Genomic DNA, 576,716 nt, shown 5'->3' on the forward strand with positions numbered 1-576,716 from the left:
TCGACGTAAAGAACCAAATGTTTTCAAAGCTGTGGTTTTGCAAAGCTTGTTGGAGAGAAAATGAACAACTTAAGAAAATCATTGCCTAGGGGATGTTCTGTTACAAGCAAGTCTGCCTCAGACGTGTTAGTCGGAAAGGTATGATATTTGTAACTGAAAGTTTTACGACAGGTTTTAATGAATCGCAAAGAAGACTAATGTGCATGCTAGTACACACTGACAATCCTTTAGGTGTAGTAAATACACGCGTCGAGTAAATGCAATTGAGATTAGTGATTCAAGGTCATAACAATATGCTGATGCTATTCAGCAAACATTTAGTAAATTAGTTTCGGTATTCTATTTAAGTAAGTACTATAAAATATCAAAATATTAGTGAGCAATTATATTTTCTTGTCTTAAAAAATATCTCTCTATTAACTCATATCAAATGTACTCATTTAACTTATCAACACAGTCATAAATAACACTTCCATGAACACAAAACAAATGCTGCCAAGTCATTTTCGGGCATGACAAGAGCAGTAATAGTCATTCCCGATAGATAAATATTTCCGTTATCTTTACATGCCTCGTTATCGAATAGATGGGTGCTCTACTAGACAGAAGATCCGGAAAGTACGATTAACACGTTTCTTTAGTTCAGACATTGTCTATTGAAATTGGGGAAGCAAAATGTACAACTTTGTTGAGGAGGGACCACCACAGACAGAAGAGGGCGGTGGTAAATTATCTGGTTTCAGCTTCAAGAGAGTAGAGATTGTGCTTATGCTTCTAATTGTGTTAGCTACAACGATAACGTCAAAAACTACGCAGCTGACTTCACCACCGTCATCAGAAACGCTGTCTCGAAGAATTGATTGTTTTCCGGAAGCCAAAGGAAAAGTGGAAAATTTAACTAAAGAAAAATGCGAGGAGCGGAAATGTACGTATGACCACCAACCAGGTGATTTCGTGCCGGACTGTTACTTTTCAGAGCACGTGGGTTACAGGGTTGTAGGACAAGAGAATACAACGTTTGGCGTAAGAGTACACCTTGAACTGAAAGGAAATGGACCGTTCCATCGAGAAATCAGACAAATCGTCATGGAGGTTGAAATGAGGCACAACGATATCCTTCATTTCAAGGTAAGGTGTAAACTTAATTTTGCTTGACATAAACTTGCTTTTCTCGCAGTGATAAACCTGAGTATATAATAATCTCATAGGAAAACAACAACAAAAATTGCATGAATTTAAAGTGTATGTTATTAACCATCTTGCAAACATACATTTAACTTTAAAATGAAAACAAGAGCACTAGATTTGTTTTTTTTGTGTGCAACTCTTTTGGTAGCATTTGCATTAAAATCTCACATGTCACATGATTACAGTTGTTACTTTCGTTATTTAGAGAAGAAACTGTGTCTTTGAAAACTGAAAAGACATTGACGTCTCAGTTTCATTTGTAATAGTTCTTTATTTTATTTTATGCTGAACATTTCCAAGTATTTCTTGGCATTACGTGGTTTTAGTTGTATTCAACCCAACAGTGTAAATGGCATCTTTGTCTCATTACAAGATTGGTACCGAAAGTTGTATTCAACCAGTCAATATTTGTTTCTTCTGTTGACTGCATGCATTCAGGTTTCAATTTTAAGAATCCCAGTACCTTTTTGTTGAGTGCACGCATTCGGGTTTAAATTTCTTGTCTTTGAAACTAATCTTCCGTCAGCAACAGGGTTTAGGTTTTTAGTATTAAACAGATAAGAGCCACTTTGATAACACGAGGAAAAATACTGTCATTATAAACATACGTAAATGCCCTGTATTAGTAGTTTCAAATGCAAAATATGTTTTAACCCGAAATTCGGCTACAACAGTAAACGGTCAGTAATTTTTAAGATGGTTTACCAATTTCGAATTCCACCTGTACTGCAGTCGACTTCGAGCATGGTAGACACGTATACTACGCTGGTTGATCACGGTCTAGTTAGAAAGAATATCATACATCCTCATCTGCCGGCGCAAAATGGGCTCCGTATTCTGGAAACATCATATGTAAGAAATGCAAGCACATGTACAAAACCTCTACAATAATTCATGATGCTTAATCCATAGCTACGTCATAGACATTTGGCAGTCGCTTGAGGGACGGAACCAGGCCGTGTTCAGGTCCGACCTTAAAGTTTGCGAGACATAAGGCGCCACGTTGTCAGCGGGCCCGGCCCGTGGAGTTACTGCAGTATGCCTAAAATTTTGTTTAATGGAACCAGCCCCAGTATTCTCAAAACCTGTCAACCACAAAATTTAAGTTCGAACTCAAGATCCCAAAATCATATACGATGCTTTGAGTACATCTACGCCAATGAAATAAATCATTATGAAGAGTGATTAAAGTTACGAACTTTTGAAGTTTTTTCATTCTTCTGGTTAAAGTCATAGACTGGCAAAGTTGTTGGACCTCAGGGTTGAATTTCTCGCGCAAACAATTTTTAGAGAATACGTGACCAACGTACCTAATTATGACCTTTCGTTTATATAATGTGAGAGCGAAATCAAGTTGGTAACTTATTCCTTATTCCTTATTCCCGATTCAATAAGGAATAAGTAACCAGTTACTTATTCCCGATTCAAATATTTTCAAATACATTTGAATACTTATTCCTTATTCACACCGAGTTTTTGTATTTATTCATTATTCCCAATTCAGTGTGTAATTGGTTACCACTTATTTAATGCAGATGAAAGCGTTTTAGGGCATGCATTGGTGTAATCCTAACCTGATTGGAGAAATACGAGTGCTATATAAAGCTGAATATAGATAGTTCAGGGACTATATGTAGAAATGGTTTAGGATATTGATAGGAATACGTGTTTAGTCATTTGATACAGGATTAATTAGGTGTGTTAGGCATTTGGGTCCTGTCTTGTGATGCGAGGCGTTAAGTATTAGTATTCGGGTTCGAAAAGCTTAATAATGACTCAAGTAAAAGGGAAACCACAAAAACCACACAAGTGTGAAATTGGAGATTTCTCTTGTGTCATGGTCATTTCCTTAAAGGAGAATTATGCGGAGCAGTTGACTTGAATACTGTCTTGAAGTCCTTGGAATTGGGGAACTATGCATACTTGTAACCAATTTCCAGAAATTGGGGTTATAAAGGGGAGTGGAGGGCGGGTAAAGCACATGACGCAAGAAGATTATATCTTACTTATACAATTTGGTCGTTAAGTATCATCTTTAAAGAGATTTGACAAGGACCCTTCTTGAGATGTTATCTCTTGAGGATAGTGTAGTAACGAAAGAAGTCCTGAGAAATTTCGTTGAGCCGATTTCGAGAAATCAGCTGGATGACGGAGGTCTCGTACGACACATACCGTAAGATTATAACATAGACCCTTCTTTGACATTTTATCTCTAGGGGATAGAGGTCCATCCACGAAAAATGTCCTGACGAATTTCGTCGAGAGGAAACATCATAATAAGGGACGCTCTATAAATACCTGGTATTACCCCACCCCACCCCCGAAAAAAACTAACAAAAACAACAACACGCAGATATTAATATACTGTAATATACTGTATCGATAGTTTGTTCTAATTGAACACCTGCTAAGAGGATTTTGATTTCAACGTCTCCATCATACTATCTAACTAGGTACACGTTCTAACAGTAGAAAAGGTTGGGGTTTTTTTTAAATTCATTGAGGTGATTTCGAGAACTCTGCTGTTAGATGAAGGTCGAGTAAGACACATGACGTGAGAACATCATATCTTTATACACCTTCTTTGAAATTTTATCTCGAGGTGATAGAGTCAACTCTCGAGCGAAGTCCTGGCGAATTTCGTCGATAGCAAACCGCGATATAAGGGGCTTCCGATTGGTACCAGGTATGAAAAACACGCATATATTAATAGACTGAATCAAGAGTTTGTACTAACTGAACTTCTGATTTTAGGATTTTTATTTCAACGCCTGTTGGACAGGACCTGGTTAGGCATCCGTGCTAAAATTTTAAAATTTAAAAAAATAAATAAATACGTTGAGTCGATTTCGAGAAAGTCGCGACCACATAAAGGTGGTCGGGTACAACACATTCCGCATGAAAATTGTATTTTACGTAATATATTTGGGCCATTGAGTCCCTTCTTTAAAGAGCTTGACATAGGCCCTTGTTGACATTGTATCTATAGGAGAATTGAGTCCATCTACGAAAGAAGTCATGACGAATTTCGTCTAGAGGAAACAGGGAAATACGAGACGCCAGATGGGTACCGGGTATGAAAAACACTCAATTATTAATAGATTGTATCAATAGTTTGTACTAATTGACCCCTTACTTAAAGGATTCTGATTTCAACGCCTCTCTTAGGGTATCTAAATGGGGCCCCATTCTAACAGAAGGAAAAGTTTGAAGAAAATTCGCCGACCCAGTTTCGAGAAATTCGCTGCTAGAGAAAGGAGGTCGAGTACAACATCTAACGTCGTACAGTTGGGCCATAACGTCCCCTCTTTAGAGTTTTGATATAGACCCTTCTTTAATATTTTATCTCTAGGGGATAGAGTGCATCCACAAATAAAGTCCTGACGAATTTCGTCGTGTGGTAAGAGCGAAATAAGAGGTATCCGACGGGTACCGGGTGTGAAAAACACTCACATATTCATAGATTGTATCAATAGTTTGTACTAATGGAACCTCCACTTAGATGATTTTGATTTAAACGCCTCTTGGACATTATCTAGCTAGGGACCCTTTCTAACAGCAGGAACATACATAAAAATTGGTCGAGATAAATTTGATAAATTCGCGGTTTGTGGAGATAGAGTAGAACACATGCCGTAATATTATATCATACGTTATATTTGCAACACTACGTCACATTTTCTTTGAGTTGTGACTTAGACACTTCTTTGATATTTTATATCTCGATGACTAAGACCACCCACAAAGGATGTCCTGATGAGTTTCGTCGAAAAGAAACAACGAAATAAGGGGCGCCCATATGGGTACAGGCTATGAAAAACACGCAAATGCTAATAGATTGTATCACCAGTTTTTAGTGATTGTACTCCGACTTAGAGAATTTTTATTTCAACGTCTTTTGGACAGTATCTAAATAGGGACCCGTTCTTAATGTAGGAAAGGTGTAAAGAAACTTCGCAATTGGAGAAAAATGGTCGAGTACAACACATGCCGTCAGAAAATGACGTCATACCTAATCAGTTGCGCCATTACATCCCATCTTAAGAGTTTTGACATGGACCAGTCTTTGATGTTTTATCTCTAGGGGATAGATCCATCCACGATGGAGGTCCTCAAGAAATTCGTCAAGAGGAAACGACCAAATAAGGGGTGTCCGATGGATAGCGGAAAGATTACAGTTCTCACCCTCCTTGATTTGTCTGCAGCACTTGACACAATAGACCTTGATATATTACTTCACCGTCTCCAGCATGTATTTGGCATTCAGGATACAGCCTTACTGTGGTTCAAGTCCTACTTGGTCAACAGGACACAAATTGTATTTGCAAATGGCTTCTTTCCATTGAGTTTCTATCATATCTTGACTTCATTTTGGTTTGAGTAGAGTGCAGATTTGCTTTTGCGACCTCACAAGCCTTTGACAACTTATACTTTAAATTGGAAACATAATCAAGAAGATTAATTTCAGACTCTTCATTAGAAAGAAGTTTCTCTATCAGTAACTTCAATGGTCCACGCATAGTGTCCAAAAACCAGTTCAAAGGGATTGAAGCCTAGAGATTCTTGAACTGAATCCCTAAAAACAATAGTAAATGAATGCCTTCGTCCCAATCTTTACCCATATGAAAACAATATGATCGAATCATATTTTTCAAAGTCTGATGGACTCTTTCTAATGCCCTTTGGATCTCAAGGTGACATACAGAAGATATGAATTGTTGGATGCCTAATTCGTACATAACTTCCTGGAAAATTCCAGACATGAAATTTGAGCCTTGGTCAGACTGGACAGATTTGGGAAGGGCAAATTAAGTAAAACAAAAACTTTATCAAAGCTTTTACTATTGTTTTAGATTTTATCTTCCTCAATTGAATTGCCTCTGGAAACCTTGTTGACGCACACATAATGGTCAACATGTATTGGTTACCTGACTTGGTCTTAGGTAAGGGACCAACACAATCTGCCATAATTCTACTTAATGGTTCGTCAAAAGCAGGAATAGGTTGTAGATGAGCCTTAGATATTTTCTGATTGGGTTTTCCTACCATTTGACAGGTATGACAAGATCTACCGTATTTACTAACATCACGTTTGATTTTTGGCCAATAGAAACGAGTCAAGATCTTGTGATGCGTTTTATTAATCCATAAATGACCAGCCAATGGAGTTTCATGGGCCGGACTAAGTATTTCCTGTCTGTAAGGTTTTGGAGCTACAATTTGATATTTCACTGACCACTCATCACCAGCAGGTACCTCGGTAGGCCTCCATTTTCTCACAAGAATTCCATTTTTAATGAACTAACATACAGGAACTTCAGTATATTCAGTTTCACTAATGGCCCTTTGCAACAAACAGGAGATTGCAGGATCTTTTACCTGTTCGACGACAAGTGATTGTCGTTTATCACACTGATTAGAATAAAGAGAATGTGTAGTTAAAAGAGGATCACTGTGATCAATGCCTTCTGATTGATCCAAGCAAGGAGTCAAAGTGACCTCATCAAAAGCCTGACCAATACACGTGTCATCTAAAGGAATACTTTCCTTATCAACATCATTCTCAAGAGCTTTCTTTGCCATAGCTCTGGTAACTGCACAAGCTGCGAATAAATCAGGGAATTCGTTTTCAATTGGATCGACTTTCTGATCTAAGCAAGGCTTGTCAGTTACAAGTGGCTTAACCACAACCTTGTCTCCAGCTAGGTCGTTGCCTAGTAATAAATGAATGACCTCAACGGGTAAAACAGACACCGTGCCGACTGTCACGGGTCCTGAGACTAAGTCTGATGACACATTTACACAATGGAGAGGAACCTTAACAAAGCCGCACTCTATTCCCTAAAAAAGAACACTCTCGTTAGAGAAACACTTCTCAGAAAAAGGCAAAATACCTTTGTCCCTTAAAATTTTAATAGGAATAGGATTGGCCGAATCAGCCATGAGTAATATAGAACCCTTCGATATGAATGGTTCATAATTGTCCATAATAAAATCAGACTGGGGTTTATTAGACCCAACAAATGTATTGCTTTCAACACATGCCCGTGACCTTGACCTCTGAGAAATAAAACCATTTGGAATAGGTCTGTCTTGATTCTGATGCCTAGTTTTCAACTTGTAGCAATCAGAAATAACGTGTATTTTCTTCTTGCAATACGTACCCGTAGGAAGAGACAATGATCTTTAATCAAGCTTATCCGAAACTTGATATTTAGAAGTTGTACCAGTTTGAGTTTTAGAAGCGCTTGTATTAGGCTGAAATACTTTTCTGCCAGAAGACTGTTGAGTATTTACAAGAGGATCTTTATGAGTTAAAGAATACTCATCAGCAGATCGAGCAGCATTTTCCAAAGTTTCAATCTGATGCTCGTCAAAGACTTAACGCCACTATGGACAGAGTTTTTGAAATCTTCAAGTAATAAAAGTTGTCTGAGACTTTCACAATCTCGTTCAACTTTCTTGGCTAATTACCATCTATCAAATAACTGCTCTTTCTTCCTAGCAAATTCGACATGAGTTTGTCCAGCTTCTTTTCTATAGTTTCTGAATTTTTGCCGATTTACTTCAGGGACTAACTCATAGCCCTATAAGATGCACTCTTTAACCACATCATAGTTACCACTTTGGTGAACTGACAGTGAATTGCAAATATCACTACCCTTACCAGTGAGTACACATTGTAATAATTTAGTCCAATGCTACCTTGGCCATTTCGGGGCCGCGAGTGGCCGAGTGGTCGAAAGCGCTCACCGTTCCGGATCACTGCCATCTCACCTCTGTCTGCGTGGGTTCGAGTCCAAGGATAGGCTAGCGTGGGCATGTGGGAAAGCCTGCCAGTAGCTTCTCGTGGATCGGTGGTTCTTCCCTGGGTTTTCCAGGGTTCTTCCTCCACCAGTTATACTGGCCGCCATGTATAGCCTATCTTGTGCTGAAAATGGCATTAAACCCTACAACAACAACAACAACCTTGGCCATTTCAAATTTTCAGCAACTTTTTCAAAACGAGTAATATATTTGTTTGTTCTTTTTCTCTGAAAGGGGACACTAATCTAATATTCTTTGCAAGATCAAACTTAAATTTGTATTTGAAGTGGAAATATGATTTTCACTTACCAGCTCCATTTCTTTTATTCTAAATTGATATTCCATCTCTTTCTCTCGTTCTTCCTTATTTAATTGCATTTGTATTTGTTATTTTTGTAATTGCACTTGTTTTTCTTTCTCTCTTTCCTGTCTCTGTCTCTCCTCTTTCTCATATTGTAACTGCATTTGTTTTTCTTGTAACTGCATTTGTCTTTCTTTCTCTTTTTCTTCCGCTTGTATTTGCATTTGTCTTCTCTTTCTTCTTTCTGAAGCTCCTGCTTCCTCATCTCAAATTCAATCTTGTATTTTAATTCTAATTCCTTCGCTTTTATGTCAGAGTCTAATACAGACTAACGGAACGAAACCAAAGCATTTTTATCCAAAAATTCTTTTCTACCAAATACTGAACCAAAATATTTCTTATTTCTTGTTTCGTTAAGGAAGCATTTACCTTAGAAAGATCGTATTTTCTAGCAAGTTGAACCAATTCATCTTTTTTTAAAAGACCTAATTGTTACTTGGTAGGATTTGAAAGAAAGATTTCCACTTTTGATGACGTTTTAGAAAAAGTTTGTCGATTTCACTTAGATTAAAAAAAACATGATGATTTCAAATTTAAAAAAAAAAAAAATGTTTTTGAAATATCTTAGCCAAAATTCAAAACCCCGGACAAGCCCCCAATTCATATGTTACGTGTTTAGGTTCGAAATAAACAGCATCACAAGAAAGAGTGAAAACAACAAGCTTTGAACAGTCTAACAAATAATTCATTTCCCTGGAGAAAAAAAAAATAATATAAAAATAAAAAATATGAACTTACGGTTTCAAGAATCAAATCTGAAAAACAAACTCCAAGAACAATCCACGAATAAAATTTTAGATGTCCAAATGATATAAATGTTCTAATGAATTAAAGTTCGAGTCCCAACGAAGAATCCAAGTTAGAAGGCGATGACGTATGCTGTATTCTTTTCAATGCTGTTGTCTATAATTCCTTGTGGAAACACAAGAAATAATCTTCCGGTTTTTGAAATCCAAATAAAATTTTAAGAAATGTCTTTGTTCAAGAATTCTGTATGAGGACAACAACTATTTCCAGAGAAACGAATTAATCTTTTAGAATCCAAAGAATCTAAAGAAAAATTAACATTAAATTCAAAAACTGGCTACGACAGAAGGAAACGACTTCACATCAAACGTTTATAAGCCCCGACTGTAAGACTCATCTCTAAGCATCGTTATTAAAACTAATTAATGCACAATTTTGGAAATGCCTAAATGCAAAATAAAGGATCACGTGATCATGTTTACATATAAAATATCACCTAAGCCCTGTATATCCTTATTACTCCGAGAATAAAACTTGTTTACTTCATTAAAACCTATTTACAAGTCGAGGGTCACATAGCCAAAACAACTCGATCTCAACCTTACTATTCCCATAATAAAAATAAATATAAAGACGTCCCTTGCAATTGAAGCAGTATAACCACCCGCCGGAGCAAGCACAATTGGTCGAAGGTCGCTCAACAGGAAAAGGCCAGGCTGGTGAATTTAAAAAGTGTAGGGACAAGGACTTTCGTCCACCAGGATACATGCGCTACAAGACTCGTCCAAGAAATGCGGAAATCTTGCGACAATACACATTTGAACTGATGATATCTCTTGTCTCATTATTTCGCACTATTCTTCCCTCTGTGTGTTGATCTTGATCGAGTAACGACGCTCGACCACGATCGTGCCGGCGATACAGTCAGTTACACAGTCGGCGACTCTGCGACCAAGTCTGCGACACAGTCGACAATTCTGCGACTCACTCGTGTACCCATTCGGTTGCTCTGCGACTAAGTCAGTGACACAATCGTCGACTCTGGCACCCAGTCGGCGACTCTGCAACCGAGTCTTTAGACCCAGTCGGCGACTCTGCGACCAAGCTGGTGAACCTGTCGGTGACACTGCGACATAGTAATCGACACAGTCGGCGACTCTGCGACACAGTCAGCAACACAGTAGACGCTTCTGCGACCCAACGGTGACTCGGCAACCACAAGCCACCCAGTTGACGACTGTGACACACAGACAACCCAGTCGGCGACTCTGCGACACAGTCAGCGACACAGCCGACGAATTTGGAACCAGTCGGCGATTCTGCGACACAGCAACACATTTGACGATTCTGAGACTCACTCGGAGACCCAATCGGAGACTCGGCGACCAAGTCGGCGACTCAGCGACCGTGTCAGCCACCGAGCCAGTGATTCAGCGATCCAGTCGACGACTCCATGACCCAGTCGTAGACCCAGTCGACGCTCTGCAACCAGTTCAGCGACCCAGTCGGCGACCTGGCGATCCAGAACGACGATCCAGTCGACGATCAGCGACTCAGTTGACGACGTAGTCGCCGACCACAGGACACCCACTCGCGACAAGAAGCCAGAAATATGACGGCATCCTGCTGAGACAGAAATCTGTCGCGCTCTGGAGCACCAGTCCTCAGAGAGATTCAGCCGGGTATCACTCTAAATACAAACAACTATCATAAAGAACGCGAGATAGCTAGAATCGGTGTAGTGTAGCCGATATAATTTCCGCTACAATAGTTTGACCCAATTAAAAACCTACTTAGAGAGGATTTTTATTTCAACGACTCCACGATGGTTTCTAGGTAGGTATGTGCTCCAACAGTAAAGGTTGGAGAAAATTTTATGAGCTGATTTCGAGACATTTGCGGCTATATAAACGGGGTCGGTTAAAATATATGCTATAAGAAGAATTTACATTATGTTTATAGTTGGGAAATTACGTACCCCCATTAAAGAGTTTTGACATGGACCCTTGATTGACATCATAGGTGGACTCTATCTCCTAGATATTAAACATCCATGGAGGTTTCATTTTAAGACTGTATATAGAATAGACGTAATGGCCCACATGTATATAATCTTAAGGCATGTGACCTGCTCGACTTCCTTTATTTAGTCGCAAGTTTCTCGAAATCAGCTCGACGAATTTTCTTTAAACTTTTTCTGCTGTTAGAATGGGGCCTTATTTCGAAACAGTATACGAGGCGTTGAAATCAAAATTCTCTAAGTAAGGTTTCCATGAGTACAAATTATTGATACCGTTTATTAAATTTTGCGTGTTTTTCATACCCGGTACCCCCGTAAGGCGCCCCTTATATCGCTGTTTCGTCTCCACGAAATTCATCAGGACTTGCTTTGTAGGTGGACTTTATCTCCTAGAGATAAAATATCCATGGAGGGATCGTGTCAAGACTGTATAAAGAGGGAACTAATGGTCCAAATGTATATTCAATATTGCCTTCACTACCTGATGTTATCAGTACTTCTTTCTCATCGGGGGAATTCCCATCATTTTCAAAACTGCCACTATTACGCCTCTGTTGAAGAAACCAATTCTTGACCCAAATTATTTCAAGAACTACCGATCTGTTCTATCTTCTTACTCGTTTAAAAACTATTAGCTAAAGTTTTTCTCTTCCAACTTGTATATCATCTGAATTCAAATGTCTTTTTTAGCAATGTACAATCTGCATATCGCTCTCACCATAGTACTGAATCTGTCCGTCTGAGAGTAGTTAACGACCTTCTCTCTGCTTTGAATTTTGGAAGGATTAAAGTCGTCTGTCCGCGGAATTTGACAAAATAAACCATGATATTTTAATTCACCGTGTCCAGCACGTATTCAGTATTCACGATACAGCCTTACTATATTTCAAATTCTTCTTTGTCAACAGGACACAAACTGTGTCTGTATTTGGAAAACATTCCAGCCAAATCTGTTTTGCTGTTCCACAAGGACCTGTTCTCGGCCCGTTCTCTTCATTCTGCACAATCATCCGCTCTCAAGCATCGTAGACCGATATCCTGTGTCTCACCAATCGTGAGCTGATGACACTCAAATATGCAAATGTAGCTACCCTGTTGGAGGCGAGGCTACGATCTAAAGCGTAGAGAGGTGTATTTTTCGATGTGAAGACGTGGATGACATGTAACAAGCTGCAGATGAATGATGATAAATTGAAGCCATCCCGATCAATACGCAAAGACTTTATCATTCATATCCTTTACCTCAAACAATAAGTATCAGCAATATTAACATTAAGTTTACACATTACGAAACCTAGGTGTCACTCTCGACAGTAGACTCTCATTGCACAATATGTAATGAACATATGCAATGCTGCGTATATGGTGCTGAGACGCATCAGCTCCATACACAATTTTCTTTCGGTTGATGCCATTAAAACAGTTGTGTATTCCTTATCATTTCGACTGTTTGGTCTTAAACAAAGAAACAGAAAAGATAAAAAATCAGCAAGTTTTGTAAAATTCAACAAACAATTTTTTCTCTCTAAAATACGAAGTGAAACTGTATAAAAAAAAACTTAAGGTATTGCGAATTAAATCCAAAAACATCATAGAACTACTAACACATGTCCTAATGAATAAAGTTCAGAATAAACTTTAGTGGTTTCCCAATAAATCCAACGCTGAAAGTTTTGATGTGCCTGTGATGGCCACAGTAGTAATGATGTACCAACAGTCTTTTGTGGAATCACAATATAATATCCAAGAATGTATCCTTTCTTAAATAAATTCAAGTCTCTATTTCCAAGAATATTATTTTAAATGTTTAGAGCGTTCGCCTCGGATGTGGGAGGTCGCTGGTTTGAACCTCAGACGAGTCATATCAAAAACTAATAAAAATGGCACTATCGGCTGCTTCGCTAGGCGCTCAGCATTAAGAGTTAGTGTTAGGACTGATCGGCCTGGTGTCAGGATAATGTGACTTGGTGGGACATCATGCTACGTGTCTGCGGCATGATGCCCTAGTGCTGGACATCAATATAAGATTTATCTGCAACACCGAAGACATCGTAGCGATATGCCTGAAAAATCGATAAAGCTACGTTAAAAATACAAGTCACACACACACACACACACACTATACTACATTTCGTTGACTGGCTGCAGTCCAGTATACCTACCTGACATAATCTATGTGTATACCCCCTCTAGAAACTTACACACCTCTTCGAACACCCATATTTTAATTGTTCCCACTGTTAAAACGAAGTCGTACGAACAATGCACTTTTGCTTACAAAGGCCTAGCTCCGTGGAACAACCTGCCCATAGATCTTAGAAACGAGGACAATGTGATATCATTCAACTGTGCTCTTAAAACTCACAATTACATCTACAAGACCAAACTTAAAGACTTTATAATGTTTATTACCTTAATCACTCTCAGCATGTTCTTGTTTTGTAATTGTATGGTGTTTGTTTTAGTAATCTTGTCGTTGTATATGACTTTATGTGTTATCTAATATTGTAAAGCGCTTAGAGATTCTAAAGATTAGGCGCAGTCCTAACTCCACATTATAATTATTATTATTATTATTATTATTATTATTATTATTATTATTATTATTATCATTATTATTATTATTAACTTTATGTTCAGAATTTAATAATCATTTCAAGGGAAATTTAATAAGAATTATGAGATGTAATTAATTGTTATAGAGAAAACAAAAACTGAGAAATATAAGTTTGTCCTTTGATGTTTTACAACTGTTAAACTTCACACACATTCCACATAACAGTTGTTTTATCGCATCCTGGTATTTAATACATTCCACATAACAGCTCTTTCTTCGCACCTTTGTATTTAATACATTCCACATAACAGATATTTCTTCGCACCCTGGTATTTAATACATACATTCAACATAGCAGTTCTTTCTTCGCACCCTGGTATTTAATACATTCTACATAGCAGCTCTTTCTTCACACCTTGTTATTTAATACATTCAACATAGCAGTTCTTTCTTCACACCTTGTTATTTAATACATTCAACATAGCAGTTCTTTCTTCACACCTTGTTATTTAATACATTCAACATAGCAGCTCTTTCTTCGCACCCTGGTATTTAATACATTCTACATAGCAGCTCTTTCTTCACACCTTGTTATTTAATACATTCAACATAGCAGTTCTTTCTTCACACCTTGTTATTTAATACATTCAACATAGCAGTTCTTTCTTCACACCTTGTTATTTAATACATTCAACATAGCAGTTCTTTCTTCACACCTTGTTATTTAATACATTCAACATAGCAGTTCTTTCTTCACACCTTGTTATTTAATACATTCAACATAGCAGCTCTTTCTTCACACCTTGTTATTTAATACATTCAACATAGCAGTTCTTTCTTCACACCCTGGTATTTAATACATTCAACATAGCAGTTCTTTCTTCACACCTTGTTATTTAATACATTCAACATAGCAGTTCTTTCTTCACACCTTGTTATTTAATACATTCTACATAGCAGCTCTTTCTTCACACCCTGGTATTTAATACATTCTACATAGCAGCTCTTTCTTCACACCTTGTTATTTAATACATTCAACATAGCAGTTCTTTCTTCACACCTTGTTATTTAATACATTCAACATAGCAGTTCTTTCTTCACACCTTGTTATTTAATACATTCAACATAGCAGTTCTTTCTTCACACCTTGTTATTTAATACATTCAACATAGCAGTTCTTTCTTCACACCCTGGTATTTAATACATTCAACATAGCAGTTCTTTCTTCACACCTTGTTATTTAATACATTCAACATAGCAGTTCTTTCTTCACACCTTGTTATTTAATACATTCTACATAGCAGCTCTTTCTTCACACCCTGGTATTTAATACATTCTACATAGCAGCTCTTTCTTCACACCTTGTTATTTAATACATTCAACATAGCAGTTCTTTCTTCACACCTTGTTATTTAATACATTCTACATAGCAGTTCTTTCTTCACACCTTGTTATTTAATACATTCTACATAGCAGTTCTTTCTTCACACCTTGTTATTTAATACATTCAACATAGCAGTTCTTTCTTCACACCTTGTTATTTAATACATTCAACATAGCAGTTCTTTCTTCACACCTTGTTATTTAATACATTCAACATAGCAGCTCTTTCTTCGCACCCTGGTATTTAATACATTCTACATAGCAGCTCTTTCTTCACACCTTGTTATTTAATACATTCAACATAGCAGTTCTTTCTTCACACCTTGTTATTTAATACATTCAACATAGCAGCTCTTTCTTCGCACCCTGGTATTTAATACATTCTACATAGCAGCTCTTTCTTCGCACCCTGGTATTTAATACAGGCTTCTCGTGATTCATGTTATCTCTATTGTGGACACAAACAGTGCATAAGGATATCTAGATGATAGTCATCCTTGGGATACAATCACTGTACATGGATATCTAGATGATAATCATGCATGGTATTAAAACACTGTACACGGATATCTAGATGATAATCATGCATGGCATAAAAACACTGTATAACAGTTATTTATAGCAGTAATATGACAAAGTAAATAATGAACCATACTCAATAAAATTTGTGTGCTTTTTTCACAGAGCAATGTTGCTTAGCTCTAAAGTCTTCGATGCACACTGTGCTTGTTGCCTTACAGCCACCTTTGTTAAGGCGAGACACCATGCCTTCGTCGCTCCATTCATTTATTTGTTGGTCTGAGCATCGGTCTGAGTCCCGAGTGGCCGAGTGATCTAAGGCGGTCGCCTTTACAGATCACTGACATTTCGCCTTTGTCCGCAAGGGTTTGAGTCTCAGCTCGACCAGCATGGGTATGTGTCAAAGTTTGTCAGTAGCTAAACGTGGGTCGATGCGTCTTTCCTGGTTTTCCCGTGTTCATCCTTCACCAAATATACTGGCTGGCATGTCAATTCACCCGATTGTCGGTCTTACTGTATCGTATTTACTCTACATAAAATGTTGCACCCATTTCTATGTTTGTAAGCAGATTAACCGACCATATTTGCGCACTTTAAATTTCAGTCTTTTAATTTTATTTTCTTTTGCGATAGATACATATAGCGTTAACAAGGCAGTCGACGTGCATAGGTTAAAATTTGGCACAATTGTTCAAATTTGGTATGATTTCCTACTTTTTGCGTAACATTTAATAGTGACATATTGTTTTGTTCGTACTAAGTATAACACCGTTAGTTGGGATTTTGCAAAATACCTCAGCTGCGTTGCCATGTTTGTGTTCTGATTGCTGCTTGTTTGGATTTTAAAACATTTGTTTCTTGTTTCTTCATAAGATGTAAATTTTCCTCGGGCGACATGTCTTGGCAGGTTATATGCATTTCTGTCAACTTTCAGAAATGGCAATGTCGAAAAGACTGCTGAAAACTTGGACTGACACACATTTATAAACATATATAGGATAAAATAAATGTGTGCATTTTTGCGTCGTTGTATACATTGCAATCTTGTGACTTTACCGATGATTAATTGGTGTCATCTTATAAAAAAGACCTACCACTGACAACATAAACGCGATTTCAACCTGAGATGTCTATCATGGTACGGTCCAGGCGGTATCCTCAAATGTTTTGAAAACTTGATAGCTGACTGTTCACTTTGCATGCCACTGTAGTGTTGTAATAATAAACCCTATGTAATGTGGAAACTATCTCCAAATCATTGTATAAAGAATTAACAAGCTGGGCCAATCAGGTTAAGACCAGTCAGGTTAAGACCACTTCACTATTATGCTCAGATCTTAAATGTTATATAATCATCCTAAGACCATAGTGGTATAAGTTTATTTATCAAATCTGCGTAAAATCCATTACCGATTCGGTCTCTAGTCGTAACAAACTCAGTCAGTTAAACACAAAATCACCTTATAAATACGTGTCGCACATGATCAAACTCATCCAAAATCTTGATAATATAACAATGATATAATAAGCTAAAATCAGATCACAAATGGAGTAGTGACACACAAGAGCGCTTAAAAGCTCACTGAATATCAGATGTATGATCACCTCATTAATATGCATGGTTCCTGCTCATTATCAAAAATCGACATTATGATACGAGACCTGATGCCAAGTTTTGTCAAAATCTGACCAGAGTGTGATCTCCAGAGTGGTAATAACTAAACCAATCAGACGCAAGATTACCTCAACAAAATGCACGTATCTCACGATGCTTATAGTATCCTATATTTGTACAGGACATCGTTTAGATAAATGACTGTATCTAAGTCAGGCCCGGCCCTAGCATGTGTGGGACCCAAGGCAGCATGCGGGGCCCAAGGAAGCAAGCGAGGAGCACGCGGCTCCAAGCAAAAAAAATGGATTTCGAAGTTGATATCCTGAAAGCGCGGAGCCAAAGGCTGTTGCCTTGTTCGCCTTGCCCTAGGGGCGGGCCTGATCTAAGCTGTATTTCGGTAGTTTATTTACATTTTCACATGGTCACATACCAGTCTTTTTCTTCATGCAGACTTTGTTTGTTCTTAACCTACTCGGGCAAATCTATGTCAGTTGATATTTATCTATGTGCAGTGGTCAATATTCGAACCTGTCTAACATTCATTTTGTACTTGTGTTATTTCCTGACTATATATATATATATATATATATATATATATATATATATATATATATATATATATATATATATATATATATATATATATATATATATATATATAAGTCGCAGTGACCATTCCTGAAAAACTCCACAACCATCTTATACTTACTTGTGCTCCGTTTTGTGTGGCATAATTGTTTTCGTTGTTTTCAAAATGTCTAACGAGGTGCAGCTCTAATGATTTTAATTTTGATTTGTAATGTTCTCGTATCAGAAATATGACTGCCACAATGGTAACAAGCTCATCCAGTCTGCTGCAAGATCGTATTGTCTGTATGCGTGGATCTTGCTAAGTGTCTTCTGAGATCTTGACAATATAAGCCCACACTCCAAGTTTGATCAAATTCGGACCCAGAGTGTAAACATGTTGCTGTTGATGGAGGCCGCACGAACTTCGACGGCCGCAAGACCACTTCATAAGCTGGCTTGATCTTACGGCCAGATGAGCTAATTTGGCAAAAATAAGAAATCTTGTAGAAGGACACAAGGCATTTCAAATGTATTTATTAAAACTGAAATCTGATCATATGCTACGTACTCTCTATTGCTCGTAATGGACCTCTTTTTTTCAATACAATAAAGCTAAATTAGAAATTTAAGCTTAAAACAGATACAAGACATGTACAATAATGCATGCACGTTTCTGGGTGCAATAAGGGACACATTTTCACTAGAGCTATGTCATTGGAATCCTCGGTAACTCATTTGGTTTAGCATTAAAAACAATCCAAAAAATGGGAATACAACAATATGAATGAGAAGGAAAATAATGCAATATCACGTACATGGCTTAAAAATAAAAAATAAAATAGGTATTAAATACTGATAGTAAGGTATTCCGAATAAGTCATTTTTTTTACAGTTAGATGGTTAAACCTATGCCTTAGAAACACTTAGAAGGCAAGATACTCCATGGACTTCGTACCCTCGACTTACACGCATCCCACAGATCCCTTGCCTGCTCGTTACACCCTCTCCCCCCGATGCAAGCGTTTTTTCTTGCTCCAACACTGATAGGTTACTTGAAGTAACCACCATTCGTATTATCTGATTCCCCGTCTCTTCTAGTCATTTTCTGGAACAGGAAAATATTATTGTAAAAGATTTGTCAAATATGCATCTTGAACATTTCCACCTGGATTTTGCGGTTGTCAAACTATTTTGGATCTGTATAAATAATTTTACTTTTGCCATAGAGTATATGCATTGGTGTAAGCAAATTTCGTTTAGGACGTTATAACTAAGTGATTAGAAATCAAAGCTATTTTCACATCTATTTTAAAGCATGCCCACATTCCTCCAATTTCACTGCACAGGTTTGATTGAGGAATAAAGAAACAAAAATCATCCACTATTGGAGAGACAAACGACACCAGCCGAGGAGAGAGGTTGGGTGTTGGAATGTGCCGGTCGCAAAACACATAAGTGTAACATTTATAAACACACGCACAATTTCTGACTTACAACACAGGGTTTTTTACACTACAGAATCATAACGATCGTCGTTTGTTAACCGTTTGCCTAGATTCCGTAGCCATTTACCTTTGCCCATCACTTTTTTACCCTGTGGCATTACTGATATTAATGTGCCTTTATCACCCTCCAAGAAACAATTTTTTTTTTTAATTTTAGTTTGACGACCCCGTTTTCAAGAGGTTTAAGGTCCCGAAAGGTCCGGTTCTCCCTGATACAAAAGCCATAAATCCTGTATATGAACTGAGAATAATTCAGAACGACAGCCTTGCCTTCCAAATAATTAGAAAATCCAATGGCAGAGTCCTGTAAGTATATTTTTTATTCTTCTTCCTGCTTGTTTTTTATATAAAAATCTGTTCGTTTGCTTATTTATTGTGATTAATCTTTCTTGAAGAAGGATATGTGTCCCACCAACACACACACACACACACACACACACACACACACACACACACACACACACACACACACATGTTGTTTCTCATATGTTGCATGGGGAAATACCTCATACCCGGACGTTCGTGACAACTCGTTGGCATAGTCCACAAAGATAGTGAGCGGGTATTCCTGATAGGCCTTTTTGAAGTACTGCAAAATGATACGCTGTGCAGATAGCCATTGCTGGGTGCTAGGTTTCTTCTTCCTCGGTGACCTCCAAGCCATGTACTTGATAGAACTAATAACATTCTTGACATTTTTGGGGTTGTTATGGTTTCATGTATTCCCAGTTCTTCATAGCTCTGCTCTAGATTATCCTCTTCTTCATTTTCCTCATCAGTATTCTCTTCTTCCGTTTCTACCATTTGTTCTCCCGACTTCTGTTCTTCTTCTATCTATGTCGGTATCTCAGTTTCAGTGGTAGCATCATGTGTGATTATGTCCTTCTGAATTTATGCATCCTTCATTTTTTCTCCTGCTGAGTACTTGTCTGGGTAGATGTTGTAGATGTTGAGATAATCATTTGGAGAGCCTTTATCGGGTGTGGGTGTCCATGTATGCTACCTAAGTTGCTAGCCGGAGTAACGGAGTGGTTATTCGCCTTGTTCTGTTCAGGTTTCCTTCTCTGGTTACGTTTCCTGTTTCTATTCTTCTTTTTGGCTGTGCAATAGTCTCCCTCTCCTCCGATATTCAGGTCTTCGCCCTTAGTGTTAGAGTAATAAACAAGGTGTAGACTACAATTGATTAATTCTTTGAATCAAAGTGGCGGGTAAGGAATCAGAGCCACAACCCCCAGGCGTTAATACACTCTAAGAGTGCTGTTAATTAAGCCGTCAGGTAGCGAAACAAGGTGTTCCATGCTACCCTAATGATAAGCTATCTTGAGTGGGAATAGACCCAACACACACACACACACACACACACACACACACACACACACACACACACTCATGTTTCAGTCTGCCTCTAGCAAATTAAGCAGATGAGTGGGAGTAGTACCAGCACTCAGGTATCTCTTTGGTATGTTATTTATGCGCGCTTTGCACACTTAATTAATTGGTGTCCGGCCGAAACATGGCAGGATGTAGGATATGTAGTCGGCGTTGATTCCAGGGTGTTGGCCTAAAAATTGTCTTGCACGAATCTTGAATATTGAATACAGTATTGACGAAAAATTTCCTGAGAATGTTTAAAAAAGAAACTGTGCTGTTTTGTATTTTCTTATTCGAGGTGATACCTCGGATGACAGCCGTTTGTGCTATTTAGATTTCTGGTTTGTCACCTTGTGTGACTGGCCCTGATGGTCATGGGCTTAGACCACCTTATATAAGCTAAAGTTTTATGGGTCTAACATAACCTATTTGTTTTTGTAAATCTTTCCATTTTGATGCATAGTTTTGGAAGTCTTCCTTTTTTCTTCCGCGACAATGATACCGCCTTCTCTAAGGTACCACCACAAATGTACCGCAGTGTTATGGGTGGAAAGGCCATATAATAGTAAGGACAGTGCGGAGACCATTTATTATGTTCCAGAATAGCTGAAGCTTTATTAATACATAGATCCATGCACAACGTCAGACCACAACTGAAACAGCGCACTTCATATCCATGTCCAGCCTCAGGTCCCAAATAGACAACTCCTGTTCTGGCTAAAACACGCATAGTAGGTAATCCTTCCCTGTCTTTATACCATTTTTTAAACGTCTCCAATCGACTGACACAAACTTGGAGTCCACAGTGGATCCCTCACTAGATTTTCGCTGTGTCGAAGTCATCATTCATGTTGGTGACTATCGTCTTGGAACCATTTTGTATACCGTCATGTCCTTATGGTAAAGTGAAGTGGTTTGGAAAACACACTCGCTTCTGGTACTCGATTTGATAGTTTTTACAAAGGTCGATTGACGATTTGGTTTGTTGGTAAACGTACTATTTTGTGCGGTTCGTAGGTGGTCACACTAAAGTCTTGATCCTTCCCAGTTTGCAACGTTTCTTTCAGCACACTAAAGTTGACCACTTGACTCTTGCGATGATCCATTGTTGATTTCTCGTCGTTTGTCCCGGTATTCGTAGCCATAAGTATTGCACTGCCACTAGCAAAACGTAGAATCTTGTCGTCGGGGTGCTCGTCCGTCGAGGCTTCTACGCGGTCGCCTTTGTGTTTACGATGACGGTGACCATAGCCATCGATGTAGATGCAAATATCCGTATCAAATTACAGGACGCGATCTCCTAATTGGAGTAAGGCTTCGGACAATTTTAAGAGCTCATGAACTGTCACGTAGGCCACAATGATGACATTTACAAATTCGTCGGCCTCTACAAACTCAAGTTTTTCTTTGAAATTGACCATGATCAAGCTTTCAACAATGACGTCCACGTGCTTCATGTTTTTGGTTTTTGTCTTGAATCATCTGAAAGTAGTGGAAAGATTCTGTCTTGTGTAAACATGGTCGTTGTGTCTTTTTTCCTTACAAACAATTCAACATCACTTTGGAAAACGATCGTCGTCGTTCTTTTTTCTCCACTTGGTCTAAAGTGATGCCTTCCTGGTCAAAGTATTCCTCTTTGAATTTATTTTGGTCTTCGGGAGTTTGACAGCAGGAAGGATTACCGCAAGCTTCTTGTTTCAGTTTCGAAAAACATTCACGTACTCCGCGAAAATTCTTTCCTTAATCTTGTCACCCTTTTGGTACTATTGTGTCTTCAGAAAGTGGTAAGTTTCGCACACTTCTAATAGCTGGTATTCTAAGTACCGAGTTTAAAACAATTACGCTGATTGACGTTATGTCAACGAGCGTTCTTCCTGAGTGTGATGACAAGGTTGGTCCTGGTTAAAACTTTCGGCACAAGTGCGACACAAAGGAAACATCGGTTTTCCTTGGCAATTGTAAAATACAAACGGGATGATACACGTCATTGGGAGGCACGACATTGCATTTAATCAATCTTTCGTATTGTCGAATGTTTTGAACATCGATTTGTTCCGTCAGCAATTGCGTGGTAATCTGCTGAATAGTGACAATATTTGCACACGTTAGGATAAAGCGAACATACGACCAGGTATTTGATTTCTTCTCCTTTCTCTTCATCGGCGTGGTATATTAAACATGTACTATTCGTTCGCCCTCCATACAAACTGTCCTGCGGGTCCAGAGGGTACAACAGATTGTAACTTTCCGCAATGCGTTTAAACTCGGGATCGGTTTTCAAACGGTGATCGTACTCGTGTTCCCACGTTGCCACTACTTAGTATCATTGCTGTTCTAACTTCAAGCGTCGTTGACAAGTGCCCTCGTGCAAGTCTTCCTTTGTACATTATAAAAACTGATTTTTGGTGTTACGTTGAGGGTAGCATATCGGACATCCATGAAATAAGCATCCGTTAAACGATCTTAGGGTCTTCTAAGTCCCAGCCATCCACCGAATACGTTCCGATGGTCTATTTATCTCCACCGTGTCTGACCTGTGGGATCCATTTGTCTTCCTTGTCGTACAAGTAATACAACCAACGCAGAGCTTTGACCGAGTATCGACGTTTAACAAAGTGCCTCGTTTAAGGATGTATGACAGACAGGGTGTTCTCTGTCATGAATCGTTTACGATACACGAAGGAGTACACTTTGGCAATGGTGCAGGCTTCTTTCAAGGGCTCTATCCCTCCGTGTGAAAGTCGGGGGTGTCCGAGGCGTGAGTTTGGTACTAACCTTAGAAAGCTTCTCGTTGTGCGGTGCGCTTGTTGTCGTGGTTGTAGTAGTGAGCATTAGGCAGATGTGACTGTAAGGTGTGTTGATTGTCTTCGGTATTGAAAAAGTGCGGAAATAGCCACTGGTTATTTCTGTCATTCCAAACGTTTAAGGAATTTGACTCAACAGCATGGCTAAATAGCTCGAATTTTAAAACTGTACTTGTCCCACTTGCATGGAAATGATTTTTGCTCCGCTTAAAGTGACTTTAGGACGTTCTGTGCTTTGTTCCGCATAGTATTTCATAAGAAAGTGTCCCTGTTCTCCCGAGAAATTGTGAGCCATCGCCGTGACATGGCGATGATAATCTCCATAAAATTTGATGTCCTCTTCACTCCACGTGGCGTCGATAGGGTCTAAGATCCACTGGGCCAAATCGGCCAAAGTGTTAGGCCCACGAAAGAATTGTCCACGCCTTCAAGGGGCAATAGACTAACGATAGGCTCGCGGACGCACTTCTCGCACGCTCGATGAGCCTCACAGAAATTAGGAATGTGAATGCCGGTCTCTTGAAATCGAAATAAAAGATGAAATTACCTTTCTTCTTGTATTCTTCCTCCTGCTCATGCTTCGACTGGTAATTTTGAATGTAGCATTTCTGTTTGAAGTCCACGATTTAGTGAGAAATGTGACATCGTTTCTTCCCTGGATAAACTTGTGCCTTTGTATTATTGCTACATATAACTTGTCCACAAGTAGAGCACAATCACTGGAGTTGTGAACCTTGCGTCTTCAGATGTTGTTGGTAACAGGTAGGGCTGACAAACGTTAGCTGGCAAGTAAGGCAATGCACTCGTTCTTGTCCTTCGTCAAGACAGGGTTTGGATGCCAAACATCCTCGATATTTCGATCCCCAATGCTTGTGTTGTACTCGATTGTTGGAATCCATATTCGCATTTCTCACAATAATCACCATGTCCGAGGAATGCGGAGATACTGGTAATCACATCGAAATGTTCATCATGATGATAGACGTGAATGTATGTTTCGTCTTTGAAATTGTCGCCTCGAAACAACAGACCTCCACTCACTTCTTGAGGTGCACTTTCATGTTCAGCTTGGAGCTAAGACATCTTGCATTTCTTTTTTCATTTCAGAAATGCCACATATGGTGTCTTTGGATTTTCCGGCTTGCTGTGACAGGAGTTCTGCTTCTCTTCGTTGTTTGGCTCGGTCTGATCTTTGAATAATTTTCCAGGCTTGTTTACATTATGCCGTGTTATTCTTTCCGGCAAACGTTCGTCCCACGAAGATAGCACGAGCTAAATTCATCTTGTCTTGAGCGTTGTTAATTTGAACGATGCTACGTTTGATGTTCTGAAGGTCGTTCATCAAAAAAAAAAAATATTACGTTGTCTGGTCCGATTTGGAAGAGAAACCTGGGTCATGTACAATGTCGCTTTTCCATCGGTGGTGTGAAACTTGTCGTTGGAATGCTAAACGTGTTGAATCTTGTCGATGACTTTGGAAGGTGTGAATTCTGCTGGGCTGTTAAACTCGATCCAAACGAGTGACATCAAACTGCCGTGATAAATGGACAGTCTGAAGACATGGTCTTCTTTGGCTTCACATTGTCGTTTCAGTGGGGTTAACAAAGAATCCCACGAATCGGTGATGAACTCTTCTGCTTTTTCCAACTGTACGTCTGACTTGAAACTTCACCATGTATGCCGTGGTTCTAAATTTTCTGGAAGAGCGATTATCCGTCTCTTGAATGTGGTAATACTTTTCGTGTAATACGGCTGGTGGACTTTGGCTAGCTGTAGACTTTCTGCGTCTGGATGCAGAAGTAGAAGGTGTGGATTCTAGCTCACACATTCGTCTTCAAAATCACTGGCATGAATTTGAGCCAAGACTTCAGCTCGTGTGCGAGGCGATATGTCACGTTTCTGCCTCTTACTTTCTTACCCTTTCTCAAGTGAAATTGTGCGATCATTTCATCTTGATTGCAAAATATATGTATTGTGAGTGTCTTCCCTCAGATTATTCATTTCACTCTCAACTATTCAAGAAGATGGAATAACCAACAAAGATCGAACTACTGATCAAAGCTTTGCGAGGCGTCATACAAAGGTTTTCTTTAGAGAAGCCGACGGACTACTCCCCCTCCTTTCCAAATAAAAGTCGAGACACTTGCTACATCTGTCAGAAGAAAGGACATTGGTCTTCAGAATGTCCAGAACGTTAAAGTAAGACAGGCGTCAAGAGAGACAAAGATCAAGATACCTGTTATCATTGTCAAGAGAAAGCACACTGGTCTTCAGACTGCCCTAAGATCCGTTCCAAGAAAGAACAGGAGGAGGAGGAAAGGACTTCCGACCATGAAAAAGCTGTACCCTTCAAAAAGCACGAAGAACCTATACCCGTCCAGAAAGAGAAGAAAAGAAGACGAGAAGAAAGTGAGGAAGAGGAGGAAAACCTGTGACATTGACGAAATTCAAATGGAAAAAAAATGAAATAAAAGAAGACAAAAACATTTTTAGTGATGTGTTGTAAAACTTCATTGTTACTTCTACCAGAATAGACCAGAGAGAAAAACGTGTCTCTTGGATTTGATTTTTTAAATAATAATAAGGATCTACACTCACACACTCACGTTGTACATCATGTGGGAAAAAGGATTTACATTTTACTTGATTTGGCAAACTTTAAGTAGTCACTCTTTTCGAGAAAGGTTGGTGGCTCTGAAAAGGATCGTTGGGTGTTTTCTTTTTTAACAAACTCAGGAACGGGATGTAATCAGCTTTAACTGCCTTATACATTTTCCACAGCCAAGGCCTACTTCTTCGATGATTTGGTAGAGATCACTTCTGTTAGTGTCTCAGGAGTAGTGGGAGTGTTAACTGGGTTGGACTGTTTGGCTCGGGAAAGTCTTTTTTCTCTTGGGTCGAGTTAAAGAAGTCTGGTACATTTGTTTCAGACTCGTTAACTCTGCCAAAAAGTCTAATAATACCATAACCGTTTGACTTTCATCGTCCTTCTTCTCTCATAGACCTAGTTTCTTCTCTGCTTCTTCTTCTTCCTCTCGTTTTCTTCTTGCGTCTTCTTCCCGCTGTTGAATAAGAAAGGCTTGGTCTGCTTCTTTCTGATGTTGCAAACATTTCTCCAATTCTTCTTTCTGCTTCTGTCTAAAAAACCTCGACTTGAGGTAAGGAAGGAGAAGGTGGTGAAGGTACTGGTAACGGAACAAATTCTTGAGAAGATTAAATATCACTAAATCTCAATTAAAATCATTCTCCTCTGGAGGTATGACTGTGTTTGCTTTGGTAGCTGTCATGCCATCACTCCGTTTGTCCACTGCCGGTGCACCCCAATACATCGTCTTCTTATGTTGGCACCACACGACTCCGTTCCAGCAGAGTTGGAGGTGTCACCCTGTTTTTCGTTTCTAAAGGTCATGGTTTGTGATTTATGTATCCCCCGTCCTCACAATTGTGGATTTCATATGTGATATTTTTTTATTTGTATTCATTTTGTTTTATATAAACTTTTTAATTTTTTTTTAATTTATTTTTTTTTTTATTTTTTTTTTCGTCAGGGTTGATCTTTGTTTCGTTTCGCCATATATCTCGAGTTGTCCCTGCATGCGGGTTCTCAGTTGTACTCCGTTAGCACTCGGTACGCAGGTCGGTTTCCATTCTCAGGTCAATACTTACAAACACTAGTGCTTGTGATTGTTTGCTTGCCTTGAACCCGACATGCATGAAACTTAGGATCGAACTCGTTTTCCCTTTGCGAAAGTTCAGGGTGAAAGTTTCCGCTCCCATCCCCATTTCGCTATCTTTGTTATTTTTGAGTGACTTGCCATAGTCATAAAGTCTGGTGTGGTGCTGTTTGTGTGTGTTGTGTTGTTACTGCATTTTAGATATAGACTGGCACTATCTAGATCATATCTTAAGAGTTTTGGGTTAACTATCTAATTTTCAGTAGTGGCACGGTAGACTTGGTATTAGTCCCTGGGGTGTAGTTCTATCTGTACTTGGATAATTGTTTGATTGCTTTCCGAGCTGGGGTGTAATTAATCATTGGTAGTTATTGTTCCAAGATTCCTGGCATCATAAGCTAGAAAAGATTTTAATGGGATAGTTTGGATACAGGTTCGTCATATGGTGTGTCGTTTAGGAGGTTATTCATATTTAGTTGTAATTTCCGCTTGTTGTTTTATTTTGTTTTTATTTTTTTATATAAAAATATATATTTTTTTTAATTATTATTATTTTTATTTTTTTGCGGTGGATTTGAGAGACTCCGCGCTCTGCCTGAATTTTGTAACGCGTGTTTGGGTTGGTGTCCTCATTCCATTCACCTGTTCTAGTGACAAGATGTGGACTATGGTAGAGTCGTCTACCATCATATCGTCGATGCTGTTGAACCCGGACTATCAGATGTATGTGAAATCAGCATGTGCTATCACAAAGACCGCATATACGGCTGTTTGGAAACGAAATATCTATATAGGCAGGCAAGTCTGTCTGAAGCGAGTCTTACTCTACTGTCCTTAATGTCAGAAGAAGTTTGAGGTAGAGAAGAAGACCTGTGCGATGTTCCCTATGTTAATTGAGTGGTGTTAACAAAATCCCAACGGCCCTTGTCAGAGCCACTCCATTGTTCGAAAAGATCTCTTGCCAATTTTTTTTGTGTCTTTCTACTGTATATGTGTTTGTTTGTTTATGCTGACCCATACACGCTTGTCCCTAGACAGTCCCACTTATATTCAAATCCCTTTGTCCCTAGACAGTTCCACCCTGTTCCATTTCCCCTTGTCCCTCGACAGACCCACCCTATTAAAACCCCCTTGTCTCTAGATAGTCCCACCATGTTAAATTCTCCTTGTCGCTATATACATCTCCCTTTTTTTAACGTTTAAGTCCCCTTGTCGCTATATCGTCCCCCTTCACTACTGATGTTAATGCAATAATGAGTAAATTCTCAAGTAAACAACATTATATAAAAAGCTAACACACAAAAATAGAATCAGAATGTGGGTCAAAACTTCATTTTTAGAACATTCAAGGTTGTCAACAAGATAAGGCCCATTGCTAAATTTATAATAAAGAACATGTAAAACATCTAGTACATCAGGTTTTCGATAGGCGAATAGCAATGTTGTAGACTCAGATTAAGATAAATATATGTACCTAATATATCTGATAATGATCCTAATATTTAATCTATACTCACAGAGAAATTTTAGCCATGTATTATTATCTTACAGAAATAATGTTCCGTGTCAGGTGCACAGTGAACTTGATTTCGACAAGGTCAAGTACAAAATACAAATGTGTATAACATATAATCATTAAGTCAACTAATAATACAAATTAAATACACACACACACACGCACACACACACACACACATATATATATATATATATATATATATATATATATATATATATATATATATATATATATATATATATATATATATATATATATATATATAACACAAACTGACTCCACCCAAACACGAAGAATGTGGAAAATATCCCCTCCGTTCATTTATCTAGCTATATGAAGCATTGAACTTAATCCAGTGAGCTTCAAATATTACTCAGCTGTTTTTGGCAGTAAAATAAATATTTATTACACACTGGATTACAACTGATTTGCACCAACAGTTGGTGTATGTTATGCCTTCATTAGGATTTAAGTTCTATAAGAACAATACTTTCAGGGAAGTCTTGTCTCTTCTTCACAAATGTACTAATATCTTGTAATTAATAGATAATATATATATATATCAACCTACTGAAGTTATTCTTAAAGAACAAATAACATTACATGGTGGCAATGGTAAACACACAAGACTTAAATTATCAGAGTTGAAAATTGCTTCATTTCAATTCACAAATCCGGGCAAATTTCTAGACCTGAAACTTTGGAAAAGTCTAGCGCTTTGAACGCTTTCATCAAGAATCAGGACTTATCAATTTCTGTTATGAAAGTATGCGTCTAACCGTTCATCCAAATATGCGTGCCTGTTAACATAAGTTTGTTTTCTTCTAAACAGCTGGGACACCAGTGTCGGAGGCTTCGTCTTCTCTGACCAGTTTCTACAAATTAGCACGATACTCCCATCCAAGAATATCTACGGCTTTGGAGAGAACCTTCACAAATCATTCCGCCATGATCTAAACTACACAACATGGCCAATGTGGTCTCGTGACCAGCCACCTACATGGACGGTAAGCTTAAAAAAGAAAATGGACGACCTGGGCCAGTTTTCTGTAGGCATTTTATCAACAAAATAACTAAAATTATGTTGACTATGAACATGTAATCACACTAATTTGCTCCAAAGGTTATAAACTTTGTCAAAAATACTTGAAGTGGTCTTAACAGAATTATACTTTGAAATGATATTCAGGAAATAAATCAACTTTAATATTTTTCGGTACTCTCTGTGGATAGTGATTTTTACTTGTGTTCAAATAAAATTAAAATGTAGAAAGTTAAACAAGTACGACAGATAATCGGGATAGTGTTCCACAAATAATCTTGAGAATCGCCACCAAACCTGTGCAAGTTAGGTAAAATCAGTTATATTTCATTGCCATATTACCTCATTTAGTCAAACTTGCACTTTACCTTCGCTAAAAAGAAGTTGAAAAAAAAATATGTCGACGTAGTTTCTTGTCTCGGCTGTTTAAATATGGTAAGATAAAGAAGTAACATTTCCGAAGCCATAATGTCGTCAACACGGTTCATGTTTTTGACAGTCACATATCTCGTACACCAGTTCCTACATTAAAGTGAATCACAGTCATTTTTGTTACATGTTAGACTATATACCTAAACTGTATGCCGTTTCATGTAAGGCTTCATACCTACATTTATACCGTTTCATGTTAAGAATTCCTGTCTTGTTTGTCTCGCTGATTAAGCAGAAAATGGTTGCAACATGGTGCATAATGTTAAAGTTTTGTGCTAAAGTTTTTGAATATCACATAAATTCTATTTACTTCAATCAACTGTAACTTTGATAAATATTATAGTAAGTTGAAAGTTTGTTATGCATTCGTGTCTGCTTAAACAAACAGCAATGTTAATGATTTACGTTATGAGTTCTTGTCTGCGTAAGCAAATAGCAATGTTAATGATTTACGTTATGAGTTCTTGCCTGCGTAAGCAAATAGCAATGTTAATGGTTTACGTTACAACACGTATCCTCAATGCTCTATTCAACTGAATTTTAGGTTCATGACATCAAAGGTCTAAAGCTTGATGCCATGTGAGGAGTTGATATCTTGCTGGTATCAACTGTTTATTTATCCTTGCTATCAATGCGCAAGTTTTGTATAAAAGTTTATCAGTTAGATGCAGGGGTTATATAAACAAAGATACGGGGCCTTACACCGGCTTGCACCGAACACTTGTTCATTTGTTTTTGACACAAACATCAGAATTACCATCTAAGAGATACAAGTAAATGTAATCTACGAGTGAACGTATTTTATGAAGTGATTAAATTTAATTGCAGAATTATATAATTTATATGGACTAAAATGAATTTTGTTTAAATAAGTAAAATCCGATTCACAAAAATGCAATCTTTCCAAAAAAAGATAAAAATTATGTATTTTAGATTCTCTATTAGTGAAAATGTTTAAGAAAATAATACTTGTAAAGGGATCATCGTAGTACTGGTCATTGTTAAAAGAAACATGTTTTTTCCATTGCTACCCGTCTTCTGACTTAGGTAGTTTCCTTCTTTGAACGTGATTACCCATAAACGTGGTTTTGGCAGTTATGGATATAATTTTATTACACACACACACACACACACACACACATACGCACACGTATGTATGTATGTAGGTAGGTAGGTAGGTAAGTAAATAGATAGATAGATAGAACATATAAATAAATAAATAAATAATAAATAAAAATAATTAGCTATTCAACAGATAGTTTCATTAAGTTAAAAGAACAACAAACAATTGTGGTCACAAGTTTTATAGGCATCAGAAACACTACGTTGTAAATACCATATCCAAAAGAATAGTTTCCCTACACTTTCATGTAAGTAAAAATCGAAAGTTATATATTATATGACCTGCCGTAAGAGTCCATATGAAACACCAGCATCTTTTTCAGGCCAATTCTAACTTGTATGGAGTTCATCCGTTCTACACGTGCCTTGAGGACGATGGGAAATCTCATGGAGTCCTGTTATGGAACAGTAATGCTCAAGGTTCATTAAAATTTTTATTTGTTTCTTTTTATTATTCCATACATTGTAAGGAAAATACAATTGATATTACAGTTATAATCTCCGTCTGTTGCTCAGTATATCTTTCTGTAAGTAATCCTTTCTGTCCTACAAAGTTACATTCGGGTTTAAAGGACGCATCAACACCTAGTAAGGGTCCTACATTTTTATGTACTCTAAATCTAAAATCTACAGAAAAACAAAACCAGTATTGCTTGCAGTACCAGGCACAACCATTTAATTGCCTGCATCTCCCACTCTGCTGTTGCTTTAATATGGGTGTGAAATAAGGAATTGGTAATTAACTTAATTCTTGATCCAAGAGCATAGAACAGGATCAGGCTCAATTAGCCAGGGAAGATGAACTGCAGAACCTTGCCTGTTGACAGTCTCTGGTATCAAATAACCAGAATGCTGGGATTGATGTTCTGGAAAAATCTAGAATCTGATATGCAAGGAGAGTGAATGTATGATGATAACACTTCTGAGCATAATTCCATATGCACAGTAATATTTGGCTAGAAATTTTACTAGGTGCAAAAGGGATCTATTTTTGTGCCCACGCTCACCCCAAACTCAAATCACAAATAAATAAGTAAATGAATATATAAGAATTATACGTATCTTTGATGTTAAGTTTATATATGCAAGCTAGAAGAAAGTATGTAAACGTGTCCCACAAGCCGTTGTAATAAGGAGCGCTTGATAGCCGTACGGGAATTACCATTACATCATAGGTTTATACTGGAAGACACTTTAGCCGTGCGGGAATTAAGCATTGACACGCATAGTATGCATTGTTACTTGCTTAGAAGTTGTTATCTTAAACGCCGAAATTGTGAGCAGTACGTGAATTTGCATTATGCAGTGGGTTTACACTGGGAGACACGCTAGCTACGATGTCGTAGCCTCAACTTGATTTGTTGTGGTTGAGGCTACGAACTGATCCCATATCACGTAATGGAGCACAAAAAAAATCATCACTAAAGTGAGAAAAACAAACAGTGTAGAAATCAACTACATAAGTAAAGTCATGTTGTGAAAGAAGTTTGGCTTATTTTGAATTTATTAAGCCCTTACACGATAAATTAAATTGGCATGGATACTCTAACCGTATCCTGTCCGCCATGACAGATAACGCGAGACTCTCGCCGTGACCCCTTTTCTACGTAAGGCTTGTCAGACCATATTTTGGATATTCTACGCTATATTATTATCAATCAAGTGCGAATAATCGCTTCTTGGTGGAATTTCAAAGTTGCCGATAAACCGTATTTACTTTTAATGCGCAGAATTTCTGACCCAAACGGCGCCAAATTTTTACTACGATTTGTTTACATTTCCAAATAAGGCGTCAATGTCCTTATATGGCACACAAACAAACGAGGCTGAGAACGGAAGTAATCATTATTTCAAATAATATGGCGGACGAACTAAACGAAAATATCGGCTAAAAAAATTAAACGAGATTTTACAACTATTTCTACAATGATTTTCGATAATTCCGGTATTGAATAAGAGGACTACTCAATTTATTGGATTATATGCAAGGAATATGTTTATTAGGCTAAAAGAGTGCCGGGTGTGAATCACACCCGGCTTGCTCCATTAACACGTATATCCTCATGTTAGTACCCTGTCCATGAGGTACGAGTAAGGATACTAATATTAGTACTAGGAGATACGCGAGAGCGGTGCGGGAATTAACATTGAGACACAATGTATACATCGTTCCATTGTACATTGTATATATTGTTTAAATCCATACGGGAATGAACATTACGCAGTAAGTTTGCATGCGAGGTACCATATAGAACCATATGGTAATGCTAATGTTCTTGTTGTTGTTGTTAGATTTAACGCCATTTTTCAGCACACGATAGGCTATACATGGGGGCCAGTATTAATGGTGGAGGAAGAACCCGGGAAATCCCCAGATAGAACCACCGACCCACGAGAAGCTACTGGCAAGCTTTCTCACATACCCACATTGGCTAAATCCGAGACTCGAACCGGTGCAGACAGAGGTGAGATGGCAGTGATCCATAACGGAGAGCGCTTTAGACCACTCGACCACTCGGGGCCCCTAATGCTAATGTTAAATTACCCAGTAGGTTTACGTTGGGGGACCACATACAGCAGTTGGGGAATGCTAATGTTAAACATCAACACGCCGTTTATACTGACCTCAGTCATTTACTATCCGATACCCCGCACTATACCATCTAATACCAAATATATCCTGTCAAACAGGCCATACGTAGTGACCAATGACCTACACACCGTGTTCAACACGCTGTGTAGTGACCAACTTTTTATATTCAACACCACATATCATACCAGCAACACGTTGTGTTTAGAGAATGCTTTCAAGTGGCAGCATACATATATCCGATAATAATATATAAAGCATTACCTATTCCTAAGTTTATTTTTGTGGTGTCAGAAATTGTTATATATATTACAATGATGTTAATTTTTCAATAATCAATGGAACCAACTCATAATAACACTAAAATGAATGAGACTTTGAGTACTGCAAAATTTACACAACCATACTGCAATTTAGAAGCGACTAGACGAAACTTGGAACACTGGTTAAAAACGGCATGGGATAAAAGTAGTACTAAAATTCCAGAACTGTAACGTAATTTAGCGAAGACTAAATGCTCCCTTAGATCATTAGATTAAAATGAACTGAAATAAACGTAGCATTAAATTTTCGAAATGCCACGGTTGATAACGAAGAATGAAAAACTTCGGGAAAATGTCAAATGTTTGGCCTAAACTAAAAGTGGTACCAAACTTCCAAAACTCGTGGAATTTAGCGGAGCATGAAAGAATCCGGAAATACGTCAACAGTTTGACTGAGACTAAAAGGAGACCTAAAATTGCTAAACTCAACCGGGAAAGTAGTGAAGACTGAACAAATCCGGAAAATATATACGAATTTTAGGTCTATCATAAAATGAGCACGTGCTACCGTGTAACGTCCTCAACCATGTGCTTCCATCTCTACAGGTAAAGCATTCATGGTATTTTCCTCTTACATAGTCAATAGTGTTACATATAATTGATTTAATTCATATTTATTTTAATTTTATTGTTTGTTTGTCAGCTTTAAACATTTATTTTATTGTTGTTGTTGTAGGGTTTAACGCCATTTTCAGCACACGATATGGTGGCCAGTATTAATGGTGGAGGAAGAACCCGGGCAAACCCCGGAAAGAACCACCAATCCACGAGAAGCTACTGGCAAGCTTACGAACATACCCACATTGGCTGAATCAGAGACTCGAACCCACGCAGACAGAGATGAGATGGCACTGATCCTTAACGGAGAGCGCTTTAGACCACTGGACCACTCGAGGCCCCCTATTTTATTGCACATGCTATTATAATATAATCTTGTTTACGTGATTAGAATTTTTTTCTTCTGAAAATAGTTTGACCATACCTGATTCAATTGTAAAAACATAAAGCTGACCAAGTTCCTGACCTTAATTCAAAATTAGTAACAGTCACGTGAACAAGTTTTTTTTTTTTTAAAGTTTTTTTGTTGTTGAAATAATAAGGCTGAGATCGAGGCTGTTTTGAATATGTGACCAAAGACTTGTAAATATTTTTATTGAAGTAAACAACTTTTTGAAATATTATTCTTAGAGTAAAATGATTGGTTTTCGTCAGGCCATTGTTTTGAGTACGTGATGTAAACATGATCGAGTGACCGTCATACGGGCATTCATTTTACGCCTCAAAAATTACTGTATAACCATTGTTTTAGAGAAATAATATCAGGCTGGGCTTTAAACACTTGATGTCAAGTGGTTTTGTTCTGTTGTAGCCAGTTTTCGAGTTATATGTTAATTTTTCTACAGATTATTTGGATTCTAAAAGATTAATTCATTTCTCTGGAAATATATTTTGAGTGCTCATACAGAATTCTTGAACAAAGGCTTTTCTAGAAAATTTTATTCGGATTTCCTAAACCGGAGTGTTATTTCTTGTGTTTCTACAAGGAACTGTAGACAACCACACTATACAGGATACAGCATACATCATCGCCTTCCATCTTTGATTCTTCGTCGGGACTCGAACTTGAATTCATTAGAACATTTCATTAATAGGACTTCTAAAATATTATTCGTGGATTATTCTTGAATTAATTTTGGATTTGATTCTTAAAACCGTAAGTTCTTCTTTTTCTTTCTTCATTTTTACAGTATTTTTCCAGGGGAAAAATACTTTGTTAAATTTTTCAAAGCTTGTTGTTTTCACTCTTTCTTGTGTTACTGTTTATTCGAACCTAAACACGTAACATAAGTATAGCATCTTCACATTCTAAATTAGAGCCATTGTAGGAAAGAGAACGTAGAAAATGCATTTTGAACCGAATGTGATGCAGTTATCAAAGCGAACTAATTTCTCGAGGTGGCATTTTGTTAACAGCTTCGACATCTTTGTGACGATTGCATTATCCTTCCAAAGGGAGATAACCAACAATTCGGCCCGATATTAAACAACAATTCAATATAGGTTCTCATGAGCTTTTTACCGACATTACATAAAACAAATTTGACATTACAACAAGCATGATCATCATGACATCCAAACACATCATTATGCATGAATACAAATTGAACAAAACACAACGTACGACTTGAGTCATGAGCAAGTAACGCATTGTGAAAGTCATTGAGTATAAGTGAATTTTGTGTCTGGATAAATATAAGAATTTTTTTTAAATGTGGATTTTAAAAAAAATAAAATTCATTGTCAAAATTGAAATTAAAAATAAATGCAGAAGTACCAATGAGAAATAAGTAGCTTACGCCTTACAAAGAAGGGAACTAACAGTAGCGTACTTGATTAGTACATAACACAAGGGCAAACACAACAAATACTAACAAAACTTTGCTGCCATCAAGGCGGGAGAGGGGGAGTATTGTTTACAGATATTGCATTTACAGTCTTGACAATTTCAGGATAGAATTAAAGATATAAAAGAATTAAAGTTCGATGGCTCTCTAAAGATGTTTGGTAGCCTATTCCATTCAATGGCAGTTACATTTTGACAGATGTTGAAGTTTTATTTTCTGGGACATCCAAAATCTTTGAATATCAAAAATTCGTTTACTGTGTTTAAAACATTAAATTGTCCAAATATTTGGGAGCACGCTTATCCAGTATTTTGAAAGTCTATAGAGCTAGAAACCGAAGTCTGCGCAGTTTTTGAGATGGTATTTTTTGCCATAAATAAAATTTTATGTTAGTTGCTTGTGAAATCATCACACAGAAATCTCAGATCATGCGCTTGTACGTTTATTCAACTTTAGTAGTGTTTATGTCGCTGCATAAACGCCAGGATAAGGGACAGAAATTGAAGAGGATAAATGTATATGGTAATTTGTTGAGCCTAGTTAGCTTATGACCAATACGTTTCAAGACAGATAGTTGCCTTGAAGAGAGGACAGTTTTTTTTTTTTTATGTAGCAAGCAACTAAGAAGCTGATGACATTCCAGTTGCTTTTCAGCACTAGTACTGGTTGTTCAGCACTGGCGTGTCGATGGAATGATACAAATCTAAATTTATCTTTGTCATAAATACTAATATATAATGTGTTGTCTGAAAACTTCCATCATTTCAGACTGCCTTCAGCAATCAGCGATTGAGAAACATTCTCTAGTGGAAGACGAACAGTTCGCAATGTGTAGGAATTCTCGTCATAGAGCCAGTATATCACAAACGGACGCGAATTATCCTTTTATTGCACGTCTTTTGAAAGAATCTCACAAAATCTCGTAAAAATAAACATAATAAGTAAAACAAATCGTGTCCTTATAGGAGATACTGCCCCAGTTGTGTTACACTGAACGTTACATTACACTGCAGCCAGGGTTATTTGGAATGTTGATGACCATGAATAGAATGTAATCCTCATCTATTTGCATTATCAATTTTGAACTCTTTGAACTTTAATGCTCAGTAAACTAAGACTTCACAAGAAGGCAGAGAAGGGATGGGTGTTCTTCAGTCTATAATAACTTCAACATAACTAAGACTTCACAAGAAGGCCGAGAAGGGATGGGTGTTCTTCAGTCTATAGTAACTTTAATAAAACCAAGACTTCACAAGAAGGCCGAGAAGGGATGGATGTTTTTCAGTCTATAGTAACTTTAACATAACTAAGACTTCACAAGAAGGCCGAGAAGGGATGGGTGTTCTTCAGTCTCTAGTAACTTTAACATATTTTAGGCGTAGATAGCACCAATAAAATATTTAAAAAATTACATGGTTGTAAAGGGTAACATACTTTTTGAGGAGCAGAGGTATAGTCCTTTAAAAGTACCTCACAAAATTAGCTTTTGTTCGTAATTAGAAAGTACGTTGCCTGTAAGATACTAGCACTATGCAAATAGTAGGTGGCGTGAACTGGTTCTTGGTCTGTACAATATAAAATATCGAGCAAGACAGCAATGTTACGACTCAGGGTTTTAAACAAAGTAACAACAAGAAGTGAAACCGACAATTTAAGTAAAATGAACAAGTTATTTATTCCTAACATAAAGTGAAAATTCAAAATACACTTTCAGTACTGTGAATTCAATCCCAAATAATCCCAAATGTCCTAATACAAATACAAAAATATAGAATGATCTCAATAAATTCCCAAAATCTTGAATGTCCTGATGTACCACAATGCTTTTGAATGAGTTCTCAATAATCCCAAAGTAGTGCTTTAGTCCAAAAGGTCAATGAACAGTTTATAATTCCAATGAATGAGGAATTTATTCCTCTCAAAGTATATCTGAACACAACTGCAAACTCTAATCATAGATTCCAAAAGGCTTGTATGAAACAGAAATGATTTTTTAAAACCAGATCAGTTTTTATATACAGATATTTCTTGACCAAATACACAAAAAATCTTTTGGGATTACCAAGATGTGAGCCATTTCTAATGGAAAATCCCATCAAATTGTCAGCAAGTTCACTTCTAGAATACGCTGAACTCAAAAGCTCTCTCTCAACATCTTACTTGCAACCTACAATCATGGACAAAAGTTAACTGTGTATACAAGTTGTTTACAAAATGACCATTATCTTAAAGGACAATCTGCAATCAAGGACAAAAGTTAAGAATATATATAGATATACACAACAGCAATGTTGGGGTGGGTGACTGGGGAGTTTAGTTATTAGTCCAAAACTCTACGGACAGAGCTATCTCACTCATCATTCCATAGCATAGCATACATACATACATACATACATACATACAAAAGTTTCCAAGAACTATGTAAATTTTAGATATAGTTGGGGTTTAAAAGTTAGGTTTAAATAGAACAACATGGACATTTTAAGCACAGTTGGTAGATCCCAGTTCTATGCATTAGCTATATAGTATCTACCATTATTAAATAATATATAGCAAGGACTTAAAGAGTTATGGCAATTTGACTAATTAAACTGAGAACAAATTTCTAAATATATTAAGGGTGTATAGTTAAAAAATGTTGCTTGCCAGAATGGGCTCAACTATTTTAGTTTAGAATAGCTAAGGTATGGCAGTTACTTGGTATTAGGTAGCCGAGCTGGTCAGTATCTCTAGGAAAGTACATCAAGATATGGTGTTACAAGAGGTACTTGCTTATAAGAAAAATCCAACTGCAAATTGCACAGATCCAGATCTACCATCACATAATGCACAGCAGATCTGGGTCTGTGCAGTTTAAGTAATCAGTAGAAGAAACAATATTGACCCTGATCTGCAGGCACATTATGTCTAAACAGATCAGGATCTTTGTCATTTGCACTTAGACTCAACTTATAAGCAGATATAAATGGTTTTAGGTTAGAATCTAAACAACATCTATGGGTTTTTCTTTTCCTTCACCAAACCAACACATATAAGAAATTTCAGCTAAATAGCCGATTTCACATTTGTTATTTTGGCTCTGAAAATCCTATGAAAGTTTGTCTACTGTTACATCTCTGAGAAATGAATTGCTGTAATAGTGCTCTTTGTTTCTCTGATCATCTGATTTAATTTCTGAATTATGTAATTATTTACACAACTGAAAAGGATTTTGTTATAGTTCTCAAGTTTAATTGGATGATAATTAGTTTCTATCAATATATCTTCTATTAGGTAAAAATTATATTTTTTTCAGACTACAGCTTGACACCACTCCCCATGCTGACCTACAGAACCACAGGAGGAATCCTGGATTTTTATATGTTCTTTGGTCCTGAACCAGAAACTGTGATCCAGCAGTATACACAAGTAATGGTGGAAAATGTCTTAAGTTTATTGGTTTTGTTGTTTTGTTTGGTCTGCCCATCAGTTTGTTTCTTTTTCTTACTGTCATTTGTTTCTTTTTTTAAATGGGTGTAGATTTGAGTTCAGTGAAACATGTCTACAATTTCAGCTGTATGAAGCAAAGACCAGTCTTAAATGGCCATTTGTAGAGGCCACTTACACCATATTTTTAGAGAAATTAACTTTAGTTAAACAGTCACACTTTATTAAAAAATGGATAATCAAACCAAAGGTACTGCCTGTACATGCAGATGGAATGTTTTATAGAATCTACAGTGACTAAGACACTCAGCAGTGGAGATTGCAAACTTGAAATGGGGTTTCTGTACTAATAAAAAGTTTTCCTATCAAATGTGTTTTGAAAAGCAAATAATGTAGTTTAAAGAATTTTCCCAGTATTATTACCAGACGACCCTTTTGCGTAATGTGGGGTACAGCCTGCTATAATGTGCATTGTATGGTACATAATGCATAATACAGAATACAGCCTAATGTAATACATTATGTATGGTACAGCCTACCATAATGTGTAATGTATGGTACACCCTATCATAATGGATAATACATAATACAGCCTACTGTAATGCATTATGTGTGGTACAGCCTGCCATACTGTGCAATGTGTGGTACACCCTATCATAATTTATAATATATAATACAGCCTACTGTAATGCACTGTGTATGGGACAGCCTTCCATACTGTTAATATATGGTACATCCAGTCATAATGTGTAATTATAAGTTACTGCATTTGTATGGGAAAATACGAACGCGTTATGGGATTGAATACTGCATGACCTAGGGAGTGCAGTATATCCTTCCGACAAAACTAGTTCATATTTTCCCATACAAATGCACAGAGGCGTAGCTGGGGGGGGGGGGGAGGGGAGGGGGGTACATATGTCCCCGGGCACCAAGGTACAGGGGCGCCAAAATGAGGCTTACAACGTTACATTATAATAAGTAAACAAGGGTAATATTCAAAAATGTGATTAAATGGGGAGGGGGCTGGGGCGCCAATTTTATAGTTCGTCCCCGGGCGCAAAATATCATAGCTACGCTTCTGCAAATGCAGTAACCTTTTTATTATATGCTCATTTTTTTATTCTACCATAGGTTTAATTATATGAAGAAAATACGCTACAAGAAACAGCATAAATGAATGAATGTTGTATCCCAAACTAAATGCACAAGCGCAGATTTGTCATTACACAATGACAACATTATTAATGCGCACATAACTCCGCCCAGATAAATTTGAACTTAGTCGCGCGCTCGACATAACTTTCGAAAGAAAATGGCGTGTCTAGTTAAAATCGAAATTTGCAGTCACATTGTGAATGAATGCGCATTACAAGAACTTTTCCATTTGATCTGGAATGAATATATTTTTGTATTTTGTTTCGATTCGACGAAAGTTTGTGATTTTGGACTGGATTCATCTGTGCGAATTATACATGAAATACATCGGATTGAAGTGGTACAGGAGAAGCGTGTTGACATCTGCAAATGTGTTTCTGTTTCTGTCATTGAATGTTTGAAATCATAATGTGGGAAAAATATGAAGTCTTTCAATTGCAATTATCAAAAAGACGCTATGGAATTTAATGCTTATTTCATTTTGAGTACAGTAAGGAGGATGCAATTGCACTTATCGAAATTACAGCACAATTTCGAAATGTGTGATCCAGATTGAAAACCTATGACATGGCTCATGTAATTCGGATTTGCAGAATTAAGAAAATCCATTTTTAGGAAATTCATGATGTAAAACTGTACGTATATTTTATTTTGCCATTCTTATCACCAGCTAAAGAAGAGAGTATATGACGTGTCACTTGTATGTTATTTGTAAGGACATTATCTTGCGTCTGTTATATAATGTAGCTAGCCTAAATCCGTAACATTGTATCAACGCGGAATGTGCCAAGCAGCTGGTATGTGGCAGTGTACGAAGCATCAGTTTTAGTTCATTCAGAAACAAATTTAAACAACCGCAACGTAAAGAGCCTCTTACGCGAGTGTAATGATTTGTGTACAAATGAAAAGTGCTGTCGTCTGCATCCATTGTTTGTTTACAATAGAAAGTAGTTCCTTTATGCACGTGAATTCTATGTGTATTGTTGCGCGAGTTCAGTATCGGTTAATGCTCAGTGTATGGTATAGCCTACCATAATGTGTCATATATGGTACAGTCTACCATAATGCTTAATGTATGGTACAGACTACAATAATGTCTAATGTATGGTACAGACTACCATAATGCCTAATGTATGGTACATAATACCATAATGCATAATGTATGGTAGACTATCATAATGCCTAATATATGGCACAGACTACAATAATGGGTAATGTAAGGTACAGACTATCATAAAGCCTAATATATGGTACAGACTACCATAATGCCTAATGTAAGGTACAGACTGCAATAATGTCTAATGCATGGTACAGACTATCATAATGCCTAGTATATGGTACAGACTATCATAATGCCTAATGTAAGGTACAGACAATTCTCATCAACTTGGACTTTTCCTAGGAATTTCACATTGAAAAGAAGAAAAAAATAGTAGTAAAATGCCTTTTAAAAGATCCTTGTAAACAGATATATATAAATATATAATTTAATTTAAACATGTAGCTCCTGAATCCATGACATAAATGTGCATGTTTGTTTATATGGTTACTCTATTTTATAAATGTTACAGGCAGTAAACTAATTTAAGCCCTTGACACATTTACAAATTGCAGTTTTAAAGATATTGAGATTTTGTCAGAGACAGGCATGGTGCCAAGGATGAAAATTACCTCCCAAGTTATAAAACTGAACCCCAGTCAATATTTTTATTCTTGAAAAGAAAGTTGATACAGTTCTCAGAGTAAAAATGAAGTCACTATTCAGGACACATTATAAATCTGATTTTATTTGTCACTGAATACTTTCTGAATACTTGAAGTTGCCAATTAAACCATAAGAAAGATGTTAATGAATTTCAATTTGAGAAACAATTAATATATTTAGTAAAACTGGATCCTGCATTGCACATGTAGTCTACTTCAGTTTGTCAGAACTTTTGTCCCTAAGGGCATCTCACACTAACATCTCACACCAACAACTAAACCATAATGAACATGATCAATTGGACTTTGTGGATGGCTTGCATGTGGGATAAAGAAGAAGCCTGTCAATTTAGGGCTGACAAGGTCAAATCCACTGTGTGAAAGAAGAGAAGTGGTTTCCATACAATAATGTTTTCCATCACAAACCTGGGCCAAATTTTGAGGATAGCTCACATATATGTAAGGAAGAAGTATGTCTAATTTGGGATCTTCAGGTCAAAAGCCAACATCACTGTTACTAGAAGAAGGGAAATGGTTTTGTAGAAAATTTAAATTATTTATTAATTATAAGGGATATTGAGCATGAGGTAGGCAGATAATGTACTGTTTACTAAACTCTTGTTGTTGATGTCATTATTGCTGTTTACTGAACTCTTGTTTATGATGTCATCATAGCTGTTTACTAAACTCTTGTTTTTGATAACATTGCTGCTGTTTAGTGAACTCTTGTTGTTGATGTCATTGTTGCTGTTTACTAAACTCTTGTTGTTGTCAATGTTGGTGTTTAATAAACTCTTGTTGTTGATGTCATCATTGCTGTTTACTGAACTCTTGTTTATGATGTCATCATTGCTGTTTACTAAACTCTTGTTGTTGATGTCATTCTTGCTATTTACTAAACTCTTGTTGTTGATGTCATTGTTGCTGTTTAGTAAATTCCTGTTGTAGATGTCATCATTGCTGTTTCCTAAACTCTTCTTGTTGATGTCATTGTTGCTGTTTACTAAACTCTTGTTGTTGATGTCATTGTTGCTGTTTACTAAACTTTTGTTGTTGATGTCATCATTGCTGTTTGCTAAATGCTTTTTGTTGATGTCATCATTTCTGTTTACTAAGCTCTTGTTGTTAATGTCATTGTTACTGTTTACTAAACTCTTCTTGTTGATGTCATTGTTGCTGTTTACTAAACTCTTGTTGTTGATGATAATCATTGTGCTTTACTAAACTTGTTGTTGATGTCATCATTGCTGTTTACTAACCTCTTGTTGTTGATGTCATTGTTGCTGTTTACTAAACTCTTGTTTACATCATTATTGCTGCTTACTAAACTCTTCTTGTTGACATCATTGTTGCTGTTTACTGAACTCTTGTTGTTGATGTCATTGCTGTTGTTTACTAAGCTCTTGTTGTTGATGTTATTTTAGTCTCTCATGAGATTACAGCAGCTGTTTCTTTTAAGGTTTTGAAGATTATTTTTTTGGTCTTCAAATAATACCATATATACATTTTCATTTGTGTGGGTAAGTAGTTTTTGTTTCTTCACCTGATCATTGTTTGCATTTGTATGATCACCAGTAGATTTTAACTCATCTAAAATATTATTGAATCATTTAATTTTATCTCGGCAGTGTTCAGTGAAAAACAAGAAAGACAGAAAGACTAAAACTTGATTCCAGTCATTCAGTTCATTCCTCAGTGTGTGTGTGTGTGTATATATATATATATATATATATATATATATATATATATATATATATATATATATATTGATGATGAAACAATGTATGGTTGGAAAGATGGCCTAGTAATATTATTTTACAATCTGTTTATATACTATCATATATACATATTTTAATGAAGATGATTATTGTGATACATATCATTACACGACATAGTTTGTGATACCAGTCTTTAATTCGCAGTTTGCCAGGTTTGAAATTTGGCAATCTTGTTTTTCTACATCAAGCACAAATAGGTCCAAACTAGTATTCTTTGAATCAATGTTACAGATTTATGCATGAATCATGTTTTAGACTGACCATTAGAAGAATGACAATTTTAGGAACTTATTGTCTTTATAAATTAGTACAAATCGGTCAGTTGATTTAATTGAAATCTCTTTGCCATTAGTTGATTGCTTACAGCAGCGCAGTAGGCGTAAATAGTGAATTTGTTGAATTTGCAATATACATCTAATTTTTCTATCCCCAGGTCATTGGAAGGCCATTCATGCCACCTTACTGGTCATTAGGATTTCAGCTGTGTCGTTATGGTTACAACAGTCTTGACAAGCTAAAGGCAGCGGTCAGTAGGACAAAGCAGTATAATATCCCTCATGTAAGTCATGTTTGTGGATAAGTCATATTTGTGGAGTTTGTGCACAAGTTTTGAAGTATAGTAAATCCTTGGTTACTTGGACATCAGTTACTTACATATTTGACTGATTTGGCAGGTATCATAAATCTCTTACATTTCTTCTCAAAGTTGTATGCCTCATCATGAGGTTTGTAAGTAGCAAAGATGCAAACCATTCTAATTTTGACCAAATTATTCCTATTTTTAACCTAAAATGCACCATTATAATCACTTTTATTGGATTCCAGTTTCGAGTCAGGTAATTTTATAAATGCAATTAATGTCTAATTGTAATTGTTTTGTGATAGTGTACCTAAGCACCTGTATATCTAATAGAATTGAAATGTAATTAATGTCTAATTGTAATTGTTTTATGAAGGTGTACCTAAGTACCTGTATTACAAAACCTATTAGTCAGAATCACATCAAATTGGTGACCTCATTCAACTGAGAATCTTCAAGAAAGATGTTAGACATATGGCTAATAATGATAAAACCTCAGTTGAAACATGAAGTGTTGCCAAAATTCCAAACAGGATAAACAGGACATCAGTACAGGATAAATATCATGCACTCACAGCATTTTCTTGACAGACTTCATCCTTGTTACATGATGGAAAAGATGGTTGTAGATAGCCTGTTTCAACCAAAAAGCATTTTGGATCATTGAAGTTTGATGTTAAAAATAATTTTTTTGATGTAAAACCCTATTTTTAGCTCTACTGTACATAGACCTTAACAGCTTGTGAGACAGCATGCTTTATTGCAACTTATTCATTGTACATCACTGTCCATCATTTAGCACCAGTTTGTTACATTTCCTAAACTACGTGGGCACTTTTTGTGAAGCAATACAAATACATTAATCCTAGTTGGCTCTAGATAGAAATGGTTTAATTTGAGCATCTAATATGGCCACTGTAGTGGCCATTTTGAAAATCTTATTATTGCTATTGTCCTGGGAAAAATAGGGTCAATTCAGCATTGAAATCTTGTTATCACTACTCATCCTGAATTGATGGTCTTTTTACATGGGGTTGTACTATGTCCTTTTTGTCTTAGACAAGAATGGTACTGCTCTTACAGTCATCAGAGTTACCATAATAACCATCTTTAAAATCTTATCCTCCAGAATGGTTGTATGAACATGGGGCTTTCAGCAAACAGACATCTTATGACATCTAGTTTTGTCCTAATTGAAACTACTCTCAATCTTACATCCAATGTCACTGCCATGATGGCCATCTTGAAAGTCTTGTTTTTGCTCAAGAATATCAGAGATGCCTTCAGCACTCAGCATTTAAAAGGAGTTGTCTTATCATGGTTTCCTGGGAAATCTTTTCAGTCAGTAAGGTATCAGCAGTCCTTTTGAAGGACTCGTGTTAAGATTCCAATTTTTTAAAATCTGTAATATTCCTCTTTCAAATCATTGGCATCTCTGTAGTGGCATACAGTGTTAGTTTGTTCAGCTGTCCATTCATCCATTACACCTTGGTTTGGTTCTAGTCCAGTTGTCATTTCATCCATCACACATTGGTTTGGTTGTAGTCCATCTGTTCTTTCATCCATTACACCTTCGTTTTGTTCTAGTCCAGTTGTCCTTTCATCCATCACATATTGGTTTGGTTGTAGTCCAGCTGTCCATTCATCCATCCCACCTTGGTTTTGTTCTAGTTCAGCTGTCCATTCATCCATCACATCTTGGTTTGGTTCTAGTCCAGCTGGGTCTTCATCCTTTACACATTGATTCAGTTCTAATTCAGCTGTCCATACTTGGCTCATTTCTAGTCCCACTATCCATTCATCCTGTACACCTTGGTTCAATTTTTGTCCTGCTGTCCATTCATCTATTGCACCATGGCTCAAATTTAATCCAGCTGTTCATTGATTGATAAAACACTTGGTTCAGTTCAAGCCCAACTGTAATTTATCCATCACACCTTGGTTCAGTTCTCCTTCAGCTGGCCATTTTCCAAAACACCTTGGTTCACATCTTGTCTATTTATTGTTATCTATATTTAATTTGAATTGTTTTTTGTTTTGTTTTTCCAATTTCATTTATTTCATTATATGCTGTAGTCAGTGTAACATTGCAAGTTGGACTTGACCTGAATCATTGATTTCTTTTAATTCTGTAAACAACTAATACATAGCTAAAATATACTCTGTGCATATTGGTTAACTTTAGGATTATTATTTGATTTCAGTGCATTATATCTCAAGTATTAGTAAATAAATTATTTCATGTTCAACATATGGCATCATTCCAGCTGAACACACCTTTAGTTTGACATAGAGAAATGTAATACATGAGTGTTTGTTAGATACTACTTTCTCAAATGTATTCATTTGTGTATTGTAGATAATGAATTTCTTCAATAGCATGTCAAATAAACACAGGTTAACACATAACAGTAATGAGTTGGTTGCCAAGTGATATATCCTAGTTATCTTACAAAACAGTTTCACTAGTTGGTTGCCAATGTTATGTGACTCTGACATACATATAGCCTGCACCATACTGTGATATACAAAGATTTTGCCATAGCTGGTTGCCAGGTGGTATGTCATGTTTAACATAAAAAAGTTTGTATTAGATGTTCCTCAGGTGGTATGTCACTGTGTTATGTACAAAGAATTTGCACTAGTTGGTTCCCAGGTTGTATGTCATACTGTAAGTTTGTAACATACTAGTAATTTGCATTAGTTGGTTGCCAGGTTGTTTATCATACTATGAATTTGCAACATATTGTAAGTTTGCATTAGTTGGTTGCCAGGTGACATGTCATGCTATGAATTTGTAACATACTATGAGTTTGCACTAGTTTGTTGCCAGGAGATAGTCATAGAGAAATGCAAATAATTTGCCTTAGTTGTTTGCCAGGTGTAGATGGTTGCTGAGTGGTATGTCCTAGCTTGACATGCAAAGACTTCACACTAATTGGTTGCCAGTTTGTCAGACACCATGTGATAAAGTGTTGGTATTAGTTATTTACCATGTGGTATATCACAGAGTGACATACAAACACTTTGCACTAGTTGGTTGCCAGATGGTATATCACAGCATTACATACAAACACTTTGTACTAGTTTGTTGCCTGATGGTATGTCATGAAGAGACATACAAACATGTTTGCATTAGTTGGTTGCCAGAGGGTATGTCACAGAGTGCCATAGAAACGCTTTTCACTAGTTATTTGCCTGTTGGTATGCCACAGAGTGACATACATACACTTCGCTCTACTTGGTTGCCAGATGGCATGTTGCAGCATCACATGCAAAGATTTTAATCTAGTTGTTGTTTCTAGGTGATGTTTCACCATGTGACAAAGAGTTTATTTTAGTTGTTTACTAGGTGATGTTTCACCATGTGACAAAGAGTTTGTTTTAGTTGTTTACTAGGTGATGTTTTACCATGTGACAAAAAGTTTGTTTTAGTTGTTTACTAGGTGGTTTGTGACTGTATGGGATATTAGCTTGCACTAGTTGGTTGCCAAGTGGTACATTACACTTGAATATACTGACTTTATAGTATAATATAATAATGGTAATAAGTAAAAATTATGTGTAAATTCGTTGCTTTTGCAGGATGTCCAGTATGCAGATATTGACCATATGGATGAGAGACAGGACTTTAAAATAGATCAGACACACTTCAGCGGCCTGAATGACTATTTCCATGAACTGCGTGCTGGTGGCATGAGAACCATTATTATTCTGGTATATTAGCAGGATGACCATGTTGATGATTGTGTGGTATTTTTCTACACCATGCATAACTGTAGGAGCTTATCTACTTTTGTGGACTTGTGGCATATATATATATATATATATATATATATATATATATATATATATATATATATATATATATAATTTCTGTCTGTTTTTCATAGTAGATTGATTTACATTATGTTTTATTGCACTCTGGGCATAGTTCTCTGTAACCAGTGTACTTATTTCTATGACCTTTAGTACTAAGCACTTGTTTCATGGCCTTCAGCACTGAGCACTTGCTTTAGTCACTTCAGTACTGAGTACTTGCTTTCATGACTTCAGTACTGAGCACTTGCTTCCATGACTTCAGTACTGAGTACTTGCTTCCATGACCTTCAATACTGAGTGTACTTGCTTTCATTACCTTTAGCACTGAGTGTACTTGCTTTCATGACATTCAATATTTGGTGCTGGACTGATAATTTAAAATCTGATTAGTGCTTCTCTTAGCACTGACTCAAAGGTGTTTTGGCAAACAGGATTTGTACCCCCCGTTTGATATTCTTGTAAAGTTAAAATGTTATGCAAACACAGTTGTATGTTTCAATTCCCTCTTGACATTTAAAATGCATGCTTTATTACTAAAACAAGAAATGCACTTCAGAAGAGATTGACAAAACAATATATTGCAGTACATTAAAATGCAGTGCAATGTGGTGCAATAAAATATAATGCAGTGTAATAAAATACAATACATTGCAGTACAATAAAATACAGTGCAATGTTTTTTTGCAATAAAATACAGTGCAATATGGTACAATAAAATACAATGCAATATGGTAATAAAATACAATGCAGCGTAGTACAATAAAATACAATGTAATATGGTACAATAGAATACAGTGCAATGTAGTACAATAAAATACAATACATTGCAGTACAATACAGTACTATGCATGTTGTGTAATGCAGTACAATGCAATATGGTACAATAAAATACAATGCAATGTAGTATAATAAAATACAGTGCAATGTAGTACAATAAAATACAATGCAATGTAGTACAATAAAATACAATGCAATATGGTACAACAAAATACAATGCAGTACAATAAAATAAAATGCAATGTAGTACAATAAAATACAATGCAATATGGTACAACAAAATGCAATGCAATGTAGTACAATAAAATACACTGCAGTATGGTACAATAAAATACAATGGAATGTAGTGCAGTAAAATACAGTGAAGTTTAGTACAATAAAATACAATGCAATATGGTATAATAAAATACAATGGAATCTAGTGCAGTAAAATACAATGCAGTATAGCACAATAAAATACAATGCAATGAAGTACAATAAAATACAATGCAATGTAGTTCAGATAAATACAGTGCAATGTAGTACACTAAAATACAATGCAGTGTAGTACAATAAAATACAATGCAGTGTAGTTCAATAAAATATAATGCAATGTAGTACAGTAAAATACAATGCAATGTGGTGCAATAAAATACAATACAGTGTAGTACATTAATACAATGGAATATGGTACAATCAAATACAATGCAACAATACAACAAAATACAATGATATTTAGTACAGTAAAATACAATACAGTATGGTACACTAAAATACAATGCAATATGATACAATTCAATACAATGCAATATGGTACAATAAAATACAATGCAATATGGTACAATACAATACAGTGCAATGCAGTACAATAAAATACAGTGCAGTGTAGTACAATAAAATACAATGCAATATGGTACAATAAAATACAATGCAATATGGTACAACAAAATACAATGCAATGTAGTACAATAAAATACACTGCAATATGGTACAATAAAATACAATGCAATGTAGTACAGTAAAATACCATGCAATATGGTACAGTGCAATATGGTACAATACAATACAGTGCAATGCAGTACAATAAAATACAGTGCAGTGTAGTACAATAAAATACAATGCAATATGGTACAATAAAATACAATGCAATGTAGTACAGTAAAATACCATGCAATATGGTACAGTGCAATATGGTACAATAAAATACAGTACAATGTAGTACAATAAAATACACTGCACTATGGTACAATAAAATACAATGGAATGTAGTGCAGTAAAATACAGTGCAGTGTAGTACAGTAAAATACAGTGCAATATGGTACAATGTAATACAATGGAATGTAGTGGAGTAAAATACAATGCAATATAGTACAATAAAATACAATGCAATGTAGTACAATAAAATACATGCAATAAAATACAATGCAATGTAGTACAATAAAATACAATACAATGTAGTTCAATAAAATACAATGCAATGTAGTATGCAGTAAAATACAATGCAATGTAGTACAATAAAATACAATACAATGTAGTTCAATAAAATACAATGCAATGTAGTATGCAGTAAAATACAATGCAATGTTTTACAATAAAATACAGTGCAACATGGTACAATAAAATACACTGAAATTTAGTACAATAAAATACAATGCAATATGGTACAATACAATAAAATGCAATATGGTACAATAAAATACAATGCAATGTAGTACAGTAAAATACCATGCAATATGGTACAGTACAATACAGTGCAATATGGTACAATAAAATACAGTGCAATGTAGTACAATAAAATACACTGCACTATGGTACAATATAATACAATGGAATGTAGTGCAATAAAATACAATGCAATATAGTACAATAAAATACAACGCAATGTAGTACAATAAAATACAATGCAATAAAATACAATGCAGTGTAGTACAATAAAATACAATACAATGTAGTTCAATAAAATACAATGCAATGTAGTATACAGTAAAATACAATGCAATGTGGTACAATAAAATACAGTGCAACGTGGTACAATAAAATACACTGAAATTTAGTACAGTAAAATACAATGCAATATGGTACACTAAAATACAATGTAATATGGTACAATTCAATACAATGCAATGTGGTACAATAAAATACAATGCAGTATGGTACAATACAATGCAATGCAGTACAATAAATTATTATATGCTCATTTTTTCCCTGTTAACTTTACATTGTCGGAATTGTTCAGTATTCCCCGATACTGAACGCGCGCGACATTACACATATAGCCTTCACGTGAATGAAGGAACTACTTTCTGTTGTAAACAAACTGATGCAGACACCAGCACTTTTGATTTGTAAACAAATCATATACACTAAAGTACAATGCAATATGGTACAATAAAATGTAATGCAGTGCAGCACAATACAGTGCAATGAAATGAAGTACAATGAAATACAATGCAATGTAGTACAATAAAATACAATGTAATGTAGTACAGTAAAATACAATTACAATATAGTAAACTAAAATATAATGCAGTACAGCACAATAAATACAATGAAATGAAGTACAATAAAATACAATGAAATGAAGTACAATACAATGCAATGAAATGAAGTACAATAAAATACAATGCAATGCAGTACAATAAAATACAATGCAATGCAGCACAGTAAAATACAGTGAATTGCAAGATAACACAATTAACATATTCTGCAGGTCCCCTGGCTTGTATTGCATATGAAACATCATAATATAACATGGAACAGAGTGCACAGAAAAAAACTGGTAATGTAACTACATATCAACAGATCACAGTGCTCCTGTAATGTTTAGTTCAATTGGCCAGGGCTTATTGTATGGCTTGCATCTGTTGTGTTGTCCAATGTGCACACACTAAAGGCTTCATTCTGATCAAATTTTAATTGGGCTTGCTATGTAAGTTTTCATTTTCTATGAAGAGTTTCAGTGTATGTGTAAATTTGCATTCACATGCTGGCATATGTCAGCTACCCAGGTCAGAGATATTAGGATCACTTGGGCCTCTTCTTGTTAGAGGTTTTATCCTTTTTTTTCTTGCAGCTGAATGCCATGTCAGAGAGGATCTTTTGAGTTAAATTTGTGGAATAATTGCTTTTAACTTTGTAATATTATGCTCAACATGCGCAGATGGCCATATTGACAAATCTTTGTGCTCCCTCTTGGTTATTGTAAGAGATATTGCCCTTTTTGATGTAACAGCTGCATGACAGAATTTTTTGAATACAGCTATACTCTTTATGTGTGAAGCAGATTGCTGTGAAATGTAATTCTTATTATGGTTACCATCAGAAAATATGAAATCTGACCAGTCATTATACTTTGCACTCTTTTAAAAACAATTTTGTACTTTTTTAGATTATAGACTCATTGCCATCATAGGCTAGGGGTGGAGTATGGGAGAGGTGGGGTGATATTTTCTGCTTATACTGCCCTCTTCCTAGTAGAAAAAACAAGCTGGCTGATTCTCTCTTTTTGGAGCAGTTTCCGAATCTCCCGGACTATGTTAATTCAATAGGTGGCAACCTGATTATTCTTAAAAATTTCAACTTTCACTTTGACTGTCCCGGAAACCCAAATACATCAAAACTCATAGGTTCCATTAATGTTTCAACCTCAAATAGTTAACCAACCCACCCATAAACATGGTCACATTTTAGACTGGATTCTTCATAGACCTGATAACATTCTATGGTCCTCCCTGGTATCCCATGACCTTGCATCAGATCACCTCTGCATTATATGCCATCTTGACATATCAGTCCCTAACTCTCCACCTTTATCTGCTACTAAGAGAAACCTCCATATGATAAATAGAACCAAACTAATGCATGACAACCAAGCTAACCTAGCAACTTGCTTACCTCCTACCGCAGAACAACTCGATAACTGCCTACATTCATTACTTGACAAACATGCCCCAGCTACCAAGTGCAGAGTATCAATTCAGAAGTGTTCTCCATGGTATGGCAGTGTTAGGGACCAGCTTCGCACTGCTAAAAGAGACCGCTGTAAAGCTGCGAGGCTTTGGCTTTCCACCAGACTCACTATTCATAAGCAAATCTATGAAGCCGCTAAGAAGAATGTCAAAAATATAGTCCATGCAGTGAAATTAGCCCACTACACTACTAAGATCGTGGAAAGTTCAAGCTGCAAAGAGCTCTTCGAGATTACTAACAAGCTAATGTCAAGGAACAAATCTACACCACTTCCAACTACCTTCTTTCCAGTCGACCTTCCGGACATGTTTGCAAATTTCTTTCGTGACAAAGTACAAACCATTAGAGATAAGCTTGACACCACAGTTTCAACTGATTCGTCATCACCATACAGTTGGGATACAGAATTTGAGTGGCAAGCATTAGAAGCATTTGAACCTGTCTATTGATTTAGTATGTACAATCCTGATGACGAGTGTACCAAAGTCACGTGAACTTGATCCAATTCCAACATCACTGCTGCTTGAGTGCTTAGATCCAATATTGCCTTCACTAACTGATGCTGTTAATACCTCTCTCTCTCATCCGGGGAATTCCCATCATTTTTCAGAACTGCCATTGTAAAGCCTCTGCTGAAGAAACCAACACTAGACCATAACAATTTAAAGAACTACCGCCCTGTTTCTAATCTCTCATTCATATAAAAAATCTTGGAAAAGGTTGTTCTATCCCAGCTTGTATCTTATCTGAATTCAAAGTAGTGCAATGTGGTGCAATAAAATATAATGCAATGTAGTACAATACAACAGTCTTTTTAACAATGTACAATCTGTATATCGCCCTTGCCTAAGTACTGAAACTACTCTTCTAAAAGTAGTTAATGACATTCTCTCTGCATTGGATAGCAGAAAGATTACAGTCCTCACCCTCATTGATTTGTCTGCAGCATTTGACACAATAGACCATAATATATTACTCCACCATCTCCAGCATGTATTTGGCATTCATGATACAGCCTTTCTGTGGTTCAAGTCCTACTTGGTCAACAGTACACAAATTGCATCTGCAAATGGAATACACTCCAGCCCAGTTGATATATATTGTGGTGTTCCACAGCAGTCTGTTCTTGGACCTGTTCTCTTCATTCTGTACACCCAGTCGCTCTCAAGTATCATAGATCATCATCCAGTGTCTCACCAGTTGTACGCTGATGACACCCAAATATACAAATGTAGCCACCCAACTGAAGTTGATGCTACCATCCAAGGTGTAGAGAGGTGCTTTTCTGATGTGAAATCATGGATGACATGTAACAAACTGCAGATGAATGATGATAAAACTGAGGCCATTCTGACCACAACACAATGACTTTCTCATTCACATCCTTTACCTCAAACAATAAATATCAGCAACACCAACATTAAATTCACACAATCAGTACGAAACCTAGGTGTTACTCTGGACAGTACTCTCACGTTGCACCAACATGTCATGAACATATGCAAGGCTGCATATCTTGAGCTGAGATGCATCAGCTCAATTCGCAAATATCTTTCAGTTGATGCCACTAAAACACTTATGTGTTCATTAGTACTTTCAAGACTGGACTATTGTAACTCAGTTATGTCTGATTCATCTCAATATCTACTCCAGAAACTTCAGAAAGTTCAAAACACAACACTCGGATCATACTTAGAGTACCACGATCAGAGCACACCTCCCCGCTGCTCTGTACCCTACACTGGCTATCCATTTGATCCAGAATCAAACATAAAATTTGTTCTCTGTGCTATGTTTCACTGTCCGACTCTAGTCCAACATACCTATCTGACCTCACCCATGTGTACACACCAGCAAGATACTTACGCTCCTCTTCTGACAATTGTATACTCATTATTCCCACTATGAAAACAAAGTCATATGGACAGCGTTCTTTTGCATACCAGGGCCCAGCAACGTGGAATAAATTGCCCACTGAACTTAGACACAAAGACACAGTGATCGCTTTCAAGAGGGCTCTCAAAACTCACTTATTTTGACTGCAAGAACAAACTTAAAGACCTAATAATGTTTCCTACCTTAAATATTCTCAGCATGCTTTTTAATGTTTTCTAATTTCATGGTGTTTGTTTTTGTAATCATATCATTATATGTTTTTTATCTTATAGGTGTTGTCTAATGTTGTAAAGCGCTTAGAGCTTCTAAAGATTAGGCGCTATACAAAGTCCTCATTATTATTATTATTATTATTATTATTATTATTATTATTATTTATGTGAAGGAAATGCTAGTCATTCTTCTAGTTCAGAAACATGCATGCATTAGACATAAAAAACCTTAGTCATCATGATTTTGGAGACATTAATATGATAAAATTTGTTGTCATTACAGGATCCCTGTTTTATAACTAATGTATCTGACTATGAGCCTTACATTAACCTGACTCAAGTGGAGGGGGCAGTCAAGTGGCCAGAAGATTATGTTGGTTCTGATAAAGAGAAAGATCATACTGGAGCAGTTCTGGGCTATGTAAGTATATTCTGTAAAACATTCCTTTGTCCACCTTCAGCATGAGACCATTCTTCAATTGCCATGGCAACCTTTAGCAAGGGACCACTCCTCATGACAACCTACAGCATGAAACCAATTGCCATAGCAACATTTAGCAAAGAGCCACTCCTCATACAACCTTCATCCTAAAATCAACTTCCAATAATAACTTTGAGCAAGGGATCACTTCTCATGACAAATTTTAACCTGAAATCAACTCGGCAATCAAGTCATTTATAGTTTTGTTTTTGGTAAAATAAGCAGAAAAATCAATAAGTATACCAGTTTAGTGTAAGGTGACTTAAAGCCATTGTCTGAAATAAACTGGTAAACTGAGGTAATCACTTGGTTTTGTTCCTCACCTAAGGAGAAATAATGACAACCTTGCAAAGATGTACACCAGTGTACTTAAAGGAAGATGGGGGAATTTGTGAGATTCCTTTAGCATCTGCTTCACAGTGTTTACAGTAATGTCTAAATTTAGGTTGTTCTTGAATAATGCCAATCTTGACATTAAAGAAATGATTGTCAGTGTGGCATATTTAGTTGTAAATACTCTTTACTGACCATTAGGTTTGTAAAATGCTCTTTACTGACCATTAGGTTTGTAAAATACTCTTTACTGACCATTAGGTTTGTATATGCTCTTTACTGACCATTAGGTTTGTAAATGCTCTTTACTGACCATTAGGTTTGTAAAATGCTCTTTGCTGACCATTAGGTTTGTAAATGCTCTTTACTGACCATTAGGTTTGTAAAATGCTCTTTACTGACCATTAGTGTTTGTAAAATGCTTTCTACTGACCATTAGGTTTGTAAAATGCTCTTTACTGGCCATTAGTGTTTGTAAAATGCTCTTTACTGATTATCAGTGTTTGTAAAATGCTCTTTACTGATCATTAGGGTTTGTAAATCCAAGTGCACATTGCATGATGACACTGTCCCAGTGCTAAACCCTTACACACTGTCAGAGTTGCCTAACGTAGTTTAATGGACTTAAGATCATGCATGTAAAGATATGGCACATTATACACAACAATTGGGTCTTCTTTTTCCAAACCATATTCCACTGAATATATTTAATACTTTTTTGAGTCCTCAGCACTGGGATTTTCCTCAAAAATTAACAGACAAACTGAGTGAATTTGATGGATATTAGTGGTAATATTATTAAAAATTCATTTTGTTAGAAATGCAGCTGCATTTATCATGTTGTGATGATCTTGTCTCTAATTTAGTATATATGTGTTCTATTTTTCTGTCTGTCCTAGTTTGTGTATCAGGGGTGTTACTGAATGTTATTCGTTTAATGTCCCTTTATTTGAACATTAAATTATAGAATACATTTGACATGAGCATTCTCAAAATAAAATGTTAGAAAAATTAATATATATGATCAAAGTTGACTATGATTTGCTTATCTGAATACTTGCAGGTATGGCCTAAAGGAAAGGTTGTTTTCCCTGACTTCTTCAATCCAAAAACTGAGGAGCTGTGGAAGAGTCTAATAGTCAAGCACAGACAGAAACTTGTCTTTGATGCCCTTTGGATTGTTAGTATTGTACTGATGATACGTTTATAAACAGTAATGGTTTAATTAGCAGTGAAAATTCTTGAGACAAGGTTGTTTGGAGTTGTACCAAACTTATGCACTAGAAGAGTGAAAATAGTCAACAGATTTTTCCCTAGAAAAATGAACATCTTTGGGCAGTACCATGGAATTTCTTGTTCTGCATCATGTTCTCAATTAAATGTAGTCTTCATCACTATTTAATATATATATATATATATGTGTGTGTGTGTGTGTGTGTGTGTGTGTGTGTGTGTTTCTTTATCAGTTTTCCTCTTTACAGAATTATTTGTGCCTTACATTGAAATAGCTTCTTTATCATATGTGGCACACTTTTAGTTTTTTAGTCTTTAAATCCATATTTCTGGCCAACAACAGAATTCACAATTATTGGTACCCTATGTAAATTAATGATACTACAGTAAATAGCTTTCGTCAGAAACACATACCAAGATCTCTGTGGTATAAACATACTTTAAAGTGTTTGGCTTTAGTTAGATTTTCTAGGCATTGAGAATACTGTGTCTTTCTTAAGAACACAATAAAACAGCTACCCTGACCTTGCCTGGGAATCAAACTTATTCTGCCTGCACAGGATTCCAGCATGCTAACCAATGAGCTACTCTTCACCTCTTTAGACAAAAATGTACTGTTTATGTTTTTTTGTGTCAATCTGTTTTTGAGTTATGGCTTTTGATCATTACCCTCATATCTTCACATGGAATATCAACTGCAATTGGTGTAGCTCAGGAATAATTAAATATATTCTGATTCAGTTTTACTTTAACATTTTCTCTTAGATCTAGATGTGCCCATTTAGGCATTTTGTTTAGTCAGGTTCATTTTGGATTTGAGTTATGGCCCTTGACAATTAACTTAATATCTTCACATGGAATATTTCTTGTAACAGATACATCTAAAGAACTACTCATCATTATTGTATTGGCATGCATTTTGGTATGAATAATGTCTCATAAACCTATGAGCTTTGCCTCATCTACTCCATTTTGGATAGAGTGATGGCCCTTGACAGTTAATTTCATATTATTACATGGGATGTTCCTTGTAACTGACAATGCTTAAAGAACCATTCAGCATATTCTGATTTTACTGGGACATTGAATAAGCCCAGTGTTCTCTCCATAAATGTATTGTAAAAGGCAACTAATGGAGACAAGAGCCACAATAGCTTAGTGGCTAGTGTGCTGGACTTGTGACTTAAAGTTTAAAGTTTGAATCCTATCATTTCAGTAATCAAAATCAGCTACCTTGGTGTGTTTTTGTGCAAGTTACTGCATTCCACTTTCCTCAGCACTACGTAACCTACTTGTGTTGCTGTGCTGTAAAATATGAAACTAAATGAAGCAATCTGATATAAACAATGTCTCAAGGACTTGCATATGCCATTGTGATTGTTACAGTCTTGTCAACTCCATTATGGACAGTGTTATGCCCCTTTTGAAGCAAGATTTTGTTTTCACATGGAAACTTTGAATGCTGCTTGCAGTCAACATGAATTTGGTTGTAAGATCATTTTTCAGATCTTGATGTACCTTTTATGCATTTTGTCTAATCTCATTGTTTGGACAGAGATATGGCCCTTGTCAATCAACTTCATATCTTTCCATGGATGTTACTTGTAATCATTATAGCTCAAGAATTGTTCAACATATTTTGATGAAATTCGGAATGAACATCATCTTTTTATCTGTATTTACCTTTCTATGGATTTTGTTTCATTTAAACCAATTTTTGACAGAGTTATGTCCCTTGTCAATCAACTTCATATCTTACCATAGATGTTACTTGTAATCAGCATAGCTTAAAAATTGTTCAACACATATTGATGAAATTTGGAAAGAACATCATCTTTTTATCTGTATGTACCTTTCCATGGATTTTGTTTCATTTAAACCAATTTTTGACAGAGTTATGTCCCTTGTCAATCAACTTCAAATCTTACCATGGATGTTACTTGTAATCAGCATAGGTTAAGAACTGGTCAACATATTCTGATACAGTCTGAAGCAAACTTTCTTTCATATACATGGATGTGTCATTTGTAGGTTTTGTCTTGTTCTACTTCATTTTGGACAGAGTTATGGCCCTTGCTGATCAGCTTTCTATCTTCTTAACATATTAGGTAGCTTACTATTGATCAGTCCTTGGATGAGCTCGATTTTCAAGTAGTCAATGTCATAATTTAGAGGATTCATTACCCTGAATGATCATTATCTCCTAGCTTTGGTTTTCCATACAGCTTTCTCTTCATAAGGATAAGAGAAGCAAATTGTTGCAAACAGAGTACTTTGTTATTCACCCACCAGTTAATATCACAAGTTTCTTTTCAAGCTAATACATGTAGCAATCAGCAATAACTCTAAAATGAAAACTGGCAGACAACAGGACATGACTCAGAAATTTATATTGCCAATATGCTTTGAAATTAATAGCCATCAGAAAATTTTGTTTGCCTTTGGTAAATACTGCTACCAACAAAGTTATATTAGATCATGAGGGTTTACAAGTATTAAAAAATCACTTTAAATGTAAATATAAATAAACATTGAGTTTATAATAGTAAAAGAAACAACCCCTCCCCTTTCAAAAACTGTAAAACTTAATTTCGTCTAAGAAACAAAAGTTTGCAAAATAGAATGCCTAGATTTAATTTTAGAAAATCATTCAATTTTACTGATCATTATGGTCACATGAATTTCAGATCATGTATTGGTAATACTTTTGACTTGCAGCTTTCTTTGTCTTGAGTTTAAGCCAGTGTTATAACATGTGTAAGGAGTTACCCATCCAATGGTGGGTTGTCTGGTTTATTTCACAATAAACACCACAATATGGCATATCTATATATGCCATGAAGATTTGTTAGGTCTTATTGTACCATTTATTACAAATAAATAACATTTATACTTGTTGTGCATATTATTTAAAGGATATATTTCAATCTGATTCACTGTTTTTTTAATGCAGGATATGAATGAGCCTGCCAATTTTGGCACCAATGAAGATCGCCCCTGGAACTGGCCTGCAGATGCAAAGCCTTATTGGAGTCTGAAGTGCCCTGAAAGTCCTCTCGATGATCCTCCATACAGGACAAGTTAGTAAATTAAATGTTTCTTTTTTAAAGTTTGAGCTTATCTGAATCATCTCTGGTTGTGTAATCTTGCACAATTATTTTGCTGGGCTAGCACTGCTATATATGAACTGCCAACATCAGTATGTGATAAAATAATACACTAAGCTTCTGTTGCTCTAATTTGATATGCCAAAATTTTCAGCTGTGGCTCTGTATTCTTGCAACTGTTCTTAGTCTGACAGCATCAGTCATTTTGATTAGAATGAAATTAAAATTTTGAAGGTTTTTCTTAGTTTTGGTTCCTACATGTTAATTTAAAAGCTGTTTACTGTAGTGACTACAAACTATTCCATAGAAGTATGGCCTATGGTTCACTATGTATATTTTACAGTCAAAGTTCAAGTCATTTATTTGGATTTTCAGCTCTATCACTTTAGCACTTGAGAATGCTCAGTTGCACTAAAGTCAAGAATCCCTATGATTATGAATTGTGATACTTTGACAAACAGTTAGGGCTTTCATGATTGACCTAGTTACACTGCTACAGTAGTGGATAGTAAAAGTTAGGATGACAAAAACCACTGACAGGTGGCTATAGTTAGAGTCAGGAATTCAGTAAACTACATATAAACATTTGTCAGGCTAAATAAGTGTTTCAATTTCAATTATGGAGGCATATTCTAAGAATTGCATAAGATTTTGATTTTGTGAGCCATATCTGATAATACAACCAAGCACATTTTTGAAGAAATAATAGGCAATCATTCTGGTCTGATCTTTGGAAAACCATCACAAAACTTTGAATATTCAGGGTACTGCTTGACAAAGTTGGCAGAGTGCTATAGTAATCAGATTCTCTGTCCAAACAATCAGTCCTTTCAACAGTAATTTAGTTTCTGCAACATAACTTTACAGGGAATAGTTCATTTTCAACAAATTTGGTTTGTAGCTATGTACTGTGAGGAATGTAAAAAGGTTTTTCAGCATAATCATTATGGGGATTTGTGGCCTCTAAGGCAGCAGTTAGGGGATTTGTGGCCTCTAAGGCATCATTATGAGGATTTGTGGCCTCTAAAGCGTCATTTAGGGGATTCATGGCCTCTAAAGCATCATTATGGGGATTTGTAGCCTCTAAGGCATCATTATGGGGATTTGTGGCCTCTAAAGCATCATTTAGGGGATTTGTGGCCTCTAAAGCATCATTTAGGGAATTTGTGCCCTCTAAGGCATCATTCAGGGGATTTGTGGCCTCTAAGGCATCATTATGGGGATTTGTGGCCTCTAAGGCATCATTCAGGGGATTTGTGGCCTCTAAGGCATCATTTATGGGGATCTGTGGCCTCTAAGGCATCATTTAGGGGATTTTTGGCCTCTACAGCATCATTTAGTGGATATGTGGCCTCTAAGGTATCATTTAGAGGATTTGTGGCCTCTAAGGCAGCAGTTAGAGGATTTGTGGCCTCTAAAGCATCATTTAGGAGATTTGTGGCCTCTAAGGCATCATTTAGGGGATTTGTGGCCTCTAAGGCATAATTTATGGGATTTGTGGCTTCTAAGGCACCATTTAGGGGATTTGTGGCCTCTCAGGCACCATTTAGGGGATTTGTGGCCTCTAAGGCATCATTTAGGGGATTTATGGCCTCTAAGGCATCATTTAGTGGATATGTGGCCTCTAAGGCAGCAATTAGGGGATTTGTGGCCTCTAAGGCATCATTTAAGGAAATTGTGGCCTCTAAGACATCATATAGGGGATACGTGACATCTAAGGCAGCAATTAGGGGATTTGTGGCCTCCTAATGTCCTGCCTCATGACATCTGTTTCCACAGCATCATTTTATTAATTTAACCAAATTTGACAAACAACTTTTTTTTGAAAAGGCCTAGAATGAGGTAAATTTCCAGCATCTTATCATGTCATCTAAGGGGGTTACAAACCGGGATGACTCCTCCAAACTTTGATTTCTGCAACATAACTTTACAAGGATTGTTGGATTTAAACTGATCTAGAGACCTTTCATGCAGTCAATTTCCAATGTTCCACAACATGCATTGGAGCTATGACACCTTGGTTGCATGTCTTTCTTAACTTTTGTTTCTATGGTAGAACATTACCAGGAATTGTTAGATTTCAATGAGATTTATCTATGAGATTTGTAATGAGTTCAACTTTCAGTATTTCACATCATCATTTACAGAATATAAGGTCCTTGATTGTCAGTGTGCCTAAATTGAGTTTCTGCAACAATTTTATTTGGGATTGTCATATTTCAGATTTAGTTTACAGCAGCTTAATATTCATTTTTGATGTCTTATTTGGGTTACAGCCGCCTTATATTCATTTGATGTAAGATTTAGGTCACAGCAGCATTATTTAGATTTGATGCCAGATTTGGGGTGCAGCAGCCTGATATAGATTGGATGTCATATTTGGGTTACAGTGGCCTTATATTGATTTTTGATGTCAGATTTGTGTTGCAGCAGCCTTATTTAGATTTTATATCAGATTTGGGTTGCAGTAACCTTATGTTACATCTTTATTTGATACAGTTCTGGTATGTTATTGAAGGCTACACCCTCTTTTATTGTTACCACAAAGTTCTTCTGTTCAAAGCCCAGTAGAGAGAATTATATGGAACAGGACCGATTGTAATACACCTATTACTAGTAGCTCTGTTCTTGTTCTTCAGTAATGTCAATCATGTAAACTGTTTGTAAAAATTGTATCTATTTAAATTGGCAGTGGCAGCATATGTACATGATGATGCAACGACAGGGAAGTTAGCTCGGTTATCTGACAAAACTTTGTGCGGTATTCATCGGCAAGGGGAGAAAGGAGAATACAGACACTATGATGTCCATAGTTTGTATGGTTGGAGCCAGACACCCTCGACTCTGAAGTAAGACTTTTCATTACACATTTTACCACAGAGAAATTTATAAATTCATTATCAGGTTTCTTGTTTCGAAGCTTAAAGAAAAAATTTCTTGTTGTGCTATTTCTACTATTACTTTTTCAGCAGATGATGGAAGCTAAATTGCCTGATTATGACCGGGACATATCACCATGTAACCAATTCCAAGGGAACTATTTTCTGCATACATTTAAAGATGTTCTGGTAGATGTTAAAAGTAATTAGCTCTTATAATCACCAAAGACTCCACTGTATAAGCAGTGCTATGAAATGGCAACAAATGCTGTGGAAAAAGTGGTTATATAGTTTATATTGCTCTTTAAAAAGGTAAAATTAATCAAAGAAAGGTAAGTCTTCTAGTTTGATGCAACCTTTCAAAGGTGTGACAAAACAAATACGATATAGTGGCATTGTCAGTTAACCTGTCACCAGAGTAGAGATAACAATACTTGTAATTAACACATATACTAAATAACATATCGTCTTATTTTGGAAATTAATTCTGTTTTACAATTATATATATCTCCATGCAAATTATGAATAATTTGGAGTATATACTAAACTTTTGTGAAAGCACTAATTTTGAGATGAAGTATTTTGCAGTTTTTATAATTGATATATGTGTATTCGTACTTCTGTGAAAATATTTGGTACATTTTTAAATAATAAAATGCTTTAGATTGTCAAATACTATGGAACTAAAAATAATCACATTTCCAGCAATTTAGCAAGTCTTATAACACTAGAGTACAGTAATCTTCAAGACAGTTAGAAGAAAATGAAAGTGATCTTGTTTTCATTGGAAAGTTTATGAATCTTTCAATGTTGCTATTGGTTACAGTCAGATAACACAATGTGGGTCCTTTGTAACTAAAAGTTACTGTAATTTGATTTTGAAGAAGGGCAAACTGAAGTATTTCCTCAGCAAGTTCAAATCTTTGTAAATTGCCTTTGATATTCTTAATTCAACAAAACATGTCTGTAGAATATTTCATTTCTGTTTGGCTGTTATAAATCAGGCAGAATTTTGTTTGCATGCACAGAGGTGCTCAGCTGGCTACTGGGGAGAGAAGTATGGTGTTGAGTAGGTCCACTTTCCCTGGCAGTGGTCACTATGCTGGGCATTGGCTGGGGGATAATGACAGTAAGTGGCCAGGCCTAGCAGATTCCATCATTGGTAAGTAGACAGAGGTACAGAGTTAAATTTGTGAAGAAGAATGAAATATTACTGCTACAGTTGAATTTAGCAATTTCTGTTTTTCTGAAAATGTTTGTGTCTGTAGTCCTAAAAAATAATTTGTAGAATTGTATTATTGTGAGAATGTTGCAATTTACTGTGTTCTTTTTAGTAAAATAATTATGTCACACTGAAAATCACTTTCTTGATTTTAAGCACTTTCATTTAGTGTTGACAATTTAATTTTTATACAAAACACTCAAATAGTGGTGACCATTTCAGGGAGTAAATGACTCCAAACATAATCAACAAATCAAACACTAGGAGTGTGAACTGTTGTCTTTAATTAGGGTTCCACATCAAGATGCATGAACCCAGTAATTAGTTTTTTTATCCATCTGTTCATCCATTCATAGACCGCTCCGGTGGCCTAGTGGTTAGATCATCCACCTTGGATGCAGGAGGTTGTGGGTTTGATCCCTGGCAGAATCGTACCAAAGACATTTAATAATAAAATGGTACTAACAGCTGCCTCACTTGGTGCTCAGCATTAAGAGGTTAGTGTTAGGACTAGTCGGCCTGGTGTCAGGATAATGTAACTGGGTGGGACATCATGCTACATGTCTGTGGCATGATGCCCAAGTGCTAGACATCACTATAAACTGCCAGACTGCAGACATTGTAGCGATGTGACTGAACAACTGTTAAAGCTACGTTGAAAATCCAAATCACACACACGCTCATCCATTCATATTTCTTGTAATCACCTTAACACATAACTGGATGCTTTTTGGTGGAGGTGCCTTTCAAAGTTGTCTTTCCATGTCCAATTTTGATGGGGTTATTTCCCTAAAGCAATCAATTTTAAATCTTCAGTAAACCAGATCCTGGTAACCAGTATAGCTGAGGAACCATTCAACATTCATTATGACTCTATGGTTTTGAACTATGTAACTGAAAAGAAATGAATAGAATTCAAGAAATAATTTATTTGCTTACAATAAAAAAAGAATATTCAAAAGACACCTATAGTATTGTGAATTAAATGCTAAATAATCCTAAATGTTCTATCACAAGTCCCTCCCCCCAAACAATTATAGAATGTTCTGAATTAATTCCAAACAGACTCAAATGTCCTGATGGACTACAATAATATAATCCAGAATGCTTTTGAATGAATTCTTAATAATCCCATAGTAGTGTTTTAGTCCAAAAAGTCCATGAGCACTTTGCAATTCCAATGAATAATTTGTAAGTAAATAAATCTTCTCATATTATATCTGAACACAACTGCAAACTCAGATATAGAGTCCTAAAGACTGATATAAAATGGAAAGAATAATTGTTTACCAAATCTTTTACATACATATTTCACTTGACCAATGCTGCAATCGATTACCCTGGAAAGCCCTTCTGATGCAAAATTCCACTATATTGTAAACAAGTTTGCTTCTTAAACTTTCTAATATCAAAAGCAAGGTTAGGCCTTGAAATCAAATTTAAATATCTTAAACAATGACAAGTCAGGTACATGTACTCACACACTACACCCTAAATCAAGGAAACAATGACAAGTCAGGTAGGCACACACTCTACCCTAAATCAAGGAAACAATGACAAGTCAGGTAGGCACACACTCTACCCTAAATCAAGGAAACAATGACAAGTCAGGTAGGCACACACTCTACCCTAAATCAAGGAAAAAAATTAAGAACATAATAAAGCTATAAATAACAATACTCTGATGCAGTTTTGTGTGCACATTCTCAAATAGTCCTAGATGTGCAAATTGATTTATCACATTTATAAAAGTTCTACCAGCTTTAACAAGAATTGTTGAATTTCAATCAAATTTGACATGGATATTCATATTGATGGAAATTTGTTTGAATCCAGTTATTTCTTTATGTAATTTACAGGACATAGTCCATCCTACTGACTTTGGATTCTCTAAGCATAAATATACTAAGTTTTGTTGGATTTTGATCAAATCTGGGCTAGCAGCTTTTTGTATCAATAAAACCTTGAATGAGTTTGATTTCCAGTGTTCTAAGGCATGTTTACATGAGTTATTACTTGCCTCCACGTCTGTTTTTATGTCTTCCTGACTTTGGTTTCTGCAGCATACCTTATCAAGGATAGCTGTAATTCGGCCATATTTAGCATGAGATGAGACTCACTTTCATGTCATCCATGATATATTCTACAGGAGTTATGGCTGCTGTTTGCCCTTCCTCTTTACTTATATTTGCACCATAACTTTACTTTTATTTGCACCATAACTTGACTTATATTTGCACCATAACTTTACTTTTATTTGCACCATAACTTTACTTTTATTTGCACCATAACTTTACTTATATTTGCACCATAACTTTACTTTTATTTGCACCATAACATTATTTATATTTCTACCATAACTTTACTTTTATCTGCACCATAACTTTATTTTTATTTGCACCATAACTTTACTTATATTTCCACCATAACTTTATTAAGGAATGTTTAATCAGAACCATATTTACAGCACACCTTCATATAGACAAGATCTTGAATGAATTTTATTTCCAGCATTTTATTTCATCATTTGGAAGACTTCTGGTTCCTGATTGCCGGTTCTCCTAACGTTGGCTTTTGATAACAAGTTCTTCTGTTTAAAGTCCTGTCAGACACATTTTAATGAACATGTCTATTTACAATGCCCCCTGATCATTAATAGCTCAAGTTTATATTTATTTATTTATTTATTTATTTATTTATTTATTTATTTAATTTCATTTTTAGGTATGCTGGAATTCAACCTTTTTGGTATACCATATGTAAGTATATATTTAGCATCTATGTAAATATATATTTAAAATTTAAACATTTTATATTTGTGAATTAAACTTTGAATATTGGAGATATTTTAGACTATGCTAATTGTTTAAGATGTTTTAAAGACCACGTGTCAAAAATTTTTATTTTTAAAATTCCCTGTGACTAATGTTTAATTAGCTCATGACAACAATATAGAGGGAGCTCTTATATTACAGTACTCAATTGTTGTAACTGGCATCCACTCAGAGAGAAGCATACAAAGATGTTCATCATCTCAGTCATTCTTCTTCCTAGGTCTCGGGTAACAGTCTGTAGTGTGTTTCATAACACCTACCTCCACCCCCTGGGACTGGGACTTAGGTAACAGTCTGTAGTGTGTTTCATAACACCAACCTTCACCCCCTGGGATTGGGACTTAGGTAACAGTCTATAATATGTTTCATAACACCAAACTCCACTCGTTGGTACCGGGACTTAAGTAACAGTCTGTAGTGTGTTTCATAACACCTACCTCCATCCCCAGGGACTGGGACTTAGGTAACAGTTTTAGTGTGTTTCAAAACACATACATTCACCCACTGGGGATATGGGACTTTGGTTACAGTTTGTAGTGTGTTTTATATCAACTACATTCACTCTCTGGGCCTGGGGTTGAGCGTAATATCATATATGCACATTTGTTGAACATTTTTGGTTAAATTGTTTTGCTTAGCAGCTTTTTGTACACTGTATTAATACTGTATTACCTGTAATCATGAAACTTGATGAGGGGATGTATCTTGCCAGGTACTACATTCTCATTACAGATGTAGGTCACTGTAACCTATATTTCATGGTCAAGAACCTGGGTTAAAAATGAGTTTGTTTCTCAAGCTCTCTTCATATCTGAATAATCAAGCTAGATGCTTAAATTTATTTATGTTAGTATCAAGCCTTTACAATAAATGAAATTCAATGTGACCCATACTTAACATTTTACTGGCTTATTCATAGTTTTTGCATTTTAGTTCATGATGGTTGTTTTGTAGTTTGTATGTATAGCGTTATACCTAGATTCATTAAATTCAGTGACATTCAGTGGGGGGATGCAAACTGATGAGTACTACACATGTATCACAAATGTAGGTCACCGTAGCCCATACTCCATGTTTCACTGACTTTAGTTCAATCTTATATTTTATGTTTATTCTCTGACCCTGATTGTGTAATAATAATAAAACTGGATGACCACATTTTAGTATGACACTTTTGCAACAAAAGAAGGTCACTGTGATGGGTATTTTACATTTTACTCGTTTAGGCTGTTTAGCCAATGACTAGATAGATTTTGGTATCCTGAATACACATGCTGTTATAGAAAGAATCATGACACATAATGAGGGGATGCATCCTGATGATACAACACTCGACTCACAAAGTTAGGTGTTCTCCATCTTTCATACTTTGCTGACTTGGGTTCAGGTATGGTGAATGCCATTAGAGTAGAAAAGTGTATGCACCTCTGTTGGTACCGCATCCTGACAACAAAAGAAATTTTTTGTTATTTAGCACATGGCCACATTTTTTACATGTTATTGCATGCTATCTTCTAAAAAAAATCATGAAATTTGATGATTGGATAGATCTTGATTAGTCCTTTGTTCTTACTTCATAATGAGGTATTTGTGACATGTATGTGTGTTTTGGTTTAACAGTACAATGCAGGTTCTATGACACCAATTTTAAGTTAAAAGAGGTGGGTAAACATTTCATTGCCAATATCACTTTAACCTGAACTTATTTTATTTACAATGGCTACTCAGCAATGGCTACTCTTGTAGAGGTGAGCTAATTAATATTTTACAATGGCTACTGAGGTAGAGGTGAGCTAATTAATATTTAAAATGGCTACTCATGTAGGGGGTGAGATAATTAATATCTACAATGGATACTGAGGTAGAGGTGAGCTAATTAATATTTACCATAGCTACTTGGGTAGAGGTGAGCTAATTAATATTTACCTTAGCTACTTGGGTAGAGGTGAGCTAATTAATATTTACCTTAGCTACTTGGGTAGAGGTGAGCTAATTAATATTTACTTTAGCTACTCAGACAGAGGTGAGATAACTAATACTTACAGTTGCTATCCAGGTAGAGGTGAGTTATGTAATTGTTTATAATAATCTGGTAAGTAACAGCAAACTGGTCATGAAAATAGTTCTCAAAAATGTTAAATATTTGAAATTATTTGGAAGGTTAAAAAATTGGTTTACTTGTTAGTGACTTCCATGAATAGATACAAACATGACTATTAAAGAACTGTGTGCATAAGGTAAAATTGTTTGAAATAAAACCTGTATAAAATTTGGAACACATAATTAGAGCAGTTAATAGTACTAGATTCAATGTAGACTGAAACAAACTTTCTTCCACAGATAGGAGCAGACATTTGTGGGTTCTGGGCAAATGCCACAGCTGAGATGTGTAAACGGTGGATGCAGTTAGGGGCATTCTATCCTTTTAGTAGGAACCATAATGGAATAGACAATATAGTAAGTTCTTTGGATTCTTCACCTCAATATTTTGTTCTTCCTTTGGTATTTTGTAATCACCACACTTGTCTAAAAAATAAGCCTAGGGTATATTGTATGCTTATGGTCCATCAGGACATAAATCGGCCCAATCATAAACTGATTGTTGGAAACTGACAAAACTTGATAGATTACTTATTTATAGAAGAGTTCTGTTCACTTTTGATTTGCCCTACTCAGAGCCCTGGGAAGGGATTAAAAAGTGGAAAATTTCAACAGTTCAATTTCAGTGACCATATTAACTTTTATTTAGAGGACAAAACTATGGCCAGACCTGTCCTAATGGTCACTTTTGTTCAGAGGTCACAATGGCAATTCTCTTTTGCCCCTGGCAAATGTCCTATATACATATCATGTAATCAGTTATCACCTGTCTTCTGTGGTCATTGGCCATGTGTTTCTTAACCAAGCAGTAGTTTCACTATGCCTTTTGTGGTCATTGGCCATGTGTTTTGTTAACCAAGCAGTGGTTTCACCATGCCTTTGTGGTCATTGGCCATGTATTTCTTAACCAAGCAGTGGTTTCACCATGCCTTCACAGTCACTGGAGCATATCAACAGTTACTGCTTCAGTTATGCAAATTTAACTATATTAAATTATATATATAAGGTATATTTACATGAATGAATGTTTAAATATTTCATACATCGATTTTACTTACCATAATCTAGTGTTTTTCCCCGTTAATAGGATGAATCAGTTAATTGTTATTTTAAGATTTTGAATCAACGATATCTCTGATGAAAAAAATGCATATAATCTCTGAGTAGAGGTACACTGCACTGGTGATATAACTTATGGTTTAAGTACTACCAATGATAGCCCCAGCAATCTTCTTTTCATTCCCTAATCATCAAAGGTTGCAATAAAAAGCCATCTGTCTTTTGATCATGGTGAATCTGAGCAACAGCTTAATCATCAATTGTTTAAAGTGTGACACCTGTCTTCACACCTAATTAATGACAACTGCCCTTACAAAGAGTGAGTCAAGTGTTTCACAATTACAGATAAGCTGTCAATTAGTAATTTTATTTAGGAGCCACTTTTAATGATATTGAGATAAAGTGTTTGCACGTGTGTGAGAGGGAGGGGGAGGATAGATGGAGAGATATGTATAAATCACTACACATACAAATTTGTCATTTTCTTAATTTGATCATGTGTGTGTGTGTGAAATAATAATAATGATAATACCATTTAGTTGATCATAGATAATTCTGTCATAAACTAAGTTTTAGAGCTGAACCTGCTTTCAGAGGTCACCCATTTACAAAGGCCACTTTTACCTTTTCCAATTGGTGGCTGCTGTAAACAGGTGTGACTGCATATATGTAGTTGTTACAAGAAGTCACAACATGTGATTGGGGAAGGGAGTGTAACATGATGTGGACAGATAGTTAAATGAATGAAAGCATTGAAATTACCATCTGTACTAGCTTGACTGTCAAGTCAAACTGGATGCTGTGTCATATAATGTGCCAGTAGATCAGGGTCTATGTTGTTTGTTTTACTGATTACGACTAAAAGACTGTATAGACGCAGCTCTATTGGGACATTATGTGTTGACAGACCTGGGTTTATGTAGTTTGCAGTAGGACCTGTACATATAATAGACAATATGTGAAAACTAGTTAATTTGGATGAGAGTCATTTAAGTTTCTCATTTGTTATGTTAGTTTCAGGCAGTTTTCATTTCAGTGAAGAGGTAATGAGTTGCCTGTAGTGAATAAGCATTTAAAAAAAATTAATTTCAGATTGTAAAAGTACAGTTAATGGAACTGGATAATACTTGAAAGGAAATAAGTCGTTGTTTGATTTGTTAAGTTACTTTTTATGGAACTTTTTAAAAGGTCCTCATGGTCTGAAAATGGGCCCAAATCCCAAACTAAATGTTGTAAATGGATCATAATTCCAATGTAAATGGTGAAATGGGTCTGAACCCCAAGCTAATGGTGTAAATGGACCCTAATCCCAATGTAAATGTTGTAAATGGGTCCTAATCCCAAAGTAAATGGTGTAAACAGGCCATAATCCCGAGGTATATGTTATAAATTGGCCCTAATCCAAATGTAAATGATGTAACCAGGCCCTAATCCCAATGTAAATGTTGTAAATGGATCCTAATCACAGTATAAATAGTGTAAATGAGCCCTAATCCCAATGCAAATGTTGTAAATGGATACTAATCCCAGTATAAATAGTGTAAATGAGCCCTAATCCCAATGTAAATGTTGTAAATGGATCCTAATCCCAGTATAAATAGTGTAAATGAGCTCTAATCCCAATATAAATGTTGTAAATGGATCCTAATCCCAATGTAAATGTTGTAAATGGATCCTAATCCCAGTATAAATAGTGTAAATGAGCTCTAATCCCAATGTAAATGTTATAAATGGATCCTAATCCCAACGTAAATGTTGTAAATGGATCCTAATCCCAGAATAAATAGTGTAAATGAGCTCTAATCCCAATGTAAATGGTGTACATGGATCCTAATCCCAATGTAAATGTTGTAAATGGATCCTAATCCCAGTATTAATAGTGTAAATGAGCCCTAATCCCAATGTAAATGTTGTAAATGGATCCTAATCCCAATGTAAATGGTGTAAATGGATCCTAATCCCAATGTAAATGGTGTAAATGGATCCTAATCCCAATGCAAATGGTGTAAATGGATCCTAATCCCAGTAATAAATAGTGTAAATGAGCCCTAATCCCAATGTAAATGTTGTAAATGGATCATAATCCCAGTATAAATAGTGTAAATGAGCCCTAATCCCAATGTAAATGGTGTAAATGGATCCTAATCCCAATGTAAATGTTGTAAATGGATCCTAATCCCAGTATAAATAGTGTAAATGAGCCCTAATCCCAATGTAAATGTTGTCAATGGATCCTAATCCCAATGTAAAAGGTGTAAATGGATCCTAATCCCAATGTAAATGGTGTAAATGGATCCTAATCCCAGTATAAATAGTGTAAATGAGCCCTAACCCCAATGTAAATGTTGTAAATGGATCATAATCCCAATGTAAATGTTGTAAATGGATCCTAATCCCAGTAATAAATAGTGTAAATGAGCTCTAATCCCAATGTAAATGTTGTAAATGGATCCTAATCCCAGTATAAATAGTGTAAATGAGCCCTAATCCCAATGTAAATGTTGTAAATGGATCCTAATCCCAATGTAAATGGTCAAATTGGTCTGAACCCCAAGCTAATGGTGTAAATGGGCCTTAATCCCAATGTAAATGTTGTGAATGGATCCTAATCCCAATGCAAATGGTGTAAATGGATCCTAATCCCAGTATAAATAGTGTAAATGAGCCCTAATCCCAATGTAAATGTTGTAAGTGGATCCTAATCCCAGTATAAATAGTGTAAATGAGCTCTAATCCCAATGTAAATGTTGTAAATGGATCATAATCCCAATGTAAATGTTGTAAATGGATCCTAATCCCAGTAATAAATAGTGTAAATGAGCTCTAATCTCAATGTAAATGTTGTAAATGGATCCTAATCCCAATGTAAATGTTGTAAATGGATCCTAATCCCAGTATAAATAGTGTAAATGAGCCCTAATCCCAATGTAAATGTTGTAAATGGATCCTAATCCCAATGTAAATGGTCAAATTGGTCTGAACCCCAAGCTAATGGTGTAAATGGGCCTTAATCCCAATGTATTAAATGTTGTAAATGGATCCTAATCCCAATGTAAATGGTGAAATTGGTCTGAACCCCAAGCTAATGGTGTAAATGGGCCTTAATCCCAATGTAAATGTTGTAAATGGATCCTAACTTCCGCTTTATTTATATTTAAATAAAAGAAAACAGATAACTGATTTCTGAGGTGGTGATAGTGATAAAATTTACCACATGTGTGATGACTCTGATGAACAAGCTCCCCAATAACCAAGATGATGTGATGACTGATGAACAAGCTCCACTAACCAAGATGAAAGTCAAACAGAAAGTGAAACTACTGATGAAAAATTTGATTACATAATGGCAGAAAAAAGAAGAAAAACAACACCCTCAGAAAAAATTGCTTGAAAATTAAATAATTGCATCGAACAGGACAATCCTCAAGTAAAAAGAATTATTTAATTGGTTTCTCATCTCAATAACAGAAAATAGGCTGTGTAAATGATATCTCATTTTATTATGATATTTGACCTGTTATGATCACATCACTGACAATTTTTTGAGTGAATGGGGCCAGTTGGTCCCTTTTTTGTAAAATCTGGCTGAAACACTGCATAGCAATCACTTTGATATCTGTTTGCATTTAAATCCATCCATCTATTCACACTGATTATTTTCCTCAAAGTCAATGTTTACTGTACATCTTTTATATTTAAATAAAAGACTGATTCAACAGTTTCTTGTTAAAATGATTGTGTATACTAATTTCTCTATGTCTTTTTTTCTCTCATTTATTTTCTAGGACCAAGATCCTGGAGCCTTAGGTCCAGAGGTGGCTGAAGCATCGAGAGAGGCCATGGAAACTCGTTACTGGCTTCTGCCTTATCTGTACACACTGTTTTACAGGGCCCATGTTGATGGTCACACTGTTGTCAGGCCACTTTTTCATGAGTAAGAAGTATTGCATTGCAGTTGCTTTTATAGCATGGAGGAGTACTTAATATCCCCATACTTTTCCAAGGATAAAGAGGATACAGTGGTATTCTAAACATATACAGGCCTAAATGTATGAATATTCTAAATATATACAGGCCTAAATGTGGGAATATTCTAAATATATACAGGTCTAAATGTATGAATATTTTAAATATATACAGGCCTAAATGTATGAATATTCTAAATATATACAGGCCTAAATGAATTAATATTCTAAACATAAAACAGCCTATGTGTATTAATAATATTATAAAGATATACAGGCCTATATGTATTATTATTCTAAATATATACAGGCCTGAATGTGTTAATATTCTAAAGATCTACAAGCCTATGTGTATTAATGTTCTAAATGTATACAGGCCTATGTGTATTAATATTCTAAAGATATACAGGCCTGAATGTATTAATGTTCTAAAGATATACAGGCCTAAAGGTATTAATATTCTAAAAATATACAGGCCTAAATGAAATAATATTTTAAACTAATGTATACAGGCCTATGTGTATTAATATACTAAAGATATACAGTCTCATGTGTATTAATGTTTTAAAGATCTACAAGCCTATGTGTATTAATGTTCTACAAATGTACAGGCCTATGCGTATTAATGTTCTACATATTTACAGGCCTATGTGTATTAATATTCTAACTATATACAGGCCTATGTGTATTAATATTCTACATGTATACAGACCTGTGTGTATTAATATTCTACATATGTACAGGCCTATGTGTATTAATATTCTAACTATATACAGGCCTATGTATATTAATATTCTAAATGTATACAGGCCAATGTGTATTAATATTCTTCATATGTACATGCCTATGTGTATTAATATTCTAACAGGCCTATGTGCATTAATATTCTACATGTATACAGCAGGCCTATGTGTATTAATATTCTACATATGTACAGGTCTATGTGTATTAATATTCTACATATGTATAGGCCTATGTGTATTAATATTCTAAATGTATACAGTCCTATGTGTATTAATATTCTGAACATATACAGACTTATGTGTATTAATATTCTAAATGTATACAGGCCTATATGTACTAATAAATTAATATTTGTATAACTCGTTGCATGCTGTTAAAGGTACAAACTCCAAACTGCGTTTTTTGATGGATGATAAATGGATAATGTAAATGCTCTTACAGTTTTAATCCATTTTTTCACTTACTCCTCTTTCTTGTACCATCCCCACCCTGATGCTTGGGAGCTTGCACATTGTAAATCAGGTAGTTTTCCCTCATTCCGAACCCGATCCTTGGGACAAGTACATTGTAAATCAGTTCATTTGCAGACATCCCCACCTTGATCCTCAGGAACTTCACATTGTAAATCAGGTAGTTTTCCCTCATTCCAAACCTGATCCTTGGGAGCTTGTGCATTGTAAATCAGGTAGTTTTCCCTCACTCCAAACCTGATCCTTGGGAGCAAGTACATTGTAAATCAGTTCATTTGCAGCCATCCCTACCTTGATTCTCAGAAGCTTGCACATTTTAAATCAGGTTGTTGACGAGTTTTCTCCAGAATTGCTGACTGCATGAAGGTTTGCAATGAGTTAATAAATATTATCATTAAGAATGTTCCATTGGTCAATAAAGCACTTATAGATCAAGTACCATAATCAAGTGCAAAATTATAGAGTGACTTAATTTTTGCAATTGAACTGTGAGAATCTTGCATTGATTATTCATTATTAAAAGCAGTGTACCAGGTGTACTTGGTGACAATGTATGATGACCTATGTGCGGTTTGTGGTAATTGGTGGTGATGTCTCCTGTTTATACTGTTCAAATGCATACAGTTTAGTTCCATTGTCACAAGACACCAGTGTAACTGCTTTTCATGATAATAAAGAATATAATGTCTTATCATTACACACTAGAATTTTGATACCACACATGACCCTTCAAAAATACTGTACTATTACTATTGGTGAGGTACCACTTTTTGTGCATCTTATTGATCCCTTGAGCAGCATATATTAAAGAAGCACCCCCCTTTTTTAAAATATGTTTTATTCCTAGACATCCACAAAATTGTTAGATAAATCAACATCAGTTCTATAGTATGGTAATAAAATATTGGCATTGACATTCATTTGTTTTATTTTAATCCTTTAGAAAAAAAAGTTTATAATGCATACTGTACAGTTTCAGTGCACATACATCTATACAGTATCTGGTAGATGTAATTTCCACTCATTATCTGAAATTGATATGTTTTCATATAAGGAAGGATAGAGAGAAATGAGAGATACTGAAAATGATAGGAAGAATAATAAATGATAATAGTATATGATAATTAAACTTAATACTTATTCTGATAAGTTCTGCATTCAGAAGAACCTGTTGTTGAAAAATTTAAATTCTTGTAAAAACACATCCCATCTCATCTATGCAGCTTAATTCCTCCAGCGAGTATGATGGTATGATACTCAAACCATTGCATAGAGCACAATTACTAATAAAACATTAGGTATGAATCAGACTGACTGATGAAACACTAGGTATGAATCAGACTGACTGATTGAACACTAGGTATGAATTGGACTGACTGATGAAACACTAGGTATGAATCAGACTGATTGATAAAGTTTCAATTCATGTCCAGTGGTTGAAGTTGTTTCTTGCACGAGGCATGTTGAAACAATGGAGTGATTACATTGTTTTGCCATTTAGTTGTCACACTTTGACTGGCTCTAAATACATCAAATGTTGTCATTGCTTGCTAATTTCAATGAGCAAAGGGACAGCTGAGCATGTGTTTCATTCATATGTGGAATTGCTACATTATCTGAACCAGTGGGGATCTAAATTTAATTTTACCACTCTTAAGCCACATCTTAATGACATAGTAAAAAAGTAATTGATGATGCAACTTTAGGGACAGTATGTTAAGGAAGAGATCATATACATGTACTTAAATAACTAGTTAAGTTAGTCTTCTTAGCTGCATCAGTTTCCTTTGATGTTGAGTGTAAGTGATTGATCTTGATTGATATTTGATTTGTGCTAATACAGGTATAATTTGGTTTTAGCTATCAATGTGACCATCATTTCTTGTCGGCATAGTTGTTCTTTATATCCATTTTCAGATTATTTGGAGGAGTTAATTCATTACTGAATGTACATATACCTACAAATATGCAAACATTGGCAGCCAAAACCAGAAATTTAAGTACCCATTTAAATGTCTTTTTTCACAAAACTACAATAATTGAGACCCACAAAAATAAGTGATACTACAGTACTATAAGTTATAAGGGCCAAGATTAACACTGATCTACTTATGATCCTGAGATCAATGAGTTTGTTGATGGATCACTAAAACCCCAGTCATTACTAATCCTTTGCAGTAGGGAAAACGATCCCCATGGTCACTACCATAACAGTTAACAAGATTTCTTATGTTAGAATATATTAAATGTATGAGCTTGCATTTGCTTTAATTGTTAATTGAACTGTTTATTGTGTTAATTGAGCAAGCACCTACCAACACCCTGTACTTGATGAGGTACAGTAAATGTTCACAGCTACAATGAACCAGTGTTAAAGCACTCATCCAAGCATTAAATAAATTAGTGTGATTATTGTCAAAACAGTAATTCTGCGGAACTCACCTGGTGTACTGGCTCCATGCAATGATTTCATTACTGATGACATATGATTTAAGGTATCAGGCAAGCATTGACCAATTGGAAAAGGTTATGTTCATCAACTCAGTGAAAATGATCATGAATTTCAAGTTTCAGTGAATTTTGTTTGTTAAATCGCTATTTTTTTGAGTTGATGTTAATTAATAATAATGTTGATGTTAACTGGCTTCTGTTTGAATTTGGCAGTATTGTGGTAGGTGTTTGACAAAATGCTTATTTTACGCACTGTAAGGGGTCTAATAGTTAAAACTGTTCTCTTACAAAAATTGCACACTAAAAATTGAAAATCTCTCTGTTTGAGAATGCCCAAGTGTGAATTCCCTTCTCTATGAAAATTCTGGAGGAATTGAGGATATTTGTTTACTGTGACATCTCTATGGTCTTAACTAAGTAAAAGAAAGAAGCAAAACCATTCTGTGTAAAAATAAAAAAAATAATTTATTTCTCTATGTTACCAACCACAAATTTAAGAGCAACTCATGTATTGTGAATCCAATCCCAAAGAATCACAAGTCACAAATGATATAGTGTTCTGAATGAATTCCAATACTGAATATGCTGATGTACCAATAGACTTTAATAGGTTGATGTACCAACAGCCTTTATGTATCACAATGATATAATCCAGAATGTCTTTGAATGAATTTACAGTAAACCCAAAATTGTGTTTTAGGGCCAAAAAGTCAATGATCACTTTGAAATTACAATGAATAATTTAAATAAATGATTCTTCTCAAATTATATTTGAACACAAAAGTAAATGATTGCACAGACTGAGCTTAAAGGACATCTCTAGAACATTCTAATTGTGTAAATAAGGTTGGGCTTTGAACTCAATTCCAAGTATCTTTAAAAAAATGATTAAAGTCAGGTAGGTCAGAAATCTACTCTCAATCATGGACATAGGTCAAACACACAATATAAATATAAAATATACATAACATTACTTTAATGAATCTTTATATAATTGTTCCCTCTAAAACAAAGTTATATTTTCTCCCATTAGTTTTCACACACATTTTTTAAGGATAACCCTTGTATATGTTCAGAATATTTGATTTGTTACAGTTACAAATTTAGCTATCATTGATTGCAATTGATTACAGATAAGCTTACTGTAAAAGGGCAACACTGAAACAAATAATTTGTCAACGGTCATCAATATATGTAATTCAGATGTGGTCATAAAGGTAAGTATTACATAATTTAGATATTTAATATATCATCATTCAGTTCTAATATTCAATTGAATACAATAACAATATTGTTTGTAATATTGAAAGAAAATTACTCATCAGTGAGATGAAGTTTATCAGATTTTATTATCAGATTTTCTTTTGTTATTAATGTATGGTTTAAAGTCTAATAAATTCTTTTTAATTTAAGATATTGTCTGAATTCATTTTGGATTTGTCTTTATTCAGGTTCCCTGCTGATAATCACACATATGGAATTGATCGTCAGTTTTTGTGGGGTCATGCTTTGATGATAGTGCCTATACTGGAAGAGGTATGATTATGTATCTGTATTTTAGTCTTGCAATAATTCTGTTTTATTTTGTAAACAGACCTTTCATTGCTATCCATCAGGCCATCCCAAACATTCGTTTTGATTGGAAATCAGACCTTTCATTGAAAATCCACCAGGCCATCCCAAACATTCTGTGTTTTATTTGGTAATCAGACATTCCATTGATACCTATCATGCCATCCTTAAACATTCTCAGTTTTATTTGGTAATCAAACCTTTCATTGACATCCATCAAGCCATCCTAAAACATTGTCTCTTTTATTTAGTAAACAGACTTTTAATTGATATCCATCTGACCATCCCTAAACATTCTCTATTTTATTTGGTAATCAAACCTTTCAATGACATCCATCGAACAATCCCTAAACATTCTCTGTTTTATTTGGTAATCAGACCTTCCACTGATATCCATCAAGTCATCCCTAAACATTCTCTGTTTTATTGGTAATCAGACCTGTCATTGATATCCATCAAGCCATCCCTAAACAATCTTTTGGTTATTTGGTAATCAGACCTTTCATTGACATCCATCAAGTCATCCCTAAACATTCTCTTATTTTCGGTAATCAGACCTTCCACTGATATCCATCAAGCCATCCCTAAATATTTTCTGTTTTATTGATAATCAGACCTTTCATTGATATCCATCAAGCCATCCCTAAACATTCTCTGTTTTATTTGGATATTAGACCTTCCATTTATATCCATCAAGCCATCCCTAAACATTCTGCATTTTTTGGTAATCAGACCTTCCACTGATATCCATCAAGCCATTCCTAAAACATTCTTTGTTTATTTGGTCATCAGACCTTCCATTGATATCCATCAAGCCATCCCTAAACATTCTCTGTTTTATTTGGTAATCAGACCTTCCACTGATATCCATCAAGCCATCCCTAAACATTCTCTGTTTTATTGGGTAATCAGACCTTCCACTGATATCCATCAAGCCATCCCTAAACATTCTCTGTTTTATTTGGTAATCAGACCTTCCACTGATATCCATCAAGCAATCCCTAAACATTCTTTGTTTTATTTGGTAATCAGACCTTCCACTAATATCCATCAAGCCACCCCTAAACATTCTCTGTTTTATTTGGTAATCAGACCTTTTGCTGGCATCCATCAAGCCATCCTAAAACATTCTCTGTTTTATTGGGTAATTAGGCCTTCCACTGATATCCATCAAGCCACCCCTAAACATTTTCTGTTTTATTTGGTAATCAGACCTTTCAATGGTATCCATCAGGCCATCCCAAACATTCTTTATTTTAATTCTGGATCAGACCTTCCATTGATATACATGAGGCCATAACAAAACATGCTTTATTTTATTTTGTAATTAAAACTTTCATTGATATCTATCAGGTCATCCCTAATGATTCTTTGTTTTATTTGGTAACCAGAACTTTTATTTTTATCCATCAGGCCATCCTTAAATTTCCTGTTTTATTTGGTAATCAGACCTTTCATTGACATCCATCAAGCCATCCCTAAACATTCTCTGTTTCATTGGGTAATCAGCAATTCCAATGGTATCCTTCAAGCCATCCCTAATGATTCTTTGTTTTATTTAGTAATAAACCTTTCATTGATATCTATCAGGCCATCCATATTCTCTGTTTTATTGGGTAATCAGCAATTCCATCGGTATCCTTCAAGCCATCCCTAATGATTCTTTGTTTTATTTGGTAATCAAACCATCCTTAAAATGTCTCTGTTGTTTTGGTAATCGGACCTTCTACTGATATCCATCAAACCATCCCTAATGATTCTTTTTTTTTATTTGGTAATCAAACCATCCTTACAATTTCTCTGTTGTTTTGGTAATCGAACCTTCTACTGATATCCATCAATCCATTCCTAATGATACTTTGTTTTATTTGCTAATCAAACCATCCTTAAAATTTCTGTTTTATTTGGTAATCAGATCTTCTATTGATATCCATCAATCCGTACCTAATGATACTTTGTTTTATTTGCTAATCAAACCATCCTTAAAATTTCTTTGGTTTTTAGGTAATCAGACCTTCTACTGATATCCATCAATCCATCCCTAATGATTCTTTGTTTTATTTGGTAATAAAACCATCCTTAAAATTTATGTTTTTATTTGGTAATCAGACCGTATCCATCAAGCCTTCCCTAAACATTCTTTGTTTACCATCATCTGGCCAACTCATCAAAATTGCTGTTACTTTTATCCCCAATTCTGTGGAATTTATTTATCAGTTTTGCCACTGCACATTATGCAGAAATCTTTACAATGATTCAGCAGGCAAAATAAAATGTTATCTACCAGCAGACATCATAAAATGTTATTTACCAGCAGGCATCATAAAATGTTATCTATCAGCAGACATCATAAAATGTTACCTACCTGTTGCTAGAACTTCAGGATCCAAATACAGCAATTCAAGAAATTTTAAACGTGACCTCAGTTCATATTCTGCAGCTGCTTTAGTCAAAGGCTGTACTTATTTCCTTGTCAAGTCAGATCAATATATTTCATTTCAGTAGAATTAGAGAGTTGGATATGAATATTTTTTGCTTACAATAATCTGTAAATTATAATTTATTGATGGTTAATTTTTTTATAAATACTATTTCAGCATCAGCGAAATCTTAATTTCTATCTTCCTGAGGGCTACTGGTACAGTTGGTACACTGTGAGTAGTAATACCTCCCACCCCCAGTCTTTCTATCTTATTTATCAGTTTCTGCGTTGGCGATTTGGTTTGGTTGTGATATCCTTGTCTCACTTACAGTAAATGGTACAAAATTTTGTCCATTTGTCTGTCCATTGTTTGTCTGTCATGCAATGATTATATTATTTGGATTCTAGACATGTTAACATAAATGTGACAGAACCGAGATTTAAAAGCCAGTAAATTTACAAATTTGAATTGGTAGATTGTCTTCTTAACCAGAAGATTTTGTTATCAGTATAAATTTAATGTGCATAAGGGAGTTGTAAACATAACAAATGTATCTTTGTTCTTTATATAATATGTATTCTCTTCATAACTTGAAACAGGAAGTGTGGAATCAGGTTCAGATTCCCATCAAAAATCTTACACTAAATAATTAATGTAATGAGTCAGTATATTGTTAATTAAAAGAAGAGTTGTTTATCCAATAGTTCACTGTAAAGATTTCTTTATCTAAAATCCAATAGCATTTTTAGTATCTTCACAAGATCACTGTATAGTGTTATTCATTGTAATTATCAAGCTTCACAATTAACAGGCTGTCAGTGCTTTTCTGGTCCAGATTTCTCATTGAATCACTTTGCATATCTTGAAGCTTGAATAAAGTCCTGTCTGTATCAGTGTCAGAATATGTCCATGATGGGACAACCATGCTCAGGATGAGGAAGCACCTGACTTGGATGTATTCATGAGCCTGATCCTGAAGGGATTCTATCTCAGATCATCACTGTAAACAAAACCAATTTGGATTAACTTAAATTTGAAATAAACAATGTCAGAGTACATAATGTATTTATGTGTTTATTAATAATTTATCCCAACTTAAAATTAATACCTTGTAATATATTTTAGCTGATATTTTTATGTATGACTTGAACTTAATTTATGTATATAAAAAGTTCCAATAGTTTATGAAATACTAAAGGTAGATACCTTTGAAACACATAATGCAAACCCATCAACTTTACTACATGAACTGTAATACATCACCTTTACTACATGAACTTTGCTACATGCCCTTTGCTACATGCCTGCACATGCTTAAATTTCTGATATCCATCATTTATGAACTTGCACTATTTCATAACCAGTCATTTCATAGCATTGAAAGAGAGGATACATTTTATCATTTTTACATGATTGAATAAAAAATGTTACAGCTGTTATTAAATGTTCCTCTTAAAACAACTTGAACAATGCTATAACAATTCAATAAGAGAAAAAATGAAAATGATTACTCTAATGTGCCTGCCAACATAATTTTGTATGGCTGGTCATTGTATTTTATTTCTCCTTTGCCAGAGGTCAGCTAATTTTCATCAGAGACTCAGAAGATATCATGGACCACCTTTGTTTGCTTTATTACTTATAACGTTTCAAAAAAATTCCACATTTGGCCTTAGTTTTATCGTTAGGATAATAAACTGTCAGCTTAATTGTGTGTGTGTTCATTAACAATTCTGTCTGGTTTTTCTAATGTATTGATAGAACTCATTAAAATATCATAATTCATTTTTAAATTTTTAAAAATTCTTTTAATTTTCAAAAGAATTAAATTTGACTGTAAATTGGTATGTGCCATAGACAGGCTTTTAGATGGTATTTCTGACCTATGACCAGTACAATCACATGTATGGGTGAGCTAAAATAGTACTTGAAAATAAGATGATATTAAGACTAAGCAAAAAAAATATTTTGCTAAATAAGACAACAACCACAAATATTGCCAGCAACCTTGGCTGTAATAAACTTTGGTTTACATTAGCTCGGGGTTTTGAAGAAAAAAACCTTTTGGTGGAGTATATGATTGGACTGTGTATTAGTTCTATTTTTCTTTACAATAATTTAAGTTATACAGCACATACCTTTGCTAACATTTGTGGATTGCCTGCACCTCAGATAAGGAAGAAGCCCATTACTTTTGGAGAGAAAGGTCAAGGATGCTGACTCAATAAAGAAAATTAATGTCTGCACAATAATGTTAATTTTTCATTCATACCTGGACCAAGCTTTATAGATACTTTGAATCTGTGCTATCTATTGACAAGAATTGCAAAATATCAGAAAATTTACTTGACTTTTCCTTCAGGGTGAACGTTTTATTGGACCACTAAATAAAAACATTACTGTGAATGCTACCTCCAAGACTGAGCTCTTTGTTAGAGGAGGTACATGTCTGCCACAGCAAAGACCAGCTAACAACACCCATTTCAGGTAAGAAGTACTTGACATTGTGCGTTTTTTGGTTGCATCAATTAGCTCAAAAGGTAATCAAATGATGGGAATAATGATCAAATCATGGTAACTACTTAAAACTGGTTAGATTGTAAATAACATGGAGAGAACTCCATTGCATCACAGACTAAATTGTGTGAAAAGAACTACATTTGCAATCAAAGTGATAAAGTTGTAAAAACTTTAAAAATGTCATTTCTATCAGCCCAAGAATGGAATATAAAAATCTGTTGCAATTGATTATCAAAGGTTGCTGTGAAAAATCCAGAATTAAAAAACTTTATTTTCTTTTATAAACATGGCCAAAATATTTGTCAGTAAGATTTGTTATCTTAAAATTTCTTCCAATGAATCATGGTGTGTAAGTATATAAATAAGACAGCACAGTTTCCTGACCAATTTGTTGACCAAAAGTTTTATCATAGCACCAGATTTTGACTCCGATTTTTGGGAGAAAAAAATGTGTAACATAGATTTGATGACGTCTTCTGCCTCAGCTGTATATAAGTTTTGCATAAGGCTATAATTTATTAAATAGTATACCATTGAATTGTTGCTTTATAAAGATAGTCTCAATAATGTGTCAGCATCATGACATGAAGCTAGTCTCAGACCAGGTTGTTTACCATAGATGTGCTTACACTGTCAGCATCTTGACATGAAGCTAGTCTCAGACCAGGTTGTTTCCCTTGGATTTGCTTACACTGTGTCTGCTTTTGGACATGAAGCTAGTCTCAGACCAGGTTGTTTCCCTTGGATTTGCTTACATTGTGTCTGCTTTTGGACATGAAGCTAGTCTCAGACCAGGTTGTTTACCATAGATGTGTTTACACTGTGTATGCTTCTTGACATGAAGCTAGTCTCAGGCCAAGTTGTTTCCCTTGGATGTGCTTACACTTTACACTGTGTATGCTTCTTGACATGAAGCTAGTCTCAGGCCAGGTTGTTTCCCTTGGATGTGCTTACACTGTGTCTGCTTCTTGACATAAAGATAGTTATTTGGAGTACAGTAATTATTTCATATGTCACATGGACATTTAAATAGTATACTGATAGTTTGTGTTTCTTTTAATTGATGGATTGTACTATATAACTTGGCCATGTTTCTCCATCAAATACATTACCTGATCACATTAACATTAGAAAATTACTCTGGGCCACCTCCTAATCCAACCTTTTCTGAAAGATGAAAAATATGTTTTTCTCTCTAAATATTATACAAAGGAGAAGAAACTCATACAAATTTTAACTCTTGTTTTTGCCAGGTGGCCATCTTTACACCAGATGATTAATAGTTTCAACTGTCAATTGCAAATGTGAACAGTGCATCCAAAGAACCCGTCACAATTCATAATAAGTTTTGTCCATCCTGGTATATATGACAGGTTCATTTTACTTGTTGAAATTATCCATATTTTGCATCTTTTGCCAGTTCTTGTTGTCCATGTGTAATGGATCAGTAACAATTCTACTGAACCATTGAAATTTGGTTGAATGAACATTTCCAAGGTCATGTCAGTAATAGGAGTTCATTATTTGAATAATTTGTATATTTTTGGGATGCTCTTGCTTGCTTTTCATTATAGAGATGTCATTCAAGTGCAAGAAGTGTAGACATTTTAAAATTGTGGAAGACAGCCATAAGACATGCCTTGCCTGAACAAAATGTTCTTCCTTTCTTCCTCACACCCATGTAGCATATATGCTATGTTTGCCCAAGGACAGGGTCAGACATCTTGAAAAGGTAACTGTATGGCCATGAGAAAAGGGCATATTCTAAATCTTCCAAGTGTGAAGTATTAAGCATTCATCTGAATTCAAAATATTTGATCAGTTTTATTGTGAACAACAATATGCCACTCCCAACCCTGATAAAGATTCCTAAAACAGCACCAGTGGTGAAGATTATTTCAGGTCCACACCAATCAATTCCATTCAAGCTAGACTGGAATTGCATATGATGTGCTTTGACTACAACAGGATCCGTCATTTAGGATGCTGATGTTTCAGTTGGATGAAACTAGGACCATTTGTAACCCAATTAGGCAGCCCACTAGGCATAAGTCTTTATCCTTTTGTGTGCATGAACATTGAAACCAGGCATGCAGGATTACCTTCTGATTCTGCTCGCTGGACTGGCCTGCAAGTTATGTTTCATTCACTGTGTGATGTTCTACATGGTATCCAACCAGTCCAGCCATCTGGACAACCAGTGTACAGTTACAGCAGTCATGAATCTATCATTGAGGTCTGGTGAACAGCACATCACAAAACATTTCCTACAGTGATTGCATCTTTTAAAGACCATACATGCCAAACTGGCATGACAATTGGATCCTTCTTTCAGTCTGGCATAATTGAGCATGCCTGACCATCATCCCCCAGCTGGACCACACTCCATGATGGACATGACTTGTCTGGCCCTACTAGCATATCAAACAAGTAAACCATTTGTTTTATACAGTAGTGATGATTTGGCATTATCACTGCTGCATGAAATGCTAAACTTTGGACATGCAGCATAGAGGATGAGGACACCCTCTCAGTTTGATGACATGGACATGCCTTCACATTCCTATCCAACTATGAAAAAGACAGAATTCACTTTTAATGCAGCAGTCAAAGAGATATACAGAATTTTGCCTCTGTTGGAGTACCCTCTTGTCCTCTTCCACAGGCAGCCAATACTATATACAAGGGCAACAATACTGCATACAATGACAGCCAGTACTACATACAAGGGCAGCCATTACTGCCTACAGTGGCAGCAAATAATACATACATTGGCAGCCAATACTACATACAGTGGCAGCCAATGCTACATACAAGGGCAGTCAATACTACATGCAATGGCATTCATTGCTACATACAGTGGCAGCCAATACTACATACAGTGGTAGCCAATACTACATACAAGGGCAGTCAATGCTACATACAAGGGCAATCAATAATACATACAGTGGCAGCCAATACTACATACGGTGGCAGCCAAAACTACAAACAAGGGCAGCCAATACTACATACAAAGGCAGCCATTACTACATACAAGGGCAGCCATTACTATATGCAAGGGCATCCAATACTACATACGAGGGTGGCCATTACTACATAAAAGGGCAATCAATACTACATACATTTATAGCCATTACTACATACAAGGTCAGTCAATATTACATACATTTGCAGCCATTACTATATACAAGGGCAATCAATACTATATACAGTTGCAGCCAATATTACATACAGTGGCACCAGTTACTACATACAAGGACATCCATTACTACCTTATAAGGTCAATCAATACTACATAAATTGCAGCCAATACTACATACAGGAACTGCCATTACTACATACAAGGGCAGCCAATACTACACACAAGGACAGCCAATACTACATACAAGGGCAGCCAATACTACATACAGTGGCAGCCAATACTACATACAAGAGTAGCCATCACTACATACAACACTGCATACAAGGTTAGCCATTACTACATACAAGGGCAGCTATTATGACATACAGTGGCAGCCAATACTACATACAGTGGCAGCCAATACTAAATACAAAGGCTACAGTACTACATATAAAGACAGTCATAACCACATGCAAGTGCAGCCATCGCTACATACAGTGCAGCCAATACTACATACAAAGACAGCCATTACTGCATACAAAGACAGCCATTACTAAATAAAAGGGCAGCCATTACTAGACATAGTGGTAGCCAATAGTACATACAGTGGCAGCCAATACTACATACAAAGGCAGTCAATACTACATACAATGGCAGCCATTACTACATACAAGGGAAGCCATTAATACATACAGTGGCAGCCAATACTATATACAGTGGCAGCAAATACTGCATACAAAGGAAGTCAATGCTACATACTAGGGCAGCCATTAAAACATACAAGGACAGCTATTACTACATGCAGTGGCAGCCAATACTACAAACAAATGCAGCCATTACTACACACAAGGGCAGCCATTACTACATACAAAGGCAGCCATTGCTACATACAATGACAGCCATTACTGCATACAATGACAGCTATTACTACATACAAAGGCAGCCATTACTACAAAGACAGCTAATAATGCATACAAGGGCAGCCATTACTACATACAAAGACAGCCATTACTACATACGAGGGCAGCCATTACTACATACAAGGGTAGCCATTACTACATACAAAGGCAGCTATTACTACATACAATGACAGATATTACTACATAACAGGACAGACATTGCTACATACAAGGACAGACAATACTACATACAATGGCAAGGCTTTTTGTTTGATGAAGATAATGAACATTGGTCCAGCCAAATTTTACAACAGTTATCAAACAAATTACTGGGCATCTGTCACATAAAATTTGTGACCCCTGTAATTCAAGAACCTTCTTTTTGGTGAATAATTTATATACAACCTTGTCACCACACAAATCACATACGAATGTTTTCCCTAAATAAAGATGTTAGTGCTGTAACATGTTTTCTTCATTCTGTGATAAAGTGGCACTGCCACATCTAAGTGGTCAGGAATGTTGTGTTGACTTCCTTCCTATTCAAAATTGCATTTCTTGCAGTCTTTAGCCTAGATGAGAAGGCCAGAAGTTACCATGCATTGGGATCAGTATACCATATTGCCAAGGTAGTCAGTAAGGACGCTCACCACATGAAGGAAATATTCTAAGCACTTTTTGTAACCTCAACTTGGTTAGAAGAGACATGCTGCTGCAATCTTTTTCTCTTAAACTGCACTATGTGGTGACTCTGCCCTCATCATTGTTTCCACCCTTCTGTGTGCTGGTTTAATTGAGTATGTGAGAAAACAGGTGGCATGGGAGTTTCCCTTAGGCTCTCAGTTTAAGTTCCTACCTCTGTGCAACCACCATTTATTTCTTGCTTCATCAAAGAAGCCTTTGATTCAGAATCATCATATAGTCTGGCAAGCTGAATAAATTTGTACTTTTTCAAGGACTCTAACCCTTTCATGTTAGGGTTTAATATTAAGATCACTTTAGATTAAATTGTAAAAGTTTGTTGGTTTCACTAAAGATTTCTCAAATATCTGAAATTTATTACCAGGGACTAAAAACAAGTCTGAAACCAAGTGAATTTAAATTTGAAAAACAAATTGAAGTTTTCTGATAAATTTTAATGAAATTCCTATCACATATAAGCCAGCAATTTTTTTAATGACTTTATGGTCTTAAACTATGCAGCAGAAAAGAACAAAAAACAACAAGTTTAGTAAATATAACAAGCAATTTATTTCCCTAGAATACTAAGTGAAAATCCAAAAGCACAGAGTATTCCAAAGAATTCCAATGGTCTTCTGAATGAGTTCCCATCTTTGAAAGTGCTGATGTACCCAACAACCTGGAATAGTGTTAATAGTTTGATGTATCACAATGATGTAATCCAGAATGTCTGTAAATGCATTCACAATAATCCCAAAATAGTGATTTAGTCCTAAATTATTAATGAGCACTTTGTAATTCAAATGAATAATTTAAATGAAAAATTCCTCTCAAATTAAATCTGAACACAAGTGAAGTTTAATAAGGAATAAAGAATTTCTGTTTACTTCTCCAGTATATAAAAACATAAGACAATATGGGGGTCAGGATGAAGTTTATCATAATGGAAATTTCTATCAAACTGGAAACAAAACTTGTTTCTGGAATCTTCTAGGGTACAAATTAAATATACATAACATATATTTGTGAATAAAAGCTGGTACACAATTCAGATTTTACCTCGTACAAATAGCAAAACAAAATGTTCTGGTAATTTTTTAATGCTACTAATTAGTAAATTATTCTTATAATTTGTCATCACCGGTCACTCTGCTAGTAAGCACTCTTCCTTTACATTAATATTAATGACTTTTACTTATAATTGAGGTCATCTTATACAGTTTCAATAAAACTATCATTAATATGTAGAGTAACTAAGCCGAATCATAATAATAACTGATTCTTACTGGCCAAAGCAAGCAACAAGTGATATCAATTAATCAGCAGTTACCATGAAAACAAAATTTACCTATTTTAATGAGATCCAGAGTTTTTTTATTGTGAGGAGTGGTGGTATTCTGGGGGTGCTATAGTGAGAGAGCATTGTACAGCAAAAAGTTATTCTTATTTTGTCTTTTGCCACTTGCTTTGTTATGTAATTGATGAGCTGCAAAATGAAAGATCACTCCACTTGTCAAAATTGATTGAAAAACATGTCCATGACTCATTCATGTCATATTTAACCAAACACTTGCTGTTACACCCTAATCAATCAGGCTTTAGACAGAACCATTCCTGTGAGACTGCCTTGATCTCCCTAACTAATAAATGGCTTCAAGCACTTGACCAAGGTAGAATAATAGGAACTGTATTTGTAGATTTCAGGAAAGCTTTTGACATGGTGAATCATGAAATCCTTTTGAAGAAACTGAAAATCTACCAGTGTGATGAAAGAACAATTAGATGGTTTACTTCATACTTAAATGAGAGAACACAACATGTTTACATAAATAATGTTCTGTCTGAACCTGAAACAATTAGATATGGAGTACCACAAGGCTCAATTCTAGGTCCACTACTATTCATTTTATTTATTAATGACCTACCACTTTTACTAAGAGACTCAATATCATCTACAGATCTCTATGCAGATGACACAACATTGTCAGACATCCAAAACACAAAGCATGAGCTCGAAATTTCTTTACAGAATGCACTAAACAAACTGGAAAACTGGTGCACATGTAATGGCATGGTGGTAAATACTGGTAAAACTAAAATATTACTTATCTCAACACGGCAAAGAAGGACAAATCTTGATAGTGATGAACTATGTCTGACATGGAAGGATACAAATCTGCAAATAGTCTGTCATGATAGGCTACTTGGTGTTCTGGTAGATAATAACCTATCATGGACTGAACATATCAAACATACCAGTAAAAAAAGTCAATTCAAGTTTATGGCTTCTCAGTAGGATAAGACATTTCTCCCTGAAAGGCACAGGAAACTATTTTATAACAGTTACATACAACCCTATTTGGACTACTGTAGTACAGTATGGGGTAATTCAAATGATAAAAACATAGCAAAGCTGGCACATCTTCAAAAAAGAGCATTTGGGCTAATATCAATCCAGAAAGAAAGCAAGGAAAGTTTAGCTGGTAGGTTAAAAATATTACCTATTAAAGACCGAATCTGTTTGAGAAAAGCCAAATTAATGTACAGGATATCTCAGAATAGTGCTCCTGAATATTTACAATCACTATTCCAGTATAGGCTACCTGGTAATACTCCCCACCTGCGATCCATGTCTACCAAACAGTATAAAATTCCCAAACCAAATAAGGAGTTATTTAAAAAAAAGTTTCCAATACTCTGGAACTCGGCTCTGGAATAGTATTCCAGCTGAGATTAGAAATGTCCACTCTGTTTCCTTCTTCCAAACCCAATATATCCAGTGGCTTCAGAGATGCAGCTTAAATAAATAAATTCCTTTGTATGAGGGCCTCAAGGTAGATTAGTTTTTAGCTAATTGTGTTACCCTCTTTAAATAAGGTCATTATTATTATTATTATTACCCATCGTTCACGTTTTTCCACATGAATGAAACCTCCAACAACTCAACAAACATTGCAACACTATCTGGACTAGATGCCCTTCCTAATGATTTATCTGGAATAGATGCCCTTCCTAATAATTTATCTGGACTAGATGCCCTTCCTAATGATTTATCTGGACTAGATGCTTTTCAGAATAATATATACAGACTAGATGCCATTCCTAATGATTTGTCTGGACCAGATGCCCTTCCTAATGATTTATCTGGACTAGATCCCCTTCTTAATGATTTATCTGGACTAGATGCCCTTCCTAATAATTTATGGACTATATGCCCTTCCTAATGATTATTCTCTACTAGATGTCCTTCCTAATGATTTATCTGGACTAGATGTCATTCCTAATGATTTATCTGGACTAGATGCCCTTCCTAATGATTTATCTGGACTAGATGCCTTTCTAATAATTTATCTGGACTAGATCTCATTCCTAATTTTTTATCTGGACTAGATGTCATTCCTAATGATTTATCTTGAATAGATGCCCTTCCTAATGATTTATATGGGCTAGATGCCCTTCCTAATGATTTATCTGGACTAGATGTCATTCCTAACGGTTTATCTGGACTAGATGTCATTCCTAATGATTTATCTGGACTAGATGCCCTTCCTAATGATTTATCTGGACTAGATGCCCTTCCTAATGATTGATCTGGACTAGATGTCATTCCTAATGATTTATCTGGACCTGATGTCATTCCTAATGATTTATCTGGTCTACATGATCTTCTGAATGACTTATCTAGTATGTTTCTAACTTACAAAGCATCCACACACAAACACCAGAAAGCAAGCAGTTTTATGAATGGTGGTTTTGTAAAATCTAAAATTTAAAAATTTGGATCTGATACCGTTAACTCTCCTGCTTGAATATATTGCACTCAGTACAAGTGTTCGGTATGGCAACCAGTATAAACATTGAGCAGCAAAATCACAGATGCTTACTGTGTACGTATTGATCTCTAATTCTAAAATGTATTGAAACCTGGGATTTGATCGGTTCATTTTGAACAGATTTTATCTCACTCTTTTGTTATTATTGATGAATTATTTTGCTGTCAGACATTGAATTTGTCAGTATTCTTTTGGGAAATTTGCTGTCAGATATTGATATTGTCAGTATTCATTTGGGAAATTTGCTGTCAGATATTGATATTGTCAGTATTCATTTGGGAAATTTGCTGTCAGATATTGATATTGTCAGTTCTCATTTGGGAAAGATTTTCCATGATTGGATAGCTCTTGTTAGTAAGAATCGAACTGTATTTCAATCAGCTTTGTATGACAACTGTTGCTTCCATGTGGAAATATATGAAACATTTGACTGCACCAGGCTGACATATTGTTTTGTTATTCCATTTATTTCTTTAATAGGTTCATGTATGTTCTGAACATGTTTTAGCTTTCATACTTTTATCATCTAACACTTTTTACATCTTTAACCTGTAGCATATTCAAAAGACTATTCATAATTTCCTAACAGTATCCATTTTCTCCTTCATTTGCATACTGGATGTTCAGTGTAGATTGAGCTTTGTTAATAAGGGTATTTTGTGTTTGATGTTTGATATGTTATTACTTAGTTTTCAATTCATTCTTTATGTATTTTTTTATGTCAATGATTGTATCACTGAGGATATAATAAAGACATCAATCAATTCTCTATTGATTCAACTGAGTGTTTCATTTTTATTATTTAAAGTGGCTTACAAATCTAAAGGCATAGGCTGAAGGAAATGTTTGAACATTACATATGTTTAAAGCTATATTTTTATGTATTCTGTTGTTTACTGACTTCATATGTGCTGTTTTATCAGTTGTTGTTATAAACATCAACCACTATAATCAGTGAAAATAATGCTTAACAGTGCATGTGTAAAGATTTCTTTAAATACATTTTTCTTTGCTGTTTTAATGGACTTTGTACATGCATACTAATGTTAATTTCCAACTAATACATACTAATTTTAATTTGTATTGACTATTTTGGCACTCAGCTGATCATTGGCCACAAGCATTGATCCACCTCAGGCAAGGCCCATGTTTTTACAGTGATGACACACAAGCTTTGATCCACCCCACACAATGCCCATGTTCTTACAGTGATCACACACAAACTTTGATCCACCCCTCACAACACACGTTTTTACAGTGATCACACACAAGCTTTGATCCATCTCCGGCATGACCCATATTCTTACAGTGATCACACACAAGCTTTGATCCAACCCACACAGGGCACATATTTTTACAATGATCACACACAAGCTTTGATCCACCTCACCCAAATCACATGTTCTTAAAGTGATCACACACAAGCTTTGATCCACCTCATGCAAGGTGCATGTTATTACAGTGATCACACACAAGCTTTGATCCATCTCATGCAAGGCACATGTTATTACAGTGATCACACACAAGCTTTGATCCAACCCACACAAGGCACATATTTTTACAATGATCACACACAAGCTTTGATCCAGCTCACCCAAATCACATGTTCTTAAAGTGATCACACACAAACTTTGATCCACCTCATGCAAGGTGCATGTTATTACAGTGATCACACACAAGCTTTGATCCAACCCACACAAGGCACGTACTTTTACAATGATCACACACAAGCTTTGATCCACCTCACCCAAATCACATGTTCTTAAAGTGATCACACACAAGGTTTGATCCACCTCATGCAAGGCACATGTTCTTACAGTGATCACACATGAGTTTTGATCCACCCCACACAAGGCACATATTCTTACAATGATCACACACAATCTTTGATCCACCTCATGCAAGGCACACGTTCTTACAGTGATCACACACAAGCTTTGACCCACTTCAGACAAGGCCCATGTTCTTACGATACCACACACAAGCTTTGATTCCTCTCAGGCAAGACCCATATTCATATGGCGATTACACACAAGCTTTGACCCACCCCACACAAGGCACATGTTCTTACAATGATCACACACAAGATTTGATAAACCTCACACAAGGCACATGTTCTTACAATGATCACACACAAGCTTTAATCCACCTCAGGCATGTTTTTACAATGATCACACAAGCTTTGATCCACCTCACACAAGGCACATGTTCTTAACAATGATCACACAAGCTTTAATCCATCTTGGACAAGGTACATGTTCTTACAGTGATCACACACAAGCTTTAATCCACCGCATGCAAAGCCCCATGTTCTTACAATGATCACACACAAGCTTTGATCCACCTCAGGCAAGGCACATGTTCTTATAATGATCACACAAGATTTGATCTACCTCACACAAGGCACATGTTCTTACAATAATCACACACAGCCTTTGATCCACCCAAGGCAAGGCTCATGTTCTTACAGTGATCACACACAAGCTTTAATCCACCACATAGAAGGTACATGTTCTTACAAGGATCACACAAGCTTTGATCCACCTCAGGCAAGGCCCATGTTCTTACAGTGATCACACACAAGCTTTGATCCACCTCAGGGAAGGTACATGTTCTTATAATGATCACACAAGCTTTGATCCACCTCACACAAGGTACATGTTCTTAAAATAATCACACACAAGCTTTAATCCACCTCAGGGAAGGTACATGTTCTTACAGTGATCACACAAGCTTTGATCCACCTCACACAAGGCGCATGTTCTTAAAATGATCACACACAACCTTTGATCCACCTAAGGCAAGTCCCATGTTCTTACAGTGATCACACACAAGCTTTGATCCATCTCACCCAAATCAAATGCTCTTACAATGATCACACACCTGCTTTGATCCACCTCACACAAGACAGATGTTCTTACAATGATAACACACAAGCTTTAATCAACCTCAGGCAAGGCAGATGTTTGTACAGTGATGACACACAAGCTTTGATCCACCTCAGGCAAGGCCCATATTCGTACAATGATCACACACAAGCCTTGATCCACCTCACACAAATCACATGTTCTTACAATGATCACACACACACAAGCCTTGATCCACCTAAGGGAAGGCACATGTTCTTACAATGATCACACACAAGCTTAGATCCACATCACACAAGGCATATGTTCTTGCAGTGATCACACACAAGCTTTAATCCACCACAGGCAAGGCATATGTTGTTACAATGATCACGCACAAGCTTTGGTCCACCTCACACAAAGACACATGTTCTTACAATGATCATGACTTGGATATTGTTTATCATTGATTTAATAAATAGACAGATGCCCCATTGTTAATGTTTTAATTGTATCGAGTAAAATGTCCCGAGGTAGACCTGTTGCTTACATCTCATGCTGATTGTTCAGTGTATCGGAATGAGTGGTATTTTATGGTTGGCCAGTTTAATACAAGTGTCAGAAAAACTAGATAAACTTTTATGATTGAGTAATAATTTTATCAAATACAAATGCAAATATTTTTCTGTTTTTCTCATTTTAAGTCGTCAGAATCCAATGAAACTACTTGTGGTCCTTGATAACAAAGGCCAAGCCAGTGGAGAGTTATTCTGGGATGATGGCAAATCCATAGGTAAGGAGTAACTTTTTAGTCATGTCTGCATTTGCAGAGAGTGAGATTTAAACAACTAGCTGCATTCAGTAAAGCTAGTATATGGTATCTTGAGGTTAAAACTGGGCAAATAATGCCAATTTATGAGGTGACTGGTGATAGGTGACTATAAGCTAACAGTATTAAGGTACACTGCCGTGAGCTGAGTTACAGTAACATTCAAAGTTTGTTTCACTTTGGAAGAGCTTGTTATGAGCTGAAACACATAAACAGAGACTTGAAGAAGATAGATATGTAATTATTTTACCTTCAGTGTCATGATGTGTTGTTTCCCATCATTTAGAGGAAAGTAGGAGACATATAGTATCAGCATTTCCACATAACCATCCATTTTTTTATATTTAACTTTAAAATCGTTTGACTCCAAGGGATGAAACTTGATATACTGGTAAGTCATGCTTACTAGATCACGTTTGTGTACCACAATGGGGATGGTATCATCAGGATCCAGGTCACATGCATACTAGATCACATTTTGTGTACACAGTGGTTATGCTATCATCAAGATCCAGGTTACATGCTTACTAGATCATGTTTTGTGTATCACAATGGGGATCCTATCATCAAGATCCAGGTCACATGCTTACTAGATCACATTTTGTGTACCACAATGTGGATGCTATCATCAAGATCCAGGTCATGTGCTTACTAGATCACATTTTGTGTATCACAGTGGGGATTCTATCATCAAGATCCAGGTCACATGCTTACTAGATCACGTTTTGTGTACCATAGTGGGGATGCTATCATAAAGATCCATGTCATGTGCTTACTAGATCATATTTGTTTTGTGTACCAGAATGGGGATTCTATCATCAAGATCCAGGTCACATGCTTACTAGATCACATTTTGTGTACCACAATGGGGATGTTATATCATCAAGATCCAGGTCACATCTAAGTAGTTTACATTTTCCATTATACTATCCCTTCTGATCGTTAACTTGAAATACATTTGAGATCAAGGGATGATGGATAGTATACTTGTACCACCTCACTTGAAGGTAATTTGTGTAGCGACACACCAGGGATCCTATTTTCAAGATTAAGGTCAGGATTCAATATTGTATGTTTTCATGACATTTTCCTTATGCTCTAATAATTTGCAACCCATTTGAAATTAACTTGCATTACTTGGTATACTTTGTCATCACTAGAAGGTGTACTGTCATGTACTATATAGAGGATGCTTGGTATCCTTGTACATCATCACTAGAACAGTTAAAACATTGTCAAATATGAATAATAATACTACACAAGTGAATTTTCACCAAATTAAAGGTATGTAGTAGTTATTAAATTCAGTGATTACCCTGACCTTGAATTCTGATCCATTTGGTGCAGTTTCATTATTGCATACATGTTCATGCATCAATCTTGGTCAGATTTAATACAAATTACATCCATGACATGATGGAATACATATGGGTTAATGAATTTGCACTGGACATTTTTCATGTGATTTAGCAAATTGATTTAGCAAGCTTGTTAAACAACAAGATCATTGAGTCCATGTGAATATTGTGCAGTACAGATTTAATAACATACTTAATATATACTTTAGACCAAATGAAGACATAAACAATATCGTTTTATACACGTCATTCAAATAAAAACTGAAGCATAATGTCATATCTATTCATATTGAACGCTTGTCATAAATTCTCAGTAAATGAACGTGCATTAAATAGTTTTGTGTAACGTACATTAAATATATTTTGTGTAACATGCATTAAATAGTTTTGTGTAATGTACATTAAATATATTTTGTGTAATGTGCATTAAATAGTTTTGTGTATGTGTAATGTACATTAAATAGTTTTGTGTATTGTACATTAAACAGTTTTTGTGTAATGTGCATTAAAAATCATGAATTTACTGGTAAATGTTGTCAGAAACATTGTCAATTTGCTCAGACGGAAGACATTAAATATAGTAAACTCCAGTGCTGTCTTTTTTTCAGATACTTATGAATCTGGCGATTACTATCTTGCTACATTCCAAGCTGAAATGGTAGGTCTGTCATTGATTTCAAGGTTTTGATGTATCACACTAGAGTGTATATTGGCATTGAGAAATATAGTGTTATACTGAAATGGTATGTCTGTCATTGATTTCAAGGCATTGATGTATAACACTAGAGTGTATATTGGCATTGAGAAATATTGTGTTATGTTGAAATGGTAGGTCTGTCATTGATTTCAAGGCAGTGATGTATGACACTAAAGTGTATATTGGCATTGAGAAATATAGTGTTATACTGAAATGGTAGGTCTGTCATTGATTTCAAGGCTTTGATGTATGACACTAAAGTGTATATTGGCATTGAGAAATATAGTGTTATACTGAAATGGTATGTCTGTCATTGATTTCAAGGCATTGATGTATAACACTAGAGTGTATATTGGCATTGAGAAATATAATGTTATGTTGAAATGGTAGGTCATTGATTTTGAGGCAATGATGTATGACACTAGCGTGTATATTGGCATTGAGAAAAATAGTGTTATACTGAAATGGTAGGTCTGTCATTGATTTCAAGGCTTTGATGTATGACACTAGAGTGTATATTGGCATTGAGAAAAATAGTGTTATACTGAAATGGTAGGTCTGTCATTGATTTCAAGGCATTGATGTATAACACTAGAGTGTATACTGGCATTGAGAAATATAGTGTTATGTTGAAATGGTAGGTCTGTCATTGATTTCAAGGCAATGATGTATGACACTAGAGTGTATATTGGCATTGAGAAAAATAATGTTATACTGAAATGGTAGGTCTGTCATTGATTTCAAAGTTTTGATGTATGACACTAGATTGTATATTGGCACTGAGAAATAAAGTGTTATACTAAAATGGTAGGTCTGTCATTGATTTCAAGGCAGTGATGTATGACACTAGATTGGCATTGAGAAATATAGTGTTATACTGAAATGGTAGGTCTGTCGTTGATTTCAAGGCAATGATGTATGACACTAGAGTGTATATTGGCATTGAGAAATATAGTGTTACCGTATACTGATATGGTAAGTCTGTTATTGATTTCAAGGCTTTGATGTATGACACTAGAATATATATTGGCATTAAGAAATATAATGATATACTGAAATGGTTGGTCTGTCATTGATTTCAAGGCAATGATGTATGACACTAGAGTGTATATTGGCATTGAGAAATATAGTGTTATACTGAAATGGTAAGTCTGTCGTTGATTTCAAGCCATTGATGTATAACACTCGAGTGTCTACTGGCATTGAGAAATATAGTGTTACATGTATACTGAAATGGTAGGTCTGTCATTGATTTGAAGGCACTGATGTATGACACTAGAGTGTATATTGGCGTTGAGAATTATAATGCTATACTGAAATGGTAGGTATGTCATTGATTTCAAGGCAATGATGTATGACACTAGAGTGTATATTGGCATTGAGAAATATAGTGTTATACTGAAATGGTAGGTATGTCCTTGATTTCAAGGCTATGATATATGACACTAGAGTGTATACTGGCATTGAGAAATATAGTGTTATACTGGAATGGTAGGTCTGTCATTGATTTCAAGGCTTTGATGTATGACACTAGAGTTTATATTGGTATTGAGAAATATAGCATGTTATGAGTCTGTGCTCTTGAAATAAGTAACAGAAAAGAGTGACAACATCAAGCTTTGCAAAATTTAACAAATAATTTATTTCCCTAAAATACTAAGTGAAAAATAACAAAAGGAACTAATGGTGTTGCAAAGTAAGTCCCAAAATAATCCAAGAAATAAAAACCACAAGTCCTATCAATGAAAAGTTCAGAGTGAATCAGAGTTCAAATCCCGATGAAATCCAAGATAGAAGGAGATGACGTCTGTAATAGTTAGCATTATACTGATGTGTCAACAGTCTCATGTTGAATCACAGTAAACATTATTTCTGTTTTTGAATTCTGTATAATTTCCAAGGAATGTCTTTGTCCAAGAATTATCAGAGCACTTATTTTATTTCCAGGGAAAAGAATCACTTGAATTTCAATAATTTGAAGAAAATAAAAAACTCAGCTCAAACTAGACACAACATAAAACAACTTGATGTCTCAAGTGTTAAGGCACAAGTGCTAGAATTCTTATCATAATATCAGCGTTAAAACTAACTACAATGCAAAACAGATTCCTGGATATGGGTCAAGAGTTCAACCTTCTGGAAAGAATAAAAGTTTGTTACATGGTAAATATCAGGTTAACCAGATATGACCATGACTCAGCTTAATGGTTCTTACTCTGAGAAAGAACTAAAAAAAATATATTAAAAAGTTATTTACCAAAGCTGTCACAGATTGTGAAATAAGGTCAGTGAAAAGATACAATGTATCATTTATTAGTTGTTTACCTTGAAAATAAAATATATAAAAAAAATCAATCAGAACTGAACTCTGTTCTGGACAATATCAAATCCAGTAAACAAAGTTACATTACAGTAGCATGTAATGGAAATTGTTTTTTAAATTTAACAGACAAACAATTCAATTCAATATACATAAAAAGTGTTTTACTGTCTGTTTTAGGTCTGTCATTGATTTCAGGGCTTGGATGTATGTTGCTATATTGGCATTGGAAAGAGATAGTGTTATCAATAACCATAATAATATGATGCAATTAGTTTTTGTATCCTTTATGTTTCATCTAATAATAAATATGACATAATTAGTTTTTGTATCCAATATGTCTCATCTAATTATACATATAATATAATTAGTTTTTGTATTCGTTGTCTCATCTAATTATAAATATGACATAATTAGTTTTTGTATCCATTATGTCTCATCTAATTATAAATATGACATAATTAGTCTTTTTATATCCATTATGTCTCATCTAATTATAAATATGATGTAATTATTTTTTATATCCAATATATCTGATCTAATTATAAATATAATGTAATTAGTTTTTGTTCTATTATGTCTCATAATGAATATTTTGGAATTCAGTAGCCACAATAACTACCATAAGCTTAAGCTGAATTGTAAGTCCAGTCAACTTTATATAAGTATACTTCTTTTTATTAAGTATACACTAACATTTGTCACAGATAAGACAATGTAAGCATTTATTTTATACTTATTACACTTGTACACAATAAAGAGCTAGAAAGTAGGCAAAACATACTCTCATTTTCAGATTCCATATCACCATCCTTTCCAAAAAGGCTGGAACTCTAAATCACATATGAGTCTTTTGCCATCATGCATTGGATAAGTCATGTTATTTACAATAATCATAGTGAAAATATTCTTGTATCATGCACTTCATTCATAAACTGTGATATTCAGGCAAATATAGGCTGATCAATGTGTAATTTTGGTTTGTGATTTAGGATGAATTCATTTTTAAAAAGATAGAAATGTTAAGCAAATTCTTAATTTTGTCAGTGAAGTTTGATGATTCTGTTAAATTATCAGAAAATGTATAGGTATATAACAAAAATATATGGTTATTTTTCAGGACTCCCTGATGCTTACTCTTAACCATAATAAATATAAGGCATCTCTATTCTTTGATGCCATTGAGGTTTTTGGGGTTGAGATAAATGTACAATCAGTTCACCTTGATGATGGCACATCCTTGAATTTTACCTTTAATCCCACGGTAAGTGTACAGTTCCTGTTTGCTATATTTTGCCTTGTTTTTGCAATAATGAACACATTTTTTATGTGAGACTATTTTCAGTCAAGTTGCCAATTTTTGGAAGGTATACATAATTAGTATTATAACTTATATATTAGTTTGAAATATGTCAGACTTGTTTGTACTGTTACTGGTGGCCTACTACATGAACAGCCACATCTATGCTATTGAACATTAGTGCTTTACTAACATTTGACAACCTGTGACTTATGTAGAAATTTATTGACTGAACAGTTGTTTGATACAAAATTGATGGCTTCTATGTTAGACTCAGATTGTGACAAAAAAAGGACAGAAAAGGGGCAATTGTTTTCATCTGTATACTTTCTAAATGAACAATTATGATAAAAATAGGCTCAACTAATTATATGGTCTGAAATCATGGAAGTATTATAAAAACTTTCCTAGTAAGCTTACTGTATATTCTAATTGTTCCCTAAGCATGTTACACATAATTCAATAATCACAACTCCTTCAAGATATCATGAAAATGATCTATCATTTAGTCAGTCATTGGGAGATAGAAGAAAGAAGAAGAATGATGATATTTAAAAAATAATCTGATGTATTTATTTTCTGTGTGTGACTTATAAAATATAACAGTTTTAAATTATGCCAAAATTTCAATAATTGTCATTATTTGTTAACTCTTTTTGCTTGATCTATTGATGATCATTTTGATAATAGCTTTATCATTTCAGTTTCATAAATTTCCACTGCATTACTGTTCATTTCATAACCTAACATGGTCATTTGTCATTAGCGAGTAAGGCTTTAGCATGCATAAATGGCTTAATTTACTTGAATGACTGTAAATGTTGACAAAATTGGAAAATGTATAAACAAACATGCATATGACTGTCCATGATGCAAGAACAATGTTTTGGTTAGATTATATATTTTCATGTCTCTGCTTAAGGAGACTTTTTAGTATGATACTTCTGTTAATTCTTTTCTTAAAGTCTGTTTTCAAATCAATCTGGCATTACTAGGAAAAGCTGAGGCTGATGTACTGGTTATAGCATTCATTACAGATCAGGTTGTTGCTTACATTACAGATCAGGTTTTTGCATACATTACAGATCAGGTTGTTGCATTCATTACAGATCAAGTTGTTGCATTCATTACAGATCGAGTTATTGAATACTTTACTGATCAAGTTTTTACATACATTATAGATCAGGTTTTTGCATACATTACAGATCAGGTTATTGTATACATCACAGATCAGGTTGTTGCATACATTACAGGTCAGGTTGTTGCATACATTACAAATCAAGTTTTTGCATACATTACAGATCAGGTTGTTGCTTACATTACAGATTAGGTTGTATAATACATTACACATCAGATTGTATAATATGTTAAAGATCAGGTTGTATAACACATTATAGATCAGGTTGTGTAATACATTACAGATCAGGTTGTTGCATGCATTACATCTGAATGTCTTTATTTATTGATTGTTTTCATAATGTGCATGTATTTAGCAGCAGGAAATAATGTAAAGATGATTCTACATGTTTGCACTAAACTGTCGAATGTATCCTAAGAGACATTATGTCATAATAATTAATTTAAAAGTTGTACAGCAAATGAAACAATCCAAGGCTGAGAAAGCACATCAGCAATCAGCTATTCAGGAAGCCAATGGATAGATATGGTGAAAGTTTGAGTTTGTAATGGATAGATTTGGTGAAAGGATGAGTTTGTAATGGATATATAAGGTGAAAGGTTGAGTTTGTAATGGATAGATATGGTGAAAGGTTGAGTTTGTAATGGAAAAATATGGTGAAAGATTGAGTTTGTAATGGATAGATATGGATTAAGGCTGAGTTTATAATTGATAGATATGGTGAAAGGTCGAGTTTGTAATGGATAGATATGGTGAAAGGTTGAGTTTGTAATGGATAGATATGGTGAAAGGTTGAGTTTGTAATGGATAGATTTGGTGAAAGGTTGAGTTTGTAATAGATAAATATGGTGAAAGATTGAGTTTGTAATGGATATATATGGTGAAAGGTTGAGTTTGTAATGGATAAATATGGTGAAAGATTGAGTTTGTAATGGATAGATATGGTGAAAGATTGAGATTGTAATGGATATATATGGTGAAAGGTTGAGTTTGTAATGGATAGATATGGATTAAGGCTGAGTTTATAATTGATAGATATGGTGAAAGGTCGAGTTTGTAATGGATAGATATGGTGAAAGATTGAGTTTGTAATGGATATATATGGTGAAAGTTTGAGTTTGTAATGGATAGATATGGTGAAAGAATGAGTTTGTAATGGATAGATATGGTGAACGGTTGAGTTTGTAATGGATATATATGGTGAAAGGTTGAGTTTGTAATGGATAGATATGGTGAAAGGTTGAGTTTGTAATGGATAGATATGGTGAAAGAATGAGTTTGTAATTGATAGATATGGTGAACGGTTGATTTGTATTGGATAGATATGGATACAGACTGAGTTTGTAATGGATAGATATGGTGAAAGGATGAGTTTGTAATGGATGGGTATGGAGAAAGGTCGAGTTTGTAATGGAAGGATATGGTGAAAGGTCGAGTTTGTAATGGAAGGATATGGTGAAAGGTTGAGTTTGTAATTGATAGATATGGTGAAAGGTTGAGTTTGTAATTGATGGATATGGTGAAAGGTTGAGTTTGTAATGCATAGATGTGGTGAAAAGTTGAGTTTGTAATGGATAGATATGGAGAAAGGTTGATTTAGTAATGAAAGATATAGAGAATGGTTGAGTTTGGTATTGTACACTTCTGTACATAAATAACAGTTTGGGTAGACATTGCAGTTAGTTATAAATGATACGGCAAAAATGTATAAGAACAACAAATATGGGATCTTCAGGTCATGAAGAGGTCCAACATTCATTTTAATCTGAAACCTGTTTGACATTTGATTTTTTAACAAACATTTGAAAGACTAGTTGAAAAATGACAACCATTGATCTTGCTCAGTCGCATAATTGTGTTTTCTTACATCCTTTCTGTTTATTTTTCTAACAGACCAAAGTTTTGAAGATAACCAATCTAAGACTTCAACTAGATGGAGCTTTCAGAATCACATGGAGGTTTGTGAGGCTTTCATTATCAATTTCTAGCTATATTTCTCTACTCCTCAATTTTGGATGGTTTGTTAATGGCATCCATATAGTGTTGACATTAAGCAATATTTTCATAACTGTTGTACCTTTTTTTTTTTATTGAGCCTGTGTTTAACAGATGGTGAAACATTTCTTGGATTATTAAATTCCTCTTCAATGTTCAAATATGTTTGTAATGATGCGGATGGGGCATAATCTTGACATGATCCAGTTCATCTGTCTATCCATCTGTCTGTTTGTCAATCTTCTTATGGTTTTCAGCAAGTAATATTAAAATTTAAAAAATTCCAAATTTACAAAATGAATTATTTAAGAAAATGTAGACATATTCAGGCCCACTGATTTGGAATAGTTAGCAAAAGATGTGAAGGAAATGCTCACATTAAATGTTTTTTTATCAAAGAATAGGAAAATGGAAACATGATAATCTGAATAAGTAATATGTACCTTCTTCCAGTTCTTCCCCTATATGTTCTCAATATATTATATAGCTATTTATATTATTGTCTATTTTTATGAAATTGTTAATAACTGTAATACAGGTAATCTTTGTACATTTTCTTCAAAAATATTTGTATATAATAGAGTGCTTCAAGCAAACTTAGTTTTGTGGACTATGTTATCCTCTGAAAGTAAATATTACTATTATTATTATTATTATTATTATTATTATTATTAAGTCACTTAACATATACAGATGAAAATCGGCTTGTGTATATGGCTTGGTTTGATTTTCAGGTAATAACAGTGTTTTTAGACATATTCAAACGTGTTGGAATTAAGACTGTTTTGATAAAATCCTTGCTAGTTCAATTAAGCAAAAACAATTTGAGGTAAAATCTTGTTTGTTCAATAAAGCAAAAACCATTTGAGATAAACAATTCAATTTTTTTATTTAGAATGTTGGTATGAACATGTAGATTACCAAATTAGATTCTCAGCCTGTTTCAATGTTTTCCAGTTTGTTTTATGCATTTTTCAACTCGTTTGATTTCGTTGTTCTTGATGTCAAGGACTTCTTTCTACAATTTAGTCCTTCTTGACCTCAAGGACTTCTTTCTAAAATTTAGTTGTTCTTGACCTCAAGGACTTCTTTCTACAATTTAGTCATTCTTGACCTCAAGGACTTCTTTCTACAATTTAGTCGTTCTTGACCTCAAGGACTTCTTTCTAAAATTTAGTCGTTCTTGACCTCAAGGACTTCTTTCTACAATTTAGTCATTCTTGATCTCAGGAACTTCTTTCTACAATTTAGTCATACTTGACCTCAAGGACTTCTTTCTACAATTCAGTCGTTCTTGACCTCAAGGACTTCTTTCTACAATTTAGTCATTCTTGACCACAAGGACTTCTTTCTACAATTTAGTCATTCTTGACCTCCAGGACTTCTTTCTACAATTTAGCAAAAACCACTTGAGGTAGCCATGTGAAATTATTTAGGTATGTTTGTCTTTGCATGCAGACAACCTGTGGAGATTTTCAGACCATGTCAGTGATTTTTACATTTCCTAAATTCTTTATATTTTTCAAATTGATCTTTGAGTATGCAATGGAGACATGTTTACAAACACAATTAGAATATGTTCAAGTTTTGTAAAGTCATATAACCTCTGGATCAGTTTCTTTAGCTTAGATAAGTCTCAATTAATGACCTGAAAAGAGTTATCTTTTTTTCCTTTGAATACATTAAATGATCCCAAATCCAGCATTCCTGGATTACACTTTAATTAATCTTTTTCATATACAGTCAAACCTGTAGTTGATGAACTCCTCCGTTATTGTTATCTCACCTTGCCCTAAGGCCAAGACAGTTTATTTATAGCCCAGCTGAATCTTCTGTGTCTGTCCTGATTTGCTGTTTTCAACTTGTTATAAACAGCTTTGATCAAATTGCACCCCAATTTTAATATGGAACATTCAAGCATCAGTTTTCCAAGTTTGTTCAGTTTCTGCTGATCCACCATCTAATTGGATTACCATTTCTAAATATTAAGAAAAGCTGTCCCCCCGTCATCTCAATACTTTATATAATTATTTTTGATCCCGTTATTTTTGCTAAATTCCTATAATATTCCAATCTTTTTGTGGGAGAGAGCATTATAATTCTGTAGTCATAAAATAACAAATAGAAAAGAGTGAGAAGCAACATGATTTTTAAAATTCAACAAATAATTTATTTCCCTAGAATACCAATTTAAAATATAATAAGAACTTATAGTTTTGCCATATAAATCCCAAATAATCCTAGAATTTCTAACATAAAGTTCTGAATAAATGTTAGTGGTATTCCAAAATAAATCCAGTGCTGAGAGTGTTGATGTTCCTGTGGTGACCTGTGTCATGGCAATGTGACAGCAGTCTTTTGTTGGTTCACAATAATAAAATCCAAGAATATATCCTTATTTGTATTTATTTATTTCCAAGATAGTTATTTTTGGGCACTTTGTATTTCCAGAGAAGTATAACTTGAATTAAATAATTTAAATAAATAAATTCCAGCCCAAATAAAATACTGGACACAATAATGCAACTTATTCTGCTCAGATTATACAGCAAGAATAAATAATTTTGCCAGTAAACAATATTATATAAAATAGACATCAAACAAGAGCCAGGATGAAGGACAAAATTTCATTTCTAGAACAATTTTAGTTATAATTAGAAAGTCTGTTACTAAAATTATAATAAATAAGAACATGGCAAACACAATGTCCTTGACTCAAGCGAAGAAAATAATCCTAATAGTTTACCCATACTCACAGAGAAAATATTAGCTATGTATTAGTTGTTTACGGAAGTAACAGAGAAATCAATGATTTAGGCCAAGCAGAAAAGATCTAGATTTTGGACAAGTCAAGTCCAAAATACAATTATTCATAGCATATAATAAATAAACAAACTAACAAACAATGCAAATGAAAAATCTGTAACAGAGAGCATATGCCATTTTTTCATTCAAGTATTTTGTTGTTCATAAAAAGGATTCCAAATGACAAAGAATGATTTATAATGATAGGTGTTCTTGATATATTTGTGTTTGTAAGTTCCTAATGATATTTAATGTTGGTTTAAATTATTATTTAAATGCATTATGGTATTAATATGGCCTAATTTGTGTGATCAAATACCAAATAATATGACAATACTCAGGAGTATTACCAATATGTCATTATCCCTATATCTTTTTGTATGATTTCCCTACAAATTCCTGCATATTTCCCAATATTTTTGAACCCCAGTGACCTAAAAGGCCTATTATTAACTTCATAAAAAGCACACAAACAAAATTTGACCAAATTTGTCAGAAAGCATTGTGACACAAAAACGTTTATAGACTTTTTAAATGACACCTAATTGCCATTAAGTATGGCAGTTATTACTAAAAATAGGAAAACCTGTTACTAACTTCTTTTCCCAAAATTCTAACAGAATTTGAGTAAATTTGACTGAAATCATTCTATCTGAACCTTTCAAGACTGTTTTAGTTTATAAAAGATCGCAGTTTGTCTACAATAAATGAAGTCAGTATTCTTTTTATTTATCTCTCATTACTTGTAAATTTTAATTTGTATGCCTTTTAAATTTTTTTATTACTTTAAATTTTTTATAATTTATCTTACAGGAGTATATCTTGACTTTTTTCAATAGAATTTAACTTCTGAAAGATTGTAGCAGCATTTTAACTTTTACCATTTTCACTACCTAACTTTTACTCTGCACAAATTTGACAGAAATCATACAGGTATCATAGCCTTCCAAATGCACAACAAAAGTGGTGATCTGTATTCAAGTAACATGGCCCCTACTGAAATAGACACAGCTTGAAATTATTTCTTAAAGACCTTTCAGTAAGGTTTAGCCAAATTTGACAGAAAGCATCCATGTAAATCTGATTATTTGGATAACTGCACTTGCATATGGCCACTAGGGTGATGATAGCCAGGCAAAGGATCTCAAATTGAATTTTACCCCTTGCTTTCATTTTTGTATTATTGATGAATAATACTGTAATTGCACGTCAAGCTATTATTCATATATGTGATAGTAAATTTACTGTTCAATAATCCCAATCTTCAATGGTTCAATTATTTTAGAACTGAGATGGATGAAGAAATCAGTCGGATAGACTGCTACCCTGACCGCCTAGGACATGTTGATAATGTAACCAAAGAGAAATGTGAAGCTAGAAGATGCATATATAAAGAAACAAACAACAGTGCACCAGCCTGTTTCTTTCCAAAACAAGACTATGGCTATAGTGTAGCTGGAGGCAGAGTTGAAACAAACTTAGGTTTCCGTTTACCTCTGACTAGAAAAGGTTTCAGCCCATTTAGCAAGGATATTAAGAACATAACCTTTGAAGTGGAGATGAGAGGAGACAATGCCTTGAGGTTCAAGGTATTTTGCTGATGTAAAATTTATACATACAGAGTTTGATCTCTGTTTATCATTTACTACTTTGTCTAATGTACTTAACCATATTGAAGGGAGCAGTGATAATGATTTAACAACTAATTTATTACAGTATAAATGCATTGTTCCATGCCATATTTATTTGATAAGCCCATGCTTGATGATCAACCCATCCCTCATTTCAAAATATAAAACACCATACCAAAGCAAAATCCTATTAAACCTATTTCTGGGGATTACAAATTTTCATTGGTTGCCATAAGCTGTCCAAATAAGTTTATCATTACATCATGTTTTATACTTTTCTTGTTTGAAGTCTTTAAAAAGGGGCTTTCTTCTCCCTTAAACCATACTCAGTGGTTGGTGGTCATTTTGGTCATCTTCCACTTACCTTCCACAAGTTGAACAATTGTTTATTTTGTTCTCTTTGAGTCTGATTTTGTTGACAAAATTTTAAAAAAATTTAATTCCACAATCATCTTGAAAATCAATTAAACAAAACTATGCATGATGTTTCAGTTTGATGTTGATAACAGCTCAGAGCGTTACAAAGTACCTATGACCTTAAATCTGCCATCTCACAAAGGTCTTCAGCCACGCTATGAAGTAATCATCACCAGCAATGATACTTTCAGCTTCCAAGTCCGTAGACATGGGAGTGGAGCTGTAATGTAAGTCTCATTAAAATTTTTTACAAATAAATTAGCCTCTTAAGTACATATATAAAATGAATTAATATCAGAACTGAATGGTTTTGTCCCTGCATTCTTTAATATAGTGTAGTTTTAATGCACAAAATTATTGCTAAGTACAAGGGACCTTTTAGAAGGGAAAAGTGTCATTGGAGGGTGCCTTAAAGTGATGTTTTTAATGTCACTTGGTTTAATCATTTGATATGAGCCAAACCACTTACGTGATGTTATATTAGGTACTTTATGTCATCACCCACTGCTTCATTTAGTTATGTCTGCCTTTTTTTAATGCCCACACTACTTCATTTTGTCTTGTCTCAGGTTTCTTTCTAAAAGTTCATTTTATTTGGTTCCATATGTGGATTGGGCAAAAAGATGGAAGCCTTTTGAAACAATTTCATTTGGATCATATCACTCTGATTGATTAATTTCATTCATTTTCTGCGAAAGTCATGAATGTGTTCTTGAATAACATCATAAAAGACATTTGTTTGCATGTGGTTTGAATGGTTAATCATTTCTTGCTCTGTTAAATATTAATTTATTGGCAAAAGGCAGTATAACTAGTCTAGCTGATCTCTAAGTCCAATCTGCTTAATATACATAACAGATAAAGTGCTGAATTCCCATCTGGAATATGATGGATATGGAGATGTGTGATTTGTACTACTTATTTTGATACCACATCGTGTGGTTACATCTTTCATATTTGAATCAATCATTTATAGTATTTTTGCACTATTGGCACACACAATGCAGCTGAGAGTGAACACTGATGAACTGATTAGATTCTCAACGTATTATTTCAAGTTATTGTTTGGGTATATTACTTAATTTTGTTACTTCCATCAACTTTGTTAGCAAGATGAAGAGAAAAATACTTGAAAAAAACAACTGGAATTTGGTAGGCAAATTTCTATGCATATGTAGATGACTTAATTAGATTTTCATGCCATTATTTCTGATTTCTTTTCACTAGTATAGATGTATGTGTTTTACAAACGTATTTAGTTCAGATTGCAGTGTAGATTTATGTGTTTTACAAAGATACTTAGTTTGGATTTCTGTGTAGACGTATGTGTTTTACAAACATACTTAGTTTGGATTTCTGTATAGATGTATGTGTTTTACAAACATAGTTCAGATTGCAGTGTAGATTTATGTGTTTTACAAACATACTTAGTTTGGATTGCAGTGTAGATGTATGTGTTTTACAAAGATACTTAGTTTGGATTTCTGTGTAGACTTATGTGTTTTACAAACATACTTAGTTCAGATTGCAGTGTAGATTTATGTGTTTTACAAACATACTTAGTATAGAGTGCTGTGTAGACGTATGTGTTTTACAAACATACTTAGTTCTTATTTAGAAGATTTATTAGATGATTCATAGGAAATATTTGTAAATGGTTTAGTTTTCAAACCATTCCAATCAGTCTGCAATATAGCTGATGTCAACACTGCCTTAGACAAATGGTATCAGTGATGTGCCAGTGACAGTTTGGTATAATAGTACTTGTGTTCATAGTGATATGCTAATGACATTTTGGTATACTACTAGTACTTGTGTTCATACAGTGATATGCTAGTAGTTCCCATCATGCCTATCACACCTGTTTAAGCAGAAAGCATATTTCAGTTTAAATAATGTGGAAAATATTGTTGAGAGCCACATATTTTACCTATGAGTTGCTATTATCAAGCAGGTTTTAGAACAATATTACTAATGAGGTTTGGAGGCCCCGTGTGGCCGAGTGGTCTAAAGTGCTTTCCGTTACGGATCACTGCCATCTCACCTCTGTCTGTGCAGGTTCGAACTTGGATTCAGCTAATGTATGTATGTGAGAAAGCTTGCCAGTAGCTTCTCGTGGGTTGGTGGTTTTTTCCCGGGTTCTTCCTCCACCATTAATACTGGCCACCATGTATAGCCTATCGTGTGCTGAAAAATTTCATTAAACCCCACAACAACACCAACTAATGAGGTTTAAAGTTTATATATGTTTACATTCAAAGAGTTCTTTTCTTGTCTCCTTATGCATCATAGTCAGCAATGTTAAAGTTTTGTGTAATAGTTTTGAAAGTCAGTTAGGGTGGTTATCCAGACAAATATGGATGCAGATTATACACAAGGTTATGCAGAACATTTTTTGATATTTGTTTGTTGTTTTCTTTCTATAAGATGGGACAGTTCAGTTGGTGGTCTTACATTTGCTGACCAGTTCTTACAGATTGCCACCAAACTACCCACCTTCAATGTTTATGGGTTTGGAGAGAATGTGCACAAGTCTTTCCGCCATGATATGAGGCAGAAGATCTGGCCCATGTTTTCCCGTGATCAGGGTGTTGGGGTGGATGTAAGTACTGCTACATAAAAATTTTCCTCTACAAGAATAATGATTGTAAAGCAAAATTCTGTGATCCAGTCTGACCTAAATAATGTATAACACAAGAATTTCATCACACCATTTCAGATACAGGCTTTTTACTGACACTGATGTTTGATTCACTGCAGGGTTTAATAAATCTCAAAGTCATCCTCATGACTGGTCAGTCCAAAATATTTTACTTGCCGACTATAAACCAGCTATGATGGAAATATAAATGTCCTCATGTCCAGTTAGTCAAGTACAAAAATTTTACTTGCCCACTATAAACCAGCTATGATAGAAATATAAAAGCTGACAATTTTAAAGACCTAGATTCAGTTGTATGAAAGTTTTTTTTCTGGAACTTTTTCTGTTACTCTTCTAACACTTATTATATTTACAAATTGAGACCAGTGTTCTCTGGTAAGCATTTATTAGTAGTTACAAGTAGAGACAGGTGCTTGCATGAGCTTGATCAAGACAAATGGAACAAACTTATGGTAGACGTTATGGACTCAAAGTGAATAAAGTGCTGAGTCAGCACACACCCAATTGATTTTGAAAAATTCACTCAGTTGCCAAAAATTTTCAAGTGCCATGTTAAGTTGGCCAAACAAATTTTCAACCACTGTATTGTATATGGTTTTTAGCTTCTTTAGTACTTTGAAAAAAATGTTAATTTATTCATGTTCACAAAATTATATTAAATATTGTACTACCTTTTTAATGATAAGAGATGCTAAACATAGTAATTTACCTCTGTTATATTTTAGTAACTTTAAATTTATAAATTTCTTTGTTCTATACCTATCAGGACAGCAACAACCACTATGGGGTCCACCCTTATTACATGTGTATGGAGGAAGACGGACAGGCCCATGGTGTTCTACTCCTCAATAGTAATGCACAGGGTGAGTTGTTCTCCTGAAACACAGTAAGATTCATTCTCCTGATAGTCTTTATGGAGGCCCATATTATATAAAATAAGAAACATGTCGCTGTTCATTCATTATTTTCACAATGAATACATCAATTTGATGTCCTTGATCTGTAACAAATAACTGGACTAAACAGAAAACACAAGTGCATCATGTCCCTTACAGTTAGTGTACTCTCTCTCTCTCTGTCTCAGTCTCTCATAAAATCATGGTTTAACTATAATATGAAAACAATTTAAGTGGTTACCCAAGGGCTGTTCCATGTAAACATACATGGTTCCTATGGAAGGCAGTTCTGTAAAGACATGACTACCAAGTTATTATACAGATAGTTTGTATGAAAATGTTTCAATATTTCTCTATCAGTTACATTACTGGATCACTTCTTCTGCCTCAGAATCACTGAAAGACAAAATATCTTTCAATCTATAAATTATAGAAATAAGGGAAGTAACCTGGAGATTAATTCCCCTTGTTCCTGTGGCCATGTGTATCCCAGACGTAACCAGATTAAACTTTTGCTCATAACTGTGAACAGTGACTCCAAAGAATCCATTGCAATATACATTTAATTTTGAGCATCCATTATTTAATTTTTTGGTATAACAGTCAAAATGTTGATACAACTGGTTTATGCATTATTTGTGTTTTTTGCAAGAGCAGACATTTTTTTACAAGTTATAATTGTGATATTGAACGTTACATTTTTCACCAGAGTTTTGCACTGTTACTATTACATTTTGTTTATTTTGCACTTCTTTGGTGCGTATGGTTGATTTGGATTTTTAATGTAGATTTAACAATTTTCCAGTCGTATTGCTACAGTATCTGCAGTGTCGCAATTTATAGTGATGCAGACATTTAGCATCATGTCCCACCCACTCACATTATCCTGACACCAGGCCCACCAGTCCTAACACCAACCTCTTAATGCTGAGTACTAAGCAAGGTAGCTGCTGGTACCATTTTTATAAGTCATTGGTATGACTTAGCCAGGGTTTGAAATTGTGACCTCCCGCTTCTAAGGTGGCTGCTCTAACTGCCACTCGAGCAGTTCACTTCCTAGGTCATCTCAGTAACATGATTTCACCTTTTTTGAACAATTCATATACTGATTGTATGTGCCTGTTTCTTTTTCTTCTCTCTTTCATGACAGAGATGTCAATCAAGAGCAAGAAGTACCGATATACTTTAAACTTGTGGAAGACAACCATGAGATTTACAACCACAGCCTGTACAAAATGTCTTTCCTCACACACAGGTAGCATGTGTTCACTCTCAGCAGAATATATTTGATCCAACAATCTAGAAAGACATTTTGAAGGCCAAAGATGAATTACTATGCATTCATATTAATTCAGAAGTGTTTGACAGTTTTATGTGGGGTATTGAGATGCCACCTCCACCTCCCATGACGATAAGTGAAACAGCACCCAAGGTAATGATCATTTCAGATCCAGCTTTAGCCATGTCAAGCAATTCCACTTAAATGATACATACAACAGCAATTCATATACATACAACAGTCTCTGTCTGTGTCATCTACAATGTGAGAAAATGGGTTGGAAGAAACTATTACTCTTTTTTCACCAAAATTACCAGCCTGCTTGGCATAAGTCCATAAGTCCCTGTCTACACCCATGCATGGAATTAGAAATGTTGAATCTGGGTGTGTAATGCTGATTTAGCTGGCCATATTGGCCTGCAAGTCATATATCATTTGCCATTGCTGTCCAAGCTGCTGACCAATTGGACTGGCTGTTCTGGACAATTGCTGTACAGTTTTGGTGGTCATGAATTTATCATCTTGGACTGATGAACAATGTGTTGCATGACAGTTCCAACAGCAACAGTGTCCTGTGCTTAGGATGTAAGCTGGAAAGACCAGTCAGCCAGATGACATGATCAACTGACTATATCACATCACATTTGGATATGTCTATCTAGCCATACAGCCTGAAATAACAGTATATGCTGGACCAGCATTCCTCAGTCAGACCATGCTCTATGCTGGACATAACTCAGCTGGTCCTACTAACATGTCTGACAAGTAGAATCTTTCACACAATTCAGGATCACCATATGGAATGCAGAACCCCTGGACGCAGAATATACAGGAGGAGGACAATCCTCCAGTCAGCAATGCCTGAAAAAGACATAATTTCAATCCAACCATGGAAAGGACATAGCTTCAAGTGGGCAGCTGAAGAAATGTAAAGGATTTTGCCTCCGTTGGAATGCCATCCTCCACTGCAAGTCAACACTGTGCACAGTGGCAATATGTTGTAGGATGTAGATGATGATGATGAACATATTTTATTCAGAATCTGGCCACGGTTGTCAGAGATTAAACAAATTATATGGGTATCTCTCAGATTAAGCCTGCAACTTTGATGGCCTTCTTTGATGTGTTAGTTGCCTGCAATCTTTGACTTTGGTAGATTGAAGGCCTTTTTTGAGTTAGTTGCCTACAGTCTGCATCTTTGGTAATTTGAGAGTCTTTGTTTGGGTGAGTCATTTGCCTTGGCAATTTGAGGGCATTTTTTATGTGAGTAAGTTGTCTGCAATCCATGACCATGGCAATCTGAGGGCCTTTTTGGGGGATGAGTTACTTGCCTGCAATCTGTGACATTGGTAATATGAGGGAATATTTCTGGGTGAATTAGTTGCCTGCAACTTTCTCACAACACTGGTACAAATCAAGTGTTAATGTTTATCTTTTTGATATACCTAATAAGGTTGTTAATAACTTTATCAAAGAAAGTAATGACATTAGCATGTCTGATTCTCTCTGTTATAAACTGGACATATAAGTGTTTAACTCCATATCTAATCAAGTTTGGATGATTGTATTAACTTCCTCTTTCCTTGACCTGTTATTTTGTGCAATGTCTTGCTTAACTGAGAATTCTGGAAGTCACCATTATTGGGATAAGGTAGGCCATATCACCGAAGTAATCATCACATATTGGCAAACACCCCAAGGTCATCTTGTAACATAAATTTAATAAGAATAGACACACTCTTAAGGTCTTCTTCTCTGAAACCGTATAATGCAGTGACACTATACTCCCTCCCCTTTGGTTCTTTTCATTTTAGAAGGAGAAGGAACTGAGGGGGTAAGAAAGCAATCAGCACAAGAATTGCTCATCAAGGAGTTTACCAGAGATGGAAGGATCAATGTCAGAAAGATCTTAGATGTAATTCTCAACAACAGCAGAAATCTTTTTGTGGGCATGTGAGTTATAGGTGGCCATATGTCCCTAACTTGTGCAGGCAGGCTAGGGCTGGGGGAGAGAAAATGAGGTTTCTCTGCAGCCAAGCATCCCATCAATGCACTGTGAATTATTGTCTCTCCTGCCCACTGGTAACCCTTCTGTGGTCATAAGACTTATTCTGTTTTTCCAGACTTGGATCAACCTATTTTTGGAAAAAACTGGGTAGTCATTGTAGAGTGTCTTTGTACCTTGTTCATCCCACCACCTCTTCATCATACCCCTTTAATCTAACAAAGGCATATGTTTTATGGAAAGAGCTTTTGGTTGTAAAGTGGTCAGTGAAAACCAGACTGACTGGGTTACTATTTCAGACTCATTGTAGTTCCATAATCCAATGAAAAATTGTAACTAGTCATAGACCCAAGTAGCCTCAATCAATTTATTACTGCCTTGAAATTCAAGATGGAGATGGCAAGTTTTGTTTGATGCAATGACTACATGATCAGTGTTGACCATATATGTATTCACTTTGGAGCAGTGTACCAATTCTACACTCTCCCATTTGACCTTTGTCTGGGCATAGACTGCAGTTTTGGATATCGTCCTCCAGATTAATGTACCAGAGTGATATTCATCAAAAACATTCAGTTTAAGTTTGGTTCCCAATATGAACAACATTCTCTATCTCATTCACAGTTTATAGGGGACAGTCAGTATGGAGAAGTTGGGTCTTGTCCTATCCCACCACTTTATTCATATAGGCATGGAGTTTCAAAGTCTTATCAGCCTGAGTTGCTTTCCTCCCAAACATCATTTGAGCATTGAAGAAGACATCCTCTAAGAAGTTCATTTCAGTGCAGGAGTTTCTTCAACTTTTTGATCCGCTAAATGCACCAGTGGAACATGTTATACCTTGGTCACCTGTACGTGTGCCATCTACAGATGGCTTTTCTGGCTCACTGGTGCTCAAACTCAGGTCATTAACCTTTGTTTTCTCTTCAGTGGCATGACATGGAGTGGCTAGCAGCAGGAATACCTTTCAAGCCACACAATCAGAAATCACAATCTGTGCAGACACCAGTTTGTCAGGTTGGGGGTATAATTACTACTGGACTTTATGATGGTGAGCAGCAAGTGGACACTGGTACTGCAAGAATGGCTTTTCAGATGAATCTTCTGGAAATGATTGCCACTTTCATGCCTCCTTGACATCCAAAGAAAACCATTTTGATAATGTCAGACAATTAAGTCATGGAATACTATCCCATTCATCCCATCCTGGGCAGGCTCAATGTCCTAGCCAAATCTTTATCAAGGACAGACTAATTACATCAAAAAGAATGGTCTCCATCTGTCAATCTTCCACTGAGCCTGTGACCTATGATGCAGAATGATGCAAAACATGTTTGCATTGAGGCAGAACAAAATACTTGCCCACCTTGATCTCCATTTACTGATCCAAAGGCATGGGCAGTCAGTGCCCTTTCAATCAGGGCATATAGACATATACCTTCCCTCCAATGGTTCTGATACAACAACTAATCCAGAATATGAGGGGCAGTACTTACAAAATAGTTCTGATTGGGACAGATCATGGATCAGTGATCTGATGAAGCAGTTGATATTGCAGTATTCCATCCACATCCAGAGAAATGCCTATCTATGCCTGGCTCTTGTTAGTGATACTGTGTGTGAAAGAAGTCCAGCACTTTAGTTGTGGAGAGAATCACAACATCTAGATGGTCATCCATTATAAAGGCAAAAAAGGGAAAGTGGCATATTTTCAATGACTGATATCACATTAAAGATGTCACAACATTCTATGTCTCAATTCACCAACTGGCTAACCTCTTTTGTTTTCTCTTTAAAGACAAGAAGCTAACACGTATCACAATCAAGGGATTCCACTCCATGATATCAGACATATTTAGACATTATGGAGGAAATGATATGGATACAATAAGGACCTTTCTACTTGGACAGACAGGTGTATCTAGATGATGCATGCTCACCTTGGATCTTTATTCTGGTGAACTAGGCAGTCAACAAAAAAATATGTTGTCTCTTCCTGATCAATCTGTAGACTGGTGCAAATGCAGGACCTGGTATGCACCCTCAGATGCTGTCTGAGGTGCTCAGAGAATTATGCTGTAGCTGTCAAAAGCTCTTTCTACCAGCTAAGTCAAGAAAGCAAAACATAACCCCAATTGTCGATCAGGTACAACTTGAGAAGACTTCAGCTCACAAAATATGGGTAGTCTTGATGAGCTTGTTCTTCAAATGTAATGTCTAAATTTGAGACATAGTTGAGTCTTTTAACTGGCTTGCCATTTCTGATTTTTCCAGTTTTTATTTGCATGACATGGCCTCACAAAGGAGAGAGTTGAATCTTTTTGTCCTATTGGTAGCTATTGAGACTGTTACCATACCATTAGCTGAGACAGCCCCAGGCATAGCCTTGCAGCTTTTGTTGGATTCACCTAGGAAAAGTTTGAACAGAAGGCAATAGTCACATGCAGGCTGCCACAAGTATAGAGTTCCTAATGGGTAACATGAGTAGAGGTCGGATGCTCAAGCATTTCATCTTCCAATTACCTCTTCTCCTAAAGTAAATGTTATTGGGTAATGTATTTGACAGAGGGAGATCATTTGTTTGAGAGTTCTGTATCCAGAAATACTTAACCAATCACATTACTATCCACACGTCCCAAAATTCCCTGCAAATTCAAGCATCCTGTTAAAAGTGGTGTCCAAGCTTAAACTGGTTACATCTGGGATACAGATGTACACTTAATGGAAGTAAGGGGAATAGTGAGGTCTGGATTTAGAGGTGACAGAGTAATCTCCTATTGTTAATAAGAATGGGCATTTTTGGAGAAACATAATTCACTTTAAAAAATGTCAATTCATAGCTGTATCTATTGGTTCCTTTCTGGAGTCCCAAACTATGTTTTACAAGAGCATTAGTGATTGGTTGCATTATACATGACCTGATAAGCAAGATATGGTAAACTCCCAGCCCCACTACATAACATTTTGCTGTATTTATGTATTTAATATCTACTGATAATATATAAGAATGAATTCTGATAAATTATTGCTATGGTTGTATTGGAGTTTTAATGCCATTTTTCAGCACATGGTAGGCAATATTTGTTAGTTATTTTTTACTTTTTATTTCATTACATGCTATTGTAATGTAACAATGTATGTTGGACTTAACCTTGTCCAAAATTGAGTTCGTTTCTGCTTGACCGAAATTGACTTTTTATATTTTATTCATTGTAAACAACTAATACATAGCTAAATTATTCTTTATATATATGGGTTTAAAATTCAGTATTATTATTAATAGAAGAAGTAAATATGATTATGTGGGCCAAGGTTTTGTAATTTCCTAAGTGAAATTATACATAATCCAGGTTATTGTTTTGTAAACATCAGGATCATTCTTAAAGATTATTTTCCATCTGATTCATTTTTTTTATAGAAAATGCTAATTGTGACCTGAGGTCAAGTAGAGAAGTATATAATTTTGCATCTGTGAGGACTTGGTCATTCATGCTTTAAGTTTTAGTAGAATCAAGTTGTAAGTTGTGTCCAGTATTTCTTTTTTTTTAGTTTCGGGCTGGAATATTTCTTCAAAGTATTGGATCAAATGATTATTTTTTCTGGAAATGCAAAAGTGCTCTGATAAAATTCATAGACAAAGATTTTCACTGGAATTTATAGTGTATTCAAACCTGAAATGATATTTCTGTGATTCAGTGAAAGACTGTTGTCACATCAGCACAATAAGAGCTATAACAGACACATCATCACCAGTTTTGGATTTATTCTGGACTTGTATTCAGTTTTATTAAGGACTCTAAATTACTATGACTTTTGTCTGTAATTCTTGGATTATTTTGGGATTTAATTTGCAATGCCATAATTTCTTGTTTCTCATTTTCTCTTTGTATTCTAGGGAAATAAGTTATTTGTTAAATTTTATAAAGCTTGTTGTCTTTCACTCATAACAGAAAATTAACATCTAGATTAGCAAGCTACTCAACTTGCAAATGGCAGTTGGCTTATGTGACAGGCAGGGATAATAGGATATCAGAACAAGCTGTATATTGCTATTCTTTGTGGTTCATGTGGCACACTACAGGTTCATATTTTGCATAGGGTTGGAATTTTGAACAAAGAGAATGTCCACAGGTTTCCTCTCCGATTAAATTAGAAATTTAAGAAAGGCCTTGTATAACTTAGGTATTATTCAAAGAACCTTTTTTTCCTGTTTTTTGGTGTATAATTGATGGGATAATATGGGTTATAGAGTATATGCTTGGCCTTACTCCAGATGTGCACCTTCAAAAAAAAAAATGCTAGCTCCACCTGGCCATTTTCATGTCCTGAATTCAGAGGTAAATTGTAAAAATAAGAGCTGAAATTTTTTGTTTACATTTTATATATTTGGTAATTCATTCATTGCACTTTCAGAAGCTGGTATTGTCTAGTCTTGCTAAATTCATTTTCTCTATTTTAATAGCTGCTAAGGATAGTGTACTTGAGACTATTTCAGGATGACTTTTTAGCACAAGGGAGCAATCATTTCAATTAGCAGTTAGCTTAGATCATGCACAGTTTTCACAAGTACAATATCCAAAGAAATGTCAGCCACATTACATCAAAGTAGCACAAAGGTATGCCAACATTCTGTCCACTGTGCATGTTTCAAATTCAAACAACTTCACCTTACATATGCCACTCTCTCAAAAGTGCTTAATAACTGGTGAGCATCCCCATACATAGACCAAACATTCACTTGCCTTTACAGACAATTTTTTTTATTCTTGACTGACCCCTGACCCTAATGGAAAAGGATGTAACTCATATCTCTTCTCACAGACACACTTTCTTCTTCAGAGATAGCTTTAATTCACAGGCAAATTGATCAAGATATTCCATTTCTGCTGTGATAATACAAATACTTTTCCCACCATTGGTCAAACAAATTTCATCAACCCACTTTGCTAATGGTGAAAACTGTATTGACATATTGACACCTTTAAGATCCACTTTAAAAGGGACTGGAGTATGGTGAGTACAGTTGAGACAAAAAAATGTTTGCACATCAATTCACATGATATGCCTTAACCTTAAGTTAAGATTATGTAAGAAGGTTTCACTGAAAGTAAAAATATCAATTACTGAATTTTTTCCTCAAAGAAGTAATTTGATTTCATCTAGTTTTGGAAAAAGATAATGCATGTTCAGATGGCTAATTTTGAGGGCTTTTTGCTTATGCCACTGAGTTTTTGAAAGACGTTTTGATGGTTTTGAGATGAATGACATGGAGTATCTGAATTAATATTTTCACTATCAGTATCATGAACCATGATATTCCTCATCCTTTGTGATGGCACTGGAGAGCAATTCATTATTATTGCTTTCTCTAGCAAGGTCAGCAGAAATTTCCTCACCACTGTGGTTTTCAGTTTCTGTTTTAGGAAGGGAGGAAGAGATTAGGTGAATTTCACCAGAGTTATTAATTGGTGTATCAGCATTTATTTCTGAGTCTGAATTCCCAGTAGGGGAGAGCTGTTCATTGCCCTCTGTTAAATTAACAGTAGACCCACTGGATGTTAGCAAAGACTGGTTGGGGGTGCTACTGGCATGTAAAATGTTCTGATTGTTGCCATGATAACCTTTTACAGAAGAAATTTTGGCAAATAGGAGATGAAAGTTAGTTTCTGTCCATTCTTTTTTGGTTAGGCATTTCAATAAGTAAAGTATTTGTGGAACTATATATAAAGAGTCACTGTAACTTTGTAGGACTGCAGATTTTCTGGTGGATTCAGGATTTTGAAGATCAAACCATAATTATGCCTGTTATCAGTTCCTTGAATGTATCTCGAGGTCAGCATGTTCTGCTATTCTGATATAAGCTTTATGTTACAAACAGTTGTAGAGTTTGTATTGTACTTTAATCTGTAATTATCATCATCAATATTTTGACAATTGTTTTGTGGGAGTAGTGTAAATTTTACTTTTGGAGAATCCTGAGAAGCAGTTGCCTTCTAGTGAGGTATCTTGACTCAAATGCAATAGATTGGTAGAGTCTTCTAGTGAGGTATCTTGAATCAAATACAATAGATTGATGGAGTCTTCTAGTGAGGTATCTTGAATCAAATACAATAGATTGGTAGAGTCTTGATCCATGATAAAAATTTAACAACAAAGTGTTATTTTTTCTTTAGGATCTGTTGTTATATTTCAAAGAGAGTTGGGCTGAAGGTAATCAAGCACAAGAACAGAGATCTTCCATTTTGAATCCATAAGGTTATATCCAGATGTTAACATTGATGGATCACTTCTATCCTGTGCCAGTGCAGTAAATGACATGTCATCTGAATTTTAGATATATCCATTGTGTTCAACTTAGTCCACTTGGGTAGCCATCTTGGATTACCTAAAATCATTTGTTTTGAACAGGTGTCCAAAGTTCTCTTGAATAACTGATAATGTGGACATTACATTTTACTTACACTACCTCAATATTTTCATAAATCCACTGTATTAATTATATCAATAAGTATTAGCTCATTCTTCAACTGAGTTATTACACCAAATCTTTTGAATGTTGAGCTCTAATTATAGTCAAAGATATGCTACCTGATGTTAAAATTCTTTAAAAAAATACTATTAATTATTGAATCTGAATATTAGAGTCATGGAAGATATTATTACTCCTTTACTCCTTGAAATTTGGAATGAATACAACACCACTGATAGTTAACATGTCCTCTTGAATATCTATATTAGAAAGGAACCATAATCTCCCATGTTGAATCTGGTTGCTGGCTGAGCAAATTTGCACATCACAAAATAATTCTTGCATTGTATTGAAATAGAAACATAATGTCAAAGATTCATGAAAAGAAACATGATGTAGCCTTTTGGTCAAGGACATTTCATGGAGGATGAATTAAATGCACAGATATTCCTGGATTTAATTGTAACTGCAATTGTACTACTTCCCATCCTACAGCACTATAAGGCACCCTTTATATGAAGGAAGGTGATTTTCTTTGCTTTAATCTCAAAATGTAGCTGAATTCATCAATAAGAAGTAGATATACATTTGTGAGAACCATTTTGATTTTGATGACAATGTTTATGCAATATGAATTGTAATAAAACTATTGGATACTTATAGTGATGCATGGCTTTATCTAGACCATAAGACCAATATAAACTAGTAATGCACCATATTTATTTGCCGATATTTTTGATTTTTGATTTTATATACAGATCAGAGGGCACTTGCAGTTTCTATGTTGTACATGTGAAGTTTATATGCAGTACATAAGAAGTTTATATGTAGTACATATGAAGTTTATATGTAGTATATATATGTGAAGTTTATATCTAGTACATGTGAGATTTATATGTAGTACATGTGAGGTTTATATGTAGTACAAGTGAGATTTATGTGTAGTTCATGTGAAGTTTATGTGTTGTACATGTGAGATTTATATGTAGTACATATGAAGTTTATATGCAGTACCAAAGAAGCTTTTATGTAGCAAGTGAAGTTTATATGTAGAACATAAGAAGTTTATATGTAGTACATGTGAAGTTTATATGCAGTACATAAGAAGTTAATGTGTAGTACATGTGAGGTTATATCTAGTACATGTGAGGTTCATATGAAGTACATAAGTTTATATGCAGTACATGTGAGGTTTATATCTAGTACATGTGAGGTTCGTATGTAGTACATAAGAAGTTTATATGTAGTACACATCAAGTTTATTTGTAGTACATATGAAATTTATTTTTAGTCATAAGTTATTAAATTTGTATAAGATTTCCCATAGGCTCAGCTTAACTTTATGGTGATTTTTTGATAAACTAGGTCAGTATTTGACATATTTATTCGTACAATTACAGATTATACCTTCTCACCTCTTCCGATGCTCACATACAGAACAATTGGTGGCATACTGGACTTCTACATTTTCCTTGGCCCAGAACCAGAAAATGTGGTACAGCAGTACACAGAAGTAAGGCAGTCTACTTAAAAGCAATACACTTCTTTGTTAGACAATATGGTATACTTGAAAATATTGAGATAATATAATTTAGTTTGTAGTAGTACATCCTCTTAATGAGACAATATGGTATACTTAAAAGTATTACAAACTCTTCATAAGACAATATGGTATACTTAAAATTATTATATCCTCTTTAAACTGATACAATATGGTATACTTAAAAGTAGTACATCCTCTTAATGAGACAATATGGTATACTTAAAAGTATTACAAACTCTTCATAAGACAATATGGTATACTTAAAATTATTATATCCTCTTTAAACTGATACAATATGGTATACTTAAAAGTATTACAAACTCTTCATGAGACAATATGGTATACTTAAAAGTATTACAAACTCTTCGTGAGACAGTATGGTGTACTTAAAAGTATAAAATCCTCTTCATACTGAGACAACATGGTGTACTTAAAAGTATTACAAACTCTTTATACTAAGACAATATGGTATACTTAAAAGTATTGCACACTTTTCATGAGACAATATGGTATACATAAAAGTATTACAAACTCTTCATGAGACAATATGGTATAATTAAAAGTATTATAAAATTTTCATGAGACAGTATGGTGTACTTAAATATTATTATATCCTCTTCATACTGAGACAATATGGTATACTTAAAAGTGTTACATACTCTTCATGAGACAGTATGGTATACTTAAAAGTATAAAATTCTCTTCATACTGAGACAATATGGTGTACTTGAAAGTATTACAAACTCTTCATACTGAGACAATATGGTATACTTAAAAGTATAAAATCCTCTTCACGAGACAATATGATATACTTAAAAGTATTACATACTCTTCATGAGACAATATGGTATACTTAAAAGTATAAAATCCTCTTCATACTGAGACAATATGATATTCTTAAAAGTATTACTCTTCATGAGACAATATGGTATACTTAAAATTGTTATATCCTTTTCATAATGAGACAATAGGATATCCTGTTCATAACAGTTTTTGAGCACCCAAGAGTTTGGTTATCAAGCGCAAAAGTTAATACATATTTTACACAGTCCTCATGATTCTTGTATAGCTATATGATATGTTTTGATAAATGCTCATGTATGTTTCCCAAATATAACTTGCTCATGTATTTTCTTGATTAAATATGAAAAATTGATAAAATATGCAAACTTTGAACTGAAGGCCTAGAATTGTTCAGGTGAAACAGAATGTTTGGATGAAACATCATTGTTTTTTCTTTTTGGTACCATTGCATTGTTTCCCTGGTAGCAAATTCAGTTTGTAACTTATTTTGGCTTACAGTTTGTATTTCTTTTTGGCTTACAGTTTGCATTTCTTTTTAGCTTACAGTTTGTATTTCTTTTTGTCATTTCTTTTTAGCTTACAGTTTGTATTTCTTTTTGGCTTTCAAGTTTGTATTTCTTTTGGCATACAGTTTGCATTTCTTTTTGGCTAACATTTTGTATTTCTTTTTGTCATAATTCTTTTTGGCTTACAGTTTGTATTTTTTTTTTTGGCTTATAGTTTGTATTTCGTTTTGGCTTACAGTTTTATATTTCGTTTTGGCTTTAATATTTGTCTTTCTTTTTGGCTTTATAGTTTGTATTTCTTTTTGACTTACAGTTTGTATTTCTTTTTGGCTTACAGTTTGTATTTTTTTGGCTTACAGTTTGTATTTCTGTTTTGCTAACAAAAGCTCAGATTTCTGTTACAAATTTAAACACATTCAGCTCAATTCTACAAAGTATAGGAGTTATTGCTATACTCCTGTCATCAGTGTTGGCATCTATGTCTACCCAAATGATGGCATACATATAACCCCTGACTGCATTTTAACAATTCTTTCTTCCTACATCATAAGCATCAATTTGAAGTAGGTTACATAGTGCCAAGAATCAAAGACTTGGGATGAAGGGGACTAAGTTTGCACATGTACATTAATTTTACATTTTGGTTAAGTTCTGGAAGCAGTTGCTATCCACCTAAATCTAACTGTGGATTTATTTTTAGTATTTTGAATACTGGTTGACCCTCAATGGCCTTATAGAGTTCTTAACTCATTCAGCCCCAGACCCGTTATCAGTATCACTGCTGCTATGCCCCAGCAGCGCTAAGCTGTGTCTAGCTGCGTGTGCCCCAGAGTTTTTACCTGTTTGAAAATTTTGTAAACATCGTGCACATGCATTCACTCTTACCTTAATTTCTCTGCTTATATCCAATTAAAATCCAAGAAAGTTTCACCATTTATTGCAAATGAATTTGTCTACACAGTGATGTATTTTTTTTCCCTATTTGTCCAAGTCTTTCACGACTTATTTATACAGAATTTACAAAATTATGTGCAACGTTTATCCGCAAGAACTCGATCATCAGCGCTGTCAGCATCCTCATCTTCGGACGATTCAATCTCAGAAACTTCTATGTCCGAATCGAAATCTCACAAAATATCCAACTAATGAACATATCTTTCCTCAGCTTGCTCAGTATTTTCAAGATCAAACCCGAGAAACTCCTCATTTTTGCTCTCATCAAAAATCACTCTTACATCCGCCATCATTTACGATTTTTCATGACCAGAACACATGTAGTTAAACCGCTTTCAAAACAGGAGCCCTTAGCTTCTGAACAATTCAAATTTCCGCAAATGAAAGTAAAATCATTTCTGATTGGTTTAATAGTTGTTAGTTCTTGGAATAAACCCATTTCTAACCAATCAGAGACGTTGAATCTAACACACATTCATCACGCTTGGAGACGGGATCGGCCATTGAATGCAGTAAAAAAATCACGACTACAGGCGGGATTGGCCATTGAATGCAGAAACCGGATCACGCCTACAGACGGGATCGGGGCTTAAAGGGTTAAGATATGTCTTGCTGCCAGTCCATAGAGACATGGTTGGGCTTTACAGAAATCTGTAGAAACTGTAGCTAGTTAATCTCAGGATTTCATATGGGATGCATTTCCTCATGAGTTTGGGATTGGACTGTCCCACTGGACAAAGTAGACAGAAGACTTTGTTGTCGACTTGCCTGTATCTAGCCCTGAACCAGAACTATTTCCCCTGGGAAGGCAACACTTGTGATCTGAAAACTGTACAGAAATTCTTTGTCAGCTCAGGTTTCTGTTGGATTGGATTTTCACCACCAAGTTATTGGAAAGTTAAGACCAATTTCTGACCAGAGCCTGCATGCTTGTCCCCAAACTCTACTCCTACCTATTACTTGGAGCCAGGTGGGTGAGATTTTTAGTGTTCATGGTTGAAGGGAGAAAATACCCTAAACATAATCAATTTGGTTATGAGGGCATTAATTTTAGCCCTACAGATGTACAGCAACCACATAAAGGGGCACTGTATGATGGTCTCCTCAAACAACATGTCAGCCGTAACATACCTCAGGTGAACAGGAGGGACACATGCCCTTTCTGTTTGCATGGAGATTTGGAACCTCTGCTGGGTAACCTTGAAAGGGATTATGCTCCAAGTTTTCAGGAAAATGAATATTTTGGTAATAGTTAAAAAGGGGCAAATTGTTTTTTATGGAATGGTCTCTGCACAACCTGCTTAGGCTGGCAACCCTAACACAGTTTCTGGAATATGCAATATTTGAAAAGTTTCAAATTTTAGTGTGTCCTGGAAAGTGTTGTTGGTGTTATCATGTATTACCTAGACACCTACCACTACCTTGTTTACAAGTAACTAGTTACATGGTGAGTGGGTGAATTCCAGCCCATTGAAAATATTATAATCATCTGTCATCTTCACAAAATGCATGCAATTTTAAGGCCAAAGTAGAGTTACTTTATAATCATCTGTCACCTTAAAAAAATGCATGCAATTGAAGGCCGAAGTGGAATTATTATATAGTCATCTGTCACCTTCACAAAATGCATGTAATTGAAGGCTGAAGTAAGATCTGTTGAAGTAAAAAAGACAAAAACATTAATGACAGTTCCATTGAGAAAATGCAGCCAGAACAATAACTTACAGGTCAGCATGTTGTACAGTATTGATGATGATGGCATTGACAACTTCTATATCCAACATCATACATTTGAAACCAGTGATTGATGGACATTGTTGATTGAAATTTACCATACATGATGCATGTTGAATGAATTTGATGAGTTTGTCATTGAAATCTAACATACCTGATGCATGTTGATTGAATTTGTCATTGAAATATACCATACCTGATGCATGTTGATTGAATTTGTCATTGAGATCTACCATACATGATGCAAGAGGTATTGTCCATGGATTATCAGTCAATTCCTGCCAGAATTTTAGGGCTGTATATTGTAGCATGTATGAATACTTTTGAGGAAGCTAACATAGAGTTTCATCTCAAGGGTAGTCATGGCAACATTGGTACTAGTCTGTGCATGTCAGTGTGTCACATGGTACATTCCACTGGATATGGAGAATACAGTTTTAACATTGTTTTCATTTCTTCCCTATGTTCCATCATGACAGGTGCTCCATATGAGTCTGCATCATTGATTCTCTATAATTTGAACTCAAATGTACAAACAAACGTGCTTTTGTTTAATCAGCAGTGTTTAACTTGACACATTTTCCATAATGAATCTCCAGCTTTCCTTTTTCTAGGTAATCCACATACAGAATAAAATGTTTTGGAGTTGATAGATTGGTTAATATGTCATTCATTATTCCAATGGGATGGTTGGCTTTCACAGCTTTGATGACATCATCCTATGACATGTCAGAAATAATCTGTATGGATTCTCTGTCTTCCATTCATTGGATGATATCACTGATCCACTCAGCCAGGATTAGAGAGCAATTTTAACTGACATTCTAGGTGGTTTGATACCTGTCTTAAACAAATTACTGCCCCATGTTTATAATTTCAGCTATTAATTTTTCTTATATAAAATGAAAAGATTTATGTTCATTACTATGTACATATAAATATTTTCTATTCCTGTCTTAATACCAGACCTATCTCATCATGTAATAACTGAAATGTGAAATTTGAAAAAGTGGCAAAAGCTGTAGGATTTGGCTGACTTAATCTGTTACACATTTGCCATTTTGTAAACTATTTGACCCTAACTGTAAACAATGCAAATCCTATTCAGCAATGCATCACATTGGGTTTATCATTGTTGTCAAGGAGGTAAGGAGAAATAAGAGATGTGAATGGCATCTGGTCCAAATTCTCTATCAAAGATTAATTTACATGTCTAAAATGAAAGACAGTTACTGTTTATTTGTTTTAGTTCACAAAGCAGTCTTTTTGTTGCTGCAGGTACAACTTTTGTAGGCAAACACAATCAAGCATTGCTTGGCATGATAGGAAATCTTATAGTTTTGCATATGAAAATAGAAAAATAGAAAACAGGAAGGAAAAATAGGAAAATTATTTTGCCAATAAGTCTTTCACACTTAAGCATGTAATAAAACAGGAGTAGTTTGCAGTTGGTGAAAAATAAAAAAATCTGATGGGTTTTTCTTATGGAAAGGATTTTTAGAAGCCTGCTTTGTAGTATATAATGGTAGGAATTAATCCATGATGAAATTTAAGAACGTATTTTAACTGAACTTCTTTGGAAGAATTCCAGAATTTGGTTATTTGCTTATTTTATCATATTAATAATTTTCTAATGTCATTTCTTCCAATTTTTGTTTCTTGCAGGCCATTGGACGACCCTACATGCCACCATATTGGAGTCTTGGTTTTCAGCTCAGTCGATATGGTTACAACCACATTGAAAACTTGAAAGCTGCAGTGAACAGAACAAGAGCAGCGAAGATTCCTCATGTATGTGAAAAAATTTAATTTACATATATTGTACATGAAGTTTTAATTTGTTGAAAAAGCAATTTAAAACTTTGATTAGTTTTAGTGATCAAGCACAAGGTATTTTTGACATATGTTCTGCATTTTGTTAACAGTATGCTTTCATTCCCATACACAAAATCTGCATTTCAGTGCATGCAAAAAAGCCATGTACCAGGGAGACATTGTTGGTGTGAATTTTGCAGACTGCTGAAATCATTCTTGGAAAATCTTCATTCACAATTTTTTTACTTTTGTTACAAGTCTTTGGTCACAAACTAAGTAACAGAAAGAAGCAAGATAAACACGTTTTCTAAAACTTGACAAACAATTTAATTATCAATGTTATAAATGAAAATTTGAGAGGAACTTACAGTATTATGGAGTGAATCCAAAAAATCCTGACAAAGTTCTTTAGAAGTCAAAATGAATGAATAGTTCTGTATAAATTTCAAAACTGGAAATGCACTGATCTGCCAAGAATCTTGACTTTGTCGAGATGGCATCATCAAGAATTTCTTTGAATAATTCACAACAGTTCATGAGTAAATGTTTTAGTCCCAATAATGAACACTTTCTATTTCCACTGAACAGTCCAAACAAATGTTTTTCCTCTTGAATAATATCTAAGTACAACATAAATCACATCTGCAGATTTACAACAGGAACACTAGAAATAAGGATGAGTCCAAAATAGGATTGAATCTGGTTGCTCAATTCTCTTTTTAAATACACCTTATATTTTAACTATATTTCACAACATAGCCCATGCGACAGGTCTTACTACTCAATTTATCTCGAACTTACCTATTCATGTGACTTTGCCCAACTTATGGCAAATACCCAAAAGCATACTGTACTTATGTCCTATACCCTATGGTGTACTGAACTTACAGCCTATAACCTGTAGCATACTGTACTTATATCCACTACCCTTTAGTTTACTTTACTTATGGCCTATACCCTATAGTGTACTGTACTTACAGCCTACACCATTTAGTGCACTGTACATATGGCCTATACTCTATAGCATACTGTACTTATGGCCTATATCCTATAGTGTACTGTACTTATGTCCTCTACCCTATAGTGTACTGTACTTATGGCATATACCCTATAGTGTACTGTACTTATAGCCTTTACCCTATCATGTACTCTGCTCATGGCCTATACCCTATAGTGCACTGTACTTATGGTTTATACCCTACAGTTGACTGTACATATGGCCTATACCCTATAGTGTACTCTACTTTTGGCCTATACCCTATAGTAGACTGTGCTTATGGCCTATACCCTATAAAGTACTGTACTTATGTCCTATACCCCATAATGTACTGTACTTATGGTCTAAGCCCTATCGCATACTCTACTTATGTCCTATACCCTATAGCATACTGTACTTATTCCTTATACCCTAAATTGTACTGTACTTATGACCTAGATTGCTCCGGTGACCTATTGGTTAGATCATCCACCTTGGAAGCAAGAGGTCGTGGGTTCAAACCTTGGCCTAGTCATACCAAAGACTTACAAAAATGGTACTAACTTCTGCCTCACTTGGCGCTCAGCATTAAGAGGTTAGTATTAGGACTAGTCGGCCTGGTGTCAGGATAATATGACTGGGTGGGACATCATGCTACATGTCTGCGGCATGATGCCCCAGTGCTAAACATCACTATAAACTGCCACACTGCAGACATCATAGCGATATGACTGAAAAATTGTTAAAAGCTATGTTAAAAATCCTAATCACACACACACACACTTATGGCCTATACCTTATATTGTACTTTATTTATGGCCTTTACCGATAGTGTACTGTACTTATGGCCTATGCCCTATAGTGTACTATACTTATGTTCTAGACCCTATAGTGTACTGTGCTTTTGGCCTATACCTTATAAAGTACTGTACTTATATCTTATACCCTATAGTATACCGTACTTGTGGCCTATACCCTATAGTGTACTGTACTCATGTCCTATACCCTATAAAGTTCTGTACTTAATCTTATACCCTATAGTGTACTGTACTTATGGCCTATACCCTATAGTGTACTGTACTTATGGCCAATGCCCTATAGTGTTCTATACTTGTGGTATATACCCTAAAGAGTGCTGTACTTGTGGTCTATACCCTATATTCTACTGTACTTATGATCTATACCTATAGTGTACTGTTCTTATGCACAGTGCAGCTTTTGTTTCTAACACAAATAGAGACTATACAGATTTTGCTTTATTGGTCACTTTTTTTAACCACATTTCATTCTTCTTATCAGATTTTAGGAATAGATCCATTGATATGTGATTTACCAGTATTTTATTTGACACACTTGAGCAATTGCTGGTACATCTTTTTCATTGATATAATTGATTCTACAAAGGGATTTGATCCATGTTAATGACTTTAATGTATGATGAATATTTATAAAATGCTGTCAATTAAGTACATGAATATCAGATACATGCCTTCACAATTTTATTATATATTCTATAAAGAATACCATTTAATATAGGTTAAATTCACAATAACAATGGACTACCCAATTTGTTGTATCCTTTGTTGAACAATATCCTTGTGAAACCTAATAAAACAATCTGGACTAATTTTTACCCATACACACAACAAAGCCATTGACTTTGACATAGCTTTTGAAAAGGTTTGAAACGGTTAGAAACAGACAACTGCCTATCTAATTTACTTGATAACATCGAAGCCAAATCTCTTGAGTCTGTACAAGTTTTACCAGTGCATATAGGGTAAACTACCAACTGAAACATCAAGTGGGAAAATGAAACTAGATGTCCTAGACCCAAACACAATACCTCCAGGATTCAAATGTTTAGCAAGAAAGATGTCACCTCAACAAAACAACAGAGAAAACAGGCCCTCCTAGAACAGCAGAGTACCAAAACTATTGTCCTGATGTAAGTTGATAAAGGCTCTGAATACTATATTCATGAACACTTATGATTTCAAAAAAGAACCACTAGCAGGGGACTCTACCATTTTGGTTATCAGATGCGATGAACTCAACCCAGACCACTTCATTTTCTATCTGCTTTCGCAGACATGTCCCCACATCTCACTTGGCTCTTCCTTTTTCTACATGAATTCATCCTCCCAGCATGGTTTGCAGTCCCAAATGTAATAGAGAGCAACATTCACAGCTAGAACCCAGTACACTTGAGCTACCCATGGCAGTACTCAAAAATCAGCTACCACATCAGAATTGTATGTATCATTTGAATTAGGTAACAATATGCAGTCAAATCTGGAATCCAGTTACATGAATAGTTCAACTCTAACAAGTGTTATGAATATTTAATTTTATTTAATTTCATTTGTTTGTTAGTTTTTAATATTTTTTTTTTATTTACTGGACTTGACCATGTCCAAAATTAATTTCGTTTTCTGCTTGACCTGATTGACTTTTTTATATTTTTCATATTTCATATTTCATTTATGTAAACAACTGAAAATAGCTTCATTATTCTCTATGTGCAAGAGGTTTTTAACCACAATTATTAATCAGGTAAACAACTTTTTTATCTTTCTCAGAGTGAGAATCATTAAGTTGAGTCATGGTCATACCGGGACTACATGATATTTATCATGTGCCAATTGGTAGCAAGCTTCTATTTTTCACAGAAGAATGAACTTTTGACCCTCATCTGCGAGTCTGTTTTTCATCTTAATTAGTTGTGTAACTGATGTTTAATAAAGGTTTGTCAGTTGGGCTTAAAACACTTGACATGTTAAGTTGTATTATGTTGTGTCCAGTTTGGGCTGAATTTTATTTTATTCAAATTATTGAATTCAAGTGATTATTTTCCCTGGAAGTAGAAAAGTGCTCTGACAAAATTCTAGGATAAAGACATTCACTGTAATTTATACTGAATTCAAAACTGGAATATTTTTTGTGATTCAACAAGAGACTGTTGACACATCTGTACTTTGTAGGTTATTACAGACATCATTGCCTTCCCTCTTGAATTTCATCAGGATTTTAACTGAGATTGACTTAGAACTTTTCATTGATAGAACTTTGTGATTATAATTCTTTGATTATAATTTGGATTTAATTCACAATACCATAAGTTCTTTTTTTCTCATTTTTCACTTTGTATTCTAGTGAAATAAATTATTTGTTAAATTTTACAAAGTGTGTTGTCTTCACTCTTTTCTGTTACTTATTTTAAGAGCATAGACTCATAACACAAGGCACTCAATCCTTATAACCAGGGTACTCTGCTCCTAAAGTTATACTAGTTTAGATCACAGACAAAACTGCTACAAATAAGTAACAGAATATTTATTTTAAAAATGTAATGCTATACTAACAGTGCCAAGAGGAATCAAAGGAAAAGGCCTACCATTGATCATATAAATATGCAAAGATTGAATAATAAGTTAGACCAACTGAAATGACTATTGTCATCTAAGTTCAGTAATGTATATATTCTTGGTTTAAAAGTACAATGTTAAATGACAATCATGGAAATGACTTATTTTTAATTGATGATTATGAAACACCAATCAGACATGCTAGAAATTCATGCAGTAAATGTGTTTTTGTATATGCAAGAAATGAAACTGAAGCAATAGGGATCAGGTAAATGAATCAAACAAAAATCCATTCCCACTATGCTTTATTTATGTCCCTGTCTACAAAGGTCAGATAGAATAAGTGTTTTGAAAAGCAGTTAGATAATGTGACTGCTGACCAAAAAGAAATCTATATGTTCAGTGACTTCAACTGGGATCTTATGTATAATCAGAAATTGGCTGAATTTTTATAGAAACCTTTTGTCTAAAGCAAATAGTGGAACAAACAACACAAGCAACTAACCACTTGAAAATTCTCATAGATAATATTGTATACAAATATGGAAAAAAGTGTTTCTTTGGAGTATATTATCTATGTTTGATTATGTGGACAATGCTCTTGAAATATGGACCCAATTTTTTGTGCAAGTGGTAGGTGAACATGTACCTTTGAAAACACTTGCCTTATTTCTTAAATCCTGACCTTGTAGACACTATAAAAAGACATTGACTTTGTATTGCTTAATTCCTAACCTGTGTAGACACTATGAAAACACATTGACTTTGTATTGCTTAACTCCTGACCTGTGTCAATATTATGAAAAGACATTGAATTTGTATTGCTTAAATCTTGACCTTGTAGACACTATGATAACACATTGACTTTGTATTGCTTAACTCCTGACCTATGTAGATACTATGAAAACACATTGACTTTGTGTTGCTTAAATCCTGACCTGTGTAGTCACACTATGAAAAGACATTGACTTTGTATTGCTTAACTCCTGGCTTGTGTAGACACTATGAAAACACATTGACTTTGCATTGCTTAACTCCTGACCTGTGTAGACACTATGAAAACACATTGACTTTGTATTGCTTAACTCCTGACCTGTGTAGACACTATGAAGTAAATGATTATTCCAAATCTGTTGGTCAACAAGATGGCTAATATTTACTAAGGGTATCTTTTTATGAAGCTGGCTCCATTTTCTTATGATGTGAGAAATACTGTATTTTAAAAGTGATGTACAGAATATAGACTGTGATCGTTGATTTTGATGGGAGATAAACATCAAAGTGGCAAGTTCCTGTGTAATGACTAATGACAGAATACACAGATTATCAACTTGTCTTCACAGGATGTACAGTATGCAGACATTGATCACATGGATGAGAGGAAAGACTTCACAGTGGATAATAAGAATTTCCATGGATTAAATGACTACTTCAGATCCCTACAAGAGGGTGGGATGCACACAATCATCATATTGGTACGTACCATCTTGTCTTATAATTTTCAATTTTTTTTATATATATACACACACACAACCCATAGACTGTATTTACTGTATATATTGGGACATGATAAAATAATTTTTTTTCCTTTCCTAGGACTTATGGTGAAACTTTTTTCACCTTGGTCATATATCCCAAGACTTAAGAAATGAAATAAATTTTTATTTTATTTGTGTTCCCTCCCATGCATGTTGCAATAAAATAGATAAACAAAATGCTTATTTGATAATAAAAAGACTAATCTTTTATTGTTATGATTTATTCCTTTTTTTTATCAACATAAGCATTAAAGAATAAAATATAACCACGTATTCTGTACATGTAGCGTAGGCTTCATACTGTAGCATGTATCACTTATGTCCGAGAACACAAGCCACATTGTTCATTGACATGAACATTGATAAACAAATTGTGTTTGGTTGTGCTCAGAGGTTTGAATATGTTATTCTACTGAAAGCTGGATCCAACAAAATCACAAACAAGAGGGAAATAATCACTCGATATCTTGAAGACAACTGTCACTCATATATGACATGGTGTGAGGTGCAAAATAATCAAGACTGAATTATATCCAAGACTACTGTATATGACAAATCAAACACTTAGACACAAAGACACAGTGATCACATTCAAGAGGGCTCTCAAAACTCACTTATTTCGACTGCAAGAACAAACTTATAAACCTAATAATGTTTCCTACCTTAAATATTCTCAGCATGTTTTTTTTAATGTTTTCTAATTTCATGGTGTTTGTTTTTGTAATCATATCATTATATGTTTTTTATCTTATATGTCTAATGTTTTAAAGCACTGAGAGCTTCTAAAGATTAGGTGCTATACAAAGTCCTTATTATTATTATTATTATTATTACTGTATGACAGTATCTAGCAAATAAAAATCATTATTTGAAAACACAGTCACATAAATGTAAGTGACAATCTTTTTGCCAGCATGGGTTACAAAAGTATCATTACTATTTACCCGTAGACATCAATGCTCCTTTGTATTAATTATTACTACAGATGCCAAGCACATGGAAGCCCGGGTGGTGAATAAACACAAATGGCAGAAAGCAGTAAACTCCTTCTTTGAACTTACTGACAGGACATCAGAGACTTTGAACTTACCGACAGTACATCAGAGACAAAGTTTTTTTATATGACAAATCAAACACACCTTAGAAGCCGACTTCGGCTATTTTTTTGTTTTTAAAGGATATCAATACAAAGTTATTTTATTGCAAAGCAAGCAGACTATGAATTCTTTTAAGTGTGCCAATTTATTTTTATTTTTGGAATATACAAAGATGGCCAAGATATGGAAACAGACTTTGGTTCCTTTTCAATGGTAATCATGGGAATTTTGAAAATAAATTGAAACAATGGAACAAATTTGAAAGTGACACAGTATAGTGCTACGTGCAATGATGTCCATGAGTCAGCATTGCCCAGAATATTTTGACCCCAAAAAAGTGATGAATTTGTTCAGGCCAGTTGAGAAGTAGATGATTTCGCAAACAAGAAGAAAATAATCAACTGATATAATGAAGACAACTGCCATTCATGCATGAGATGGTATTAGGTGCAAAATAACCAAGATTGAATTATATCCAGGTCCACTGTATGACATTATCTCACAAGTAAAAATCCTTATTTGAAAACACATTCACTTCAGTGCAAGTTACAATGATTTTGCCAGCATGGGTTACAAAAGTATCATTACTATTTACCTGCAGACATCAATGCTCCTTTATATTAATTATAACTACAGATAACAAGCACATAGAAGCCTCAGTGGTGAATAAACACAACTGGCTCTGAGCAGTAAACTCATTCTTTTAACTTACTGACAGGACATCAAAGATAAAAGTTATTTTTATTATAAAGCAAGACAACCTCGGAAGCTAACATTGGATACTGTGAAACTCTGTTTTTCTTTTTAAAAGGATATCAATACAAAGGTTACTTTATTGCAAAGCAAGCTAACCTTGGAAGCCAACTATGGATTCTTTTAAGTGTGCCGATATTTTTTATTGGTTTTTTTGTAATATACAAAGACAGCTGAGATATGGAAGCTAACTTTGGTTCCTTTTCACCAGTATTCTTGGTAATTTTGAAAATAAATTGAAACAATGGAACAATTTTTAAAGTGACACAATATAGTACTTTGTGCAAGAACATGGATAACATAGAATTGCCCTTGAGATTTGGAGAAAATAAAATCAGGTGATGAAATCATGAAGGCCAGAAGAGAAGCAGATGATTTTACCAACAACATGATGATTAACATGGATGAAATTCTAGTGTACATTGTTTGCAGTCCTTGGAGGACTGATGATAATAATAATAATAATGAGGACTTTGTATAGCGCCTAATCTTTAGAAGCTCTAAGTGCTTTACAACATTAGACAACACATATAAGATTTAAAAAAACATATAATGATATGATTACAAAAACAAACACCATGAAATTAGAAAACATAAAAAAAATATGCTGAGAATATTTAAGGTAGGAAACATTATTGGGTCTTTAAGTTTGTTCTTGCAGTTGAAAAAGTGAGTTTTGAGAGCACTTTTGAATGGGATCACTGTCTTTGTGTCTAAGTTCAGTGGGCAATTCATTCCATGTTGCTGGGCCCTGGTATGCAAAAGAACGCTGTCGATATGACTTTGTTTTCATAGTGGGAATAATGAGCATACGATTGTCAGAAGAGGAGCATAAGTATCTTGCTGGTGTGTACACATGGGTGAGGTCGGATAGGTATGTTTGACTAGAGTCTGACAGTGAAATGTAGCACAGAGAACAAATTTTGTGTTTGATTCTGGATCAAATGGATAGCCAGTGTAGGGTACAGAGCAGCGGGGAGGTGTGCTCTGATCGTGGTACTCTAAGTATGATCCGAGCAGCTGTGTTTTGAACTTTTTGATAAGATGGGGGTCAAAAGTGTGAGAATTAGTAAGACTCGTGCAGATTTGAAAAAAATCTGACTTTAGTCCTTGCAGTTTCTGTTTCAGGTATTGTGTTGCCTGTAACAATTTTTCACGGTATGAGAAAGCTAAACAAATACTCATGCACCAAAAGAGTGGATCGTACATGTGCAGGAGAAGGGTTGTGTTAATGAGATGCTTCTGCAGTGGATTATAGAGTTTTATCTTAAGTACAGTTTTATATTTTTTCAAATAAAATTTCAGTTGGAGTGTATTTTCCAACATGTAATTTTGAATGATTTAAAAGCTGTCCCACAACTTACGACTAAAAAAATCTGATGTGTCTCAGAACATACAGTGCACAAAAAAATTACTTTTAAAGTTAATTTGTGGTGTCTCAACAAATACAGTGTCCCAACATATATGGTAAATATGGTATACTCACTTGATTTGACTATAAGTCAACCTCCCCTTTAATATATCTGTAAGAAAGCTAATTTCTCTGACCCTCCTATAAATCAAGGTGTTTTTTGCAAGTCAAATCTGTGTATAAGGGGTTGCACTTGGAAAAAATAAACAAGTCAAACTGAATAGATGGATAGATAGACAAGTAAAGAGACAGGACAAATAGAGACAAAACCAATGTAGAATAAATACATTTGTATTACGGTGTTGAATATGCACAATAAATTGACAACTTATATTTTGTTGATCTTCATGTACAAGTAACATTTTTTAATCCATTTATATAATAAATCCATGCATTGAGTTACATTTCATGAGTATAAAAATGGTAATCCAGAGTTATGTGATTCACAATATCATGTAATAAATTGTTTTCATAAATATCATAATAAACAGCTAATGTAAAGTCAGTACTTTTCAATGTGACTGGAAAAGTATTCCATACCTTTTTCAATTCAGACCAAATAAATTGCCTCATCTACCCATCCCTAAAGGTTAAATGTTCAACACCTTCACCTGGCATCCTAGCTTTCTTTTGGCATAGACTTGTGTTTAAATACAATTAGTGGCTTTAGCATCATACCATTTGCTAAACAACTTCGTTCTGCTCATTTTCCAAAGTCTTAGTAGTAGCCCTTCTTCCAAACCCAATTCAGTATTCAGTGGCTAAATCAGAGATGCAGCTAAAATAAATACATTCCTTTGTATGAGTGCCTCAAGGTAGATTAAGTTCTTAGCTAATTGTGTTACCCTCTTTAAATAAAGTCATTATTATTATTATTATTATTATTATTATTATCATTACAGTGTGGTCTCAAACTGGGTGCACAGCTGAATTTTAAAGCATATAAAAAAACATGGAAGTTTTGTCCATATTTCCTATGTGCATGAGATCAAAATCATTCTGTTTCCTCTCATTGATAACAAATTAAAAAATTATCCACTTCTCAACATCAACTGCCAATTTTTGGGCTATATTGGTGTTGTCTGAGTTCAAGTCTGTGACATTGCATATATCATGTACACCATCCAGCTGAAGCTTTAAAACATTCATCACTGTTAGCCTTGGCAATGGAAACAACCTTCAGTCTATTAACATTTCTAGTTACTGCATGTCCATTTTTATGCTGCTCTAGAACCCATCTCATTCAGTCCAAACTCCCAATTTGCATAACGGTGTTCCATTATTCAAATCTTCTTAAGACACCTGGCACTATCAACTAGAACTAACTTTTTCTTGTGCCAATCGTGCAACTGTTTCTCTGACACACCAAATTCAAATTCTGCAGTGTATGCATTACATTTTCTTTTCCCCATAGTCATGAAAGTACCAATGCTTAGCAATTCATGGTGTAAGATATCCAAGTCAAAAAGTACATGGTAAGTAACAGAACTATTGGTGTCTGTAAGAGACACTTTGATCATACAGTCTTGGAAATCATATCAGAGGATCACTGCAGGTGTCAATTACATGATGTCATCAAAGGGCCTCAACATGAGCAAGTATCAAATGAATGGCACAAACAAATGATTGTCTACTGGATAAAACCAAGCAGCATCTATCAAAACATTGTGAACTAGCAAACCAAATTCATCTTTACATGTTAAAGGAGTAAGGTCAGATTTTTTAAAAGCATTGTATGTCTCTCTTGTAAGACAACCCATACACTGCATTAATAAAATTTTAGTCTCTCTCTCTCTCTCTATATATATATATGTATATATATATATATATATATATATATATATATATATATATATATATATATATATATATATATATATATATATATATATATATATATATATATATATCTCTGCATGTGTGTATGTGTCTGGCAGTTCAAATGTTAAAATGTTACCCTGGTACATAGTCTAAACAACCATAGATCAGTCATGAGTTCTCAATAATAATATTGTTATTATTATTATTATTATTATTATTATTATTATTATTATTTTTATAATCATGACCTTATTTGCACAAGTAGCTAAGAACTAAAGGAATTTATTTATTTTAGCTGCAGCTCTGAAGTCACTGGATATATTGGGTTTGGAAGAAGGAAATAGAGTGGGCATTTCTAATCTCAACTGGAATACTATTCCAGAGCAAAATTCCAGAGTATTGGAAACTTTTTAAAAAATAATTCCTTATTTGCTTTGGGAATTTTATACTGTTTGGTAGACATGGATTATAGGTGGGTAGCCTATACTGGAATAGTGATTGTAAATATTCAGGTGTACTATTATTGGATATCCTGTACATTAATTTGGCTTTTCTCAAACAGATTTGGTCTTTAATAGGTAATATTTTTAACTTACCAGCTTAAATTTTCCTTGTTTTCTTTCTGGATTGATATTAGCCCAAATGCTCTTTTTTGAAGATGTGCCTCCTTTGCTATGTTTTTATCATTAGAATTACCCCATACTGTATTACAGTAGTGTAAGTAGGTTTGTATGTAACTATTATAAAATAGTTTTCTGTGTCTTTCAGGGAGAAAATGTTTTATCCTACTGAGAAACCATAAACTTGAATTGACTGTTTTTACTGATAATGTTTGATATGTTCAGTCCATAATAGGTTATTATCTACCAGAACACCAAGTAGTAGTCTATCATGACAGACCATTTGCAAATTTGTATCCTTCAATGTCAGACATAGTTCATCACTATCATTATAGATTTGTCCTTTTTTGCCTTGTTGAGATAAGTAATATTTTAGTTTTACCAGTATTTACCACCATGCCACTGCATGTGCACCAGATTTTCAGTTTCTTTAGGGCATTCTCTAAAGACATTTCAAGTTCATGTTTTGTGTTTGGATGTCTGACAGTGTTGTGTCATCTGCATAGAGATCTGTAGATGATATTGAGTCTCTTAGTAAAAGTGATAGGTCATTAATAAATAAATAAAATAGTAATGGACCCAGAATTGAGCCCTATGGGACTCCATATCTAATTGTTCCAGGTTAAGACAGAACATTATTTATATAAACATGTTGTGTTCTCTCATTTAAGTATGAAGTAAACCATCCAACTGTTCTTTCATCACATTGATAGGTTTTCAGTTTCTTCGAAAGGATTTCATGATCTGCCATGTCAAAAGCTTTACTGAAATCTACAAAAATAGATCCTATTATTCTACCTTGGTCAAGTGCTTGAAGCCATTTATCAGTTAGGGAGATCAAGGCAGTCTCACAGGAATGTTTCCATCTAAAGCCTGATTGATTAGGGTGTAACAGCAAGTGTTTGGTTAAATATGACACGAATGAGCTATAGACATGTTTTTTAATTAATTTTAACAAGTTTGGTAGTATTGAGATTGGTTGGTAGTTATCAGCATCATCTTTAGAACCAGATTTGTGAACAGGAGTTACATTTGCAGTTTTCCATATTTTGGGACAAATGAGGTTGCAATACTTAAATTAATTATGAATGTTATGCTATCTACAATAGCAGAGGCAAAAGATTTAATGAGTTGTAGACCAATCTGGTCAAGTCCTGTAGCTTTCTTGGTACCAAGTTCACTGAGACATTTTTTAACAAAGTTTTTTGATACTGGTGGGATAGAAAACATACCTCCTTAGAGATTTTGCTGCTACAGAACTTTTTCAGTTCATTAAAGTTGTTTTCCATCACTGGTTCTTTTAAGTTTGTGGTAATGTTGGTGAGAAAATCATTGAAAACATTTGCAATGTCATTGTCATCAGTGACTATGGTGTCATTTACCAGAAGTGAGTGAATTTATTTTGATTGCTTTATCCATGATAATATCAAATAAAGAAAGTCAAATTCAGTGGCAATGAGGTCAAGCTTACAGATTGTTTCTTTGTCAAAAATGAATAATGATTTAATGATATTGCTGACTAAGCTGAATTCTGAATTGTTTCTCTGTTATAAAATGTGTCACCAACTAAGCATTTGGTCACGATGTTTTCCCATTTGTTTAAATGATCTGTAGCCTCAAACACAAAATAAAATAGATGTGAAAGCATATCTTCTGAACTTAAAAAATGCTTTATAATCGACTTACTACCCCAGAATCTGTACTACTAACATGATATCTTTTATAATTGACTTACTACCCCAGAATCCATACTACATACATAATATCAGTTATAATTGACTTAAAACCCCAGGATCTGTACTACATACATAATGTTCATTATAATTGACTTACTACCCCAGAATCCATACTACATACATAATATCAGTTATAATTGACTTACTACCCTAGGATCTGTACTACATACATGATATCAGTTATAATTGACTTAATTATCCCAGAATCTGTACTACTTACATGATACATTTTATAAAAGTTATATTCAGCCATATCTGGACTATTGTAATGTAATTTGGAGTAATACCTCAATTTCAAACATAACAACACTTTTAAGACTCCAAAAGAAGGCATGCCATTTAATTCTAGATCAATGTTTAGACAATTTCCAGGATGCAATGAATAATATAAAGATTTTAACAATACATGAAAGAATATTTCTTAGAAAGGCCAAATCAATGTATAAACTATCCAGAAAAGCCATTCCTGTCTATCTAAGCGAAATCTTTCACCAAAGAGATGTTGATGGTACTCCAAATTTAAGGTCCATAAGAAGTAAAAATTACATTATACCAAGACCAAAGAAAGAATTATTTAAAAAAATTTTCAATATACTGGTCCACTGGTATGGAACAACATCCTCAGTGACAAAAGGCAGGCTCCTAGTATTTCTTCTTTCATAATCAATGTCTCAAATGGATGAAATCTTTAGACAATTGAACAGTTCTAGTACAATAAATACCGCCTGCTTTTCTGTAATTTTGCATCATTTTCACAGTTGAATTTTTCAATGCAGGATGATATTTTTTATTTTATATATGTTTATGTGTTCACATATGCCTGTTTATATGTTCCAGGCTTGATACTTTGATTTTTAAAATCACTTAATTATTTAGTGTCAAGCCAGATTCTTCACATCATGTTTATACTGTATATATTGTACATACCAGATACAAAGCCTCTTGGTAGATTAGTTCTGTAACTAACTGAGTTACCTTCTTTAAATAAAGTCTTTATCACTATTAATATTATTATTAATATTATTATTATATCAGTTATCCTTCAAACTGCTTCATTTGTGTTGATGAGTATCATCAAATAATACCTTTACAACAAAATATGTAAAGCTCATGCCTAATTTTGATTATCACCTCCAAAACTTATTTGGGGACCTCTTCCAATAAAACTTGTTTGGGGAACTCTTCAAATAAAAGTTATTTGGGGACCTATTCCAATAAAACTTATTTGGGGACCTCTTCCAATAAAACTTATTTGGGGACCTATTCCAATAAAACTTTTTTGGAGACCTATTCAAATTAAACTTTACCAACTGACTTGACTGGAAATATCTGTTATTTATGTATTACATGTTTTCTAGGTAGTACATCACTTTGTCATCAATTGATAATTCATTTTTAAAAAATCAAGACTGGGTGAAAATCTATTTTTTGTAAGAGAAAAGAGTATGTTTTAAAAACACTAGTTTGAAAGGAAGCCAGTGAATCAAAGAAGGATAGACTGATATCAAAGCAGCAATAAATGCTTTGCTGAGAACATCATCTTTGGTACACTTAATAATTAGGTATATCAAAAAGTATTGTTTATTTTTGTCAAAACTAGTTATAATTCCATTGAACGTTTTTATATTAAATTTCACATAGTGTAAAATATTGCTTAGAAAACAAATTGAATATAGCAGTTGTAAAGGAATTGTGCTTTTCACTGATGTCTTTTTTTACATCCGGTACCAGAAAAGGGTACCAAAACTGAAAGAGAACATTTGGTAGATTGATGTTTATGACAGATGTGTAACATGTGTGAAAAAATGTATAAATACTAGTTGATAATTAGGATCAATGAATGGAGGTATTGTTAATAATTTTCTTGATTAGTTCAAGGCTAAAGTTACTGGATTTTGCAACCATGCCAAGTTTTACAGAAGTGTAGTATTTGTTTGCATGCTTTGCATTAAATTTATTGTGACAGTTTATAAAATCTGTTAATTTTTATGCTTTGATTTTCTTCAGGACCCTGCCCTTATTTCCAATGAGACAAACTATGCCCCCTATGAGAAGATGAAGGCAGTTAATGGCAGTATCATGTGGCCAGACAATTACCCGGTACCTGTTGGCAGCAAAGACCCTGTGGGTTCTCTCCTTGGATATGTGAGTTAATTGCCTACTGAACTGAAATACCTGTTTATCACTAACTGTGCTAATTTTTATACATTCATAATTTGTTTGTTTATCGGTTTTAACTTGAATAGTCTTTATGTCACAGGAGAGAGCAAATGCCAAGTCAATATTTAGTTTCTTATCCTAACAAAAGAATGTTTTTTAAAATCAAGTTGTGTTGTACAGGAATAATGTTCTATCTCTAAATCTATCTTCAAGTACCTGACCTTAGTATATCAGCAAGTTCTGTCTCTAAATCTATCTTCAAGTACCTGATCATAATATGTCAGCAAGTTCTGTCTCTAAATCTATCTTCAAGTACCTGACCATAGTATGTCAGCAAGTTCTGTCTCTAAATCTATCTTCAAGTTTCTGATCATAGTATGTAAGCAATTTCTGTCACTAATTCCAACCTTCTCATTTAGAATGTCTTTAGTACCTTGTAGCCTTATGTACTAAACTGCTTACTGAGATGGAAATATATGAGTTTGAGTCCCTTTGAATAGATGGAATGATGGGATTGATACCAAATTCCATTTTTTGACTGAGACTACTTTGCTCTTGCCTTGTCTGCATATTCTTGCAGGGGATACACAGTATGGTCCATTCACAGAGTATAGTCCATTCACAGAGTATGGTCCATTCACACAGTATGTGTGGTCCATTCACACTTTATAGTCCATTTACACAGTATGATCCATTCACACAGTATAGCCCATTCACAAAATATGGTCCATTCACACAGTATGACCCATTCACACAGTATAGTCCATGCACATAGAATATGGTCCATTCACACAGTATGTATGGTCCATGCACACGGTATGTGTGGTCCATTTACACAGTATGGTCCATTCACATAGTATGGTCCATTCACACAGTATTTGTGGTCCATTTACACAGTATGACCCAATCACACAGTATGGTCCATGCACACAGAATATGGTCCATTCACACAGTATGTGTGGTCCATTCACACACTATAGCCCATTCACAAAATATGGTCTATTCACACAGTATGGTCCAATCACACGTTATAGTCCATTCAAAGAATATGGACCATTCAGACAGTATGTGTGATCCATTCACACAGTATGTCTCGCTCACACAACATTTCTCCAGTTACCCATTTGTTCTAAAGTTGATCTTTCACTGACAGATTTTAACATCTTTACTTTTTATCTTGTAGTAGTTAATTAGTTGAAGTTTACATTTATTTTGAAGGGATTTTCTTTCTAAACTTGTTTGTAATTCATTATATTAACATTTTTACCTTTTAGTCTTGTAGTACTCATGTTTGCATTTATTTGGAAGGATTTACATTCCTACCCATTTGTGTGCAATTTTTTATACGTAAAGTTTTAGAACTTCACCTTTCATTAGCACCACATTACCATTATTGTGTTGCCATGCCATTAAATCCTAATACATATTAAATATATACATACACTTCCACTGTCATTATCACCATGCCATTAAACCTTAATACATTCTTAATATTTACATATACTTCCAGTCCTTTATTGAAATGCCGTTAAACCCGAATACATACTAAATATATACATACACATCCAGTCCTTTATTGAAATGCCATTAAACTCTAATACATATGAAATATATACATACACATCCACTGCCATTATCACCATACCATTAAACTCTAATACATACTAAATATATACATGTACTTCAATTCTATTATCACCATGCCATTAAACCCTTAAAAATAATAAATATATACATGCACTTCCAGTCCATTAGTAACAGATGAGTAACATGATTTGAAATCAGTCTATCTGAGGTTTAACCTGTCCTGTCTTCTTTATCTCACTAACCTCAGCATGTCTGAGGGGAGGCCTGTCTTGTCTGTCCTTGTCTCACTAACATCAGTCTGTCTGAGAGGAGACCTGTCTTGTCTGTTTTTGTTTCACTTACATCAGTCTGTCTGAGGGGAGGCCTGTTTTGTTTGTTCTTGTCTCGATAACATCAGTCTGTCATAGGGGATGCCTGTCTTGTCTGTCCTTGTCTAACTAACATTGATGACATCAATTCTTTCTTAGGACCAATATGTTCTTTTTAATGACTTTTCCTGAAATGTTTAGGTCTGGCCAAAAGGGAAGACTGTGTTCCCAGACTTCTTTAAGAATGAGACACAAAAAGTATGGAAAGAACTAATTGAAGAGCACCACAAACATACACTTGTTTTTGATGGACTTTGGATCGTGAGTAGTTGGCAATTTTTCTTGATTTCTTATGTATGCATTATTCACTATCATGACATATATCATCATAAAAGTTAAACTGAACTTGTGTAAAGTTCTTGACCAATATCAGTTCCTCATTTTACACTTCAAAATATGATAAATTATTAAGCAATATTGATGGTAAGGTACATGAATTCTTCCTTAAAGACTGAAATTCATTCCGGTAGACAGGGTAAGTACACTAATCCTTCCTTAAAGACTTAAGTTCATTTTCTGAAGGTAATTACAGTAATCCTTCCTTGAAGGCTGAAGTTCATTCCTGTAGACAGGGTAAGTACACTAAATCTTCCTTGAAGACTGAAGTTCATTCTCTGTAGACAGGGTAAGTACACTAATTCTTCCTTAAAGACTGAAGTTCATTGTCTTTAGACAGGGCAAGTACACTCATACTTTCTTGAAGATTGAAATTCGTTCTCTGTAGACAGGGTACATCCACAAATCCTTCCATAAAGACTGAAGTTCATTGTCTGTAGACAAGGTAATTACACTAATAGTTCCTTGAAGACTGAAGTTCATTCCTGTAGGCAGGGTAAGTACACTATTCCTTCCCTGAAGATTGAAATTCGTTCTCTGTAGATAGGGTTAGTACACTAATCCTTCCATAAAGACTGAAGTTCATTGTATGTAGACAGGGTAATCACACTAATCCTTCCCTGAAGATTGAAATTCATTCTCTTTAGACAGGCTAAGTACACTAATTCTTCCTTGAAGACTGAAGTTCATTCTCGGTAGACAGGTTACATACACTAATCCTTCCATAAAGACTGAAGTTCATTGTATGTAGACAGGGTAATTACACTAATAGTTCCTTGAAGACTGAAGTTCATTCCTGTAGACAGAGTAAGTACACTATTCCTTCCATGAAGACTGAAAGTTCATTCTCTGTAGACAGTGTAAGTACACTAATCCTTCCTTAATGACCGAAGTTCATTGTCTGTAGACAGGTTAAGTACACTAATCCTTCCTTAATGATTGAAGTTCATTGTCTGTAGACAGGGTAATTACACCAATCCTTCCTTGAAGACTGAAGTTCATTCCTGTAGACAAGATAAGTACACTAATTCTTACTTGAAGACTGAAGTTCATTCTCTGTAGACAGGTAAATACACTAATCCTTCCCTAATGATTGAAGTTCACTGACTGTAGTTAGGTTAATTACACCAATCCTTCCTTGAAAACTGAAGTTCATTCCTGTAGACAAGGTAAGTACATTAGTTCTTGAAGATTGAAGTTCATTCTCTGTAGACAGGGTAAATACACTAATCCTTCCTTAATGATTGAAGTTCATTGTCTGTAGACATGGTAATTACACCAATCCTTCCTTGAAGACTGAAGTTCATTCCTGTAGACAAGGTAAGTACACTAATTCTTCCTTGAAGACTGAAGTTCGTTCTCTGTAGACAGGGTAAATACACAAATCCTTCCTTGAAGACTGAAGTTCATTCCTACAGACAAGGTAAATACACTAATCCTTCATTGAAGATTGAAGTTCACTCTCTGTAGACAGGGTAAATACACTAATTCATCCTTGAAGACTGAAGTTCTTGCCTGTAGGCAGAGTAAGTGCACTATTCTTTCCTAAAGATTGAAGTTCATTATATGTACACAGGGTTAGTACACTAATCCTTCTTTGGAGATTGAATCATTCTCTGTAGACATGGTAGAGAAATATCATGCAGTGTACATTGTTTTACATTTTTGTATCTGAGTAACCAAACAAAAAAACAGCCATCTTTCCAGTTTGTGTGGGTTTACAATGCCACTCTCCATGCCAAGGTATGAATGTTTATTAAAGGGCAGACTTGAGTAGGTTTACTGTTATTATGTAATGACAAACATCAGATACCTAACTTTGGTTTATTTTAAAGTTGAGATTAAACATTTTTATCTATAAAATCAAAAACTGCTTCAAAAAGTCATATTGATTGGTTATTTAAAGAAATGTTTGAGCTGGGGTGTTTCACCATGTCAAATTAAGGTTGAACTAAGTCAATATTTATAACATCATTCATTTCACACACCCCATAAGTGCCTCATGATCCCATGTTTGCACTAAGAAAATAATTACAACATTATTCGTTACTCTTTAATTGATATAGCTATGAAAATATATATTTTTATTAATAATGTGCCAATTGATGTATTTAAATTTTTCTCTTACTACAATTAATGTGGTTTATTCTCTAAGATTATATAAATCAGGATGCAGTGAATGTCATTCAGTAATTAGAAGATATATAATCTGAGGTCAGTCTACTATAAAGTTTTAATTTCAGTACTATACATCAGGATTAGCATTAAGGAGAGGTACCCATTAGGGGTAAATTGACATTTTACACATTATGCCCACACAATTCTAGATTTTTCATGGTAGTCTTCTTGTGTAAATTAAAACTTTATGATTATGGAAATGATCTCATTACAACCTAACTAATATAAAGTAACTTTTTACCTTTGTCATTTTATACCAGTTTGTGTTCTGGGATTCTGTGTAAATAAACTGATATAGTTTCAACTTCTATATTTGTAATTAAATACTGAAAAATTTGTTTAAAAATGATAAAAAAAACAGTCATTCAAAAGGAACTGATAAAGTCAATGATAATACCTTTGGAAATATTATGTATATTTTGAAGGTGTGATGTCATTTCCCTAAATAAGACAGTAGCCTCTTCCTGTATGTACTTTGAAAATATCAAAGTGTGCTACCACCTTCTGTTCACACCAAATAATTACAGAGGCTATGTAAATTATTGTTTGGTTATAAATATGTGTAAAACCTTGTCAACAACTTCTTTGATTCAGGTTTCTTCATTAATGCTAAATGCTAAGAAGGAAGGAATAATTTATTTAATCAGTCCACATGCTGCAGTAAGGATTAAGCCTGTTTGCTTGGAAATTATGGATTGATTGAAGATATAATCTTTAGTAAGATAAATACGTCATCACTCTTTTTTGTCATTTTTTAAAATGACAAATCCATGAAATTAAGGACCACGACCAACCAGCCTTTAAACACAGCTTTTTTAGAAAAACATTTAACAGATGTAGACCATAGAAAGTATTCCAGCTGAAGGCCTGATCTGCTGTCCAACAGATGTATACCATAGAAAGTATTCCAGCTGAAGGCCTGATCTGCTGTCCAACAGATGTAGACCATAGAAAGTACTGCAGCTGAAGGCCTGATCTGTTGTCCAACAGATGTAGACCGTAGAAAGTATTCCAGCTGAAGGCCTGATCTGCTGTTCAACAGATGTAGACCATAGAAAGTATTCCAGCTGAAGGCCTGATCTGCTGTCCAACAGATGTAGACCATAGAAAGTATTCCAGCTGAAGGCCTGATCTGCTGTCCAACAGGTGTAGACCATAAAAAGTATTCCAGCTGATCTGCTATCCAACATTGTTGCCATTATTACAAAATAAAACAACATTTTACTGTCAATAAAAATCATATTAACCCAGATTTCTCAGCTAACTGTACTTTGACCTTTAGGTAGATGTGACTAAGGTTAGCAGTCCTATGCCAGCTTAGATCTCTTGTTCTTGTACAAAGTCTCTGTTTCAAGTTTGATTTTGTTGCAGGATATGAATGAACCAGCTAGTTTTGGTACCAATGAAGAGAAGCCATTCAATTGGCCAGAAGATGACAAACCCTACTGGAGCTTAAAGTGTGCTGGCACTGGAAACAACACATATGAGTTGCCTCCTTACAGGACCAGTAAGTGGCAACAAGAATGCATTCATATTAAGCAACTCCTATGCACAGCTACTCATCCAGTTTTCTTACAACTCCAGTCTGTTTTCAACAGTGATAAGTGTGTGATATGTTTGGGTTATTATTTCTGATTCTTGGGTTATTACTTCTGTTTCTTGACACAGCTTTTCAGACAAATTATGTTTCTGAGTAGATTTCAGGAAATATTTCATAAGTGAAGTGGAAACATTGTATTGTCAGAACTGGCAAAGACATGAGTGACAATGCAAAATGTTTCTGCTTCACAAGTTAAATGTTTCCTTATATATACTCAAAAAATGTAGATTGTCTTTGTAATTATACTATTAGGCAAAACCTTCAAATTTGGATGGATTTGTTTCTCAATTTTGTTCATACATTAAACAGTTGCATTACAACAGAAATAGAAACTCCAAACTTTTCCAATAATTTTAGGACAGTGATGTTTTTACAAATTATGATTGTATATGTACAATTTCAGCAATTCTGAGTTTCCTTGTAAGGATTTTGGCTACTGTTTTTATTTATCTCTGCATTCAGAAATGTATTTGTAAGAATTTTTTTGTATCAGTTTTTCACCTTCTGTGTCAAAATGAGTTGTGTATTGAAACAGCAAAATTAGCTATCCATCAACGTATTGGTGGATAGTTTCACCCCTAATTGGTACCAGTTTCTTAAGCAGTTTTAAAAGTATGTATGAAGTGTCTAACATGTATGTTTAGAATTCTTTATAAAAGAAGATTTTGATCAGAAAAATACATAACAATGTCTTGCAATTTTGCAATCAACATACATCACCAATTATAGTCTATGTGTAACATGTGCCTATGATGCATTCAGTTTTATATGAGGATAACTTAATCATTGTGCCAAAGGTTTCTCAGAAAGCATTGATGCTGTGCAATTAAAAATGCTGGTTTTGTGCTTTCTTATATTGATCCTTATCTACTGTGGTTTATGTGCTCCCACCATATTCTCTGGATTGGGCATACAGCATTGCTTTTATTATCTGCATGTACCAGCGTTGACCATTCTATTCCATACACCAAATTTTCATTTTCACTGAATAACTTTTGAAAGACTTTATGAAAGATAACAAGTATTAATAGGCAACTATAATATCCTTATAAAATCAACTTTGATTTTGACCTTTTTTATTATCAAACTTTTACTGTTATTTCCAGCTTTGGTTGACATTGCAGTTTACCATGCATTTGGCATTTGCACCAAATTGTATCTATTATCCATTTTATTATGTTATCCTAGTCTATTAATTAGTGGATTTTTTACATTTGTCCTCAACTCTACATCAATTTCCCCAATTGTTTTTATTTCTGGACTTAAGCAACCTGACTCTAAAGACCATATCTAGAACCATGTATCTTGGAGCAAAACTTACTTTGTTTAGAATTTTTCATTTGAAAAGAAATTCTCTTTTTTGAAAACTTGTTCTAACTTTTTCCAAATGTATTTATTTTTCAGTGGCATCATTTGCTTATGATGACCAAGGCAAGAATCGTTTAGCAATGCTGTCTGACAAGACCGTATGTATGGCAGCTAGACAAGGACATAATAATGAATACATGCATTATGATGTCCATAGTCTGTATGGCTGGAGTCAGACATTGTCAACACTTGAGTAAGTGCATATTTATCTGATACATTTTATATGGCTGGAGTCAGACATTGTCAACACTTGAGTAAGTATATATTTATTTAATAAATTTTATATGGCTGGAGTCAGACATTGTCTACACTTGAGTAAGTACATATTTATTTGATAAATTTTATATGGCTGGAGTCAGACATTGTCAAAACTTGAGTAAGTTCATATTTATTTGATAAATTTTTTATGGTTGGAGTCAGACATTGTCTACACTTGAGTAAGTACATATTTATTTGATAAATTTTATATGGCTGGAGTCAGACATTGTCTACACTTGAGTAAGCACATATTTATCTGATAAATTTTATATGGCTGGAGTCAGACATTGTCAGCACTTGAGTAAGTACATTCCAGCTACATATTTATGTGATACATTTTATATGGTTGGAGTCAGACATTGTCTACACTTGAGTAAGCACATATTTATCTGATAAATTTTATATGGCTGGAGTCGGACATTGTCAACACTTGAGTAAGTACATTCCAGCTACATATTTATTTGATACATTTTGTATGGCTGGAGTCAGATTTTGTCAACACTTGAGTAAGTACATTCCAGCTACATATTTATTTGATAAATTTTATATGGTTAGAGTCAGACATTGTCAACACTTGAGTAAGTACATATTTATTTGATACATTTTGTATGGCTGGAGTCAAGTTTTGTCAACACTTGAGTAAGTACATTCCAGCTACATATTTATTTGATAAATTTTTTATGGCTGGGGTCAGACATTGTCAACACTTGAGTAAGTACATTCCAGTTACATATTTATTAGATAGACATTCTTGATGTACTTACTTTCTCAGCATTATTATACTAAAATAAAAAGTATTCACTTGACTTTTGGAAAGTACAAAAGAAAATGATGACAATGATAGATCATGAGAATTTATTCCCATTTCAGAGGCCTGAGAGCTGCCACTGGTAAACGCGGTGTAGTAATCTCAAGATCCACCTTCCCTGGAAGTGGAAAATATGCTGGACATTGGCTGGGAGACAACAATAGCCAGTGGGGCCAACTACATCTGTCTATCATTGGTATGTCTTTATATAAAAGTTCTGCTTTGCTAACTGCACCTCTGACTTTTTATTTGTACACTTTTAAAATGGGGGAGGAGGGTATTATGTGATTCTGTCCATCTTGAATTGTGTCTATACCTTTGTGATTTTCTGTAACATTTATAACATTCAGGATAGAGATATGAACATGATCATAGCTCAAAATGATTGAGATTTCAGTTGCATGACCATATATATATATATATATATATATATATATATATATATATATATATATATATATATATATATATGTATATGTGTATATATATATATATATATATATATATATATATATATATATATATATATATATATATATATATATATATACACTTAATGGGCTTGAAAAATATATACACTTAATGGGCTTGAAAAATATATTCACTTAATGGGCTTGAAAGATATATACACCTAATGGCTTGAAAAATACATACACTTAATGGCTTGAAAAATACATACACTTAATGGGCTTGAAAAATATGTACACTTAATGGGCTTGAAAAATGCGTACACTTAATGGGCTTGAAAAATATATACACTTAATGGGCTTGAAAAATACTTACACTTACTGTGCTTGAAAAATATATACACTTAATGATCTTGAAAAATATATTCTCTTAACAGGCTTGACAAATACGTACACTTAATGGGCTTGAAAAATATATACATTTAATGGGCTTGACAAATATATACACCTAATAGGCTTGAAAAATACCTACACTTAATGGTAATGAAAAATATATACACTTAATGGGCTTGAAAAATAAGTACACTGAATGGGCTTGAAAAATACCAATGCTTAATGGGCTTGAAAAATATATACACTTAATGGGCTTGAAAAATATGTACACTTAATGGGGTTGACAAATACATACACTTAATGGGCTTGAAAAATATGTACACTTAATGGGGCTGACAAATATATACAGTTAATGGGCTTGAAAAATACCTACACATAATGGGAATGAAAAATATATACACTTAATGGGCTTGAAAAATTAATACACTTAATGGGCTTGAAAAATACCTACGCCTAATGGGCTTGAAAATAACATACACTTAATGGACTTGACAAATATATACACTTAAAGGACTTGAAAAATATGTACACTTAATAGGCTTGAAAAATACGTACACTTAATTAGCTTGAAAAAGACGTACACTTAATGGGCTTGAAAAATATGTACACTTAATGGGCTTGAAAGGTACCTACACTTAATGGGCTTGAAAAAATATGTACACTTAATGGGCTTGAAAAATATGTACACTTAATGGGCTTGAAAAATATGTACACTTAATGGGCTTGAAAAATATGTACACTTAATGGCTTGAAAATACGTACACTTAATGGGCTTGAAAGATATATGCACTTAATGGGCTTGAAAAATACGTACACTTAATGGGCTTGAAAAAATACCTATGCTTAATGGGCTTGAAAAATACATACTCTGAATGGGCTTGAAAAATATGTACACTTAATGGGCTTGAAAAATATGTACACTTAATGGGCTTGAAAAATACGTACACTTAATGGGCCTGAAAAATACATACACTTAATGGGCTTGAAAAATATATACACTTAATGGGCTTGAAAAATATATACACCTAATGGGCTTGAAAAATACCTACACTTAATGGTCTTGAAAAATACGCACACTTAATGGGCTTGAAAAATACATACACTTAATGGGCTTGAAAAATATGCACACTTAATGGCTTAAAAAATATGTACACTTAATGGGCTTGAAAAATATATACACTTAATGGGCTTGAAAAATATATACACTTAATGGGCTTGAAAAATTTATGCACTTAATGGCTTGAAAAATATATACACTTAATGGCCTTGAAAAATATATACACCTAATGGCTTGAAAAATATGTACACTTAATGGGTTTGAAAAAGAGGTACACTTAATGGGCTTGAAAAATACATACATTTAATGGGCTTGAAAAATACCTACACTTAATGGGCTTGAAAAATACATACACTTAATGGGCTTGAAAAATATGCACACTTAATGGCTTGAAAAATACGTACATTTAATGGGCTTGAAAAATACGTACACTTAATGGGCTTGAAAAATACGTACACTTAATGGGCTTGAAAAATATATACAATTAATGGGCTTGAAAAATACCTACGCTTAATGGGCTTGAAAAATACGTACACTTAATGGGCTTGACAAATATATACACTTAATGGGCTTGAAAAATATTTACACTTAATAGGCTTGAAAAATACGTACACTTAATGGGCTTTAAAGTTACCTACACTTAATGGGCTTGAAAAATATGCACACTTAATAGCTTGAAAGATATGTAAACTTAATGAGGTTGAAAAATATGCACACTTATTGGGCTTGAAAATATGTACACTTAATGGGCTTGAAAAATATATACACTTACACTTAATGGGCTTGTAAAATATATACACTTAATGGGCTTGAAAAATACGTACACTTAATGGGCTTGAAAAATACATGCACTTAATGGGGTTGAAAAATATGTACACTTAATGGGCTTGAAAAATATATACACTTAATGGGCTTGAAAAATACCTACGCTTAATTGGCTTGAAAAATATATACACTTAATGGACTTGAAAAATATATACACTTAATGAGCTTGAAAAATATATACACTTAATGGGCTTGAAAAAATACGTACACTTAATGGGCTTGAAAAATACATGCACTTAATGGGGTTGAAAAATATGTACACTTAATGGGCTTGAAAAATATATACACTTAATGGGCTTGAAAAATACCTACGCTTAATTGGCTTGAAAAATATATACACTTAATGGGCTTGAAAAATATATACACTTAATGAGCTTGAAAAATATATACACTTAATGGGCTTGAAAAGACATTTATATTTATTTATAGAACTGGAAGTGTCCATTGAATTCAGTTCTGTCCCAAAGAACACAGATTTATGGGTATGGACAAAACAGGTGCAAGCTGGGATATGATGATTTGTTCAATTATATAATTTTTATCACCTGATACCACAAAGCCAGGTTAACAGTGGCAGTTTTTTAAATAACAAAGGCATGTCACAAAAGTGTGGTAGCAATACATCATTCATAATCAGTTAAAAAACAAAGACCTTACAAAGACATCATAATTACATCTAATTCATAATCAGTACTTTAGAATCACACCTCATTCATTCTTTAGAATCACATCTCATTCATAATCAGTTAGAAAAGAAAGGCCCTTAGAATCACATCTCATTCAAAATTGGGTATTTTCGAATCACACCTTATTTATAATCGGGTATTTTAGAATTGCACCTCATTCATAATCCATACTTTAGAATCACATCTCATTCATAATCAGTACTTTAGAATCACATCTCATTCATAATCAGTACTTTAGAATCACATCTCATTCATAATCAGTACTTTAGAATCACATCTCATTCATAATCGGTACTTTAGAATCACATCTCATTCATAATCAGTACTTTAGAATCACATCTCATTCATAATCAGTACTTTAGAATCACATCTCATTCATAATCAGTACTTTAGAATCACATCTCATTCATAATCGGTACTTTAGAATCACATCTCATTCATAATCAGTACTTTAGAATCACATCTCATTCATAATCGGTACTTTAGAATCACATCTCATTCATAATCAGTACTTTAGAATAACATCTCATTTATAATCAGTACTTTAGAATCACATCTCATTCATAATCAGTACTTTAGAATCACATCTCATTCATAATCGGTACTTTAGAATGACATCTCATTTATAATCAGTACTTTAGAATCACATCTCATAAATAATTGGTACTTTAGAATCACATCTCATTCATAATCAGTACTTTAGAATCACATCTGATTCATAATCGGTACTTTAGAATCACATCTCATTCATAATCAGTACTTTAGAATCACATCTCATACATAATCAGTACTTTAGAATCACATCTCATAAATAATTGGTACTTCAGAATCACACCTCATACATTATTGGTACTTTAGAATCACACCTCATTCATAATTGGTACTTTAGAATCACACCCCATTCATAAAATCAGTACTTTAGAATCACACCTCATAAATAATTGGTACTTCAGAATAACACCTCATACATAATTGGTACTTTAGAATAACAACTCGTACATAATCAGTACTTTAGAATCACATCTCATTCATAAAATCAGTACTTTAGAATCACACCTCATAAATAATTGGTACTTCAGAATAACACTTCATTCATAATTGGTACTTTAGAATCACATCTCATTCATAATTGGTACTTTAGAATCACACCTCATTCATAATTGGTACTTTAGAATCACACCTCATTCATAAAATCAGTACTTTAGAATCACACCTCATAAATAATTGGTACTTCAGAATAACACCTCATACATAATTGGTACTTTAGAATAACACCTCATTCATAATCTGTACTTTAGAATCACATCTCATACAAAATCAGTACTTTAGAATCACATCTCATACATAATTGGTACTTTAGAATCACACCTCATTCATAATTGGTACTTTAGAATCACACCTCATTCATAATTGGTACTTCAGAATCACACCTCATACATAATCAGTACTTTAGAATCACACCTCATTCATAATTGGTACTTTAGAATCACACCTCATTCATAATTGGTACTTTAGAATCACACCTCATACATAATCAGTACTTTAGAATCACACCTCATTCATAAAATCAGTACTTTAGAATCACACCTCATACATAATTGGTGCTTTAGAATAACACCTTATACATAATCAGTACTTTAGAATCACACCTCATTCATAAAATCAGTACTTCAGAATCACACCTCATAAATAATTGATACTTCAGAATAACACCTCATACATAATTGGTACTTTAGAATCACATCTCATACATAATCAGTACTTTAGAATCACATCTCATTCATAATCAGTACTTTAGAATCACATCTCATTCATAATCAGTACTTTAGAATCACATCTCATTTATAATTACTACTTTAGAACAACACCTCATTCATAGTCATTTCTTGAGAATCTTGATTTGCAGTTTAATGCAATTAAAGCATGAAAATAAATGTTTTGTGTTTTGTTTTGTACTTTCTTAACTAAGTAATTTAGAAATATCCTTGAACTGTTTCTTGAGAGATGAATCCAGCTAGGAAATGACTAACATGCCCTGATCCAGCAGTATAAGATGGTCTTCTGACTTGTTTTAAAGTAACAAGACAGACAAATATTCCAGCCAATCCTTCAGTAGAAAGCAGATAAAATCACTTAAAAACTGGAGTACAAACATTTTCAATGCGGATCAAAATGGATTGACAAATTCTTGCTTCAGCAAGTATGAATGGATTCCAAAAAGTTTAGCTTTTGGTTATTGGCAAATTTGAAAATAGTTGTTGTTTAAGATTTGAAATCATTGATTGATGTGCAAACAAGCTTGCATGGATAAAAGCAGAAATGTTGATTGAGTGGGTCTCAAGCTTGAACAAGATCTGAAAGCCCAATGTAGGAATGTTCAATTTCTTGTTGACAATTGTACAGCCATTGCAAAAACATTGTCATCAATTTTCCATTGTCAAAGTTGCTTTCCATTTGCCAGAAGCAACCTCAGTTTTGCAACTGATAGACCAGGAAGTCAGCTTGAATTTTATGTCAGAATACCGATATGCAGTAATCCAAATATGCCTCACAAATCTTGACAACAATTTAATGTGAAATAAATATACTGTCCACAATCAGTATGATTTATTGTATATGGCATCTTGTTTTATATAGATTAAGTTGCAAACAGTTTTGCTACGGTAGGGTTTAGTGAGCAAACATATATCATTAGCAGTGATAATGACACTGAAGCTGATGATTTTCTCCTTGTTGTGAATTATGACATGTTACACCCACTAGGTATAGCAGTCATGATATTAATTTCTTGCATAATGCTTATTTAGATCGGGACACTGTTACAGCTGTGATACCAACAACTGAAGATATTGTTTGTGATCTGTCGTGTGTACAGTGGTAAGGACTCGGTGGCCTCTGACTGGTTAGCTGTCCACCAAGACAGGTCCACTTAGCCAGTCAGATGACTGACCAATGGACCATTCCTGTGAAATTTATAGTAAACCAACATTTGTTATGGATCTGTCTGACCATACCAAACTGGCCATGGTGGAGCAGCATTTCATAATATAATCCCTATTCATAGTATATCCCATGGACAATGACACGTGCTGATGATATTTCATCATCATTTCCATATGGCAGGCTGTTTGAATGGACTCAGGGTGTACAGGAGGAGAATGAATCCCACGTTGATGAAGGGGATGAAACAGAAATGCTAGAACATGCAGATCTGACAATGGAACAAATGGAATTTTGTTCACGACGGTTATAGAGGAAACGAATAGGAGTTTGTCAGAATGCCTTCCTCCGCCATCAATGAATTCTATCTCTGTTAGAATGCCCTCCTCCACCATCAATCAGTTCTACATCTGTCAGAATGCCTTCCTCCACCATCAGTGAATTCTATCACTGTTAGAATGCCCTCCTCCACCGTCAATTAATTCTACCTCTGTCAGAATGCCCTCCTCCACCATCAATGAATTCTACCTGTCAGAATACCCTCCTACACCATCAGTTAATTCTATCCTTATTAGAATGCCCTCCTCCATATCAGTGAATTCTACTTCTGTCAGACTGCCCTCCTCCACCATCAATGAATTCTACCTCTGTCAGAATGCCTTCCTCCACCATCAATGAATTGTCAGAATGCCCTCCTCCACCATCAATGAATTCCCCTCCATGCCTGCCTTTGAAGAAATGGGCATACAACCACATATAATTCACTTGGCTAGGAAACCTGCCAGAGTTGAGAACCACCACTATGAATTCTGTGGTAAGAATTGTTCCTTCTCTTGTTCATTCCATAATAGGGTCATGCATCATACAGAGATAAGAGATTGAGGTGAAACTTAAAGGGTAACTCTTGCTTTCTCACATCCTCAATTCAACTCCCTAACTGACATCAAAAACCAAAAGTGAGGGAGTGCATAAACAAACTGCAATGATTGTTAGTGGCCTTTTAGGGATAGACAAATCAACTTATCTGATGCTTGAAGACAAGTAGGGAGGAAGTCAACACAATGTTCCTGACTAACTTTGATGTGGAATTAATGACTTGTCTGCACTTTATAAGTATTTATACATTGAGGTATGTATGTTTTTACTGGTGTGGGGGAGAAAGTTGAAGGCAACTAACTCACCATAAAAGGATGATGCATGGTAATTTATTTGCAATCTTTAACAACTGTGGCTAAGTTCTGAATGACAGACAGTCATCCTTATCATCTACATCCACCAAGGTATTGACCATGTAGGTAGAATTCATTTATGGTGTGGAGGGCATTTTGATAGAGCTAGAATTTATTGATGGTGTGGAGGGCATTCTGACAGAGGTAGAATTTGTTGATGGTGGAGGGGGGAATTCTGACAGATGACTATTAACAATTTCTTTGCATCCATAACCGCCTGCCTGCTTATGTGAAACTGTTCATTTTCTGGTTTAAAAAAAAATGAATTATACTGTAATTGTGACCAACTCAGAATGTTGTAACTTTGATGACTATTAGAAAAACATACAGTTTTGTTGAACAATCAAACTCACCTGTTTGAAGAGATACATTGTACAGACATCATTGTGGTATGTGATTTTGTACATAAAGTGATATTGTACAGGCATCATTGTTACAATGCCCATTGTGGTCTGTAATTTTGTACAAAAAGTGATATGTTGTACAGGCATCATTGTTGCAATGCCCATTAGAGTATGTGATTTTGTACATAAAGTGATATATTGTACAGACATCATTGTTGCAATACCCATTGAGGTATGTGATTTTGTACATAAAGTGATATATTGTACAGGCATCATAGTTGCAATGCCCATTATGGTATCTGATTTTGTACATAAAGTTATATTTTGCTCAGGGGTCATTGTTGCAATAACCAGTAGAGTTGAAATGTCCATTATTCTTTGTGCTTTTCTAGTTAAAGTGAAAACAGATCATCAAGTATGAAGCTTTAAGAGGTGTTTTCCCAGGTGTTAAGCGTATCATTACAATCAGCAAGCATAATAGGTGTCAAAATTTACTTACAAAATAAAATGGTACCAATATTTTCCTTGCATATTAAGAGTCCTAAATACATTTTGATTGTTTCCTCCTTGAAATATATTTACAGGTATGCTGGAATTCAACTTATTTGGAATACCATATGTAAGTTCAACTTTCCTTTGTGAACGTTTTTGCTGTAAATTTTTCTAATGTCACGTGTGACAATTTTTGATTTGTGAAAGATACATTTTTATTGATACATGTACTTAAATTTGTGGATTATGGCAAAGGTGAAACTTATTGTTCCACATGAGGATTCTTGATGTGGATTATGTGAGAGGTGGAATATACTGTTCCACATGAGGATTGATGCAATGATTTATGGGAAAGGTGGGGGCCATTATTACACATGAGGGTATTGTTGTGGACTTTGGGAAAGGCAGGTCTTATAGTTTCACATGAGGATCATTGTAGCATCATGAAATTTGTGTTTGCAGAAGCCATGAAATCCACTAAAAACAATGAATTCAGTATTAAATAACAAAATCCTATTGTCCTGCATTTTTTAAATTTTGTTTGCTATTTAAATTTTGTCATGGAATATGTTCGCCATGAATTGGCTATGATTTAAATTAATTAGAAAACTGCTTTGTATGTGTTTTAACATAGTATTTTTAATTGCATCTCTACATAAAGTTTATCTTAATTAAGTTCTTTTCTAGATTGAGAGAGACATTTGGTCTAAATGTTTCATGAAAATTTTCACAGATAAATATAAATATATTACAATAGATGGCTTTTTCTTTGAAAAAACATGGCATTTTTATTCATCATTGTGCACTATTTTTTTATTTTGTGGGACAGATAGGAGCAGATATTTGTGGCTTCTTTGATGATACCACATCTGAGATGTGCAAGAGATGGATGCAGCTTGGAGCTTTCTATACATTCAGCAGGAACCACAATGGGGCTGGATATAGAGTAAGTGTATAGGAATGCATATTAGATAGGAACCACAATGGAGCTGGATATAGATTAAGTGTATAGGAATCTATATTAGATAGGAACCACAATGGGGCTGGATATAGAGTAAGTGTATAGGAATGTATTTTAGACAGGAACCACAATGGGGCTGGATATAAAGTATATAGGAATGTATATTAGACAGGAATCTAATGTAACAAATCAAATTATATATGCTGCTAGCAGTGTGTAGCATATCACTCACTTATGGATTTAATCTCTGATAATATGTAATAAAGTTGTCAAGACATTGACTGTAGAATTTCAGTACGACAGAACGTCATTAACTGGTTGTAAGGTAAGATGTGCTTGTATGTCCATACATCTAATGTGTTTTATGATTCATGCATCCATCATCATTGCTTTTGGTCTAGACCCTCTTGTGTAAACTTAACATTTGGATCATTTTGGTATCAGTGTGCTTTTGTCCATCCATACCTTACATTAACCTTGAAGTTATACATTTTTCTTTCTTTTCTAAAAGACTACTTTGACAGAATAATCATCTCTTGTTTTTGGGGCCCCAAGTGACCAAGCAGTCTAATTAAAAAGTCCTCCAACAACTTAAAAATAAATTTTTCACAGCGTTTGGATCAATTTTACAGAAAGCATTTGTAATGTTCTGTAATTATAACAAACCCAAAATGGATGGTAAGGAAAGAATTGCTGAATGGGTTTTTCATCCACTTTATTCAGATTTTTTTGTACAATTAATGTTAGCTGGAACTCTGTATCCTGAATGCTGCATCATTGGCAGGTGCCAGATGAAGATGGGGCTCAGTACAATTGGTATCACAAATACTGACCACTTAAGCATCCTGTCATCAAGATCTTTGTGTATAAATGATGTGACCCAATTTATGATAAGCCTAACTCACTAATTATGGTCTACAGCCTTAAAAAATGTAGTAGAATTTAAAAAGAATTAGTACATGTAAACTTTATTTGACAATGATTGTTTTTACCATACAATTACATGTGTTTGCAAAAATAAGCAATAAATTGTTTGATACAACAATTTAACAAAATTAAAAATTGTAAGCTTTAGCTTGTAAAGTCTACTGAAATATGCATTCTATGTAGAGTAATCAAAAGAAAGTTTTTATGGCTTCAGATGGTGTAATCTTTGTCATGTATTTCAAGGAAGGATGTACTGTAGCTGTATATGTACATATTTTCTCATAGGTCTTCATGTAAAAACATATGTTTATAATTGGAATAACTTTTGTAAAAGTTTATTGCAATATTTATTCATAACATTATGATAGTTTTTTTTTTAAGTGTGTAGAATAAACTGTAACCAAATGGTAGGATACCTTATCTTAGTACAGTTTATAAGAGCAAACTTCTAGACAGAGATTGGTCATAATAATGTTATATTTTTGATATAAATAATTTGAAAAGATCTTTTCTGCTAAGACACATCATCTAAAGTTAGGATAAACTGTTTCAAAGAATATTTTAGTTTTGAATATGCAAGGTGTACATGACTTTGTCATTAACATTTGCAATATTTAACTCCAGGCACAATAATCCCCAGAAAAGTCATAGATTTGCATTATAATATATTTATATTTTCTCTGTGTTATAACTTATTTAAAATAAGCTTCTAACAATACATCTTTCTACTTTAGTGAGATTACCCATTGCTACATTGATTCTGACAGTTTTTTTCATGATGCCAAAAATTTTAGTGGACTTCAATCAGTTTGACTGAGTATTTTTTAAAAACCAGTCTTTGCAGTCTTATTTTACTGCTGCAACTTAAGCATAAGGAAAGGTTCTCATGGAGAACTGTGTCCTTTTCGAATTTATTGCTTAGTTTGAGCAATATCTGAATGATTTGTGACCTCAGATTTTGATTTTGGAATCCATTCAGTTATGACATGATAGAACCAGATTTTAGACTAATGAGTCAGTGTTATGCATTTTTAATTTGCATTCCCTGTTTGTTAGTTGTTTTTTTATATGCTTTGGATAATTATATTTTGGACTAGACCTTGTCCAAAATCAAGTTCATTTTCTACCCAATTCATTGATTTTGGTTTTATAAACAACATAATTATCTCAATTTGAGTCTAGAACTTTGGAAAATGCCATGAAATGCTGGGTCTGCCTGTTGTTTACTACATTTTATATGTTAATTTTAGAATAGACTTCTAATTATAACTAGGATTTTATTTTGTAAACATTAGGAGCCTTCTAGAATGTTATTTTCCAATGGTAATGTTTGGTTTTTTTTTTATTTTTTTAGACAAAGCTTATTTGAGACTTGAGGTCAAGTACAGACTATATAATCTTGCTTTTCTAGAAATTATTAATTTGTGCTTTAAGATCTGAGCAGAATCAATTGCGTTATTGTTGTGTCAAGTAATTTTTTGGGGCTGGAAGATTATTTATTCAAATTATTTAATTATTTAATTCAAATGATTTATCTCTGGAAATACCAAGTGCTCAAAGATAAAATTCTTGAAAATAGAGACTTGAATGTATAATGAAATTTGAGATAAGGATATATTCTTGGATTGTATTATTATGATCCAACAATAGACTTGGCACATCATTCCTATACAGGCTATCACAGATACATTAACACCTTCATCATTAGATTTAATTTGAATTTCCACTAAAGTTTGTTCCCAACTTTAATTATTAGGACTTGTGTCTATAATTCTAGGATTATTTGGGAATTAATTAACAATACTGTAAGTTCCTTTTTTTACATTTTCATTTTGTATTCTAGGGAAATAAATTATTTGTTGACTTTTCCAAAGCTTGCATTTTCTCACTCTTTTCTATTACTTGTTTTAATAGCATAGAGTCATAATAGTAGGAATGATTTTGGACAGTGATTTTGCCTTTGGAATCCATTCAGTTGTGACATGATAGAATCACATTTAAGACTAATGAGGTAGGAATATTTTTTGCCAAAACTACTTCTTTATGAAAAAGAGTAACATGTATCACAGCATTAATACTAAGAAATCAATATTTTGGAGAAAATAAGAATATTTTAACATCAAAAGAGAAGATCAATTCTTCATTGTAAGACATCACCATGTATAAGCGTTGAATATGCCATAGAAATGTTTTTGCCAAGACATTGTTATTCTTATTATTATTATTGAAAGCATAAAAATAGTAAGAACACTAGAAAAAGATGGTTATGCCAGTAGTTTTCTGATGAGCAAAATGCAAATGAATTTCCTTGGGTCTAAAATCTCAACAAAAGTGCAGAATTCTGAAATGTTGAGACTTAATACTAGTTCTGTTCTGATTAATTGATTTAGTTGGGCATTGGACATTTTCAGTACAATCATCGATAATTGATTAAAAATTGATAATTGATAACATTTCGTCTCATTCATGACAGTATATTGTCTCAAAATTTCCAGTTTTACATATATTTTAAGTTAATAATTTTCTGTATGATGTTATGTATATTTAATTTAATTGTTTATTTATTAGTTTAAATTTCTTTTTTTATTCCATTACATGCTATTGTAATGTAATATTGTTTACTAGATTTGATATTGTCCAGATTAGAGTTCAGTTCTGACTAATTTTTTTAATTTCTTTTATTTTCATTTTCAATGTAATGAACTAAATATAGAAACATTGTATCTAGTTGCTGCCTTGTTTTGGGGCTGTTGACATTTTTGGTGGGCAGTTTGTTTTCTTCTTTTCTTATTATCCTTCTCAGAGTAAGAGTCATTAAGCTGAGGCAAGGTCATGCCTGGACTGTGTGGCATCAAGCATGTGTCAATTAATAAACAGACTTCTATTTTTTATAGAAGGATGAGCTCTTGGCCCCCATCCAGGAATCTATTTTGCATTTTGGTTTTTCTTGTAACTGATGTTATGATAAGAATTCTATTGGTCCTGCCTTAACACTTGAGACAACAAGTTGTTTTATGTTGTGTCCAGTTTGGGCTAAGTTTTTATTTTCTTCAAATTACAAAAGTGTTCTGATAATTCTTGGACAAAGACATTTACTGGATTTTATATGGAATTAAAAAACTGGAATAATATTTTCTGTGATTCAACAAGAGACAGGTGCCACATCAGTACAACACTATTACAGACATTATTGCCTTCCATTTTTGATTTTCATTGAGATTTGAACTGTGATTCACTTAAGATTTTTCATTGATAGTTCTTGTTTTAATTCTTGGATTTAATTCTTGGATTATTTTTGGATTTAATTAACAATAACATAAATTCTTTTTTCTCATTTTTGTAATGCTTTTATTCTAGGGCAATAATTTGTTTGTTTAATTTTGCAAAGCTTGTTGTCTTCACTCTTCTGTTACTTATTTTTAAGACATACAGGAGTCAATTCTTCTATATCTTTTTGGTGGTTTCATTGTTAAAATTCAGTGTTGAGATTCTTTGCTATGGTTTTTACAAGTGAAATGCAAGAAGATACACTGTTGAAATATTCAATGTTTTGTACAATGGTTTTTATAAGTCAAATACAGGAGAATACATCATTGCAGGGGTTACATGTGAAGCAATGATATTCTGTGGAACCATTGTTTACTATTGAAAGCACATATATCAGATAGAGATACTACATTGTGAGTACTTGTCAGTCCATACACATACATTTAGCATTTATGCATGTACTTCCAACCTTCGGCTAATTTCACAGTTTCTTTCAGGATCATGTTCTTGTTTAAAAAGTTAATGACACTTTCAAGAAAACAGCAGGATGTAGATGCCATTTAAGTTTAATGGCTGTTACAGTTAATGGATATCCAGTTAATACTTACTAACATTTTAATGGTCTATTACCTATGTAGTTTATTGATGGCCTTAATGGAGTAAATAATGACCATTAGGATGGACTAAAACCTGATGATACAATTTCTGCCTGATTTTAGCTCTGTTGGTTATAGTCCAGAAGAACTTATGTAGTGACCATTTGATTGGAACATTACGACAAGATTAATATTGCCTTCCTGAACTGCTGGAAGCATTGCCAGCAAACTTTATACATGTATTCATCCCAAGGTTTGGTTGGTCCTAAATGAATATGTTTCCCATTGGACATCCAGTATAGTTATATGTTTCACATTGGACCTCCAGTATAGTTACATGTTTCCCATTGGACCTCCAATACAGTTACATGTTTCCTATTGGACATCCAGTATAGTTACTGCCATTACTCCTTACCAGGTGGTCATATTGGCATGGAGTGTCTACTAAACGACTTTTAATGTTGTTAGTTTGATCCAGTGTGACCTTGAGGAAAGCACTTATCTTGCATTTCCTTTCCATGATATTAAAATCAACAAGACAAACCAAACCTAAATGAACATCAAATAGGCATCAGATAGGCATAAATAGGCATCCAGTTTCCTTCTGAATGGATGATCATATTGACATGGGTTTTTCCTGAACGTCTTCTTATGATTATGATTTCTTGTTGGTACTAAATGAACATGTTGCCATTCTGTCATCCAGTATATCCAGCCCAGTTAATCTATGTTGTGGTGTTCCACAGGGGTCTTTTGTTGGACCTGTTCTTTTCATTCTATATACTAAATGAACATGTTGCCATTCTGTCATCCAGATGTCTACAATGGCAGATATCTTGAAAATTTTGATATTGCAGTTCCTCCTGTTTGGATGGTCATATCAACATGCAGTTTTCACACAGAAAATTCCCATGTATCTGGTTGATCCAGATTGAAGATGATGACCATCAAACACCCAATATGGCCACTTTGGTAGCCACCTTGACAATTTTGTTAATTCTAACGGGTGTAATGCTGTGGAAATGGCATTCCTTTACTTTTTCGTGCTTGCCTTTGTCCCTTTGCATCAGAGCAACATGCATTCCCTCACTTGTTTATTGCTCTTTCTTCTTGAATTAGCACTACACCACTGAGCACTATTTCTGTATGGACAGAAATAATGACACTCAGGTTGTCACTGATAGATTTCTTATGATGCCTGTTGGACATAAAATGTGGTGACTGAAAGAAGTGGAATTTAGGTTTTGTTTTATTAAATCAAGTTATAAGATAGTTATACATTTTCTTTCAATGAATATGAAGTTTTCTGACCAATTAAACATGTTATATTAGCCATTGCTTCATCCTGGTCAATATGAAGTTTACTTGTTCATAAAACTTAATATTCATCTCAGCAAAGGTCAACATTGTTCAATAACAAATGGCTGAATTTTTTCATCAGGAGCAGGATCCTGCTGTGTTGGGTGAAGATGTTGCCCGGGCATCCAAGGAGGTGATGGAGATCCGTTATTGGCTACTTCCCTACTTGTATACACTGTTTCATTTTGCGCATTCACAGGGCAACACAGTCATCAGACCGCTTCACCATGAGTAAGTGGTGTATTTTTTCTTTATTATTTATTTATTTATGTCATCACAAACAGTTCTATGAATGGAAATTAATCATATGTTGTACACTTTACAGGTGATACTCGATTTATGTATAGCTGCATTTCTGAGATTATAGCTTAAATTGAAATTGGCACAAATCAAAGTAATGTAAATGCATGTATGTGAATTGCATGCAAGTCATGGCACATGGTGTTAGTGATGGCATAAAATTGAGAACAGTGGTGCAAATTGAATGTTATTTCTTCAATATAAATGACATTACAATGAAAGCACATAAATTGAATTTGCATAAATCAAGTATTACCTGTATACACATAAATTGAATTTGCATACTCAAGTATTACCTGTATTCACTTAAATCGAATTTGTGTAAATCCAGTATTACCTTTTATATATTTTAGACTTGTGTTACCACTCATTTAAAATGTATTTGCTGTAAAGATTGTATATAAGAAAACTCTATAAGTTCAAGTTTTGAGTTCTGGTTTTATTGCAACATTATTCTTTCAATTATCATGTGCTTGTTAAATTGCATCTTTTATATTAGTATATTTATAAAAGTATGTAAAAAATGTCATATATATATATATATAAATTCAGTGAATGAAAGTCTCTATTTTTGTACATAATATTGTTTTATGAATCAGTATAATAAATTTACAACAATTTTTGTTGTACAGCTTCAAGGCATATCTAACAGAAAGTGATCATTAACTGCTGTGTATAAAGGAAGATCTTCAAGAAAGTAACTTTCAAAACAATGTTATTGGAGAGATGAAACAAATATTTATATATGAAGTTAAAACCTCCTATTTTCATAATGTTTATACTATGTGTTTGTATATATATATATATATATATATATCTTACCTGTTATTTTCATGAGAGAGAAAAATTTGCATTATACATACATATATATATATATATATATATATATATATATATATATATATATATATAAAGAAAGAGAGAGAGATAGGGGGCTGTTAAAATTTAGCTGGTAAGTTAAAAATATTACCTACTAAGGAACGAATTCATTTGAGAAAAGACAAATTAATGTAAAGCATATCCAACAATAGTGCTCCTGCATATTTACAATCACTATTCCAGAATAGGCTACCTGGCAATACTCCCCACCTGCGATCCATGTCTACCAAACAATGTAAAATTACCAGACCAAATAAAGAATTATTTAACAATAGTTTCCAATACTCTAGAACTTTGCTCTGGAATAGTATTCCAGTTGAGATTAAAAATGACCACTCTATTTTGTTCTTCCAAACCCAATATATCCAGTGGCTTCAGAGATGCAGCTAGAATAAATAAATTCCTTTATATGAGGGCTTCAAGTTAGATTAGTTCTTAGCTAACTGTGTTACCTTTTTAAAATAAAGTCATTATTATTATTGGACACAGCAAGGACCTTTCAGACTTGCTGCCAATATTAATCTATCCAGACCACAATCACTCACATTATTCCTAGTCTTCCCTGGTTGTTTTCATGACTTAACTCATCTAAGTTCAAGCCCCCATCATCCTCATCTATCAGTCAACTATCATAAATTATATGCTTTCTGATAATGCTCACCTCACCATACAGAATCATTGAGCTACATGCCTGTCCATACAGAGTCAATGAACTACATACCTCACAATAAAGAGTCAATGAGCTACATACCTCACCATACAGAATCAATGAGCTACATGCCTCACCAGACAAAATCAGTGAGATAATGCCTCTCCATACAGTCAATGAGCTACATGCCTCACAATACAGAATAAATGAGCTAAATATGCCTCGCTATACAAAATCAGTGAGCTACACTGACACAAACTACATGTAGTTCTGTCCTGATAAATCAGTTGTCCTCATGATGCAACCTAGTTTCATTCTGAAAAACAGGTTGCCATCAAAAGCCAATTTATATGTCCCCTCATCTTGAATGACATCATCATTTCCTCTTCATCTTGCCAGGATCTAGCCATGGGCTGGTGGTTCTTCCCAGGTTTTTCTTTAACAAGTATACTAGCTGCCATCTATAGCCTATCATGAGCTGAAAAATGGCATTAAAACAACAACAAAAAAGCAACAATCTATTTTCCTAATATAATATCTTCAGATAATGTATTTGCCCAAAAGAGCAAATTTTTGGTAAATTTGGTTTCTGCTATAGTACTTCTCTGATAACAATACAAATAATCCTTCCCACAGGTCCATGCAATGTGAGCATCCTTTAAGATTTTGCCCAAGTAAAAAGCTGATTTAACCCAGATGTAATGGCTAGCAGGTAGAAAAGGGAGTTAACCATCTAACCCAGATGTAATGGGTAACAGGTAGAAAGGGGAGTTAACCAGTAAGAGTCACTATAGATAGAAAGGCATTTTTTTTTCTGGGAGGGAGGAATTTGGAGATAGCAAAGTAAATTAAATTATCCTAATGTAATGTGATCAGGTAAGTATTACAGGAGAAATATAATTTACTAAATAATTTGCTTTTTGGAGGTTAAATCATTTTCTTAGATAGTAATACACATAGATTTTTGATGTTGGTATTTATATGTCATGTAGATGATTACACCTTACAGTGAAAATGAGATCACTATGACCTGTATCACATGGTTGATTGATTTGTTCCTAACATTGCTGTGAGCTAAGTTTTTCTGCATTAGGGTTTAGATATATGTCCTTTTCTCAACAATATTTCTTACAGAGTAACATAAATTGATATTTAAATTTGTCATATAAAGTACTACATCTTTCAGTACAAAAATTAGGTTACTATGACCTTATTTCATGGTAGAGTAATATTGTTTTATCATTGTACTAGCTCATTTTCTTGGCACTGTTGCCCATGGAGTCAAATAATTTAGTATGTAAATACATCATGAGGAATACTACAGCTGTTGTGCTTACCTTTGGGTTGAACTAAGTTGTTTATCAGATAATATTGCTGGTAGTGTCACACAGGTTGGGATTAAGATATATTGAATCTTCATTTGAAGTAACCATTATGCCTACAAAATTGTGTACCCTATCAATAAAAAGAAATTTATTGTATTCATTGTTTGCATTGGCAGTTTTCTTGTTTAATTTTTACTTTGTTAATCTTAAAGATAAATATGGCTAAAGTTGAAGACAAAAACTGATATATTTAAAAATATGTGTAGTGATGATTATTTTCTGGCATTACCTTTCAGGGTAAAATTCATCTGTATTTCAGGTTTCCAAGAGATAAAGCAACATATGGAATTGACACGCAATTCCTCTGGGGTCCAGCACTACTCATTTCGCCTATTTTACAGGAGGTAATGTTATGTCACCATCACCAGTCAAAACTTAAAAAAGATATTGATATAACACTTGTCTCTGAAAGTTTGCCTTCTGAAATTTTTGCTACATTCAATTCTGAAGACATTACATTCAAGTTGATATGTGTATTGATAACGTATCATAATGTAGGTTTTGTATCACAGTATGTGTCAATAGATAGCAGAGACATATTCTTCACCCCTTGACATATATGGATTAACTTGATATAAATAAAAAACATAACTGTTAACGGATGATGAAATCACTGATATTGGCACTCCTTTGTTTGGAGTTTGGTTTTAATTACAATGTCATCCATAGAGTGGCACAATCTTTGGTGTTTGAATTTTAATAACCATGTCATCAATAGGGAAACAAACAGAAGGCATTTTAAGACAGCTATAGAAATTAACTCAGCTGGAAGATGCTAGTAACTTGTTTAAGTTACAAAGTTTTCATTCATTTCTAAGCCATTAGCTCCAGAAGCAACTCATGTACTGAAAGTGTTACAATGAAATCTGGTTGAGAAGATCTTAGTAGGACATTATCAGTGTTGTAATGGGATTAAAGATGGAAAAAAAATTGGAATGGTGCCTAATGTCCATGATGACCTCCTTTAAAAATGGAATGGTTGATTGTAATGAGTATTTACATGGCGTCAGCAAAGTGGCAATTAATGACACATAATTTTGGTTAGTTTTGTGGTTCAGGACACATGATGGTACCTTTCAAATAATCTGCACTCTGCCTGCAGAACGTCCTTGGTGATCATGGTACAAAGGATTAGATAAAAGTTTGTGTTGTTTATGTCTGGTTTTGTGATTCATTGGTTCAATTTTTAAAAACCTATTTTGCCCAAAATTCTGAATGGAACTTTATTTTCTGGCAGATTGTTCAAATATCAATTTATCTTTTCATATTCTCATAACTTATACAAGTATTAAAACATTTTACTTGGAGTTCAAGGACTGCAACTTTATTATAAAATTTTACTTGGTGTTTGAAGACTGTACTTTTATTAAAAAGACTACTTTTATTAAAAAGTTTTTTTTTTCTTGGTGTTTGAGGACTACTTTTATGAAAAAGTTTCTTGGTGTTTGAGGACTGTACTTTTATTAAAGGTTTTACTTGGTGTTTGAGGATTATACTTATATTAAAAAGATTTACTTGGTGTTTGAGGACTGTACCTTGTTAAAATGTTTTACTTGGTGTTTGAGGACTACTTTTATTAAAGGTTTTACTTGGTGTTTGAGGATTATACTTATATTAAAAAGATTTACTTGGTGTTTGAGGACTGTACCTTGTTAAAGTTTTACTTGGTGTTTGAGGACTGTACTTTTATGAAAACATTTTCTTGGTTTTTGAGGATTATACTTATATTAAAGAGATTTATTTCGTGTTTGAGGACTGTACCTTTGTTAAAATGTTTTAATTGGTGTTTGAGGACTGTACTTTTATTGACAAGTTTTTGTGTAAGATGCTCAGTTTAAATTTTATTTTCTGTGTTTACAGGGACAGACAAGTTTGAGTTACTACTTACCAAGAGGACGATGGTATAACTTCTACACTGTAAGTTTTTATGGCATGAAAATATGGTATAACTTCTACACTGGAAGTTTATGTGAAATGAGAATGGCATAACTTCTGCACTGTAAGTTTATGTGAATTGAGAATATGGTAAAACTTCTTCACTGTAAGTTTATATTCTATAAGAATGGTATAAGTGTATGTGACATGATAATATAGCATAACCTCTGCACTGTAAATTTATGTGATCTGAGAATAGTATCATTTATACACTGTAAGTTTATGTGCTGTAAGAATAGTATAAGTTCACAGTGTAAGATTTTGTGACATCAGAATGGTATAATTTCAACACTGTAAATGTATGTGACATGAGAATGGTATAGCTTCTACAAAGTAAGTTTATGTCACATGGGAATAGTTGAATCATCAAATTTTGACTGGAATAGTGGGACTCGGTATTTCACTGTGCTCTAAAATATCACACATTTAAGTGTACCTTAATTTCATGTGAATATTCATTGCCCAATAAAGTTGAAATGGGGGGAGTATAAATGGGTTCCAAATGTCTGTAATCCCATCCATCACACTTTTGTTTCAGGTGGATAAATCCCAAATTATTCAAGATAGCTCTTTGCAAGTAGGAACACATTAGACACGTAGTCCATATGCACATTTTTGCTGTGCATAATTCTTCAATTTTTGTAATATATTTGTCTATTTGTCTATCCACCCATCCATACATCCAGTTTTGTTTCTGTTGCAAAACTCCAAAACTGTTTAAATTGACATCAGTTTATCTGTTCATCCATCATTCACACTTTTGTTTTTGCTGTATAGCTCCAAAACTGTTCAAGAATCTCTGTAAAACATGCTATATGTATAAGATTTTTGGTTCAAATGGACCTTTTACTCAGGTTTTAATATTTTCATTGTCTTTGTCCATTTGTTTATCCTTGCATATGTTCATTTTCCACACTTTAATTTCCAGAGACAAACTCCAAAACTGTTTAAAGCATATCTTGTAATATTATGGACTAACTTTAAAATTTATCTTGTAATATTATGGACTAACTTTAAAATATATCTTGTATATTATGGACTAACTTTAAAATATATCTTGTATAGTATGGACTAACTTTAAAATATATCTTGTATAGTATGGACTAACTTTAAAATATATCTTGTATAACTAACTCAACAAAAAATTGAGACTTATTGATTAAGAAGAGTTATATCCCCTGATTGCCCCTTCCCCTAACTTTACTCTAACCATGGTGGCTCAGTGTGGGGTTGAATCCTACAATCAGATCAACCTGGTCAGCTACCATGATCTGTCTCTTGCAATTTACAATACTCCATTTCATGTTGCGTGCATTGCTTTGCAATTAAAGGTTAAACCAAACTAAAACCTGAATTTGGTTTCACCATTATCATTTGTCTGTTTAAAAAGTTTAATGAGTGGAGTTCTTTGCAATGCACTCAGCAAAAGTTTATTTGACAATGGCATCTATGCAGATGTTCAGCAGTAGTAACACAGTATGCAAAGTTTCTTTTGTCTTCAGCATTTTTCTCATTTTGATAATCAAATCAGTCTTGCTTTTTGAGGACTCGCAGTACTTATGTAGTTCTCATTGTAAACCTGTTGAAATACCATTATATTAACTCATTTAAACCCCTGCAGCTTTTGTCATTTTCACCTGAAATGTTAGTAGGAAAGACATTTTGGGAGCTATTTCTGAATACATCCTAATAAATCAACTTTCAAGAGATTTCCCATTAACCTAATACATAGTTATGTTAAAAACACTGTTTTTCATTGGCTATTTCACTCTCACGTGAGCAGAAGGGTTAAAGTTGGAGGGTTTTATTTTATTTTTATTTTTTTGCTAAATAGACCCGTCATTTTAGTGTTTAGACCACTCTTTATTCCAAATGCCCATCTTATCCTACTTTTTGCAAAGGTTTGCCTGTCTGTGTGCAGTTAAGACTGGTCTGTCTTAGATCTGAGGCCAAAAAGTCTAAAATCCAGACACAATGTTTGATTCCAACCATGAGCGAATTTTGGGTGGAAAAAATCGGGTCCAAAATATTTGGTTTTTTCCTCTGTATTTTGTAGCACAGCTAGAACATCCAGATTATTTGGTATCATTGTAGAGCTGCATCTCTTTATCTTTCTACAATACCACCCACATTAGTATATCATACATGACCTTGACACTACAGAGCTCAGCAGTAGGCTACTACCTCCTGATGCATAAACACGGCACCAGGGGTTAACGAGTTAACAAAGATTTTGGAACTTTTTTACAAATTGTCAAGGTATTGCCAAATTTGTAATTTATGTGCAATGTCGATGCACAAGTTATTCAGTACACAAGGAATACTCAGATCTGGTGACATCATCAAAATGCACCCATTAACTCATTAACCCCTGGAAGTTTTTGTCATTTTTGCCTGAAATGTGAGTAGGAAACACATTTTGGGGGCTATTTCTGAATACATCCTAATACATTGACTTCCAAAAGAGATTTCCCATTAACCTAATACCTAGTTGTGATAGAAACACCGTTTTTCATTCGCTATTTCACTCTCGCATGACTTTGATGATATAGAGCTCAGCAGTAGGCTACTACTTCCTGATGCGTAAACACAGCACCAGGGGTTAATGAGTTAAATATTTAATGACTTTAAATTTCTGAAGTTCATGATCAGACCTATATTTCTCAGTATAGACCCATTCTTGATTCAAGCTTGTGTGTACAGAAAACCAAATCTGTATCAGTCATAAATGGGATAAACTCTCAAAGGATTCCTTTCACTAAAGTTTAATTCTTGTTATCAACTAATCACAGCCTTCAAAATCAATATATATTCTATTTGATGTTCATCCATTTCTAGACTGGTTTCAATTTGTCCATATAATTTGTACCATGAATCCTTCAGGTGTCCTATAGACTTCCCTAGATGCATCATTTTTCCATAAAAGGCACTCCTCTACCTTCCAATCCAGCCCATTCCATTTATAGATCATACATATGAAAGGAAATAACTCTTACAGATTACCTTTCTTTGCCTCTGCTAGCTGCCCACCTGTATCCTGGAGTTTACCTGTTGAAGCTTTCATTCAAAACTGTAAACAGTGCCAATGAAAAACAGTTTTTTTCTGATTGTTTTAAGACAATCCAGCAAAATGTTTGGATGATTTAGCCAGTCAAGTGGTTGATATACCTTGAGTATTCACCAATTGTGAATTTTTCATCAAAAATTTATTGAAATTTATGCCTTTTCTTATTATCCATGTGATACTGACCAGTAAGAGTCACAAGCTGTATTCTGAATTTGTGCAACGAACACTGCAGTTCATTTATGCCTTTTTGTATACAGGTTATTGAAAATCCTTTGTATATATTTTGGATGCACCTTGTCTGTTCTTAAATAATGCATACACTTTAAAGTTGCAGAGTATAATCATGAGATGTGCATGGTATGTACAAAATGCTCATCATTGCACATGAGATGTACCTGGCATGTACAAAATGCTCATCATTGCACATGAGATGTGCCTGGCATGTACAAAATGCTCATCATTGCACATGAGATGTGCTGGCATGTACAAAATGCTCATCATTGCACATGAGATGTGCTGGCATGTACAAAATGCTCATCACTGCATATGAGATGTGCCTGGTATGTACAAAATGCTTATCACTGCACATGAGATGTGCCTGGCATGTACAAAATGCTCATCATTGCACATGAGATGTGCCTGGCATGTACAAAATGCTCATCATTGCACCCATGCAGTGTTTGTGCTCTGTGGGCAGAGTGGATATCTTTCAGCTTCTTGAAGAAACAAAAGAAACAGCAGTTGTGAAAAAGAGGTCTTCTTCCAAATCATTACATAAGGTCATTTTGAGTATCCATCTGACTTTGGAATTTCTAGCTAGCATTATGGGAGATCAGTGATGTGAACCCCACAGTCACCTCTGTGAAGATTGACAAAATGGTGATGTTGGTGATGGTTACTTCTGGAAGCCATTACAAGTGATCATCCCCATACTTGGTTGGAGCTGCCTTTAATTATGTGATGCCTTATTCAGCAAGCTTTGTCATCTCAGATGTCAGAGGGTGAATGGGGAGATACTAAGGAGAATTTTCCATCCTTTTGGCAGCCTACTAAGTACAAGACCCTCAACCACCATCACCACCACAACCACCACCGTGCATGATGACCATTGTGCCTGTGACACAAGGTGTGTCGAAATACAATTTGTTTTTGAAGGCTAGCGCAAATCCAGTACTATATCACAGACTTGGCTGCTAATCAACATGTGCAGCTGTTTGGCTGACCTGTTTACACATTTAGCAAGTGAAACTTCCATTTTGGACATTTGAGCCACACATGTTGGATGCAGCATCTTGCTGCCATGGTAGAGTGTCGAAGAAAGTCTCTGTCATCTCCTTGTTGACGGGAAGGTTGACATTAAAAACAACCATGTTCAGTCTCCAAGGAAGTTCAGACTTAAGCTTTCCTGTGGCTGGGTTGTTATGGCTGCTGATTGCTCTCCAATACTACTCCAAGTTAAGTTCACCTTGAGCTGGAAGTTCCTGAGATGTAAACCTGATCCTCATATTTCTTAGCCATTTGGTTTTTTAATCATTGGGACATGGTCTTTCAAAGGAGAGTGTTGAATCTTGTTATGACTTTGCAAAGGAAAGTGTTGAATTTTGTCAGGTTATAGGTAGCTGCACAGACAGTTACCATACCCTGTTCATGACAGCACAACCTCAGTCCCACGCATGGCCTTACAGTTTTTATGGATTTGTCGGGAAACATTTGAATGTAATGCATTTGTCAGGCAGGGGACCCTACAGAGATCTCCTACACAATAGTTTAAATGCATAATCTTTGGTTGTGCTGCCTTCATGTTTGAAGATCATCGATTCTTTAGAGCAGTCATCATACTCATACAAGGTGATATGAGTAGACGTTGGATTAACATACATTTCCTCCTTATTCTCCTAATGTTAACATGATCAGGTAATGTAATCAACAGGGAAGGAAAATTTACAGTGAATTATTTTTTTTTGAGCATACTACTTGATCAAATTACTATCAATCCCTTCCATTCTGCTGTTAGTTTTACTCAAGCTTAATATGGTATGTATGTGAATGGCCTCCCGGCAGAGTCAGTGGGAAGTAATCTATAAGAGTTATTTCCCTTCATGTACACAATGTATAGGCAGAAAGATGTTTTTCATTGAGAGATGGATTCAGATACAGCAGAGTTACTTTCCTAATGTTAATGTCACAAGGAAAGAAACAAACTTTAATAAAAACTTTCTTACTTGGAATGTTAATGTCACAAGGAAAGAAACAAACTTTAGTAAAAACTTTCTTACATGGAATGTTAATGCCAAAAGGAAAGAAACAAACTTTAATAAAAACTTTCTTACTTGGAATGTTAATGCCAAACGGAAAGAAACAAACTTTAATAAAAACTTTCTTACCTGGAATGTTAATGTCATAACTTTAATAAAATCTTTCTTCCTTGGATAGGACAAGTTAGACATGTGTGAATATTAATTTTCTTTTAGTGAGACTTGTAACATTATATAAGCAAAATTTAAAAGAGCACAAAATATGGCCCATATAATACATTATCCTTTGCATAAATAGTTGATTTTACATACATACATATGTACTTACATATGTACACACATACATACATACATACACACATGTTTGGTTTAGTGTTTTGTGGCAAACAACTCATAACACATGCATGCATACATACATACATACATTTTTGGTTTAGAGTTTTGTGGCAAATAACTCTGAAGCGTATATTATACCAAAGTGAGTTGAGTAAAGTGTCTTGGGAAATACCATGCTAACTGATCTGGGCTAATCTATGGTTGGAATCAAACATGCATCCTTGTGATGATGAGTCCATTGCCTTAACCACTGTGCCACCAAGGTTGTCACATTTATGCAAGAATGAAGATATTTGCTATTCTTATATTTCAATATTCTCACATAATTTATATCAACCAAATTGAAAGTAGTAATGAGTATTTTTTTGTTTTTTTATTTGTACAAAATAGGGAGTTGTTGAAATCAGTGAGCAAGGAACCTTCCACAAGATAGCCATTACTTCAGACACTCAAATCCCTCTCCATGTGAGAGGAGGCTACATCTTACCACTTCAGGCCCCTGCCAACAATACAGAGTTTAGGTAAGGAGTCTTCTATAATTGTTAGATATCACACAGACTCTTCCATAATCATTAGATCTCACAAGAACTCCTGCATAATCATCAGATATCATAAGGACTCCTACATAATTGTTAACTATCACAAGGACTCTTCCATAATCATGTAATATCACAAGGACTCCTGCATAATCATTAGATATCACAAGAACTCTTCCATAAACAGTATATATCGCATGGACTCTTCCATAATAATTAGATATCACTTACTTTTGGTAGCAATGCTTTATTGGTAAGATCTACATCTCGTTTGTTAAATATGAAATGGAATAAGCATAGAACTGCATCTGACTGCATAGAACTGCACATACCCATATTTGCCATTGCATATTGCACTGGCAGTGGTAGATTAATGCAGTTTGTTAGGAGTAATCATTAGAACAAACAATATAGACCCTGAGCAGCTGGCACTTTATGTAATGGCAGATCAGTCTCTACGTTATTTGTAGTTTGACCAACTTTAAAGTGAGTATATATGGTACTACATTGTTCCATCATTCTAATGTTTTTCTTGGAGACCAGAAAAGGGTTTTACATTATAAATAAGTTCACCTTATTCTGAAGTATGTTACAATACTGAGGTATATTACAATACTAAGGTATGTTACAAGAATAATGTAGGGGTGTTGTGAACAAAATTACATAAAACAGGGTATTCACTGATGTGAAACCAATGCAAAATCTAGCTCTTTTTATATCAACTCATTGGGAAAAAATATACAGACTTGCTCTTTGGTCCAGTAACAGTAAATATCAAGTTTCATTTAATAATTAATGATGTCATTAATTTTTAATTGGTTTTAAACAGATGAAGATTATAATTGAAAAATACTCCCAATATGGGATTAGAACTGAATGCTGGCAGCCACATTACCAACTGTGATAATATTCACTTTGACAACACTCTAAACTATTTTTGTATTTTACATTTATTCCTAACATTAGTATTGTAATGATATGAATACAAAAAGAACCTTCATGAAACTTTATTAAATATGCCATGAACTTATCCTACTCTTTAGATGTTTTGCAGTTTTATTTCAGGAGTCGTGAATTTTCCCTATGGATACTGTTGAAAGAGATTTGAGCACAAAATGTTTTAAGTTTTTATGATAATAAGTTTGGAGATTAATCCACTATCTAGGCATCTTTCTTATAGTAACAGTCATCTTTCTTATAGTTGCAGTCATCTTCTTATAGTTACAGTCTTCTTTCTTATAGTTGCAGTCATCTTATAGTTACAGTCATCTTTTTTATAGTTACAGTCATCTTTCTAATAGTTGTTGTTGTTGTTGCTGTTGTAAGGTTTAACGTCATTTTTCAGCACATGATAGGCTATACATGGCGGCCATTATTAATGGTGGAGGAAGAACCTGGGAAAATCTGGGAAAACCCCAGAAAGAACCACCCACCCATGAGAAGCTACTGGCAAGCTTTCTCACATACCCACATTGGCCGAATCCGAGACTCGAACCCACACAGACAGAGGTGAGATGGCAGTGATCCGTAATAGAGAGTGCTTTAGACCACTTTGCCACATGAGGCCCCTTCTTATAGTTACAGTCATCTTTCTTATAGTTACAGTCATCTTCTTATAGTTACAGTCCTAATTTTAGATCCCTCCCAAAAAATGTCAAGTCATGCACATAAAAAAAATAAAAAGGAACACAAAAAATAAATAAAAAAAGAAGAGAGTTAAAGATTGTTTCAAGCAATATGAATTTATTTATCTGTATTTTTTAAGTAGAATACTGATAGGAATACGAAAGTTGAAGGTGGTGAGCAGTACATGTGTCTAATTTTTCTTGATGCACTTTTAGTCGAAAGAATCCATTCAAGCTTCTGGTTGCCTTAGAAGATTCAGAGAACACTGGCAGAGGAATGGTTGCTGATGGACATTTATTCTGGGATGATGGAGATTCAATTGGTAAACTGTCTTAGAGAAGTGCTGATGCCATTTTCATACTCTCTCGCATCATACATTCTCTGATTTGCTAATATTTGTTTGTTTCAGGACAGTATGCATTTCCTCTTGATTCCAGGGTACTATACCTTCCTTTTGACCTTAAACTACTGCCATGCCCTGATCTCAGATGACATCAGATTAAATTATTTGAAGTACTATCTCTATTATTGCCTTTTCCTAAGGTAACTGTTCTCTTTCGGTGTTGTCTGATGGGGTATAGTGCTCAGACACATTCCACCAGACAACACTAAAAAGAAGTGTTCAGACACTATCCACCAGACATCACTGAAAAGAAGTGATCAGACACAATCCACCAGACAGCACTGAAAAGAAGTGTTCAGACACTATCCACCAGACATCACTGTAAAGAAGTATTCAGACACTATCTACCAGACAACACTGAAAAGAAGTGTTCAGACACTATCCATCAGACATCACTGAAAAGAAGTGTTCAGACACAATCCACCAGACATCACTGAAAAGAAGTGTTCAGACACTATCTAGCAGACAGCACTGAAAAGAAGTGTTAAGACACTGTCCACCAGACATCACTGAAAAGAAGTGTTCAGCTACTATCCACACTGCACTGAAAAAAGTGATCAGACACTATCCACCATGTAGCAGTGAAAATAACCACTCAGACACTATAGCATCCAGACAATACTGTAAAAAAATAGTGCTAGACACTATCCACCAGACAGCACTGAAAATATGTGTTCAGACACTGTCCACCAGACAGCAGTGAAAAGAAGTGTTCAGACACTATCCATCAGGCATAACTGAAAAGAGGTGTTCAGACACTATCCACCAGATATCACTGAAAAGAAATGCTCAGACCCTATCCACCAAACAGCACTGAAAAGAAATGTTCAGACAATCCACCAGCCATCAATGAAAAGAAGTGTTCAGACACTGTCCACCAGCCATCAATGAAAAGAAGTGTTCAGACACTATCCACACTGAAAAGAAGTGTTCAGACAATATCCACCAGACATCACTGAAAAGAAGTGCTCAGACACTATCCACCATATAGCACTGAAATGAACCACTCAGATGCTATAGCATCCAGACAATAGTGTAGAAAAATAGTGCTCAGACACTATTGCCACTGGACAGCACTGAAAATATGTGTGCAGACACTATCCATCAGACAGTAGTGAAAAGATGTGTTCAGACACTATCCATCAGACATAACTGAAAAGAATTGTTCAGACACTATCCATCAGATATCACTGAAAAGAAGTATTCAGACACTATCTACCAGACAGCACTGAAAAGAAGTGTTCAGACACTATCCATCAGACATAACTGAAAAGAAGTGTTCAGACACTATCTACCAGACAGCACTGAAAAGAAATGTTCAGAGGCACTATCCACACTGAAAAGAAGTGTTCAGACACTATCCACCAGACAGCACTGAAAAGAAGCACTGAGACACTATAGCATCCAGACAATACTGTAGAAAAATAGTGCTCTGACACTATTGCCACCAGAAAACACTGTAGAACAACAGTGTTCAAACACTATAGCCACCAGATGACACTGTAGAAAAATAGTGCTTAGACACTACAGACACCAGACAACACTGAATAATAGTGTTCAGAAGGTATAACCACCAGACAACACTGAAGAACAGTGCTCAGACACTATAATCACCAGACAAAACTGAAGAACAGTGTTCAGACACCAAAGCCACTAGATGACATAATAGAAAATAAGTACTCATAAACTATAGCTACCAGGTGACACTGTAGAAAAATAGTGCTCAGACACTAAAGCAACCAAACAATGCTGTAGAAGAGCAGACACCTCAGAAGAAGGCAATAACATTAGAATAGTATTAGATAGGGCATGACTACACATTGTTGTATGCTACCATCTCATTTAGCTCATCCATTTCCCATTTCATTATATCCCGCTACATGCAAAGATGCCATCAGAGAATTGAAAAAGTCCTTAATTATTTGAGTACCAGTCCATCAACTGAAAATCTGAATAAATGCCATAGATACCAAGCTAAATAAATGCCATAGATACCAAGCTAAAGCTCATCCTACCATTAGAAAGAGAAAAGCAAGGAGATCATATGTCTCTGGGTTGAATTCTCACCTCTCTTTTTAAATCCATATGGAATATGATGTAAAAAATGATTTTCAGAAATAAACCTAGCTGTATTAAACAATAAAGAAATCTGATGAAATGGACAAAAATGTACTAGAAATCTTAAACACATTGGCTTAAGCATTTTCAAAAAACTCCTCACAAAAGAATTATTTTGAAAAGTTCCACCATGTAAATTTAAAGAAAAGGTTCTTGTAAATTTCGAAATCTGCTAATGCTGAAGATTGCAATAAACGTTTCCCTCTCAGAGAGTTATGATCTTTCATCAAGTCCATGACACTTCAGTCAGACCAGATGATATCCAATATTAACTTCTGAAATACTTGCACAGCTTTAAGTACAAGGTAAACATTTTCAGTAAAATTTGGGGAAATGACAACTTCCTGCAGTCTTAGTGAGAAGAAAGGCAATGTCAATAATCCTGGAAACAAGCAAATGGACCCTTCCAGCCATTGTTTTATATTGTTAACAAGCTGTACTTGCAAAACCATGGAATGGATGTTAAATCTTAGACTACTCAGATCTCTCCAATCCATTAAACTTCTATCAGACATTCATTGTGGATTCAGATTCCAGAGAGGTGCAATATATCATCTGGACAGACATGAAGCAATAATAGTGAAGCTTTCCAAAATAAAGAACATATAGTTACCATCCTTTTCAACTTGGAGAAAGCTAATGATGTCACATGAAAGTAAAGCATGTGAAAGACTTAATTCAGCATGTGTCTAATGAATTCTTAACATTATCACCAATTTTTTGATAGAAAGAAATTTCATAATTAAGGTTGGCAGCACACTTTTGAAAGCTATCCTCAGGAGATGGATGTATCTCTTGGTGGCCTATTGTCTACCACTATTTAACATCAAGATTGACAGCACAGTGAAATGCCTTAAAGAATTTCCAAGGTCAAATGCTTTTTTAATAAGGTCATTTTTGCCTGATCATTTAATTATTTTCAATACAGTAACTTAAAATACCTCAACCAAAAGTCCAACTTTGAAAAGCTTAAAATACCTCAGGCAGATGCTTATTGATTATTGAACTTCTGGGTTCAAGGTCAAGGTCACTGAAGCTGAAAATGTTTTTCCATTTTGCATGACAAGTCAGGTTTTCTCAACCTAATTTTTATCAAACTTCTTTAGGCAGGATACTCTTGGGCAAAAATCTGTTAGGAAACCATGATTGACAGCTGGCTGTCCAGGGACAAACAGTGATTTTTTAAAAATGTTCTAGCCCTGTATAATATACTTTCAAGTTGAATGAACAAAAGTTTGATTAGTACAGAAACCTAGACATATTGCCAGGGATTTAACTCATCTCAGTTATTTAAAATGATTGCTTATTGATGTTCTTTTAATTATTTATATCATTTCAGACACATACGAAAAGGGCAATTATTATTTTGCAAGATTCAAGTTTCAAAGCGTAAGTGAAATTGTCATAGATCAGTATTTGTAAGTACATAATATCAGACACATTAACCATTCTGGACTTTGCAGAATTATAAAGAATATTTGTGAAAATTACCTGTTTTGAATTATATAAAGTTTTCAGTCACAAGTAAGGAATAAAATACTTTTTACTGATTACTGTGTCACTCTTCTGGTTTATGAGACTATAGATAACTATCAACTGACAAGGTATGAGAGCTTTGTGCTATATTAGGAAATCACCAAAGTCAGTTTTCCTACTTTTATCCTCATCTGAATGTACTCCACAGTTTGGCTTCATAAAATTTACAGTTTTTCATCCATAAGTCACCAACATATAAATTTACACATTGTTAACAAAATAACATCTAAACATGGCCATGATTCAACATTATCATTGTTCTAGAATTCAAACTATATTTTTGCCTTCCTGCTCTCCAGCTCATATTTTTAAATCTCCCAAAAAATTGAATGTTCTGAATGAATTCCAGATCCTAGAATATATTTGCCTGCGAACAGTCCTGATGTATTAAAATGGCATTGTTCAGAACTCCTTTGAATAAGTCATAATAGTCCAAGAATAATAATATTTTAGTCCAATGAGCACTTTGTAATTGTAATCAAAAATCCAAATGTCTCCTTTCAAATTATATCTAAACACAACATTAATAACTCTGCAGACTGATATTAACATAAGAACATGTGAAATTAGAATGCTAAATAGGAATGAATTAATTGCTAAGTTCTTTCCTTATAGACACACATTTATGGGCCTAAAACACAATTTTCTGACTACATGACATTTCACAATACCCCACTTGACTGACCCATCCAAAGGGAAATAATTCAATTTTTTCTAAGAACCGACCTGACCTCACAAGCCAATGAGAAGACACTCTAACTTGTCAACAGGTTCAGTATAGGCTAAATTTAACTGATATACACCTATTTATTGCTCAATATCTTTCAAATAGAATCTATACAAAACTTTGGCTACATAATATCTTTTTTTATAGATGATCACTGCAAAGTTACATCATGAATCCAAAGATGTACACAATATAGATACAGTCCAAAGGTTACACAAAATGCATAGATACAGAACACATCATTACATTGTCATATTTTATGTTTTTATCATCTGTACATAACAGATTTCCCAGAAAACATACAAGTTTCTTCAGTTTGAAACCTTATATTGCAGATTCATTATATTACCATTAATTAAGAATATTATTTGTGGACCAGTCTTTACTTATAAAAATAGGTCACAAGCTGTTAAGCAGAACAGGCTTTACTGATGAGTCATGGATTTTAAATGACTGAATAATAAGAGATGAGAGTAATCTTTTTCAACTATCAGAACAAAACAAGGACAAATAAATAGCACTTTACAAAATTAAAAAAGATTATGAGAGTAATGTAATACAACATTCAGGCTGGGCACATTGTGATATTGGTGTTGATCGCTCTGCACAAAGTTGATTGTAATTGTTGCATGTAATGTATAGATTGTGCTTTTTGTGCTCAGATTTCCCAGATTATGCTTATACAACACATAGGAATTGACAGACAGTTTAGCTACCTTCTAAGGTCCATGATTGTATCAAAGAATGGGTACTGTAACACCCATTGTCTTATCATCAGGGCTGTACATGCTCACTGAACCACACCAAAATGATTTATGTGCTTTTAGCTACAGATATTTTTACTGTATAATAATTTGGTATTTAGAATGTGAGCTTCTGAGGCCCAGGTTGTCAGTATGGATAAGCTGGTTCCCAAAAGAACAGATGAAGTGAAATGAACTAAATCTGTTCTCATACGCAGCACAGGATTGGACAAAGATACCTTACAACAGTTGTCACTGTTTCTGCTGCTGCCTGACTCACAGTATATGTTATATTTAAAGGGAAGAGAGTGTTGAGCTGAAGATACTTTCATATCTGCTCATTGGATTCTAGGAACACAGTGGATGCATACAGTATATATTAAATTCAACTTATTGAAAATATGGGATAAGAAGACCAAACATTAGGACAATACACAAATTGTAGACTGCATTCAAAGCTATATCTGCAATGATGCAAAGCATAATTTCAAAAGAAGCAAGACATATCTCCCACATTATGATGTGCTTCATTCTAAAACGATACTGGATATAATGTACCACTATGGACCCCATGACTCAAATCATACCATTGATTTGCAACATGGATTGAAAGGAAACATTGTGAAGATTAGTGTTATATCTTTATTTCATTTTTCAAAGTACCATTATTTACCAAAGTTTGATCATTCCCACTATACTGCATATTGGTATATGTTGTTGTTCGTGATTCCATACAAACTGCAGTTCTTGCTATAATGCATCTTCGTACATAACATGATCAGTGGATATGGATCCAAGCTACTGCATTATAATCATGGAGTGCTGTAGCTGCAACTCCTTGATTTATGTAGAATGCCTTTCAATACCTTGGTGAGAAAGGTGTGGGTAGAGAACATCAGCAAAACCAAGCTTGGTGAGAAAGGAGTGGGTGGAGTACATCAGTAAAAAAATGCTTGGTGAGAAATGTGTGTGTGAAATAAATCAGCAAAAGCATGGTTGGTGAGAAATGAGTGTGTGGAGTGCATTAGCAGAAGCAAGATTGGTAAGAAATGAGTGTGTGGAGTACATCAGCAGAAGCTAGTTTGGTGATGAAGGGAGCATAAAACCCTCTACCAGATATTTGATGGTAGGTGGGTATGAAAGGCTAATATTTCTGTTCCTGAGAGACCAGACCTCATAATCTTTCCAAATAACTAGAATTTTCAACTCCATGAATGAATCTGAGGACTTTCTTGTTAACTTTATTTTGGAGGAGGATATGCAGCCAGAGACAATTACCACTGCTTGTCAGTTGATTGAGCAGAGTAATTTGAGGGTTTGAACCAGATGGTATTCCAGATACACCACTCCCTCGATAACTCGCGCACATCGGGGTCCAGAAACATCGACCGCACTATAAGTGAGGCGCGAGTTATCGAGGGACCTATAAAATGAGCCCAAAACCAATAAAGTGATTGACGACATAACGGAGAAATAAGGGGGGGGGGTAGGCAGATTTTACTGTTGAATACTCACTTTCTAATCGTTCTGAGATTAACTGTTAATAAATATCTCTTCATAACGGTGTACTTTATTATTTCCTCATAGGACAACATTAATTTCAGGATAAATTACAGTATATTGAGGCGATAATCAAAACATTATTCCACGCGGTTTCCGTTCGCTTAACATGTGTACCACTTCACACATTGTGTACTACGTCACTAATTTTTATGTTGAATTGGATACATTCTAGTTTTATTGTTTGATCCAAATTAGACGTTTTTTTATATACAAAAGATCGACTCTTTTCGAGAAACAGTGTCGATTGAACGATAGATAGTTAAATAGATTTGAATGTGATAGAAGTAAAATGGAAAACAATAAAAACAAGGGTTAATCAGTACTAACATATTTAATTGGTCTACAAATTTAAAACAACGTAAATTAGAACAAGTTAATACTTGCCGTTTGTGCCACGCTTGGCAAATATCAATTCACTTTTTGAAAAAATCAGTTATTTTTGTGCGTGTGTGTTACTCTTGGTTTCTCTGCCGCCAAGCAAAATCCCTCAGATTTCTCAACTGCATAAGCTTTACGTAGTCAACATTTTGGGTCTCCAGCCACCTTACGGCAATATCAAAATATTTGATTGCTTCCTGTGCAGAGGGGTGGGGGTGCAACATCTGCGTCTGCATCACTTTCAACACTTGTGTTTCTCCAGTTAGAATCGTCTTCTGCTGCAAATTTGTTCGCTATAGAAATAATTATAGTTTCATCTGACATGTATTCGGCTGTGGGGCAATCATTGTCATCACAAATCCACTCCTCCATATCATCAAGAGAAACGACCATCTCAGGACCATGAGTCTGTACGAATTTCTCCCAAACAGCCTCGGCATTAATGACATCAGTTTCACTGAAACATTCGAAGTCACTATCATCGTCGTTGTCTCTGTTACTGTTTTGCTTTACGTCAAAGGCAGCTTCAAGACCCTTAATCCAGCACCCGAGGTCTCTTGTAATTGATTTTTTTTTTTAATGCAACAAACACTTCCCAAGTTGTTGATCAAAACAAAGCCGGCATGTACATGTAATTAGGTTCTCACAGAAGTACTCACGGGTTTCGATGTGACGGTCGATTGACTCTTTTCATGTTTTCAATGAACAGAATATGTTGTGATTATAATGTTTACATTGAAACGGAATTAAAGGATTAGAACGTGACTTTCACACAGGAAGACGTTTAATTGGTGTTTATTTCATTCTATGTTGCCACCTGTTAGCATTTACCAGAAGTTTTCATTGATCGCTATTTCACCAGACTGTTTATTTACAGTATACTGACAACTATTTATCATAAAAACTTACATAATATATGATATCTTTAAACAGAGGTCTCACTAGGATTTTAAAACTGGGTCTTTCTGCCTCTGAATTCAGTCATTAAATATCAGTACATTTTCTCACTCGGTCACTAGTCAAAGCCTTTGAACTAGCCGCCTAGCTGTTACATCATGTTCTTTTTTTTTTTTATGTACTCTTATAAAATGGCAACAGTACATCAAAGAGTCTTTCAGTCACTGAATTCTGTCATTGTAAATATCAGCACTGTTAACTGATCAACACATTTTCCCACAAAGCAGGTGGCTGAAACAGGACTGGCAAATCTTTGAATTTTCCCGCGCACCTATTACATGCGTGCGGAGGACTCCCGCCTCAGTGATTTTCTGCATCCCAGATCAAAAATTGGCGTCCAAATACGTGTAATTAAGCGTTTTCGAGATCTCTGAAATTAATTCTTCTTTAGAACTTGCAAATTTCAAAATATGGATTATATTTTTACGGGCATTAATCACCATTTTCGATGATAAAACGAGCAATGTATCAAGGTTTAATTTATCAATTCTTATCGTAATTTTTTCATGTGCAGCGTATTTTAAAGATATTTTAAATACATTTTCTCTGGAAAAAATCGGGAGCCAAGACGGACACCGCGTTATAAGTGTGATCGCGAGTTATCCGGGCGCGAGTTATCGAGGGAGCGGTGTATATGTGAAATGATTGTGAGATGGTTCCATATTGATAGTAAAAATATGTGCTTGTGACTGATGCTGCAGTGATGTTTCATTTAACTATACAAATTAGAATTTAATGTTATATTCTCATATTCCTTGAAGGAATGCTTTATTCCTGATAATAACATAATGTAGGATTACTTAATGTGATTCAGTATAAAAAATGTATTGCTTCTTTTAATTTTTGTGTGATTCTGCATTTCATTTGAAGCTTGTATCTTTTTCTAGAATCAGCTGACAATGACTATAGAGGACAACAAAATAGCTGACCAGGCATTTGCTTCCTTGTACATTAACATGATACAAATTATGGGTGTAAAGCAGAACACCAAATTCATCTATGTGAATGACACACTCCACACCAACTTCACATTAGATGCAACAACAAAGGCATGTGGATTTTATAATGTTATTACAGTAAAGCAGTATAGATATAATTCTTTCTTCATAATAATAATAATAATATCTGTCCAAAGTTATTCTCACTTGAATGGTTTCTATTTGATCCCAAATTATTCTCACTTGAATGGTTTCTATTTGATCCCAAATCAGCTATTTTGACTTTGAATAACTAAAACTAAACTGGAATCAAATTGTGACATTAAAGAGTGTCTTGTAAAAGATGGCATACTTCATCATTTACCAAGTGAATTGAAAAGATTTACTACATTATTATCAGTATTACATTATTATCTGTATTTATCTTCATTTCCTTCAGTATGACCCTAAATAAGATACAACTTTGAATCCATAGTTTGAATGAAGTAAAAGGCTAATCCATAGTTTGAATGAAGTAAAACGCTAATCCATAGTTTGAATGAAGTAGAGGTTAATCCATAGTTTGAATGAAGTAAAAAGCTAATCTTTAGTCTGAATGAAGTAAAAGGCTAATCCATAGTTTGAATGAATAAAAGGCTAATCCATAGTTTGAATGAAGTAAAAGGCTAATCCATAGTTTGAATGAAGTAAAAGGCTAATCCATAGTTTGAATGAAGTAAAAGGCTAATCCATAATCTGAATGAAGTAAAAGGCTAATCCATAGTTTGAATGAAGTTAAAGGTTATTCCATATTTTGAATGAAGTAAAAGGCTAATCTTTAGTTTGAATGAAGTAAAAGGCAAATCTTTGAATGAAGTAAAAGGCTAATCCATTGTTTGAATGAAGTTAAAGTTTATTCCATTTTGGGATAAAGCACACAGTATTTTAATTTGTCATCATTTTTATGATAATAATTTTAGCATTTTCATGATAATAATTTTAGTTCACACACAGAAAGAGCTAATGGGATGACCTGATGTCCATGGTCTTTGTGTATGTTTTCATTTATTAACACAAGTTTGTTATCACTATTCTTTCAAACTAATTGGAGTATTGCCATGAAACTTAGCACACACATTCATCCCAAGCTCTAGTTTGTCCTAAATGAGAATGGTGGTGCTAGGATATCCATTATGGCTGCCAAATCTTGTTCTTACTCCTTATCAACAGATGGTCAGATCAACATGGATTTTCACTTAAAGACTTTTTATAGTGTCCTAAATAAAAATCATTACCGATACGGGGTTTTTGCTGAAAGATGTATTATGATGTCTGGTTTGCCTTAAATGCTGCCAGTGTTACATCCAGAATGGTGACCATCATTACAGTCTCATTACCCATCCTGAATGGACGGACTTTTTGACATGTGATGTCTAGTTGGTCCTAAATGAAAATGGCACCCTATGAACTGCCATGGTTGCCATCTTGAAAATTTAGCCACTGATGCTGGTATTGAGCATATATTCATGTTAACATGGAGACTTCTTATGGTGAGGTCACTAAAAGACTTCTTATGATGTGGTCACTAAAAGACTTCTTATGATGTAGTCACTAAAAGACTTATGGTGAGGTCACTAAAAGACTTCTTATGATTTGGTCACTAAAAGACTTATGGTGAGGTCACTAAAAGACTTCTTATGATGCGGTCACTAAAAGACTTCTTATGATATCTAATTGGTCATAAATAAAAATGGTCCTGATCAGTTGTGGGCATGTTGAAAATCTTGTTATCACTACTCCTCATGAAGCTATGGTTGTATCGACATGGAGTTTTTGCAAACATGCTTCTCTCTATGTTTATTTGGTCCCAAATGATAATAAGGCCTATAATAACCTCCTGAAATATGAAGAATCTTGTAAAACTTACTTCTCCTAAACCAATGGTCATGCCAACATGTGGTCACTAAAAGACTTCTTATGATGTAGTCACTAAAAGGCTTATGGTGAGGTCACTAAAAGACTTCTTATGATTTGGTCACTAAAAGACTTATGGTGAGGTCACTAAAAGACTTCTTATGATGCGGTCACTAAAAGACTTCTTATGATATCTAATTGGTCATAAATAAAAATGGTCCTGATCAGTTGTGGGCATGTTGAAAATCTTGTTATCACTACTCCTCATGAAGCTATGGTTGTATCGACATGGAGTTTTTGCAAACATGCTTCTCTCTATGTTTATTTGGTCCCAAATGATAATAAGGCCTATAATGACCTCCCAAAATATGAAAAATCTTGTAAAACTTACTTTTCCTAAACCAATGGTCATGCCAACATTAAAATTAATAAAAACAACCTTCATTCTTGCAATATATAGTTGCTTCTGTATTAAAATCAGATGCTGATCTAACCTCCAAATTAATTCCTTGATCGACATCCTGGCAACCTCCATTTATCAACCTCAGATGGAAAGACGGTCTCATCAACATTTGGTTTTCACTAAAACAACAGTATAACAGTATGTAAATGGTTCTGAATGAAAATGACATTCATCTAACTTTTTACATGGCACAGTAGTGTCCATCTTTAAGATCTTGTTATCACTACTTTTCTTGCTTGAAAATGATGGCCTTGGCATGGGGATTTCACTGAAACACTTCATTGAACATTCAACATGATTGGTCCTGAATGGAAATAGTGCTATCAGACCAGCTACACTTTTTGGAAGGAATTTTGAAAAACCAGACCCAATGCATTGCAGTTGTTTAAGAATGTCAGAGATGGTTTTATTAATACTCAACAGTTAAAAAGAAGAAATGTTTTTTTCTTGGATTCCTGTAAATTCTTTTTAGCCATATGACCATCAGTCCTTTTGAAGGTCTGTGTTTCTTTAATATAAGATTTTCCACTACACATAATAAAAGATGTGAGGAGCAAGAAGAGGAAAAATCCAAATAAGTGTCACTCTCAAAATTTGCATGATTGTAGGATATTGTCTTGTAAAAACATGTTTAAGATAAGAGTTGAAATTTACTTGTCTATATATGTTTACATGTATCACATGAAAATAAGATTCTCTTAACTTTTATTCCATATTTCAGGTTCTTCTCATTAATAACTTACAGCTATTCCTGAGTCAAGAGTTTACTGTGGAATTGAGGTAAGTTGTAACTATTCTTTAAAACTGAGGTACCATATATAGTCGCGTATAAGCCGATCCCCAAACTGAACAGGTATAAACACTAAAAAGTGAATGACTCACGTATAAGCCGACTTATGACTCCAAGGCATCTCAAGATACATGATGTAAGATCTAAACGCATTTGTTTAGACAAACATGTATTTTAAAAAAGTACCTGTATATTTAACTCAAGGTTGGCATGCATGATTATTAAAAAGAAATGGTATAAACTTGTTTGAAAAGTAATTTATTTAATTTTCTGTTTTCTTAATACTACCTCTCCCTTTTGACTTGATTATTGTTTGTTTATGCATTATTACACTGGACATCTTATATCAGTGCACCGGTAATTACGTTTTTACTTTGCTTTGAAAATGTAAATACCTAAACTCGTTAAAATGTAATCCCAGTATGACAACACAATGAACAAACAATACGGTTCGATTCAATGCTCACAATTAGGCTACTGAACGTATTTTCATAATGGCGCCACCACATGCACATTGTAGGTTTGATTACATGCTGAATTAAGTACATCCCTTGGAGTAGAATCATGGTCACCATTTTGTTCAACTTTTATGATATCTCCAAAATACAATAATAGTTTTGGAAATAATGCTTAGAAAATTATGCTAATATCGTAAAAAGCGGAGTTGTAGTTTGCCTTGATTCAAGCGACCTTACACCATACCTGTAAACTTTCATGCCAGGAAGAAGAAAAACTCCAGATTTTTGGGGTTGCTCCATGCCTACCTCCCGATTTCATGATATCTTCCGATTTTTGTAGAGAACTCCTGATTATTACATTATGTCTTCGATTTTCATTTCTTTGAAACAAGAAAAGTCCTACATATTCTCTTGCATCACCTGTGAATTATTGTTGTGACGAAATAATTATTTTAGTATAAAGAATTCACTTCTTCACTAAATAGAATGTTAAGTTTTAACATTATTCATGTAAATAAATGATTATTTTTACCTCTACAATAATACAAAAATAAAAAATAAACCAGAACAAAAAGATCAATCACAACTATAAAATCATCCACATTTAATTACAATCCCAAGAATGATCACTACGAATGCTGTAACTCCATATGCTACAGCTCCATTCCCATGAAAGAAACTTACACAAGTCAACACCTGGCATTTTTATACCATAATTATATACCAGTGTTAAACTGGTATAGTTACCGGTCAAAATTCCCTCTTATCACAAGCCAGTTTCAGGGTTTTATTGATTAACTGGCCTGTACTGCTGTCGCAAAACGAAAGACAAATTTGCCAACTATCAACATAGGAAACACCAAAACTTCAAGCTTTCCATTGTGTGGAAAGTTATGTTTGTTCAGCTAAAACACAAATCGAAAATTAATTCATGTTGATCTCTGAGAATTTTAGCCTTTATTATTACCACTCTTCATGAACATGTAAATTATGATGGTTATGTGCCTTGTACAAATAATCGTGCGTACCTTTTTAGAAATATTACCTCAATTTGTAGGATTGCTTATATCATTGAAAATGAGTAACTCGTGAGCATGTGATTCAACGTAAATGAAGCTATTAAGGACTAGCTGAAATGTTATCTAGAAGAATGCAATTGGGTTGAAACAATGAATAAAGCAAACTCTGCATCTTAATATGTTTGGGAATAAGTAAGGATTTAAGTAATGCTATGCATGCTTTGCACTGTGAAAGCACTGTACATTATAGTTCAGCATATTCTCCCTGGTAAACTCGACTGGCTCACAAATTATGAAGTCTCTATTTACCTAAAACTGTCAAGTTTACACATTGGCCAAAAGATAAGCTGACCCCCCCCCCTTCTTCAAGGCCTTTATTTTTTCCTAAATTATTTGGCTTATACATGAGTATATATGGTATGTCATATGTTCATCAGTTCTTTGTGATACAGAATTGGTCAGCCCATGCATAGATATTAAAGTCAGAATGGGTGGACTTGGCATTCCAAACCAACAAATGTTTGTAGTGCCAATCCAGACTAGTCCCTTTGAAAATTGCTGGTCCAGATTTTGATCTCACAAACCACAAGCATGTTTTTTCACAAAATAGAAACCATCATATGCAGTGTGAAATAATTTGACTAAAATTGAATAAAGACGAATAGTTCCAAATATTTTGTCCATACTTAATTTTCTGCTAACTTGACAGACTCTCAGAAATGTTAGTGCTCACAGTGCCTTCAGTTTGCCCTTTAACAGGCTGCAACAGTTTATTTATCTTCTGGATGCTTTATAATTACAATTCCTGTAAAATAATGTAGTCACAGGCTGCAACAGGTTTTTTATCTTCTGTATGCTTTATAATTACATATCCTGTAAAATAATGTAGTCAGAGGCTGCAACAGGTTTTTTATCTTCTGTATGCTTTATAATTACATATCCTGTAAAATAATGTAGTCAGAGGCTGCAACAGGTTTTTTTTATCTTCTGGATGCTTTATAATTGCATATCCTGTAAAATAACGTCATAGGCTGCAACAGTTTATTTATCTTTTGATGCTTTATAATTACATATCCTGTAAAATAATGTTGTACATTTGCCAAAACACCAATTCACAGATTGCTGCACCTGTCTTTCATAATTAATTTGCAGCTTGTGCTTGATCTTGAGACCAGTCAAAACCATTATTGTAAAAAATGAAGTCATTTTAAAACCAGTGAGCAAGAAGCTTGCATCAGCCTTTGGGAAAAAAAGGGTGTTCCAAGGCAGGAAAGCATTGTCCTTGAAGTATTGTATTATAATTGATCCGTTGGTGCTTTGTTTTATATAAAATTGGTTTTGTATGGATGAAGTTAGGATAAAAACACAACATTTGATATCGATAGTAAATTATTAAAATCAGATTAAGATTTTCTGGCAAAGTTTACAAGCATTCATGTACAGGATCAGTGCTATTGTCAAATATAATTTGTCACTTTGACTTGCGCATTTTGTTCCTTTTCTGAATTTTTTTAATTTTGTCTTTTATCAGTTTGACATTACTGTCAGGAAATATTCATGGGGTTTCGGATGAAATATTTAATCAATTTCCACAAGGCAATGACTCATATCAGTCTATCATTTAGGTAATTTTCAACTTGACATTACCTCAAAAGTGATTCAGGCAACAGGCTCATTTGGTTGAAAAACATTTTCCTGTTTTAAAAGAAATAAACCCATTTCTTTACATAGAAAAAATGGTGAAGGGGCAAGAAAACTCAGTAAAATAGTTCGTTCCTCAAAACTTTGTTTATTAAGATGTGTTTATAATTTCCAGTGAATACAGACATCCAAATGAAAAGGAGACCATGAGAATTGACTGCTTTCCCGACATTGATGATCGCTCGAATGCAGAAGCTGAAATAGAGTGCAAGAGGAGACATTGTATCTTCAGTCCAGTTCAGGATGCAGTCAACATTCCAAAATGCTACATGAAAATGTATGTATCACCAAAATATATACCAGTTAATTTATCTTTAGTCCTGTTAGGATGCAGTCCAACATTCCAAAATGCTACATGAAAATGTATGTATCACCAAAATATATACCAGTTAATTTATCTATATTCCAGTTCAGGATGCAGTCAACATTCCAAAATGCTACATAAATATGTGTTTCACCAAAATATTTACTAATTAATTAATGTTTAGTCCTGTTGGGATGCAGTCAGTATTCCAAAATGCAACATGAATATGTATGTATCACCAAAATATTTGACAATTTATCATTAGTCCAGTTAAGAATGCAGTCAGTATTCCAAAATGCTGCATAAATATGTATGTTTCACCAAAATATTTACTAAATAATTTATCATTAGTCCTGTTAGGATGCAATAAACATTCCAAAATGCTACATGGATATGTATGTATCACCAAAATATTTTCCAGTTAATATATCTTTTGTCCAGTTCAGGATGCATTCAACATTCCAAAATGCTACATGAATCAGTACATATCACGGAAATATTTTCCAATTAATATATCTTTTGTCCAGTTCAGGATGCATTCAACATTCCAAAATGCTACATGGATAAGTTTGTATCACCAAACTATTTACCAGTTAATTGTTCTTTCACCATTGCTGCACTATCATTTAAAAAAATTTTGCATGTATAAAACAGATACTGTGAATTTTTCACCTTTTCAACAAACACTCAGTTGATGCTAAATTAGATTGTTTTACCTAAAAAAAGAAATTGTTTTACATATGAAAAATACCATATTCATCCTTTTTTAATATATTTGAAATTGATTGCACCCTCATCTTAGATAAAAAAAAAATTAAAAAAATTATTTTGACCAAATTCATTATAGTATCTGGTATATAAAATACAGGGATTGAATGTTGTCTTTAGTACCACTTGGGTATAAATCACCTTCCAGGGATAGAATGTTTTTAGTATTGCTTGGATATAAATCACCTTCCAGAGATAGAATGTTTTTAGTATTGCTTGGATATGAATCACACTCTAGGGATAGAATGTTTTAGTATCAGTTGAGTATGAATTACATTCCAAGGATAGAATGTTATCTTTTATACCACTTGGGTGTGAATTACATTCCAAGGATAGAATGTTGTCTTTTATACCACTTGGGTGTGAATTACATTCCAGGGATAGAATGTTTTTAGTATTGCTTGGATATGAATCACACTCTAGGGATAGAATGTTTTAGTATTGCTTGGGTATGAATTACATTCCAGGGATAGAATGTTGTCTTTTGTACCACTTGGGTGTGAATTGCATTCCAGCAATAGAATGTTGTCTTTTGTACCACTTGGGTGTGAATTACATTCCAGGGATAGAATGTTTTTAGTATTGCTTGGATATGAATCACACACTAGGGATAGAATGTTTTAGTATCGGTTGGGTATGAATTATATTCCAGGGATAGAATGTTGTCTTTTGTACCACTTGGGTATGAATTACATTCCAGGAATAGAATGTTGTCTTTTATACCGCTTGGGTGTGAATTACATTCCAGGGATAGAATGTTTTCTTTTACACCACTTGGGTGTGAATTACATTCCAGGGATAGAATGTTTTCTTTTATACCACTTGGGTGTGAATTACATTCCAGGGATAGAATGTTTTCTTTTATACCACTTGGGTGTGAATTACATTCCAGGGATAGAATGTTTTCTTTTATACCACTTGGGTGTGAATTACATTCCAGGGATAGAATATTTTAGTATCGGTTGGATATGAATCACACTCCAGGTGTGGTGGTATTCTTCAAGTCTCAGGTGTGATGGTATTCTTCAAGTCTCAGGTGTGTGGTGGTATTCTTCAAGTCTCAGGTGTGATGGTATTCTTCAAGTCTCGGGTGTATGGTGGTATTCTTCAAGTCTCAGGTGTGGTGGTATTCTTCAAGTCTCAGGTGTGTGGTGGTATTCTTCAAGTTTCAGGTGTGGTGGTATTCTTCAAGTCTCAGGTGCGGTGGTATTCAAGTTTTCAGCATGAGAAGGACATACAGTCTAAAAGAGTGATAGAGATATAGAGATACAGCTGTAAATCAGTTGTTTTTTTAACAGGTCAGCATATGCTTACACGAAGAGTACAGGAAGTTCTGGCAAAAGCATTCTGTCAAATATTACTCTTCATAAGAGACACCCTGAAGTTTCCTTGTTTGGTGAATCTATCCAGCAAATTAGACTGATTGTAGAAGGGTTATCTAGTCATCTTGTGCACTTTAAGGTAAGATGCATTTCATTTGGTAAACACCTCATAATTAGGCATGTTTATATTCACCTATTTCATACAGATTAACATAAAGTCCAGTTGAATTCAATCTCCTTTGAATAATTCACAATAGTTCCAGAATAATATTATAGTCCAAATAATGAGCACTTTCTCTTTCCACTGAACAGTCCAAACAAATGTTTTTTCTCATGCATAATATCTACAACATAAAACATATCTGCAGACTTACAACAGGAACAAAAGAAATGAGAATTACTCCAAAACAGGAATGAATCTGATTGCTCAGTTCTCCGCTTATATACACCTTCTATTATGACTATATTTCACAGCATACCCCATGTGGCAGATCATACTACTCAATTTTTTCAAAAATGGTATTCATGTGACTTTACCCAAACAATGGGAAGCTATTGAATTCTTCTTGAACTCTCCAAACCAATTCAGCCAATCAGAAATTATCATTAAGTCCTATTATTAAGATTATTATTTGTAATTGTCAACAAATATGTAAGCATCTTTTTATAGATCTTATGTAAATTTACACTTAATATTTCTAAAACAGACCCTAATCACATAGGCAAAATCTAACTAAAGATAATCTTTACAATTTATAGCCATGAATAAAAATTCCATAATTAAATAAACTCAGGAGTTAAAAAAAATAGTTATACATAACACCTCCCCTCATAAGGAAAAGAAAGATTTATGTAATAAAGCTTTATTTTTTCATATTAATCATCCTTCTCAATAGTGGAATAATTTATCTGGTGCTTATTAAAGGTTTGAGAGAAATAGCACACTTGATGATCCATGCCATTTTTTAATCTTCCTGAATGAATGTTACCAACCCCTACATCACTTACATCAACATACATTTTAAATGGTTGATTGAAATCTAAGCTGAAAGTGCTAGTGCAGTTTTGTATTCATGTAAAGATACAACTTTTGAATCAGTCAAGATATTTTAATGAAGCTAAGCCCTTTTTTATATATTGAATATTCATAGTCATACCCCCTCTCCATACTTGCTCCCCATGGATAAAAGCAACAATCAGGGATAATACAAGTCAGTGGCCTGTTTCCTTGCTGTCACTTTTTAACTCATATATTTTGATAAAATATTTTCCAGGTCCACACCTAATCATACTATAGATAAGCCCCTAATTCAGAGGTCAAGGTCATAATTGGTTATAAGATCATCAGCTGAGTACATCTTGTGCTATTTGTGATACTCTTCTTCATAGATTTTGTCTACTCCTGGATTCAAAATGTTGATACAGAGAACCTGTCTTGAAAGACCACCCCTTCTGTCAAAAAAAAATGGTCTCTGAAGACAGGTGGTCTCTCATGAACAGGTCATAAGACCATATAACCAATAAATATGTGCAAGGAGAACCTGGTCTTTCAAGACAGGTGGTCTTTCATAGCAGTGGTCTCACAAGACAGGTTTTACTATAATAGTAACAATTTGTTAATGTTTTTATTTGTATACAAATGCCTATTCAGATGCATTTCATCATTTCTTGGTCATTGGAATTTAATTACAAGATACTGAAGTTGATTTTGTTCCACCAATATGAATTTATTATAATTATCTTCCATCTAAATACTGTTCACACTCATTAAATAAAGATTGTTTTCATAAGTTTTAGTTTATAATCTCAAATTATTCAAACAGAAAATGTATTTATCAGAATAAAAAGAAAATATTGTTTATTAAGTCTTTGATATCTTAATATATTTCAGATAACTGATGCTAAGAAAAATCGTTATGAGGTTCCTATACAAAAGCAAAAGTATGCTGCACATACAGGTACTTCACTGTATGAAGCATCAGAAGGTGATGATTCAGAATCGGGATTTTATTTCCGAATCAAGCGTACCAGCACAAATACTACTCTGTAAGTAAGCTCAGTTTGGACAAGATTTGGTGAACTTTGTGTTTTTAAACATCATTTATTATTTGCATATAATTTCATTGAACCTTTTCGTACCCAAAGGGACCCCACAAGATGATGCATAGGTCATGTGACTGGACAGTATACTTGTCCAAATTGGTGGTCAGTTAGTGGTTTTAGCTACTCATAAAGCTTTTGTAGCTTTATCATTAGTTCAGTTTTCTTGTTTCAAGACTCCTGTACAAGACAATCAGACTTTTATTAGCATGGTTTCCTTTATTTGGGCACTGTATATGTAGTGACTCCTTCAAACAGCAAAGTTTCAGTTCACTGGTCAGTGCTACTACCATGCCCTTATAAATAACAGATCATCACAGATGAATGAAGGGTTTTGTAGGAAACACTGCAACTAAATTTAGTGCTGATATGGTTCATGACACCAAGCTCAAGAGTTTCAATAAGCAGGGCTAATGTTGCCCTCTTGCATGCAACTCTATTTAGTGTTGATATGGTTCATGACTCAGAAGTTGGACATGTTATTGAAGCTCATCTCAGGGGGTAATCATTTCAATTAGCATAGCTAGTTCTCAATAAATATGTATGATCATGAGACATGTTATTGGAGCTCATGATCCTAAAGTTGGGCATGTTATTGCAGCTGATCTCAGGGGGTAATCATTTCAATTAGCATAGCAAGTTACACCCTCTTTGTTTCAAGTGATGTCACAGATCATGTGACACCAACATGGTTGCTTACAGACCAGATAAATAACCATTACTCCTGGTATTTTTCCAGTCTAATATGTGAAAAGTTGACTATTAGGACTAAGTAATAGAAAAGGGTTAGAAGCAACAATACAAATACAAAGCGAAATGTAACAAAATGGAACTTATGGTATTGCACATGAAATCCCATATAATCCTATAATTACAGACACAAGTCCTAATAATTAAAATTCTAAATAAACATTTTGTGGGAATTCAAAATAAATCCAATGCGGAAGTGTTGATGTGCCTGTGGTGGCCAATGTGGTAGTGATATACCAACAGTCGTTTGTTGGATCACAATAATACATAACAAGAACATATCCTTTTTTGAGAATGCTATTTTCAAGAGCACTTTGTATTAACTGAGAAATATCACTTAAATTAAATAATTTGAATAAATAAATTCCAGCCCAAATGAATTTCTGGACTCAACAATAATACAATTGCTTCTGCTAGATCTTAAAGCACCCATGAATATTTTTTTTTTTCAGGTAGACCAGGTATATTTATAGAAGAATTCCAATAACTGAGACACATATCCAAATAGATATGTTTACTTCTATTAATAATGATCCTGATATTAAACCCATATTTTAGCTATATATTAATTGTTTACAGAATAATAAAAAAATCAATGATTCAAGTCAAGTAGAAAATGAATTTGATTTTGGACAAGGTCAAGTCCAGCATACAATCTTACATTACAGAGGCATGTAATGAAATCGACAGAATAGAAAAAAAACTAACAATGCAAATTAAATATACATAGCACCAGCATTATTACATCTGTTTGTATTTATAGTTGAAAGGTTAACTGTCCATTGGCATATAGGCGTCACCAATTTTCACAATATATTTGATGGAAATAAACACATAAACGAACTTATACATTCGCCAATGCCTGTTTTTTTAAAAAAATATTTTGGTGCACTTTTTATGTGAATAATAGTGAAATGTGTGAGAATATTTTTTGTAAAAACCTAAATTATGTCTTTTTTAAAGGTCACCACTAACATAGCCTCTTCAAAAACATCATAATGGGTTCAGAAACACATTTTGTTGAAGAAGCATATGTTTATGCAAAGGAATTAGATTATATAAATGTAATGTTACTCATTATACTAAATTTATTATAAAGTTTTAGTTATTTTTTTTATTGTTATTACATGTAATATATTTTTTAGGCTTGACTCAACATATTTAACTGTGAAAATTACTGAGATATCATCAAAGTCAGGCCATTTGCTTTGGGTGGGATTTTCATTTCAAGACAATAAAATTTTTCATATTCAGTTTAGGCAAATAAAAGTTAAAAGTTAAACCATTTTGCAGAATTTGGAAAAAGAAACCAAATTAATGTTATTCTCTTTGTGAATATCAGTAGAATACTGTCCTAATGAAGATCATGGGTCAGATGAAGATCATGGGGTCAAAAGAAGATCATGGGGTGAAAATATCACATTTCTCATGATCATACATATTTATTGAGAACAAACTCTGTGCCAGTTCCTTCTCTCTCAAGTTCCACATTTTAACACTTGCATATGCTTCAAAAACTGTGTCCTATTCCTGAAAATAATGGTAAGATTTCTTTATTATTTTCTATTTCATTTACACAATGTGAACATTGGCCAAAAATATGTATCAGAACTTAATTTTAAAAAGGCGATTTACTAATTTATGATTTCAGATAAATGTGTATATATATATATATATATATATATATATATATATATATATAAGAGCAACATATAATTTTTAATCTTGTCTGACTCTAAAATATGGTATTTTTTGAAAAAATGTTTGAGGGTTTCTTGCTAAAAAGCCAAAGAAAAGCTCAGATAGACCTGGAATGTAGACAAAGTCAACTTGTTTTTGAGGTTGCATGTTCACATGAAGTTTTCTCGATCACCATATTAAGGGAATATGCCAATTTCAGCTTGAAATAATATGAGGTCAAGATATTATAGACTGACCACACACCAGTATTAAAATGGTGGATGTTTAAAGTGTTCAAATGCTTCATGTGAATTTATTTCAAATGATATCATAAAGACATTTGAAAAATCATCCCAGAATTGTTATTTAAAAATAAAAAAGCTGACTACTCTGGTGGCCTAGTGGTTAGAATGTTTGTCTCAGATGCAGGAGGTCATGGGTTTGATCCTCGGCTGAGTCAAACAAAAACAAATAAAAATGGTACTAACAGGTGCCTTGCATAGTACTCAGTATTAAGAGGTTAGTGTTAGGACTGGTCAGCCTGGTGTCAGTATAATATTCCTGGGTGGGACATAATGCTACATGTCTGCGGCATGATGCCCCAGTGCTAGACATAAGTATAAACTGGCACACTGCAGACATTATAGCGATATGACTAAAACTTTTTAAAGCTATGCTAAAAATCCAACATACACACACACACGAAAAGCTTCTATGTTACATTGTTTCAAAGCTAAATGTTGGCTGTATCATTTCAAAAATTGCAAGTTGATGCTAGTGATATGTGATACTCCCCCAAACAATGGTGATCACTCCTCACGAACCACTGGGGATGTATTTGATGGTCTCATTACAGAAAGCATTATAAATGAACCTGCTGAAGGCTCTTGAATGCATTTTGTGGCAGAGTTGTCATAGTTCTATCAACTCTGGGACTGTACATTTACCAGGTTCAGTTCACAGTGCCAAAGGTAAATCTGGAAAGTGGGCTACAAATTTCAGACCATAATAGATTTCCTGGCATCCAAATGCAAAACACTCAGGGGAGCATCATCATTACCATCATTCTCCTCACATGCACTATTATGGACCTTTTTCTCACAAATAAAGACAATGGCAGACCCTGATAGCCATTCTGATGTGGTATTTTGGCATATTTTGCATTAACAGTTTACATATAAGCCTTATATTTCTTTATCTAGTAAGTATGGACAGTAGAGTTGCCCTCTCATATACGCTTAATTAGATCCAGATCTCATATTTGTTGTTTAAGACCTTAAATTACAAATTTATGGAGGGAATAATCACCATGGACTGGAGTCTAACACCAGTTCAATAGATATGAATGCAATAATAGCAGGTAATTACTGATTAAAAATTATATATACTACACATTTTCTCTTCTGTTGAATATTGCAACTAACAGATATAAATGACTGCCATAGAATACATGTATGTTTTACCAATAATCTGATATCAGTATAACAGAACTCATCATGAATTTTGGCATCATGCTAGTAGATTCTCTAACCTTTCCAAAAGTATTCACATGTTAACTTGTTAACAAACATACTACCTGACATAGGCATGGACAGGTGTGAGGTAGTGGATAATTTGCTATGTGCTATGTGCATGGACAGGTGTGAGGCAGTAGATAATTTGCCATTTGTCATTGGCATGGTCAGGTGTGATGCAGTGGATAATTTGCCATTTGTCATGGGCATGGACAGGTGTGAGGCAGTAGATAATTTGCTACTGTCATGAGCATCGACAGGTGTGAGACAGTGGGTAATTTTCTATGTGTCATGAGCATGGACAGGTGTGAGACAGTACATAATTTGCTATGTGTCATGAGCATGGACAGGTGTGAGGCAGTAGATAATTTGATACTGTCATGAGCATCTACAGGTATGAGGCAGTAGATAATTTGCTACTGTCATGAGCACTGACAGGTGTGAGATAGTGTCATGAGCATCGACAGGTGTGAGACGGTGGATAATTTGCTATGTGTCATGAGCATGGACAGGTGTGAGACAGTGGATAATTTGCTATGTGTCATGAGTATGGACAGTTGTGATGCTGTGAATAATTTGCTATGTGTCATGAGCATGGACAGGTGTAAGGCTGTGGATAATTTGCTATTTGTCATGGGCATGGACAGGTGTGAGGCAGTAGATAATTTGTTACTGTCATGAGCATCAACAGGTGTGAGACAGTGGATAATTTGCTATGTGTCTTGAGTATGGATGGGTGTGAGACAGTGGATAATTTGCTATGTGTCATGAGCATGGACAGGTGTGATGCTGTGAATAATTTGCTATGTGTCATGAGCATGGACAGGTGTGAGGCAGTGGATAATTTGCTATGTGCTGTTGCTGTTTTTACCAAATCCATCCATTCATCCATTTAAAAGCAGATTGTCACATAGTAACAAATTACCAGTAACATTATGTAAAAAGTTCTGCATGATATTTTTTCAGACATCTTCCAATGTTTTATTAAATAATTCACTGATTGAAAGAAAAACGAATGGTTTCTAAGCTTCTCATGTGCAAAAGGAGACACACTTCCACATCCCCTGAAGAGATATCATTGATAACTTGACAGGGTTCCCATTGTTATGGAAAATCCTGGAAAACTCTTTAGTCAAAGAAACTAATGGAAAAGTCATGGAAACAATTGTCATGGAAAAAATGGAAAATTAATGGAAAATGTCTGAAATTTGGACATCTTTTATTTTGTTTGTCAGTTTTGGAAGATGCCAGCTTGAAAAAAAATAGTGATTATATGGTTATTTTTCTGATCATAATAAATGTTATTATTTCCTTGAATTTTTCATTGACTCTTGTAATTGAGGTAACAAGTTGAAAACCCATTTCTGTATTTGCTTTCAGATGGAATACTGATGTGGGTGGCTTAACTTATGCTGATCAGTTTCTTCAGATTGTTACAAGACTGCCATCAAAGAATATCTATGGGTTTGGAGAGAACCGACACTTTGGATTACGTCATGATGTGCAATATAGGAGATGGCCTATGTTTTCCAGAGATAATTTTGTAAATGCTGGAGTAAGTTTCCTGTATAATAAAGGTTTAAATTTTTTTTAAAAACTATCCTGATATTTTGCAAAACCTAAATTTTGGGATAATTACATGATCAGAATCTTATGTATGGAATAGTTGTGGCTGAGCTTATTGTAGTTCCAGTTTATTTATTTAATTGTCATTCTAGTTTACTGCTAAGGTCAAAACAAAGATGTGTGTTTTTGATTGGCTGTCCATCCCTGTTTTTCGCTGTTAACCCTAGCACTTTTATTTCCCCAGTGGTAAAAATAAATAAAAATTTTCTTTTAATTCCTGAAATTGGTTTGTGCATTTTTTGCATCTAATTGAGCTGATACTTGGAGTACTTAGTACATTATATACACCAATCATTCATATATATATATATATATATATATATATATATATATATATATATATATATATATATATATATATATTATTTAACAAAAAATATCTACCTCCCATACTTTTAAAACAAGTGCAATAGGAAACATGCATATTTTCTTTTTTGCGACATAAGTATCAAGTTATTCAGATTAAAAATAAGTAATAAATCATCAGTTTTGGTAAATGAGTTATGTTATAAAGAGGTAAAACATGTTTTCTCACTTGCAACAACATTGTCATAGTCATTACTTTTCAGTTGGTGACCATGACTGTGGTGGTGGTAGTGGTATTGGTAGTGATGAAGGGAATGTTGACAAGCTGTATTAAAGTAAAAATGTGATAGAAAACATTCTGGCATGTAGAATTTTAGGTTTGTGCAAATTTTGCAAATCCATTATCAAATATGGCCATTGTTACTAAAAAATAGAAAAGTCTTCAGATGATTTCCTAAATAATGCTGAAAAGAATTTACTAAATTTGGCAGAAGCATCCTGGTATAAAGGCCTTTCATTGTATGCAAATTATGTTATTATTTAAAGTAAAAAAATTAAATGACCTCTCAGTTACTGCTGACCAAATTTAACAAAACATCCAGGCATAATGGCATCTCAAAACTGCATAAGTGATGCTAATCAATGAAACTTAGTAGAGAGCATCCTGGCATAAAAGACATTCAGGTTTGTACAAATGACGCTATTGTACCATGAATGCATCCACTCTTTCTAAAAATAGAAAAATCTTAAAATGAATTTTTAAATACCGTTGATCAAAATTTTACTAAAGTTTGACAGAAAACATCTTGGTATAAATTAAGGCTGCCATTACTTAAAATAGAAAAACATTTAAAAATCTGCAGGACAATAATGGACAAAATCTTACAGAAAAATTTTGGTATAACGATCATTTAAAATTGTAAAGAAAACAATGCCAATCTTAACAAACTTGGCAGAACACATCCTGACATAAGGGCCTTTCAAGTTTGTACACATGATGCCAATCTATCAATTGAGGCAGGACAAGCCCAGGCCTTAAGTCCTTTCAAGTTTGTATACATGATGCTAATCTATCAACTGAGGCAGAACACATCCTGGCCTATGGGCCTTTCAAGTTTGTACACATGATGCCAATCTATCAAACATGGCAGAACACATCCTGGCCTAAGGGCCTTTAAGATTTGTACACATAATACCAATCTATCAACTGAGGCAGAACACACCCAGGCATAAGGGCCTTTCAAGTTTGTACACATGATGCCAATCTATCAAACATGGCAGAACACATCCTGGCCTAAAGGTCTTTCAAGTTTGTACACATGATGCCAATCTATCAACTGAGGCAGAAAACACCCAGGCATAAGGGCCTTTCAAGTTTGTATACATGATGCCAATCTATCAAATATGGCAGAACACATCCTGGCCTAAAGGTCTTTCAAGTTTGTACACATGATGCCAATCTATCAACTGAGGCAGAAAACACCCAGGCATAAGGGCCTTTCAAGTTTGTATACATGATGCCAATCTATCAAATATGGCAGAACACATCCTGGCCTAAGTGCCTTTCACATTTGTACATATGATGCTTATTCACCATCAGATATAATCATCATTACTAATTCAAGAAAAATCTAAAAACAATTCATCAAAATTTTTATAAAATTCAACAGAAAGCCTTCAGGTATTACAGGATTCAACTTTATTCAGATGATGCTGATCTGTGGTAAAATTTAGCCATTAATAATCAGTTTTTGTGCAAATGATGCAGTTTTGCTATCTCATTTGGCCATAGGTACTAAAATTAGAAAATTTAAAGAATTTTTTTAACAGAATTTGACCAATTAACACTTCTCATTTCTAGCATAAAAAGCCTGTCAATTTTTTTACTGATGATTCCAATCCACCGTTAGATATAAATGTGGCTACTGAAAGTAGAACAATAGTTTTTGCTGCTTCTTAAATTGCATACAGCAGAATTTAATGAAATTTGACAGAAAGCATTCTGGCAAAATTAGACTTTTTTTAATTTTTTTACGATTATGCTGATCCACTCTTGAATACGGAATAAGGTACTAAAAATGGAGAAAAAAAACTTTAAAAAAATGTCTTATAATAATAATAGTGCACAATTTGACCAAAGTTTACAGAAAGTATTCTTGCATAAAGGCTTTTAAAATTTTATGTTAATAATGTAATCTGCCTTAATATATGACTATAATTTTTTATTTATTTAAAAACTATTTCATGATCTTTTTTCAATACAGCTGAAGAGTAGTTGACACAGTTTGATAAAAATTGTTCTGGTAAAAAAACATTTAGGGTTTTAACAAATGATACTGATTGGCTTTCAAATATTCTATTACTAATGGGATTAAATCTACCTCAAAACATTGTCAGTAACAAGAAAGATTGGTTTTAAAACAAAAAAGAACAAAAGGGGCACAAAAAAACATTGATAATGATCACTGATTTGAAGTCCAGCACTGACTGGAATTTGTTTCACACTGATCAGGGAATCTCCATTAGATGTTGAAGTAAACAAGAATGTTGATTTTTATCAGTTTAACCATTAAAAATAGCAATAGAAACTAAATATTGAATTTATTAAATTTAAGTATGCTCATCAGTGTGCAGTTTTTCTCAGTCTACCGTATTGGGATACTGTCACCTGTATTGGGATATTGTCAGCTGTATTGAGATACAGACAGCTGTATTGGGTTACTGTCAGCTGTTTTTTTTAATAAGCTCTATTAGGATATTGTCTGCTGTAGTTGTTTTTCAACCAGCTGTATAGAGGTACTGTCAGCTGTATTGGGATACTGTTCACTATATTGGGGTACTGTCAGCTGTATTGAGATCATGTCAGCTAGTGGTATGCTGTTTTATTCACAGCAAATGGTACAATATATATGTATGCTGAGTTGTATGCAAGTGGTAAGCACACTGAGACAAAGTCAGCCGGCACCTTACTAACCCATGTGTGGTGTCAAACTGACCTGGTCAAAGATTTGGATTTTTGGGTAGAGCCAGCCATATGAGCAGTCTGAGGTCCACTTGGGTCATTTGTTATTCTTTATTTCAGGATTATGCCAATTTGTATGGAGTACATCCATTCTACATGTGTATAGAAGAGGATGGCAATGCTCATGGGGTTTTGCTTCTCAATAGTAATGCAATGGGTAAGTCATCTCAATAGTATCCAGTGGGTGAGTCTTTTCAATAGTATGCAATAGGTTAGTCTTCTCAATAGTAATGCAATGGGTGAGTCATCCCAATAGTAATGCAATGGGTAAGTCATCTCAATAGTAACATGATGGGCAAGTCTTCTCAATAGTATGCAATGGATGAGTCTTCTCAATAGTAACACAATGGGTAAGTCTTCTCAATAGTAATGCAATGGGTGAGTCATCCCAATAGTAATGCAAAGCATGAGTCATCTTGATAGTAATGCAATGGATGAGTCATCTCAATAGTAATGCAATACGTAAGTCATCCAAATGGTATGCAGTTGGTGAGTCTTATTAATAGTAATGCAATGGGTTAGTCTTCTCAATAGTAACACGATGGGCAAGTCTTCTCAGTAGTATTCAATGGGTAAATCTTCTCAGTAGTAACACAATGGGTAAGTTTCTCAATAGTAATACAATGGATAAGTCTTCACAATAGTATGCAAGGGTGAGTCTTCTCAATAGTATGCAATAGGTAAATCTTCTCAACAGTAACACAGTGGTAAGTCTTCTCAATAGTAATGCAATGAAATTACAGTTACATGCTATTAGGTCAGTACAGGGAAGGATTAATGAGCAAGTAACCTCATGTGAAACAACATTTGACACAGACTCCCAAATAGAAACAATGTCAGATTCTCAGACACAGACAATTCCAATACCAGCCAAAAGAAAATGTCAAATGACCACACAAGAAACAACTGATTCCCAAAGTAATCCTGCATTGCAAACAACAGTACCCCCCTCTCAGTCATGTGTCACACTGCAAACAGCAATAAGTGTACACCCATGACCCTCAGCTCAGACAAGTCTGTTGCCTTCACAAACAACTGCATTTCCCAGTGCTCAGACAAATGTGTCAACACAACTGAGATACCCCTTCCTCCAAGAGATGTGTCTGAAATACACACAACCAGAGTCCAACACATGAAACCACAAGCCAGAAAAGATAGGACTCTAATAATTGGTTCCTCAGTATTGAAAACTATAATACAAAAGAGACTTCTTAAAACAGATGTACAGACTCTTAGAGGTGCAAAAATTGACAACATCACAGACAGAATAATGAACAGTGACCTAACCAAATACAGCCAGATTATTATCTTAGTAGGTGGGAATGATGCCAGTGATGGAAGGTCACTAAATCAAATCAGAACAGATTTTGAAAGTTTACTCTATGCTGCTAGGTATTGCAGCCCATATACATGTAAAATAGTGATATCAGGACTACCTCCTCATACAGACACCAGGGTGAAAGAAATCAGTGATTTGATAATTGACCTATGTGAAAACTTCATCCTACACTACATTCCACAATACACATCTTTCGTTCTTCAGAACCAGGATGTCAACCTAAGCCTCTACCACAGAGACAACATTCATTTAAGTAGAAAAGGAACCTCTCAACTACTGAGAAATATTAACATGTATGCCCCCATTTTCAGGCACTGTAATGAAGAGTACTGTCTCTATTGTGGAGAAACTGGGCTTGTGACACAGGTATGTCATCATGGCAAACAGATTGAGTGCTTCAGATGCCATAAATATGGACACAAACAAAGACTCTATCAATCAGTGTATTATACATGCTAGGAAGCTGGCAAAAAAGGAGAATGCGAGTGCTTCATTTATAAAAAATCTTAATTTACCTAGTGAGACTCTTGACTCTAACTATTCAATGGATACTACTGTAAATGCAAACGTTAATGGATTTTCAGGGTCTTTGAAAATGCAAATATAATATGAACATTTAAATATGGAAATGGGACGTCAGAATGATAAAAGTAGTATGGAGACAATCTCATTGAGTACTCCATTGCATGATGACATACATATAATTGATTTGAAACTAAAATACAAAAGGTTTTAACATACTAGTTCACTTAAATGTACAAGGTATAGTAGGAAAATAGACCAGATTAAGTTAATGTTGTCTTCCAAGGAAAATAATATACATATTTTAGGACTCACTGAAACCAAATTAAATGCTAACCACAATGATAATCTATTTCACTGTCAAGGCTACAATAAACCATTACACAGTGACAGAGAGACAGCAGGAGGAAGATGTATATGCAGAAAGGTGACTTGACTTGGAGTCATATGAAATTGAGAGTACTGGTGTCTGGGTGGAAATTTCTCAAAATAATGCAAAATCATTCCTTGTTATTTTCATTTATAGGCTACCTTCCTCTAAAGCAGGGGGGCTGCAAGTGGCTGAGTGGTCTAAGCGCTCTCTGTTACGGATCACTGCCATCTCACCTCTGTCTGCGTGGGTTTGAGTCTAGGATTTGGCTAATGTGGATATGTGAGAACGCTTGGCAGTAGCTTCTCATGGGTCGGTGCTTCTTCCTTGGGTTTTCCCGGGTTCTTCCTCCACCATTAATACTGGCCACCATGCATAGCCTATTGTGTGCTGAAAAATGGCATTAAACCCCAAAACAACAACACCAACAATCCTCTAAAGCAATCTGGAATGATAACTTTTTGAAACAAATAGAAAATGTTCTTGCAAAGGAGAAGAAACAATTAATATACTCTGCAATGTAAATAAGGACCTTTAACTCAGTACTCAGATAAAGAGTAATTGGATGGAATTTTTTGAATCATTAGGCCTAGACCAGCTGGTAAATGAGCCTACAAGAGTAACAGAAAAATTGAGCACTCTTATTGATCACATTTATACCAACCTACCAGACAATGTGGCTTGTGTTAATGTACCGAATGTTGGTCTTACTGACCACTTTTTTGACAAGAAAGGTTAAACGCAAGAGAAATAAGAAAAATGCACACAAAAGTATGTTACAGATCGTTCAAAAATTTTTATGAAGAGCAATTTCTCAGTGACCTGCATAAAGTTGTGATCGAAAAAGAAAGCAAGGAAAATTATGCTGGTAAGTTAAAAATATTACCTATTAAAGACCAAATCCATTTGAGAAAAGCCAAATTAATGTACAGAATATCCAATAAAAGTGCCCCTGAATATTTACAATCACTATTCCAGTATAGACTACATGGCAATACTCCTCACCTGTGATCCATGTCTACCAAACAGTATAAAATTCCCAAACTAAATAAGGAATTATTCAAAAAAAAGTTTTCAGTACTCTGTAACTTTGCTCTGGAATAGTATTCCAGTTGAGATTAGAAATGTTCACTCTATTTCCTTCTTTCGAATCCAATATATCCAGTGGCTTCAGAGATGCAGCTAAAATAAATAAATTCCTTTGTATGAGGGCCTCAAGTAGATTAGTTCTTAGCTAACTGTGTTACCCTCTTTAAATAAAGTCATTATTATTATTATTATTATTATTATTATTATTATTATTTAATGGGTAAGTAATCTCAATAGTAATGCTATGGGTAAGTCATCTCAATAGCAATGCAATGGGTGAGTCATCTCAATAACAATGCAGTGGGTAGGTCATCTCAATAGCAATGCAGTGGGTAAGTCTTCTCAATAGTAACACTGTGACAATGGATGAATCATCTCAAGAGTATGCAATGGGTGACTCTTCTCTATAGTAATGTAATTGGTGAGTCTTCTCTATAGCAATGCAATGGGTGAGTCTTCTTTATAGTAATGGAATGGGTAAGACTTCTCTATTGTAATGAAATGGGAGAGACTTCTCAATAGTAATGCAATGGGTGAGTCTTCTAAATAGTAATGCAATGGGTGTGTCTTAACAGTAATCCAATGGGTAAATCTTCTCTATGGTAATGCAATAGGTGAGTCTTCTCAGTAGTAATGCAATGGGTGAGTCTTCTCAATAGTAATGCAATGGATGAGTCTTTTCAATAGTAACACATTGGGTGAGTATTAACAATATTAATATAATGGGTGAGTCTTTTAAATAGTAATGCAATGGGTGAGTCTTCTCAATAGTAATGCAATGGATGAGTCTTTTCAAAAGTAACACATTGGGTGAGTATTAACAATAGTAATGTAATGGGTGAGTCTTTTAAATAGTAATGCAGTGGGTGAATCTTCTCAATAGTAATACAATGGGTAAGTCTTCTCAATAGGAATGCAATGGGTGAGTCTTTTCAATAGTTACACAATGGGTAGATCTTCTCAATATTTTGGTGTTGATTTACAGTTGAACCTCTCTTGAAAATTCATACAAAGTCACCTGAGAACTCAAGAAAACATGATGTGCTTCTTAAGGAGACATTTAAAAACAAGAATGAACTGATCAAAGTTAATGTATTTATCAGCCTCATTATACTGTGTAACTGCATGTAACCCAACTGTAAAGACACTGGAAGATAGGGATGCTACAGAAGCAATTTATTATGTGACCACCAACTGCTATGGAAACACCAGTCACATCACAACCATGATAATACATCTTAGATGGAAATCTCTTGAGTCACAGAGAATATAATTACAACTGACGCTCTCATACAAGAGTGTGTACAATCTGGTTACTTCACTTTTCATCCACTAAAGAACTGTTTTCAGTTCAGTTTCTTCTGCCGGGAAAGTTTACCTGTGAAATCACTTCAGATTATGGCTGCTGAGATTCCTGCTCCCTCATAGCATTTGTGAGGGTACTTTAATCTATTTCATTAGACGTAATGGCTGAAGCAATGTCACAAAGTCAGCCATCTATTTCACTAGACGTAATGGCTCAAGCATTGTCACAAAGTCGGCTATCTATTTCATTACATAAATAATGTTCCGTCTGAACCTGAAACAATTAGATATGGAGTACCACAAGGCTCAATTCTAGGTCCACTACTATTCATTTTATTTATTAATGACCTACCACTTTTACTAAGAGACTCAATATCATCTACAGATCTCTATGCAGATGACACAACATTGTCAGACATCCAAAACACAAAGCATGAGCTCGAAATTTCTTTACAGAATGCACTAAACAAACTGGAAAACTGGTGCACATGTAATGGCATGGTGGTAAATACTGGTAAAACTAAAATATTACTTATCTCAACACGGCAGAGAAGGACAAATCTTGATAGTGATGAACTATGTCTGACATGGAAGGATACAAATCTGCAAATAGCCTGTCATGATAGGCTACTTGGTGTTCTGGTAGATAATAACCTATCATGGACTGAACATATCAAAAATACCAGTAAAAAAGTCAATTCAAGTTTATGGCTTCTCAGTAGGATAAGACATTTTCTCCCTGAAAGGCACAGGAAACTATTTTATAACAGTTACATACAACCCTATTTGGACTACTGTAGTACAGTATGGGGTAATTCAAATGATAAAAACATAGCAAAGCTGGCACATCTTCAAAAAAGAGCATTTGGGCTAATATCAATCCAGAAAGAAAGCAAGGAAAGTTTAGCTGGTAGGTTAAAAATATTACCTATTAAAGACCGAATCTGTTTGAGAAAAGCCAAATTAATGTACAGGATATCTCAGAATAGTGCTCCTGAATATTTACAATCACTATTCCAGTATAGGCTACCTGGTAATACTCCCCACCTGCGATCCATGTCTACCAAACAGTATAAAATTCCCAAACCAAATAAGGAGTTATTTAAAAAAAGTTTCCAATACTCTGGAACTCTGCTCTGGAATAGTATTCCAGCTGAGATTAGAAATGCCCACTCTATTTCCTTCTTCCAAACCCAATATATTCAGTGGCTTCAGAGATGCAGCTTAAATAAATAAATTCCTTTGTATGAGGGCCTCAAGGTAGATTAGTTTTTAGCTAATTGTGTTACCCTCTTTAAATAAGGTCATTATTATTATTATTATTATTATTAGATGTAATGGCTCAGCCAGTGTCACAAAGTCAGCCATCTATTTCATTATAAGTAATGGCTCAAGCATTGTCACAAAGTCAGCCATCTATTTCATTATAAGTAATGCCTCAGGCAGTGTCACCAAGTCGGCCATCTATTTCATTTGACATAAGGGCTCAAGCAATGTCACAAAGTCAGCCATCTATTTCATTATAAGTAATGGCTCAAGCATTGTCACAAAGTCAGCCATCTATTTCATTATAAGTAATGGCTCAGGCAGTGTCACCAAGTCGGCCATCTATTTCATTATAAGTAATGGCTCAAGGAGTGTCACAAATTCAGCCATCTATTTCATTATAAGTAATGGCTCAAGCAGTGTCACAAAGTCAGCCATCTATTTCATTATAAGTAATGGCTCAAGCAGTGTCACAAAGTCAGCCATCTATTTCATTATAAGTAATGGCTCAAGCAGTGTCACAAAGTCAGCCATCTATTTCATTATAAGTAATGTCTCAAGCAGTGTCACAAATTCAGCCATCTATTTCATTATAAGTAATGGCTCAAGCATTGTCACAAAGTCGGCCATCTATTTCATTAGATGTAATGGCTCAGCCAGTGTCACAAAGTCAGCCATCTATTTCATTATAAGTAATGGCTCAAGCATTGTCACAAAGTCAGCCATCTATTTCATTATAAGTAATGGCTCAGGCAGTGTCACCAAGTCGGCCATCTATTTCATTATAAGTAATGGCTCAAGGAGTGTCACAAATTCAGCCATCTATTTCATTATAAGTAATGTCTCAGGCAGTGTCACCAAGTCAGCCATCTATTTCATTATAAGTAATGGCTCAAGCATTGTCACAAAGTCAGCCATCTATTTCATTATAAGTAATGGCTCAAGGAGTGTCACAAAGTCAGCCATCTGTTTCATTATAAGTAATGGCTCAAGCAGTGTCACAAAGTCAGCCATCTATTTCATTATAAGTAATGGCTCAAGCAGTGTCACAAAGTCAGCCATCTATTTCATTATAAGTAATGGCTCAAGCAGTGTCACAAAGTCAGCCATCTATTTCATTATAAGTAATGTCTCAGGCAGTGTCACAAATTCAGCCATCTATTTCATTATAAGTAATGGCTCAAGCAGTGTCACAAAGTCGGCCATCTATTTCATTAGATGTAATGGCTCAGCCAGTGTCACAAAGTCAGCCATCTATTTCATTATAAGTAATGGCTCAAGCATTGTCACAAAGTCAGCCATCTATTTCATTATAAGTAATGGCTCAGGCAGTGTCACCAAGTCGGCCATCTATTTCATTATAAGTAATGGCTCAAGCAGTGTCACAAAGTCAGCCATCTGTTTCATTATAAGTAATGGCTCAAGCAGTGTCACAAAGTCAGCCATCTATTTCATTATAAGTAATGGCTCAAGCATTGTCACAAAGTCAGCCATCTATTTCATTATAAGTAATGGCTCAAGCATTGTCACAAAGTCAGCCATCTATTTCATTATAAGTAATGGCTCAAGCAGCATCATAAAGTCAGCCATCTATTTCATTATAAGTAATGTTTCAGGCAGTGTCACCAAGTCAGCCATCTATTTCATTATAAGTAATGGCTCAGCCAGTGTCACAAAGTCAGCCATCTATTTCATTATAAGTAATGGCTCAAGCATTGTCACAAAGTCAGCCATCTATTTCATTATAAGTAATGGCTCAAGGAGTGTCACAAAGTCAGCCATCTGTTTCATTATAAGTAATGTCTCAGGCAGTGTCACCAAGTCAGCCATCTATTTCATTAGACGTAATGGCTCAAGCAGCATCATAAAGTCAGCCATCTATTTCATTAGATGTAATGGCTCAAGCATTGTCACAAAGTCAGTCATCTATTTCATTAGATGTAATGGCTCAAGCATTGTCACAAAGTCAGTCATCTATTTCATTATACATGTAAGTAATGGCTCAAGCAGTGTCACAAAGTCAGCCTTTGTGAGGGTACTTTTATCTATTTCATTAGATATAATGGCTCAAGCAATGTCACAAAGTCAGCCATCTGTTTCATAATAAGTAATGGCTCAAGCATTGTCACAAAGTCAGCCATCTATTTCATTATAAGTAATGTCTCAGGCAGTGTCACCAAATCAGCCATCTATTTCATTAGAAGTAATGGCTCAGCCAGTGTCACAAAGTCAGCCATCTGTTTCATAATAAGTAATGGCTCAAGCATTGTCACAAAGTCAGCCATCTATTTCATTATAAGTAATGTCTCAGGCAGTGTCACCAAATCAGCCATCTATTTCATTAGAAGTAATGGCTCAAGCAGCATCATAAAGTCAGCCATCTATTTCATTAGATGTAATGGCTCAAGCATTGTCACAAAGTCAGCCATCTATTTCATTAGAAGCATTGTCACAAAGTCAGCCATCTATTTCATTAGATGTAATGGCTCAGCCAGTGTCACAAAGTCAGCCATCTATTTCATTATAAGTAATGGCTCAAGCATTGTCACAAAGTCAGCCATCTATTTCATTATAAGTAATATCACATAAGTCATCCAAACAAATATACACAGCTGTGCCAACAAAGACTCTGTCTCTGGTATCACAACAGAAGTTGGATTTGTGTGTACATGTGGTTGAAAAATTAGATGAGTGCATTATCTTCTCTTTGTCTTTTATTCTCTTTGCTTTCATTTGAGGACACTTTTTTGCTATGGATATTTAATGCCCTTTTCATTCACTGTCTTCTTTATTTAGTACTCTTGTGCCTACATCAAGTTTAAATATCAATTGTTCAGATGTACATGTGGAGCAGTAACCACTGCGATGTAATTTGGAGTCATGGGAAAATCTGCACTGTCCTGAAAATAAAAACCCATGTACTTAGCAGGTACTCAAAACTCAAGTATTTACATATTCTGATAATAAAAATCCATGTACTTTTGGCAATCAGAACTCATGTATTTGTTGTCTGATGTACTACTTCATTTGACATTTTAAATATATTTTTTTTTTTTACAGGATCATAATCTTTTGTATTCTGTATTTTCATGTCTCTTTGGCAGAAATACTGCTACAGCCACTGCCATCATTAATCTACAGGACCCTAGGAGGAGTTTTGGATTTCTACATGTTTATGGGCCCCACACCAGAAGAAGTCATACAGCAGTATACACAGGTAACCATCATGTTAATTGTGCAAATTTTGTATCCATGCTTTAACATTGGAAATAGTGTCATACAGCAGTATACACAGGTAACCATCCTCTTTCCATCCATCTGTCTTTCCTCCTAAACCACTGGGTGGAAAATTTCCAGACTTGGTACATATAGAAATTGCTTTGGTTTGGTTTGCTTTCTAATTTGGTCCATTTGCCTTTTTTTCCAAGTCAAAAGAGTGCACTTTTACTGAAAAAAGAGGAAAGATTGTCATGTTTAGCCAAATAAATCACTCTAATTTAGCTTGCTTTTATAAAGATGGGGAGAGTTTGTATTACCCCTGACACTGACAGTTGTGGATTTCAATGAACTATGAGATGTAAACCTCTTCCTTTTTTTCATTTAATAGATGGTACAATGACTGGAAGCAATTCATTTTTATAGTAATATTTTCCAGTAGAAACTGAATCATATTCAATACTTTCTATCTTTTTATGGTTTGCATATTATGTCAAAAAATGCACTTGTTTTTTTTTTTTTTACAGTCTCCTTAAAACTTCTAGAATTTATGTTATAAAAAGTCTTCTGGTTTAGAAGCCAACCTACCAATCAAAAGTTGTAAATTTATTGCTTTGAAGTCCTCGTTCTGGAGTCATAAAACACACACTGCATACATACTGTATTACCTGGAGTCATAAAACTTGATGAGGGCATGCATCTTGATAAATACTACATCTTTGTCACAAAAGTAGGTCATTATGATCCATATTTCATGCTATGCTGACTTGTCTTAAACGTTTTCTTTTTATTTCTCAAGTCCTATACTTATGCTAGAATCATCGGACTATAGATTCATGTTTATTCATACCACGCCCATACAACAAAATGTTTCTGTGACCTAAATTTCAAATTTTACTGGCTTAGAATATGTGTTTATGTTTACATTTTGACCAGATAGTCCTTTGTACCCGGTACATATACTGTTATACTTCAAGTTATGAAAGTGTGCCTGGGATGCATCTTGAAACATCATGAAACCCCTTATCACAAAACTTCATTTGATGCACGATTCATTCTCCTCTTTCTCTGTTTACATTTTCTTGGGTTTTCTCAAGCACAGTCCATGCCAGAAGCACCAGACTAGATGATTATATGCATCTCTGTGAGTACCACACACTTACCATGAAAGAAGGTCACTGTTACCTACATTTCACATTTTACTCATATACTGAAGTTTTTCATGTTTGAGCTCATATAACATTGTAGACTTTTTTGCAGCCTATGTAAATATTGTTATACATGAAATTATGAAATTTAGAGAGAATATGTACCTTGTTGAGTCCTGTAAGTAGCCATTCTGACTTGGATGAGTCCTGTAAGTAGCCATTCTGACTTTGATGAATCCTGTAAGTAGCCATTCTGACCTTGATCAGTCCTGTAAGTAGCCATTCTGACCTTGATGAGTCCTGTAAGTAGCCATTCTGACTTTGATGAGTCCTGTAAGTAGCCATTCTGACCTTGATGCCTCCTGTAAGTAGCCATTCTGACCTTGATGAGTCCTGTAATCTCAGCACAAAAGTAGCCATTCTGACCCATATTTCTTGCTTCACTGACATGGGTTAGATTTTGTGCTGTAAGTTTATTTCTCAAGCTCTGTTCATGGAAGAATTATAAAACTAGGTGTATATACATGTATCTCTATTAGGACCATATCTTTACAACAAATGGTCACTGTGACCTACATTTCACATTTGACTCTTTAAGCTTAAATATTTTATTTAACTCTTGATCAAATAGATATTTTGCATCATGTATCAATACTAGATGCATGACACATCATAATACTCCTTCATCACAAATGTAAATTACCATGACCCATGTTTCATGCTTCACTAACATAATGGTCAAACTTTCTGTTTTTTTCTCTAGTATTGTTCATGGTAGAATCATCAAACTAGATGATTGTATGCATCTCTATTAGTACCATACCCTTACAGTAGAAGCAGGTCACTGTTTCCTACATTTCACGGCTTACTGACTTAGGTTAAGTCTCTGCATGACCACATAGATTTTTTGCATCCTATATGCATTATTTGATACATGGAGTCCTAACACTGTGGGGAGATTTATCATTTTGAGTGCTACACCATCACAAAATTAGGTCACTGTAAAATTTATTTCTTTATTGACTTCAGATAAATTCCTTAGAACTATTCATGTTAAAATTATAAATCTATGTTAGTACTACACCTATAAAAAAGGTCATCACTGTGACCTACATTTCTCATTTTACTGGTGAGGTTAAGTTTTTGTGTTTAACTTGTGACAGTATAAGTTTTTTGCATGCTATTTACATAATATTCTATCTAGAATCATCACACACTGTGATGAGATGCATCTTGATGAGCACTACTCCATTAATGCAAAAGTAGGTCATTATTTACTGTATTTTCTGCTTCACTGATCTGAGTTAAATTTTGTGTTTTGTCTTACTTTCTTACTGACACTGTTAAAGTCATGAACTTGATGATGATATGATTTGATGTTGGTAACACACACTTACACAAATTGTTTTAAGGCTTTTATACATTTTACCTTTTATTGTTTATCTCGTAGTACTTTTAGTTATATATATTGGGCAGGCTTATCATCCTAAAGATGTTTTGTACAATTATCTGGAATCATAAAAGATGTTGAGGGATGCATCTAGATATTAACTACTTCCTCACAAAAGAAGTCTCTGTGATATTTAATTCATGCTTCAGTGACTTTGTTGAAATTTTGTGTTTACAAATCATTTATTGGGTCTTTTGAACCATGAAACATGATGATATGCATGTTTTGTTTATACAGCACCTGTGAAAATTAAGGTCACTGTGATCAACATTATATGCTTTACTAACACAAGTTAAGCATCAGTATTTAACTCATGACCACATAGACATTTCCATGATGCATGCAGCCTTTGTGACCAGGGCAGTTGAAAGTAGGTATAAAACATGTATTCAGTGGTATACTTTCCAGCTTAATGACTATATATTCGCTTTATTGTGATTTGTTAGTCTTGCATCTTAATGACTATATATTCAATGTACATTGTTATTTGTTAGTCTTGAAAGATTATCTGCATTATGCCTGTGAACATTATAGGAATTAGATCAGTCAGCTGCACACATTTCATGTGGGTCTTCAGTTGTAGTAGCTAATCAAGGAAATTAGTGATGCATGAACTTGCTTCTGATAGTGGTTATACTAATTGCCAATGCAAGATTATTTGAACTCTGGACTTTGACCTAGTTAAACATTTATTGTAGTGGTGGACATTGATAATAAGCTTCTTGATTAGATTGTAAGAACAGTTATTTAAGATAATAAAAAGGAAATTATTCTCTGGTTTTTATTGACTCATTAAAGTACCCATACTTTGGTAGAAAAAAGAATGTAATTATTTTCTTGTTCCATGTCTTTTGGATTGTAGGGATCATTAGAATCTGAGTTATTCTCCACATGATAATTATTGCTTACAGTGGATAATAGGAAATACTAGAAGCTTAAAGAGGTGATCTTTGTAATTATTGATTACTCTTTGGCTCAGAATTGAAGTCAAATCAATCAGATGCTTTCATTGAATACATAGCAATGGGATGCTTTCCTTGAAAATGTATCAATGGAGTGCTTTTATTGATTATGTAGCAATGAGGTTTTCATTGATTTTGTCACAAGATCCTCTCATCAATTACATGGCAGTGAGATAGTTTCATTTATTATTTAGAAATGAAATGCTTTCATTGATTATGTAGCAATGAGGTGCTTTCATTGATTATGTAGCAATTATTACTTTCATTGATTATTTAGCACTGAGGTACTTTCATTGATTATGTAGCAGTGGGATGCTTTCATTGATTATGTAGCAATGGGATGCTTTCATTGATTATGTAGCAATCTGTTGCTTTCATTGATTATGTAGCACTGATGTGCTTTCATTGATTATGTAGCAATAGGATGCTTTCATTGATTACATGGCAGTGAGATAGTTTCATTTATTATTTAGAAATGAAATGCTTTCATTGATTATGTAGCATTAGGATGCTTTCATTGATTATGTAGCAATGGGATGCTTTCATTGATTATGTAGCAATGGGATATTTTCGTTGATTAAGTACCAATAGGGTGCTTTCATTGATTATGTAGCAATGGGACACTTTCATTGATTATGTAGCAATGGGATGCTTTCATTGATTATGTAGCAGTGAGACACTCTAATTGATTATGTAGATATGAGATGCTTTCATTGATTATGTTGCAATGGGGCACTTTCATTGATTATGTAGCAATGGGATATTTTCATTGATTATATAGCAATGGGATGCTTTCATTGATTAAGTAGGAATGGGGTGCTTTCATTGATCATGTAACAATGAGGCTTTCATTGATCATGTGACAATGAGGCTTTCATTGATTATGTATCAATGAATGCTTTTATTGATTATGTAGCAATATGATTACTTTCACTAATTATATATCAGTGAGGTTTTCATTGATTCTGTAGCAATTGGACACTTTCATTGATTATGTAGCAGTGGGATGCATTCACTGATTGTGTAGCAATGGAATGCTTTCATTGATTATGTAGCAATGGGATGCTTTCATTGATTATGTAGCAATGGGATGCTTTCAATGATTGTGTAGCAATGGAATGTTTTCATTGATTATGTAGCAATGGGACACTTTCATTGATTATGTAGCAATGGGATGCTTTGATTCATTATGTAGCAATTTAACACTTTCATTGATTATGTAGTAATGGAATGCTTTCATTTGATTATGAAGCAGCAGGATCTTTCATTGATTAAGTAACAATAGGGTGCTTTCATTGATTATGTAGCAATGGGACACTTTCATTGGTTATATAGCAATGGGATGCTATAATTGATTTTGTAGCAATGGGGTGCTTTCTTTGATTACGTAGCAATGGGACACTTTCATTGATTATGTAGTAATGGGATATTTTCATTGATTATGTAGCAATGGGATATTTTCATTGATCATGTAGCAGTGGGATATTTTCATTGATTATGTAGCAATGGGTTGCTTTCATTGATTGTGTAGCAATGGAACACTTTCATTGATTATGTAGCAATGGGACACTTTCATTGATTATGTAGCAATGAGATACTTTCATTATGTCACATCAAGATCCTTTCATTGATTATGTATCAATGGGATGATTATATAGAAATTTGATGCTTTCATTGATTGTGCAGCATTGGGATAACCATCGCACATGCCCTTCTGGGCACACAGGACGTAAATCCAATCAATCAAATTTTTGGGATCCTTTCATTGATTATATAGCAATGGGATGCTTTCATTGATTATATAGCAATGATGTTTTCATGGATTATATAGCATTGGGATGCTTTCATTGATTATACAGAAATTTGAGGCTTTCATTGACTATGTAGCAGTGGGATGCTTTCATTGATTATATAGCAGTGGGATGCATTCATTGATTATGTAGCAATGGGTTGCGTTCATTGATTATATAGCAATGAGGCTTTCATTGATTATATAGCTTTGAGGCTTTAATTGATTATGTAGCAATGAGGTTTTCATAGATTATTCAGCAATGAAACACTTTCATTGATTAAGTAACAATGGGATTCTTTCACTGAGTATGTAGCAATGGGATGCTTCCATTGATTATGTTGCAATGGGATGCTTCCATTGATTATGTTGCAATGGGATGCCTCCATTGATCTTGTTGCAATGAGGTTTTCATTGATTATGTGACAACAAGATCCTTTCATTATGAAGTGAAAGTGTTTTATCAATGGCACTTGGCAGAGTTGTACTGTCAGGATCCAGTGGTAATGTCTCAGCTAGTACATGCCATTTATATGCATACAATGTTGTGCAATGATCTTAATTTAGAATTGCTGCTGCATTACCAGTAACAAAGTTTTATCTTTATTCATTAAAATTATTAATTACACATATTTTGGGTGACACACACTTACCATTTGTGGGTTTTTGCTGCATTTCCATTTTAGACAGAGTTGTGGCCATTGGCATTTAACTTGATATCTTACCTTGGGATGTTGTTTATAACCAGCATAGCTCAAGAACCATTCAGCAAAATCCAATTCAATATGGTGTGTACAATGCTTATAGACCTAGATATGGTCTCCCAATTCAGTATGGTGTGTATGCCATTTATAGACCTAGATATGGCCTTCCAATTCGATATGGTGTGTATGCTATTTATATACCTAGATATGGCCTTCCAATTCAGTATGGTGTGTATGCTATTTATAGACCTAGATATGGCCTTCCAATAGGGGGTTTCACAGTTGGTATCTCCCCTTGAAAAACACCAGAGGGCATCTTGGTGCAACTCACTTCCGTATAGTTCAATCAGTTAAGATGGTAGATGAAACTGATGCTTAGATAGAAATAGTGACTGATTGATAAAGACAACAAATATGAATATTTGTGAGTATCCATTTATTATTGACTTGTAGAGCATGTTCTTACAAGCAATCTCTCTTTTACATACGGCCATGTGGATCAATATTTATTTGGAAGGCGAACCAAAGTAATAGGATGGAATCTTTGAAATAATTGGATCTTTAAAACTTACATATTTGATGCAAGAAAAGTTAAACAGAATTAAACTAATTTTATGAATGCTGTTTTAGATGAATTTGCTGGTGGCAATCAGAAATGTTGTCTAAAGACCCCAGCAAATTTGAGAGTTATTACGTGGCAGCATAAGCAAAGAAAAATCATGCTGAAAGTTGTTGCATGTCCTGTCCGATACTTGATGTTTCAAAAGTCCAAAAGAAAATGAAACAAAAAACAAAAACGTCATTGGGCATGTTATTTAATCTGATATTTACACCCAAATATGAATAAATATTCTGTCAGCATTAATTATACTCCTTTATCCTTATGATAGCTAATGTAATTATTGCTTTGTTAAGTTCTTCTGAATACATTAAAATACTGTGCTCCATTTTTTTAAAAAAAAAATCTTTTCTGGTTTAAAATATTCATCATTACAAATCAGCTGACACCAAATTCGTGTTATAATTTTCTTATTTAACTTGCATTATAACTTTCTTATCTCATGTTATAAACGAACTATTAGCCTTGTGAAAGTAACTGAGAAAGAAGGATATATCAACCTATGAAAAATGCAAATTGTTGAAATTGTTTTCGTTAAAGATATATAGCCAAAAATGTGCAATAAATGCTTAAAACTGGAGAGCAAAGTGAAATGTTCCTACAAATGTGTCTGAAATTATGGATAATGAATCTATATTATCAGGTATGGACAGTGTATTTAATTTAATTATTTAATATTATTTAAGTATGGAAAGAAAATATTATTTAATTATCTGATATAATGTAAGTATGGACACTGAATCTAATTATCTGATTTAATGTCTACAATTATTCTCCTAGTATGAACAAAAGATGTTTGACATATATAATTGATTCATTGGTTTAACCATAATGATCTGTAGTATAGCTAAGATTCCTTCCTTTGATGACTTTATGTTTCGCTATCCAAGTGTAGAACGGTGAACTATCCGGAACTGGACATTTTTTGTAGGCATGCGCATAGGAGCTAAGGGAGGTAATTTTAGGTGCTACGATCAGTAACTCCATTGCAACCATGAAACCCCATATTCAGTATGGTGTGTATGCTATTTATAGACCTAGATATGGCCTTGAAAGTCAATATCGTGTGTACAATGTTTTTTTTATAGACTATGATATTGCCTTCCAATTCAATATGGTATGTACAATGTTTATAGACCTAGATATGGCCTTCCAATTCAATATGGTGTGTATGTTATTCATAGACCTAGATATGGCCTTCATATTCAATATGGTGTGTATTCTATTTATATACCTAGATATAGTCTGCCAATTGAATATGGTGTGTACAATGTTTATAGACCTAGTTATGGCCTTCCAATTCAATATGATGTGTATGCCATTTATAGACCTAGATATGGCCTTCAAATTCAATAGGGTGTGTATACTGTTTATATACCTAGATATGGCCTTCCAATTCAGTATGGTGTGTATGCTGTTTATAGACCTAGATATGGCCTTGGAATTCAATATGGTGTGTATGCTGTTTATATACCTAGATATGGCCTTCCAATTCAGTATGGTGTGTATGCTGTTTATATACCTAGATATGGCCTTCCAATTCAGTATGGCATGTATGCCATTTATAGACCTAGATATGGCCTTCCAATTCAATATGGTGTGTATGCTCTTTATGGACAGTAGATATTGCCTTCCAATTCAATATGGCATGTATGCCATTTATAGACCTAGATATGGCCTTCAAATTCAATATGGTGTGTACAATGTTTATAGACCTAGATATGACCTTCCAATTCAATATGGTGTGTACAATGTTCATAGACCTAGATATGGCCTTCCAATTGAACTTTGTAATAAGTTCAGAGTTGTTAATAGATATGCACAATGAATCTTAAAAGTTTGATATAACACTTGGGAATGGCAATATTTTTTTAAATATCTCAGTTACAAATATGTTCTTATCTAGAATTTTTATAATTTTTTTTCAGAGAGTAAGGTCTTATTCCGTTATGGGGACTTCTTTTTAAAGTATTGTATATGATGATAAGAAATTAAGTGTGTACCTTTGTCATGGCCACTGCTTTAACATGCAAATGGGGATTGTTGATTGCACCCTCAGGTCATTGGGAGTGGAAAATGTTCACTCTGGGTCATAACTTGGAAACTGTTGAGATCCCTACCCTATAGGCTAGGATGCAGAGAGACAAAATCAGCCTAATTGTGTCCAATACAGAAAGTGTGTTGTGCCCCTGAGGTATGAGAATTTGTTGCTTTGTCATAACTTATAAACTGCTGAGAAGCATACCTATAACAATGTATACACATGATGGACAACAATAGATCAGTACACTAATATGTACATCCCAATTGGGCCCAGGATTTTGTGACTTGCTCTTGGACCATTGTTTGGAAACTATTAGGATCCCAGTCTTACAACCATATGTAAATTAACTGGATCTGAAGAGACCGACAAACAGTATTGTGGCATGAGCCCCTCAGTCATGCCATGCACAATGAAAAGCATTTTCAGTTCATTGATCTAATTCTTCTTCATCTTCTCATTATTATTATTATTATTATTATTATTATTTCATTGAATGTTATTGGCACATATCCATTTTTAAGACAGACTTGCATATATTTCATGACTAAGTCATGGCCTCATCTTATTGCTAGAAAATTGTTCATCCCCCAAAATCTACAGTTGATTTGATTATAAAGATAATGCAAGGTGTTAATCTTGTATATAAATCTGAATGTTGCATCTTTATATTTCAGCTTATTGGTTATCCATACCTTCCACCATACTGGTCCCTTGGCTTCCAACTATGTCGTTATGGCTACAACAATTTGAGTAATCTGAAGGAAGCGGTCTCCAGGACTGTCAATGCCGGAATTCCTTTGGTTAGTATTTTTGTTAAGAACTCTGCATGAAAGTATTCATTGAGGAAAACACTAACTGGTACATTTCAAAACATTAGTCTTTTATTTTATCGGACAGAATGGTAGTTTGATACAGTTGGCAATAAAACTAACAAGAAAGTAAAGTAGTTTGTAGCAAAATAATGTAGCTATACAATGAAATAAAAAAATAGTAATGGAAAGATAATTTATAAGGGTGTTGAAGGTCTATATATGCATTTTTGGCCTGAAGTTTAATACACTATAAAATGTTTATCAAAGACTCATGAGCAACATTTACTGGAATTTTGACTGGAATTTAATACATTGGCAAATGTTTATTGAAGACAAATGATTGATACTGACTGGAATTTTGACTGGAATTTAATAGTGTAAAATATTTATTGAAGACTCCTGAGCGATATTGACTGGAATTTAATACACTGTCAAATGTTTTTTGAAGACAAATGATTTGTATTGACTGGAATTTAATACACTGTAAAATATTTATCATAGTCTACTGAACAGTATTCACTGAATAATGCAATTATTATAATTTTAAGTTGGTACTTATGAACATTTTACCCAACATAGGTACTCCCATGTTTGAAAATATTTCCTACTAAAGAGAGTAAAAATGAATGAAAAATTATGCTAACAACATATTTTTACCCTTCTCAGAATTTAAAAGGGATTGTAACTTCATTTTAAAAATTTACTTTCAAATTATTCTTAGAAGGTATGCATGACTTTTATATTATATTAAATCTGGAGGTAATGAAAACTGGGAGTACTGCAGATTACACAATGTGTAATGTATCAAGATACCTTGCATGATTTCATTTTAATAACTTGTGGCATTTTTTAAAAAAATTTCATCCATGGATTAAAACCCAATTTCTCATGATGGCATATGTTGTCAGTATCATGATGGCAAATGTTGTCAGCATCATGATGGTATATCTTGTCAGTATCATGATGGTATATGTTGTCAGTATCATGATGGTATGTGTTGTCAGTATCATGATGGTATATCTTGTCAGTATCATGATGGTATATCTTGTCAGTATCAGGATGGTATATCATGTCAGCATCAGGATGGTATATCATGTAAGCATCATGATGGTATGTGTTTTCAGTATCATGATGGTATGTGTTGTCAGTATCATGATGGTATATCTTGTCAGTATCATGATGGTATATCTTGTCAGTATCATGATATATCTTGTCAGTATCAGAGACAGATTTAATGATCTTCTTTTTAATATGGTTAAAGGTCAAAGACATGTAAAAGGTGAGTGTACTGTACCTGTGAATATATTAACTATATATATAAGTAATTTGTTTGCTACCAAATTTGATATGTTGGAATATCTAAAGAATATCTGAGATGTTTTCAATATTTGAAAGAATGAAAGGCATCGTTGATGACTGCTCAGGGATTCAGTTTTATACAAATGAAGCTGACCTAACAAGTATGGCCACTGTTACCAAAAATAGGCTGCCTCAGATGTGGGAGGTCACAGGCTTGAACCCCGGCAGAGTAATACCAAAGACCTATAAAAATGTTACTAACAGCTGCCTCACAAGGTGCTCAGTATTAAGAGATTAGTGTTAGGACTGGTTGGACTCATGTCAGGATAATGTGACGGGGTGAGGCATGACACTACATGTCAGCGGCATGATGTCCCAGTGCTAGACATCACTATAAGCTGCCACACTGCAGACATCAGAGTGATATGAATGAAAAAATTGTTAAAGCTACATTAAAAATCCAAATCACATACACACACACACCAATATAGGAAACCCTTAAATGGCAATTGTTATCAAGAACTGCTCATCAGAATTTGATTAAATTTGACAGAAAGCATCTTGACATCTGTAGGCGTGATCCGGTTTCTGCATTCATTGGCTGATCCCGCCTGAAATCGTGAATTGTTTACTGCATTCAATGGCTGATCCCATCTCCAGGCGTGATGAATGTGTGTTAGATACAACGTCTCTGATTGGTTAGAAATGGTTTATTCCAAGAACTTAACAACTATTAAACCAATCAGAAATGATTTTACTTTCATTTGTGGAAACTTGAATTGTTCAGAAGCCAAGGGTTACTGTTTGAGAGCAGTTTCACCACACGTGTTCTGTTCATGAAAAATGGTAAATGATGGCGGACGTAAGAGTGATTTTTGATGAGAGCAGAAATGAGGAGTTTCTCCGGTTTGATCTTGAAAATATTGAGCAAGCTGAGGAAAGATATGTTCAGCAGTTGGATATTTTGTGAGATTTAGATTCAGACATAGAAGTTTCTGAGACTGAATTGTTAGAAGATGAGGATGCTGACAGCGATGATGATAGAGTTCTTGTGGATAAATGTTGCACTTAATTTTGTGAATAGTGTATAAATAAGTTGTGAAAGACTTGGACAAATTGGGAAAAAAATACATCACTGTGTAGACAAAATCATTTGGAATAAATGGTGAAAATTTCGGGGATTTTAATTGGCTGTAAGAAGAGAAATTAAGATAAGAGTGAATGCATGTGCACAATGTTTTCAAAATTTTTCAAACAGGTAAAAACTCTGGGACACAAGCAGCTAGACACAGCTTAGTGCTTCTGGGGCATAGCAGCAGAGATACTGACAACAGTGCTGGGGCTGAATGAGTTAAATCAAGGGTTTTCAAAATGTATACATGTAACACTGATTTGCCATCAAATATGGCCACCATTACTAAAACTATAAAAAAAACTTCAACCATCTTTGCTCAAAATTCTGTATAGAATTTGACTGAATTTGACAGCTCTCTAACATGAAAAGCTTATGAGTAAGTAGTAATGATAGAAAAATATAAAAACATTGAAACAACATCTAAAAAATCCCCTGAATATTACGGAGATAAAGTGTTTTCAGGCTGATACAAAATGATGTTGATCTATAAAGAAATACAACCACATTCACAAACAATATAAAAGAAATCACCAACAGTATAAGAGAAACTGGTGAACATAACTATTCTAAAACTGGACTGAAAATATCCCAGCATCAAGGTCTTTCATTTTTGTATAAATTATGAATGGCATCAAATATAGCTTGTGTTGTCAAAAATAGGAAAGTCTTTAATCTACTTTTTGATCTGAAAAAAAAAAAAAAACATTCAACAGACTTTGCCCAACATGCATTTTAAATTATACTTTTGTATTTACTGTCACATGATTGTCCATTGTATTCTCCTTTAAAACAACATCATTATGCCAATGTTGCCAATATTCAAGTAATCAAGAGTTGACAGAAAGTTTTGTGCAAATGATTGGTAATAAAGTGTGAATTTTAATTCCCATTTTTTTGTTACAGGATGTACATCATGCTGATTATTCCCATTATTTTTGTTACTGATGTCCATTATGCTGATTATTCCCATTATTTTTGTTACTGATGTCCATTATGCTGATTATTCCTGTTATTTTTGTTACAGACGTCCATCATGCTGATTATTCCTGTTATTTTTGTTACAGATATATTTTATGCTGATTATTCCTTTTATGTTTGTTACAGATGTCCATTATGCTGATTATTCCCATTATTTTTGTTACAGATGTCCATTATGCTGATTATTCCCATTGTTTTCATTACAGGATGTGCAGTATGCTGACATCGATCATATGCATGAGAGGATGGATTTCACCATCGATAAAGTCAACTTTGGAGGTTTGCCTGAATATGTCCAGCAACTTAAGGCTGAAGGGATACACTTCATTATTATTCTGGTTAGATACAAATAGTATTAATTTGTATTATTAGCTTGCCTAGCAATAAGGCCAAGTCAGTTTAACATATGTTCCTGCATTGTGTGTTGGCCATATACAGTTGCTATTTTCAGTTTTCTTTTGAGAACCCAGTGGGCCAGTTACAGATGATACCAATCTGTCATCAAATATAACCACTGTTGCTCGAATAGAAAGACATTTAAACAACTTAAAACTGCTGTTAAGAATTCGACCAAATTTTAATTAAAGTAACTTTGTATAAGGGCATTTATATGAATGATTCCAATCCATCATCCAGTATGGTTGCTGTTAATGAAAATATACACACAAAGCTGCTAAACAGATTCAGAAATTTGCAAATTTTGTAGAAAGCTTCCTGGCATTAAGGCTTTTCCAATTTTTTTTTCAAATTAAATTCAACATCAGACAGGTTTTTTACTAAAACTAAAACAAATTAAACTTTTAATTGATTTCTTACTCAAAACCACTGAACAGAATTTGATCAAATTCAATGGATGCCAAGGTGAAGGTCTTTTATTATTGTACATAAGATGCTGATCTGCTATTTAAAAAATTTATGCTGTTACAAAAATGTAAGAAACCTTTTTCTGCTTCTCAGTACCACTGAAAAATTTAACAGCATTCAGGCATGAAAGTCTGTCAATGTTTTACAAAATGATGCCAATCCATTATTAAATACGGCCACTTCCCATGACTCAGTTGTTATTTCCTGGGGTTTTACTGAGTTCTTCTTCCACCAGATATACTTGCCACCATGTATAGCCAATTCTGTGTGGAAAAATGGTAATAAACTTACAAAAATAACAACTAAATACAGAAAAGCCTTTAAACAATTTCTCAGAAACTGCTGAATAAAATTGACAACATTTTTTAAACACATCTAGTTATGCATGTTTTTGACAACAATGCCCATCCATCATCAGATATGGCCCCCTTTAATAAAAACAGATAAATCAAATTCTAAGTTGTATAAGAAGAGTTGTGCTTTTTCTGAAGTCATGCTATAGAATTCCATTCCACCCAGTATAAGGTCAGATGTTTCATCCAAGCCTTTTAAGAAGCATCAACATCTACATACAAAAATCATATGAATATGTTTGTATGTCTGGGTACTACTCTTTAAAACAATGTACATATTTGTAATGCCCTATACAGGTTCAGTGCTGTTCTTTAAATGAATCCTGTATGTACTAGTCTGTAATGGCTTGTATATGTTTTATAGTAGTAGTAGTTATCTAAATTTAAATGAATTTGTTTGTCTAAAGGCACAACAACTCGTTGTTCTCTTAAAACACCATAACTTGTAAAATTGTATATCATATATGTGTAATTTTAGAAAGCTTCATGGAAGGTCTTTTGATGATCAAATGAGTTTTATCATTACATAAAGTCATTATTATTATTATTATTATTATTATTATTATTGTTCTTGTTCTTGTAGTTGTTCTTACCACTGTATTATTATTATTTTTAATTTTATTATTTAGTTCCATGGCCCCATGGAGAGTGTTATAATGAGGGACTTCTGTAATATATTTTGCTGAAATCTTAATATATCAAAATAATTTTAATCATTCATTTTCTGCTCTCTTACTTAAGATCAAGAACAGTTTTTCTATAACTATGAACAAGTAGGTCGAGGTGATTATGATAGATTTTCTATAACTTTGAACAAATAGGTCAGTGTGATTATGGTAGATTTTCTGTAACTTTGAAGAATTAGGTCAAGGTGAATATTGTAGATTTTCCTGATAATCATACTAATTTAGAGTCATTCTGGCAGGTACCAGTTTGTAATGATTTTCCTCCCAATTTTAGAACTTTGATGAAAGAATCTTTAGCTTACTAATTTTGTAAAAAGTAACATGTAGATTTATAAAGCTTGCTTATTACTGTAGATGTCTGTTCCTGTGTTATTATATGATATCATTGATTTCATAGTGCTTAGACCCGTTCCAGAGTTTTTGTGTGTGCAAGTTAAATATGAATTCCTACAAGGTGATATCACATTGGACAAGAGTGTGGCTGAATCAATATAATATACTATTATATTATATTTTTCTGTACAATTGAGTATTTCTTTTTGTGATAAATTATAGTAGAATATTACATTTGAATCTTACATTTGAATCCTACATTTGAATTTTACATTTGAATCAAACATACGAATCCTACATTTGAATTTTACATTTGAATCTTACATTTGAAACTCATTGAATGATTTCCTTCTTATGCTTGCCATAACATTCAGAAGATGGAAATCATTTATCTCATTTCATTAACAAGAAGAAAGTACTCATGAAGTCCTTGAATTCAGAGGGTTGCTGTGAAAAGTCATTGAATATAAAAGAAAGTGGGGTTTCTGTTAAACATGCTTGAATTTCTGAAAAACTACAGGAATTTCCTCAAAAAAATGTCTTTTTAGTTATTGTCAAATCATGTTTATAAAATACGATCTAAAAAGAAAAGATTTTAAACTTTTTGAAAAGAGCATAATATGATAAAATTGAGTTCTTGAATTAGTACATGACACTGTTGGGTATCGGAATCAGTTGTGTCCCATTGTATAAGTGGGACTGTAATCAGACAAACAATGCAAATGGCTGACTTAGCTTATATTTGACTTACTATGAGTTTATATTTGACTTACTATGAGCTTTGTAATGTGACCTGCCTTATAGTGGTTAGGTGACAGCTTTAATGAGAGACACAAAAAAATGCAGATAGCTAAGTCTAATAACAAACTATTGGATATTTCCGGCATGGTCAAAAGTGCTCTTAAGTTTCATATATTAGTGAGAAACAAGATAAATAATAGTTGATTTGTTGTGATGTTGCATTCAGTTTATGCAACATTGCTGAAAAGTGAGGCTTCTCTAACTTTACCGAATCTGCTTTCAGATGTTATTGATAATTGTGTAGCAAAGGATATTGTTTTCAACTTAGCAGAAATACTAAGGACTGTTCCAAGCAGTGTTTTCAAAATAGTGAAAGAGTTTGGAATTTTATTTTATTCAGGAAAAATGCTCTTTGAAAACTGGTAAAATCCTTGAAAATAATGTCTTTAGGACTGTACAAAACCTATGTAAAATCCTTTATATATGATATATACATCACTTTTCCAGGATCCAGCCCTGGATTCTGAGGCTGCCAATTACTCCGCATATGAACGAGGTTTTCAAAAAGATATCTTTATCAAATGGCCACATGGCAGAAGTCCAGATTCCAAATATGCCAACAATACGGATGTAATGCTAGGATATGTAAGTTATATATATACACCATTTATACTCACTTTTCAGTCTGATCCAACTGCCAGCTACACAGATCCAGTTCTCCTGTTGCATAATGCACTGACCAGTCTGGATCTATGCCTATTTTTGACTAATTAGTAGAATAAACAACATAGACCCTGATCTGACAGTGCACTGTGTTATGGCAGATCAGGGTCCTTGTTGTTTGCAGTTGGACATAATTTTTAAGTGAGTACACATGATACATAAACTTTTCATGTGGAGATTTTTATATTTGTGTGTCTAGTTGCCTCTATATACCAAAATATTTACAATATTCCCTATATTTCCTGTTTTTTAAAAATGCCCCTACATTTCTGTATTTTTGCATATCCCTCTATATTGTCATCTTTGCTAACCAAGTTTCCAATATTTTAACCTATCTACACCTTCTTGGATTAATCCAATATTTCAGTGCTTTGTGTCTGTGAATTCATTGGATGCATTGGCAGGCCACTACATCCAATCAAAATCAAGTTGTTTAAATTTGAACTCTGTTCCTCCATGATTGAGACAAGAGGAGCACACAACTGGAACAGACACATAAATGATTTTCCACTGCTGGTTTATGTTTGCACAAAAATATCTTTTCCTTCAAATACATCTGTAATTGCTTCTTTCTGGTATGTGTACAGACTTTTGATGTTAAACTTCCAAAGTTTCCTTTTGAATCAATTTTCTCTCATTTTTGTCTGTTGTGCAATGCATCGCTGTTACATGCTATTGGTTAGTTGGCATTACATGCTAAGGGAGGCAGCTTGTGGAATTCAATAGATGTTACTAGTGCAAGGTACTGAAATATATTCATCCACCAAGGTGTAGATAGTTTAACATAGAATCTTAGCTAGTGAAAATACAATATCTTTGGCAAGACGTTTTCTAAATTCTATATCACTGTAATCAAAGAACTGTAACTGCTGGTAGTTCTTAACTATCCTTTCAGATATTGATTGTATCCTACAGAAGAGAAAGCTCAGATCATCATTTGAAAAGTATTTAGACATCTGTATGACTGTGCTGCATACTAGAAATCACTCCATGCACTTCATGATGGACTTCATCTTTACTTATTGGTAAGTTTACCAAGTCTGGTTCATTTACACTTTAAATGTTTGTAAAACTTTAAATGTGTGTAAAAATGATTCAATCCCAGTGAAGACTGAGGGAGTTAGTGTGCATGCTTCTTTCTACATCTAGTGAAAGAGTTCCAGACAATAATTTTTAGTAGTGAAAAAAGAAAAGCAGTTTTGTTACTTGCCCTACTTGATTGGTTTGACTCTAGTCCATGAAAAATTGAGATTCCATAATGGGTAAAGTGAACTTTACTTGTGATGTCTGACTAAAATTAGGCTCTAGCTCTGGGTATATTTTATTTAATGACTTGTGAACATTCATTAGACATGACAAGTGAAAGTTGTGAATGGAGAACTTCCCTTCACTACTGTCTTGTCTGGAGCACAATCTGAAGTCCATTAAGTAGATGTAACAAGATAACTGGGTTGGATTTTGGATTTACAGCAGAACACTTTTGATAGTGATACAAATACATTGTTTACTAATGAACGACTGGAATGAGCAATTAATAATGATTAATATGTGCATGTATATGATCCAAATATTGGATCAATTAACATAAAACACACGGACTTAGTAATGAAAAAATAAAAATAAATGATCTTACACAGTACAAGGACAAGGAGTCAATGATTCACAATGATTTCACAATGGAAAGATTGATTTGTTTAACTCAAATAGTAGAAGAAATGTATTTTACTCGTATAGTAAAATGTATTCTCTAAAATAGTGAAATTATGTAAACAAAAGGGACAGATATACATATTATCTTTACAGTCCCAAAAACACACTAGGTTTTACAAACCCTGAAAATTAGCCCATGGTTAAAAGATTACATGTATGGAGTTATGCACTCCATCACCAGCACACTCGGCTACCAGTCACAGTTTTCAATCAAACTGTCAGTATTCCAGGTTGGTCAATCAAGCAATCAATCAATCAAGCCGACCGATCTCGGTTAGCAACACCCGATCACTACTTGACCAGCAACACCATTTATTTAGCTCTACGACTGCTATGGTTCAGCTTCACAGCTGGCACCATGTTGACTCTGATGACTCCAATAACTCGGATCACTCCAGTCACTTGGGTCAGCTGAAAATAATCTAACACTGTGTACTATGCATGACACGGGAATATATGATAAAATGTGATGATGTTATATATGATATGTTATACAGATTACATTATCGGCACATTTACAATACAACAAACAGGTTCAGAAGTAAACCTAACTGTGCCTGACAAGAATCCTACGGTACTAAACATTTCTTAAAAATGCAGCTTAATATTGCTAATATAAATCCCTTGCTAAGTCACAAACAAGAATAGAAAATATGTTTGCATTATACTATGTAAACTGAAGCTACATAGCAAACATACAAAAATAAATGTGATTGTACAATAGTTATAACTTATACACGAGAAATTAATATTTCACATACCTCTACAGCTGAAGATGTGCAAGTCCTTAAAGTAGATCCCTCACTGACAAGACATTCCATAATATGAAGATTTAGTTTTATGGTGAGGCATTTATACACAAAGTCATCATACATTGTCTGTGCGCTGGAAGCATTTGGTTTTTCCCATTGAAGCACTTTGCACATGTGGCATTGGATGAACCAAACTCACTATTTTAAAATATTATACAATATACATGTATCGTTGTACACAAAAAACAAAAGCCAAGTACGTGTATTTAATAAATAAAAGGATTTATACAATTCTGTGACAGTAGAGTCATGACATGTTATTAATTTCTATGGGTTCAATCTGAAGTCCATTGAATAGAGTCAAAGCATGTTATTAGCTTGTCTGGAGTTCAGTCTGAAGTCCATTAAGTAGAGTCATGCATTGTTAATAGCTTTTTTTGAACTCTAAAGAAGTGCATGTCATAAATGCATGTTACATTATGAAGAGATCATCTTACCAAAAGGTCACACAACCTGAGAAGACAAATGGATGGAAATGAATGATGCTAAAAGATTTCAAGCTGGCCCATGGTATAAAATGATTCTAAAGAAACATGGATGTATTTACTACATATTGTTACGGGCAATTTTTTATAGATAACTATAAAATCATTGAAATCAAGTAAAACCTTAATACATAGATATTGCTAAAACAAGGTTATGTACATAGATATTGCTAAAACAAAGTTATGTACTTCAAAATCGGGTCGGAGGACCTTTTTTTTTTGCTTCATATCAATAAAATTGTAAACAGGAAGAGAAAGAAAGGGAGAAAATCTCAGAAAGTATTTACAGGGTTCCCAGGCTCTGGGAAATTTGGAAAATGTCTGCAGAAAGAATGGATTCATTCCTAACCAAGAAAAACCATTTAACTTTGAAAACATTAATCAGACTTGGGAGAAAACCAGGAATTTTCAGCTACCATGTAGTGACAGAAAAAATGGAATCATAATTGAAATGATTAGGACTTAGATTCATTGAGTTCCTGCTGGAATTTTGTAAGGTTGACTCAGTTTAGATACATTGCTGCATGGATCATTTTTATGCTTGCCAATTTTATTTGTGTAATCCCGGCTGTACATGTTCTGAAGTTTCCTAGGAAACCTTGGACAAATTTTCCTAGGAAAAACCTTGGAGTATTGGTTGTTGACTTTCTGAGGTAATAGTCCAGGGATGAAATTTTTTATACCAGTGTCCAGGGTTTTTATTCTCAATCTCCAAGGTTGACCTCAGACTTTCAAGGTTTTTTGTAGCCAATACTCTGAGGTTTACTAGGAATCCTTGGACATGTCCATGGTTTGCAAGCATTCTGAGAATTCCTCAGACATATCATCCAAGGATTCTTTGGATATATTGTCCATAAATTCCTAGGACATATTGTCCAAGGATTCCTCTAACATCTCCCTGACATAAAACTTCAGACAAAGAATTGAAGCAAATATTACAGAATATGAGAATACATTTTATTTATAATTTGTTCAACACGTAAAAATATAATTTTAAAATGATCCAAATATCAAGAATGCCCATAAGGTTCCTTTAGTGCCTAATTGTCCATTTAATTTTGTAACTCCATCCATTTATATCCTGATTTCTTGATGGTTTTAGCACTTAGCACTTCATTAATTTTCTTGTTTATCATCACCTCTTTGATACTCTGCTGTTTCTTTTGGATCAGGTCCTGCAAGAAAAGATATTGGTTGAAAATATAGAATGTGATGAATTAATAAAACAAATAGTATACATACAACATAACTGTTATTGGCGCCTTAAATTTATAAATCATGTATGGAATCCTTTAGTTCTGAAAACAAGGTATTAACCCTTAAAAAGCTATATTTCTACAATGGACTGTGCTTTGAATTTGGGACCATCATTCTAAATTGTTGATAACAAGTACTGTCAAGATTATATTCTGTTCCTGGCTCAATGGTTTACGAGTTCAAACTAATGTATTGAATCAATAAAATTATAAATTACCCTTTTAAAGATATTAAAATTATTAAGAATTGCTATCTTATTTTATTTCATTTGTACTGTAATCAACCCATAAAGATATGACACAATGCTTGTTGCTTATAAAGTTTTTAGAAAGTTTAAAATTGCTTCATCTTTATCTTACCTTGGACTTATCGTCTTATTCTCATTTGGTGTTGCCATCTTGGTGGTCTATTGTGTTACCATTGTCATAGGTGTTTTTGGTGGTTTTGGTGATTGTGAATTTGCATCTTTACTTGTTTCAACCCTAAATTAAAAAAGCAAACTTTTCAAATAATATGCGATACATTCTATGTCACTTACAAGTGATGGGAATTGATTACTTGGGAAGTAATACATATCCCATATTTATTGCTGAAAAGAAATGTTAGGCATGTTGGTCTATAAAAATAAAAATCAAAATCATTTTAATAATGTAACCTGACATTCTTTATAAAGTTAAGAGATCACTGATGCTTGCATTTTTGCAAATTTGTATGTAGAGGGTAAAATAGAGCTTGAGATCGGTATCATGGACACCATATTTCCTTTCCAATTAGACAAACAAAAGAAAGCCAATTTAATATCATCAACATATGCATGAGAATTAATCATTTTAATATGGTACACAAATTTACACCCGAAATGAAGAGCATATACTATCAGAATTTGCAAGGTCTATAAAGTCGTTTAACAGTGACCATCATGTGATGTCACAAATCACTACCTCATATCTAAGAGTAGAATGCAGCAGCAATTTTGGACAAAAACGTAATAATATGGCAGGCCAGTACAATTTTTTAAATTACAAAATACTGTATTTAAAGAAATATTTTTCAAATTTAATGTAATATAACTAAAAAGAAATGAACTTAACCCCAATCCTTCCAAAAACTCCTTCTGTAATCCCAAAACATGGCAACCTTGCCACTGACTTTGTAATCTTTGATTGCCTTTCTTGGCTGAACAGTATTAAGGAGGCTAAAAAGGATTATCATATAAATAATGCAAACAAGTTCATGGCAGTTGGTGAATCCACTCCTTTATAATGCAAGTTTTCTTTCAATGGACCACTTTTGAATTTATTTTTATGGCATGTACAGAATTGATTGATGAATCGGCAGGTGTGATTGGATAATTCCATGCACTGCAACCAACGGAAGAAGGCAAAATTAATATTTCCTTAAACTTTCCACAACTTCTCAATATATTTTTTATTTTAAAAGCAGTAAGTAGATAAGCACCTGCTATGAGTATTACATGGGGTCCTTGAATTATCTCAAATTTTTTTATAAGATAAAATGATCTCCCTGATTCCAATCAGGTGATCAGATTAGTCAAGTGGACTGGTTACTCTTTAGTCCACTCCTTATCAGTTATCTTTGTTATCCAGAAGATGAGATCATTCTATCAGCATACAGTGAGAACACATTGTCTGTTAATGTGCAGTGCCCCAATTAAGCAGTGTGTCTGTTTATTTCATTCAATTAAAACAGTTTAATACCCAGCTTTTTCTTTCAGTATGCATACTGTGTATGCAGGTATTTTTCTTTTACTCTAAAAATTGACCTCTCTATGCATGTTTGTGTAAATGAGCAGCCAATTTAAATATCCTGTCTAATATTATTGCCTGGTGTCACTTACACGATTGATTGAAAAATAGAATTATTAAGCACATTTTTGAGATGTAAACAAGTATGATACACCAGTCTAACTACTATTTTCACAACCAACATGGTGCTTGCTTGTTCTTTTCTTGCATAAAATCAAGCATTCCGATATTTGATGCCAATGATCTGAGGAATAGGAGGGAGAAAACCTACAATACCTGAAAGTCTATCGAAAATTCAACAATTCTTCACTATTTCCAGCCAAATGACAGTCTGTCATCAATATCGAGAACTATATTCATAATTGATACATTTGTTGAATCAGACTCTATTCAGTCATCCAAATAACATGATGGAAATAAGGTTTTGTAACAAATATGATTTGTGGTGATGATCATTACCATGGAAGTAATTGTTGTTTTAATTTAACTGATTATCATTTAAAATTGAAAATACCCAGAAAGTTTAGTAGTAATCTAATTTCACTGAGATTTTACTTTATGAGTGAAATATACAGTTGCCCCAAATGTTATCTGGGGCACTGAAATTTCAATAAATATTAGAGAAAAATAAAGCCTTTCTTCCTCATTACCCCTTTTGATACATAAAGATGACCAACACAATGAGTCTTTGCTTTATTATTTGGTAGTTTGCGCTGTAAATGCTGTGTTAAGCCTTATCACCAAGAGTATCCTTTTCCAACCGCACTGGCGATTGTGGAAAATTTTGCTATCAGACCATGCATAAATTTATCAACTGTTCAAGTAATGGGACATAAACAGATCTTACAAAAACTAATTGTCCTCTTGTCCTAACCATGTACAATTTGGTTGTGCCAAGGAATACTTTACCACTTCCTTGTCCTAACTATGTAAAATTTGTTTGTGCCAAGGAACACTTTACCACTTCCTTGTCCTAACCATGTAAAATTTGGTTGTGCCAAGGAACACTTTTACCACTTCCTTGTCCTAACCATGTAAAATTTGGTTGTGCCAAGGAACACTACCATGTTACTTGTCCTAACCATGTAAAATTTGGTTGTGCCAAAGAACACTTTACCACTTCTTTGTTATAACCATATAAAATTTGGTTGTGCCAAGGAACACTTTACCACTTCCTTGTCACTGGGCTAAGTAGATACAGAACATCTGTGCATATTCTACCCTGGACAATGATGCTCAACATTACTTAACATCCAGCATTTATTAATATTTATTTTTGCCTATTTTGCTTACGTGTCAGTACAGAACATGTTGCAGAGGAAATTGAATTGGCATTTCACAGAGACACCCAACACAAACCTGATATTACAATGGGTTAAAAAAAATCAGTCCATCTTTTAACACAAAGGTATATAATTTTTGAGGGCTTGTGACATTTTCAAACAACTCTTCTCTAAATAAACTTTCTTCATACCAACAGTTGCAGTGATGCAGAGTAAAGTTAGCACTTATATTCTGTAAATTAAAATGAGTTACATACAAATTTATTTGAATTTCAGTTAATTGTACTGTAGTAACATAATTCTCTTGATAAACTGTGTTGAGTGCATAGTCTCACATCTAATTCAGTTAGTTATAGTAACATGATCCTAGTGATACATCCTGTGTTCAGTGCATAGTCTCATGTCTAATTCAGTTAGTTATAGTAACATGACCCTAGTGATACATCCTGTGTTGAGTGCAAAGTCTCATGTCTAATTCAATTAGTTATAGTAACATGATTCTAGTGATACATCCTGTGTTGAGTGCATAGTCTCATGTCTAATTCAGATGATATAGGTGAGTCTCAAAATGGAAATAGCTTTTGATTTTAAAAATGCACATTTCCTGCCAAAATGTTTTATTAATTCATTCACTAATGGTCATAAAGTGTATCTTGGAAAAATGTTGATTTCATCCAGGTACATGTACCAACATGGAAAAGACCAGGAAAATTTTGTTTCAAAAGTGTGAGAACCCTGTATTGTGTTAGTTCTATCACCATCACTGTTTGATCAGGTCACAAAAGCAGAGCTTATGGTTGCAGTGAGTGAACTTTCCTTTAGGCCCTGTGATGGGCTAGGCAATCTATTTTGCAGCCTGTTCAAATGTCCCATTGCAAAAGACTATGGGTTAGGAAGATCATAAGGCTGTTGTAGAACATCAGGTGGAATTGTACCTTTTGTCCTTGAACAGTGTGATGTGCATGATTGATGGTAACTTGGGTTATCTTTTGTCCTTGAACAGTTTGAGGTGCATGATTGGTGGTAACTTGGGTTATCTTTTGTCCTTGAACAGTTTGAGGTGCATGATTGGTGGTAACTTGGGTTATCGTTTGTCCTTGAACAGTTTGAGGTGTGTGATTGGTGGTAACTTGGGTTATCTTTTGTCCTTGAACAGTTTGAGGTGCATGATTGGTGGTAACTTGGGTTATCATTTGTCCTTGAACAGTGTGAGGTGTGTGATTGGTGGTAACTTGGGTTATCTTTTGTCCTTGAACAGTTTGAGGTGCATGATTGGTGGTAACTTGGGTTATCTTTTGTCCTTGAACAGTGTGAGGTGCATGATTGGTGGTAACTTGGGTTATCGTTTGTCCTTGAATAGTGCGAGGTGCATGATTGTTGGTAACTTGGGTTACCTTTTGTTTCAGTATAGTGTGAGGTGGGGTTTGGTGGTAACTTGGGTTATGTATTAATATATGTTGAAACTGCTCAGCATTTTTAAAAAAAAGGATGTCCTTATTTTCTACTAATAAAGTCACATTTTTAAAGGTTTTTGATCTTGGATATGTCAGAGCAGAAATGGTAGAGATAGCGTTATGCAACTGAGGGGAAAACAGTTGCTATCAGATTGACTCCTCTATCAATTATTTTTAAAAGCATATCACTAATATCTAATAGAAACAGACTTTGTGACAGTAATGACCTTGGCAAATGTACCCTAAGAACAACATGAAGAACATTATACCTAGCCTTTTCAGTAAATTTGTCAAAAAATGTAAGATTTGAATTTCATTTTATTCATTTAAAATGCTTAACTGAATATGTAATGCATGTCACTATGGATGTGTTTTAAAAATTATTTATTTTATCCTTTGATGCAAATGATATTATGCAGTGTCATTTAAATTATCTTGAATTATATTGTAACATTTTATGACGATATTAACAAAGTATATTAAAATTTTCAGGTACATGGTGTGATTACTCGTGCACAGTCTATACAGATGGCAGGTGGTGATCATTCTTCTGTAAGGGTTTAAAATAAGTATGGGTTTGTAGGACAGCCTGATTGAGGTAAGGATTTATAACTTGCTTCTTAGAAACTGACGTTTTCCTGCAAATCTTGGCTTGAATTTCCCCTATATGACCTTATAATTGGGTGCTTTTTCTATATTCAACCATATATTTTGTCCATAAAGCAGTAGACACTGCTTTAGATTTTGTTTGTCCACCACCTTTTTCCTGCACCTGTAAAAGTGATTCATGGTGGCTCATTGATAAGCATGCCAGACTTGCAAGCCAAAGATTACAGATTTGAACCTTGCCCAGATCAGGTCAGGCTGGGTACTGTGTTGTTTTTTTCAAAATTCATTCCCTGATCACCCAGGTTGGGTACTGTGTTGTTTCTCTTTATATTCTTTCCCTAATCACCCAGGTTGGGTACTGTTTTTTTTTTTCCTTTTAAATTCATTCCCTGATCACATTAACATTAGGAAGATAAGCTACCCCTAAAATCTATCAATTCCTGAAAAACAGCGTTTTCTTAGCTTTAGAGTATATAGACAAAGGGAAGAAACTCCTACCCATTACCTCCCCTCCACCACTGCTAGGTGGCACTAGTTTAAGTTTCTTCTGGGGGACAAATTATATCATTCTACAGTGGAACCCCGCTATAACGCGCCCCGCCATAACGCGAATTCGGATATAACGCGGTCGTAGCATGGCTCCCGAAATTTCGTATATTCATTCACACATGGAAAAAAAAAATTTGGAGAAAAGTAAAAAAAACAAAACAAGAAATTAACTTCATTTTGGGCATGAGATTAGTTGTGACTTTTAAAATAATATGATCGTGGCATGGTTCCTGAAATTTGAAATTCATTTACGTGTATTTTTATCGGACCGTGAAAATATTTGTTTAACGTACGAGAAATAGTGTGTAAAACGTTTATTATAATTTGGTGGAAGAATTCGCGTATGACTTTTAATAATAAACGATCGGAACTTAACAATTTATCCAGGTTCTTTAAGTGATTTTGGAGAAGTGATCGTGTATGAATTCTAAAATAATACGATATATATAACGTACGAGAAATAGTGTGTACAACGCTTGGCTTCTGAAATTTATCAATTTGAACAGGTTGTGGTGAAGCTCCGTATTCTACTCTAGAAGAGAAAACTGGTTTCATTAGGTTTTTGAATTGTTAAGCCGAAGTAAACATTATCGGAAGTGTTACTTATTACGGATCCACGAGTAAAGCCAGTAAATCGTCTTTGTGATTGTCTTCCATGAATTCTGTATACAGTCGTTGCTCAAACAATAGCCGACATGGGCTTCTTATTTAACTGCAATCACAGCCAAGCAGCAGACAAAGCTGTGGTTGATACAAGAGTCGCACAATTTAATAAACATCAAAGGACGAAAGCCGCCAACATGTATGCTGTGCTTGGCGGTGTGATCAAACAACAAACAGTTGAAAGTAAATAATATCCACTTTATTATCTGTAAATTAAAAGGCGAGGTACGTTTAGCAGAAGAAGCACTCAAAAAATACGAGCACAGTCATCATGATATCCTTAACTGGTATTCAGTAGATGACATCTGCCCTATATACGAACACATATCAGATGACGAAATTGTTACAAATGTCAGCAGGAAGAATGAAGCTGCACAATCAGAACCTGAAACCAGTGACGATAATGATAACGATGACGATGGCACCCCAACTCCCCCACCAAAAGTGTCTGAAGCAGTAGTACATTTAGAAGCAAGTTTAAGGTGGCTGGAAACACAAGATGTTGACAGCGTCAAAGTCCTTCAATTAAGAAACATTCTTGACTTTGCGTTATAGCGGGGTTCCAGTGTACTTAGCCACATCAAATGCTTCAAGACTGAGATGTTCAATTGACTGCAAAGGATTATATAATTAAAGTTTGCAGTGGTTTGTTGACTTTGTTTTTTGTGGGGTTTTAAAAAATCTTTATGGTTACAAGCAATTTATTGCTGTACTTTTGGATTGCAAGCACAGCCGAATTTAATATTTTGTGATATTACAGGTGTTGTTGAATTTTAATATTTCAGGTTCTTAATTTCTATTTTGTTTCTTCATCATTCCATCTATTGGGAAGCAATAATGACAGTTGCTGACAGAGATAAAAGGTCAGCAGAGATGACAAAATATAGTTGGTGTCAGCAAGGACGATTATCAGACTTGCCTTGCCTGCACAAAATGTACTTCTACAAGAACAGGTAACACTTACAAGCCGGGGTTGAGGGGATGTGGTCTTCCATCATCAGAGAGAATTAGAAGAGTGGAAGATAAAAGTGAAGCATGATATGATTTTTCAAGAATACAGCATATTGAGTATTCATCTAGAGAGCCTATTACCAACATCATGTAACACACACTGGTATTGTTACCAACATACTATAACACACTGGTACTGTTACCAACATCATATAACACACACTGGTACTGTTACCAACATCATATATAACACACACTGGTACTGTTAAACATCATAGAACTCACACTGGTACTGTTACCAATATCATATATAACACACACTGGTACTGCTACCAGCATCATATATATCATGCTGGTACTGTTACCAACAGCATATAACACATTGTTACTGTTACCAACATCATATAATACACAGTTACTGTTACCAACATCATATAATACACACTGTTACTGTTATCAATGTCATATAGCACACTGGTAATGCTACCAACATCATATGACACACTGTTACTGTCACAAACATCATATAACACTGATACTGTTACAAACATCATATAACACACACTGGTGCTGTTATCAACATCATTCCCAGCATCATATAACACACACTAGTAATGTTACCAACATCATATAACAAACAATGGTACTATTACCAATATCATGCAGCACACACTGGTACTGGTACAAATGTCAAATAACACACTGGTACAGTTACCAACATCATATAATACAGAGTGATACTGTTACCAACATCATAAAACAAACTGGTGCTGTTACCAACATCATATAGTACACACTGGTACTGTTACCAATGTCATATAACACACTGGTACAGTTACCAACATCATATAACACACAATGATACTGTTGCCAACATCATATAACACACCCTGGTGCTGTTACCAACATCATATAATACACACTGGTACTGTTACCAGTGTCATATAACACACACTGGTACTGTTATCAACATTATAAAACACTGACTGGTACTGTTACCAGCATCATATAATACACACTGGTACTGTTACCAACATCATAAAACACTGATTGGTACTGTTACCAGCATCATATAACACATTGGTACTGTTAAAATCATTGAACAGCACACACTGGTACTGGTACCAATGTATGAAAGAACTTGGGTACAGTTGCCAACATCATATAACACACAATGATACTTTTACCAACATATTACACAGTCTGGTGCTGTTACCAACATCATATAATACACACTGGTACTGATACCGATGTCATATAACACACACTGGTACTGTTATCAAGATCATAAAACACTGACTGGTACTTTTACCAACATCATATAATACACACTGCTAATGTTGCCAATGTCATATAATACACACTGGTACTGTTACCAACATCATTAAACACTGACTGGTACTGGTACCAATATCAATCAACACTGACGGGTAGTCTTACCAATATCATATAACACACTGGTACTGTTACCAGTGTAATATAACACACACTGGTACTGTTACCAGCATCATAAAACACTGACTGGTACTGTTACCAACATCATATAATACACACTGGTACTGTTACCAATGTCATATAAGACACACTGGTACAGTTACCAACATCATATAAAACTGATTGGTAATGTTATCAGCATCATATAACACACACTGGTACTGTTACCAGCATCATAAAACACTGACTGGTACTGTTTCCATCATCATATAATACACACTGGTACTGTTACCAATGTCATATAATACACACTAGTACTGTTAACAACATCATACAACACTGACTAGTACTGTTACCAACATCATATAACACTGACAGTACTACACATACATGGACATGGACAGCATTGATATTTTGAGTGTTTATAAGAACATCATGACAGAAGACACTGAACCAGCTGTTTTATTTGAGACATTGAAACTGGTACAAAATGTGGCGGTGATGTCATTGGTGCTCAGTATGGCATTTTTGGCAATTTAACACCACATTGAAAAGCAGATAACAAATATGTGTCAGAGTCAGCAATATGACATCTTTGGCACTTTGACACCGCATTGAAAAGAAGGAAACACGTATGTGTCAGAGTCAACAGTCCATATAGCCAATATGATCACATCACCACTCCATGGCAAATGTCCAAATGACTTGGTTGGATCTTGATTTGATGACACATTTCTGTATTTGTTGTCTCTTACGTTGCATCACTCCTTCACTTTGCTGTCTGTCATTGCCCTTTGGCTCACTGCTGTTGTTTTGGGGTCAAACTCTAAACACTAAGTAGTCCTTCATTCGTCAATCTTTCAGTATCATTTGCATTCACAGACTATACCCACCTTTGTCTCCTGTCTGAGACCCAAATGCTTGAGCCATGGATGCTCTGGCAGACAGTTAGCCATGGATGTAATATGGGCCTACACCTAACCTCCATGAGTCATTCAGATAATCAGAAACCAGAATTGCAAAGTTGTTCTTGTAGCCCCACTCAGCTTAAATGAGTTATGAGTGACCAAACTGTTTGAAATAGATGATCCAAGGTAGATTTCATCAAAATTCACTCCAAACAAACAGCTCCTGCTTGTTTCATCCCTGCCTGGAATGGCTTCCTCATCATGTATGGCTCTTGTCAGGAAATCTTGTATGTGAACAAATTCTAGCCCTAAGTCAAAGAGAGAATTTCATGAGCAGGAAGGCCCTCCATTTTTAAATCCAGTGAAGGGAAGATGCAGCTATTCAGGGACTAGTGCAAAGATAATAACAACATCTGCCTGAATGACTCTATGTCTCAGGTGGCTGACTTTTTCTCTTGTCTTTTGAAGAGAAAAGGTTAGCTCCAGTTACTGTCAGGGACGTTGCTCCATGATTTGTGCAACACACAGCCATCATGGTAGAGTAAATGTATGTCACAGTATGAGTCTGTCAGACATTGGCCTACCTTTACCATAATTGGCTTAAATCACTCATGCCATTTCCAAATTTGAATATTGCATGGAATTTGACTTGGCTTAACTCGGAGACATTCAACCTTTATCCAAAACCTCTTTGAAGTTGTAAGATATGTTTTCTGATACGGTAAGTGATTTGCATTTCCTTTCAGTGGAAGAAACTATTTCCAGTTCAGATTGAATGGTTCCATCATGTTAATGACAAAATCAGATTTCATAGCTAAGAATCAGTTACCATTAGCAGGCAATCAAAATAATCCCAGATGTATGACATTGAGATAGGCTGCTAAGCAAGACCTGGTCCAGGATGTCAAGATTTATTGGAAAACATGGAGAAGAGCCATATTTCCTGAAAACATCATTTTTGTGCCTTTTAAGACAGGAAAATAGGAAATAACCAGTCAAGTCCTGTCCTTGTGGCTGAAGTGGTTAACATGCTTGGCATAATTTGAATTATCTCCTCATGAGATTAGAACGATCTCAGTGAGTAAACCACAGGCTTGCATGCACGGTCAACCTTCTTAAGCTTTGATCTTCAAGATCTATTATCACTGAGACTTGAATGAGTCTGGTGGATCCAGTGACTGCAGCTCAGATGGCCACCAGTCCCTTCTGAGGCCATTACAACCTCCTTCCTTATACAACCTCCTTTTCATAGTGCTTTCACTGGCTTCACCCATTGTTCTCTGGTCAGTAAGGCAAAGTCATCCTTTACTCTTTTCTGATTATTGTGGGCATTGTTCACTTGACCTTCAATTAAAAATGAATCAAAGGGAGCTGACTCTTCTTGGATGTGTATACACTTGATGGGGACATTATTTATAACAGTTACATATTTAGGACCTTACTTTTAATTAGCACAATATAGCCATTATTGTGCTTATGTACTCATTATATTGAGCTTTAACCTTTTGTTAGCGTATAAAGTCAGTATTGGGTTGAATATGTGAATTTGGATACTGTCATTATGGCTAAAAATCTAGACTTCATTCAATGTACAGTATACCATCTAGCCTATTATCCTTTGTGGTAAAATTAATTTTTGTCATTTTTCTCAATTTTGTTGTAGGTATGGCCAAATGGTAAGGTGGCGTTTCCTGACTTTTTCCATCCTGATGCACCAGGGTACTGGTCTCAGCTTATTGTTGACCACCATAAAATTATTGAATTTGATGGACTTTGGATTGTAAGTAAACTTTTCCTTCCAGTCTGAATATAAATCAGTACAGTATAACAAATACATTTATTTTGTAATATTCACAAGCATTTGAATGAAAAGCTAAGGCAGATAAGAAATACAGAACAATCACTTATGAAGATGAGATAATTTTGTGTCACAAGATACAGTTGTTCACCAGGATGAAATGTAGGGCGGCAAGAAACATTAATATAAATAGATTCTTTTGGCATCATGATTACAATATATTTCAGAATTTTCTTTTTCATTCAAGTTGAAAATTTACAATTACTTTATGAAAAGATTACTGGAGCCATATCTAAATACAACATTTCAACATTCAGTGGGGATTATGAAGCATGCAACCTGGTCTAGATCTTACAGTGGACTCTCTTATACTGACCTAATGTCTAGATCTTACCATGGACTCTCTTATACTGACCTAAGGTCTAGATCTTACAATGGACTCTCTTATACTGACCTAAGGTCTAGATCTTACAGTGGACTCTCTTATACTGACCTAAGGTCTAGATCTTACAGTGGACTGTCTTATACTGACCTAAGGTCTAGATCTTACAATGAACTCTCTTATACTGACCTAAGGTCTAGATCTTACAATGGACTCTCTTATACTGACCTAAGGCCTTGATCTTACAATGGACTCTCTTATACTGACCTAAGGTCTAGAGTTTCTCAGATTTTTCTATCCTCCCTATAACTCTTCCTGACAATGACATATTACATTCTCTTATTGAGATCAGAAGGTCATTAAGCTTGCTTCTTAGGGCTATACAATATCATTCCGTAAAGAACACGCACCAGCCAGCCTCGGTCCTTATCAGATCATTTCTCCTTTTATGTGGGGGTGAGTGATTTATTCTAGTTATTCTTGTGTGGTATTAATCAAACTGTGAACAATATGGATCAAGATGTACTGTTGCATAGTACACCAGTTGATCAGGCCCCATTTTCTTCAAATGTTTGGACAAGAAACTCAAGCTCCATCTCAAAATCATAAGAGCATGTGTAATCTATAGTACATACCTTTGTGCAGATTTAGAAGACTAATAGAGGGACATAGGAAAAATTTGAAAGTTCCGTGATTTTGGCTTTTTATTAGCTCATCTGGACGTAAGACCAAGTGAGTTTAAGGTATGGTTCAGCATCCATCATGCTTCTGTCATGTGTTGTGAATTGTGTGTCTATCAACCATTGCTTGTTACCACTTCAGAGTCCATATTTTTTTCTAATTTCAAACTTGGATAAAGGTTTATGTTGTCAGAATCTTGGACCAGTTTGATAATGACCAAGATCCATGCATATCAAGGAGGTAATCTTAGTGGTCTTGCATCTGATTGGTTAAGCATGTTGCCATGCCAGAGAGTGTATTTCAGAGCTGATTTTAATTCAGACTTGGAATATAAGCTTATGTCATTAAGATCTGGGACAGTTTTAACAATGAGAAAGATCCACACATACTAATGAGATTATCTTGCATCTGAAATTACTATCCTTCCGGATATGACATTTCTGATCCATTTCTGATCCAACATGAAATAAATGTTATATCAATAAGATCTCTGATTAGTTCTATAATGAGATAGATCCACACATACTGATTAGGTGGTCTTGTATCAGACTGGTTTAGCTTGTCATACCTCAGCAAGCCACATTTCTAATCCAGTTTTAATCAAATTTGAAATATGAGCTGATATCTTCAAGATCCCAGATGGGTTTAATAATGAGTGAGATCCTTGGATATTTTTGAGGTAATCTTGCATCTGACTGGCAGAGCTTGCAACTAGTCTGGAGCCTATATTTCTTATCTGATTTTTTTTTTATCAAAACTTGAACATGTGCTTATATCATCAATATCTTCAATAATTTGAATAATGAGCAAGATCCATGGATGGTAATGGGTTCTTATTACTGCTCTGGAAGCCATAATTCTAATCTGATCAGGATCAAATCTAGAATAAAGGTTTATATCATTATGTTCATGAATTGAAATGTGAATAGGATTCATGCAGATATATGAAATGACCTTGTATCTAATTGGCTGAGCTTGTTGCCACCCTGAAGGCATACTTTTGATCTAATTGTCATAAAACTTCAATAAAAGGCTATTAATAAGATAACTTGCATCTAATTGGCTGAATTTGTTACCTCTCAATATCAAAAGACAATATTTCTCATCCTGTTTCTATAAAATTTGGTAGATAGGTTTGTTATTATCAGGAACTTGGGTTACTTCGGTTAAGAGCAAGAGACTCAGCTTATTAACTGCGCCATTATTTATGTAACAAATTTTTATCAGGATTGAGTAAAACAGGTCAAATTGACATGATATAAAATTTGGGAGATAGTTTACCTAGGATGTTTACTTGCAATATTACATAAGCCTGCTTATTGAAATGGGCAACTATTAAGCTATGCAGGTCAAGTGAGCAATATCTGGCCCACATGGGGCTCTTGTTCTTATCAAAATTATAGGCTGTCAAAGTTTTTGGACTTATGAGCCTGGCTTGAGTCTCTTGCTGAATGCATTTTAGGAATGTCCTCCTACATGTGTGCAACTGTGTGTGTGTGTGTGTGTACATTTTGCATTGGAAGCAATGGGTCTGAACTATCTGCACTTACATGGACATTTGATATGCAGATTTTACATGATTTAATTATAGGATATGAATGAACCTGCCAACTTTGGTACTAATGAAGAGAAGCCATGGAACTGGCCTGCAAATAAAGAACCTTGGAGTCTGAACTGTCTCATCAACAACAGTACACTTGATCACCCACCATACAGACCAAGTAAATTGGCAATTTTAATAATCGTTATTATTCACTGAATTCTTATTTATCTTATCTTTTGCAATTATTCATATTATTCTAATTTGAACACCTACTGTACTAGAATTACTGACAAGTTCTGATAGTTTCTCTTATATTTTCTTATTGGCAAAGTTTTTCTGTATCTTTTAAAGAATGTATCCACGGTTTATACAACCTTGAATAATCTTTGAATGTGATTATTGTCTTGGAAAATCCCTGAGTGTTATGATTGTCTTGAAAAATCCTTGAATGTGTTGATTGTCTTGAAAAATCATTGAGTGTTATGTTTGTCTTGAAAAATCCTTGAGTGTTATGATTGTCTTGAAAAATCCTTGAGTGTTATGTTTGTCTTGAAAAATCCTTCATTTTGAAAAAAGTTGGTTTTATCTTTAAAAGGTCCTTGAATTTTTGCAAGAAGTTCTTGAAAGCCTTTGAAAAGCAACTCCCTGGTTCTGTACAGACCATGAGAAATTATCTTTTTGGTTTGATATTCTAAAACCAATCATATAAGCCAATCATAATTTACAAGGCGTTTATTGTCTGACCTGCACCCGAGAGAAGGTCACCTCTCTCTCTCTCTCTCCCTCTGACTCTCTCTTTCTCTCTCTCTCTCATACTGTCCCACTTATGCTTATTCTTCCCAGCTGTGATTGGTATAACAGTCACCCTCCTTAAAAAAGACCAGGTATATTCCATCCTTTATGAACATGCTATAGATTGTTATCCCCAGTATATACTAACTAGGTTCTGTCTTTAATTTCATAAATAATATAAATACTGACTCAGATTTTATTGTTAGAATATGCATTCATTAAGTCAAATCTAAATTGTGGTTTTTGTTTTAAAATCCACTTGAGTAATTATTTCAGTAAACTTTACTCATTTGAATAAATTGAATTTAAATACTTGTTGACATTTTTTTGTCGTAACTTAATTTTAATTGTGTATTATTTGTATCATTATTTTATAACATTACTGGTATGTCAGACTGGCACATTAGATATGCCTCTTAGTTTTGTGAACAAGTGAAATGTTTGAAGTGTGTTGTTACAGATAAAATATACACTTGATTGATAATATTTGTTCTGGTGTCCTTGAATATTTTCTATTATATCTGGTTCAAATAATATTGAGAAAAACTGGTTCCCTACTTATTATGCAGATATGCCAAACATTCCAAACTTGCAATTAATGTTTAATGAGAGCCAACATGTAGTATCATGCTTGGATATCATGGGTCATTTCTTGTTATAACAAGCTTAATAATTAAACATAAATGACCTATAAACTGTTTAGGGCCAAATTCTATTTCAACAATAATAACCTTCAAATTATAGTAGGGCCAAGTTCTATTTCAGCATGATGACCTTCAAATTGTATTAGGGCCAAATTCTATTTCAGCATGATGACCTTCAAATTGTATTAGGGCCAAATTCTATTTCAGCATGATGACCTTCAAATTGTTTTAGGGCCAAATTCTATTTCAGCATGATGACCTTTAAATGGAAGTAGCACCATATTCTATTTCAGCATGATGACCTTTAAATGGAAGTAGCACCATATTCTATTTCAGCAATAATGACCTTCAAATTGTTTATGGCCATATTCTATTTCAACATGTTTTCTCCTTAATTGAACTATATCTAACCTTCACATGGATCAAACCTATTTCACTTATGCAGTTTCCTGGTTAAAGCTGTGATTAGACTTTTACTTATAAGAAATGTATCATGGATAAATTTTAATTTACAATTAGTTGTGGTTAAATGTTACTTTATTTAACCTGAATTTTCATTACTCTAGAACTAGAGGGAGAAACTATTATTTCATGTGCTATTCATTCACTACAGCAAGTGGGAAAACATTGTTCCATATGCCATTCAGTCCTCAACAGTTAGAGTGGGATACTGAGTGTTGTATGTGCCATATATAATAGTGAATGTACCATTGTACCATAGAATAGGGTTAAAATAAATGAATAAGATACAAATGATGATGATACATTTATTGTAAGAAGTTGCTGATATATATTTTCTAACAACACAGGAGGTGTGTATGGAATGTACCTATCAGACAAAACGCTTTGCATGGAGGCATTACAGGGAAATGGAAATCTACGACACTATGATGTTCACAGTTTGTATGGATGGAGTCAAACAGAACCTACCTTAAGGTAGTACATTTTATTTTTACTAGTGTATCAGAGTCAGAATCAGAAAATTGTAAACTATCCAATGCTTTATAGTCATGAGTGATATTATGAGACCTTCCAAATGTCCATTACCATAATTTAATTAGAGCAGCAATTTAAAATACTGTGGGACAGACTTCAAATATGTTTTCTCAGTAGGAAGACAGATTATATATATAGCAGATATAATAATAATAATAATAATAATAATAATAATAATAATAATAATAATAATAATTAAAGCAATATGACTCCTGGGTTACTGTTTATACTCACTTATAAGTTGAATCCTAAAGCAACTGCACATACCCAGATATGCTGGTGTATAATGTACATGCAGATCTGGGTCTATGCAATCTGTTAGGAGTAATCAGTAAAACAAACAATAAAGACCCAGGTCTGCCAGTGCATTATGTGATGGTAGATCTGGGTCTGTGCAGTCTGTTAGGAGTAATTAGTAAAACAAACAATAAAGACCTAGATCTGACAGTGCATTATGTGATGGTAGATCTGGGTCTGTGCAGTCTGTTAGGGGTAATTAGTAAAACAAACAATAAAGACCTAGATCTGCCAGTGCATTATGTGATGGTAGATCTGGGTCTATGCAATCTGTTAGGAGTAATCAGTAAAACAAACAATAAAGACCCAGGTCTGCCAGTGCATTATGTGATGGTAGATCTGGGTCTGTGCAGTCTGTTAGGAGTAATTAGTAAAACAAACAATAAAGACCCAGATCTGACAGTGCATTATGTGATGGTAGATCTGGGTCTGTGCAGTCTGTTAGGAGTAATTAATAAAACAAACAATAAAGACCATGATCTGAAAGTGCATTATGTATGATAGATCGTTGTTGTTTGCAGTCGGACATGACTTGTGAGTGAGTTTATACAATCCTTTCAGGAGGAGGAGGTGGGTAATAAAGAAACTTGAATGATTCTGTTTCAGAGTAGGTACATTCTACCAATTGTTACCAGACACAGGAGATTCATGAACCATTGAAGGTGTTCTAATTTTTGGGGAATGATCTTTATAAACATTTTACCATATTCAGAACAATTTAGGATACATGCACTTTTACAGGATGATGAATATTTATTAACATATAAATTCTCAACATATCAAGTGATGTGAACTCAGTGATAACAATAAAAATTAATTCTAAGATACTTATAAATTTAAACCATATGTCAACCATCTTAAATGTTATCATATTTTACAAAAATGTTTCTTTCATAATGAATGAAATTTAATGATTTAAATTGTTTTTTTAAAAAGTATTAAAAAGTAGTTTAATATCTTGCATTTCTGATAAGAAATTACTTTACAGTTCTATTTTAGTGTAAAATGATTTTTTTTCTACAATATCTTGTGTCAAGAGGATATTGGCAACCTTCACATAAAAACTATATCTGACTCAGATTTTAGTATGGTATTGATTTCCTGCAATATATTCAAGTTGTATCTGATTCAGATTTTAGTATGGTATTGATTTCATGCAATAGATAAAAGTTGTATCTGATTCAGTTTTTAGTATGGGATTGATCTGATGCTATTGATACAAGTTGTATTTGACTCACATTTTAATATGGTATTGATTTCCTGCAATAGGTACAAGTTTTATCTGATTCAGTTTTTTAGGATGGGGTAGATCTGATGCTATTGATGCAAGTTGTATCTGACTCAGATTTTAGTATGGTATTGACTTCATGCAATAGATACAAGTTGTATCTGACTCAGATGTTAGTATGGTATTGATCTGATGCTATTGATGCAAGTTTTATCTGACTCAAATTTTAGCATGGGATTGATTTCATGCAATAGATAAAAGTTGTATCTGACTCAGATGTTAGTATGGGGTTGATCTGATACTATTGATACAAGTTGTATCTGACTGACATTTTAGTATGTGATTGATCAGATGCAGTTCATACAAGTTGTATCTGATTCAGCATTAGAGTATTTTATTGATGTGATGGTATAGATACAAGTTGTATCTGATTAAATTTTTTAGTATAATATTTATTTCATGCTAACAAAGAAATTCTGCATTTTGTTCTTTTAGAGGTTTGCAAACTGCCACTGGAAAGAGAGGAATGGTTATCTCAAGATCAACCTTTCCTTCAAGTGGACGTCACAGTGGTCATTGGCTTGGGGACAATGACAGCAAATGGTCAAATCTTCATGATTCAATTATAGGTGAGATATTTTTATTCTGCCACTGAGTGCAGCAACAGGGTCATCTTGTTTTGGTACAGTTCATTCTGAGAATCTTGATTGCCTCCAAACCAATCAACATAGACAAATGAAATTCAATCAACATAGACAAATGAAATTCAATCAACATAGACAAATGAAATTCAGTCAACATAGACAAATGAAATTCAATCAACATAGACAAATGAAATTCAATCAACATAGACAAATGAAATTCAATCAACATAGACAAATGAAATTCAATCAGCATAGACAAATGAAATTCAATCAACATAGACAAATGAAATTCAGATACATTATTTCTATGCACATGCAGATGACAATGATTGTATTTTTAGGTGATTGCATTGCACTAAACAAAGTTACAGTGCTTTCCTTGCAATTTACTTTTCTTTTTAAATTAGCTTGGTTCTTTGTTTTGTTTATTGTGTTAAACCACATTATTTGATCTTTCTTTGCTGCAATTCAATGAGCAGTATTTAATGACTCAGCATGGTGTTTTTATAGGTAATCAGTCCTGGCTAAAGCTTTAGTGTGCCAGACATAATTACAATGCATTGTCTTGGTAAATTCTAGCTTGGACACCAAGATATATTTCAAAGGTGTCATGATAGTTGAAATACTTACAAATACTAGACCTGAACTTTCACAAAGCATCTTCTGTTTGATCTAGAATCTGAACAAATCTAGTCAAAGTATCAACATGGGCCATGTAAGTAACTCGTAACTGTAAATGACATCATTGCAGAAGCAAATGGTAACAGAGCTGCTGGGAAGAAGTTCAGCGTAGCAGATTAATCTGTAGGGGAGTGGAGAAGAATGAAAGAAAGATTGACAGAATGCACAAAGAAAATGGAGCAAAATTATCAAGACTTTAAATTGTATTATATCACATGTGCATTGTATGGCAGAACATTTTTTGCCATCATTCTGAGTCAAAAATCAGGCTGTTTGTATTATACACAAAATTAAAGTAGACTTATTAATGTATCCAGTGGCATAGTGGTTAGAGCATCCACCTCAGATGCGGGAGGTCGTGGGTTTGATCTCTGGCCGAGTCATACCAAAGACTTACAAAAATGGTGCTAACAGCTGCATCGCTTGGTGCTCAGCATTAAGAGGTTAGTTTTAGGACTGGTCGGCCTGGTGTCAGGATAATGTGACTGGGTGGGACATCATGCTACATGTCTGCGGCATGATGCCCCAGTACTAGACATCACTATAAACTGCCACATTGCAGACATCATAATGATATGACTGAAAAATTGTTAAAGCTACGTTAAAAATCCAAATTACATCACTTATTAATGTAGACCCCAATATGCTGGTGTACCAGGCAGTGATTGGTCTGGCACTGCACTGTAATTAGGTGTGTGGTATTGATGAGCCAATATGACTTTTGTAAATTTGTGTTACCATTTTTATCAAAACCATATTTACTCTTACATATTCCATCTGATAAAGATATATTCCCTCTGATGTGTTCACTCTGATACAGACATATTCACTATGACAGAGATATATTTACTCTGATAAAGATATATTCACTCTGATAAAGATGTATTCACTCTGATAAAGATGTATTCACTCTGATAAGGATGTTTTCATTCTGGAAAAGATGTATTCACTCTAATAAAGATGTATTCACTCTGATAGAGATGTAGTCACTGATAAAAATGAACTTCACTCTGATAAAGATGTATTCACTCTGATAGAGATGTAGTCACTCTGATAAAAAATGTATTCACTCTGCTAACGATATATTCATTCTGATAAAGATGTTTTCATTCTAATAAAGATGAATTTCACTCTGGTAAAGATGTATTCACTATGATAAAGATGTATTTACTCTGATAAAGATATATTCATTCTGATAAAGATGTGTTCACTCTGATAAGGATGTATTCATTCTGATACAGATGTATTCCCTATGATAAAGATGTATTCACTCTTGTTTTAGGTATCGTAGAATTCAACCTCTTTGGAATCCCTTATGTAAGTACTTATGTGATTCCTTTCTTTCAATATTATACAAATTTAGTATAGGAGTACGTTGTAAAGACATTATGATGTGTATTTGTAACCAAAATATATGTAATGTTTACTTTGTAATGAACCAATGCTCCATGCTGTATATGACATCAGCTGTCTGTATTTTTCACTACATAAGTCATTTTTGATAAGTGTTTAACTGGAAAATTAACACAGTTATGGCCAAAGACATAAATATGCAAAGATTTTGTTGACAACAAACATCACTACTTGTAGAAGATACAATCTTGCTTGATATATTTCATATGGCCTCAAATTACATGATGCTAGCCATTGGAAATGTTCCATCAGTTTCAATCACCTTCATTTAAATAACTTGTATAAGGTCTATCAGATCACAAGCTAATTTGTATCAGTAAAACGTTTGCTTATGTGCTGATTCACAAAATCAAACATCAATCAATCAATCATGGAACACAAACTACCATCATGTAGATGATACATACAGTTGTTTTTGTTAACCTATCATGACATGTTTCCAATATATATATATGGATCTTTCAAATTTTAATGTGCTATAAGTTATAAGTGTGAACCATCAGAAACCACTAGTTGTGTATATATATATATATATTATATACTCATTTTTTCTCCGTTAACTATGCATTGTCAGAATCATTCAGTATTTTACGATACTGAACTCACAAGCAACTTCATATTGCACTCACAAAGGAACTACTTTCTGTAGTAAACAAACAATGGACGTAGATGGCCAGCACTTTTTGTAAACAAATCATGTACACTCATATAGTAGGCAGTTTATTTTTTGGTTGATTACATTTATTTCTGAATGAACTAAAGCAGATGTTTTGTGGACTGACACATACCAGCTGCTTTGCTACATTCCAAATTAACTTTTTGATATAATGTTTCAGATTTAGGCAATTACATCCTCCTTACTGCACTCAAAATGAAATAAACATTAAATTCCATAGCATCTTTTTGATAATTGCAATTGAAAGACTTCATCTTTTTCTCACATTATGATTTCAAACATTCAATGGTAGAACAGAAACACATTTGCTGATATCAACATGCTTCTCCCTCACTACTTCAATCCGATGTATTTCATGTAGAATTGGCATATAAATCCAGTCTGTAATAATAATAACAATAATAATAATAAAATAATATTAATAATGAGGACTTTGTATAGCGTCTAATCTTTAGAAGCTCTAAGGGCTTTACAACATTAGACAACACCTATAACATAAAAAACATATTTAATGATATGATTACAAAAAACAAACACCATGAAAATAGAAAACATAACAAACATGCTGAAAATATTTAAGGTTGGAAACATTGTTAGGTCTTTAAATTTGTTCTTGCAGTCTAAATAAGTGAGTTTTAAGAGCACTCTTGAATGGGACCACTGTGTCTTTGTGTCTAAGTTCAGTGGGCAATTCATTCCACGTTGCTGGGCCCTGGTATGCAAAAGAATATTGTCCACATGACTTTGTTTTCATAGTGGGAATAATGAGTATACGATTGTCAGAAGAGGGGCATAAAGTATCTTGCTGGTGTGTACGCATGGGTGAGGTCACATAGGTATGTTGGACTAGAGTCGGACAGTGAAATGTAGCACAGAGAATAAATTTTGTGTTTGATTCTGGATCAAATGGATAGCCAGTGTAGGGTACAGAGCAGTGGGGAGGTCTGCTCTGATCATGGTACTCTAAGTATGATCCGAGCAGCTGTGTTTTGAACCTTTTGAAGTTTCTGGAGTAGATATTGAGATGAACCAGACAGAATTGAGTTACAATAGTCCAGTCTTGAAAGTACTAATGAACACACAAGTGTTTTAGTGGCATCAACTGAAAGATATTTGTGAATGGAGCTGATGCGTCTTAGCTCAAGATATGCAGCCTTGCATATGTTCATGACATGTTGGTGCAATGTGAGAGTACTGTCCAGAGTAACACCTAGGTTTCGTACTGACTGTGTGAATTTAATGTTGGTGTTGCTGATATTTATTGTTTGAGGTAAAGAATGTAAATGAGAAAGTCTTTGTGTTGTGGTCAGAATGGCTTCAGTTTTATCATCATTCATCTGTAGCTTGTTATATGTCATCCATGATTTCACGTCAGAAAAGCACCTCTCTACACCTTGGATGGATGGCAGCATCAACTTCAGTTGGGTGGCTAGATTTGTATATTTGGATGTCATCAGCATACAACTGGTGAGACACTGGATGATGATCTATGACACTTTAGAGTGGTTGAGTGTATAGAATGAAGAGAACAGGTCCAAGAACAGACCCCTGTGGAATACCACAATATAGATTAACTGGGCTGAAGTGTATTCCATTTGCACACACAATTTGTGTCCTGTTGACCAAGTAGGACTTGAACCACAGAAGGGCTGTATCATGAATGCCAAATACATGCTGGAGATGATGAAGTAATATATCATGTCTTTTGTGTCAAATGCTGCAGACAAATCAAGGAGGGTGAGGACTGTAATCTTTCCACTATCCAAAGCAGAGAGAATGTCATTAACTAGTTTTAGAAGAGTAGTTTCAGTACTGTGGCAAGGGCAATATGCAGATTGTACATTGCTGAAAAGACTGTTTGAATTCAGATAAGATACAAGCTGGGATGGAACAACCTTTTCTAAGATTTTTTATATGAATCATGAAATTTTGTAGAATATAAAAAACACCAAAATCTATTCATTCCAGATCAGACGGAAAAGTTGCTGCAGTGTGCATTCATTCACAATATGAATCTAAATTTCAATTTTAGGTAGACCAAAATGCCATTTTCTTTCAAAAGTTATGTCTAACGAGCGACTAAGTTCAGATTTATCTGGGCGGAGTTATGTGTGCATTAATAATGTTGTTGTTGTGTAATGATGAATCTGTGCTTGTGTATTTAGTTTGGAATATGGCATACATTCAGTTACTTTGTTTCTTGTAGTGTATTTTGTTTATATAAATAAGCCTTAGTTATAATAAGAAAAATGAGCATATAATAAAAAGGTTGCTGCATTTTGTATGGGAAAATATGAACTCCTTTTGTCAGATGGATATACTGCAATCCCATCCAAAAAACTCATTGATATTTTCCCATACAAATGCAGGAACCTATAAATACTGTTGGATATATATGTACTGGAAATTGTGTCATTGTTAGCTCTTCTGATCATAGACCATAAGAGTTTATGGAATGGCCTGTTGTCTGACATTTGTTGTCTGTCTTATGTCTGACATCCAACATCAATTTATCTGTTAGTACATGTTGGTTATTGCTAATCATCCTAACCTACTGGAAGGATTGATATGAAAATTTACACACAAATTCATCCAAGGTGTAGTTGGTCTAAACTAAAATGATACTACTCTGACATCCAGTATGGCCACCAGTGGCGTTATTACAAATTTTATTTTAGCTGTTCCTCATGAATGGAAATTCATATTCTCATGGGGCTTTGACGAGAAAATGTCTTATGATATCTAGATTGTTCTAAATGGAAATGGTACCAATCTGACATCCAGTGTAGTTGCTATGGCAGCCATCTTGAAAACATTGTGATATCTACTCCTCCAGAATAGGAAATCCAGTGGGCATGGGATTTTCACCAGAATATTTCTTATTATGTCTATTTGATCCTAAATGACTTTGGTACTGCCAGGACATCCAGTATGACTTCATTTCTACATCATTTACCTTCAGTGAGTTTTGTGGATAATTGCACTTGAGTTAAAAAGAAAGCCTATCCATTTTGAGATATAAAGGTCAAAGTTACTGAGATAGAATGAAGAAAATGGTCTCTGCATAAAAACACCACTTCTGAATCACAGACCAAGACTAAACTTTGTGAATGGCTTGCACTTGGTATAAGGAAAGAAGCATGTTGACTTTTGGTGTTAAAGGATAAAATGTCAAGGTCACTGTCACTGAAAGAAGAAAAATGTTTTTTGGATAATAACTTTAGTTCTAGTCCATATTCCTTGAAAAATGTTTGTTAAGAGCTTGCACTTAAGCTGTAAGGGTCATTATGATTCAAAGAAATAAGAGTTTTACAGAAAAACATTTATTGTTGGCTTTTCTTCATGATTATGTATTTTGTATATCTGTATTTTGTAACTGACCTTTGTTCAAAATCAATTTCATGGTGTACCTGAACAGTGACATTGTTTTTGTAAACAACATAATATGTAGCTAATATTTCTCTGTGATTATTGATTAAATATTCTGATCATTAATAATGGAGGTAAACATATTTACTTGTGTCAGAGTGAAGAACATCAGTTTTTCACCTGGAAATTTCTGATCATTTTGATTACTTTGAATGTTTTAGAAACTGACCCACATCCTTACTCTATTATTTTGTCTTAGCTTTTTATATTAATGTTGTTTAATTAAAAATTACACAATCCTGGAATCAGTCTTGTTGTTTTAGATTAAATCATTGTGATACCTCAAAAGATTGTTGGTACATTAGTGCATTTGAGATTACATCATATCAATACATTCAATATTGGAATATATTTGGAATACCACTGGAATTCATTTGGAACTCTATACTTTGAACTTGTGAACTTTTAGGACTATCTGGGATTTATTTCACAATACTGTAAGTTTTTAAAATTTTCACTTTGTATTCAAGAGAAATAAAGTATATTTCTTCAATTTTACATTGCTTGTTGTTTTTTTGCTATTTTCTGTTTCTTAATTTAAGACCATAGAGTCGTAACACTTACACTTTAGATATTCAAGCAACAGATATATTTTGTGGTCTAGAGGGTTTCTTCATGGTACCATAGTTCCAGACTGCATACTTTGTGCAAACATCTGGGTCATTGATGCCCACTGGTTAATAACCTTCAGAGTCATGTCATCACATGGACCACTAAATCCCAGTTGTACTTGTAATGTACTTTTGTTTAGTAAAAGAAAAGATATTTATTTCACCACAGGTTGGAGCAGATATTTGTGGGTTTAATGGAGACACAAATGAAGAACTCTGTCAGCGCTGGATGCAGCTTGGGGCTTTCTATACCTTCTCCAGGAATCACAATGCTATCAACTACAGGGTAGGATTTTTATCTCAAGCTTTAATTGTTTGAGGACTTTGTTCTTCTTTGTGGTTTATGTTAATTAGATCTACTATCCATCTTATACTTTGTTCTAGGCTGACTAAATGTATTACAGCTAGTATCTATAATTGGCCCCTAATTTTCTTTCAGATATGAAATTAGGACTTTTCATCTTCCTGTCCTTCTTTCTGTCCATCTATCCAGCCAACTGTCTGTACATCCCAATTTTGTTTCACACAGTTACTCCCTTTATTATTACATTTCATCCTAATTTAAAATGCAGCTTAGTAGTGACAAGAACATGGCTGAATTCAATTCTCAACAATCTATGTCCTCATTTTTGTGGAGTTGTAACCTGATTGTTGGACTCCCCAGCTTTTGTTTCTGCACAGTAACTCCCTTAATTGAATTACAACCAAACTTTGTATGGAATTTTATATTAATTTGGCCTCAGCCATATTTTGATTGTCAATATTCTACATCATTGTGTAGTAAGGTTATACCTCCAACTTGTCAGACACCTCCACTATAATATGTGCACATTAATGCCTTTAATTCTGATTGTGTGTTTCAGTCAAATTTTGTAGGCAGCTTAAGAATGATTAGAAATTAGCTAAATTTGATTGTCAGGTTTTGTGGGACCCCGAGTGACAGAGTGGTCTAAAGCGCTTTCCGTTATGGACCAATGCCATCTCACCTCTGTCTGCGTGGGTTCGAGTCTCGGATTTGGCTAATGCGGGTATTTGAGAAAGCTTGCCAGTAGCTTCTCATGGGTCGGTGGTTCTTTCTAGGATTTTCCCAGGTTCTTCCTCCGCCATTAATACTGGCCGCCATGTATAGCCTATCGTGTGCTGAAAAATGGCATTAAACCCTACAACAACAACAACAACAATTGTCAGGTTTTGTCAGGATTCTGTTTTAATGTTTAGTAGAATTATAACCACTTAATGTCAAGCTGACTCATTTTTGTTTCCACACAGTAACTCCCTTAATTATTGGGGATATAAACTAGATTAAGTTATTGATGAAGCCTGGGCTGATTTTGCTTATCAGTGTTCAACATTGTCATTCAGCAGAGTTATGGCCCTAATTACTGAATCCATCCAGTTTCATTTCCAGACATGAACTGTCTTATCATTGAGTTTTAACAGATTTCATAAGGGGCTTGATATGGATGACTGTGTTTGATTGTCAGCATTATTATTTCACTATATGACCACCATTAACTATCGCTTTCCTCTACAAATCTACTTCCCCCTACTGCCAACAAAAAGCAGAAAACAGGGAAGTTGCTTGTTCAGAAACTTAAACTTGTAGGTCTGCTTTAGACCCAGTGGTTACTTGAAAAGCCTACATGACAATAGAATGATGTTTGCTTTAGGTCTAGTGGTTACTTCAAAAGCATACAAGACAATAGAATGATGTGTCTGCTTTAGGCTCATTGGTTACTTGAAAAGCATACAAGACAATAGAATGATTTTTCTGCTTTGGCCCAGTGGATACTTCAAAAGCCTACATGACAGTAGAATGATGTGTCTGCTTTAGGCCCAAAGCATACATGACAATATAATGATATATATCCCTGTGCTTTCTTTAGTTTATCTTCACTCCCAGCAAAAGTGAACCACCCCTTGATTTCGTCCCCTCTCCCCAATGCTAGATCAAAATTCTAAAACTATTTTGCATTTTGACATACCATCATCTATTATATTCTCTGTATAATAAAGATTAAGTCTTGAACAGTGTAGGAGCTGCACAACATTGCGTACATGAACAGTCAGACATACATGTGCACATATATATATGGATGGACAATCATATTCCTCATTTTCATCAGAGAGTGTGCAAATGAAAAATAAGAAAAGAAATTATAATCTGAAACATAATTTATTTTTGGCACTCAAGATGCAATACATCAGCTTTGAATTACCTGCAGTTTTCTCATTAGTATGGAGCCTTTTTCTCACCTGTCTGAAGGTCAAGTGAGCTTGTCATATGGCTCTGTATCACTTTAGCAATTGACCTGCATCTGCTTGTCAACACTTCATTGTGAACACTCTAGAGGCATCATCTCTGATTAGATTTTGATCCCACTTGATACATAGGCTTACATCACTGAGAAGGGTTACATCACTGAGACCTCTATCAGGTTTTCATCACACTTGATATATAGTCTTACATCACTGAGACCTCTGTCAGGTTTTCATCACACTTGATATATAGGTTTACATCACTGAGACCTCTGTCAGGTTTTCATCACACTTGATATATAGTCTTACATCATTGAGACTGCTGTCAGGTTTTCATCACACTTGATATATAGGTTTACATCACTGAGACCTCTATCAGGTTTTCATCACACTTGATATATAGTCTTACATCATTGAGACCTCTGTCAGATTTTCATCACACTTGATATATAGGTTTACATCACTGAGACCTCTATCAGGTTTTCCTCATACTTGATATATAGGTTTACATCACTGAGACCTCTATCAGGTTTTCATCACACTTGATTTTTAAGCTTACATCACTGAGACCACTAATGAATTTGACACTCATGTATATAAATGAGGTGATTTTGTTCATGCATATTAATGATGTGATGTTGTCTGTGCATATTAATGATGTGATGTTGTCCATGCATATTAATGAGGTGATGTTGTCCATGCATATTAATGAGGTGATTTTGCAGTGAATAGGTTGAGTCTATTTCTTTTTAGGCCATATTTCAGATCCGACTTGATCATACTTGGTTTGTTAATAAACTTGTAAGATCTCAGTTGAGTTCAGTTAAGCATGGCATCTAGGCATTGGCTGAGCTTACTACCACACTGAAGGTTATATTTCCAATAAGATTTCGATCAGACTTAGTATGTAGACTTGTATCATGAACATCTTGGGTTAGTTTGGCATGAAATAGCCATTAATGTGTTAAAAGTCCCATCAAATGATTTTGATCAGGCTCATCAAGCCCTTAAAGATGTTTGACTATAACTAAGATTTATGCATAATAATTAGGCATGTGATTTGCTGAGCTTGTTAGCAATCTAGAGGTTTCATTTCTGAAGAGATTTTGATGACACTTGGGTCGGAGCCCTGAAACGGATTAGTTTACAAAATCTTCACTTCATTTGTGTTTTATTTGCATTCATTCTGCAGTTTATTTGCATTCTCTTCAGGTTTGCATTTCAGCTATCATCCCATCATTTGTTATCTCTCTTCTTTGTAATTAGTGCATCTGATTTTGCGTTTGTCACTTTCATTCATTGCAATGGTTACCTTTGTAACGTGTTCATTTGTAATTCATTTACCAAGGTCAGGATTTCCATTTTGTATTAAATGGATAGAATTACAGAGTTTTCAATAGATGTGTACCCTTGGGTTTTGACACGTGGAATTTAAATATGACCCATTTTTGAAGCATTGAAATTTTGGCTTGTTTATCTCTCTGACACACATAGATTTGGGCTGGAGCATCAATCTTAATTACCTATGATTCACCTCCAGCTTACTTTCTTACTAAGATGCTGTCCATAATAAATTTACTGTATGCGGCACTGATTCACATCAGTTTGACATCAGTTTCCACCTTGACAGCCAATAAAATCACACTAGTGGAAGATATATACAGACTGGGTGGAGCTAACTGTTCGCTGATGTCAGGTCAGGCTTAGGTGCAACTGAATTAGGTTGGATGGTTTTGAGAGTATGTTTGAAGTTTATGATAGAGGAAGAGGAACCAATTTTGACATGAATGGACTGCCTTTTTGATCAGATATCTGCACTGGTATGTTTAGATATCAAATTATACAGAACTGGTCAAAACTTGAGCTTAACATTATGGCAGGTCACGAAACCAGTTGTCAAAGTAAGTGGACCAACCTGATAACTTGAATTGTTTTATTAGCAATTTGCTTCATTTGGCAGGATGCTTCAAAATATGGAATCATTTATCACTTCACTGGATTCATTTCTGATAAAATATTGGCATTTGTTTGATTGCACTTTAAATTATAATCAGTTAGACTAAACACAAATATATGGCTTCTTGCTAAGCCAGTTTTCAGTGTGGGATTGTGGTTTTTTGTGATTAATTTGCTTCAATTGGCAAAGTGTTTAAAACCTCAAACATTTTAATTAATGGATCATTCAGAAAAAATTGATTGGACATAACACTCAGTGCATACATTTGAACTTTAAAATGACAATGGCACAAAGACGTATATATATTTTTCTGTCCCGGTTACGGAAACGACCTATCAGTGATGTATTTTCTGACCCTCAGGCTCCAAAGAAACAGAAAGATAGTGTCAGCTCTGAGGAGAATGAGAAGAAGACTCAATCACAATTTGTTAGAAAATTTAAGGACAAGTGGGGAAGAGAACTGACAATATTGTGATGTACATCCTTGATATCTGAATAATATATGACCTTCATAGTTGTATGTTTATATTTATGTTTTATATTTCTGCATATAAAATGATTTGAGCAGTTGATAATAGAGTATGTTGAGAAGTTTAAAAGATAATAAAGTATAAAATAATCCTCTGTCTGTTTCATATACAAAATATACACACAGCAACACAAAATTGTTAGAAAGAGAAACGCTTTTACAAAAATAAGATTGTGTATTTCTTACATATTTCTCATTATTCAGCACAAGAAAAGAAATCTTAAAGATCATTTGTTTCCACCAGTAATGAGGAATCAGAGCTATGCCATGTTCACCTTATAATTCTTATACATGCACAATATGTTTATTGCTAGTGAGTAAATCTCAAAATTCTTCCGTCAAAAATATTTAAGACCTTAAAGTTTTATGATATACAGAAGTTGTTGCCAATTCTGTGTATGATGGCTTTACGTTTTGACCAAGTTCTGGTAACACATGCAAATCATTTGTTTTTGTTTTAGGTCCAGGACCCTGCTGCATTTGGTCCTGCTGTGGCTAAATCCTCACGTCAGGTTTTGGAGACCCGCTACTTATTGCTGCCCTACCTTTACACTCAGTTCTACCGCACACATACACAGGGTGGGACGATTATACGCTCAATGATGCATGAGTATGTATTGATACAGATGTAAGATTGTTATGCATCCATGTGTGGATACTCATTAAGCTCATGAGAATTAAATGTGTGCAATACTAGAAAATAAAAATTATTTATTTCAGACTACATAGTCCATTCATCTAATTATAGATATAAAATAAAACTATTTTAAACATAAAAAAATCATATATGAGGCAAAAATGCAAAGGAAAGTGCAGAATACACTTTCAGTTAGGAGTTTTTTTAGTCAGAGAAATATAATAAATTGACCAAATTAAATGAGATCTACTCACCATACTTAGTAGGCTCTTGTATTGTACTCATAGATAACTCACTTATTTAGATGTACCCAATAAATGGGGCCCTCAGTTATGTGGGGTTTTGACTCATAATTGATTCATATGTCATGTAGATAAATCACAACTTCCTGGTCTCACCTTCACCCATTCCCCTACTGAGTCTTACCAGACTAAATTTCTGATGAGATTCGGTTGACTGACATTATTTTCAAGGTCTCAAGGTGATACTTTGTGCTAAGTGACCAAAATCATCTTTTAAATTGGTATCTCCAATACAGTGTGACTGAACTGTCTAAATTTGATATGTAAATGTGTTCACAGCAGGGGTGTCCCGTGATCTTTTTAGCATTTGGTGACCAATGACCCAACTTTCAAGGTGACCAAGTGACATTTTGTTTACCAGGGGAAGGACATTGTAAGCAAGATAACAAAGAAAGACATTGAACCAAAGCAGTTCTTACAGGACATTTAGATGCTTTCAGAGAACCAGTCCCATCTGGATATTTAGATGCTTTCAGAGAACCGGCCCTTACTGAACGTTTAGATGCTTTGAGAAGTTTTCAAGACCTGATTCAGTTGTGATGATTGCTACTTAATATTCAGTGTAAGTGAGGTGCTTTATCTAGAGAAGGAACCATTACTATTCCATGTAGGAGAGGTACTTTGGTGGGGCTCACCAGTTTGTATGTACTTTTGAGAGAGTGACATATGTAGGGTGAGTTGTTTGCATACTTGGATGTAATGTGGCCGACTTTTCTGTGGATATTGTACTTATGGAAATTGTACATGATCTAGCACACTGGTAACTAAAATGTCTGCTTCCTTGTGCTAGCAAAATCAGCCTGAATTAGTCTAGAGTACACTATCTTTAGCACCTATTAAAATAAAGAAAATGATTTTTTTCCAGCTAGACAATACTAGCTTCTGAAAGTGCAATAGATGAATTACCAAAGATATAAAATGTAAAAAAAAGTTATCAGCTCCTTTTTTTACAATTAACCTCTGAAGTCCAGTAGGCAAAAATGACCAAGTGGAGCTTGCAGATTTTTGAAAGGTACACATCTGGAGTAAGGCCAAGCTGTATACTCTATAACCCATATTACAACCATCAATCATCCACCAAAATAAAGGGAACTAAAGGTTCTTTGAACAATACCTAAGATATACAACATGTTTTTAAATAGCCAGTATAACCAGTGAGGACACCCAGTGAAATTCTTTTTGTTTAAAATTCTAACCCAATGCAAAATATGAAACTTATTTAGTAGAGTACCACCATCATATAATGAAGGAACCATTGTCAGAGAGGTACTTTATCTAGTGAAGGAACCATTAATAGTCAGTGTCAGTGAAGTACTTTAGGGGCGCTCACCAGTTAATATGTACTTTTGAGAGAGTGACATATGTCAGGTGAAGTAGTTCGCATTTAAAACATTTACAATGGAGAGAATGTTGGCATACCTCTATGCTACATTAATGTAATGTGGATGATATTTCTTTTGGATATTGTACTTTTGGAAATTTTACATGATTTAAGCACACTGCTAACTAAAATGACTGCTCCCTTGTGTTAAAAAATCAGCCTGAATTAGTATAAAGTACACTGTACATAGCAGCTATTAAAATAGGGAAAATGAATTTTGCCAGACTAGACAATACCAGCTTCTGAAAGTGAAATGAATGAATTACCAAATATATAAAATGTAAAAATAAGTTATCAGCTCTTTTTAATACAATTTACCTCTGAAGTTTAGGAAGTGAAAATGACCAAGTAGAGCTAGCACTTTTTTGAAAGGTGCACATCTGAAGTAAGGCCAAGCTGTATACTCTATAACCCATAGTACACCCATCAATCATACACCAAAATAAATGGAATTAAAGGTTCTTTGCATTATACCTAAGATATACAAGGCCTTTTTTAAATAGCCAGTATAACCAGTGAGGAAAGCCGGGGAAATTCTTTTTCTTTAAAATCCTAACCCTATGCAAAATACTAAACTGTAGAACGCCACCTTATCTGGTGAAGAAACCATTAATATTGATTGTCAGTGAGGTACTTTATCTAGTGAAGGAACCATTAATATTCAGTGTTAGTGAGGTACTTTATCTAGAGATGGAACTATTAATATTCGGTGTCAGTGAAACTTTATCAAGTGATTCAGTGTCAGTGAGGTACTTTATCAAGTGAAGGAACCATTAATGTTTATTGTCAGTGAGGTACTTTAGAGAAGAAACCATTAATATTCATTGTCAGAGAGGTACTTTATCTAGTGAAGGAACCATTAATAGTCAGTGTTAGTGAGGTACTTTATCTAGAGAAGGAAATGTTAATATTCAGTGTAAGTGAAGTACTTCATCTAGAGAAGGAACATTAATATTTAATGTCATTGAGTTACTTTATCTAACAAAGGAACCATTAATGTTCATTGTCAGTGAGGTACTTTATCTAGAGAAGGAACCATTAATATTCATTGTAAGTGAGGTACTTTATTTAGGGAAGGAAATGTTAATATTCAGTGTAAGTGAAGTACTTCATCTAGAGAAGGAACATTAATGTCCTTGAGGTATCTTTTATAGTGAAAGAACCATTAATGTTCAGTGTCAGTGAGGTACTTTATCTAGAGAAGGAAATGTTGATATTCATTGTCAGTGAGGTACTTTATCTAGTGAAGGAGCAAGCTTGTAAGGAATGTATATCTAGCATGAGTTAACCAGACTGGACAAAATGTGATACACTGATGCATTAAGGGGATCCCAAGACCTGATTTATAGCTATTTGTGACGTGCAAAAATTCTCCAGGTTACATGAAGACATTCTCTATGCAGTGTTGGTTAATTTGCTGTTGGAGGGTGGAGGAGGCCTGACTTAATTGGATATTTAGTTGCCTTTTAAAGGATCCCAAAACCTTATTTGTTTCTGGTGACCATGACCTAATTTTCAAGGTTACAGGACACTTGATTTACTTTATTATTAGCATTCTTGCATATTTCACCATTCTCCAAATGCTGTTTGCTTCTCTTTCAGCCTCTGTTTAAACTTCGCCTGTTCATTCAGATCAAATTTAAGTGGTTCCATTTGCATCAGATTTCACTGTAACTAGTATACTTCCCTTGACACTTATCAAAAGTTTATAAAGTATATCAGAAATGGTTTACAAGATCTTGAACATGAGTGAACTTCCACTCCTTTGCAAAAGATATCATCTAGTGATCAAGGACATTTTTTCCGGGCCTTATGAACCAAAATTAGGTCATGTTTGGTCCAATTATATTACTTTTTCCAGAAGAGCTCAGACAATTTGATCAAACTTGGTAAAATGTTTGTTATGAGCTGCACTAATTAAAATTGTACCTGGTGTGGCTGCCTTATCTGTGATATGGCTTTGCAACAGGTTGGAAAATTTATTTTCAGCTTAATATCCAGAAGGACTGAGCTAATTTCAGTCAACATGGTAGGAAAGGTTATTAAGACATGCTTTATCAAACTGTGTCTAGGGAGGCTTCCCTAGCAATGTTGTGGCTTCCATAGCAGCTAAATTAAAAACATATTTTCAGCTTTCTGTCAAGAAGATATGAATCAGTTTAAATCAGACATTTTAGGAATGTTTCTTATGACATGCGTTTATCAAACTTTTGTATTGTGTGACACCCAAACAACAGTGAGGCTTCCTATGAAACCATATAGAAAACCATATTATCAGCTTATCTTGAGGCAATTTGAATCAAACTTTATTGGAATTTTTGTGAAAATTATGTCCAAAGATGACTCCCTTTCCCTTAGTTAAAATTCCATAGCAACCATATGGAAAACCTATTTTCAACTTCTTCAATAAATCAGAATCAATTTCAGACTTTGAATGCTTTTTTTTCTTCTTTTTATGACACATGCTGTGTCAAAATTGTTTGGAGTGACTTCCCTAGCAATGGTGTAGTTTACTTTGCATCGAAGTTGAAGCCTTGTTTTCAAAATCTTCTCTCTAACAACTGAGTTGAGTTTGTAGACATGGTGGGAATGTTTATTAGGACAGTTTCATGTACTTTTAAAATCCTTTCCATGGTGACTTTTAGCAGTGGTCTAACTTCCACTGCAATCATAGGGATAACCTATTTTCAAGTCCAGAACAGCTGAGATTTTTTTTTTATCAGACAAGGTAGGAATGTTGAAAACAGGCTTTATGGTATTTTGGGTTACTTCACTTGTAGCACTGTGGCTTTCTCCGATGCAACCATGTAGGAAACCTATTTTTGACTTCTCCAGAATACCTAAACAATTTTTCATCAGAAATGGCAGGAGTATATCTTGGGATATGTTCAGTCTGTATTACATCTAACATGGCTTTCATAACAGGGGCATGGCTTACATAATCTTTTGGCTCCAGCTAGTCTCTCACTGACACTTGGTGTATATCTTGGCCATCTTATGAATATGTACATACTGACCAATCAATTTGTTTCTATGATTTATGTAAGAGTTGTCCTTTTAACTTTAACCAGAAACAACTGGTATTGTATGCAACAGTCAGCACTATAGACTTGTCTCCATCATGGTTGTAGAGGAAAGTTGTATGGGAGTTGGGGGATGGTTGTGTGGGAGTTAGGGGACAGTTGTGTGGGAGTTAGGGGACATTCGTGTGGGAGTTATGGGACAGTTGTGTGGGAGTTAGGGGAAAGTTGTGTGGGAACTAGGGGACAGTTGTGTGGGAGTTGGGAAACAGTTGTGTGGGTGTTGGGGGACAGTTGTGTGGGAGTTAGGGGACATTTGTGTGGGAATTGGGGAACATTTGTGTGAGAGTTGGGGTACATTTGTGTGGGAGTTGGGGGTACATATACATGGGCAAATCACTCACCATTCCTCTATTTTTTAAATAAGCGAAGAATGTATGTATTTACATTTTATATGTACTTATCAGTAGAGACATGTATCACAATGCAACTGTAAATTTACAATATTTATGCTATTTGTAAATTTACAATATTTAAGCTATATGTAAAATTACAATATCTATGCTGTTTGAAAAGTTATGATATTTATATTATTCAACCAGATGAACAATCTTCTATAATGGTTGATTTAAAATATTAATGATATCAAGGAAAGAAATGGCAGAACTAAAGAAAGTAAATAAATAGCCATGCTTAATTAGGAATAGAGGTTTCTTGTTTTATAACAATGGTATTATTGAGGGGACATGATGCAGGTCCTGCCTTATTGTTGTAAAGCCCATTGTAAATTGGACAATGCTATTTAAGAGTGAGACTTGACCTAACAAGGATTACGGTATTTAAGAGTAAGACTTGACATAACAAGGATTATGCTATTTAAGAGTGAGACTTGACCTAACAAGGGTTACGCTATTTAAGAGTGAGACTTGATCTAACAAGGATTATGCTATTTAAGAGTGAGACTTGACCTAACAAGGATTATGCTGTTTAAGAGTGAGACTTGACCAAACAAGGATTACGCTAGTTAAGAGTGAGACTTGACCTAACAAGGATTATGGTATTTAAGAGTAAGACTTGACCTAACAAGGATTACGCTATTTAAGAGTGAGACTTGACCTAACAAGGATTACACTATTTAAGAGTGAGACTTGACCTTACAAGGATTATGCTATTTAAGAGTGAGACTTGATCTAACAAGGATTATGGTATTTAAGAGTAAGATTTGACCTAACAAGGATTATGCTATTTAAGTGTGAGGCTTGACCTAACAAGGATTATGCTATTTAAGAGGGAGACTTGACCTAAAAAGGATTATTCTATTGAAGAGTGAGACTTGACCTAACAAGGATTATGCTATTTAAGAGTGAGACTTGACCTAACAAGGATTATGGTTTTGAGGGTTTTCACACTTTAGTTGAACTATGGTATAAAACTAAGTTTCATCCTTTGTTTCTCTCCAGGTTTCCAAAAGACCGAAGGACATGGGATATTGATACACAGTTCCTATGGGGTTCAAGCCTTCTGATAGCTCCAGTTTTAGAACAAGTAAATACCAAAATTATCTATATCAATTTAAGTCAAAAGTAAGGGATTTGAAGAAAAAAATTTTAAACATATTTTCATGCAGTTGTATTACTGAATTCTTTTATGATCTTTTTTTTGTGGACAATCTTAGAACTGATTTTGTCTCTTTATATGTCATGATGCCATTAGATAATATTTTTAGCTCTACTGGCCATAGAGTCTGTTGTCTCTTGACTATCAATCCATTAGCACAAGTTTGTTATCAACTACTCCTTCTAAATTGCTTGAAGGACTGCCATGAATCTTTACACATGCATTCATCCCATGCTGTATTTTGTTCTAATTGAAATTGGTGCTTCTCTGACATCTTATAAACCTTGTTTTGCTATTTCTCTTGAAAGGAATCTTCATGAGCTTTTCACATGAAGATTTCTTATGATAGCTAGTTAGTCTTAAATGAAATGGGTGCTGCTCTGATGTCCAGTATGAACCATCTTAGTGTGTGTGTGTGTGTGTGTGTGTGTGTGTGTGTGATATGGATTTTTAACATAGTTTTAAAAAAATGTAGTCATATCACGATGATGTCTGCAGTGTGGCAGTTTATAGTTATGTCTAGAACTGGGGCATCATGCCGCAGACATGAAGCATGATGTCCCACCCAGTCACATTATCTTGACACCAGGCTGACCAGTCGTAACACATAACCTCTTAATGTAGTGAGTGCCTAGTGATGCAGCTGTTAGTGCAGTAAGAAATGGTCTCAAATTGAATTCCTGAAAATTCTTTTTGGCCAATAGAGCATCAGTCCCATGGAAGGACTCTTGTGTTTTTAATGCAAGAGTCCTGATTTTTGTTGAGTCCACCATGGCAGAAACTCAACACTTTGGCATCTCTGTTAATCATCTTTTCAGACATCAATGATGAAGGTTGTAAATTTCTCAAGTTTAGTTTGTCACAGAGCCATACAACTTGGTATGTGAATACATCCTGATGTATATAAGACTAATTACCCAAAAGCTCATGAGGGGGTGAATATGCATGCTGTGGCCAGCTTTTAATTAAAGATAAGATGCTAGTATTTGTTTAATATAAGGGCAAATTGATAATAGTATATACCTTTCTTAAATAATCATGTACATTGTTATTTTTGAAACATTTTTTTGTCATTCATGGCTAGTTATTGATGTTGCTCATTGTTAGAAATGATAAACCTCTCCAAAGGTCTTTGGATTTTATTCTAATAATAATATTAATAATAATAATAATAATAACAATAATAATGCTTTATTTATAGAGGGTGACTCATTAGTCAAGGATTATTCTCCCTTGAGGCATTATGTTGATAATCAACTAGCTGAGTGTCATTATTTCACATTTTTTACAAAATTTTGATTGGATCTTGGATCTGTAATCCAGTAAAACATTTTCTTTTGTTTTCTTTGTTTTGGCATTATATGGCACAGCAGCAAATGTTGGTTATTAAGTGTCAAGATAATTCAAGTAAACGCCACATTTTGTTGACTGGGTTGATAGGATTCTAACCTGCACCCTTTAAGCTGGGAATCTGGAAAGCTTACCACTGAGTCACCATGGTCCCCAATTCAATTAGTCACCTGATAATGCATTGCCAGAGAAAGCAGTGGACATGAATTTTCTATATTATAAAGTCCAAAGGAAAAGCAAATTCCTGTTACTTCCCATTTAATTTTGAATTACTCCCCTAATGATATGTAACTTTCCCATCATGAAGTAAAACTGTTGTCTAAGCAAATAAAGTAGTTTGATAAACAATATGTAGACACATTTTTAAATTTCAGGGAAAAATAACAAAGGATGTCTACTTCCCAGAGGGAAGGTGGTTTGAATATTATTCTGTAAGTATTGTGGAAAATCTGTGCATATATATATATATATATATATATATATATAATGTTTTATAATAAATACACTGCCTTATATAAATTATTTTTAATTTATTTCTGATTTCAAAGTAAGTGCTTTTACTCAAATATAGATATTATACAGTCCTCCATTTTGTTCATACATAATGTTCTGTAATACATCCAACTATATATCTACATCTTACATTTATATCTGATTTCAAAGTAAAGCATGTTTAATCATGATAGTTATCAGGCTATACTTTTTATTCTGTTGTTTATTCCTTTTTCTCATATTGATTAGTTTGCATAATCTGTAAGATAAAAAAAGCCTAAACTTGACAATAATATTAAGACCCCATATTGCAAAATCTAATAACATTAAGATTGCATATTGCAAAATATAACAATATTAAGATTGCATAGTGCAAAATATAATTCATTACTCTTCTAATAAAGGACTGTACAGTTATTGCTTGAAGGTTTGTGTTAATGTTTGTGTGTGTGCTGATTAACTGTATATCAGGCCACTGTCATGGAATTTAATGTTAATCAATTTAAATTTTAATAAAATAGTACTATTATTAATGCTATACTTTTTTGTATTATGTTGAACAATGAAAGTGCTGATGTTGGTCATATAATATTTCAACAAGCAAAACTGAGATGTTATTCACTGTTAACTTCATTTTAGTATCTGTTAGGAAATATCTGCAGCAGTTGCTAAGATGACACTAAAGCACTAGCCAACACAGACATACAGTATAGTTCTATCCATACACACAAACTTATCTTATTCACTAAAGCACTAGCCAACACAGACATACAGTATGCTTCTGTACATGCAAGCAAGCTGTTGCTATTCACTAAAGCATTAGCCAACACAGACATACAGTTTGGTTTTGTACAAACACACAAACTGATCCAATTCACTAAAGCACTAGCCAGCACAGACATACAGTATAGTTATGTACATACAAACTGATCCTATCCATACACACAAACTTATCTTATTGATAAAAGCACTAGCCAACACAGACAAACAGTATAATACATACTGGGTTTCTGACAGGTGATAGTGCATGTTGTTGTTCGTCAAAATTTATTGTAAGCTTTTCACCTCAGTCAATGGTGATTTTTATCCAAGCAATTATATGTTCTATAACCCTTGCAGAAATGTAATATTTATACAAAAATATAGTTAAGAGTCCACTCCATTACAATACCTCAGAGATCTGGACTGTCTCTCCCCAGAAAATATGTATTGGAAACAAAAGTAAACTTCACGTGTCAAAGATTTTGTATACCCATCCTAAGGCAGAACAATTCAGATCATGATGATGCATCTCAGTATATCCATCTGTTCCCAGTTTCATTTCTGCGCTATGATTTAAGATCTCCATCATCTACCATTACCAAGCAAGTAGACTGCTTATGGGGCAAAAAAAGGAACCAGTTGATTTTGGGCTGAAAAGTTCAAAGGTCAAGCTTAAATGGACTGAAAAAAGAAACCTGTTTCTGCACAATAACGTGACTTGCATATCAGATACCTTGACTAAACTTTGTTTATGGCTTGCAACTGAGATTTGAAAGATAACAACTGATTTTGGGATCAATAGGTCAAAGATGAAGGTTACAGTGACTCTAGGAAAAGAAATGGTTTCTGTATTATATTTGGAGTTCTTTGCCACCTACTTTGACCAAACTTTATGACCAGCTTGCATTTAAGACACGAAAGACACTTTTCAATTTAATTTTGTGCAAGAAAAGATTAGAAGTCAAAGTCATATGGACTGAAGAAAGCAAAAATGATTTTCACAACCTGCTCAAGTTTTAAACTTCAAGATGTGATTAAACATTATAGCTGGCTTGCATTCCAGACAAGGAAAACACCTATTGGTTTTTTGGCTAAGAGGTCAAAGGTCAAGGTCAGTGGTCTTCAAGAATGAAAAGGATTCCACAGATAACTCAAGTCATGCAGTGCAAACCATGACCAAACTTTGCGGATGGCTTATGGTTGAGACAAGCAAGATATCTACTGATTTTTGAGGTCAGTAAATCAAAGATGAAGGTCACTGAGGTTGACAGAATAAAAATTGTTTCCAGAAAATAACTTCTTGAGTTCTGGATTATTTTATCTAATTTTTTGTAGATAACTTACAGTTAAGACAAGGAAGAGGTCAATTGATGTTACATTGAAAAGGTTAAGTCTCCAACCAAGATAAGATGGTATTGCATCAAATCTGGATAATTTGCTGTTCACTTGAATAAACAGTATTGACCATGATTGGCTGCTGATTTGTTATGTGTCAATACAGCCAGGTCTACATTGAATCTGATTGACTTTCGGCTTGTTATGTGTTAGTAGAGCCAGGTCTACATTGACCTGATTGACTGCTGGTTTGTTATGTGGCAGTAAAGCCAGAACTATATTGACCCTGATTGACTGCTGGCTTGTTATGTGTTAGTAGAGCCAGGTCTACATTGACCCTGATTGACTGCTGGCTTGTTATGTGTCAGTAGAGCCAGGTCTACATTGGCCCTGATTGACTGTTGGCTTGTTTTGTGTCATTAGAGCCAGGTCTACATTGACCCTGATTGACTGCTGGCTTGTTATGTGTCAGTAGAGCCAGGTCTACGTTGGCCCTGATTGACTGCTGGCTTGTTTTGTGTCATTAGAGCCAGGTCCACATTGACCCTGATTGACTGCTGGCTTGTTTTGTGTCAGTAGAGCCAGGTCTACATTGACCCTGATTGACTGCTGGTTTGTTATGTGTCAGGTGAGCTGGGTCTACATTGTTAGCAGTTAGGCATACCTTATACAAGGCATATACACATTTCCAAAATTTTCAGAAACCTGGTTTATAATGGAATACGGTGATCTCAGCATCAATTGGTGTAGTATAGTTATTTATGTTTGAAGCTCTAAACTGGTTTAAATTTTTTTCTAGCTACTTCTACAAACCATTTGACATATATCATTTTGGTTTTAGAACATTTGGGAAAGTTTGTATGTATAGTAATGATATGGATTCCTTTTTTTGTAGGGGAATGAAATCACAGGTAAAAGGATGATGACAGTAAATGCGCCCAGAGATTTCTTACCATTATATATTAGAGGTGGTTATATTCTACCAACACAAGATGCAGCTATTAATACAGTACACAGGTATGAAACACTATTGCTATATATCATATTGTACAGCTAATACACAGGTATGAAACACTATAGCTATATGTCATATTGTGCAATATGTACACAGGTATGAAACACTATAGCTATATGTCATATTGTACAGTACACAAGTATAAAACACTATAACTATATGTCATATTGTATAGTACACATGTATGAAACACTATAGCTATATGTCATATTGTACAGTACACAGGTATGAAACACTATTGCTATACATCATATTGTACAGCTAATATACAGGTATGAAATGCTATAGCTATATGTCATATTGTACAATATGTACACAGGTATGAAACACTATAGCTATATGTCATATTGTACAGTACACAGGTATGAAACACTAAAGCTATATGTCATATTGTATAGTACACAATATAAAATGCTACAGCTATGTCATTGAACATTATATTGGTATGAAATGCTATAGCTATATGTCATATTGTATAGTGCACAGATATGCAAATCTGGCTATATGTCATATTGTACAGTAGACAGGTATGAAATGCTTTAGCTATGCCATTGTACAGTACACAGGTATGAAATTAAATTCCTATATTTCATATTGTAAAGCTGTGGTACAAAAGTAATTAGCCTAATATTTATGCAAATACCAACCATTCCCACTGAAAATAGATTATCATTTACTTGATTGTTGGATAAGGGAGATTATTCATCCTTTACTGCATGGTTAGATAAGGGAAATTATTTATAATTGAATTACATTGCTTCATGGTTAGATAAGGAAGATTATTTATAATGTATTAAGCAAACATCTTTCTCATTTGTTGTATCACATAAAAGTGGATATTTGATCAATGTTAGTTGGACTCTCAAGACCACCATAATAAACGTTTGTCATGAGACACAAAAACTGTGAGTCCTTATCGGCAACATCAGTACATATTGCTCAACCTCTTATTCATTTACCAAGTCAGTAAACTTCTATTATGATGATTTTATACTGTTATTTTTCCAGGAATGCTTTCTGATTTTTTTAACATGAAATTAAAATAAAGGTTATTAAAAACTATCTAATTCAAAGGCAGCATGGTAACATGAGACTCTTAAACCATCACATTTGATGGAAAAGCCTTGTTAGAATGGTGGACTTAATCCTTTTCATGCTATGTCTGTCACAGACAGGACATAGCAGTCACCATGGATTGTTCTGGCTTCAGAGGTTCTAAGTTCCTATTATTTCTGGTATGTTGTGCACCATTAAGGGCATTGCTCACTCATTCGACTTTCCATCTGTTAAATTTCTGAAGCATTAAGTTTGCATATGTTAATTATGGCCATTTTTTACAACAGATAATAAGAAAATAAAAAAGTACACTACTGGCAGGTTAATAACACAATTTATTATGTAATTTCTCCAGTACATCCATTCCATTTCATCTTTTGCAATTCAGTCGAAATGCATATTAATATGCAAACGTCATCGTGAAATGGGTATTTGCAGTAGGTAGAATTGTTTACGCTGTACAGTCAAAATAGCCTCATTTTGTTTTAGCTTTATCTAAGTGGAATTCCTTCTTGTTCATATACCTCCTCCCGCACACATTGCATAACTTTTTGTACGGTATTGTGCATCAGGTGAATACATCATGTATATCAAGATTGCTCGAATTGGCCAAACCATGTGTTTGCTAAGGCTATAAAATCTATCTCTGATTGCACTGATTGCTTTTAATACATGGCTTCATATTTTTCATGGCTTTAAACAGGTACTGTGAACGGAGGTGTATAGAATTTTGTAAATCCTTATTATTTCCTATTTATCTTGAGCCATTCATCTTAATTTTAACGAAATATAATTGTTGATGCCATTTTCCATGTCAGTGATAAAAAGCTTTGGGTAACACTAATCAAAAGTTATGGTTCATAATCTCTTTCTCATGCTTACATGAAAAAATTTATTTCTAAGAAAGATGCAGGTTTTGTTTATTAAAAAGAAATCCTGTAATATGATACAGCTGTGGTAAACATTTCATAGCTTTTTTTCTGCTGGGACAAAAGTTTATCGTATATGCTGTATTGAATGATTAAGGGGATAATACAAATTGTATATGGTTTGTTTTATATACCGCTAAAAACCAATTTTATGTGCAAATATTGCAACTTAATTATGTTTCTTAGTCAATATTGCAAGTCAAGAATTCTTTTATCCATAAACAACAAAAACCATTTTCATTCAGAAGTTACTGTTTCTTTTGGAACATTGATGCTAAATTATAATATTGAAACTCATTGCCTTCCTGATTGGTTATTGTTAGCAAGCATGTTGGCTGACTTCACAGTAAAAATGTCACTCCTCAGCTGGTGGTTGAAGATAGGTTCACAAAAAAGTGACAATGAAATCAGCTAGTGGCCAGTTGTTGCATTTGGATGCTTCAAAATAACATTCTGAAATACCGAAGCTTGATGTTAAACATGTACATGTAGGGGCTGTCCTGACTGATTGCTGTTGACTCAAGGTAGGAAACTGCATTAGCCAGCATAGCAACTGACATAAAAGTAAGAATGTCATCTCTCTGCTAATGCTTGGTGTCACGCATGTAGATTTATTAAAAAATGTCAGGACAGAAAGAAACTTCTGAAATTGAAATCACTTCTTTTCTGACATGAATGGCTACTGGTAGAGTGCAACAGTCAATACAGTGTACACAATTCCATGCAGTTATAAAATGGTAGTAGTCTCTCATAAGCAAAGTTATTCTCAAGTTTTAAGGGTCATGGTACCCAAACATCCTTTGTACCATAGCTTGTACATATTTTTTATTTTTATATTGATGCCACATTTTTCTTGTAGAATAAACTTTAGAAATAATTATGATGCAAAAGAAATGTTACCACTGTATAATTTGTACAGGTAAAGGTATGAAATTGACCATTACCAGGGTCAGGTTTACAGTGTCAGAGTTTCTCCCATCTGTTTGCTTAGTGTGTCAACAGAACAAATACAATAGAATTGGCAAAGGGTATCATAAATCCACTATTGCAGCAATATAATCTTTGATGGACTTCCACTAGATTGAGTGTATTTCCACTAATCTGTGGAGAAAATCCACAACCCTGAGTGGATTTTCACTACTTGTAGTGGGCACTTAATTCCCTGCTCTCTATCCATGTCCACTGAATTGAGTAGGCACTCTGTAAAACATTATGCATGCACTATACATACCATATATACTCGCATATAAGCCCATTTGCATATAAGCCGACACCCAAACTGAATAGATATAAACACTAAAAATTGCATGACCCGCATATAAACAGACCTACAACTCCAAGACATCTCAAGATGCACAAGGTAAGTTCTAAAAACATTTTTTTAGGCAAAGTTATATTTAAAAAAATTACATGAATACTTATCTCAAGGTTGGTGTGCATGATTAATAAAATGAAATGGTATAAACTTGTTTAAAAAGTAATTTATTTAATTTTCTGTTTTCTTATTGTTTCTGCCTAATTTAGATTTGTGTATAATGTTACCAAACAATGACAAGAATTTAGCACTCATGAGTTGCTGTAACACAACCTCTCCCTTTTTACTAGACTATTGTTTGTTTATGCATTATTGCATTGGACATTTATAACAGTGCACCAGTAATTACATTTTATTTTGATTTGATATTGTAAATACCTAACTCATTAAAATGTAATCCCAGTAGGACAACACAACAAACAAAAACAATACATTTCGATGCTAATACCATAATAGCTGAGTTGTAGTTTGCTTTGATATCAGCAACCTTATACCATACCTGTCAACTTTCACATTAGGGTCGCTCCACACCTACCTCCCAATTTCATAAAATCTTCTGAGTTTTGCAGAGAACTTCTGATTATTACATTTTGTCTTCGATTTTCAAATCTTCTAAACCAGAAAAGTCCTACATGTTCTGTTGTATCACGTGTGAATTATTGTTGTGACGAAATAATTACTTTACTATAAAGAATTCACTTCTTCACTAAATAGAATGTTATGTTTAAACATTATTCATGTAAATTAATGATGCTTTTACCTCTACAATAATACAAAAATAAAAAAGTAAACCAGACATTGCCTTTGTCCCTGTTTTACAAAACTACAGTAACCATGCTAATATTAAGGAATAAAAGGCAAATACACATCAATGTACAGTCAAAATTCCCTCTTATCACAAGCCAGTTTCAGGGTTTTAATGATTAACTGGCCTGCACTTCTGTCGCAAAATGAAAGAAATTCTCCAACTATCAACATAGGAGATGCCGAAACATCAAGCTTTCCATTGTGTGGAAAGTTATGATGTCTGTTCAGCTAAAACACAAAACTTTAATTGATGATCATCTTAGTTGAACTATATGAAAATTTTAGCCTTTATTATTACCACTCTTCATGAACATGTAAATTATGATGATTACATGCCTTGTACAATTAAACGTGCATGCCTTTTTAAAAATATTACCTCAATTTGTAGGATTGCTTATATTACTGAAAAAGAGTAACCCGTGAGCGTGTGATTCAGCATAAATGAAACAGTTATTAAGAACTAGCTGAAATGTTATCTGGAAGAATGCAATTTGGTCGAAACAATGAATGAAGCAAAGTCTGCATCTACCATAATATGTTTGGGAATAAGTAAGGATTTAAGTGACACTATGCATGATTTGCACTGTGTAAGTACTGTACATTATAGTTCAGCATGGTCTCCCTGGTAGACTTAACCGGCCCATGAATTATGAAGTCTGTTTTTTCCTTTAATTAACTTCGTGTTGGAGAAATCAGAAAATATGCACATGCAAACAACAACAAAATCAATCACAGTACTGTGTAACAGTTTAATAATTGTTGGGTCACTGAAAGTTACTCTTTTTTTACATGCCTATATCTTAGGACACATAAAAAATTATTGTTTCATATCCCAAGATTTACAGCCATTACAGTAGTCAACAAAAAGACCTAAAAACTGTGAAGTTTAGACATTGGCCTGCAGATAAGCTGCTCCTGCCCCCCCCCCCCCCCATCTTTCCAGGCTTTTACTTTTTTCCTAAATTATTCGGCTTATACGCGAGTATATACGGTAATCATAGGTTACATGGTAGCATGAGACTTTTAAACTCACAGTATCTAATCAAATACCACATGGTAACATGAGACTCATAGACAGTACATAATCATATACCACATGGTAACATAAGACTTTTAAACTGACAGTATATAATCAAATACCACATGGTAACATGAGACTCATAGACAGTACATAGTCATATACTACATGGTAACATGTGACTCTTAAACTGACAGTACATAATCATATACTACATGGTAACATAAGACTTTTAAACTGACATTATGTAATCAAATACCACATGGTAACATGAGACTCATAGACAGTATATAATCATATAATACATGGCAACATGTGACTTTTAAACTGACAGTACATAATCTTATACCACATGGTAACATGAGACTCCTAGTACATAATCATATACTACATGGTAACATGAGACTCATAGACAGTACATAATCATATACTACATTTTAACATGAGACTCATAGACAGTACATGCTCAAATACTACATGGTAACATGAGACTCATAGACAGTACATAATCATATACCACATGGTAACATGTGACTCTTAGACAGTACATAATCAAATACTACATGGCAACATGTGACGTTTAAACTGACAGTACATAATCATATACCACATGGTAACATGAGACTCATAGTACATAATCATATACTACATAGTAACATGAGACTCATAGACAGGACATAATCATATACTACATGGTAACATGAGACTCATAGACTGGACATACTCAAACACTACATGGCAACATGTGACTTTTAAACTGACAGTACATAATCATTTACCACATGGTAACATGAGACTCATAGACAGTACATAATCAAATACTACATGGCAACATGTGACTTTTAAACTGACAGTACATAATCATATACCACATGGTAACATGAGACTCATAGACAGTACAAAATCAAATACTACATGATAACATGAGACTCATAGACAGCATATAATCAAATACTACATGGTAACATGAGACTCATAGACAGTACATAATCATGTACTACGTGCTAACATGAGACTCATAGACAGTACATAATCATATATTACATGGTAACATGAGACTCATAGTACATAATCATATACCACATGGTAACATGAGACTTTTAAAATGACAGTATATAAACATGGGCAGCATAATAACATGAGACTAAGACTGACAATACATAATCATATTGTAACACAACATACTGGATAGATATTATTTATTTAATAGTATAACTGTATTTTATACTGGGTTTGTCTTTATTTTTCTTATGAATAGATTGATAAGAAAAATGAAGACAAATCTTGTGTAAAATAGAATTATATTATTGAATGGAATGTGTCAAAAATAAATTAACAACTTATAGCTTGTTTATCGTCATGTAATAAAATGCATGGAAATTCATAATGCTAGACATTTTTGATCACTTATGTGATGAGTCCAGTTATAGGTTACATATTGGTACAAAAATAGCAGCTCAGAATGATCTGATTCACAATATGTCATAATATTTTACAATTCCACATGTTTTAAAAATTATGAATGAATGCCAAGTCCACAATTTTGTGACTCAAAGTATTCTGTATATATCACTATATGTGGTCATCAGGTACAAAACCCAAAATTACACACTCAGTGTCTGATAAAGTTATGATATCATCCTTCCTTGTCTAGTCATCATGCAAATCATCATTGTCTAGTCATCATATATATTATCTGACTTTGTTTCCTCATCTTCACTGTAATAGGTTGAAACCTAGGTAGAGACTGAGTATACAGTCTCTGTAAGTAATATGCTGATCATACAGTCTATGAAATACATTTATCATACAGTCTATGAAATACGCTAATCATACAGTCTGTGAAATATGCTGATCATACAGTCTATGAAATAAGCTGATCATACAGTCTATGAAACACACTGATCATACAGTCTATAAAATACACTGATCATACAGTCTATGAAATACGCTGATGATAAAGTCTATGAAATACACTGATCATACAGTCTGTAAAATACACTGATCATACAGTCTATGAAATACGCTGATCATAAAGTCTATGAAATACGCTGATCATACAGCCTATGAAATCTATTAAAGGATGCATCTGAACAAATGTCAGATCTGCAGTAAGATCAATGGGAGTTCAAATATCCACCCTCTTAACTTGGCAGCAAGATCACAGGGAGTTCTAATATCCACCCACTTTACTTGGCACTGAGCAAGTATCAGGCTTGTGGCTGGATCAGAGGGTTGTCATGTGGGAAAACAAAAAAGATGCTGCCTTTACAAGTTAAGGGAGTAAGGCCAAATATGTACGGGAAGTTGTAGAACTCTACTTGGCTCAATCAAAAGGATTTTCAACCTGAAAACAGAGTGCTGCCTTTACAAGCCAACGGCTTATTGGGCCATGTGCACTGGCAGAAAAAGTGGAAAATATTACTTGAGAATTAAATCTAACTTATGGAAAAGGAAAGTTCAAAACAAATCAAAACTTGTATTGCATCAAACACGGCAAAAGATATATATTAATACAAATACAGGTAGTTTGGACTTGCACAAAATTGGAAGTAAAATACTTTTTTGCAAACACATGTAAACAACAGGGATGGACATTTCACTTTGCTATGGGTAGTATTTAATTTACTGTGATATTTTCCGATTACTGAAATGCAAATAACTAAGATACAAGTATTGTATAATAATAATAATAATCATAATCATAATAATAATAATAATAAAGACTTTACTTTCAGAGGGTGAGTCAATTAGTTTCAAACAAGAAGTAATTTACCTTGAAGCTCTCTATTATATACATATAAATTACAAGCTAATAATAACATGTTCACACACATTGCACATGCAAGCAAATACACATTATATAAACAAATATTCATATAAATGCTACATTGCTGCATAAATGAAAATGAAGCACAGGAAGTGGGTGGTGTAATATGTACTTTAATAAGTACACCATTTTTTATGATTTCATCCATCTAATACAACAGTTGTGGAAGGAAGAGATACTTGGAGCTGATTTAATATTGTGTGGAATGTTATTCCAAACAAGCCCACATGAAAATTGAAAGCTATTTATGAAAAGCTCCATTTTTGCTTGGATACTTTGAAATTTAGCCTTTTTAATGATCTTACAACAAGGTTGCCAGTATAATTTCTTTCCTGGAAAATGTTGTTTAATTAAGTGGAGGCATATTTTGTAAACACCTTGTGCATTATTTTGGCCTTTCTCATAAATATTCTTTCATGTATTTAGGTAAACTTTTGAATGTTAGCTTTGCAGTTTGAACATTTTCTGTTTGCTGATCAAGAATTATTTTACATGCCCTTTCCTGGAGTCTGGATTTTTCTCATATTTGTAGCAGTTGCATTCCCTCAAATAATATTACAGTAGTCACGATGTGGTTGAATGTATCTTTTTAAAAGCTAAGTAAGTAACATAATGGAAGGCCTTTATTATTTTCTGGAAATACAATGTGTTCTTCAATAATATTCTTAGACAGAAACATGAGCATGAATTATAGTGCAAGCATAAAATGAAATCTTGGATTATATTATTGTGATTCAAGTAAAGAATGTTGGCACATCTCCACACTACAGGCTACTAAAAGGACATCAATGCTCTAAGTATTGGATCTTATTTTGAACACTATTGGACATTAATTAGAACTTTATTCTTTAGGACTGATGATAGAACTTTTTGGATTATTTGGGATTTAATTCACAATACTGATAATTCTTTATAAATTTTCACTTTGTATTCTAGAGAAATAAATTATTTATTGAATTTTACAAAACTTGTTGCTTTTCACTCTTTCCTATTACTTAGTTTAAGTTCATAGAGTCATAATAGGTGTAATATCATATTATAAAGTATGATGTTACTTCATATAAAAAGGGTCATGTCTGAGGTATCTAGAAGTGCTTCACAGTAATTTCGTTTATATTTTTTTATGTTTTATCAATATTATAGGTTACTGCATTTGTATGGGAAAATATGAACAAGTTTTTCGAATGGAAATACTGCATGACATTGGGAGTGCAGTATATCCATCCAAAAAAATGAGTTCATATTTTCCCATTCAAATGCAGTAACCTTTTTATTATATGTTCATTTTCTTATTCTACCTAAAGCTTAATTATATAAACAAAAATACACCTCATGAAACATAAAGTAACTGAATGTATGGCATATTCCAAACTAAATACACAAGCACAGATTCATCATTACACAACAACAACAGTATTAATGCGCACATAACTCCGCCCAGATAAATTTGAACTTAGTCACGCTCTAGACATAGCTTTCAGAAGAAAATGTTATTTCGTTCTACTTAAAATTGAAATTTGGAGTCATATTGTGAATGAATGCGCATTTAACAACTTTTCCATTTGATCTGGAATGAATAGATGTTGCTATTTTTGTTTTTTCAATGAATTTTTGTGATTATGAACTGGACTTAGGTGCCATTTCTACATGAAGTACATAAGATTTCAGCAGCGATAGAACAGTGTGTTGACATTTGCAAGCGTGTTTCTCTTCTGCCATTGACTGTTTGTAATCATAATGTTGGAAAAATATGAAGACTTTCATTTGCAATTATCAAAAAGATGCTGTGGAATATAATGTTTATTTCATTTTGAGTGCGGTAAGGAGGATGTAATTGCACTTGGAATATACCGGTAGTCAAAATTACAGTACAATTTTGAAATGTGTAATCAAGCTTGAGAACCCATGACACGGCTCATGTAATTTGGATTTGCAGAACTAAGAAAGTACATCTTGAGGAAATGCAGGATGTAAAACTGTAAGCGTAGTTTTTGCCATTTTAATCACCAGTTAAAGAGGACAGTTTATGGCTTGTCACTTGCATGTTATTTGTAAGGACCCTGTCTGGCATCTATAGCTAGCCTAAATCTGAAACATTGTATCAAACAAGTTAATGTGGAATGTGCCAAAGCAGCTGGTATGTGGCAGTCCATGAAACGTCTGTTTTAGTTCATTCAGTTGGTTTACTTCATCCACAGACAAATAAAATCAAAAGTGCTTATGTCTGCATCCATTGTTTGTTTACAGTAGAAACTAGTTCCTTCATTCACATGAGTTCAGTATGAATTGCACGCAAGTTCAATATCATAAAATGCTGCATAATTCTGACAATGTAAAGTTAACAGAGAAAATAATGAGCATATAATAATGTAATTTTCTTTGATTGTAATATTTTGTGAGGATGGTTAATTTATTCTCTATTTTTATAATTTGAACCTCTATTAGTTCTGTTTATGGAATGCCATGTGCAAAACAAGGATAATGCATCAGAGTTAAAATTGGCTTTAATCATTGTTGTTATTTTTTTATTCTTTGATCACAGAAGTGTCGAAGTTAATGGGGAGAGAATCCCTATGAATATTGTGAATGTGAAATGGATGCATATGTACTTGTAATACATACATATTCAGTTTCATATAGTTATTTGTAGGAGGCAAGTCACCTTGACTGATAATTCCTCGCTTGTGCCAGATTAAGAATTGTTTAGCATTTTTGTTTCCATTGATATAAAGTCATAAATCTATATTCCTGTTGTAAATTCCATTTTTCAGTCGCAAGAACCCTCTTGGTTTGATTATAGCCCCTAATACTGTTGGGAATGCAGAGGGTGAACTTTACTGGGATGATGGTGACAACATAGGTAAGTTGAATTACCTATCATATTTATTTCCTGCCCACTTAATGTTTACTGGCTACAATTAGTGGCATCTTATTGCATTCACCTTATCCATCTGTCGATGTGTGTTGTTGTTGTAGTAGGGTTTAACGCCATTTTTCAGCACAAGATAGGCTATACATGGCGGCCGGTATAATTGGTGGAGAAAGAACCCTGGAAAACCCCGGGAAGAACCACCAACCCACGAGAAGCTACTGGCAGGCTTTCTCATGTACCCACGTTAGCCGAGCCTGAGACTCGATCTCATGCAGACAGAGGTGCGATGGCAGTGATCCATAACAGTGAGCACTTTAGACCACTCGGCCACCAGTCAATGTGTGTATCAATGCATCTATCCATCCTCTTTGTCTGGGATACAGGTCTCATTTCAACATTCACATATTTCCACTAAAGCTGAAATGTGGGTGTTTTTTGGATGAACATTTTGTTGCACTCCAGAACTTGGTCACTCTGACATAAAGAGAGCCCCCTCCAAGCTAAAACATCCCCATAAAAGGCCACCCCCAAGGTACAGTATCCCCATAAGAGGGCTCCCCTCCCCAAGGTGCAATATCCCTATAGTAATCACCTTTTCTATCCATCTGTCAATCATTCCATCTTTCTCTCATCTGTTCACACTTCTTGTAAACCCACCTCCCCAGCAGTGACCATTTAATTTTTGAGGTGGGGTGTGTGTGTAGGGGATCATTGGAATTTTTATATGACATTTCTAATCCCAAATAGCTTGAAAAAATAGTATTCATTTTTTTTGGGAGGGGGACCCCAACATTGCCTGGACAGGTGGCATATATGTCTACATTATGGGACGGGTGGGATGCAGGGAGGTAGTGCTTATTTATGTGAGGAAGTTGCTCACCATTCATGTAATTGTTATTGCAATTATTATTATTATTATCATAAAGGAACATTATGATTTTTTATCTGCTAGTAGATAATGAGACATAGATGGCAGCAGTGGTTGTCAACATTAAAAGAGTTTTTGCAAATATATTATGGAAGTCAGTTACTAGAGGTTCCTTATCCAGATTTCTTTGATTGGACACTAATGCCTTTCTTAACTAGCAGGACGAACCAGGTTTCCAAGATCAGCAAGTGATATTATTATCATCAGGGCTGTCATAAGGCTGATTGGACCAATTTGGCCCAAATGGGCCCTGTGCTCACTGGGGTCCTGCATGTCAGTGATTTTCAAAAATATATCTATAGAGAGAACATAATTTTAAAGTGATGTAAGAAATTTTAAGTTCAGTATCATGTAAAACTTGTTTAAAAAATTATTTCCAAATGCTGTGCTCACATGGAACCCCATGCATAAATCCAGGCCGGGGGGGGGGGGAGGAAAGGGGCACCAAAATGATCCAAATCATCACATTTGCTAAGGCCATTACTGATTGTCAAGGCTAAAAAAAATAAAACCAGTCTGGTAATGTGCCAGCTTAAGCAGTTGTGACCTTAGAGAGCAAAAGGAAACAATGTTACTTAAACAAATCAAGAGTACCCACAATGCAAGACTGGCTGCAATTCAAAATAAATTATGCAGTGAGATTGGGAGTAGACAGTTCACAAATGAAACCTGTAGTATAATGAGATTACATAACTGTGCAATTCCAAGGGGGGAAATAAGTGTTTTGCATATATTTTATGAACATTGCATTTCTTCATTCACTATTGATCTTGTGTGTAAACTTCCTGCATGGCTATACACTTAGTTAATTTTAATCTAGTTTGACATTTCTTTACTTTTCAGAGACCAGTGGAAGTCAAGGGTACATTCTCACTAGATTTAACTTTTCTGTGGTAAGTAAATGAAAGATTAAAACCAAATTAGAAAGCAGTATTGTAGGAGGTTTACAGGGATCTCTGTTTTAAAAAATTTGCAATTTTCTGTTGCATGCAAAGAAGTCGACAACAAATTATAAGATTTAAGCAGTACATTTTTATCATGTGTTATAAATCTTTATCTTTTTTTTCATTTAATTATACATGGATCCAAAAGTCAAATATTCATTCTTGTGATTACAATGTGTCTGATTTACTGTTCTTGTGATTACAAAGTGTGTCTGATTTCCTGTTACTTTTCTAGTGATTACATTGTGAGTCTGTTTTCCTGTTACTGTTCAAGTCACAGGGGCTCGTTACAAAGAAAATCAAGGGATGGGGGTTCTAACCTGTAATAATATAACACAAGGGAAGACACCGGTCCGCACCCCTCGGCAGTTCCAACACTGCTAGTTTATCCTAATTGCGTCTGCTAATTTCCAACTTAGGCCAGTCGTAATCAAGAATAGTTCAATTTTCAAAACAGCTCGACACACTTCGTTCAGTTTGTGATATAATGGAGAAAATGCAATAATTGTTTGCCGATCTTGACGTATGGACATCATCCCTACTCACAGTGCGATTTTTGCATTCGGACAGTCTTGGATTTCACCATTGACCGTGGAATTGCGCACTCGAGTTTGTTCGGATCTTACCTTTCGGTCAATGGTGAAATCCAAGACTGTCCGAATTTTTAACAATTCTTACATATAGATGTATAATAATAATAATAATAACAACAATAATGTGGACTTTAGAAGCTCTGAGGACTTCATAATATTAGATAACACACAAAACCATAATGTTGCTGATTACAACAAAAACACCATGAAAGTACAAAACAAAAACATCATGACAATAATTAAGGAAGTAAACATTATTGTCTTTAAGTATGTTCTTGTCAAAATATGTGAGTTTTAAGAGCACTCTTGAATGAGATCACATTGTTTTTGTGTCTGAGATCTATGGGCAATTTGTTCCATGTAGTTGGCCCTGGTAAGGAAAACAACATTAATATGATTTCATTTTGCTCCATTCTTTGTACTCTGAGGAAGATCTGAGCAGCCATGTTTTCAACTTTTTTTAAGTTTCTGCAGAAGATACTGAGATGAACCCAAGAAAATTGAATTATAATAGTCCTGTCTTTAAAGTACTAAGGAACACACATTAGTGGCATCAACCAAAAGAAAATTGTGAAAGTGGTATTTAGTGGTTGTTGTCTATTTAAAACACATGGTTATTGTTTCCATGTTTTCTATTTTAAAACTCATGGTTATTGTTTCCATGTTTTCTATTTTAAAACACATGGTTATTGTTTCCATGTTGTCTTAAAATTCATATTGGAATATTGTAACACCATCCATCTTTTTGTGAAGCTTTGGATAGAAATAGTTGCAGCTTTGTAATTATGTTGCTCATGGGGTAACCATCTGGGCAGGGGTGTCATCATTTGCCCCATATCCTGGGAGAGTTTCAGTAGTTGTTTTACACAGATTATAATTCTAATGACGTTTTCAAACATTATCTGACCAAACTTTACACATGCATAGTTGGAAGATGCATCACAAGTGTACGATGGATTTTGACTTATAATCCTGGGATCATTGTCAGGAGATGGAGCAGTTGTTTTTTGTTGCTAGGAATGTGCAGTAAAATCTTGGGGGGTGGGGGTGCATGGGTGGGATGAGATTTGGGATGGTGGGCCACTGCAGTTGCTTTAGGTTTTAGGTTATGATCAAAACATATTAGACAAATTTTTGTTCATTTTGACAATGTTCAGAATTTTTATAGTTCTACACATGTTTAAAATATCTTATTACAGAATTACACTTTTTTGTACTAATAGGTGGCAAAAGTTCTCAAGAGTCTATATGTCTGTCTGTCTGTGTTCTGTGAGAGTATGCATGCTTCTTCTCCATAAGGTGTTATAGTTATTGTGTATTCTGAAAATTCTTGAGATGTTTACAGAACTTTTGTTGTAATTTTAGAATTCCTTGCAAGCCAGTGTCATGCACAATAACTACACAGACCCATATGATCTGAGATTCCAAACTATCTGGGTGTATGGAGTTCCAAAGCATCCAGAGAATGTAACTGGTACTGGAAACAGTCGGATAGCATTGATGTACTATTCTGAGATGAAGGTAATGCAGTACCAATGTGAATAAATTTGGTTTGCCTTGCAATGACATCCCTTACCATATACTGTTTATACTCACTTATAAGAAGAGTCCAACTGCAAGCTGCACAGACCCAGATCTGCCAGCACATTATGTAATGGCAGATCTGGGTCTGTGTAGTTTGGTAGGAGTTAAACAGTAGATCAAACAGGATAGATCCTGATCTGCATTTGCTTTATGCTATGGCAGATCAGGATCTTTGTTGTTTGCATTTGACTTGACTTATAATCAAGTGCATACAGCAGGTTAGCAATTAGGTCATTTTCCAGTCATCTTGCAATGAAAATGTTCCCCAAACAGCCCAATAAGATTTTGATTTTTTTCAACAGTATAGAATTTTAGTGTTTCCTTCAATAAATGAAATAAAATTTGTCTCTGGTGTCATAGAATCTTGAAACCTTTATTTGCAGTCATCCCAGGGATGATTTCAATGGAACCATAACTTGTATATCTATGTATATTTTTACATATGATTTGAAGAGATGCCGAATTAAATTTTTCTCATTTTTCTTTTCAGATGCTGCATTTATACAACCTCAGTTATCCACTGAATTCATCATTTTCTTTGTCTTGGTCATAACTGTAACACTTCTTTGTTATTTTCTTTTTTATCAATTTAAATGTGTTTTTAATAGTATTGGCTTAAAGCATATTTTTTTTTATAGAAGTCTAAGGTTTTACTGAAATTATTGACTTGATCAGTTTTAAAGTTGGTATAGGAAGAATGATTTTAAAATCTTGAGCCATATTATACATGTATCATAGTTTCAGAAGGTTTAGACTTATTTGCATATCCAAGTTTTTCTTTCTTTTTATTTTGGTGCCTTTATTGGCATGCCCTGCAAACTTCATGCATCAGTTGTGCATATTGCCATTATATATGTCTCAGAAATAGGTGTTTCTCAGGATTAGAAACAAAATGTACAGATTCATCTTTGTCAAGAAATCTTTGATCATGACTGATGTCGGTCAGTATAAAGTTTACGAGTATCAGTGGTGATGGAGGATAGTATGTCAGTATTCTTTGGTGAATAGCAGACATAAAACCCAGATCTTTGTCTAGTTAATACCTCCTGGGAATCCACAAATGCAATATCTGCCACAAATTATGCAAAAGTTATTTGCAAAAAAATCTGCACATAAAGACTTCAGTTTGGTAAGTTTATATTCAACCTCACATGATAGCAACGTATTGTACATTTGGTAAAACATCAATGACTATAAACAATCAGTCTATAAACCTTGAAAAACAATTTTTTATGTAGTATCAAGGACTATAAATCTTGTAGTAATAAAAGCCACTTTGAGAATGTATTATAAAAATACTATGTACATTTGTTAAGTATTTATTAACAGCTTTTGGACAATTTATTATCGGAGAGTAGTCCATATATTTACTTACATAAGTTGCAGGAAAATCCATATATTAATATTTTTGTATATTTCTTTTAACTTTGTATCTGTATCTATTTTAACATTAAACAAATTATGAGTTTTGAATTCTGATGTTTTACAAATCATGCTTTTAATTTTACATAATTCTATAGAATTCTTGCATGTACGATAAGAGCTGTTAACTTTTTCTTCTGCTTTAATTTATAGAGAATGTAAAGTGAGTGAGAATAATTTTATCAATTATAGCCCAAAAGACAACTTGAAGCCCAGGTTAGCTTGATATAGCTTGCTGGCTTACATAACTTAACAGTTGCCCATTTCATTCAGTGTGTGTACGTAGTACTGAAAGAACAGAACATATGTAAGGTATCTCCCAAAGCTTTGTATCATGCTCACGAGATTTACCCATTATACTGAAGTGAGTTAAAATATATTCCACAGCCTAATTAATGTGCATGGTTTTAATTTTTTTTATCATACTGATTTTACCCATTATAATAAAGTGAGTTAAAGTATATTCCACAGGTCTAATTAATATGCATGGTCTCTTGCCGATAATTAAAGCTATCCAAGACCTTTAAAAGTTTAGAGGGAGCTTTCATTTTTGGTATGCAGTCACATTTTTCAAATGAATTCAAATATAACTCATGGGAGGATGGGGACGATTAAGGTCATGGATAACTCATGGAAGGGTTGGGAGGATTTAGGTCATGGTTAACTCTTGTGAGGGTGTGTGATTTGGATTTTTAATGTAGCTTTAACATTGTTTCAGTCATATCGCTACGATGTCTGCAGTGTAACAGTTTCTAGTGATGTCTAGCACTGGGACATCATGCCACAGACATGTAGTATGATGTCCCACCCACATTATCTTGACACCAGGCCGACCAGTCCTAACACTAGCATCTTAATGCTGAGCACCTAGCAAGGTAGTTGTTAGTACCATTTTTATATCATGGGAGGGTGGGGAGGATTCAGGTCATGGATAACTCATGGGAGGGTGGGGTAACTCATGGGATGGCGAGGAGGATTCAGGTCATGGATAACTCATGGGATGGTGGGGAGGATTTAGGTCATGGCTAATTCATGGGAGGGTGGGGTAACTCATAAGATGGCGATGAGGATTCAGGTCATGGATAACTTATGGGATGGTGGGGAGGATTTAGGTCATGGGTTTCATTACTTTTGGTGATGAAATTTGGAAGTGTTCAGGAAAAAATCATATTTGGGGTAATTTTTTTAATTAAAGGACTTGCAGAGTTTTTTTTAACTCCACATAATGATATAAAACAAAACCTCCAGCCAATGTCATTCTTAGGACACAAACTACACTTCCAGAGCAGGTCAGCTAAAACTAAGGATTCAAACAGCTTCTCTGTTTATTTTTTCCACCAGTCTTTGAGATGCAGTTATGAGCTGTCAGAGATGGGAATCTCCTCTGTGTACAGTTCTAGTGGCATGCATGGGAATAATACAGATATTTGTTTCCTATATGCTGACTTATTGTGTTGCATACAATGGTAAGGACTAGAGTGTGAAGGGATCAAAGGGTACATATCTTTATTCTCCTGAGAGATGTAAGATTTAAAGAATAATGGATAAGTAAAATATGAAGGACCAACTTCACCAGGACTTAATATATTAGTTGTGTTTGACCAGTTTTTGGAAAAAATCAGACTTTGAGATCATGTAAGATTTTGACCAAGTGATGATGATCAGATGAGGAATACAGCATCCCGCATAGTAACATGCTCAGCCAATCAGATGCAAGACCACCTCATTAATATGCATAATCTCACTCATTGTTTAACTTGTCCAAAACATTGATGATATAAACCTATATCCCAACTTTGATCAAAATCAAACCAAAAGCATATCCTCTAGGATGATAAAAATAAAAGTTGACAGACATACATGGCCATATCAAAAGATGACTTGTAGCCTTATGCCCAGCTTGGGGTCTATATAACTAATATGTACCAATTTTTGGTCTATATAACTAATCAGTGGATACCAGTTTTGGGTCTATAGAGATATCTAATGGATACCAGTGGACTAGTATCCGTGGACATACTGGATGCCAGACTGGGACTAGTTTGATTTAAGCCCAGCTAAACATTATAAGAAGTCTTTAGTGAAAACATGTTGATATGACCATGGGAGTAGTGATAAAAATATTTTCAAGATGGCTGCCATATTGGACATATTTTGTATCTTTTTAATTTAGGACCATTTTGACATCATGAGAAGTCTTTAGTGAAAACCTCATGTTGATAGAACCATTCAAGGAGTAGTGATAAAAAGATTTTCAAGATGGATACCATGGGGCCATATTGGACAGATTTGTACCGTTTTAATTTAAGACCATATAAGAGGTCTTTAAGTGAAAACCACATGTTGAAGTGACCATCCGTTCATCATGAGTAGCAAATAACAGTATGAATAGTAATAACGAGATTCTCAAGATGGCAATTGTAGTGACCATATTGGATGTCACACAGGCAGCAGTCACTTAAGTCACCAATTAAACAAGAAGTCATTTAGATAAAATCCCATGTTGATATGATCATCCATTCTGGAGTAGTCATTTTCAAGACTGCTACTGTAGTGGCCATATTGGATACTGCACTTTTCTCATTTAAGGAGCAACTAAATCATGAGGTGAATGTGTGTGTAGAGTTTAATGGTGAATCTGCAAGTAGTTATTAGGAGCAGCATTAACAAACTTGTGCTAATGGATGAATGGACAAGCAACAGGCATCCCATAGGCTCTATGGCCTATAACCAATAGAACTAAAAATACACAAGTCACTTAAAATGGAATACAAGTTTAATAATGTCTGTGCTGAAATTTCAAAAAAAAAAAAATGGATATGGCAAATTACATGGATGGAATAAGCAAGTAACAGATTTCATAACACCAGTTTTACTATGGAATTATACCATATGCATATAGTAGACATTTACTTAGGAATAAAACAATACACAAATATGGGAATGATGCAAAGTACTGATGTTTGGGAAACAAATGACAACTAATTATAAAAGGATTAACTACTTGTTTATACTCAATTTCATCAAATTATGTAATACACGTTTTTGCAATCTTTGACCAGAATATTTACTGTGTTGAAGCTGCATGAAGATGCAGATTATCTGGGATTTTACAAACAAATTATTATCATCACAGGCCCATGTATAAATGTTGGGAGTGGCAAATATAAGATCCTGAACATAATTGTTTCTATTGAAGGTGGTGACAAAATATTGTTTAATGCCCCTCATAAGAAAGAATGTTGAATATTCTTTAGATACATGAGAAAACAGATCTTAGCTCCATCTCCCTTTTTAATTAACAGAAAAAAAACGTTATAAAATTTATTGTTCAGTGCTTTGTTGTTTTTCCTTTGTCTACATTTGATCTTTTTTCCAGGCTGTCTTTCTCATCTAAGCTAATTATCAGAATATAGCTATTCAGTATCATTTCAAAGTTCCATCTGTCTTTCCAAAATGCATACATATATTACCTTCAATGGATATTTTCTTTAAACACTTTCACTATATATCTGATACTTAGGTGATCACACATTTTGTTAAAAAAATCATCATGGTCCTTCATAAACACCTGTCTATTTCTGTGAGCCACTGTGCACATTTCTACTGGAATAATCAATTCCATTTCCCTTAATACTGCAATGTGGGACAATATTTTTCTATTTACTGGAGATTTTCATTCTAAATACAATCTACTGGTTGGTATTCCTTATCTCTTCCACATGAACTTTCTATCCCTAAATGCAATCTCCTGGTTGTTATTCCTTATCTCTTCCACATGAACTTTCTATTCCTAAATGCAATCTACTGGTTGGTATTCCTTATTTCTTCCAGAACTTTCTATGCATTTTCCAAATCAAGGCCTCAAGATTCATTAGTTTCCAATTTTTTGTGCCCTACTCATATTCAATATTTGTGCTTTTGTAAAACTCCCCGATTCTTTAAACACTGCACAGCCCTCCATTTATCAATCTGTCCTCAGATTTTCAATACAAGAGTCCCTCAATTGGACTGGAATTCTACTTGGTGAAAGAATTTCCAAGAATTCAAGATAAGACCATTTCTACCTTTTAATTGTAGAATGTTGGAACTATCTCTGATATTATTCTGAAATAACATTCTCAAATTAGCAGCTGTAGTGCATATATTAGATGTCAAGTTGGCACCATACTCATTTAAGTCCAAGCATTATTAGAAGTGTTTTTGGTGAAAACCCTATGCCATGATGATCATAAGATGTCTCTAGATGAAAACCCCATATTGATATACCCATCCATTTTGGGAAGAGCAGAGTAAATGATCTTTGCAGAATATGACCTTCCATTCAGGATTTTAAGATGGCTGCCATGGTGGCCATATTAGATATTAGATAGGCATCATTTTCATTTAAGTTCATCAAAGAAGTCTTTTACTGAAAACCTCATGTTGATATGACCATCCATTCATGAAGACATGCGATAACAAGAGTATCAAGATGGCCACTGTGGGACAACAATATTGTATTTCATTATCATTTCAGACCAAATAGACATCGTAAGAAATCTTCTGGTGAAAATCCCATGTCAGTATGACTTTCTGTTCCAGTTGAGTTGCGACAAGATTTTAAGGTTGGCTCCCATGGCAGCCATATTGGATACAAGATCAGCAATATTTTTATTTAGGATCAACTCGACAAAATGGGAAGTCTTAGTGACAGTCCTTTGATGATATGACCATCCCTGTTGTGAGAGTATCTTTAAAAATATTTTCAAGATATTGCCAAATTGGAGGTGAGCTCAGTACTAGTTTCATTCAGGACTGACTAGATATGATTGTAAGTCCTAGAACTGTGAAAACCTTATGTTGATTTGATCATCCATTCAAAAGGAAAAGGAAAAGCAATAACAAGATTTCAAGAACCAGCTAGACATCATAAGAAGTCTTTTACTGAAAACCCCATGTTGATATGACCCCACATGTATAAAAGGTAGCAATAAAATGATTATGAAGATGGATAACAACATTTTCAGGATGGCTGCAGTAGTGATCAAAATTATACTCAGATTAGCACCATTTTCATTAAGGACCATAACATCATCAGAAGTCTTCTAGTGAAAGCCAAATCTGATATGACCTTTCATTCAAAGAGTAGCAATAACAATATTTTCAAGAGTGCTGCTTTCTCTGCCATATTGGACATCAGACTGGCACCATTTTCATTTAAGACCAACTAGACATCACAAGAAATCCTTTAGTGAAAACTCCATGCTGATGTGACCATCCTTTCAGGAGTAGTAATTAAAAGTTTTTAAAGATGGCTGCCATAGTAGCCATAATGGATGTTTGAGCAGCAGTGTTTTCATTTAATACCAACTAGACGAAGGGATAAATATGTGTCAAGTTTCATAGCAATCCTCCAAGTTGCTTAGGAGAAGTAGTGATAACAAATTTGTTCTAACGGATACAATGGACAACAGATCATCCCATAAGCTCCTCTGGTTCCATTTTTTGCTTCAAAAATTTTGAAAAAGTTTAATATAGATTAAACTTCCAGACAATAACAATCAATAAATCCTCAACAAATAATGTAAACATGTCTGTGGATAAAATTAATACTAACCACACTAGAGGTAGAGGATTTAAATGTGAACTATCACAGAAATGACAATGATTTCAAGATAACTTACAAGTAACACACCTTTAATATTTCATATGGCATTTTTCATGCAGAAACATGCATCTTGTTGACATTTATTTTAAACGTGAAGTGCATCAACAATGGTCGAGAGAAGGAACTCACAGATGGAAAAACAAATTAAGTCTGAAAAACAGTATGTAATTACACGTGAAATATGCAACAAGTGAAAACTAGCAAACACTACAGTCAAACATTATTGCAAAATAAGGTACAAGCTCTAAGACTACTGAGAACAAAGATGAATATGTGTATGACATTGTTTTCATTGCCCTAAATAGAGTATTATTACATTAACAAAGACCCTGATGTCCAAACCTTAGAAACACTTAAAATCTGGTACATTTAATTTCAACTGGTAAACCTGTTTGGAAAATTTGATGACTTTTACACCAAAATATGCCATGCAAAACCAAACAGAAGCTAATAAAATAAATGTTGAGACAAACAGATGATACTCATTCACAAGTTTCACCATTTACATTCTGTAGTTGCAGACAATGAAATGTAAAATAATTCTAACTCACAGAAACTCTGGTGCTGGAATTTATGAATCTGGCTTAAACTAGATATATGTTAAATGTACTTCCAAATGAAACTAATTTTTTATATATATATATAAATATCATGTAAAAAAAATATATTTTGCAGTAAAACAAAAAATTATATTTCCAGCCCATAAAGTCTGTAATACTTTAAAATTTGGCTCTCTGTCACAATTGTTTTTATAGGGTGGATGTATGTAATAAAAACTTATGTAGTCTAGACTCCTTAATTCATCTTATTTCCATCCTGCTGTAAATCATCCTAAGCAGAAAAGATTCCAGTAGTCATAGAATTTTACCCTGCATATACATTTAGTCCAAGCCCTGCACATCCATTAACCCAAGCCCTGCACATCCATTAGTCCAAGCCTTGCATAGCCATTAGCCCAAGCCCAATGTTTTCATAACTTCTGAAAATGAAGCTCAATTTAAAACTGACATCAGATGGCATCCATGGACTTAAAATTTAACATGTTAGTAGAGGTTCCAAAGTTAGAAAATTTCCCCTCAAAATATTGTAATTCTAAATTTAATGAGGAAAGTATTTAAGTTAGAGAATGTTTACAATTTCCAGACTGGAGGCTTCCAAACTCAAGCTATGTATTTAAAAAGTTGAGCAACAGGAGCCAATTTTCACAGCAACAATAAATGTCTAATTAATATGGTACAGTATATATTTTATATATTCACTCATAGCGAGGGCAACCCTGTACAATAAAGCATCACTGTTGAGCAAGTGAATTTAATAATTAGTCCAATTTTTCCACAGAAAAAGAAAAGAGTAAAAAGTTACAAATGAAGACTATTTCCCGGGATCATATTTTACAGGCTAGTAGGTCAACATTGGAAGTGATGACATATTTCTCTCTCTTTTTGTACACATCTGTATCTCATATCCTAAACCAAAGAACAGTTCTTGTTCATAATTTCATAACTGAGAGAATATTTATTCCATTAAAACAAGCACAACTCTGTGCAAGAAAGAATCAGTTCAAGAGCAATCTAATATCTAGCGAAAAGAAATCTGAAACAGGATTCAAAGTAAATATGCAATATACTGAAGTAATCACACTTTTTATTGTGAATTTATAATTCCCAATTATAAAATTATATTCTACTACTGCAACTGACATGCTGGTAACAGAAAAATTTAGAATGATGTCACACTGTTGCCACAAATGTGATTGTAGAATTAATCTTATGTACTGGTGACTGAGAGAAGATACAGAATAATGACACTGTGACTGTGAAAAAAAATGTGAAAGTGAAGAAGAAATAGGATAATGTCACACTGTTCCCAGCAATGCAATTGTAGAATGGGTCTGACATACTGATGATGAGAGAGAAACTACTGGATAATTCACACTGTTCCCAGCAATGTGATTGTAGAATGGATCTGACATACTGGTGATAGAAAGCAGATGTAGTGTAATGTCAGAGTTCCCAACAAATGAGATCTGTTGTTGCTGTTGATTGAGGTTAATGCCATTTTTCAGCACATGTTAAGCTATATATGATGGCCAATATAATGATGGAGGAAGAACCTTGGAAAACCCATATGAGAACCACAGACCTACAGGGAACTACTGGCAAGCTTTCTCACATAGCCATATTGGCAGAGCTCTGAGACTCAAAACAAAATGGACACTTTATAAAACATGAGGCCCATTTGGTTTACATAACTTATAAGTCAACTCTTTCACTCAAAAGACCTAAACAATATTGTAAGAACACAACCATCTGTAAAACACCTCCCAAACAAAACATAACATACATCTGACCTACTTTTCTATAATCTGATGAAATTCTTTCCAAAGATAAAGACATAATGTGCACAATCATACTCATCCAATCTTGACATTAACCTACATGTATTGCTAAATATCATTAAAGGTGGACAAGCAACACAGTCTTGAGATCTAAAGAGATAAAAAACTTAGCCAATCATATGCAAGCTCACATCTCATTAACATGCATGGATCTTGCTCATTACTGAACTTGTGTAAGATCTTGATATAAACCTATCAGCCAAGTCTTATCAAATCAGATGAAAAATGTGACTTGAACAAGCCCAGCCAAATATTGCAAAATTACTTCATTAATACACATAGATCTCACTCATCTAAAATTTTGGTGATATAAGCCCCCATTTCAAGTTTGATCAAAATCAGACCAATAATATTGCTTCCAGAGTGGAGTAAGCTCAGCCAATCAAATGCAAGATCACCTCATTAATATGCATGTAACACACTCATAACTGAATCCTCTGAGATCGTGATGATACAAACCCAGATTATGTCTTCTGACTCTGATCATACTTGGCTCAGAAATCTGGCCTTCTGAGTGGTAAGAACCAAACTGTTAATGGACACAGGGTCATACGATAAGCTCATGTTGCCTTATGGCCAGATAAACTTAAACAATTTTTGTTAGTTTTCCTTCACCCAAAATTATTTATAAAGCAGATATATTACAGACGAAGAAAATTACCCATAAATATAATAGATACAGTAAAGCCAAGAATGCTGATGCTAATAATACCCTATATAAATAAAAATATCACAACCACAAGAGGTTAAAGACTATTCACAGGTATTAATTAGATAATAAAACTGAAAACTAGTCAATTGTGACCCAGTTCAGAGACAAAAAAATGTGTACTATATATATAAATTACTAACCTGCAATGACAAAGTACTTGACTCTGTACATCAGGATTTGAAAGGCAAAACCAAAAACTTTAATTCTGTGTTCAATGTAAATGTAAAGTGACCCCTGTACCAGATAGAATTTTGCTAGAAAATGAAAAGCATTGCATCATAATTTCTTCAAATAAGAACTATTAGTTCTATATCAGAATCAATTAAATTCACCTGTTGTACACAAATTTAAAAAATGCCAACATTACTTGAGTATTCCCAAAATTTATTTAAAGTTTAACCATGCAAGTATCACCTCTCCCTCAATAACTCGCGCACAATGGGGTCCACAAACAGACCGTACTATAAGCGAGGCGCGAGTTACCGAGAGACCTCCAAAAATTGAAAAAAAAATTGCTTTAACATCAAGAAAACCGGAGGGAAGGGGAAGATCGGCGTTAGGGAACTGGGCTGTTTAATGACTGAATCCTCATTTTACAATCACATCAATAATAATTTTTAAAAATGCGCTTTTTCTAATGATGTTGTTTGTTATCCAGTTTAAATAACATTTTTTTCCAAATTATCCAACATATGAAAGATCGTTCCTGCTGGTTTGAACAACCATCATGTGTACACGAAAAATCTGTGTATTACATCACTGCTTTTTGTTTTCTTGATGAGTCTGGTTCCTGTACTGGTGTTTAATAGTATCTTGCCAAATCGGTAGACCATAATTTGGGAACTAGACTAACTTGATACACTACCAAACAAGATTCTTTTTTTTCTCAAAAAACATGCGACATTTATTTCATGACACGTCTACGTCGAAACTCAATTTTTTATTGTTCAATTAGTACAGTGTTAATGTCATGATTTCATTGGAAGTAATAATGAAATTTCTTATCCAGAGGTGTAGCTATGATATTTTGTGCCCGGGGACGAACTATAAAATTGGCGCCTCAGCCCCCTCCCCGTTTAATCACATTTTTGAATATTATCCTTGTTTACTTATTATAATGTAATGTTGTAAGCCTCATTTTGGCGCCCCTGTACCTTGGCGCCCGGGGACATATGTACTCCCCCTGCCCCCCCCAGCTACGCCTCTGTTCTTATCATCCCTGAGGATATCTCTAAATGCCAGTTCAAGAATTCTCTGAACCTCGCTTGCCCACAATGGTCCCTATCTGTGAAATCATGTTCGATATTTTACGAAGTATTCCTTTCGCTTGGCTGCCTTGTTATCTTTGATCACAGTTAAGAAAGAATTGGCTAATTTAAGTTAGTTTTTGTTACATACATAATAACGTTTATTAGTGTTCAGTTGATCAAATGAAGTGAGTTCACCCGACATACGACTGAGGCTGCTAGAGACCAGCTTTTAATTCAGTGCAAGAATACAACAAATACTTCTGCAATTCAGTTATCTAAACACGGTTGGCACTTAATTAGGTTCTCAGAGAAATGCTCGCGGACATAGCTGTTACAGTAGATTGACACATTTTACGTTTAATTACAAGAGGACACATTGCATTTATGACAATTACACTTAAAAGGAACTAAAAGAAGGAACTAGAACACAAATTTCAATTGACAAAAAAATTATTTAATTTGTATTTATTTATTAAAGTACTGCCTCCACTCGGCATAAGTGACATTTTCATTGATCAAAATTTTTTTACATATCGTTAATTGCAGTGTACTAGGAATGTCGTTTGGAAAGAAAATGTAAACAATTGTATGAGCTATTTTTAAATTTGATATTTCATTGTGTTAATTAAAATTTCCAGGTCCTATCTACCGTTTTCATCAATAAAACGAGCAATACACCAAAGTTTCTGTTACCACTTTTGATTGCGATTTTCTTCAAGTTCAACAAACAGGGATATATTTTTGGGGTATTTTTGGGTTTAAAAAATGGGATCCACACCTGACACTGTGTTAAAAGCGGGTTCACGAGTTATCAGGGCGCAAGTTATCGAGGGAGTGGTGTATGCTGAAAACACAAAAATTCATCTGCCTTCAAGTGCATGAATTTGTCAAAAAAAGACCATTTTGTTAATCAGGGTCTCTCCTCAAATTTTTATTTTCCCCAAAGTATTATACATTGAATGAGATGAAAATACTTTTTTCCTTTAAACTGTGGAATAATCTCAAAGACTAATTTTCTTGTTTAAAGAATAACATTAGAAATACATTTCCCCACTACAAACATTTAAAGTAATTAAAAACAGAAATGTAAAATACATGGACAGACAAGATACTAAAGAACTGTTAAGAACTAATCCAGCCAAGAGATTAACTCATGAAAGATGTTTTTAATGAATGCATGTAATTACACTAAGTTCAGGTTCTTTTTAAAATTTAGAAAAACTGCTGCAATGGATTTCTCCAGTTTGGACTGATACACTGTACATAATTCATCCATTTTATTCTAAAAGTTACCATAAATTTATTCTATTACCAGAATTTTCATCTCTACATCCTGAATAGCTTGTGACCATTTATTGACATCATCACTGAATTTATTTTCCGGAATCCTCCTTTAAAATAAAAATATGTACAATATGCTTTGAAACTTTCACATTTGTAACCAACCATTATATATAATTTTTTATTTTGTTCTCCATGGGATAAGATTAAGCTGGCTTTACTTGCATGGGATTGCTGCTAATTTTGAGTCAATCCAAAGGACATAAGGGAATATTTTCACTGGATATAATTCTGTGGTGGGTGGAACTTGTCAGTTAATTATAAAGTGCATAACAAACAAGCTCTGAAGAATCGGAACAAAACCACCAGTTTGTTACAAAAACAACAGTATCTAATAACCTATATAAATTATTTTATGAATCAAATACAAATATACATTAATGATACTGTGCAATAACATTTATTTTAATCTTCAACTTTTTCAAGTGGACTGAATACAAACTACATATACAGAAAAGCTATTAAATAACAATGATCAATGAAAATGGAATGATAAATTTAAGTATGAGGTAATAAGTACAGAGATATGAGTAACAGATACCCTTTGAATATTTGCCACTCACGCACTATCATTCAAGAAGACATCTCAACTGTAAAGCTGCTGATTTTGTTAGTTACATTAAATACACTCCACTCCTAACTGCATAGGTGGTCAATATGCAAGAACTACACACAACAGCCTAAGCATGATGAAGTTTGTCAAGATGAAGATTTAGTACCAAGAAGTTCAAACTAGGAAGAAAACAGCTGACACTTCAAAATCTGGATTTCTGACATCTTAACAGTATGGTGTAAAATGTGTCTTACTCTATCAAGATTGGCAAGAAAATCAAAGCAAACAACAACAACAACAACAACAAAAATAATTCAGCAAAAGAAAGAGTAGACACTTAATTTGTTGTTACTACTTCTAAACTCCTACCCTGCATTGTAACTCTGAAAACTTCCATACAACTGCCCATAAAAGATGGTTTATTATGAATTCTTAATTGATATTAAAAATAGTGCATGTAACCATATTGCTATAAATATTATACCAAATATGATTCTCTTACCTTATTCTTAAAACTTTATAAAAAAAATGTTACGTTAAGATTTGTTAACTTACCTAAAGTTGGCAGATGAATATGCAAGAAAGTCCATCATACCTGGGAACTGAAATAATGCCGTTAAACATCTTGATAGAAATTACTCCATTTGAAAGAGTTATAGGAGTCATTGTAGCTGTACAAAATTGATGAGATGCCTAAGTACTTGTATGGCAATGACAGTCAAGTCAAAAAAGATTGGCCAAAGGGACATATCTCAAAAAAGTTTAAACATGGTGTATATAACAGCAAAATATTAATACCAAAAGACCAAGAACAAAACATGTCACAAATCCATATACTACTGCACTGCAGTAACATTTGAAATATTCAAGACAAAAATGGTACATGTATCAAAATAATAATAAATTCTGCTCATTACTTGAAACTAGATAATTAATACTGAATTATGACTGATATTTTCCCTCTACTTTTTCAAAGCAATGACCACCTTTTTTTCAAACAGAAATCTTTCTGAACTGAACAAAATCTTAAGAATTTAGCAACACATTCCTTTATTTAATATTTCCTTTAAATGAACAAACAATCTTCAAGATTCTGATTTTAATCCAATTAATGCCTTTTGAAAACAACAATGCTGAGTCACTATAAATTCCAACTATTTTAGTACAGTTTATAGTCAATGCATTGTCCATCAAACTGACCTTTGACAAGTAATATTATGCCATCACTCAGGCAACATCTAGTGGCTCTACCACTGGTTGGAACTGACCTTTGACAAGTAATATTATGCCATCACTCGGGCAACATATGGTGGCTCTACCACTGGTTGGAACTGACCTTTGACAAGTAATATTATACCATCACTCAGGCAACTGGTGGCTCTACCACTGGTTGGAACTGACCTTTGACAAGTAATATTATGCCATCACTCAGGCAACATCTGGTGGCCCTACCACTGGTTAGAACTGATTTTGACAAGTAATATTATGCCATCATTTAGGGAACATCTGGTAGCTCTACCACTGGTTGGAACTGACCTTTGACAAGTAATATTATGCCATAATTCATGCTACAACTGATGGCCCTAACCACTGGTTCGAACTGACCTTTGACAAGTAATATTATGCCATCACTCAGGCAAATGGTGGCTCTACCATGGGCTGGAACTGACCTTTGACAAGTAATATAATGATATCACTCAGGCAAAATTTGGTGGCTCTACCACCAGTTGAAGCTGACCTCTGACAAGTAATATTAAGCCATTACTCAGGTAACAATAGCAGCTCTGCCACTGGCAGTAGCTCTAACTGACAAGATAAGGTGGTGTTAAGTAAGTCTGATTGACAGGATCCCGCAGTACCAAAGATAAAAAAAAAACAATGGTATAATATTACTCTAGAAGCTTAAAATGGGCATTTATTATATGCTCATTTTTTTCTCCATTAACTTTACATTATCAGAATCGTTCAGATTTTACGATATTGCACTCGTGTGCACTTCATATTGAACTCACATGAATAAAGGAATTACTTTCTATTTGTAAACAAGCAATGGATGCAGATGTCAGCACTTTTAATTTTTTTTATTTATCTCTGGATGAAGTAAACCAACTGTCGAGCCATTTGAAAGTAGAAATGCTAAAGTTGACAATGTGAATGAATTCACAGACTCACAAAAGAAACTTTTAATGAAGCAGGCGACTGAACGTGATATCAGAAATGTGCAGCAATGGCTGTATGATAACAACTACTTTGTAAACAAATCATGTACACTCACATAGTAAGCGCTTTATGTCTTTGGTTGATTAAATTTGTTTCTGAATGAGCTAAAGCAGATGTTTCGTGAATTGCCACATACCAGCTGCTTTGCCACATTCTGCGTTAACTATTTTAATACAATGTTTCTGAATTAGGCTGTGTTTATAAAATTGCTGGGTCCCTACAAATAACATGCAAGTGACAAGGCATAAACTGTCTTCTTTAGCTGGTGATAAGAATGGCAAAAAATATACTTAGCTTTACATCTGGAATTTCCTCAAAATGTACTTTCTTAGTTCTGCAAATCTGAATTACATGAGCCATGTCATGGGTTCTCAAGCTTGATTACACATTTCAAAATTGTATTGTAATTTCGACTATATTCCAAGTGCAATTACATCCTCCTTACTGCACTCAAAATGAAATAAACATTATATTCCATAGCATCTTTTTGATAATTGGAATTGAAAGACTTCATACTTTTCCCACATTATGATTACAATGATTACAAACATTGAATGACACAACAGAAACACACTTGCAGATGTGGGCATGCTTCTGAAATCTGATGTACATCATGTAAAATTGGCACAGATAAATCCAGTCCATAATCATGAGATTTCGAAGAATCAACAAAAATACAAAAATCTATTCATTCCAGATCAAATGGAAAACTTATTGTAATGCTCATTCATTCACAATATGACCCCAAATTTCAATTTTAAGTAGACCAAAACACCATTTTCTTTTGAAAGTTATGTCTAGTGCGCAACTAGGTTCAAATTTATCTGGGCGGAGTTATGTGCGAATTAATAAAGTTGTTGTTGTGTAATGATGAATCTGCGCTTGTGTATTTAAAATGGAATACGGAATACATTGAGTTACTTTGTTTCTTGTAGTGTATTTTTCTGCATATAATTAAGCCTTAGGTAAAATAAGAAAATGAGCATATAATAAAAAGGTTACTGTATTTGTATGGGAAAATATGAACTCCTTTTGTCAGATGGATAAATTCACTCCCAAGGTCGTGCAGTATTTCCATCCAAAAAACTCATTCATATTTTCCCATACGAATGCAGTAACGTATAAGTACTATACTGCCATTGAAATATATTTAAAAAATGTCTAAAGTGGGTTTTTATAATTAAAAAAGTACAGAATTGTTGCATATGTTTCATACATTAGCATATCACATACATACATGTATGTTTCTATATTTTACATACATGTATGTTTCTACATTTTACACGTATATTTCTACATTTTACTGTATGATAATGTGATAATATGGACAAATTTCACAGCAAGACACTGGCTAAAAGAAAAACTACATATAAACTTCAGGCATGATTTTTAAACAATAAAACAAAAATAAGCAAGTAAAATTGCACAGCATTTGCACACATACTTTAGGAACATATCAGCCATATGCACCAAACATATGATATAATTGGTCTTGCTGAGATATACACACAAAATACCACTTACATGTTCTTTGTTCCGAGCTAGTGGAAAGAACAAACTGGATGTGGTGCTTTGATACATCAAGGCCACCTGGCTGGCATATTCATTATCCCACACCAAAATGAAGTTTTTCTCCCAAACTCAAAATAAGACATGAATGCTGTAATGTATTTATTGCATACCCTTTTCTGCTTTCTAAAAGCATGGATCAAATGATGGTGCACTGAAACTCGGAGCTGATATTAATTTCAGTCTACAAATACAATGGCACTAACATTTGAAGAGTGCTAACATGGCACTTTATATCATGAATAATCTGAAGTGATGCCATTTTCTGCAGAAATACAATTCAAGTTTAGATAAAACTGCTGGACTGTTCGTTCTTTTTTAATGTTCCTTGATATTTGTTAACCATTTTCGAAAAAGCAATAATCCAAGACAATACCCCAACATTCTAACTTATGGACAAGTTGCAAAGACTCACAAATATTGGCTTTAATGGTGACAAACATCATTCTGAAATAATGCAATTAAACTGACTTGCTATGTTAGACTTAAGTACCATCACATATGTATCCAACTGGAGTTAGAAGATGTAATTCTGACCAAATTCATAATTGCTGTCATCAAATGTGAAACTTGTACCAATATATGGATCAGGGTATGCTTTTGTTTGCAGCTAATGGCTACCAATATATAGGTCAGGGTATGTTTTTGTTTGCAGCTAATGGCTACCAATATATAGGTCAGGGTATGTTTTTGTTTGCAGCTAATGACTACCAATATATAGGTCAGGGTATGTTTTTGTTTGCAGCTAATGGCTACCAATATATGGGTCAGGGTATGTTTTTTGTTTGCTGTCAATGGCTATCAATATATGGATTGGGGTATGTTTTTTGTTTGCAGTCAATGGCTATCAATATATGGGTTGGGGTATGTTTTTGTTTGCAGCCAATGGCTACCAATATATGGGTCAGGGTATGTTTTTTGTTTGCAGCCAAAGGCTACCAATATATGGGTCAGGGTATATTTTTGTTTGCAGCCAATGGCTACCAATTTATGGATCAGGGTATGTTTTTGCTTGCAGCCATTGGCTACCAAGTAATTACACAATATTGTAATCAGTCATGACAAATCAATTTATTGGCACTAAAACAATATCAAAGAAAGCCAGAGTACTAAATATTCAATACAAAATCTCTTGATAAAATCGATGTTTCCTTGAACACTGGTTCTACTATTAAAACATATGGGAACATTTTATTAACAAGAACATGGATTTTGAGAAAAGCCAAATTCCTGTTCTCAAGCTGCCTCATGAAAACTGGCTGCTTGTATTACGACATATAACCATGGCTACACTACATATAAGTACATCCAATATTCATTTAAAGTATTTCAGACCTGTCACCATAAAAAACTTTTCAATGAAAATCTCCGAGTCCAGCACTGCAATGTGAGCAGCCCTGCCTATGATTGTATTGGCTGTGCTTGGAAGGGCATGAAAAACATCATATCGTATAAGTTTGCACTGCGGGTTGTTGACAATGGGAGTTAGAATATTGGCAACCATTTCTGCATACAATGAACCTGAAAGAAAAAAAAATCATGCATACTGAGAATAAAATTAGGAAAGCTGTAAAGATGCAAGCCATTCCAATGACATAGTCTTGTCAAACTTATGGTACCAGTATAATGAACAGGATGATGTGAACTATGACATCATAATTTAATTCTGAAAACAAAGAATTGGATAAAAGACTATTCCATTCAAATTCATAAATAAAAGAAATACTTATTATGCTTACATAAGGATATCTATCTTGGGATGGCTCACAAGTGATTAAAAATTGTATGCATTTTTTCCTTAATAATTGTGGAAAATCTTTCTAAACAAGAACAAAGTCTTGCATATACCTTTTCTTGAGAACTAGCAGCATTCTGCCCATGCTGAAATTTTCAACCAACAAAAAGGTCATGTTATATTTCTAGGCCTGAAACTATAGTAAGCCTGAGATGAGCTAATACTTTACACAACAATTTTTTTCTTATGGTAATGTTTGCAACTAAAATAGTATAGGTTTTAAAAGGTTTAACAATGGCAATCAGTTGCCATCTGGCAGTGTCATTCTTTTCTGACTGGTTCCATACATATACGTGGGACCTGCAACAAGTTTTACATTTCACGAAGTGAATGAGAATTAAAAAACTTGTCTGTAACATAGCAGAAACGGCATTTGAAATATCAATGTAAACCATCTAGAGTTTGTCAAATGCTGAAGCTGCAATAAATTTTGCATCTTCATATTTTACTGCAAAATAGAAAATGATAACCTATCTGACTGACGTATTGTTTATTACTCCAACATTTACCATGTGAATTACTGCACACAAATGCAAGTAAGCACTAATCTCAGAAATACATGACTCAATTATCCCCAACAAAAACCAAAAAGAGAGAAGATTACAACAGCAAATTAAATGACTGATAGCTTTACTTTTCAGCCATGAAAACAACCAAAAAAGTCTTTACCTCATTGCTTGAACTGGCTGTGAACTTGACCTCAGAGCACAGCATTTATTCTGACACACAACAAGTGGCCTATTAATGAAGTTCCATCATAATGTATTGTATGCTTACAGAAGTTATCAACAGGCTTGGTAGTCACAAAACTCCTCAACCCAAAGTTTGTCTTGTATGCTTATAGAAGTTATCAACAGGCTTGGTAGTCACAAAACTCCTCAACCCAAAGTTTGTCTTGTATGCTTATAGAAGTTATCAACAGGCTTGGTAGTCACAAAACTCCTCAACCCAAAGTTTGTCTTGTATGCTTATAGAAGTTATCAACAGGCTTGGTAGTCACAAAACTCCTCAACCCAAAGTTTGTCTTGTATGCTTATAGAAGTTATCAACAGGCTTGGTAGTCACAAAACTCCTCAACCCAAAGTTTGTCTTGTATGCTTATAGAAGTTATCAACAGGCTTGGTAGTCACAAAACTCCTCAACCCAATGTTTGTCTTGTATGCTTATAGAAGTTATCAACAGGCTTGGTAGTCACAAAACTCCTCAACCCAAAGTTTGTCTTGTATGCTTATAGAAGTTATCAACAGGCTTGGTAGTCACAAAACTCCTCAACCCAAAGTTTGTCTTGTATGCTTATAGAAGTTATTAACAGGCCTGGTAGTCACAAAACTCCTCAATGCAAAGTTTGTCTTCTATGCTTATAGAAGTTATCAACAGCCCTGGTAGTCACAAAACTCCTCAACCCAAAGTTTGTCTTGTATACTTATAGAAGTTACAAACAGGCCAAGAACTCACAAAACTCCTCAAAGTTCAAAACTAAACTCAATTTTGATGCCAATTAAAAAAAAAATCAGAAACTAATTTCTCTAAAGAATTTCATTAAGTACTCAAATTAAATTCCTGTCTCAAGCAATAAAATTTGGTTTCATCAAGCTTATCCATGAAGAGTTTGTGATCCTCGTGTGCTTGAATACGAAATGTATCCATGCAAATATTATTTGAATGTACATGTTATCAGGTAGGATTTGAATATTTGTTGATCTTAACAAAGAGAACAAATTATCCAGTTTTCTTTGTTTGCTCCCAACTGTTTATCTTCAAACTTTGTAAAACAATAACAAATTCCTTTAATGCAAACTCTGGCGATGACAGGGTAGATCGGATAATTATGTTCCCATGAGAATGCCCCACAAAGCTGAAGATAAAAAAATGTGATGTGACTTGGATTTTTAATGTAGCTTTAACAATTTTTCAGTCATATCACTACGATGTCTGTAGTGTAACAGTTTATAGTGATGTCTAGCACTGGGGCATCATGCCTCAGACATGTGGGATGATGTTCCACCCACTCACATTGTCCTGACACCAGGCCGACCAGTCCTAACACTAACCTCTTAATGCTGAGCGCCAAGCAAGGCAGCTGTTAGTACCATTTTTGAAAGTCTTTGGTATGACTTGGCTGGGGATCGAACCCACGACCTACTGCATCTGCGGCAGACACTCTAACCACGATATGAATGGTTGTGAAACTAAATCTGATTATAGCAACATGCACAGCAATCAAAATTGTGGCATAGTTTAAACCATTCACGAAGACAGTTTTTCAAATGTGTGTTTAAATACAGGTTACCTAGAAAATCCAAAATATCTGATTCCCGGCATGGTTCATTATGATTTCATTTGGCAAATACTTGCTGGTGATAGTGATAGTGATGATGACTAATATTTACAGTTATAAATAAAGTTAAATCAGATTATTGGAGCTGAGAAAGCATTAATGGAGGCCCAATGAGTGATTTTGAGTCCTGAATGGTGTTAAATACGAGTCAGATGTAAAAAAATAGGCAGTGATATTTCGAAATTAAAATTAAATATGTACAAAGGGAAGAAGGATGAGCCTAATTAAAACACAGACAATTTAAGAGTATAATGTAATTCTCATTTTTGTAATTAATCAAATTCACCCAGCAGATCATATGCTACAAACTCATATCCATGTATCCATTATCAGGGTTAAGATAAATTAAATAAAATAAGGGTTAAAAAATGCAATTAAGGAGTAGATATTTATTTTAATACCTCTGTCTGTACAAGCGCTGATGGACTAAATATCCTTATACAATATTATGGAACAGAAAAGAAATTAGGCATAGTAATTGGTAAACTACTGATTTAACAAAATAAGTTTATGTTAGTGAAAATTCTATTTTGGAGCAGATGTCTCATGTCTCAGGCGATGGCAATGTTGATGAACAAAACCCGAAGCCACTCCGACCGACTGTTCCGAGGGAACAGGGAAGTCCAGTGAGCTCAAATCATTTTCATACAGCCCTTGTACTATTGCATGATAGTGGTCGATCTATGACTCATCACCCTTACTGTGCACTGGGTTTTTATCTGGCTCGGCTTCAAGTGCAGCAAGTCATGCCGGGTGACTGTGATGACTCCGCTTAGTCATATCTGTGCAAGACATGAGCTTTCCAATGAGTAGAAGCCATGAGTATATGGCATCAATGGTAAAGACAGCACTGCCAGCATCACCGCACTGCCTGTCTTTCCAGCGCTGCTGGTACCTCCAGTCTTACCCATAATGTTGGCATCGATGCACTACCGGTCTTTCCAGCACCGTCACTGTATATATGTCGGTCCAGCATGCACCTGTGCTGGCCACTCCAAAGCCAAAGCTCAATGGGCAGATTTCTCATTGAAATCTATGTGAAATGATGATATGTTGCTGACTGACGAATGGATCTTTCACTAAAATCTCCATAAACGCTGTGTAGTTGGTCCATTCTGGCCAAAAGGTCTCCATGCTGGCATGGTTGGAGTGCTGGTAACGTTGAGGCAACTGCTGGTGTTGGCTGGATGGCTGGTGTCAGTATTACATTTATTATTTGGGTCCAGCTGATCGATCGTAAATTCCATGCACGCTGACTTAACGGTCCAAAGGCCATGCTCTGACATGTGGAGGCTTACCCTATCTGGGTTGCCTAAAAATACGGAAGATTCCCCTAATGTTTTGCTCAGACTGAAGAGAGTGTGGATTTGACTGCTGTACCAACTGATGCATCTTATCCAGTGACGGATGGTCCCTTCCATTGTACTCTCCATCCCATGACATAATGATATGTGTTGGTTCCATGCAACAAACTTTAGCTGGGGAGGGTGGTGGTGGTTCAAGCTATGTATCAGAAACAGTGTATACATAACAAAGCAGGAGTAATGGCAGACTTCCATGCTTTGAAAATAGCATATAGACAATTAAATAAATATTCTGTGGAAACGACACAAAAGTCACAAACTAAAGCAGAATCTAGTAAAGGGTTTAAATTACTAGGTCGCTAAAACATTGCCATAACTAACAGGCCCGTAAACATGTCATATCATAAATGTAGGTCCTATATTAAGCTTAAGCACAATGCATAGTTAATAATGAAGGAACAAAGTGTACATACTATAAATTAAACCAGAGTCATGGTAGGCTACCATGCTCTGATACAAGAAACACACCTAAGTAGAAACTAGTAATATGCTGAAATCACAAGGTTGCTGAAACAAAACGGTAACCAAATGCTATAGACATTGCATAATAGAAACCATGTATACATAACATAAACAAAACAGGAGTCATGGCAAATTTCCATGCTGTGAAGTGGCCTGTAGAACATTGATATATACTAAAACGACACAAGACACATAAAATAAAGCAGGAACTAGTAATGTATTGAAATTACTAGGTCACTTAAAACACTGTCGTAACTAACAAATTGATGAAGTGCCATATCAGAAACCTATGGCCCTGTTTAAAACTTATGCTGCATGCTTGGTTAATAATAATTCTATCAAAACAGCATGAAATGCAAATAAATAAGGCATAATTATCAGGCTGCACTTCAGAATTTCTCTATTAAGAGTTCATAGCAGACGGAGCAAGTGAATAAAGTTAAAAGTACGCTAACCTGTAATGACCTTGTCTAAGTTCATGAAAGCATGGTGTGATGGTGGTCCTACAAGATGAAGTCCTGGCAAGTGACAGATCTCTCAAAATATTGGCAGAAATTGTAAAATAAAGCATACAACCTGCTGAATATTGATAAATCCTCACAATAAATGCAAAGTAAGCATTGGATGGGTCCACTGGAACATAAAAACGGGCTGGATTATCTGAGGCTACTGCATCATGTGTGTCTCAGGACACAGCAAAGCTAAAAACTGTGATACAGGATAGTATCAAAGGGAGGTAATGAGTAAAAGTTACTGCTCTTTGTCTATCTGACATAGACATGATAAGACGATGTTTGTCTTTTAGTAAGGCTGGATTTGTGAGGCAGCTGGCTATTATTCCTAATATAATGTGATTCAGGAACGTATTCGAAGGAGAAAAAAAATGTTAAATGATTTAACACAAAATAACATGTATGCAGATAATTATTCTGTCTAATGTAACTTACTGAAACTTTGAACCAACCACAATTAGCAAACAGCATACAAAGGTATCCATTACAAAATCAAGCCTTTTAGTTTTCTGTCAAGCAATTGGTGCTATTTTCACAATTGGATAGTGATCTTCAATGCATAGGGACCAATTTTTGGGACCTTTAAATAAAAAAATGGGATACACACTGGACACCACATTATAAACGGTTTCACTAGTTATTAAGGTTTAAGTTATCAAGGGAGTAGTGTAGTATGGAAAAATCTGCATAAATCCATAAGTAATTAGTACAGGACCCTGCTGAAAGCAGTGAGCAGACCCTAATTACAAATGAAACAGTAAAAGATGCTTTGCATGAATTATAACAGCATACAATACAATTGGTGTTTGTCTTACCTAGTCCTGACACATCCCTCTGGGCAGCTTTACACATCTCTATCCTCGAGGAATGGTATGGAACATAGCGATCCTGGCTTGAGCCAACCAGTAGCACATTCTTAAAGAACTCCAAGCCTAATGCAACAATGAAAATAAGCTTTATTTAAACAGTGGCAATGACCTAATGTTTTTCAAACTATTACTAGCTATGCACAGCAACCAAATTATTATGGAACAACTCCACAATTTAGTACATTATGTAAATTATGTAGATATTACACCCCACTATTTAATACATTATTATTAGATTATGTAGATATTACACCCCACTATTTGGTACATTATTACATGTATTATGTAGATATTACACCCCACTATCTGGTACATTATTACATATATTATGTAGACATTACACCCCACTATCTGGTACATTATTACATATATTGTGTAGACATTACACTCCACTATTTAGTACATTATTATGCAGATTATGTAGACATTACACCCCACTATTTGGTACATTATTACATATATTATGTTGATATTACACCCCACTATTTAGTACACTATTATGTAGATTGTGTAGATATTACACCCCACTATTTGGTACATCATTACATATATTATGTAGACATTACACCCCACTATTTAGTACACTATTATGTAGATTATGTAGATATTACACCCCACAATTTAGTACATTATTACATATATTATGTAGATATTACACCCCACTATTTGGTACACTATTATGCAGATTATGTAGATATTACACCCCACTATTTAATACATTATTACATATATTATGTAGATATTACACCCCACTATTTAGTACATTATTACATATATTATGGGGGCCCCAAGTGGCTGAGAGGTCTACAGCGCTCTCCGTTACGGATCACTGCCATCTCACCAATGTCTGCGTGGGTTCGAGTCTCGGATTCAGCCAATGTGGGCATGTGAGAAAGCTTGCCAGTAGCTTCTCGTGGGTCAGTGGTTCCTTCTGGGGTTTTCCCGGGTTCTTCCTCCACCATTAATACTGGCCGCCATGTATAGCCTATCATGTGCTGAAAAATGGCATTAAACCCTACAACAACAACAACATATATTATGTAGATATTACACCCCACTATTTAGTACATTATTATGTAGATATTACACCCCACAATTTAGTACATTATTACATATATTATGTAGATATTAGACCCCACTATTTGGTACATTATTATGCAAATTATGTAAATATTACACCCCACTATTTAATACATTATTATTAGATTATGTAGATATTTCACCCCACAATTTAGTACATTATTACATATATTATGTAGATATTACACTTTAAATAAAAAAATGGGATACACACTGGACACCACATTATAAATGGTTCCACTATTTAATACATTATTATTAGATTATGTAGATATTACACCCCACAATTTAGTACATTATTACATATATTATGTAGATATTACACCCCACTATTTGGTACATTATTATGCAGATTATGTAGATATTACACCCCACTATTTAATACATTATTACATATATTATGTAGATATTACACCCCACAAGTTAGTACATTATTACATATATTATGTAGATATTACACTTTAAATTAAAAAAATGGGATACACACTGGACACCACATTATAAATGGTTTCACTAGTTATTAAGGTTTAAGTTATCAAGGAAGTAGTGTAGCATGGAAAAATCTGCATAAATCCATATGTAATTACTACAGGACCCTGCTGAAAGCAGTGAGCAGGCCCTAATTACAAATGAAACAGTAAAAGTATACATTCCAGTGAATGTCTTTATCCAAGACTTTTATCAGATCACTTTTGTACTTCCAGAGAAAATAATCACTTGAATTCAGTAATTTGAAGAAAATAAAATTCAGCCCAAACTGGTCACAGCATAATACAACCTAACATGTCAAGTGTTTAAAGCCCAATTGACAAACCTTTATCAAAACATCAGTTATACGACTAATTAAGATGCAAAACAGATTCCCGGATGAGGGTCAAAAGTTCATTCTTCTGGAAAAAATAGATGTTTGTTATCAGTTGGCACATGATACATATCATGTAGTCCAAGTATGACCTTGACTCAACTTTATTATTCTTACTATGAGAGAGATAATCAAAAATAATTTAAAAGTTGTTTACCAATACTGTCACTGATTTTGGAACAAGGTCAGCAACTAGATACAATGTTTCATTACCCGTAGCATATAATGAAAATAAAAAAAAAAAATAATAAAGATTAAAAACTAACAAAAAAATTCAATTATTCATAACAATGTTCAAAGTTGAGACATAAAGTAACATGTTACTGTACAAATTTGAGACATAAAGTAACATGTTACTGTACAAACCTGAGACATAAAGTAATATGTTACTGTACAAACTTGAGACATAAAGTAATATGTTACTGTACAAACTTGAGACATAAAGTAACATGTTACTGTACAAAGTTGAGACATAAAGTAACATGTTACTGTACAAACCTGAGACATAAAGTAACATGTTACTGTACAAACTTGAGACATAAAGTAACTTGTTGCCATAACTTATTTGAATAAAGGAATGGATGCAGAAAAGACAAAGGACTTTCAAGAACTTTGAGACAGAATATTAACATTGATGACAAGGAGCAAAAAAGACAATGTCCTTGTAGGAAAGGTGATACATATGTCTAGCTTTCCTAATTTGCATAACAACAAAATTTAAGAGGGCTACCTGGTTTTTGGCTGAGTTTGAAGAGAAATGTCTGCCGTGGATCTTGGTGATCTTTCAGAGAAAGCTGAAGAAGGGAACCAGACTTCTTCCATTTCTGCATGAACCACATTCCTTTAAGAAGGAAACACTTCCATTAAAATTAATCATAAATCATGAGAAAATTTTTTTATCATTCAATAAAGCAATGGATCGGTCATCAATCAACCTTATGGGGCCCTTGGTGGCCAACTGATCTAAAGCACTCGTCCTTACTGATCACTACCAACTCATCTCTGTGTTGGTTAAAAAATTTACCTTAAGAAACATTTAAGGAATGAGATACTTTTATAATTTTAGTCCATTAGAATTATGAATGATAACCATAATGTTTATATACTCTGTATAATTCATAATATTATTATGTCAACATCTAGCTTATTAAATGCAGATTCTGTCACAGATTCATAGTCTTGGATCAGACTAAAATTTTACCCAGTAAGAATAGTTCAATCCTATGACATTTAGCTGGTCATTCTGACAAAAAACAGTTATGACTACTTAAATACATGTAATGATTTTTCTCCTTTTGAAAATCAGTCGAGTGCATTTGATGTCCAGAATACTGTGTTTTGTCAGTCTATGTCAGCAATTATCAAAAGCAAGGTCACATGCCCCAGTACTTAATAAAGCCCCGGTACTTAATAAAGCCCCAGTACTTAATAAAGCCCCGGTACTTAATAAAGCCCCAGTACTTAATAAAGCCCCGGTACTTAATAAAGCCCCAGTACTTAATAAAGCCCCGGTACTTAATAAAGCCCCGGTACTTAATAAAGCCCCAGTACTTAATAAAGCCCCAGTACTTAATAAAGCCCCGGTACTTAATAAAGCCCCAGTACTTAATAAAGCCCCGGTACTTAAAAAACCTTCTACTGATCATTATACCAGTAAAAATATCAATCATAACTAAATAGTCAGCTAAATATAATCTTTCTTAAATGGCTTATCTACAAGTGTTTAGTTATTAATAATTTATAATTATGTTATTGTACAAAGACTTTTGATTAGCAGCCCTAAATATGTGTGAGCATGGAGCCAGGTATTTTTACCTCACACTTCTCACCCTCAATATTAGCTAACTGAATGGGATCTGGTCCAGCACATTTCAAGCTTTTAGAGATTAAGAATAATAATAATAATAATAATAATAATAATGACCTTATTTAAAGAGGGTAACACAATTAGCTAAAAACTAATCTACCTTGAGGCCCTCATACAAAGGAATTTATTTATTTAAGCTGCATCTCTGAAGCCACTGAATACATTGGGTTTGGAAGAAGGAAATAGAGTGGGCATTTCTAATCTCAGCTGGAATACTATTCCAGAGCAGAGTTCCAGAGTATTGGAAACTTTTTTTAAATAACTCCTTATTTGGTTTGGGAATTTTATACTGTTTGGTAGACATGGATCGCAGGTGGGGAGTATTACCAGGTAGCCTATACTGGAATAGTGATTGTAAATATTCAGGAGCACTATTCTGAGATATCCTGTACATTAATTTGGCTTTTCTCAAACAGATTCGGTCTTTAATAGGTAATATTTTTAACCTACCAGCTAAACTTTCCTTGCTTTCTTTCTGGATTGATATTAGCCCAAATGCTCTTTTTTGAAGATGTGCCAGCTTTGCTATGTTTTTATCATTTGAATTACCCCATACTGTACTACAGTAGTCCAAATAGGGTTGTATGTAACTGTTATAAAATAGTTTCCTGTGCCTTTCAGGGAGAAAATGTCTTATCCTACTGAGAAGCCATAAACTTGAATTGACTTTTTTACTGATATGTTTGATATGTTCAGTCCATGATAGGTTATTATCTACCAGAACACCAAGTAGCCTATCATGACAGACTATTTGCAGATTTGTATCCTTCCATGTCAGACATAGTTCATCACTATCAAGATTTGTCCTTCTCTGCCGTGTTGAGATAAGTAATATTTTAGTTTTACCAGTATTTACCACCATGCCATTACATGTGCACCAGTTTTCCAGTTTGTTTAGTGCATTCTGTAAAGAAATTTCGAGCTCATGCTTTGTGTTTTGGATGTCTGACAATGTTGTGTCATCTGCATAGAGATCTGTAGATGATATTGAGTCTCTTAGTAAAAGTGGTAGGTCATTAATAAATAAAATGAATAGTAGTGGACCTAGAATTGAGCCTTGTGGTACTCCAAATCTAATTGTTTCAGGTTCAGACGGAACATTATTTATGTAAACATGTTGTGTTCTCTCATTTAAGTATGAAGTAAACCATCTAATTGTTCTTTCATCACACTGGTAGATTTTCAGTTTCTTCAAAAGGATTTCATGATCCACCATGTCAAAAGCTTTCCTGAAATCTACAAATACAGTTCCTATTATTCTACCTTGGTCAAGTGCTTGAAGCCATTTATCAGTTAGGGAGATCAAGGCAGTCTCACAGGAATGGTTCTGTCTAAAGCCTGATTGATTAGGGTGTAACAGCAAGTGTTTGGTTAAATATGACATGAATGAGTCATGGACATGTTTTTCAATCAATTTTGACAAGTTTGGTAGTATTGAAATTGGTCGGTAGTTATCAGCATCATCCTTAGAACCAGATTTGTGAATAGGAGTTACTTTCGCAGTTTTCCATATTTTGGGGACAGATGAGGTTGCAATACTTAAATTAATTATGAATGTTATGCTATCTACAATAGCAAAGGCAGAAGATTTAATGAGTCGTGGACCAATCTGATCAAAGAATCAAAGCTTTAAGTCAGTTTCTTTTTTAAGGTGGTTTTATTTTAACATGTAAAATGTAAATTTGAAATCGGGGATTGAAGTTGTTTTTGTTTTCAGAGTAGAGGTGATTTGGTTTTCTGAGGAGAAAAAAAAAATGATATTAAAAATGGAAACATTCGAGACAACCCCCCAAATCTGATCTTGATTGGCTTTCACTAGCTTATCTTGAAAGACCTCCCCTTCTGCAAAAAAGAATGGTTTCTCTGGACAGATGGTCTCAAAGCAGTGGTCTCTCAAGACAGATTTGACTGTATCAGGACTTTAAACTGCGATACTGCAGACATCATAGTGATATGACTAAAATTGTTAAACCACACACACACTGACTGCATCAGCCTTCCTTAAACACCTGTATATGCTGGACATGACCACCTGTTCAAAGAATCTGACTGACAAAAACTCAGAGCAACTAGATATCAGTCATAGGATATCCTAAATAATATCAACCATATTTATTTGCTTATCTATTAAACTGTATAGTTTAAACATTTTCCACCAATCAATGAAGGTGTTGGGGACTAAGCTTCATTCAAAGGTGACTAGATTTTGCTTGCAGTTTCTTTGTCAGGGAATAAATGTGTAGCCAACTAAGCCTGGAAATACACATCATTTTGGGTCCCTATGCAATGAGTTTCTTACAATTCCACATAACAACAGTCACTTCAAATGGACAGAACTTAAGTGTTCATCGCCTGATAATGACATGTCAACTAATTCAGTTAAGTGTGCATAGATTATGACATGCAACAGTTCGGTAGTGACAAAGTTAACACAATGATTGCTCATTACAGCTGAAGAGAGAACAGTGTTGCAGTAATCAGTGCTGATGGAGTAAAGGAATGGGGATTGTCAAGTACATTGTGTACACAGGACTGTCAGCAGCTGAATTACCAAGAAAATTAGTTTTAATAAAAGGACAATACCTGAATGTGATTCATTTGATGTAAATTTCCAGTGTCAAGCAAGGAATTAAGGCAAGGATTTTCTCACCAGGATTTGATCAAAACAAAGATTCAGTTCTGACACTCTTGATGAGCTTAAAAGAATAAATCTTCTTGGAGTCGATATAATAGGCTCATGTGATGAACTGAAAAACTGAAGCAGACATCTTCGTACCAAGAAAACAAAGAATGCTTTCACCAATCTGCTTTAACTGAGTGGATTTACCATAGTGCAAATGTGACAACATAATTGGTGACTGGAAGACTGTGATATTTTGTTTTTAAAAAATATTTGGAAAATCCATAGCAAATTGCATACATGCCAACCCCTGGCAAGGAAAAAGTGTAATCCAAGTGGATAAAAAGAGTAATCCGAGCAGAAAAAGAGTAATCCACATAAAACATGATAAAAATTCAATAAGCATATGTACAAAATGATTTATTTATCCCTTTGGTCTTTTAACATCAATTACTGCTTCAATTTTTCGCATATAACACACTGAGCTTTAAAAAGCAACAAACTCTCATCTTGCATTTCAAAACACTTTGTACCAGCTGAGACTATGAATGTTTTGCACACCAGTAGAGAACCAAGCACTGGGTTACTGAGCTTGGATCTGAATTCAGTTTTTTTTTTTAACAATACCGAACAATCTCTCACAGTCAGCATTAGAATGGTAAAGAACCAATATTACTTTCATAACCTGACAAAGAAGAGGAAATTTATATGTTCCAGTTATTGGGTCTTTTAGCTGGCAAATAAGATGAAAAAAATCAACTCTGTTCATGTGAAGTACATTGTGAGGTATAGTGCCAACATGATACTTCAGGAGTTCTCCTTCTAATTTATCAGCAGCTTTTCTTGCAGCATGGTGCATCATATGACAAAGACAACCTGATATGTACAATGATGGAGACATTTTTCAAAATACAGAATGCAACTCCTTTATGAATTCCAGTCATCACTGATGCAGCATCAGCTGAAAACACCATACAATTCTGCCAAATTATGTTTATTCAAAACATTAACAAGCAAATAAAAAAATGTTTTCTCCAGTGGAATCTACTGTTAATTCTGGTAATGAGAGAAGAGCACTCTGAATTTGCCCTTTTTATTGTCATAGTCTATTACACAGACTGGGTACAACTTTTTTGTCATAATCACTACTCCTGTCTGTTGCAATACTAAACGGACCAATTTTCATGGCTTCTGCAATTTTAAGTACAGTTTCTTCTGCTAAATACTTAAAAATATTAGATGATTTTGTTCTTGCACATGCATATTTTCGGCAATTTTTGTTTGAACAAAGGACCAATGTAGTCTTCTACCGCTAGGGGTAGACCGTGCGCTATTAAGAACTCAGTACATAACACCTCTGCATTTATAAACTTTGTGGCCACAATTTAGTTCTGCTGTAAAAAAAGAAGTTACCTTAGTACTGGAGTTAGTAAAATGAGCTAATTCAAGGTTTCTTTGTTTCACCACCATGATCAATATTAAAATCCTTTCCACATAGCCTGCAAGGGGCGTGAAGCTGTCCTAGAATGGAACGCTGTATTGTGTAATTCATGGATTCATCTCTGAATCAGTTTTTTAAAATCTTTTCCTAATCCAGCTGTGAAATTATTTGAAAAATATTTTTTCTCTAACACATGCATTGAATAGAATAAATCTGACTTGACTATTAGCGCCAAATACCTACAGACTGGTTCTGTACCAGATATGAACTAGAACAAAGAATCTCCGAGCAAAAATTAAAAGTTAGAAAACCAGTCTATTCTCTCCTAACTAAGCCATACAGCTGCTATAAATAGAAAACGAGGTCAAAAGTTGAAACCAGCGTGTTTCTTGGAAAGAGGGCAGCTGCTATAAATAGAACATACCATATTTACTGCATATGTTGGGACACGTATTTGTTGGGACACCATAAATTAATTTTAAAAGTAATTTTTTGTGTGCAGTGTATGTTCTGGGACACATCATTTTTTTCGAGTCGTAAGTTGTAGGACACCTTTTAAATCAATCGAAAATTACATGCCGGAAATTGCAATCCAACTGAAATTTTATTTTTTAAATATAAAACTGTACTTGAGATAAAACTCTTTAATCCACTGCAGCAGCATCTCATCAACACAACCCTTCTCCTGCATACGTACGGTCTATTATTTTGGTACATGAATACTTTTTTAACTTTCTCATACCATGAAAAATTGTTGGAGGCAACACACCACCTGAAGTGGAAACTGCAAGAATAAAAGGAAGATTTTTTTAAAAATCTGCACTAGTCTTGCTAATTCTCACACTTTTGATGCCCATCTTATCATCAGTCCATCCAGGAATGCGATCAAAGTACACTAGAATTTCATCCATGTTAATGATCATATTGTCGGCGAAATGATCTGTTTCTCTTCTGGCCATCACGAATTGATCACGTGATTTTATTTTCTCCAAATCTTCTGGATGATGCTGAGTCATCGATGTTCGCGCATGAAGCACTATATTGTGCAACTTTAAAAACTGTTCCATTGTTTTACTTTACTGTCAAACCTTTTGTGAATACTGTTGAAAAGGAACCAAAGTAAGCTTCCATATCTCGGCCGTCCAAAGTCGGCTTCCAACGTTTGCTTGCTTTGTAATAAAAATAACCTTTGTCTTTGATGTCCTGTCGGCAAGTTCAAAGAAGTTTACTGCTGGCTGCCAGTTGTGTTTATTTACCACCAGGGCTTATATGTGCTTGGCATCTTTAGTAATAATTAATACAAAGGTGCACTGATGTCTGCGGGTAAATATTAATGATACTTATGTAACCCACGCTGGTGAAAAGATTGTCATTTGCACTCAAGTGAATGTGTTTTAAAATAATGATTTTTATTTATGAGATACTGGCATACAGTATAGTTCTCTTCTGGCCTTAACGAATTCATCACATGATTTTATTTTCTCCAAATATTCTGGGTGTCGCTGGGTCATTGACATCTGTGCACAAAGCACTATATTGTGTCACTTTGAAATTTGTTCCATTGTTTCATTTTATTTTCAAAATTCCCGTGAATACAGTTGAAAAGGAACCCAAGTATGCTTCCATATCTCGGCCGTCTTTGTAAATTCAAAAAAAAAAAAAAAACCGGCTCACTTAACAGAATCCATAGTCAACTTCCGATGTTGGCTTGCTTTGCAATAAAATAACCTTTGTATTGATATCCTTTACAAAATAAAGTAACTGGGGTTGGCTTCTGAGATCGCCTGCTTTGTAATAAAAATAACCTTTTGTCTTTGATGTCCTGTCGGTAGGTTCAAAGAAGGAGTTAACTGCTTGCTGCCAGTCGTGTTTATTCACCACCAGGGCTTATGTGTGCTTGTTATAGTAAGGATAATTATGTAACCCTAGCTGGTGAAAAGACTGTCACTTGTACTCAAGTGAATGTGTTTTCAAATGATGATTTTTATTTTTTGCGAGATATTGTCATACAGTAGACCTGGATATAATTCAATCTTGATTATTTTGCACCCAACACCGTGTCATGCGTGAATGGCGTCTTCAAGATATCTGTTGACTATTTCCCACTTGTATGCGATTTTGTTGGCTCCAGTTTTCAGTCGGTTAACATGTTCAAACCTTTGAGCACAACCACACACAACTGTTTCTCAGTGTTCATGTCAATGAATAACATGGTGTGTGGTATCGGACATAATTGATACACGCTACAGTATGGAAGCCTATGCTACTTATACGGATTTTGTGGAAGTGTTTTATTCTTTAATGCTCATGTTGAAAAAAGGAATAAATGATAACACAAGGTTAGTTTCTTTCTTTTTATAATCAATTAAGCGTTTTATTTATCTATTTTATTGCGACGTGCAGTTGGGTGGGGGGGAGCACAAATGCAATACCAATTTATTTCGTTCTTAAGTCTTGGGACATATGACCAAAGTGAAAAAATGTTTCACTGTAAGTTCTGGGACAGGAAAAAAAATAATTATTTTATCGTGTCCCAACATATGCGGTAAATACGGTAATACTGTTAAGAAAGTGCATGTAAGTCTATGGGCAAGCATACCCTTATGTCCTAGTTACATAGAAGCTGTCTTTTCTAGACTATGGTCTGTGGGATCAATGGGATGTTAATAAAAATGAAAAAATAAATTATTAATTTTTTTTGGAGGGAGGATATACCGAAAATGCGTAATCCAAATACATAAGGCATAATTTAGTGAAAAAGAGCACAATGATTATGCCAAAAGCTTAATGGTTGGTGTGTATGAAATTTTAGGGATAAACTTACTGTTTGCTGCTACCACCTGATGAAATCTATGGTATATATTATAAACAGTTTTTGGTGGTTTAATGCCATTATTCATCAAAAGATAGGCCATACATGGCACCATGTGTATCTGGTGCATGAAGCACCCAGGAAAAAACCAGGAAGAGCCACTGACTCATGGGAAGCTACTGGCAAGCTTTCTCTCATACCCATGTTGGCTAGGCCCGAGACTCAAACACACACAGAAAGAGGTGAGATGTCAGTGATCTGTAAAGGCAAGTGCCTCAGGTCACTTGGCCACCCCAGGAATCTAATAAACAACTGACTAATGTATTTCTATCAAGTATGTCAGTGTCCAGTTGCATGTCGCAGAATTGCAACCGAGTGGGTTTTTGGACTAAATGAACAAGACAAACACAATGTGAGAAAGATGGAAAGTTATGAATGAATTAATAAAGATAAATGTATGATGTAAAAATACAATGATTCTCTTACACTCTCAACATACGATTTACTCAAATCATTCTACACAACATTCACACATCGAAAATAAACAAAAAAATATTAAATCAAAATGAAGTACAGGTCCAAGAACCCTCACGGACTGCACATACACCTCAAACAGTATTTTACACAATAGAGATTCACATAATCTCGAACATAAATTCTATTAAGATTCAAAATAATCTTAACACAACTAAGATTCAAAATAATCTTAACACAACTAAGAATCAAAATAATCTTATGAATATAAACAAAAAATGCAATGGAACAACAATTGATCCAAACGTATGCTGCTAGACCCCTTGTACGGTCGCACGATTCTTTAGGTTGGTCCACACTCTTATCGACCGCTCGCACCCTTTATGAATCCACCACGAGTACAGTCATACGTTACATGTACAGACAGTATACAGCACTTTTTCAATTTTTGCTACGTCTACATCCGTGGCACAGACATATGTACAGACGTACATACATACATACATATGTATCGACAGCACGTAACATTAATTGTTCTGGAAACTCCAGATAGCTCTAAGCAACTTTAGACAGCTTTGGACAGCTTCAGACCGCTCTAGTTATATTCACAGTCACATTGACAATCACGCTTCATAGACACAATCACAGCTATGTATTTCTCAGAGGACACAAATTCTTTCTGTGTAATATATCCCCATGGTACACCTCATTTTCCATGGTGATGCTCCACTTTGTATATTTTTAGTCAATCATGGCAGATCCAAAGAACAGCTAATGGCTAGACTTAGGTAAAAAGGCATGAAGTCACTGCAACTAATTAGTGGTCAAGCCTTGTCTGGTGTAATGACTTCAAAGAAACTTATTTTCTACTAAATGTGTATGTAAGGACATGTGATTGCTCAGTAAATAAATGATGCCCTTTGCTGTTTTCATTTAAATTGGTGACATGTATGTAAATCAAGAATATAATCAAAGCTTTCTTAGAATCTGAGTTGCTCAATACTGTCCAATCATTAATATACAATAATAACAATAAAAACTAATAATAATATTAACTCCTACTTCAGTACAAATAATTTAGACTAGAATACTACACTAGTTTTTCAAAAGTACTGACTTGTAAAAATGAGTCAGCCAAATCTGCCTGGAAAACAGATTTGTGATGAAAATGACATTAATGTTAATACAAGGCACAAAAAGGGCCAAAAGTGAAAGCACAAGTGATAAGAAGAGAGAAAACTCAATCTTAGAATGTATATTTCATGTTAGACTTTGGTGAAGGATGCTGATAATATAGCATCAGAACTACAAACATTAGAACTCAGATATCGAATTGGGAGAAGCAAGTCTGATGGTTTAAAAAAGTGGAATCTGATGGTCCATTAAAAGCAGTTTGTGAGTGGTTTAAGACTGCTGGAAAAATTATTTCACTCAGAACAGAAATATTGACTTGCAACTATCCTCGTTTAGTCATCATGAATTTATTGTTGAGGGTGCCATGAAATGCAATCATTATATACAACATGAATTTAACCTGGTCATTTCATTGTTGTTGAGGGTACTGTCACACAATGCAATAAATACATACAACATCAATTTAACCAAAGCCTCAAAAACATCATAGACTGCCTTTTATCCCCCTATAAAACACATCCTGCATCTGGCCTTAAACTCACCGGATTCCAACAATAAAGTAATCAATTAACATCTTGTTTGTGTACATGTCATCTGTTCTTTAACAATAATCCTATTGCTTTGCCACATATCATCACACTAATTGTTGTACTGGTGGAACATTTCTGGTACCCAGTAGTTTGGTTTTTCTAATGTGTTGATAGAATGCATAAAACATTGGTTTTTAAAAAAAATTGTTATAAAAAAAATCTTTTAATTTTCAAGTGGTAGATTTCAACTATTAAACAGTTTGTACCATAGATGGCCTTTAAAATGGTATATTTTACTTACCATCTGTAGAATCACATGTACAAGTCATAGAACAGTAAAGGGTAACGGTACAGAAACTAACTCATTAGAAAAACTAGTTTGACAATCACTTATAGTTTCGCTCTAAAGTGATACCACGAGGCTGAGAAATTAGGCCTGATATGTAATAATATAATAATCACTGACTTTTCTATCTTGCAGAAAGTGAGGGTTTATCCCAAGGACTCTTAGAAATAGGCTAGTAATATATATATATATATATATATATATATATATATATATATATATATATATATATAAAAACAATAAACTCTTTGTCTTGTCTATATTTTGTATTTGCCTTTGAAAAAGACTCATTGAGAGTCGAAAACGCTTAGGCTAGTTAGACACTAGTTTTGCACTGTTCATTGTCAGTTTATTGCATTTATCTTAATCAATCCCTGACACACGATTCCTTGCTGGATCCAGTGCACCTGAAAGGACTGTTATTTGCCATATGATGTGCATTCTTTATATATATATATATATATATATATATATATATATATATATATATATATATATATATATATATATATATATATATCATTACTGTCAATTTGCCTTTGCTTATTAGACTTTACAACTGGCATTAATCTAGGAAGAAAAAATTAATGGTAAATTAAACTCAGAATAAAAAACTTAAAAACACATTAGTGTCAGATAAAATGAAAATATTTAAATACCTGACATTTGAGTAAATGCAAATTTTGACACAGGTTTCTTTCAGTTTGTAATATTTCAGCTCAAATCTCTTAATCAAAATCAATGTCTATATCAGAAAGCTGTGACACACAATCAATGCATTCTGGTTTGGCTCCGGACTGTAAACTGTTGCCCAGTGCTAACTTTTCTGCCATGGATATTTATGAAAACATGGAAGAAATTATTGTTGAAATGAATGGTGTGGAACAAAATTAACATATATGGCAAGATGTTAAGTTTTATGAAATATTACAATAAAATTGTACTTGTCAATGGTGCAGAGTGCACATGGACAAATGCTTTTTCATATGCCAATCTGACCATTTGACTATTACAGGATGAGAAGGCGAGTGCTTGTATAGTGTCATGGAAGCTTGGAAAAACCCTAGTTTAATAAGCCCTTGCCAACAGAGTCTATTGGAAAAACCCTAGTCCAAAAAGCCCTTGCCAACATAGTCTTTTGGAAATAACCCTAGTTCAACATGCAATGATATACTGGAGCCATAGTTCAATCAAATTATAATGGTAAAAGAAGAACATCAAACTCTTTTAGATCATTTTCAAGCTAAGTATCATACAACCTTGGTCATGATTCCTCTTGAAATCTGCCTGTAAAAAATTCAAAACAGAAATGGCTATGCAACAGACCTGACAACATTCTGCTTTAACAGTGTAAAATGTTTATCTTATTCTCTAAAACTAGAGAATAAAACAAACCCCAACTTACCCATGTTGACGAGGCCACTGTTGTTGTACAAAGTACCAAGATGAGGCCCAGACAGGGACAGCATGGTGTGCATCTTGGGAATCAGGTGGGCAAGCTCTTGTCGTGACAGGGCAGATCGGATAATTAGGTTCCCAAGAGAATGACCCACAAAGCTGAAAATAAAAAGAAACCTTAGGAAATACAGTCTAGAAATGATAATGCTATGCAAAATTTCCACTTAAAATGGATTTAGCCAACCATTGGGTAAAAAGACAAAATTGTAATGATCTGCAATGAATTGCTCCTTTTCATCTTGTTGTATAAAAGTAACAATAGGATGATGTTAATTTGCTTTAATTTTTTATTATGGAAAAGATGTTAAAAACAGCTTCATCATATCATTACTTTGTGAGCCAAACTGTTACTAGAGGAGCCAGTTGTAGTACAGTTCTGGTATACCATTGCTAGAGAAGCCAGTTCATACGTAATTCTGGTAAAGCATTACTAGAAGTCATCTCAAGCATAATTCTGGTAAAGCATTGCTAGAGAAGCCATCTCACATTTAATCTGTTAAATAATCAATATAGAAGCCAGCTCATGCATATTTCTGGTGAAGCATTGCTAGAGAAGTCATCTCACACTTAATCTGGTAAATAATCAATATAGAAGCCAGCTCATGCATATTTCTGGTGAAGCATTGCAAGAGAAGTCATCTCACGTATAATTCTGGTAAAGCATTGCTGGAGAAGCAATCTCAAGCACAATTCTGGTAAAGCATTGCTAGAGAAGCCATCTCCAGCATAATTCTGGTGAAGCATTGCTAGAAAAACCATCTTAAGCATAATTCTGGTGAAGCATTGCTAGAGAAGCGATCTCAATCATAATTCTGGTAAAGCATTGCTAGAGAAGCCATCTTAAGCATAATTCTGGTAAATCATTGCTAGAGAAGCCATGTCAAGCATAATTCTGGTAAATCATTGCTAGAGAAGCCATCTCAAGCATAATTCTGGTGAAGCAGATCCCGCAAAATATTCCTAACTTTGATCGAAATCAGCTAAATCAGTTTATTGAAGTATACAAAAGTGTTCCATCTGGTGCTAAGGAAACCACTCTAGAAATAAATCTTATTTTAAAAATATTTCCTTAAGTTTAATAAAAACTGGTTTCAGCCATCCTAGAGAAGAAGTAGGAAAAAAGGTTTTAACAATGGTTGATACTGAAGCCAGTGCTGTTACGAGTGCCACCACACACAAAATGTAATACAGCATGTCCTCAGAAACAATCCTATCACATTTGATTCAATTGGCTCAGCCAATGTAAAGATGTCAAAATTAGGTTCTCCTCCTGGGTATTAAGGAAATCACACTATTTGCTGTAGTGGACACCTAAAGACCTTACTTTTGTTTTGGAAAAAGCATGACCAAACAAACTATCCTACCAAGTTTGATGAAAAATGGGTCAGCCATTCATGAAAATAAACTGAAAAATGGTTTTCCACATGGTTACAATGAAAGCCATATCAATGACAGGGCATCCACCCCCATAAAAATTTTGATTGATTAAGTCCTCAGAATCATTGCTACCAAGATTTATTAAAATTGGCCCAGCTGTTCTAAAGAATAAGTAACAAACAGGTTTTCCACTGTGATGCTATGAAAGTCATACCATTGCTTGGGGAGCCACCTCAGACACAATTTTGAAAACACATGTCCTAATAACACTACTACCAAATTTTATCAAAAGGGTTCAACACTGACCATGTCCTACAAAATATTTATACCAAACTTTTTATTGAAATTGGCTTAGCAGTTTTATGGAAACATAAAAGAACAGTGCTGATGGATGATGCAAAACAGATGATGGAAGACGTGGACAATGTATGACAAATGATGGCCGACATGGATGATGCACAACATATGATAAATGACTCATGCCAGACACAATGTTACACCATAAGCTCACAGGACCCTATGGAAAGTAAGCTAAAAAATAGAAAATAAATACTCAAGAAGTAATCATATCTAGCTATATACTGGACAAATAAAAATAAGTAGATATAATAATAAAAGAACTGATTCTTGTTTTGTCTTTACCTTTGTTCGGGAGTACCAAAATGGAAGGTGAATGTTACAGTAAGTGTGCACACATCAGATAATATTAAATTATTCCCATAAGAGAATATTTTTCATTGTCTGCTGGCAGACACAATGTGATGTGATTTGTGTAATTCCTGATGCTGCACCATTATGTCATAACATTTTGTTATGGCCTTTCCGCAACTGCAATGGCATTTTAACCATACTTAAACAAGTTGAATATCAAAATGTTGCTTTAAATCATGTAATAAAAATGGTTACAGACATCTTGTTCCAACGAATATCATGTCAGATGAACCAAAATGCTTATGATAATTACGTATGTTTTGTGTTCACCAAACATCAAGGTTCATAAAACTTCATATTCACTGAAACTAAGGTCATTAGCTGTGTAAACTACACTAAAAAGTCTCCCACCCATGGTGGGTCTTATAGGTCAACACTCATACTGCTGGTGTCAACACTAGTACCATCAAAGTGGCCAATTAAACACATAAACCAGAATGTGTACATGTCAGATGGATGCATATGTTTCACCTAAAGAAGCTTTAGATCAAAATGCATGGAAAAACATCCAAATTAAACAGAAGCTATAATTACATAAAAATATGACTTAACAGGCAAAGTCATACTTTAAATACATCATTTTATATGAAGCAGAAGAAAAATTTAGCTTCATTCAAAGACTACTAAGCAGGCATGTCCTTCAAAGGTTATTAAGTAGATATGTCCTTCAAAGGTTACTAAGTAGATGTATCCTTCAGAGGTTACTAAGCAGACATATCCTTCAGAGGTTACTAAGCAGACATATCCTTCAGAGGTTACTAAGCAGACATATCCTTCAGAGGTTACTAAGCAGAAATATCCTTCAGAGGTTACTAAGCAGATATATCCTTCAGAGGTTACTAAGCAGACATGTCCCTCAGAGGTTAATAAGCAGACATGTCCTTCAGGTTACTAAACAGACATGTCCTTCAGAGGTTAATAAGCAGACATATCCTTCAGAGGTTACTAAGCAGACATGTCCTTCAGAGGTTAATAAGCAGACATGTCCTTCAGAGGTCAATAAGCAGATGTGAATTTGAGGCATACAGGTGGGTGCAAAGGATGGATGTGATGTAAAGAAATGGATAACATTATAGACCCTTCCAATGTACATGGTAGATGCATAATAATGTGACACTTGACAGATGTGCATAGTACTCATCACATGAAAAGCATATTGAGTCTAGTGTACTTTTGGGTGGTTATTGCCAACTTGTATGACACTAATATACTGACTATTGTGTACTTTTGGAAGATAATTGAAACTTGTGTGACACTAGCATACAGAGTTGTAGTTTTGGGAGTGTATTGCAGACTTGTGTGACATTAGCATACAGAGTTGTAGTTTTGGGAGTGTATTGCAGACTTGTGTGACATTAGCATACAGAGTTGTAGTTTTGGGAGTGTATTGCAGACTTGGGTGACACTAGCATACTGAGTTGTAGTTTTGGGAGTGTATTGCAAACTTGTGTGACACTAGCATATTGAGTATGGTGAACTTTTGGCAGGTTATTGCATTAGCCTAGTGCAGTCCTTGTTCGGTGATAAAATCTACCTAAATGTCCGATCCTTACCTTACTCTGGCCACATGCAGGCCATAGAGGTCAATATGGCCTAGTATCTCACTGACAAGACGGTTAGTCATGGTATCAAAGTCAGCAAATGTGTCCTCTTGGTTGCTCTCTGACATTAGGAATTCCAATTTGTACCCTGGCAGGGCAATCTCAAGATAGATTCTGACCAACCTGAGATCAGCACTGTTACCTAAGGATTTTAAAAGGAAAACATTTTTAATAATAATTTGAAATGCTAATTATTTATTTACTCATGTGAGAAAGAAAGACTTATAACCACCAAAGCGACTGAAACTTCAACTGACTGCTCTCTTGAAAGGTAAAGCTGTCCAACATGGTTTTAGACAGTATATTTGTATCTTAGGACCAGCATCTCTTAAAATATTGGGATGGCAGATGGCACATTAATCATACAAGACATTCCCTTTTTGCTAAGCCAACCTTATCTTGAGCAAGGAAGTAAAGAAACATTACCATTGAGCCAAACCTAAAACTTGATCAACCTGTGGACATACTGTACATCTGATGGGCAGACAGATGGACAGGCACATGGCCACCAAACTGACCCCAATGACGGGCATCAGATGAGGTAGGTTCAACAATAATTACCTACATTGGCAATAATTGCCTCAACGGTTATATTATTTTTTTCATTCACACCACTAATAATAATAATAATAATGAGGACTTTGTATAGCACCTAATCTATAGAAGCTCTTAGCGTTTTACAACATTAGACAACACCTATAAGATAAAAAACATACAATGATATGATTACAAAAACAAACACCATGAAATTAGAAAACATTAAAAAAAAACATGCTGAGAATATTTAAGGTAGGAAACATTATTAGGTCTTTAAGTTTGTTCAGATACTGATACTGTCTGCACAATACTTGCAGGATATGTTTCTGTTGCATGATATTTTGCAACTATTTATAACACTCCTGCCTAAATAAATTGTAAGTGGTACAGTCAGTCAAACCTTGAAAACCCTATCAAAACGCTGAACAGTGAAAACAGGATTTGAATCAGTTGTAGTGTTTCAAATTTTGCATGTGAGAATATTAAATGGAAAATCTGGGCTACATTATAATACAAACTCAATCAAATGAGTACATTGTATTCATAACGGCAGTAAAACTGGAGAACAAATGGCCCATCAATTAAGAAATCAGCCTTGAATTTGAAAATTTTCTGATGCAGGAGGTTTGCCATTTTCTCATCAAGAGTACTGTATTTGTGACACATAAAGCAATGCCGGTTACTGCCTTGTTAGTAATCAGTAGTGTTGTTCCGATTATCGATTATAATCGATCATCAGTTGGTTGAGCGAACCAATAAGATAATCGATTGTGAAACTCCATAATCGATTATATGTAAAGGGAGATTACATTTTAGTTGTATGCAAAGGGAGACTACTTTTTAGTTGTATGCAAAGCACAAAGGTTAGTAAAACTCCCAGCCACTAAAGATGACCTGAAATTTATTAATTCCCTTCACAACTACAAATATAAAACCATATATTTCATAAGTGCAGAATTTTATAATTAGGAACATAAGCCATTATTACATGATCAAGTTGTTAAATAGTTGAGTTAATAAATTTAAACACATTTTGATGATTTGTTTCGGTTTTAAATGCAACATTATTTGTAGTATTTGTAAACAATGACAAACAAGAAAACCATGTCCTTCTACACTTAAAATTATAGACACATCACATATGAATGAAAGAATTTTGGAAGATTGTAGCAGTATTTCAGTTGCATATGACTTATCAGCCATAAAAAGTTGCGTTCATTTAACAAAGAGGTAGAACAAAAATAACAACACAACAGACAAAAATGTAATATTATTATCAGGTTAAAGTATACATGTCATTAAAAGAGATTACTCCTGTACATTTACTAACATCTTGAACTATTGTTATATAACTGAATAACAAACAAAAATTAAAATTTGCTTTTAGTAACCGATTATAATCGATTATCAGTTGGTTAAGTGGAACCAATTATCGATTATGAATTTCTGACCGATTCCCATCACTAGTAATCAGGTCTAATGAACTTGACCCAATAAACCTGTGTATGTGAGAAAGAGAGAAAGAACACATGTGTATACCATTATAATAAGTGTAAGTGAACTTGATAAAATTTCAGTTGCAAATTATCAGCTACATTGTCTTATAAAATAACAAACATAATATAAAGCCTATTCATTTACAAAAATTTAATTTAAATTCACAATGCCTACTATCATTAAATAATGAAGTCCATCACATGCTTTGAATTATGTACCATGAGGTTAGCTGACCATGTCAAATGAAATATACAATCCTTGACCAATCTGTTGACCAGATCTGTGAAATGTGATTGTAGGCTTACCAGCACTAATAAAGTAAATAAATGAAACAGCATTAATAGTATTTGAACATTTTCATATATAACTTAACTCCTCTATTTTTAAATTACTTTTTATAAAGGTCAGTTGCCATCATTTACAAGACTCTGATTGAGAAAAGCTGTATGTGTTTTACATAAGTTATGCATGAAGAAGTATTTATTGCTTTTAAAAGTGTAAAATAATTATACATACATATCTGTTGTATTATTATTATCCAACTCAACAAACAGTGTGCCAGACATTATTAAATAAAACATTATTTAAGTACTCATGGGAATGTATGCTCCTGAAACTATTCATCCTAAATAATTTTTACCCATGAGAGATGTGCTAGTGCAACATCATTTAGAAAAAGCATTAATTCAGTCTTTCTCTAAGTAGAACCATCATGGTGCAGTGCTCTTATAATGAAATTTCAGCCTTTATCTTGTTTGGATTTGGATATTTTTTTTTTTAAACTGCTTTAACAATTTTTCAGTTATATCAGTATGATGTCTGCAGTGTGGCAGTTTATAGTGAGGTTTAGCATGGGGGCATCATCCCACAGACATGTAGCATCATGTCCCACCCAGTTACATTATCCTGAAACCAGGTCAACCAGTCCTAACACTAACCTCTTAATGCTGAGCATCAAGTGAGGCAACTGCTAGTACCATTTTTATACATCTCTGGCATGACTCAGCAGGAGTTCAAACCTGTGAACTCCTGCAACCGAGGCAGATGCTCTAACCACTTAGGCCACCAGAGCAGTCATATGTCTTGTTTGATTAGACACAACATTGATAAATGGTACAATAAATATTTAATGAGATTTTATACATAGATAACAAGTCTGAAGGCTGCATTTTCTCTTTAAGAATCTGTTGGAAGAAAATTCTTAAATTGGTAAAGATTTTAAATAATAGTTTAGTGACCAGATATTAAGAAGTCTTAATATGACGCTACTCAAGGTATTTATTTAGTATTTTGAATGTAAAAGATTTGTCAATTTTAAACAAAGTATTTACTTGTCAACATGAATGTCCTCACCAAGAGAAGCTAACAATATAAAGATTGGTACAGAAGAAAATACGAGAGTCAATCAAGTAAAAACTGAAGTCACAGAAGCTACACTCCTTGAGATGCATCCACATACCAATATTCATATGCTAAGGTAACATAGGGCCAAGGACACTAAGGGTGAATCAAACAAACAGCTGAAAATGCAAGAGACACTCAAACATGAAAATAAGGTTACTGTGATCTAGTTTTGGTATGGTCAACTTATTCTCCATGAGATGCCTCCATATGCCATGTCATGAGTGTAGGTGAAATATAGGGTCCAAGATACCAAGTGTAACAAAAATACAAAAGTCACTAAGTGTGAAAAATAGGTCACATTTAGCTTTTGATCGGTTGGCCTAATTAATTTGATATTGATTCACAATGCAAATTTCATAAATGTAGGTGAAATAAGGTATGGTTAATTTACTTTCTTAGAGATGCAAACACATACCGAATTCATCATTATTGGTGAAACATGGTCTAAAACATTGAACAATTAATGAATAAATAGCAAAAGTTATTTGAGTGTGACTATATGGTCACACTGACCTAGTGTAGATATATTTGTGTTACTTTTTCATCATGATGTATCCACATATCAATTTTCATGAAAATGCTAAAGTCATTGAAGCATGCAACATAGGTTTAACATGGCTGAATGCTTTAAAAATCCTGAAACAGGAAGAAAGACAAAGGAGTCATGTCGAGATTCAAGGCATGGTTAGATTTGCCTCATATCTGGGGAAAACCTTACTCCATGTTTAATTCCCAAGAAACATTCCATGATGTAAATTATCTAAAATACCAAACTTAGGTAATATCAATTTCAGCTTGAGTGTTTCAAAACTGTGGTATATGGAATTATATTGTTTTAAGATGCAAGTTTAAGTGGAGTGACTTACAATAGGTCAATGAAAATTACAGAGGAATCAAAATCTGTTTAGCAAATCTGAGGATAAAACTGACAAACATTTGCAAGATAAAGGTAGATGTATCACAGAGTGCAGCAGTCATTTTGGTTGTGACCAAATTAGAACTACATCCTGTTATAATGTTGTCAAGATCACTGGGGCACATGAAGGGAACTATTCATTTACATTTCAAATTCTTGCAACTGTACAAGGATAAAATGAAGGGAAGAAAATGGAATAATACTGCAATATTGTTTAGCAGTCTGTGTTAAAATAGATCTAAATGAATATTAAAAATCTAGTCCACATCTTAGAAAGAAACCAAATCTTTGATTTCTGAAAGATGCATGCTTAAATTATCACTTTAAATTCAAGGCATTAATAATTTCTTGTATTAATCAAAAACATAAAAAAGAGAGTCTGGATGTACTGTAAATGAATGAGCTTTCTGTATAAACTTGAGGGTATTTAATTACCGTTAAACTGTAAAATTTGTCTTGAAATTCTCTTGGAAGTGCAGTGTCAATATATTCAGTAAGTGGAGTATAAGAAAAAGGCCAAATACTGATCCAAAACCTATATTCCATTCGAGAAGTTGTTGTTGTTGTTGTTGTTGTTGTAGGGTTTAATGCCATTTTTCAGCACACGATAGGCTATACATGGCAGCCAGTATTAATGGTGGAGGAAGAACCCGGGAAATCCCCGGAAAGAACCACCGATCCACGAGAAGCTACTGGCAAGCTTTCTCACATACCCACATTGGCCGAATTCGAGACTTGAACCTAAGCAGACAGAGGTGAGATGGCAGTGATCCGTAACGGAGAGTGCTTTAGACAACTCGGCTACTCGGGACCCCCATTCGAGAAGTAATCAGAAAATTCACTTGCTGGTGACTGCAAATTAAATCCATTCATATGCCCCATACAACACAGGCTTAGCCCTAGCTATGTACATGTACATGTTGAGGGTTGTACAATATCTTCAATAAAATGCCAAATGCCTAATTAATTTTTAAAAGTATATATTGAAAATATGTTAAAAGAATGTGTGAATAAAATGGAGATAGTAATAAATACATAACCACATGTGTTTTGTTCCGAGTTGTGGGATACAATGTGGGAACGTAGTCACTGTCTGATAGCCTTGACATTCCTATGCCATATCAAACTTGTTCTTTCTACCATATCAAACTTGTTCTTTCTACCCACTCCAAAAAAAGTTTTGCCTATAGATCAGTATGTAATAAATACTTATCTATAAGATGATGTACATTAACAAGAAAGTTATATAACAGAAAAAGCTGAATATGACAGAAGGAATCATGGTAATTTAATTATTTGAACAACAAAAGAAAACAAGTATGATCATCTCACACCTGTCTATAAAAGTGTGATGTTTTTTCTCTCACCCATGCAACAGAGAAATCTACTTGTGATTTTTTTGTAACCCTTTGCACTGATTCCCAGTCTAACAGCACTAGACATGCCTCGTCTGGAAAGGATTTAGTTTCAGATAATATTATCCAGACCTTCGTTATTCAATGAAATGAGAGAAACAAATCTCTTCATCTCACTTTATCAACAGAAGCTATCAATCATTCTATTGCATGTTGTTATCCTCATACAACATGATCTGGGGAGATAACTGAAAACTCCAACTTACTGAAATAGTCAACATCAATTTAAACTGTTTAATCAGCAAAAGACAAATATTTAGAATTCAAGAAATAAAAATGTCAAGGAATCCTACAACTCACCTGATCTGAGATACACAAAGTAGGAGTCCATAACTCTGCGGAATGCTAAATCAAGTGTACTAACTATTGATATGACCATGTTGAGTCTCCTTAAATGCCTATATAAAATTGTCAAATTGCTACATTATAATTATATGGGATATTTAGTTATTTTGTTCCTAACTGGTGCCCCCCTCCCACACTAGGAAAGAAAGTTTTATAATGTTCTTACCATCTAATCCATGACAGCAAACAATCAGATGGCAGCCATCTAAGGTATCCTCTGCTTCAGGAAGGAGAAAGTATGGACTAGTTGAGGCCATGGTTGGATATTCACTAAAACAGATATAAAAAACTCTTATACAAATAAATAAGAGAACCTTAAATAAAACAACCTCGGAGGGGGATCTTAAGCATAGGAGATAGCCTTAGGTAGGTTGGGGTGTAGGCAGGTATTGGTATTTGTTTGATGATCAAAATGACTAAATTATGTCTTCCAAGAAACTGATACATGTACTTTTTGTGCCTGTCAATAAAATATAATAATGCTGTTAATAAAATAATTAAACAGGCAACAAGGTACAAGTTTGTATAGTAAGTAATGCCAGCAATATCATAATGTTATCTTTAATTACTAATTTTGTCTCTATAAAGCTTTTAATTGCCTCAAGCTGTTTGATATAAACATGAACTAGCATCCAGAAAACAAATTAAAACTCAAGTCATTGTGAGCTACCAAATGTTTGCCACTATGACATAGTATAAAAGACAAAAACAATATTTTTTTTAAATGTTCATTTTACAATATCAAAGTAGAGGAACTATGAGTCGGTACAAACCAGAGATTAATTTTTATACTTTTTTTTAAACCACTGTTCATAACATCTGCTTCAGATGCCATTATCATTTTCCATCCAAGAAGTCAATTTAGCTGGGTCACAGACCTTTGAGCAATCTTGAAGTCACAGCCAGGTGACCACTAATGCAAGAATACTTCATGTATCAGAATCAGTCTGACCATAGTAAAGGCAGTACCCACTTGTTTTTCCATTCGACAACCCTTTGATCCAGCTACAAATCTGATACATGTATAAGTTAAAAGCCCAGTAGAGTCCAATAATCAGTTAACATATGGTAAGCACCTGCAGATTGCAGTAAAGACATCAAATTTGGAGTTGGATGATATTTAAAATAACCCAACAATGGTGGAGGGTTTCAGAGTGTTATTTTGTTACTCTGTGATGAGGATGAATTCTTGGGCTTCAAACCTGATGGCATTAGTGATGTTTATAGGTTACTGTGTATCACAAAAGTGTGGACTTTAATTTCATTGTTTATTCATAAGATACAAGGAATAGGTAACTTATTACAACATATTATAAATAAGATCATTTAAGACTATTAGTTTTATACCTATAAGAGAACTCATGTCAGGTGCTATGAATTTATATGGATTATATTACATGAAGATGGACAAAATGTAAGTTGTCAATTTGTTTGTGACATATTCCACTCAATAATATAATTGTATGTACTTTATGCTGGTGTGCTTTTTATTTTCCATATCATTCCATCCATCCAGTTTGGTTCAGATGATTTTTCCAAAGTGCAGCTCGACTCAAGTCACCCATTACTGACTGACTTTCAAAATACACCCTGACTGGGGGGAGGGGGAAAAGAGAAATTTGCTTTTTGAAGTCCTAAAAAAATAGAAGAAGGGTGACTGAAAGCAGAGTTGTCTTATGGGTGAGTATATATGGTAAATGAAAGCAAAACAGAAGCTTAAATTTAGGACCAGTTTATGGTTTTGAAGTTTAAAAATGAGAAGTAGTTTTACTTCTTGAATAAAGTTTTCTGTGTGTCAATGAATCAATTTAGCCAAGAAATTATTTTTGACATTTACCAACAAACTGATCATAATATCAAGTTATCAATCACACTAGCATTCTTTCATTTGTAAATCATGTAAAGAATGATACTACATCTAACTTATTTTTACCAATATTAACATTCCAGTCAATATCTTTTTAGGTCCTGGGTAGTTAACTAAAATGCTGAAAAAGTGGGCTATAAATGAAACAGTATTCTCTTACATACAGTAATATGAGTGTACTTCAATCTTACAGTGGTATGAGTGTACTTGAATCATAGTGTTATGAGTGTATTTCAATCTTACAGTGTTATGAGTGTGTACTTCAATCATAGTGTTTTGAGTGTGTACTTCAATCTTACAGTGTTATGAGTGTGTACTTCAATCTTACAGTGTTATGAGTGTATTTCAATCTTACAGTGTTATGAGTGTGTACTTCAATCTTACAGTGTTATGAGTGTATACTTCAATCAAACAGTGTTAAGAGTGTGTACTTCAATCTTACAGTGTTATGAGTGTGTACTTCAATCATACAGTGTTATGAGTGTATTTCAATCATACAGTGTTATGTGTGTGTACTTCAATCATAGTGTTATGAGTGTGTACTTCAATCATACAGCGTTATGAGTGTACTTCAATCATGCAGCATTATGAGTGTACTTCAATCATACAGTGTTATGAGTGTACTTCAATCATACAGTGTTATGTGTACTTCAATCATACAGTGTTAAGAGTGTACTTCAATCATACAGTGTTAAGAGTGAATTTCAATCATACAGTGTTATGAGTGTGTACTTCAATTATACAGCATTATGAGTGTCCTTCAATCATAGTGTTACGAGTGTGCTTCAATCATACAGTGTTATGTGTACTTCAATCATACAGTGTTATGAGTGTGTACTTCAATCATACAGCATTATGAGTGTACTTCAGTCATACAGTGTTATGAGTGTACTTCAATCATACAGTGTTATGTGTACTTCAATCATACAGTGGTAAGAGTGAATTTCAATCATACAGTATTATAAGCATACTTCAATCATACAGTGTTAAAAGTGTACTTCAATCATACAGTGTTAAAAGTGTACTTCAATCATACAGTATTATAAGTGTACTTCAATCAGGCCATGTTATGAGTGTACTTCAATCATAGTGTTAAAAGTGTACTTCAATCATACAGTGTTAAAAGTGTACTTCAATCACAGTGTTAAAAGTGTACTTCAATCATACATTATTAAAAGTGTACTTCAATCATAAAGTGTTAAAAGTGTACTTCAATCATACAGTATTATAAATGTACTACAATCATACAGTTTTATGTGTACTTCAATCATACAGTATTATGAGTGTGCTTCAATCATACAGTATTATAAGTGTACTTCAATCATACAGTATTATAAGTGTACTTCAATCATACAGTATTATGAGTGTACTTCAATCATACAGTATTATGAGTGTACTTCAATCATACAGTATTATGAGTGTACTTCAATCATACAGTATTATAAGTGTACTACAATCATACAGTTTTATGAGTGTACTTCAATCATACAGTATTATGAGTGTACTTCAATCTTCACTGTCCTAAGACAAACATTTCCAGTCTTTGCTAATGTTGCACAACTGGTTCCTAAAATGTGATATACAAAGACAGAGTGCCCACTCTTTATAACACTACATTCAGCCACAAAAGTGGCCCACATTATATGTGAAAAAGCCTTATACTGGAAAAATGAAAACAAGTTATGCCATGATAGTGCACTGAAACACAAAAATAAAGTAGTTAAGTAATATGAAGTTACATTATAATTGGATCCCATGAGCAGAACAATAAAGTGAAATACAACAAGGTGTGACCAATTTAATGGCAGCCATTACCAGAACAGGCTCAGTGGTACACTAAGGGACTTTACATATACATATGATTCAATGACTGCTGTGAGAGAAAAAAAAGTGCTTTGTTCAACGAATACAAAATAAGAAAAGGAACTGTCATTTGCCAACACATAGTGCATACCCTCTTCAACATAGAAAAGGTAATACTAATTACAACACTGGCGGTATAGACAAGGTCTCGTGCAGTTAGTACATGCAGGTCACAACACAAAAGAAACTGAAGTCAATGGACAGTATATGATAACCTTAATAAGTATATAACAATGGGCTGACAATGCAATCAAGAATCCATATTCCTAAATTCACCTGCCCATCCAGTCAGTTTCTGCACAATTTTTTAAATTAAAGTCTCAAACAGCAATTTTGGCATCTGTATATAAATAAACTCTTTGTACAGTGTCACCCTGCCATAGCACACTCCATTCTAGTATGAATTTGGATATAATACGATCATGGCATGGCTCCTGAAATTTCAAATACAGGTATTTTACCCTTACATGAAAAATTGTTGTTTTCTTTCTTAAAAGTATGAAAAACAATATGTAAAAAGTTTACAATCATTTTGGGGAAGAGTTTTATTAGGGCAGCTATACCTATGAGGGTCACTAGGAGAAAGAGAAAGAGGTGATCCGACATTAAGATCCTCCTGAGTATTCTTCTTGTGATTTAGAATACCTGTGTGTTGGTTGGAAAACAAATGGTCTCTTGATTTGTGAGGCAATTCATTCCCAAGTAGGTCATATTCAGAGAAAAAAATAGATCTGACTTCTCCAGTTTGGGGATTAAAACCAGCTTAGTTGCTGTCAGGTCTCTTAGTAAATTATGTCTGAGAATGTGTATCAACCAATCATCAAAATCCCAAACAGCTCTAACAATCTTAAGGTGGCCGCTATGATTACCTGGTAAAACTAGGCTGGAGGGAAGAGCCTGAAATTGAAAAACTTCCTTGTGCAGACAGAGCCAAAGGAATAACCTGTGGTAAAGATAGATGGGGATTTCAGACTGATCTGGTGGAAACAAATGGGTGTCCTCAACAGAGGTGTAGGGTCCAAGAAGCAACCCCAGTAACCCTTTCTGTTTGTACAGATAACCCATACAACTTCTGTTATGTCCAACCAGGCCTCTGAAAATCAGCCCAGTCTGTTCACTACAGGGAAACAGAAAAAATAGGTACTTGGAAGATGGGGTGACTCTCTAGGATCAACTACCTTCTTCCCTTGGAGAGTATGAGGAGTCCATGAACTTCATGCCCTTGTCCTTATGACTGCCCTGGTTAGCAAAGCAGGGGTGAAAAGGTGTTTTAAAGACAGTGACTGGAAGTTTCACTGGCACTTATGCTTAAAATGTTTCAGTGGAGGAACCAAATGCACTCTAAGGATGAGGGTGCTTCTGCACCAATTTTACTGGGCCTGGAATCATCGCTGGTAAATGGTGTTGCTGATCTTGTAATTCTTGAGAGGTCACTATAAGGATTAACCTGCCAAATGAGGATTCTCAGTTTAGTGGGGCTGCCCCCAACAGATCTGATTGTGAACTTAGAAGAATCCAAGGCAGAATCTACATAGGAAGAGAAGGTCAGCTGACAGTGAAAGTGAAAGCAATTGTCCCATTATCTTGGCTAAAGCCAGTGGAAATTTCTGTAAAGCAGCTTGAGACAAAGACTCACCCTTAAAGTGTAAAAGAAGGGAGCTGAGAAAATGTTGGCATGCAAAGCTAATGGTACCTAAGGTGTGCACTTCAAGTTCCATAGCTTTGAGCTTCTTGACTGGAATGCCTGTGGAGATCATAAAGACACTTCCAAATACATGCCTTGACCATCTGAGAGGGTGAATGAACCCTGTAACTAATTGTGGACCAAGTGGCAGCAGGGTGGTAGAGGTGACTGACCAACCCCACTGCTGTCTCACTTCCTCTTGGCCTTGGGCCAGCTTTTGTTATATATTTCTTACCTTGGTTGAGTGGGAAAGCAACAAATGGTTGACCTTTTTCTGTCCCCAAGAGCATCTCCAGACTGGAGAGAATTTGTGTGTCCTTGAAATCATTTAAGTCCACTATAATTGACAGTTCATCATCCTTTCCGTACTGATGTGGATCGACAGGATAGTATGTTCCCTCAGTGAAGTGGCTTTGAAATCCTTTTGCAATGAAGATTAGTGAAAGCACCCTCCCTTTCCTTTGATAAGATACCTGAAGGGAATGAGAGGAATGGGAAAGCTTATGGTCTACCTAGTTCACAAACCGATATAATCATGGGCAATTCATCCTAGGCACCAAGGGGACAACTGAGATGTTGCATCCTCACCACACGGTGGTGGGACATCCCCAAGCTCCATAAGAATTGAACAGAAACATAGAATAAAGGTATATCAACACAGACTCTGTCCCTATAGAAGGTAAGTTATTATCTGGTCATTACTAAGGAAGAATAAGGTCCAGTCCTGGCACAGATACCCAGTGCCTTGACCCAATACTTGGTGCCCAGAATTCAGTATCTGCCACTTTGCTTGGTGTCCAGTGCTCAGCAACTTGATCCAGTGCTAGTGACCAGCCAAGAGCAAGTCGAACAATGAAAATTACTATGCAGTCATATGATGAACAGGGAGAACACTGAACTTTTTCCCTTATGCCAGAAAGGTAGTACCAGGAAGTACCTCAGATTTTTCCATTGAACAGCTTCATGGGACTTCCTTGTTCGAGGAAGTGACTCAGATCCCTCCTAGAATTAGTGAGTTGACAACGTCTTTGAACTTGCAAGTGACCCACTGGTCTCCCCTGGTATAGAGGTGGTCCATCTGTGAAGAAGGCAAAGCTGTTTCTTTTTGCTTATGTAAATGAGGCAGCTTTTGGACAAGTCCCACACAACATCTGCCCATAATGCACAAACAATACATCCATCAAGGCATGCACACTTACGTTAAACTGATGACATGGTTGTCCAACAAAGCCATATATGGCTTCATTTGTTAGCTCATTCTGGCCTTCAAAAAAGCTGAATGAAAATTGCCTAAGTAACTGAACAGGAGTCTATTCCAAAGCTTCAAAATAAGACAACTTCTTCCCTTTAACTGCTGAGCCATCTCTGATTTCTCCAGCAGGTGCTGTGGTGGAAATACTGAAAGTCAGATTGGCACCATTTTCATTTAGGACCAAGCAGCTAATACAAGAAGTCTTTTGGTGAAAACCCCACATCAATATGACTGTATGTTCAGAAGGAGTAGAGGATTTTCAAAATGGTTACCGTGACTCCAGTACTGGATATCAGATCAGTACCATTTTCAAATAGGACCAACCATACATTATAAGTCATCTGGTGACAATTTTAATATGACTTTCACATCAGGAGAATAAGCAATAACAAGATTTTCAACATGGCCGCTAGAAGTGTCCATGTATTACTGATATACTGGTTTACCATGGCACTGTTTTTCCAGTGGTACATATCACATACTTTTTCACTATACTAGTACTTCATCATTAAGGAATGTAAAGAAATTCTAGAGTAATCTTATTACAAATTTAGTGACATTAACAGTATGTTGTCATTTTTCATGACAAAATAATTTTTAAAAAATTACTGTTCTTTTTTTTTCAAAACAGGTGTATTTATAGCAACTTAGTTTTGAAAACTACATATATAATTATATTTATCATCCTTTAATCACATGTTTGACATATGCCATGTGTAGCAGCCAAATTGGATGTTGTGAATGCTATTTGGGCCAAACCCAACTTTTGGAAATTTTCTGATTTGGAAATTGTTTTAAATTTATTAGTTATTTACAAGCATATGCAAATGTGTTAAGTACACATATTCCTTTGTAAGACTGGGAAACATCCTAAGATTTGCAGTTTTTTCTGTATAAATTTTATGTAATTTCTAAAGTCCACTTGTTTGTTGAGTAAGTATGCTTGGTGTTTACTGTCCCTTTTATGATAAATATCTTGCCTGGGTGACTGCATCCCACTCAAGATTTTCATGCCTATTACATCAATAGTAAAGTTAGTAAACAATAGCTTTTGGTGTCAACAGCCCCTATTTCAACCAACAAACTCTTTAATGTCAGTGCAATACTTTTCATAGCATATTCGCTACAATGTAAGCGTCATCACATTTTAGGGATACTTTTTAGAAAATCTGTACAACAATTAACATACAAAAACCAAATTCACTTACTATAAGTTACTGGTCATTTAATTTCCATGGGGATGGGCTGCCGTTTTCTTTTGAGCTGAGATAATTCTATTTTTCATTTACCGGTATAATGGATATAATATGGTGCCATTTTACTGTAAATCTGAGCAAGATATTTTTTCCAGCCATTGACAGGGAGATTTTTTTTTTAAATTGTCAAGCCCCTGCCCCAGAACATTAAATTGTTTATCCCTAATATAAATGCAGTATACCATGGTATGTATCACAGTATGTTGAGAAATATGACCTTACAATATTTTTTGAGGTACCCAATCCTGATGGCCATAGTGGTGGCCACATTAGACATCAGATTCAATTCATATTCATTTAGGACCAACTAATCATCATAAGAGATCATCTAGTGAAAACCCCATTAATATGATTTTACATTCTGGAAGAGTATCAATAACTAGACTTTCAACATAGCTGCTGTGATGCTGTTTTTGATGTCAGATCAGCACCTTTTTCATTGAGGACCAATTAGACATCATAAGAAGTCTTTAAGTGAAAACCCCACAATGATATGACTGACCATCCATTCAGGAGGAGGAGTGACAACAACATTTTTTTTAAGATGGCTGATGTGGTGGCCATACTGGATGTACAAGTGTCGTCATTATCATTTCGGATTAGCTAGATCATGGGATGAATGTGTGCGTAAAGTTTCATTGCAATCTTCTAATTGGTTCAGGAGGATGTGCAAATTAACAAACTTGTGCTAACTAATGTATGGACGACAGACAAAACACTGTCCCATTAGCTCTTCTGGTCTATGACCAACAAAGTTAAAATTCTGGAAGAAAATTGTAAGCAGTATTATCTACCCCAAAACCAGCACCCACAAGGCGATAAATTTATTGTGGTACCCCTTAACCAGCATGTGCACAAGATACAATCAATATTTCAACACAATGACATATGATGACAACATTAACTGAAATTAAGTGTAAGGTCTGTAAATAAAAGGTCAAACTGCATTACAAAAATAGAGCTGTGAATGGGCACCCAGGTACTTGTACCCATTGATAATAACACTGGTAATAAAATGAGCCACTGGGTACCTGTTTACCATATACAACTATTCTACCACTGCATGTGGCACCACAAGCCCTCAACTTGTAAAGACAGCACTCACTTTGTACTTAAGTTGACAACTGTTTTGATGGAACATCGAATATAATACATGTACTTGTTCAGTGCCAAGTAGAGTTCTGCCTCTTCCAGTGAATGTTTAACCCTAATTTCTCAGCTTGATTTCCCATGTGACAACCCTTTGATTGAGCCATGAGTGATACTTGCTCGCTGACAAATAAGAGAGGGTGATTTTATTTGATCTTGCTGCACAACATGTTTCACCTTTAACTGATTTCACAAACTGTAAGATCAAATTTTTACTTACAAAGCCCAAGCTCAGTCTCTACACAAGCTCTTGCAAATGACAGTGAGAACAAGGTAAGGGAGTCAGATGTTATTTATGATGACTAGACCATGATGATCTAGTAGATAATGATGGAGGATTTCATAACTTTACATATTATGGGATATTGTGAATCAGATCATTCTGAACTATTTTTATACAACTATGTAACCTATAATTGAATTCATGGATTTATGATATAAATTGATTTAAAATGTCAAGCATTGTGGATTTTAGCTCATTTATTAGAAACAATTGCAAGTTGTTAATTTATTTGTGACATATTCCACCCAAAAATACAAGCATATTTCAGTTTTGTTGTTAATACATCCATCCATCCATCAATCCAGCTGGTCTTATTATTTTTACAAAATGCAACTCTGATGACAAGTCACCCTTCAGATCGATCTGATTTCCAAAATACACCCTGATAATGTAATCAACACTGAACCCACCAAACTTTTCAGCTGCAATAACAGCTGGGTCCCAGAATAAAATTCTGAGCCCCAAAAGCCTTGGCTTTAACGAAATTTTCAGCCACTGAGAAGCTGTTAAATGGGTAACTACGACAAAAAAGAGTTCCATGGAATACAATATTTCACCCATACTTTAAAAGGTACAATGATATATAAAATAAAATTGTGATACTTTTAAAAAAAAAATCTTATTGTTGTTTATAATAACAATACTGTTACAGTTCTAACATACTTTATGTACCCGTATATGCTAGCACAAGTGAGAAAAAAGTCGAAAATTTCCCCACCCACTAAAATCTGGACTTATAAAGTCTTAAAATTAGAATGTCAAAAGTAATACATAGAGAAGCAAATTTTGAAGAAAGCTCTGTTCATAGCAGTATTCTTTATAGGAAAGAGTTCAATGGAAACATGCATTGCTGGAGACCAATCTTGTCACTCAGTGATTTATGAATGTGCAAATGCAAACAGGGTGGTTGCATGGTCAAAAAATAATGGTAATTATAAAGCTGTAACTTTGAAATAAAATCTGAAAAACTTATTTACAAATTTCAACATATAGATATGACATTGCAACCTGATTTAAAGTAATATAGAAAATTCAATATATGACAATTTGTAAACTAATTAAAAACCAAGATGTTTAAAATGTGGATTTCAAATATAACATTTCCATTAGCAGCATAATAATTTCAATTAAATCACATACAAAGAGACATTTAAGAATTTTTTTAAAAATCCAACAAGAGGCATATACATCTATTTTTTGAACAAGGTTTCTATTTGTGTATCAATATTTAAGACACTGACTAAATGTGAATCCTTTACACTAAATGATGTAAAGTACTTTTAAGTAATTAATACCAAATTTAAATGAAATATCATGATGTATAACTGATCCATCAAGCATCTAATCAAATAGATAAAAATATAAAAAAAATTAACTAGATGACTATTGCTGTATAATGATACAAAGATATCAATACAATCCCTAAAAGGATACAAAGATATCAATACAATCCCTAAAAGGATACAAAGATATCAATACAATCACTAAAAGGATACAAAGATATCAATACAATCCCTAAAAGGATACAAAGATATCAATACAATCCCTAAAAGGATACAAAGATATCAATACAATCACTAAAAGTATTCAAAGATATCAATACAATCCCTAAAAGGATACAAGATATCAATACAATCCCTAAAAGGATACAAAGATATCAATACAATCCCTAAAAGGATACAAAGATATCAATACAATCCCTAAAAGGATACAAAGATATCAATACAATCACTAAAAGTATTCAAAGATATCAATACAATCCCTAAAAGGATACAAGATATCAATACAATCCCTAAAAGGATACAAAGATATCAATACAATCCCTAAAAGGATACAAAGATATCAATACAATCCCTAAAAGGATACAAAGATATCAATACAATCCCTAAAATGATACAAAGATATCAACACAATTCCTTGGATGATTATAAAGAAAAAATGAAACTGTCACATTCATATCACACAGACAAGAAACTGACTATGATCTTCTTGTTCAGTCCAATCCTAAGTTTCCCCAATTAGGGATTAGTGCATACTGAATCTATATTCCAAATCTGTAGAGGGTGCAATACAACAGTAAGGAAATAAAGGAAAGTAAAATCCAACTCTGAGATTAATTTAGGTGTGGATGGACATCCACGGACATCCAAAGTCACTGTTATCCACAGACACCCAAAGTGATTGCTATCCACAGACACCCAGAGTAATTGCTATGTAAAAGTTCTACCAATGCGAGCTCAACAATAAAATGTGCAGCACACAATGTCAAGTTACCTACCCATCTGTGGCATAAAAACTGAAATTAGGATATAGGGGATTGATAATTGCTTTGCTGAAAATAATGGCATCAAATATTATGTGTGCAAGATAGGTGTCGAATTTTGAGGCATCAAAAATGCTTACATTATAAACCTCATACCTTTTTCTCTTTTAAAAATGACAAGTTTATACAAGTATACATTGTCTTAAAGGATATCAAAGGAAAAGTATTTCAATCATACCTTTTAATGCAACAAATTTTCTCAAAGGAAAATACACATTTTCAAATCTGTTTCACAATATTTTTGAATAAGAGTTTCTCTGTCATCCTACAATGCATTTGCCAAACCTTTTGTCATTTCATAGCTAGTTCAATGTTTTTACTATTATAGTATATACACAGAATTGTTAATCTGCACCATAAAAAAGATCTGGTAGAATTCACTAATTCATATAGAGGTCTATAATTAAATGTTTTTAAAAGAAAATATCTTCCATATTATCTGATTGATCTGATATGATTATGTGGGGTTTAATGCCATTTTTCAGCACATGACAGGCTATACATGGTGGCCATTATATTTGGTGGAGGAAGGATCCAGAAAGAACCACTGATGCAAAGGGAGCTACTTGCAAGCTTTCTCACATACCTGCATTGGTTGAGTCAATACTTTAACACACTCAAACAGCGGTGAGGTGTGAATGAATTGTAAAGGCAAGAACCTCAGACCACTTGGTTAAACAGGGCCCTCCTACAGTACCTGAATTGTACAACTTATTCAAGAAGTTTAGATACGAATAGACATGAAGTCTCATTGAAGTTATAATTACTCAAACTCTCAGTCAAAATGCATTTTCTCTGTCTTAGGACCAAGAAAGGTGGCCCAATAAAGGCTTCCTCTTTGTTCCAACAATCTCTGAGATAAAGATTTCTACTTCAGATGCAGCCAAAGAAAAATCAACATGCGAGGCTAAGATAACTAGTGGCAGAGGCTTCACTTCTAAAGTGTTGGGAGATCTGACAGGGAGTTGGGCCCTAGTCCTTGCCAAAATCCCCACCTGGAAAGCACCAGAGTCCAAGGCAGAAGACTTAAGAGACCAAGCAGGTGAATGGACCCTGAAGCTGGAGGCTGAAACAAGGAACCAAAATGCTGAAGAGGGTATTGACTACCCCATCTGCTCTCTGGATGCCTCTTGGCCTTGAGACAACTTCTGGTTCTACTCTACCACTGATGAGTGAGAGAGCAACACAAATCTCATTTAGGCTTTGTCTCAAAGAGCCTGCACAAACAGGAGAGAATCTCAGCATCTAACATACCTGAGGGTTTTGGACACACATCTGGGGAAAATGGCAGTAAACCTTTTTTACTTCTTTGTCAAGGTCCAAACTTCCTCCTCCTCCAACACCTTACCAAAGGGTTGAATGAAAATGGAGAGCCCAAAAAGGTGAAGCTGCTAATGTGACTGGTTCTTCTGGGAACTCAAACTTAATAGTTTATTGCTCTGTGTTTACTCCTGGGGCAAGGTATGAATATTCCATCTCATGGCAAAGTCATCCATGTGTTATGGAAGAAAATTATACATGGCTGACTCAGCACCAAGACTCCAAGTCCCACAAGAGTTTAATGGGAACATACAGAAAGGAAGGGTGTTGACCTGATCCCCTTTCCTAGATGATCATTAAAACTCAGAAGCTCATTCCCTACTGGACATTAATAGGAAGAGAAAGGCAGTTTATCAAAATGATTTCTTTCCTTAGACCAGTGGTTAAAATCCTGTGCCCAGGTCCTGAACCCATGTGAACAGAGGTGAGACATCCATGACCTGTAAAGGTGAATGCCTTAGTTCACAATGCAAGTCTGGGCCAAGGTGTGGTTATTATGCAGAAACAATTTTCTTCTTCTTAGTCAATGATACTGACATTTGACCTTAAACTCTGAAAACAACACGTTTTATTCCTTACCCACAGTGCAATCTGTACACAAAAGTTCATCCAGGTCTGCAATTTAGAACTGCTTTTCTGTCTTAATTACCCTGACCTTTGACCTTTTGACTCAAAATTCAAAATGTCTTTTCCTCACTCCAAATGCGAGCTCTTCACAAACTTGGTTGATGTACATGCTACTGACTTTATGCTATCATAATGAAAAGGAAAAGTTAATTGACAGAGGGGTCATAGCATACTGTACTCAACCCAAAAGCGGGCATATAATAACAGTGGACAAAAATTAAAAGTGCTATACTGACAAAACCAAATCTTATAAGGTACACAAATTCTTGTCATGGTACAAAAATTTTGATACAAATATCCCAATCAATTTTGCACAAGAGTGTGACAGACAGACAGATTGAAGAACACAATATGAAACAGAAATTGGGATATCTCTTAACTTGCTGACCAGACAGACATACTGTTTTGACAAAATATGATGACTAGTCATAATACAATACCATACCAATTTAGTGAGTGTGTGTGATTTGGATTTTTAACAGTTTAAAAAAATTTCAGTCATATTGCTACAATGTCTGCAGTGTGCCAGTTTATAGTGATGTCTAGCACTGGGGATCATGTCACAGGCATGTAACATGATGTCCCACCCAGTCACATTATCCTGACACCAGGCCGACCAGACTTAACACTAACCTCTTAATGATTAGTGCCTAGCAAGGCAGCTGTCAGTACCATTTGTATAAATCTTTGGTATGACTCAGCTGGGGTTTGAACCCATGACCTCTCATAACCGATACGGATGCTCTAACCACTAGGCCAGTGGAGTCCCAATTTAATGAAGATACCTCATATGATTAAAGAGATCTAAAGTAAACAAAGGTAATGGAGACTCAGAGACAAACTGACTCACACACCTATAGCTTTGTCTGCAGGTATTAAATTATAATTTGACCTCAACCAGGTTAAGAGTTCAACTTGATTATCCTGTTGTGACAAAAAAGGTGCTTGTGTAAACTGTATAGATGTCCAGAAAATGCTGAATAATAAAGAAATATGCACAAAATATACAATTATGTAATTCCTATCTGATATACTTATATATTAGAGCAAGTCTGTCTGGTCTTTCACTATCTCCTGAAGGCAGGTTTCACTATACAGAAAGAACAAATAATACTCAGGATCCCTTTAGCTGAAGTTTTAAAATTTTCTTCTTATACTGAGACTTTCAATAACTCTTTATTAATAATTATGTTTTTCTCTACCAATCATAAAACAGTCAGCAATAATTTTAATTTAATTCTTTGAAAAATAGAATGGATTTTGTACTGTTTTATACAAAACATTTCCTTGTCTCTTCCCCAGTTCCTTGCACCATAAAAGTTGCTGACTGTTTAACTAAATGCATTATGTTTTCATTTTTTTGCTGCCATATCAAACAAGATCTCATTACTATCAAGAAATCCCATGACACCTTAAAAATCTTAGTGTGAGGAGGAGTCGAGTATTGTAGAGTCAATGTGTTCACTACTGCTTCAAGTCTGGGTTTCCCTCATGAAAAGATCAGATCAATATTATCACTTACCTATACAAATGTCCTTGATATTTTAACTTCTTTTTCAAGTCTTCCCGCATTTTGACAAAACTGACAAGAAAAAGAAAGCATATGCTTAAGTGCATGATACTGAAAATATCTAAGTGGGTTAAAATTTACTTACCTTTCTACTAGTATGGTAATAAAACAATTATATATATAAATCTAGTGTGCAAAATAAGTACATGAAAGGAAAGGACATATGTCAATGCAGAGCAGACAGTGTGCAAAATAAGATATGGACATAGATGGATAGTCACATCAAATAATGGTCATAGGACTGTAAATTTTGTTTTCAGAATCTAACATATCTTGAACTGGGGCACAGGGGTTACCATAATGCCGGGTCTGGGTATGTACACAGAGCTATCAAGCACTGTAATGCTGGGTCTGGGTATGTACACGGAGCTATCCAGCACTGTAATGCTGGGTCTGGGTATGTACACTGAGCTATCCAGCACTGTAATGCTGATTATGGGTATGTACACAGAGCTATATTGAACTGTAATGCTGTTCTAGGAATCCATAACAGTGAACTGTGTTATGAATGGGGGCATCTTTTCTAGAATATATTACACTTTTTATGACCATTACAATAGGACCTGTGATCATACATGCCTTTTAAAGGGGCTATGTTATACCGAGGTACCTTATAGTCAGGCACTACTATATCAAGTTCAGAAGGCACGAAATCATGACAAATGAGAATAATAATAATGAATTGTCACAAAGAACAAGATAAGTCTTATGAGTAATGGTTTCTTATAAAAGTGCCTACTCTAAGCCACTAACTTTAGAATAGGCCTCCGGGTACTTTGGGTTACCATCTGATGAGACATTTTCAGATTGGTTTCTACTGCAAGAAATTTAATACTAGTATCAAGCAGTGATAAAACCTGAGATTTGGTGCCAGTGGAAAACAAAAATTAAGGGCAACTAATGAGAGCAATACATATGCATGTATGTGGACACACTCTCTTGTTACAGGTGAAAGGCATGATGGTACATTTTTACAGTTAATGATGACAAATAAACATTTAAGGAAAAAAGAAGTGTGCTAACAGTCCACCACCCCCCAAAATCACTTTAGCATGTCTACCCTGTACATTCAACAAATTGTCTGATTAAAAAAAATTCAAATATTGTGCTCAGTCTGGATTTGATTTCTAAAAATTTTTTTGCCACTTAAAAGTGTCTGAATCACTAAATGACACAGACAAGACAGCATAATTAAAAAAAAATTCTCTGCTGGCAGCCGCCTTGATTGGCAAGCCAATATGAAATGCCATTAATAAAATCTATCAATGGCACAACAGGTATGTAATTCCTATAAGTTCCAAACTTCCCCCTGAACGGTGCTGTTTGGATGGTACAGTAGCTTCATATCAGCATTGTTCATAATGGGAAAAAAAAGTATGCATTTTTGTATTTTATACCTAAAGATAGTCATCTATGGTCTAACAAATGCCAGATATGTTTGTCAGCAAAAATGGCTTCCTAAATAGCTATATCTTTATGTGTGCTATGGTCTAATCATAAATGAGTTCTGCTTTATTTCCAGCATATTTCAAACTCTGATGGCAGGCCCATGGGCTACCAGAAAAAATCAGTCTTTGGTGAAAACTCCATGCCAATATGACCATTCATTCTGGAGGTGTAGTGATAACAAGATTTTTAAGATGGCCACCATCCATCCCATACTGGTTGGCACCATTTTCATTTTAAATCCTTTAGTGAAAACCATTTGTCATTTGTTATATATATATATATATATATATATATATATATATATATATATATATATATATATATATATATATATATATATATATATATAATAATTTCTATTATTTGTTGGCTTTTTTAATGATTATATTATTAATAATTGTATTTTGTATTTAACCTTAGTCCAAAATCAAGTTCACTGTGTACCTGACTAGGAACACTGATTTCATAAAAAACATAATATATAACTAATATTTCTCTGTGTGTAAAGATTAAATATTAGGATCATTATTAATGTAGGTATATATGTTTATCTTAATCTGAGTCCAGGTCACTGGTAATTCCCCATCTAAAAACCTGGTGTACCTGATGTTTGCCATGTTCTTTATTATAATTTTAGTAATAGAGTTATTTTGCTGACAACTTAGAATGTTCTAGAAATCAACTTTTGACCCTCATTCTGGTTCTGCTTTTTGTGTCTTAGTCATTTAAATAATGTTGTTTACTTGAGAAATTACTCATTCTTGCCTTAAAATCTTGAAGCAGAGTCAGTTTTATTGTTGGATTCATTTTTTCTCTCTCATTTGGATGGAATTATTTAAGCAAATTATTATTCACTTTAAATGCCAAGTGCTCATCAGTAATGTTCTTGAACTGGAACATTAATTCTGAATTATAGTGAATTCAGACAAAAACATTTTTTGGATTATAATTTTGTGGTATATCAAAAGACTATAATCACACCAACACAATTTACGCCATTGGCACATTACCACATTCAAGACTACAGACAATGGGTGATAATAATTCTAACACAGGTCAGCATGTGAAGATAAAGTCGCTAATGATCTGGCATTTGAATCTAAAGCCCCTAAGCTTGACCAAGTGACAAGCAAAGAAACCCACTGAAATGCCCACTTGCGAAGCTTTAGCATTGGGGGGGGGGGTCACTGGGAAGGCAAATAAATGAACCTTATAGCTCAAGGCTAATATTAAGAGTCTTAATGTAGCATGGGGGATTCATCTCATCTCCCTGCTTCTTCACCATTGCTCAGCTGTTTCACAACATTTCTGACCACAGATTTTATAAGCAATAATGAATCTTAGTGTCAACTGAACACTTGGAGTTAAGGCACATGTCATGTGGAAGAAGGCAATAAACTTCATTGATTGCCATGCTGAATGCCAAGTCTCCTCTTCCTTGACCACATGTGTGGCTTTGTGAGAGGGACTTGGCGATCCAGGAAGTGGGTAAAACCTATCCTCCAGAATTTCTATTATAATCCAGAAGACATGATCATCTTCCTGTTCCAAAGCAGGAGAAATGGATTCTGGATGATCTCTTTTTGCTGGGAAGTCCAAGAAGTGGAAACACAGACATTCTTTGACCAAGCACAAAAAGTGACGAAAGTTTTAATATGATACAATTTTTCTATTTTTATTTCACTTGGAGTTTGATTAATCATGTAAATTTTTTTAAGTATCCATCAAGTAATAAAGCAAGGTAAAACTGAGTCCCCCCCATGAAATATATAAATTCACTCTTTGTTTTTTCCCCTGGGGAGTGGTGTGTCCATTCACATATCTGCTTCCACTTCCACATCATCTAGCAGTCATCTTAAATTCTGAGAATGCTTCTAAACTATCTCTGACAAAGCCGACTTCTGAGAATGATTTTTGATCTATTGAATTATTTGCTGAACAGTAAGTATGTATCTGTCCCGTGTAATAATATCGTAAACAATAGATAATAAACACCACTTGTGGGTGCAATATTTCTAGGTGCCTAATCGCAGTGATAAGTGCTTTTTATTTCCAATGAACCTGTCAAAGAAATCTCAAAAGCTATATTATTAACAATTATCACCTGATCACCATGAAATTGGTAACATGCATCAAACAATCTTTCATAAACTCATAGTTTAGAGCTGGTGAATCATGTACAGAAACAGATATTACAATTAAAATACAAGTTAAAATATCAGTATGTTTTTCCTATTTGTCAAAACTTACTTTAGTTGATTATTGTTCATATTAACAGTTTTGCAGTAAAAAATCAAGACTGACCTTGACACTGACTACAAAATGAAAAAGGACAGACTTTTATTGTGTGAAATAAAGGATCAAGAGTTGAAAGAACTGCAGGCAGTAATGTAACTGAAAAATACAGTAACAATATAAACGTGAAATAATGGTGCTGATATTTGTACTGTGTCTTCATAGCTGAGTATAAAACATTAAGAACTGAACAGGACCTCTCTCTCTAAAATTTTTCTAACTTGTCCATTAGTGGACATGCACCTTGCAAATCTGATTTTTCCTGAGCCATGTTTGAGCTTGTCTCAGGCATGAGACATGTGGAACTGTATATAACCAATGTGGTATTCAAATGGTTCTATAGAAGCTGTCAATAAACATCAAAGGCTGTAACCAACTGTCAGTAATATCAGTTTCTCTTGGAATTAAAATTTATGTCACTTTACATATTTTGACTCACTTTCAATGCCAAAGGTCAACCAAATTAAATACTGAAAAGTTCCAATTAGGCCAAAAAAAAAATTATGTGTCGTTCTCCCCCTTTTTTCCTGCTGACCCATTATTTTGGGGGTTGAAAAAAATATTGGAAAAATGAAAAACTTTCAGGGAAAAAAATTAACAGGATTTAACAATTGTCAAAGTTACATGCTGGACGTGAATGACACTTATTTTTTGGTTTATGCTTCACTTAAATCTGTCCTGACCAAAAAAATAACCCCAAAACTGTACCAACCTAATTACCCTAATTTTGTTTCAATGTAACCAGAAGCACATATATATTTTATCCGGCATTAACAGAAGTGCAGACCATTCTTAGGAACTGAGAGTACACAGCAAACAATATAAAAGGTAATGATTTAAGATTCTGTACAACATAGTCTGAATTAAATAAAACAAATGACTAACATGGAACATCACTAAAGTATATGAGGGTGAATATACTAACTTGACAGTACTGTGACAAACTTGGTCCGATACAAGTTTAGAAGGACTAGATGCAGTGCATTTTGTCAGATCTGGAAAAGATGATGATGAGGCAATGACTTCTGAACTTCTGCTCACTCGTTGGTCCGACTGAACATTTTGGTAGTCAACTGATCTAAGGATATTGGAGTCACTTGATGCTTTGTAGTAACTGTGGCTTACAACTAACTTTGTAATCCCTGAATTATGCAACATGGAGTCTTCGGTCACAAATGAATCTGTATCATCCATCCTCTGATTAGATTTCTGATATTCTTCCTTGAGCAGCTGGATCACTGTGACCTCCTCCTGATCAGAATCAGATTGATCCTCAGATCCATGTGTGATAATTCCACTGTCTTTAGATAAACTTGCCAGTGAACCGGTCACTGGTGTTGGTGCTTGAAGATTTGGACTGGAGCCAGACTTGTCTCTCCTAAGGTACTTACTCAAGTCTGTGTCTACCTGTGAAAACAGCGAACCTGAATTAATTTCAGTAGACTCTTTGGTCATGGAAAACTGAACTGAATCACTCCCATTGCTTTTAGAGGTACTAAATTTTATATCAATATCACTTTTAGTAACAATGTCTGCTACAGTGAGACCCTGCTTTGTTCTTTTAGTCTTTCCTACATCAACAGTAGGTACTAAATCTGAGTTAGGAGACTGTCCAGTGGAAGGAGAGAGAACATCTGAGCTGTTCTTCCCAAAGGAATCTTCAAAAAAATCATCATATCCATTCTGAACATTGCTGTCATCATCGCTATGATCATCATCATCATCATCATCATCACCCTCATCATCTCCTAAAGCATCAGAAAGACATTTGTTAAGACTTTTGTTCAGATCATCTTCAAAATCAAGATGCTTTTTAATACTAGCAGTCTCTGTATTTTTTAAGGATGAGTTTGGCAATCCTGTGCTGGTCCTATCTTTTGAATTACTGTATTCTTTTGAACCTGACAATGTGCTCGTCTCTGAGGGCAAACTTTTCACCCCTTCTCTGTCCCGAGTTGACACAGTTAATGAGGAAATTGGATCTGTATTGGACCGCTGAAATTTTCCACGAGGCACATGCTCAAGTAGTCTAACAGCCCTAAAATTAGGATCAGAGCCACCAAAGTCTGCTGTAATTATAGAAGATTTGGCATGTCGTTTTTTCTCTCGCAAAGACCTTCTGGCCACCTTGACATACTCTGGAAGAGATTCTGTACTTCTTCTTCTCCCCACAGAAGGCACTTCATTATCAGTAGAAGACAGACATGGACTAAGGGTTCCTAGCTCAATTAGTCTCAAGTTCTTAGTGGGGTTCACTTCAATACGCGACATCTTTTGTCTATAGCCTACTAGAACTACATCACTGGGATGATTTTTCTGTGATTCAGCTTCAATACATGAATATGACGGCCTTTTGAATGAGTCTGGTTTGATATTCTTAATAAAATTTTTCTTTGGTTTCATCTGTGAGGAGGGAGAATTCTGAGGTTTTGGTTTTAAATCTGGACTGGACTTTGGACCAAATTTCACTGCCAAATCTGTCATATCTGAAATTAAACACCAGATGGAAACTAAGTTCAATGAATAAATAAAGCATTTGAATTTATGAACCTTTTCTCCATTTTGATAAAATTGTCCAATATTCATCCTCAAATTATTTTTTTGCACAAGATAATTTTATTTGGGAAATTTTTTATTAGGGTGGAGATTTAAAGGACCAAATATTCATAAATGCTTAAACTACTAAATGAAAAGTTTATGAATTCCTCAAATTTGAGAAAAACTGCAATGTTAATTGGGAACTTGTTGATATTTCTCCTAACATTAGTTGGACCATAGATGGCCATTACAGTGCTATACACAAGACCATATATGGCCATTACAGTGTTATACACAAGACCATTAATGGCAATTAGTGTTATATAAAAGTTGTATTTAAATCAGTTGAATAAATTCTATTTTTAAGAAACCAACATAAGACATTAGACATACTCAAATTGACACGTGATATCCTATAAATGTAATTGTGTCCATTGTTGCTTTTATTTATAAGAATCTGAATATTCCTTTTTATTCTTCTGTACTGATTATTAACACTTTTAAGAGGCTTATTTTCTCTTTAATCTTCAACATATATTAATTGTTGGATGCCATTGCTCAAAATTTCTAAAATCAACAGTTTGATCATGAAGCTGCTTGTCATGAAAAAATGTGTACTGTTTAAAGCTTCTGAGGTACTGCCATAAAGTTAGTCTTGTTCCCTAATTAACTCCACTAAATCTATTATGAAATCTGGATCCCAATCAAACACAGATGAGCTAGTTATCCAGATTTTACCTCAACATTATTATTTCCATAGCTTTTGCTTTATTCTGTAAGTCCGTATTTTAAGGGTAATTTTTATAAGACTTACAGCAACAAAAAAAAAGGGTTGGCAGGTAAAATGATTGGTTTCTGTCAGGGCCATGCTAAGAGTATGTGACTGAAACATGATCACGTTACCCTCATACAGGTATGCATTCTGTGCCTCAAAATTACTGTATAACCATTGTTTTAGAGAAATAATCTCAGTCTGGGCTTATAACACTTGAAGTCAAGGTGTTCTTTTGTTGTTGCTTTTTGTAGTTATTTCGAATTATTTGGATTCAAAAGGATTAATTCTTTTTTCTGGGAGAAATTTGTGTGCTCAAACAGAATTCTTGAACAAAGACATTTCTTAAAATTTTTATTTGAATTTCCAAAACCAGAGGATTATTAATTGAGTTTCTACAAGGAACTGTAGACAACAACATTGAACAGGATACAGCATACATCATCGCCTTCCATCTTGGATTCTTTGTTGGGACTCGAACTTGAATTCATTAGAACATTTTATTATTACGATTTCTAAAATTTTATTCGTGGATTATTCTGGGATTTGATACTTAAAACTTAAGTTCTTGTTTTTTCATTTTTACAGTATTTTTCCAGGGAAATAAATAATTTGTTAAATATTTCAAAGCTTGTTGTTTTCACTCTTGTTTTACTGTTTATTCAAGCCTAAACATGTAACATGGGAAAGTGTTAATGGAGAGATGTATATTTAATTTGCATTGTTTGTTAGTTTGTTTTTTTATTCATTATATACTGTGGGTTCTGTATAACTGTATCTTGTAGGTGACCTTGTCCAAAATTAAGTTTACTATCTACCTGACCAGAATAATATTTTATTTTATTTTGTAAATGACTAATGCATAGTTTAAATTTCTCTGTGAGTGTATGATAAATATTAATCAGTATCTTCTTCCAAATCAATGACATTATACTGATCACATACTTTAGTATTAATTTTAGTAACAGACCTTCTAATAATTACTTGGATTTGTCTAGAAATGAACTTATGGCCTTCATCCTAGTTATTCTTTTCTGTTTTATTGCATTTTATACAATATTGTTTCTGAACTAAAAAAGTCTGATAGCCTGATTTCCAGGCCCCTCTAATTTCTGATTGGGACCATCCAGTATTTTAAAATAGGTAACTATCAAGCTTGCAATAGAAAAAAAAATCAAATTTGTCAGAGAAAACTTTGATTACACTGATGAAATGCAGAAATTTATATTCTAGATATGGCCATACCTGCCTTAACACAGCACAATCTGATTAAAATCTGATCACCACTGTCTTACGTGAAGAGATCTGACGTTAATCAAACTGTAACATGGCATGTCATGCTAAAAACATGATTTGTGCTCCCAAACCCCATGACATGGTCATGTTTCAAGAAAACAATTTTTAGTAATCTTCGAAAATAATTTAAAAAATGCCACTATCTATATATGCCAGTTACATGTAGCATATATAAACAGTAAACAGTCATGACTGAAGCTGATGCAAAACTATTCAATGGGCAGTTTAAACTGTGGTAATCAAAAGGCAAAGAGATCAAGCTATAAACCACCATTTCACATATTACTTAATTGGCTGACAATAGCTTGTGAGATGTGTTTGAAGACTGCAGTGGGTTAGCCCATTGTGCTCATTTGCAAAGGTATGCTCATGATCTGGAACAACCCAATAGGTAAATCAAAGAGATGCTACATGCGTGTAGGAGAACAAAAGGTAGTATGTATCATTGCCTTGGGTAAAAATGCTTAAGCCATATGTATTAAAGGTTTTAGACAAGTTTGTGAACAGCAGCAACGTTTCTTTGAAGTCAGATTTTACTGCATAAATAAAATGCAAAGCATGATCATTTCGATTATCAGAATAGTGACCAAGTGCAATTAATTTTTTAAACCGATTCAGGAAGCAATGAGATATAAATAGTATCAGCAAAGCCCAACAAACAAAAATTTCAGAACTGGTCGACAGTTTTACTTTGTGCAACATGATAACGATAGAAACAAGTGGGGGAGAGGCAAATAATACACTGCACATACTGCAAACAACATATGCCAACTTAGCTCTGACTATGACTGGCTCAGAGAATCCAGCAGAGAAGTTTAAACACTAGGATAATCCAGTCTCTAGTGAGTGTAGTGATGAACACTAACAACTGCATTACCTTCAAACCCCTATTGAATTTATATTTAAATTTTAGCAATTACAATTATGTGTGAAAAATAAAAACGGGAAATTTTGAGCATATTGAAATTGGAGTCTGGGCTTGTACTTGTTTTTAAATTACTAGGCTTGGGCCTGTGCCCAAAACTGTTCACTGGAAATATTATTTATTCATTCTGTAAGATCTTGCAGAATCTGTTGTATTATTGTGTTCAGTATTTGATTTGGGTGAAATTACTGAATTCAAATTATTCTTCTCTGGAAATACAAAGTGTTCTATAATATTCTTGGAAAGAGATATTAACTTGGAACTGTAGTGAATTCAAACAAGGAAATATTGGATCATATTACTGTGATTCAATAAAAGACTGTTGGCACATCAATACAATTCAGGTCATTGGTACATTAGTACATTAGGGACTACCGGCTACAACATCGCAAACCATGTGATGATGTGCACTGGGAGCATCTATGGAAAAAGATACAAAGAAAACAAATAAAGTTATTTATTTGTATGATAAATATAACATAGTTCAGTATCTTTTTTTTTGCATTATTTTTAACATTTATTGTGCTTTTATATTGTTATCTTTTGGGCAAGTTCAAATCTCTCGAGGCAAGTTCAATTTTGCAGTCAGCCTATTCGTATCAAATCTGTTTAGCCCAAGCTAAGTTTGTAAGTATATCCACCAAATAACATACTGCTGCTAAAATTGTGATACTGATAATTATGAGTAATGATATACACAAAAATAAGAAAATCCACAGTAACCATAATTGCAGTTTTCAATTTATCACAATACAAATTATGCAGATGATTTCTTTTTCCTGAAAACTGTTCACTGGTATGACTTGAACTACACTCAATGCCAAAGATTCTATTCCCCGTGTAACATCATTAAGTTATACATCATATCAAAATATGTTGTTGTTGTTGTTGTAAGGTTTAACACCATTTTTCAGCACAAGATAGGCTATATATGGCGGCCAGTATTAATGGTGGAGGAAGAACCCGGAAAAACCCCGGAAAGAACCACCGACCCACGAGAAGCTACTGGCAAGCTTTCTCACATAACCACATTAGCCGAATCCGAGACTCGAACCGATGCAGACAGAGATGAGATGGCATTGATCCGTAATGGTGAGCACTGTAGACCACTCGGCTACTCGGGGCCCCTCAAAATATGTGATGGGTGAAGGAAGCATCATATTGAAAACGTCTTATGATAAACCATAATTCATGATGGAGTCCATCTGCAACAATGAATCGCCATGATTTGGCAAATTCGCTGACAAATACCAAAATACAAATAGTAAATCCACAAATTTAAATTCCCATCAAATAAGTTACCAAAAGAAACTTGATAGTTTTAGTAGCTACAAATAAAGTACATTTACAAAACATAGTAAACTTACCAACAACTGAAGCTTTGTGGTCCATGTAGACATCCTCAAAGATGATTGGAAGTGTGGTATGATCTCCATCAAGTTCCAGGCACTCCACATTAATAGGGGGAAGACTGCGCAGATAAGTTGATGCTCGAACCATGGTGGCAAAATCACTATGACCATGGTAGCTGTTGAGAAAATTTCAAATCATGGTTGTAATGCAAAATCAATAAGTAAACAATGGCAGAATCTTAAACATTCATAAAGAAGATACTAAAATACTAAAAGTAAGGCATTCTTAAATATCTATGATTAGGTTGACGGAACACATGGTCTACATTTAATTTTAATGTCTTCAGCCTTTTCCATCACACACTAGAATCCTCGGATGTAAATAATGGCCATTTTTATCAGCCACCAAGTCTGTCATTGTCATTAAATCATAATACCTTGATTAATGTCACAGTGCAGGTATTTCATTGACTGACCAAATGTCATTCAGCGTTATTTTCAGCATATATTATTTCTTTGCACATGGAGTCTGATGTTCATTTATAAAAAAACTTTCCAGTATGGGAAGTACCACTACAATTCCCTCTGAGTCTCTTTCAGAGAGACAAAATTATTTGATTCACACTGGAAAAAGACTAGGATGTTCCAGATAGGTCCATACTGTACCTTTGTCTTGAACTTTATTACACATGGCATCTATGCTACTCCAGACGTGCAGAACCTAACAAGTGCTTCTTGGTAAGGCAGTCAACATATCTCCACAAAGTTAACATATTTCCACAAAGTTAGCCCAATTTTCAGTATGTTATAACATTATATTATGAACTGCTAATGTTTATTTTTGGAAAATATGCATTTGAAAATGTTCAAAAATGTGATCTGATGCAATGAAGGTACACTATGCAATACTCAAATCAACATGACATGCTATACCAATAAATGTAAAAATATTTCTAAGCAAAGCTATGGGTCTGAAATTCCTTTTTTTAAACTTCTGTGCTGATTTTTTAAAACTCTGTATGATGCTAATCTCCGAATACTATCAGCAAAACTTGATATTATTGCCATTTTGCACAAAAAGCATGGACAAATTAAAGCATCTCAGGTATTCCAATACAGCTAGTCAGATCCTTTGACCATATCCACTGAATCTAATATGAAAACCCAGAACCAGACCTAACAATTTTTGCTATTATACCTCAAGTTTACAATTTAAGGGTCATTTCAGTAAGATTTTGAAACTGAAGCAGCCAAAAAAATAAAGGACATTTTTAAAACAAGTCTTGTCACAATGTGAATATCCACTGCTGCCATTTAGACATTCATGTACCAACATGAATCCAAACTGTCACACTTAGTATTATCCACTAGGATGCCACCTATCAGACATATTAGCCACAATGACAGCCACTGTTACACTTAATATTACAACAAGGACACCACCAATCACACATATTAGCTACCAGAATGCCACCAATCACACATATTAGCCACCAGAATGCCACCTATCACACATATTAGCCACAAGGACAGCTAATGTTACACCTAGTATTACCACAAGGTAACCACCTATCACACATATTAGCCACAAGGACAGCCACTGTTATACTTAATATTACCACAATGACACCATCTACCACATGACATTAGCCACATGGAAATCAACTATTTAACTGTAACAAGATTTAAGTTTGTAAGACATGGATACACACAATGTAGAAATATGAACTAAAACTATTTAAATGCAATAAGATTTAAGTTTGTACTACATGGATACCCACAATGTAGAAATATCAACTAAAACTATTTAAATGCAATAAGATTTAAGTTTGTACTACATGGATACCCACAATGTAGAAATACCAACTAAAAGGACAAAGTCCCAAAAATAAATTCAACAATTTATAAAAACTTGAAATATTGGTGCAAATGCATGAAAATTTAAGCTGATCATCTACGTGTACATACAAACATCAAAAATAAATTTCATCTGTCTATTGGAAGTGGGTTTTGCTTAATCCCATCAGCAACTTTTTTTGTTGTCAAAATATGTCTCTAGCCAAAATGTTCCAAAATGTGCAAAAATTTAAAAACCTACAAATTCACCTGATAATCTAACCAGACTATCTTTATCCCAATAACAATATGTCTACCAAAATTCCTTTCTCAAACAAAATCCATGTTTGAAATGAAAATGTGTGTGCATGTGTTTGTGTGTCGACATGTGACCTAATAAAACCCCTCACCTACACGTAGTAGCATAATGCATGAAGCCAAAGTTCCCTGAATGACCTAAGGACATAAATAGTCTGAAAACAAAATATCTTTTGTCGTTAGTTTTTGTTTAGTAACTATATATTCCCCCCTTCAAGGATATGGCAGAAGATATAAAAATATAGAGAGAATAACTTCAAATCTCTGTATTAAAACTATTTCACTAGAAACCTGAAATGGCAAGTATATTCCCTGGTGAGGAATTATGATAAATTGCCTGAAAAGTTTCTAAATAATAGGATACAGTTCAGGTCATTGGGTCAACTATGACAGTCATGGAGATTGTTGTCCATACCTTGGCTCATAACAGGCCAGACAGTCATTCTTTGGATAATCATGAGTGAAGAAAGCCTCTGAAATGGCAAGTATATTCCCTGGCGAGGAATTATGACAAATTGCCTGAAAAGTTTCTAAATTATGGGATACAGGAATTAATACAGGCAGGTGAGGTCATTGGGTCAACTATGACAGTCATGGAGATTGTTTTCCATACCTTGGCTCATAACAGGGCCAGACATTCATTCTTTGGATAATCATGAGTGAAGAAAGCCTCTGAAATGGGAAGTATATTCCCTGGCGAGGAATTATGACAAACTGCCTGAAAAGTTTTTAAATTATGGGATACAGGAATTAATACATGCAGGTGAGGTCATTGGGTCAACTATGACAGTCATAGAGATTGTTTTCCATACCTTGGCTCATAACAGGCCAGACAGTCATTCTTTGGATAATCATGAGTGAAGAAAGCCTCTGCAAACCGTTTAATCTGAAATTTAAAAAAAATATACAAAATAATGTGTTTACTTCCAAACATGAATAATTTTATCAGCATAAGCATATCTGATAGATTATTGCCTTTTCCAAAGTTAGCAGTGATTGGAAAAAATGTATTGTGTCATGCAAGTTTCATTTTCTGCAGGATAATCTTAATTATATGTATTACTCTATTCTGGAATTTTGTAAGTGTTTTAGAAAATAAAATGTCTAACTTATGCTTAATTTGTACAAAATTTGGTGCCAGGTTTTCATTTCCATGTGAGTAGCCTCTTCCCTTGATAGCCTCATTAAGTTTATGTTTGATGTCTAAGGCAGCAAAAAATCTAGGCCAATTTAAGTACATGTAGAATGTAAATACTGTAACAACTAACAGCCATGTGGACACAATGCATAATTAATAGTTTAGTCACATGTGTTGGTTTACATGGGATTATACAGTGCATAAAATGAGACAACCCTTTATACATATATATATATATATATATATATATATATATATATATATATATATATATGTAGTAACCTTTTTATTATATGCTCATTTTCTTATTCTACCTATTACTTAATTATATTACCAAAATACACAACAAGAAACAAAGTAACTGAATGTATGCCATATTCCAAACTAAATACACAAGCGCAGATTCATCATTACACAACAACTTTATTACTGCTCTGCCCAGATAAATTGGAACTTAGTCGCACACTCGACATAACTTTCGAAAGAAAATGGCATGTCTAGTTAAAATTGAAATTTGGAGTCATACTGTGAATGAATGTGTATTGCAACAACTTTTCCATCTGATCTGGAATGAATAGATTTTGGTATTTTTTTTCAATTCTACGAAATTTCGTGATTAAGGACTGGATTTATATGTGACAATTCCACATGAAATACATCGGATTGAAGGAGCGAGGGAGATGCCTGTTGACATCTGCAAATGTGTTTCTGTTTCTGTCATTGAATGTTTGAAATCATAATGTGGGAAAAATACGAAGTCTTTCAATTGCAATTATCAAAAAGACGCTATGGAATTTAGTGCTTATTTCATTTTGAGTGCAGTAAGGAGGATATGATTACACTTATATTCGAAATTACAGTACAATTTCGTAATGTGTAATCAAGATTGAGAACCTATGACATGGCTCATGTAATTTGGATTTGCAGAACTAATTAAGTACATTTTGAGGAAATTCAGGATGTAAAACTGTAAGTATATTTTTTGGCCATGCTTATTACCAGCGAAAGAAGACAGTTTATGCCTTGTCACTTGGATGTTATTTGTAAGGACCCTTTCTGGCGTCTACTGTATAGCTAGCCTAAATCCAAAACATTGTATCAAAAATGTTAACGCGGAATGTGCCAAAGCAGCTGGTATGTGGCAGTCCATGAAATATCTGCTTTACTTCATTCAGAAACAAATTTAAACAACCAAAATGTAAAGTGCCTACTACGTGAGTGTAAATGGTTTGTTTACAAATCAAAAGTGCTGGCATCTGCATCCATTGTTTACAACAGAAAGTAGTTCCTTTATGCACGTGAATGCAATATGAAGGTGTGCAATATCATAAAATACTGAACGATTCTAACAATGTAAAGTTAACAGAAAAAAATATGAGCATATCACACACACACACACACAAACACACTGGATGTATTTTCTAATGGTATGTGACTGATATAGGAATTTTTTAACATGTGATCAATACCCATATATTCATGGATTTTTTATGTGCATGTACTGTATACTTCATGTATTGTTGATTGGTTAACACATAGGTAATACAAATACAAGTTGTCAATATACAAGTGTATTTCAAACTGGTTCAATCTTTTTCTTCATTTAATCAAAATTTCCATTGTTTATTTTCTCAGTGTAAATCCTACACACTGTAGATAAGTTACCCCATACAGACAAATTTCACTTGTCTGCTAAGTTTTGATTATTTTTCAGCCCCCCCCCCCATCTCAACAGCCACTTATGTCGACATCATTACCTTGGGCCCAAGGATGTCAAGATAAATGGGATGTACTGTATTATCAAATAAGCATTCTTTTATCTATTTTATTGTAACATGCAGTGAGCGGGGAACGGTGCAAATTCAACACAAATTTATTTCATTTCTTTGGCCTTGGGATAATGACCTAGGTGAAAAAAGTTTACCAGAAGTTCTGGGACAGGAAAATAAATCTTTTTTAAAAATTTTGTCTAAGATATACAGTAATCACTGTATTATGAAAGAAACAAATCTGACAATAAAAACTGCTTTCAATCCAATCATAATACCTTAGGAGAACAAATATGAGGTGGAGGGAGTTACATATCATTATGCTACAGTGACTATTGCCAGTCCCCAAAGGTATGTGGGGCAACTTCAAGATTAAAAACCCCGCTGGACCATAGATGCCATATGCTGAGATGAGGCTTTAGGAATTGGGAAACTTTCCTCCTGCAAATCCAGTGAAAGTCATCACCCTGCATCCTTAAGAATCTGCCTAACAACCCAGAAAGGTAACTGTAGTACTGCAGCGATAGGACCCACCAGGTGTAATTGAAGCTTATGGATGAATGATCCCAGAGAGAAAAGATAGTTAAAGTTGACTCCAACCTCCATCTCCCAGTGTGAATAATGTAAGCTAGGGAACAGTTTTACTCAAATGTAATATCTGTTGCAGCTGCCCTAACATCATGAGCTGAAATGCATAACAAGTTCCCGATTTTGTGTAAATTCTGATGAGAGAGCCTACACTGAGATATTGTCCTTTCCTTCTCTCAGACGTTAAGAATAGATGGGATCACCCTCTTTGCAACAGCTCAGTTAGTTTCAGGTACCACTTCAGAGCCACTGGATAGTGTAGATAACCTTAAGTTGAAGGGCCCAAGTTAGAAAGTGGTTTAACTACAAAAACTGACTGCTCATGAGTGAGTGCCTGTTCTTGGTAATGAAAGCAGGGTTCATCATGAGTGACACTGACCTATCCTATTGGAACTGTAAATAGTTTGGTTCAAATGACAAAGTATGTACTTGGCTGACTCTGCCTGCTGTAGCTAATACAATCAGCCAAAAAAGCTCTCAATAGTAGTTGAAAAAGTGCCTTACTCAACCAGGTTAACACCCATAACAGATTTAACTTTGGGTACAGTGTCAGCACCTTAGACCAATATTTGACAGAATACTGAGGTGTTTTTTTTTTTTGTCCTATATCCATTCTTCCCTGCTGATGCAGCATATTGGAGATTGTAGAATTGTAAACATTTATTGCTACTGAACTGTTTGTCTTCAAGGAAGTTAGCTATCTGATGTAACGATGCCTTAAGCTGAGAAATTTGGTACATGCACACTTTCCCCCCATATACTTTCAAAGTGAAGGGCCATCTGATTCAAGCAATTCTCTTGATGTCCATGATGTCAAAATATCTGCTATTTCTCTATCCGTGCGATTTCAAAACTTAGGCAAACAATCTGTTTTAACCAAAGCTTTTACTGTACACAATATTTCACTGTAAACCACATCCCATAAAAAATTCTAAAGCTAAAACTAGATAAGTGCTACAACCATGAGTTTTCTATAACACAAATATTACCTGCATAACGCAAAAAAAATTATTAATTTCTATGACTGTCCCAAGCCAAGAGGCTGCAATATCAACCATGGAGGTTAAGTACAGAAAAGAGTGAATGTTTTATAATAAAGTGTTAATTCCACAATAGATAGAAAGACTCTGTGAAAAAAGGAGGAATGAAAAGGTTGGAAATATAGATAGATTATACTTCCTTGACAAGAAAACTCCTCAACTTGCCCAATTTTGAATATCTGTCAAACTGTTTTAGTAAGGCTTGCAAAATCTCTAAACAGGGGAGAGCACACTACTCAGCACCAGCAGAAGTAGTAACTGGGGTACACACAGGGTTTGGCACTAATCCATATATCATGGGGAGATCACTCTGACTGCCACTTTTGTGGCCAGACAACATTTAGCTCACACTGCTCAAAATGTGAGCTGGGAAGCCTGATTTGAAAAGTAATGGTAGTACGTATAAGTTGTTATGATCTCTTAATGTATCTGAAGAAGAAATAGAATAGTTCAGCAGTTCAGTAGGATGCTGCTATGCTGGGAAAACCTGAACAGTTTTCATCAAATCATAATTTGTGTAATGGATATTTCATTAGATTACTGCTTTACATAGTGAATGGTCTGAATTCAACATTCCTTATCAAGAATAGACTAATTGGTTGGTCTTTGTACCAGAAAATTTTAAAAGTACAATGGGAGATATCTGCTTCACAGAATTTTCTAGTGAATGCAATTCTGTGTTTTCATCTCGTTCCTAAACTTATGATGAAAATTTCTGGCAAATATTTTATTACCCTAGCCGTATGATGTTCCTTCGCCAGGTAAGTAAGTATTGATTCATCTAGCGTAACCACTTCAAGAAACTGGGTCCACAGGATTACATTCCCGGCACAGAGCTGAGTGATATCTCGTGTGGAATTCTGAATCAGTTCCTCTTCATTATCCAGGTCCTGAAATGGTAATTCAACCCTCTTATATAACTAGGCAGTGTGAAGCATGCCACATGAGCCACTTTAAAATATTTGTTTGGTTTAGTTTTTTGTGCCACACCAACACAATTAGATGTTAATGTTCCTTGCCCAAGGACATGCCATGGCAACAGACTCAGGCTGATCCAATGGTAGGATTCAAACCTTCACCAGGTTGGTCACAAGTCCGACACAATAATCACTGAGCCACCTGACCAGAATTCATCTCTTACAATATGCAGAAGGCACATTGTGTCTATTCTACATTCTAGAGCCTTCTTGGGTTTTTCCAATATTTGAAGTTTGCATGTAATTTCAACACTTTCTTACACATTTTAATCTAAAGGTAGGAAACTTGGATACAACACAACATCCCCTTTGGTTATGAGCATTCTCATCCATAACTGAAAACAATATATTTGCAAAACTTTTAATATTTACATTTTAGGCACTAGCTGTACAAATAAAAATTCTTTTGCATGTTCTGTTTGTTTTTAAATTAATAATTTATTACTCAAGAATAAAGGTCATTAACAGACTGCAAAGTTCAAACCTTAAAACTGAATGCTCAAAGAAAGAATTCTAAATCTTGTTTACAAGTTTTATATCTTCCAGTTGTTCAAGAAACTGTTAACTTCACAAATAGTTTATGATCTCTACTGGAGGAAGTGTGCATCTGAAATGCAAGCCCTGAGAGTAATCACTCTCTCTTACATTTTCTTTTTATACAAAAAATATCCTTTTAATTAGAAATTGTAGACAAGTGATACTATGTTTATGAATAGTACAAAATAACCTACACATTATGTATTTTTAAGTACATGATGAAAATCAGTAGTAAAAGAAACAGTGTAGTGTCAAACAAAATCTCCTCATAGACACTTCAGTGGCAGAAATACTAAATTCAAAACAATTAGGGAAAAAAAGAAAAATGCTCCTATTCTTTGTCTTCTCCAAGGTGAAACCCTCTATGAGTCAATATCGAAAACAATAGGACAGTCACTTATGAAAGAATAAACTGGGCACAGGAAGTCAATCTTACCTGGATATTACCCATGACCTTTTGAAGTTTTCTATGACAATCAACATGTTCTGAAATTATAAATTTATAAAATATGCTGATCTTCATATTACAGTGAACACTATATGAAAGACTTTACAGGGACAAAAACAGACCCCTTTTTGAGTGATTCTGCCTTTTTCTGAGTGATTAAGTGAAAAATGTTAACAATGAGCTTAATGTAAAGTACGGAATGGTGAACAATTTGCTCATGTATATGTATCCCCACAAAATAAAAATAAAGGAAAGCTGTCTTAAGTTACACATTCTAAAGGATAAGGTTCCCTTAGTTCACATCCTGCCTGAGTTCCTGAAGCATCTTGGCCTGAAGGCAATGGAATGGCTTGCAGCTTTTTACATTCGAGTTGTTAGGGAAAAGTGCATGCCAACTTTGTGGTGCCAGACAACAATTACTGCGATCTCAAAGCCTTGCAAAGATCCCAACAATGCAGCAAGTTTTCGACCGATCTCCTTGCTTTCAGCCTGTTTTAAGGTACTGGAGTGCCTGATTCTCTAAAGAATTGGTCCTGACTTGGAGAATATCATAACTGTTGAGCAGGCAGGCTTCAGGCATGGCCATAGCACTTGCGATCAAGTCTTTGTCCTGACTACATTTGCTGAAAATGGGTTTCGGTGGAACCTTAAAACTGGAGTTGTTTTTCTGGATCTAACAGTGGCATGACATGGTCTGGCATGCAGGACTGTTTTTGAAAATTTCCAGAGTATTGCCGCACTGGATAGTTGAGACTATCAAACTGTTCCTTTGCAACAGGCACTTGAAAGTGCACATCAGAGAGAGCTGCAGCTCATGGAGGCATCAGACTAATGGACTCCCACAAGAGTCTGTTCTTTCGCCAAGGTTATTCAATAATTATATCAATGACTTACCTGTAACAGTCGTGCAAGTTAATGTATACAGATGACATTGCTCTTGGGACCAGAAGTCGCTCATTTGCTGATCTAGAGGGAGTAATGAACAAGGACCTGGATGATATGATGGACTTGTTCAAGAAATGGTGCCTGCAGCGAAGCACAACAAAGACAGTCTACAGCGCCTTCCACCTTAACAATGCAAACGCGAACCGTGATCTTTGCATTCTCCTCAATGGGTAGCAAATAAAACATGACACGACACCAACATACCTTGGTATGACTTTGGACAGATCACTGACATTCTACAACCACCTGAAGAAAACTGCAGCAAAACTAAGCACTCAAAAAAACCTACTCTGCAAACTGGCTGGCTCAACCTGGGACACTAGTCCTCAGACACTCAAGACATCAGCAATGGCCCTCTGTTATTCGACAGCCGAGTATTGTGCTCCTGTCTGGGCTCGATCTTCCCACACTAAGTTAACTGATGTCCAGCTCAAACAACAATGCACATAATCTCTGGAACACAACATCCTACTCCTTTACCATGGCTGCCGGTACTCAGCAACATTCCTCCTCCACAGCTGTGCTGCCAGGAAGCAACCATAAAAGTGTTGGCTAAGGTCTATGCCAGTGAGAAACTTCCACTCTACATGGACATCACCTCATATCCAGCAGTCCGCTTGACTTCGAGATGCCCAATCTGGTTAGGTCCATTGCTGGAAGATATGACCGTTATTTCGGAATGGAGTGTCGAGTGGTCTTCAACAGATGTTGTAAACCGCTCCCTTGTAGCTGAGCCATCTGTCTGCCCTCCTGGCTTCAACCTTCCACGTCATCTTGGGCCACATTGAATCACTTTCGGACAGGACAGGGTCGTTGTGCAGTCAACTTTGTCCAATGGGGCCAGGCCACTAACTCTTCCTGTTGCTGTGGAGCTCTCCAGACCACATCACATATTGTGGAAAACTGTCCACTGACAATGTTCCCCGGTGGACTGCATGCTCTGCACCTTGCTGATGATGACATTGTTAAATGGCTGAGCACGCACTGCATGCGATAACAATAATAATAAACTAAGTTCACCACTATTAAGACAATGATCTCAAAATATAATGTTTAAATTGATAATTAGTTTAAGGCGATACAGTACAGTCAAACCCACTTATCTCGACCTTGGTTATCTCGACAACCCGCTTATGTCGAGCGTTTTGGTCCGGTCCCAAAAAAATTCTTCTTTGTTATGCTATTTTTTACCCGCTTATCTCGACCTCTGTTAAGTCGATAAGCCGGTTATGTCGGGCATAAGTTTCGGTCCGAAGTAACATGTGGACCCGCTTAATTCGACGAAATGCAACTTTTTAACGTCAATCTCACAGAAATTGTACAAGAAATAGTCAGCAAAAGCGATCGATTTTCAGGCACAATTTTGGTCCGTTACAGCAGTAGTCACATGTTTATTTCATATTCTTTCTATTTTTGGTTCGTAAGAGTAGCTTAATCGATTAGTTTATTAAGAATATATCATGTTCACTACATAAAATATTCAAGGATTCACAAAGACAAGAGTGTGTACAAATTACAATGTAACTTTATTTTACGAAAACGCAGAATCTTAGATGTCAGCTACATGTGTATTTTATCATTTCCCTTTTATTTCTTAAGGTACATTTCAGATATGAATTATGTTCCGAAGTACATGTATACAAGAAACAACAATCAAGGAGATACAAGTAATGAAATATTATATACATGTACACATTAATAATCAATGTGCAGACGGAAAAGTGCTGATCGGCTGAATATTCAGGTCATGAAATTGCTCCATATGCACGTAATATCATGACGATTTATTGTATAGCATTTTATGACAAAATAGCCAAACATGTCAGCAATATTTTCAAAATATCTAGGAATTATAAACTGAACATAATGTAGTGGAAATACAAAAATATACGGTAAAATTACCTACACGTACATGTACAATAAACGCATACTATATATGAATAAAAAAATGAATACTTTTTTCATTTTGAATCTATACATCTATAAAACACACAAGTACATAAACATATCATAATGTGCACTACATTATTTTTGTAGAAAATATGAAGTAATATCAGTCTGCTTTTGTTTACTCCGGTGCTGATTTGTAACGAACGATTCAAAAGCACTTACGTTTTCATACATATGCTCGGCACCGTCGACACTTGCCACAAACAATTTCATTTTTTTAATGCATTCAGCCATTTCACTGTAGCTTGGGATAGTGATAGGCTGATCATCATCATCATCATCATCATCTTGCTTGCATGATTGTATCTGCTTCATTGTCACCGATTGGATTATTTCCTCATCAGTAAGTTCACCATAGGCATTGGCATCATCATCCACGTGAACATAATTAGAAAATTCATCCCGAGCAATGCCTATGGAGTCCGCAATCTCATCAGCCATCGCTTCAAGACCTATTTCTGATTGAGGCTCTTTAATTTCTTGTGCAATTAAACACTGCTGGTGAAATTCTTCATCAGAAATTTCCGGAAAAATACAATGGAACCAGCAGTTTTGAATGGTTTTCGGCGATACACTGTTCCAAGCTGCACGGGCATACATGATGGCGTCTAGCAGAGTTGGTTTATAGGATCGCTTTTCCTCAACTGCAAGCAAATAATTGCAAACTAAAGCTTTCCGATAATGGATTTTAAAAGCCTGAATTATTCCTTGGTCGAGTGGCTGAAGCTTACTGGTAGCATTGGGAGGAAGAAAATACACTGTGATTGCTTGTAACCCTTCTACACGTGGGTGAGCACGGCAGTTGTCTATTATCAATGCGATCTTTCGTTTTTCAAACTGTAAGTGGCGATCTAACTTGCGTAACCAGCTGGTAAAGATATCACCTGTCATCCAGCTATTTGACTGGCTTTTATAGTCAACGGGGAGAGAAGACCTATTCAGGTTTTTGAAGCATCTTGGATTTTCTGATTTTCCTATTATTAATGGCTTGATCTTGTCACTTCCATCCATATTTCCGGCCAAAGGCAAAGTTACTCTCTCTTTGGATTTTTTTCCTCCATGGCATTTGTTTCCTTTGAAATCCATCGTCTTGTTAGGCAGACATTGCCAAAATAGCCCCATTTCATCAGCATTGTATATATCGCATGGCTTGAACTTGTCTAAGATTTTTGGCAAAACTTCTTTATGCCATTCCTTAACAGCCACATCTGAAACAGATGCACTCTCTCCACACACGGTTTTAAAACATATATTATTGCGCTGTTTGAAACGATCTAACCAGCCATGTGATGCTTTCCATGTTTCGTGTCCCAAGTCTTTTGCAAATTTCTCAGCCTGTTGCTGGATACGAGAGCCATCTACTGGGATATTTTCGGCACGGACGTTTTTAAACCATTTTAGTGTTCAAAAACATTTATTGATCTTTATCTGCGAGATACTGTCATATATTAACCTGGATATAATACAATCTTGGTTATTTTGCACCTAACACCGCGTTATGCGTGAATGGCGGGTGCCTGAAAGCAATCGGTGGATGTTTCTCTCTCACTCTCTCGTTTGTGATTTTCTTTGATCCATTTTTCAATCTGATAACATATTCAAACCTCTGAGTACAACCAAACATGATTTGTTTTTCAATATTCACATCAATTATAAAAATGCGTCGTGTGTTATCTGACATAAGTGATGCACACTACAGTAATGGATGCATACGCTACATGTGATATAAGGAGTTCATAGATATATTTTTTCTTTAATAAATTACTTATGATGATAAAAAAGGAATAAATGATAACAACACCAGGTTAGTTCATTTCATTTTATTATCAATTAAGCGTTTTGTTTATTTTATTGTAACATGCAGTGGGAGGGGATTCCAGTAAACACCAGCAAGAGACAGGAGTAATGCTCAAGGACATTTTTAAAATTACCGGTTTTTATGAACCCGGATATCTCGGGACCCGGTTATGTCGACGATTTTTTTACACCCCCGACGTAATCGAGATAACTGGGTTTGACTGTATATGTAATGCAAACTTAGACTAAAGGCTGCAAAGTTTGCAAGAGATTCTAAATGTGTACATGGCATACACTATCCAAAAACACTACTACTACTACTGAGATAATCCACAAACTGGCCTGATAAAATCCCCTCTTAAAGTAAAGTTGAGTGAAAAGTTGCACCTGGTTTGAGAAATACAGCTAGAGACCAGATTTCAGAGGTATAGTTCACCAAACATCATTCAACAGCATCCTTGACAAGAAAGAGTGAAATATGGTCAATATACTTTGTGCATACAGTAAGTATCCTTATCATAGATCCTTTGTTATCAAATGATGATGATTTTTCAAACAAATGTAAAAAGAAATTGAAGTGAAAACTTTTTGTGACTAATCCCACCTCCCAAGTCTTTTTGCAACTGGTAACAATGTTTACCTAGTTTAAACCTGGAAGTGAGATGGTCCCTGAGATATATCTCAAAACAAGCCTGCAGACTCTCATATGACGAAAGCAACATGTTACATATTCGGTGGTGCATCTGCCAAGCCTGGTGAAGACTGACAAGGGAGCACTTAGCAGGGTCCTGCAAAATAAAAACAAAACTCTTAAATCAAACATTTCACACTAGACAAAAACTTTCTCTGTGAATATATATTTCTGCAAATATGATAATCCCATTCCACTGTACCATTAGTGTCACATTGCTATGGTTAATCACATCCCACTGTACCATTAGTGCTGTGTCTCTTTTGTTAATCCCAGCCAACTGTACCATTAGTGTCACATATCTATGGTTAATCCCATCCCTTTGTACCATTAGTTTTATGTCTCTATGGTTAATCCCATCCCACTGTACTATTAGTGTTAATCCATTCCCACTGTACCATTAGTGTTATGTCTCTAGGCTTAATCCCATCCCACTGTACGATTAGTGTTATGTCTCTATAGTTAATCCCATCCCACTGTACTATTAGTGTTAATCCATTCCCACTGTACCATTAGTGTTATGTCTCTAGGCTTAATCCCATCCCACTGTACCATTAGTGTTATGTCTCTATAGTTAATCCCATCCCGTTGTACCATTAGTGTTATGTCTCTATGGCAAATCCCATCCCACTGTACCATTAGTGTTATGTCTCTATGGTTAATACCATCCCAATGTATTATTAGTTTTATGTCTCTAGGTTTAATCCCATCCCAATGTATCATTAGTGTTATGTCTCAATGGTTAATCCCATCCCACTATACCATTAGTGTATGTCTCTCTGGTTAATCCCATCCCACTATACCATTAGTGTTATGTCTCTATGGTTAATACCATCCCACTATACCATTAGTGTTATGTCTCTATGGTTAATCCCATCCCAATGTATCATTAGTGTTGTGTCTCTATGGTTAATCTCATCTCACTATACCATTAGTGTTATGGCTCTATGGTTAATCCCATCCCACTATACCATTAGTGTTATGTCTCTATGGTTAATACCATCCCACTATACCATTAGTGTTATGGCTCTATGGTTAATCCCATCCCAATGCATCATTAGTATGCTAACAACTGCTCTCACTGAATTATGTACACACAAACTCAACTTGTTTCACAGAATTGATAAATTCAAACGATTCAAGCAAATACCAAAATAAACCAATTAACCAAGGCTAGGCAAAAATGGTATTCAGGGGCCATAACTCTTCTAAATAAGTCTGAAGGAAGGGCACTCAGCAGGCATAACTGCAGAAGATGTCGATGTAAAGCTGTATGGCAAACTTGGTTGAAATTCAACAATCCTTGGTAAAGTCGTGCTGCAAAAACAAGTCAGGAGCATGGGCAATAATGTAGCATAACTCCTGTAATGAAGTCATGGAATGCCATAATTCAATGAAGTCATGGAATGCCATAATTCAATGAAGTCATGGAAAGCCATAATTCAAAGAAGTCATGGAAAGCCATAATTCAATAAAGTCACAGAATACCATAATTCAATGAAGTCATGGAATGCCATAATTGACTGAAGTCACGGAATGCCATACTTCAATGACGTCATAGAAGTCATGAAATGCCATGATTCAGTGAAGTCACAGAATGCCATAATTCAGTGATGTCACAGAAGTCATGGAATGCCATAATTCAATGAAGTCATGGAATGCCATAATTTAATGAAGTCATGGAATGCCATAATTCAATGAAGTCATGGAATGCCATAATTCAAACTTATTCAAAGTCTCATCAATATAACACAGAATGACAAAAGACCAGGTTCACTTCACCTTTTAAATGATCCAACAGTAGGTTTGGCTATGTAGAATATGCCTAATGCATTCTTAAAAATTTGATAGGCAACAATTAATGGAGGCAACATTTTTTTCCTTGGATGCTTCCTTTGACAATGTTTGGGCTTTCTCTAAAATGCAGTTTATATTTTAAATAATGAACTTTGTATTTTAAGAATTTTTCCAATCTTTTTCCTTTCTCTTTGTTCTGTTGTCTTTTTTGAACAATTAAATTTACTTAGCACTGTATAACCAGGACTGTGCTGCTATGCCATTCAGCACACTAAACACACCTACACAGACCTGCCTTCTAATGATCCTGAAATTTGGTTTTAAATTTCCACTGTTTCTTATCTTGCATAAAATGTTATAAAATTAGTATGTCATATGCTCATACAAAAGGTATAACAAAGTGGAAGTGGAAAAATGACCAATTCAATTTTAGCCAGAAATCCTTTTGGATGATATTTATAGCACAGAGTACATGCATCACCCACCATGATATTTTGTCAGGTAGTAGTTACAACTAATCATGACCTAACAGAAATAAAATAAGTTAGTTAATAAACATAAACAATAATTAGAATTAATGACTGTAAATGACTACTCTTCTGAAAATGATCTTAGAATCACAAAGAAACACAAATTTCTAGAAAATAATTGGAGAAAAATAATGACATACAAATATCCAATCTGTGAAAGGTGCAGATATATTTAACTATTTTATATGATTTTCATTAATAAACTACTAGGACAAACTTTTGGAGGTCAAATAAAACTTTAAAGAGTACTTTTCATGAATTTGTGTTTTCCAAAAAAGATCAAGTTAAATAAATAAATAAATAAAAGAACATTCAGGTTAGATTATTTTAATTCCAACCCAGAAACATGGATTTTGCCATGGAAATCAATTTAATAAACTTGATACTCTGTTCCTTTTGTCTGAGCATACTTCATATTTGTTTGGGCAGAGGTATGACATTTCCATGCAAGCACCCTTTGCAAACTGTACTTTTTAAAAACTATACAGACATTTTGAGTTGTCAGCTTGCAAAAATAAATTGTAAAATTCAAGAAATTACATCATCAGAGAGATATAAAGATGAGATTTCAATAGAAGCATATGGAATACTAAATTATTAGACATAATGAAGTACAAAATTATAGTAAACAGCACAAAATGAGGGGCATGAACCCATTATTCTAGAATGAGTTACTTTTCTTTATAAAGAACTTCAAGTTTTACAGTCTTTTTTTTTTGCTATATTACTGTTATTAAAACCTATACCAAGTCACTGTCTGTTCACTATAACATTACTGTTATTAAAACCTATACCAAGTCACTGTCTGTTCACTGTGACATTACTGTTATTAAAACCCATACCAAGCCATTGTCTGTTCACTACGATATTACTGTTATTAAAACCCATACCAAGTCACTGTCTGTTCACTATGACATTACTGTTATTAAAACCCATACCAAGTCACTCTCTGTTCACTATGATATTACTGTCATTAAAACCCATACCAAGTCACTCTCTGTTCACTATGATATTACTGTTATTAAAACCCATACCAAGTCACTGTCTGTTCACTATGATATTACTGTTATTAAAACCCATACCAAGTCACTGTCTGTTCACTATGATATTACTGTTATTAAAACCCATACCAAGTCACTGTCTGTTCACTGTGATAATACTTTTATTAAAACCCATATCAAGCCACTGTCTGTTCATTATGATATTACTGTTAATAAAACCCATACCAAGTCACTGTCTGTTCACTGTGACATTACTGTTATTAAAACCCATACCAAGCCATTGTCTGTTCACTACGATATTACTGTTATTAAAACCCATACCAAGTCACTGTCTGTTCACTATGACATTACTGTTATTAAAACCTATACCAAGTCACTTTCTGTTCACTATGCTATTACTGTCATTAAAACCCATACCACGTCACTGTCTATTCACTGTGATACTACTGTTATTAAAACCCATACCAAGTCACTGTCTGTTCACTATGATATTACTGTTATTAAAACCCATACCAAGCCATTGTCTGTTCACTATGTTATAACTATGTTATTTAAAGCAGTAAAAAAGTTTAAGGCAAAAAACTGATAATAACTTGCTCATCAAAGGTGTTGTTACTGGGCACCATGAAACATAATTGCATTATAAATTAGTTTACCGTGTACTGAAATATGTTAAAAGTCTGTGTCAGAATGTCTGCTGTACTCAAAACAATCAAAAAGGGTATTTCACGATGCAAAACCAAATTATAATTGGCTTACATCATCAAAGGCTTACAAAAGGATAAATAACAAAGTGAAATTAATGGAATTCATTACCATACCCACACTGTATGAAGACAGGTCATATAAGACTTCATAGTACGAGGTCATAGAACGTTATCTACAACACAATATTCTTGCTAAGGTGGTGCTCTACAGTTTCGAATTTTGCATAGGGTTAGGATTTTAAAGAAAAAGAATTTCCCCAGCTTTGCTCACTGGTTATACTGGTTATTTAAAAAAGACCTTGTATATCTTAGGTTTAATTCAAAGAACCTTTAATTCCCTTTATTTTGGTGTATGATTGATAGGTGTAATATGGTTATAGAGTATACAGCTTGGCCTTACTTCAGATGTGCACCTTTCAAAAAAGTGCTAGCTCTACTTGGTCATTTTCACTTCCTGAACTTCAGAGGTAAACTGTATAAAAAAGAGCCGATAACTTTTTTTTACATTTTATATATTTGGTAATTCATTCATTGCACTTTCAGAAGCTGGTATTGTCCAGTCTGGCAAAATTCATTTTCCCTGTTTTAATAGCTGCTATGTATAGTGTACTTTAGACTAATTCAGGCTGATTTTTTAACACATGGGAGCAGTCATTTTAGTTAGCAGTGTGCTTAAATCATGTACAATTTCCAAAAGTACATTATCCAAAGAAATATCATCCACATTACATTAATGTAGCATAGAGGTATGCCAACATTCTCTCTATTGTGCATGTTTTAAATGCAAACTACTTCACCTTACATACGTCACTCTCTCAAAAGTACATATTAACTGGTGAGCACCCCCTAAGCTCTTACCCCAGATAGAGGACGAACTCCAAAATATATAGTTTCCAGTGTGGAATGTTCTGGATTTCGGGCTGACCATGCAGACTTTGGTTGTCTCGGTACACTGAAAAGAAGAATAGACTAGTCCTTACTAATGTTTTACTTGTTACATTTGTCAACTTCTTTACTTTCTTCAATGTCCAGTGTGTAACGTGTATAATGATAAGTCCAGTGTGTAATTTGTATAATGCTGTCTAAGCACTGGATTTCATGGAAAGTCAAGTGTGTAATGTGTATAATGCTGTCCAAGCACTGCATTACATTGAAAGTCCATTGTGTAAAGTGTATAATGCTAAGTCCAGTGTGTAATGTGTATAATGCTAAGTCCAGTGTGTAATTTGTATAATGCTGTCTAAGCACTGCATTTCATGGAAAGTCAAGTGTGTAATGCATATAATGCTAAGTCTAGTGTGTAGTGTGTATAATGCTGTCCAAGCACTGCATTACATGGAAAGTCCAGTGTGTAAAGTGTATAATGCTATCTAAGCACTGCATTACATGCAAAGTTCAGTGTGTAATATGTATAATTCTCTGTGTGTGTGTGATTTGGATTTTTAACGTAGCTTTAACAATTTTTGAGTCATATCACTACAATGTCTGCAGTGTGACAGTTTATAGTGATGTCTAGCACTTGGGCATCATGCCACAGACATGTAGCATCATGTCCCACCCAGTCACATTATCCTGACACCAGGCTGACCAGTCCTAACACTAACCTCTTAATGCTGAGTGCCAAGTGAGGCAGCTGTTAGTACCATTTTTGTAAGTCTTTGGTATGACTCAGCCGGGGATTGAACCCACGACCTTCCGCATCCAAAGGCAGATGCTCTAACCACTAGGCCACCGGAGCAGTCTCAAATCAAGAGGATAGAATAAAAAAATAAAAACATGAAATCTTAAATGTATAACAGTCACAGTCTTCTGTCAAGTCAACTCATTTCAACTAACTAAACATACACTGTTTTAAATATGTAAGTAACCAAAATGTCTAACATTAACCATTGGTTCTATCCAACTCATTCATAAATTAATTAAGGATAGCAAAGGAAACAAGTAAAAGGCACACTCAATGCATAAAAAGCTTACTTGCATAATGTATAATGTTCATTATGGAGAAAAAATATCCAAACTTTGTAGTGAATTAAAAACCCTGATTGGCGCTCAAAGGATTGTTCAAGGATGAGCAGAAATTTCACAATTACTTATCACGAGTCAGAGCATAAATATTTCAATGTCATTTGTTTTTCTAGTGTCTATTTTATTTGAAAAAAATTTAATTCTGAATCAACAAAAACACTAAAATTTAATGCATATTAACATGCAAAAACAGCGATATAATACAAATGTTTTTGCTGGTACACATGTGATGTGTATTCAAAATCTCGTTGTGAAATGTTTTTAAAGATATTTCACAGACTGGTTATGTTGAAAATGAAGGTAATTTATACGGAAAATCTAACAACTTGATTAGACAAAGCAATTATATACAATTATTCCTGTTATGTGTATTTAATATGCACTGTTTGTTACTTTTTTTTATGAATAATTGTATTTTGGACTTGATCTTGTCCAAAACCAAGTTCAATTTCTACCTCACCTAAATCAGTGATATGGGTTTTGTAAACAACTTGTTTATCTTAATTTGAGTCCAAAACATTGAAAATTCTCTATGAAATGCTGGGTCTACCTGTTGTTTACCATACTGTATATTATGATTTTAGTAACAAGCCTTCTAATTATAACTAAGATTTTATCTCATAATCATTTTGGAATCTTCCAGAATGAAATTTTCCATTAGGTAATATTTTTTACATATATAGAAAATGCAAATTGTGACCTGAGGTCAAGAAGTGGACTATATAATCTATTTTATTAAGAAATTATTCATTTATGCTTAAAATCTGCTCATAATCAGTTGTTTTATTGCTGTGTCCAGAATTTCATTTGGACTGGAATTTATTTATCACATTATTTAATTCTCATTATTCTTCCATGGAAATACAAAGTGCTCAAAAATAACATTCTTGGGAATACAGACTTGGATTTATAGTGAAATTCAAATAAGGATATATTCTGTGATTCAACAAAAGATTGTTGGAATGTCACTTCAACACAGGCCACCACAGGCATATCAACACTTCCAGCATTTTATTTATTTTGGAATACCACTAAAGTTTATTCTGAACTGAACATTTAATCATTACGACTTGTGTTAGAAATTCAAGGATTATTTGGAATTTAATTTTCAATACTGTTAAGTTCTTTTTACATTTTTCATTTTTGTATTCTAGGGAAATAAATTATTTGTTGAACTTTACAGAACTTTTTGGTTTCTGCTCTTTTCTATTACTTAGTTTAAGACCATAATATTAAGTCATAATATTTCCAACACAATATAAAAGGGAGTATTCAACAATTTACCCTCTCCTCCCTTCTTTCCTCCCACTGTCAATGTCCATCCCTATTATAATTTTCAGAGGTACCTCTGTAACTCATATCCATATTTATGCTACAGTCTAGGTTACAGAAGCTTAATGTGCACCAATTATAGTGGGAGAGGTTATGAGGGTATAACCATTATTATTAGGTATTAAATCCTGTACGACTTGAGGGAGAGATTTATGTGGGTATGACTGTTATTATTACATATCAAGTCATGCATCAGTTGAGGGAGAAGTGTATGTAGGTATGACATGTATGACTGTCATAATTAGGCATTAAACCATGTCCAAATTGAGGGAGGGGTGTATCTGGGTAGGACTGTTATTATTAGGCATTAAACCATGTCCGAGTTGAGGGAGGGGTGTATCTAGGTAGGACTGTTATTATTAGGCATTAAACCATGTCCGAGTTGTGGGAGGGGTGTATCTAGGTAGGACTGTTATTATTAGGCATTAAACCATGTCTGAGTTGTGGGAGGGGTGTATCTAGGTAGGACTGTTATTATTAGGCATTAAACCATGTCCGAGTTGTGGGAGGGGTGTATCTAGGTAGGACTGTTATTATTAGGCATTAAACCATGTCCGAATTGAGGGAGGGGTGTATCTAGGTAGGACTGTTATTATTAGGCATTAAACCATGTCCGAGTTGTGGGAGGGGTGTATCTAGGTAGGACTGTTATTATTAGGCATTAAACCATGTCCGAGTTGTGGGAGGGGTGTATCTAGGTAGGACTGTTATTATTAGGCATTAAACCATGTCCGAGTTGTGGGAGGGGTGTATCTAGGTAGGACTGTTATTATTAGGCATTAAACCATGTTGGAGTTGAGGGAGAGATATATATAACTGTAGGCATGGCTGTCATTATTAGAAATTGTGTTCTGAAATGTAATGTAGCAATGTCTATTATGTATGATGTGCTGTCATGTAATCCTGCAGCATAATGATTTTTATTTTCCATGAGTTTTGAAATGTTAGTTATGAGAAAATGACAAATTTCATGAGTCATTTTTAAAGTCTGAGACTTTCATTAAAGATACAATCCTGCAGTTCACGGTAAATTTTAGGCACATGTGCAAAATTCTCTTAGTTACCAGATTCAACCATGGCTACTGACATAATATGACAATCATTGCAAAATCATTCATTGCAAAGTTGCAGTGGAAAAATAAGATTTCTCCAGCAAAATTTTAAGTTTAGCTTTTCAATATCAAATTCCAGGACATTTTATGACAAAAAAGTAATTTTTAAGGAGGTTTCCAGGAATATTTCTGTTGAATTCAAACTCCAGTTGGAATCCAGGTCCTCCTTAAAAAGCAGGATGGCATGGGAACTCTGCAATGATGTTTCCCAGTGAAGTCTCACATTTTAAAAATGTCTTACATCGCAAAACCAGATAATTCAGTTTTTGTGCAAGGCAAAAAGCTCTTGACTCCAGGTGGACAAGACACCTGAAAAGGTTCCCCATGGGACATTAGTTGAGAGTTTATGACATACATGTAACCAGGGATGTAAGGAGATGGTTCTGCTAAAGGTAAAGAGAGAGCGAAAAGAAGTGAATTTTATTCATCTATTTGTTTAACTAAGATGTGAATTCTGTTAACCTATGAACTGGTTGTATCAACATTGAAGCAACATAGTGGGCTATATGGTATTTACAAATTAGCCACATGTGTGTATGTGTCCAACAGCTACTTCAAGATAATGATTAAAAGTTCAGAGTGCAGGAACTAAATTGTTATTATGCAAGAGCAGACTAAGCTATCAATCAATTCGTAATGGTAAATCATTCTAATGGCCAAATACAGTAATTTTCCTGTACTAAGTTAAGAGAAGCTCAAATGTATGTAGACAAATATGGCATTTGTATTGGATGCAAAGTTATTACCTGAGGCCAATTAGCAGTAGAATGTCTATTGTGAAATGTGATAAAGGCTACTCTGAGTGTAACAGAGAGGGGAATGTATATTGTGAAATGTGATAAAGGCTACTCTGAGTGTAACAGAGAGGGGAATGTATATTGTGAAATGTGATAAAGGCTACTCTGAGTGTAACAGAGAGGGGAATGTCTACTGTGAAATGTGATAAAGGCTACTCTGAGTGTAACAGAGAGGGGAATGTATATTCACTTCAGGATGAAAGGAAGGATAAAAGGATTAGGCCAAATTTATTTTATTTTAAAGAACTTGCTCTAGAACAAACATTACTGTGTAAACTGTAAATTAAACCCATTTTTCACAATGAACCTGGTCTTTGACCTTTTTACACCAAAATTAACCGGCCTCTATTGTACCCAAATGCAAAGCTCTACAAACTTTGGTCTAGGTATGTGGTCTAGAAATTATTATGTGAAACTCTTATTCTTTCATTTACAGTATCCCTGACCTTTGCCCTTTTAGCCCCAAAATCAACAGGGTTAATTCTAACCCAATGTGCAAGCCAGCCCCAAATTTTGCTTAAGGTATATAGTTAAGAAGTTATGCCTTTTCTCATCTCCTAGCAACATTGATCTTTGATCTTTTGTCTAGAAAATTGATAGGCTCCTTCCCAACTCCAAGTACATGCTATCCACAGAGTTTGATAAAGTTAAATGGCGTTTAACTAAATTTATTGTGCATAACTAAAAATGGTTAACAATTGTACAGATGTACATATGAACTACATAACATTATATCCTATGTCTTTTGGCAGACATAAAAAAACATATCATCCAAGGTTAGTTTCTTTCAAAATGTTTATATTTGGAAGGACTCACATCCTACTTTGCAGTTTTAAATGTCACCAATTATGCAACAGAAAAATGCTACCATTTCTTGGGCTTGAAAACTGACAATGGAACACTCTTTGAAAAGTTTGCTGAGGTTAATTTCTAAACCAGTCAAAGCAATAGGTGAAATGTGATTTTTTTTTAAAGCACCTGCAGTGGTATCTATCATTTCTTCAGGCTTTTGGGCAGAGGCACTGTCAAAAGATATGAATGAAGTGTGCATAGTAAAAAATACCTAAGGAATGGTTGGTGGAGAGCAATGAGAGTTCCATGAATCAATACTTCCAATGCACACAGATGGAAGTAGTCAAAGAGGATGGGAACAAAGTGATGGAGACCCTTGGTGGGGTTAAAGTGAAGCTGTAAGGTCCGCTGACTGACACACTCCATCTTGTCTCCAGCACCGCTGCTAATGTCAGGGCACCTGTGGTCAGATATACTGTATATAAATAATTAAAGAATCATATATGACTGTTAATTAAATATGATATTCATGTAATTTGTTACAAAAATAATGTTTTAATAAACAAGTTTTGTCAAGTCTTATAACATAAATTTGAAATCCCATATACCAAATAACCACAAAGACAACATAACTTACTGATATTGCTCATTATTATCATCACAGTGAGATACAATAATAATAATAATAATAATAATAATAATAATAATACTACTACTAATAATAATAATAATAATAATGTTTATTTAGAGAGGGTAAATCAATCAGTTATGTATAACTAATCTCCCCTGAGTCCCCAAATGATGACATGACATGATGGTAATAAATGTAAACATTGATAAAACAAGACAACACAGAAAATTGTGTAATTTTGAATAGTTTAAAACTTGTTGGTAATATTCAGACTTGAGAAACCCACAGACAGGCAAAATCCTAATGACAAAGATTTGATAGATGAATATCTTAAGTATAATATTTTATGAAAATGTTACTAATTAGAGGAATGGTGATCACTTTGCCCACCTAAATATACACCCGCCTCCTATCATATCCCCATGATGGAGATGAGCCTATAGTCAAAATAAAGTGCACAATTTTTCTGAAAATATTGTGATTCAAATGTCTGGTCGATAAGGGTATCTGATGATGATCAGCATAATATGTATAAAATGTTATGATTAAATGCTACATTCACAAAACTGGGTGTTACATCCAGCAGTAAGTAAAAAAGAGTCAACATCTCTTAAAAAAAAACAAAGATTTGTGCACATTGCAGGGAAAAGTAGGAGGAATTGTATGTAATATGATCAGATTAATGGAATAATATAATTTACTAAAATATTTGCTTTCTCCATCAAAAATATTACCTGTGCCAACGAGGTCAAAGAACGCTCTATTAATGGATGAAATTCTCCTAATTTTAGTTTAGCACCACAATGGGAGACCTTAGTTTATACAAGTGCATGGGAGATCCATGTGGAATTCTGCACCTGATTATGGTCTTGCCCTTAAAAGTTCTCTAACAAAATCCAGTGAAAGTAGCCAATACTGCCTGGTTCAGAGGCTGCGCTGTGATACACATGAATGTGGTTATTGTCTGTGTTGCTACCACTGGCACATTATGTGTTAGTTCTCTTCTCTACAAGGCCATGCTCCACAGACAGAAGCTGGAGAAAATAGCTTGGGCGTGCCATGCAACTGACTCCACTATGTCTTCAATGGAAACATTGTGTTTAAATGCCAGTCTCATTGAAACTGCACCTATTTCATGAGCCAAGATCTTCATGAGGTGTACATGTTCCTGAAAGCGGTCAGTTAAGCAAATTTTATAACTACCTTTAACCAAGTAGCTAGCACTTATGGTGTTATGTCTTACTTTTCAGACTTGAGGGGTAAAAAGAGCCTGATCAAGCCAATGCACATGCTCTCTGTACACTTCAAATAGCTGGATCTTCACCTCTCTCGATGATGAAGGAGAGTGGATTAATAGTTATTAGTTGACTGCCTAGTAATGGTAAACAATAAAATCAGGTTGTCATTAGGACAACTGAACCATCAGAAATGAACTGCATGCTGTTTGGGTTCACATAGATGTTGTAGCTCTCTGACTGTGCATGCTATCAGAATGCAAGTCTTATATGATAGTTGACTGATGGATGTGGGTAACAGGGGTTTGAACATGGGTGAGTTAGGCCATGTCAACACCTAGGAAAAATTCGATTTTGGGAAATAGCATGATCTGGACTAATTTAAATTGGACACAAGTGTCCAAGTTGTGTCCAATATTTTCTGGTCCATAATGTTGGAATGTGTCCAAGATATGTCCTAGTATTCCTTTATAATCATGAGCTCTAACCTCTTGTCTTCAAAGAGAAAGAGAAAAAAGTTGGCCAGCTGAGAAATGGAGGCAGAGAGTGGTGTGACATCAGCCATTAAAAACCAGCGATTTACCTTTATATATCTTCATAATGGAAGGCCTTTTAGCTGTTGTGATCCTCTCTCATTTTCACACAAAAAGCCAAGTGTTAAGGAGTTTCTGTGGACACAGATGTAACAGTGGCAACCTGGGTTGCTAGTGCAGGGTTGGAGTTGCTATGACTTTCAAGGGTACATCTGTTGTCAGGGCCAACAGATCACCGATCCAGGATATGACCTACCATGGAGGGGTCACCAGAACTAATTTGGCAGTTCATATTCCTCATAAATTATTAACTACTTTTGGTATCAGGACTGAAGGAGGGAAGGGGTAGGCCCGCATTCCCTTTCAATTGACTGACAGAATAATGATGCCCCATGCTAACGGGTCTGGAAAATAGGATACAAAGTTGGACAAGCAGTTGTTCCACCTCATCATAAAAAGATCTATCATAAAGCAACGACTCGACTGAGTGTGGAAGAATGGAGAGATCACCCTGTATGAAAAAGTTATCCTCTCCTTGACAATGAGCAAGCTAAAACACTGAGCTGTCCTTTTATGTGGCAGACCTGAATCTGGTATTGGGCTGTCCTGTTATGTGGCAGACCTGAATCTGGCATTGGGCTGTCCTGTTATGTGGCAGACCTGAATCTGATATTGGGCTGTCCTGTTATGTGGCAGACCTAAATCTGGCATTGGGCTGTCCTGTTATATGGTAGACATGAATCTGGCATTGGGCTGTCCTGTTACGTGGCAGACCTGAATCTGATCCTGGGCTGTCCTCTTATGTGGCAGACCTGAATCTGGCATTGGGTGCACCACCAAAAGGAATCCCATACCACAACGTAAGGTCAGATGATTTCGTTCCTCCTTGTTTGAAGAGGTATGTGGCCATTACCAAATTGGACTGTATGTCCATGCATGCTTTCTACCCAAGTGCTGGAGGCATTGAGAATGGCTTTCATTTCCAGAAGGACGATGTGATTCAGTGATTTGGATTTTTAATGTAGCTTTAAAAAATTTCAGTCACATCGCTACAATGTCTGCAGTGTGGCAGTTTATAGTATGTCTAGCACAGGGGCATCATTCCTCAGACATATAGCATGATGTCCCACCCAGTCACATTATCCTGACACCAGGCCAACCAGTCCTAACACTAACCTCTTAATATTGGGCACCTAGCAAGGCAGCTGTTAGTACCATTTTTTAAAGCTTTGGTATTACCTGGAAGAGATTTTAACCTGCAACCTTCCGCATCCAAAGCAGTTGCTCTAACCACTAAGGCACTGGAGCGATCAGAAGGATGATGTAAAGAGGCATATCTTTAAGTGCCCACTTGACAATGACCATAATGAAGTCCAGTGTTTGTAGTTGTCGGTTTTCAATAGATATTCCTGTCATGAATAAATTCCACTCTTGACATTTGGAGAAAGAAGTTTTTTTATGTGAGCCAAGAGCATGAAATCATACTGTTCTAATCTAGATGGCCCATGAAAGGTCAACATTGGACTTGGGCCATTTATAATGGGCACATGAAAAGCAGACAAGTAAAAAATCTGCCACCACGCTGAAGAAACCTTCAACCAAGGAAAACATTTAGTTTGAAATCATCTCCAATGCATGAATGATGTTTCTGATGCCAAGTTTGGTGAAATCCACAGCAAGAGATCTTGTAAAAATGAAGTTATTGAAGTGGTATCATTCAAGGTTTTCTTTAGATGTATCCACAAACCGGGTTAAATAATAAAAATCTATTAATACTTGTTTGTGTTAATATGCTTCATACAAGGCACTTCAGCTTAGAACCTAAACCAAGACTGTCAACCTTAAAATCAAAGTCAGAGTAATAATGAACAGCTTTTATATGCAATGCACTTGTATGCAAAGTCTGGTCAAAATTCTCTTGTATGTGTACAAGTCACTGTGCTCATAACCTCAGTGCAGGGCAAAAATACAAAGAACTTCTGAATTGAATCCAAGGTAATTTTGGTAGTCATTTGTGAAAGTGCTAAAAAGCAGTATTGTTTTTAAAATCTTGAGTAAAGCAATAAAGGATTTAGCCAAAATGAAGACTTACCCATTCTCTTCCTCTGTAAACCAAAGCTCAAACGTCAGGTTAATTTCCAAGTTTTTAAGTTCTTCTTCTAACTGTAATTTTAACAAAGATTTCAGTAATCATTTATGCAGAACAAAAGAAACATGAGAACAGCTTTCACTATACATAAAAAAAATAATTCTGAAATGATTTTTAAAATCCCACTTTAAAATATACCTCCATGAGCATGACAAAGGTAAGAATTTACTTTGTTTTATTTGATATAAAATTTTTTCCAATGGGGAAGTCAAAAAGTTATCATCTAGTCCAAGTCAAGAATGGCCTTGAAGAGCAATATCATCCTACTAACATAATATCTGCATACAAAATGTACTGATTTACATCTGTACATTTATTCCTGCTTTAGTTTTTTTTTTTATCACTGGTTTCCAAATCATAGTTACACATATTTTCTAAAATACATATATATGACAGTAATGTTGAACATGTTTATTTTGATTTTATGGTTGGGGTCTTAATAGTAACAGTAACCCTGAACTTGTCATGCCCATAGATAAGGCATGAACTCTGACACAAAAGACAAGTGCTGATCGAACAAATTTCAAATCTAAGGTTGAAATTAAAGCTTGTTCAGCATATACATTAAGTCCCAGCATTTCATCTACTATGAAGATCACACACAATATGAATATTCAAGGTAAGAACAGTTTTAGGAAACAAGGCCTTTAACTTTAGTTTCAAATCTCTCCCGAGAGCATTTTTGGAAATAACAATTTTGAAATGCAGTTTTTCTGACACAATCAATCACTGTGATTGATGATTAGAATTTTTTTTCCTAAAACAGTAAATCTGTTAGTAAATATTGTTTCTCCAAAAATACTTACCCAATCATATTGATGTTAGGAAAAAAGCTCCACTCGCTACCTCTCAAATGCAGCTTACATAGAAAGATGATAATTTTGGCTAGATTGTCTATCATATAGACAAACGGAAGAAGCTCCTACCCATTAACTGCCCTTACAACCAACTAAGTAGGTACTTACCAAATGGATGTTTGCCAGTGTAAGCTGCATGATACATTAATAAGGATGATTTAGTTGGAGATGAGGGATGTGTGACAACTTAACAGCAATGTGATTGGATTAAGTATTCACAGAGAAACATAATTTACTAGCACATTTACTTTCTCCATCAAATAAATTCCCAATTCACATTAATGTAAGAAGATCTGGCAATAGGAGGAGGAATTGATGAGTATCCAGCTTCTACCATTGCTACCCTTGAAGGCAATGGCTCTAAAACTTTTTGAACGGTACCAACATTAGGTAAAAAACACTTGGGTGGAAATTTCAAAATATTAAGGTTTATGTAAGATACCCAATTAAAAAAACAGCATGGCCATCCAGTCTGGGCCACAACCCATGGGGTAAGAACCACTGTTTTATGGGATAAATGGCTGGAGTTCCTATATAAAGGATAAACCAGTCTCCTGTTTTAAAGGCAACATAACCAACAGTCACATGATGTGACATCAATGCAGAGATAAAGAAATGAATAACACCAGAGCTAGGCACCATGAAAAATTTTGTACTGCAGTATTCTAAATGTACCACAATATATACCATGGTATATCGCAATTATATCAAGGACCAACAATTCAATGTTCTAGGGCAGGGGCCTAACACTTTTTGTTTTATTTCCATCTGTCAATTGTTATGTATATTTAATTTAATTATTTGTTAGTTTTTTTATTTCTTTTTATCTCATTACATGCTACTGTAATGTAACACTGGATGTTGGACTTCACCTTGTCCAAAACTGAGTTCATTTCTGTTGGACCAAAACTGATTTTTTTAATTTTATTCTGTGCAAACAAGTAATACATAACTAAATTATTCTCTATGTGTATGAGATTAAAAAAGGTTTTGTTATTAACAGAAGTAAATATATTTATTTGAGTCTAGGTTTAGGTTTTGGAATTTCCTTATTATAATCCAGGTTATGGTTTTTATTTTGTAAACATCAGGATCATTCTAGCAGGTTATTTTCAATTAGGTAATGGTATTTTTTTAGAAAATGCTAACTGTGACCTGTGGTCAAGTATAGAACTATATAATCTTGTAATTGAGAGGATTTTTTTCAGTTGTGCTTTATGACATAGCACGTCTAAGTTGTATTATATGTGTCCAGTATTTCATTTTTGGGCTGGAAAATGTATTTCTTCAAATTACTGAATTCAAGTGATTATTATTTCTGGAAATACAAAAGTGCTCTGATAAAATTCTTGGACAGAGGCATTTACTGGAATTCATAGTGAATTGAAACCTTGACTTCTATTAATGTGATTCAACAAAAGACTGTTGACACATCAACACTCTACAGCTAACAAACACTTCATTGCCTTCAGTTTTTTAATTTACTCTGGACTGCTACCGAATATTATTTAGGACTTTAAATTACTAGGACTTATGTCTGTAATTCATGGATTATTTTGGAATTTAATTTGCAATACCGTAAGTTATGTTTGTATTCAAGGGAAATAAATTATTTGTTGAATTTTACAAAGCTTGTTGCTTTTCACTCTCTTCTGTTACTTATATTATGAGCATAGACTTGTAACACAATAGATGGAAAACTATCTTGCTCTTATTTATATAAAAATAACACCATATTGTATTCATGTTATAATATTGGAAAAAAAACAGTAATTATCTTGAGATTTAAAAAAAGAAAATAGATTAGCTCCAAAGAATGTAACATCCTCCCATCTTACTGGCCTAAAAAAATTAAACAGCCAGTACCATATAATACATGAATTTGCTATGTGTATGTTAATTGTTATATAAGTTATCATCTATAAGTTGTAACTAAAGTGGGGTGATTAAGCTTACACTCTAATGATACTGTGAAAGACATTGTGCTGACAATGAAGAGACTATCTATACAAATAGGAAGTGTAGATTATGAAGCCTACAATTTTCTAGCTACACTACCTTTATAATAGGTGCTGAAATTTTGAGTGGGATGCCAACATCCTGGCAAGATATTTATTAGAGAGGGATAGTAAATATAGAATACAGTTACTCAACAAATGAGAAAATATTTAATTAGCTTGAGAAATTATGTAATTTCAGACAAAAAACAAGTGTGCTTCTGAAAATCATAGGATGATTTGCAGTCTTACAAGGGAATACAAATACTTGGCACATTTACATATTCTAGTAAATAACACATGACATGTGGTGTTCTTTTTGTTGTTTATTTTAATCTGAAATATTTCAGAAAGTTGGACTTGGCCTGAATATGTATTACAACATTCCATTTGGTCACCACAATGGTTTAAATGACATGTGTACAAACATGTGATTAAAGGATCATAAATATAATTATATAAATATAATTATATTTGTAATATTCACTGTGTTAATTTGTGAAAGATACAACCTTTTTTTAAATCTAAAATATTTTGAACTATTTGGTCACAAATAATGAAAACATGCTGTTAATATCATTAAAGTTGTAACAAGATTCATCAGGAATTTCCACACACTCCTTACTGACAGAAACTACTAACAAACCAGTACAATGTAAAAGCACCATGGTACATACCACCAGAAAAAATACCATCGTAAACTGGTATAGTGCAAACACTTTACTATGAAAAAATGGGCTAATCCAGCAAAAGTGCTCATAAAGAGGTTGCACTGGCATCAACTAGGTCTGATGGTTGTCTGGACTGCAGCCAATGAATCCACCAGATTCAATACTTGTGTCTGTGACACTAGATCTCTATGACAGAAAATCATAAAGGCTAACTGTGCATGCCAGCCAATAGCTTCTATAACGTACCAGATCGAAATGCTGAATTAAAACATAAGACTTGAAGAAATCACTCTAATCTTCTGAGTTGAACTCTTCATAAAGTGTCTGGTCACTTCAAAGCTCAAAGTACACTAAGTGTACTACCCACTTCAGCTAAAATGCTATGGCTTTAGGGGTTATTTCCCCTTTTCTGGACTTCACCAGAAAAAAGGCACTCTTGATGATTAAAGTCCCTAATTAATTTACAGTGGTATTCCAAGTAAGAGCCAATGCTGATGGTTTTGATGTCCTGTAGTCTCTAATGTACTAATGTAACAATGCTCTGAACTGGGATGATGTACCAACAATTTTTGATGAATCACAACAATATAATCCAAGATATCCTTGTTTGAATTCACTATAATTACAAATTAATGTTTCTTCCCAAAATTATTTAAGAGTACTTTGTAATTCTAGAGAATAATAATTTGAATAAATAATTCCAGCCCAAATGAAAAAATGAACACAACAATAAGACTGATTTCTACTTCAGATATTATTGCAATAATGAGTAACTTCTCAGGTAAACAAGATTATAAAGCCCTCTACCTGACCTAGCTAACAATTAGAATTTTAAAAAAACAAACAGTTAATGGAAAATTCCATTCTAGAAGATTCTGTTACTGAAATTACAATAAAGAACATAGTAAACATCATGTTCTTGACTCAAAGATAATTATCCTAATATTTAACCCACACAACAATAAAAATATCAGCTATTTATTATTTGTTTACCAAAACAAAAACATCATCAATGTCTCTAGTCAGGAACACAGCTAAATTGATTATGGACAAGGTCAAGTACAAAATACAATCATCCATTGCATATAATGAATTTTTAAAAAAACTAACAAAACAATGCAAACTAAATATACATAACACTTCCCTCATAGAGAAAAGAAAAATTTGTATAATAAAGCTTTCTTTTAAATATTAGTCAAATATTCATGTGATTAACAATTACATAAGATAAAGTATTATGAATGACACAAAATATACACTAAGTAATATAATACTTTTATACACGTGAAAGTACATCTGCAATTAGAATATCTTTTCCCTTGATGTGCCTGATGTCAATATTGCATTCCTGCAACATCCAAATCCACCATAATAATCTCTGACTTTTGTTTTTAATCTTGTTGATGAAAGTAAGGGAGCTTTGATCACTAAATACAATAATCAGAGGAGCTGAACTATACACTTCAAAATGTTGCAAAGACAGTATCAAAGCCAAACATTCCTTCTCAATTGTGGAATAATTTCTCTGGTGTTGCTGATGATGACTTCATCAATGTAAGCATCACATTATCCAGACAAGATGTAATCATGTTCATTAAATGTTGAAACGTACAAGGTGAGCCTTCAATCCCAAATGGCACTACTTTATATTGATAAAGTCCATCTGGATTATGATTACCAAAACTTCCTTTGCCCTTTCCATGAATGGAATTTGCCAGAATCCTTTCAAAGGTCAAATTTGGTGACATATTTTGCATTTCAAATTTTGTCAATGCAGTCATCGCTTCTTGGCAATGAAAATGAATCTGTTTTAACCACAATTTTCACTTTTCTATAGTTGGTGCACGTGCAGAAAGTATTACCTGGTTTGGGTACAAGAACATATAGTGAACTCCAATCACTTTTAAACAATTGTATTAACTCATTCTCCAGCAAATACTGAATTTCTTTATTCAATCATTCCTGTTTGAGAGTTCATCATGTATGGCTGCTGTTTCACTGGTGTGGAATCTACAATTTCAATGTCATTGTAGGTTTTATTTGTTCACGTTGGAACATCTGGAAACAAGTGCTCATATTCAAGTAATAGCTGTTTTAATACACTCATTTCTTGTAGCTGTGAATGTTATTTCTGAATTCCAAAGATTGATTACACCAAAGTCATTACAGTTTGATTTCATTCCAATGGGTATAGTTTGCAGTATCTGTCAAGAATGTGCCATACTAAATAAAAATTGCATCTGCATTAACTGAAAATAATACAGGTCTATATCCTTCTGAAGATGTTCAAGTGATTACACTTTCTCATCACTTTCAAACACCCATTTGGCAAATAATACATGTAAACTCATCAGATGACAGATCAGAAATCCTAAGTATATTTTTTAAGTTAAAGAATGTGGCATCATGTGCATCATAAAGCCTACATAAACACAGTAGGTCTATGGTAAATGTAAACACATGTCTAGTTCCTCAGAAAATGTGCCACATGGACATGTATATTCAGGCTGCAAGTACTAAATAGGCTGGACAAGCAGAAATTGTGCAATGGATAGCGCTGTGTATATTTCAATGTGTGAAAATACATTAGGCAAACAATTTAAAAGTTGCTGTGAGAATGGAAAAAAATCATAGCATTTCTCATATTTTTTCTTTTAAAAATGGGATCAAACCCTTTAGTAGTTACGTGTGATTTCAAAACATCTTTCTCTCTCTCTAAAACTACTGTAATGAAACTTTCTATATTTTGTGAAGCACCTAAACAGTCTCACTATTCTTTGAATATTAAATGGCATTGTGTATAACTTAGAAAGAACATTCTGCACTGTGTCCTACAGTCCACATCATGTAGTTATCTATTATTACATAATCATATCGCTGCAAATTTCTAATTGGGGCAAAAAACTTAATATGTCCGCAATGGGCCATGATTTGGACAATCCAAAATGACCACTATATTCAGTCTGTGATGGAAACAGCAGAAGATTAAGGTTTACCATGGGAATGTGTATTTTCTGTAAAACACGTTACATGTATTCTACCAGCATGAGGCATATACTTTCATAAACAATACATACTGACTTCAGATGGATGGGTAGAAATAATGCAGATTCTACTGGAAAAGAAGAAGCAATACAGAACGATATTGCTCATACCAACCGAAAGCTGGAACTGGTAAACATTATGCGGATGGGTTGCCACCTAGATCTGAAAGGTAGCAGAGTTCATTCATGAACATTAATGTGATCAGGGAATGTCTTTGATGGAAAAATTTTGTTTACTTTTGGAACAGGAAGATCACTGAAAAGTTTCCCATACTGATGGTTACTTGTGAGGCTAGACCTTGTCTGCTGTCCCTCTTTCCTTATATTCTTTAGTTCTTTACATGACATGGTACCAAACTGGCCTGTGTAAAACAACAACTAAATTCAGAAAGTACATAAATTAATAATAACAGAAAACAATTCATTGCACAAAATCAAATGACTAAATCAGCCAGAATTTGTTCAATTATGGGCGGATATGGGGACAAATAGTTCTTTTATGGGCTACTCACTCTTGTGCTCTCCACCAGTGAGTGGAATCTATAGAGAACAACATCATTGATGGCGAGGTCCTCATTACGATACAAAATCTGAAAGGTCCTGCTTACTGCTACTTCATTCACTACATGAGCTGGTGGAAAATTGACTTCAGCTGAAAGTAACAAGATACTATACGAAATCTTGTTTGTTTAACACGATTCATTTTCTAAAATTTTACATTTTATTGTGTCCGTAATTCTCAAATAGTTTGACCTTGACTGTTAGCTTATAAACACCAGGTGTTGATCTAAATCCTGAACTTGTTTCAGAATTTGTAGCAACCTTCGTAAACAAGTTCTATTTTATTTTAAAATTATTGGTTATTTCCATGGTCATGATGGGACTTTGTCTTTAAGATATAAACAATTTTTTTATTTTTTTATTTCTTAGAGTAAAATTGATTGATTTTCATCAGGGTCACACTGGGTAAACGTGATATGTAACAAGTACTTGCTTCTACAAACTTCCAGATGATCACATGACCCTTGTTTACATTTTAGAAAGACCATATAACCCATGTTTTGGAGAATTAATCTCAGTAGAAGCTGGGCTGTTAAACTGTTGTATGTTGTGCTGTTTGGAGTTATTTCAAATTACTTGGTTTGGAGTTATTTCAAATTACTTGGATTCAAAAGGATTAATTCTTTTATTTTTCTGGAAAATACGCATGCTCATGTAATATTGTGGAACAAGAACAGTTTTTTAATAAATATTTATTCAGCTATCTGAAACCAGAGTGATAATTCTTGTTTCTATGAGGAACTGTACACTTCAACACTGATTGCAGCATACATCATCGTCTTCCATCTTGGATTCTTTGTCAGGATTCGAATGTGAAATTAGGAGAACATTTTGTTATTAGGACTACTAAAATTTTATTCTCTGATTATTTTTGGATTTGATTCTATAAAACCTAAGTTCATATTCTTTCTCTTCATTTTTACAAAGCTTGTATTGTTCATATTCTTTTTCTTCATTTTTACAAAGCTTGTATTTTTCAAAGCTTGTTGTTTTCACTCTTTCTTGTGTTGCTGTTTATTCGAGCCTAAACAAGTGACATAAGACAAGGGTAAAAACCAAAATTAAGTTTTTACTTACTTGCATTTGTATCATGACAACAAACTGTGTCCTATCTTGGATTATCTCCCCATGTTTAAAAAATTTATTTACACTTAATATCTCTTTAACCATTTAGATATCTTCATGAAGCTTGGTATGCTCATTTATCAAGGCTAGGAAGTTTTTCTTCTTAAAGAACAGGTGCCATCTGATGGTGTCTGTCTCCATCACATTCTTGACATTTTAAATTTCTTCCGAACCATTTGAGATATCCTCAAGAAACCTGACATGCATTTGTATCATGGCATGAGTTTATGTCCTGTAGGTTCTACTTTGTCAGGTTAGTACTTTTAGAATCATCTTCCCATTTTTAAAATTTACTGCCATTTAACCACTGCAGTTATCTTTATGAAATTTGATATTCTCTTGTATAATGACAATGGGTCCTGTAAATTTGGGTTCCGTCTGATCAGCATTTTAAGAGCTATCGCCATTTTGGAGAAAAAAATTGTGTTCATCTTTCTCAATGCCACAGCCATGGCAGCTGACCCTTTACCTCATGCAAGTGCCTTTGGAAACCTCTACTCCATTCACATGGAAGCACCTTTGGATGCCTCTACTCGATTTGCATACAAGCGCCTTTTGATGCCTCTACACCATTCTCACAAAAATTCTTCAGTGAAAAATAGTTATACAGCTATAAAGATCGGACTTTACTCTTAAATTTTTCCATACAGAATAGATGTGTACCAAAAATGTAAAATGGTTAAAATTGCTGTTAAACATAACACACTACACTGCTTAACAGTTAACAGGCAGGCCTATGTGCATGGAGTCAAATAGGTAACAGGTGTTCAATTTACATCGCACTGCACTGGGTAACTTTGATACACATGTATCGAGAGGCTAAAAAGCCATACACTCTATGTGGTAACAGGTTAATATCTTCAGAACTTATGAATTAGTATGACAGTGATCTCATGAAGAATATAATGAAATTACTATTTTAGAAACAAAATTAAAGAGTATTAGAGAAGGAAAATTCAATGATATTATACTAACAGCGAAGGCTAGATGGAAAATAAAAATGAAAAAGTTTTGGGGTAACTTAACAGAAAAATAAAGACTTTATGGAAAAACTAGTTTCTAAAATAAATCTAAATTAATGGGATAGAAATAAACTGATCTGAATAAAATTTTCCAAAAGCAAAAGACTTTCTATGAAAATATGTATTTATCTAGAAATCTTGCAACTGAAAAAGCTTTAGTCCTACAGAATGTTTTTTTTGTTACAGAATCTTTGAAACTGGGTTCATCTATTCTTAAAAGGTTCAAGACCTTCTATGATGACATATTCAGCTGTATGCAAAATAACAGATACAGTTTAATAGTTTGCTAACAATTAGGGAGCCAGACAGGGAGACCTCTCACCATACTTATTTATTATAGCTGTGGAATTGTTTAGTGCCTACCACAAATAATAACCCACATATAAATGGAATAGATCTTAATAACTCTGAATATCTAATAAGTATGGAGTGGATACTACCCTAATGCCAGCTGATGATGACACATATTTCTACCCTGATACAGATCTAGCAGGAAGCTTCTCCTGCTGTCCAAAACTAAGAGCAAACTTTGAAGAAAATAAATAGCATTGACTGGTGAGAAAAGGGTCTGCAGTGAAGAGAAAAGAGTATTATCTAGAATCCCTAATTTTTTCTAAACTTCTTGGAATTACATTAAATCTCTGTGCACACATTATTAGCTTAATGAATTACAAAACTTAAGCAATGGTGAAGATGTGAGCCAAATGACCATTTAGAAATCCTGATCTAGCAAGTAAAGTTAGAGTGACAACATTTTTAGCTTTTCCCTTATCTGTTCATTGCTTAATACATGAACCTCCAAAGGATCTGATTCAAAAGCTTCTTTTAAATAACCTTTAAAACAGAAAGGGTGATAATGTGATGCATTATTGTAAATGATTATCAAGACAATTAAATAAGAATGACCTATATACACCACTCCCTCGATATATCACGCCCAGATAACTTGCAATCCTACTTATAATGCGGTGTCCAGCGTGGCTCCCGATTTTTCCAAAGAAAATATATTTTAAATATCTTGAAAATATGCTGAACGTAAAATAAATTACAATAAGAATTGGTAAATTAAACCTTGATACAGCACTCGTTTTATCATCAAAAATGGTGATTAATGCCCGTGAAGACAGAATATATATATATATATATATATATATATATATATATATATGTAGTTCTTTTATGATAAATAGTTGTCAATATACTGTAAATAAACAGTCTGGTGAAATAGCGATCAATGAAAACTTCTGGTAAATGCTAACAGGTGACAACAGAGAATGAAATAAACACTAGTTAAATGTACTGCTATGTGAAAGTCACATTCTAATCCTTTGATTCCGTTTTAGTTTAAACATTATAATCGCAACATATTCTGTTCTATGAAAACATGAAAAGAGTCAATCGACCGTCACATCGAAACCCATAAGTACTTCTGTCAGAACCTATTTATCTATCTGATTTACTATGTATCTTTTAGAATCATTCAAAAAAATACATTATATAAAAGAGGGAAATGTATACCTTAAAACAATACTGCATTTTAATCCAAGTTTCCAATTTTGCAAGAAGTTGTCCCACACGTACAAAATCATCTGCTACCCAATGTGTCAACTTGCCGCTAGAACATAAATTCTCAAAAATTTCCCAGTGTATAGTCTGTTTCTAAATATTTTAGTAATTTTTTCACCATTAATAAGATGTTGTAAACACATTACATCCTATTCATTGTTGTTTCTCTTCCACATAATAGCTTATTTTTTTATAAAACGTTCAACTTTATCAACTTTTTTACAAGATCGGTTTAGTTTGCTTAATATCTCTTGCCATTATTGGCATTTTTACCTTGAATTTTGTAAAACTAGCCATAAACTTGACCTAATTACTCAACTGAACTGTTGACAGAAACAGTCCAAAGTAATGTATTTCATTTCTATAGCTACATGGATAAACATTACATCTTTTCAATGCTCTGCGCAGAATAGGCTGACATATTACGATTCAGGAAAACACATGGGTGGTATCCCCTGTGTCCAAAATTCAAATTATTTTGAACAGAATATTCTGATGATAATTGCCTCTTTTCAAAGGTAAACATTGCTGTATTTTATTTTCGTCAATCAGTCGAATTCAGAATGCATTTTGCTTCAATATTGGAGACAGAAACCTTAAGTGCACAGAAATGCCTGACTGCATTGTATATTTGACAAGCGTGTCACAAACGGCAAGTATTTGCGTGTTCAAATTTACGTTGTTTTAAATTTGTAGAAACATTAAATTCATGTTGGTAATGATTAACCCTTGTGATTTTTTCATTTTACTTCTACCACAATCAAATCTATCTATTTATCATTTGTTTGATCCACAATATTTACTGAAAAGAGTGTCGATCTTTTGTATTAAAAAACATCTAATTCGAATCAAACAATAAAACTAGAATGTATCGAATTCAACACACACTTTAGTGACATAGTACACAATGTGTGAAGTGGTACACGTTAAGCAAACAGAAACCATATGGAATAATGTTTTTGATGATCTCCTTAATATACTGTAATTTATCCTGAAATTAATGTTGCTCTATGAGGAACAAATAAACAAAGTACACCGTTATGAAGAGATATTTATTCACAGTTAATCTCAGCACGATTATAAATCGAGTATTCATCACTATAACCTGCCACCATCACCACCCTTTTTGCCTTTACGTCGATCCCTTTATTGGTTTTTTTATTTTTTATAGGTCCCTTGATAACTTGCGCCTCACTTATAGTGCGGTCGATGTTTTTGGACCCTAATGTGCATGAGTTATCAAGGGAGAGGTGTACAATCTTGCTGTCTTGCACTCAAACTCTCATGGATTAAACCACTGACTGCCCCCCTCTCAATTATTCTCTATGGAAAGCACTCAAACTCTCGTGGATTAAAACACTGACTGCCCCCTCTCAATTATGCTCTCTGAAAAGCACTCAAACTCCCATAGATTAAAACACTGACTGCCCCCTCTCAATTATGATCTCTGGAAACCACTCAAACTCCCATTGATTAAAACACTGACTGCCCCCTCTCAATTATACTCCCTGGAATGTAGTCAAACTCCCATATATTAAAACACAGACTGCCCCCTTAGACAATTATACTCCCTGGAAAGCACTCAAACTCTGATGGATTAAAGCACTAACTGCCGCATCTCAATTATGCTCTTGGAAAGCACTCAAACTCCCACGGATTCTCCCATGAAATTACAATTTTGAAGCAGAATATTTTTTCATGTGGTAAGATGAATCCACCACAACTCCTAAAGATATTTGATCCATGTGTACAACAAATAGACTAAAATGAATGGTTCAACTGTCTTTTATAAAACTGGTGTATTTTCTTTGTGAATGACAGTCAATGCCAATAGTAACTTTTATGCAGACTTTAAGCAAAATATCAATATCTTTTATGGAAAGGTGTGAGATTCTTAATGCTTTACCTGGGGTTGCAAGAATATCATAAACAATGAAACAAAACAAAAGAAGTTCAAGTGAAAAAATATTATACAATATCAAGAAAACATGAAAAAGTATCAATTCTATAAGGGCATGCAATCCATCAGAATTATCAATGATTGGAAAATGGTAAATGTACTACCTATCAGATTAAAAATATGACTTAGAGATGGGTAACAAGCTCTGCCAATATTCATTAATGAATTCATCAAAGATCTTCATGATGTAAACATAATTTTATCAAAACTGGATCAGAAATACAGCTTACAAAATGGTGACAAACTCAGCTAATTAGATACAGGATCACCTCGTCAGTATGCATGGATCTCACTCATTATCAAATTTGTTAAAAATCTTAAAGATATAACATATTACCAAGACTGATGGTAACATGGTCAACCAATCAAATGCAAGATAGTATCATTAATATGTATGGATCTCGCACATTATCAAGCTCATCATAGATTTTCAATTGGTAAATCCATATTCCAAGTTTGACAGAAATATGGACTTCAGAGTTGTAACCTGCAGCTAACAGATGGATGGGTACATGATGCATGATGGACATGAGATAATACCATTAGCCCACTTACCCTAAAAGACAACTGAGATAAAAAAAATTCACAAGTTATTATTTTTTCAATTTTACCTGGTGACTTCTGAAGGGTAATCTCAGTTTTCGATGGAACTTTGGGTGGAGACTTGAGAGCTGTCCTAATCTGGTAATATCTGGAAAAAAGAGAGAACCAGAATGTCAGTAAATCATTAAATGTTAAACATACCAAAAAGAAAACTTGCAGCATGGTCAGGCTGAAAAAAAACAATAGGTGCTACTCTTTAGCTGCAAAGAATTGAATTAAAAACAGATATCTAGAGTAAAATAAGGATTTCAAAATTGTATCATTGTTTCTAGTCATCATTATCACTGCCATTATGCAGTTGTCCACAGACTGTCAGAACTTGAGGGTTGGGGAAACAAATAAACTCAAAGTCAAATAGGGGGTTCAATATTTTCAATTGAAGAAATGCCCATATAACAGAACTGACTGACTTCCATAACTGTTTATACTGGGTCTGTCTGCATTGGAAGATCTTGTATACAACACTATGCGCTGACTAGTTGCCAACCACACCAAAGTATCAACACCAAGAATCAAATTACTGGAAATAACACTTTTCTATCTGCATGGCGCAGCCAAAATTATTGTCCAGTTGACCAAATTTGTTTTAATTTTAATTCTCATGCAAATGAAGTTTAAAATGACAAAGTGTCAACTATCCAATTTTAATCAAAAATATATACAGGTTGAAGCTTACCAGTGTAACTATACAAACTTAACTAAATGTATCAACGAAACATATAAGAAGTTAATAAGCTTTATTTACTAATAAAAAAATACCATACAACATTCACAAAATGATTTAAAATACAAAATAGTTCATGAAGTAATAATTTATTATTCACAAGACATAAAATTATTATAAATGTTGTATACATATGTGGAGAAACAAATGCACAAAATAAAAATGTTTGACTGTCAAATACTAATACATCTCAAAACCAATACATATCTGGAAAGTATATAAAGAGAAATAAATAGATTCATGCATGGATTTGCATCCCTCCCCAACACAATATAAAGGAAATGGCTTATGCCACAACATGATGAAGTTAGGTTTGGAATTTAATGTTCAGAGCATTTCTTTTTCCACCCAGGATTAATGTACTAAGCACTTCAAGTACTAGGCTAAACCAGCTCAATTAGATGCACATATCAATTTCTGGAATTTTTAAAATAATTTTTTTTCTTTACCCCGCGGTCATAAAGGTGCTGGGGTCAGCAACAAAACACTTGTATCAATGGCTGACCGGAAACATTTTCTTGCGACCTGAGGCAGTCAATGCCATTTACAAAGATGAAAGTGACTGAAAAACCACTGGAAGCTTCTGGGTATTTAAACCTGATCTTCCTTGACTGTGCTTTTTGTATCAGCTTGGTTAGGGAGCACCTTTCTGCCTGCTGAGCCAGAATTAATTTTGTCTTAGCACCTCATGTACCAGATTCCACCAATTTCCGAATATATTCCAAAAACATTACTGTAGTCTTTTTCTTCTAGCCAGCTCCATTTTTTTACTGACTGGTCAAAGTTAGTTGTATCTAAATATTTCCTCTTTCAACAAATTTTAATTCCATTGAAGCCATGAAAAGATCTGAGAATGCGAGACATTTCTTAAAACTACATAATGAACAACAGAAACAATGAACAATTCCCCCCCCCCACCGCACAATTAACCTGTGGTATATGGTGTCTTGGTGTTTTGTTACCTTCTCTCCTACTCGAATTACATTCAGGAAAAAATAATCTGAGTTTTTTTAGAAAGAGAAACAAACAGAAAAAGTCAGTGGGAAATTTTAACCACAAAAGGAAAATTGGTCTGTATTAAAAAAACTGGATTTCCGACTAAAACTGGACAATTTCCATCTATGTGTTTTCCGGGAAATGTTTCATATACAATTACTATTAATAGAAAATAAGGAAATTTGACAGAGGTCTAATGATGGATAAATGCGCAGCAGCCAATAGACCCACAGAACAAGCCAGGAACTATACTCGTTACTCTGTGTCTTGTTTGCTCCTGAGGTCACCTGAGGTCTTTGAGTTGACCTTGAAAAAGTTGTGGTTTTTTATATATATTATTAAATGGGTACCAGGTTGCCCATTTCATTACCTGGGTTATTATCAATAGACAGGTACCAATGTACCTATTGACAGCTTTAACCACAAGTGTTGTGGGAATCTTGATGGGAATTTTGTAGATTACTATGTAACTGCACACATAAATAATCATTCAAAAACACAAAAGTCTTCAGAAAATCACAAAATACTATGATTAACTGGTCAAATTGCTCATGGAACTGAAAAAGATGCAAATCTGCACTCAGAATATGAAAGCATTCAATAACCTCTACAATGGGGGTTGGCATCAATTAATGAAAAGGACAAATCAATTTCACTTTGTGCATCTGGGTGAAATGACCGGCATTGGGTTGACTATTTGACTTGAATCACTACCTATCATGCACTCTAACTAAAGACTCTATTTTCAAATCCTACAGCCCTCATCATCGTCATTACTGTAACTATCTTACCCTCTCTGAAAGAGATCCACATTGTAAAACTTGTTGAGCTCCACAGAAAATTCTATAGTGGCCTGAAGTTCAGACATTGCACCTGCAAAACAAAAAAATACTATATACAACTGATTTTATTAACAAAAAAATCTAAATAACATATTTCTTGCAACCCAGGAAAATCACTTCACTTAGAGAAAGAATATGCACAAGACATGATGCACTCGTCTCCATAGTTTCACATATTTTAAGTCAGTAGGCAAACTTGACAGGAAGCTTTGCTTCAAGGTTTTACTCAGTCCATATTAAACATCTTAGTGACTCCTGGTGCCAGGGTTACCTTCAATGGGGAATGACTCGAAACAAAATCATGTTACAGATAGTCATCTGCATCTAAATTGTGCATGTCATCACTTGGTAATTAAAGTGAAATAACAAAACTACTAGAAAATAAACAAAGCAGATTGTAATGTAAAGCAACATCAAAAAGGATTATCAATAACAGGAAATGACTGAAACATTTACCAAAATCTGCAAATCTGGACCCAGTACCTGAAATGATCATTTGACTGAAACAATTTGAACTTCAACCTTTCACCCATCTTAACATAGGCTTACAGCTAATATCTTGTCTACTTGGACTGAATTTGGAGGACTACAATTCCAGTATATACTGCAGTGAAAATGCTACATTCACTTATGACTGGTGGTTATTATTATTGTTCCAGTCTACCACCAATCAAAAGCTCCATCCAAGCAGATACACAGCAACAATGAAACTTCTCATAAAAGTGACTAATAAATTATCAGTAAAGTATTCTAATCACACCAGGGGAACAAGTTTGGAATTTCTCCTTTAAATTGATACATGTAATAAGTGACTGTATGTGCCACCAGGATAAAAGCAATGAGAACTGAATTAGCTTGGGGACAGATTTCAAAGTTAGTCACCTTGTGTTAGGTTGATGAAGGTGAGTGGATGTTGTCAATATTTCTCCTTGATTACTGACAGAAATGAGTGCCTGTGATCATGGCAGATGTTTTACATCTGCAGAATGTAGAATGTGAGGAATTCAGTTGTTAGTCACTATTGTTTCTGTTCTAAAATAGCATCATAATGTGTTAAAAATTAAGAAGTGAAACTGGCACTAAGACACTTGTAAAGCATTTATGCAATGAAAAAAAAAAGTGTGACCAAGATGAGTCCTGCATCTAGTAAAATGAACTGGTTTGGAAGGCTTTATGGATAAAATGCCATTTTCAGCACATTAAAGGATATACGAGTGGCCATTATATCTGGTGGAGAAAGAACCTGGGAAGAACCACTGAACCACATGAAGCTACTGGCAAACTTTCTCACATACCCACGTCAGCTGTGCTGAAAATGGCATATGAACAGATAACAAGTCTATGTCTGTCTGTAATCCACATGCTGGAAATATGACCCTACCACCCTACCATTGACAATCCTTCTAAAGATGACAACTAAAGTTGATATATGTGTCAGTAATATATCATACTGTAGATTGTGTATTGTGATACTTATCAATATGTAACACATGTATTGTTTCACTCATACCGCATAGGATGCTTTTGTAGGAACTATAATGAGTATAAAAAAGTCCACTGTCTTACAAAGCAGAAACTGTTTATAAAAAATAACTCTCCACGCATGAAAAGTTCTGTTAATGAAGTTTTTTCTATAAAGACAACTAGTTTCGGGAAAATTTATGTCACCTAGGGCTGTAAACCAGTCTGATGTAAAATGCCAAGGGCTGTAAACCAGTCTGATGTAAAATGGTGTATATTGTGCTGATCATTTAATTCAGGGCAAATGATACCAGCAGAAGTGGGCAAAGTAAGGTGCCTAAAATATTTAAACTTCACTTTCTATTAAGAAGGTGAAAACCAATTTGCCCTGTGATTTTTTTACAAATGTACATTGAGGTACATTAGTTTAATATTTCTTAGATGTTCCTTCATCCTGGAGTGGTAAAATATATTGCATGGGTTGATATCAATTGCACCAACAAACTCTTGTACATTCACAGGCATGTGCTTTTATTGCTGACTGACTATTAATCCTTTCCCAAGCAAGTTAGCAACTATCACTGCCCAATTTCCACAAGTTATCATTTGATGATGAAACATATGAACTTGTGTTTTGGATCTTAAACATCAGTATGTAATTTGTGCTTTAAGAACAGAAAAGGTGCAAAGCACTTTCTACCTTAAAAATATCTGAAGAGTTTAACTTCCATATTTACATTATTTTCTTCATAGAATCAGTCTAAAACCTCAAGAGAATCTGTCATGAGGAAATAATGGCAGACACTGCTGTGTCTAGGAAGTTAACACTTCATTACACTGTATCTTTTCATAAACCATTGGGTAAATATATTAAGGAAAATATACAATTCATAGAGAGTAAAGTCTACATATTATGTGATTGAAGATTTAGCCTACAAATGTAATTATGTAGATCACAAATGTATTGGACAATGCTATTTTGTGAAATTTGATCAGAAATGTATTGGACAATGCTATTTTGTGAAATTCGAGAAGTGCTGTACAGTCAATGTTTTTTTCCATTATGGCTCATTTTTGTAAAAATAAAAAATAGCAGTGAAGCAGATACTATTTATCCAATGCCTGAAGTTACTACAAGTACACTGATAAATAATAAAGTCATAAATTTACATTATATCAGTGGACTGTCATAATGAAGCTAGAAGATGAGTTGTATATTTTAATTTTTTGCCATTACTTTTCCATGACACAATTCTTTCAAATTTACAATTAAAAGGCCAGCAAGTAGGATCTCTACACAGGATATAATGATATTGAACAACATGATAGGAACGATAACCAGATAATCCACATTTTTATCAAAATGGCATCCTTCTCTCTCCTTATGGCCATCCAATCCACTTGCGTTAACACTTACAACTGACAAGTCAGTAAAAATCCATTTTCAATTTTGGTTGTTATTCATGATTTTTCTATTACAAACATTTTGCACAGGATTTTGCATGACCCTCGAAACTCTGAACTTTGTTAACAAAGAAACATAGTTTCATCTGCTCTTTGAGAGCCCCGAGTGGCAGAGTGGTCTAAAGCGCTCTCCGTTACAGATCACTGCCATCTCACCTCTGTCTACGTGGGTTCGAGTCTCGGCCTCGGCCAATGTGGATATGTGAGAAAGCTTGCCGGTAGCTTCTCGTGGGTCAGTGGTTCTTTCCGGGGTTTTCCCGGGCTCTTCCTCCAACATTAATACTTGCCACCATGTATAGCCTATCCTGTGCTGAAAAATGGCACTAAACCCTATAACAACAACAACATCTGCTCTTTATATTATGGAAAGAAGCAGAAGAGTCCCACAATGGAAGATGTCCAACTCTGATATTTATGTTCTTGGGATGCGACATCTTACCTCCAACACAAACAGTGCTGAGTAGTGTATTCATGGTCAGAATTTGATTCCATAAGGAAAATGAGAGAAAATACAGACAGCCTTTAAGGAATTAGAATAATATGTGCAACAGTGACAATAAGGACTGCCAAGTGTGTGAGACATTTTTGTAACTCTGACCCCTATTTAAATATTTATTACATACACTCTCCACTATAAGTTAAATTTGATTCAGAATGATAAATGAACAAAGAAAGAATTAATCACAAGTGGTGGATCATTAAATGGAAACCCATTTGGGTCTTTTCCTTTGGCAACTGTCAAAACTATTTAGCTTAATTCAGATGCAACATAACAAGAATCTCAATGGCAACATTAACTATACGACTCACTTCAAAAATTTACTTTCGCTTTTTAATGTCATATTTTGACACTTTATTCAACCAATACCTTGTATAAATAAATGGCCGGGGGTATTAATCGATAATACATAGATGACGTTTAATCAAAATATCTTGATTTTAGCACTGGGCTAGTGTCGTTGCTTACAATTTGCCAATATATCATGTATGTACTATATAATAATAACACAAGAAGACGAACCATGTCTTGTATTATTAAAAAGTACATATATTCTTTATAGGTAAATTGTAAACAACGATTCGAGCCCCTGAGGCCTCGACTTGAGACAGTTATTGTTGCTGTCAAACTATGCATGCAATACAAATTTGCAACGATGTCTATCATCCCATAAATTAAAACGGGTTACAAATTTTACCTTTAAATCTCTCTTATCAATCACATATTTATGATCCCTATTAAGAACCATGTGAAAGAAGTAAAAGTATATATATTGATTAGAACACTAAAGTTAGTCACAGTGAATACCTTTCAACCATGCGCATTACTTATCTTGCAAATCAAGACCGTTTGAAAATAGTTGATATCTTGAGCAATTTCAAAATTGCATACACCAAGTGTAAAAGATTCGAAACAATTTAAATACTATGTGAATTTCTACGACATACTAAACATTCTATCACCCGCCTCACCCAGCACATATTTACTTTTTAGAGAAATAGATGGGGATTATTATTTATATCAGACAGAAGTTCTTTTCGCTAATATAAATGTAGGTATACACAGAATCTGCAAGCATTCACTATGAAAAATAAGAGCATTTCCCATCCCGACCAACCTCCCAGACATGTTAAGAAAGAAAAAATAGCTTAATGTATAAAACCGCATATCTTAGTGGTGTAGACATTGTGAGTTTGCATTCTAGAGCAGTATAGTCAGATCTGCACCTTTATCTAAAATCTTTCTTTGTATCTTTTTATCTTTTATCTGTATTCTAATAGAGTCTCGTCGATATTACCGATGGTTACGTGGGCCACGTTAGAGACTAGCGGGAATAGGTCACAAATTTACTGGGACTAACGGAACTGTAACATTAGGTCGCCATTTCTAAATGTATGTTTGAAAGAGTGTTACAATATTTGTCAGTCTGCACCCTAACTGAAATACCATATTATATCATACGTTTCACTCAAGGAGTCTGTTTGTTCTCTTTAAAGTGGAAATACGGTTATATCTGCCCTCAGGAGTCAAAAGTCGTATTTTGTTTTTGCTTCGTAAATATAGGGACATCAAAGTGGTTTCATGACGTTTGAAAGAAAAAGACAGAGTGGGTATTACTCAGTAGAGTATACCAAATTATTATTTATTTATTTATTTATTTATTTATTTATTTATTTATTTATTTTTCACGATGTGTCTAAAAGAAGGAGATAAAAAGATGGGTCTTTTTGTAAAATGTTGGTTGTATTTTGGCAAGAAATATAAGCTTGCTTATAACGGAAATGTAATCTAAAAAATTGGTTCATACGTTGTTGTTTTTTTTTTACAGGAGGAGACTATCTACTTTTTCTGTTTAGGGATGTGTGTGTTTGTCTGCACTGGAAATGTTATCTTAAACCCAAGTCCATAACTAAAAGTTCCGTCTATGTTTAGGCTGGAACTGCGACTTTGCGCTCTGAATGAAATTCCGTATGTACTATCCTGCACTCGGTCAATCAATCAATCAATCAATCAATCAATCAATCAATCAATCAATCAATCGTTATTATTATTATTATTATTATTATTATTATTATTATTATTATTCATGGTGTATGAGAGATCCATGACAGTGTAATGGCAATATAGACGAAACTGTAGTCTCGTGTTACTTAAGGTCGAAAGTTCCAAGAGTCAAATTTAATGATAACATTAGACTGCAATTTTCTCATCTCTTTTGTGCCAGACCGGATCAAGTGAAATAATTTTTTTCAGTTTAGTTTCTTAAAGCCATGTCATGTTGAATTACCTGGCGTGTGTCAAATCTTAAACATGTTACAATACTGATTTCGTACTGTTTAAGTCGAAGTTTAAATCATATATTTTGACAAGAAAAACCACCGTAGTCTAATAAGCACACCGACCGACTTTCTTATTCCGAGGCAATATACTTGGGACAGTTGTACATTTTTTGACCCAAAAGGTTAAAGATCTTCTATGGACGGGATTTTGTTTACCTTCAAATGTTTTGTGTCAATTTAAGACTATTCCCTCATAAAAGGATATTCCTGTCGGATTCTTTGTAACGTGATCTTTATTGTGCCTTCATGGTCTGACTTAAAGATTTAATAATGTTAACCTAATTATTTTCAGCATGTTTTTGTTTTGTAACGTCATGGTGTTTGTTAATGTAATTTTGTCGCTGTATATGTCTGAATGTGTTATCTAATATTATAAAGTGCTTAGAGCTTCTAAAAATTAGGCACTGTACTAAGCCGACATTATTATTAGTAGTAGTAGTAGCAGTAGCATCATGATGTTTTATTGTAATTTTATTCAGATCGAATATATAATTTATGAAGCAAGTGTCTTAATTTCATCTTTTAAGTAGGAATAAGATGTTCGCACGCATATTTTACCTTATTTCTTTCCCTACGGTGACACGATAATTCTCGTGGGTAATGTTTATTTGTTCTGCCTCTTTCTCTCTATCTCTCTTATTCACACACACACACACACACACACACACACACACACACAGTTTGGTGGTTTTAAAATTGGGAACACTCTGCATTGTCGAAGGCAAATTGACCTTGAGATATTTTTTATAAAAAAAACAGTCGGTGAATATGTTTATCACACAACGATGAATTTTTAATGATTTAAAAAAAATACATTTATATAAAACGAGATGAATGAAACATTTACCTACCAGTACTAAAGCATAATTGTAACATATTTAAGACCTTCAACATGCCAAATAGTTCTGTCTGATATGGACTTTCTGAAATGGTCTTTAGAAACTAAACTGACAGAATTTACTTCACTTGATAATTCGGTCATTAAAAAAAAGCGGCCTAATGTTAAAATTCAGTTTGACTCTTAAAACATTTGACCTTTCAAACACATGATTACAGTTTGGGCCAATATTGATATCCCCATGTCATACATCTCTCACATATCTCAAATAATAATAATAATAACAACAACAACAATAATAATAACTGTGTGCTGGGTAGTTGACAACTAGGTGTTGGATAGTACATAAGTGATTACTGGGGGCCCCGAGTGGCCGAGTGGTCTAAAGCGCTCTTCGTTACGGATCACTGCCATCTCACCTCTGTCTGCGGCGGTTCGAGTCTAGGATTCAGCCAATGTGGGTATGTGAGAAAGCTTGCCAGTAGCTTCTCGTGGGTCGGTGGTTCTTTCCGGTGTTTTCCCGGGTTCTTCCTCCACCATTAATACTGGCCGCCATGTATAGCCTATCGTGTGCTGAAAAATGGCGTTAAACCCCACAACAACAACAACAAGTGATTACTGAATACTAGATAACTGTGTGCTGGATAGTAAATTGCTGGTAGTGGTTGAACGTTGATTTCCATTGTGACCAGAATATAACAAAAATAGTATACTAATGTTAATTCCTATGGTCCGAATAATCCGCAGATCCTCATAGGCTTTCATTAGCGGATATTTGTTTTTACTTTTCTCGTTATCGGTCAATAATACGGTATTTCATTTAGAGTAGAAGTCTCAAACCCGCGACATGCCAAGCCGTATCCTGTGCCCCGGAAAATAATTGGCGTTACAAGGTATCATGAGAGGTAACAAAGGTGGTACGCTCCCTGGGCCATCGAAAATTCCCTCATGCAACCTTCAGGGTGGTTTGAGTTTGAGATCCCTGATTGAGAGTGCATCACCGCTCCGGTGGGCTAAGTGGCTAGAGCATCCGCATTGGATGCGGGAGGTCGCGGGCTTCATCCCCCGTCGAGTCATACCAAAGACTTCTAGAAATGGTACTAGCAGCTCCCACGCTGGGCGCTCAGAATAAAGAGGTTAATGTTATGCCCCGGTTCTAGACATCACAAAAACTGACACACTGCAGACATCGTAGCGATATGACTGAAAGATTGTTAAAGCTACGTTATAAATCTAAATCACACACACACACACACACACACACACACACACACACACACACATTTAGAGTGCAAAGAAACTCGCATTTCTCGCCTGAACTTAGATGGACATCTCCTAGTTAAGAACTATTTTTTGTAAGGTTACATTTTATTTTTTGTAAGGTTACATTTTTGGTGTCGACAAACTTACATTTCTTGCCAAAGTACAACGAACATTTTCGAAACAGACAAACGCACCATGAAAAAATAATGATAAGAAAAAGAAGAAGAAGAAGGAAGTGAAGAATGATGGCGGTATGCGGTCTGTTGAGTAATGCATGCTCTCTCTCTGTCTCTGTTTAAGACATCATGAAACATCAATGTAATTCTTATGTCCCTACACTTATCAAAATTGTTATGAACATACACTTCAGAAAGGCGGTATAATGTTAAAATACCCGTTGTCCCCGTAAATTCGCGATCAATTTAATCTAACTGCTGGTGGTCCCTAAAGATGCTCATAAAACTACCAAGTCCTCGTATATATATATATATATATATATATATATATATATATATATATATATATATATATATATATATATATATATATATATAGATAGATAGATAGATAGATAGATAGATAGATAGATATAGATAACTTCACTACTTCACTTCAAGAGAGATTGGAATCAAGACAAATTTGGCATTACCGACTTCTCTCTACACAGATTCTTTAACAAGATTTAGCAATTTTTAAGCAGTAATTTTGAAATCCTGCGCCTCAGTTACATTTTTGTGCTGAGAACGTTTCGTGTCCAGACCTTGATTTTTATTGTTGTTGTTGTTCTTGTTATTGTAGGGTTTAACGCCATTTTTCAGCACACGATAGGCCAGTATTAATGGTGAAGGAAGAACCCCGGAAAACCCCAAAAGAACCACCGACCCACGAGAAGCTACTAGCAAGCTTTCTCACATACCCACAATGGCTGAATCCGAGACTCGAACCCACGCAGAGGTGAGATGGCAGTGATCCGTAACGGAGAGCGCTTTAGAACACTCGGCCACTCGGGGCCCCTCCAGACCTTGAATTCATACAACCATGATCACTGCGACTGAAAATGTTCTCTAAATTTTAGCATAAAAATATAAGGTATTAAAATATAAATGATAATTGAATTAAACTTTTGGTTTTTGATCTTTTACCACTATGGAATACTGCTGCAAATCACTGAACCTTTGTTTGGATGGAACTAGGATTCTGTCGATTGAGTTATCAGTAAAAAAAAGAGAAGGTCCTAGTCGTTTACTTAAAAAAGGAATCCATGCAAATACTGGGGAGTATATAATGTACTCAGTTATTCATGTGTGTCCTCGTACTCTTATCTTGAATAGAACGTACCCTGCATTCCAAGGTACATTTTGCAGGATGATATAAATTTAATCTTTCCAGTTCAAAGCCTCTATATTCTTATGTTGTAAGTTAACACTTACAGTAAAAAATATTACTAAAATAATATCACAAAAAGTACAAAGGTTAAGCATTGCTGGCTTCTGAAAAGTGATTATCTTTTATTCTTGAGTGACCTGTATTTGTGAATCAAGAAAGAATCGTTCTCTGAGGACCAAATGGTAACCCGCCCCTCCCCTATTTCTTTGAGAAACCATGTATGTGTGCATATGATATGGACCCAGAATAACTTATCCGCTAACAAAAATGATAACTGAACACACATACATTGAACGTTATTGCAATTTAATTGAGCAGACTTTTAATCCCTTCTTAATCTTCACCATTAGTGTCATTATACAGGACTTGGAAACTGCAGCATATGAGTCAAGTGTCTTAAAACATGCATGTTACATTCAGCATGAAATCAGAGAGTTTCTCTTCTATTTAGCTTTTCTCCACTTGAAATACACCAGCATTTTTATTAAGCTAAACTGTAAACATGTCCATAGATATACAGTTGTTATCGTTGCCTGCATAGTCACTCACTCGGTGCTTTTGCTTTCTTACGTCTTTTCATGCATAATTTACCCTGTCTATTTATTAATTTCTTTGACCATCCTATGTCTCCATACTTTGTTTTGCATTTGAAGAACGATCTTGTACATTACTGTGTATTCTTTGTGACTCTTTGTATACTACACTTTCGCATAATTACGCTTGTTTCCACCCAAGCAAATTATTGCTCTCTCTCTCTCTCTCTCTCTGTGTGAAAGAGAGAGAGAGAGAGATCTTTCTCTCTCTCTCTCTCTCTCACACACACACACACACACACACACACGCACATTTTGTCATCTTTTCAGCTTCCTTTTCTTTTCTGGGTTCTTTTCGTTTTAACTCCATTCTGTGTCTTATATTCTTTTCACATAATTCTTCTGTCTCATTCACAATGACTGTCTTTGATCACCTTATATATTCTAGTCGTATTATGGTGCAGCAATATAAATATTGTGTTCTTGTTATTTGCTTTCTTAAAATTAATCAGGCCCGGCCCTATGATGTGCGGGGCCCAAGACAGCATGTGGGGCCCCAGGCAGCAAGCGATGAGCTCGGGGCCAAAAGCAAAGAAATTGCATTGCGGAGTTGATTTCCTGAAAGCGCGGGGCCCAAGGCGGTTGCCTCGTTCGCATGGCCCATGGGCCGGGCCTTAAGGTAATTAAATTACTATGGCTCTTTGGGTCCTATTTTCACTCTTATCACGTGAAAATGTTCCTTTTACCAACTTTGTTCTCGTTACCTTTACAAATTACGGCCTATTTTGCCCACCACCACCCCCGAGATTTAATACCACCCCATCAATTTGTTTTAAATTCCCTTGAAGATTGTTTAGGCTTCATTTATTGCTCTTTTCCTTTAATTATTAAACCTCTCTTTGTCCTCTCAGTTATGATTTCTTTAGCGTATTCTTTCACGTTGCGTGTACCTGTTTTCACCCCATTTTGTTCTCCTTTCACCTTGTTTGATTATTTGCTGTCTTCATGCTGCCTCTAAAGACCTTTCTCGCGCGTTTGCCTCATTTCTGTTGTGTGTGTGTGTGTGTGTGTGTGTGTGTGTGTGTGCATATTTTCGCCTAGTTTGATATCTTGTATAGTCATATTTAGCCTTATTTCGCGAATATCCGCCCCCTATGATATATTTTCGAGCCTCCTTTATAGCCTACAGACACTTGTTTCCCCTAGTGTACATCTCTATATCTTCTGTTTGCCTCATTTGACCGCTCCACACCCTTAATAGTCTCTAAAGCTTCCATTCGCCTTGTGTATACCTTTTTCTTTTCTTTTTTTATCCATTCTTTCCACCCCTTGTTATATATCGTTATCATTCAGAAATACCTCGGCTATTTCTGCCAGAAAAAAAGTTAATCAGATATCATTCACAACTTCGAGGTCAGACATGCAGACCATAGCTCGAATGTATGTCGATCGCTGCCATTCTGATTACATTGACTATTTACGAAAGGAGGATTAACCAAGGAGTTACGAATGATTTTCTTTCTTCCTCGTTTGTAACAACTTGGTCAATCAATTCACAGACATAGCCGAGATGGTCTGAATAGATCCAGGTTATGTTGGGGGTTTTGGTGAGGAGAGGGACAGATAAATTTTCGACGAACAAAGTATGATTTTCCTCTAAATCACCGCACCAATATAAATCCAAAGCATAATTTTGTCTGGCATAAGTGAACGCGGTAGTTCCGAATGCTTCGTATGTAATTTACTGTAAAAGCATACATTCTGTTTGCCGGACATTTCTCCACAATGAAACCAAATCTATTCGGATAGTCTCTACTATTTCTACAAATTGATCGGCTGTTGGAATGTTCGCGAGGTTACGAATGAGAAAAAACAAATAGTCTAATCATCCGTAAGATTTCGGTCAATCCTTGTTTGATAAAGACCCGAAGTAGTCTGAATGACAAATCTGCTATAAAAGTTTTTTTTCTGGTTCAGTACTCAGAACTTTACAACATCACACTGAAGACGTTACTTTTGAAGATTCTTAGCATGGTCGCCATGCTTAGGTTTGCTGAACTCCAGATAGTTTGAAGCATGGCAAAGACATTATTTGCTTTGCTGATTCGTGTGTTCGCCTTTCTTTGACAGTTATCATGTGCTAACACCTTGCTGCCTAAATAGGTGAATTCTTCCATCTCTTGCAGTGAGTCGTTGTTCACTGTTACAGGCTGATTAACCCTGTAGTTCATCTTCATGAATCATATCTTGTCTATATTGATGATGAGACCGACACTGCTTGAGTTTTCTGCCCAAACTTCTGTCTTCAGTTGAATATCTTGGTACAGAAGGGAAAAAAAAGAATAATATCATCTGCCAAAACAAGGTCTTGTAGCATCGATGTGATCGTCCTCTGTATGCCATGTTTCCGTTTCGTGTCACTTTTTCCATCCGCAGCTCATTGCAAGGACAATTAGAAACGGTGACATAATTGTTTCACTACCTCCAGCTTTAAATTTTTGTTAGCTGATTGTTGTGTAAAGCTCAGCATTAGAAATCCCCATATAGTGCTCTGATGTGGGATATAATAATGCCTTAAAATCTTCAGTGCTACCTGGTGTAAACTGTCGAAAGCTTTATCAGTGTCGACAAATCACCACATACAGAAAGCTATTCCTTTCGTCGTATTCTCCAAAGAATCTGCCTCAGTTCAAAGATCTGATCAATGCACGAATTGCTTTTCACAATCCGGATTTCTCTTGGCGAGTGTGATCTTGGATGGCGGTTGTGATTCATTTTAAGATTACGCGGCTGAAGACTTTGATAGTGAGAGACAGTAGGGTGATCCTTCTCCAACTTTTACATTTTCCGAGGTCACCTTTCTTTCTTCACTTTGCTATTATGCCCTGTTTTCCATTTTTATGTATATGTTCACTGTTCCAAATCTTCTGGATAATTTGGTATAATATCGTTGAGATTTCCACCTCTTCTTTAGCATTTCTGCACACACTTCGTCTTTCCAAGGTCTCTTGGCATTTTGTAAACGTCTTCTCACCCCCTTTCTTTAACGTGATCATGGCAGATATCAAGGCCTACTTCAGCTTTGGGGATGTATACGATTGTCGTGTGGTCATCTCTGCTGAGTATGAACTGAAAGTGCTGTCTCCAACGTTCCAGTTTTTCATTTTCATCTGAGACGGTCACACATTCTGTATCCTTTTTGCTGGGAGGTACTGATATTGTCCAGATATTGCCCATAGTCCCCTCAGAGTCGAATTGCGACGTGGGAGACTGTTTTCATGTCTTTGAGAGCTGCTGAGGTCTTTGCTTTAGTTGCAGTGTTTTCTGCATAGTTTCTCTTGGCTTTTCTCCATGGTGTTTTGAATGCGTACTCTTATCTTTTCTTTTAGCCTCGGAGATTTTGTGCTCAGTAGGCGTTTCTTAACTCAATCTCTGTTGTTTAATCTTTGTCTAAATTGTTTCTGAGATCCATTCTGACTTATTGCTTTGATTATACACATGCAACACATTTTTCTGTATCTCATACTGCCTTCTTAAAAGTTGCATATTGTGAGCCGTGTCTCATATTGGAGAAACCTGTATCTGTTTTTGATAGCTATATCTATATTGAGTTATATCTTGATCCTGCTGTCTTGGAGTCTGGAGACATCTATACGCAATATTTAGAGATCGCCAATCCTACTTTTCTTCTTTGTTAGTGCCACCAGTGCCAGCGAGATCGTGATCGCTCCAACTCAGTGTGCCTCAACTCCTTCACATCTAACAGAGATCTGGTGCTCTCCAGGTCAGCTTGTCGATGTACTTATGTGCAAAGAGTGTGCCGCCAATGATCTAGTTGTTCGTCTCACACACGTCACAGAGCCTTTATAATGTCATTCATGCTACTCATTATGTGCTTTCCAATGGTACTCCCCCGTCCTCATTTATATCTCCTACTTTGGCAATGAAGTCTGCAATAAGGAGAAGGACATCATGCTTATGGTGTTTTGCATAGCGTACTGAAGGATTTAACATATTACCACAGACATTATCTTTTGCCTCTTCCACAGCATATCTTTTTGGAACATACACAACCAAAATAGAAAGCTTTCGAACGTAGAGTTTAGTCGACACTAAAAACGATCCAGATTTATTTAGAGACACTATACAATCCATATAGGACTAAATAAGTATGCATAAGTAGTAATAACACTGGTCAACAGTGAAATCATTACTGACTTGAAAAGGCCCTAATCTGTAGTATTTTGGTGTGCCGAACACGAATATAACCGTGAAAAATTTGTATTGGCTCTCGTTTTGAAGATATTCATATACCTCATTTTCTATGTTTCACTGTGTAAATTTCTCCAGTAGGACTGCAGCAACATCCGGAATAATGATGTAACATTGCATAATACCATCATGCTCACATCATCCACAGTTGATTGCATCATTTTCTGATGCAATGCAATACTAATGCCATGCGGCTGCTGAAGTAAGTTGACGTCAGCAGTGTACTATACATGTGTAGGCCTATTATACTAATGCCAGGCGGCTGCTGATGCTGACGTAAGCAGTGTACTATATAAAGCCCAATCAGATAGGTTCAGCATTTAAAATATTTTAGACGTTGTGAGAGACAGTTCAAGCTACTGTTACATAAAACTTATTATTTTATCCATTTACGTACAATAAAGAACAGTAATGCCTCGAAAGTGTGTTAATACCGCGGACATTTTTTGCTATATTTGTGGGGAAGTGACATTTGCCAACCAGAAGAAAAGTATCAATTCTCAAGTGAAGAAGGCATATCATCTTTACTTCGGATGCAAGGTTGGTGACCAAGACAAGCCTTGGGCTCCGCATATATGCTGTGCTACATGTACAACACAGCTTTCACAGTGGTTGAATTGCAAAAGGTCATCAATGCCGTTTGCAGTCCCAATGGTGTGGAGAGAGCCAAGGAACCACCTAAATGACTGTTACTTCTGCTTGGTTCCTCCTCTTTCCGGCGGAATAACGAAGCGAAAGAAGTCGAGAATAGTCTACCCAAACATTCCGTCTGCATTGAGACCAGTTCCACATGGTGAGGGACTTCCTATTCCAGAACCTCCAGCAGAATATTCTCTTGATTCATCTGACGAAGACAAAGGTGAGTCGACCTGTTCTTCTCCTGGTCCATCAGCATGCAGTGATCCAGATTTTCACTGTGGTGCATCATCAACCCCACACAGAATAACACAGGAAGAACTAAATGACCTGATTCGTGATTTGGACTTATCAAAGAACAAGGCAGAATTGCTAGGATCAAGACTCCAACAATGGAATCTTCTAGAAGAAGATGTCACAATTACTGCATATCGAAAGCGCCACCAGCAATTGGAGCCTTTCTTCAGAAAGGAAAGTAATCTGATATTCTGTTCCGATATTGAGGGCCTCATGAATGCTTTAAAAATCACTCATGACCCACAAGAATGGAGACTATTTGTGGACTCTTCGAAACTGAGTCTCAAGGCTGTGCTTTTGCACAATGGAAACATTCTTCCATCTATTCCAGTAGCGTATGCTGTCCACATGAAAGAGACATACGATAACTTAAGGCAGCTACTGAATTCCATTGAGTATAACAAGTACAGCTGGCACCTCTGTGGTGATTTGAAGGTAGTTGCCCTTTTAATGGGACTGCAGCAAGGATATACAAAATACATGTGTTTCTTATGCGAGTGGGATAGCCGAGCAAGGGAAATGCACTACATGAGGAAGGAATGGACTCACAGGCAGAATGTAGCCATTGGAGAGAAGAATATCCAACACCCAGCTCTGGTTGAGGCTCAGAAAATCTTGCTACCACCCCTTCACATCAAACTAGGTTTGATGAAGAACTTCGTGAAAGCCATTGACCGGACTTTGCCAGCATTCCGATACCTGCATGAAAAATTCCCTCGACTCAGCGAAGCAAAGATTAAAGAGGGAGTTTTTGTGGGTCCTCAGATTCGAGAGCTTTTCAAAGATGACCGGTTCAACAACTTGCTGGAAGGTGACGCGAAACAAGCATGGAATGCTTTTCGCCTAGTTTCTACAAACTTCCTCGGAAATGTTAGGGCAGAAAACTATAAGGAACTAGTAGAAGACATGTTGATGAAGTATAAGAAACTTGGCTGCAATATGTCTCTAAAGATTCACTTCCTTCATTCCCATTTGGATTTCTTTCCTAGCAACTGTGGTATTGTTAGTGATGAACACGGCGAACGTTTTCATCAAGATATCGCAACAATGGAACAAAGATACCAGGGAAAATGGTCCACTACAATGCTGGCTGACTACTGCTGGACACTCCTCAGAGATGCTCCCGAACAGCTGTACAAGAGACAGGCGAAGAAATCTAAGATGTAGTCAATGACTTGATTTTTTATAGGTAGGCTATTACAGTTGACCTTTTACTATTGGAATGCATTTCGTTATGTAAACATTAATTTCTTGCAGATTACAAAAAACTAGAGCCAATTTTGCAATTTGACTGTCATATTCGTGTTCAGCACATAAAAATTGATAAGAATTGACTAATTTTATTTCAGTAATATGACTTTTGTAAAAATTTGTTGTCCAGTGTAATAAACAATACTACCTCATGAGTGGACTGCCACACCGACTTCGTCTGGATATTCCTTTCTGGGGGATCGGACAGCAGAGCAGATATGCTCATCCCATGGCTATGAAGGCAGATGGCAAAATCTGTTTGAACAGCGCAGAGCATCATCTCATGTGCAGTAGGAACTGATGACCATTCACTTCCTCCGGAATTGTACCCAAACGTCTCAACATTTCCATTCTACTAGATTTAGAAAGGCCTGGATGAGAGAGTGACGCCTACTATACGAAACTCTTAAAGGCTCCGCTCGAGGCTGTGGAAGCTATGGATCCATCTTGCAAACCGAATTCAGCAATGAATCCCGGTTACGTGTCACTAACAAGAGCAGCCCCCGACGTGCCAGTGTCCGCTGACTTTCACGCTATTGGACCGGCCCTACAAGTTTTATAACGTTGTTGTTGTTGTTTTTGTGGGGTTTAACAATATCCAGCTCTCGAACACGCAGCTGTCTATATTGGCGACTTTAACAGTCATCACCATGACTGGGGATACACAGACCCATATAAAGACGGTGAACACTTGGTAGAGTGAGCAATGAACAATTATCTCCTTCTGACCTATGACTCTAAGCAACGCGGCAATTTTCATTCTGCAAGATGGCAAAAGGATTACTCACCGGACCTCTCCTTTGTCAGCTCCATTGGTGACCATTCTCAAGTCAAACTGTTCCAGACGACTTCCCCCACAGTCAGCACAGATCGATACCTATCCATATTGGACTTCAGTTGTCGGCTATACACAGCTTTTCACAGTGGCGTTGAAATCAGATTGGACCAAGTACACTGACATAATGGAGGGTAGCAGACCATCTCGCTGAATCTCAATCAAGGAACCCTACCACCGCTTCCAAAGAGCCATATTCAAAGCAGCCACTCAGTCTGTCCCTCGTGGCCGTCGTCTAGTCTATACACCCTGTTTGGATGAAGCATGTCAGGCTCTTCTCAAGCAGTATGAAGCATTTGGAAATCCAGGCATAGCAGATCACCTGATCGAATCCATGGACACTGCCAGACGCACTCGCTTGAAGGAAACTGCAGGATCACTCAACTTCACGCGCTCCAGGCGCAAATGCTGGAGCTCGATTCGAAGACTTGGCTCACCTTGTTGTCAAATCAAATGCTCTAACTAGCCACTTATTATTACAAGTTGCACAAGCACCATGGAGAAACAGCACCGATGTCAAGTACGAGATGAGTGTCGACAATACTGCTGTTGGAAGTCAGATGAACCGGATCAAAATATCACAGAGGCATTCACAGCAACAGAACTTGAAACAGTGTTATACAGCATCAAATCATGCAAAACAGCAGGATATGACAGAATCCTGCCTGAATTCTTGAAGTATCTTCGCCCGAAGACAAAGGAATCGCTTGCCGCATTTTACACCCGGGTTGATAAAGAAAAGTGCATGCCGACATCGTGGCGCACTGCAAAGATAATTGCGATCCCAAAAGCCTGGCCATCGGCCGATCTCCTTGCTTTTAGTCTGTTTTAAGGTTATGGAGCGTCTGCTTCTCGAAAGAATTGGTCCAAACTTAGAGAATATCATAACTGTTGAGCAGACAGGCTTCAGGAGGAACCTGAAAACTGGAGTTGTTTTCTTTTAATTTAACAGCGGCAGATGACACTGTCAGGCATTTCTGTTGTTTAAAAATTTTCAGAGTATTGCCGCGCTGAATAATTGAGGCTACCGAGCTGTTCCTTCGCGAAAGGCGCTTCCGAGTGCACATCCGAGAGAGCTGTAGCTCGTGGTAGCGTCAGACTAATGGACTCCCACAAGGGTCATTTCTTTCGCCATGTTTGTTCATGTTAATATCAAAGATTTACCTGTGACTCAGTCGCGTACGTTCATGTATGCAGATGACATTGCTCTCGGGGCCCAAAGTCGCTCATTTACTGAGCTTGAGGACATACTGAACAAGGACCTGGGAATGACGGACTTCTTCAAGACATAGCGTCTATAGCGAAGCCTAATAAAGACAGTCGCCAGCATCTTCCACCTTAACAATTCAAATGCGAAACGTGAGCTTTGCATCCTCCGCAATGGGCAACAAATAAAACACGACCCAACAGCAACAAACCTTGGTGTGACTCTGGACAGATCACTGACATTCTACAACCACTTGAAGAAAACTGCAGCAAAACGTAGCACTCGAAACAACATACTCCGAAAACTGGCTGGCTCATCATGAGGCACAAGCGCTCAATTACACAGCACTGGCCCTCTCTTATTCGACAGCCGAGTATTGCGCTCCTGTCGATTATACCACACAAAGTTAACTGATGTCCAGTTCCACACAACAATGCGCATAATCTTTGGAACATCAAGTCCTACCCCTTTACCATGGCTGCCGATACTCAGCAAAATTACACCTCCACATCTGCGTTGCCAGGAAGCAACCACACAAGTGTTGTTAAAGATCTATGCTAGTGAGAAACTTCCACTGTACATGGACATCACCTCACATACAGCAGTCCGCGAGACGTCCAATCTGGTCAGGTTCGTTACCGGATGATATGACAGCTATTTCGGCATGGAGTGTTGAGTGGTCTTCAACAGATGTTGTAAACCACTCTCTCTTAGCTGAGCCATCTGTCTGCCCTCTACTTTCCACCTTGTATGTGGACCGCATTGAATCGCTTCCGGACAGGACAGGGTCGTTGTGCAGTCAACCTTGTCCGATGGGGTCAGGCCACTGACTCTTCCTGTTGGGGTAGAGCTCTACAGACCATGTCACACATTGTAAACAACTGTCCAATGACAAATTTATCCGGTGAACTGCATGCTCTGCACCTAGCTGATGATGACGTTGTGAAATGGCTGAGCACGCACTGCACGCGATAAATAAATACGCAACTTTCCCTGACTTAAATCACACTCGCGCGCAAAACGTGACATTATTCCTCTCCCACCACAAGATACCTTCAAGTCCTGTGTCGAGGGATGAGTGGCAAAGCAGCCGGTATGGATATAATGGGATATGTATATGCAGTCATACGCAGAGGCGGCTTGGGGCATGGGGTCGCTTTTCATTGGATCGAAAAAGCAGTGAAACTCGGTAGCCCTCTGGGCGACTGAGCACACACATTTTAGGATCACATTGCTCACTTCCGTAGCACCAGGAAGAGCCTAGCTAAGGTGTCCTAAACATTGCCTGCTTCACGTTAGTCTTTGTCAGCATACAGCTGGTAAGGAGGATCCCACCTAAGCGGTCAAAAACGTAACAATGAGACAAAGGTGACTCAACTCACCATCGGTGCCTGGAACGTACCTACACCTATGGACAGTAAATCAGCAGACTGATCAGCAAGAAGAACAGCTTAAGTTTGTAGAGAACTGGCCATATTCAAGGTCTAGATTTCAGCCCCGATGGAAAGTGGCTTAGCTGAAGAATGACATCCCATTGAAGTATGAACCGGTTGCACCTTCTCCTGTTATGGCCGAAGTAATTAGGAACGACGTACGTGAAGCTGATCATGGATTTGTCGTCAAATTACAGCTAGTTAACATTCATAGAAATCTGCCTAAAGTCGTGAATGAAATGAGACTTCCAATGTCTGAAAAAAGACATTTAACTATCTTCAGCGGATATGCAGCCATCAATACCAACCCTGATGAGATCAAGGACACATTTGTATAAAAACATGGTGTCTCTTACTGAAGAAGTATCAAAGGCAGAGAAGCTTCTCATCCTTGGTGACTTCAATCTTAGAGTTCTCACAGACCATCAGTTTGTCGTGCGTCATTGGCAACAACGGTTTTGGCAAATGCAACAAGAATGGACTCATCCTACTGAAAAATGCACAGAACACGAACTCCTAATCGCGAACATAGAATTTCGCCTGTCAAACGATGACCACAAGGGATGAAAATGCCAAAGATGATATGTCTCCAAATTGAAACAGAAGAATGTGAAACAGTCATTTGACTAAGAAATACGGAGCCAGCTGGATACAAGCGTTATAAATTCCGGGAATGTCGAGGAAAACAAAGCACAATTTTGAGACTCTGAGTATTCAACCGCAGCCAAAACCTTCTGCTCTACCACATGTAAGCATCGAAATTGATTTGATAATAACTATTCTACCAGATTTCTGAATGAGAAACATCAGCTAGAAAATAAATCTGTTCAGAAGACAACAATTATCATCTAAGAAGAAACCTTAAACCACATCAAGAGGACTTTCGAGTGCAAACTCAGAGTTGCAACACTAACTGCTGAGGAATAAGGTATTCAGTCTTGAGCAGACAGGATAAGCAAAATGAAATTTTTTGATGCTTTGAAGAGACTCTACGGGCACAGTCATCAGGAACATCTCCAATACTGAGTGCTAACAGTGCCTCAAGGATTAAAAAAATACCTCAGAAACGGGCAGAACACTTCAACAACATCCTCAATCAGCAGTCATCCATCAGCGAGGAAACAAATGATGGACTGGCCCAAGAAGAAATCAACACATTATTTGCTGATCCTCCAATGCTGACTGACACTGTGATAGCAATTTGACCTGATATCAAATGGCCAAGCACTTGGAGTAGATGCTATACCAGCAGAGCTCTACTAAGACGGAGGTTCGCACATGGCACAAAAACGTACTGAACTATTCAAGTCAATTTGGATTCAGGAACATATACCGCAGGGTATAGGGATGCATCCATCGTCCACTTGGACACGCAAAAGGCAACACACAATCAAGCGACAACTATTGGGACATCGTGCTGTCAACAGTCTGCAAAATCCTTGACAAACTTCTGCTAAATCACCTTGTGCATCAAACCGACCAAGAGCGTATGCCAGAGTGACTTTCGGAAACAACTTGGGACCACAGAAATGTAGTTACAGCTCTTTAACTCCAAGAGAAATGCTAGGAGCAGAACTCCAACCTGTTCGTGACATTCGTCGACCTGACAAAAAGCTTTCAAATAATTTTACGTAGAGGCCTTTAGAAAACTATGGCAAAACTTAATTGCTCAGAGAAATTGCTAGGCAGCTCGCTTGTGTTTTGGATGACGGCGAGTCATCTGAACCATTTCCAGTTACCAACGGAGTCAAGCAAGTCTGTGTGTTGGCCCAACCCTATTCAGTATGATGTTCTCTGCCATGCTTACTGATACCTTCCACGACTACGATACTGGGATCGACATAAGCTACCACCCTGAACGCAATTTCTTCAATCTGAGGAGACTACAGTCGAGGACGTATTTACAGGAAGTGGCTGTTTGTGATCTCATATTTGCTGACGACTGTTCCCTGAATCCCGATTCTGAGCATGGCTTGCATCACATCATGGACCATTTCTTCTCAGCAGCAGCTGTAACGTGCAGTCCACATCGATGATGAAATCAATGCCAGGATTGCTAAAGCAAGTGTGCCTTTGGCTGACATAGTGCAAATATGTGGGAGCGCAAAGGAAATATCCTACAAACAAAACACAACGTGTACAAACTCAATGAGTTGCTAATTCAGCTGTATGATTACGAAACCTGACACCATACCAAGAAGATGACACATTTCACGTTGACTACTTGAGAAAACTGACGAGGATAAATTTCAGGACAGGTCCCAGCACTGTGATTGTCACAATGGACAGGCAATCTAGGTTTCCATACTCTGCTGATTAAATCACAGTTGAGATGGACAGGACATGTCACCAGGTTGTCAGAAAAGCGAACGCCATAGATCTTTTACGGCGAGCTGAAGGAGGGAAAATGATCTCAGGGCGGTCTGAATAAACGATTCAAAGATTCCCTCAATTTATACTTCAAATACTTAAACAGCGACCCTTAGACTTTCGGAAGATCTTACAAAGGATCGCTCTACCTGGTGGAGTCTCATCCATACTTGACCTACAGACTCTAAACTGAGGAGAATTGCAGAGATACTTCATACACGCAAGCAGCGTAAATCTCAAAACTCCACCACGTCATCCACTAATCATGCAAACCCAGGCGGCATCTCTTGACAAAGACAGTTTATTGCACAAATTGGTCTGATCGTACTCACTGAAACCAAACCAGTTAGGCATATCACGGTCATTTCGAAGGACGAACAAGAAGTCGAAAAAGAAACCTAGGATGTAATTCGTTGCCAGTGAGAACTATATTCTAAACTACTTTCGTTCCCATGCTAAAATATAGAAGAGAAAGAAAACAAAGCCACAAACGAACTTTGCTGTCGTTATATATGTAATGCGCACGGCCACAGACGAATTACCAAACACATAAAATTGATGTATATTCCTACAACTACCTATGAGATTATTCACGACCTGACGGAAATGTCTGAGCGATGTTCCGACTGAGAGTAGATTACATATATCGAATTGTTGATCTCCCAGGGTGATAAACACCGTATTTCCTTCAGTTTTGTTTTTAATAAGCTGAATGCTAACTACTGAGCACGTATCTTGTGAGTTTGGGTGCTTCGTTCATAACGAAAGGAAAACTATACCCACCATCGAAACGGCAAACATTGTGCATCTGCCTTGATACCTCAGACGTGCCTGAACTTGGTTTTTATGCTCATTAAATCTCATTTTTATAGTCCTTTCCGTTTCACGAATATAGTCGTGATGTCACTGACTATCACTCTGTCCTGCAAATTTAATGTGATATATAGGTTCACAAATATATTTCTTATCTGTCTTATTCTTTGGGTAAATTATCACCTGCCTTTGGGTCCGGTATGGTTTAAAACAGATTAATTTTGTGTTGTTGAAAAACAGGATTCAGGCATTCGGAAGTCCCCTTCACATATAGTAGGATGATGCTACGTTTCGAGTCCATTTTCCCAGTTATTTGTGGACTCATATTATAACTCGGACTAGCGTTCAGTCTGGTGAAACCTTTTTAAATTCCGGATAATGACACCTTTTGAGGGCAGCACTGACACGATCTAGTTCGTGTTTTAAGTCTGCGGTGCCAGATGAAACGACTTTGGCTCTATGGTGTAATGTTCTGATGGCCTCAAGTTTCTGATATACTGTATGGTGCGAGTCAAAATCAAGGTACTGGTCGGTATGTGTATGTGTACAATAAACAGTAATTTTCAACGCTCCGTCGATGTTTCTGACGGTGTTTGTGTCCAAAATTGCTAATCCGCCATTTATCTCTTTCTCTGTGGTGAAAGTAATATCTGGATCAATACTATTAATGTGATCTGTGAATTCAGCTACATATTCTAACTTCTGCTTAGTGTGTTTGTCGTCCACATATCTGTACCATCAGCCCGGAGGATGGAAAGCAGAGGTGAGCGCTAACGACTCCAAGTGTTCCATATCTAAATTACGCACAATAGGGGAAACTGGTGACCCCCTATCAGCACCTTGAATTGGAAGGTAAAAAGTTCTATCTTACACAAAGTATGTGCACTTCAAGCACAACTTCAACAGTATTGTTACTTATTGTGGTGATATGGGTGTCCTCTTTGTAAAGCTAATGGTGGATGATAATCTGTCACTTATAACTATATTTTTTGTGTATGTGACTTTAAAGTTAAAACATTATCAAATATGATCAAATACTACACCGTTGTTTCTACCAAAATATTATTGGTATTGATTTAAAGGTAATTGTTTATTCTTTAGAATTTGAACATTATAGTGTGGTTGTCTGTACGTATTTGGGCGACAGTGCACAGAGAAAAATGAAGCATTGATTATGATCCGGAAGCGATCCATTGCAAGGTACTTTGTTTACAGCTGAGCCTCTAAACGAAATGCCAGATAACCAATGATAAGAACCTCATCTTCAATTTATCATTTACGGAATTTTAAATTACCATATGATTTATCAGAATTTAGATACACTGGAAAGTTCAGTACTAAGAAAGAAATGTTGACCATATAGAAAAAATAATCGTGATCTCGGCGGTATGACTAAAATGACAAAAGTTACAAAAATTGCGAAAAGTTGCGAAAAGTTACGAAAAGTTCATTTAAAATTATAGTAAAATAATAAAATAGAGACAAACAGTCATACATACAGTTACATTTTTATAAAGGATATACAACATATCAATGATTTAACTAACATTTTATACAATTTTATATAGTCCCCTGGTATTAAGGCCATTAGGATACAAAGTATCTTAAGAATCCAATAACTTTCTTTAATGAGTGTGTTCATGTCTCCATGCACAATATCTATTGGCATGAAAGAAAAATCGAGTTGAGAGATTATTGGTAATAAAATTTAATGAAATATTAACATTTTATACAATTTTATACAGATGAAGTAGTTGTCCAACATTTGTATGTTGCATTTTTTACAGGTTATCAAATAAATCACATCAGTTGATACGCAGTTAGTGTTACAACGTAGAGAAAATACTTCTTTTGTATTGGCGCTGCTTTAAGAAGTACTTTCTCTTATATTTGCAATTTGAGAGCACCAATGTCTGTTACATTTAGATGATGAAAAATATTTTTTTTGAATTTTATGTCTGTTTAGTTCTAATTTTTTTAAAAAAATCTTGCAAATTCTTGGGTCTTCTATAAGTAAGATATGGTATATTTTTGTAAAGTGTTTTTACGCTGTTTTTTATTTGCTAAATTTATGAGACTCCAATATTTATTAATTATTAGGCCTATATTAGGTAATGAAGGATGATATTGTACTGTGAAACGAATTATATTGTACATTTTGTTGTGTTTAAAGCTCATGTTGAGTAAGATTACGGGCTTTGTTCAGCGCAGAATCAATTATATGTGTAGGATAATTTCTATTTTGGAAATATGTTTGTTGGATATTAGTTTCCTGACATGAATATTTGTAGAGATAGTGTTATCTATATTTTTTTATTACATTTACATCTAAAACTGAAACTTGCGTACTAGATGCAGTGTAAGTAAATTGAATCGTCGGGTGAAAATGATTTAGGCGATCAATGACTTATGTTCAGTTTTTCTGATGAATGGTTCCAAATCATCGAGATATCATCTAAAAATCTTAACCAAACAGATGGATTAAACTTTTCGTTTTGAAGAAAATCTTTTTCTAATATACCCATGAAAAGGGAAGCGTATGAAGGAGCAAATTCCTGGATTAAGAAGATAATATGCTCTCGTTTAGATTTTAGGATATTCCTGTGAATGGAATCACATATAACGACTTAGATGATAATCAGTTAAACATTCTAAACGAACAATATCGCAACTACCTAATGGATCTTGATGTAATATTTTCTTAATATCGGCCATAATCGGATATAAGACATAAATCGGATATGAGACGTAAATCATCGCCTGCTACATCGCCAATAATTTGTTAATATAAAAATGTCCCCTTTTTAATGGTAAAAATACGTTCCCGTTTTGTGGGTTTTACAAGAGAATGTGTGTGTGTGTGTGTGTGTGTGTGTGTGTGTGTGTGTGTGTGTGTGTGTGTGATTTGGAGTTTTAACGTAACCTAACAACTGCCTCTTAATCAAATAAGCCAAGTGCGAAATGCAAACCGTAAAGTGCAGTCTCTATAAAGTAGTTATATAACCACACGAGGTGCCGACTGTCGTCACATGATATTCAGATGAATTTTAGTTAATATTCGGACAAAATATCAACAAAATATGATGCATGGACGCTCGTGAAAGACAGTAAAATTAAAAGCATCACTAACATTAATAACAACATCCGAAGTAAAAAGAAAATTTAAAACCGAAACAAGATAAAAAAAATTAAACCTAGAGACAATATTTTACATAAATACTCATATTTAAATTTAGAATATATATGCTGTTTTGAAAAAAATCTACAAAATAAAGATTTTAGAAGCACTTTTCGCACCCGTTTTAACTATATTTTTCGAAGCCAAAATCAAGCTTTTATAGCAGTTTCGAAATATATATTTACACTAATGCAAATGAAGATAACAAAAACCTTTGCTATTACTTGTTTTAATAAAAACAATGTCGAGAAAATGACTTTATTGTAACTTTGAGCGACCAAAATTTGTATTTCGGTTACGATATTAACCTTTCGTAGCAGTTGTGGAAACAAAATTTCTTCTGAAACATTATCAAATAACGGAAATCTTTCGTACGGCTAACAGTTAATGTAATTTTCGATATTGTATAGCTTTTGGGAACAAATAAGTTTAAATAATCAATTCAAGGCAACTTTTCTCGTTTTAGCTTACATTATTGTTTTTGGTATTTTTTCCCAACTTTTTTTTGTAATTTTTCGTAAGGTTTTGTAACTTTTCTCAACTTTTCGTAATTTGTCTCAACCTTTCGCAACTTTTCGTAACTTTTCGTACTTAGTCATACCCTGATCTGGGTCATGTACCGCTTTCCCAACAACAGCACACAGAGACGACATTTGCATGACTTAGACTCATCACAAAAAAGTGTGTAATCAACGTTTGCGAACTTAGCCAGAAAAATGGATAAATTTGTAATAAGAAACCCCAAAACGAAGAACATAAGTCCGAAATCATCACCATCAAAACCAAAATTAAAGCAAACAACAATAGAATCACTTAAGGTTTGTATATGAGAGCAGTGCTCTACTCCGTATAATTTTATTTAGTTCTGACTCTACATGCCCGTTTGTTTGTACCCCCCTACCTATTTCAAAAACGAGAACGTTTAATGTGATAAAAGTGCATAGAACTAAGATATGAATCATTGATTTATAATTTCTAACCTAAATATGACCAGAATGGCACTAATGCTGGCATCCCCTGCACCACTTCATGCTTAACGAACTTTCCATACTAACACGGCGCCATATTGTGTACACTATAGGCTAGTTTATTTCCATCAGACAACATAATGACGTAGTTCATCCTGTTCGTCAACTGCCTGATAATTCCGTAAATTACATAACTTTTAGAGTTTGGAATTATATCCCTTTGCATATGTGAACATAGAAATTAAACTGCTTGTTAAATCCACATGAAAAGCAAATTTGTAGTTGTCATTATTTTTCTTTGCTTGATTCGACATCGTAAATATCGGAAGCAGATGACTTATGTATGTACATCTGTTGTCTTGATACACCCTTTTGCTGAAAATGGACTTGTCCAGAAACTGGAAATGGATCCGAGCATGTCCGTCTATTACACTGAAAACTTTCGTTAAGCATGAAACGCGCATAAGATGACGGTGTTAGGGCCATTCCACTCATAGTCAGGTTAGAAACTATAAATCAATCAATGAATTGACTAAGTTCCTTCACTTTTTATCACATTAAAGGTTTCCATCATTTAAATCGGTAGGGGGGTACAAACAAACAGGTTTGCATTGTCAGACTATAATCAACTTAATGAGGTCCCCATCGATCACACATGCTTGACAAAGACAGTTTGTTATAATAATAATAATAATAATAATAATAGGACTTTGTATAGCACCCAATCTTTGGAAGCTCAAAGCACTTTACATTAAACACCTATAAGATAAAAAACATATATAATGATATGATTACAAAAACAAACACCATGAAATTAGAAAATTTAAAAAACATGCTGAGAATATTTAAGGTAGAAAACATTATTAGGTCTTTAAGTTTGTTCTTGCATTTGAAATAAGTGAGTTTTGAGAGCACTTTTGAATGGGATCACTGTGTTTAAGTTCAGTGGTCAATTCATTCCAGGTATGCAAAAGAACGCTGTGCTGTTCATATGACTTTGTTTTCATAGTGGGAATAATGAGTATATGATTGTCAGAAGAGGAGCGTAAATAAGTTATTATTGTTGGTTATATGAATATCATGTCCAACGAATGTAATTTTTACTGGGACACTAAGATAATCTTAGATCCTATCTCAATTTCCAGATATGTCAGACTTGCAGAACAAGACACTGAGATAGACAGTCTTAGATCCTATCTCAATTTCCAGATATGTCAGACTTGCAGAACAAGAAAGAAAGATTTCCACGGAGGGTTAAACTACTTTTATTTTTAAAATTATTTCCTGGAAAAAAAATTTTTTATTGATGATCCATATCAGGCAATTGCTCTTTATCATAAAGTTTATGCACGGGAGGTGATTATTTTATTGGTGCCACACTGGTTGAATAGAAGTTTTCACTATCTTTCTCAGAAGCATGGCCTGCAGATCAGTGTCCCTCAGTTCAAGCCTAGAAAGCAGATTACAAGGCAGTGGCCCGTTGTTGAGTGGTCCTTAGTCCTGGAATGTAGGACATACACCCTGATATTAATGATGATTCGGTCGATTCAAACAATATAAATATCAAGGTAGACATCTTACATTGTAAGACTAAGTGCTCTAAGTTGCTTTCCATTACAGATCACCAACACTTCACCCTTTTCAGCAGATGTTTGAGTCAATGGCTTGGCCAATGTGGGTATGTGAGAAAGCCTGCCAGTAGGTCAACAAATAGTTTTATTCTGACATTACTAGTGACATAGACTAACAGTGTTTGTGCTGGATGTTTCAGCCTTTTGTTCTCACTGACTATCGGGCCACTCACTTCATGCCTGCATAGCAATTTAAAATTTCTCAGGTCAGTAACTAATGGATACACAGGTGCTGTGTTCTGACAGGGATTAATACTTAAAAGTAAGTTTTCTGAAGGATTTAATGCCATGGGTCAAAAGAAGAGGGATTTTACTTAACATCTGCATACATAGGTCAGTCAAAATAAATTTATTAATTGCTAGCGAGTAGCCATTAGTCTATGAGAGCCAAAGGCTGAAAACTTCTGCACAAATACTGCCAACCACTTTTAGTCTCCACCGCCAGTAACATCAGGAAAATCTCTCTTGGCATCCGTCTGTCTACAGGAGACAATGGTGTAGCTCCAGAGTAAGTTGTTGTTCCACCTTCTTTCTGGTTCTCTTTTCAGTGTGCTTTATGTTCCTATCTTTCTCTGCTTTTTGAACACACTGTCTGACAGCTAGGCGCCAGGTGGAGTGGTCGTTAGCACAGCTCTCCCAGTCATTGACATTGATGTTGGCTGTCTTCATGTCCTTCTTGCAGATATCTTTGTAACGCAGATATGGCCGTCCAGTTGGTTGTGCGCCTTCTGCCAGCTTCCCGTACAGCAGGTCCTTAGGAATGCAACTTGGTTTCATTCTCCTTATTGATTTTTTATGTTGTACTTGTTGATTATATGTTTTTCTTAAGTTCTACTAAATTATGAAGAATTGAATAAAAATGCTTTTTCTGTTTATAGGGTGTTGTCATTGTGGAAGATATTCTACGCCATAAGTCTATCCTTGTCCTGAAAACTTCGAGCAAAGGGGAGATCCTTAATTCTTTGCAAGAACTTGGAAAGAAGATACCTTCAAGAAATGTTATGCTGGACACAAAAATAGGCAGGTTTGAATCACTGCTAACGCCTACGTTTTGTGTTTGTTTTTTGGTTTTATCCTGTCCATCCATTTATATGTACAGCCATCAATGACATCTGGTAGGTATGTTCCTATAGACAAATGGCATATGGTAGGCATGCTCCTGTAGATAAATGACATCTGGTAGCCCTGTTCCTATAGACAAATGACATCTGGTAGGCATGTTCCAGTAGACAAATGACACTTGGTAGGCATGTTCCTGTAGACAAATGACATTTGGTAACCATGTTCCTATAAACAAATTACATCTGTTAGGCATGTTCCTGTAGACAAATGACATCTGGTAGGCATGTTCCTATAGAACAAATTACACTGGGTAGTCATGTTCCTATAGACAGATGTCACTAGGTGGGCATGTTCCTGTAGACAAATGACATTGGGTAGGCATGTTCCTATAGACAAATGACACTGGGTAGGCAGAGATCTCGGAAATGCTTAATTATGCATATTTGGATGCCACTTTTTGATCTGCGATGCAGAAAATCAATGAGGCAGGAGTCCTCCATACGCATGTAATAGGTGTGCTGCAAAATTCAAAGAATTGCCAGTCCTGCTTCAGCCACCTGCTTTGTAGGAAAATGTGTTGATCAGTTAGATGTGCTGATATTTACAAAGACAGAATTCAGTGACTCAAAGACCCCTTGATACATTTTATAAGAGTACATAAAAATAAACATGATGCAATAGCTGGGCGGCAAGTTCAAAGGCTTTGACTGGTGGCTGGGTGGGAAAATGTAGATATTTATAGTGATTCAATTCAGAGGCAGAAAGACCCCAGAGATGTACATGTGGTCATTTATAAAAGTACATCAAATAAACAACTTTAGCTTTCGTTATTGTGTTCATTTCTGAATGTAGCAGAATAAGCAGTGCACATGACCTCAGAATCAAGACATTTTGAGACTTAGAAAGAAAGGCCATTCATAAGTGGGTGACAAGTCGCCTAAAAAATGTACACTTCGCCTTCTTGTGTTAGAAAAGCGAAAACGACTTCGCCCTGTGATTATTTAAGAGGTACATTGACTGACCATATCATATTTTGTTTAAATGCCCCTCGGCTTAGCCTGGCTAGTTCTATTGCTGTAGCGAAATGTATTCATCAAGGCATCAGTAGCTAGGCCTAGTTTTTATATCAATTACGTTGACAAATAAACTCTTGCCCATTCACAAGCATTGTTTTGATAGCTGATTGACCATTAACCCTTTTCCGAGTAAGGTAGCAACTATCAATTTCCTGCATGTTATTCTTTGATGATAAAACAAACAAACTTGTGTTTTAAGATCAGAATCGGTAATCTGGATATATATTAACTGCCTCTTATACACTGTTTCATCATAAAATTAGTTTGAAACTAAGTGAACCAGTAGGCCTAACTGGAAATAATGGCAGACTTCACTAAGTCTGGGATGTACCAGTTTATTATTTTGTCTGTTTTCTTAAATCATCTGGCAAATATATTCAGAAAAAATATACAAATCATTGAAAGCAAAGCCATGGTATTATTTTATTAAAGATTTAAAATGCAAATTATGTAGGTCAGAAACATATGGGACAATGCTATGTTGTGGAATTCGCGAGATGCACTTTAAGGTCTCAGATGTCTTCTGACTTGACATGTATTTGCGAAAATACGGAAAAAAACAGCAAATCAGATACTATTTATTGCCTAAAATTACTACTACAAGTACGTATACAGATGGGGCCCCGAGTGGTCTAAAGCGCTGTCCGTTAAGGATCACAACCATCTCACCTCTGTTTGCATGGGTTCAAGTCTCGGATTCATCCAATGTGGGTATGTGAGAAAGCTTGCCAGTAGCTTCTCGTGGGTTGGTGGTTCTCTCCGGGGTTTTCCCGGGTTCTTCCTCCACCATTAATACTGGCCGCCATGTATACACCTTATTGTTGATGGTTGCATGTTATTGCATATGTAATTAACAGTAATACATCTATTAATATAAGTGATAGAACCATGACTAATCTTTATAAAATGTGTAAAATTAAATGAAAAATTAATTCCTGAAAGATCAAAGGCTACTTTTGAGGTTAGATTAAAAAATGTTATCACAGATGCCTAACTCAAAGAATATTGAAATAATAAAGAGCATGCAGCCAAATAGCATGATGACAAGGTAAATACAGGAATCACAAGGCAGCAGGAAGCTAATTATGACTCTACAGGTACACTTCATTATTAAATGTAGCAGATGGTAGGAAATATACATACAATGTTATATGCTAACTGAAATATACAAACAATGTTATATGCTACCTGAAATATACATACAATGTTATATGCTACTTGAAATATACAGTGTTATATGCTAACTGAAATATACATACAATGTTATATGCTGACTGAAATATCCATAGTGTTATATGCTAACTCAAATATACATACAATGTAATATGCTAACTGAAATATACATACAATGTTATATGCTAACTGAGCACAGTATACATATTCGTAAAATAAATATGGACACCACAATGCTGATGGCATATAATTTAAAAATATATTTTAACTAGAGCTTGTTTTATTTTTATGAAGGTCATATTTTAACTGGAGCTTGTTTAATTTTTATGTAGGTCGAATCGTCAGCAAATTATGTAAGAATGAAGACCAAGAGATTTCACAGGCAGCAAAAGGAGTCTACGTCAAATGGCGATCTCATTTTGAAGATCACCTCAGTCGACCTTTAATAGAAGTCAGGTGTGATTTGAAAACAGAAAGATTAAGAACCTCAGGGAGAAAACTTCTAACAGATGCCCTTGAAGTTGAGGTTTGTTTGCTTTCTTTCCTAAGAAATCATATAAATCATATCACACATGGGAGTGTGTGTGTGAATTCTTGCCTGTCACTATCTGTGATATAACTTTGTATAATAATAAGCAATTAATTTTGTAGGCATGTCTAACAACACTTGTCTCTAATTTGAATCCTCAGACTACTCGGGGTAGAAAATAGGTCTGCTGTTGGTCATTGCATGTGGAAACAACCTAGACCTTTTAAAGAAGTCATACAGATATAAAATAAGCTTGGGAGTTGATGTTGGTCCTTGCTTGTAGAAACAACCTTGTGCTTTTAAAGAAGACATACAGATATAAAATAAGCTTGGGAGTCGATGTTGGTCCTTGCTTGTAGAAACAAACAAGTGCTTTTAAAGAAGACATACAGATATAAAATAAGCTGGGGAGTCAATGTTGGTCCTTGCTTGTAGAAACAACCTAGTGCTTTCAAAGAAGACATACATATATAAAATTTGCTTATAGAGTTGATGCTGCTGAAGAAGCCTTTGTTGTGGTTCATTGTTGATGACGATAATTACTGTGATCTCAACAGCAATGATGCTTTCTCATATGTACCTTCTACTTCTTTTTCTGCTTTACCTCATACTGCTTGGAGACTAATGATGGGGACATTTTTGAATGGATTTCTTTGTCATTGACATACCCTATCTGTGTACAACCAAATTTGCCATAAAGGTCAATTCTGTTATGCAGTTATATGCCTTAAAATGCCAAGATTTCCTTACATTAAATTATTATTGAAATACATCTCTAATTAGTAGCCATCTGTCTTACAAGGGCACTTTTCCCACGCTCAGGGGTGACTGTTTTAAAAAGTATTTTACACACTTTCGGAGATGGCTGCTTTCACAATGGCAAGTTTTCACAGTTTCAGAGGTGGTTGCCCTTAAAAGGGCAATGTTCCAACTTTTTGGGGAAGGGGCTGTTGTTAGAAGGGCACTTTTCCCATTTTCTGAGATGGACATTTTTTGAAAAGGCTTTTTCCAAGGTGGACACTCTTGGTGTGATTGTACCACTAATTAATTTCACATCAAACTTGTTAATATATTACAAAATAAAATTAAGTTCTTGTCATTTATTAGCCCATGGGTGCATCTCAGAAGATTTAGTACTCTATTTTTATTCCTCCCCCCACCCCCATAGGCTGGTTCGGAGAGAGCTGCCTTTCAGAGGTGACTGCATAATACAATTCACTAATTGCTTTTTTTTTTCCTTTTCCAGACAAACCATAGTTTACCAGAAGCTATTGAAAGAGAAGTTTTTCAGGAACACAGACGATTGGTAAATAACAGTTACAAGAGGACCATGAGAGCTCTAGTGTTCTTATTGAAAAATCAGCAGAATATGAGGACTAAAGTTCTGGCTGGGGAAATAACTGTTAAAAGTTTAGTAAAGGAACATAAGAAGTAAACTTCATTATGCTGTGAAATGGAAGAAGGGAATAATAATTACAGTACTTGATTCTTCAGAAAATGGAATTGTGAAGGATATTGTCAAGTGATGTTTACTTTATTTATATTTCAGCAATACCTTGTGATTTGAGGTGTATATTATGACCTATTGTATTGCAATATAATGTGAACCAATTACAATGTTCAAGATCTCAAGTTACATAAGTTAAAGTCGGGCCAAGTATTTAATTTAAGAGAGAGAGCGAGAGAGAGAGAGATGCATAGATCATGGTTTAGATAAATATAGACATGGATAACTGTTTTATATTAAAAATGACCTTTTTATGATATTTTCAGTTTTGATATCATTTTGTAATGTATTTTACGTCATTTTAGTGTACAAATTGTCATGTAATTGAAGAATGTTCATTAAAGTGCATTTGCCTTATAATGTATCCACTTACAAAGCCAGTACATGCACCATACAGCTTTGAAATGGAATCAGTGCCAACCATTTTCCTAGCTCTACTCATCAAAGACTAGAATAGCTTATAGGATGGTCTGTTGTCTGTCCCTCCATTGTTTGTTGTCTTTCGATACAATTGCACAACATTCTAATCACTACTCTGCCCAACTACTTGGAGGATTACCATGAAACCTTACACACATGGTCATCTCATATGGTCATCTCATGGTCTAATTGGTTCTAATGAAAATAGTGCTACTTGAACATGCAAAATGACACCACAGTAGCCATCTTAAAAAAGAACATTCTATTGTCACTACTCCTTCTGAATGGATGATCATATCAACATGGGGATTTCACTAAAATACATTTTATGATGTCTAGTTGGTTCTAAAATGAAAATAGATGATTCAATGGCCAATGTAGCTGATACAGTGGCCAGCTTGGAAATCTTGCTATTGCTAATCCTTCATATCAGAAAGTCATTTTCAACAGAAGACTTCTTATTATGATGTAAACACCACAGCAGCATTTTGATCATCAAGGTCAATAGTGGATCCAAAAAATGCCGCACTTAATGTACATCCTGTTTGGAAAACATTGGTGCTAAAAATAGCATCAAATATAGAAAATGTTGAAAGCAGGCGAGTATTTAGGGAGATTAATTGGCATAAACAAGTTGCTTGATGCATGGCGATATTTATATTAAAATACTGGTTACATATCAAGCTGGAGATAAATGAAAAGGCAAAGTGATGCTTGCAAGATTTATGAAAAAAAGAGAGGATGGAAACCTACTAAATGAGGTCCCAGGGAGCAAGCTCATCTACGTGAAACTAAAACCAAGCTTTTAGATGCCCCTCAAGTCTAGCAATAAATATCTGCACCCCCAAATGAATTTGAATCCTTAATGACAAAACTGTCAAAATATATCAACCAAAGAACAAAAGAGCCACTTAAACAACCAATGGAAGGCCTTGGTGGATTGTGTGCCATCATGAATATTGGGACTGGCTGGAAACTCTTATGGGAATGGTTTGCGTGGGCAACAACACACCAAAAGTCATCAGTGAGGCTGCATCAATTTGTTAGTGGTTGCTTAAGAAAACAACATTATGAACCCAGAGAAGTTTTGTGCATTACTGAAGATACTGGTGATATATACAACACCGATCATGAATACTGAGGAGATTTAAACACTTTGGGTTTTATGTAAAATCACTGCTGCATTGCAGCATTTTGGTGCAAACACAGCACCGATAGTTATTTTGATGATTACAATCTCATAAATGAAACCAGAATTTTATGTGACTTCCACATCATTCGCTGAGAGGCAAACCTGCACACTTGAGATTGTACTGGCATTGCTGCATGTTTATCACAGTTGGCCTAATATTTTACTGTGGCTAATTGAGTGATTCCCAGGAATAACTTGTTTGTGCTTTCATTGGACGGTCACACCATAGAGAACATTGTTGGACTATGATGACTAAAATGGAACCTAACAATTACATACACACAAACGACGCCACATTCAGCTGTGCCAGCTCGATTAAATCTTGAGAGTATGCTGTTGATATTGTGCTACCATCATTAAGATCAGCTATAGGTTGGCCTGAAGATATTTATAAGATTTCCCCCAAATGAATGAGTTTCGCATTCAGGACACAGATACTAGTTACGATTATGCACTACACATTGTCAGGATCACTATCATGACAATGGTTAATCTGACCAATGATGCCATCAGTGGTAATTACCAAGCCCCAGCATCAACAATGTTTGCCCCAAAAAGGGGCTGCCAGTGGTAATTACTAAGCCTCAGCATCAACAATGTTTGCCCTAAATGATACCATCATTGGTAATTACCAAGCCTCAGCATCAACAATGTTTGCCCCAAATGAGGACACCAGTGGTAATAACAAGCCTCAGCATCAACAATGTTTGCCCCAAAGAAAGCTGCCAGTGGTAATTACCAAGCCTCAGCATCAACAATTTTTGCCCCAAATAAAGCTGCCAGGGGTAATTACCAAGCCTCAGCATCAACAATGTTTGCCCCAGATGAGGCAGACAGTGGTAATTACCAAGCCTCAGCATCAACAATGTTTGCCCCAAATGAGTCTGACAGTGGTAATTACCAAGCCTCAGCATCAACAATGTTTGCCCCAGATGAGGCAGATAGTGGTAATTACCAAGCCTCAGCATCAACAATGTTTGCCATAAATGAGGCCACCAGTGGTAATTACCAAGCCTTAGCATCAACAATATTTGCCCCAAATGAGGACACCAGTGGTAATTACCAAGCCTCAGCATCAACAATGTTTGCCCCAAATAAAGATGCCAGTGGTAATTACCAAGCCTCAGCATCAACAATATTTACCCCAGATGAGGCAGACAGTGGTAATTACCAAGCCTCAGCATCAACAATGTTTGCCCCAAATGAGGCCACCTATGCTGGGAGATCTTGATAATGGAACTATACATTAGAGATTGACCTGAACCGATAACAGTCGTACCTTGTAAATGCGAGAAAACCTGTTTACATACACCAATCACTCAACAAGTTGCAACTCGAGCACCACCAAAGTTCTAGTTGCACTTCATTTGACAACGTGTGTGCTGTTTCCGATTGGTAAAATCATGAATGAATCAGCTCAACAACATATAGCTGAGTCAGTGATTACAAATTTGGCAGTGGGAAGCTGATTACAGTTGCATACATCCCAGCCATTACATTACGCTTTTTGCATAATCATTAAGCTTTATTTTTATTAAATTATGCCTTGCGCATCAATGTATTTGGATTACGTGTTTTTGGTAAATCCCCATCCAAAAAAATTTATAATTTGTTTTCTCATTTTTATTAACATCCTAATTAACCACACATACCATATTCTAGAAAAGACTGCTTCTATGTAACTATGACATAAGAGTACACTTGTCCATAGTCTTGCATGCACTTTCCTAACAGTATTAGGTTCTGTTTATAGCAGCTGCCCTATTTCCAAGAAACATGTTGGTTCTACTTTCAAACTTTTGACCTCGGTTTCTATTTATAGCAGCTGTATGGCTTAGTTAGGAAAGAACAGACTGGTTTTCTAACTTGTAATCTTTGCTCGCAGATTATGTGTTCAAATTCATATCTGGTACAGAACCAGCCTGTAGGTATTTGCTGCTAAAAGTCAAGTCAGATTTATTGTAGTCGATGCATGTGTTAGAGCAAAAATGTTTTTCAAATAATTTCACAGATGGATTAGGAAAAGACAAAAAATCGATTCAGAGATAATACATGAATTACACAATACAGCGTTCCTTTCTAGGACAGCTTCATGCCCCTTGCAAGCTGTGTGGAAAGGATTTCAGTATTGGTCATGGTGGTAAAACAAAGAAACCTTGAATTAGCTTGTTTTTCTAACTCCAATACTATTAGGTAACTTCTTTTTTACAGCAGAACTAAATTGTGGACGTGAATTTTATAAATGCAGAGGCGTTATGTACCAAGTTCTTAATAGAACACGGATTACCCCTATTGGTAGAAGATTACATTGGTCCTTTGTTCGAATAGATGTTTCCTGATTCCAAAATAGCAGAAAATATGCATGTACAAGAATAAAATCATCTAGTATTGTTTGGTGTTTAGCAGAAGATACCTCACTTAAAACTGCAGAAGCCATGAAAATTGGGCCGTTTAGTATTGCAACAGACGGGAGTAGTAATTATGATGACAAAACATTGTACCCAGAGTGTGTAAGAGACTTTGACTACGAAAATAACAAAGTCAGAGTGCTCTTTTTTCATTACCAGAATTAACAGTAGATTCCACTGGAGAAAACATTTTTTTTTACTTGCTTGATAATGCTTTGAATAAATATAAGTTGGCAGAACTGTATGTGGTTTTCAGCTGATACTGCATCAGTGATGACTGGAATTCATAAAGGATTTGCATTCTATATTTTGAAAAATGTCTCATTGTTCATATCAGGTTGTCTCTGTTATCACCATGCTGAAGGAAAAGCTGCTGATAAATTAGAAGGAGAACTCCTGAAGTATCAAGTTGGCACTCAACCTGACAATATACTTCATGCAGACAGAGTTGATTTTTTTCATCTTATTTCCCAGCTAAAAGACCCAATAACTGGAAGACATAAATTTCCTCTTTTTTGTTAGGTTATGAAAGGAATATTGGTTCTTTACCATTCTAATGCTGACTGTGAGAGATTGTTCAATATTGTTAACATAAATAAAACTGAATTCAGATCCAAGCTCAGTAACCCAGTGTTTGGTTCTCTACTGGTGTGCAAAACATTCATAATCTCAGCTGGTACAAAGTGTTTTGAAATGCAGTATGAGAGTCTGTTGCTTGTTAAAGCTCCAAGTGTTATATATGAAAACTTGAAGCAATAATTGATGTTAAAAGTCCAGAGGGATAAATAAATCATTTTATATATGTGCTCATTGAATTTTTATCATGTTATATGTGGATTACTCTTTTTCTGCTCGGATTACTCTTTTTGTCCACTTGGATTACACTTTTTCCTCACCAGGGGTTGGCATGTATGCATTTGTCTTGCAGAGATATTGGACAAAACCAATAATATACAGGTGATAATGACAAAAGTCCAAGATACACCCTATCCCGTGTTGGACACTGGTAAATCACCTGTGAGTGTAAATCTCAGCACCAAATATTTTCAGTATTATTCATACTCGGCTAAGGACCTAATGCCTTTAAAAAAAGAATTACAAGTGCAAGACATGTCTCGGTATGTTCTTCCATGTGAGGCCTTCTTGGAACTGGAGGGAAAACATACAGACCAACACAACAATAGGCCTTATCCTGCCAATGACATAATTTTGGCAGCATGGCCATCATCCTAATACTGTGCGGTTCATAACTTTTTTTTCATGAGGAAAGCAGTTTGAAACAATCAGTTTAAACACCCATTGTTTCATTTTGTTGAAAACCCATTTGATTCCTGTCTGAAATCAGTAGATTACAATTTGCATCTTCCTGAAGAAAGAATGACTTTCTAACTTTTGGTTATCTAGATCACCAATGGAAAGTTCTCATCAAAGTAATAACATCATTTCAATTGAAAGCAGTTGTAACTTGTATATTATTTATTGCACAGAAATCAATTATTATCCAAAAATACAAAAAACTTAAAAGTTATGAATCAGTCATTCATTGTTTCATTAGCAAAGGGTTATCTCATAAACAAAATAATCTCATAAAAAGATAATCAAAATTATGTTACTAATGAGAATCAAATTATGTTATTGGAAGTTGCTGAAAAGAATTTTAATTATGTCTGAAGTGTTAGTAACCGTTCTAAAAATTAATTATGACTTAAGTATTAGTACTCGTTCCAAAAATTAATTATGACTTAAGTGTTAGTACTCGTTCCAAAAATTAATTATGACTTAAGTATTAGTACTCGTTCCAAAAATTAATTATGACTTAAGTGTTAGTACTCGTTCAAAAAATTAATATAAATGTATGCTGAGAGTTTTAAATGAGAAGAAAAATAAAGTTCTCGAAAAAAAATCAAGTTGGAGGAAACAAAATCAAGTTGGAGGAAACAAAATCAAGATATGAAGTCACTTAAAATAACAAAAAAAAGAAGACAATCAACAATGATTGAGAAGACTCATCAAAATACGCCTTTTTCTTTGTCCATAAATTGACCCATATCCATAATGGATTTTTGTAAGATGTATTTGAGATAAAAACTAATATACAAAATCAAGACAAAGAGCTGCCAAAGATTGAAATTGAAAACCAAAATCGGTTAATTGCATGATTTAAAGAAATTTCTCTTTTAGTACCCCCTCCCAACCATAAACAACTCAAGCACGACCATTGTATCCATGCCATCAACATCAAAATGAGCCATAGCACCGCCATTAGTTGCTGGTCAGGTATTAATTTGTATATCAACCTGCAAGGGTAAAAGGCCTGCAATCAGTTATTGCATTCGTTAAGCAAGGGTGATAATTCTCCATTGTAATGAAATAAAAATGATACAATAATTATATTTGACATTTATTTTTGCGGGTGGGGTGGGGGTGCTTTTTCCTTAAAATGTGCATGTCTTTTAAAAATATCTATGGATAAATATACCACCTTTATATATATACTTTTAATTCGACTTTTGTTTGACCAAGCACCATATACAAATTTGAATAAGAACGTTTGTGATATACATACTACACCTTAGGTACAACAAAAAAAAAAACTATTTTTGTTTGGATTTTTTTGGGGGGGGTATATTTTTTCAAAACAATTGTCTATTATTAACATAACGTTTGACAATGTAGCCGATGGGTTGAATGTGAAAAATAATGTCTCAATGAGTCAAGCAAACGCTTCAACACGAGGTGTGGTGTGGGCTGAGTTAATTACGGAATTTCTTTGATTTTATTTTCCAGCAGGTTTCTTTTGGGAAATGTACAACTATTTAGGCAACAAAGGCGTGACGAGGCATTAAGAACTGAAAAAATGTTTACAAGAAAAACACCACCAGCATAACAGCGAGAATCGGTCAGACAAGAGCTGAAAATAGTGAACTAGGCGCAAGCGGCATTCATACATGCATCAGAGAAAAAGGAGAAGGATTTAGTGGACTTTGTGACCCTCACGACATCGACTGGAAATACTCGTGTGGTCGGTTCGCGCGGGCAACAATGCGCCAAAAGTTATAATGCCGCATAGATTTGCCACCGGTTGCACACAACGACATCATGGACTCAGGGACGTTTCGCGCATTGATGCAAGAACGTGTTGATGACGCCGATGATGTATACAAAGAACAAAATTCGTACAGTTCTGAGTCGATTCTTCGCGAAGTAAATTATACAATGCAGCAGTGGCGTCACTCGGGTTGGTGTCACCCAGTGAGTAGCTCATGGTGTCACCCCCATGGTCCTCCTTCCGTAACAGACCATACAGAATCCTTAGTAATGTCATTTTGGTGTCACCCCCTCTGATGGTGTCACCCGGTGCAGTCCGCATACCCCTAGCTACGCCACTGCTGTGCCTGCTAGTCATGTATTTAACTATGATCGGTTATCCGCTTATGAAATCCGACTAGACCGAGCAGTTTGTGCTCTGTAAAATTTGCAATTTTTCATTTTGGTGTCACCCCTCTGAGATGGTGGCACCCGGTGCGGTCCGCACCCCCCTAGCGACGCCACTGCAATGCAGCATGTCTTGTACACACAATCCCAAGCATTACATTAATAATCACGCTCTCATCATCAAAACCAGATTGTTATGTGAGAGGTTTGTTTTCTTCTTCACCATTAACCGCGGTGGAAGGCCGCACACCACACACCGCTTCCCAGCAAATAACTCGCTCGTGTTTTCGGTAGGCCGTGGCGCCATCTGGAACATTGTTGGATTTCCTACGGGTGCATTCGAAATAGAATCAATAAATAATGAGATTCAACGAAGGATCATATAGATGACTGAAAATGTCAGTAACACACGTATACACGAGGGCACACTCAAATGTGCCATATTGATTTAATCGAGAGAGTATGCAGTTGATACTGCGCAGGCGTCGTAAGGAACAGTTCGTGGTTGGTCTGCATATATTAATGAGATTTCCTCACATAAACGAATTTTTCGTGCAGGACCCTACGGTACCAGTTGCAATTTCAAGTCAGATATTGCAGAGATCACCAAAACAACTCCGGTTAATCTGACATGTGACGCCATGAATGATAGTTACGAAGCTTCAGCCTCGCCAACGCAAGCGTCGCAGGGTTATCTATTATTTGGGTTTTCCCCGATCGAGGCCCCCCGGTAATCCGATATAGATTATTCCCTCGGCACTTGTTTATCTTAGATATCATAATGGTCGGTTTACACATATTCGTATTACGCTTATGGACCAGGACAAGCACACGTTAGACATCCGCTGACAGGCATTGACGAATCAGCTGTACATCAAATACAATGATATTCGTACGCCAACATGCCATACATGTGCGCGTTGTCAACCTGTTTACATGGCATATAACGAAATTGGCGATGTTATTCTTGGATTGTTTACAGGCACACCAAAGGTGCTCGTGGCCTTGTCTTCGTGCACTGCACCAATCGCTAAACGCGATGCAACGTATGGTATAAAAAGTATTGCTGAAGATCGGTTTGAAAATTCTGCAAATTATTCAATCGATTTATGTTCATTTAGGACTATTAGTGACTCTAACACAACTAAAACCTGGTATACTTCCATCGACATTGATACCGCCAGACACAGTCAGTCAAATTATCGAGGAAGAAGCTCAACGACGTATAACTGATTAAGCTGTTGCAAATTTGCCAATGGGGAGCTGATTATGGTTATCTCGCAAAAGGTATTGGATGAATTCAATAATCATAAACAATGGTCCATTTTTAAAGATACATCCGATCCCGAGTTTGATATGCAGATCAAAAATTGTATATAATGCGTTAGCCTGTGGGCCTTGCACAGGCCCCTGCCGCTGTAGCTGTAGAAAATTTAACATTTCCTAATCCTAATTTTTCCGTGGATTTTCACAACGCTGATGTCACGGAATTTTATAAATCCTTTTATTTATTAAATACATGTACTAGGCTTTCGTTTTTTTTTTTTTTTGTACAACGACACCCGAGGTTTATTTATGTATATTGTACAAAGATTTCGGAATAGTGGGTTCGGTTCATCTTATGCCGCACGTGCGAAGTGCTTTCGATGGGAAGAACTGAATACTTCCAGCGCACAGACGATGTATTGCGGTATCATCTGTGTATAAATACCTCACCGTAGGACTAAATCTTTACATTACGGAACGTCTTGTCAGTAAGCGGTCTACTTTAAGGACTTGCACATCTTCCGCTGTAGAGGTATGTGAGTTATTAATTTATTGTGTATAAGTTATAAATGTTGTACTACCACGTTTATTTTTGTATATTTTCTATGTAGCTTCGGCTTACGTAGTATCGTGCAAATATTTTCTATTCTTGTTTGTGATTTAGCAAGAGATTTATATTGCCAATATATAAAGTTGCATTTTTAAGAAACGTTTAGTACTGTAGGACTCTTGTCGGGCACGGTTGGGTTCACTTCTGAACTAGTGTATTGTTTTATAATTATTGAGCCGATAATGTAATCTGTGTAGCTTACCGTATATAATGTCATTACGTTTTATCGGATATGCCCATGTCATGCATAATACACGATGTTAGATGTAATTTCAGCTTATCAGAGTGATCGGAGTCGCAGCTGTATAGCTGACCAGAGCTATCGGAGTCGACGTGGTACCAGCTGCAGATCTAACCATACAAGTGGACCATAGCACATGTGAAACTGAATCATAGCAGCCGTAGAGCTGAATAAACTGATTCTGGTCGAGTAGCAGGTGATCGGGCATTGGTGGCCGAGATTGGTGGGCGCTGATTGCTTGATTGACCAACCTGGAATACTGACTGCTTGATTGACCAGTGTGACTGGTAGCCAAGTGCACTGGTGACGAAGTGTGTAACTCCATACATGTAATCTTTTCGCCGTGGGTTAATCTTTGAGGTTTGTAATACCCAGTGTGTTTTTGGGACTGTAAAGATATTTTGTACATCTGTCCCTTTGTTTTCATCATTTTCACTATTTGGGTGAATATATTTTTACTATACGAGTAAAATACCACAGTTTTACTATTTGAGTAAAACACATCATTCTTTCGTTGTGAAAACACCGTGAATCATTCACCCCTTGCTCTTGAACGATGTAAAGTCATTTATTTCTATTTTCATTATTTAGTTCATGCGGATTATGTTAATTGATCCAATATTTGGATATTATACACACGTATTAATCATAATTCTTTTCTCATTCAAGTCATTCGTCATTAAACATTGTATTTGTATCACCATCAAAAGTGTTCTGTTGCAAATCCGAAATCCCACCCGGTTTTCTTGTTAAAGATGAGAACAACTTCATGGAGGATCATTGAGGTTTTCGTGTGCGGTTCCCCTCACGCACATATTTGGCTTTGTAGCATTAACAAGTCGAAACGATAGGTCATTGACTGCAAAGACAGGCGCGAAAACACCCAGTGATTGTTTCAACAGCCTTTGAAGTGGAATTCACTTACAAATCCACCCCGGTTGCACTCCCCGACGATTATGTTGCACCAACATTTACTTGACCAAGACGAGCTTAATCTCGACTGTTATTCAACAAGGATGTGCTTGTCCGTGTAACATTGTTTGGAAGTGGTTAGAGCGTCCTCCTTGGATGCGGGAAGTCGCGGGTTTGAACCCCGTCTGAGTCATACCAGATTCATAAAAATGATACCAACAGCTGACTCGCTAGGCGCTCAGCATTAAGAGGTTAGTTTTGGGACTGGTCGGTTTGGTTCCAGGATAATGTGACTAGGTGGGACATCATAATACATGTATGTGGCATGATGATAGAAGAACGATGACAGACCCTCTGTATTGCCAATGCGGGAAGATAATCTAGGCGGGACAACAATTACGAGATGGTAACATCAATATAACTGCGATACTCATGAAATAAACACGCTTGTGTTTGATCGTAGATGCTATTTGCATAATCACCACGGCAGCCAACATTGGTCTGGGCGGGGTGGGTGGGTGGGTGGAATCACGGCTATGTTAACTACTATATGTACACCAGTCGGAATTGTTGTTGGAGCCATATCAATAGCGTAATAAACCAAAGGGGTCTCATTACCGAGCGAATCCATCCCAGGCGTGAATTCTGCTAGACGTCACTTGCATTCCCTTTTTTTCCAAGGACTTCTCGACAACAACCGTTATATACTGGTTATTCCAAGGCACCCAGACTATAAATAATTTTTTCTAATCAATGAATGACCACAAATATCACAACTTCACATTTACATCACAACTTCACAATTGCATGGCCACCTCACAACTGCATGGTTTCTCCTAATTACATTTCCGTAACGTAGCGCCAGTACTTCTCATCCTAAAAATATAAATTCAGCTCAAACACCAAATACAGAGAACCATTTTTCCTACTCTATGACTAAGTCAGCCAAATATGATTTTAAGCCTCATTTCGCACGTAACTCTACACCATATTTACCATCACAGCAACAATAAAAGGTGTCTCCGGATAATGGAACAATCTCTTCTCAATCATTGCATTGTACAAAATATCAGTCTCTATAACAATTACTTCAGATGGAGATGCACAATCAATGAACACAATTAGATTTTAATAGTAACTACTAATCTAAAGCCCCACGTTTGCGGATGTGACCTGAGCTAACTATGAAACTAAACCATGCCATTACGAAATCTTATTAACACTGCACTGTGTGATGTTTTCTTCTAACAACTGGATAATTACTTGGGCTGAGGAATATTTCTCCAACACTTCCCATAATCAAATAACTAATCACAAAAATCTAATAAATCCTTAAAATGGGGATGTAAATACAAATGGCACATACCCTAGATTCATCACAATAGTAATCGGTGTGACTGGCGGAGCATGTAATCTAATCATCGCTGTATTCACGAATACATCATCTTCGCTGGTTCCGATATGTTAACACTGTCTTCACCATGGTGTATTGAGCAAATATTTTAGTGCTTTGTCCTAGCGACATCTATTGGATTTCACGAGTTGCCTACCTTATTATATATTGCAACTAAACATTAGCGTGTAAAAGCGGTACATCGTAACATCTGCCGAAAAAGATGTAAGAAATTGACTTCAAAAGGATACTTTGTAAATTTAACATCGAAAGGATGACTACGTACCAGAGAGAAACCATTACAGTTGTATTTGAGTGAAAGGTGTTTGTACAAACATGGAGCGGCAGAGGAAAATTGCTTATTTATGAATCCATTCAAATTGAGTTCTCCCTTTGTATGAACAGTTTTCAAATTTCAACAACTTTATTTTGATTAGATGCGGTGGCGTCGCTCTATTCAGTGAAATTCACAGACCGAAAGCACATAAATATCTGCTCGATCCGCCAAGGTGTAGGTAGGGTTAACATATCAGAACCTTGGATAGCGAAAATGCGAATACATGAATCGGCGGCACTAGGCAGTCTCAATATCATTACTAAGCTGCTTTCAATGGCTATTGAGGATAAAACGATTAGCAAGGCCGAGTTCAACGCCATGTTGACGAAGATGGAAAACCACCTGGACCATAGCATTAACCACTCTGATTTACAGGCAGTGAAATCGAGTAAAAATGTTTGCATGTTTGCCAGTGCACCAGTAGCATGCAGGGCCGGATCGGGGTGGTTTCCAGGGTGTTTAGATACCCATCCACCCCTTTAAAAAAAGTAGACACAAACGTAGAGTCAATTGAAATTTGACCGTCGTTTTATTATTGTGCACATTTATTGGGTATTTTGCACAATTTGAATAAACAGACAAATGCTTTAATGCCCTTTCTGGAAAGTCAAGGCCCTTTCGAAATTTTTTACTCCTCCCCCCCCCCCTTGACCTAATCCATCCCTGGTATGCAGAGGCGTAACTATGATATTTTGCGCCCGGGGACGAACTATAAAATTGGCGCCCCAGCCCCCTCCCCGTTTAATCACATTTTTGAATATTACCCTTGTTTACTTATTATAATGTAACGTTGTAAGCCTCATTTTGGCGCCCCTGTACCTTGGCGCCCGGGGACATATGTACCCCCCTGCCCCCCCCCCCCCCCCCGCTACGCCTCTGCTGGTATGATAATTTAGCGGTTTTTGGTGATTACTGATCTATATTTGAAGTTTTCTACCCCAAAATAACTTTCCTGTGAGTAATATTCACGCGTGGGCATGAGGATAAAGTAATGAGAGGAAGGGGTGGTAGGCTTTAAACTAGATCAGTCATAAAAAGAATACAAAACTGCTATTATCATACCATTTTATCCGTCCGTCTGTTAACAGTTTGGTTTCTTTGGTTGTCTAAAACATACAGTTACAAATCTTTGTGAATTGCTTGTACTTAATATAAAATAAATAAAAAAAGCTATCGATTTCGGAGTCAATATGGCAAAGGTTAAGGTTGCTGATAAAAAGAAGAAAAATTGCTTCTGCTGAAGAAAATAAATCAGCTATCTACTTTAGAGGACGGGTGGGTTTAAAGTGCGAAAAAAACTTGCCTTCTAGGAAAACGAGCTAGGATGTTTACTATCAGTATCAATCAATATTTCTATTTTGCAGATTAAATTATTTTGTGTATTAACTCATTTTTCATACATTTAATATATACGTATATTTTTTTAACATAAAGTGTTAAAAAGGGCCCTTTTCGCTAAACGTTTGTGAAAAGAACGCAGTACGTTTTTAAAACAGTATCAGTCACTATTTCTGTTTCACAAACGAAATTATTTTGTGTAATAACTCATTCTATACAGCATTTAAACGGTTCTTTTCTCGAAAAGGACCTACCGTCTACAAAAAGGACCCATTACGTTTTCACAAACAGTTTGGATCAATATTTCCATTTCACGAATAAAATTAATTTGTGTAGAAGTATACATCAAAAACTTCGAAAAATTTACAATTGCATTTTGACCATAAAAACCTAAAAAAAAAGCAACAAAAACTGAATGAAAACGAAATAAGTAATAAAAACCAAAACATTTTGGAACAAATTGTGAAGGGCTCTACCCTAAACCGACACGGTTTTTGCTAGGTTAGCCTAGCAGTCGAGAAAGTGCATGAACTATGCAAATTAAAGACATCAGGTCTTTTTTTATGTTTTCGCTTTATCTTTTTTTAAATTATCTTTTGGAAAAAAAACACAAAGCATACTTTGTCACATTTGCAATCAATGTTGTGCTCACTATGTATATAATCATGTAACAGTTGTGCTTCTTAAACCTCAAACATATTTTAAAACCTTGAGAGAAAAAAATCTTAACTTTTATATTTCAGTTTCACTTCTAATCCTGGTATTAACTAATTTTATATAGCATTTAATATTTCTTTTTAAGATAAAAGGACTTACGGTCTGCAAATAGGACCCATTACGTTTTCACGAACAGTGTCAATCATTATTTGTATTTCCCGAATAAAAGGACTTACGGTCTGCAAAGGACCCATTACGTTTTCACTAACAGTGTCAATCATTATTTGTATTTCCCGAATAAAAGGACTTACGGTCTGCAAATAGGACCCATTACGTTTTCACGAACAGTGTCAATCAATATTTTTATTTCACGAATAAAATTAATGTGTGTATTTACTGAATCAGTATTATATACAGATTTATTTCTTTTAGTCCAACATTTCATTAGCCTCAAAAATTATCGATCACGAAACAGATATGAATTCTGGGTTCTGTTGTTTGCAGATTTTCCTGGTAACATAATAAGTTATTTAGATAGTACTGAAAAAAGAAGATTCATTGGTCAAACCAAATAATCGGGGGTTGGTGTTGGTGGACATACGTTTGCCGGAAATTAAATGGACTTTAAAGCTAATTTTTTTTTTTTAATCCTGAAAAGTCACGCATTTCATTGGAAAGTAATTACATTTATTTTATGAGTACCTCGTACATATATTATTTTGATGATAACTTATTGTTAATGATATATCAACAATATTATTTCTCAAAACAAAAGATCTACGATAAAATGAAATTTTGCATTTATTCTCCTAAATTGGATTAACGAAAAAAATTGCATGCCAACTGTAACTTTAATTTCTTCACTGTGACAAAAAATATTAGAGACAGTTTGGGAATGAAGGAAAGGTATTGATTGAAACAATTAGTGAAAAACAGTAACTGGAAATTTAAGCCCTAACGCAGTTTAAAGAAATTAGTCGTCAGCACTTCTCGTAAAGTCTCACTTCTTACGTCAGTTCGGTGTCATCTACAAAACCAGTTTGATATCTACTGCTGTTTTTATTCCTCGTTTTATTTACTTCATGTTTCTGATGGTAATTTGCATTTTAATCTTTAATTTTATTTTTTGAAGTCAACTTATTCCATTTGGTCTTTATGTTGACGCAAATGACTTGCCCACGGTCCTGAAATTGTGCAGTGTTCTGGGAATTCCAAACAAAATCATGTGTTAGTTCTGCGAATAGCACAAAATATCAAATTTACACGACTGTTGACAAAATCTGACAGATTTCATAAGGAAACGAAATATTACATTTTCTTTTCGTCCAAACAATGGGGGTGCCAAGGGACAGTCGAAACTTATTCATTCATGGACACATAGTGATGGACATCGAGTGAGTATCTGAAGCTTACAGTTATATATAAAAGACCAGATTCCTATGGTTATAGCTTGTGGAAAAAGAAGGTATATAGGACGTTGTGACATTGAAGATGTCAGAGGAAATAGCTTGGTTAATCGGAGTAAAGCCATTATATTTAGTCAGTCTTGTTATAAATTTGTTAGGAATGTTTCTAAATCTTAAAATAGATGTAGTAAATTGTCCACGGTTGTATTAGATCTACAGTACAATGGGGCCAATGTGCATCGAATGTGCAAATCCTTTTGTTATTGCCACGTATATGTAACGGGATTTACAAATTTTTATACAACATACCCATGCGAAATCTGAGCTTTACCCAAATAGAATATCCCATTACAAATATATAAATAAGATAAAAGTTAAAGGTACTGTATGATATTTTAAGGAATTTGCGTTATATATTTTTACTACATGTTTTCTTTACAGCGTTGTTGAAACCTTAAAACCATATGTAGATAACTGAATTTATCCAAAAATATATACGTAATTATTGTATACAGTATATGTAAATGAGAAAGTGTTAAATGAAAATTAAGTTAGAAGAGAAATGTGCAGGTAGAAACGCTTTATTTGTCAAATAATTGCATTACAGTGTGAGCAAGGGACATGTTATTGTTATTTATGCAGGATGCTTTGTACATAAGTTAAAAGTTTTCTATAGTTAAGCAAACAATCTTCATTGTGGGGCTGAATATTAATTTATCAGTCTTTCAAGAACTTTACAATAAAAATGCTGCATTTTGACAGCACACTCTAGGTTTCTTGTGGGAAAGCTAGATATTACATTTTCCTTTACAATAAACTTACTGCTGTTTGTACACGGGCAAGATCGCAGAGTATAAACATAAAGCAGTATGAAATGAACACTAAACAGCAGTCTCAAAATCTTGCTGACAGCTGTTTGACAACATTGCATATGGTTTATTTTTTTGTCCCCAAAATCTTGACCTTTCAGAGATTTACTAGAGGATGATGGCTCTACCAGTGAAGATGAACCAAAGGTTGTTCAGAAGAAAAAGAAAACATCAAGCAAGAATCGACTACGTAACAGAAATGTCCATCACTTTGACCATGGACAAGATGGAAGGAATAAAGGATCAAAACAAGCTCGCAGATGTGAAAACTGTAAGATAGAATTAATAATGCAATTTTATATTGTCTCTCACTAAAGTTCAGAAAGTGAATGTAAACAAAAACAAATATCAACCCAATATGGCCGAAAATTTGTGTTTCTTATTTGTGTCATATTTCACAGATTCTGCTTTAAGAATCTGGATTATGTCTCTTAGGAGAAATAGTAACCACATATTCAGAGGCAGCCTAAAGGACTAATGTTTTATCTTGGGGTTGGGAAGTTACAATTTTTGGACACAATTTCCAGCCCCAAATAGCTTGAGGAAAAATATTATGCTGGAATAACTTTCTTAATTGCCAGTAATCAATGGAAAAAGACTGTAAAGTTGCACTATCAAAGGATGAATAGCTGAGTTGGTAAAAGCACTTATTGAACAACTATTTGATTCTGAGGGGCTTAGGATTTTCTTTCAAAGCAGGAGTTGTTTTGTCATTTTTTTATATTTTTTTTTCATAATTTTTGTCAACTAATTTAATGGATATATCGAGTGTCTGTTCTCTCTACTAAGCAGAGCAAGAATAGTTTTTATTCATGCTATTTATAGCTGGAATTCTCTTTCTCAAGAAAATCACAGGACTCCCACACCCTGTTTTAAAATTAATTGGCCTGTCCCTTATTGCAGTATCTGAGTGTTTAGTGGTCCAAGGACGTAACCAGGCACCAGGTTCAAAATATGACACAGTTTTTCCCTGCCCCCCCTCCCCCCGCAAATATTTAGATATTAGATTTTTTGCTTAATCTACAAATGATAGGATTGTTCAGAAGGAGATAGAGATTGTTAAAAGGAGTAAACAAAATTAAAGCTCAAAGATCATCCTTTTTAAGAAGTGATTTATTTTGTTTATTAGAAAAGTCTAGGTTTCATGAATACAGCTATACATTCCTTTAGGAATCCTCAAATTTTACTTCAGGAATAAAATTGTTTAAGAAATCTCTGCAGCTTATTCAGCGCAGATTTTATCATTGCTGGTACTAAAGATAAAATTATAAAATTTAAATACTTAATTTAAAAAGGCATTTTTTTATATTTCATTTAAACTTGGTTTAAGTTCTTTTCCAATGGCAAGGTTAACTGTGATTGGAAGAGTGTGAGTCCATCTTATGTGGTAGAATATCGAGACTTAGGTATTTAATGAGAATTTTACCTGTAAAATCTTGTATCAATTATTTCAGTACAGCATCTCCTAAACCTGGCTGAAAAGGAAGATATTGAACTGGACTTTGATGTGTATGAACCGTCCATGTCGGTGTTTGCTGAACTCTTCTCAGAAAAGGAAAAGATGGAAGTAAGATATATCTCAATGTGTATAAATTCACATGGGAGTTTATTTGAAAAAAACATTCATTCAGAATATCAGATAGGGATAAAAATAATGAATCAGTTTTGTTGGTGCAAATTTGTACTTTTTTAATGAATATATATATAAATAAACATGATTTTAGCGACCAGATTAAACACTAATTTTATTATTTTTTTTGTTCAGTTTGATAAATCTTTTTCAAGGTGATTATGAAGGCAGGCAATTGTATTTTCTTCGCAGACCTTGTTTCTTATATGGCATATGTATTAAGAAACAGTTGATAAGTGCAAATCCAGTAAAACATTCTGCAAGCAGTTCTCTTGAACCCAACTTCCTCAGCAGACTGGTCACATAGTATAATTCCCATAAGGCTGTTCAAATAATAATGAAATTTTTTATACTGGAAACTTGAATAAATCAAATTTTTGGTCCCACAGGTGTCTGGTTGGAAGTTTAGCCATATTATAAGGCAAGTTTTATAGACCTTTTGGTTTTGATTCTCAACTGTAATTTCACTATTCATTTGTGTGAGGCATTTTAGCCAAGTAATTATTTTCAGCATTAGTAGATTTTAAATTATCAGTAATCAGCCATCCTGAAAAATTATGTTCCAGAAAACAGTAATATTTTGAACCATACAGATTTACTTTTAGCTTTCAAAGTGGAGCCTGCCACTGTTGTAAAGTACATAGATCTTATCACTAGCTCTTTCTTACTAATTTATCAGCCAATGTAAGAATTCATGCTGTTTATTGACAAGTGACTTAATAACATCCACAGCAGTCACACACTGAGATGTCAAAATGTTTTCAGGCATGGAATAACTTTGTGAATTGTTCTGAGGAGGAGCAAACCAGGATGTTGGATAGAATTAGTAAGGCAAATCCCAAGAACTCTGGCAAGCAGTACAATGTCATGAGTCACATGTCAGATCAGGCTGATGATTCATGGGAGGAAGTGGAAGACCTAAGGGCTAGTAAGTTCTTATTTGTTTACGCCCCATGAGAAAATTGCAGATCTTGGGAATACGTAATATTTTTGATTTTTTGGTGTTTTTTCCATTTAATTAATATATATGTATTTTTGATTATACAGTTTTCTCTGATAATTACAGGTGACAGGTTTTTGGGAGACAAATAGGGTCTGGATCTGCATCCACTAAGTTTAATATATTTCCTCCATTGAGTTGTCAGTTTCAGTTTAAAAAGTGAATGGATTTTGCAAGTTTAAAACAGGTATTTCTTCGTGCAGGCGAGCACTTTGCTCAGCGTAAGGTATGAATTTCAGTTTAAAATAGAGGTTTGTTGATGCAGTGAACACTTTGTTCAGTAGAAGCTGTCAGAACTTGTACATTAAAAAAAAAGGCAAAATGTAATATTAGTGACAAGAGACCTGTATTATTTCAGAGCATCCAGCTTTCAGTGCTGAACAATGTTTCCAGAGATTGGACAAAAACATCCGGGTCGTACTCCGAAGACGCCATCTCCCTCTGGTAGTGTATTATTTCTGTACTTGCAGTATACAGATGGCTATGCATTGAAATGTAAATTTCTTTGCAAGTTTGATTTAAACTGGGTGCAAGGTTAGTATTGCTCCAGTGAAGATAGAATAAAGTAATAATAACAAGAGATCTAATTACAATCCACACGAGAGGCCCTGGGTGGCTGAGTGGTCTAAGGTGCTTGCCTTTACAGATCACTGACATCTCTCCTCAGTCCAAATGGATTCAAGTCTTGGGCTTGGCCAATATGGGTATGCGAGAAATCCTGTCAGTATCTTCCTATGGGTCATGGGTTCTTCATGGATTCTTCTAATGCCAAATATACTGGCCACCATGTATAGTCTATCATGTGCTGAAAAATGGTGCTAAACCCATAAGAACACGAGTAAAAATATGACACTTCCCTCAGTATAAAATAGAAACATACGAAGAGCAAATATGATAATTTATCTTAAACTTTGATTACAAGGGCAGATATATAGGCAGAAGTTATTGTTATATGCTGTTTGTCATAAAATGAGCAGATTCATGAGAAGCAAACTTTAATATAGATACATGGTTAGGTTTGATTTGATTTTCTTGCCATTAAAGTAATGTTTCTACATTTTTTAACTCTGACTTTAGAAAAATTTGGTCTTTATCTGTTTTTAGAGACATAAATCTTTTTTTGTTTCAGTCCAGAATTCAAGCCTCCGAGCCCCATTTTTGGACAAATGACGGACCTATCCTAATTTATAAAAGTTTGAATTTTCTCTTAGCTAATTAAATTGACCAAACTGTTTTGATCTGTTGAGAAAGACTGAAATCCAGATCTGAACAGTCGGAGACTTTCTGTATTACCTTCCTAAAAGGATTTATTTGATTCAGCTTAGAATACAAGTGTTGCAAAATGATGTTAATTTGTCATGGTGGGAGGGGATAGTTAGAGACATGTTTTTACTTTCAAAAACAGGTCCCTTCCAGTCTGATAAAATTGAACAGTAATATCAGACGTTGCTTACATATACTATTGCACTTGCCGACTTTTAAAGTTGACATTTATAAGCAATTTATGCACATGTTTCATACTATGCTTACTGGTAGTTGTATGACATTGTATTCACCGGTAATTGATAATCTTAATGGTAGCTATATTTATTCTTTGGTAATTACTATGCCTGCAGGTAGTTTATAAATTATATATATTCTCTGGTAACTTCTATGCCTGCTTATAGTTTATATTCTTTGGTAATTACTATGGTTACTGGTAGCTTACATATTTTTTTGATAATTGCTATGTTGACTCGTAGCTGTAAGTATTCTTTTGTAATAAATATGCTTACTGGTAGTTATATGTATTGTATGGTAACTACTATGCCAGCTGGTAGCTATTAGTATTCTCTGGTAAATACAATGCCTAAAGGTAGTTATGTTTATTCTCTGGTAACTATTATGCCTACTGGTAGTTTATATGTATTCTCTGGTAATTACTATGCCTGCTGGTAATTTAAATGTATTCTCTGGTAATTACTATGCCTACAGGTAGCTATATGTATTCTCAGGTAGTTACTGTGCCTATTGATAGTTGTATGTATTAACTGGTAATTACTGTGCCTGTTGGTAGTTTATATGTATTCTGGTAATTACTATGCCTACTGGCAATTATATGTATTCACTGGTAATTACTATGCCTATTAAAGAAGTTTTTGCTCAATCCCAGTTTTCTACTTACCCATGTTCTCCCAGAAAATAAAATGGTCAGTGCCTTAATAGTAGTAATGGCACAAAAATCGTAAAAGTTAAACTAATCATCTTCATTAGTATGCCTCGGTAAAATAATTTACTGGCCATCTTGAACATATGTTTTGCAGGAATCCAGCTTCTTTTTTTTTATTAGATGACAGTTTCTAAGTATTGTTTCTTAATAAAACAATCCTTCAAATGTTAGCGTATTGATTTGAAAGTTTAAAGACTGTCTTTGATTTTGATGATTCATATAAGAATTGGACTATTTATTCACTTGAAAAAAAGAACATTAAAATTGGAAAGTACATCTGACAAGCATCAATACAAGTTTATGTTCTCTTCACTCATTTTTAGCAGCCTTTCAGATGAAACATTGCATTTCATATTAGGAAAAAAAGTTATCATTAACATGTTCCAAATGATGTTTTTTGCTTTCAGCAGTGTGAATGCTCTAAATTGGTTGTCAGTCACTCTCTTGGCTGTCTGGCACCAATTTTAATGTTCATGTTTGGTTTTTACTTGATAGTTGGTTCATCATTCATACTTAGTTCAGAAGCAGTTTGGTTCATTAGTTAAGTGTGGTTCAAAAGCCAGTTCAGTAATATTTGGTTCAGTTGCCAGTATGTTCATTAGTCATGCTTAGTTCAGAAGCCATTTGGTTCATTACTCATGCTTAGTTCGAAGGCCATTTGGTTCATTAGTCATGCTTAGTTTGAAAGCCATTTGGTTCATTAGTCATGCTTAGTTTGAAAGCCATTTGGTTCCTTAGTCATGCTTAGTTCAGAAGCCATTTGGTTCGTTAGTCATGCTTAGTTCAGAAGGTAGTTGGTTCATTAGTCATACTAACTTCCAGTTAGTTCATAATCATCAGATGTGCCTTCATTATGTTAAAGCTGTTAAAAATCCCAAAACACCTCCATTGGCCAGTTGGTTCATTAGTCATGATTGGTTCATTTTCCAGTTGCTTTCATAGTCATGCTTTGTTCAGGTTCCATTTGATTCATTAGTCATATAATTTTATATGAAAGTCTGACATTTTAAGAAAAAACTTTATTCCTGATTTGAGCATATTTTGGTACAGAATTCAGTTCCTTAGACTCTTTTGCAGAGTCCTGATAATTTCTTTGCAGCCTACATGAGGTCAGTTTAAAGTGTCGAGTGGATGCTGAATATACTATTTCAATTAGTGTATTGTATTCCTTGTTAGGGGCACTTACATAAATGTATATATGGTTGTGTGCACAATTATGTTGTGTCATAGGCCATTTTCTTATAGTTACTGTTACAAGAAAAAAAATCAGTTGTATTTTCTTGTATTTCAGGGAATGCTCACTGGATTGGAGGAAGAAGTGGTGAATTTTTTCACAAAATGGCCCACATATCTATACATCTCCCAGCAGTCCAGCAGTTATGAGCGGATGATACTTCATGGTGTTTGTCAGTACCTGGATCTCTCATCTCAAAGTAAGTTTTGGCTCATGAATTATCACATACAGTTTCCATTGACTCACAAAATAGCACCGTTAAGTACCTACATCATCTTCATCAAGAAAGTTTCACATTGCCTAAAAAAAAAACACTGTGATGCAAATTGTATACTATTCTAAATGAACATTATGTGATGCAAATTGTATACTATTCTAAATGAACACTGTGATGCAAATTGTATACTATTCTAAATGAACATTATGTGATGCAAATTGTATACTATTCTAAATCAACACTGTGATGCAAATTGTATACTATTCTAAATGAACACTGTGATGCAAATTGTATACTATTCTAAATGAACATTATGTGATCCAAATTGTATACTATTCTAAATGAACACTGTGATACAAATTGTATACTATTCTAAATCAACACTGTGATGCAAATTGTATACTATTCTAAATGAACATTATGTGATGCAAATTGTATACTATTCTAAATCAACACTGTGATGCAAATTGTATACTATTCTAAATGAACATTATGTGATGCAAATTGTATACTATTCTAAATGAACATTAGGTAATGTAAATTGTATACTATTCTAAATGAATACTGTGATGCAAATTGTATACTATTCTAAATGAACATTATATAAATTGTATACTATTCTAAATGAACACTGTGATGCAAATTGTATACTATTCTAAATGAACACTGTGATGCAAATTGTATACTATTCTTAATGAACATTATGTAATGTAAATTATATACTGTTCTAAATAATGACTGTGAAACAAATTATTTAAAAAATACACGTTTTATTTAAAAGAAAAAGAGGAGGTAGAAGAAGAAAATGATAAGTAAAAATGTGAAAGCTAATGATAATTTGTTTTTTTTATCGAGTTCAGGATGTACTATATAATCTTTGTATTTAAATTACTGAGGTCACAAAGCTTCTGTTACATGTTTTGGATAATAAACTCTATGGTAATTGGAAGGTTATTCAGTGTCAAACTCTATACTTCCAATGTCAGCAGTGTTCTAATTAGCAGCCGGCTTAAAAGTCCACTACTGTTACATATGTAACATTGTAGCTGCCTATCTTTACAAAATGGTAACATCTTTCTATATCACTGTTTGTATCTGAATTTGAGCCTGTTACTCCATAACATTGAGAAAGATAGGTAATTCTAATGCAGTACATGGTTGAAGTAAGGATTCAGATTGCTTCTTGTGACAAGGGAGATAACAAAATTGTCAGTGTAACTCCCAATAAATTTAAGGAGCATTATGATTATTGAAATATGATAGGAATTATCACTTTATTATCTAATGCAATTTCATTTCAGCAGTGTTTAGATTTTGCTGTTTACAACACTTCTAATTATCTTCTTATACAGGCTATGATGATGGCAAGGCGAGGCAAACAGTGGTTGAAAACAAACGAGACTTTTTCTTTCCACCCAGCACTCTTCTTTCTGAGTATCTAAAACATAGCAACAAATAGTGCAGACTCTAGTGAAGTCAAATAATCCAATATATTTGGAAATCATTGTAACTTTATTATGCTCTTGCCGTAATCTGCAAATAGTGTTAAATTTGTTTTATGCTTCAGATTTAAACAAATATATAACTCCTATTTGTGTAGCATGCAGTATAAATTAAAGGCCATTTATTATTAAAGGCTAGACGTCAAGCCTTCTAGATGGCCTCTACAGGAATCTTGGACTGTACCGGTTTTATTAATGTTTTTAATGTCCAATTCATAATAATTGTCTCTGTCAGAATGTCCTCAATCATTTCCATTAAATGCTTGAAACTGATCTTGGACTAGGATATTCTGATTGATTAGGGTCTGTGCTTTTTATTTACACATAATATCAGGTGAACATCAGATCTGGAGGAATATGGTGGTAAATCCATGTCCATTTTGTTCACAGTGGAGTGTATGTAATAAATGATTAAATATGGTAATATTTTTAAGAATTTAAACATTTTTAATACATACTTGAGAACAGTTTATTTTTTTTAAAACTTAGTTTATACCACATTTTGTAAAAGCTAGATATCTTGTACATATAGAAACTAAGGCCCATTTGCATATGAATGTATGAATTGGTTTTTGTTATCGGTAATTGAAAACAATACGAGACAAAGTGTTACTTTAGTTAAATGTAAAATATTGTTAAAAAGATGCTCAGGATATTTCATCACTGAATTTATACTAAATCTAACGTGACACTTCAAACAAAAAATGTGTTAATCAGGGATAATAATTCTGTTAAAAAATATTGCCAAGCTCTTTCTTAGAATATGTTAAGAAAACTTGAGATGTTGGGTTTTGCAATGGCAGTTTCTCCATCATTCAGATCATCTATATACAGGAATGTATGGCCTCTATTGAAAGTATTCATTTCTTTGAATTTATTCTGAAAAATGTGAGGATGTAGATATGTTGGAATTGACAAAGATCAAACATTTTGGGAAGCATTGGAACCCACAGTGGTGATGCGATTGAGAATTTCAAGTTACTGGCAAGAGAGATTTATGCTGCTTCTAGATGAGAGCAAATTTGTATGCTAAAAGGTGGAATGAAGTTTGTTTTGGAGTCATACATGGTTAGGTAATTGGGCCTAAAGATGACATCAAATGCAGGGTTAGGTGGCTGTATAATTCTCTCAACCCTGCATTTGATGTCATCTTAGGGGCTTATACTACAGTAGTTTAGAAGCATACCAAAGAGCCAGCATGGTTCATCTCTGAGTTACTGAGTGTACATTTGCCTCAAGATAAAGGGTTTCTAAAGAGGAAGCTCTGAATGTTCCCAGAGTCCATAATTGTATATTGAATCAAGAATCTGATGGTAAAATTCACAAGCCGATCTGTACAGTCAGATTTCAGTGCGACTAAAGTCCTGTGTAAGAGTTTTTTTCCTCCATCAGTGATGTTAAATTCAGAGCTTTTTAACATTCATCCCTTAAATATCCTTACATGTAAGGGAAGCTGGTTTATGGTCTGATGAAGAGCTACTTTTTACGTCTCCTTCTCATGTTTCACAGAACAAAACTGCATCCATATTGGTCAATTTGAAGTGTTATGACTTGTTTAGAATCTGTCTGCATGGGTTCGAGTCTCAGATTCAGCCAATGTGGGTATGTGAGAAAGCTTGCCAGTAGCTTCTTCTGGGTCGACGGTTCTTTCCAGGTTTTTAACGGGTTCTTCCTCCACCATTAATACTGGCCGCTATGTATAGCCTGTCGTGTGCTGAAAAATGGCGTTAAACCCTACGGCAACAGCAACAACAACTTGTTTAGAATGGCTAGTCTTAACATTATTCTTAAAAAAAATGTTTCTTTTTACATCCTGTGGAGGAAAATGGTTTATTATGCCTACCATGGAGGTTATATTGGTATCGTGTTATTGATACTCCACTACATATTAAAAATGGCTGCTGTGTTAATGACAGATCTTGACAGTTTTCATTTTGGATCAACTATATGATTTCATACTGGTTTCTGTGCAATCTCCATGTCAATGCAACCTGCCTTTATGAAAAAGTAATTTGAAAATGGCTGCCGTGATGACTATCAGATATGCACCATGCTCATTTAGGACCCACTGTATTCAGTATAAGGAATGTTTTCTTGTTGTTGTTGTAGGGTTTAACGCCATTTTTCAGCACACAATAGGCTATACATGGCGGCTAGTATTATGGTGGAGGAAGAACCCGGGAAAACCCCGGAAAGAACCACCGACCCACGAGAAGCTACTGGCAAGCTTTCTCACATACCCACATTGGCCAAATCCGGAATGTTTTCTTGAAGCTCATGTTGATGCAAGCTGTTACTTAAAAGACAAAACCTTGGCTGTTTCAGTAAAAAATACATGGGACCCAGGGGAGGCACTTTCAGTGTAGAATATTCGCCCATAGATTCAGTTTAAAATTTTGTATTGTTATCATATGAACTCTTTCGTAATATGAGTACCCCTGCATATATTTTTAATAAAGTGCCTTCTCTGGGTACCATGTTTAAATGGAACAGCCCTTATGACTGGGTGCTCTACTCTGGTCTTAAAAGTTAACTCTTTATCTCTTCTTACATAAAACATTTGCTTCTTCTAGTTTCTAACTGAAGTTTAGAGAGAGAGAAAAAAACAGTCTGCTTTTGACACATGTACTGTAATAATTTAATTTAAAGTGAATATAAACAAAAGTAATAAAATAATATTACTGCTGTAATAGTACATTCATGCATATAGTTTTATAATATTACACAAGAATGATTTAATTTGAATCAACAAACAATAATTTCATACATGTACCTTATTCTTTCATTCTCACAAGCACTTTTACATACTGAAATAATAAAAGCACTAAAACTACCGACTAAAAAATTAATATTGTTCACTTTTACCAATCTACAACTCTTCAAATGAAAAAATGCACACTTGGCTTAACCAATTCACACTGAAGTCATTCAACTATGCCAATATACAATTATTAAACTAGTAACTTGAATTGCAATTTTGAAGCCAATATAAAAGAACATTGTAGTGAAGATATTTGATCCATCTTGTTGACGATACTTGTATTTTCAAAGAAAAGGCTTTGTTTTTTAAATTATTATCATTTCCCTTCCACCATTTTGTCTCTGATGATCACAGACTCGTCAAATTTGATCATGAAAGTTGTCCCTTTGTGCCAATGTACTGTGACTTTTGCAGGCTGAAAATATAAAATGCAATATATGACTTAATGGCTTGGTGCTAGTCTAGTAATTTCATACATATACTCACAAAATCCAATCCAACAGTACAGACCCAGATCTGCCATTGCTTAATGTGCAGATCTGGGTACATGCTGTTTTTTTTAGAACTAATCACTGAAATATGCAGTGTGATCTGTCATTGCATACAAACATACTGTACAGTAGTCTTTGGGTTATATTAAAACATACTAAAATAAATATTTTGCACTAGCAAAACTTACAAAGTAATGGCACTATGTGAAAGGTGTTAAAGTTTATTTCCTGGTTTCATATTCTAAAAACAATTTGAGCACAAAGGTTAAGCTCAGGCAAAAAATTCATAATTCTGCTTTTATTAGCTTAGGCTAATAATTAAAACATGATTCTATTTTAAATAAAGTACAGAATGCCCACCTTATAATACAGGCAGCTTTATACTGAAATATTTTATTCATAATAAGACTAATAAATACTGAAGTGTCACCCATCATTATACTGCCTAATAATAAAGACTGCTTTATACTAAAATATTTTATACAAAGTAGGAATAATAAATTGTTGTTGTTGTTGTTGTTGTGGGGTTTAACGCCATTTTTCAGCACGATAGGCTATACATGGCGGCCAGCATTAATGGTGGAGGAAGAACCCGGAAAACCCCGGAAAGAACCACCGACCCACGAGAAGCTACTGGCAAGCTTTCTCACATGCCCACATTGGCTGAATCTTAGACTCGAACCGCCGCAGACAGAGGTGAGATGGCAGTGATCCGTAACGAAGAGCGCTTTAGACCACTCGGCCACTCGGGGCCCCTGAATAATAAATAATGAAATGTCACCCATCATGAGGCTTGCCATGCAAGTGACTGCCTTATGATGAGGTATTTTGCAGTGAGGGAGTTGTGTGTGTGTGTGTGTGTATATATATATATATATATATATATATATATATATATATATATATATATATATATATAGACCAGTCACTATTTTGATGCACAACTTCAAGTAGTACAACAAATAGTTTCAACTTACAAAGTTTGTTCCATTTAGAACAGCCTCCAGAATTCCTGCAGTGAAAGCCGCACAATTCAAGCTCCCTGTGGAAAAAAAGCATAATTCATTCATTCACGAGACAAGCTGCATTAATCATTTTCATGAAAATCTTTACAATTCATGAGTAATTCAGTCTAGTCTTGAGTATGTTTTCACAATGGCAGTGATACATTGTTGACACTGACTGACCACAAATGGCAGTGATACATTGTTGACAATGACTGGCCACAATGACAGTGATACATTGTTGATACTGACTGACCACAATGGCAGTGATAGACTGCTGTCACTTACTGACACAAAGGTTAAAAATAGTTAAACTTTGCATTCATCACCTGAAGCAATATCCGAAAAGCAGCGAGCTCCACTGTTACCTCACTACTTTCTGCAATCAAGCTGCATGTAGGTGCGATTAAGGTGTTAGACATAAAAATCAGACGAAATGCATGGGTAAGCAAGATAACTCACTTGGAGCCAAAACAGTTCCAACTTACCTTTGTCTTTTGGCACTGATATAAACTTGTTGACAACAGGCTCCTTTTCAATTATGTAATCTGTCATACAGTTAAGGAAAAGATTTAACTGCAGCAATACGTGATTACCTGCTACTGTTATATTGCTATCTCTGTTCCTATAAATCTGTCCAAAACGCAAGGATAAAAATACCCTCTCCCAATTAGTGATTAGGGGTCCAGACAACAGTCTCAGTGCTATGAATATTCATTTCCATCCATCCATTCAGTCCCTCCTCTCCCTGGGCTTCATACATTACTTGTGTATTGGGGTGCTAACCTAAGTGTTTTAGTATGTATCCATTTAAGTATTTCAACTGACCTTTTTTCCCCCTGTCTTCAGGATTTATTTCAATTTTCAGTGTACCCTTTTTTATTTTTACTAATCTGATTCTATCTGGTGCAAAGATTAATTAAGTGATGCTGCCATAAATTGATAACCTTGTTGGTACCAGCATTAAGAGTAAGTATTACCCTTTAAATTTTTGTTCTGGTTTGTTACAAAGGCCTCATGAGATACCATCCCCACCTATCTGGCATGTACCAAGTGCATTATGTGCATGGGAACACTTTTTATGCTGTGGAAGGACATATACAGAGATCAGCTGATGCACCAAGTTAGGAAAAAAAGAAATAAAGCAGTAATTTTAGAATTGCAAATAAAACATCACTCATGTTGCCCTTGGCTATTCAGATTTTCACCTTGAGATCTTGAGTGTAGGTTTAGAAAAAAAAATGTCCAAAATGTTCAGGTTGTAACAAAATGGATAGCTTAAAACAAAAATGTCCCTTGAGCATGACAATGACTATGTTTGAATATGGTAGGATTTCTCAATGTGACACATTTCCACCTTGCAATTTTCAAGTGTAATTGAAATATTTTTTTGGGAGTAAAACTAATTTAATTATGCAATACACTATTATTAAGCTGGACCTTTGGGGCCGTCCATTTAGTATGTGTACATGTTTTTTTTGTAACCCAAATGCATATGGTTGCATATGTTGTTTTTTTTATACTGATGTATGTACGCATAGGGAACAGTGTGCGAAACCTCAACAATAATTTGTCTAATATGTAACCTGTTTGACTGGGTTCAGTTGATGTTTGAATTTTAGCAGACACCAGACAAACTTTTTAAAGTTACACAGCTTATTTCTTTGATGCAGCCAGACATTCAACATCGGTGGACTATCTGTTTTATTAAACATGTTAATATTATTATTCCTTGATCGTTTCTGTGTGGATTAAATATAGGCCGTTCTATAGAATTTGGGTTTGTGTCACACATACGTATGCAGGGGGGTGTGTGTGTGTAAAAAAGTATGCATGTGTACAGGGGGGAGGGGTCAAGCTTTCCCAGATTTTTGCATACATACTAAATGGATGGTCCCTTACCACATAGAAAAACCACCTCTGTGATAGATGTACCAACACCCTGTTCTAAGATTACTAAGAACAAGTGCATCAACCCAGTCTGGTACGTCATCAGCCTCTGCTCTATAAAGCAGCCTCATTCTTTTCTGGACATGTACGGTAGCTAATGAAGGCCATCTACACAGGATGGGAAGAGGGCATTCAAGTGATAGGTAAGAAAAAGTGTGCATTAGATAAGATTTGGCTGAATCTTGGTGATCAGCTGGGTCACTGGAATATATATTGAAGGGCAAATTTGGGATGAAGACAATGTGACATGCTGTTAACTTCTTAGTTTACAGTGGAGACATCATCAAATCTTGTGTTTCTGCTTTCCAATGAAATTGGTTCACCCATGAACGTCGCTGATCAATATTGGATTAACCTGTACACATAACACATCCCGGGTTTCTCAGTTTGACAGAAAATTACAGGGTTCAAAAATGCGCTGAATTGTCAATATTACCTAGTTTTAATGGAACCCAATGATGTTTAGGACCAATATATTTGAAGATTCAGTATTATTCGGATGATTTGGCATATACGATATGTTGCACATAATGGCAGCATTGGGGCTTTAATGTCTCTAATATCTTACCTGTTACTATTAAATTTGTCAATAAGGAGGGTGGCTTGTGTACTTTGAGAAGAGTAAAATGTGGAAAAATTACTCACCTTCTAGTAAAAGCAGTCAGCTTTAGTTATACGCAGCAGATGTCTGGGTTGCAGACTGTGCAGTGATGATTGGACCCAGAAAGAAAATACACAGGCTCTGGTTTTCTAATGACCGAAGGTAAAAGGAAGAGAAAGTTGTGTGTGAGTGCTAAAAGACAGCCTTCATAATATAGTCTAAAGATGATTGATTGAAATATGCTCAGGAAATAGCAATAACTCTGATTTCCTGGGCTTTGATCTTCATGAACGATGAGTCTCTTGTGAGAGATACGTATGATCTCTTGATGGTGAGTGAAATCCATTGAGAGATCGCAGATGCTGAAATAACAGCTGAGCCCCTTAAAGGGACAAAAAGCCTTTTCCTACCTTTTCTTCTCCCTTTTGCAGATGCTATATAGAATCTAATTGCTCTAACTGGGCAAGAAGTCTATCATGATTATCCCCAGCATGTTCAACTCTGACTTGGGGGAAAACAACTGGGGATGGAAGTTGCATTTTTGGTAAGGAAACCAGGCTGACATGACAGGGAAACAAAGTCATAATTCCCACTTAAGCGTGTAGTTCACTTCTTCTCCTGGCTGATGCAACGGAAAGAAGAAAAATGGTTAAAACCAAACTTCACTTAAGGTTCATATGGTGTATTCGTCAAGGTCCACAAAACACATGAAAGGTTCCATTTTGGTGTAAACAAACAAGACACCAGTCTCTGTAGTGCAAAATACTTGATAAAATCCTATAAGTGAATATTTGAACCAGTGGCTTGACCTTTGGAAAATTTAAGAGTATTTGAAATGGCAGCACTATAACCTTTGATTTTAAAGGCTGAATAAGATCTCCTTAGAAAGGAAAAGAAGATCTGTTAATGCAGCAAGGTGCAGCGGAATTCGAGGTTTCCAGAAGGGAGGGATACAGATTTGGTGACAATGAAATCTTTGTAATGTCCTTAAATGTTCCATGATTTTGTGTATCCTCCTCTCCGGTAACATGAACCTGGCCATGGGAGTTAATTAAATACGTTCCTATGTACACAAAATATTGAGAGGGAACAAGTTTTGATTTCCATATGTTTGGAATCGGTTCCAATTGTGTTACTACTGACCAACAATGGGTTATGTATCTGCATAGGGACTGTTTGTGTTGTGTAGCACTAGATTATAATGGATTAACGGATTCCCCAGGTATCTCATATGTACAGCTATTACACTCATAACAAGGGTAAATATTCTGAGCACTATGGCTAGACAGGACTGCATGATTTGAAATGCTTTCTGTCCGATCAAGAACTGGAAATATTATGGTGAGGAAAAATCTGGATATGGAAGTACACGTCCTGAAGATCAATGGAAACGGCCCCACTGGCTGGTTTGGTAGTGTTGAGAACTGAAGCTGCACTTTTTGTCTTGAGAGTTTCCACTTGCAGAAATTTGTTTAGGGGGGAACGATTGGTAATAAACCTCAGTTTTTTGCTCTTTTTGGGGACCAGAATTATCTGGGAGTAGAAAGCTGGTGACTGGATGTTTTGAACCCTCTCCACTGCACCCTTCCAAAGAAGGGTGTGCACTTCTTCCTTTAATTTGAAAATGTTTGATTGATTAAATAGGATGTGTGTCCTTGAGAGAGAAGGGAGTTATAAGATGCGTAAACATAAAGTATTTGTTAAAGTGGAATAGGTTTTCATGAAGTTTTTGAAAAAAACTTCACTCCTTTGGGTAAGACAAAATTTATTAAATTCAAAAGCCAAATGGTAAACATAAAATTGGGTCCAATTGGTGCAGACAAATAAATCAATTCTTTGTTTGGCTAAATTGTGTAAATAAAATACACAAAAAATTATTTAGCTTTAATTTTCGATTTCTTCATGGAAATATTGCCACAATACAGTTTTAAAAAAAATTCATTTTACGTGATAATGATAAATACACCTTTTGTAAGGAGGGATTAGAACAATTTGAGCACTTCCCTGCTTTTCCAATTACTTAACAGTTTTGGAAATCAATTCTGGAATGGATTCAAATTTTGAGCCCAAATGTTACAATTACGTAAAAAGATTTTTTTTTTCAATTGCAAAAAAATATTTTGAAAGCTTATTAACTTTTTAATTTTGCTTGCCAAACAAATGAATACATTGTGTATCAAATTTCTCAACTTTTACCATTTATAAAAATTTTGTTTTATCAAATAAAATGCTGAAAAATGTGCAGCCAAAAAAAAAGAACATACTTAATGAGTTTGATGAAAAGTGGCACCTATTGCCAATTCTGACATGTAATTTGTTAAATATTTTTATCTTGAAGATGTTACACATGTTCATGTGTTTTGCAAAGGAAACCATACTTGTTTAGGCTTTAATGATGCTTTATACTCCATGCAAGCAATATCCTTCAATGGTCAACAAATTACTGAGAAAAAAAATTAAATGATCTTTCTGCTGCAACAGGGTACAACAGGTGAGTATAGGCAACTATACCACTAAGATGCTATTGTATATGAAATGCACATGAGAAACATTTAAAGAACTGAAATTTAATCATAATTCTTTTCAGTCTACTAAAAGGATACAAGTTTTATCATCATCATTGGCTTGTTCCAGTTTATCTGCATCTTTGCCAAACAAGGTCTAAAATGAAACAAGAAAGTAAACAGCTTATGATATAAAGGCAAACAGTTAGTTATTTCAAGCCAGTATGGTAGAAGCTTCAATACATACAACTGTTGAGGCATTTTGGTTAATTGATTGATTAAAAACAAGTACACAATGTGTGCAGTAGAACATTTAATCTGTGTACATCTGGGGTCTTGAACTCAAATCACCATGAGGGCCACACTAGTACATTGCTCCAAGGGCCATATCAATGAAACCTTTTCATATAGCGAAAGGTGTCCATATCAAAAGAAGGCAGTTGAAATGTTGGAAACAAGAAGGAAATGATGTAACAACTGAATTTTGATCAAAACTGACTGGCTGTCAAGAAAACTTTGCATTATCATTTTACAAATTCTGGGTGTTGTTACAAGCCTCAGGAAATAACTCAACAGGGCACAATTTTTAGACCCCGCATGTATAGTTTAAACATGTGGCCCAGTGATTTAGAATGTTGTTACAGGTCAGGATGTTTCATATTCTTCAACTGAAGACCAATTTAAGTCTGTAATGTTGACATATGTAAATGGTTTAGTTTAGTCTACTTCCTGGAAACATTTACAAAACTGACAATGTGTAAATGAATATGTATATGGCAGTCAGTAAGTCAGGAACTAACCATTCAAGTTAAATAATAAATTATATATTCCCACAGATGAGTGTTCTCTTTATGTCATTGTTTTCTTAAATTATGATTTTCACACCGACTGTGGCATCTCCAGGAAAAAGCCAATCTTGACAAGAATCAGTTGTAGTTCACATTACATAACACGGGTATTTACTGATAATGATCAATAAATGTTATTTAAGTCACATTATTTATCTTTTAAAAATATTTCTTAACAGAACTTTCAAATAGCAACATTTTCTTTTAAAGAACATTTCAATTGTATAAGCCAGCATACATTTTTTAAATTATTATCGATTCTATTAAAGCATACCATGTGCAAGACCACACAATATTCCTGGCTCATTATCTATTTCTTTCATGTCCACACAATATTTCTGGTTGTATTATCTTTTTCTTTCATCATGTACACAATATCATGACAATCCTAAGGACGTTTTACATAAAATGTCAGATATATTACAGCCACATTTTACATGCTGAATCCCCTGATAAAAAGCAGTAAATTCCACAAACCAAATAAAGCTATCAGAAGTTAGGTAAAGTATGCACAATATAATAGCAGTCAATTTTCAGCAAGCCTAGGGGGAAGGTTGAGATTTCAATCAATTCTATTAAATAACATTGTTTCAATAACTGCAAACCATGTACATGTTTAGAAAGTTTGGTAATCTTTGCAGTCTTAGCCCAAATAAAGTATTTTCTATCAATGTTATGTTGAAGAACAGTTTCAAGTTCAAAAGCCAAACCTACAAAAAAAAAAAAAAAAAAAGAGTCCAGTGTGTGGTTTTAAAGACAAATTTGAATAAACAAGAAGATACAAATTTGAAATTGATGGCAAAATTAAAACTGTATATAAATTTATGTTAAATCAATTAGAGTAATTCCTTGCCCAGGAATACACCATGGCAATCCACCAAGGCTAATCCGGGGGTGGAAAATGTGTTCAGAGGCATGGTTGCCACTTGTACAAGCAGACTGGAAAAATGGATTTCCCCAAAAATATCTGGTTGTAAATTTGTTTTTTCAGTTTTGCTAATAAATGATAAATAAACATAAGATTTCATCAACTAGTGATATTTTTGGTTCATTGGTTGTAAATTTGTTTTTTTAATTTTGCTAATAAATGATAAATAAACATATGATAAAATCTGATCAACTAGTGATATTTTTGGTTCATTTTATTATTTATCCTTTGTTTTCTACATGCACTCTGAACACGCACTTTAACATTGGAGTCATTTAAATTCATACATTTGATTTTTTATTCATTTTGTGGAGTTTGTTTCTCTCATTGGGCAAAATTTACCAGGCAAGTTACCAGATCCATTCTTATATTCATTCTTATATTACTAATCTTACTCCCATCCTAAATATTTGGAAAAAAGAAATGTCAAAATTAGCATATAATTTTAATGCATTTGCACTGAATTATGAGCCATTGTGTTTTGAAGATCTCCATATCTACAATAGTTAATGCACTAATTTGAAGGTCCTCTTGATGACATAGAGAGATTTGAAAACAATTACACTGTGTGTGTGTGACTTTGATTTTTAACGTAGCTTTTAAAAAAATTAGTCCTACGATGTCTGCAGTGTGGCAGTTTATAGTGATGTCTAGCACTGGAACATCATACCACAGACATGCAGCATGATGTCCCACCTAGTCACATTATCCTGACACCAGGCCAATCAGTCCTAACACTAACCTTTTAATGCTGAGTGCCAAGCGAGGGAGCTGTTAGTACCATTTTTGTAAGTCTTTGGTATGACTAAGCCGGGGATCGAACCCACCACCTCCCACATCCAAGGCAGATGCTCTAACCACTAGGCCACCGGAGCGGTTCAAGATAGGCTGCCTTGCTTTCACTGCATGAAAACTGTTCAGCAATCATACTGTCAGGAAAATACTTTGAAAATATTGTTGATGCCCTTGCATGAGTTCAAGCTGTAGTTGCTGTGAATACATTTCATTGTCCAGAGAATTTTGGCCTGTAGTACTTCAGATTTAGTGCAAAAAGTATTTAAACTAGTCATTAAAGTAGAAGTTGCTAGAGCTGATTTGGTAGGCTGCTTTGTACTCGTCATGCCATCTGCTGCTGGCTTGAAAAGTATCCACTTACTGGTGAGACTTGTTTTGCAGATTTTTTATTTATTTGGTGCTTACATTCTATAAACAAAAGTAGTTATCATCGCTAGACTATCAAGTCTCAGCCAAGAATTTTATCAGGAGTCAATAGTGATAAAGCATTATCAACGCAATTATATCACTTAGTTGATTGAATTTGTTAAAATGGATGTTCAGCCTTCACTTCTATATTAAAACAAGGAACACTATTATGTAGAATTTGTTTTGAAAATGATTTTTCCCCCTCAAACACGTTCAATAAACCGATGGTATAAGTAAATTTAAACGGGCCCTCTTTTCAATTTACCATGTCTCCTGAATCATCAAATTAAACAATATCTCATTTTATACCGCAAGAGTTATGAGTTATCGTTATTTTGCCCAAAACTACCAATAACTTATACTTCTGCATCTGTGTTCCACTAAATGAAAAGTGTGTAGTTATTGTATTCTAATTTGCATCTTACCTTTGGCATGACTTGCAAAATCTCCTCCCATCAAAGCCAAGTTGATTGTCTTTTTACACAATGTACTAAACACCTTTTGTTTACATGTTATATCCTTTTTCAGCCATTCCTTGTATATTTTTTCAAGCCAAATATCGTTGAAAAAGCAAAGACCTGGCATTTTTAAACATGAGGTGAAACAGATTGGAAGATGTAAATTGACTGAACAAATTTTGAATCCTCGAGCATGTTACTTTTGCAAACTTTCTACATAGAGTGAGTGCTTGTTCAATGTAACCAAAATTCAACTGGCTGAAAAGTCTTGCTAAAAAAAGATTGTGAATTAGTCTAATGAACATTTTGATTGCCCAAAGGTGATGGGCTCCAATGAAACTGATCGATTCATCAAAAGAAGCCAAGAAAACTGACTACATTCGAATCTAACGACCATATGCAATTTTATTTGTGATTATAATAATATTAATAATACTGAAGACTTTGTATAGCGCTTAATCTTTAGAAGCTCTAAGCACTTTACAACATTAGATAACATCTAAAAACATATATAATGATATGATTGCAAAAAACAAACACCATGAAATTAGAAAACAAAAAATGTGCTTAAAACAGTTACGGTGTTACTTCCTTTGATGAATGTTGCATTGTTTTTATTTGAAGAGTGTTTCTTTGATGAAGAGTACATGTGTTGTTCAAGTTACCGCCAAGGCCAACTTTGGATGCTCCGGCAGACATCAATATGCATCATAAAAATGTACAGGTTAGAATTTCCAAGCGTCAGAAATGAGTAAAATTTAAATTCCATTCATGAAAACCCAAGGATATGCATCTATCGACAACTCTGCATACAACTCCAAACACTTACTACCTGAAAAAACGTACTGCTTAAATCCAGTGTTAAAATGTAGATGTGCATACTTGGAGAAAAAAAATCAAGTACATAAAATTCAAATAAGAGAACATCTCTTGTTACAACTCTATAGTCAAAAACTATGTAGTAGAAAGAAGCAAAACCAAAGAGTTTTGTAAACAAATAATTACCAAAAATATAAAATGAAAATTGTAGGAGGAACTTACACTATTATGAAGAGAATCCAAAATGATCCAAAAAAAGTTCTATTCAAGTCCAAAAGAATTTCATATTCCAAATAAATTTCAGATCCTCAAATGTATGTATCACAATGGTATTGTCCTGAATTCCTTTGAATAATTTACTATAGTCCCAGAATAATAGTATAGTCCAATGAGCACTATGTAGTTCCGATGAATAATCCTGACAAATGTCTTCTCTCAAATTATCTAAAACCATTTAACACATATGCAGACTGATTTCAATGTACGAAATAATAATCCAAAACATGAACGAATCCAAAATAGGAATGAATCTGATTGCTCAATTTTCTCCTTTTATACACCTTTAAGAGTCAATTACAACTACATGTGGCAATATACCCCAAGTGACAGATCTTACTACTCAATCTAATATTTCAAAATAACAATTCATGATACCTAACCCAACCAAAAGAAATTAACTTTAACTCTTCTAAGAACCCACCTGACCCCACCAGAAATTTTCCCAACATTGCCCACAGGTTTTATTATTAGAAACATTACATATCTTTATCTCTGTCTGCGTGGGTTCAGCCAATGTAGGTATGTGAGAAAGCTTGCCAGTAGCTTCTCATTGGTCAGTGGTTCTTTCCAGGGTTTTCCCCAGGTTCTTCCTCCACCATTAATACTGCCCGCCATGTATAGCCTATCATGTGCTCAAAAATGGCGTTAAACCCTACAACAACAACATCTCTTTATAGATCATTCTACATTTGTAATATCTTAAAAAAGAATTATATACCCAAGTACAAAAATGAATCTCTCTCTCTCTCTCTCTCTATATATATATTGAGAGAGAGAGAACTTGAGCTTCAGCTTATTTTTTGTACTTGGGTATACATTTATATATATATATATATATATATATATATATATATATATATATATATATATATATATATATATATATATATATATATATTTTTGCTTCTTCTACTCCCTGTTAGCTTTCACTTCCCTGTCAAAAAGAAGTCACTTTTCCCTAAAATTCAAGACTAGCTTGACCCCTGCATTATGATTATGTTCAATTAAAAAGGTGCCAAAATACAAACTTACCTCAAGTAGTGTTTGAAACTCGGTTCCAAATCATAAGGAGATCAATTTCTTCTTTCTATCTCTCAACATTATATAATCTTGAGTTTTTTTATATAATTTCTCATAGCAGTGGTAATCAGTCATCTCTCAAACTCTGATTCATACTCTGATCAACGCATGATAACCAATATACGTAATTAACGCCTTTCCTGCTTTTATCCCAAGAATCTAAATATTTCTTTCCATACTTGTGTTCTGACTGTTGAAACTATAAGAGGGTTACTGTCCCTTTTGCCAGAATGTGTTTTCGTTTCTTGGACCCCATTTAAATAAAATGCTATAAGCAATAGCTTGAGCATGCATGCAAAATATGGGCAGTTTTTGTAAAATTCATCTGGTTCCCTGACCAATTCCACTGAATCTCATATGAAACCTGGATCTGGATCAAACATGTCAAGGCACTATCCAAATCTGACTGCAATGATTGCATATATATATATATATATATATATATATATATATATATATATATATATATATATATATATATATATATATAAGTCAGTAATTTAAGGGTCATTTCTGTAAGGCTTATTGTCAACTTTTAAGGGTTGGCAGGGCCAATACAATGAAAGAAATGCAATGGGATGATAGGTGAAATGCAAGAATAAACAGAAAGTAAATGGAATGCAAACTGAAAGCAAACTAATACAATTTTGAATGCATATGAAGCAAAATCTAAATGCAAGTCAACTGCTGCTTTGATCAAATTCACCATATCAGGGTCAGTCGGTTTCTACCTTGTACCAAGATAAAATTCACCACCTCAGGGTGTGTTGGTTTCTATACTGTACCCAAATAAATTCACCACCTCAGGGTCTGTTGGTTTCTATACTGTACCCAGATAAAATTCACCATATCAAGGTCTGTTGGTTTCTACCTTGTACCCAGATAAAATTCACCATATCAGGGTCTGTTGGTTTCTACCTTGTACCCAGATAAAATTCACCATATCAGGGTCAGTTGGTTTCTACCTTGTACCCAGATAAAATTCACCATATCAGGGTTGGTTGGTTTCTATTTTGTACCCAGATACAATTCACCATATCAGGGTCAGTTGGTTTCTACTTTGTACCCAGATAAAATTCACCATATCAGGGTCTGTTGGTTTCTACCTTGTACCCAGATAAAATTCACCATATCAGGGTCTGTTGGTTTCTATTTTGTACCCAGATAAAATTCACCATATCAGGGTCTGTTGGTTTCTACCTTGTACCCAGATAAAATTCACCCTATCAGAGTCTGTTGGTTTCTACCTTGTACCCAGATAAAATTCACCATATCAGGGTCTGTTGGTTTCTACCTTCAAGCCCTATAGTAACCAGTCAAGAATACTAACGAATGAGGCAACATGGCTGCCTTGTGGATATGTATAGCAAGAAGATAAAGCTATGGTCATCTATGGTAGACTTCAAAACTGCTTCCTTTGTTTTTTGCTTTCTTTGAATGAAAAAAAGATGTGACATTATCATAAGTTTTGCTAAAAATTTCAAGATGAATACTAACTTCACTGGCATTGGCAAAGTTGAGCTTAAATTAAGTTCATTCACATATTAAAAACAAAAATTATAAACTCCCTTAAAAATAAGCATACCCTCCAAAAGTTCCCCTTTATGAACAAAAGCATGTTGAGAAGCTTAATTTCCCTCTTGTAGCCTTTCTCCCTGACAAAGAGGACATCAAGAAGATGGGAACCAACATGCTGACCCAGCTCAGCCAACCTGGTTAAAAACAAAAAGCGAATGATCTAAATCACAAAACATTCACATATAAAATTTTGGGGAATTTAAAACAATGACTAAATTGGATAGAGGCATATATCAATGGGTATATATAACTGAATTTTGGAGGAGAAGAGATAAGATGACCACCAGAGGATTATATTGGATTTCAGATCTGCATGATTTTCATTTTGGACCAACCAAACATCATAAAATTGTAAACACCATGCTGGTATGGCCATCCAGGCAACATTCTATTCACGAGAAGTGATAACAATCATTATTTTTTATTTAGCAAAATTAATGCTAATCTACTATCCTGCCATTAATGATTTTTCTGATAGCTCACTAAAACCCAGTAACCACTAATCAACTGAAGCAGTGATAATTACTGGCAGTGGCTGTCATAAAAATTAAAAAGTGGTCATGCATTGGCATTACCTTTAATGGTTAATTTATCTGCTTACTGTGTTAACCGAGTACATACCAAGTTCCTGCACTTGACAAGATACAGGTAATGCTCAAGGTGTAAATGGTAAGGTGTTAAACCACTCATCCAGCAAATTATGTGGTTATTGTCAAAATAGTCTTCAAGCAGGTGGAACAAGGTAGGTGTACTGCCTTCAATGATTTTATTACAGATTTTAACAAAAGTTCTAACATATCAGGCTGGTATTGACCAACAGGGAAACGGCCATAAAATTTTGGACTCGAGCGATAATCCATAATTATATAGAACAATGCATTTTAATACTATAGTTGATAAATGTTCAGTGCATTGTACAGTGTCAATTGTAATCATAAAGAAATATTGGCAAGGTGTGCTGCCCCCACCAAAATGGCAGAAATGAGACAACAACAGATTGCAAACACAAATATGACAAACAACATAAACTAAGAAAATACCAGAAATGCCGGGAAAATGAACACATTGTTGAAGTATGACCCAGGGGAGGATGTAATGTTGTGCACTTTCTGCACTCAGCATTCAATGAAATATGAAAGTTTCTGGGATACTTTACTGATATTCGTGAGTCTTGTTGAAGAAATAAAGTTGCTATTGTTTTGAGTTATGTTAATAAATAATAAAAAATGTTGAATAAGAAACTAATTGGCTTCTGTTTGGTTTTAGCAGGACCAGTGAAATTTAGGTAGGATCAGAACAAAATTAATTTTGGTGATCTTGTGGGTTGATGAAAAACAAATCCTAGTTTCAATTCCTTGTTTTGGATCAATAAGACCTTGAGATGAACGTGTGTAAAGATAAATGGAAATCCTAGATGTAATTAGGATAAGTAGTGATGCTGATGGACAAATGGACATCCCATAAGCTCATCAGGTCTATGACCAGTATAGCTAACAATGTAAGCATAAAGGATAACAATAAAAAATATAAAAGGTACAAATGTTAAACTTATGTAAACGGTGGTTTCTGATAAAAATTCCACACAGAATTATTGCTACAAATACATTTTTATTTAAAACTGGTACAATATATAGTAATTCGTGCTATTTTATAAGCAGCTTCCTGAATCCATGTCATCTGTTTAGGGAATGTAATATAGTTACAGAGGTTTTGGGCAGACTTAATGTCACTGATGACTACTAAATGTGAACAAAATTTTAATTCATCTAAATTGTTTGGTATATACAACTGTATCCTATTACAAAGTAATACATTTATAAGTGCAAGTATCATAATACCCATCCTCCTATATCACATTTTAAGCAAGCTTTAAACAGCTTTTATTTTGCAGAAAAATTCAATGCTTTTAAGCATTTAGAAGGCTAAACATTTTTTCTGAAGTGCTTCAAAAGAACAAGTTGTTTCCAGAAAAAGTTATGATCAGTATATCATGTGGTGCCCATGTACCAGAAAATAATTTATATTAAATCTTTTGATTTCTTCTCTCTTAATCAAATCAGTTAAACTTTTGCTCCCATCAATATAATGACTGTATATATATATGAGTATCGGAAGCTTATTTAAATGCAAGAGTTTAATGTAATGCCTACAACAATAACAGTTGGTAAAGTGATCCAAATGTCTCACAAATGCTTTGCAAGTGAAACATAAAACAGACACAAATGTGCAAGAACGGAAAGGATCAAAATATTTATGTGACAAATATAATCTATTTCAAAGAGATTGAAATATGTTCCCGGGATATAAATTCGCACACGGTGCCTAAAAATGGATTTAAACACCATTCTTAACTGGACAGACAAACAGTGCCACTATCACATTTGTGGTAGAGTATATAAATGATCTTTGTAAAAGTTCAAAGATGTGATCAATTGTGTTGCCATGCAGTGCTTCTTTTGAGAGATGTTTTGATGTGATGACTTTGTATACTTACTTATTCTGCAACTCTGGAACAGTGTAAACTCTGTTTTGACAATACTGCACAATCTCTGAAAACAGCAGGGCAAATGTTGCTACATTAACCTGAAAAATAAAACATCATATCATAAAAAAACTTTTAAAATTAAAATATAAACCCACCATTCATTTCCTTTAAATAGCATGAAGTGTGTATGCCTTCCAATTCAGTGTTTACATTAGTTACTTTGCATGTGACTATATTTATGGAAAACTGAATAAACCGATTTGGCAGAATCAAATAACAAATATTTTTAGTTTTTCCAAAGATAAATAATTCTTTCTTTGACTAGATTTAAGAAAAAAAGCTGGTAAACACAAAATCAGCCATATAGGACTCATGGTACTAATTTAGTTCCCATAGTAAACCTATGCAAACACCATGATATTAAAACTTCAGTAGCTTAAAATTTCTGAGGGCAAAAGATCAAGCCTATATTTATCAGTATTGATGAAACCTGGATGTCAGCTTCTATGTAGAGAAAAGGATATTACCCATGTCATTTTCTGGATCTACATGTGTTTGAAACGTGCTTTCAATTCCGCACCAATGGGTCAGGTGCTAATTTCAGTAATGAGTATTCCAAATTCAAGACTGTTAAAGGACTGAAATTCCATCAATAAAACAAGGTCTCTATTTTCTTCAGTTACAATTAGGATAAGCTCTCAAAAGATTCTTTTTCCTAAAAGATAACTTAAAACTGTTAACCAATCCTGGCCAGTCAAACCCATATATACTCGATTTTATGTTCACCCATTTCCATGCTGGTTCTAATTTTTCCATACAATTAGTACCATGTGTCCTAAAGGACACTGGGCTATGTTGTACAGCACTTTCACTTTGGGTTGTTACAAATGAATTTAAAACTATTGGTAAATTGATATAGGGATTGGGAAGAGGGGGCAGGGTTCAAAGACTAACATTATAAAAATTGGACTCACAGTCCTACAATGTAATACGCCAACCTCAATAGTTATGATATGGGGGGGGGGGGAATCCTGCTTCTCCCCCACAGTAACTGTCAGGGTCAATGTTTTACACTGTTTGACTATTTGGCCCCCATCACTATAACTATTACTGAGAGTCTTAATTTCATTTGCAAGTAGAAACTGTAGGTAGCCTAAACTGTTAATGAACATGAAAATAGATTTACAGAAATGAAAATTGGTTCAGAGGTCAAACAAAACAGAACATCCTTTGCTTTCAATATTGAACTTCTACTCAGATCACATTTTAGATAAAAGATTAAGACCATGCTGTAGAATGCACAAAACCTTAGATCACCTACTATTGGTAGAATTATCTTTTATATTCATGTAGCTATTAGGTTATAGATGGTGTGTGTGTGTGATTTTGGATTTTTAGCAAAGTTTTAATAACTTTTTTGCCATATCGCTAAAGTGCTGCAGTTTATAAGTGATGTCTAACACTGGGGCATCATGCAGCCGACAGGTAGAATCATGTCCTACCCAGCCACATTATCCTGATACCAGGCCAACCAGTCCTAACACTAACCTCTTAATGCTGAGCATCTAGCATGGCAGCTATTAGTACCATTTTTATATGTCTCTTGTATGACTCAGCCAGGGTTCGAACCCGCAACCTACAGTATCTGAGGTGGATGCTCTAAGCACATGGCCACTAGAGCAGTCTAGGTTACAGATGGAGAATCCCCTGTTCTATAAATATCTACAAAACAGATGCCCTCAACAAGAATTCATATGCTTAAATTAGGCTCTAAAACCGAAAATATCTCATTTAAAGAACAAAATTTAAAGAATAAATAAAATTATAAAGAATTGCAATTATAAGAGTTTGATGTTTTTTTTCCTAAGAGTATACAAAGTTAAACTCAGAAAAAACATTAAACTCTTACACACACACACACACATATATATATATATATATATATATACACACACAAAAGATATTAAATCTATCATGAGATATACAAATCTAGTCAACATCATATATACCACACTGAATAAATTAATCATTTATTGTAGAAAAATGACAAAGCATATACAGTATTGCCAGAAAGATCTATTGTCTGCTGTCTCCTCTGTGAAGCATTTACAGCTCACCTGTAGTCAGGCCTCCAGTGATTAAAATATTTCAAGGCAGACAACTGAAGATGCACTGAAGAGTTGCTATTTGAAACATGTCCCTGGGCCAAGAAGAATGCTGGATGCAACAGAAGTTGTTGTTGTTGTTCTAGGGTTTAACGCCATTTTTCAGCACAGGATAGGCTATACATGACGGCCAGTATAACTGGTTGAGGAAGAACCTTGGAAAACCCAGGGAAGAACCACTGACCCACAAGAAGCTACTGGCAGGCTTTCCCACGTACCCACACAGACAGAGGTGAGATTGCAGTGATCCGGAACAGTGAGCGCTTTAGACCACTTGGAGCCCGGGATGCAACAGAAGTGTTGGTAAAATATATGAAGCTGATACTATGGCAGGGGTTCCCAATGACAAGGGCTATTGCTAGAGGGGTATACATGTTCTATTACGATTGAAAATCGAGGAACATCTCTATTCAGCTCAAAGAAAGGTCAGTGACATAAATGGTTTAAAATGTTCATGAGCCCCCGTCCAGAACACACAGAGTCAGAACATGAAAGAGGGAGGTCACCCATGTCCAGTGAAAATGTAATGAGTAGTTATTTTGCCTTTCAAATAACACCACAAACAAACTGGGTTTAGGAAAGGAGCCAAGTAAAATATTTATATGTGATGGGTTGGATCTGAAGGGAGAAGCAATGACAAAAAGTCATTGGTGTGAAGGGCATCACACATATCAGCAAGCTTTATTACCATCTGGACACATAATGGCCCATGGCTGTATTCCTGCAGATAGTAGAGTCCTTCCTCCATTTGTAAATTTTGAAAATTTGCCAAAAAAGATGGTGTTCTAGGTAACTGGCACTTTGGAACATCTGAGTCAGGATACATGGACAGAAATCTTTTCTAATGTGGTTTAAAGACCTGTTCATCCAAATTGTGTTAAAGATCACCCTGTGTCACTGGTGATGGATATCCATGACAGCCATATCAATCTTGACGTAGTTAAGCTGGCCAGAGAAAGCTTGGACTTTCTCCACTTACTACACACATTTTGCAACCTTTATGTGTTTGAGACATGTGGCCTCTAAAGATGAAAGTAAACCTTGGATTCATCAATCAGCATCAACAAAGCTAAGTTCCAGACATTTTGTTTTATGTAAATGATCATCTGTGCTATCCAAAAATTAAGGATAGTTTAAAGACTTCTGGTCTTTATCCTGTGAATCCGGGTGTGATTGACAAAACTCAAAATTTTGCCATCACAATTCATCTCCAAAACCACCTCTAACCATTTCCCATTAATGTTTTCTGAAACTGTCACAAACGATTTTCCGATCTGAAGTCATCCACATCTATAGAACCCAAACCTTCAACATCATCGATTACAACTTCATTATCTGCACTAGGGGCATCTGACATTTCTTGTGATAACTGTGGATCTTACTTAGGCGGGAATCCACTAGTGAAGGAAGAGTTTATCCCCGAAGCTTCGTTTGAGCTTTCTTTGCCAGTGCCAGCAAAGGCCCAAACAGAAAAATGAAGATGCATCACTGAGGCAAGACTGATAACCAGTGATAACTTTAATTAATATGCGGCTTGTTAACAAAACTGAAAAAGGAAAAAGGAAAGAGACTATGCAGGAAAAGTCGATGAGATAAAAGAAAGAAACTGAGAAAAGCTAAGAAAGAAAAAAAGGAAAATACCAGGAGAAAGGAAGAGAATCATGAAACACAAATACAAATAAAGATGTATGTGAAATATGTAAAAGAGGCTGCACCACATAGTATTGGTGATTACATAGATGTAAAATGGATTTGCTGCGATTTATGTGAGAAATGGTACCACCTGGCCAGTGCTGAATTAACAAACAAGGATGGCATTGCTGACACCTACTTTAATCCACCTCTTGTGCTACCAAATCTACCTAAAATCTAGAACAAAACCACATTGGTGACCTAGTGGCTATAGCATCTGCCTTGGATATGGGAGGTCATGGGTTTGAACCCCTGCTTAGTCATAACAAAAAATTATACAAACTATACATGCAGCTGCCTTGCTAGGCACTCAGCATTAAGAAGTTAGTGTTAGGACTGGTTGGTCTAGAGTCAGGATAATGTGTACATGTCTTTGGTATGACTAGTCACCTAGGGTTTGAACCTACTACTTCCCAAATCCGAGGAAGACACTCCAACCATTTAGGAAAACAGTGCAGTCTAAGCAAAAGCAAAAATTTTCAAACTGATAATATCAACATGACACCATCCCAGACATTCAAGTAATCAAGCACTGCTATCTCACTTATTCAAGTAGGTTATTGTCTCACTTTTTATCCTTTTAGAACTCTCTTTGATGGCAAAAAAAAAATCCTTCCAGACTGCTATTTTTGTTTTATAACTAAATATTTATAACCGATATCATGTTGAGATGTATTCCAGAGATTTTCCAATATTCATTTTTTTGAATTCTATAATGATAAAATAAGATACTTATAAGGCAAGATGAAGTTTAAGGCCTGAGTAAACCAAATGTTTCCCCCTACTGGCGCCAGATGTCAAGCCTATTGCAGACATATGTACAAATTATGAATATTGTTAATTTTTAAGCATGCATGAAGAAACCTAAATAAAGTGGTAGTTCCTGGTTCCTTTGCAGTAGACATCTTACCAGATGATGATGCAAGCAAGGTAACAGAGTAGACATCTTTTATTATTGGGCTAGTGTCTAGTCCTACAAAGTTAAACACATCATCCAATATTTTTGTTCTGGGGGTGATGGGTCTTACTGCCTAACTAACAGCGCTGTGTAGTGCATTTTGATGTCGACTAACAGTATAACAAAAGTCAAATTTTCTGAAATATCACACACAACTGGCAACCAATAATGATGCTTTCCTGGTGTCTTTTCTCTAATAAATTCAAATTCTCATAAAAGAAATGGACCTTTTTTCAAGTTTCACTGGCCTACATTTCAGTTGGCTGGAAAGTGATGAAAACAGAGAATGCAGAAATTGGGTTATGTTGAAATATTATTCTTTAATGAAATGAATACAATTATATTATGCCTATTGGAACTGTAAAGCAACATTTCGTTTTGTTCAAGAAACATATCCGTCACATGAACCTACTTAAACATACTTTGGCATATGACGACTACCATCGCATTGCAACAAATTCAAATGTATGTCAATGGCACATGAAAATGCATCCATTTGCTAGTGTCATATTTGCATTCCGCCAGGATAAAGACAGCACAGTAAGTGTATTAATTACAAATACATTAGTGGAAGAGCGTCGATATATGCTGCCAAATGTGTGAGATATTCCTGAAACTTTGACTACTCGTTCCTATGTCAACGACATTGGAACACGCTATACAAGTCCGTTATTTGGATAGTAAGACAGCACTTATACAACATGTGCTATATTTTACATTGTAGGACTAGACTAGTATCCTTCCCATTCATCACACTGACTCAGTTACCTGTTTATCTTTATCTTGCGAAAGCAACAAAAACTGTGCTATACTGCTGGGGATTGAATTGTACATCAAAGTGCTGAAAGTATATATAATTTGCTTAGTTTTTTGATGCAACGTATTTGTCCTCGAAAATTGCTTTCTTAAGAAATTGAGGTGTCACTCACCTATTATTGCACCCGATTTAGAGTTATACACTTATATATAGAATCTCCACTAGTTTTACAGAACTATTGTATTAAGATTTAGAGACGATAATCATTTATACCTCTGGTTTTCCTTTCGCTAGCGATTTATCTAGGTTATTGGTCTTGCTCTGCTTGCCTACGGACGCCATCTTTTTAAAGCTTATTTCCGGTCCGGTCCTACTAAATACCGCAAAGTCAGATAAAGTCAGACAAAGGCCGACAAAGGCAGACAAAGTCTGTTTATTTTTTGTTTTATTTGTACATATTTGTATACATTATACTATATTAACTTTGCTTTGATATTTAAATTTGTATAAAGCGTGATTTAATGTTGCTTGAAAGTAAAATTGGTACATACGTTTATTTAACAGAACACAGGCAGATAGAATATGACGAAGTCATATAACACAGATAACGTATGACAAAGGCAATCTCAATGGGACAAAACCAGATTTAATGTTTTGTTATAATAATTATCTTATTGAGAGACACGTAATAATATTATGAAAGTGATATTAGATATTCTATTGACATTCATGATCATAAATTCATGATGTACTTTCATCGAAAAAAAATCGACCATGACAAGACTGATGGTACAAATACAATACATCATTTAACATGTTAATATCATAATTTGTTTCAGCATAAACATTACAGTGTCTTAAGTGGTAATACAAATCTTTTCTGTTGCTATTAATGTTGGCGGTATACGATGAGAAGAAGCGATTATGCTACAAACAGTAACAAATTACTCTGCCGCTGTCGGCAAAATCAAACGCGGTTCCTGGCTATTTTACAACACAAATCTGTTCATGCAGTATTGTTCAAACAGTAATTATTTAATCAACCTTTAATTATATACCGGCGTCGGCAATCTTAAACGTAGGTACTGTTACTGAAATGTTGTGCCTTCCGCGGTTTCGGGCTATATCAAAGGTATGTATTGTTTGCATCAATTAGCAGACTGATTAAAGACCTGGCATTTTAAGTTTGTGGATTATTATAAAATGGCCAAGAATAAAAATCTTCATCAAAAGCATTTTGTCATGATTCAGTTACGGTATTAAGCTTCAAATGATTAATGCTAAGTGTAGGATACAATAAGTTGTTTAGAGGTACATTTAAAATATTGTGTTGTATTGTTTAAACATAGGTGTTTTAGTGTAATAGTGTATATTTGTCAGAATGCCTTCTGCCCGTGCTCGTAAGCGTCTTAAACTCCATCAGTACCCGTGCGCTGTTTGCCAATGATTCGGTGCATTGTGGTTATTGCAAAAGTTGGGTACATGCATTGTGTGAAGGCATCACAGTTAGTGAATTAAATGTTCTTTCCGGGAATTATAAAATTTACGTGCCGAGTTTGCATTAAGAACAATGATGGTGAAGAATATAGCTATATGAACGCTCTCTTCCGGCTGAACGAGGTAAGTGATAATTATATAGTTTGTAGCATATCTGCTTTATATACAAGTATATGAAGAAAAATCATGTTTTCCAGATGAGATTAAATGAACAACGGAAGAAGTTCTCAAAAAAAATATAAAAAAAATTTTAAAAAATTAATGAGACTTTAGGTTGTAGAATTGTATGTATCGTTGTTAGAGTATTTATTTCTCCGTATGATAATACATGTACTTTGTGAACCCAGTAACAATTGTCATTATTCATATACAATACTGTCTTGTTCATTGTAATGCTGTTCATCTCACGACTGCTTCATCTGAGCCATATCATTTCCCGATAGTTTTTCTGTCTTAATTTTGTATGCTATATGTCAAAAAAAAAAAGTTCAATGACATTTTTTAAAAATGACCGTAACTAAAACTTATAATTGATTTATTATTTCAGTATTTCCGCAAAATGTGTGTGTCGTTATAGTAATTCTGAAAAGCAAAAACAGATTTTAGCTCCAAAAATCGCAATAAAAATAAACAAGAACGACAATAATACAATAATATAGCAACCCCGTTATTTGTTATTTTTATATTTAAGTCTCTACACTACCGATTGTATAACGAAAATTATTATTTTTCATAACAGTTATATATAGATATTTATATATTTATTTATGTACGATTGTAGGCTGCTTCAGCGAGTGTCGATCATCTCCGTGTTATTGCCCGTCGAGAAAAATGTCTTTTACCGCCTCTAAAAAGTAGCCATGTTAAGGACACTTCAAGTCTTCGTATATATTTCACTGCTCTAGGATTCTTGGAATGTAATTCACGCAACGAAACTGATACTTTGCAACCGTATATGACCACGGGTGATGGGAACTGTTTGTTTAATGCATTGTCTATTGGACTTTGTGGCAGTGAAGCGTTAAGAGCAGAAATTAGAGCACGCACGTGCATTGAAATGTCTGTGAATTGTGACTATTATACCACGCAACCTTACGCCAAGGACCTTTCATTATGATCGCCATCGTTTGCCGAAGCAACTGAGAACTGTGCGAAACTTGGCGTGTACTCTAGTGCATGAACTATTCAATCCGCATCCGATGCGTTGCAGTGTACAATAAACGCAGTGTATCCGTTTGTGAATGGAGAAAAGGACTTCCAAGCTAAATTGCTGACAAGAACACACGAGCCACGGCATAATGAAAAATTGTCTGAAGCGCTTTGTGCAGTGTGGTCTAGACTAGGTTGCAGTGGCAGGATATGGCTTCCAAATCATTTTGTACCATTGATGTCACGCAAACCAGAGAAGGTCAGTACGCCAGCCAAATCGATAAATGACGCAAGCATGCCGTGCGATGAATCGCGCATAAATAATCATGCAATATTTCACGATGAAGAAAATGTTGTCAATGTTTCTACCACCACGGCCAGTAGCAACATCGGTGATTTAAGTGATGATACTTACGCTGATTGTGACAACACATCATCTTCTAGAGACCAACATATCGCAGGAACATATTCGTTACCAGCCGGTCGACAGCTGAGTTCAGAGCAAATAATGGACATTATTGTAAGTGAAATTCAGGCCGTGAACAAAATTCCTTTAGGTGTCAAAGAGAATGTGTATATCGTACTTGATAATTCAGAAAACACAGAAAGGAAATCTGCAAAATAGCCAAAGCACTATTGGGACGATTGCGGTGCATGGGATTATAGAAAAGGCCGTTGTGTAAAAACAAAATTTATGATGAAAGGCGCCGGACCGAAAAAAAAGTCGTGCAGGTTATAGTGAAGGACGATGTAGTATACACTGAGCTCATGAAAAAGGTTCAAAAGCTTTGAAACAGGTCGTTCCACAACCAGAGAAGACTGATATAGTCATTTTTACCAGGTACTACACAGCATTAAAACGCCAACCATCTTATAGAAAGCGGGTTACACACGTTGACGGTTCATTCAACAGAGATGTTGCCATTGTCGAGTATACTGGACAGTGTGCTACATCGGAAGTGCCACACGGAAATGCAAAAATATGCACGGAAACATACGAACGAACCAATCCACAAACAAACTCTTCAAAGGATTCGGAAAGAGGTTCAGCATCAAAAACCCAGTGAGGTGTATGGAACACTGATGGACCCCGCAAAGAATGAATCATTAAATTATCCACGCGATATCCGACAGTGTCAGAATGCTAAGGCTCACGAGAAGGCTGAAAAAAGAGGTGGAGTAGGTTGGAAGAACGTTGCTGACGAACTTTGAACGTTATACGTATGTTAAGCGATAAGCATCGGCATGTAGCTGAGATTATTCATTATAGAGACAATCCCTTACCCTCTGTAATATGTTACAATAATGAACAAATACTGGACTTGAAGTGGTTTTTATCATCGAAAGAAGGTGTTGTGGGCATCGATAGAACATTTTCACTGGGAAAGTGTTTTGTCACAACCACGGTATACAAATCGAACAAGGTACTGCGCAAAGGAACTGGATACGCGTCAATACTTCTGGGGCCACTCATGCTTCATTGGGATGGCCGCCAGCAGAATTACTTCAGATTTTTTTCGCATTTGAGAGGGGTGCTTGGCATGGAAATTAAAAACATTGAAATGATCCTGGGAACTGACGACGAACGGGCAATGATCAATGCCATAGACATGGCATTTCCGGGCTGCTCAAGAAAACTGTGTTCAAAACACCTAAAAGACAATATACTTCGACAAATGAGTGATAAGATCCCAAAGAGTACCACTGATAGAAAGGAAATCGTTGGCATGATTTTCGGAGCAAACGGCGTTGCAACGGCAAACGACTCTGCGACCTTTGAGGAGCGAAACATCAAACTTAAAAACAATCTTGAAGAACAACGTCATAATGACTTCCTGTAGTATTACGTTCGGCATGTTGAGGACAAATTGGCGAACTACGTTATTTCCAGTGACGAAGACCAACTTTGGACAAACAATAACACCGAAAGCATGAACCACAGATTAAAAGTGAAACTTAACTGGGAGCCCAGAAAAACCGACGAACTGGTTGAAAAGATATTCGAATTAGTTAAAGTGGAGATGGTGGACCTAAGAAGGGCATTATACGGGACGGGTAACTTTTGTCTGAACACGCGATTTTCAAAATTTAAGATTACTAAACTTTCATGGACATCGAAGACAGAAGAAGAGAAACAACAACTCTTCAGCTAATTCCTAAGTGGAAGCACTAAAAGTGTTTCAGGACTGACATCTTCGGATGGGAAATATACTGTCCATAAGGACCCAAAGATAGCCAAGAAGCCAAATCAAAGGACACGATGCAGGTCTACAAAGACACAAAGCAAGTAAACAGTGATATAATGTAAGGTGTGATAATCGTAAATTTCGAAAATCGCGTGTTCAGACAAAAGTTACATCACTAATATATGATTATGAATGTTAATAAAATATTTAATTGTCAAATAATATAAAATAATACATATAAAAAGGTAAAAGAAATACGTATGTTTGAGATTGTCGACTCCGGTATATAGTTAAAGGTTGATTAAATGATTACTGGTTGAACAGTACTGCATGAACAGATTTGTGTAACTGCTCGAGACAATGCCAAATATGCACGAACTGCTACAGGTGTGGAATATCACTTATTACCATCGTTTGATTTTGCCGACAGCGGCAGAGTAATTTGTTACTGTTTGTAGCATAATCGCTTCTTAATAAAAGTATTAGTATATCTTACTTTGTCACAATGAATCTGTCTTTGTCATACAATATCTTAAGTTTATTACATCACGTTGACATACGATATTCGATTAAATACTTATATTAAACTTATGTATTTTATATTACTTTCATAATATTATTACGTGTTTCTCAATAAGATAATTATTATGTAAAATTATTAAATCTGGCTTTGTCACATTGAGATTACTTTTGTTATTCGCTATCTGTGTTATATGACTTTGTTATACTCTATCTACACAACTAAGGATGCGTATGTACCATTTTTTAAAAAATAAATTTAAATATCAAAACAAAGTTAATATAGTATAATGTATACGAATATGTGTAAATAAAACAAAAATAAGCAGACTTTGCCTGCCTTTGTCTGACTTTGCGGTGTTTAGTAGGACCCCTTTCCGGTCACCGTAACAATCGGAATATTGTCGACCTTTTCTGTCAGGTTACAATCGAAGCGCTCTCGGCATGTGCGGGTGTAAGATAAGAAAAGAAAAGACTTGTTTATTTCAGGCTTTGTGGTCCATACATCTAAATTAAAACATACACTATCATAGTATTTTAAGCATGAAATATTACAGGTATCTTATGTATAAATTATACGGCCCAATGAAATTATGTAAGACAGTGTTACGATTCTAGGGTCAAGAGCTATAAACTAGTTGACCATGCCCATACATAAAGCAACTAAGAAGGATTTAATAATTATAGGTTACTGCATGTATATTGGAAAATATAAATGAGTTTGACTGAGCTAGTTTGTTTAAATAACAGAAAACAACAAGTTTTGTAAAACAAATAAAAAAATTATCAAATTATACATGAAAATGTGAGAGGAACTTAAAGTTTGTTGAAGTGTATCCAAAATAATCGGAAAATGCTCTATTATTAAAGTCCAAAAGAATTAAATTTTCCGTATATATTTCAGATCCGGAAATGTACTGCTCTGACAAGAATCGTGACGTTGTCAAAATGGCGTTGTCCAGTGTGTGTGTGTGTGTGTGTGATTTGGATTTTTAACGAAGCATAATACTGTTTCAGTCATGTCGCTAAAATATATGCAGTGTGGCAGTTTATATTGATGTTTAGCACTGGGGCATCATGCCACAGACAATTAGCATCATGTCCCACCCAGTTACATTATCCTGGCACCAGACCAGTCCTAACACTAAAATCTTAATGCTGAGCGCCAAGCGAGGGAGCTGATAGTACCATTTTTATAAGTCTTTGGTATGATTCGGATGGGTTCGACCTGGCGACTTCCCGCATCCGAGGCGGACGCTCCGTTAGTAGTGAAGGGGGATACATTACGTACAATGGAAATTAGCATTACAGACCCCCTTGGGAACATATACGTACAATGGAAATTTAACATGGCGAAAAATCGTGGGAACATATACGTACAAGGGGAATTAACATGGGAATAAATCGTGGGAACATATACGTACAAGGGGAATTAACATGGGAATAAATCGTGGGATACTATACGTACAAGGGGAATTTAACATGGGAATAAATCGTGGGTCACTTTACGTACAAGGGGAATTTAACATGGGATTTTTTTTTTTAAATTTAAAAAAGGGGGTAGGCAATTCAAAGGCTATCTCTTTTCGAGAAATATGGGGGCCCTGAAAAGGGCCTTTGGGTTTTCTTCTTCTAATTTCTTCTTTTTCTCCACCAAGTTTTTATTTTATCTCCTACACTCTTCTTCCCTTTCTTTTTTTTCTTCTCCTCCTCTTCTTTCTTCTTCTCTTCCTCCTCTTCTTTCTTCCTCTTTTCATTTTCTTCTTCTTTTTCAATTTTTTCGTTCCATTTGCGTATTCTTATTCTTTCCTCTTCATCCTCCTTCTCCTCCTTTATCTCTTTCATTACACCACTAATCTTGTCCTTTGCTTTTCTTAAGTTATTAATTTCCATCTTTACACGATGGGGACTATAGGAATAATGGTCTTCAACGAGTCTTATTAGCATCTGTTCCATTATTCCTAAGTTGTCTAAAACGTCTTGCAAGGTTTGTATTTTGTCCATTTGGTTTGACGCCATCTTCTTTTTATTCTTTGCAGAATGGTTTGAACAACGAACACTGTGGGTTCTTATAGTGAAAGCGCGGACGTGAAGGAAAACATCCCCTAATAACATAAAATTGATCTTACCTAGATCATGACCGAACATCGCGCGTACGTGAAGGAAAACATCCCCTACTTTCTCATTTCATATAATATAACCACAACTATACTCTCTACATACGCTAAGAATCAATAAATAAACCCATAATCTACTATTCACACAAACTTACTTCAGCATTTACAAACACAAACACAAACACAAACACATACACTTCCACTATTAATAAAGAGTTAGTGTTTATTTTCACACTACTCTACCTACACACATTGGCAAATCGATCATTATTTCTTTTCTAGAGTATTGGGTAGCCCTGAAAAGGGCTGTTTTGTTTGGAACTTCATGGACACCTGGTTAATGGTGGCACCTTCCAGGCCTGGCGCCACATACACATCTTATCCCCCAGTTACTTTTTACCTTTTGGGGGGAGAGAGCAGAGGCAGGATATGTCACTTCAGAATCCCAATTTTCGCTCTCTGGGATTCTGAAATTTTTTCTTTTCTCCTTTTCCTCCTCCTCTTCTTTGTATCTTCTCTCCTCCTCTTTGTATCTTCTTTCCTCTTCTTCTTTATATCTTCTCTTCTCCTCTTCTTTGTTTCTTCTTTCCTCCTCTCTTATCCTTCCCTCCTCGACAATGGCTTCCGCGGCCAGTTCATTTAATATGCGCCTGGCATATTCCAGATGCACATGAAGTTCCAACAGTTTCTCCAGTCTCGTGTTCATTTTTGGTGTTGATCAATCAACAAGGGTAGCTGGACTGCCGAACGAGTTTCAATTTATAGTGAAAGCGCGGACGTGAAGGAAAACATCCCCTAAAAACATAAAATTCATCTTACCTAGATCATGACCAAAAAAACAACAACGCGCGGACCTAAAAGAAACACTCACTCACTTTTTTATGCTACCCATCACTATTGTAAAATTTTTTATAAATCACTTCAATAGACTATCCACATAAGCAAAACAATCCAATCTAACTCCAAATATACACCTCAAAAACCCAAAAAACATTATTTTAATCTACTATCCTCACCAACTTACGTTAGCTCTTACAAACACAAACACACAAACACATACCCTCACATTTTTTTATAAAAGAGTTAGTGTTTATTTTCACACTACTCTACCTACTCACATTGGCAAATTAATAGTTATTTCTTTTCTAGAGTATTGGGTAGCCCTGAAAAGGGCTGTTTTTTTTTTGTTTGCTATGGCATTCTTTTTTAGTTTCTAAGAATGCGATGTCCTCTGAGGATAGACTTTCTGGCGATAGGTCTGCTTCTTCGGAAAGAGAAGAAGAACTCTTTGGTGTCGATACGACAATCGACAAAGCCTCTGTCAGCTTCAGGTTGCTGCTGTTGTTGCTGCTGTTGCTGCTGTCTCTGAAGTCTGTACTTCTCTGTCCATTCTTCTTTCTCCCTGTTCATTTCTTCTCTGAAGAGCTCTTCTATCAGGTCTTCAGTGATTTTTAACATTCTCACATTCTCTATTTCTTCTGGCTTCGGTATCAGACTGTGTCTGACCCTATGCAAATTCACGTAGGCTTCGTTGAGTTTAGCTAGTTTGGAGCACATCTTCTTAAGAGGATGAGTCGACAATGGATGGTTGGACTGGGAACAAACCGGTTCTTAAAGTCAAAGCGCGGACGTGAAGGAAAACATCCCCACACGGTTTTTGAGTCGCAACGTTTAGTGAGTGTCATGAGAGGGATAGTAAGAAATGAAAGAGCATCAATCCAACATTCTTATAGCTAAACAAAAGACAAAAGCATTTTTTCAAAACACAACATTTTTTATTCAAAAATCACTTAACACTAAACAACAACTCTAACATTTTTAACAATAATCCAACAATATAACATCAAACAATTTTTTCAAATCACAAACATTTTTATCTCAATTGACAATCTACTTTAAACAGGGCTGACAACGTTGTGAATGAAATTGTGATTTCCACTGTTGGAAATCATTAGGCCATTGATGGACACTACGTTTCCTAGCTTGAGACAAAAGATAAGCATAATGGTCACAAAACCATCGATCTACTTTCACATCGTTTCTAGCAGAAGAACGAGGATCGAAATGAGTCACTAAATGTTCTAAGGAATAGCCCAGGCTGCGATGATGCAGAAAATACACACAGTACTGTCCACACACCAAGGAATCTGTGCCTTGTAATTTCACATTATTGAATCGGGTGGTTTGAGCATTTCTTCTCATAAAGTCAATGATATCGTCTTCCAAAGGGGGCAATCCGTACGAATCGAAATATTCCACACATCCTTCTTGAGGAAAGTAGACGGCTACCCAGTGGGTTCCTGGGAGATGACTGTCGTCCGTGTTGATCACGTAAGCTTGATGGTCTTTAGGTTTGCGATGAGGGAGTTCATCTTTAGCACAGACGACAGGATTCCAAGAAGCCGTATACGAACTGTGGTTCAAAAGGTAATAAAGTTCCCAGGTATCCATGTTTTTTTTCTTCACAGGTAATAATAAGTCGTCAATTCGATCCTGACTTTTTGCTTGAATATTTCTGACGAATAAACGGTTATTAGTTCTGTTTCCTCACTCTGATTCAGGAGAGCTTCGATACGATGGATCTCTTGAGTGGTTAATGGTGGACAAGAATGTTCACGCAAGTCTTTATACCACTGGTGCAACACGTCTTTGTTCGAGATGAGACTCCAAGCCTCGTCCAGATACTCGTCCAATTTTTCTTCTTGACTTAACATCAGGCATTTATCGTGTTGAATTTGACTGGGATGATCGTTTTGACATCCATAGCAATTTTTCTTGATCAATTCCGTCATTTTGTCGACCAAGTGTTTGGCAAAACAGGAGACTAAATGGGCTTCTTGTTCTGGCCATCTCGATTTCATCATGATCACTTCTTCTTTTTCCACGGTCTCCTCACATTCCATCTTTAAAGTTTCTCCACTAGGTAAAGAGGAATAACAGTCTTCCATGGCTTCTAATAATCTAGAATGACTTCTCTCAAACTGTTGATTTCTATGGTATTATCGAATTCTGCATACAGGATGACGTTCACTGTCTTGTCCAGTTTATCTGCAAACTGAAGTTCCACACGAATCTGGCCTGATTTTATAGGGTGGAAATGTCCCTCGTCGCTGCCTTGGTCTGGAGTGAAATCGAAAGCCCACAAAGCGTAGCCTCCTGCGTAATCGTCGTACGTAATCCCGTGACTGGTGTTGGTTCCTAACTGACCGGTGGCTTCGTACAGGGACAAGTACGATCTCAAGTAATTGTTCTTGGTAAAGTCAGGTTCGAAAGGTCGGGTACACAAGGTCTTGCCATCACGACTGACTTCGATTTTCTTCACGTTGAAGTGTTGAAAGTTGAAAGGATTTTTTTTGAAGGCTCCGTTGAAGGCTTCATTCTCGACCATACCAAGGATTAAACGTTTGGTTAACTGTCCTTGGAACAGATGATCTTCGATCATGGAATGATGTCCAGCAGGAATGGTGAACGTTTTCACTTCCACACGTCGTATGGGATACTTGGCGGTGGTTCTGCTCAACGTTTGACTGATCTCGTTTCCTACTTTGGGTAACACTTCCACGCGTCGTACGTAGAGTTTGGCCTCCTCGATTTTGCTTTTAGGATTGCCAGTCTTAGTAGCATCCTCATCAGCCAACAGATGGAAAGTGGCACTGCTGCGATTCAGTCTCAAGCGGACATTGACCCCGTTCAGCAAATATTTCTCTTGCAACCACATGTCCAAATGCAAACGATCCATCAGTTCTAAACTCTTTCCACTTGTGATTTTCTTTTGTCTTTCCCCGAAGCCGTTATTGTCTTTATCTGGGTCGTCAAACTCCTTTGCTTCATCAGGTTCCCACAGCATACAAGCATTGAGATGAGTATCCTTGGCATCTATTCCGTACGTCAAGAGATTTTCCAGGTAGGCACGGTAAGGGTAAGTATCCATGCTGCTGCTGACCAGTTTGTTATTCAAGTACAAGTCCACTGAGCTGAACAAGGAATGCATGAAATTGTTGACGGGAGCTATATTCTCAGCGTCATCTACTTCACCATTAGCCTTATCTAGAACTTTGACTTTCAGGTACAAGTAACTGCTATTCAAATCGATGTAATCTTCGGGCTGTCCTTTGATTTCAAACTCGATGGGAGCGGAATCGGCCAATGAGGAGACGGGGTGAAATTCCACCCATTGGGATTCTTGCATGGTCATCATGGTGGGGGGCATGGCAAACAGATCCAGTTCCGTCTTGGAACAAGCGCAAGACTCTCGGTGCATCATTTTGTTCTGTTCTTTCTCAATAATCGAAAACGTCTAAGTCTCGAACGGTTCTTCTTTTCTTGGCCTTTCTAGCTTGAAGTCTGGTGAAAGGGTGTTTTCTTCGTCGTCGTCTCTTTCTGCCTTGTCCTTGCTGAATGCTTGACTCGGTAGCGTGCAGGGCATTTATAGGTGTGTCTCGTCGGCCCAAAAGGTCTTTGCCCGTTTGCAGCAAGACATTTTTGCCTGCCCTCATGAAGGCTTCTTTAGGGTTTTGTTTGTCGATGATGACATTTTGGAGAAATTCTTTGCCTTGCGTCAGTGCCGCATCTTTCAAGGCGTGCAATCCGCGTGTCACCATCGGTTTCAACACCGGAGCCACCGAACGAAAGGCCGATTTTAACATGTCTCCTAAACCGTGTCCTCGCTGTCGAGCAACCCCTCGGTACACTGGATACATGACTTACTTACGAGTCGTGAGAGAACCGTTTCGAAAATGGAGTTTCACCGTGACTTTTCCTTTGGTGAATGGAATATTTTGTCCCAGATCTCCTTTTATAGCAATGTTGACCGTGTCCAAATAAGACTTGCTGACGGGCAAATAGTGAGGATGGACAAATTCGCGGTGGATGTGGTAAGTGTTTCCACCTTCCTCGTCAGTGGCCGTTGCAGAATTTACTTTGAAAGGAATGACACGTAGTAACGGTACGGAGGTGTGTCCCACCACGTTGTACTCCACCACATCGGAGTACACGAAGATCAAATTCAGTCCTTGGTTCAGTTCTACCGGGTAACGAAAATACCTTGCAAAATGCCCGTCGTTGTCAATCTCTGCCATTTTAATCTTTTTGGTGTCCTTATCCGTGACCATTTTGAGGTCTCCACCCAAAATGTCATACAATCCAGGGCAAAATTTAATACGTATACTTTTTTCATCACTTTCAAATCTGATGAGTAGACGGTGAGACTGTTTGTGGTACTCGATGGTGACACGTTTTTTTGCATTGGTCAGAACTTTGTCAAAGGTTGCATAGAATTTGTCAGCGATGGCTTCCACCAGATGTTGACCACTAAAATAATGGCCTGGGTTAATTTTAAAGTGATAAACGAAAAGAGGAGGAGGAGAAGAAGAAGAGTCACTGCTGCGGGATAATAGCTCCTTTGCAGAATGTGAGTTATGTTGAGGACTGCCCGTCATCTTTTGCTGCAGTGCTGGGTCCAGAATTTCGATGTCAAAAGTGTTTTGAGTTTCAGTGATGTTTTGGATTTGTGTTCGGTGAATCATTTCTACTAAAGCCACTTCCCAATGGGCTTCGTGATCTAAGGGGATGGCCTGAGGTAATTTGGCCGTGTAACAGCACAACGTGTTGTGGGGAAACACCTCCATGGAACTGTCACTGGGTAAGGTTAAGTAAAATTGGTTTTGGTGACTCATAATTCTAGAGTTCTGTGGCTGTCCGAGGGGTTAGTGGACGTCAGAGGCGTGTCTCCGCCCAAAATGGGGTTCTGATTGTGATTGGAGTGATGACTGGCACTGGCACTGGACACAACGTTCCCGTTCGAGGAGAATTTCAGGGAGGGATTGGGAAGCAGGTAACCGATGCAACTGCTCAATAAAATGGTCCACAATTGTTTGTCTCCTTGTTGCAAACTCAAATTGGCAATGGCTGCCCCGATGACACAATACACCACGAAGATTTGGGAGAAAAAGACGATTTGCGTTTTAGGCACACGTTCTCCACACCACACCCACAAGGGTTGTTTTTGTAAATCTTGCACAGAAGAACTAGGGGAAGAAGGAGTGGTCGACGTAGCTGCGTCTGCTGTGTGAAAGGGCATGATGGTCACTTCTTTTTATAGTCGATGACTTGCGAAGCGTCGATCCAAGAATCGAAACTGGGTGGATATCCTTTCCAACGTACTTTGACTTCTTTGACACGTCGTTTGCCCACTTTACGGGTTCTGCGTTAGAGAATGCTTTCGATGTCGTACACGTCGTCTTCTTTTTTGGTGACACGTTGTAACTCGGGCAAATAAAACGTTCCTTTGAGCACTTCTCCGTTCATGTCTTCCAATTTATAGACGGCAGGATGACGGCCATGCACTCGTCCAGTGACGCGAAACAATTCGGTCGTCCAGTTAGGTAAGTAACCTTTGTCGAAAGTGCGTTTGGTTTTGCCAATGCGCACCCAATCTCCTATGGCCAACATTCCACTTTTCTTGGGGACAGCCCTCGTCGGGGACGTACCAAACAGGCGCTCAAACACCAACACTTCGTTCTCGGGAGTCACGTCTTGCGGGGCACGTCCGATGCTTCGATGGTAAGATTGGTTGTACGCTTGCACCAGGTGCGGTAAGATGTCGATGTACTTCAGAGTGTGGTGATGCGTAAAATATTTCCACATGCGTTCTTTCAAAGTGCGTTGAAAACGTTCCACGATGCTGGCTTTGGTTTCGGGATTCTCGGTGGTAAAAAAATGAATGTCACGTTTCTTTAATTCTTTTTGGAAAGCTTTGTTCAAAAATTCGGTGCCTTTGTCCGTTTGCCATCGAAGAGGGTGACGACCGCTTTGTTTCAACACCCGTTGCAGGTCTCGCACTAACTCGCTGCTCGATTTGGAAGTCAAGGGTACGACCCAAGCAAATTTGGAAAAGACGTCGATGACACAAAACAAATATTTGTAGCCACGATTGTAGCTGGCCAAATGAGAGACATCGGCTAAATCGGCTTGCCATTGATGATCGATGCCTTCCACTCGGGTGCGACTTCTGGCAAACTTGCGTCGAATGGGTTTGTGTAAAGTGTAGGTAGCTTGTTCTTGTAACCATCGTTGCACTTGAGGTAAACGGAGACTTTTCAGTCGAGTTTTGGCAGCACGATACAATTTTTGAACTCCTGCGTAACCTGCAGGATGCGAGGGATCGTAGTAAATGCTGGCTAAGACTTTTTCCATTTTTTTTTGTGTTTGTGTGTTAATAAGGCACCCACTCTTGGAAGAGGCTACTCTTTTTCTCTTGGGGTATTTTCTTGGATTGCAAGGCTTTGCGTGTGCGACCGGCAATAGGTGTCGAAGAGGAGGAGGATGTCTGAGCGGGGGATATCGGTTCTTGTTTCACTTCTGTCTTCACTTCTGTCTTCACTTTCTTTTTCTCTTGTGATGAAGAAGGGGTGGCCATCATCTTTTTAATCCATCCAATTCTGGAGGTAGGTGGTGTTGTTAACTTGCGTACTTTTTCTGGTGGAGTTTGAAACCCTTCTTCTTCTTCTTTTCCTTTTTCTGTCTTGACCACTGGTACTGGTACTGGTACTGGTACTGGTGATGGTGCTGGACTTTTCATCAAGGTCTTAAAATCTTTCAGAGTGGGTAGAGCTGTTTCGTCTAAAGCTTTCTGGTGAAAGAGTTGCAGTCGTTGCAAGAGTTGACCGTACTTTTGCGATTTTTCTGTTTCGGACAAATCTTGGCGATCCATCAAGGACTGCAATTCGTGTTGTAACTGGGACATCTCGCTCAAATTGGGATTGGGAGGTAAATGAGGGGTGCGTTGTTCTTGCCACCGATGGTATTCCATCCATCGTTTGTAAGGCACTAAAGCTAGTTTTCGTCCTTCCATGGGGTTGTCAGGGGTCGATTCTGAGATCTTGTGACTTCCGAAGGCCTTTTATCTTGCTCCCACCAGTCCTCCCAACATGGTTCCCAAGACTCCTTTCAGTATGGGGCCTAACAAGAGAGGCAAAATACCTCCACGTTGCACTAACATCTTCTTTTTTTGACGAATGGGAATTTTCTTTCGAACCATTTGGGCGAAGAACGTGACGATGCTTGCTTAAGCATTGTTTCTGGTGTTTGGACAAAGGAATCGTGCCTTTCAAAACGTTCAAACAACATTCGCACACAGTATCGATGACCTCTTTGGAGGCCGTTTGAATGAGTTTTTTTCGTAGGGGTGGAGAAGCTTTGGACAGGACAGATAACATGTCCCCATGTTTGGCTAAACGTGGTGGCAGTCCTTTCCTTTTCTTTCCTTGGGGTTTTCTGGAGGGTGACATCTTTGAGTCTTTAGGAGCACCTAAAAACACTGATACCCTACTCGGTCACAGGCCTTTTTTATACTGGAACGCGTCGCCACTGATTGTCTTTACGGCGTATCAGTTTGAGGACAGGCATGACACGTCGTGCAGGGGTACGTAACGGACTAAATCGAGCCAGTTCTTGCTTGGACAAATCCAGTAAACTTTGTAACATGCCCGATCTTTTATGGACTTTGATTTTGGGAGAAGGTACTTTGTGAGCAGCAGCCACTGCCGCTAAATTGGAAGGTCCTGCCACTGGGGAAGTTCTTTTTGGGGTCATCAACGGAGAAGTTCTTGGTGTGATCAACGTCTCCAAGTACTCTTCAGTTCCTGGTGACATCAACGGAGAAGTGGATAAACGTGAGGCTGCCGGAGACGCAGTCACCGCCGTGGCAGGTCGTGGTTTGCGAGTGTAAGGTTGCGTCCTGGCCGAAGTGCCTCTCTTGCGACTAGTTTTCTTCTGTGGACTTTTCTTTTTCTGGGGACTTTTTCTCTGTTTCTTTTTCTGGGGGCTTCTTTTCTTTTTCCGGGGTGGTGGTGTCTGGTAAGAGGAGGGTCCCGCCACTGGAGAGGTTATTCTTCTTGGGGACCTGGTCTTTTTCTTTTTCTTCTTGGGGCTTCGTTGGACTTTTCTCTTGGGGATAACTTTAGGGGCATTAGGATCCCATCTTAAGAGAGAGCGAATGATGACCCCTCCTAGAGTACCGCTCCCTCCAGGTTTCAAAATGATTTGTTTTTTGGTTTGAGTGTCGATGCGGGGATCGGCCAGTTGGACCAAAGCGACTTTGTTTCGATCGAAAAAGCGTTTGGTTTGATGAGGAATCTGAATGATTCCTTGGAGTAATTGACGTGCCGTCACCGTGAACCATCGTAAGACTTCTTTGAGACTAGCTTCTAAGACACGAGCTCGTGTTTGTGGATCTTTTTCTCGACTGATGCCATACAAGGCACGAATCAATTTGACGGGAAGATGCGACTGAAGGGACGTCATGTTCACACTGTGTGAGACAGACGAAAAAGGGTCTGAGGTTTTTATAGATTTTTTTATGGGGAGTGAAATGAAGTCGAGGACGGAGACGTGTACAGGACAGGCCCTCCGTCTTGGCACCAGTGGTGAACCAAGTGGGTACGAAATCGCAAATCCTCGGGGGTCGTAGGTTTCAAATCGACGAGTAAATAGGCGTGTGGCGTTTGAGTGGCATCGTCGTACGCCTGAGTCAGCCAAGGCGTTCCTAACTGTTTGGCTAAGACTTGCACTTGCGATTTATCTCGAGGGCTTTTAAACAAGACCACGTAATGCGCATTGAGACTGATGGTGCGATGGGCTTTACTTTGTTGAAACAAATTTTGGGTAATGTAAACGACACTGGCATTACGGTGATGCCCTTTGCGCGTAAACCACAATTTAATTTCTTCTTCGTCTTCTCCTAACATGTCGTCGAAAATGACCAAATGGGTTTGACGGGAGTCAGAGACGATGCCGTCATCTTCTTTAGGAATGCCTTCCACAAACACGATGGAATCGCCTTCACTTTCTCGCAAGAGGCTGTACGCCGATTGCCACTCTTTGTAACACCACACGATCCGTTGAGGTGGCCGATCGATCAAATGATGTTTATGTTCGATCAAACGTTTGACGAATTCGGTTTTGCCTGAACCGCTAGGTCCAGCAATGAGCATGTTAAAGGGATGGCGAAGATACAAAGCGTCCCAACTGGCACGATCTAAGTGTTCGTCGATGACTTTGACAGTAGAGGAAGAGGGAGCAGAGACAGCAGAGGTAGCCATAGTGTGAGAAATGTCACTTGTGACACGAAAAACAAACAAGACAAGAGTTTATATACTTTTTCAGAACACGTTTATTGAATGTTTTTTTTCAAACTTGAATACGAAAGACAAAAATACATAAAAGCCAAAGGCTTAAGTACAACAATAAAAGGCACACGATAACTATGAACGTGGAATAAACACAAGTGTCTGTACAACATGTTTTGGGTAATGTTCTAACCAGTTCTATAGTAGGGGGTAAGGTCACACAAGTGTCCTCCCGAAAGGGTCTTTCGGGTCTGTCCACGACAGTCCTGTCCTGAGTGACGGGTTCTTCTGGCACCGTCACTAACACGGGTTGAAAAGTAACTTTTTTCCTTGAACAACTCTCGTGCATACTGGGCCACTTCTTGGGTCCAAGCCTCAAAACCCCATTCTTTCCAGGCACGGACATCTGTCCAATGGGGATGTAAGTCACAAGCTACACACACATCGTCATACACGTCTTGGGTAGCTAAAAGTTGACGAATCTTTTTTTCCTGTTGAGGTTGAGAAGTATCCAGATGAAAACGCAAGGCTTTGAGCAAAAGGAGTTTTTCGTGACCATTTAAGGCCATGGAGGTGGTAAGTACTGATCGTAAAGAGTCCACAAAGAATCGGCTGGTAAACGAAATCCCAGAAAACAAGTCACTAAGACACACACCACTTGTCGTCCCAAATTGAATGGATACAGTTCTTGTAATAATTGATGGTAATGATCCACGGTTTGAATATGGTCATTGAGTTCCTTCCACGGAATCTGTTGGATGACATGTGACATAAACCGTGGCATGGCAGCCTGTTTTTATATTCTCTTTTTTTTTGGATGCAATACACATACTTTCTAGCCAGAGATCTTCGTTCTCCAGTAGGGAATCTAAATCTTGCATACTGTAACCGAAACGTCAGAGTTCGTTTAGAAGTTTCCTCTTCCGCTAAGTAGATTCCACGTAACAAATGTTGGTAATCCTTTACCTTGTCTTCCTCAATGCGTTGCACTAGGTGAATCTCGAAGTAACCATAATCATGAACATGTCGATCATTAGCGACCTCAAAGTTTTGAACAATGTCTGACCATTGAAAGAATTTCTGACGAATCAGTTCTCTTATACCATTCAGGTACCAGTGGTTAAAGATCTGGTGACGTATCGGATGCAATTGTTCTTTACGTTTGACTTGTATTTTGACCAGCTCTCGGTAAATGCATTCTCTCAATTCCACAGGCAAGGCACGAATGTTCTCTAGCAAAGTATCCATGAATAGGTCATACTAAATCCTCTTTGGTCTGACACAAGAAATGTACTCTTTGCACAAACATGGTTTCACTTCAGTGTCGAATTTAAATCGTTGAGTCACTAATCTACACATTACAATTCGTTCAGAAGTTTCCTCTTTCACTAAGTTGACATTGTGTTCAAGATGTTGGTAATTCGTTAACTGTTCCTCTGGAATTCGATGCAGTACGTTTACAATGATGTAACTACAATCGTCCATACCAAACCAATCCTTTTTAAAACTAGAGGATCGTTGATCAATGTCTGTCCGATGGAACACTTTCAATTGAATCAATCCTTGTATAGCCTTCAGGTACCAGTGGTTCAAACACCGGTGACGTAACGGATGCAATTGTTCTTTACGTTTCACTTGTATTTTAACCAGCTCTCGGTAAATCCTTTCTCTCAACTCCACAGGCAAAGCACGAATGTTCTCTTGTAAAGTATTCATGAATAGGTCAGTCCGTACAATTCACAAAAGTAATCCACATAGTGAGTAATTTCTGACCACTGCCATTCAGGGTAACGTCCAAGAATGTCACTGAACTCTTTTGATGTAAACGGTCTAAAGCGATACAATAGGAGGAATGCACCCTTGACCCAAAGAAATCTAACACACTGGTTGACTTTTTTCACTTTCCTCTTATGAATTTCTCGACACAAAAGTTCTACAGTGACCCATTGAGATTTCACTCTGGCAAACCCCTGCCAAACTTCCTTGTAAATCTTCTCTTGTAGTTCTTTAGGTAACGATTCAATATCGTTTTTGAAATGAAGTTTAAATACTGGTCTCGGTGATGTCCAACATTTGACTCCTAACCAATCTGGTTTCTTCTTCGTCAACGACATGGTAAGTTACTTCAATGTCTCGGTCCCACTAAGGGTAAGTAATGACAATTCGGTGACCATCGAGCATGTTCAACGTAGGCCGAATCTTGCGGTTCCCAGTGGTGAAGTGACACACCGCAACTGAAGCACTTGACTTTATCTCCTTCGCCCAAGTAGAAAAATCCGGCTCTGGCTAATTCTTCAGGGGTCGGTCCTCCCAGATACTTTGGCCATTTTCCTTTGAACGATTGAAGACGATTTTCAAAGTCGCAGTATTCCGACAAACGCACAGGGAACGAATATTCGTCGTTCACAGGTTCGTTTCGATGAGGGTTGAGTGACATGGGTAGGAGTTTGCTCAGGGCTGGATGACATCCGTAGGGGGGTAGACGTGAAGGTGAACATTCCCCTTTAAAACGAAACCCAGTAAAATGTCCAAGAGGACGAGCAGCATCGCTTTCGCATCCCACAGGTTTGACACGCACAGCATCACTTTCCATGATAGGGGTAGGGGCACTAAAGTTCCCATGATGCTTTACGGCATCGCTCAGGTCACAAGGTACAGCATCGTATCCATCGCAAGGCTCACAATCGCACTCGTCTGCAAACTCCGTTACGCAATTACAATGGTAACCACATGGACAATCGCAGTTTCCTTCCGGACATTTTCCGTCGCAATGCATGGGTCTTATCCATCCAATATTAGTCACACTAGAGGAAGATACAACTTTTTTACAATCCCCAAACTGGAACGATGCCTCTTTCAAAGTATTCATCTTGTTCGCTCGGTCTTGGTAGTCACAATGAACTATCGATCTTGCCTAGGGTTCCTTTTTTATATACAGACCAATACCGACGTGACCGTACGGTAAGGTGAAATGATTGGGAAGTCGAACTCGCTTCTGGTATACAATTTGATAGACTTTTTCCAAGGGTCGACTGACGATGTGGTGAGTGGGTAAACGTACAATCTTGTTCGGTTGATAGGTGGTCACTTTAAAGTTTCCATCCTCTCCTTATTGCAAGGCTTCTTTCAATACCCCAAAATTGACCACTCGACTGGTACGATAATTCAGAGTCAGTCCTTTCACTTTGCACGTCGTGTGCACTTCTCCTTGTTTGTCCCGGTATTCGTAGCCGTAATTTTTGGGACCGCCACTGACGAAACTTAGAATCTTGTCGTCGGGATGCTTGTCTGTCCAGGCTCCTAAACGGTCTCCTTCGATGTTAGGGTGATGTTGAATCCGGTGATGGATGTAAATGCAACTGTCCGTGTCAAAGTACAGGACGCGTTCCCCTAACAGTTCTAAAGCTTCGTACAATTTTAAGCGAGCATGGGCTGTCACGTAAGCCGTAATGATGACGTTTCCAAAAGGGTCGTCTTGTACAAAGTCCAGATCTTCTTCGTAATTGACCAAGATCAAATTCTCTCGAACGACGTCCACGTGTTTCATGTATTTGGTTTTGTCGTGAATCATCTGGAAGTAGCGGGAAGGTTCTGTCAAATATTCCGTCTTGGGTAAACACGGTCGTTGTGCCATTTTACCCCACAAGCAATTTAACATCACTTTGGCAAACGACCGCCTGCCTTCGTTTTTCTCGATGTGGTCTAAAGTGATGCCTTCTTGTTCGTAGTATTTCTCTTTGAATTGTATTTGGTCTTCGGGAGTGTGACACCAGGAAGGATAGCCGCTGGCTTCTTGCTTCAGTTTCAAAAAGGCATCCACGTAGTCAGCGAAAATGCCTTTCTGCGTGGGGTCACCCTTGTGGTATTGTTGTGTCTTGGGAAAGTGACAAATTTCGTACACTTCTAACAGTTGGTATCCCATGTCCAAAGCTTTGAACAATTCTACGCTGACCCAGGTTCCCGTCAAGGCCCGTTCTTCCTGGCTGTGATAACAAGGCTGGTCTTGGTTGCACGTTTCGGCACAAGTACGGCACAAGGGAAACATCAGTTTGCCTTGACAATGGTGAGGTAAGACGGGATGGTATAGGTTCGTGGGAGGCAAAACTTTGCACTTGATCAAGCCTTCGTATTGTCGAATGTTTTTCAGGTCGATGTGTTCCGTCAGCAATTGCGGGTGCCCTACAGGAAAGCGACAATATTTGCACACGTAGGGATACAGCGAACACACGTCCAAGTATTTGATTTCTTCTCCTTTCTCTTCGTCGGCTTGGTACAGCAAACAAGTGGCATTGGTCCTTCCTCCGTACAAACTATCCCTCGGGTTCAGCGGGTCCATGAACTGGTAACTTTCCACGAGGCGTTTAAACTCGGGATCGGTTTTCATACGGTGATCGTACTCGTGTTCCCACATTTCCACCACTTGGTATCCTTGCTGTTCTAACTTTAGGCGTCGCTGACAAGTGTCCTGGTACAAGTCTTCCATGGTTCGTTGCAAAAACTGATTTTTAGTGCCACGGTCAGGGTAACAAACGGGACATCCGTGAAATAAGCAACCGTTAAACTCGTACACGATCTTGGGGTTTTCTAAGTCCCAACCATCGACCGAATACGTTCCGATGGTCTTTTCACCCCCTCCTTTGCGGGCATGCTGAATCCACTTGTCTTCCTTGTCGCACAAGTAATGTAACCAACGTAGGGCTTTGACCGAGTATTGACGTTTGACAAAGTGGGTCGTTTGAGGGCTGATGACAGCCACGGTGTTTTCAGGCATGAATCGTTGTCGATACACTAGGGAACACGCTTTGGCAATGGTGCAAGCTTCTTTCAAAGGATCGACCCCTCCGTGTTCCATGAACAGTTCTCGAAATTTTCCACAGCAATGCCGTAAAATGTCCACGTCGGAACGACAATACTTTAGCATTTCTTCCTGAAAGTCGAAAGGGTCCGAGGCGTGAATCTGGTACCAAGCGTAGAAAGCTTCTCGTTGTTCGGTACGCATGTTGTCGGGATCGTAATAGTGAGCCTCAGGCAAATGGGGTAGAACGGCGTGTTGATTGGCTTCCGTATTAAAAAAGTGTGGAAAGTACCCTTTAGCCATTTCTGTCATTCCAAACGTTTTAGGCATTCGACTCAAAGGCATGGCCAAATAGCTCATCGAATCTTTAAACTGCACTTGTCCCACTTGCATGAAAATGATTTTGGCTCCGTTCAAAGTCACTTTAGGACGCTCGGTGCCTTGTTCCGTATAGTATCTGAGAAGAAACTGTCCATCGTATCCGGAAAAATTGTGAGCCATCACTGTGGCATGACGATGACAATCTCCGTAAAGTTCGATGTCCTCTTGGCTCCACGTCTTGTCGACGGGGTCTAAGACCCATTGGGCAAAATCGGATAACGTGTTTGGTCCCCGAAAGATTTTTTCACGCCCTCCGGGAATCTTGCTGCAGTGAGGACAATGACTGAAGATAGGTTCTTGAATGCACTTCTCGCACGCTCGATGAGCCACGCAGAAATTAGGAATGTGAATGCCAGTCTCTTGCATGCATTCGAAATCGAAAAAGATGAAATTGCCTTTCTTCTTGTGACCGTCCTCTTTCTCTGTTGGGGGTTGGTATTTTTGCACGTAACATTCGTGTTCCAAGTCCACGAAGTGGTGACAAATGTGACATTTTTTCTTTCCTGAACATACGTGTGCCTTGGTATTATTGGTACGTATGACTTGTTCACACGTAGAGCACAATCTCAGGAGTTGACAAGCGCATTTTTTCTGTGAACCTTGCGTCTTCAAATGTTGTTGGTAACAGGTAGGGCTGACAAACGTGCGCAGACAAGTTGAACAAGGCACTGGTCCTTCGCTCAGACAGGGTGAAGAGGCCAAACATCCTGTGCATTTCGATCCACAATGCTTGTGTTGCTCTCGATTGTTATAACCATGGTCACATTTCTCACAGTAATAACCGTATCCCAGGAATCCAGTGATACTGGTAATGGTATCGAAATGGTCATCGTGATGATAAAGGTGAATGTATTTTCCGTCCTTAAAATCTTGGCCTCGAAACAACAGAGACCCGCGCATTTCTTGAGGGTGCACTTTCAAGGTGTAGCGTGGAGCTAGGGCATCTTGCAATTTTTGCATCTCAGGAATGCCACAGGGTGTGTCTTTGGACAGTTCGGCTTGTTGTAACAGGAGTTCTGCTTCGTTTCGTTGTTTGGCTCGGTCGGAACGTTGAATAGTGTTCCAGGTTCTTTTCCATTCTACCGTGTCGTTCTTGTTGGCATAGGTTCGTCCCACCACGATGGCACGGGCTAAACACATCTGGTCATGAGGGTTGTTAATTCGGACGAGACTCTTTTTGGTGTTGCGAAGGTCGTCCACCAATAACATCTTTTTGCGTCCAGTCCCTTGAGGAGGAGAGACGTGGGTCATGTCCAGTGTGGCTTTACCATCGGTGATGTCAAACTGATCATTAGATTGTTGTACGTGTTGAATCTTGTCCATGACTTTGGAAGCAGTCAATTCTGCAGGGGTGCTAAACTCGATCCAAACAGGGGATTTCAAACCGTCGTGTTGTATGGAAAGTCTCAAGCGATCGTCTTCTTTGGGTTGACATTGTCGCTTGAGTGCAGTGAGCAAAGAATCCCACACCTCGGTGATGAACACTTCTGCTTTCTCTAACGGCACTTCAGCCTTGAAATCTTTAAACTTCACTGTGTATTTGTAAGCCGTGGTTCTAAATTTTCTAGAGGAGCGCTTTTCCGTCTCTCGAATGGAATAGTACTTTTCAGGGTTGACTAAGGGTGGTGAACTTGGTTTAGAGGGTTCGGATTCTGGTTCACTCATGTCCTCTTCAAAATCACTGGCATGAATTTGTGCCAAGATTTCAGCCCTGGTACGAGGCGATAGATCACGTTTCTGCCTCTTACTTTCTTCTTCTTTCTTCTCGAATGAATTAGATCGTTTCATCTTGAAAGCAAAAAGTCAAATGACTCAAGTTCAAACACCATGAGCTACTTTATAGTCATAGCAAACCAGCGTATATAAAAGGGTGTGTGTCTTGTCCTTTCACTATTCATTTCACTCTCTAACCGAGCACAACGATGGAAGAGACTAACCAGATGGAACGTTTCGTCAGAGCTTTGCGAGGGGTCATTAGAAAATTCTCTTCAGACCAGCCTACGGACTACTCTCCTTCCTTTAGAGATAAAAGTCAAGATACTTGCTATATCTGTCAGAAGAAAGGGCATTGGTCTTCAGAGTGTCCAGACCGTCAAAAAAGAACAAAAACAGGGACTAAAAAAGACAAAAGTCAAGATACCTGTTATTATTGTAAAGAAAAAAGACATTGGTCTCCAGATTGCCCAAAAAAGAAACAAGAGGAGTCAGAAGAAAAGAGGGATTCTTCAGAAGAAGAGAGGGATTCTTCGGAAGAAGAGAGGGATTCTTCAGAGGAAGAAGAGGAAGAAAAAAAACATTTCTATTTACAAGAGGCAAAGAAACAGGAGAAGAAGAAAAGAAGAAGTGAATAAAATGAGGAAAAGAAGGTGAAGAAATTCAAAAAACAGAGAGACTAAACAAGGAGAAAGAAGAAGTCAATGAACTTTTTATTAAAGTGTTCTGTTGTGAATTGTGAATTGGATTGTAAAAAAATGGATAAAAGAATAAATGAATGATATAAGGTAAGAGTCTTTTAGTTTTGATTTTAAAATAAGAACGTACACTCACGCACAGACACGTACTATAAGGGTAAAATGGGTGGGTTTTTTTTGAGTTATTGGCAAATTGAAATTGTATTTCTTTTCGAGAAATGTGGGTGGCCCTGAAAAGGGCCTTTTTTTCTCTTTTTGGTGTAGGGGTGAGTTTAAGCAATCAACTTTAACTGCCTTATGCCTTTGCCACGGCCAAGGCCTACTTCTGAACTGCGTAATGTTGATGATGATTGGGTTGAAATTACTAAGGGCGGTACGGTAGGCTTAGTCATAGGGTTGACGTGTTTAGCTCGGGAAGGTCGTATTCTCTTCGGTCGTGATAAAGAAGTCTGATACATTTGTTTCAGACTTCTTAACTCCGCTAAAATGTCCAACAGTACCGTGACCGTTTGATTTTCACCCTCTTGTTTCTTTGCTGCTACTTCTTCTTCTTGCTGTTGTTGCTGTTGTTTTTTTCTTACCTCTTCTTCTTGCTGCTGTAGGAGAAAAGCTTGTTCCGCTTCCTTTTGTCGTTGTATAAATTTCTCCAATTCTTCTTTCTGTCTCTGTCTAAAATTTTCCACTTGCGGTAATGAAGAAGGTAACGAAGGTTCCGGAACAAATTCTTGCGAGGAGAGAAAATCCACAAAATCCCAATTCACCTCTTCTGAAAGTAAGTGCGGGTTCCCTTGGGCAGTCTCCCCTGTTGGTGCACCCCATTGGATCGTTTTCTGAGTTTCCGTCATGTTGAATCACTGTCGCATAGATTGACTACACACAAGCGCTAGCGAATCTATATAGACTACGTGACGTCACAGACTGCTCTCTTCGGATTGGATGCGGGCTGACTGAATTTTGTAACGCGTGTTCGGATTGGTGAATGAACTCAATCCGTTTCAATCCTACCTCTGCCTATAAATAAGCGCAGTTCAGTGCATTGATTCACCTGTTCTCGTCGCTTCAAGATGTGGACCACAGTTGAGTCATCCACCCTTGTGTCTTCCATGATGTTTCGGACAGACTTGCTCATGTATGTCCGATCCAAGTGGACCGTTGTCCACAGGACAAACACCAGCCTGTGGATACGTAGGATTTACGTGGAGAGGCAAGGATGCCTGAAAAGAGTGCTAATTTACGGGCCAACAGTGAGACGCAGCCTAAGGACAAGAAGAAGACCAATGCGGTGCCATTTATGTTAATGAATACATTAACATAAACCCAAAGGCCCTTTTCAGGGCCCCCATATTTCTCGAAAAGAGATAGCCTTTGAATTGCCTACCCCCTTTTTTAAATTTAAAAAAAAATCCCATGTTAAATTCCCCTTGTACGTAAAGTGACCCACGATTTATTCCCATGTTAAATTCCCCTTGTACGTATAGTATCCCACGATTTATTCCCATGTTAATTCCCCTTGTACGTATATGTTCCCACGATTTATTCCCATGTTAATTCCCCTTGTACGTATATGTTCCCACGATTTTTCGCCATGTTAAATTTCCATTGTACGTATATGTTCCCAAGGGGGTCTGTAATGCTAATTTCCATTGTACGTAATGTATCCCCCTTCACTACTTCCGTTGTCCAGAACAAATTTGAATAATTCACAATAGTTCCAGAATAATATTATAGTCCACTTTCTATTTCCACTAAATAATCAAAAAATACGTACGCAGACTTCTTGTTAGAACGAGAACACAAGAAATAAGAATAAATGAAAACTGCCTAGTCTGAGCGATTTATGTACAGATGACAAACTAAAGCACGCAAATGGTCACTACAGCTCTCGTGACAAATCGCAAATTTCTAACATCGTAAAATAACTCACTTGATTTAACCCACCCATGGGAAACTAACTTAATTCTTCTAAGATACCACCTGACTGACCTGTCGAATGGGGACAAGGCCGAAGCTCGTAAACATATTGACTAATAATTCTATTATTAGTAACTGTGAAGACTTACGTAAGCATCTATTTATAGATTTTATGCAATAAGTACGTACGCCAAATCCAGTTATAAATAATCGCTACAATTTACATTCATGAATAAAAATTAAAAAAATAGACAAAATCATATGCCAGGAGTTACAAAAAATTATATACATAACAAAAGTAATTTGTTTCACCTATCTATAATGCGTGAATTTTTCATAGTTCCACAGAGATTTCAAGACCCAATTATTGCTATTAGATATTCTTGTCACCAGGGAAAACACATACGTACCCATTACTTGTTCACACTGAATACAGTATAGTTTACAAGCACGTTGGAGGCGCTGTTTCATCTTGGAAGTGTATAAATTTACGTAGAAGCATGTTTGTTCCAGTACATAAATATCTGTAATGTCTCATCATATCTTCATCATCTGACCGACTGGATTTTAAAATATGACCCGAATCGGGATAATTGTGGACATATGTAAGAGAATGGCCCTTAAGACGTTGGAAGAGATTTGCACACTTAGCTTTTGAAAACTCATTAGTGAAATTAGAACCTGCTTCCTTAAGTACGGCATTGAAAAAAAATGCGCGTTTCAAACATATGTAGATAATAAAAAATGGTGCAAGCAGTTTTCTCCAATAGAATCGTGCCTTAATTACCTATGAACTTTTATTTTGCTTCGTTGTTAAACCAAAGAATGAGTATCGAATTCTGGTACATTTTAACCATCCATTACACACTACGTTTATCAAACAAATAGCCACAATGTTCACAAAATCACAGGTCCAGTTTGGCATCGTTTCTTCGAGGAACCACGTTCAAAGGTGGCGTTAATGAAGACAGTAGACAAAATATTGTCCATATAATATCGAAACGGATCATTATACTCTCACCTAATTGAATTGAGTTGAAACTACATTTCGTCTTGCTGTCGTCCTCTAGACTCTAGAGTAAGTGGCGTGCAAATCAGGAGATTAAGTGTTGTTGATCAGATTTATTGGGGGAAAATGTTTTTCATCACTGCCTGGGTCTGGAGTGAAATCAAATCCCTACATTGCATTTACACATGCATAATCTTCGTACGAAATGACGTGGCTATTATTGGTTCCCAATTGTCTTATAGCTTCAGACAGATTTAATTAGGATCTAAAGTAGCTTTGTTTCTTTTTTTTAGTCTGGGGAAAGTTACTTTCAAAGTCTGGGATGTACAACATCTGGCCATGACATGTGACATCTATTTTGAACACGTCGAAATGTTGGAATTCCAAAGGATTTTGTTCGATAGCTCTGTTGAGGGCAGCATCGATGACAATGAGTAAATGGTTTGCAGTTAATAAAGGAAAACACGATTTACTATTTTGAATCTGAGTCTAGAGGCAATATGATGCAGGTTTTTACTTCCACTTTTATTAGAGTACTCTTGACGTCCTTCTAGCCAGGATTTGACTGATGTCGTCACCACCTTTAAGTAAGACAAACTTGAAGTCGTTCGTAAAGTCAGACGTCTTTGATGTTCGTTTTGTAATCGGTAGGATTAGCCATCCAATAGAACACATTGCTACTTCGATATAATCTCAAACATACGTCCGCACCCTTCAAGCAATATAAGCGTATTTAGACATGGGTTTCTATTTTTTAATCATGTGCGGAAACACATGTAGCTGCCATTGTCATTAACGGATAAGTACCGATACAGAGCCAGGTAGTCGGGATTAAGCGCGAGTAGTGAACAGGGGCACCCTAGCGTCAATGGGAATTAGCATTAAAAACACCCCTGGGCAACTCTAGCGTCAAGGGAAATTTAACATGGAGAAAAATCGTGGGCAACTCTAGCGTCAAGGGGAATTTAACATGGAGAAAAATCGTGGGCAACTCTAGCGTCAAGGGGAATTGAACATGGGGGAATAAAGTGTGAGTCTATCTAGGGACAAGGGGAATTGAACATGGGATTTTTTTTTTTAAAAAATAAAAAATAAAAATAAAAAATAAAATAAAAAAAGGGTAGGCAATCGAAAGTCATTCTCTTTTCGAGAAATGTGGGTGGCCCTGAAAAGGGCCTTTGCGTTTATGTTAATATGCCCTTAACATAAAGGGCATCTGCGGCATCTTCTTGTCCTCAAGCTGCGTCTTACTCGAGGGCCATAAATCAGTGTCCTCTTGAGGCAACCTTGTCTTTCTACGTACACTCTTCGTATCCACAGACTGGTGTCTGACTTGTCGACAACGGTCCACTTGGACCGGACATACATGAGCATGTCCGTCCTAAACATCATTGAAGACACAAGGGTGGATGATTCGACTGTGGTCAACATCTTGAAGCGACGAGAACAGGTGAATCAATGCAGTGAACTGCGCTTATTTATAGGTAGAGGAAGGATTGAAACGGATTGAGTTCTTTCACCAATCCGAACACGCGTTACAAAATTCAGTCAGCCCGCATCCAATCCGAAGAGAGCAGTTTGTGACGTCACGTGGTCTATATAGATTCGCTAGCGCCTGTGTGCAGTCAATCTATGCGACAGTGATTCAACATGACGGAAATTCAGAAAACGATCCAATGGGGTGCACCAACAAGGGAGACTGCCCAAGGGAACCCGCACTTACTTTCAGAAGAGGTGAATTGGGATTTTGTGGATTTTCTCTCCTCGCAAGAATTTGTTCCGGAACCTTCGTTACCTTCTTCATTACCGCAAGTGGAGAATTTTAGACAGAAACAGAAAGAAGAATTGGAGAAATTTATACAACGACAAAAGGAAGCGGAACAAGCTTTTCTCCTATAGCAACAGCAGCAAGAAGAAGAGGTAAGAAAAAAACAACAGCAACAACAGCAAGAAGTAGCAGCAAAGAAACAAGAGGGTGAAAATCAAACGGTCACGGTACTGTTGGACATTTTAGCGGAGTTAAGAAGTCTGAAACAAATGTATCAGACTTCTTTATTACGACCGAAGAGAATACGACCTTCCCGAGCTAAACACGTCAACCCTGTGACTAAGCCTATCGTACCACCCTTAGTGATTTCAACCAAATCATCATCATCAACAGTACGCAATCCAGAAGTAGGCCTTGGCCGTGGCAAAGGCTTAAGGCAGTTAAAGTTGATTGCTTAAACTCACCCCTACACCAAAAAAGGCCCTTTTCAGGGCCACCCACGTCTCTCGAAAAGAAATACAATTTCAATTGCCAATAACTCAAAAAAAACCCCGCATTTTACCCCTATAGTACGTGTATATGAGTGCGTGAGTGTAGCTTCTTATTTTAAAATCAAAACTCAAAGACACTTACCTTATGTAATTAATTTATTCTTTTATCCATAGTTACAATCCAATTCACAATTCACAACAGATCACTTTAAAAAGTTCATACACTTCTTCTGTCTCCTTGTTTAGTCTCTCTGTTTTTTAAATTTCTTCACCGTCACACTCTTTTCCTCTTCTTCCTCCTCGCTTTCTTCCCTTCTTCTTTTCTTCTCCTGTTTCTTTTTCTTCACCTGTCTGCTTTCTTCCTCTGAAAAATCCATCTCTTCTTCCGAAGTATCCCTCTTTTCTTCTGAAGAATCCCTCTTTTCTTCTGACTCCTCTTGTTTCTTTTTTGGGCAATCTGGAGACCAATGTCCTTTTTCTTGACAATAATAACAGGTATCTTGACTTTTGTCTTTTTTAGCCCCTGTTTTTTTCCTTTTTGACGGTCTGGACACTCTGAAGACCAATGCCCTTTCTTCTGACAGATATAGCAAGTATCTTGACTTTTATCTCGAAAGGAAGGAGAGTAGTCCGTGGGCTGGTCTGAAGAGAATTTTCTAATGACCCCTCGCAAAGCTCTGATGAAACGTTCGATTTGGCTAGTCTCTTCCATCGTTGTGCTCGGTTAGAGAGTGAAATGAATAGTGAAAGAACAAGACACACACACCCTTTTATATACGTTGGTCTGCCATGACTATAAATTAGTCTATGGTGTTTAAACTTGAGTCATTTGACGTTTTGCACTCAAGATGAAACGATCCTATTCATTTGAGAAGAAAGAAGAAGAAAGTAAGAGGCAGAAACGTGATCTATCGCCTCGTACCAGGGCTGAAGTCTTGGCACAAATTCATGCCAGTGATTTTGAAGAGGACATGAGTAAACCAGAATTCGAACCCTCTAAACCAAGTTCGCCCCCCTTAGTCAACCCTGAAAAATACTATTCCATTCGAGAGACCGAAAAACGCTCCTCTAGAAAATTTAGAACCACGGCTTACAAATACACGGTGAAGTTTAAAGATTTCAAGGCTGAAGTACCGTTAGAGAAAGCAGAAGGGTTCATCACTAGAGTGTGGGATTCTTTGCTCACCGCACTCAAGCGACAATGTCAACCCAAACAAGACGATCGCTTGAGACTTTCCATACAACACGACAGCTTGAAATCCCCTGTTTGGATCGAGTTCAGCACCCCTGCAGAATTGACTGCTTCCAAAGTCATGGACAAGATTCAACACGTGCAACAATCTAATGACCAGTTTGACATCACCGATGGAAAAGCCACACTGGACATGACCCACGTCTCTCCTCCTCAAGGGACTGGACGCAAAAAGGTTTTATTGGTGGACGACCTTCGCAACACCAAAACAAGTCTCGTCCGAATTAACAACCCTCAAGACCAGATGTGTTTAGCCCGTGCCATCGTGGTGGGACGAACCTATGCCAACAAGAACGACACGGTAGAATGGAAAAGAGCCTGGAAAACTATTCAACAATCGGACCGAGCCAAACAACGAAACGAAGCAGAACTCCTGTTACAACAAGCTGGCCTGTCCAAAGACACACCCTGTGGCATTCCTGAAATGCAAAAATTGCGAGATGTCCTAGCTCCACGCTACACCTTGAAAGTGCACCCTCAAGAAGTGCGTGGGCCTCTGTTGTTTCGAGGCCAAGACTTTAAGGACGGAAAATACATTCATGTTTATTATTACGATGACCATTTCGATACCATTACCAGTATCACTGGATTCCTGGGATACAGTTATTACTGTGAGAAATGTGACTATGGCCATAATAATCGAGAGCAACACAAGCATTGTGGACTGAAATGCTCAGGATGTTTGGCCTCTTCACCCTGTCCGAGCGAAGGACCAGTGCCTTGTTCAACTTGTCTGCGCACGTTTGTCAGCCCTACCTGTTACCAACAACATTTGAAAACACAAGGTTCACAGCAGAAATGCGCTTGTCAACTGCTGAGATTGTGCCCTACGTGTGGACAAGGCCTATGTACCAATACTGTCAAGGCACACGTATGTCGAGGAAAGAAAAAATGTCACATTTGTCACCACTTCGTGGACTTGGAACACCAATGCTACGTGCAAAAATACCAACCCCCACCAGAGAAAGAGGACGGTCACAAGAAGAAAGGCAATTTCATCTTTTTCGATTTCGAATGCATGCAAGAGACTGGCATTCACATTCCTAATTTCTGCGTGGCTCATCGAGCGTGCGAGAAGTGCATTCAAGAACCTATTTTCAGTCATTGCCCTCACTGCAGCAAGATTCCCGGAGGGCGTGAAAAAATCTTTCTGGGACCGAACACGTTAGCCGATTTTGCCCAATGGGTCTTAGACCCCATCGACAAGACGTGGAGCCAAGAGGACATCGAACGCTACGGAGATTGTCATCGTCATGCCACGGTGATGGCTCACAATTTTTCCGGATACGATGGACAGTTTCTTTTGAGATACTATACGGAACAAGGCACCGAGCGTCCTAAAGTGACTTTGAACGGAGCCAAAATCATTTTCATGCAAGTGGGACAAGTACAGTTTAAAGATTCGATGAGTTACTTGGCCATGCCTTTGAGCCGAATGCCTAAAACGTTTGGAATGACAGAAATGGCTAAAGGGTACTTTCCACACTTTTTCAATACGGAAGCCAATCAACACGCCGTTCTACCCCATTTACCTGAGGCTCACGATTTTGACCCCGACAACATGCGTACCGAACAACGAGAAGATTTCTACGCTTGGTACCAGGCTCACGCCTCGGACCCTTTCGACTTTCAAGAAGAAATGTTAAAGTATTGTCGTTCCGACGTGGACATTTTACGGCGTTGCTGTGGAAAATTTCGAGAACTGTTCATGGAACACGGAGGGGTCGATCCTTTGAAAGAAGCTTGCACCATTGCCAAAGCGTGTTCCTTAGTGTACCGCCAACGATTCATGCCTGAAAATACCGTAGCTGTCATCAGCCCTCAAACGACCCACTATGTCAAACGTCAATACTCGGTCAAAGCCCTGCGTTGGTTACATTACTTGTGCGACAAGGAAGACAAGTGGATTCAGCATGCTCGCAACGGAGGGGGTGAAAAGACCATCGGAACGTATTCGGTAGATGACTGGGACTTAGAAAACCCCAAGATCGTGTACGAGTTTAACGGTTGCTTATTTCACGGATGTCCCGTCTGTTACCCTGACCGTGGCACTAAAAATCAGTTTTTGCAACGAACCATGGAAGACTTGTACCAGGACACTTGTCAGCGACGCCTAAAGTTAGAACAGCAAGGATACCAAGTGGTGGAAATGTGGGAACACGAGTACGATCACCGTATGAAAACCGATCCCGAGTTTAAACGCCTCGTGGAAAGTTACCAGTTCATGGACCCCCTGAACCCGATGGATAGTTTGTACGGAGGAAGGACCAATGCCACCTGTTTACTGTACCAAGCCGACGAAGAGAAAGGAGAAGAAATCAAATACTTGGACGTGTGTTCGCTGTATCCCTACGTGTGCAAATATTGTCGCTTTCCTGTAGGGCACCCGCAATTGTTGACGGAACACATCGACCTGAAAAACATTCGACAATACGAAGGCTTGATCAAGTGCAAAGTTTTGCCTCCCACGAACCTATACCATCCCGTCTTACCTCACCATTGTCAAGGCAAACTGATGTTTCCCTTGTGCCATACTTGTGCCGAAACGTGCAACCAAGATCAGCCTTGTCAGCACACCCAGGAAGAACGTGCCTTGACGGGAACCTGGGTCAGCGTAGAATTGTTCAAAGCTCTGGACATGGGATACCAACTGTTAGAAGTGTACGAAATTTGCCACTTTCCCAAGACACAACAATACCACAAGGGTGACCCCACTCAGAAAGGCATTTTCGCTGACTACGTGGATGCCTTTTTGAAACTGAAAAAAGAAGCCAGCGGCTATCCTTCCTGGTGTCACACTCCCGAAGACCAAATACAATTCAAAGAGAAATACTATGAACAAGAAGGCATCTCTTTTGACCACATCGAGAAAAACGAAGGCAGGCGATCGTTTGCCAAAGTGATGTTAAATTGCTTGTGGGGTAAAATGGCACAACGACCGTGTTTACCCAAGACGGAGTCTCTGACAGAACCTTCCCGCTACTTCCAGATGATTCACGACAAAACCAAATACATGAAACACGTGGACGTCGTTCTTGAGGATTTGATCTTGGTCAATTACGAAGAAGATCTGGACTTTGTACAAGACGACCCTTTTGGAAATGTCATCATTGCGGCTTACGTGACAGCCCATGCTCGCTTAAAATTGTACGAAGCTTTAGAACTGTTAGGAGAACGCGTCCTGTACTTTGACACGGACAGTTGCATTTACATCCATCACCCGAGTCAACAGCACCCTAACATCGAAGGAGACCGTTTAGGAGCCTGGACAGACGAGCATCCCGACGACAAGATTCTAAGTTTCGTCAGTGGCGGTCCCAAAAATTACGGCTACGAATACCGGGACAAACAAGAAGTGCACACGACGTGCAAAGTGAAAGGACTGACTCTGAATTATCGTACCAGTCGTGTGGTGAACTTTGGGGTATTGAAAGAAGCCTTGCAATCGGGAGAGGATGAACAAGTTAAAGTGACCACCTATCAACCGAACAAGATTGTACGTTTACCCACTCACCACATCGTCAGTCGGCCCTTGGAAAAAGTCTATCAAATCGTGTACCAGAAGCGAGTTCGACTTCCCAATCATTTCACCTTACCGTATGGACACGTTGGTATAAAACATTGGTTGTAAGAGGATAGTCACCAGCTAGAAGGATGACTTCGCCACAGCAAGAATCGAGTGAGAAACCCGATGAGAACTCCAAGTTCAAACCCTACCATTTTCCAGTCTTCTTACCTGACTATTGTGATTGTGCCCGTCGATTGGACACGTTTCAGAAATGGCCTACGGATAGGGAAGGATTACCTTCTTCGCATGTTTTAGCTAGAACAGGATTTGTCTACTTGGGACCTGAGTCAGGATTGGGATACGAGGTACAGTGTTTCGCTTGCGGACTGAAGTTACGAATGGATCTATGTATCTATAAAGATTCAGCTATTCTGGAACATACTCGATGGTCTCCGCACTGCCCTTACCTTTCTATGGCCTTTCCACCCATCACACTACGGTACAATTATGACGGTACCTTAGAGACGGTACCTTCCAAAAACAAGAAATAAAAAACGTAAAAAAAGAAAGATGTACAAGCTGGAGACTGCATTGCGACTAGTATAAAAAGGGGCTATGGTCAAGATCGATAGTTCATTGTGACTACCAAGACCGAGCGAACAAGATGAATACTTTCAGAGAAACACAAAACAAGTTGTTTAGAAAGGCACAATTCAAGTGTGAGGCTTCTGAAGTGGAATGCGATTGTGAGCCTTGCGATGGGTACGATGCTGTACGTTGTGACCTTAGCGATGCCGTAAAGCATCATGGGAACTTTAGTGTCACTACCCCTATCATGGAAAGTGATGATGTGCGTGTCAAACCTGAGGGATGCGAAAGTGATGCCGCTCGTCCTCTTGGACATTTTACTGGGTTACGTTTTAAAAGGGAATGTTCACCTTCACGTCTACCCCCCCCTACGGATGTCATCCAGCCCTGAGCAAACTCCTGTTCATGTCACCCAACCCTCATCGAAACGAACCTGTGAAAGACGAATATTCGTTTCCTGTGCGTTTGTCGGAATACTGCGACTTTGAAAATCGTCTTCAATCGTTCAAAGGAAAATGGCCTAAGTATCTGGGAGGACCGACCCCCGAAGAATTAGCCAGAGCCGGATTTTTCTACTTGGGCGAAGGAGATAAAGTCAAGTGCTTCAGTTGCGGTGTGTCACTTCACCACTGGGAACCGCAAGATTCGGCCTACGTTGAACATGCTCGATGGTCACCGAATTGTCATTACTTACCCTTAGTGGGACCGAGACATTGAAGTAACTTACCATAATCTGTTCATGGATACTTTACACGAGAACATTCGTGCTTTGCCTGTGGAGTTGAGAGAACTCATTTACCGAGAGCTGGTCAAAATACAAGTCAAACGTAAAGAACAATTGCATCCGTTACGTCACCGGTGTTTGAACCACTGGTACCTGAATGCTATAAAAGGACTGTTTCAGTTGAATGTGTTCCATTGGACAGACATTGATCAACAACCCCCTGGTTTTAAAAAGGATTGGTGTGTTATGGACGATTCTATCTACTACAATGTAAACGTACTGCATCGAATTCCAGAGGAACAGTTAACGAATTACCAACATCTTGTTCACAATGTCAACTTAGTGAAAGAGGAAACTTCTGAACGAATTGTAATGTGTAAATTAGAAACTAAACGATTTAAATTCGACACTGAAGTAAAACCATGTCTGTGCAAACGATACATTTCTTGTGTCAGACAAAAGAGGATTTAGTATGACCTATTCATGGATACTTTGCTAGAGAACATTCGTGCCTTGCCTGTGGAGTTGAAAGAACGCATTTACCGAGAACTGATCAAAATACAAGTGAAACGCAAACGCAAAGTTATTGAACCGTTTTTAAATTATGCTCTGTTCCAAAGTATAAGAAGACTGATTATGAGTGGATATTACATTAGGCACAAAGGTAAACGAGGATATTGGCCACCAACCAAGGATTCCAAAAACAGTGTATATACTTATGGATTCTTTACAAGAGAACATTTTGGGCTTGCCTGAGGAGTTGAGAGAAAGGATTTACCGAGAGCTGGTCAAAATACAAGTCAAACGTAAAGAACAATTGCATCCGTTACGTCACCAGATCTTTAATCACTGGTACCTGAATGGTATAAGAGGACTGATTCGTCAGAAATTGTTTCAGTGGTCAGACCTTGTTAGTGAGTTAGTGAATGAACGAAATGTTCATCATTTTGGTTACTTCGAGATTCACCTAGAGCAACGCATTGAGGAAGACGAGTTAAAGGATTACCAACATATGTTACATGGAATCTACTTAGTGGAAGAGAAAACTTCTAATCGAAGTTTGAACTGTAGGTTACAGTATTCTAGATTTCCTTCTGGAGAACGAGGATGTCTGGGTAGAATGTACGTGTATTGCTTCCGAAAAAAAGAGAGTACAAAAACAGGAATCCATGCCACGGCTTATGTCACAAGTGATTGAACAGATTCCGTGGAAGGAACTCAGTGACCATATTCAAACCGTGGCTCATTACCATCGATTATTACAAGAACTGTATCCATTCAATTTGGGTCGACAAGTGGTGTGTGTCTTAGTGACTTGTTTTCTGGGATTTCGTTTACCAGCCGATTCCTTGTGGAATCTTTACGATCAGTACTTACCAACCAATGGCCTTAAATGGTCACGAAAGACTCCTTTTGCTCAAAGCCTTGCGGTTTCATCTGGATACTTCTCGACCTCAACAGGAAAAAAAGATTCGTCAACTTTTAGCTACCGAAGACGTGTATGACGATGTGTGTGTAGCTTGTGACTTACACCCTCATTGGACAGATGTTCGTGACTGGAAAAAGGGGGGTTTTGAGGCTTGGACCAAAGAAGTGGCCAAGTATGCACAAGAGTTGTTCAAGGAAAAAAGTTACTTTTCAACCTGTGTTAGTGACAGTGCCAGAAGAACCCGTCACCGAGAACAACCACTCGCTTCAGGACAGGACTGTCATGGACATTCCTGAAAGGTCATTCCGGGAGGACACTTGTGTGACAATACCTCATGTAGAGACTGTAAGAACATTACACACTGTCCCTAGGACATCTTGGTTACCCAAAACATGTTGTACAGAGACTTGTTTATATTCCACTTTGATCGTTTTGATGTGTTTTTTATTCCTGTACATCACTATTTGGGTTTTATGTATTTTTGTTTTTCGTGTTGTTCATATTTGAAAAATTCAATAAACGTGTTCTGAAAAAAGTATATAAACTCTCGTCTTGTTTGTTTTCGTGTCACAAGTGACATTTCTCACACAATGGCTACCTCTGCTGTCTCTGCTCCCTCTTCCTCTACTGTCAAAGTCATCGACGAAAACTTAGATCGTGCCAGTTGGGAGGCTTTGTATCTTCGCCATCCCTTTAACATGCTCATTGCTGGACCTAGCGGTTCAGGCAAAACCGAATTCGTCAAACGTTTGATCGAACATAAACATCATTTGATCGGTCGGCCACCTCAGCGGATCGTGTGGTGTTACAAAGAGTGGCAATCGGCGTACAGCCTCTTGCGAGAAAGTGAAGGCGATTCCATCGTGTTTGTGGAAGGCATTCCTAAAGAAGACGACGGCATCGTCTCTGACTCCCGTCAAACCCATTTGGTCATTTTCGACGACATGTTAGGAGAAGACGAAGAAGAAATTAAACTGTGGTTCACGCGCAAAGGGCATCACCGTAATGCCAGTGTCGTTTACATTACCCAAAATTTGTTTCAACAAAGTAAAGCCCATCGCACCATCAGTCTCAATGCTCATTACGTGGTCTTGTTTAAAAGCCCTCGAGATAAATCGCAAGTGCAAGTCTTAGCCAAACAGTTAGGAACGCCTTGGCTGACTCAGGCGTACGACGATGCCACTCAAACGCCACACGCCTATTTACTCGTCGATTTGAAACCTACGACCCCCGAGGATTTGCGATTTCGTACCCACTTGTTTCACCACTGGTGCCAAGACGGAGGGCCTGGCCTGTACACGTCTCCGTCCTCGACTTAATTTCACTCCCCATAAAAAAATCTATAAAAACCTCAGACCCTTTTCGTCTGTCTCACACAACGTCAACATGACGTCCCTTCAGTCGCATCTTCCCGTCAAATTGATTCGTGCCTTGTATGGCATCAGTCGAGAAAAAAATCCACAAATACGAGCTCGTGTCTTAGAAGCTAGTCTCAAAGAAGGCTTACGATGGTTCACGGTGACGGCACGTCAATTACTCCAAGGAATCATTCAGATTCCTCGTCAAACCAAATGCTTTTTCGATTGAAACAAAGTCGCTTTGGTCCAACTGGCCGATCCCCGCATCGACACTCAAACCAAAAAACAAATCATTTTGAAACCTGGAGGGAGCGGTACTCTAGGAGGGGTCATCATTCGCTCTCTCTTAAGATGGGATCCTAATGCCCCCAAACTTCTCCCCAAGAAAAAAAGTCCAACGAAGCCCCAAGAAGAAAAAGACCAGGTCCCCAAGGAGAACTTCTCCAGTGCCGGGACCCTCCTCTTACCAGACGCCACCCCAGAAAAAGAAAAGAAGCCCCCAGAAAAAGAAACAGAGAAAAAGTCCCCAGAAAAAGGAAAGCCCACAGAAGAAAACTAGTCGCAAGAGAGGCACTTCTTCGTCGGCCAGGACGCAACCTTACACTCGCAAACCACGACCTGCCACGGCGATGACTGCGTCTCCGACAGCCTCACGTTCATCCTCTTCTCCGTTGATGACACCAAGAACTGAAGAGTACTTGGAGACGTTGATCACACCAAGAACTTCTCCGTTGATGACCCCAAAAAGAACTTCCCCAGTGGCAGGACCCTCCAATTTAGTGGCAGTGGCTGATGCTCACAAAGTACCTTCTCCCAAAATCAAAGTCCAAGAAAGATCGGGCATATTACAAAGTTTACTGGATTTGTCCAAGCAAGAACTGGCTCGATTTAGTCCGTTACGTACCCCTGCACGACGTGTCATGCCTGTCCTCAAACTGATACGACGTAAAGACAATCAGTGGCGACGCGTTCCAGTATAAAAAAGGCCTGTGACCAAGTAGGGTATCAGTGTTTTTGGTGCTGAAGACTCAAAGATGTCACCCTCCAGAAAACATCCCTCTTCTAAACAACCCCAAGGAAAGAAAAGAAAAGGACTGCCTCCTCGTTTAGTCAAACATGGGGACATTTTATCTGTCCTGTCCAAAGCTTCTCCACCTCTACGAAAAAAACTCATTCAATCGGCCCCCAAAAAGGTCATCGATACCGTGTGCGAATGTTGTTTGAACGTCTTGAAAGGCACGATCCCTTTGTCCAAACACCAGAAACAATGCTTAGGCAAACATCGTCACGTTCTTCGCCAAATGGTTCAAAAGAAAATTCCCATTCGTCAAAAGAAGAAGATGTTGGTCCAACGTGGAGGCATTTTACCCCTCTTGTTAGGCCCCATACTGAAAGGAGTCTTGGGAACCATGGTGGGAGGACTGGTGGGAGCAAGATAAAAAGACCCTCGGAAGTCCCAAGATCTCAGAATCGACCCCCGACAACCCCATGGAAGGACGAAAACTAGCTTTAGTGCCTTACAAACGATGGATGGAATACCATCGTTGGCAAGAACAACGCACCCCGCATTTACCTCCCAATCCCAATTTGAGCGAGATGTCCCAGTTACAACACGAATTGCAGTCCTTGATGGATCGCCAAGATTTGTCCGAAACAGAAAAATCGCAAAAGTACGGTCAACTTTTGCAACGACTGCAACTCTTTCAATAGAAAGCTTTAGACGAAACAGCTCTACCCACTCTGAAAGATTTTAAGACCTTGATGAAAAGTCCAGCAATAACACCAGTACCAGTACCAGTACCACCACTACCAGTGACCAAGACAGAAAAAGGAGAAGAAGAAGAAGAAGGGTTTCAAACTCCACCAGAAAAAGTACGCAAGTTAACAACACCACCTACCTCCAGAAATGGATGGATTAAAAAGATGATGGCCACCCCTTCTTCATCACAAGAGAAAAAGAAAGTGAAGACAGAAGTGAAGACAGAAGTGAAACAAGAACCGATATCCCCCGCTCAGACATCCTCCTCTTCAACACCTATTGCCGGTCGCACACGCCAAGCATTGCAGTCCAAGAAAATACCCCAAGAGAAAAAGAGTAGCATCCTCCAAGAGTGGGTGTCTTATTGACACACACAAAAAATGGAAAAAGTGTTAGCCAGCATTTACTACGATCCCTCGCATCCTGCAGGTTACGCAGCAGTTCAAAAATTGTATCGTGCTGCCAAAACTCGATTGAAAAGTCTCCGTTTACCTCAAGTGCAACGATGGTTACAAGAACAAGCTACCTACACTTTGCACAAACCCATTCGACGCAAGTTTGCCAGAAGTCGCACCCGAGTGGAAGGCATCGATCATCAATGGCAAGCCGATTTAGCCGATATCTCTCATTTGGCCAGCTACAATCGTGGCTACAAATATTTGTTTTGTGTCATCGACGTCTTTTCCAAATTTGCCTGGGTCGTGCCTTTGACTTCCAAATCGAGCAGCGAGTTAGTGCGAGCCCTGCAACGGGTGTTGAAACAAAGCGGTCGTCACCCTCTTCGATGGCAAACGGACAAAGGCACCGAATTTCTGAACCAAGCTTTCCAAAAAGAATTAAAGAAACGTGACATTCATTTTTTTACCACCGAGAATCCCGAAACCAAAGCCAGCATCGTGGAACGTTTTCAACGCACTTTGAAAGAACGCATGTGGAAATATTTTACGCATCACCACACTCTGAAGTACATCGACATCTTACCGCACCTGGTGCAAGCGTACACCCAATCTTACCATCGAAGCATCGGACGTGCCCCGCAAGACGTGACTCCCGAGAACGAAGTGTTGGTGTTTGAGCGCCTGTTTGGTACGTCCCCGACGAGGGCTGTCCCCAAGAAAAGTGGAGAGTTGACCGTAGGAGATTGGGTGCGCATTGGCAAAACCAAAGGCACTTTCGACAAAGGTTACTTACCTAACTGGACGACCGAATTGTTTCGTGTCACTGGACGAGTGCATGGCCGTCATCCTGTCGTCTATAAATTGGAAGACATGAACGGAGAAGTGCTCAAAGGAACGTTTTATTTGCCCGAGTTACAACGTGTCACCAAAAAAGAAGACGACGTGTACGACATCGAAAGCATTCTCGAACGCAGAACCCGTAAAGTAGGCAAACGACGTGTCAAAGAAGTCAAAGTACGTTGGAAAGGATATCCGCCCAGTTTTGATTCTTGGATCGACGCTTCGCAAGTCATCGACTATAAAAAGAAGTGACCATCATGCCCTTTCACACAGACGCAGCTACGTCGACCACTGCTTCACCTAGTTCTTCTGTGCAAGATTTACAAAAACAACCTTTGTGGGTGTGGTGTGGAGAACGTGTGCCTAAAACGCAAATCGTCTTTTTCTGCCAAATCTTCGTGGTGTATTGTGTCATCGGAGCAGCCATTGCCAATTTGAGTTTGCAACAAGGAGACAAACAATTGTGGACCATTTTATTGAGCAGTTGCATCGGTTACCTGCTTCCTAATCCCTCCCTGAAATTCACCTCGAACGGGAACCACGGGAACCTTGTGTCCAGTGCCAGTGCCAGTCACCACTCCAACAACAACCACAACCAGAACCCCATTTTGGGCGGAGACACGCCTCTGACGTCCAGTAACCCCTCGGACAGCCACAGAACTCTGGAATTATGAGTCACCAAAACCAATTTTACTTAACCTTACCCAGTGACAGTTCCATGGAGGTGTTTCCCCACAACACGTTGTGCTGTTACACGGCCAAATTACCTCAGGCCATCCAGTTAGATCACGAAGCCAATTGGGAAGTGGCTTTGGTAGAAATGATTCACCCTACACAAATCCAAAACATCACTGAAAAGCAAAACACTTTTGAGATCGAAATCCTGAACCAACAATTGCAAGAAACCATAAATGAAATCGGGTTTTCAGGGGACACAAGACCATCCAACAATTCACCCTTCAATATCTACACCTTGAAAATTCCGGCAGGGTTTTATTTTAGTGGCCAACATTTGGTGGACACCATTGCTTCCAGGTTCGAGTTAGCCTTTGGCAAAGCCCTGAACAGAATCAAAAAAAGTTTCACCCTGGAGTACCATAAAGTGGCTCGTCGCTTACTGATGAAAGTTCAGGATACCCAAACGTTGTCCATCAGTTTCAATCGTGACTTGTTTGATATTTTAGGTGGAGACACAAAAATGGCTCCAAATTTTAAACCGAAGATCAACAGCAATACGGAATTTTACAAGTTTTTTCGATTCCCTGTAGAACTGAACCAAGGACTGAATTTGATGTTCGTGTACTCCGATGTGGTGGAATATAACGTGGTGGGACACACCTCTGTGCCGTTACTGCGTGTCATTCCTTTCAAAGCGGATAGTACCACGACCAGTGACCAGGAAGGTGGAAACACTTACCATGTCCACCGCGAATTTGTACATCCTCACTATTTGCCTGTCAGCAAGTCCTATTTGGACACGGTCAACATTGCTATAAAAGGAAATTTGGAACAAAATATTCCATTCACCAAAGGAAAAGTCACGGTGAAACTCCATTTTCGAAAACGGTTCTCTCACGACTCGTAAGTCATGTATCCAGTGTATCGAGGGGTTGCTCGGCAGCGAGGACACGGTTTAGGAGATATGTTAAAATCGGCCTTTCGTTCGGTGGCCCCAGTCTTGAAACCGATGGTGACACGCGGATTGCACGCCTTGAAAGATGCGGCACTGAGGCAAGGCAAAGAATTTCTCCAAAATGTTATTATCGACAAACAAAACCCTAAAGAAGCCTTCATGAGGGCAGGCAAAAATGTCTTGCTGCAAACGGGCAAAGACATTTTGGGCCGCCGAGAAACACCTATAAATGCCCTGCACGCTACCGGGCCAGGCATTCAGCAAGGACAAGGCAGAAAGAGACGACGAAGAAAACACCCTTTCACCAGACTTCACACGTCTAAAGCTAGAAAGACAAAGAAAAGAAGAACCGTTCGAGACTTAGACGTTTTGGATTATTGAGAAAGAGACAAAAAATGATGCACCGAGAGTCTTGCGCCTGTTCCAAGACGGAACTGGATCTGTTTGCCATGCCACCCACCATAATGACCATGCAAGAATCCCAATGGGTGGAATTTCATCCCGTCTCCTCATTGACCGATTCCGCTCCCATCGAGTTTGAAATCAAAGGACAGCCCGAAGATTACATCGATCTGAATAGCGGTTACTTGTACTTGAAAGTCAAAGTTCAAGATAATGATGGAAATGCTATAGACACTGAGCCAGTAGCTCCCGTCAACAATTTCATGCATTCCTTGTTTAGCGGAGTGGACTTGTACTTGAATAACAAACTAGTCAGTAGCAGTATGGATACTTATACTTATCGAGCGTACCTGGAAAAACTCTTGACGTACGGAATAGACGCCAAGAACACTCATCTCAATGCCTGAGTGGTATGGGAAGCTGACGATGCAGGCGAATTTGAAACATTCAAAACTGATACAGCCAAAGACCACAATGCGGGATTTGTAGAACGAAGAGACAGAATCAAAGACGGACACAGTTTAGAACTGATGGATCGTTTGCATTTGGACATGTGGTTGCAAGAAAAGTATTTGCTGAACGGGGTGGATGTTCGCCTGAGACTGAATCGCAGCAGTACCACTTTCCATTTAAGAGCTGATAGTGACGATAATTACAAAACCAAAATCCAAAAAGCCAGACTCTACGTACGCCGTGTGGAAGTGTTACCTAAAGTGGGAAACGACATCAGTCAGACGTTGAGCAGAACGACCGCCAAGTATCCGATCCGACGTGTGGAAGTGAAAACCTTCACCATTCCTAGGGGACAGCGATCCATGATCGAAGATCATCTGTTCCAAGGACAGTTACCCAAACGTTTAATAGTTGGTATGGTCGAGAATACAGCCTTCAACGGAGCTATCGCTAAAAATCCTTTCTACTTTCAACACTTTGGCGTGTCCAAGATCGAAGTCAGTCGCGATGGCAAGACCTTGTGTACCCGACCTTTCGAACCTAACTTTGACAAGAAGAATTACTTGAGGTCGTACTTGTCGCTGTACGAAGCCACGGGACAGTTAGGAACCAACACCAGTCACGGCATTACGTACGAGGATTATGCAGGAGGCTACGCTTTGTGGGCTTTCGATTTCACTCCAGACCAAGGCAGCGACGAGGGACATTTCCACCCTATAAAATCTGGCCAGATTCGTGTGGAACTTCAGTTTGCAATGCCACTGGACGAGACAGTGAACGTCATCCTGTATGCAGAATTCGATAATACCATAGAAATCAACAGTTTGAGAGAAGTCATTCTAGACTATTAGAAGCTATGGAAGACTGTTATCCCTCTTTACCTAGTGGAGAAACTTTGGAGATGGAATGTGAGAAGACCATGGAAAAAGAAGAAGTGATCATGATGAAGTCAAAATGGCCAGAACAAGAAGCCCATTTAGTCTCCTGTTTTGCCAAACACTTGGTCGAAAAAATGACGGAATTGATCAAGAAAGATTGCTATGGATGTCAAAACGATCATCCCAGTCAAATTCAACACGATAAATGCCTGATGTTGAGTCAAGAAGAAAAATTGGACGAGTATCTGGACGATGCTTGGAGTCTCATCTCGGACGAAGACGTGTTGCACCAGTGGTATAAAGACTTGCGTGAACATTCTTGTCCACCATTAACCACTCAAGAAATCCATCGTATCGAAACTCTCCTGAATCAGAGTGAGGAGACGAAACGAAGAAACGGTTATTCTTCAGACATTTTCAAGCAAAAAGTCAGGATCGAATTGATCACTTATTATTACCTGTGAAGAAGAAAAAATACAAAACATGGATACCTGGGAACTTTATTACCTTTTGAACCACAGTTCGTATACGGCTTCTTGGAATCCTGTCGTCTGTGCTAAAGATGAACTCCCTCATCGCAAACCTCAAGACCATCTAGCTTATGTGATCAACACAGACGACAGTTATCTCCCAGGAACCCACTGGGTAGCCGTCTACTTTCCTCAAGAAGGATGTGTGGAATATTTCGATTCGTACGGATTGCCCCCTTTGGAAGACGATATCATCGACTTTATGAGAAGAAATGCTCAGACCACCCGATTCAATAATGTGACATTACAAGGCACAGATTCCTTGGTGTGTGGACAATATTGCGTGTATTTTCTGCATCATCGCAGCCTGGGCTATTCCTTAGAACATTTAGTGACTCATTTTGATCCTCGTTCTTCTTCTAGAAACGATGTGAAAGTAGATCGATGGTTTTGTGACCATTATGCTTATCTTTTGTCTCAAGCTAGGAAACGTAGTGTCCGTCAATGGCCTAATGACTTCCAAAAGTGGAAATCACAATTTCATTCACAACGTTGTCAACCCTGTTTAAAGTAGAGTGTAAATTGAAAAATGCTAGTGATTTGAAAAAATGTTTGATGTTATATTGTTGGATTGTTGTTAAAAATGTTATATTTGTTTGTTAGTGTTAAGTGATTTGGAATAAAAAAAATGTTGGGTTTTGAAAAAAAATGCCTTTGTCGTTTGTTTGGCTATAAGAATGTTTGATTCATGCTCTTTGACTTCTTACCATCCCTCTCATGTCACTCATTGAACGTTTCGACTCGAAAACCGTGGAGGGATGTTTTCCTTCACGTCCGCGCTTTGACTTTAAGAACCGGGGCAGTTTCCAGTCTAACCATCCATTGTCGACTCATCCTCCTACGAAGATGTGCTCCAAACTAGCTAAGCTAAACGAAGCCTACGTGAATTTGCATAGGGTCAGACACAGTCTGATACCGAAGCCAGAAGAGATAGAGAATGTGAGAATGTTAAAAGTCACTGAAGATCTGATAGAAGAGCTCTTCAGAGAAGAAGTAAACAGGGAGAAAGAAGAATGGACAGAGAAGTACAGACTTCAGAGACAGCAGCAACAGCAACAACAACAACAACAACAGCAGCAACCTGAACCTGACAGAGGCTTTGTCGATTGTCGTATCGACACCAAAGAATTCTTCTTCTCTTTCCGAAGAAGCAGGCCTATCGCCAGAAAGTCTATCCTCAGAGGACATCGCATTCTTAGAAACTAAAAGATTGCCATAGAAAACAAAAGAAACAGCCCTTTTCAGGTCTACCCAATACTCTAGAAAAGAAATAACAATCGATTTGCCAATGTGTGTAGGTAGAGTAGTGTGAATATAAACACTGACTCTTTTGTGATGTGAGTGTATGTGTTTGTAAGTGCTCACGTACGTTGGTGTGGATAGTAGATTAAGATCATGTTTTTTGGTGTTTGAGGTGTGGGGAGAGTCGATTTGGGGTTTGATTGGATTGCTTTGCGTATGTGAATAGTATATTGAATTGATTAATGAAAAATTTTTTTAGAATAGGAATGGGTAGTATAAAAAAAATGAGTGAGTGTTTCTTTTAGGTCCGCGCGTTGTGTTGGTCATGATCTAGGTAAGATCAATTTTATGTTTTAGGGGGGTGTTTTCCATCACGTCCGCGCTTTTAGTATAAATTAAAAGTCACTCGTCAGTCCAGCTAACCTTGTTTATTGATCAACACCAGAATGAACACCAGACTAGCGAAACTGTTGGAACTTCATGTGCATCTGGAATATGCCAGGCGCCTGTTGAACGAACTGGCCGCGGAAGCCATTGTGGAAGAGGGATGGATGAGAGAGGAGGAGGAGAGAAGATACAAAGAAGAGGGGGAGAGAAGATACAGAGAAGAGGCGGAGAGAAGATACAAAGAAGAGGAAGAGGAGAGAAGAAACGAAGAAGAGGAGGAAAAGGAGAGAAGAAATTTCAGAATCCCAGAGACAGAAAATTGGGATTCTGAAGCTATTTATCCCGCCTCTGCTCTCTCCCCAAAAAAAGTAAAAAGCAACTGGAGAACAAGATGTGTATGTGGCGCCAGACCTGGAAGGTGCCATCATTAACCAGGTGTCCATGAAGTTAAAAAGAAAAACAGCCCTTTTCAGGGCTACCCAATACTCTATAAAAGAAATAACCATCAATTTGCCAATGTGTGTAGGTAGAGTAGTGTGAATATAAACACTGACTCTTTTTTCATAGTGTGAGGGTATGTGTTTGTGTTTGTAAGAGCTCACGTACGTTTGTGTGAATAGTAGATTATGGGTTTGTTTATTGTTTCTTAGCGTATGTGGAGAGTATAGTTAGGGTTTTGTAAATGCTGAGGTACGATTGTGTGGATTGTAGATTATGGATTTAGTTTTAATGATTTGTGAGTGTAAATAGTAGATTTGGGGTTTCTTTATTGATGGTTCAGGTATGTGGATAGTAGATCATATGAAGTGAGAAAAGTAGGGGATGTTTTCCTTCACGTCCGCGCGTTGTTTGGTCATGATCTAGGTAAGATCAATTTTATGTCTTGGGGGGATGTTTTCCATCACGTCCGCGCTTTTCGTATAAGAACCCACAGTATTCGTCGTTCAAACCATTCTACAGAGAAGATGGCTTCAAACCACCTGGATAAAATGCAAACATTGCAAGACGTCCTAGACAATTTGGGCATGATGGAACAAATGCTAGTGAGACTAAATGAAGACCACTATTCATATAGTCCCCATCGAGTAAAGATGGAGATTAATAACTTAAGAAAAGAAAGGACATGATAAGTGGTGTGATGAAAGAAATAAAGGAGGAGAAGGAGGATGAAGAGGAAAGGATAAGGATAAGAGAATGGAATGAAAAATTGAAAAAGAAGAAGAAAATGAGAAGAGGAAGAAAGAAGAGGAGGAGAAGAAGAAAGAAAAGAAAAAAGGAAGAAAAGAAGAGAAAGAGTGTAGGAGAGAAAATAAGAAGTTGGTGGAGAAAAAGAAGAAATTAGAAGCAGAAGAAACCCAAAGGCCATTTTCAGGGCCACCCACATTTCTCGAAAAGAGAATGACTTTCGATTGCCTACCCTTTTTTTATTTTTATTTTTTAGTTTTATTTTTTATTTTTTTAAAAAAAATCCCATGTTCAATTCCCCTTGTCCCTAGATAGACCCACACTTTATTCCCCCATGCTCAATTCCCCTTGACGCTAGAGTTGCCCACGATTTTTCTCCATGTTAAATTCCCCTTGACGCTAGAGTTGCACAGGGGTGTTTTTAATGCTAATTCCCATTGACGCTAGGGTGCCCCTATTCACTACTAGCGCGTTCTAGGAGTAGCACTTCTCTTTCCTAAAGAGTTGTTTCTTTTGAAGTCTCTTCTTCTTCGAGTATGTGAACTTCCTGTCGTTCTTTTCTTTTTGGTCAGTCTTTTAGTTTTTTGCTTGTTTAGCTTTGGCATCAGGATTCAACTTTAAATGTGAACGCATAGTGTCAACCGTAAAAGATCCAGTTCCACCTGGTTACAAAATGATTTGGTATTTTTTTAATTTCTGTAGCAGGAGCATATATTTTATAATTTTATATATTCATGTTTTAATTAGGCAGAAGTATGTATTTTATTATTTGATGCAATTAATGTTCATTGATGAGCGAAATAAAGTCATCAGTTGCAATTATTGTGTTATTCTCATTTTACACATATTTAGCCATTTAGGCAACCTTGAACCAGGATCACCTGTTCGAGTTTTGTTCACTGAGCAATGAAGCTACCCTAACTACTGTTCATGCTGGATTGTTTTATTGTATGGCAAGTGGTAAGTAACTTTCTGATTGGTTAGTTTGCTACTTGTCTGTATAAACAACATGGTATGAACATCATATTAGTGGTGTTCACACCATTGGAGCTTCTGAAGGGTGCTGGTCATGGCATTGCAGTAAGAAAAGTGCCTGAGGATTCTTTTGCTTCGAGGAAAATGTGATTTGACCTTTGTCCCATATGATATGGGTGTAACAAAGCAGGAGAAATGTATTTTTTCTACATTTACAAACCTCGTGCACAATAAAACCCAATTTCTAATAACAAATACTGGACTTGTATAGTCTATTCTGTAAGTAGAAGGCAAGTGCTGTAACATTTCTTTTGGCTTGGGTATCCATTCTTGGATCAACAAGTTGTGTCAAAGCTACTACATCGTAGAAATTAACGTGGTGTCAAAGTAAACCATCTTAGAACTTCCTTGAGCAACTGTGAACACACTTGTACATTTTGTTTCTTTTTGTGCTACTAATGGCATGCTAAAATCAAATTGGCAAGAAAATGAAACTGAATGGAGGTCATGTTGATTGCTCTCGATGGAGGTCATGTTGATTGCTGTCGATGGAGGTCATGTTGATTGCTCTCGATGGAGGTCATGTTGATTGTTCTCGATGGAGGTCATGTTGATTGCTCTCGATGGAGGTCATGTTGATTGCTCTCGTAAAAGAAGGAAGTGCATGGCATATAATGACTGGATATCCTTCTTGACGCCCATGGTCAAAAAAAAATCCACACAAAATCTCAAATATTATGTAGTGGTATGTTTTATTTGATAAGGAAATAGCCACATTGCAGTTAGTGGCATCATCATAAGCACACTTTAACCAAGGATTTCCTAACTGGTCAAAACGTGAACTTAAGATTTATCATGGACTTTTAAACAATACCCCAAAATGGGCATTGAGACTGATGAATGCGACATCAATTTTAGGTAATGTAAAAATTACTTGCATTACGATGATGTCTTTTTCGTGTACAGTTTAATTTTTTGTTGTTGTCATATCTTAATGTGTTATCAAAGATGACTGCAGATTAGTTTGACTAGAGTCAGTTACGATCAAATCGTCTTCGCGAAGAATTCCTTCCACAAATGAAACAGATTCTCCTTGACTTTTAGAATGTGTAAGAGGATTGCCAGTCTTTATAACACTACACGATACATAACAGAGGACGATCCAGCAAACGTTACTTGTATTCGATCGCACGTTTGATAAATTCGGTTTTTCTTCAACGACTAGATCAGGCAGTGAGTATGTTTAAAAAAATTCCCTCCCCACATTAGCGAGATGACCTCTCGTCTGTCACTTTTTAGAACGGAGGATGCAACTCTCGAGTTGTGTTTTCAATTTTGAGATTTCGTAACAGACACAATACATTTAGTACATTTGGCATGTTTAATTGTTTCTTCATGGTCTATCATAAAAAGATTTTTGTGTGTTTTAAACTTCAACGAAAAGCTATAACAACAGATGTAATTTGTCGCCATTTTCTATTATGATTACCTTCTCATCTTTAATTGATCAGTTTCTTGTTTTTTCTTCTCCTTAATATCAACACTTCCTTTTAAATTTATTCATGGCTACCCAAGGATGATATTTGTTCAAGTCGTATTAGCTGCAACATATGCCTTCGTATCTAGTGATGTAGCCCTAGAAGAATGAAATTCCGTTCCTGTACTTATATTTAACTTATTAACGACTGACTCGGAAGTAATCGTATTGTACTGGAAATAAATATTGCCGTTTTAGTCACAGTTGCCACCATCTATGTATTTTGATGCTTATGCAATATAATAGTAAAGCTTAACATAGCAATGAAGAACAAAAGGAAAGAATTTACAACGACCTTTTATATCTGACTGTCCCTTGGTATTCTAAATTTCTAAATGTAAACTAAAATAGATGATGTGTTTTGTGCATTACACGATTTTTATCTCAATTAATTATTTATGCCTAGTGCTTACCTTGTCTATTATGTTTCTTCATACAGAAGTTGTTAACCACAATCCTTTGCATATCATAAAATTATTGCAGTCATTCAGCGTGAAAAGATCATCTTTCCATAGCTGTGGTGATGTTTTTTCCCCAGCATTCCTCCCAAACCGTTTATCAGTTAGTTGATAGCATATTCTTTCACTTTTGTATCAATCCAAACAATGATATTATCCAGGTAGATGTTATGTCCCCCACTTTCAGATTTTGTTCAGGGTTGAAACTACTAAGAGTAATTTCATTCTTTTGTCTCTGTGATCAATACTGTCCTATAAGACAGCTATATTGTCATGCATTTCATACTTTTGTCTCTGTCACCAATACTATTCTTAAGACACCTATATTGTCATGCATTTCATACTTTTGTCTCTGTCACCAGTACTGTCCTATAAGACAGCTATATTGTCATGCATTTCATATTTTTGTCTATCTCGCCAATACCGTCCTATAAGACAGCTATATTTTCATGCATTCCATACTTGTGTCTCTGTCACCAATACCGTCCTGTAAGACAAACATAGTATAACACTCCGTCTGTTATATATCGAAAAGGCCAGGACTTAAAAACAATTTTTTAAAATAAATAATAAAGGTGAGATAGAACATGCTTTTCAATCTCGCACAGTGACTTTACATAAACAGAGTGTCTTTCACAACACTGTCAACTTCTGATAATATAGAGCAGACTTTTTTGTCTAAATGTCAAAAGACAACGTTGTAATACACCATATTAGGGTGAAATTAATTATACTTTTACATTCCTGTGTTTATTAATAGCTAAATGTATTAGACTGTAACTCGTTCTGACTATGTAGCGTGATCTCAATGAAAAATAATTTTGGTACTAGTGTACTTGAACAGTGGGGTGGGAGAGAACAGCTGCTCTATAAAGAATTATAGTAATTTTAAGGCATTTAAATTCAATAGCAATCATGTACTAAATCTGCTTCAAATTTCTTATAAAAATTTGATTCAGTTTTGGGATTTTTATAGCGTCAAAGTTAATTTCGGTTATGTAAAAATATATAATTTATGGTTTTAGAATACATGGCCGAAATTCTTTTCTACTTCGATGTTCATACTTTGCCACTCTGACAGCTATCTGCCAGTGCACTGTCTGCACTCGTAGACTCCTATTCACGTCACATGACCTTGTTAGCCAATCAATGTTTGTCCTTCTCGGGGCTAGTCAAGTCAACTGTTGAAACAGCATGGGAAAATCCCTCTGAACATAGAATTTAGACAGAATTAAGTTATCCTCTAAGTGTCTGTGGTGTGCTTTTTTCTTTTAATCTTATTTGTATATTCATACCTATGATGACATAGAACTGAACGAAATGGGCAAGTGAATTTCGAAGCGAATCGAGCCACAGTGCAACATAATGATGATGCAATGCGTCATAATACGGTTAGAAATAGTCCCTATCAAATGCATAATATTTTGCACATTAAAGTAAAATAACAAGTTCTACGTAGCCAAGAAGTCTCAAAAATGAACAGTAAAATTAGTTCTAACTTATTTTTCAACAAAAGTCTGACAAAAGAAATGTGATTCTTCAGCTGGGAACATTGATTCCATCACTATCCTGCATCTCCGCTGTTTTGGTAACAGAAATCCTTCTCTTTTGGTTGAAGTCATAAATTTATGGACTGTCATTATATTTCTGGCTTAGATATTTCAAATTTCATAAAGGTAGGATAATTCATTTCCTAAACTTTTCATGAGAAATTCCAGTACGACAAACGCATGGTCCAACATGGAAATGAATATGACACAATAACCGCTAACATGCGAACTTCTTTCAACTTAAAGTTGATGTCCCAGGGCTTGTAGAACTGTTGATGTCTTTAGACGACTTCCTTGATGAATTCATTAATACTCATGACAACAGCGTGACATTACGAGGACCAGAGCAGGGTTTTATATCCACATTTGGTATAAAACACACAGTACACATTTATAAGAGATGCAGACGGCGATCTAAACAAAGGTGGGTTGGTGGCATTCGTTCAGGAATGGAAGAAGTGATTCACACATGATAGATGTTTTCAGCGATAGATAAAAATGACATGACCAAATATGCAAAAGTCTCGTAGGTCAAACATCATCTCACATCACAACGCTTAACATCAAATAATCTTGACATATTAAATGGACAATGTTCCTGCACGCAAAACTCCATTCACAATACCATTCAGGTATTAAATATAGTGAACCGCATCATGTTTTTCTGACTTTATTTATTACATTACAATTATTATTATTATTATTATTATTATTATTATTATTATTGGAAAAGGAATGTAGTCCTTAATAGTGCATATTATTATGGTTTGTTGAATTAGGTATTACAATGTTGTCATGCATTTCAGACTTTTGTCTATCTCGTCCATATCGACCTGTAAGACATCTATATTGTCTTAAATTTCATACTTTTGTCTCTGTCACCAATACCGTCTTGTAAGACAGCTATATTGTCAAGTATTTATACTTCTGTGTATCTCGTCAATACCGACATATAAGACAGCTATATTGTCATGCATTTCACACTTTTGTCTCTGTCACCAATACTGTTCTTAAGACAGCTATATTGTCATACATTTCATACTCTTGTCTCTGTCACCAATACTGTCCTATAAGACAGCTATATTGTCATGCATTCCATACTTTTGTCTCTGTCACCAATACTGTCCTATAAGACAGCTATATTGTCATGCATTTTATACTTTTGTCTCTGTCACCAATACTGTCATGTAAGACAGCTATATTGTCATGCATTTCATACTTTTGTCTCTGTCACCAATACTGTCCTCTAAGACAGATATATTGCCATGCATTTCATACTTTTATCTCTGTCATCAATACTGTCATATAAGACAGCTATATTGTCATACATTTCATACTTTTGTCTCTGTCTTCAATACTGTCTTTTTAAGAAAGGCTATATTGTCATGCATTTCATACCTTTGTCTATCTCGTCAATACGGACATAAAAGAAAGCTATATTTTCTTATATTTCATATTTTTGTCTCTGTCATCAATACTGTCCTGAAAGACAGGTATATTGTCATGCATTTCATACTATTTTCTCTGTCATCAATACTGTCTTGTAAGACAGCTATATTGTCATACATGTAATATTTTTGTCTATCTCGTCAATACTGTCTTGTAAAACAGCTATATTGTCATGCATTTCATAATTTGTCTCTGTTACCAACACTGTCTTATAATTCAGCTATATTGTCATGCATTTTATACTTTTGTCTTTTTCATCAATACTGTCCAATAAGACAGCTATATTGTCATGCATTTCATACTTTTGTCTCTGTGATCAGTACCGTCCTGTAAGATAGTGTAATAAATTTGGAGTATGCGCATTTGGTTATAGCGCCCCGTTTTAAGGAATTCTTTGAATTTTGTGATTACTTGTCTGATTATTGGAATTCGGTACAATATAAATATTCCTTTGCACGAAACAATTAGCCAATTACTAGGAGCAGACGTCATGGAGCGAAGTGTTAGTGAGTTTTCATGAAGCAATGGTTCACTGGTAGTGAATTCAGGTCCAAACCGAATGAGTGTCAATAATAAAGTCCCTACTAAAATCTAGTGACGTACATTGGTAGTGTGACTGCAGTGGCAGGATTTATGGTAGGAAACTGGTAAATTACACAGTGGAACCAATAAGAAGAGACTCAACAAATACCGTTTATGTCGCCATGGTGGCAAATGTGACGCAGTATTAGTGGCGCAATGTGCCTGACAAAACCATGAATTGACTGGCCTAAGGTGGCGTAGTTAAAATAGTTCCTTGTGTTAAGGGTTAGTTCTGTAGTTTCTATGGCGTGAACTGCTGGCGGTACGGAATCCTGACAAAGAGAAACCATGCAGATGTGCGGTTGATAGATATTTGGCAGGTTGTGAGATTTGTGGTCTTGCATTGATTATAGTAAAATTTATGTACAGAACGCACGTCGGGCTTTCTAATTTACAACTGAAATTGTATGGAAGTCTTTGGAAATTTGGGGTAAACTTAATGACTTCTAGCGGGAATCGCGCCAGGGTTTGACACCGATCGGTCAAGTAAATACCCCTGGCTTGTAACAACAGCTATATGGTCATGCATTTAATAATTTTGTCTCTGTTATCAATACCGTCCTATGAGATAGCTATAGCGTCAGCTCTGATTCAACATATTCTTATGTAAGTTCTATTCCATCAGTAAGTTCGTAATTGATATTTGTAAAGATTGATCTTTTTAAGATTTTGATTTGGTCATTTAAATCTGTGATGGATAAATCTTAATTTGATTTTGTCATGTAATCTGTTATGGATAAACCGTAAGCCCTATTCATTACTCTGTTAAGAGGTAATTTTTGTTAGGAATGTTTAGAAATTGCAATTTTTGGAATTATAATTTAAACTGATATACTTTGAACAAAGATGATCATTGTTAGAAGTTTTGTATTATGTGATTCTAATAAAGAAAACTGTTGTTAAACAATTGTGTATTGTGTGATTCTAATAAAGAAAATTATTGTTAGAAATTCTGTGCTATGTGATTTTACTGTGGTGCCTTTAACAAAGTTTATCAATGTTACAGCTGGATTTTGTAAAACAAATTTTCAGTAGAAGTTTCTATGCCAGAATTATTGTACAACAACAGCTGTTCTTGTAAAACGAATATTGAGAAGAGACTATCATTCACTGTATCTTGTAAAACAAACCTTTAGTAGAGGTTGTCTCACGCCGGCAAATTTTCAGACATCACTAAAACTAGATTATGATCGAAGTTGCGTGTTGAAGCAGTTTTTGACCAAGCAAAGGATCAATGGAACATTATTTCATCTAACTCTAAAGAGTTTGTAACTTATTATTATTATTATTATTATTATTATTATTATTATTATATAATATGAATTTTTTTAAAATAGCGAGTCTCGGGTTGTTTACATTTATTTAAAATCTGTGTTAATTTATAATATTAAGTTTCGTTTTTGTAGAAATCTTTTGCTACCTACTTCATGCTAAAAAATAATTGATTTAGAAAGAAAATACCTTTGAAATTACAGAAAATAGTATACTAGTTTTAAAATAAAGCTTTCATAAAATACTTTGAAAATAGTTATGGTATTAATTTGTAAAATTTTATTCTTAAGCATTTTTGCAATATTGGCAATTTATTTTGCTTTAGTTCTAAAAAGCAGGAATCATAGTTCTAAAATGCAGGAATCATAGAATTGTGTGAAGTTGGTTGACTCTAATCAAATATAACAATTTTATTATATATTTTAAATGATTTGTGTGTAATTTTTATTCTGTATCTAGTGTAGTGTTGTTTAATTTTAATAAAGAATTTCTATGCTGCAGACTTAGATTCTTGACTTTCTATTTCCAGTTCGATGCCAGTACCTCTTCGCTAATACTTGCGATGTAACATCTACGTCGCAAGAGTGACACCGCAGTTAAAGCAAGCCAGAATGACACAATCTACTCTCTCTCTCTCTCTCTCTCTCTCTCTCTCTCTCTCTCTCTTCGCATTGTACTGTCACTCACAGACTGATATGTCCATGGTCACAGTCTCCTTATTGATTCAAATTTATGTTCTCATGACGTAGTCAGTGATATTAATTAATACGGGAGTGGAAGCTAATGGCTGGACATAGAGCCATTTGCATAATAACCAGTTCATCGCTTAAATTCCTTTTTTTTTAAAACTCCGAACGAAAGGATAAATTTGAAAATTTACTGCTTCTTTGTCTGCAGACGTTGTCTTTTTGAATAAACACACAAGGTAGGTGTGTGTGTGTGTGTGTGTGTGTGTGTGTGTGTGTGTGTTGTTGTTGTTGTAGGGTTTTAACGCCATTTTTCAGCACACGATAGGCTATACATGGCGGCCAGTATTAATGGTGGAGGAAGAACCAGGGAAAACTCCGGAAAGAACCACCGACCCACGAAAAGCTATTGGCAAGCTTTCTCACATACCCACATTGGCCGAATCTGAGACTCGAACCCACGCAGACAGAGGTGAGATGGCAGTGATCCGTAACGGAGAGCGCTTTAGACCACTCGGCCACTCGGGGCCCCGTGTGTGTGTGTGTGCGTGCGCATTAATAAAAACATCATCTAGCATGCCTACTCTATATCGCATTTCGCTTTATTTCATGAGCAGCACCCAATTTTAAGATTTAGCACCAACAAAAGTTTCTTTCGAATATAACAATAACAAAAGTCATGAACAAGTCAAACAATCACATTCTTAGATTTGACAAACTGGAAACCTAAACAGAGCGCTAACAGTTTTAAGTGGACAACTAAATTAGATAATTCTCAAGCGCAACCGAAAGCTCCTTCTCATGATTTTCTCGTCATAGCATTTTGCGGTGAATGACGCTCAGATCTTTGTAGGACTCAACGGCACTAATGATATGGAAGAACGGGAACCAGTCAAGAAAGATAAAATAGAGTTCCTATGGATTTGACTGGCCAGGACTGTTAATAATGAAAGTAATGAAAGTAAGCTTTAAGTAAAACGAATTTTTTGAGAGACTATCCTAGTTGTAACAAAGAAAACCAGGTACATTGTTTTATTGATATAATTTCAGTCCCCTTTCATACGAGTTAGGAAGACTAAATTGCAGAAATGAGCACCAGACTGTTTGGTACGATATTGAAAGCACATGTTTCAAACACATATAGATCCTGAAAATGCCGCGGTTCATATAGTTTTTTCTACACAGAAACTGTCATCAAGAATGTTTCTATACTGATAAATATAAGTTCAACCATGAACACTCAGAAATGTTGTTATTGCACTTTAATATCATGGTGTCTACAATGGCTAAATATAGGAATTGAATTAGAACCTCGAGTCCTGAAAAGACAACTTTTTGTAAGGGACTATGGGAACTGAATTAGTACCGCGATTCCTGAAAAGGCAACTGTTTGTAAGCGACTATGGGAAATGAATTAGTACTGCGAGTCCTGATAAGACTGCTGCCTTATGAGAGACTTTGGTCACTGAATTAGTACTGCGAGTCCTGATAAGGCAGTTGCCTTGTAAGGGACTATGGGAAATGAATGAGTACTGCGATTCCTGATAAGACAGCTGCCTTGTGAGAGACTTTGAGAATTGAATTAGTGCCGCGAGTCCTGAAAAGGCGACTTTGAGAATTGAATTAGTGCCGCGAGTCCTGAAAAGGCAACTGTTTGTAAGAGACTATGGGAACTGAATTAGTACTGCGAGTCCTGATAAGACTGCTGCCTTGTAAGGGACTATGTGAACTGAATTAGTACGCGTTTTGAAAAGGCAACTGCTTTGTAAGGGATGTAACTCTAATCATTTTATGAATCCTGCTTATTTTACGGTTCCCTCGCTTACATAAATAAGTGGCGGAAACATTCGTCTGCTATGTATGTATGTATGTATGTATGTACGTATGTATGTATGTACGCACGTATGTATGTATGTATGTATGTATGTATGTATGTATGTATGTATGTATGTATGCAATCAGTAGAACAAATATCATAGACCCTGACCTGCAGGCGCATTATGCGTTGTTTGCAGTTTGACTCGACTTATAAGCGAGTATGTATGTATGGATGGATGGATGGATGGATGGATGTATGTATGTATGTATGTAGGCATGTTCAGTCAACGTGCCTAAGACAACACCTCTAAGCAATCACCTGATACAAACATTCGCTTGTAAAGGTTCCTTAAAAAGTATTATTACGGAACTAGTAAACCTCATTTAAAGAATGATCAGTCGTAATATATTGCTCCTCTTATTTCCCAGAGTTGGCTACAAAGACAAGTAGGCCTATGTATGTATGTATATATATATATATATATATATATATATATATATATATATATATATATATATATATATATATATATATATATATATATATATATATATATAAATGTTAATATTCATGCAAGCATGCATACGCTGTACGTATGCATGAATGCTTACCTTCATGAATAGATACTCACCAAGTAATCATGGACCTAATTATTTATCTACCTATACAAACATTCAACGTTCTATCTGCCTACATAAGATTATACTAACATATTAAACGATCCTGCTAGATTGCTACTGATCCTAAAATATTATTGAAAACAAAACATTGTGCGGTTATTACCTCCCTGCTAATTTATTTAAATCCTGAAAATTTTGTCTTGTATTGACTTTCCTGTCTTTCTTTAGATCTGAAACATGAAATGATCGCTCCATTTGATCCCATTTATACGCACTCACTTTCACGCTGTCTTTCTGTCTGTCTGTCTGTCTCTGAATGGCCAGTATTAGAACCTCACTTGGGAACATATAATTTCCAGAATTAGCGAAAACATTTCGGTTGAAGTATGTCCTGCTTACTACTTCATTTTCGAAACGCAAACAAACCAAGCACATATGACACGTGCGATATATGTTCTATTGTTACAGTGAGTTCTACAAGAGAAGTTAGAGCTGCACTGTATGGCTGTTCTCTGAAAGTTATCGACTTTTGGTCCTTTTCTTAAACATTAACGCCAGTAGTTAAGAAGGTTACTTTTCTCACGAACGTTCTATCCCTTTGTAGCAATAGGCTTACAATAGTGGATACGTAAACCCGAACCTCACATGAATTTGACATTTTCGCCTGGTACCTATGGATCAAATTATATGCGTTTAAATAAACCATGTATATAATTCTAAATGTCTAATACTTAGCCTAACATAGCTATCATAATTATACATTTATGAAGGACATGTTTCAGGATGTATTTGTAGATCTAAATCCTACGTGTCCCGGGCCTCACAAGGACTTGTGTCACGGGCCTCACAAGGACTTGTGTATGGCAGAGGGAGACATTTTAACTTTCATTCATGAGAGGAGATTCAACTAAATCATATTACGTCACCGTGTGCATGAAAATAAAGCGTTGATTTATCAGCTTACGTAACAATCTAGGACAGGGAAAATCATTGATTCACCAGTTAACGTAACATTCTATGAAAGGGAAAAGCATTGATTCACTAGTTAACGTAACATTCTATGACAGGGATAATAATTGATTAATCAGTTAACGTAACATTCTATGAAAGGGAAAAACATTGATTCATCAGCTTACGTAACATTTTAGGACAGGAAAAAGCATCATTTCATCAGTTAATGTAACAATCTGTGACAGGGCAAATCACTGATTCATCAGCTTACGTACCATTCTAGGACAGGAAAAAGCATTGATTCACCAGTTAACGTAATATTCTATGACAGGGAAAAGCATTGATTCATCAACTAACGTAACATTCTAGGAAAGGGAAAAGCATTGATTCACCAGTTAACGTAACATTCTATGAAAGGAAAAGCATTGATTCATCAGTTAACGTAACATTCTATGAAATGGAAAAGCATTGATTCACTAGTTAACGTAACATTCTATGACAGGGATAATAATTGATTAATCAGTTAACGTAACATTCTATGAAAGGGAAAAACATTGATTCATCAGCTTACGTAACATTCTAGGACAGTTAAAAGCATCAATTCATCTGTTAGCTTTTATTCTATGACAGGGAAAATCATTGATTCATCAACTTACGTAACATTCTAGGACAGGCAAAATCATCGATTCATCAGTTAATGTGACATTCTGTGACAGGGAAAATCACTGATTCATCAGCTTACGTACCATTCTAGGACAGGGAAAAACATCAATTCATCAGTGAATGTAACATTCTATGAAAGGGAAAAGCACTGATTCATCAGTTTACGTACCATTCTAGGACAGGGAAAAGCACTGATTCACCAGTTAGCGTAATATTCTATGACAGGGAAAAGCACTGATTAATCAGTTAACGTAACATTCTATGAAAGGGAAAATCATTGATTCATCAGCTTACATACCATTATAGGACAGGGAGAAACATCAATTCATCAGTTAATGTAACATTCTATGAAAGGGAAAAGCATTGATTCATCAGTTAACGTAACATTCTATGAAAGGGAAAATCATTGATTCATCAGTTAACGTAACATTCTATGAAAGGGAAAAGCATTGATTCACCAGTTAACGTAATATTATATGACAGGGATAATAATTGATTAATCAACTCACGTAACATTCTATGACAGGGAAAATGATCGAGTCATCTGTTAATGTAACGTTCTAGGACAGAGAAAGGCATTAATTCATTAGCTTAAGTATGATTCTAGGCCAGGGAAAAGCAATGATTCATAACATTCTATGAGCAGAAAATAATTATTCGTAACATTCTTGGAAAAACTTTGATTAGTCAGCTTACGTAACATTAGATGGACAGGGGAAAAATTGATTAATCAGCTTACGGAACATTCTATTGACAGGGAAAAGCATTGATTTATCAGCTTAAATAACATTCTAGGACAGGGAGAAGCATCGATTAATTAGTTAATGTAACATTCTAGGACAGGGAAAAGCATCGATTCTTCAGTTAATGTAACATTCTATGTCAGGGAAAAGCATTGATTCGTAACATTCTATGACAGGGAAAAGCGTTGATTTATCAGTTAATGTAACATTCTATGATGGGGAAAAGCATTGATTTATCAGTTAATGTAACATTCTATGACGGGGAAAAGCATTGATTCGTAACATTCTATGACAGGGAAAAGCGTTGATTTATCAGTTAATGTAACATTCTATGATGGGGAAAAGCATTGATTTATCAGTTAATGTAACATTCTATGACGGGGAAAAGCATTGATTCGTAACATTCTATGACAGGGAAAAGCATTGATTTATCAGCTTACATAACATTCTAGGACAGGGAAAAGCATCGATTCATCAGTTAGTGTAACATTCTATGACTGGGAAAAGCATTGATTCATCAGTTAGTGTAACATTCTAGGACAGGGAAAAGCACTGATTTATCAGTTAGTGTAACATTCTAGGACAGGGAAAAGCATCGATTCATCAGTTAGTGTAACATTCTAGGACAGGGAAAAGCATCGATTCATCAGTTAGTGTAACATTCTAGGACAGGGAAAAGCATCGATTTATCAGTTAGTGTAACATTCTAGGACAGGGAAAAGCACTGATTTATCAGTTAGTGTAACATTCTAGGACAGGGAAAAGCACTGATTTATCAGTTAGTGTAACATTCTAGGACAGGGAAAAGCATCGATTCATCAGTTAGTGTAACATTCTAGGACAGGGAAAAGCATTGATTCATCAGTTAGTGTAACATTCTATGACGGGGAAAAGCACTGATTTATCAGTTAGTGTAACATTCTAGGACAGGGAAAAGCATTGATTTATCAGTGTACGTAACATTCTAGGACAGAGAAAAGCATTGATTAATCAGCTTACGTAACATTCTATGACAGGGAAAAGCATTGATTAATCAGTGTACGTAACATTCTATGGACAGGGAAAAGCATTGATTTGTCAGTTAATATAACATTCTAGACAGGGAAAAGCATTGATTTATCAGCTTACATAACATTCTAGGACAGGGAAAAACATCGATTCATCAGTTAATGTAACATTCTAGGACAGGGAAAAGTATTGATTTATCAGTGCACGTAACATTCTATGACAGGGAAAAGCATTGATTAATCAGTGTACGTAACATTCTATGGACAGGGAAAAGCATTGATTTGCAGTTAATATAACATTCTAGACAGGGAAAAGCATTGATTTATCAGCTTACATAACATTCTAGGACAGGGAAAAGCATCGATTCGTCAGTTAATGTAACATTCTAGGACAGGGAAAAGTATTGATTTATCAGTGTACGTAACATTCTAGGACAGAGAAAAGCATTGATTAATCAGCTTACGCAACATTCTATGACAGGGAAAATCATTGATTAATCAGCTTACGTAACATTCTATGACAGGGAAAAGCATTGATTTATCAGTGTACGTAACATTCTAGGACAGAGAAAAGCACTGATTAATGAGCTAACGTCCTATTCTATGACAGGGAAAAGCATTGATTTATCAGTGTACGTAACATTCTAGGACAGAGAAAAGCATTGATTCATCAGCTTACGAAACATTCGATTTTATTTTATTTTTGCAGATTTGTAAAATTTAAATTGCATTTTACTTATGGATTGTTTTATTACATGCATGTTTCTTTTGAGTTCTACCAGTATTCCGAATACCGTACTTCAATAATAATAATGCTGATGATGATGCAAATAATAATAATAATAATAATAATAATAATTGGGCTACTACTGCTGCTACTGCTACTACTACTACTACTACAAGAACAACAACTACTACTACTACTACTAATAATAATAATAATTTGTAATACAAGCCAATGGGCCATGATGCAATCCATACATCATGTAAAGTTCAAACGGTGTTTTAGTGTGTAACAGAAGATCATTGTATATATTGGAAGTGTTTTACATTTCAATTAATCATGATTGTATGTTTTCTAATTAGGCGAATTACAAGTATATTAGATGTTAATCACACATTGTGAATTTAAGAGAACCCTAAACCCAGCATAGAGCAAACAGAAGTTTTATTTTAATGATGTTACGTTATCTAGATTTTATGTAACAAGAGTTGACGATACAATAGATTTTTTTAAAATCCATGATATTTTCTTTATAGCAAACAGTGTTAAAGTAGTCATCAGAGTTGTTCTAATACCATTTTGTATAAAAGCCCTCAGTTTTTTCTAATGTTGGATTTTTACACATGTACAAAGGGAACTATTTAAGCCTCCATATAACGAACAAGCAGTAATGAAATAAAAATCATTGTCGATTTTGACATTGAAAAATTGACACAGTCTTTCCTCAAAACAAATATTTTCATACTTCCTGTATTACTTCTGAATTGTTATGTAACAAACATTCCCTATCTCCTAACAAATCGAGCTATTTTAAAAATTGACTTATATTCACAATGACCAATAGAAACAGAGTAATTCCATTTATTCAGTTTCATCATGCAATAGAAACAAAGTAATTCCATTGATTCAGTCTCATCATGCAATAGAAACAGAGTAATTACATTGATTCAGTCTCTTCATGCAATAGAAACAGAGTAATTACATTGATTCAGTCTCATCATGCAATAGAAACAGAGTAATTACATTGATTCAGTCTCATCATGCAATAGAAACAGAGTAATTCCATTGATTCAGTCTCATCATGCAATAGAAACAGAGTAATTACATTGATTCAGTCTCATCATGCAATAGAAACAGAGTAATTCCATTGATTCAGTCTCATCATGCAATAGAAACAGAGTAATTCCATTGATTCAGTCTCATCATGCAATAGAAACAGTAATTCCATTGATTCAGTCTCATCATGAAGATTCTGCCTAAAACTATCCTCACATCTCTGACTAAACATTTTAAGAAATGTATTTTCATTATTCACAGCTGACAACACAAAACATCGAATTTTCGTCATTCACCACCTGACTACACCAATCAGCCAAATCCGAGACAAGACTTTATTACACTCAGGTTGTAAAGATTACACCGTATGAGGTATATAAGAAAAATATCACAATATAGCGTGTGATGTTATTGCATAACACTTAATTGGGATTACACAATTCTTAAAACAGTCTAAAACCCTGAAAATATTTGTAAGATTCGTATTTTATGTATTCATTAACTGATAATATTTGTAACGTTAATCCTGGAAGTGTAAAAATGTGGTATAAATTTTTGTCTTGATGTTAGCTGCCCAAGCGTGCACGTATTGATCTTTTTAGTCGATGTTCTATCGAATTCGTTAACCATTTCACGGACACAAAACTTTGATTTCACCATACGTGGCTTAACCCAACAATATCTAATATAGATTTTACTTCAAGCAACCAGTTATTGTCATACAGATTATCACCAAAGTATTTGTATGAGAGAGAATACACACTATAAAATATTTATTTTGCTATAATCACTAACCAGTCTATCCCAGTAGTTTATCATGCGACTTTTAATGTTGATAATTGAGGGAAACGACGATATATACAGGGGTGTTTTTTTGACATTCAATATGAAATCCATACATAAACTGAAGCTGTATAAAGTTGTTGTCTCAACAATCTCAATTTCCTTTACATTATAGCTGTAAATTGTAATGTTGTTTAGGGTATCTATTTTCTGGAATTTTTAGAATTCTGAGCCAACATTTTGAAACACGTTTGTGTCTTATATTATGCATGCTGATTCTTCCTAATTCATTATATATGAATGCATTTGGAGCAGACTTAAATATACAGGAATATATAAACAAAACGAAAGATGAACTCTTTCAATATCGTTGACATCATAAAAAAGAATGGCAGCCATCTTCGAATTAAACAGAGAGCAATCCACTTACATGTATTTTGCCAATTCTTTAAAGACTTCGTTTCTAAATATGAATAGCCTTCAAGGCTTGCAAGGACTGGGTATCTGGTACATATACCATGAGGTTTATTTTGAAGAAAATTGGCATCCTACATACTTGTTATACGATTCAATCTTTACCTCCTAGGATCATAATACCAATTTTCATAACTTTTGAGATAGCCACCTCCTCAAAATATAATCACTCTTGATTGTCCCATATTCTCTTTTAGTTTTCACTCTGAGTAGTAAGCATGTAAAGTATGAGTAAATTTTACAACTGATTAGTAGTATCAGCAAAGACAATTAAATTATCTTCTGATGTTTCTACCGGAAATCCCCTGTTTCCTTTGACTAAAAACTATTTCGGATCGTTACAAAGTAAAACAAAATAGTAAATGCGATGAAACACAATATTTACGCACAACCACAAAGCAATGAAACAAATAGGCAATACAAGTTTTAAACTTAACACATGCTTTTACATTATTATAATTTTTCCTTATTAATTCGTAACAGCTTTCGACTAATATATTTCACTAACTAGCTTTTGTACTGTAATGCCTCTCCACCCTATCGATAGCTTTTTAAAGTTTATAAAAACTGTATAAAATATACCACTGCGTTTTCTTAAATATTAACAAATTAATGTATATAATGTAAACATGTTATAAACTGTAGAATAACCGGTTCTAAAGCCGCCTTCTTCGTCGCCATGTAATTCATTTCGAAGCATTCGATGAGATTGTTATAGTTGATATTTAAACTCGCATCCACATTTTGAGATAATACATCCATGAGATTTTGCTTAAAAGATAGCCCTTTTTGGTCGTTTTGTAGTTAGCCCTTTTTGGTCGTTTTGTAGTTAGCCCTTTTTGGTCATTTTGTAGTTAGCCCTTTTTGGTCGTTTTGTAGCTACTGTAACTCTAGAGTTACTTATAACTTATCTCTCCTAATTTGTCCTTTTAGCCAAGGAACAATACATTGGGCATATCTATAGATTCCAACCTATCAAGTGGCTAAAACATAGGGAAGCCAAGTTCAATGACGTTATTCAAAGTAAAAACTTTTTTTTTTGGGGGGGGGGGCAGCTTTCAGAATTAATCATAAAGATTTTTGACGGGATAACAGATCAATGTGTCATTTTTTTTTTACAATTGGAAACTACTGTTAATGTTGTCCATATATGAAGGCGGAGGGAAATCTAAAACTGACCCTGACAATTATATAGTTATTTTCCTTTTGCCTGTATTATAAAAAAATCTGAAAAGTACTTATTCAATAGATTTACAGATGACGTAATAATATTATATATAACTTCCCTAATACCGAATAACAGGGCATTCAAAAGAGATAAAGTAGTATAACAACATCTATTAATTTTTTTCCACTTTAGAATTAGTATCAAGAGTGTTTGCTGCTTTCCTATATGTTCAAAAGGTCTTTGACACTGTTAATCACGCTAGACCTTTCCTATATGTTCAAGACGTCTTTGACACTGTGAATCACGCCAGACCTTTCCTATATGTTCAAAAGGTATTTGACACTGTTAATCACGCTAGATCTTTCCTAAGCCTCAGAAAACTGGGCATTTGAGGAAAGATATTACATTGAATAAAGTAATCGCACTCAAATATAGGAAATATTGTAATAATGAAAGGATCAAAATCTGAACCTTTTCCAATAAAACTGGGCGTCCAGCAAAGGTTTTTATCAACAGTCTTATACCTTGTTTACATTAATATAGTACAAGAATTAAAGTAGCTAAAATTGTGGCTACTTGTTGTGTCCACTCCATCTGGAAATCAAGCGCTAGCCGATGATATAACTCTACTTGCAAACACACCTATCGATTTGCAAAGACGTTTGAATTTTGTAACAGATACTCCTAAAATTGAACTTCACCTTCAACGTTAGTAAAAGCTGTGTATTAGTTTTTAATCAGAATAGACAAACAACATTGGAAAAGTTTAAGTGGAGAAAAGGCAGTCATACTATACCTATTTTAAATAATACGTTGAAATGCCTATAAATAGCAACATGAAAAAAGTAGACACGCTTAATGGCCGTCTTATTTATTTCAGGCACTGACACAAAATGACACTTGAGCCAATCATCTTTCCACGTCAGTTTGAATAAAATAATTGTGATACCATCAGCCCTTTATGGTTGTGAAGTGTGATCGAATATCAGACACAAAGACTTAAATTAGCTTGATGTATTTCAGCACAATTGCACCAAACGTCTGCAAGGATTTCCTCAAACCACGTAGCCAAGAACAATTGAAAATTACTGGGATAACGAGTACTATGTCGGAAATTGATACAAGAAAACCAAACTTTTTGGGGGGCAAATTATACCATCTTCAAGAAAATGTAACAAATAAAAGAATATTTTTATTTAGATTAAATCTATGTCTTTCTAGAAAATTTGTTACAGAGCAAAAAAGATTTATAAATGTAACATTTTGCAAAAAATATGATATTTATGAATTTATTTACAAACTTTGGACATACTGGCACATCCAACAAAAGATTAAAAAATGTTCCTACTTCTGTAAAACCCTCAGTTTTATGGCAAACTCCACAAACAAAATATTTATAGACCGGTGGTGAAAATCGGTAGCGCAGTAGGTTATAGCAACATTTTACACGATATCATCTGACACATTTATTCTCGGGATGAATAAATACTGAATATAAATACTGACGTTGTAATGATTTTAATGCCAGCAACTCATATTCATTTTGTAAACATCAGACAAAAAGACGGACGAAGACGTTAAAGTGAGCTAAAATTCGAGGAAAGTTCGAAAACGTAAATTTTATGTTTAAAGATATGGATAAGATGATTTCTGGGTTTACTCATGAAGCAAATAAGCGTATAAAATTATGTTTGTGACTGTAGGACGTGGCACAACATAATTTTTAACTTTTTGGGGTATCAGTCTAATGTGTTTTGATGTTGTTGTTGTTATTTTTGTTGTTGTTGTTTATAAACACTCTATAAAACAAGAAACACATCATTGCAGCCACAAGATAAATAGCATCTTCATGCGCAAATAGTGTAGCAAGCGCTGCAAAGTTTTGTTTTAAGCTTTTATCGAATGGCACCTTTTCTCTTACTTTTAAATGAATCTTACTTTTTTCTGACTTTTAAAAAACTCGATAAATTGCAATTTTTATTTCAGTATTGAGTAATGGAGTTTATAATATTGTGAATTTTTCTCGCTTTGTTTCTTTTGAAATGTTTATTTCTTATATATATTTATCTCTGTATATTACATCTGTAAGTCAAAGATTCATAACAGCAAATTTTGTTTTTACTGCTTCTAAAGTATAACTTAATTATTTTTATTCTTCCGGGGTATATCATCTTGAATAATTGTGACATAAACTCAAAACATCTTTGTAACTAGATGTATTCCTTGATCGGTTGGTACAACTGGACTATGAGCTTCGTTATACACTCAGGCAAGTTCATCTGCCTCATTTTATTCCTCTGTTGTCCATTTATTTTCATCTCACAACAAAGTTTAATGACTTTGAAATCTTGGTTACAGCAGATGAAGCAACAGAGTTTAGAGATAATATTGTTTTTAGTCTTCCCCTCTGAGAACACTTTGTTTCTTTATTGAAATAATTTATACTCATCTCCATCTATATCGAAAACATGGTTAATATCCTCTTTGTATGAACCAACTACATCTATATATATATATATATATATATATATATATATATATATATATATATATATATATATATATATATATATATATATATATATATATATATATTGTTTTATATTTTTAAATCCTTCATCAATTAAATTAGCAGCTTGATGCTCACTAACTAGTGTATCTTGATTATCTGCATCCAAAATAAACAATAATTTTCTTGGTCAACAGGATAACAAATTCAACTCCACCATATATTGCATTTTCTTACTGTTTAAAGAGATTAAAACCAGCTTGAAAACAGAAAAAAAGAATTAAGGTATTTGTATGCGCATGTGTGTGTTTGTGTGTGTAAATAACATTGATACAGAAGACAGTGAACAAAGTTCTATAACAAATTCGAGAACAAAAAGAAAAATACAAACGAGAACTAAAAATTATTATAGCAAATGGAGTATGCAACGAGATGACCAGTAAACATTTAACCGTAAAACTTATGCTATGAAATGTTTGCAAATGCTACAACCCCATCATCAGATGTATTAATACTTGGTGTAACTTTTCTGTTTATTGCATTTCGTTTAGTTGATAATTTAACAATTTACAAAGTTCAAAGATTTTATAACACCAACGAAATAAGATATTCAACTGGGTTTTTATCATTAAGACTAGGATTACATCCAGCTACATTCAGAGCAGAAATAATAGATTCAGACACATTAATTTTAAAAATAGTCAGAAAGAGGTCAAAACAAGAAAACATGTTATGAAAATATTCACAAGGAAAATAAGATGTTTATCGGATGTTTTATTTTCGATACATTTTTCACAATAGGAACAACACCTGCCGTAATTTCTCTATACCATTTAGTTTAAGATTATGTACCAGATATAAATTTTTAAAAATAAAACTGCTTAAGATAACAAGTTAGTAAGAGAACAAGTTCTCAGACAAGTTATTAGGTTTGTGATCAATCAAAGAAAGCAAATTTATATTTCTTAGACGAGTACAGAATGAAATAATAGTTATTGTTCTTGTTATATAATGTATGTATGTATGTTTCAAATAGCCTTTGAATAATATTTATTTTGCTTGCTAATTTTTGTTATTAATTAAATGGGAGGTGGTGAAGTCACGACTACATGAGAGATTGGAGAGAAAAGCGAATAAATTCTAAAGTCGCTTGTTAAGAGTAACGTTGCAAAAGAAGAAAGATCAAAGGTGAGTTGAACTTGGACGACATCATGGAAAAGGTTCTCAAGAATGTATGATGAGCAAAAATAGGGAAGCTAAAACGAGCAAGAAGATAAAAAAGAACTATTTGTCAGAAACGAAAGAATGAATAATTTTTATCTTTATTGTCTTTGTCTTATGTATCATCAAATGAACAACTGCGACCTAATATTTTCTTAGTTTTAAGGAAGGTTTAATTTTCATCTCAGCATGTCTTGGCCTAAACTGGTGCTTTGCTTGCAATTTAATTTGATTTAAAATTATGATAAAGTTATTTAGGCATTTTCCTTATGTCTTAACCTGTGCTATCTTAATTGCCTTAATTACTGCCGTTTTAAAATGCTTTGCTTCCTTTAAGTTATGTGATATGTGTTTCGTTGTGTTGATTTAATATCTGTATGGTTTATTTTGTTGTCGTGTCCGTAAAACCAACAGTAGATCATATGTTGACTTGTTTTTCTAAATCGTGCTTATAATAAATAGCTCTTATTTTCAATGCAAGTAGATAAGCCAACAGTTTTGAGAACAAGGTAAATACCCATGCCAAGAAATGCTGCATGGAAGGCGAATAAGTTCAGCAAGTATTTGTTTTGTTGTTAACAGAAGAAATTGCGGCTATTGAGACAAAAGTAATAATTAAACATTATTTACCATTCAACATTAAATTAAACTCGTAAAAATGAACTGAGCGTAATTTGAAAGAGGTAATGAAAAATATTAATAGATTCACCAGCAAACATCCGTTGTGTGCATATTATTCGTTTGAATTTTAAATTTTCTTTAAGTCAGTGCACAATTAATTATCAGATAACACGTGGTTTGTGACCTGTTACAATAATCACATAGACAAATGAGTGATGAGCGTGAGTGGTCTTGACACACGTGTTAGTATTGCTAACAATTAAGGGAAACGTTGTGAAACCAGAGAGCATAAATGAACAACTTGTAACAAAAGAGAATAAAGTGATAAGTACACTGGACAACAAATTTTTACAAAAGTCATGTTACTGAAATAAAATTAGTCAATTCTTATCAATTTTTATGTGCTGAACACGAACATGACAGTCAAATTGCAAAATTGGCTCTAGTTTTTTTGTAATCTGCAAGAAATTAATGTTTACATAACGAAATGCATTCCAATAGTAAAAGGTCAACTGTAATAGCCTACCTATAAAAAATCAAGTCATTGACTACATCTTAGATTTCTTCGCCTGTCTCTTGTACAGCTGTTCGGGAGCATCTCTGAGGAGTGTCCAGCAGTAGTCAGCCAGCATTGTAGTGGACTATTTTCCCTGGTATCTTTGTTCCATTGTTGCGATATCTTGATGAAAACGTTCGCCGTGTTCATTACTAACAATACCACAGTTGCTAGGAAAGAAATCCAAATGGGAATGAAGGAAGTGAATCTTTAGAGACATATTGCAGCCAAGTTTCTTATACTTCATCAACATGTCTTCTACTAGTTCCTTATAGTTTTCTGCCCTAACATTTCCGAGGAAGTTTGTAGAAACTAGGCGAAAAGCATTCCATGCTTGTTTCGCGTCACCTTCCAGCAAGTTGTTGAACCGGTCATCTTTGAAAAGCTCTCGAATCTGAGGACCCACAAAAACTCCCTCTTTAATCTTTGCTTCGCTGAGTCGAGGGAATTTTTCATGCAGGTATCGGAATGCTGGCAAAGTCCGGTCAATGGCTTTCACGAAGTTCTTCATCAAACCTAGTTTGATGTGAAGGGGTGGTAGCAAGATTTTCTGAGCCTCAACCAGAGCTGGGTGTTGGATATTCTTCTCTCCAATGGCTACATTCTGCCTGTGAGTCCATTCCTTCCTCATGTAGTGCATTTCCCTTGCTCGGCTATCCCACTCGCATAAGAAACACATGTATTTTGTATATCCTTGCTGCAGTCCCATTAAAAGGGCAACTACCTTCAAATCACCACAGAGGTGCCAGCTGTACTTGTTATACTCAATGGAATTCAGTAGCTGCCTTAAGTTATCGTATGTCTCTTTCATGTGGACAGCATACGCTACTGGAATAGATGGAAGAATGTTTCCATTGTGCAAAAGCACAGCCTTGAGACTCAGTTTCGAAGAGTCCACAAATAGTCTCCATTCTTGTGGGTCATGAGTGATTTTTAAAGCATTCATGAGGCCCTCAATATCGGAACAGAATATCAGATTACTTTCCTTTCTGAAGAAAGGCTCCAATTGCTGGTGGCGCTTTCGATATGCAGTAATTGTGACATCTTCTTCTAGAAGATTCCATTGTTGGAGTCTTGATCCTAGCAATTCTGCCTTGTTCTTTGATAAGTCCAAATCACGAATCAGTTCATTTAGTTCTTCCTGTGTTATTCTGTGTGGGGTTGATGATGCACCACAGTGAAAATCTGGATCACTGCATGCTGATGGACCAGGAGAAGAACAGGTCGACTCACCTTTGTCTTCGTCAGATGAATCAAGAGAATATTCTGCTGGAGGTTCTGGAATAGGAAGTCCCTCACCATGTGGAACTGGTCTCAATGCAGACGGAATGTTTGGGTAGACTATTCTCGACTTCTTTCGCTTCGTTATTCCGCCGGAAAGAGGAGGAACCAAGCAGAAGTAACAGTCATTTAGGTGGTTGCTTGGCTCTCTCCACACCATTGGGACTGCAAACGGCATTGATGACCTTTTGCAATTCAACCACTGTGAAAGCTGTGTTGTACATGTAGCACAGCATATATGCGGAGCCCAAGGCTTGTCTTGGTCACCAACCTTGCATCCGAAGTAAAGATGATATGCCTTCTTCACTTGAGAATTGATACTTTTCTTCTGGTTGGCAAATGTCACTTCCCCACAAATATAGCAAAAATTGTCCGCGGTATTAACACACTTTCGAGGCATTACTGTTCTTTATTGTACGTAAATGGATAAAATAATAAGTTTTATGTAACAGTAGCTTGAACTGTCTCGCACAACGTCTAAAATATTTTAAATGCTGAACCTATCTGATTGGGCTTTATATAGTACACTGCTTACGTCAGCTTCAGCAGCCGCCTGGCATTAGTATAATAGGCCTACACATGTATAGTACACTGCTGACGTCAACTT

General features: G+C 35.5%; 5 protein-coding genes across 5 annotated transcripts; 3 read left to right on the forward strand and 2 right to left on the reverse strand.

The window, feature by feature from the left end:
* Positions 1 to 559: 559 nt before the first annotated feature.
* Positions 560 to 301,746, forward strand: LOC149806565 (maltase-glucoamylase-like). Its single transcript, XM_089954697.1, has 67 exons — positions 560 to 1,128; positions 19,430 to 19,578; positions 29,473 to 29,647; positions 31,560 to 31,656; positions 39,850 to 39,962; positions 45,054 to 45,179; positions 48,786 to 48,917; positions 56,139 to 56,276; positions 57,733 to 57,849; positions 60,856 to 60,982; positions 63,702 to 63,858; positions 64,917 to 65,050; positions 67,835 to 67,869; positions 70,285 to 70,401; positions 74,889 to 75,037; positions 80,185 to 80,269; positions 82,903 to 82,959; positions 85,091 to 85,215; positions 97,333 to 97,421; positions 99,424 to 99,473; positions 102,953 to 103,096; positions 106,164 to 106,228; positions 110,356 to 110,659; positions 111,194 to 111,345; positions 113,546 to 113,720; positions 114,547 to 114,643; positions 125,830 to 125,942; positions 131,636 to 131,761; positions 137,473 to 137,604; positions 147,113 to 147,250; positions 149,362 to 149,481; positions 153,106 to 153,241; positions 154,739 to 154,895; positions 155,831 to 155,964; positions 164,234 to 164,268; positions 164,971 to 165,087; positions 171,334 to 171,482; positions 174,724 to 174,808; positions 176,325 to 176,381; positions 182,448 to 182,578; positions 184,435 to 184,541; positions 188,080 to 188,129; positions 193,532 to 193,693; positions 196,660 to 196,718; positions 200,022 to 200,183; positions 202,277 to 202,439; positions 204,192 to 204,346; positions 209,725 to 209,899; positions 213,359 to 213,455; positions 222,294 to 222,406; positions 231,796 to 231,921; positions 235,552 to 235,683; positions 238,830 to 238,967; positions 254,590 to 254,706; positions 257,379 to 257,508; positions 259,576 to 259,702; positions 261,783 to 261,916; positions 263,895 to 263,929; positions 268,911 to 269,027; positions 273,948 to 274,096; positions 280,287 to 280,371; positions 282,168 to 282,224; positions 285,278 to 285,399; positions 296,124 to 296,212; positions 297,996 to 298,045; positions 300,055 to 300,210; positions 300,764 to 301,746. Exons 1-67 carry the CDS (start codon positions 676 to 678, stop codon positions 300,824 to 300,826), a joined length of 8,262 nt encoding a protein of 2,753 aa, XP_089810823.1. The 5' UTR covers positions 560 to 675; the 3' UTR covers positions 300,827 to 301,746.
* A 2,707-nt stretch (positions 301,747 to 304,453) lies between these two features.
* On the reverse strand, positions 304,454 to 423,852 carry LOC149806566 (protein FAM135A-like). The gene is made up of 20 exons (XM_089954706.1): positions 423,741 to 423,852; positions 419,569 to 419,650; positions 417,066 to 417,145; positions 410,733 to 410,872; positions 403,595 to 403,665; positions 399,375 to 399,578; positions 393,904 to 393,997; positions 388,960 to 389,107; positions 383,616 to 383,665; positions 382,400 to 382,555; positions 377,943 to 378,016; positions 374,992 to 375,152; positions 369,019 to 370,579; positions 364,302 to 364,361; positions 349,322 to 349,425; positions 342,994 to 343,183; positions 339,300 to 339,451; positions 327,401 to 327,511; positions 324,675 to 324,791; positions 304,454 to 318,909 (listed from the first exon to the last, which is right to left on the reverse strand). Exons 2-20 carry the CDS (start codon positions 419,643 to 419,645, stop codon positions 318,704 to 318,706), a joined length of 3,756 nt encoding a protein of 1,251 aa, XP_089810832.1. The 5' UTR covers positions 419,646 to 419,650; positions 423,741 to 423,852; the 3' UTR covers positions 304,454 to 318,703.
* Positions 423,853 to 446,331: 22,479 nt separating this feature from the next.
* Positions 446,332 to 454,000, forward strand: LOC149806567 (transcription elongation factor A N-terminal and central domain-containing protein 2-like). The gene is made up of 4 exons (XM_089954754.1): positions 446,332 to 446,512; positions 449,172 to 449,313; positions 451,937 to 452,130; positions 453,380 to 454,000. Exons 1-4 carry the CDS (start codon positions 446,411 to 446,413, stop codon positions 453,566 to 453,568), a joined length of 627 nt encoding a protein of 208 aa, XP_089810880.1. The 5' UTR covers positions 446,332 to 446,410; the 3' UTR covers positions 453,569 to 454,000.
* A 15,084-nt stretch (positions 454,001 to 469,084) lies between these two features.
* On the forward strand, positions 469,085 to 478,189 carry LOC149806568 (R3H domain-containing protein 4-like). Its single transcript, XM_089954765.1, has 7 exons — positions 469,085 to 469,243; positions 470,226 to 470,395; positions 471,579 to 471,691; positions 472,520 to 472,682; positions 473,113 to 473,198; positions 476,255 to 476,396; positions 477,767 to 478,189. Exons 1-7 carry the CDS (start codon positions 469,182 to 469,184, stop codon positions 477,871 to 477,873), a joined length of 843 nt encoding a protein of 280 aa, XP_089810891.1. The 5' UTR covers positions 469,085 to 469,181; the 3' UTR covers positions 477,874 to 478,189.
* A 2,351-nt stretch (positions 478,190 to 480,540) lies between these two features.
* On the reverse strand, positions 480,541 to 502,834 carry LOC149806569 (trafficking protein particle complex subunit 5-like). Its single transcript, XM_089954778.1, has 7 exons — positions 502,751 to 502,834; positions 496,915 to 497,003; positions 494,428 to 494,554; positions 487,327 to 487,384; positions 482,661 to 482,720; positions 482,146 to 482,210; positions 480,541 to 481,092 (listed from the first exon to the last, which is right to left on the reverse strand). Exons 1-7 carry the CDS (start codon positions 502,817 to 502,819, stop codon positions 480,994 to 480,996), a joined length of 567 nt encoding a protein of 188 aa, XP_089810904.1. The 5' UTR covers positions 502,820 to 502,834; the 3' UTR covers positions 480,541 to 480,993.
* Between the last annotated feature and the right edge of the window lie 73,882 nt (positions 502,835 to 576,716).

This window comes from Sinohyriopsis cumingii, chromosome 1 (genome assembly GCF_028554795.1).
Source record: "Sinohyriopsis cumingii isolate HCF-2022 chromosome 1, ASM2855479v2, whole genome shotgun sequence".
Taxonomy (NCBI): Eukaryota; Metazoa; Mollusca; class Bivalvia; order Unionida; family Unionidae; genus Sinohyriopsis; species Sinohyriopsis cumingii.

Coding starts and splice junctions, on each gene's coding strand:
- LOC149806566 (XM_089954706.1), bottom strand. CDS start 419,645: ATGTCTGAACTTCAGGCCACTATAGAATTTTCTGTGGAGCTCAACAAG. Junction 364,362..369,018: donor GTTTGTCACAGTACTGTCAA/GTTAGTATATTC, acceptor TTTTCTTGTCAG/TTTTGTCAAAATGCGGGAAG. Junction 327,512..339,299: donor CAGTGGCCTCGTCAACATGG/GTAAGTTGGGGT, acceptor TCCTTCTTAAAG/GAATGTGGTTCATGCAGAAA.
- LOC149806565 (XM_089954697.1), top strand. CDS start 676: ATGTACAACTTTGTTGAGGAGGGACCACCACAGACAGAAGAGGGCGGT. Junction 238,968..254,589: donor CGGATGTAATGCTAGGATAT/GTAAGTTATATA, acceptor ATTTTGTTGTAG/GTATGGCCAAATGGTAAGGT. Junction 282,225..285,277: donor GGTGGTTTGAATATTATTCT/GTAAGTATTGTG, acceptor CTTTTTTTGTAG/GGGAATGAAATCACAGGTAA.
- LOC149806567 (XM_089954754.1), top strand. CDS start 446,411: ATGGATAAATTTGTAATAAGAAACCCCAAAACGAAGAACATAAGTCCG. Junction 446,513..449,171: donor CAACAATAGAATCACTTAAG/GTTTGTATATGA, acceptor TTCTGTTTATAG/GGTGTTGTCATTGTGGAAGA. Junction 449,314..451,936: donor TATGCTGGACACAAAAATAG/GCAGGTTTGAAT, acceptor ATTTTTATGTAG/GTCGAATCGTCAGCAAATTA.
- LOC149806569 (XM_089954778.1), bottom strand. CDS start 502,819: ATGGCGTCCGTAGGCAAGCAGAGCAAGACCAATAACCTAGATAAATCG. Junction 497,004..502,750: donor TAGCGAAAGGAAAACCAGAG/GTATAAATGATT, acceptor TTTATTTTTCAG/GTTAATGTAGCAACATTTGC. Junction 482,211..482,660: donor ATCAGTGCCAAAAGACAAAG/GTAAGTTGGAAC, acceptor TTTTTTCCACAG/GGAGCTTGAATTGTGCGGCT.
- LOC149806568 (XM_089954765.1), top strand. CDS start 469,182: ATGGGGGTGCCAAGGGACAGTCGAAACTTATTCATTCATGGACACATA. Junction 469,244..470,225: donor CACATAGTGATGGACATCGA/GTGAGTATCTGA, acceptor TTGACCTTTCAG/AGATTTACTAGAGGATGATG. Junction 471,692..472,519: donor CAGAAAAGGAAAAGATGGAA/GTAAGATATATC, acceptor AAATGTTTTCAG/GCATGGAATAACTTTGTGAA.